General features: G+C 41.8%; 1 protein-coding gene across 2 annotated transcripts; it reads left to right on the top strand.

Annotated features, from left to right (window-relative positions):
- Positions 1-93,348: 93,348 nt before the first annotated feature.
- TRABD2B (TraB domain containing 2B) lies at positions 93,349-537,617 on the top strand. 2 transcript variants are annotated; one of them, XM_061630445.1, is made up of 8 exons: positions 93,349-93,405; positions 111,500-111,724; positions 113,912-114,472; positions 370,547-370,693; positions 411,475-411,649; positions 496,162-496,252; positions 512,244-512,507; positions 537,232-537,617. In XM_061630445.1, the coding sequence occupies exons 2-8, from the start codon at positions 111,602-111,604 to the stop codon at positions 537,452-537,454; spliced, it is 1,584 nt and encodes a 527-aa protein (XP_061486429.1). In that variant the 5' UTR covers positions 93,349-93,405; positions 111,500-111,601; the 3' UTR covers positions 537,455-537,617. The 2 variants fall into 2 exon arrangements, with proteins under 2 accessions (XP_061486429.1, XP_061486427.1); XM_061630443.1 differs by lacking the exon at positions 93,349-93,405 and having other exon boundaries at positions 111,195-111,724.
- The last annotated feature ends 39,099 nt before the right edge of the window (positions 537,618-576,716 follow it).

The following is a 576,716-nucleotide window of genomic DNA, read 5'->3' as shown; positions in this document are numbered from 1 at the left end:
CACAAAGCTTGCATGGAGGCTATATGATGTCCGGGTTTCACTGAACAGTTGTTCTGATTTGTTTGCAAGGAGGTGATATGACAAGGAGCATCTATCTTGATTTCATCCTGATTTGTTCGCAGTGGATATACATCTTAATCGATCATTTGTCCTGCACGTTTTAGTTCATTTCCCCATCATTTTCCTAGTTGCAAACATTGCTTTTTAAAAGTTGATTTGTTGTGTCAGAGTGGTTTGATTCACTTTAATTGTGCAAACCTAAATTTCTGGTAAGCAATTGAATCCCTCCAACAAAATACTGACAATCTAGAGGAGACCTAAGTGTTTTCTGCCACCTATGGTTGGCTTGTCCCCAAGTAGAAACTTAGCCACAAAGTATGCAAGTAGTTTAAAGGGAAGGTTATTCATTTCTGATACCAGATGCCAGAAAATCATAACTGATTTGTTCTTACACAAATATTTTCATGTGATGTCTTATATGGTTCATCTGTGCAAGCCTAAGTGAACAGCATGCATAGTTCAAACGAGCCTGCACTTGGACTCAGGATGGGTGACATTTGTTATTATTAGTTCAGACACTGGCCTGTTTTATGAATATTTTTTTTCTCCTTGTGATGTGTGCACATATTATTTTGCTGTATACGCTATACATATTTGTGAGTATGTGCAAGATCTGATCAGTTTCACCTTTTGCATTTAATCTTGAATTGCTTTTGTAGCAAGAACTGGCCAGTACTGACTTTGTTGCTTTGTTACTCAACATGTATATTCTGTGCCAATTATGACATAATAGCGAAAGTTATCCTGTTTATAAACAACAGCGTGCTTGCTTTTAGGGGGGAAACATTTCATTCTTGGTTACTTTGCTTTGGCTATTTTCCCTTTAGGTTTTTACTTTCACTAAAAGGAGGCCCCAATGATGTGAGGGACATGGAGAATTGTACCCTTTGTCCCTAGTCCAAGGTGCTCAGCTTTAGGTCTCCTTCACAAAAGTTGATTGAACTGATGTTTTCCTTTCAATTTTTTCATGTTTGCACAATAATATCATACAATGTGCATAAAGCTTGCTCAAACATTCTGTTACTTGGTTCAAAATAAAGCCCCACTTATTTGTATTGTGCAAGAAGCCACACTTTTAAAGACTTGTGTGGATAGAGATGTCAGTTGGTACAGCTAATCCAGACATTATTCTGTAGTACGACAGCACAGTCCATAAATTCCCTTGAATTAACTGCTCACACTTCTGGGGACTGTCTTTCAAACTAAAAGAAGGAGTTTTCTTCTCATGTTCCATGCCGCTGCCTCTATTTTCACAACTTCAAAAATGTTTCTGTATCAAAAGAATAGAAAGCTACCACATGGAGATGGCTCATCAGGTACCTTTTCCTTGTTTCCACACTGGAAAACCACATACCCTTGGCTGATCTCCCTTGAAAGGAATGATCGCATTATCAGCAACTCCACAGTCCCCACAGTATATAGACAGAGGGAATCTGTGGCCCTCCAGATGTTGTTGAACTCTTAACTTGCACTACCCCCTGACTGTTGGCCATGCAGTCTTCAAGGAGCTGGAGTACAACAATGCTTGGATGACCTTTAGTTTCAGAACTCTGCTGCTAAAGTCTCAACAATTGTCTGCTAAAGTCTCAACAATTTTGGTTCAAGAAGGAGTTTGAAAATTACTGTGACAGAGATAATCACATGGATATAGAATAAGGGTTGCAACTGTGTGAACAACACACTGAAATATCCAGGACTTTGTTCAACAGTAAATAATGCAGATTTTATTCAGTCTGGTGCTATCTGTGTTCAGATGTGTTATGGTCTCTATACTCAAGCTGAATACTGCTATTTGCAAATACTGGCAGATGTTATCTGTGCAATATGAAGGTTTTGCTTTCCTTGTCTAATAGGAGTCTCAACTCCTATTTCCTTTCCTTGGCAAAAAGGAGTGCCACAGTGGTCTATGGGTTCTCAGCAGATTACAAATATTTATTGTCTAGTATTGGAAAAATAATAAAGTGGAAACAAAATCCAAATTCATCTAAAAATCTAGGCTACTGTTCACGGGGAAGACCTCCAACACAGGGACCTTTCAAATGAAAGGGAAACTAGTATTTCTGTGCATCTCCCACTCATTTGGGGCTCACACAGGAGAACCTCGTGGATGTTATACTGCATAGTTAAAACATATTTTTAACCATGAGTATCATTATCATAAAAAGATGAGGTATAAAAGATGAAATAAATAACAAATAAAATGAAATGGGCTCTTTCTGATCTGCTGTGCCAGACTTTCTGAGTCAGCCTTTGGTTCCCTTGATTGACAGGATGTGCTGCTTCCGCAAGGCTGATTCAGTGATCCAGTGGGAAAGGCAGCAAGAAGAAGGGAAAGTCAAAATAAAGTTATGGCACCAGATTTCCAGCTGAGAAAACAGGTCGGCCAATACTGCCACAGAGATTATTGTGCTATGCTTGCTATTCTTAGATAGCTCTGGAGAAGGCATTGCAGGAGTCACAATAAATTTCATATCCATTGGAACTGAGTGGCAAAGCAACTGGATTTCAAGGACTCATGAAGCACAATAAACCCACTTAACAATGGAGAGGAAAATACCATTTTAAAAAATAGTCAGGGTGGGTTTCCCCCCCCCCTTGAACAATTGTTCTTGATACAGTGAAGGCTCATTCTAAAGCAAATCCATGTAGGAGAGTTTCATTACTTTGAAGACACAGATAATGAAAATTCAATTAAATGATTTAATATAAGTAAAGTACTGGAGCTGCATATGAAGCTCTGGGATCTGGCCTGTGCTAAGATTACCTTGTGGATCTAATACTTCCATCATTTAGGTACTTTTGATTTTGATACTAGAATGCTGATATATATATCTTTCTAGCCCCAGGGTCTCCAACCTTTCCAGGTCTAGTCCAGGGACACATTTGGAAATCTAAAACACCACAAAATACCCAATGGGAGTTAGTGCTGTGAAATGAAACAGCCCCCTGATTTCACATTCCTGTTTGTGGGCTGCTAAAAGGGGTTTCCTTTTGGTGACTATTCAGGGAGGGCTTAAATGGGGCAAAAGTGTTTGTATTCATCCTATTACTAAGACTACCCTCTCTGGACCTCACATTCAAGTGGTGTAGCAGCACAGAAAGGGTGGTGACAGTGGAATGCCCAAATGGCCATCTTCACAGCCCTGATGCTACACATCTTCTTTTTTTTAAAAAAAGGTCTTTTGTCCTTACAAGCGAGTTATGTAGACTATCAGATTTGCTCTATTATAATATCACTGAGACCAAATAAAGCTAAACATGTGAAGTTAATACTTCGTACATAGGAAGTGCCTTCACTCTGAATTAGCTATGTTGCCCTCAGTGATGTCATCACATAGCCAATTGTTATTGCCTACATGGCAACTAAGTTATTTCTATAGGAACCATTTTAAAAACAAATGGTCCTGGAAACCAGCAGCCTGTCACAGATCCAAAGACGCTGCAAACTGGGATGAAAGTATTATTTTGGGGAAACATTTGGGCTCCGCAAAAGTTTTGTGCTTCAAAAATTTGGTTCAGCAACCGACTTAAGTTAGCAATAATTAACTGGCTTGTTGATATTAAAGTGATATAATCCCAGCTACATCCTTCTGGGTACAAGCAAGCAGCATTATAATCTTGTGGACACCAGTGTTCCAATACTAGTTTTGGGGAAAACATGGCACAAAGACAATTTAAACCAATCCTCTAGGTGCAAATGAACCCACCCATCATGTGTTCACCATCTTCTTGTATGTGTATTATGTATGCACAAAATACATAACTCTCAAGTACTCTTCTGTTAGGCTGATCTATGCCTTGTCTCTGATTGTGTAAATTTTCAAAATACAGCTGTGATTGCAAGTGACTGATATGCAAAAAGATGTCCAAGAGTTAAGTGGAGAGTGAGGATGAACTATTGCTGCATTTGCTAAAACTGACAATATAATGTACGCCACATAATTCATAACTAGTATCGTTTCCTTACTAATCCAGAACCAGTACATGCGCAGTACAAAAGTAGACATTTGCCCTGCCTTGGAAAAAAAAACATACTGTGATTTATTGCAGAAAAGTTTTTACTTTTATTTTGCACAGGGACTGTAATATGACTATGTTTTAATGATGTATATTTCAATGTCTTGCTAACCTGTATCTGTTATTCCTTTGTAGGAAAAGCTGTTATTCTGTAGTTTGTTTGCAGGTCTGGAACAGACCTTTTCAGGGAAGGGGGTAGTGTTATGAGCATGGGGGTTGGACTGGATGATTCCTGTGGGTCCTCTTTCCAGCTTCTGATTTGGAATTCTGTGCCTTGGAATGAGGAACTCTCTGCTGGTCATATGAGTCTTTTGTGAACTAAATAGATTGGCCAGGTAAGATAATGGGCAGATCAGTTGCCCAGCAATGGTGAATGGGCCAGGAAGACCCCTTTTGTCATTGAAAACTCTTCTGGAGGCCCCTTCCAACCCTACTGTTCTATGATTCTATGTATAACGTTTCACCTGGAGGAATATACTGTACATCAAATGTGTCTGGACAGTTAGTGATGAATGGCTGATACTTCTTACTTCAAATTAGACACCCCCCTTTTTGCTTAGTTGGTCTTGTTTTATTTTTGTAAATTGCTCAATGGACCTTAAAGCAGTCTGTAGTGGTACTAACTTACAGTTTGAGTCACAACTCAGTTAAGTAAAAGTAGCAGTGTTCAAACAAATTTATTCTGATTTAAGTCAGCAAGGCAAGGGGAGCAGTCCAATAGTTGCACTACACTGGCAGCCTATTAATATCAATGCAACATTGGCATAGTTTAGTCATAATCCTATGCACTGCAAAGAAGAGATGACACAGCACTCTACCTGTATCCATGGCTACACTGCCAAGACACACCTATCATGGAGCTGCATACTGCTGATACCCTTCCAGTCAGGGCCAGCGCCAAAGGGCGGCAAGGTTGGGCCCTCGCCAAGGGCACTGCAGCTCACAGGGTCCCCTGAAGGGCCCCTCATTAGGGTGGGAGAGTAGTGCTTCCACAATCTGCAGCAGGCTCCCTGCCATGGATCGCAGGGAGGGAGCTTCCAGGTCACCCGCCTGTTTGCTCGCTCCATCTACCTATCCTGTCACCTGCTGCTGCGTGCACTGTACGCACAGGGCTACCATCCACCAAGATGGCGGTGGAAACTTCTTTAAGGGGCTGATGCCCCTACTGCCATCTTGGTTGATGGCAGGCATGGGTGTGTATGCGCATAGCACGCATGCGTGCCATCAGCCAAGATGGCGGCAGAGACATCAGGCCCTTAGGGAAACCTCGGCAGGCATCTTGGTTGATGGAGGCTTGCACCATGGATCATGGAAGGGAGCACTACCTACCCACCCTAAGGAGGGTCCTTCAGGGAGAAGTAGGTGGTGCATGCATGCATGCGTGTGCCAGGACCTGGGACAGACTGGTGCCTAGCATTGCTCTGGGGCATTGTGGGGAACTTCAAGGTACCTCACTGCTGCTTGGAGTGCATCTCCTGCAGCCAAGAGAGCCTGCCAAGCTCACCTGACAAAGAAGAGCGCCCACCAGAGGACTTTTGTCCAGGGCCTCCTGAAATTTGGAGCCAGCACTGGGTATCACATGGAGCATTTGGCATACCTCTATCTACCCAACCCACTGACTAATTGTATAGACTAGGACTGTGGTGGCTGCCTAAGGAGGCACAGCTGGGCAGAGGAACACAGGTGTATTCTGAGGTTAAGTTCTGGATGCAGTCAACTAGCTGCAAGGTCTGGGAACCTCCCCTCACATACCTGAAATTGCAGTGACAAATCCAATCAGAGGGCCACAGTCCAATGTATAGTAAATGGACAGTCCCTTTTGGTATCATCCTTTTGGTGGCTGTGGCAGCCTGCCTATAGGCAGAGACCAAGGTCTGATGGAGCTGCCTCAGGCTGCTCACAGTTGTGTCCCATAAAGCAATCAATCAGCTGCACTTCATACACCCAGCTCTCGGCTATAGTGTGCTTACTGTGTTTCTGGGAAGGGGATGGCAAGTGACGGCAAATAAGAGTCCCTCCACTCATGGTTCTTTCTCTGGCCTCTGTACTCCTCACCTCTTCCAGCAGTTTTATGTTAGTGTAGTCTTGGTGATATCTGCTGGCATCAGAGACTTAGGCTTCAATCCTAACCCCCATTTACCTGGGAGTAGGCCCCATTGAAATCATTAGAACTTACTTCCAACTTGACATTGTTGGGATTGTGCTGCTTCCTTCCCAAACCAGTGTGCTTTTGAGATGTTGTTATTGTTTTGTCACTTGTTCTCTGCTGCCCTGGGCTCCTTTGGGATATTAATTAATTAATTAATTAATTAAATACTTGACTGAAACATGGGATCACACTGTAAATCAAGGGCACCTGCATTAGAGACTGAGCTACTGAAACTGATTGTTTTAACAACTACAGAGACGAGAGTACCAATGCTTTCACAGTAGTAAATTTTATTTATGAAACTAGAAACTTTGAAAACTAGAAAATGTTGCTAGCTTGGCTTGCCTGGGAAAACTTCATTCTTCTGTGTTGTCCTCAGTGAACCTGGCACCAAACAAGAAAATAGGGACCAATGGGAAATGAAACAGGAAGCAATCAAGTAACTGAATCTAGAGTATAGCATTTTTGCTGGGGTGCACTAGGAGAACAGAATGGAACACACATTTTGAAGTCCTTATATATGCAGAGGTGGTGGGAGAATGAATCTGGCATAACTTTGTGAATGAGGTTGCTCCATTTTTGATGGCCATGTGAGAGACCAACCAATATTACAGGTTTACTGCAAGGATAAAAAATCATCACCACATTTTATTTATTTATTTATTTATTACATTTATATACCGCCCCATAACCGAAGCTCTCTGGGTGGTTTACAGCCATTAAAAACAATAAAAACAAATATACAAATTTTAAAACACAAAAAACAATTTAAAAACACAATTTTTAAAAAAAATTAAAAACAATTTAAAAACACATAACATAATATCCATAAAATACAAAAAATTAAAATAGTTACATAAATAGAATTCATAATTAGCCACTCATAATAAGAAACAGTGTCAGATTATTCATGAATTATTTCAGTCACTGATACCCTCATCCAAATATCTGCTGGAAGAGGTTCTTCTTCACCTGTTTCCTGAAAGAAAACAATGATGTAACTAGATGCACCTGAGTGGGGAGAGCATTCCAAAGATGTGAAGCCACCACTGAAAAGGCCCTTCCACAGATCATGACACTATGTACTTCATCCTGCACAGGGACCGGCTGCTGGGCTTCATCCAGAATTTCTTGGGATGGTCCAGTCAAAATTAGAAAAAAATATCCCTAGGATGTGGCTTCACACATTATAAGGAAGCACTTAGAAGAAGCATGGTTGAAATACTGCACATCCTCTTCTATTAATACTCAAAGCAGATATACTTGTGTATCTTCCTCAGGACAGATGTGTCAACTGCATAGATCAGGAGAACTCAAATCTCACTGCAAAGATGGACAATTCTCTTCCCCCACCCTGCCAAAGAAGAGCATATGCTTCACCTTCCAGGTGTGAGTTCCTTCTAATGTATGAAGATGTTCCTCCAAGAAACATTCAACTTTATAAAAAAAAATAACAAGGGGTGTCCGCATGTTACATTCAACAAGTGTACACATATGTGCGGTGATGAGCTGCTTGGAGAAGGGGTGGGATTTTGCAAACATTCACACTCAGTACTGAGACTTTGGTTTGGCAAAGCTCTCAAAAGCATGTTACAAAGACATTTGTGTACCTTTCATTCATGGCCTTTGCAAAGCCAGTCAGGAACCCATTTATAGATATACGCATATGAAAAACAATTGATTTAGTTTCTTTTTCTTTCTTTCTGGCAGCCAAATATATTTTGTTTTCCACTCATTATTGTCTCATGTGTTTCATTTCTTTTGTTACTGTTTCATTCATTTTTTGTTTCTCATTCATTTTGTTCCTGCATTGATTACAATGGAGATTCAGCCTGTCTTCTGATGCCTCTGCCAGATACTCTTTATCCAAATGGCATGTGATTTTTAGATCTTGTACTACTCTCCTAAGACCGCAACCTGCAAAATTTTAGATAGTTTAGTCAAAGGGTCAGAATTTATATAAGGAATTAAAAAGGGGTGATATCCTCTAAGGTTCCCTTTACTTTCAATAGAGACCCTGTCTGTATTCTCCCACTTGTAACTTTAACAGTTACTATTCAAACGGCATGAAATTTGTAAGCATTTTACTACGCTCATCACATCAGACTTATCAAGTTCCATGGAGATTAGTCAATGGGTTTTATACATATTTTATATGCAATTAGAAAGGGATAACAGCTTAACATTGCTTTAAGTTTCAGATTGGATAGTTTTCACATCTTGTCGCTTTCAGAGCCCTCCAATATTTCCTCTCTGTAGAGAATTTTTTCTGGATGTATCAATTTGCAATGTCTCCAAGTCTTTTTGCAGACATTGAGCAAATTTCTGGGTTTCAGAGTGGACCATTTTCAAGTTGTCACTTTTTGAGTAGTCCAAGATCATCTTTTCCCTGCAAAACATTCCCAAAATGTACGATTTGTGCCGATTTGCTAAGCAATGTAATGCAATTCTCTTGTCAATTTCAGGAATCCCTTTTATGAGAAAATAATGGCAAAAGGAAAAGAATTCTCATTCATTTCCCTACTCATGGCTATATTTTCATTTACTTCTTATAAAAACAAACAGGGATGCATTCATTCAATTTTTAAAATTCTTTTTAGAAATGAATGCACAGCCCTACCCATGACTGTCATTGATCCAGTAGCACAATGACCTTGCTTTTCATGTTTGGCTCCTATCTGAGAGATAGCGTGGCAGGTAAATCAAGGTGGATTTATAAGTGGATAGGTGAGGACCCAAATACACACAAGACAGGAAACACAAGACAGGAAACCCAATCAGTTACTCCCAGCAGTGTGTTGGTTTGAAGCCTGCAAATCCATGGGAAGGGATGTAGGATTTTTTTCCTCCATTACATATTCATACATTAATCATGAGCCTCTTTGGAATCTTGCCACAAGCCACTGGACCCTGCTGGGAAAATACGGGAAAAGGAAGAGAAGGGGCCATTATATTTTTCATGCCAGCTCTTGGTGAGAAGTTAACAGAAAAACTACAAGCTTAACAACCTAGATCTCTTAGGGTGAAATCCATGACATGAGACGTTGTGAAATTTCCCAGCTGAGTCCTGGCACCTAGTTATACCTTATTTGAAAGAGTTTTGCTTTTCCATCTTGTATGAAAAAGTTATATATCTACATATGGTTTAATTAGGACTCTGTGTCTTCAGTGTAATAAAAGATCTATAGAATGGAAAGCCAAGGGAGGCACCATCCATACTGACACAGTACATGAAATTAAATGAGATGTACAGAGAATGACTGGTTGAGCCAAATTCCTTTTTATTTTTTTGGACCAACTCATTAAGTTTCCATGAATGAAGGTGCCAATAGGTGGTTTGGATGGCAATCTTATGCTGGAATGGTCAGTCTCTGCAGCAACAAGGAGACAGGCAAAAGCAGAAATGCTTAAGAAGTAACTAACTGCAGAGTGACTTAAAGGGGAGGGAAAGGGATGTTCCTGCTGTTTGATTTATTCATCGCATTCTAGAAACAATAAATGAGAGACATTGAATGGGACGGGAAAATGAGACTGCAGGAAAGAAGTAAAGGATTTGCTTGTTGAGAGATAGATGGTGAAAACTCTGTATCTCTGCTATTTTCTCTTAACAGAAATAACAAGGACCAAACTACAAGTTAATTTATTAAATTTCATTTGGCTGTTTTAAAAAGAAACATAGGAGATATGGGGTAGAGGACAAGATCAGGATGACTGCAGTTAGAGAGGAGTAGTTTAATCTTTTCCCACATGCTGTGGATCCCCCCCCCCGCCCCAGCTTCTATTTGTACTGGGAAGAAAGTTCCCATTGATGCCAGTGAGAGCTTTCCTTCTAATATAAAAAACAGCTTCAGAGAGGTGGGTTTAATTGTGACTGTGGCATGAGAGGAAAAGGTTAAACTCTCCTGCCATGGGCACCATGGACCTAATCCTCATCAAAGGGCAACATATCTTTTATTTTTGTTTTTTAAAACAGTTGCATGAAATGGAGTGATGTGTTTAATGTAAGGTGCAGTTTGGCCGTGAGGACTAAGCTTTGCTCTAGTAGTCCCAAGCATAGCAATATTCAGATCACTTAGTGTTATCTGGTATGAATAGGTGTGGCTATATTGTTATTGTTGTTGTTGTCGTCGTCGTTTGCAACAATAATGATTGAGATGGGCTGAATTTCTTTCTCCAAGTTATGAGTACCTGCTTTTTCCATCATCACCATTTGGTGACTATGTTCATTTGATAAAAAATCCTAAGGGAGCTTCAGCAAACCTTGATTGACAGTGAACCATTCACTTAAGTGGTAAATCTTTCATTTGTAATTTGCATTGGTATTTGATGTATTCATCTCTTCCTCATGTATAGTGCAGGACCTTGCAAATTATTTTGAATGTTAAGTAATTTAGTGATGACAATTGACAAATATAAACATCATCACATCCAAGCAGTCAAGCAGTCAAACAATTTTAGTAGACTGCTCATCTAAATTGTAGCATGACCTCCTTTGACATATATGATGTAAATTTTATCTCCAATTTCCCATGGCAATTAACAACTATGTCTGTATAGCAAGTGGGTTGAATGCCATATACTGCAGACACTCAGTCTAGATTTCTAAATTAAAAAACATCCAATGCTGGCAGCCCTTAGAAAAAGCCCAGATTCTCCAAACAGAATTAATTATGCAGATTGAATACATGGGTATATTAGGCATTATCCCAAGATTCAGTTTTTATGTTTTCAGAACTCAATCCACACAGCAAGCAAAGGTGTGAGTTTCTGAGTTAGATAGACAGCAGTGTTAGCACTCCAACTGGTACAAAAAGCAAGCTCAGGAATCCATTATAAATAAAATAACCAGCAAACAATAGAAAGAGAGGAAAGTCACAATACTTGGCCAGCTGATGCAGCTGAAGAGTGAGCAGGCTAAATCAAACCAGTATTTCTTGCACTTATTTTACAATCTACTTCTTGTGGATCTTCAAACTGAGAAGGAAATACATGCAAGGAGAGTTTTAAGTTTCTCTCGCCGACAAATATTTAGAAAAAAGAAACCGTTACTTGCTTGGATTCAGAGTTCCTGTGAGCACAACTCCACACATAGGATACTCTCTCTGGAGGAAGGGGAAAGTGATTTTTGTTCATACTTCCTGTAACCCCTCCACCCCCAGCCTCCTGAGAAGCTGCTCCAAAGGGTTGGGGGACCATCCAGAACGATGTGGGAGGTGGCACCAGGTGCTGCAGGAGGAAGGAGGAAATTGCCCCCTCCCTCCGGTGGGAACACTCACCAGATCTCAGTCCCTTCTGCAAATGGAAGGGCCACTGTGGATCCAACCCCTTCTCTGTAAGCAATATTCAAGATAAGATGCATGGCAAATTATTCATTCTTTAAAGGGACAGTGTGTGGGGTTAGCCTAGAAGGAGACGGAAGCAGCCATTTTTCCCATTCAAGAATACAGGCTTGAAAAGAAGGTTGCTGCTCACTGTGGTTTTGTTTTCTGTCAGAAATGCAGCCCAATATTTCCGTTGCTGAATTCTTCTTTCCAGGATGGAATTGACCAATCTACATTGGTTGCCCTGGCACCTGTTTCTTCCCAGTAGTTGTAAATCTCACACGACTCTCCAGGAGAAGGAAAAGGAGTGGGCTGAAGGAGAAGGGGGGGGGGGAAATTTTTTTTTATTGGCCTGGACTTACAGGTTTGGATGGGTCAGAAAGATGTGCTCCATCCAAAGAAAACTCAGCCTAGCTCTGCATTCCTAATAACTCCTGCTGGAAGGGCTCTTTCACAGCGAACACCCTGCTGAGGTCTCTGAGATTTAACCTATAGAAATCCTCCCAAGATCTCTTTCTCTTTTTATTTTTTATATGTTTTTACCTCACTTGCCTGGTCAGCACTTGCCAAGCATAAGAAATGAAGATGGATGGGAGAAGAAAGCCGATGGCAGTTTTGGACCAGGGCCCAATGAAGACATTAATACTAAAGACTTTGGTCTTGGTTCTCAAGCATCCCTTTATATAATACTTCCCAAGGGATGAGTGTTCCTCCCAAATCACTGAGTTGGTTTTAATATAAAGAATGAGAACTTGCGTAGGTTAGCAGTTTCTGCATTTCTAAGCTGAGTGTCTTTAGAATCCTGGGAATTGGTTTTGGTAACAGTGCTGGGAAATGTAGCTTTGTGGGGGGTAAACTACAGTTCCCAAGATTCTTTGGGGGAAGCCATGACTATTAAAGTGGTAAAAATGTGCTTTAAATCTTTGGTGTAGGATCTTTGGTTGACTGGATGGATTATTATCTCTTTACATTGCATGGAGCTAAGGTGAAACCTTGTAGACTTTGTGCTTCTGCTTCCAAACCACCATGTAGAGCAAGTGTGGGGAACCTTTAGCCCTCCAGATGTTGCTGAGCTACAATTCCCATCATGTCCCTGGACACTGACCACACTTGCTGAGGCTGATGAGAGTTGCAGTTCAGCATTCCTGATCTACAGTTTCGCACAGATTTTGGCTTCTTGATAATCTTCACTTTCATATTTATTTGAAGAAAGCAAGTTTCTGGTTCTTACAGCTGAGAATAATTGTTTGGAATATGCAGGAAATGTCTGGTGAAAGGGCATAAACCAAACTGGGTCTTAAAACTGGATTTCCAGAAATCAAAAAGCAAAATGTCTATGCCTTCAGTATCTATCTATCGATTGATCGATCAACCGACCGACCGACCGACCGACCAACCAACCTGTTTATTATCCTGCGCTATAGTCCAGAAGTCAGGATGGCTCCCATACTGGCTTCCATAAAGATATGACAAATTCATAATTACATAATCACATCTGTAATATAAAAGATCTTTTCTTGGCACCAAAGGAGGAAAAAACTTGTGGCATGTTTAACTCCTTGTGATGGGAGTTCCAAAGATGGGGTGTGACAACTCAGAAGTTCCTGTTTCTGGTCACCATCCACCTTACTTAATTTTAGGACATGCTCATGCAGGAGAAGTCAGTCCTTTCAGTGTCTGAATACCAAGCTGTTTAGAGCTTTCAAGATGAAACCAGAGCCAATGTAGCTGTTACCTATCCCTTCATATAGCTACCATGTCATGTATTGTTATTTTATGCTTGTGAGAATTGCTACCAAGACTGAGGGGAGATATGATAGCACTCTTCAAGTAAATGAAAGGTTATCACCCACAGGAGGGCCGGGATCTCATCTCGATCATCCCAGAGTGCAGAACACAGAATAATGGGCTCAAGTTGCAGGAAGCCAGATTTCAACTGGACATCAGGAAAAAGTCCTAACTGTTTGAGCCATACGACAATGAAACCAATTACCGAAGAGGTAGTGGGCTCTCTGACGCTGGAGGCATTCAAGAGGCAGCTGGACAGCCATCTGTTGGGAATGCTTTGATTTGGATTCCTGCATTGAGCAGGGGGTTGCACTTGATGGCCTTATAGGCCCCTTCCAACTCTACTATTCTATGATTCTATGATCTCCAGAAACTCATCCTGCAAATTTAATATTTTTGAATGAAAAATCTGGTTACAATGCACTAGAATGCAAGGCCTAGTAACTGGAGTCATGTCAATCACTGCAGAATATGCTTCACTCAGGCACACAAAGAGGGCCAAGCTGGTGTAGCAAGAATGCTTTTTGAGCAGATCCAGCCTGACTGTCCTGTTCAGAGTGGGTCCAATGAGACTGAGACGCTGGTGCAATTAAATCTTATTTTATTAAAGTAATGGATACATCAAAAGCAGTGAGCTTCATAGAAGCCCCTAGCTATCTCACTAGAATTCCCTAACTGCACTCTAGACATGCTCTGCAACATATGAAGACAGTTGACTCAGCAGCTCGAACCTGAGGGCTGAAGTCTTAAGTAGGGAACGTTTTGGATTGTAATCTCTGACTCCTTCGTAAGTCCAGCCTCTGTCCTGTCCGTTTCTCACAGCGTCGAGAGCGAGGTGAAGGGGGGCATGCTTCCCCCACCTCATCAAACAGAACCGGCTCCATAGCAACGGGCTCAAGGTCAGGGGGCACGGAAGCGTTTGAAGTATCCCAAGAGCTGCTTGGTAGAGGGGGAGTCAAAGCGCGCTCCGACACATCGTCCAACTGCCCTTCTGGCATGTCTGGGGGCGGCACGCTCTCCCCTGCAGAGACAGCACTGTCCATGGGAATTGGCCCGAGCTCAACCTTGCTCCCCCTCCCAAGGTCTTGCGGAGACTCAACAACTCCTGGATCCTCCACGTCTTCTGACAGCTGAGAAACCTGAAACTCATGTCTTCCCCCTCCCTGGCCCCCTTGAGGCTCAACACTGACTTATGCTAATGGAGCATTAGTTGTGTGATTGTGATTACCCCACTGTAATGAGAACTTACACCTCAAGTCACATTTCCAGACCTGTCATGTAACCTACTTAAAAGTGTGGTATTGTGGTTAGAGCTCTCCAGTCAACCATGATGCGTACCAGACGACCTTTGGACAAAAATTATATCTCAGTCTAACCTACCCCACAAGGTTGTTGTGGAGACAACAATTTTCTTATTGAATTGTCTGATAGCACCTTGAAGGCTAATGATTGTTTTTTTCAGGACCTTCACATAACAAATGAGAGTTGAAAGTCATGTTGTACTATATTCATTATGACCACATGTAAAACTTTACCTATCCATCCACTCAAGCCATATTCGTACCATGCCACTTTGCTTGAAGCAGAGTGAAGACTCAAATAACTGAGTCAAAGGATGGAATTCAACAGCCAAACTGGACCTATGCAACAGGGAGTGAGACCAGCTAACACAGCCAGAAAGCACATTTCAATTTTGATTACTAGTTGTGATTGCCTAGTGTGTAGCCCATAGCTTCATGATGTGCATACTAACTTGGGCTTAGAGAGCTCTAGGGTGAACAATGTTCTTTGGATGGTAAACCAAAACCATACAGCAGGGGTGGGGAAACTTTTTCAGACCAGGGGCTGCATTCCTTTCTGGGCAACCTTCCATGGGCCACATGTCAGTGGTGGGTAGAGCCAGAGGCAAAAGCAAGCAGAACACTAAATATAAATGCCATTCTTGTACAGTAGGCCAGTTTCTATACACACTCACACACTCCTCAGAATCCAGGCAAGCCAGAGGCATTATCAGAGTCTAGGGATACATTCCAGCCAGGCAAACAAATTCAGGGATAATGCGAAGCAGGACCAGACAGCGGTGTGGCCTGAGGAAAAGAGGGGGTGTGGCAACACAGCCCCAAGAGCCAGAAAATAAGGCCAGAGGGGATAGCAAATGACAGGGCAAATAGGTAGCAGCTCTCAGGACCATGTAGGTAGCAGGTCAGAGGAGTGGTCAGACATCATTTGCAGGACCTCAAACAACTCTTGAGGATGATTACTTGCTCCAGTAACAAGTGGACTCAAACTGAAAGCCAATATGCTGGCATAAGCCTAGATTAGACCCAGATCCTGCCTTTCCTTGGTGAGGAGTGACTCTGTAAAGGGTACGTGCTCTCCTTTGGCCTTTTTCACTCAACTATTTGGTGTCTTGTTGGCATGCCCTTTGGCATCTCAAGTAAGGGGAGCGGGGAGAACATGTTGCTGGAGCAGGAGTGTTTCTTTAGAGGAAAGCCCAGCTGTGGACTGGAATGCTGACTGTCATTTTAGTATTTACCATAAAGCTGCCAGCAAACCCTAGAAAGGAAAATTTATCAGTGAATAAATAACAACATTGAAACCAGTCGGAAACTGTAGAATATGAATTAACAAACAATGCTTTGATATTGCCTTATGAGATTAGGAAGGCCCCAGTTGTTAAACCATGCACATTTCTTTCCGCAAAAAGGAAGTCTGCATATCTACTTCTATCAAAGGCGGTGGGAGAGAACTATAAAGATCCTTGTTTTATAATTGTGCAAGACAGTGCCAAGAGCTGGTTCTAGAGTCTTTGGATTAAATGTATTTTAGCTGGGAAATCAAGACCACCCAAACTTTACACATTTTGACTAAGGATACTGAAAAGATTCACTCACTTCCAATGTGCCACTTTAGAACTAAGCTGGACATTTAGAATAGGCCTTCTGCTGGGCACAATGCGGTACAGAACAAACCCATGTTTATGAATTGAGCAGAGAGTGTGATCTATGCTAATCTTGCTGCTGCTTCTCAGTGAGAAACCCTGAGGTATGTCTGAACCCTGGAGAAAGCCTTACGAGGGGTTCAAATGCTTTGGACTTGAAAATAAATTTTCAGTTTAGTCAGCAAAGGAGACCATTAGACAAGTGTGTTTAATGAAACAATAAAGATTTTCATAAAAGTTGCAGAGTCCAGCCAGTGCCCCCCCCCCATGATTGAAAGTCAGGTGTTTAAAAGAATTCTCACTTTGGGGGGGGATATAGGAAGGGAGCTCATTTCCCTTTTATGAGTCAACTTCTCCTGCAAGTCTAAAAGACTAAACACTTTCTTTGTTGGAGGTATAGCAAACAACAAAAAGAGAGAGCGCCACATCTTTTAAAAAGCAAGATGTCTCATAGGATAAAGTCTTTTTGAATGGATAATTCCTCTTTTCATCACCAGATTCCAGAAAGAGAAGTGGTTTAGAATTTGATCTGAAGTTTACCCATCAAGATACTTCCTGGAGTTAAATGTATTAGTGAATCAGGGCTATTAATGATAGGCTTGTACTTTGCTCAACTGTTTTTGTATTTTTTCTTTCATCAGACCACCACTTATTACTGGGCAACTAAAACCACATGTATCAAGAGCATAGCTGAAAAAGTTCTGAATTGTCATCTTTTGATGCATGCTTTGCTTAACCATCTTCTATTCTTCTTCTCAAGGAAGCAGTTTAAATTTTGACAAATCTGAATATTTCACTTTAAATCTTTCAAAAAGTTTTTCCATGAAAACATATAGGAGAAAATGGTGGCTGTTATTAAAAAATGGGTTGTAATAAGAGTTGTTATTAGCCTGAAGTAAAGGGGAAGATGTCTCAGTATTTTAGATAGATGGATGTTAAACTGAGCAGTTGCAAACAGCAAAAGAGTCTTTGATTCAGGGCTTGAATGTAGAGGGAAGGTTTCAAAAGCAGATCTAGCTTCATCCCCATTGCCATTAACATCACCCTCAAAGCTTTTTACATATTTGAAATATTCTGCTAGAGAATTAAGAGTTACTGAATATATATTTAAAGGTTTGGGGTTAATCATATTTACAATGTACTGTATGTCAATAATGATTTCAAAGTTTGCCATTTTCAAATGAAATACCAAAACGTCAGAATTACAACTCAAGGCATTAAAATTATCACTATTTTAAAAGTGTTTTCAGGATCATCAACAGCTTTCCTATGAACAGAGATGTCAACACAGATGCATGAAAATGGAAATGGACTGCCTTCAAGTCGATCCAGACTCATGGCTACCCTATGAATAGGGTTTTCATGGTAAGCGGTATTCAGAGGGGGTTTACCATTGCCTCCCTCTGAGGCTAGTCCTGCCCAGCTGGCTAGGGCCTGCTCAACTTGCCACAGCTGCACAAGCCAGCCCCTTCCTTGTTCGCAACTGCCAGCTGGGGGACAACTGGGCTCCTTGGGACTATGCAGCTTGCCCACGGCTGCACAGGTGGCAAGGCACATAACCCCTGAGCCACTCACTGTGGGGGTGATATTTAGCTGGCCCTTGACACCCAGGAGACACGAGTGGGGATTTGAACTCACAGACTCTGGACTCCCAGTCAGGCTCTCTTCCCCACTGTGCTATGTGTGAGATGTCAACACAGATGCATAGTTTTACCATATTGGCCTGCACTCTCTTGCCATTCCTGGAACCCCTTTCATAGATATCTTTTCCAGCTTGATTAAATCCCACAAAGCTGATGGCTTTGATATCAGGATGGTCACAAATAAAATTCACAGCTGCATGTTGTCCATGGATGATGTTGTTGTTCAGCAACGTATACAAGGCACCCTTTTGGCTGCTGTGATATGAAAACCAGTTTTAATGAAAGCAAGGGCTGACTTAATGGTTTGGTTATATTCTGTTTTGAGAAAGAAAGAAAAACCCACTTGTCAATATCCAATGTTAGTAATATTCAGAGCAGACCCATTAAGTCCATCTATTTCAATGACCTGAATATGTGACTCTGTCACTATGTAACCCATGGCTACAGATGATTACCTCTTACAAGGATAAGCAACTGCAAAAATCATGTGAACCCAGCAGAGTGGGTTCTATAAGTCTATTGAGAATTGATTATTATTTTCTTGTATAAACTGTAGCTCAACTCAGTATTTCTGGAGAATAGCACTAATTCTTTTGGCCTGAATTTGAATTCAACGTATTTTTTTCGTTCTACAACATTTGAATTTTTTTATTAGAACTTTCTAAGTTTCCTTAAGAAGACCTCCTTGAATCCAGAAGTCTTAATTGCCCAGTGGAAAATATTCCCTTTTTGGGCAAAGTGCTCCAGATGGTGATGGTGGTCCAGCTTGAGGCATACTTGAAGGAGACTGAACAGCTGGATCCATTTCAGTCTGGTTTTAGGCCCAGTCATGGCACTGAAACTGCCTTGGTCACCCTGGTTGATAACATTTGTATGGAGAGAGATGGGGGAATATAACCCTGCTCATTTTTCTGGATCTCTCAAAGGTTTTTGATACCATTGAACATGGTATCCTTCTGGAGTGGCTTAGGGAGGTAGGGGTAGGGGCACTGTACTTCAGTGGTTCTGCTCCTACCTCCACAGATATTTCCAGAACGTTATGGGAGGCTACTGTTCAATACCATGGGACTTTCTTTGTGATGTTCCCACAAGAAGAATTCTATCCCCCATGCTATTTAAAACCTATATGAAGCCACTGAGAACTGTCATCAGGAATTTTGGAGTGAAGTGTCATCAATAGGCAGATGATACCCAGCTCTGTCTCTCTGTTCCATCTGAATTGGGAGAGGCAGTTGAGGTGCTAGATAGGTGTTTGGAGGCAGCGATGAGCAGGATGCGGGCTAATACACTGAACCTGAATCCTGAAAAGATAGAGGTGTTATGTGTTCCAGGTTCTCAAGTCCTGGGAGGGAAATATGGCCTGTTCTGGATGGGGTTGCACTCCCCTGGAAGCAGCAGATTCGTAGGTTGGGGGTTACTCCAGGATCCAACAAGGTCACTTGATGCCCAGGTGGCCTCAGTGGCTAGGAGTGCCTATTTCTAACTCTGGCTGTTTTGCCAGCTACAGCCCCTTTTGAAAAGAGACAACTTGGCCACAATACTCTATGCTCTGGTAACCTCCATATTAGATTGTTGCAATGAGCTCTACATGGGGCTGCCCTAGAAGATGACTCAGAAACTTCAACTGGTCCAAAATGTAGCAGCCAGATTACTGGCTGGGGGTGTTTTTAGAACTCATATAACCCCTGTTCTAAAACAGTTGCACTGGTTGCCAGTTTATTTCCAGGCCCAATTTTAGATAGTTACACTTGTGTATAAAGCCCTAAATAACTCAGGCCCTGAATATCTGAGAGATCGCCTTCTTCCCTACAGACCTTATTGGGTATAAAGATCAGCAGAGAGGCCCTCTTGGTTGTTCCACCACCCTCAGATGTTCAAGCAGGGGGTGGCCTGGTAAAGAGCATTCTCTGTGCCAGCCCCTAAGTTGTGGAATTCCCTCCCCACAGAGGTACACCTAGCATTACAGTCTTTGGTGAATGCTAAAGACGTAGTTCTTTACCCTGGCCTTTGGCACTTGAAATGTATGTTTTCAGGACCCACCCTATTCTTGTGAATGTAATTTGTCTTAATTGCTTTTAATACTGAATTTAGACTGCTGTTACCCATCCCGCCGGGACCTGCTGGTGAAGAGCGGGCAATCATAATCATAATATGCTGTAGTTAACCAAACAGACTAATCCAAATGAATGAATGAATGAATGAAAATACTAGTATGTTTCTGATTGGCTGACACTATCACATGTGCAAGATAAAGGAAATGAGTATATATGTAACAATGGCACAATAAGGCCTCTGTTATGAAACCTTCAATGCTGCTAAAAACAATTGTCTGTTTTCAACTTTGGACAAACTGCATACCTGATCTCTGAGGCTGAATAAATATCCATCTCCAAATAAACCTTGCAACCTTCTATTCAATTGTTTTAGATGTTTCTTCATCCATGAAACTCATATGAATTTTTTAAAAGATCTATCATTATAACTCTCTTCCGCTATACTAGAAGAATCAACAACCCACCCGCCTCTATCTGATTAGGTGAGATAGTCTCCATTCCAAAGAGATTTCAACAATATTCCACAGCTGTGCTTGACATCTACAAAGCCAGGGCTGAAGTATTCTTCATCAAATTCTAACAGGTCTTTTGGCTGAGCCTGCCTTTGTTGAGCCGACTGTGCATGTGCTTGATTGGACTCTAAGGCTTAGCTCATCCGGTTACTTAAACGTATATTTATATGGTGTTCACAAATCTGGTTTTTCTGAGAAGTTCTAGGCTATAATTACACGACACAATCAACCACATTCCTTTGGGATTCATCCCAAGTTTATTTAAGAAAAAGAAAAAGTTATTATGGAAATTACAACCCGCTTTCCTTCTTTCATTTTTTTCTTTTAAAAAAATTGGGCATTTTTGCATTGGTTCATAAAACCACAAGAATGTATGTCAGTTTAATAGTTTCCTGTAAAGAAACTCTTTTCAAGTTGAGCTGTCAGTTAGCAAGATGGGTGTAGCAGCTGAGGTTAAAAAGCTATCCAACCAATGACCCTTTGGAGTGAATGAATGGATGACTGGTTGTGGGATGTCTCATTTTCCCCTGACCCAAACAACTTTTGCTTTCCCCCCTTCCAACAGATGCAGACAAGAGTTCACTGTGTTCTCTGGTCTTCATCATTTAGAGATGTGTGAGCAGCGAGTGTGCAGAGATGAAAATACCTCTTGGGACTCTTCGTTCTGTCTGAAAACAATGCTGGCAACCTCTTATCTGCAGGTGGATGGACTGACAGCTCAACACCTCAGAATTTCCCCAGCTTTTCATTTATATGTTGGCCTTTGGGTGGGGTTGTGTGGGTGGCGAGTGTACAAAAAAAGAATTGTTGTTGCATTTTGTATGTGGATTCCAGTCTCTGAGCTGTGCAAAGTTGCTTTATATTTATATAGCAGGCACACACAACACATTCAAAAATCAAATCCTTGGATTTTTAAGGCAAATGTTATGTGGAACCACACCAATAATTAACTTCTTCATTTAAGACTTTGGATTCTGTCACATATAATTAGCACAGCAATTAACACATCGGTGTCAAGAGGGAGTAGGATCACAACAAACAGAGGAGGGTGGCTTCTTTTGATTGGGGCTCCAGAGATATGTGTTCTGTCTGCAACTTGAGGACAATTGCTCAGGCTTTTAATTATATGAGATGGTCTTCTAGCTATGTATTGTTTCATTGTATGCTTAGATTTTCAAAAAAGCAAAGTCCTTCACCAAAGCTTTCTAAGACAACTTAGAAGGATTGGCCCTTTTATGGATTGGTAACTGGTTAAAAGACAGGAAGTAGAGGCTCTGAACAGTGGAGGGAAGCTAGTAATGGAATTCCCCAAGGATTTACATTTGAACCATTGCTATTTAACATATATAAATTTGCTGATGATACTGTTATTCAGGATAGTAAAATCATAAGCAGACCATCAATAGCTCCAGACGGATCTGGTCCAAGTGGGTAAATGAATAACAGATGGCAGAAAAGATTCAACACGAACTCAAAATGATGCAGAACATAAGCAATTATTAACATTCTTATTGAGACAAAACTCCCTAACTTTACTCATACATTACTGGGGTAAAAACTATAATAATCATTACTAGGAGATGAATGATGGTAAAAACCAAAAGTTCAGTGTTAAGATTTAATAGGAAAAAGCTTGGAGGACTTGTTGGTTTAGGGACATCCACATTTAGACTGATTTGTGTAGAACTGGATATTGTTGATAGTGTACAATTGGAAAAGATGCTGAAAAGAATTAGAATGTTCAAGTGAAAGGACAGAACATTTTCATTAGAAGGGAAGGCCTGAGAAGCTGACTTGTTTAGGTTTATTTTAATAAATCCATATTCTAATATCAAGAAGAGGCACAGTAGCAGCTTACAAAATGATTAATGTTATGAAAAGTGTGAAAAAGAAGTGATTCACTGCTTCCCTTCATCAAAACACTTCAATATGGATTCAGCCAATTAGCTTCAGGACTTTCAAAAGGAAGCATTTCATTACCATACATTGTGGTGATGAGCAATCACTTGGGTGGCTTTAAAACGAATTAGGGAAATTCATGGAGGACAGGTCAAACAATGACTGTTGTACATAATAACTAAGAATGGGAACCCCATGTTGAAAGACACCATTCCTCTGAAAATCACATGTGGTGGATAAACAAGGGACAATCACTGATGTAGTTATCACAATCTTGCCCTTGTGAGAACCTGCTACCATATATAAAACTTGAGCTCTTCAGCATCTATCTCCTCAGCAGCAACAGACTACTACTGAAGTCCTCCCCAGCCTCAGCCTCTTCCCTCTGCTAGGTCCCTCCCCAGAATACCAGCCCTCCTCCTCCTCTTCCTGCTTGCTTTGCCATGAGTTCTCCATGGGGCCCATGACAGGCGGTATATATATACTTTTATAAATAAATAATCTTCTGAGGGCATCTAACTGATCACCAACAAAAAAACCCCAAACTGCTTCACAAAACAAAAACTTTGGCCACTTTAAACAATCATGGCCTCCCTCAATGAAAGCCAGGAGCTGTAGTTTGTTAAGGATACTAAAAGCTGTCAGGAGACCCCTATTGTCTCCTCATGGAGCTATTGTTCCCAGAGTTCTCTGGGAAGAGGGACTGATTGTTAAACCACTCTGAAAATTATAGCTCTGTGAGAGGAATAGAGGTCTCCTAACAACTCTCAGCACTCTTAACAAACTACAACTCCCAGGGTTCTTTGGGAGAAAGCCATGACTGTTAAAAGTAGTTTAGTACTGCTTTAAATGTATAGTGCAGATGGGACCTAAGGCTGCAATCCTTTACATAGTTATCTGGGAGTAAGTCTCACTGGACTTAGTGAGATTTGCATCTGAATAGATAAGTATAAGATTCTACTTTAAGTGTTCCAGATCTATCCTTAACTTCAGTGAAGCTGCCATCTTGATTTATCCCAATCATGGCTGTCACATTGTTCTTCTGGAGTACATGGGTAATTATTTTATTAGCGATATTTGATGCTTGTCACATTTGAGCAACACAAATTGCTCCATTATAAGCAGCTTTTACATTATAGTTCCTTCAGTCTTCACTAAGAAGATATTTATCATGATAATATTACCTCCTAAGACCTCTAAATAAACTACTAAACCAAAAGCTTTATAAAGTCGTTTGAATATGCATTTAATCAATCATACTACATCATACTTTGTAGCACCAGGAAGTAACAAATGTGCTTTAAAACTACACTACTGGTGTGGCTGAAAAATGAATATTGAAACAACCTTTCATCTTTTCCCAGAGAGCAGTCCCAAGATCTTTCTCCTGCTTTCTTACTTAATATTTCTTTTGGACAAAAAAAAATACTTTAACTTTACTTTTTCATGATAAAAAATGTTTTTTCAAAGTCACTATTCTTTTTAACTGCTGATGGCTATTGTGACTTTATTCTTACAAGAAAGAAAACTATACAAAAACTGGATTTTATGGTTTGATTAATTTTCTTCCGAGTATGTCTAAGTAAGGCCAAAGAAGTCTAAAACTTTAATATGCACTCATATAGGATTAAAGATATGTGTACCTTTTTTTAAAAAAGATTTCGAACAAGAGTCTTAGAGAGTGTTGCCTTGTCTTTGAATTTGTTTCTCTTTCTGATCTGCGTGATATTAGTGGTCCATCATATTCCAAAACTGAAACGTCCCATATCACTATTGTCATCCAGAGTAGAATTGAATTAAGAGAAACTAGAGAGTGGAGTAGAGTTGAAAGGACAGGAGATGTTTGAGGAATGAGACATTTGCTGTATATGAGGAAATATAGGTCAATTTTTGAACAGGAAAAACAGAGAGGAAAAATACTAAGGACATATGAAACCAAAATTCTCAGGAAGATTGTTAGTTCCATCAATAAAACTGATTCTGGAAAAACAGGAAAATGAAGACATCTTAAGCCTTTAGTGCTAGTAAGGAAGAGGAGCATGACATGATTACAGTAGTTTAAACACATTTTATGTATGTTCAGGCACAGAGCAGTGGGAGAAGTTTTTAAAGAGCACTACATACTGAATGGCCCTGACAAAAAAAAATCACATCCTTCTGGCTTGCCTGTTTGAATGCTCTAGATCATCTTTCATCAACCTGGTACCCCCCCCCCGATGCAGGAGAAATAGGATAGGATAGGATAGGATAGTAATCTAGTAATGTATAGTATAGTAATCTAGTAATGTAGTAATCTAGTAATGTAGGAGAAATAGCACAAGGCAGAAAACTGCAAAGGCAGCTCAAACCTGGTCTTTTGTTGTTAACAGCATCACATGATGCTGATGAGAACAAGGCTGCTGGTGGTGGTGAAGAATATTCTCATTCCTCATCTGCTAATAAATAATTTACCATCTCCTGCGATACTTTGAAATGTTTTTGTTTCTTTGTTTCTATTTCAGTTGTGCCTATATTTTGGTTCTTTAGGAACATGAGAAGTAGCCTCATTTCCATGCTGTATTTCTGAACAGATATGACTGCTGCTGTACAATCTGACTGAACCACCTTGAGTCCCACCCAGTCTTACAGAACATTAGTTCGTGAAGCTATCTAGCTCCACTCGGATGTGGCAAAATTCCCCAGCATCTTACTACATGGCTGCAGACATGTGCTGGAGAATGTTGCATATGTGTCACACACACACACAAAAGTGATTGCAAAAGACAATGCCTTACAGAAACATCTCCAGCCATATCAGATTCCAGCAAATTCCACTGGCTGACTGCAGTCTAAAGACACCTTAGCTTCCACTATCTATTGGCTTGCTCATTCATAAAGCATCCACTCTGGCAGCAGAGATCTTAGGAGATGAACAGAGCATGCTTTGGATGGAGAGTAAATGCATATCCATTCCTCATCTGTAAGGAAATATATATACTTTACAAGAGAAATCACATAGGTATTTTCATTTCCCTTCTCAAATCAATGAGAAGCTTTAAGATAGGTTTTATGAGCATCATTTATTTATTTATTTATTTATTGCATTTATATACCACCCCATAGCCAAAGCTCTCTGGGCAGTTTACAACAATTAAAAACATTAAAAAGAAATATACAATTTTTTTAAAAAAACATTTTTAAAAAGCAATTTAAAAACACATGCTAAAATGCCTGGGAGAAGAGGAAAGTCTTGACCTGGCGCCAAAAATATAACAGTGTTGGCGCCAGGCGCACCTCATCAACAAGATCATTCCATAATTTGGGGGCCACCACTGAGAAGGCCCTCTCCCTTGTTGCCACCCTCCGAGTTTCCCTCGGAGTAGGCACCCAGAGGAGGGACTTTGATGTTGAGCGTAGTGTATGGGTGGGCTCGTGTTGGGAGAGGCGTTCCACCAGGTATTGTGGCCCCGAGCTGTGTAAGGCTTTATAGGCTAAAACCAGCACCTTGAATCGAGATTGGAAACACATCCACTGTCAAAATTCTTTGCATTTCTTCCTCCCAGTGCTGCTCTTTGAAGCCATCCCATACGCCTCCTTTCCACCTCTTATGTCGGATAGTATGGAATTGAATGGAAACTGCTTCCCGCTTTTTGAGCAAGATGTGCTCTTACCGCCCATCAGCTCATTTAATCATCACAACTCCTCTGTGAGTTAGGTTAGGCTGAGAGGCAATGACTGGTGCAAGATCACCCAGTGAGCTTTTTGTGTGAGTGGGGATGTGAACCCTGGTATCCCAGGTCCTAATCCAACACTGTAGCACACTCATCATAGATGGTCCTACTGACTTATTTAATGATAAATCTTTCTTGCCCTAAAGCAAATAAAAACCATAACACTTCATGGAAGAGATAAGGTATAAATACTCTCTCCTCTGCTCTATGTTGTAATGGTTTCCTCTCTGGATGAATCCTGCAAAATGAACGATGTCAGCAGCATAGAACTCTGGGTAGCCACCATTCTTCTTCTTGATGTTAGTAACCATAGGTTATCATGAGCAAAACACAGTCGAGTGTGCAACATTTGATGTAAACAAGCCACAGGATTACATTGCATGATCACAGGACTCACAGTACAGCATCTGTCTGGACAATGTAAGAAGCCCCCTTCACACACATATCCAGTGAAGAGGGTGTCACAAGTTCATCAGAAGTGAGGCCTTGTTACTTGCTCTGCCCCCAGACACCTACACATTGGAATAGACTGCCTGCATAGGGAAAGACATGTGGGATGGTGCCAGTGCCAGGATGGTGGCCAGAAGCATATCCCTGCTCTTTGTAATCATGTGATCCACCTGTCTTGCAATTCACATGTGAAAGGGCCTAGTACAAGAACTAGAATCAAATATTCCTTTCCCTTCAGGAGCTGAGGTTCTAGCACAAGATTAGGCATAAGTTACAGTTATAGCTGTGTCCCACTCCAACGATGATAGCTCTCCTGCTATCATGGACAATGATGGTCTCGGGGAAGGACAGCATCCAGCTGAGGAAGAGGGAAACGATCCCTTAGAAGGGACCCATTCCTTGGGGGATGAGCAGCTATCCTCTTGTGCCGAGGATATATCTCCAGGGGGTGGAGGGATCCTTGTAGTGGGTGATTCGATCATTAGGAACATAGACAGTGGGGTGTGTGATGGGCGTGTAGACCGCAAGGTGTTTTGCCTGCCTGGTGCGAAGGTTGCGGATATCGCCCGTCGTTTAGATAGTTTGGTAGACAGTGCTGGGAAGGAGTCAGTGGTCGTGGTGCACGTTGGCACCAACGACATGGGGAAATGCAGCCGTGAGGTCCTGGAAGCAAAATTTAGGTTGCTAGGTAGGATGCTGAAAGCCAGGACCTCCAAGGTGGCTTTCTCTGAAATGCTACCGGTTCCACGCGCAGGACCAGCCAGACAGGCCCAGCTTCGCAGTCTCAATGCGTGGATGAGACGATGGTGTCGGGTTGAAGGGTTTGGATTTGTTAGGCACTGGGGAACATTTTGGGACAAGCCGGGCCTGTACAAAAGGGACGGGCTCCACTTGAACCAGAATGGAACCAGACTGCTGGCACTTAAAATTAAAAAGGTGGCAGAGCAGCTTTTAAACTGACTGAGGGGGGAAACCCGACAGGAGCTGAGAAAGGTCCGGTTCAGAATAAACCTCCCCCCTGGGATAAAAACCAAAGAAATGATGAAATTTTAAAAGGGGTAGGCCTAGAAGTAGGCATTGTGAGAGCAGGGGCACAGGATATAAATTCAGAAGAGCAAAATTACCACAGGCCTAACCACAAGTGCCAAAGACACTTGAAGAGAGACACTGCTTACAAGTGCCTGTACGCTAATGCTAGGAGCCTGCGAACCAAGATGGGAGAACTGGAGTGCTTGGTCTTAGAGGAGAGCATTGATATAGTGAGCATAATGGAGACCTGGTGGAATGGAGAAACCAGTGGGATACGGTTATCCCTGGATATAAACTATATCGGAAGGACAGGGAAGGACGTATTGGTGGCGGAGTCGCTCTATACGTGAAAGAAGGCATTGAATCCAGCAAGCTCGAAACCCCAAAAGAGGCAGACTCCTCCACAGAATCATTGTGGGTGGTGATATCATGCCCCAGGAGGGACTTAATACTGGGAACGATCTATCGTCCCCCTGATCAAAATGCTCAGGGAGACCTTGAGATGAGATATGAAATTGAGGAAGCATCCAAACTAGGAAATGTGGTAGTAATGGGTGACTTCAACTACCCGGACATAGACTGGCCGCATATGTGTTCCAGTCATGACAAAGAAGCAAAGTTTCTAGATATTCTAAATGACTATTCCCTAGACCAGTGGTCATGGAACTGACCAGAGGGACGGCAACCCTGGACTTAATCCTCAGTGGGGACCGGGACCTGGTGCGAGATGTAAGTGTTGTTGAACCGATTGGGAGCAGTGACCACAGTGCTATTAAATTAAACAGACATGTAACTGGCCAATTGCCAAGAAAATCCAACACGGTCACATTTGACTTCAAAAGAGGAAACTTCACAAAAATGAGGGGATTGATAAAAAGAAAGCTGAAAAACAAAGTCCAGAGGGTCACATCACTCGAAAATGCTTGGAAGTTGTTTAAAAACACTATATTAGAAGTTCAACTGGAGTGCATACCGCAGATCAGAAAAGGTACCGCCAGGGCCAAGAAGATGCCAGCATGGTTAGCGAGCAAAGTCAAGGAAGCTCTTAGAGGCAAAAAGTCTTCCTTCAAAAAATGGAAGTCTTGTCTGAATGAAGAAAATAAAAAAGAACACAAACTCTGGCAAAAGAAATGCAAGAAGACAATAAGGGATGCTAAAAAAGAATTTGAGGAGCACATTGCTAAGAACATAAAAACCAACAACAAAAAATTCTATAAATACATTCAAAGCAGGAGAGCATCTAGGGAGACGATTGGACCCTTGGATGATAAGGGAGTCAAAGGTGTACTAAAGAATGATAAGCAGATTGCAGAGAAGCTAAATGAATTCTTTGCATCTGTCTTCACAGTGGAAGATATAGGGCAGATCCCTGAACCTGAACTAACATTTGCAGGAAGGGATTCTGAGGAACTGAGACAAATAGTGGTAATGAGAGAGGAAGTTCTAAGCTTAATGGACAATATAAAAACTGACAAATCACCGGGCCCGGATGGCATCCACCCGAGAGTTCTCAAAGAACTCAAATGTGAAATTGCTGATCTGCTAACTAAAATATGTAACTTGTCCCTCGGGTCCTCCTCCGTGCCTGAGGACTGGAAAGTGGCAAATGTAACGCCAATCTTCAAAAAGGGATCCAGAGGGGATCCTGGAAATTACAGGCCAGGTAGCTTAACTTCTGTCCCTGCAAAACTGGTAGAAAGTATTATTAAAGCTAGATTAACTAAGCACATAGAAGAACAAGCCTTGCTGAAGCAGAGCCAGCATGGCTTCTGCAAGGGAAAGTCCTGTCTCAGTAACCTATTAGAATTCTTTGAGAGTGTCAACAAGCATATAGATAGTGATCCAGTGGACATAGTGTACTTAGACTTTCAAAAAGCGTTTGACAAGGTACCTCACCAAAGGCTTCTGAGGAAGCTTAGCAGTCATGGAATAAGAGGAGAGGTCCTCTTGTGGATAAGGAATTGGTTAAGAAGCAGAAAGCAGAGAGTAGGAATAAACGGACAGTTCTCCCAATGGAGGGCTGTAGAAAGTGGAGTCCCTCAAGGATCGGTATTGGGACCTGTACTTTTCAACTTGTTCATTAATGACCTAGAATTAGGAGTGAGCAGTGAAGTGGCCAAGTTTGCTGATGACACTAAATTGTTCAGGGTTGTTAAAACAAAAAGGGATTGTGAAGAGCTCCAAAAAGACCTCTCCAAACTGAGTGAACGGGCGGAAAAATGGCAAATGTAATTCAATATAAACAAGTGTAAAATTATGCATATTGGAGCAAAAAATCTTAATTTCACATATACGCTCATGGGGTCTGAACTGGCGGTGACCGACCAGGAGAGAGACCTCGGGGTTGTAGTGGACAGCACGACGAAAATATCGACCCAGTGTGCGGCAGCTGTGAAAAAGGCAAATTCCATGCTAGCGATAATTAGGAAAGGTATTGAAAATAAAACAGCCGATATCATAATGCCGTTGTATAAATCTATGGTGCGGCCGCATTTGGAATACTGTGTACAGTTCTGGTCGCCTCATCTCAAAAAGGATATTATAGAGTTGGAAAAGGTTCAGAAGAGGGCAACCAGAATGATCAAGGGGATGGAGCGACTCCCTTACGAGGAAAGGTTGCAGCATTTGGGGCTTTTTAGTTTAGAGAAAAGGCGGGTCAGAGGAGACATGATAGAAGTGTATAAAATTATGCATGGCATTGAGAAAGTGGATAGAGAAAAGTTCTTCTCCCTCTCTCATAATACTAGAACTCGTGGACATTCAAAGAAGCTGAATGTTGGAAGATTCAGGACAGACAAAAGGAAGTACTTCTTTACTCAACGCATAGTTAAACTATGGAATTTGCTCCCACAAGATGCAGTAATGGCCACCAGCTGGGATGGCTTTAAAAGAAGATTAGACAAATTCATGGAGGACAGGGCTATCAATGGCTACTAGCTGTGATGGCTGTGCTCTGCCACCCTAGTCAGAGGCAGCATGCTTCTGAAAACTAGTTGCTGGAAGCCTCAGGAGGGGAGAGTGTTCTTGCACTCGGGTCCTGCTTGCGGGCTTCCCCCAGGCACCTGGTTGGCCACTGTGAGAACAGGATGCTGGACTAGATGGGCCACTGGCCTGATCCAGCAGGCTCTTCTTATGTTCTTATGTTCTTATGTACAGTCACCAATATTGCTTTTGGATTCAGCCTTGTTTAAGAAAAATATAGAGGGTTTCAAAGGGTTTTTTTTGGCACTCCCTAATGCATTAACATTTGATAAAGAAAAAATAAACAGAAAAGGTGCGGATGGTTCTAGAGTTGTTTCAGGCCAAAAAGATGAGGGTGAAATTGTTCCTCAAACCACCTCAGTGATGTTCAACTTTTTCATTCATGTTCACTGCCATGATTTTCCTTTTCTCTGCTGCTTCAGAATCCTTTTTTCTGGGTCTTCTCCCTAGGAATAGCCACATGAAATCAACATAAATCAGAATTAGCTATATTACAATGTCTCTGTGACAAACAGAGTGAGGGTGTGGTGCACATTGGATCAGGGGACAATCACCCTTTTCAGAACAATTCTTACTAAAATGATCAAAATGGATGTACTTTTTGTTGCTGTTGGAATTTTTCACAAAAAGTCCCCCAAATTAAAGTTCATTCCTAGATAGGCTACATGACAGCTGCTTCAATATGACCAACTAATGACAATTATATAAAATTTATTTTATCAGAGCTGCTCAGGATTTCTATTCATCTAAAACCATGTTTTAGATAGATAGATAGATAGATAGATAAATCTAGACCTCAATTTTCACCTATGCAATTCAATAAAGGTTCCTTTTCCTACTCTCTTAGGAGTTCCCCTAACCTCTTTTGAAAATGAGTCTCATTACTGTAGAGGACTGCCAATTAAACAGTATAGAATAACTGTTAGGAACTAGCCTGAAATATATGCTGCAGGTACACTTAGTTGATACCAGACTGTTAGGATCTGGACTGTTTGCAAAACAAAGATTTCAAGATTTGCATAGAGTCTCAGAACACCCTGAAAGGATGCTAAAGTCCTCTTAATCCCTCTCTATATATACACACACCTTATCTCCCACTATGCATCTCATTGGCACCAGCAGTCTAGACTAGTGTTGTGTTGAAAATATTTCTTTTTTTTAATCATTCTCAGTTAATGACAAAAAAAATGCATTCAAAAATTATCGAGGAAGATATTTTTGGTGAAATTCTCATGAGTGGGGTGCAGGCTTTTGTTGCATTTGCCTTACTTTTGGGGTGCCAAGAGATATTTGTGAGAGTCCTTTCATTCAACAAATCATTTATCCAGTAGTCTGCATTCTGCAGCCTTCCTAGGTGCCTCTGTTTCCTAACAACCCCATGACATTTTCAGCTGGGGCTTCCTGTAAGAATGGGAAGGAGAGAGGCTGCCTGTCATGTGCCTGACCACTTTTTTAAAAAAGTGACTTTTTTCACTTTAAGGAAATCAGTGAGGAAGTATTTTTAAGGGAAATAACTTCCCTTAAAAACGAAATCAGCAACCATAACAATTGGACAAACTCAGTAGCCAGCCTCTCTGACTTCCCATAATTCAGTTAAAGCATAGGGGAAGACACTCTGAAGTAACTTCTCCCATGGAGCTTTTTAAAATCAGGCAACTGGGGAGGCTGCAGAATTCTGGAGAAATGTTTAATGGAAAGAAAAATAGACCCACCACTCATGGCCTTCTCGCAATTATAAGGTAAGCTCAAACACACATGCACCAAAATTCTCAAGGAATTTTAAACTGCCCTGAAAATGAGGAAAAATGGAACTCTCTTCCACAGAGAAGTGTTGCCCTGAGCTCCTACTGAGAGGAAGGGTGGGATATAAATCTAATAAATAAATCAATACAATAAGAAAAGTTTGAGAAATTGGAGGACAGGTTTCAGCACATCATTAGTCGAGACACTTCAGCTACATTACACATGGAATGCAGATCTTCCATAGAAGAAAAGCATTTCCCTGCCCTATCCAATACTCTGTTCCATTCATCCCCAAAGATCCCTGGGCAATAACTCCCAAATTAACTTACAGTTTAGCAAATGAACCCAGGCAGAGAACAGAGGCTCAGATGGCTGTTGAGGCCTTGACACTTAAATGTTTGACAGTAGGCCAGAGAGAAGGTCCATCCAAGGATGCTGGTGCAACCATCCTATTGCTGGACCTTTGCTCTCATTTCTTAGCATCTGCCTGTCTGAAACCAGCAGGATTGCTTTGGTTCTCAGTCACTATAGAGTTAACTACTTCTTACCTTTTGTTGCCTTGGCTTTTAGCCAACACAACTTTAACTACGGCCTATAACCAATACCAGCATTGACCTTTAGCTGGCTCAGCTGCACATCCAACAGATTCCCCTTGGCTTTAGCTCATGATTAAGTCATTGCTAACTTCTGTGGCCTTGCTGACCTTCATAATAAATGGAGCGATTGCACCAAAGCTATTGGGTAAAAAGCCACTGTGTCTACAGAATTTAGCTATCTTTTAAATCTTTGCAGTCTTCAATTAATTTCCATGGTGCTGGCTTTTTTCTCTTTCTCCCTCTCTTTTTTATCTCTTTTAAAATGGTTTTCATTTTCTCTTTTCTCTGGAACATTTAAGCTTAGATTTTAGTGAAACAGGAACAAATAGATCATATGTTGAAGCATGGAAAGTTTCAAAATTGTTAAAATCAAATGTTCCTTTTGAACACCAAGAATCATAACTGTTTTCTGGCATTTTACATCTTTCCATGTCATCAGGACTGGGGGTGGCAAGAGATTCAGCCAACTCTTTTTGTAAGAAATTCCTAAATACTAACCTCTTGTGGAAAATACCAAACCTCTTTCCTTCTGTTTTCCCTTGTTTTCTCCCGAAGATCTATTTTCTTTTTGGCTCCCCACCCCCTTCATATACCTGCAGCATTACCAAGAGGACTCCAGCTCTTTTGCCTATATCCTTTCTTTGACTAACTTCACCTTAGACCTATTGGATATGCCCATAGAGCCTGCAGGTGTGGATCCCATTCATTGTAGGAATGTAAGATTATCCAGTCTCTGGCACGCATCAAAGGGCTTGAATAAAGGGATATATTCAGGGATATGTTTTCAGACTCTTGAGATCGACAGGAAAAAATGGAATTAGGCAGATACAACTTTTGTGCAAACATCTCCCTGGTAGCCTGCAGACTTTTTCTGCTATAAATGAAGCTCCCATTCTAGGGCGCAAGTGCCTGTGAAGCAAACCGTGCACTAATGTGTTCAGGATAGCATGTCTCTAAATCAACAGCCAATGCTGCACAACCTCAGTATGGGGTTAACTCGGGGGAAAGAATCAATTCCATTGAAAGGAACTGAGGGAGGGGGCAGTCGAAACGACATTTCACTTAGAAGAAATCTGGATTCATTATGAAATGCTAAAGAAAGTACCTTAATTATCCTCTGTATGACGACAAATCAGATCCTCCTACCTAGGGTCCACTGGTTGAAATGAAGGGTATGTCATCTGAATTAGTTACATGAACAATAGTCTCAAGAAAGCCGGTGTGGTGTAGTGGTTAAGGTGTTGGACTACAACCTGGGAGACCAGAGTTCGAATCCCCACACAGCCATGAAGCTCCCTGGGTGACCTTGGGCCAGTCACTGCCTCTCAGCCTCAGAGGGAGGCAATGGTAAACCCCCTCTGAATACCACTTACCATGAAACAGGACTAGATGGGCCACTGGCCTGATCCAGCAGGCTCTTCTTATGTTCTTATGTTCTTATAGGGTTGCCATAAGTCGGAATTGACTTGAAGGCAGTACATTTACATTTTACTGTAATCTCAAACATGAAAATCTCAGGTAAGTTTCACGTCTGGATGATATGTTAAGAATGTATCTCAATAAGAAACATATAGACCATGGTCCTGTCACCCCATGGTGATCTGCATGCATCAGGGCCTTGTTCAACGATGTTTCCTAGAAGCAACTCTTAAGTTGCAAGCACAACCTGTATGTGTGTAAGTGTGTGCGCACATACATGCACATGTAAAACGTTTTTGGAAAATCCCATATTTCTATTCCATGATTCCTGGAGCCATGTCTTTATAGGATTCAGCTTTTAAAAGCACTGGCTAGCACCCTCTAAACTTCATTCTGCAGATGGCTGTGCAATGTACAAGGCTTTGAGAAGCACACAGAGGAAGCAAACCTTGGTGTGCACTAGCTATCATCATTAATAGGAGACATACTAATCCTCAGTGTCTTGGAGAAGAAGAACTCTGGATGTACACTAATACCTAACTCTGTACCAGATCTATTTTCCAACTGCCAGCATGCACATATGCCTTAGCTTGACTATCAGTTAGCCTGGCAAGAACAAAGTGACCTCCCCAATGAGCACAGACCAAGCAATAGTAATTTGCTTAGGTGTCAGGATTCTTCATCTTCATTTGCACACAGAGCCCCATTGGCATCCTGCTAGTTTGCTCTCTAAGACTGTCCTCATTACCCTGGGGTGGAAAATTGTATCATCATATTTCTGGCTATGTAGCATATCCACCTTGGTGTGGAAATCCCTCCCTTTGGTAGCATCAGTCTCTTTTTATTCTCAGTTAATCCCTCCCTTAGGAACCATTTTGTTTAAGCTCATGGCCAGATTTCCATGGGACACTCCAGGATAGTTAGTGCCAACTCATGATAATGCCCATCCTTGCCTCTTCTGCCCCTCTCCTTGCCTCCTCTCCATGTTTGTTGTTTGCTTCAGGTTAATCAGGAATCTTAAGAAGTCATAAGGAAACTTGCCTGTTTTGGGAATCATATTGGAAGGGTTCTAGAATCTCCAGGCAGTTCTTTGGGTAATGCACTATCCAGGACTTAAGGGCTTATGAAATTTTATGAAACTTATGAAGTTTTGCTTGTTCCATCATCGCCATTAAACTGGATGAGCCATAGTACCTTTCAATATCTGTAGAGTGTAGCTTGCATCTGAAGGGCTCATACCAAATCACTGTAGGAGCCTTGGTATCCAGTCCAAGCCCTCTACCTGGATCATTGTGAAACCCAGGCAATCTGCTCCTTCTTCTCCTCTCCTTGGAATAGAGAGCACTTCAGCTTCTTCATTTCTTCCCCCCCCCTCCATTTCCTAAATCTTGTTATTCTTTTCTGCCCTTCATGGCCCAAATGGCTATGTCATTTGCACCCAAGCTTCCCATGGTGTTTCTAGGCCTCCATGACAGGCTGGCAGTTCCCAGATATCACTCCCTGCTCTGAATACAGCAACAATAACATTATTTGCCTCCATCTATCAGTATATCTATCACTGAAACTAGTTCAGTTTAAGGTGTTGGTCCAGTCAAGGTGGGTTTGTATTACATGAACTTGTTACACCAAAAAGGCTCTTTACATCTGGGGGAAACTCCAAAAATACACACCAGATGGGAAACCAAGATATAAGACAACACCTTTATTGATTACCAATATCTTTTGCAAAAGAGAGATCAGGTATTCGGCTCCTGCCTGAAAACCAGTCTAAAGCGTAGTTACAAAGGTACGAGTGATATATGCTCTCAAGCCCTCCTAAAACAGCCCCTCCCTCTTGTTAGTAACTTTCCCAAGTCTCTCCATTGTCTTTGCATTAAGCTAACGTCCTGGCCTTGAGCGCTTCATTCGTGCTGTTCCTACCTCCCCCTCCTCCTCTCTAACAAGACACATTCCAGTGAGCCATTATCTACTTGCATTGTATCTTGTTACATGTGATGAACAAGCTTAGCAGAACATTCGGCCTTCACAGGCACCTTAAGAATTGTGTTTTTCTCTCTAGGTCTATGTTAGATCAGGTTAACACATTCTATGCTGTGTCAAATTAACACCACATGTACTATAGTTCCCAAACTATGTCTCTATTTCATTACAATCTGAATCTGAATCTACTCTTCAGTGCCATCTGGCACTTTGTAAGAACATAAGAAAAGTCCTGGTGGATCAGGCCAAGATCTATCTAGTCCAGCACTCTGTTTTCACAGTGGCCAACCAGAAAACAATAAACAAAGTTATTTTGAACCCAAATAGGAACCCAGTAGTCCCTGCTAATTCCCTCAAGTAATCAAGAGTATGGTGCAACTTCTCCATGGTGTGCCATGACACTGAGTCCAAGGTCTCAAAATGTCATGCCTCTGTGACTACATGACTGGTAAGTGTTGCACATGAACAGGCTTGCTAACACAGAGCATTACAGAAACATAGATTTTAAGGCATTCTTTCCAGAGCTTGGAAAATTCATTTTTAAAAGGAATGAGTTCTAGCTCAAGTTCAACACCAAAAAGGAACTAATTCACATTTGTCCCTTTACAAAACAAACTACAGTAATACTTCACTTAATTAAGTAGATGCATTCCTGGACATTACTTCTTTAACATAAACTTTTGTACCAGAGGTAGGAATAACATGGAAATAACAGGGATAGGTTCCTTCACCACAAAAAAGAAAGCAGTTCATTATATTTTAGCAAACTTTGTATTCAAAACTAATAATACACATGTCTGAAATGAAACAACCAGGTGAGGTAAGCCTTACACACAGACCACTTGAAGGCTCTGTACACTCAAGCAAGCAGTCAAGGGGCAGCTGCCATCAGCACCCTGTGATTGTTCGTTCTCTCTCTCTCTCTCTCTCTCTCTCTCTCTCTCTCTCTCTGTTTGTGTGTGTGTGTGTGTGTGTGATCCTTCTCTATACTCAAGCAGGCACGTCTGCAGTAAACAAAGCTTCCATGGCACTCAAAGTACTGTTTACTGCTGAAGCAGTAGTGTAGTGGCAAGTTCAGAAGTGCATGGTCTCTTCGTGTTAGTCACAGCCACCCTCCCTCTTTTTTGCTGCTGAGTTGAGAATAAGATCCTTGTTAATGCCTTCTCCCACAACAACAGATATCCCTAGGAGTCAATAAGCATGAAAGGGTAGAATGTTAGCTACTGAGAAGAGTCTTCTCAGTGGCTGACTCACCTCCTTTCACTCTGATTGGCTACAATCCACAGGAAATGACATGGAATCATGTTATAAGCCTCTTCTCAGTGGCTAACACACTCCCCTTTCATGCTGATTGGTTTGTAGGATGCTGGAGATATAGGGACCCTGCTGAGCCCTGCCCCCAAAAAAGTAAAGGATCTAAGACCCCCCGTGACTACACCCCTGTGTGGAAGTTTCTGTGCCACCTGGCAAGGAGCGCCATTCCAGCCATGTGTGAGAGAGTTGCCTGTAGCAGCCATGATCCAGTAGGCAAGGAATCACATTCTGACTGTGGCAGAGTGTGTACACCTCATGCCCCCCACACCCAAAAAAGATTTTGTTAAAAGAAGCTTCTTTCCCAGAGGATTTGTAAACTGAAGTATTACTGTAGTCAGTTCACGTTCAGCTCATGTTTGGTTCACAGTTCAGTTCAAGTCCATGCAAATGATCAGCAGCAAAAAAAGTTCAGCATGCAGTATGTTACAGGTCATCCTGTGCTGAAGTATAAATATACTTAAGAAGACTAAGAAACACCTAACACACACAGAGTAGTAAGTGAATTGTTTGATTTATTTCCCCCAATAATTATGATCTTTAAAGGTCCAACGAGTCTAAACACTAAAAAAAATCATGTAAAAGAATGAACTTGAATATGAACTTAGAAGTTCCATCTCAAAATGAACTTAATTCATGCTCAGTTCACTCAGCAATTGTGGGAACTACTTTCGGGTGTAGTTCAGAGAGTTTTGAATGAATTCAATGAACTTTGTTAAACTGAACTAGCTAATTCCAAACACTTATCCTTTCATGGCATCCTTGTCATGAGCAGTGGTTTCTACTAATGGCAAATATGGAACCAGGGGATAGTAGCTAGGTAAATCAGAATGAAGTACCAGGATGTAATATGTATTTATGATCCTGATATTTAGCAAGAGATATAGCTAGTTATAGAAACTCTACCTCTTTGGGTGATAGGCTATCACTGTAAAGGCTAATATACCTCTTTATCACTTCTGGATACCATTATCTGCTGTGCTAGTTTAGTTCAGAGTTCCTTCATATAACTGCTTTTCTTCAAGTTAATGAGCATCAGCAAGATACCTCTAAAACACACAGCAGATTGGAACCAGATTAAACTGTTGCAGTTAGATTCTACTGAAATCAAGGTGAAAAGTTAGTAATGACCTAAGGTAAACCCCACTGATTTCCATGGGAACTAAGTGAAACTAACTAAAGCAGAATACTACTCAACTGGATCTAGTTAGATGCTCAGAAAGAGGTTTGATTTTTTCCACTTGTATTAAATCATTTTGTAGATGTTCAAAGTTCAAAAGTCTTAAAAGTGTTATAATCAAGGCTATTTCAAAATCCCAGTGGAAAAGCAATTAGGACCTGTTCTCTGATATTTTGCCATGTTTTATGCAATCATAGCAACAGATAAATTTGTCACAGTGAGCAACAATGAATAATATACAACTGATGTTCGGATCTAGCCACAGAATGAATCAATTTCATAAAAAATCTGTAAGAAACCTATTTACAATCCACTGTATAATTGGCTGATTGGTCAGAGAGGAGTCAGGTTCTGGGAAAAGGGTTGTGTAGGGAACAAATGAAACAGGCAGGAAAATAAGGGAAACCTTCAGGGAGAACTAACCAGAGACCTTAACCTAAACTCCAAGATGCTTCTCTTTGGTATTTTGAAAGCGTTTGAAATGAGATCAGGAGGTTAGCAAGTTGTGGAGGGAAATTCCTGTGAAAATTACAGAAACCATGAAATAAGTTACTTCCACTGTGAACTGGTCAGAGAGGACAATGCAATGCAAGGCTCTTTTGTGAAGACAGCATCTTTCATGCAAACCGTCTGGAAAGTTGCACAATAAATAGAAGCAAAGGAAGGAAGGCAATTAAGAAGCAAACAAGATGAAGTCTGAAAGGGATGAAGCCAGCAAGGTGCAGAACTACTCCAGATGGCAGAAGCTGCAGACAGAATTAATCATTCTTGGGTCTTGGACCTAGGTTAGGTACATTATAAATCCATATACACATGCCAGTCAAAAATATTGCACCAGTTTAAATACTGTAACATTAACAATGTAATTATGAATGGAAAAACCATAAATATAATATTAATTATTTATATGGTCAAAGGCACTCTCCAGGAGAAAATGTTTAAACAACCATGAGAGCAGCTTAGTCTTTGGTGGTGTTTCTCCAGTGGCTATGAAACTATTGATATTACCACCTGACAGCAGCAGCAGTACATGTCTGTTCATCTATGCAACATCTACGCAACCTCCACCAAGAGAAATCACCACCAGTGCTATTCTGTCATCACCAGTGGTACTAGCAAACCTACTTGCATGCATCCCAAGATAATAAATTGTGAGAAATATTTTTTCTTTCCTTTCAAACTTATAGATTGGTGATAGTTTGTCTCTAAAGGTTCCTCTATCAGCGCTAGCTCACAAAAAAACTTTTTTTTGACTGCAAGGGAACCATGTTGGGATTGAATATTATCCTTTTAATGTCAAGAAGGCACGAGTGCACTTGGAAGGAAACCTATTTCTACTTCTCAAGGTCCCTATCCTAGAACTTCATACCAACACACAGATAACAGATCTTGATTTTTAAAATAATAATAATAATCAGAGCTCTGCCTGCTCCTCTCAAATGAGAGGAAAACCCTTCTCCATGAGAAATATATCTGGAATGAAAGTTTCTCCTAAAAATGATGAAGTGCTGGCTGATTTCGATGCCAGGTGACTGCCCCCATCAGTGGGCCTTTCCTGTAGGGCTTTGTGTTGGATTCCTTGGTTCACATGAACAAGGTGGAGCCTTCCAAACCACATTTGGATTCTCCGTATGTAACAATGCACATTTTGATGATAAGAAACAGATTTTTGAAAGATGTGGCTAGTATACCTTAGACGTTTTGCTTGGCAGCTAGTTAATGCTTTGGCAGCGATACATCAACCTGCCCTTGCTACTTTTTCTCCATCCCATTACTATGAATTTATTATGCAACAAATAGTGACTAATGTATAAGACATGATGATCCAGAGATCTGGCATTCAAAGCAGTGAGAAAACTTTTCTTTGCCTCAGGACAGCTGCACCTTATTGGAACATGAATTCAGTACAAGTGGAAGCAACTAACTAAAGCTTATTCTTGCATTAACATTTTCTCCCTGGAATTCTTCCATCTGAGTAATGAGATTGACTGTTAATAGACATTTATATTGTGTTATGTCCATCAAGCACACCCTAATCCTAAGCACAATGAGTTTGAAGGAACTTAGAGCAGAGTACATAGGGTTCTTCCTGTGCAGTCTTCCATCCAGAATCTAACACTTGCTTAACTTCAGAGGCAGAACTCACTTTCAGAGATAGTGCTTATTCACCTGCTTAGTTTCAAGCGTATTTAAGTCATATTTTATGTGCATTTATATGAGTACATACTTGAGGTTGAATACTCAGGATTAAAATACTTGAAAATGGTAATGAAATGTTATCTGTTGCACCAGGTTCTGCTTGTAGGCTTCCCGTGGGCACTTGGTTGGCCACTGTGAGAACAAGGGCTGTGCAATGGATTTGGCTGAGGCCCAAGGCCAAGCCCAATTGGGCCCATTTGGACATTTTGGGGTCCCAGTTGAGTCAGGTTCTAACAGTCACAGATCGTTATGGGTCAGATTCGATCCAAGAGTGACCCAGGGGACATCAGGCAGGAAGAAGAGGCAGCTGCATCTCTCATTCCTGCCTGATAAGCAAAGGCAGCAATCCTCCAGTGGTAAAGGTGCTGTTTTCCTTCAGGAAAGCCCTTTGCACAACAGCATCACTCAGGATTGCTCTCTCCACTCATGAGCCAAGGGAGAGGTCCTGGGGGATGCTGTTTTGCAAAACAGCATCATGCAGGATAAATTGACCCTGCTGTTGGCTGGCAGGGGGGAAGGAAACACAACATCTCCTTCTTCATCCCTTCCCCACCATATGTTTAATTGGTTTTTTAAAACTGTAATTATACATGAGCGTCACCCCCAAAAAACTTATTTGAGAGTAGCTCTGAACCAGGATGGATAATCTCCAGGTCAACCCAGGGTGAGTTGGCCTGATGTCCCCTCTTTGGTTTGGAGTCATGAGGAGGATATTGGGGTTGGTGCACAGCCCTAGTGAAAACAGAGTGCTAGACTAGATGAGCCCTTGGCTTGATCCAGCAGGGTTCTAGTAGCCCTTGGAAAAACTACTTTTCCTAGGGACTATTTTAGCCTGTCCTGACACCCTGCTACTTAGCATTCCAGGCAACAGAAAATGGAAGGAGTGGGAAGGAGCCCTTTATTTCTCTCTGTGGCTGTGATTGCCACCACCACCACCTTCTAAGTGGAGTGAAAGGGTAAGGCATAGGGGATGAGAACTAGGTGGGTAGAGTTGTGTCATGCTAACTAAGCGCGGATAGCAAAAATTCGTCTTGGGCTCAGATTAAAACCCAAACTGGAGACGAATGACTGAAGCTTGCCTCTTATTTGAGGTGAGGATTATGAGTCCCTGGGATTCATACTTTGGAGCCTAGAAGTATGAGTCTTGGTGACATCAATCTGAAACATCTGCTATTGAATGCCATTTTGGGCAGCTCATGCCTCACACTGTCTCAGGGTGGTAGCGATGGGTGCTACTCTACTCCTCACCAAAGTTTTGAGGACCTTGCTACAAATGAGCCGGTGAGCAGCAAGGATTTTTGAAATCTCTACATACACACATATAGAGAAAAATAATCCATAGTTTATACCTTACTATTGGAAACAAGCCTCCTGTTTGTTAAAGAATAAGGTCTTCTCCTCACTCCAAGCTGAAAACTGTCGGTAGAGACACACTTGCAGTTGTGCTGGCTTCAGCGCATCTCCACCTCCATTTTCTGAATGAGGGGACACATGACACTAGTTAAACTCTGCCCCTTTTACTCTAAAACCTCAGAGATTGTATCTCCAGCACATTTTACGTTGAAGTCATCGTCACGCATACTTCAAAACTGATTGGCCATCAACCCCGTTTCCACTTCCAGTGCATCCAATGAAAATGCTTTGCTGTAGGCTTGGGGTGTGCTAGAATTCCACCCAGATCTGGTACCAAAATTCCCATTAATTCACTCATTCGCTATAATTGTGGATCAGATTATTATTGCAGATCAGATTTTCCATGGCTATTTTCAGAAACAGATTTTTAAAAAGTCTAAAATATTGATATTATTATCTATAATTTTATCAATATTTCCTTTAATTTATCGATATTTCCTTTAAAATATTGATATTAATATCACTATTTTTCCCCGAGGGCGGTAAAACAGATTGGTAAAAGCAGTGGCTTGTGGACAAAGAACAAATTCAAATTGATACCAGCCTGCTAGGTTGATGGAATGTTTGCAAACTGGCACTGGCCAACACATTCCATTCCTACTATAGGTTCAGGCAGACACAGTGATTGGCCCTACAGGTTATTGTGGGGGTCCTAATCAGCAGTGGGGAAACAGCTCTATGTCTAGCTGTGAGCAGAGTCATTTCAAAATGCAGCCTGAGAAAGCAACTAGTGTGTCTGCAGCTTGTGTTTGGGATATGGGGAGGTGATGCTCATCTACATACACACCCTTCATCCTTCTCCTTGTGAACAATTTTCACTGGGCTCCTGCCAGGAGGGTGGGCGGGATAGAAATCAAATATAAATAAATAAATAAATAAAATTTGGGGGGAGACTTTTTGTGCTGGGAGCCTTCAGAAACATATTGCCCCCTTCCCCACAACCCTGGAGCTGCTTATAGAATGGAAAGGTCTTCTGAATTTCAAAATCAAACACTGCCTGTGACAAGTTAAGTCTATTTCTTTTCCTGTTCTATTTTCAACCGGCAGTTTTAAGGGCATCCAGCGCTGTGCTTAGAAGAAGGAGAACTGGGGAGGGGAGAGAAAAGAGTTAATTGTGTAGGCAGACAAGAAGCGAACGAAAGAAAAAGAAAACTGCAGGCAACAAGCAAGGTCAAGCTGTGTGGGCAAAAAGGAAGCCAGTGGTATGTTCAGAATTCCTGCTTGTACAATGGGGGGGGGAATGTGAATAAAATGCTCCTAGTAGTAGATCTGCATTATTTTATTCTTGATTCTCATTCCTGAGACTTTGACTAGCTCCGCATTACTGCCAGTGAGGTGGGAGCGCCATTTGGTGTGCGTAGCCAGCACTGGCCTTAATGCTCAGTGGTTGCCTGTCCACAGAAACCTGGCTCTTAGTCATTCACAGAGGAACAGGATTTAAGGGGATAGTCTGCACTATGAAATCCTCTTAGCGAGGACCTCAGGGCTCTTTGACTTGCAGCTTTTGGAATCAAACTACTCCAGCTGATGTTTGCTTTGACAGCTGTTTGTGGCAGTAGTACATGTGTTAGCCATGTGAAGCAAGCGACCCGTCAACAGATGAAAGGAAAATGTCTGCTATTTCTAGCTGTGCATGTCTCAAATTCCACTCCAACCAACTGGATGGAGTGACAAAAGGCAAAGGACTCCCTTCTTGGAAGTGATTTAGACAAGGAAATCTGCCCCCTTTCATCTTTGGAGGGATGTTGCTAAATCTTTTATGAGACATCAGGTTTTTAAATAATTGCTTTTCCCTCCTGACTGTGAGGAGAAAGAATACATTTGGTTTAGGCTACTTGCACACTAATTGTTCCAAAAGCAGCAAGACCATTTTGTCTGGCTGTGGTTTGAAACGTATTTGCCCACGGCTGGACATATCTCCTTTCCCCACTACTGATGTCAGGCCTTTTAGGACTGCCCACAGCAACGTATTGGGCCAATCACTGTCTATGCCTGAGCCTACAGCAAAGCGTTTCCACTGGACACACTTGGAGTGGCAACGGGGTTGATGGCCAATCAGTTCGAAAGTCTGTTTGAAAACAACATCAAGGTAAAATGCACTCCATTTCCAATTTCCCAGGTTTTAGAGTAAAAAGGAATGGAGTTTGACTAACTTTGTGTGCCCCTGCTTTCAGAAAACAGAGGTGGAGACACACTGAAACCAGTACATGGGGTATAGTTATCCAGGGTCTCAGGGGTCTTAGACCCTTTACCTTTTTGGAATCAAGGTCCCAGCGGGGCCCCTGTGTGTCCTGTATCCTGCAAGCCAATCAGCATGAAAGGGGAATGTGTTAGCCACTGAGAAGAGTCTTATAACATGCTTCCTTGTCCTTTTCTGTGGATTGTAGTCAATCAGAGTGAAAGGAGGTGAGTCAGCCACTGAGAAGACTCTTCTCAGTAGCTAACACTCTACCCTTTCATGTTTATTGGCTCCTAGGGATATTTGTTGTTGTGGGAGAAGGCATTAACAAGGATCTTATTCTCAACTCAGCAGCAAAAATGGGGGAGGGGTGGCTGTCACTAACACAAAGATACCCTGCACTTCTGAACTTGTCACAACACTACTGCCAGTAAAACTACAAATGTGTCTCCAGCCTTAATCTCAGCACTGTAGCAAATATTGAGGGTGGTGGTTGTGGTGGTGGTTGTGTTGTTGTTATGTGCCTTCAAGTCGATTATGACTTATTGCGACCCTACGAATCAGTGACCTCCAAGAGCATCTGTCATGAAAAACACTGCTCAGATCTTGTAAATTCAGGTCTGTGGCTTCCTTTATGGAATCAATCCATCTCTTGTTTGGCCTTCCTCTTTTTCTACTCCGTTCTGTTTTTCCCAGCATTATGGTATTTTCTAGTGAATCAGGTCTTCTCATTATGTGTCCAAAGTATAATAATCTCAGTTTCATCATTTTAGCTTCTAGTGACAGTTCTGGTTTAATTTGTTCTAACACCCAATTATTTGTCTTTTCCATGGTATGCGGAAAGCTCTCCTCCAACACCACATTTCAAATGAGCTGATTTTCCTCTTATCCGCTTTTTTCACTGTCCAACTTTCACATCCATACATAGAAATCGGGAATACCATGGTATGAATGATCCTAACTTTAGTGTTCAGTGATACATCTTTGCATTTGAGGACCTTTTCTAGTTCTCTCATAGCTGCCCTCCCCAGTCCTAGCCTTCTACTGATTTCTTGACTATGGTTTCCCTTTTGGTTAATGACTGTGCCAAGGTATTGATAATCCTTGACAAGTTCAGTGTCCTCATTGTCGACTTTAAAGTTACATTAATCTTCTGTTGTCATTACTTTAGTCTTTTTGACGTTCAGCTGTAGTCCTGCTTTTGTGCTTTCCTCTTTAACTTTCATCAGCATTCTTTTCAAATCATTACTGGTTTCTGCTAATAGTATGGCATCATCTGCGTATTTTAAATTATTGATATTTCTTCCTCCAATATTCACACCTCCTTCATTTTGGTCCAATCCTGCTTTCCGTATGATATATTCTGTATACAGATTAAACAAATAGGGTGATAAAATACATCCCTGTCTCACACCATTTCCAATTGGGAACCAATCGGTTTCTCCATATTCTGTCCTTACAGTAGCCTCTTGTCCAGAGTATAGGTTGCGCATCAGGACAATCAGATGCTGTGGCACCCCCATTTCTTTTAAAGCATTCCATAGTTTTTCATGATCTACACAGTCAAAGGCTTTGCTGTAATCTATAAAGCACAGGGTGATTTTCTTCTGAAATTCCTTGGTCCGTTCCATTATCCAACATATGTTTGCGATATGATCTCTGGTATCTCTTCCCTTTCTAAATCCAGCTTGGACGTCTGGCATTTCTTGCTCCATATATGGTAAGAGCCTTTGTTGTAGAATCTTGAACATTACTTTACTTGCATGGGATATTAAGGTGATAGTTCGATGATTACTGCATTCCCTGGGATCCCCTTTTTTTGGAATTGGGATATATATTGAACACTTCCAGTCTCTGGGCCATTGTTTAGTTTTCCATATTTCTTGACCATTTTTTGTCAAAATCTGGGCAGATTCAGTCTCAGTAGCTTGTAGCAACTCTATTGGTATGGCATCTGTTCCTGGTGATTTGTTTCTTCCAAGTATTTTAAGAGCAGCTTTGACCTCACATTCTAAAATTTCTGGTTCTTCAGCATATGGTTCCTCCATGAATTAATCTGTCATCCTAGCATCTCTTTTATAGAGTTCTTCAGTGTATTGCTTCCATCTTCCTTTTATTTCATCTCGGTCATTCAGTGTGTTCCCCTGTTCATTATTCAACATCTCTACTCTTGGTTTAAATGTCCCTTTCATTTCTCTAATCTTTTGGAATAGGGCTCTTGTTCTTCCCTTTTTGTTGTACTCTTCTATTTCTATACAATAACTATTGTAATAGTTTTCTTTGTCTTTATGTACTCGTCGCTGTATTGTTGCATTTAGGGTTCTGACCGTGTTTCTATCTCCTTTTGCTTTTGCTTTCCTTCTCTCTTTAACCATTTTAAGAGTTTCTTCAGTCATCCATTGAGGTCTTTCTCTCTTTTTAACTAGAGGTATTGTCTTTTTGCATTCTTCCCTGATCATGTCTCTGACTTCAGTCCATAGTTCCTCTGGTTCTCTGTCAACTGAATTTAAAGCCTTGAATCTGTTCCTTATTTGATCTTTATATTCTTCTGGGATGTTATTTAAATTGTATTTTGGCATTATAATTGTTTTTTTGTTCTTCTTTAGCTTTACTCTGATTTTCGATACAACCAGTTCATGATCTGTACCACTGTCTGCTCCTGGTCTTGTTTTTGCAGAAAGTATGTAACTTCTCCATCTTCTGTTGCCAATTATATAATCAATTTGATTCCTATATTGACCATCTGGTGATGTCCATGTGTACAGTCGTCTTTTTGGTTGCTCAAAAAATGTGTTGGCAAGAAGCAAATTACTGGCTTCACAGAATTCAATAAGTTTTTCTCCTGCTTCATTTCTGTCTCCTAGGCCCCATTTCCCCACAATTCCTAGCTTTTCTCTGTTCCCTGCTTTTGCATTCCAGTCCCCCATGATTATCAGAGCATCCTGTTTTGGTGTGTGATCAATTTCCTCCTGTACTTCTGCGTAAAATCTCTCCAATTCTTCTTCTTCTGCGTTTGTCATTGGAGCGTAGACTTGGATAGGTTTCCTGTTTAATCTCATTGATATCACTCGCTCAGACCTTGTGTTGTAGCTCCTAATTGCTTTAGCTACATCACTTCTCACTATTAAAGCAACCCCATTTCTTCTTAATTTCTCATTTCCTGCATAAAATACTTTGTAGTTGCCTGATTGAAAATGTCCCATTCCCGTCCATTTTAATTCACTTTAATTCAATCGTGGATGAAAATCATGCGCCTCAACCTGGGCTTCTGTGCAGCATCACTCTCATATTTTTGTAAACAAAATGTCTGGAATGTGGCCTGATTATCATTCCATATGACTAACTAAGTATAAGTGCAAGGCAAATGTGCCAGTGGTGCCTGCTGAGAAGTTCCTTAGATGAAAAGGTATACCTCTCCTTCAGCCTGCATCCTCTGTATTCAGGAAAACTGGAATGACACCCTTACCAAATGAAATATGGTGTTAATCCTGGAGCTGGAAAGAGACCAGGTTCTCTTGGTTTCTGCTCTGATTCAATGACACTTCACCAAGCGGAAATTAACAATAAACTTATAGAACTTAGGTACTCTTAATTAGTCCAAAGGGACTCAGATGAAGGGTACACACACATTTACAGTTTTGCTGGCTTCCATTCATCTTCATTTCCATTTTCTGAACACAAGGACACACAACACTCCACCCCCTTTTACTCAAAAACCTCGCAAGTTACAGCTCTAGCACATTTTATCTTGAAGTCAGCTTCACACAGACTTCAAAAGTGATTGGCATCAACCCCATTTTCACTCCAGATGTGTCCAATGAAAATGCTTTTCTGTAGACTCAGGCAGACACAATAATTGGCCCAACACTTTGTTATGGGTGGTCCTAATCAGTTGTGGGGAAGGGAGATGTGTCCAGCCATGGGCAACCATGTTTTAAATGAGTTTTAATCTGAGACCAGAGAAAACCTTCTGGTTGCTTTAGAAGCAGCCGGTGTGTTTGCAGCCTAAATGTCTCAGCATACATGGCATGAAAATCACACAACAGATGTCAATTTCCAAAGGGGTCTCTGCTACATCTTCCTCCCCTTCTCCTGGCCTGGTAAGGTTTCATGGGTCCTGGAGTGGGCAGGAAAAGGGAGCAGTGGAAGCAGAAGACACCTTGCACAGTCCCAGCATCTCCAGGTAGGGCTGGATGACACCTCTGGTTGAAATCCTAGAATGCTGCTGCCCATCAATGCACTGAGCTAGACAGGCCAATGGTCTAGCTCAGAATAAGGCAGTTTCCTCTATTTAAGGAAAGGGCTGTAGCTCAGTGGCAAAGCATATGCTTTGCATGAAGATTCAGTCCCAGATTCAATCCCTGCCATTTCCAGATAGGGCTAAGAAAGACCCCAGTCTAACATCCTGCCAGAATGTAGACAACACTAATATGGGTGGATCAACCGTCTGACTCAGTAAAAGGCAGCATTATTTGTCTCCATGTTCCTATGTCCCACCTACCTGCGAGGAGTTGAATGTTGCCATTTGCTTTGGCAGAGTCCCTGTTCGATTCCTCGTGACATCGCTTAATGGAACAGGATTCTACCAGGAGCTCTGATAGGACAGAAACATTGGAGGTTGAGGAGGAAGAACCAAAAATGCAGCTTTCCAGCTTACACTGCAGTTCGTGTGTCCAAACACAAGATGGATAGCGTGCCTACAAAATACCAAAGTGTTTTAACTGTAGTAAAAATTGCAGTCGATACAGAGAGGGAAAATAACCAAAGTGAAGGCCAAACAAAATGTCAAGTGAAAGATCTGTGAAGAGGCTTTCTTGTCATTTTAAAACACATTAATATCAGCTCATGGAGGACTGATGGGGGGGGGATACAATGAATTCTTGTTCCAGCCACCACCAAACTCTCCCTCTCCCTAGCACAGCTTGTACTTTCCTTCTGACAAGATGGGATTAGGCCTCCATGGAAGGATTGGGTCCCACCCAGGCCTTCTCCTTCTTCTGTGTTGCACTACTAGAATAGTTGGCAGTGGCTACCCCTTTTCCTGCTTCTCTTCATCTTTCAGATGGAGGCATAGGGCAGATGGTGGCTGCTGCTGTTTGCTGGCACTGTTTGCTTGCCCAAGCAGAGAAGAGGTCTAGTAGAGATGGTTTCTAGGAGTAACAACTGCTGTAACCAAGAAGGACAAGGCACGACAACAGACAATGGCTGGGTTTTCTAGCTGGTACTGGCTCACTTGCCCAGGTGGGCAGGTGGACAATCTCTGGTGACAAGGAGGATCAGCAGTTGCTAGTTGCCTGATGGTCCTCTCACTCTTGGTGAGTTTCAGGCAACCATCACCTCTCATAGAAGCTAAGCAGATGATCCTCTTCCTATTGCTGTTTGTAAAATGAATATGCATCCCAGAGTTCACTCTGCACATTGTAGAGCAGCTTAGACTAAACTGGTCCTCTCCAGATGTTTTGGACTACAACTCCCATGCCAAGTGCTCAGGGATGATGGAAGTTGTAGTCCAAACATCTGGAGAGCATCAGGTTGGGGACAGCTCTTGTATATGACCAGTGATGGTAAGTTGTCATTCAGAGACGCTTGTCTGCCATTACTGATCTTGTCAACCAGAGTTAGTCCCAACAAGTTTGAAAACCAGAGTCACAGGGAAACAAAATTGAATGAAAGCAAGTTATCATTATCCTTGTAGTAGCTGGGAAATATGTCAAGCTCTTTCTCAACTGGAACAGTTTAGTTTGAGACCATCTTGTAGACAGCTTGAGAAAATCAGTTCCAGGAAGGTAGGAACAAGACACGAAGTTGCTAACTTGATGCTCAAAGATTCTCCACAGTGACTCTGCTGCCATAGAATAAGTGCTTTCCACTTTCCTTAAATATAACCCAGATGCACTGTTTCATGAGTACCCTGCCTTTTAATCACATTGTTCTTAAGGTACAATATTTTTCAATCTTGTGCAAAATACAAAAAAAATCAGGAAGGGGACTGGGAAACAATGAAACATCGACTGTGATAGCAGCTGGTAAAAGTAGGTCCTGCATAATTTTGCTCGAAGGATTGCAGAACCACAACATAGTGTATATTATCCATATTATTGGCCTAATATTTCAAGCTGATTTTCTGCTTACAGTTCATGTCAGCACCTAAACTGTTATATTCAACCTCTTGAAAATGTCTCCTAGAGATAAAACACTCGCACACATGCACATGTGTGTGTGCATATTATAATCCCTCTAAAGTCAACTCTTGTTCTGTAATGTGGTGATATTTACTGGGCACTGATCATTTTCAGCTGTTTTGTTTAATTCAACTGGGTCGTTAGCAAGACATTAACACAGAACATGGGCTGGATTCTTCTTAATAGGAATTTGTATATCTTTGGAGAATTCATTCACCAACTCATCAGGCTATTGGCCATTTTGATCCTTGAGACTGTTTATTTCTGATGTACATTAAGGAGAGGAATGGCTACCCATCTCTGCATTGTTTGGCAATTGTCCAAAGAGAGGCAGATGTTATCCTATCCCATTGTATTCACTATCTTTTCTTTGCCCAAGAAGGGATATTTTCCCAATAATCTCCAGTCTGCCAACATTTGCATTTTCTTACTGGCAAAACCTGTCAATTTTCACCTCAGATACAGATCTTGTTTCTCAAGTTCTGGGAAGCCTGTAACATAAGACCCATCATATTCACAGTAACTATTGCTATTTTGTTGCATATGACATGTCAGTCTAAGGGCTAGATTTAAATCTAAATGAGCTGGATTCAAATCTCTGCTACGCAATGGAATCAATGAGTTATCCTAGATTATCCAGGCTTTCTCTGGCTTGATTTACCATTTGTAAAATGTGATTAAGAGTATCCTACCTCACAGGGTTTTGAGAACAAATACAACATGCTTTTACTCACCAGATGCAAAAAAACCAAAAACCCTTCATAGAGAAGTAAATATTTATTAGGAACAACCAATGTCCAAAATGCAGCATGCAAGGTTTGGAGGGTATTTTCTTTTTCTTTTTTTAGTTATACAGAACATTTCCTCAGGGTGGATATTAAAACATTAAAGCAAAAAAATGTTTCTGGGAGGAAAAAAAGGATATATTCTTTAAACTTTTTGGGAGGTATTCCAATCGCCCCATTCCAATCCCCCCTCCAATGGACCCACATGGCTGCTTAGTTTTCATCAGGTATAAATAAGTTCTTTACACACTGGGCAAGTCGGGAGGGAGGGGGTACTTTCTTGCTAAACATGATGCCCTTGCCAACAGAATGATGCCCAGAGCTACCTGCCTGTCTAAAGTCTTTAAACTCTGGCATTTGCAATTTATTTCTGTTTATTTTAATTATTTTAAACTATTTCTATATCACTCTTCATCTGAATAATACCAGAGCAGTTCATAAAATACAGAGAAGATACAATAAGATAAAACACATATAAAATACGTATTGAAGCATTAAAACCATTATAAAATTCCACCCACTTTAAGCCAGCAATAGGTAAGCCTTGGTAAACACGTAGATCTTCAGCAGGTGTCCAAAGCTCATCACAGTTGGCAGCTGCCTTATTCCAGAGGGAAGGGAGTTCCATAAGGAAGGTGCCATAAAAAAGCCCTTCCTCAGGTTGCTACATACCATGCCTCAGCTAATAGAAGTACAACCACAAAAGCCTTCTCCAAGGATTTTAACAAATGGGCAGGTCTGTATGTGTGCAGCCTTTCCTTCACATATCCAGGCTCTGAATTGTGCTTTATATGTCAGCAAGAGCACCTTAATTTCACTCTGTAGCAAACTGACAGCCAGGACAGCTCCATCAAAGTTGGTGCAATATGGTCGGGATAGTTTGCCCTGCTCAGCAATCTAGCCATCACATTCTGCACCAGGAGCAGCTTCTGAACCAGCTTTAAAAGCAGTCCCATACAGATCCCATTATGTTGACAATGCTTAGCCATTATACAAATGTGTTGTCATGTACGTATTTGGTGTGGCACTTGTAACTCAAAGGAATCCAGTTTGCAATTAATGGATCAGTCAGACAGCAGCCATATATCTTACAGGATAATCTTATACATACTTAGAAGCAAGAGCTGTTTAGTTTAATGGAGGTTGCTCTCAGGAATAGGATTGCATGCTTTCCTACTCAGGATGGTTGTGAATATATGCTGGAACATGGGTGATTAATGGCAGCCAGCCTACATATCAAAAAGCAGTGCAAGAACCAACCTTTCTACCATTTTTTACACCTAAGTTTATTTTTTATAACTATCTAAAGCTTTCCTCAGAAAGTTCACATTTGCTTTGAGTTCTTTTGGAACTAGGGAAAGGAAAGGCAGATGGTGCACTGAAAGGAGAAAAGGGGAAATCTCTAAGCTGATGTGTTATGTCAGCATTGCTGTATTTTCTCCTGCTGTTTATGTGACTTCAAAATATTTGCTGGTGTTTTTGAACAGTTTTCCATGAACTTCACTTCATGAAGCAACTGAGATCCCATCAGCTCGAAAATTTCTCAGCTCTCTTTCCCTCTGGAGAGAACTCATGTAATGATAAGACATTGCATTAACACACAAGAATACACACATACACAGAAACTCTCTGAGCTACATGGTGATGTAAACCATAGTAAAAACCATGCATTAGTATACAGAGCATTCCCTGGAGACTTGTGAGAAATTTCCCTTTCATTATTTTTAATCAAAAATTCTACATTGGCAACTTAAGGACACATCAGAAAAAGGCATCAGGAACAATTTCCACACATTTGTCGGCTAACTGGACTAAAGGAATCAATACAGCTCAGTGTAGCTATGAAATGTTAACTTTTTGATGTGTCAAAAGTCTTCATATGGGAAAGGATTAGGGGCTCCAAAGGGGAAAAAAATTGCTGGCTGGAGAATTTTAGGATTTAGAATGATGAGTTATTTATCTTTGTGTTCCCTTAATTCCTCTCCAGGACTGATGACAGAAGGTGTCAGTGACCCACACATGCATTCTAAATTTTGTTTTAAAAGTAAAATTCCATGGGGAGTATAATAGGAAAGACTTAATGGTTGGAGTTTTACTGTTAAGTGCAAATGTAATTTGGCAGCATAATGGATGAAAGTGCCAAGTTTAAAGGTCCATTTACTTTAGAACCTCTTGCCTTCCTTGCGAAGCAGACTTTCCTGCAGTTAGTACCTTTAAAGGGATAATGTCAAAATAATTATTATGGCTTGCATTTTCAAAGGGTCCCAAAGTACCTAAGAATCTAGTTCCCACTGAAAGTCAATGGAATGCATTAACTAACCAACTAACTAACTAATAGCAAGGCCAGAAGAAAGAATGATGCTGCCATTCCATTTCTCAACATGGGTGCATTTACTGCTTTAAAGCCTTCTGAATACTTCAGAGGTAAATAGTAGGGCTCATCCAGACGACTGTATAATGTGTGACATGATTGCTTTGTGTATTCATTATTTTTTGGTCGTCCGGGCCTGGCAACCAAAAAGTTTTCTGTATCTTTAAAAGTTGTGCAGGGGGGAGGGTGAATTCTACCTTGTGGTTTTTCCCATTACAGGGTTGCAAGAACACCTGCACTTGGCCGATTTTCTCTTTTCCTAAAGATACAGAATCAGTCTCAGGCCCTGAACCTGGTAACCCTAGCTCTAAACCTGATTTTGTCAAACTGTTAGAGTGATGGTAGAGAGCAAAGCAAGAAATCTCCTCCTGTACAGTGTGATCTTGAAAATGTACTAGTGAGAAATCCCTCTTGGCTGTACAGTCCTTATGCTTGGTTCAGGCAGGGAGGGTAAGAGAGAGGCTAATATTCATCAAATATGTGGTATCTTTAAGAAGTGTTTTAAGATCTTTTAATGGCTGTCTCTTGATGGTCTGGGATATACTGTAGGTATAATATGTACATGTTTGGAACAATCATTATGCATGTTAGATTCTTAGTAACTAAGGAGCTGCAAGCCTAACTACCTACAAGTAAGTCCCTTAAACACAGTGTGACTTACTTCTGAGCGTGCTTGCATAGGATTGTGCTGTAACTATCCATCATCTGTGACAGAGCTGCTACTAGGGGAGGTGACTCTTAAGAATGTAATAAGGCATTGATTTCTGTTCTGACCTATGTTTGTTGCATGCAGCACTGTTTCTTTTTCTCTACAGTTTGACTTCCAACAAAAACTATGTTAATTGACTCACTAACTGCTGTGGCAGAAATTTACATAATAAATTATGTTACTGTATTATTCCAAACTATTCATTTCAATGCAAAGGAAACACAATGCGAATTATTGGAGTTGGGGGAATCATCAATTATGCATCACTTGCTGGACCAGTTATTTGCTAGATTGATTTCTGTTCTGGAAAGGGAATGAATAAGCAAACATTGACCATTTCTGCTTCTGTTAAGTGTTGAAATTCTGTAGCATTCCTAGTGACTCTATATACAATCAACATAATATTGAATGTATCTTTGAATGCTATGTTTGGGGTCACCCTCTTAAAGAAAAAACTAACAGCAGCCACACCAGGGGAAGGGGACAGCCGATCTGGATTGTGACTATGTACCTTCCCCATTTCCTCACTGAAAATAATCCTCCACAGTTACTGTAAACAGCAGTTTCTTTGGGAAATTGCCACTTTAAGAGATGATTTTCAGTTAGAAAATGGCATGGAAGAACAGCTAAATCCCCCTACCCCCATCTGTTGCTGTTAGGTTTTTAAAGAGAGAGAGAGGAGGATGGTCACAAACAAAGGGATTCAAAGATGTGTTTAGTGTTGCATGTAGTTTGGTCTAAGAACTTTATTGTACTTCTCAGACAGAAATGGAACAGCCACATGGCATTCAAATATCTCAACATCTGTCACATATGTCCTGACAACATAAGTCTAGCTAAGGCCATCTAGTGACTGAATTATATAATGACATTATCCACACAGATTGTATAAGGGAGACACAGCACTTGACACATAGTAATAAAACCATCTCTTACAGACTAATCTCTGAGGATTTGATTAAGCAACCTCAGTTCTAGGCTGCTTTACCGCTGCAATCCAAAAATATCAATAACAGTTACACTGTTCTAAATTAATAGTGAACTTCATTCTGCAGTGCCTCCCTCTCTGAAAAGCTAACAACCCTTCTGCTGTGGTGGGGGTTGCCAATCCAGCACCTTTGGGCACAATGGCACCTGCAAAAGCATACATTGGTGTCCCCAGGCAGGGCTCCTAAAACTGAGCAGCGAAATGTGTAGGTATCTTCTAAGCAATTTCTGTGAGATGAGCTAGCCTGGCTGCTCCCGCTGTCCATGGTCTTAGCCAGTGAGTGAAGTCAGAGCTGTGATTGATAAGTGAGTTGTTTGGACACTGGGCGAAAGGAACCCCTGAGATCCTAAAGAGCTTCTGTTTTGCCCTTCACGTTGGTGCACTTTTCCTGCTTCTGTCTTGTTTTCTAGTAGTCATTGGAATCTCTTTAGTGTGCCCTTTTTTCTAGCAACCAGGATGCATCATTCCTGTGGTGAGTCCATCTGAGATCAGATACTACCTAGAAGTTATTTTCTGAAAATACTGCTACACAGTAAGTGTGGGTGGATGTTAAAGAATCTCTTCTCCAAATGCCAAATGCAAAATATGAAAAAATGGCAAAGGGGCTTAGGCATGTCTCCTGCTGTGAGGAAGCTGGTGTGCAGTCAATTGTTAATGAGTACCTGGAAAACTAACGCACAGTACCAGAATATACTAACTGCTTCAGAAGTAACTTTCTTTGTTTTTAGTGGGGCTTACCCCAGGCAAGTGGGATGGCAGCCTAGGCTTTGTTTGAGGATTGGTATTGGGGAAAATGGCTGTCTTGTGTTTTTAACAGCTGTATCTCCACAATCAGGACCAGCAAAACAGGGCTGACTTCTCATGTTAAACATGAGGTTGTTGTGGCAGGGGACAGAGAAGTAGCAATGACTGTACACCCTCTAATTTTGTGTTATGCCATGCCCCCATGGCAGCCATTTTGTGACTGGTGCCCATAGCACTTTCTCAAAATTTGGCTGAAAAAGGTTGGTGATCCCTCCGCTATGGTAATGTATACATTCAACAAAAGTTGGGAACAAATTAGTTGTAGTGTGTATTGAGCTGACAGGCTCCCAATTTGAAACACATGTCTTCATGTGTACAACCCATGTGTATTTACCATCACATGTATTAAACATGTACATGTGGAAGGGAACTGAGGCTGGCTGTGGTTCCAACCACATATTTATGTGGTGTCAAACTGTACAGCTTGCTAGCTACTGTGTAATATTAAACATGTGTTTTGGTTAATTCCTGTCATCTTCATTCTTTCCACAGCCAGGGGTAGGTCAGGATACATTACATCTCCTTAGAGAAGCCCTCTGAAATATGTAAAACTCCTACGCAATCTTAAATGCATGTATTACTAAAACTAGCAAAACTTCTACAATTTTAAACGAGGCCTTCATTTTTCCATTCTTTAACGTTTGTTCATGTGACAGTACAACCTCCTTTCAACTTTGCTTTTGGGGTATTCAGTCTTTGTATTAACCACCTAAAGACACCTGGAAACATTTCAGAAAGCTTCCACAGCACCCCGTTATTACATCTAGGAGTAGGAGGTAGGAGAGACGATCGACTTCCTTTGCCACACTAATAATTTTGCATTAGCTTGGAGAAAATAAAAGAACAAAAAAGAGTTAATTCTCTCTTCTTACTTTATTCTCTTCCCGTTATTGCAGCATTTCCCCCTTCTCCTTCAACTCCCTTTTTCTTTTGTCTGTTTTCTAGAGTGTGAGCCAACTGCTTCCTCCCCCCATTTTTGTCTTGTCTAGTGCATATTGGGGCTGGATCCAATATTCTTTGTTTGCTAGAAGCTGCCTTATACCTGGTCAGATTATTTGTCCATCTAGAGCAGAGGTTGCAAACCTGATCTAGAATAAACCAAAATGGAGAGAAAATGTCCCTGATTATTTAAACAACAATGAAAAATACAAAGGTCAAGGTAATCAGACTATAAACTATCTACAGTTTGTTTACTTTGACTGTTGTATTTTACGTACTTGTCCATCTAGCCTAGTATTGGCCTTTAACTGGAGACTGAAACATGCAGAAGCTGTGTATGGGCTTCCCATAGGCATCTGGTGGGCCTCTGTGAGAACAGGATGCTGGACTAAACAGGCCATTGGCCTAATCCAATAGGGCTGTTCTTATGAGCTTTGCACTGGGGTATGCCCCCCCCCGACAGCACCGAATTATCATAGTTGGTTTACCATATCCAGAGATAGGGAACCTGTGGCTCTCTAGATGCTGTTGGACTCCAGTTCTCATCATCCCTTTCTGTCTATTGGCCATGCTGGCTGGGCTGGAGTCCAACAACATCTGGAGGGCCTTAGGTTTCCCATCCGTAACATCAGTTCAAAACCTGCTTCCACTGTTCTCAGCTTCATCGTCTTCTCAAGATATCATCACTGGCAGGTCTCCGAAGGTCATGTAGTATAGTCTCCAGAACGATTAACAAATATATCCTTAAATGCCTGATAATTAATAACATGAATGTCTTGGACTGTAATGTGCCAAGAACGTGTAGGGAAAAGTACAAAGCAATAAACTAAAAGGCTAATGAAACCAGTGATTCTGATCCATCCATCTAGTGTGGTCTCTAGAGCACAGGAATCTTTGAATTTTATCAAAGGATTACACTGAAGCTGAGTAGATGAATGCACATGCCCTAGTGCATTACAGAGAGACATAAGATTTTTCTCACCAAGTTTCCTTTTTGGTCCCGTTTTGATAACATGTATCTCTGGAGAGTCTCAGTTGTCAATGTTAATGGTTTAATCGGCATTGATAGATTCTATTTATGTTGGGAGAGGACTCAGGTGGCTCGGTGTAATGTAAACTTTTCTGGATAGTAAATAGTCAAAGATGGGTGTTTTTTTTAATGACTGTACTGAATTTCAGTCCTGGTTCAAAAAGCACCAGATGTTCATTAGTTAAGATGGCTATCTCAAATTGCTCTTGTGATCTGTATGACCTATGTATGTACTGCCATGTTTGTACCAAAATTATTCTGTGCCTAAACTACAGAATAATTTTGAGTATGTGGCATCCTATAAAGCTTTGTGCTCCAACTGTAGTATATTCTAAGCAGAACAAAAAAGAATGTGTGAGAGTTACACATATAGCTCTTTTGTGCTAAAACTCATAGACCCCAACACTGCTGGGGTGCCTACATGTGATGAATTATCTATTTTTCTAAATCATACACTTCAAGAACGTCCAGAGTTGTCACTAGACAACTGGAATGCCTGGGAAGATGTTAAAAGCATGCCACCCCAGGTTGCTTAGCTTATAAGGAAGAAGAACTTTAAAAGCAGAGTATGGATTAGGGGTGCTTAAGGAATTCAACCAGATCTACACCTCCTAGACTAATGTGCCATTGGAATTTTGTTATCACTTTCACACTTCCTGAATGTTCTGATGCAGCTCAAAAAAGTAACAAAATCTGTATTTAAAACTGTATTTTGAGAGAAAGGGCATATTAAAAATGCATGTTTAAATACAAATGCATATAAACACAATTTTAAAAAAATTGCAGTTGAATGTGGACATGAGAAACAGTGGACTTATTAATGAACGTATGCAAAAGTGACACAGACTGCAAATACTCTGTTCCTATTCCTAGTGTGGATGTCAGCTGAAAGGGAGAAACTAAACTGTGGCCATGCCTGTACAGCCTGTTCTTGCTTATGAAGTGCTAAGGGCCCTTCAACAAAATGTTGAAAAGTTTTCTCTAAACTTTTTTAAATATTGGAACTGATGGGTGGTGATGCTTTAGTAAGGAAATCTGAACTCAGCTGAGAGATCGGTTGTCAGTTTTGTTACAAGCTGAATTCTGAGCAAAGTGTGCTTTGTGCATAACTTGGAAGTGCAGTACGTATACATATGGAAAAGTCACTCAATCCTTCACAAGTAATCCGGTTCGTTTGTATTTGTATATACTCACATAGTCTCAGTGGATTTAAAGGCTTTCCGCATGTCACTGCAAGAGAAACTTCTCAAGTCCTCACAGTAGCATCCAAACAATACACCTATGAGGTATTCTATAGATGTGAAGATGGGGCATGTGTGTGTCAGCATCCACCTGGCAGTCATGATTACAAATCAGCACAAGCCCCATTCAGGCATTTCATCTACTTGTATGAGCATCACCCACCCCACGAGCTCCACTTCTGGCCTTTATACATTCGGCGCAAAGGTCTGGAGGAAGATTGTGCTTAGAATGATCAGAAACGTGGGGCAAGCAGGATTCGAAACTTCAGGAGGGATTCCAACTGGGTTCAGCTAAATGAGTAGAGGTCAGATGTGGAGATGTCAGGGCTGGTGGCCCCACTACCCTTCATGTATTCTTTGAAGGAAGGTAGACCTAGTGCCTGAACAGGGATACGCATTGGCTCACAATTGGCTCTGATGCACACTGAGATAGCTGTGGCTTATATCTCTCCTCAAACAAGGAAAATAGAATGATTTCCACCCGCACTCCTTCCAGAGTGTAAGCATTGTTTTAGACATGGGGTGGGGAAGTTGTGACCTTCTAAATCAGCCTTTCCCAACCAGTGTGCCTCCAGATGTTGTTGGACCACAACTCCCATCAGCCTCAGCCAGCATTGCCAATGGTCAGGAAAGATGGGAGCTGTGGTCTAACATCTGGAGGCACACTGGTTGGGAAAGGCTGCTCTAGATGCTGTTGGACTCCAACTCTCATTAGCCCTGGCCAGCACGGCTACTGGTCAGGGATGATGGGAGTTGTAGTCCAGCAACATTTGGAGGGCCAAAGTTCCCACCCTGTTGTAGAGTGTGGTGCTGCTCAGAAAAAAACCTTAGGTCTGAGACAGATGTACTCAGGACAAACGTACCACCTTCAGATGCAGGTTCATGGTGTGTGAGTAAGAGAGGTTCTATTACCTCTTTCCCCTGTCTTTGCTCCTTTATTGACACATGCACTAGCTTTGAATGCAGCATGAATTTTTACCCCCATCTCCACACTTCAGTCAGGCTTTGTGACTGTTGTTGTTTTCAGCTTCCCCCCCCCCCCCGCAAAGCATGTTCAGCAATAACATAAACTGGCACTTTTTTAAAAAGGAAGCAAAATAAGAGGTGAGGTCTCAAAATGGTTCTGAGTGAGGTTCTCCTGTCAAGGCAACATCTCTCTCAAGGAACATAGGAAGCTGCCTCCTGCTGGGAGGAAGGGTGGAATATAAATCAAATAATAAATAAATAAATATTGAATCAGACCATTGGTCCATCTAGCTCAGTATTGTCTACATTGATTGGTGGTGGCTTTCCAGGGTTTCAGGCAGCATTGTTTCTTAGCTCTGCCTGGTGATTCTGGGGACTGAACCGGGGACCTTCTGCAGACGCCCTACCACAGAGCTACCTTAGGCCCGTCTTTTGCTTCCTTTGCATTACAGTACTATTCCTTTTTTTTTGTCAACTTGAAAAAAATAGCAAATCCCCGCCTTCAGTAAATGACGCCTTTAGGGTGGGGAGAGTGGCTTCATTATTGTCATAATGACCAGCACCAAAACTGGATTCTTCCCAGGGCTGATTCATTCCCCCCCCCAAAAAAATTACATCTGTCCTAAAAGATGTCAATGGATCCACAGCACTTGTCCTTTAAGATAGGGGGCTTAATTGCTCAGATGAGAACTGTTTGCCTTACTCTACTATTTCTGTTTTCTTATCCCAGTATAATTTGGTTTTGCTCCTGTGGTATCTGTTTAACAGACCCAGTGAAACATTTAGCTGCTATCTTTGAAGAAAAAAAATAACTTAGTTTGCTGAAGGTGTTCAGAGAACTTTATCTGACAAGTGGTGACATATTCCCCATATTTCAGGAGTCCGATGCTGATATTGTCCCACTTCATAAATAGTACATTATTCTTTTCATATGCCTGCTGAAACTAAAGAGGCTTCTTCTAGGGTAGGATGCTTGCTACTGTAATTGCTGCAAATGGTCACCCACAAAAAATTATTAAATGCAAGAAGTGTCTGGACATTTAAGATGGTATTAGAAAAGAAAAATGTAAATACAATATGTCCCAAACTGCCTACTTACACTGCCTCAAAATGTAAATGTAGTGCCTTCAAGTCGATTCCGACTTATGGTGACTCTATGAATACGGTTTTCATGGTAAGCGGTATTCAGAGGTGGTTTACCCTTCCCTTCCTTTGAGGCTGAGAGGCAGTGACTGGCCCAAGGTCACCCAGTCAGCTTCATGGCTGTGTGGGGATTCGAACCCTGGTAGTCCAACACCTTAACCCAGCCTTTCCCAACCGGTGTGCCTCCAGATGTTGTTGGACCACAACTCCCATCAGCCTCAGCCATTGGCTGAGGCTGATGGGAGTTGTGGTCCAACAACATCTGGAGGCACACCGGTTGGGAAAGGTGGCCTTAACCACTACACCGTACTGGCTCTCACATTGCCTCAAGTAGTATCCTTTTCAAAGTGGCTTTGGTTTAGGCGCTCTTTTCTCCCCCAGGCGTCCTGAGTCTCAAATCTGGGTCCGTTGCTGTAGTTCAACTCATGAATTTTTTGCAGTATTCCAGCTACCTCAAGTTTTTTGGGGGGGTCATTCCCCAGGAAGTCCATGCCTGGATTGATCAGCAACAAATATCAGCACCCATGGTCAACTCATCTCTAGGGATAAACAAATCTGTCAATTTATGTTATCTCAGTGTCTCATTTTCTAGAATCTTAATTTCAGTTCTCCATGTTTCCATAGCAATTTGCCATTTTTTTGAAAAAAAAATCTTCATGAAAATTTGACAGCATTTTATTGTGAATTTCTCCTGACTTTCCCCCCTTTTATGCAGTTTTGAATAATGTACATGTTTTTGCAAGCAATTTTCCCTAATATAAAAAAATTGTATGTTATTTTCATGTATTTCATATATTTTTATACATACTTTCCCTTAATATATGCATTTTTCTATACAGTGTTTGGAGAACTACATTGCAAACTTCAGAAAACTGCAGATTTTGAAGGATAATTGTGTTTTGTTCTGCATATTGGTTCAAGAAGTGTGGGTTAGGTACTTCCTCATTAAAACACAAACAGAACAACATTTCTCCCCTATCCCTACTCATCTACCATGGCTGGCATATTTGGCAACAAGTACTCTGCTGCACTGGCATGATCTCCTTTGCCCTTTTGTGCACCAGTAACCCCCAGACTTACTTAGTGGAAGCCATAACCTACAAGGGCAAACAGTTACTTTTGGCAATGCCCATTGTTAGATACAGTAGAAGGGTTCCAACTTACTTGTACCTTTCATCTACAAAACAGGCAAAATTTGAGTCTGAGTTGCTTTTTGTGTCTCCTGTGCAGTGTTTGATGTATTTAGCAAGATTAATATACTTAATAGTAATAACAGTGAATAAAGTCTCTAAGCAGTTAATGTAAAATAGTATAAATATTTGTATTGTAGAACATGAATTTTGCCCAGGACAGAATCTGGTTTGCCATTCTTTCTCACTATTTTCAGACAGCTATTTGCCCAATTAGGGAAAACATGTCAGTGCATGTTTGTTTTCCCTCAGGAGGAAATTGAAGAATTTGAACCAGGAAAATCAGCCAATGGCTCTCTTTAAATGAAATTAAGAGAGACAAGAGATCCAATAACGGATCTTGAATACCTCATATAAATTCAGACCTTAGTAAAAATGCACAGAGGAGGAGAAGGAAAGGATTATTAGCTTAACTAAGGTATTTATTGTGTTCTATTATTAGCAATATTGTTGGCTATATTTCTGTATTCTGTAATTATATGAGATATGTGATATTCCTGCTCTGTTCATTTTTATGTGCTCTGCGGCATTTTATGTATAGTGTTTTTGCTGTTCTGCTCTGGTATTTCTTTAAGTATTTAATGTATTGTTGTAATTGCAGTGAACAATGGTTTAGTATTTATTTGCTGATATTGTGTTTGGTTGATATCTTATAATAAGATACAAAATAGATTATTGCATTTGTTAATGGCTTTAAATGGTATTTTAGTTGTTATGAGCATGGGGGTTGGAGTGGATGATCCCTGTGTCCGCTTTCCAGCCTCTGATTTGGAATCCTGTGCCTTGGAATGAGGAACTCACTCTGCTGGTCAGATGAGTCTCTCCTTTGTTAAACAAATAGAGTGGCCAGGTAAGATAATGGGCCTATCAGTTGCCCAGCAATGGTGACTGGGCCAGGAAGACCCTTTTGTCATTGAAACTCGTCAGGAGAGCATCCCCGCCCCTTCCTGTAGCCCAGCAGAGGCTTGTAGTTTGAGCTGGTCTGAATAATTGCTGGGGACTGGAGGCAGGCAGACAGGCTGGCTCTCTGCATCATAGCTATAGGATGCCTCCTGTAACACTGATGGAAAAGCTGGATATTGGACTGCTGATGCCTTGAACCCCCTCCATCTTAAACTCAGGTTGGAATGTGTGTAAATAAATAAACCATATTTCATAAAGACACTGCAGTCTCCACTGAACTTCTTCTCAAAGGAAACCAAACCCTGGATGAGCGCAGGGACCCTTGAAATCTCACCGCTCGGAAATTGGGAAGGTGCGCAACATGGTGATACTTTTTATGATGACTTATTTTCATGCAATTGAATTGTTATAGGAGATGAACTTCATTTCACCTTTTTGACATTTCCTCCTTTACACAATGCAGAAAGAAAAATAGGGTGGGGGATGGATATGTGTCTGCAATCAAGCTATTCCCTTGCCTTGGTTAGAATGACCAACATTTTTTTAAAAAAAATTCTGGTATCTGGAAAGAGTCAAAAGTAGAGCTAGTAGTCAAGAGCAGCTGGTGCGGTACAATGGTGCTGTGCCGCCATCCTCCCAAAGCAGTATTACTGCCACATACCGAGATGGTGCAGGGACAGTGCAGACCAGTGGTGAATTTGCAGCTGCATAGGTGCATCAGCAGATACAACCCGGCACTCCTGCCAGTGTGCCTGCACAGCCTCGACTTCATGCCTGCACAGCCTCAATCTCATGCCTGCACAGCCTCAATCTCATCCCAGCCCAACCTCTCCCCCACTCCGGTAACCAGGAGTCCTGTAGTGCCTCACCATGCCAGTTGCTCATGGCAAAGTTCCAAGACAGCATGGTAGACTTCAATAGGAAAGTGTTTTGTTTGCTCCTGTCAGGGATGGGCTGTGGGCAGTAGTCTGGGGTAAGCCAAGAACCAGGAACCAAGAGCTATGGGATGAAAGAGTAAGGGCTCATCTACATGGGAGCATTTCTTCATAGGAAATACTTCTTTTACCTTTGCATTTCATTTGCATTGTCTGCAGTTCCTACTAAATGTTAGTTAACAATCACTTTTTCCCATTCACACAAGCAGGCATTCCTCTGAGGAAGATTAGTCTTGCTTTTCCCTTGTGGCCCCACCCTCTAACTATACATTTCCACTCCCTCTGGTAGCTAAGGTGACCAAGCATGCTCAGTCTGTTCTACCAGCTGTTCTACCAGGTTCCTTTAAAAAAAACACCTGGAAGTGTGAATATCTCTGTTTTCCCTGGTAGGATATAGCCAAAATACAAATCTTTGTTTGAGCAGTGTTATGTTTTTGCACACAAGTTATAGGAAAAAGAAAATAAAGGCACCATTTGCAGCAACATAAAAAAGGCCAGCAGAATGGAGGAGAGCAACTGGAAGTTGCCTTGTCAGCCTACAGGAAATAAAATGAAGGAAGGGAGGAGGAGGAGGGAATGGGCATGGAGAGGGAACAATTGACACTCCCACCTAAAAACATCAGAGCAAAGTGTCTGCAAGCACTAGAAAAAGGGAGTGAAAACTCCCCCCCCCCTTTCATATTATCGGTGAATTGGTTTGGTATGGATTTATAGGGGGAAAACTGTATGATAGCTTCTGTTTGCTGGTAACGTCATGTTAACCATGCAGATTTAAAGGCAATGTGAGTAGCACCAAACACACAGTAACCATTGTGTAGATGAGCCCTAAATCAGGACTGAAGGACAAAGTGGAAGGCAGGATGGAGGAACAAGCCAAAAGTCAAAACCAAAAATACCAAGGATGCAGGAACAGAGTTCAGGAACTCTGTTGCTCAGCAAAGCTTAAATTGCAGCAGGAACCTCTGTCAAAGACTTCCATTGGCCAGCATGGGTGAATAGAATCAGCCCAGGGTCTGAACCTGCTTCATTGAGAAGCTTCTACTTGAGGTTCAATAGTTCACCCCATGAGGTAACTACATACCGATCCAACCGTTTCTGACACTTTCTGTGGCTGGTGGTAGCATTTCTGATGATATGAATCTGTACTTACTAATCCTGCTGAAAATGTCTTCTGCATTTTTTCAGCTATCCATCAATTAACAGGAAATAAGTTCTTGGTGCATGGTTTTTGTTGCATTTAGCTTATTTTTTACATTGCCAAGTGGTATTTGAATGTCCTTTCATTCTACAAATCACCGTTCTGGTGGTCTGCCTTCTGCAGCCTTCCTGAGTTTCCTCACATCCTGAAAACCCCAATACATCCTTGGCTGGGCTTTCTTGTAAGTGCAGAATGCAGGGATGCTGTCTACTATGTGCCTGGCAGTGCCGGATTTAGACTTGGTGAGGCCCTAAGCTATATAAAGCTTGGAGGCCCTTTGTTAAAAAATTACACCAGATATATATATATATATATTCAGTACACATAACATTTTAAAAGCCCCCCCAAAAAATTCTGAAATTTTTTGAGGCCCCTGCGGATTGTGAGGTCCTAAGCTGTAGCTTGTTCAGCTTATGCCTAAATCTGGCACTGGTGCCTGGCCACTGTTTGTTTTTAAGTGAAGTTGTTTTACTTTTAAAGAAATTAGTGAAGGAAGTTATTTTTTAAAGGCAAAAGAAAATACTTCCTTTAAAAATAAAATCAGTGAGTAAACTGATCTCAGGAACTCGGTAGTCACAGAGGTTCTATGCTATCACGTGTGGATTAAATCAAATCAGTGGATTTTTAGCATACTATATCTATTAATTGGTTTACCAGCATGTATGTTATCAGTACCTGGTTTTCTCAAGAATGGGTACTGTTAATAATCCAGTGTGGTGTAATGGTTACAGTGTTGGACTATGACCTGGGAGACCAGGGTTTGAATCCCCACACAGCCATGAAGCTCACTGGGTGACCTTGGACCAGTCACTGCCTCTCAGCCTCAGAGGAAGGCAATGGTAAACCTCCTTTGAATACCACTTACCATGAAAACCCTATTCATAGGGTTGCCATAAGTCGGAATTGACTTGAAGGTAATCCATTTCCATTTCAAAAATGCAGTTATCACCATCTATCCTTTTCTGAACTTCACTGTTTACAATTCCCCACCAAAAACAATTATGTCTATTTGTTAGGGGTATGTCCAAAGATTCATCTTGTATCTGTGCTTTAAAAAAAATCTGATCTGTTTCTGACTCACTCTATCTTCTCTCCACTTTGATCTGTAATTCTGGTTCCAACCCATTCTGTATAAAACAAAGCTCTGTGGCTCCCTACTCACTTTAATGGGAAATCTAAAAACAGCTATAATTATTCCTCTTTTGACCAAAATGGATGAATTTTGCAGGCATGGCAGCCGCCCCAGAGTGGGGAAGCCCCACCAGAGCCTATCAAAATGCAAACAAATAGGTCCAGGGCCTTTTACAGGGGAAGTAAAAGGGATACACTTTCCTCCATAATCTCTTATAGGGAGGTTGTTTTTCTTTTTAACCTTAAAATAAGTAAAAAGTGATGGAGTGGTGTGTATTCTTGCTTTTACATTTTTGAAAAACATTGCAGCTTCATACCTGCCTAAGGCTGTGTACACACTATACCTTTAAAGAACAGTTGAAGCTCATGTTTCCCTTCGAAGAATTCTGGACACTGTAGTTTAGCCTCACAAAGTTACAATTCCCAGCAGTTCTTAACATACTACAGTGCCTAGAATGTGCTTCAAAGGTATAGTATGTATACAGCCTCAGTTTCTGGTAATTGTTTGTATTCTCCAGTAGGCTTTACAGGCTTGCAATAGGCCTTCCAATATGTGGTTGTCTACACTGCCTGGGTTTGTTTGCTTTTATTAAAGCAGAGCAACACAGAATTTAAAAAAAACCTAAGTAATGCTTTTAACATTTAAAAAAATCCTCCACTGCTGTGCTTTAACAAAAAGAATCCTGGGCTCTTCGGGGCTCCACATGCAACATTGTGGACGACTTTAGTACTTGCAAAGTGTGTGGACCTAAACAAAATAGAGATAAAACAGCTATATGGTACAGAAATGACAGTGGCAGACCAACCCAAGGCTTTGTGGGGACCCTAATTTGACTTGGGGTGGGTGGGTATTGGCATCCTGCTTTGATTCAAGAGGGGGAAGAGCCCTGCATCTCCCCAATGTGCCTCATTATTTGGCTCCCGCAGAGCCAATGCACCCCCACAGTAGGTATATATGTCTGTCACTCAGGATAATATTTTACGGACTACAGTCCCCGAAAGCTTATGCCATAATAAATCTGTAAGTATTTAAGGTGCCACAAGATTGATTTTTCAATCTGTTATGTAGTAGCATGTAAAATGGTGAGCAGGCTCCACAACTTGCTTCCTTAACCCATGTATGGGTTAAACATTTAATGATGTTCAAGAGCTTACACAACCTAAGCAAATTTACTAGTAACGTCCACTAGACTCAGCTGGATTTACTTTGCTTAGGATCATGTTGCATGCACAAATGTTGTTGGTGATTTTCACTCAAAGTGTTGGCATTCACATATACAAAATAAATGCTGACAACCCAGAGGTGAAAATACACAATTCTAAATTTTTGGCCATTTGGCAACCCTAGCCTGAGATGAGGGCTCCAATCAGAAGGGCCATAGCTCAGTTGCAGAACGCATGCTTTGCATGCAAAAAGTTCGAGGTTCAATGCCTGGCATCTCCAGGTAGAACTGAGAAGGGCTCCTACCTGAAACCCTAGAGAGCTGCTGCTGATCAGTGTCGATCTCACTTGGTGTAAGGCAACTGCCTATGTTCAGATTACACTGTTTGCTGATTGCTGGTCACTGATTTCTATGGATGTGCAGTGCAGAGGCAAATCCTCAGATGGTGTAATGCATTGTGGTTAGCCCCTTACAGCAATGTCTCATTCTTGCCTTGGAGCACACAGTCCACAGGCCCAAGATGGGAAATGGTTCCCCAGTACACACACACTTACTCTGAGGCCTCTGTGAGGCCAAAACAAGACCACAAAGTAAGAAACTGGTTGCAGCCAGTTGATCACCCTGTAGGTTTGTGTAGTATTAACAAAGACAGAGAGAGCAGCAGCATCTTTTCATGTTTTTTAAATGCCGGGGACCAGAGGATCTCTTTTAACCTTAGATTCTCCTGTTTATTAATGCAGATAGAGCAATATGTCAGCAATGTTTATTTTAAACTGGTAAATAAATCAGATTGCTAATTTTTTTTAAAGCATCTCAGAAATAAAGTAATCTTTGTGCTATGGCTCTGAATACTTTTTTCAGTGCTAGAGCTTGCTGAAACTGTTCTCGGGAGTCAAGAAGAGGCATGTTGTGCGCTCAAGTCCAGCTTGTGGGCTTCCCATAGGCATCTTGTTGGCCACTGTGAGAACAAGATGCTGGACTAGATGAGTCATTGACCTTTTCTTATGTTATGTTAAGCATTTTAACAAATCTTAGCAAAGTCATCTTCTGAGTGACAATCTTTAAGTATCCAAACCAACGCCATCATTCTACAAGACTAAGGTATTCTCAGGCTTGGGAGAACCTCAAGGTTTGCGGATGTAACAAAAAGGCCTAAGGAAAAAAAAGCCCAAGGGAGAGGAACCCATAAAAAATTGCCCAATGAGGACTAAGCATATTCAGTAGTGACAGTGTGCTGAATGTCTGTGGTTAGGGAAAAGAAAACTGGCAGAAGGGAATGGAGTCATCTGGAAAAGGGCATGGCTGACTGGCAGAAACCATGAACAGAAGCACTCGACACTGCAACATTTTAGCCAGCGACGACAGCCACCCTTTTCTCCCTCCAGTGTTCTTAGCAATTATGCTAGGTCATGGTTTAGTGTCGTTCCTACTGCGGCATTTTATAAGTCTGAAGAATGGAACAGGCTGCTTATTGCAAAAAGAAAAAGTTCCCCTTCTCACCATCTTGCTTTAATCGTAAGCCCTTTCCACACCAAAAATTACCAAGCGTTTGCTCTTACCCTGTAAGTGAAGCAAACCTTTGCCTGCCCTTTTCTCCTCCCCGGACCCCTGAAAGTGCTGAAAAAGAGCAAATAATTCAGTCCAGCTCTAACTGAAGCTGAATCCAGACTGCACTGAAATAATGATAGCAAGACTTGTGATGGCAGAAGGGTAATAGTGGGCACAGGTCTGGGCTCCCATAACTGATACAGTGCAGTCTCCCCCTACTCACTTGGCCACTCCAAGTCTGTTCCTGATCTCACTCCTAAATCACTGCAGAAATATCATGCTCTGTGTTCATAAAACTAAGGCTGCAGTCCTATGGGCCATTAATTTGGACTAGGTTACACTGAAATAAGTGGGATCATGGAAATAAGGATGGGTCACAGTGCTGGAGTTGGCTTGTGTTCATGAACAACCTTTGCTTTATCATCAGTGGTTAAAAATCAGTTCTGAAATACAACTGTGCTATTTCCAACAGAAACATTTATATATCCTGTTATTGAGGGAGGTGAATAAACCCTACTGCTAGTAGCAGTAGATCAGCCTTTCCAACCTGTTGCCCTCCAGATGTTGTCCCACGAGGGGGGCTGATGGGAGTTGACATCCAACAACATCTGGAGGGCCACAGGTTTGAGAAGTCTGCCCTAGACCATCTCTCTTCTGTTTGTTGGCTCAGCAAAGCTGATAGTCCAGTACTCCTGTGTTGTTGTACGTAAGGACAGGAGGCTGAGAAAAGTAGCAGGAGTTCCCATCCTCCATATTTTTTTAAAGAACACAGTGAGAGAAAAAATGTTCCCTTGGCTACCAAACTGAACAATTTTCTGTCTTAAAAATGTGGATATATTTCCACTACACTTGGGGATGTTATTCAAAATTATTCATAGATGTATTTTTATTATATAGAACATTCTCTCTAGGTCTTTTTAGTGCCTAGTCAAGGCCAAGGAGAGAAAGGAAAACTTGGGATTTGTTGGTAGGGTTGACACCAGCCTGCCCACTTTCCCCTTGGCCTTGTTCCTGTGCACCTTCAGTACCAGCCTGGCCCACAGAAATACTGTCACTGAAGCTTTTTCCTGGCATGGAAGTGTGCAGTGGGGAAGACTGCTGCCCTGGGCTCCTGCTGGGAGGAAGCACGGGATATTAATCAAATAATAAATAAATAAATAAAAACCTGCCAACTTTCAGTGTATTGAGGCTGTAAGTCTAGTGGTGAGAGAACTGCCTGTCAGTTTAGAGATCTTGTGGATGAGCAATCAACTATGATGAGGGTTACAGATAAAGGCACATTTTCTTGGTTGGGAATTGATTTAGATGAAATTAAACACGCATGGAAGAGAGGAATTATCTGAATTTACAGAAATGTTGCACGTGGATACTCCCCCCTCACCTCAGACCATCTCAGAAGCAGTCCCAAACATTTTTATTATTATTATTACTGGTCTTGTGGAAATTGGGGTGTAGCAACAGAGGCCACACATTGAAACATCACCACACATCCAAAATAATGTGCTAAGGAGCTTCCCCCCAGCAGTGATGGAGATGTATAATAGGTTATTTTTACTAATTGGATTTTCCCTGGTAAGGGGAAATCCGTCCTGGACAGAGGAAAAATTAAGGGCTAGCATTTTGATGACAAAATCATTGTGTGGATGCTGTGAAAAATGTCCAAGCAGGAGCAGCACCAAGCCCACAATAAACTGCTGTGTGGAAATGCTTTCTCTCCCTCTCCTTGAAACAGTACCACCACTATAGCAAAAAGACACGTGTCTCCAGCAGCACATTAATCATTTCCTATCTTGTTATTTCATTTAGGTCACACACAGTATGACAGAAAACAAAACAGAACACGACAATCACTCTGTGCACTTTGGAAGCATTATAGAAGGTGTTAAGGTATTATTTGATTATTATATTTCCACCTTGCCTTTCACAAGCCCTCACAAGGCAGCTGACAATAAAAATGTCAAAAACTGAACAATAAAATAATAAAAACAGCATCAAAGAAAAACATACAGTCAGTAAAAAAATTGAAAAAACTTGTCAGAATAAAAAAAGACATTTAGGGTCTGCTTAAGAGCTGCAAAAGAGGGGGGCAGGTGAGGTTCTTAAAGGAGGGGATGCTGCAGGTGGGGAGCCACCACTGAAAACGCCCTATCCCTGGTGTCCATCAACCATCCCTGCAGCTTACCTAACAATGGCAAGTCGGGGCTGGATAGTTATCCCAGTAAAGCCAATCCAGCATTCCCATCAGGGCATCTGTGCAGCCGCACCTCCACCAACACTTTGTCCTGCCTCCACCTCAGTGTCGAGGTAAGCTGCAACACCGGAGACAGGACGGTGGCCCCACAGCTCTGCTCCACCACATGGGACATTACTGCTGTTGTCAACCATTTCAACCTTAGTTGTTGCCTCAAGAGTAGGACCTCTGATGCCAAGCTTAGGGCACAGGCAGTTTCAGAGGGTATAGGCGGTCCTCTTTCTTTTTATTTCCTGACAAGGCTCCTGTACAATTCACAGCTGCCTAAGAGGCATAAGTGCAGTAGGTGAAAGCTCTTTCCATTGTTTCCATTTCTGAATGTTAGGAAACAGTTAAGAGGACATGAGTCTTGCCAGAAAAAAGTTGGCAACCATCCCCTTCAATCAGTCACCCATGTAGATGAAGACATTGCCAGGCCCAATCCATCAGACTGTGTATCAAATGTTGCATCTTCTCTTCCCTGTGCTACAAAAGGAAACATCTGTCAGCTGACTCAAGTGACCTATCCAGGGAGAAAGGAAGGGTGCTTTTGCATGCCAGAGGTGGGCGGAATTCTTGCATCACAATATTTGAGTCAGGCAGTCCATGGCAGACCTCTTTAGATGGGTGAGAGATGGAGTGTTGTTGTGAGTCAACTAAAGACTTGCTTTGTAAACAAAACAAACTCTGTAAAAATTAATTTACAAAAATGAGAAGAAAAAGAAGACAGTTGGTAAACCCAGCAGTGGTTAAGGGGGAAGGGGAGGCTTTCCTAGCTGAAAGATAAAGTGGTAGGAGAGAACAAGAATTTTCTTTCATATTTCCACATAGGCAGAAAAGGCCAGTCCTACACTGCGTTCTGTGAATGCAGGGCACAAAGTGAGGTCTACACACATTGGCACTGTGAAGAAAACTAAATCAATGTGTAGAGGTCAGAAGTGGGACCAGTAGCCCAGTCCCAGCCAACCCCAAACCCCTTTATGCATGGATTTGTCTCCACATTAATTTTGGTCACCTGCACAACAGGACTGAAATTGCTGACAATTTGGTGTCTCTAAATAAGCAGCCTGATACTGCAAATCTTTTAAAATGTTATTTCTTTCTGTGCAAGTTTGCAAAAATAAACCAGTAACCAGAGCTGATAGGCCTAAAGCTAGGCCTCATCTGCACAATGCATTTAAAGTAGGGTTGCCAGGTCAGAAGCTTCCCAAAGCCTGAGATTTCAGGAGCGGGCCCTAGTGATGTCACAGGGGCAGGCACCATTTATTTATTTATTTATTTATTATTTGATTTATATCCCGCCCTTCCTCCCAGCAGGAGCCCAGGGCGAAAACAGAAGTGCTAAAAACACATCAGAACATCATAAAAACAGACCCTAAAATACACCAAAACAAAACAACTTTAAAAACATTTTTTTAAAAAAAGCTTTTAAAACATCTTTTTAAAAGGGTTAAAAAAACATATTGTTTTACAAAGACATATTAAAAAACAATTCCAATACAGACGCAGACTGGGATAGGTCTCAACTTAAAAGGCTTGTTGAAAGAGGAAAGTCTTCAAAAGGCGCCAAAAAGATAGCAGAGATGCCTGTCTAATATTTAAGGGTAGGGAGTTCCACAGGGTAGGTGCCGCCACACTAAAGGTCAGTTTCCTATGCTGTGCAGAACGGACCTCCTGAGAAGATGGTATCTGCAGGAGCCCCTCACCTGCAGAGCTCAGTGATTGACTGGGTATATAAGGGGTAAGACGGTCTTTCAGGTATCCTGGTCCCAAGCTGTATAGGGCTTTGTTCAGTAGGGCCCCGTTTTACGGTGCTTCGCATTACGGCGATTTGCTAATGCAGCTGTCTCAATTAGACGCAATTAGACTAAAGCCCCACTCATACGGCGCTTGTTCCGCTTTTATGGCAGTTTTCACTTTTTGGCGGGGTTCTGGAAAGTAACCCGCCGTATGAGTGGGGCCCTACTGTACACCAAAACTAGAACCCTGAACTTGGCCCGGTAGCAAATGGGCAGCCAGTGCAATTCTTTCAGTAGCGGGATGACATGTTGGTAGTACCCTGCCCCAGTAAGCAGTCTCACCACCGCATTTTGCACCAGCTGCAGCTTCAGGACCAACCTCAAGGGCAGCCCCACATAGAGTGCATTACAGTAACTCAACCTGGAGGTTACCAGTGCGTGGACAACGGTGTTCAGGCTATCCCAGTCCAGAAACGGCTACAGCTGTCTTACATGCTGAAGCTGATAAAAGGCACTCCTAGCCACGAAGGTCACCTGGGCCTCTAGTGACAAAGATGGATCCAGGAGCACACCCAGACTATGGACCTGGTCCTTCAGAGGGAGTACAACCCCATCCAAAGCAGACAACTGACCAATTATTCAAACTCGGGAACCACCAACCCACAGTGCCTCTGTCTTACTAGGATTCAGACTCCGTTTATTGGCCCTCATCCAGCCCACCACCAAGTCCAGGCAGCAGTCAAGGGCTTGCACGGCCTCTTCCGATTCAGATGTCACAGAGAAATAGAGGTGGGTATCATCAGCATACTACTGACACCTCACCCCAAATCTCCTGATGTCCCCTCCGAAGGGCTTCATATAGATGTTAACAGCATGGGGGACAAGATGATACCCTGCGGCACCCCACAGCACAACTACCAGGGGGCCAAAAGACAGTCACCCAATGCTATTCTCTGAGAGCGACCCTGGAGATAGGGTTGGAACCACTGTAAAACAGTTCCTCCAATACCCATCTCACCAAGTCAGCACTAGTGATTAGGGTTACCATATCTCTGTTTTTCAGCCAGAGACTCCAGTATTTGGGGGTCCCCTTTGGCTCTCCAGGTGACTCACCTTAATCTCCGGACTTGCAGCTTTCATTTTAAAAAAAATTAAGTTTCTAGGCAATCTGGTTCCCAAGATATACATCAAAACATCAGCCGCCCCCCCCCCCACAACTTCTTAGTTGCTCTAAGTTCTGCTCTAATCCCTGCCCTTTCAGGTTTTTAGCCAATAAGGAGTCAGGGATGTGATTGACAAGGAATTATAGAGCCAAAAAATGATAGAGTCAAATTGAATTGTCTGCTTTCAAGTCGATTTCGACTTATGGCAACCCTATGAACTGGGTTTTCATGGTAAGAGGTATTCAGAGGGGGTTTACCATTGCCTTCCTCTGAGGCTGAGAGGCAGTGACTGGCCAAAGGCTCAGAAAACATGCTTTTTCCTGCTTTTCTGAACATCTCACAGATTGAATAAATAAGCTTTCAGTCTTTTTCTCTCTTGTGTGTAGGAGTCAGACAGGTTTAAATTTTGAGGAGGGCAGTGTTTTGCAAACTTCCCAATATGAAGCTTTAATCCAATACTTGCTTTTCCAGAGTAAACATACCCAGAGTAAACCCCATTGAATTCAATAGGACTTCCTTTTGAGTAGACATGGTTAGGATTGTGCTGTAAATTGATGGGACTTTTGAGTAAACATAGCAAAGAATTGTGTTTGTGTTGTACATCTTTCTCTCCCTCTCCAATCCTATTTTTAAAGCAATTAGGCAGGGCTTACTTGGGTATCACTGTTTTTTATTATGTAGGAAACTAATACTGATTTTATTTTTTTAATGTTCTGCAATGATCAACTGGTTTTGACACTAAACTATTATATGGGGTGTATGTATTTTTACATCTCCAGTGTGTGTGTGTATGTGGAGTCTTTCCAACAACCCTGTGAGGTAGAGTTGCAGACTGGAAACCAGTCTATGTCCTTGGCTGGCTGACTGGCTATCAGGATTTTTTTAGTTTGGGTTTTTGGTTAGGAATCCTGACTGGTTGTGGGATACTTAGTTTTCTGCCTTACTCGAAGGAATCTTGTTGTGGTTGATATGGTATTGCATTTAAGAAATCATCAATGTCTTTTGTTTTTGTTTTTCTGTTTCCATTTTATTTACCTTTATCCTCACTCCCTTTCATTCATAGAAGCAACAACAACGGTTCCATGTGCTCTGCTCAACCTTTTAAAACCCACTGATGATGCACCTTGTTTGTTTCTTGTCCAATAATGGTTAAAGAGAATTCACATGCTGGGAAGTGTGGCTGCAATTGTTCCCAAGCTGCTGCCTGTGAAGGTAGACCAAATCATGTGTGCTTTCTTTGGCTGATCATGTGGTTGGCTGATGAAGTGAGTTTATAGCAGCCCACAGGGGAGACAGAAAAGGGTAGAGAATCTTCTTACTCATTACTCAGACCCCTTTTTGAAGTGAAGGGTCAAATCTGTAAAGAAATTTGAATGTTAAATGTAGGGACAGGGCATTCCAGACAGGGGGTTGCCAACCCTACTTGAATATGGATATCTTTGCAGAGGATCCCTAGTCATGCTTTACCAACAACACAATCCAAACCATATCTACTTAGAAGTAAGTCCTACTGAGCCCTATAGGGCTCAGTCCCTTAGTAAATGTGTTTAGAATTGCAGCTCTTCGGGGGCATCCATTTTTACTCCTGAGTGCTCCCATCTAACATCTCCACAACACTAGGTTCCTTTCTTCCTACAATGGCCTTCTGATAACTGGCCTGGCCTGAGGGCACTTGAACCCTTTTTGCCAGAAGTGAATTGGCTCGATTAAATGTTCCCTACACAGGCTCCAACTTTTAGCTAAGATTTCTATCTTAATTTCTAAACAGAGAAATGTTTTTGTATGAATTGTATGTGCCAAACAACTGTGGTTGATGCTTAATGTATCATGCTTAATGACATCACCTGGACCCACCCCATTATGTCACTTAGACCTGACCCTTGAGTCATTTGGACCTGCCCCATGACATCACTTGGACCTGCCCATGACATCACTCGGGCCCGCCCACAAAATCTCAGTGTTTGGGATGCTTCTGAACTGGCAACCCTACTAGTGATGCCATTAAGCATGATACATTAAGCATCAACCACAGTTGCTTGGAGCATGCAATTCAAACAGAAACATTTATCTGACTGGAAATTAAGAAATCTTAGCTAAAAAATGGAGCCTGGGTAGGGAACATTTAATGTAGCCCATTTGTTCTGGCAAGAAGGGTTTAAGTGCCCTCAGGCCAGGCCAGTCACCAGAAGGCCTTTGTAGGAAGAAAGAAGCCTTGTGTTGTGGAGGTGTTAGATGGGAGTGTGACGCCCTTCCCTGGCTCTCCCTGTCAGGTTCTTACCTGCTCGTGGCTACTGCCTTTCACTAGGCACCACCAGGGACTCCACCAGTCCGGACTGTCCTTTTTTATGGTTTCTCTCTCCGCTCTAGCACAGATCTCAATAGATCCCCCTGCTAGGCAGCACCACCAGTCACGTTCTACAACCAATGTTCCCAGAAACCTTGCCTGAGTCTCTCTATCCGGTTACATTCGTGACTGCGTGCCTATGCTGTTCCCAACCCCCTTGTATCAATGCAGATAACTCATAACTCGGGGTTGCTCTGGATACTTATGTTATCTTCTCCTCTTCACCGCTGCCACCATTTGTTACTGTTTCCCTTCAGCCTTGGTTATTACCTTACCCTCCCTTCTGGTCTGTGAAACCCCAGCCAAGGATCAGGCCTTCGGTAAACCAAAATAGTATTTATTAAATAACATTAATAACAAGATAACTTTGATAATGATCTACAAGCTTATGGTTTCATCTATTACTGTGATATTTGACTTATTACTAATCCGAACTCCACCTCCCTCTTTCTCCACACTCTCCTGACATACACCAACTCACACCCACCTCCAAACTCCACCAAAACAACCCACTCACGTCCACCCAGATTCAACTGTCATCCTTCCATTTATACTCTCAGCCATCCAAACACTCAGCCAATCATCCAGCATTCTACTGCTCATTTACTCTCCCCTCCTCTTTCATTCCACTTACCATGTATCTTCTATACAAACAGCACTTACCATATATACATTAATACAGGAACATCACAGGGAGCACTCAAGAGGAAAGCGGATGCCCTTGAAGACTGCAATTCTAAATACACTTACTAAGTTCAATATAACTCAATAGGACTTACTTCTGAGTAGATACGGTTTGGATTGTGCTGTTAGTAAAGTTCTGGGATCCTCTGCAAAGATATCCATATCCAAGTAGAGTTGGCAACCCCCTGCCTGCAATGCCCTGCCCCTACCTTTTAACATGGCTGCTCCAACCGTCTTTACAGATTTGGCCCTTCACTACAGAAAGAGGTTTGAGAAATGAGTAAGAACAAGAAGATTCTCTACCCTTTTCTGTCTAACTGTGGGCTGCTATAAACTCACTTTGACAGCCAACCCAATTCCAATGAGTAATAATTGACAGAGAAACACACATGGTTTGGTCTATCTTCACAGGCAGCAGCTTGGGAACAACAACAATTGCAGCCACACTTCCCAGCATGTGAATTCTCTTTTACCACAATTGGGCAAGAAACAAACTGCCATGCAACCAACAAGGTGCATCATCAGTGGGTTTAAGAGGGTTGAGCTGAGCACATGGAACCTCTGTTGTTGCTTCTATGGATGTAAGGTAGTGAGGTTAAAGGTAAATAAAATGCAAATAGAAAAAACAAACAAAAGACAGTGATGATTTCCTAAATGCAATACCATACCAACCACAACAAAATTCCTGTGAGTAAGGCAGAACACTCAGCATCCCACAACATCAGGATTCCTAACCAAAAACCAAAACTAAAAAAATCCTGGCACCCAGTCAGCCAAGGTCACAGAAATCCCCATGCAGTGCAACCTGTCTTGGGGGCTGCAGTTAGTGCAGAATGCTGTGGCACAATTGCTGACATGAGTGAGATCCTATCAGCACATAATACCTCTGCTCTGAAATCAGTATGGTTGCCAATTTGCTACCAGGCCAAGTTCAAGGTGTGCTTTCTATGTTACAGGTGCCACACAGTACTTGTTCTGCTCTTGTAAGAAATCAGTCCTTTAGTGTAGAAGCACCTACGCTTTGGAACTCCCTGCCTATTGACATTAGGCAGACACCTTTATTGTACTCTTTTCAGCACCTGCTAAAAACATTTTTGTTTAGGCAAGCCTACCCAGGCATGTAGAAGTTATTCTGTTTTTTATCTGTTTTTAACTCATTGTTGGTTTTATTATTTCGAACATTTTTAAATACCTGTCTTTAACTGTTTTTCCCAATAATTGTATTGTTTTAATTCCTTCTGTAAACCGCTTTGAGATTTTTTACAATAAAGCGGTATACAGTAGGGCCCCGCTTATACGGTGGGTTAGGGACCAGGCCCCCGCCATAAAGCGGAAATCGCCGTAAAGCAGAACCCACTGACTATAATGGGTCACGTCGCGCAAAAATGCCGCAAAATGCCGCAAAAGCGCAAAATCGAATTTAAAACGGGGAATTTCCTCTAATTGAAAGCTGCCGCATCAGCGGAACGCGGGAAAACAGAACGCCATAAACTGGGGCCCTACTGTATAAATGTTTTGAATGTTTTTAACGTTGTTTTGTTTTAATGTATTTTAAGGTCTTTTTATGATGTTTTAAAGTGTTTTTAGTGTTTCTGTTTGCCGCCCTGGGCTCCTGCTGGAAGGAAGGACAGGGTATAAATAAAATAATAAATAAATAAATAAATGTTGTAAATAAAATACATAAATCAATTCTGGAGTCATTGTGGCCCTTGCATCTCTTTCCACTTTTAGGAACAAAGGAATCTGCCTTATACCGACTCACGCCATTTGGTACCATGTAATTCAGTACTGATGACATGAACTAACATTGGCTCCCCTGGATTCCAGGCAACAGACTTTTGAAGAAATTGAATTTTGAACCTTTGCATGCAAAGCATATGCCCTACCACTGAGCTACAGCCCTTCCTCTGTTTTAAAAAAGTATTTTTTAAAATAATTCTTTTCAATTCACTAATGAATGCACATCATACCTAGGGCAGATACACACCATTCATTCAAAGCACATTCAACATACATTTGAAGCACATGAATCACACCACAGAATCATGGGAACTGTAGTTTGCTAAGGGTGATGGGAACTATAACTGTGAGAGGGAAACTACCCTTCACAGGATTCTTTAGGAGAAGTCATGTGCTTTAAATGAAGAAATATTTATATAAGCATGATTATCAAAGATGTCTATTATTTACACAACCGATAAAGATATTTGTAATCCTATGGTTGTTTGACCTGGCAACCAAGAGGTCTTCTTTATCTTTTTTTTTTTTTCAATAATTTTTATTCAGATTTTCATAAAACATACAAGACAAAATCATAAAACATTCAAAGACAAAAAACAAAATCAAAAGTAGCTAAACAAAAAAAAAAAAAAAAAAAGAAAAAAAAAAATAAAAAATAAAGAATAAAATATTGACTTCCCATTTGTCAAAGATCAAATCAGTTATAAGTCTATAATATATAACAATCCTGTCTCTTAAGTCATATTATAAAATCACTTTCCTCCAGTAGTTATCTTACTTAATCATCAAATCTCATAAACATTACTTTATTCTTTCCACAAAAAGTCAAAGAGAGGTTTCAATTCTTTAAGAAATATATCTATCAATTTTTTTTTTCCAGATAAGCATATCGATTAATCCATCTCATTACTAATTATGATAATCTTATTGTCATAACCATAGTCAAAATAAACATTTCAATTAATCCATCACATCAGAATCTGTTAGGTTCAGTAATTCCAGTAGCCATTGTTCTATTATCCCTATTAGTTCCATTTTCCATCTTCCATCTTCAGTAGTCTTGTTAAGTCCAGTAATTTCAGTATCCAATCTTCCATTATCAGTATTCCATAATAATCTTGCTGTCAAAGCCATAGTCATATAGTAAGAGTCTGATGGGAATTACCTCTATCCCAAATATTTTCTTGCCATCCATTCTGAATAGGTTGCTGAAATACTGCTGTAAAATCATATCTCTGTTCTTTTTTTCAAAATACACTGGGTCATCTCTTGAAAGTTTTTCCATTGTCACATGGCTGCAGTTAATTCCATAGATTTTCTCTATATTGGGCTCCATCACATCATTCCAGTCCAGAAGATTATCCATGCCATTGATAACTTTATCTCTAGAATCTTCATTAATTTCTTCAGAGATAACATTGAGTTCCAAACAATAGATTTTATTTCTAAAGTCCATAGACTCCAAATCTTGTTCCTGTTCCACGTTTGTTCCAATCTCCGGGATCTCCTCTCTCACAGGGACCCCTGTTCCAGTCTCCAGGGTCTCCTCTCTCACAGGGACCCCTGTTCCAGTCTCCAGGGTCTCCTCTCTCACAAGGACCCCTATGTCTTTAATCTCCTGTGTCTCCAAACAATAGATTTTGTTTCTAAAGTCCATAGACTCCAAATCTTTTTCCTGTTCCACGTTTGTTCCAATCTCCGGGGTCTCCTCTCTCACAGGGACCCCTTCCAGGGTCACCTCTCTCACAGGGACCCCAATATCTTTAATCTCCTGCTTCATTTTACTCAATTCAATTTTCAGCTCCTTACAACCCTGTCGCAGGTTTTGTTTCGTTATCTCAATCTCATCCATTATTTTCTGAAACATAGTTATTTCCAGATTCTCAGCCACTTTCTTAATTGCCATTTTAAAAGAAAAATATAGGAAAACCACTTCTTATTTCAGCAACAATTGGGTTAATACTCCAAACTTGGTGACATCACAGTATAAACAGAGCAGACAGCCTTATCTCTCCATGCTTAAGTAAACAAAATGCAGTTCCCAGGATCGAAACAATTAATGGCGGTCGTCAGGAAACAGATTCGTCAAAATAAAATAGACCAAAAAGAGAGTAGTCTCAGACAATATAATATTCTTCAAAATAAAAATCTGGAATAGAAATCCCTCTTCTGTGTATATCTTTAGAATGCAAATCCAGGACAGCTTTTTGCAACAAAAACAGAGATAAGCTATTAATTAGTGAGTAGCAGAGAGAAGTTATGGCTCCCCAGTGAGATGTCAAAAACCGATCAATCTGGCAAATCTCTTTTAAACAGCAACAATTTAAGTCAAGTAAAAGAAAAATATAGAAAGAAGGGTGCTTGCCTGTTAGTGCGTTCTCTCTTAGAAGATAAGATGAACGTTCGCTTTATCAGATAGAGCTTGTTGTTGAAAATCCGTCCCACCTTCGTCGGCTGGACCTCGTCCCATAAATTAATGAGATCTGGTCGTCCCAACAAAAATAGGCTTTGAGGTTAATCTCTTCGTTTCTCCCTACCCGGGAGAAGTTTAATCAGTCAAAAAAAAAAAAATCTGACTGATATATCTGAATAAGCTTCTTTTGAGGCAGGAGCCCGTCTCAAAAGCAGGCACAGGCTAAGTCACCCTTCCCGCGAGGTCTTCTTTATCTTTAAAAGTTGTGTAGGGGGAAGGGAGAATTCCATCTTGTGGTTTTTCCCATTACAGTGTTGCAAGAACACCTGCACTTGGCTGACTTTCTCTTCTCCTAAAGATATAGGATCAGTCTCAGACCCTGAACCTGGCAACCCTAGTGAAGATAGAAAATGATTGTGTTGTAAATCTTTCTCTCCCCGTCCAATCCTTTTTTTACTTAGGTGTCACTGCTTTTATTTGGCAGGAAACTAGTACTTATTTTTTTTAAAAAAAATGTTCTGTAATGGCCAACTAGTTTTGACAATAAACTATTATATGGGGTTCATGTATTTTTACATCTCCAGTGTGTGTGCATATGGAATCTTTCCAACAACCCTGTGAGGTATGGTTGGAAACCAAGGCAGCTCACAAGAAGAAATAAAGCCATTTAAAATCCAGTAGCCATAATACAAGCATAAAACAATTGCACAACAGCTTAAAGTGGCATGATTCTGAATTTTTGATTGGGTGAGTGAAGTTCCTTATCAACGAATTGCATTCCTGTACATGCTTACCTGTCTGAGTAAGCCCCATTGAATACATTGGGACTTATTTCTGAGTAAAATGCATAGTATTGCACTATTAATATTTATTTATTTATTATTTAATTTATATCCCGCCCTTCCTCCCAGCAGGAGCTCAGGGCAGCAAACAGAAATGCTAAAAACACTTTAAAACATCATAAAAACAGACCTTAAAATACATTAAAACAAAACAACATTTAAAACATTTTTTAAAAAAGCTTTAAAAACATTTTTTTCAAAAGGGTTAAAAACATATTATTAAAATAAACATATATTAACAAGCAATTCTAACATATATAGGTCTCAACTTAAACGGCTTGTTGAAAAAGGAAACTCTTCAAAAGGCACCGAAAAGATAGCAGAGATGGTGCCTGCCTAATATTTAAGGGGAGGGAATTCCACAGCGTAGGTGCCGCCACACTAAAGGTCCGTTTCCTATAACTTTACAGGTTGTGTAAATAATACACATCTTTGACATTTATGCTTATATAAATATTTCTTCACACTATGTCTTGATATGTATCTGATTTCACACTATGGTTGTAAAATATTATTTACAATTGATTATTTCCTCTACATTTTAAGTGTGCCCTTCTTCTTGGAGTGATCATGGTCCCCCTGTTGTTTTCACCATGAGGAGCAGATTAGTCTGAGACACGGTGCGTAGCCCATGGTCACCCTGTAAACTTTGTAGCTTATTTCCATTTTCAAATGGAAGGCAGGGGGTTGCCAACCCTGTTTTGATATGGATATCATTGCAGGGGATCCCTAATCAAGCCTTACCAACAGCACAATCCTAACAATATCTACTCAGAAGTACGTCCTGTTGGGTTCTATGGGGCTTAGTCCCTTAGTAAGTGTGTTTAGAATTGCAGCTCTTCAGGGGAATCCATCTTTACTCCTGAGTGCTCCCATCTAACATCTCCACAACGTTAGGCTCCCTTCTTCTTACAATGGCCTTCTGGTGACTGGCCTGGCCTGAAGACACTTAAACCCTTCTTGCCAGAAGCAAGTACGCTAGATTAAATGTTCCCTGCCCAAGATCGCTAAGCAAGTGAGAAGAAATGATCCTGTTGCTTCAGGTGGACTTGGGAACACCATATTTTAGCTAAGATTTCTATCTTAATTTCCAGTCAGAGAAACGTTTTTGTTTGAGTTGTATGTTCCAAGCAACTGTGGTTGATGCTTAATGTATCATGTTTAATGACATCACTAGGGCCTACCCCTGAAATCTCAGGGTTTGGGATGTTTCTGACCTGGCAACCCTAGTGCAGGGAGACTCATGAAGGACACCCAGCAGTGTTAGCCATGTGGAGTAACTGGTAAATTGAATTACCTTGGTCAAAGGCCTTGTCAGTATTTCCCCTTTCCAGAGTCCAGGCAGGCAGACTTCTGTCCTCAAGACAGGCATTCAGGCCTGCTTAGATGATGAGCCAGTTTCTTGAGTTTGCTTCCATTCCACTCCATAAAAGGGCTGTGCACACTCCCCCCTATCCACGCAGTGGCTCAAATCCAGAGCAGAGGCATCAGGCTGACCTGAACTGTGTTGACCTGGGAACCACCCACCCAGGACTGGAGCTGCTCCCAGATAAGTTTGTGGGCCAGCACTCACGTTTAAATGGGGGGGGGACCCTAACAAAACATATGGAGGAGAGAGTAGCATGGGAAGGAGATGCTGAGTCTCCTCCCCCTGCCCCAACAGAGAGCGGGGTCAAGTTATCCTTTGCAATGCTGTTCTGCAAAATAGCATCAGGCAGGAGGGAGTGATCCTGTGAGATGCTGTTTTGCAAAGGGCTTGTCCAGGATCACTCTCTCAGCTCGTGAGTGGAGGGAACAATCCTGTGCACCCCTGGAGAATAGCTGCCTCTGCTCATCAGGCAGGAAGGAGAGCTGTGGCTGCCTCTTGTTCCTGTCTGATGTCGTGTCCCTGACAGCCCCAAGTCACTCTGGGTGATGGAATCCAACCCACAGAGATCTGTGGCTGTCAGAACCCAATTTAACCGAGGTCCAAAAACATCTGAATGGGCCTGATTTGGTTCGGTCCTTGGCCAAATACGGTGCACAGCCCTACTCCATCGCACCTTGATAGCAGATTGAGCAGGCCCACAAGTCACCTAAACACAGTCTTCCCCCACTTAGGTGAAATGCATTGCATATCTATTGAAATTATAGCAAACTTGAATCAATACATATATATTAGCAGTGCATATGCAAATGTTATGCAAACCTGTTCCCTCTTTTGCCCTTTTTTTTGTAGATGTATTTCCCTTTTTTGGTGATGCATATGTGGTCACCCTAGTTATGTGTGATATATAATATAAATTGTTAATTTAGGCATAACATCCCACAATATCCCCAATTTAAAAAATAACTTTCCTAAGTTATGTATTTTGCTTTTTTTCCCAGTAGCAGCATACATCATTGTGGCTGCTCCTGCCATTTTAAATAACACCCCATTCTTTTCTCTAGGAGCGGCATCTTTTAACGAAGATTATGTTTAGCTTGACAATGCCCCTTTAAATATAAAATGTAAATATTAATACTTATAGCAGAATAAATTTACCTCTGATCTGGTCAAAGATCCTGTTTACTAGAGGCTGGTGATGGAAAATGTGAGGCATTTATTTACGTTATGTCTGATTTATATCAGTGTGAAAAAATTGCATATTAGAGGAAAACCCATTAAAGGAAGCCAAAAAACCAGCTCTTGTCAGCATCTGATGTTTGTCCGACTGAACATATTTAGCACATCAATCCAGATTGTTGTTTTTATAAAGTCTGAGCTGCAATGGTTTGGAATGGATCAAGCAAAAACAAGCCACAAGGCAGATGCTTTGTATGTCTGGCACAAACAAAGCTGCTGGATTAAAAAGAGGCTGTCTGGGATGAAACTTGCACAACTTGGGCCCTCCAGAAAGTAAAAACCATGTCACCCTGAAAGATTCAGCTTTACAGTTTTTGGAAAATAGGACCAAACCTCTACCCAATATTTCTAATTTCTTTAAAATAAAACCAGCTTTGCTAGGTCTGAGCAATGTGCCACTAGCATGACTATTGTATGAGTTAAGAAACAATATATATGTGAAAGTTTTCTTCACACACACATACACACACACACACATACTTTATATGTATAGTGACTTGGCAACCTTAATATAGGTGCAAAGATATCCATGTCAGCTGCCTGGAATGCCCTGCCCCTGCCTTTTAATATGGCTGCTCCAAACTTTACAGTTTTGGCCCTTCACTACAGAAAGAGGTTTGAGAAATGTGTAAGAATAAGAAGATTCTCTACCCTTTTCTGTCTACCCTGTGGGCTGCTCTAAACTCACTTTGACAGCCAACCCAATTCCAATGAGTAATAATTGACAGAGAGAAAACACACATGGTTTGGTCTCCCTTCACAGGCAGTAGCTTGGGAACAACAGCAATTGTAGCCACACTTCCTAGTACGTGAATTCTCTTTTACGACTATTGGGCAGGAAGCAAACTGTCATGCAAACAACAAGGTGCATCATTTTTGTTTAGGCAAGCCTACCCTGGCATGTAGAAGCTATTATATTTTTAATCTGTTTTTAATTCATTGTTGGTTTTATTATTTTAAATGTTTTTAAATACCTGTCTGTTTTTGCCAATAATTTTATTGTTTTAATTTCTTCTGTAAACCGTGTTGAGTTTTTTTACAATAAAATGGTATATAGATATTGTAAATAAAATACATAAATACATTTTGGAGTTACTGTGGCCCTTGGGTCCCTTTCCACCTTTAGGAACAAAGAAATCTGCTTTATAGCGACTCATGCCAGTTAGTACCATCTAGCTCAGTATGATGACATGGACTAGCATTGGCACTCCAGGATTCCAGGCGATAATCTTTTCCAGAGATTGAATTTTGGACCTTTGCTTGCAGTGTACCACTGAGCTACAGCCCTTCCTGTTTAAAAAAGTATCTTTTAATATTGTTACTTTCAATTCACTAATGAATGCACAGCATACCTAGGGCAGATCTACGCCATTCATTTAAAGCACTTTCAGTGCACATTTGAAGCACATGAATCCCACTGCAGAATCATGGGAACTGGGCTCCTGCTGGGAGGAAGGGTGGGATATAAATCAAATAATAATAATAATAATAATAATAATAATAATAATAATAATAATAATAATAATAATAATAATAAAGTTCATTAAGAGTAGTGGGAACTATAACTGTGAGGGGTAAACTACACTTCCCAGGATTCTTTGGAGGAAGTCATGTGATTTAAATGCAAGTTGGATGTGCTTTAAATGTATTTGTGTGGATCTACTTCATAAACTTTGCCTGCATGTAAATTGTTTTAATTAATTTTTTAAAATGGAAATAGCTACAAAATTTACTGGGTGACCATGGGCTACTCACTATCTCTCAACCTAATCTGCCCCTCAGGATGAAAACAATAGAGGGGAACCATGACCCACCCCAAGAAAGAACACACTTAAAATATAGAGAAAATAATAATTTGCAACAATAATGTGAAAACAGATACTTATTGAGACATAGTATGAAGAAATATTTATATAAGCATGAATGTCAAAAAGATTTATTATTTATACAACCTGTGAAGATATTTATACTGTAATCTTATGCATGTTTACTCAAAAGCAAGTCCTAATGTATTCAATGGGGCTTACTCAAAAAGGGAAGCGTGCACAGAACTGCAACCTCAGGTGGTAAGGAACTTCACTCATCCAACCCAAAATTCAGGATCATGCCACTATAAGCTGTTTTGCAACTTTTATACTTGTTGTTATGGTTATTGAATTTTAAAGGGATTTATTTCTTGTTGTGAGCTGCCTTGGTTTCCAATTAGCAACCCTACCTCACAGGGATGTTGGAAAGACTCCATACACACACACACACGAGATGTAAAATACATATACCCCATATAATAGTTCATTGTCAAAACCAGTTGGTCATTGTAGACCTTTTAAAAAAAAATCAGTATTAGTTTGCTGCATAGTAAAAACAACACCTAAATAAGCCCTGCCTAATTGCTTTACAAATAGGATCGGAGAGGTGAGAAAGATTTACAAGACAATCCTTTTCTATGTTCACTCAAAAGTTCCATTAATTTACAGCAGAATCTACTCAAAAGTAAGGCTAATTGAATTCAATGGGGTTTATTCCCAGTATATGGGATTAGCATTGTAGCTTTACTCCCAGAAAAGTGAGGTTTTCAACTGCCCTCTTCAACAACCCAGGAAAATCTAAACTTGTTTGACTCCTCATAATTAGAAAAGCATAATACATTGCAATGTCATTTAGTTCTCCTACACAAAAGAGAGAAAGAGACTTTTCATATTGCTGAAAGCTATACACTTAGTTTATGAGATTTTCAGACAAGCAGGAAAAAACAACAGTTTTCTGGCCTTACAATGGGTTCTAGCTATTGCTTGGAGGTCAACAAATCACTTGTCAATCACAACCCTGACTTCACTTATTGGCTACAAACCTGACAGTGTGGGGTTAGATCAGCCAGCTATGAGCTCCTTTAACAGAAGTTGCAAGGGGGAGTGACATTTTGGTGCATATCTCTTGAGCCAGACCACCTAGGAACTTTTTTTAAGTGAAAGCTAAGAGTCTGGAGATTGAGGTGACACACCCAGACACCCCGAGGGGACTCCCAAAATCCAGTCTCTGGGTGAAAACTGGAGACCTGATAATCCTAATATACTGTGTGTGTGTGTGTGTGTGTGTGTGTGTAGAAAGTTTTGAAAGCAACAAACAGAACTTCACTCGAGCTTGCTCTGGATCCCTATAAGGATTCCGTTAATCACCTAAAAATATATGAACATAATTGTGATTAACAAAAGAGTTTTTATTGTATTAACAAAACGTTTCAGCTTCTGCCTTCATTGGCTGCTAACATACAAATGTTGTTACCAGGGTGGCAGTTATAGAGCTTTGAGGATGGAATGCTCAGAGGGGCTTCACTTGCAGAAGCTAAGTAGTGGTGGTAATGTCCTCCAGGTTCAGGCCATGTGGTGCCAATGTGTCCAGAGAGTATATTCAAAAGTTCTCCCTTTTAGTCAATGCTGCTGGATCTGTTGGCATCTCTATCGCTGTAATAGAAAAGTCCAACAGGCTGTGTTCCTCAATGTTGAAATGCTTTGCAACTGGTTGCTCCACTTTTTTTGTTAAGATTGCCGATTTGTGGTTTCTGAAGCGTGTGCGTAGGTCAGTTGTGGTTTTTCCTACGTATTGTATATGACATCCTGGTCTTTTGCATTGGATGACATAAATTAGATTGCAGGACCTGCAGGTGATGTTCTGTTTGATGTAATATGTCCTGTCTGTCCTAGTGCTTGTAAAAGTAGCTGTCTCCCTGTGATACACATAGATTGGAGTGACAAGGATGAGACCCTGGATTGGTGATAGGTGGCTTAAGCACAGCTCTCACCAACAGGCTGCACAAATTAGGAGGTTGGCAAAATGCTATAACAGGAGGCCTGCTGATGGCTCTAGTAAGATGTTAAGAGTTTGGCAGCAATGGGTAGCTCTCACTGATTGCTCGGTGATAGGAGATGCTGGATGGAAATCTACCACAAATGGAATCCGTTGTTCTCTGCTCTTTGACACGTCATTATTATGGAGGAGGTTTTCTCTGGACATAATGGAGGCATGGTGGATGTGGAGGTTATCCTCTTAGAAGGTGTTCTTTAAGTTCACTGATCTTTCTCTGGTATTTATCTTCAGTGTTGCAAATAAGTTTGATTCTCAGAGCTAAGCTATACACGTTTTTCTTTATATGCTTAGGATGGCAGGATTTCCAGTTTAAATAGGTGTGGACATCAGTGGGTTTGCTGTAGAGATCAGTGGCTATTTTGTTTTTTTCAATGGTGAGAAGGACATCCAGAAAAGGGATGTGCAGATTGTCATTTGTACTATTAAATGTAAACTTAATAGATGGATGGATAGAGTTGATGTAATTTTTAAATTGTTCTAAACTCTCTTTACCATTTGTCCAGACCATAAAGATGTTATCAATGTATCGCCACCACATGTGTACACACACAAACACACACACGCACGCACGCACACAGAGAATATATATAGATACACAAAGAGAGGGAGAGAGCTAATGCTAAAATGTGATCTACTCCCATGCCCTAATCACCTTTGTTAATTCCCATTGCTATTATATAGCCATGAGAGTGGCTGTATACTATAGCCAGCATGGATTTTTCACATTTCACAATGTTAAATTGAAAATACCCCCGCATGCCATTCTGATGCTTCCCATAAGCTCATTTCAAAACAAAACCTTACCAAACTTGTAGTCCTGAACTCAGAAATGCTTGCTTAACAACCCTGTCAATTTTCATGGCGATACACAAAACAGTCAGAGAGAATCGAGAATTCAAAGTCTAAAAAGAGAGCAAAACACCCAAGAGCCCTTTTGGACTTTTTTCTGCCAGAGTTCTCATAATCTGCTGAAATTCATTAAAAATCAGCCAGTACCTGTAATCCTAATACTGACCTTGCCCCATACTCTGACCTTCATCTTCTGCAGTTTAAAAGTTAAAAAAAATGCCTGGCTGATTTTTAATTAATTTAATAAATTTTGGCTGACAACCTATGATAAGCTTGGGCATGCTCAGTAAGAACCAACTGTCAGCGTTCTAAAAGCCAGACTCACAGTTGCTTGGCTTGGCTAATCAGGGGGGCACACACACACACACGAGACTTTGATTTCACCTGAGACAGTTATGGCTTCCCTCAGAGAATCCTGGGAAGTGTAGTTTGTGAAGGGTGCTGAGAGGAGACTCCTATTCCACTGATAGAGCTTCAGTGGCCAGACTGGTTTAACAGTCAGCCACTCAGATTGAAGGTCTGTGAGGGGAACAAGGCATCTCCTAGCAACTCTCAGCACCCTTCAGTAACTACACTTCCCAGGATTCTTTGAGAGAAGCCATGACTGTCCAAAGTGAAATAAAGACCTGGTGTGGATGTGGCCAGGGACAGCTTTGGTTTAAATTTGGGTGGGAGGCTACATGTGCCTGCTGTAGAATAAAAAGGTGGGAGAAAGGCTGAAAAGCAATGATACTATTCACAATGTTTTCCTTTTGCTATCTCTGCTATCTTTTTGGCGTCTTTTGAAGACTTTCCTCTTTCAACAAGCCTTTTAAGTTGAGACCTATCCCAGTCTGCGTCTGTGTTAGAATCGCATTTAATATGTTTTCTTTAATAATATATTTTTAACCCTCTTTTTTTTAAAATGTTTTTAAAGCTTCTTAAAAATGTTCTTAACGTTGTTTTAATGTATTTTAAGGTCTTTTTATGATGTTTTAAATTGTTTTTATCATTTATGTTTGCCGCCCTGGGCTACTGCGGGGAGGAAGGGCGGGATACTAGATAAATAAATAAAGGAAAGGGGCTTCCCTTCTGCCCAGTACCCACCCACCCAATCTCCTCCCCCTCCCCTCCCTCCCCCACCCCCAGGTCAGTGTTGGACTACGACCTGGGAGACCAGGGTTTGAATCCCCACACAGCCATGAAGCTCACTGGAAGACCTTGGGCCAGTCACTGCCTCTCAGCCTCAGAGGAAGGCAATGGTAAAACCACCTCTGAATACCATTAACCATGAAAACCCTATTCATAGGGTCAACATAAGGCAGGATTGACTTGAAGGCAGTCCATTTTCAAACATGATTGCACAGAAATAAATCCCATTGAACTCAAAAAGTATGCAAATGATGAAACCCACCCTCCCTTCTCCTCCTTCCTATCCCCTCCCTCTTCCCTCTTCCCTCCCTATCCCCTTCCAATCCCCTCCTTCCCCTTCAAGCTACACAGCAAGTGAATTGGACTGTGAAAGACCAACCCAAATGGTGTTTGCATTCTGACAAATCTATAGGGCAGTCCAATATCTCAGAGAGGAGTTCAGGTCTCCTGCTCCCCTGGTGCATTCACTATAGCTTCCCAATCTCCCTGCTTTTTAAAGTTTGATAGAAATAGCTGTGGGCTATAGCTACGTTCTTAAATGCAAGGTTTTTTGCCTATTAGTGAATTCTCCTTTTGGTTTCTATTTATGTATCAAATGATAATCCTTCCTTCAGCCCAGTATGTTCTTAGGCGTTAGCACAATCACATCCCATAGCTACATGGATTCCAAAAACCAATGACATGCTTCATGAAAATGTATTTTCTTTTGTTTATTTGGTGGTCTGTTTCTCATTGGGTGTCCTCTTCTATAAATGTACACAATAATAAACAAAGTTTCTGTACTTGCTATTCACAAACAATTCACAATTTTCTGTCATCTCTCCACACACACCCCAACTATATCTTGCTGATTTCAAATAAGGCAGAAGGGTTTACAGAATAAAATAAATTTAAAAAATAGTAATTTTTCTACTTTTGATTTCATGACAAAAACAAGCCCACTGATGAGATTTTGCAAGACAAATGTGGTGAAGCTTAGTAGTGGACTGTATGAAGAGTTAACATTTTGATTCTCAAAATCTGGAGATTTCCCTCTGCAGAGACGTTTTTGGACACAAACGCAGCAAACACATTTATTTATTTAGCAAAATATACCGCTTAATTTTTAATAGTCTGTATAAGTAGTTTATATAAAATAGTGTCAACTATTTATTACAAATAGCAATAAAACAAACATTAAGAACAGTAAAACATACCCAAAATATCAAAATATAGATTAAAATCAACAAATTTAAAACCTAATCTACATAATAGATTATGTGTTAGAATTGAATATGTTCTTAAACTTTCTTTTTTAAAATGTTTTTAATCTTAGAAGACGTTTTGACAGCTTTTTTTAAGAAAAAATTTTGTAGATGTTTTGTTTTAATGTGTTTTAAAGTCTGTTTTTATGATGTTTTAATGTTTTTAGTGCTTTTGCTTGCTGCCCTGGGCTCCTGCTGGGAACAAGGGTGGGATGATATAATAATAATAATAATAATAATAATAATAATAATAATAATAATAATAATAATAATAATAATAATAATACATCTCTGAGTAGGCTTGTCTAAACAAAAAGGTTTTTAGCAGGCACCAAAAACAATACAGCACCAGACTGGGCTTTAGAATTTGATTTTGGGAGAAATATTTTTTACTAATATCAACGGGCAGGGAGTTCCAGAGAATAGGTGCTGCCACACTAAAAGATCCATTTCTCACAGGTATGGAACAGACAACATGTGACATTTGCAAAAGTACCAGCTCCGTAGATCAAAGCAGTCAAGTGGGAACATAAGGGATCAGGCATTAATTGTGTGCCCTACTTTCCACAGATTATTGACCAGCTTTATCACCTGGCAACATCCTTGTACAGCACGTTAAGGCAGATGTGGAAAACCTGTGGCCCTGCAGATGCTGTTGGACTATAACTACCATCGTCCCTGGTCATTGGTGATGCTGGCTGGAGCTGATGGGTGTTGAAGTCCAACAACAACTGCAGAGCCACAGGTTCCCCATTTCTGGTGAGAGACAGTGACTTATCCAAATGCATCCATTTTCTATCCACTGAAACCAACTAATATTAATGTTTTGTGGCTTTCTCCATTTATTTTGTATCAAAATATTTCTCCTGAAATCAAATTCTAAAGCCCAGCTTGGTGCAGAATTTCTGTTGCTGAAGTCAGCTAGCCATTTTTAAAACCCACTCCAGAAAATACTGGATATTTGCTGGATTTGTATATTTCCTTGGAGATTTGGTTATGCCTTGTAGGAAGAGCTTGATTTCTGGGGATGATAGATTAAGGCTGCAATCCTATGTACACACACCTACCTGGGAGTAATCAGCATTGATCACAGTGGGTCTTACTGCTGTGTAAACATGCACAGGATTGTGCTCCATGGCTGTAATTCTGTGTACACTTTCCTGAGACTAACCACATAACCACAGAATTAAGTCCCAAAGAGTGCAGTGTGGCTTATGCTTATGCTCAGGTAAGTGGGTATAGGACTGTAGCCTAAGCCCCACTGAAAGCAGGTTAAAGCCCCAATCCAGCAATCTTACATGTAGTGCTATTGTATGTGAGAGTCCTCAATAAATGAATTAGTTGTGGTATCAATTACTATTGAGAGGCAGAAGATGTCTGGAATTATATTATCGTAAACATCTTTCAGGATGTTTTATGGAAAGGCAACAGATTTCATAAATAATAATGACCATCTGCTCCCATCAAATAGGAGGAATGACACTGTAACAAACAAACAAAACTGTTTAGTACTGCATGTGGATTTTAGATACCAGAGTTTGTTCCCATGCCCACTCACAATGTATCAGCCTTTTGTGAGCATGGAACTAATCCAGAAGGAAAATTCATGCACAACATATTGTTTCATTTTGTGGAGCACCCTAGCAGAATTGAGGCATAGATCAAGACTCACCTGGAATTATTTTTCAGCTGTAGCTTAGGTAAATGGAAGAATCTATTATGAGCTAGCAAGACATCCATAAAGTTGGGAGATACGGACAATGGTTTCTAACTGGTAAAGCAGTAATTTATCTATATATGGGAATCTTCCTTTTAATTGGAAAAGAATAAAGTAAATTCCAAACTTTATTAATGTTGGAAGAGAAAGAGAAAACATATATATATATATTCAATTTCTTGATTTGTATTGGCAAAATGCTCTTTTTACATTCTCAAAGGTTTGTTATTGTTCCTTATGGATTGAATACTTGATGTAAGTCGGAAAATGTTTTATTTTATTTTTGGTTCCTTTGCTAGATTATGGAAATGTATTTAAAACCATGCAAAAGGAATCTGGGGAGAACAGGAATCGTAATAAATACAAATGCTCAAGGTAGATTTTTAAGCTCATATCTACATTATATATAAATACATGCATACTTCAATTTATCAAAGCACAATGATTACACAGTGAGAAGAATTAAACACCAACAGATTTGTTCTGTGAAACAGTTTAGGAATTTGGTGGAACTGTTTTTGAAGAAGAAAATAAACTCTAGTTTAATTTTGTTGTAATTCTGGGGTACTTGCATGGTGCTTTTCCCTCTGAGATGCTCACATTGCTCTTGTGAAGAGTCTGTGTCAGGGGGTAGCCAATGTAGTGCCCTCCAGATGTTATGGACTATAGTTCCCATCATCCCTGACCATTGGCCATGCTGCCTGAGGCTGATGGCAGTTGGAGTCCAACAATATCTAGAGGGCACCACGTTGGCTACAGTTGGTCTATGCAATAGGCACCATTATTTCTATCGTAAAAAGTGGAAAAAGAAACAGATGTACATAGTATTTGATTTATATGTGAACACAGAAAAATCTTGATCATAAGAACATTTTTGTATCCCATTTTTACACATTGTGTTGCTTTTAACACTTTTATTATACGCTGCCTTGACAGGGCTTGTCCTGAAAATAAAGAAATAAAATCCTACACAAATCACTTTGTACACATGGAATGGACCATTCTGGTCACTAACATGTTCATTCTGAAACTCATCCAAATTGTGAGGTTTATTCTCCATATACACTATTTTTCCTGGGCTGACTAGCAAACTCAAAATTTCAGTAACAGAAGTAATATTTTCCCCATGGTTCTTGTGTCATATGTTTAGTGTTCCTCAGGGACATCTTTGGACACGAATTCTCAGAGTTTTGTATACGTATGCTGCTCCGAAGGAGAGGTTTTATTACTTTACAAGAACATGTAAGAAGCAATTAAACAGGAGCTGCTTCTTGGTGGTGTGATAAGTTTAAGCATGTTTCTATAAATGTACATTTGCATATGTGGTGCCAAGACTATTCACGTGCAAAAAAATAAAATAAAAGCAGCTTCTGACGTGGCAAATGCATGTACGAAGTTGCCCTAAGTTCTTGGGGGTGAATAATCTGGTGCTATTTGCCTGCTGATACAGAACAGGAACTATCTCAGCCACACCCCTTGCATGCTATACTGCTAGGAAGGCTTGTTGTCACAAGCCTCCATTCTGTGATTATAGAAGATAAATCTGATTATTTCACTTGACATTTCTTCTTGCATCTTTTCCCAAGGTTCATTGTGACCACCTCACTCAATATAATATCTCTGCTCATGCCAGCTGCAGTACTCCATCATCCCATTATGGAAAAGCATGCTGTCTTTTCTTTTTGTCACATGGGAGGATTGGTTCAGTAGACACACTCATCAAGAAAAAGGATTACTGGAAAGAAAAAAAGGAAAACTTTCTTTTCTGAGAGACTTAAACAACACTGTTGGTTAGCAAAATGGATTACACACTCAAGTGTAATCAACGCTGCCGGATCTATGTGCAGCTTGAACTGCATGTGGCGGCTTCTTGGTAAAGAATGTTCAGGCCCTGGACTGACTCTGCCCATCATTTTCTGCTGGACAGGAGGGGGTATAACAGACCTTCCTGTTCCAGCTGAGCCTTGCTTGAGCAACAAGGTCTTCCTGAGCTTTGGTATGGTTCTGTGTCCTTGGTTGTTCCTTGGTCCTGACTTCTGACTTGCTCCTCGCTTACTCTTCAGTCCTGACTTCTGTCTCATCCATGGCTCCTGGCTCACCCCTGACTGCTGCCCATAGCCTAGCCCGCCAGTATATAAGATATGGTAAAAATGTTATTCTGTTAGGCCCAGATGATTGACCAATCAATGAAATCAAGATAAATTTAACAACCACCCATCCAACATTTATTTAGAACAAGGGTGGCTAAAGATGTTGCTGAACTACAACTCCAATCAGCCCCAGCTATCATGACCAATGGTCAGGGATGATGGGAATGGTAGTTCAACAACATCTGGAGGGCTGCAGGGCTGCCACCCCTGATTTAGAAGGACAAATATTTGCTGCATCACACTAAAAAAATAATAATCTCAGAATGAACAAAAAAGATGTGCAGAGCCAGTAATGCAACACATTATCTTTTCAAGACTTTTGCTTATTTGATCAACAGATGGAAGACTTATGATTTCACAGTTGTTCTTAGCTCCCCTGCTCTTTAATTTGTTTCTAAATGATATCATTCCTTTTGTATCCGGACCTCAATTTTTCTCCCCCTCTATCGGCCAAAGGAAAATACCGACACTTCTCTATGCCGACGATATGGTCCTTCTTTCCCTAGTTCCAATCGGACTTAGAAAGATGTTGAGATCCCTACAGTCCTATTGTTATAAGGAAAAACTCAACATTAATTATGATAAAACCAAAGTTTTAGTTTTTGGGAAAAGATTCAAAGGACATCGCTGGCATATAGCTGATCATCAGTTAGAACAACCTTGAGAATTTAAGTACCTGGGTATTTATTTTTCAGATACCCTTTTCTGGCGATATCACCGACAATATATTAAATCGCACGCGGTTAAGACAATAGGGACAATTTTAAAATTTTCTCGTTCTGTCGGGGGCGGTCAGATTCACCCTACTTTAAAGATCTTTAAAGCAAAGGTGATCCCACAAATCCTATATGGAGTAGCCGTATGGGGCTGGGATTATAATATCGTAACAGCCCTGGAAACTATACAAAATAGTTTTCTCAGGCGCTTGTTATCTCTCTCTGTGGGAACCTCTGCAGCGATGACTCGAATTGAGACGGGCTCCCCCCCACTGATGGATCTCATACATTTTACCCTTCTGAAATTTTTGAGAACACTCAATGGGCCCCAGCCCGGGACATTATTACAATTATGTTTTGACTACCCATTCGCTTCTATCTTATGGCGCTCTAAATTAACTAAACTGCTATCAACTTACCACCTTTTAGAGCAGGATTTCAATGCAATGCCAAATAATAAATCTCTACGTGAATACATATTCCTCCACTCTATGAACCAGGATAGGCTATCCTCCATCAACTCAAAGGTATCTCCTTGGTACTGGAGATTTAAGCTTGACCCCCACTGCTCTACTTATCTCCTTCAACCAATACCCCTTGTCCTTAGACGGGCGTTTACAGCCCTACGTTTTTTCTCCTTACCAAATGCGGACAGGGAAGGTCGACTAGCCGGTGTCCCTAAGGACCAAAGGAATTGTGTCTGTGGCTCACCCTCGGCGGAAGACCTTCCCCACGTTTTGCTCTACTGCCCAATTTATACTCAGCCCAGAAATAGATTTCTTAGTAAATGGTTAGAAATCCCTCAGCTTGATTCACTTGATGAAAAAATCACTTTTTTAATGTCAGATCATAACTTGGAAGTAACCCACAAAGTAGCTCTTTTTGTAATAGCAGCAAGAAAACTTAGGGTCAATTACATTGCCCTTCGAGATATTACATAGGCAAGTTCTCTTACATGAGATCCCCGCTTAAATGCTTCCCTTTTAAATGTCTCCATTTGATTTTAAAGTATTGTATATGTATTGTTTTAATTTGCATTGGCCTTTGGTCCTGCAAACAAATCAATAAAAGTAAAAAGTAAAAGTTGTTCTGGGATGAAATGGTGCTGGCAATACAGATGATCTCAGTCCAAAAGAGAACTGTGGTCCATGCTTCCAAAATCCTGAATCCTGACAGCTGGTGAAAGGGATTTGTCAAAACATGTTAATTGTGATGCTTCCCACTAGTGTGTCAATTAACTGTAGCCCTGCCATATTTGCCCAGTTTTGATGATTGTCTGCAGTCCTGTGTGCCATCTTTTGGATTTAACAATATTATGAAATGTTTATTTTTAAAAAAGAAATATAGATATCAGTTTTGTTCATTACCAATCCCCCAGTTAAGGGTAATAAGCAACTGGTTTCATGGATTACAGAGGCTGAAAATAACTCTTAGCTAAAACCCTGCAGTAGCAGGTAGATAGTTACACATTTCCGAATACCAGAACAATGTAGTTTGGGTTTTTTTTTGTAAATATTAACATTAGAAGCTGGTTATAACATTACCAAGGCTTGCTTGGAACTGCTGCACAAAGTGTAGTGACATATGGAACTGATCTGGAGGGAGAAAGGAAGGAAAAAAAGACAGAATTAAAATTACAGCAAAATAATTAATTTCCTTGTGTTGCAACAGAGATGCCCTTGTAAAAGTCATCCATCTGAGGGTAGGGCTTAAGTCCTAGGTGACATGTCATCAGGGATAACAAACAAATTGGGATCTCCAATTTCCACTTTTTGGAATTTACTTGAAATTTCTATGAGACCAGGAAAACCAACCATTCAATTGTAATAGGAAAGTTAATGTTCTGTCTCACTTTTATGTTTGTGTACAACCCAGAAAAAGCAAATTTTGCAATATTTTCAGTGCCGTAAAATCCTGTGCATTGCTCCCATGGATCAATTTGGGATGTAAACTGTATGAATAAAACTATTGTCTATCGTTGGGTATGGTGTGGATGGGTTGCTGATATTGCTTCTATTTTTTTCCTCTTCAAATCATTTCCTGCAACTCCATGATCACTGGGAAAGCTAAATCTAAAAATCTAGACATGTAGTGTTGGATTAATGCTGGATAGGAAACAATAAAAAAATCCCCAACTGAGGAAGGGCAGAATCTGGACCAGTTCTCTTTGTGGGGCTTAGCTCTGGAACTGACTTTTAATTTCAGAGTTAAGCTAGATTGATTTGAAGAACAGTCTGACCACAGACAGAATATCTTTTAACTCACAGATAACGATGCACATAGAACTTCCAAAGGGATAGGTTTGATAGTTCTTTGTGGGAAATGCTAGGTTCATATATGGAGCAAACAAAACTTATCTGGCCAGTTTCTTGGCAGTTGAAGTCCTTTTCAAGACGTGGATAACTGTCACTTGTTGAACTGCAGAGAAATGCTCCACGTTTTTTTCATTGTTACTGCCAAAGACCAGTTGAACAGCAGCTATTTGTTTTGTAAATAGTGCAGATATTTGACACTTCAGAATCACCAGTGATAGCCTCCTTTATTTATTTAATGTTTTGCTGGAGGGCTTGTTAGCATTGGCAGACTTCCTTACCATCTGAAGGAAGACAAAGCTCTTACGCACTGCCTGCAAAACAGGGGCTTGTTGGTACCAGAGGCATGCTCAGATGCACAGCTGCTGGCAGCCAAACTATCTGCCTCAAGGAGCACATATTCTGGCTCAACTACAGATGATCAGAGTATCTTGCATTTATACAGGCATTCTGGAGTCCCTGGCAGGCAGGAAGGGCTTGGCAAGAATTTGTAAGTGATGATCAATATACTGAGTTATCACTTTCATTCTAACTGGTCCCCCAAAAAGGCCACAAAAAAGAAGCAGTTTGGACATTTTTTCCAAAAAAATATCCAAATGGCAACTCTCTCAATATGAGCAATGTAGAGGAGATGGAATTTCTTCAGGTTTAGCAATTCTGTAACACAATTTATATATTAATTGGTTTATCTGAAATATGTGGACTCTGCCCACTAGCAGAAATAGAGCCTTAAAACAAAAAGAATCATTGTCTTTCATTTTAGACAACAAGAAATCCATAGATCATGAAAATTTTCATTATAACAAAGATTGTTGCTATCACTTGCAGAAGAGGGGTTTGTTTTTTGTTTTGGAGGGGGAAATATGGGGTTGGTGAATGTTCTTAGAGCAACTCTGAAACCAACATCCAGCCTCTCATCCTGTTGTTGCTGCTGCTATGTGTCTTCAAGTCTATTATGACTTATGGCGACCCTATGAATCAGCGACCTCCAAGAGCATCTGTCATGAACCACCCTGTTCAGATCTTGTAAGTTTAGGTCTGTGGCTTCCTTTATGGAATCAATCCATCTCTTGTTTGGCCTTCCTCTTTTTCTACTCCGTTCTGTTTTCCCCAGCATTATTGTCTTTTCTAGTGAATCATGTCTTCTCATTATGTGTCCAAAGTAGGATAACCTCAGTTTCATCATTTTAGCTTCTAGTGACAATTCTGGTTTAATTTGTTCTAACACCCAGTTATTTGTCTTTTTTGCAGTCCATGGTATGCACAAAGCTCTCCTCCAACACCACATTTCAAATGAGTTGATTTTTCTCTTATCCCCTTTTTTCACTGTCCAGCTTTCACATCCATACACAGAGATCAGGAATACCATGGTCTGAATGATCCCGACTTTAGTGTTCAGTGATACATATTTGCATGTGAGGACCTTTTCTAGTTCTCTCGTAGCTGCCCTCTCCAGTCCTAGCCTTCTTCTGATTTCTTGACTATTGTCTCCATTTTGGTTAATGACTGTGCCAAGGTATTGATAATCCTTGACAAGTTCAATGTCTTCATTGTCAACTTTAAAGTTACATAAATCTTCTGTTGTCATTACTTTAGTCTTTTTGACGTTCAGCTGTAGTCCTGCTTTTGCGCTTTCTTCCTTAACTTTCATCAGCATTCGTTTCAAATCATTACTGGTTTCTGCTAGTAGTATGGTATCGTCTGCATATCTTAAATTATTGATTTCTCCCTCCAGTTTTCACACCTCCTTCATCTTGGTCCAATCATGCTTTCCGTATGACATGTTCTGCATACAGATTAAACAAAAGGGTGATAAAATACACCCCTGCCTCACACCCTTTCCTATTGGGAACCAATCGGTTTCTCCATATTCTGTCCTTACAGTAGCCTCTTGTCCAGAGTATAGGTTGCGCATCAGGACAATCAGAAGCAGTGGCACCCCCATTTCTTTTAAAGCACTCCATAGTTTTTCATGATCTACACAGTCAAAGGCTTTGCTGTAATCTATAAAGCACAGAGTGATTTTCTTCTGAAATTCCTTAAATGTAAATGTAGTGCCTTCAAGTCAATTCAGACTTATGGTGACCCTATGAATAGGGTTTTCATGAGGCTGAGAGGCAGTGACTGGCCCAAGGTCACCCAGTGTGCTTCATGGCTATGTGGGGATTCGAACCTTGGTCTCCCAGGTCGTAGTCCAACACCTTAACCACTACACCACACTGGCTGTGTCTGAAATTCCTTGGTCCGTTCCACTATCGAACGTATGTTTGCAATATGATCTCTGGTGCCCCTTCCCTTTCTAAATCCAGCTTGTATCTCTGGCGTTTCTTGCTCCATATATGGTAAGATCCTTTGTTGTAGAATCTTGAGCATTACTTTACTTGCATGGGATATTAAGGCAATCCTCTCATCCTAGGCATCCGAATCTTCCTTTCATTTAATGCTTGAGTGTGAGAGAAAAGGAAAACCCGTGATAAGGGAAAATGTGTTTTAAGAAGCCAAGGAGAAATGTCTAAATAACAAGCCAGTTTCTATCGAGACAGCATGGCCTGCCAGCAGTATAACTGCTTGCCATGCTGGTGGAGTATTGGACTTTATGAAAGCTTCCAGGTGCAGAGATTCATACACCCCACTCTAAGCTCATATGCTTAGTGCACAACAAATCTGATGCTTGGGCCTTTAAGATTGCTAAATGCTTTTCCGTCTTTCTCTGTGTTTCACAAAGGGTTTGTGTGTGGAGCGGCTGAGAAAGTTTGGCATTACTAATGCACCACTGTATCTGAAAAGTAACCTGTGTGGATGTGTATATGTACCTCTGTGTCCTAGTTCACAAAGAAGTCCGAAATAGAGTTTCTACACCCTGAGGAGTCTTTTGCTGACTGTAGCGGGTATCTGTTCTGGCATTTGCTATTCCTGCACATAAATCATGCCCTTCTAGCCTACTCTGTGCCACTGCAGACTCTCACCTATTGGCATCCTGCTGACCCGGGGGCTTCTCACTACATGGGGATGTCTTTGAGAACTCCTGTGTGAATCAGGGCTGTGTCTGTGTGAATATACAACTTACACTGAAATCCTAACCCTGCTTACCTGGGAATAAGCCCCATGTAATTCAGTAGGACTTACTTCTAAGTAGACATGGTTAGTAATGTAACCTTAATTCTTGTTTTCTTAAGTATTGTTTCCACCATGGCATGAGTGGAATGCAAGCTCAAACAGTGGATCTTTCCCTTCCCTCTGACACCTCCCCCCAAGCCTCTCCAGAGGGTCTGTAGAACCTATTGTACATTATGGGCTTTGTCATATCAAACTGTAAGGGAAGAGGGAGCAAGATTCTTTTACCTGATTTGGGGGGACCTCCACACACACAGTCCAGCCTCATATGACACAGCCCACAATGTTTGGTAGGCCCCGTGATCTTCTAGAGCAGTAGCGTTCAATGTTTTCAGACCAGGAACCCAATTTTAACCCAAATGTGCATTTGGGAGACTTATTTCTTATGTTTTTACCATATATTTGTCTGGTGGTAGTACTGCTATTGTGACTAGGGTTGCCAGGTCTCCGGTTTTTGGGCGGAGTTTCAGGGAAAAAGGGGCCGTCTCTGGCCTCCGGCAATACTTTGCTTAAACTGGATGATCTCCGGCTTTTCATTGGCCGCCTTCCCACCCTTTGTCATTGAGGCAGGGAGAGCTGGTGCCGCTGGGGCCGGGCTCTGTTTTCCCAGGCAGCAGCCTGTCTTGGACAGGGGCGGGCGGGAGCGGCAACGAGGGGCTGGCCCTGGGCGCGTGAGGCAGGCGCTGCTTAAAAGGCCAGTCGGGCGAGCGTGGCGCTGTCATTCTCCCTCCTGCTGTGGGTGCCGCTGGGCGGGAGTGGCCGCGATGGAGCTTGGCAGTGGCGGCGGCAGCGGCCGCAGCGTCTCTGGCTGGGGAGCGCATCGCGGCCGCTGCTGCCCAGCGGCGCCCACAGCATGAGGGGTGAAGCGGCCAGGCGTCCTGGGGCTAAGAAGGAGCTGGCCCCGTCCGGCGTCCACTGCTGCTGTGGGTAGCAGGCTGGAGAGAGAGAGAGAAAGAGAGAGAGGCTGGAGAAAGAGAGAGATGCTGGAGAAAGAGAGATAAAGAGAGAGAGGCTGGAGAAAGAGAGAGAGGCTGGAGAGAAAGAGAGAGATGCTGGAGAAAGAGAGAGATGCTGGAGAGAGAGAAAGAGGAGAGGCTGGAGAAAGAGAGAGATGCTGGAGAGAGAGAAAGAGAGAGATGCTGGAGAAAGAGAGAGATGCTGGAGAAAGAGAGCGATGCTGGAGGGAGAGAGAGAGAGAAAGAGAGCGATGCTGGAGAAAGAGAGAGATGCTGAGAGAGAGAGAGAAAGAGAGAGATGCTGGAGAGAGAGAGAGAGAGAAAGAGAGCGATGCTGGAGAAAGAGAGAGAGAGAAAGAGAGAGAAAGAGAGAGATGCTGGAGAGAGAGAGAGAGAGAGAAAGAGATGCTGGAGAAAGAGAGAGATGCTGAGAGAGAGAGAGAGAGAAAGAGAGAGATGCTGGAGAGAGAGAGAGAGAGAGAGAAAGAGAGCGATGCTGGAGAAAGAGAGAGATGCTGGAGAGAGAGAAAGAGAGAGAGGCTGGAGAGAGAAAGAGAGAGTTTGGCCCTAATCCTCAGTTTCTTACTATTTCCTCTGGATAATTGCACTGTTGGAAACGGACAGAATCATCATGTAATTGTCTTTTCTTGACAGGATGTGGGAGTGAGATTGAAATGACAACAAATAGGAATGTGTGCCATTGTTCCATTTTTCTGCACATTTCCCATCTCCCCAAAGCAGCCTTCCCCAACCTGGTGCCTTCCAGATATCTTTGGGCATACAGCTGCCACCAGCTAACATCTGGAGGGCACCAAGCTGGGGAAGTCTGCCCTAAATTGTCAGCTGCTTCAGGTCTATCAGATCTAAGCATATGGTCACCCTGTTGTGGGAAAGTTCCCATGAAACTGACTCATGTTGTCTCATTAAGTCTCTAATGTGGCAATTTAAGCGAACAGACCTGATCTTGTTCTGGGTTTTGGACTTCCAGCAGGGGCTTAGACTAGAAGGACTAAAAGGCCCCTTCTAGCTCTGTGATTCTATGCTACATGTAAGTGTGTGTGTGTGTGTGTTACACACAAACGCACAGGCACACACACAAACATACTTTTTTTCTTTGATCAATTTTGCTTAGAAAAAAAGTGTCTTGTTCTTGTCAGTTGACTTCCTTTTTTATTCTTTTATGTACTTAAACAAGCTGGTCTGTTTTAAAAGAAAAGCTTGGTGGTGTTTGTGAGAGCCCACGAAAGAGCAATTTCAGGTAACTGCCACAGCCAAATGGTTAAGAATTGGCCTTATGACATAATGTGTACTGGCTGGTCTCTACAGAATTCCAAACACCATTTCAGACTTAAGGCTGCCATCTATTATCCCAAAGGCAGCCAAAGTAGCATCCTCCAGATATTGTACTAAAACTCCCATGAGCACTATCCTGCTTGGCCAGCAATCACAATAAAGTCCAAAAACTTGACTGCATCTGTTTAATTATATGCATGGAAATGGAAATGGACTGCCTTCAAGTCGATTCCGACTTATGGCTACCCTATGAATAGGGATTTCATGGTAAGCGGTATTCAGAGGCGGTTTACCATCTAAGGCTAGTACTCCCCACCTGGCTAGGGCCTGCTCAGCTTGCCACAGCTGCACAAGCCAGTCCCTTCCTTGTCCGCAACTGCCAGCTGGGGGAAACGGCTCCTTGCGACTATGCACCTTGCCCACAGGTGGCAGGCCCTTGACATCCAGGAGACACGAGTGGGGATTTGAACTCATAGACTCTGGACTCCCAGCCAGGCTCTCCTCCCCACTGTGCTATACCATCTGTTGCATGAGCATACAGTTAACATACAACTGACTTCATAGCACCATGCAGATAACAACTGGCTCACTCTGCATTAGCATAGCTGCTGCAAGCACTCTTAGTTCATTTTTACAAGATAGTTCAACATGCTATCTTGTTCATTAAAAAAATGCATTCATTCCTGACTTTACCTCTTACCACTTCTCCAGGCTGTAAAAAATAAAATAAAACACCTTCCACTTTCCTTTTTTGTATCTTTAATTCAGTTGTTGTTGTTAATGTGCCTTCAAGTCAATTTCAACTTATGGTGACCCTATGAATCAGCGACCCCAATAGCATCTGTCATAAACCACCCTGTTCAGATCTTGCAAGTTCAGGTCTGTGGCTTCCTTTATGGAATCAATCCATCTCTTGTTTGGTCTTCCTCTTTTTCTACTCCCTTCTGTTTTCCCCAGTATTATTGTCTTTTCTAATGAATCATGTCTTCTCATTATGTGTCCAAAGTATATGTGTCCAAAGTCAGAGGAAGGCAATGGTAAACCACCTCTGAATACCTCTTACCATGAAAACCCTATTCATAGGGTCACCAAAAGTTGGGATCGACTTGAAGGCATTCCATTTCCATTTTCCATCCATACTCCCTAAGATGGTGAGAAGGAATGACCTTGTCACTTCAGCTGGACCTCTTTTAGGTAAGATTTCTATTTTAATTTCCAATCAGAAATCTTTTTTTGAATGGTATGCTGCACGCAAGCGTGGTTGATACAATGTATCATGCTTCATGATGTCACTAGGGCCCGCCCCGTGACGTCACTAGGGCCCGCCCCATGACGTCACTAGGGCCCACCCCCTGACGTCACTAGGGCCTGCCCCGCGACGTCACTAGGGCCCGCCCCCATTTTCTCAGGTTTTTGGATGGTTCCGACCTGGCAACCCTAATTGTGACCCATCTTAGATCAGGCCACAACCCTATAGTGAGTCCTGACCCCACCAGGTGAAGACCCATGCTGTAGGGAGAGTTTTCAGGGATTCCAGGGGACTGCACGGGAAGGGGGAGGAGGGCAATGCAAAGATCTGTTGTGCCAGCTGCCTTCTACTTGCACAGTGTTGGATACAATCCTTAATCCTGCTAATATTACAGTTCTAAAACTTATTTCTTTTGAAATAAGTGCCACTCAGGTCAGTATAAGAACTCCATGTAAGTTAGGATCACAGCCATAGAGATGCAAGTTAAAAACACTCATACTCTACATCCATAAATATATAAACTAAATTGCTTTTTCTGACCAGCATGCTTCTGGTAGTCTATAATGATAATTTCCACTAAGGAATAATTTACTGAGACATTATTAATCTTGAGCACTTTATAACAACACTTATTAGTCATTAACTTTTAAAGAAACAATTTAAATATAGAACTGTGACCAAATCTTGTCTTCTTTGGTATATTTCCTGTCTATGCGTCTGTTCGATAAGTCAATGAGTTTACTTTTCTTTACATATTAGAGCTTTCAGATATGGCAGCAATTGTTTTCATGTCTAGAAGGCAGATATAGAATCCAAGCAAAACAGACTGGTTTTGTTTTTTAACGTCAAGCCTCCTTCATTAATTCTTTCTAGTAGTCACAGTTTAATACTGTAACCACAGAGACCAAATATCTATGATGTAGCTTTTATGATTGAAGCTGGTTTCAGGGAAATCCTGTATACAGTTAAGTCACGGTTTGCTCCATTTATTTTAATGGGTCTACTCAGTCCATAAACAACAGTTCACACTTCGCCCAGGAAAACCTCACAGCATGGACCCTATTTCAGCCCACGCAGGAAACATAGTATGGCTACAATCCTAATCACATCTTCCTTGGAGTAAGCCCCATTAAAAATGTGTGGGATTGCGCTGTACACAGTGAAATAAATTACAAAATATTTATGAAATAACACAGACACCATTTTGCAGATGCCATATTGCAAAGCAGTAGGTGATATCCAATGATAGTCCTAGAGTAGACCCTTTGAAAGCAAGTCCATTAGTTTTAGTAGGTCTACTCTGCATATGACTCAGTTGGATATTGCCCACTGTTTTGGAATATGGATTAACTCAAGTAACAGCACAATCCTTTATTTGTCAACTCACAAGTCATCCCACTGACTCCATTATGGCTTACAGAGGTATGTCTGGCATCTTTACTGTACAGCTTTTGCTGTAACTGAAAATGCATCTCTTCACCCTGGCTTTTGACACCTGAGATGTATATTTTTAGGACCCTCTCTTTCTTTTAAACTATTTTTAATAATGCATTTTATATTGTCGTGACCTGTGCCGGGACCTACTGATGAAGGATAGGTAACTTTAACAATAATAGTAAAGAGGTGAATATAGGATTGCAGTCTAAATTGCTTATAAGATCTGATAGCCACATCCCTCTCAACATCCAATATCAAGCCTGTTTTCAGCTCCAGACCATTACTGTGGCAAATTCCTTTCAAGACTGAGAAGCCACTGACCAAATGGAGTACAGAGAAGCAGACAATGTCAAACAATACCAGAGCAGTGCTACAATTTTCTGCGGTTGCTCTACCAGATGGAGGAAAGGCAAGCACATCCCAGGGAGTTTTGGGATTAAGTAGAATTAGTTGGGCTGGCTAGGTAATGTTTCCCAAACCAAGGTGGTGTGGCATCTGTCCCAATGTGCAGCTCCACCTTTATTTATTTATTATTTAATTTGTATCCCGCCCTTCCTCCCAGCAGGAGCCCAGGGCGGCAAACAAAGCGCTAAAAACACTTTAAAACATCATAAAAACAGATCTTAAAATACATTAAAACAAAACGGCGTTAAAACATTTTTTAAAAAAACAACTTTAAAAAAGGGTTAAAAACATTATTAAAAAACATATTAAGCAATTCTGACACAGACGCAGACTGGGATAGGTATCAACCTAAAAGCCTTGTTGAAAGAGGAAAGTCTTCAAAAGGCACCGAAAAGATGGCAGAGATGGTGCCTGCCTAATATTCAAAGGGAGGGAATTCCACAGGGTAGGTGCTGCCACACTAAAGGTCCATTTTCTATATTGTGCAGAATGAACCTCCTGATAAGATGGTATCTGCAGGAGGCCCTCACCTGCAGAGCGCAGTGATCGACTGGGTATATAAGGGATGACGGTCTTTCAGGTAACCTGGTCCTGAGCTGTATAGGGCTTTGTACACCAGAACTAGAACCTTGAACTTGGTCCAGTAGCAAATGGGCAATTCTTTCAGCAGCTGGGTGACATGCTGGCGATACCCTGCCCCAGTGAGCAGTCTCTCCACTGCATTTTGCACCAGCTGCAGCTTCCAGACCAACCTCAAGGGCAGCCCCACATAGAGAGCATTACAGTAATCCAGCCTGGATTTCTAATTGAATGGTACATATGAATATGTAGGCACAAATGTACCTACTTAGTTTATACAGTGATATGTAAGGGCTGTCGGCCAATATAGATATCAGGAGGCAAATCCAACATAGACACAAGGAGATATATTTGGGCTTCCTTCCAGTGAATGCAGTTTAGCCTGGGGGTGCATCTTCTTCATCAGCTTCTGTACCTCCAAGACTCCCTCTCCCCATATGAACCAGCGTGGACCCTGTGGTCCTCATCAGAGGCCCTTCTCTATGTGCCCTACCCCAAGAAGATGCAGAGGATAGTAACATGAGCACAGGCCTTTTGGGTGGTCTGTGCAATGCTTTTCCCAGGGAGACATATTTGACACCATCCTTGGCAGTCTTTAGGTGCCAGGCTAAGACCTTTCTGTTCCCCCAGGCCTTTGGTTAATGGTGCCTCCTACATTGGTGCTCACCTTTTAGTGGGGTGGGCGCTCTTATTAACATATTGCTGGATACAAATTGTATGGATTTCGTATTGTCATAATTTTAATTTTTTATGGCTTTATTTGTTTTTCTGTATTATATTTCATTTTGTTCAATTGTTCTGAGATTTTGTTATTGTTTAAAGTGACTGATAAATGCAATCAGCAGCCGCAGCACTCTTTTGCAAGGCTAAGTGGATTCATGTCTGCTTTCTCCTTTGAGATCTAAGGCAGTAGTTAACAAGGAGTACAAGAGTCAAAAGGTTCCTGCACGCAGATGGTCAGGACATCAGAATGAAGGGAGTCCAGCCTAGTCTCCTTACTCTGGAATGCGTCCGCACAGAGGTGACAATAGTACCATATTTTCAGCTCCAGCTGAAGCCCTTCCTCTTTGACTCACCGTTTTAGATAGCATTTCAGTTGGAATTTGGCCTCACTCTGCTCTTTTAGTTTCACGTTTTCCATTTGCCTGTATTTGTTTGCTCTATATTGTTAACTTTATTGCTTGGTTTTTAAAAAATATTGCACTTACACTTTGTGTGAATACTTATACTCACACCTTTGGACACCACCTTAGAACTCTCTCAATGAAAGGGAGCACCTAAGAAATATTTTATGGGTGCTTCCAGATGGTGTTCCTCCCGCACAAAAGCTTTGTTGGCACCAAAATGCCAACCCATTTTATTTATTTATTTAGCATTTAACCCAGATTTACCCTTTCTGAGAGAAATGAGAAGGATTTTTGTTGTTTTTTCCAATCTCTTCCATTGACCTGTTTGCAATATCTCAGCTGACCAGTTTGCAAATTAAGCAGCCGCCTGGTAACACCCTAAATAAATAGAACTGCCTAATCCCTGATGTGTCAGCTACCTCTTGCAGGAAGCTTTTGGCTTGACTAGAAGACAACATTCTGGAGTCTGAGGTGCTAGGAGATTCATACTTGTAGAGAGTTTCCTGAGCCACCCTTTGCAGAAGGGCGCAGCAGCACTAGACCCAGGAGGCATATTTATTATTATTTATTTATTAGATTTATATCCCACCCTTCCTCCCAGTAGGAGCCCAGGCCAGCAAACAAAAGCACCCAAAACACTCTAAGACATCATATGGCATGCCAACTCTATAAATAACATAGTAATGGCCACACCACTTTTAAGTTCTTGGGGTTTATTTATTTATTATTTATTTATTGAATTTTTATACCGCCCCACTAGCATAGCTCTCTGGGCGGTGTACAACCATTACAATAAATACAATAGAATCACACAGAACAATACAAAAAATATAAATGCAAATCCACAATCTAAAACCAATTAAAACATGTTTAAGAAAAGCTAAAATGCCTGATAAACTGATAAAACTGATAAAACGTGGTTCAGCCTCACTAGGGCATATCCCGGGAATCTAAAAGGCCAGCGTTTCAAAACATGTTAAGCAAGAGCAACAGAAAGCATGTGCAGAGTGTTTTTCCCCTCACCACAACACCCCTCCCTCTCCGAGCTTTCAGGGTAAAGAGTGTGGCTTTGGCACTGACACACCTTATTGCAGAACACCACTTTGCCCTATATATTCACTAAGAGATTAACTCGCCACAATCTTTTGTAGCATTCCTTTTGGCTGTTTGAATACTGCATATCTTTTCCCCTCCGGGAGCCCTGTCTGGCTTACCTTGAGCTCCGCAGAGCTTTGTTTGTGAATCAGGCGCCCTCTTGTGGTGGGAGCCGTCCCCTGCAGGCCTGGCCACCGCTGAAAAGTTGCAGGCAGGATGGGAAGGAAAGTTTGGGAAAGTTTGGTGGTTGTTGCTGCAAAGCTTTTGCCTCCTGGCTTTTTCTCGCTGTGTGTGCGTGTGTGAAAACTGACATGATGACATCCACAGCAGTGCCCGCCTTCCTGAGCCTGTTCAAATAGCATTCCCTAAATCTATCGCCATCTAAAACCCAGGATCCACACCATCTCCACCCCCCTTTCCCAGAAAAACCTTTACTCTCCCACCTCCTTCCTTCTAAACGCCGAAAGGCGGGGTGCGGGGGGGGACCCGACTAACTCACTCACTCACTCCCGGGCAGCGCAGCAAGTTCCTGCTTTGAAGGGTCCCATTTGCCACCACAACCCCAGCATGGCAGAGGCTCGGGATCGGCGCCGGGATCCCGAGGATCACCCTTGGGGGGCCGTCTGAGTCCCTCTTTTTACAGGCTAGGAAGGGCTACCGCTCCTCACCCTTCGCTTTCTTGTTTTGTTTCTGCACTTGTCAGATGCGGACGGGACCGTGGCCGGGCTCGAGACACCCAAAACAAGACCGGGCGGAGAGGTTCCTCTAAACCAGCCGGCAAGGCGGGTCCCCCGGGAGGAACAGGATGCAGCCCCACCTGGCGCTGATGTGCTTGGCTGTGTTCGGGTGGGTTCTGCCGGCGTCGGCTCGCCCCGAGCCCAGGAGGCGGCAGCAGATGGACCCAGGGCGCTGTGAGCTGCCCGGATCGGTGAGCTGGGCTAAGGGGGGAGGAGGAGGAGGCCGCGTTGGGAGGGGGTGCGCTGAGAAATCCCGAGTAGAGGCAGCGCCGCTTGCAAAATGGGGTGTGTGGACAGTCTCTTTGGGATTCTCCTACTTCTACTGGGATGATCCCCAATGACGATCCGTCGTTGGAGACCATTCTAGTGCCCCCTTCCTTTCCCAGGTTGCTAAAGATGCCATTGCTCCGGCACATCCTCCCTGCAGGAAAGGAACGGGTCAATTTCGTTCGTCAGCTACAGGCTGCTGCCCTTCCTTGCTGCTTACTTCTTCGCGCGAAACCTTCTCTCGGTTGATCTAGGGCTCCTACTAGGGAGCGCTCCACGCCCGCCAGGCAGGCAGCAATTGTGCTCCTCTGAAACCTGGGAGGACGAGAGAGGAACCCAGAGTACAGGTTTTAGTGATAGGAACCAACCATCTTCCTTACTTCTGCCCCTAGCATACTGTTTTGGGGGCTGATTAAATGCTAAACAGTAGTAGTCGTTGCACCAGTCAGAAGATCCCTGGGTACCACTTAGCAGGAAAGATCTCTTGTGCTTCTGTATAGAGGTGCCTTAAAACAAAACAAAACCCTAGACCTCACATAACTTACAAAACAGTTAATATGAAGACCAATCATCAGGTACATCACTGGAACTACACTGGAGCTCATATTCCAGCAGTTCAAAAACACTGACTACTTGGCTGACATTTGCCAAGTAACCCTTTATCTACTCCTACATGCATTTATTTGTCAGTTTTTCCGTGACCACAATTTCATATTTTGATCATCCTTTAAAATTCTTTAGATCTTTAAAGGAGGTATATTTATTTCCAGTCTAGTTATGTTGAAGTTTGCAATTCTGTGTACTCTTAGTTGGGAGTAAGATCCATAAAATAGACAGATTTGCTTCTGAGTAAGTAGTATAGGGTTAAATGTATTATGTTTGAGGTATTCAGCTTCAACAGATGATGCATGCAAGGAGTTATATGTGTTATTGATAAATTAAAGCTCATAAGGGGCAATCGGTGAGGGAGAATGTCCCTGCAAAGTGACCCATATGTGCCTACACACAAATGCAAATTACATATACCTAAGACATTTGCTCCAAACTGTAACTTTCCATTGTATATGTTATGTATGTTTCTGTGCATATCAAATGAAGGAATAAATGAACAGAAGCTCTGACACATCGTTGGATGTCTGCCCAGATGGCTAGATATGGGAAGCTACTTTGATCCACAGAGCAGTTTGAGGTGTGAGAGTGCACGTGTGTGCATGGGTATATGTCTATTGTATCCATCTCTATGAAATTCACACACACAAAAAATCTAATCCTCACATTCGTTATTACTCTAGAGTCTAGAAGACATGTCCATACCACAACCCCCACTTCATTCATAAATATAAATTATAATTGTTTAAATTATTATTATTATTATTTATTACATTTGTATACTGTCCCATAGCCAAAGCTCTGGGCGGTTTACAACAATTAAAAACAATAAAAATAAAAATATTTTTTATATTTATTTAACATAATTTGTATACTGTTTAAATGTAAATAAGACCTCTAAGCAGTTTTATTGGTTTAATGATGCACCCAGTTACACCATCTTTTTAACTACAAAGGACAGTTAAATGGATGATGAGGCATAATTAATCAGGTGACTTTGAGTGTTTGTCCCATATTTTGTTTCTTTCTAGAATGCATGGTCTATCACATGTTTAATCACAGATTATGTGAGATTATGGATGCAATCCAGGATCCATTTAACCCAGAGAAGGTCGTGCTGGAATAGTTTTACTCATTTCAGTAGAGTAACCGCAGCATAGGTGAACTCTGATGTGTAGGCTTGTGTGACTTTCCCTACATGTACAATGTCCACAGGCCTTGGCAATGCAATCTCAGTCCTAAACATGTTTATGCTGATTTCAGTAGAGAGCTGGTTTTCATGCCCTTGTGGTTAGAATTATGATACAGTGTAAAGTGGTGGTCCTTAAAACAGTTCACAAAGTCACAGCAAAGGAAGTGGTTTCAGAAGTGCAACCACAATGCACACAGACAGTTCCTATTTGCACTATTTCCTTCCCATCTTAGCTGGTCCTGAGTATACTTGTCTCAGCACTTCCTGCCAAACTGACTTTCATCCTTTTTTTAAAATCTCTTTTCCCTAGCAAAGAGACCTGAACTCTTTCCTCTGGACAATCCGGAGGGACCCTCCAGTCTATCTATTTGGAACCATTCATGTGCCTTACACACGCGTGTGGGACTTTGTCCCTGAGAACTCCAAGTCTGCTTTCCAAGCCAGTTCCAGTGTGTACTTTGAGCTGGACCTCACTGACCCTTACACCATCTCAGGCCTGGCCAGCTGTCAGCTGCTACCCCACGGGGAGAACTTGCAAGATGTACTTCCCCGGGATCTTTACCACCGCCTCAAGCGCCACCTTGAGTATGTCAAATTGATGCTCCCTCATTGGATGACTCCGGATCAACGGGGCAAAGGTCTCTATGCCGATTACCTCTTCAATGCTATTGCTGGAAACTGGGAGCGCAAAAGGCCTGTCTGGGTGATGCTGATGGTCAACTCACTCACCGAAACAGACATCCGTTCCCGGGGAGTGCCGGTATTGGACCTCTACCTGGCTCAGGAGGCTGAGAGGATGAAGAAAAGGACGGGAGCGGTAGAAAAGGTAGAAGAGCAATGCCATCCTTTGAATGGGCTGAACTTCTCCCAGGTAAGGAGATGCAGGCCACACATCCTTTCAAGCCATCAAGTTTCAGATACATTTCTTCCTTAGAAAATGACCTGGATGAGGTTGGGGCTAGGCAGAGTCTTGCAATCAATATGAAAAAGAGGCTAGTGTGTCTTGAGTTTCATTTCTGCTTGTTAACCAGTTTGTTCTATGAGAACAATGTTGATGGGATGTTCATTCTTTCCTTCTGATTGTGCCTTGTCCACAACTACACATTACACACAATCCTAGATGTTTATGGGCAAGAAAATAGGGTGTGTTAGGGTGGACTTGTAATCAAATGGCAACATTCATGAGGAAGCTGGTGCACTTTCTTCCAGTGGCATTTGAAAGGCATGACATTTCTTTCAGTGGACCCATAATGTACCTGTATACACATGCAAACCCTATTGCATATGTTCCTTGAGGAATGAAATGTAGAGCAAGTTATTGAGGAGACATTATTAATACAATGGTTCCTCGGTTTCTCTTCCACACACACAAAGCATTGAATGTGATATCAGGCTTGAAAAATATGATCATGTTGTGAAGGAGGTAGCAGATAAGCAGTTAAGTCTCCCTAGACTCTTTTAGCAAAAACAGATGTCTGATGTTAGACTTTTTGAAACAAGAATTGTCATGTCTAGTTTTTATAATTAATTGATACCCAAATGAAAAATAGATGAAATAGTGTATCTGCACATGGGAGTGTGTAATATGGATAATAGCCATGGTTTGCGCCGGGGAACATGATGCAGTCAGGTCTGGTCAGTACATGGATGGGAGACTGACTAAGGAAGGAATATATGTATACTGTCTTGAATTCCATCGTGGAAGAAAACTGGGATTAAAAAAATCCTAAAATGAAAACGAGACTTTCAAAAAAATGTGCACCCTTCTGTATTCTCTTTTTAATATTTTACCTGACTCGCTTAGATCAGGAAATGAGTCGCTTCCCAACCTGTTACATAGGCATAGCAATCTTTCTGTGCTGCAAGATCAACAATTTTCTAGGCATCTTTCACTGTCTGGTTTAAAGAGCTGAAAGAAAGGAAGTAAATTTTACACAGACTGGCTAAATATCTGTACTCTTTTGATAATGGTTTCAGTGTAAAAGAAGTGGGTTATGCTATGGTTATTATAAGGAGATTAAGCTTTTCATTTTGTTGTGAAAGTGAGGCATTTCTTTAAAAACCCTCTTCTGAAAATGTCTTTCCTTCCCATCCATTTCTGCATGTAGATCTTGTCTTTGTAGACAGATATTAATCTAGGTCTAGGCTATATATTGTTTAGGTTTGGGATTCCCCAGTATTGTGTTCACATCTATTCCAAACTTTGTGTGTATGTGTTTTGTAGAATTGTTTATGCTAAATACTTAGTCCAAAAGTCCTGGTGAACTGACTTGGGTGTGTTTTTCATCACATGAAAATGTGAATTTTAAAATCAGAGCTGTCCTTTGTTTACAGCAATACCCTTAGCACTGGACACTCCTTGCTTTCACAATCTATGTGTCTTTCTTGATTTAGATAATGGGCTTCAGATGCTTTTCTGAAGAATAAATTGTGTGCACTATTTTGGACAGTGTGACTGTTTTTCATTAACCATCTCTGAAATATCACCTGCGAAAATATATAATTAGTTGATAGGTGTACCAAAAATAGATGGCTGGATTGGAATAAAATCGGAAAAACATGCTAGCTGACACATGATTTACTAGTGTCGAATATCCTGTTTGTGGTTGTTGGGCTTGTTGTACAAATAACTTTAGCTCTTCCATGGTCCCAGCAAAAATACATACATCCTTGTGTGAGAAAAGGATCAGGGCTTCCTTCCTGGGATTTTTTTAATAATCATATGACACCCATTACGCAACTCTGTAGAAGTTCCTTTGCAAAGAAGATTTTTACTTCAAAGGCAGAACCTTATAACAATAGCAAAAGTGCTAATTCTCCTCCCTTTTGAGAATTACTTATATTTCATTGGCTGTCAACTAATTAAATACTATTGTTATCCAATCCCAAAACTTGCTCTGTTGGCAAGTACATTCTTAAAATTGGGTTAATGATAGAATGGACTAGTTCAGATCCATGAACTTATTCTGTTGCAGGCAGACAGGTTGATGCAGATCTTATAATGGGGTTGCAATTTAATTAACAATTTTTCCTTTTTTCTAATCAATTCTATTAATTAACAAACTAGTAATTATGATACAAATTATGTTTGGAGGATTTTAAACAATATTAATGGAGTTTCAAAAGTCTGTATAAGGTGAGCCCCTGTAAGCAAGACAGTTCCAATTAAAATCAAATTTAGAACCCATTTTAGAAATGGATAGAGAAACCCCAATGAATCAGTAGCACCCAATGAATCCATAAATATATTTCATTGTACTTATTTGTAAAGTGAATTAAAGGCAGATTTTCACATTTACCCATATATAAATTTAACAAGACATTTGTAACACAGTTTCCTCCAAAGAACTAGCTGTCAGTTTTCTACCTCAAGTACATCAGACTTGAAAAGTTCAAAATAATTAGTCAGAAAACATAATATGCCTCTGATGACACCAAGGCTCTATTAGGTCAAACTGTACTTAAAAACAAAGCTTACAAAAAGCCCTGAAAACTTTTCAAGTGTGATTTGTGTTACACATTTTTGTGGATGTGAAAAGAGAATTGTTATTTTAAAGAATCGCTTTGGAAGGGAACTAATAATACTGATTTGTTTATTTGTGTCTTTGATTTTAATTCCATCAGCAATCACCTTCCTAATATTTTTATCAACTTTTCTGCATAATAAAGAAGAATGGGGGGAGATCATTTCAAGGAGGGCTTTGGTTTTTATAAAAAGTTTATTCAGTAAATGTTATTAGTTAGGAAAGATGAATAATCTTTACCAATTCTCTTTCTCAAATTGTAAGCATTTGCTGGAGAAGTGTTACTTTAGACATCACTACATCCCACGGTCGGTTGCTGGCCTGAAGAAAATGCTTTCATTTTTGTACAGATCCTTGTGGGATAAGTGGAAGTGGTCAACAGAGTAGTATGACCTCAAATTTGAGAGGTCCCTTTTAAAATACTTCTTGATGGAGGAAGCAACTTATTCCACAGCAACATGGAAGGAAATAAAGCACAGCTAGGCTTGCTGATTCTTTTCTGGCCTTCTCTGTGCTGTCTAGGAACTGGCTGCCCTTGGGACCCGGCAAATTGTTCAAAGGGGGCAATTTGTTATGTTATCATTTTGTCTAGCAAGCCCACTGCTTGGTGCATTATAGCCTTAATTGAAAGGAGTGTGTTGTAAATATGAATCAATGAACCTCTGTAAGGTTTACAGCAAGTGGGTTACAGTGAACTTGATTTCATCTCTAAATTCAAAATCTTGGATCTTCTCCTAAGAAACATATAATGAGTGGTATTAATGATGGAAATTAGGAACTGACTGGAGTTTATATTCCAGTGGTATGTCTAGGCCGATGAGGACATCTGTAGTTGTTTATAGTCCTGGATCTGTTATGGGTATCAGTAGAGTTTGTTTTAACCTGCTTTCAGCATTACTTTAATTGTAATATATAATCTGAAAAAATTGCAAGTGGAGTCCTAGAAAGCATGCTGTACTGAAACATCCTTAAGCATTTGTTTTCAGTCTGTTCAATTTTCAAACACTTACTAAGGGAAAATAAATGGTTTGCTTTTCCTCCAGCCTGTCCCTTCCAGTGTCAAAGTGGCTCACTTTTTCTTTTCTTTTTTCACCCTTTTTCCAAGTTTCATGCTACTGGAAATTTACATAAGATGAATACATTGTATCCATTTGTCTAATATTGACTTCTGTTGGTTTCTGAAACAAAGCAGAAATGCTTGAAGGGCAGAAGAAGAGCAAATCCTGTCTTTTGGAGCATCAACCACTGGTTAAAATAATATGAAAAGTTTAGTGGCATTTGTATCCCTATATCGTATCATCTTTCAGCAATGCATGTTTGTGTATCCCAACCCAGTTTGCATATCTGTGCTCTAGCACAGCTTCCCATTCAACAGAACTTAAACAGGAATGGATCATTTCCCTAATGGTCTGGAAAATGCATCTTTGGGACTTTTCTCTAGAACAGATCTGTGCAATTTGGGACCCATCAAGTCAAAACTCAGTTCACCAGTCATGTACTAGAACTTGCTGGTTGCTTGAAGTGTATTTTTGCAATCCCAGGCAGGTGGCAAAACCAGGAGATTTACTGGGCCCCTGATATGCCTTAACACAGCTGGTGGCCTGCATTTTTCTTGATGGGTCACAAGTTGTGCATATGGCTTGGTGGCTTACCAGTTCTACATGAGGCAAGATAGAGAAGACAACGTTTTAAACAAATGCCTTTTGTACTGTGCCTCTTAGAGCTAATAAATAGCCCTACTCAAACCGCAGATATGCCCTTTTCCTGAACACCGCAACCCCATTGCAGGCTGCATCTGGGATAGGACAGCAATCTCACTCCACCCAGCCCAACACAGCTCCACTGGCCTCTCTCCACCAAAAGTGTGATAACTCCCTGTTCCACCTATGGAAAGTGCAGGTGAATAGGGATGGGCTGAGATTGATTTGAATAGTTTACTGGTTTTTTGGAGGAATATATTTTATAGGTATAATCTGCCTTTTGATCTTCAGACGTAGGGTGGCTTATGAGTTTTATAAATGAATGAATGAAAAACATGCAGAGAGCCTTCACCATTGAATAACCTCGGCCTGTCACTATGCAACCAGATCTAGTAGGCATCTTTGGTTTCAAGGCTGGCTAACCCTCTCTTCATATATTACTCCTATGAAGGGACACATCGCGTTGAAAAGGCTTCTGAACTGCTGCCTTTAGACAGCTCTGATGGGAAAGGTCTGAAGGGGGAAAGCCTGCTGAATGTACATAGACTGTGGGTTCCAGGTCACAGGGGCAGCTTATGTGCATCTCCCCCCCCCCACACACACACACCTTGTGGCCTTTTCCTTGTGCTTGGGCAAAATTGGGGTGGGACCAGGAGGGAAAGCAACAGTGGAAATAGGATAAGAGCATATTTTCCTCCTGCTCTTCATTCACATGATGTTACTCCCATGGAGATAAAAACACATGAATAAGGCTTTTAGTCCCTGCATTTCTCTCATTTATACATTCAACCCACAGGGCCAAAAGATAACAGAGTCATACACTGCCTATTTTAAAGCATCTCTGGCTGGTTCCAGTTTTGATCAGATTCAGAGCAGTGATGACCTGGCAGAGCAGCTTAACCTTTTACTCCTGCACTGGTTTTCTGGTTAAAAAATCCACTCCCACCCTCCACAAAAAAGTTGCCATTAGTCCTGCTAGGGATCTAATAACAGCTTCTTGGGGGAGCAGGGGCAGAGAAAACAGCACAGTATAAAATACTAATGCCTCTTTCCCCCACCAACACCACTGCTCTAGTTAAACCTGCAGTATCCAGTGGCTGCTTAAATGGGGGGGGGACCCTCTGGGGATATCTGAATGGATCTATGGGCTTATTCACATGGGAGCATTACTTTGTACTAAAGATGCTGTTTTTACCTCCATTTTCTATTTGCACTGTCCACAGTAAGAGCTCAATGCCAGCTGAAAACATGGCGTTTTCTATTCACATTGAGGGGAAGGATCAATCACACAGTTTCCTAATAACCATACCCTCTAATTTAACATTTCTACTCCCTCTGATTGTATGGCAACCAAGCATGCTCTGTTTGTTCTACCAGCTGCAGCAGGTTTCATTTAAAAAACAACAACCCAGAAGTATGATCATTTGTATTTTCACTGGTATGATACAGCTGAAATACAAATATTAGTTTGAGCAGTGTTACACTTTTGCACACAAGTTGGGGGGACAAGAAAAATAACAGCACTGTTTGCAGCAACATAAAGAAGGCCAGCAGAATGGAGGAGAGCAGCTGGAAGTTGCTTGTCAGCCCACAGTAAACGAAATGAAAGAAGGGAGGAAGAGATAGTGGGCGTGGAGAGGGGAATGATTGACACACCCACCTAAAAGCATCAGAGCAAAGCATCTGCAAGCACTAGAGATACGGACTGAATACTTTTTTTCTTCACTTTTCGTATTATCAGTGGATTGGGTTAATTTACAAGGGGGAAACGGTGATAGCTTCTGTTTGCCAGTAATGTCATGTGAACCATGTGAATTAAAAGGAGGTGTGAGTAGCACCGAACACACAGTAAACCACAGTGTGGGTGAGCCCTATCTCCTGCATCACCTCTGTTCCAGAGCAGAAAGGAAACCTCTTGGGGAACAAATGAGTCACCCATAGGTGCCATAGCACTTTTTGATCCTGTAGCCTAATAGGACTTTTGCAGAGTAATGGTGCTTCACTGTTTCTCTGTCTTTCTCTTTTTGTGACTTTAGATTGGGCAACTATGGAAAAACATAGATATTTCCACTACCTTCAAAACTTCAGGCCAATCACCAGACTGCAGAACCCAGCAACCTGGTATAAAAAAATGTAGTCTCTTCTCCGCCTTCACCTTCATTTCCTTCTTTCTGATTTTTCACTTTGCCTTTCTTTCACCTCCTATCACTGGTCCTTTGTATGCATCCTTAATCCGCCTGCAGTTGGAGGCTAAGCCTTTTAGCCTCTTGCTACATTTTTCAAAAAGTTGCCTTGTTGGGGACTTGACATTAGCATCTTGATTTTTAAATCTCTTCATTGAAATCTCTCTCTATAGGGAATTAGATTCTTTCCACTTCGATGGGAAATATCTGCCCTGCCTAGTTTCTTTCTCTCTCCCCCTTTTCTTTTTTTACTCATGAATTTGATTATCGAGATTGTATTATGTCAACCCATCGTGAAATAAATACAAAAAACAGACAAAATATCAAAGTGGAGTTGATTGGATCAAGGGCAACCCCAGAAGAATAAGAAAATTTCCAAGCCTTGTCACCCCAGACTTCACACTTAGATAATCTCCACTTCCCCCCTTCTTTTTGTGGATAGACAAATAAACTTTTTTTGGTGCTTGTTTCCCTCGGCATTAAGTGGCCGAAGTGGCTTTGTTAACAATGTCAGTCTTCATTTCCCAGCTCCTGCGGTTCTATCAAATCCTGAGACGTGGCAGCTCTGATTACTCTATTGATAGAATTACAGACTACAAGTGCTATTTAATGAAAGGCTGATGGGTGGCCCATCATATTTGGTCCCTGACAGATATCTGGACTCTCTAAGCTGGTCCCCGCATAGCAGAGCAGCAGGAAACATTAATATACACACAGGACCATATTTTGATGTGCCCTTTGGCTTCCTTTCCTTTTTCCCTTTGCAAAAGAGTTTAACAAGCAGAGAAAAGACAGCTAAATTCTTCGTCGGTAAAGTATCTGTTGAGTGAAACTAAGGCTAAGAATGCAAACCACTGATTTTGCTAGAACTTAGTAAGTGACTAAGCATGCACACTTGGAAATAAGTTCCAACATGAGACCTAAAACAAAATACTGGAGTGTATAATGCTGCTGTTCAGGATTCCAGCCAGACCTGCCCTTTTCCAGGATACTCCACTCCATTTACCTCCCCCTGTTTTCTTACCCCCCCCCCCAGTACTTAGTATTTCATGCCTGTTGAGTAGGCTCAGTCCTCATAGGGCTGTTTTGGATTTGAGTCCGCTATTTGTATATGGGATGAAATCAGTAGCTCAGCTGGGATCAATGTCCATTTCCAAGAATCAAACATCTGCAGTGCAATACACCTACCTTAATACTCCATTTATTTTCATGGGTCTTGCAGTTTAACCACATTTGGTGGATTTTTTAAAAAAATCTTTTTTATCCAGTATGCTAAAGGGTCATTTACTTGGCATCATTAAATAGACTGGACTACCTCAGAAAAGTGCTTTAGGAGGGTTTTTTAAAATGAGAAAAAATGTATACATTTAAAAGGCATGTTGAATAGCTACTAATACAAATATATCTTGTGCATGATCCAGTGAGATCATGCCTGGTTGTAAGTAGAGCTTATGTACATAGCATTGATAGGCTTTTGCATGAAGATGTGGAGGATGGAGTGTAGTGATCACCAGCCTGCACCAACCTAATGCCCCTAGGCCAATGGGAGTTGTAATCCAAAACATATGGAGGGCAGCAGATTGATGAAAGCTGCCCTATACCATCCATTCATGTTCACATAAATGTTGTGTGTGAGAGATAAACACATCTGTAAGGGTAGTGATCTTGAATTGTTGTTGTTGTTACGTGCCTTCAAGTCGATTACGACTTATGGCAACCCTATGAATCAGCGACCTCCAAGAGCATCTGTCATGAACCACCATGTTCAGATGTTGTAAGTTCAGGTCTATGGCTTCCTTTATGGAATTAATCCATCTCTTGTTTGGCCTTCCTCTTTTTCTACTCCGTTCTGTTTTTCCCAGCATTATGGTCTTTTCTAGTGAATCGTGTCTTCTCATTATGTGTCCAAAGTATGATAACCTCAGTTTCATCATTTTAGCTTCTAGTGACAGTTCTGGTTTGATTTGTTCTAACACCCAATTATTTGTCTTTTTCGCAGTCCATGGTATGCGCAAAGCTCTCCTCCAACACCACATTTCAAATGAGTTGATTTTTCTCTTATCCCCTTTTTTCACTGTCCAACTTTCACATCCATACATAGAGATTGGGAATACCATGGTCTGAATGATCCTGACTTTAGCGTTCAGTGATACATCTTTGCATTTGAGGACCTTTTCTAGTTCTCTCATAGCTGCCCTTCCCAATCCTAGCCTTCTTCTGATTTCTTGACTATTGTCTCCATTTTGGTTAATGACTGTGCCAAGGTATTGATAAACCTTGACAAGTTCAATGTCCTCATTGTTGACTTTAAAGTTACATAAATCTTCTGTTGTCATTACTTTAGACTTTTTAATGTTCAGCTGTAGTCCTGCTTTTGTGCTTTCCTCCTTAACTTTCATCAGCATTCGTTTCAAATCATTACTGGTTTCTGCTAATAGTATGGCATCATCTGCTTATCTTAAATTATTGATATTTCTTCCTCCAGTATTCACACCTCCTTCATCTTGGTCCAATCCTTCTTTCCGTATGATATATTCTGCATACAGATTAAACAAATAGGGTGATAAAATACATCCCTGTCTCACACCATTTCCAATTGGGAACCAATCGGTTTCTCCATATTCTGTCCTTACAGTAGCCTCTTGTCCAGAGTATAGGTTGCGCATCAGGACAATCAGATGCTGTGGCACCCCCATTTCTTTTAAAGCATTCCATAGTTTTTCATGATCTACACAGTCAAAGGCTTTGCTGTAATCTATAAAGCACAGGGTGATTTTCTTCTGAAATTCCTTGGTCCATTCCATTATCCAACGTATGTTTGCGATATGATCTCTGGTGCCTCTTCCCTTTCTAAATCCAGCTTGGACATCTGGCATTTCTTGCTCCATATATGGCAAGAGCCTTTGTTGTAGAATCTTGAACATTACTTTACTTGCATGGGATATTAAGGTGATAGTTCGATGATTACTGCATTTCCTGGGATCCCCTTTCTTTGGAATTGGGATATATATTGAACGCTTCCAGTGTCTGGGCTATTGTTTAGTTTTCCATATTTCTTGACAATTTTTTGTCAAAATCTGGACAGATTCATTCTCAGTAGCTTGTAGCAACTCTATTGGTATGCCATCTGTTCCTGGTGATTTGTTTCTTCCAAGTATTTTAAGAGCAGCTTTGACCTCACATTCTAAAATTTCTGGTTCTTCATCATATGGTTCCTCCATGAATGAATGTGTCATCCTTGCATCTCTTTTATAGAGTTTTTCAGTGTATTGCTTCCATCTTCCTTTTATTTCGTGTTGGTCAGTCAGTGGATCTTGAATTAGGAGAATTAAATGTGCTTGTACAACACCTCCAGTATTGGCGTGTCATGATGAATCTGCACCAAGCTCCCACTGTGTAAAGAAGGTTTCCTTACCTGGTGTCTGACAAAGTCTGATCCAGGAAGCACCGGTAGCATGCTTCACATTGGCAAAAGTGACAGGTTGGCAAAGGTTAGTTATTTGGAAATAACTAAACCATGTTAGACCATTTGGGAAGGCGTACCACATTTCCTGTGTTGTGCAAAAGTTCCATATCAAGTTATATGAGACATTCTCACTGCAGACGTGTCCAGGAGAACATTTCCTATCTCAGTTCACTTCTTATCATGTGATGGATTTATTGCATTGAAAATCTGATAAGGACTAAGTGTTTTGCAAATCCTTTCTTGCCTATGGAAAATCAAGACTGAAAATCATGGGGTTTTCCCAAGACATCAGAGATGCTTCCATATCTAGTTCTAACATTACATGTTGCATGGAATATTTGTTACATTTTAAAAGGGAAATGAATGCATAGATTTATAGAGCCTCTAGGTTGCTTGCCATTTCTTCTACACGGTAGCCCTGATTCTTTCTTTCTTTCTTTCTTTCTTTCTTTCTTTCTTTCTTTCTTTCTTTCTTTCTTTCTTTCTTTCTTTCTTTCTTTCTTTTTCTTTCTTTCTTTCTTTCTTTCTTTCTTTCTTTCTTTCTTTCATTTATATACTGCCTCATAGCTGAAGTTCTCTGGGCTGTTTACAACAATTAAAAACATTAAAAACAAGTATACAAATTTAAAACCATACCGAATTAAAACCCATAAAAACCGATAGGCAAGTTAAAAACGTGCTATTCAAATGCTGTTAAAAATGCCTGGGTGAAGAGGAAAGTCTTGACCTGGTGCTGAAAAGATAACAGTGTTGGTGCCAGGCACACCTTGTCAGGGAGATCATTCCATAATTTGGGGGCCACCACTGAGAAGGCCCTCTTTCTTGTTGTATTTAACATCCTCCTGGAAAGTAGAGGCTGAACAGGCCCCGTAATGAAGGGGTACTTCTGTCTCTGTGTTATGATCAGCATGGTGATAATGTTTACATGATGATACAGGAAAAAAGAAATACTCCTATAGGCAGAAATTGTAACTTGCTTAGTGTATGGACATGTTATAGGTCCTGTTCATAGCCATGATTCATTAATAGCCTACCATTTCCTGCAATCCTATGCAATATTTGGAAGCAAATCCCATTGAGTTCAGTGGGTCTTACTCCCATATAAGTATTTATAGGACAGCAGCCCAAGCCTTCATTCAGTAGGATGGTGACAGTAAGCTACCCTTTTTGGCCTCACAAGGATGTTGTGGCTATAAATGCATTACAGATTGTGAGGTTCTCAGATAACAAAGTAATGGAGTCTTTATAAGCCCCTAAGATAGAAAGGGTTTGATCCTTGAACAGGATGTTAGAGCTGTGAAGAAATCCTCTCCTTTTTTTGCCTTTTAAGGTCAACAAGAAAGGAGAACTAGAATAAATGTTACAATTGGAAAAGCTGCTTATCAGCCCTTGTTTACCTCTTTATATCCTTGTCTCTATATGTGGGAATTGCAAATTCTGTTCTAGATACTCTGGCATACTGTAGTTTTCCTTGTTCCCTAGACCATGATATTGCAAATATATAATATATACATTTCTGTAGGAGTGCAAATGGTAGCCTATTAGGTTAAAAATATTTAGAAAATTATGAGATAGTATGGGGAGGGCAGGGTCCAGAATCTGGCTGCCCTTGGGAGCTGCATTCTTGCAGTTCTCCATCACTGCCTTAAAAGGCCCAGGACCCAGAAAAGCAAAGACATTTAATTTCACACCGATGTTGAAGCCTTGTATTAACCTAATTGGTTAAATGATAAATCTTTGACTGATTTTCAAGATACACTTTTAAAATGTCATTATTTGGGGTGGGGATGGCTGGGCTAGTCATAAACATTTTGGATTGGTGCTCCTAGTTTACCAATATAATCCTAATGCATTGCATAAAAACAAATATGGCTCTGCTCTTGCATGCAAATTAAACACAAACACCTATCCTGTTAACCTCAATAGGAGTTTAAGATTAGGGAATATAGATCATACACAGAGTACACCAACTAAAGTCCATTGATTTCAAGGAGTCCAGTTGGATACCACTCTATCGGTATATAATCATACAGTTATTTAACCAGAATAGAAATATGTATGTTTTAAAAAAGCATCCCATTGGCATCTCATGTACTCATCTCATGTTTGTGCATATATGTGCTTTGTAAGAAGACACATGTGAGAAAGCAGCTCACCGGCCATTTCATCTTAGCAACAAATACAACCCAGGAACTATAGAAGTTTCCCACCCCTATTCTAATTCATAATCCAGGAAAAGAAAAAGCATCTGTTGTGCCATAATTTTTGTTGGCAAGTCCCAGTTCAGTATCCATATATAATAAAAATTAAAATAGATGGGGTTATATACTAACTTTCATGGTACATCATTTGTAGAATTCATAAGTTTCAATTTGCTTGTGGAAGAGCACTTTCAGTGATTTAGGTTTTTGAAGCCATCAGATAAACCAAATTCTTTTTACAGCCATGAAGTCTAAACATCATTTGGCAAAACGGCACTTAATTGCTGGGTGATGATTGTGGTACTTGCTAAATGTATGACTGCCAAAGCTTGTTTTCCCATTGTATGCGTATTCCAACATCCTAAATACAGCTTGAACAATGCTGAACACAAGGGAATTTTGCTACTTTTGTATGGCATAAGAATTTAGAATCTCACTCCTGAGTTTAGGATGGGGGATGCCATTATATTGGGCTAACGTAATGCCCACAAAACATGACATTAGGCAGGCTTTGCATATAGCTAGGGTTAGGAAGCCAGGATAGAAGAGAAAGGGGGGGAATAAATAGGAGGATATTATTTTTGAAGAAACCCAAGTATTCTGCATACTGTTGCTTGAGCAGCCCCAAAGGACACTGATAGTTCTTGGTTTGTTTTCTGCAACCAAGCACATTTTATTTGCCTTTGATTTTTTTCACAGACATTTGCCTTTATAGGTGGTAACATGAGAATAGCGACGGAATATTTATTTTACATTAGGCGCATATAATGGTCTCACTATGCAGAGGATGCAAAGTCAGCAAAGAGAACGAGGAAAGCAAGAATGGAGAAACTGCAAATTTGCAGTTACTGGAAGTCTTTGTAGGCCCGTTCTGCATCTAATCTAGAATTTTAAAAAGAAGCAAAATAGTGGATTTTATTCCACCTAAGTAAGCATCTATCGGACAGATCGGTAACATGAGGAAATCTATGTTAGTTTATAAAAGCTGAAGAATTCATTCCATGAATGTAGCGTTTAAAATGTAAATAGGAATAAAACCCAGAGCCACCACCTACAAATTTCAGAGCTGCCTATTGACCTGAGTGAGGCCTCCAGTTTGTTCTTTATCCTGAGAGTTATGTGTGCATCAAATAATAGCTTTGATCAAATAATTGAAACTAAATTCTTAGTCATAGCATGCTAATGACACTTCTGCATAGGCTAATTTAGTTATGAGGGATGGGCCCTCCTTGTCCACATCCTAATGTCACCCAGTTGAAATGCACCACACAAAACTGGACACTCCTCTTGATTGCCTGATTTTAAAAAGTACAATCTATATTGAGGCAAATACAAGCAATTTTGTCCTCAAAGTATTTAGCAAGCATGTCACATCAGACCTCCAACTATTCCTTTCTCTCTCCAGAAGAGTAAAACTGGAGTAGGCCCCAGATTAACTGAAAAAGCTGCTCAAGATGGCTTTCTGATGACACAGTGGGGGAGAGGGGTATTGCTCTCGCCATAAAATGGGGTTATGACAATTTGGGGACTCTAGAAAATTGTGTATGCACCAAGGGACATATATACAAACTGTCAATTGGCACATGTGGTGATCTTTGAAAAGTATCATGAAGGAAGAGGGCACACAGAGGATCTAAACAAGAATAACTTTACTATAACTAATCATATACAGAGAACAAGGCCCACACCATGGTGCTGCTTGTAAGGCAGGCCTGGAATTGAAACTGCCACAGCCTGGGCCTGACTCAGCAGTTCCTGGTATGGCAAGCCTGCAGGGCCAATATACTACACCCTTCCCCCCTAGAGCTGATAGTCCTGAAGATACTTGGGACAAGCCCTGGTGCAGGTCAAGTCAAGTCAGGATGCAACCAATCAAGCAGAGTCATTAGTCGTCTGTTCATTAATAGCTCATCCGGGCTCCTTCCAGTTGTGGCACAAGGTGTGATGTGTTGTGTCAGGAGAAAACATGCAAGGCATCAGTCACAGTCACCTTCTACAATCTGTTTCAATGCATCCTTTGTTGTCCTGACCATCCTCTCGGCCTGGCCATTGGTTGCTGATGAAAAGGGGCTGAAGCGACATGCCAAATCAGTCCATTATCCAGGAATGTGTGGAATTCCGCAGATGTGAACTGGGCCCCATTGTCTGAGACAATGGTGTTTGGCAACCTATGTGTTGTGAAAAGCCTGCGTAAAATCTTGATAATATGAGATGTTATTGACAGTACCGGAACCATTTGGAGTATGAATCAACAACAATCAAGAAAGTTTGTCCCTGGAAGGGGTCTGCAAAGTCAATATGAAGCCATGACCATGGCATTTTTGTCGATTCCCATGGGTGCACTGGGGCATGTGGTGGAGCTGGTCTTGAAACCTGACACTTCTCACATCTCTTGATGCATTCTTCAATCTCGCTGTCCATCTTGGGCCACTATACATAGCTGTGCCCCAGAGCCTTCATTCGCACTATACCAGGGTGTCTGACATTTAGGGCCTCCAACACCCGATGTCTCAACACAGTAGGAATGACAACTCTATTTCTCCACAGGAGGCATCCCTTGTGCACTGATAGTTCATGTTGTTTGGATACAAATGGTCTGAATTTCTCCTCAAGCTCCCCTAATAGCCATCCCCTCCACACCCAGTTGAGAACACGGGCAAGAACTGAGTCCTTGGACAACACAGTGGCAATGGAGGGGTGGATCCGGTAACAACTCTAACAACAGCACTTCCAGCGAAGGGGTTTCATCAACCCCAGCAGAAGGGAGAGGAAGGCAGCTCAAAGCATCAATATGGGCAGTGCTCCTGCCAGGTCTATGTTGCAATGTGTAATCGTACGTGTTCAGGAAAACCACCCACTGCCACATGCGTGGAGATAATATTTGTGGCGTCTGCTGGTTATGGGCAAACAATCCCAATAATGGCTTGTGGTCAGTCGCAATAGTGAATGGTCAACCACAGACATAGTCATGGAATTTTTTTACACTAGCCACAATAGCCAGGGCCTTCTTATCAATTTGGGCATAATTCTTCTGTTGAAGACATTGTTCTGGAGTAGAAAGCGATAGGCACCTCACGAGAGTCCTCAAGTTGGTGGCTCGTGACAGCTCCAATACCATATGGAGATGCATCACATGTGAGAATAAAGGGCTTCCATTCATCATAGTGTACCAAGACACTGTCAGACGATAACAGGTGTTTTACATCACGGAAAGCCTTATCATGCCGGGCTGTCCTCTGCCATGCAGCATGCTTGTCAAGAAGGCGATGCAATGGTTCTGCCACTGTAGCCTTATGTTTCAAGAAGGTGTGATAGAAATTCAAGAGTCCCAAGAAGGCTTGGAGTTCCTGTTTATTACTGGGCACTGGAGCTTCATGAATTGCTTTAAATTTTTCCGGGGTAGGCCGAATGCCAGTGGCATCGATACTGTAGCCAAGGAATTGCATTTGGGAAACACCAAATATACATTTCTCATGCTTGACCCGGAGAGTAGCAACAGCAAAACGGTGCAGTACATCCCGCACACATGAGGCAAGTTCAGCAATGGAGTTGCCAGCAACCAAGACATCATCAAAATCCAGTATGGCATCTGGTACTCCTTTGAGAATGTCCTTCATTAAGCTCTGAAAAATTCCAGGGGCCGCTGAAACACCAAACTGGAGGCATTTTACTCTGAATGCTCCACAATGAGTGGTGATAGTCTGAGCATCAGCAGTAGCATCATCATCCACAGATACTTGCTGATAGGCCTGAGCCAGGTCAAACTTTGCAAAAACGTTTCCTTATGAAAGTGATGCCAGAAGATGACTCACCACTGGGATTGGATATGGCTGCTGATGCAGGGCTTTATTGATAGTGCACTTGTAGGCATCACAAACGTGGATGTAGCCAATGGCCTTCAACAGAGTGACAATGGGTGTCTCCCATGTAGGGTGTGTCACTGGCTCCAAGATGCCTTGCTCTATGAGGTGATCAAGTTCAGCATCAATCTTTGCTCGCAGTGCAAACGGAACATGATGGGGTTTCATACGGATGGGGGCCACAGTAGGATCCAAGAACAACGAAATAGGAGGCCCCTTATATTTCCCAAGACCTTTATCAAAAACAGCTTTGAAATCATTTAGGATGCTATCCCATAATGATACACCAGTCTGGTGGACCCTCATGAGAGCAATGCCCAATGGCTCAAACCAGTCTAAGCCAAGGAGACTGGTGTGATGCCCTTGAGCAACCAATAGCTATAAAGTTCCATGGAAAGTTTGGTAATGTACCTCAACTTCACAGACACCCTTTATTGGAACCTGATTTTCCTGGTAATCGTAAGTTTGGAGTGGAAAGGGACAATTTGTGAGCCCCACAAGGAAATATTTGCTGGTAGGTTTCCGATGAGATGATAGTATAACTGAGCCTGAATCAACTTCCATGGTGCATGGAGTGCCCTGAATGGTGACTGTCACCTTTAGCTTCCTCACATTGGTGGAGTACTGCAACCCTGGCTTAATTAATCACCTCTTCTGCGTTGTCATATGTGGAAAACTTCTGTACAGTGTATGTGGTACTGCTTTGTGTCCTTGATGGTGTTTTCCTTTCCACTGCACTTCTGGGGTCAGCTGCTTCCACTTTGGCTTGGCATACTTGCCTAATATGCCGAACTTTTTGACAACACTGACACTGTGCACCTCTGAAATGGCAGGCACACTGTTCATAGGATCCGCCACAGCTCTTACATTTCACTGGAGAAACTTCTCTGGATTTCAGAGGCCCTGCAGCGCCTATTCTGGTTGATGAGCATTTGTACTGCAGCCTGTGGATCTCTAGAAGTTGTTGATTTGAATCTTTAGCCATCTGAGTTTCTGAACAGGGTGAGTTTCTTGCCAAGTGTACTTCTCGGGCGCTTGCTGCTGCTGCTTCTGTAGCCAGAGCTTCCTCTAATTCATTCTTGAACATGAGCTGTCCTTTTGCAAACAGATGCTTTTGCAGGCCCTCATCATGCAACCCACAGACCAGGCGATCACGCAGCATCTCCTCAAGGTTTGGGAAATTGCAGTGTTTCGCCATGCATCTAAGTTCAGCAACATACAGTGACACACTCTCTGTTGGGCCCTGATTTTGTTTGTAGAAAGAATGACGTTGTGCTATTTCAGACAGTTTTGGAGAGAAATGTCCTTGTAAAGCATTCAGGATATCCTCATAAGATGCATTAGCAAGTTTTGCTGGTGCTATGAGGGCCTGGGCTAGGTCAAAGGTGTCCAGCCCACAGACACTGAGTAACACAGCACACTTCTTCTCTGACTCTGTAATGTCATTTGCTGCCAAGTAAAACTCTAGCCTGGCTGCATAACTTTCCCACTTGCTGGGACATGCAGGGTTAAATTCTTCAAGATGCCCTTGGGTGGCCATATTCCACAAGATACACACTGACCTGGAGTGCTTTGCAGTGGTTTCCATATGGCCCAAGCTGATGTCCTAATCCAGTCTAAGGAGAAATGTTCTCTCCCTTTCAGCCTCTAGTGCATGAAGGAAACACACTGTGTTTCTCAGTAGATCCCATCCTTGTCACCAGTGAAAAGTACTGTATCATGAAGGAAGAGGCCACAGAGAGGATCTAAACAACTAGAACTTTACTATACCTAATCATATACAGAGAACAAGGCCCACAACATGGTACTGCTTGTAAGGCAAGCCTGGAACTGAAACTGCCACAGCCTGGGGCTGACTCAGCAGTTCCTGGTATGGCAAGCCTGCAGGGCCAATACACTACAATCTCCATGTGGGTTGCCTACAAGTTTTGTACATCAGGACTATGGAGTATATTTCAGTCTAAGGACTGTATTCCTTGCACCAAACCTGGTGCCAAACTTTCCACAGATCACACATTTGTAATGGGTGAGGCAAGGGTCAAAAGTGAGTGGAGCAATGGGTGCAACTTGTACCTTTGTACAGAACAGTAGGCTACATTCCAACCACACAAAAATCAGAGGTTTTCTACACACCCCTTTCCACTCTTCATGAAGGCAAGCAAGAGGCATTTTCACACTTCTTCCAGGACACATGCCAGCTGGGAAAAAAGCACTCCAGGAGAACACAGAGGAGCTGTAGCATCCGCCTTCTGGTGAGGAGTAGTAGCCTGGGAAGTGGGTGGTAGGCCTAGGAAGGCCATTGCCTAGGAAGAGTCCTGAGGACCAGATAGAGAGGCCTGGAGGGCCACATTTGGCCCCCAAGCTTGAGGTTTCACACCTAAGTGGAGAATCCTTGAGATGTAAAGCAGCCTTAGGATGGTTTATGACTCAAGCTGTTCGTATGACACTTGGATAGTAGGGATTGGTTGCTTATACTGGTGTGACTCCTTTGGCTTTAATGGCATTTACTAGTTCTAGGCATTACTGAGTAATGCTTTTAAGTCTCTGAGGAGGGAAGGGAGGCACAAAATGAGGTTAGTTTATGCTAAAATGATCCCCTACCTTGTCTTTCCTAAGTGACAGAACTACAAATGCAAGTTACAGAAAATGGAAAGAAAAGGTGGGAGAGCCTCTCGTCTAGAGAACATATTGGTGGAAAAATTGGCTTCCAGTGATGCGTCATGTGTCAGACTTTTTCCACAATACCGTCTGCTTCATACTGTGCTGTGCATTTAGAGTACTAACATTCTGCTGGCACAGAGAAATGTGAGTCCCAGTTATATTTTTCTTCCATAGCTAGCTTAAGTTCCTCAGCAATGAACCCCCCCTTGATTATTTCAATGCAGGTGCCAGTGCAGGGGGATTTGTTTGAAACTATTTCTGTATAATTGACATCCTCTGCTCAACAAGAGAGACATGTCGAAGCCATCTGGACTTGTAATAGAATCCACAAATATCATCATCATCATCAACAACAACAACAATAATAATTTTCTGCTCTATTCCCATTCAAACGAAACTGAGGTCCTGGACGAAGGATGTTGATTGGAATCTTTCTCCATTCAATTCTTGCTGTAGCAGAGTGCCCGCTGCAAAGTCTTGTCATTCATACAAATGCTTGCCCTGGGACAACAATCCCACTTCTACTACTTGTGATTTGTTTACTTGTTCCAGCCAAGTAGCTTGAAGTGACTTGAAAGAGAGTCAACAGCTCTTGGCATGAGCAAGAGTTCATGACGTCCACCAGTCTGTAAACAACAGCTGGATTGTTATTGTTGGTACACAGGAGCCTCTTCAGATGTTCTAGTGGTGCTCCCACAAGCTAAGTGGACATGCATAGATCAGGCAGATAGGACTGTGATGGCAATCTCTGCCACTGCCTTATCCAGTTCCTTGTTCTGGGGTCCCCAGTGTGGTGCTCACACACGTCCCCTTCAGACCATGTCCTTTGGCAACCACCAAAGGCCCATGCCCCTCCCAATTTTTAAAATTTAATTTAGGGCTTTCCTCCCCCCCCCCTTTGGGGGGTTGTTTGGTTGAGGGGTAGCCTGTTTTGCAAGGGATGTTACCTGCTTTTTCTGTATTTTATTTGTTTTGGATAAGCGTGTAGGTATTTTGCCTGTTGTTGCATTCTGAGCATTTTTTCTTCTGTAAAATTGGTAATTTGGGGTGCCCATGGCAGTTTCCTAGATTTCCATATGTGCTTTGGGCCACAAAAGATCTTTCTATAATGTTCCTACACATATACACACCTCTCTGTGTACTCAGAGGTGCTAGTGCACATATAAGTGATAGCTTGTATACATGTCAGCAGGGCCTTTTTTGTGACAGCACTCACTGGTATGGAGTACCGGCACCTCTTTTTTTCTTGCCCATGCCAGCCATTTTGTGCTGGCACTTATTGGCACCTATGGTACTTTTATCAAGGCACCAGCACCTCATTTTTTTTAACAAAAACGCACGGCATGTAAGTATATTGCAAAGAAGTGAAGGGACAGAACCTGCTGCCACAATGCTACCACCATCTTGTGCATATTCACTGGGTGTAGAGGACCTGAAAAGGGCTAAATGTGTGGCTCTCATACCTTGGATTTCCTCTGGTGTGCCAAATTTTGATTTTTAAAATGTTTAATAATACTAGCTTCATGAGTTAGGGTGGGTAGATTGAGATGGAAACTGGTATGTCAGAGATAAACCTGGAAAAATATGGTAGGTTATGCTGAAGCTGCATATGTGTGTAACCAGGAGTGCCTCGCCCAGAGGGACACAGCTATAACAATAACTTCATGGCAGCAGTGCGGCTGCCACTTACCAGGGGGAGGAAGGAGAGGGAGAAGCAAGGTGACGGGGAGTCAGAGCTGTGTGGATGCATTGGTGGAACCAATCCAGCACTTCCACCAGTGCATCCTTGCAGGCCTGCCTCTCCCCTGCCAGTAAGTGGCAGCAATGCTGCTGCCAGGAGGCTATGGCTACGGGCCAACTCTGTCCCACTTGGTGAGCTGCTCCTGTGTGTATCCCAGCAGTTCTAGGCCTGGTGTCAATAGCAAAACACACACAAATGACTATGCTGCCCAACCCGCTAGACTAGCTCTGAAGTTTCATGGCTTTTCTGAGCCCAGTACTGGTCACCTGCCAAAATGCAGTTCTGCGGGTTGGGCAACATAGTAAAGAAAGTTTGGCTCCCCTAGTCATAGATACAGGTCGGGGCTGGCACCAGAGGGTGGCTGAGGGCTCCTACGGTCCAAAGGAGCCCCTGACGGGTCCCTCCTTAGGATGGGAGGGTGGCACTCCTGTTTTATGATCTGCAGCAGCATCGGGCCCTGCAACCCAACTCTCCTGCAGATCACGGAGAGGAAGCTCCAAGCCTCCTCCCCCCAAATACAGACAACATGGGCTTCAGTAAGCCTAACTGCATGCCCCACCTACCTCTCCCATCAGTATGAATGTCTGTATGCTGTGTACGCATGCCTGCCATCATCCAAGATGGTGGTGGTGGGGCTTCTCTAAGGGGCTGATGCCTCTGACACCATCTTGGTTGATGGCAGGCATGCGAGCTACACATCATGAGAGGTAGGTGGGGCATGCAGGTGGGCTTATTAGCCCCACGCTGCCTGTATAGTGGGGTGTTGGGCTATGGTGCTGCAGGCCCAAGGCAGGCTGGTGCCCGAGGGCCCAGTCATGTCTTGTGCTGGCCCTGATACAGGTTGTTATTTCAGAATAGCGATATCTGAATCTAAACAAGACTGTAACTGAGTCTACAGAACTGTTTAAAAAGCAATATGCAATAGGGAAGCCTGTGTAGTTCTTACGTAGCAGGGGGATGTATAATTAATCAGGTCAGGGTAGGGTTGGGGAATAACCTCCAGCTACTCCTTGTCTGAGAAAAGGACTGAAAGGGTCCCACAGAAAGGAGCACACTTGGATTTGTGATGCTGTCTGGGGTTTGCATTTCAGGTTTGGTGGTGGTGGTGCTAACTGTTGACTTTTCCTCCTTTTTTTCCATCTCACAGTGTGAGTCCAAAATGAGGTTTTTCTTTATTAAATCAAGTGACTTGGCTGTGAAAAGGGACATATTGCAAGGGATATAACTCACTCTCAGTTTCAAAGGCATTCATTGCGTTCTTAGTGAAGCAGTTTAGCAGAGTGACCAGAGAGACTGAAGACTTATATGTGTGCAGCTGAAACTCTGCCTCGAGAAATTTAATAATTTTAACTGGCCTTCCTTCTAGTTTTCATCTTTGTAATGGAACATCACATGCTGCTTTTTCAAATGTCCTATTTTTATCATAACAAGCCCTTCTGAAAAATAAATGTACTACTTTGATTGCTTGGTTGTATCCTTTAATTTGATGGGCCAAGGTGGTGTTGAATGTTCAGGCTCTGGAGAGAGTTATGGCTCCTGAATCCATTAAAAAAAAGACTACTGGGAGATATAAACTGGAGATTCTGAAATTCACCTCCAGGAGTTTGGGGAATATTTTTATGTCCTCCTAACACTTCACCCAAGCTTTGCAAATATTTTGCACCTCTTGGACATTTTGAGGGTCTGTGGATGGAACTGTTTTGTGTCCTGTTACTGCCTAGGGCAGGCTGGGGAAGCCTGTGGCACTTCAGAAGTCACTGGACTACAACTTCCATCACCCCCTGACCATTGGCTGTGTTGGCTGGGAATGATGGGAGTTGTAGTTCAGTAAGAACTGGAGGACTAAATGTTCCCCATCCCTAGCCTTGAGTATTCCCTTAGCTCAGGGTCTATTGTCACTGTGCTGCTTGGTGGTTCCAGAAGTGACATGTTAGCACTGCTCATGCTATCAAAGCGGATCTGTTCAGTGTGTGATGTGGAAGGAGAGGGATCACAGCAGGAGGACCTGTCTATGTGGGTTGAGTAGATTGTTAGAACAGCCCCTGTGCATGTGCCAAATGTATGCATTGAGGTTCTGGATGTGATCAAATATGCTGCAAAACTCCTGGTCACATAGACAAGGCTGTGCGCATGCAGTTGGGCCTGCAGCCACAATCCCTCCTCCCCGTGACTGCTCAGTATACCACCAAGCATATGGTTGTGTGTGACCTTATAAATGAATATGGGATGATTAAGTGCATGTGATCCCACTACCACCCTCCACTCATTCATATAATATCTGGAAAAGGCTTGAGTGGATTCTTGCGGTGAGCTTCTGCCAGGCTCAGGGTTTGTGGGGCATTATTATTATCTGCATGAAGTGGGCTGATCCGTTAGTAGTAATTGAACATTTAATTCCATTTTGTAATTGAGTCAATTCAAGGCTGAGACTACATGCCTTTTTACATCCTGTCCAGCCCTATATCTTTAACATCCTATGAATTAGAGTAAAAAACTGCAAGCTTTTTCTATGATGCTTGTCCAGTTGTGTATAGCATGTGCTTGTGTAGCTGAAATTTCTGATCGAAATTAATTGCTGCAATCCAGTGGATGTTGGCTCTCGCTGCAGAATGTCAATTTGCATTTCTCACTGCTATGCAATGCTTTTTTCCTCTTGCTACATGCTGCTGTGTAGCATCTATTTGCAACTGCCGCCTCTCTAATGCCCTTGGCTTGGTAAATGTCAAAACAAGTGTGTGAGCTGTCTTTTTTTTGTTTATGAAGGCATTGCGTGGCAGGAACCAATGGCATAGCTGCTGCGTTAATTTTTGAAAGGACAATAGGGCACTTTTTAAACAGATTCAAATATTTGTGTTAGCAACATTTATTGCCTAGTCTTACTCTCGTTTTACATGTCTGTTTTTATTTCTTTTATAAATGCTCATGAAGTTTGTGAAGAGAAGTGAACTGTGTGTGTGTTATGTGCCTTCAAGGTTTACATTAGTTCTGTATCTGCCGTATCTAGATGATTATGCCACACCAGCTTCCTGGTCTGATTTGGGGCTCAATAGAAGGAAGGGAACAGGAAATTGCTGTGTGGAATTGACCATTTTCTGCATTGCCTCATTGACTAGTGCAACAGTACAGTTGCCTGAGCATAGACATGCCTACCTGTTCTATTTTAATGATGCTATCATCAAACCTCTGGACAGCCTCTGAGACTGAAATGTGTATGCCAAGGCACAAATAAATAATGGATCCATATCTTTGATATCAACAGCGTAACTCTGAGAACCATACAAAACTTTTTTTTTACAGATATAAGAGGGCAAGTAGCCCTTCCTACTCCATTCCAGTAGGAGCAACTCCTTTAAAATTTGGTGGGAACAACTTTGGGAGCAAAAGCAAGTCTACCACTTGCCCCACAGTAGTATCTTGCGATTTGTTGAAGCTTTTACCTTGTAAAAATCATTTGGTTCCAAATGTTTGTTGTGGACCACTACTGTTTTTGAGGTGACCAGACAATCCTCTGTTTCCTACACCCCTTCCTACTGCACCTACACTCACCATGGAGACATTCATTCATTCATTCATTTATATCCTGCCCTTCCTCCCAGTAGGAGCCCAGACATAAAACTGTATTGCTTGTCCACATCAGCTGTGTTGTTTTAGTGCCATCTTCAGTGCTAACAAGGCTGGAGGTGGGGGTTGCAAGTTTTTAATGTGATCTGGGAAGCCAGACAATTATTAATTATTTTCATACATTCTTCATGCTTACAATTAACACACATGAGGTGTGTGTGTACAGCAGGGCAGGCTCTGTCCCTGGTCTGTGTGAATGCATGGTAAGATCTGGGGAAAACAAAACAAAAGCCACATGTGGAATTGTACAACTCTGTTTCTCACTCTCTGTGCACGCAGGAACACTACTCGTCTAGGAATGCTGCACACATACACACACACCCCTATGTACATCCATTGGCCAATGGACCCGCAGAGAATGTCTGAAAAGGTTGATGAGCTTAGAAAGGAACTGAGAAATGTGGATTAGACTGCATGAAAATGCAAATAACTTCGAGAAATAGAACATTCATGTACTATTTTGCATAAAATTAGAACAGAAGATTTCAATATGCTTCAAGTGTTAAACATGATGTTTGGTTTGGCTGGGTGTTGTGTTATGGGTATAGTGGGTGGGAATGGTTCAGAGTGAGGTTTGTGTATGGAGGGTGGGTGCCCTCTACCACAGTGAATTTGTTTTGTTGTTAATGATGTTTTATATGTGGAATGTTTAGTGTATCTTGTATTTGATTTTTTTCCTTGTAATTTTTTTTTGTTATAAGACTGTTTTATTTTCCTATTAATTATGCTGCTTTAAACATTGGTCGTTATTGTATTTTTCCTCTTTGATTTTCATTTGCAATGTTTTATTTTGATATTTTGTAATGTTTTATTTGATGTTTTGAGATGGGGTATAAACTGCTTAGAGATTTGTTTATTTCTTTTGGAAATGTAAAGCAGGGTAGAAACATTTTTTTAAAATAAGAAATAAAAATGTTTTTCATATACTATTGACTTTAAGCATAGGCATGCCCTATGCCAAAGGATTGTTAGTTTAGTATAGAATAAATCTATTAAGGACTATTAACTGAAATCATCTTGATGAGAATATTGAGAAAAATTAAATCTTTGGTAATAATTGTCAAGAACTGGACTGTTCAGACTCATCTGCTGTGCATGGTTTCAAACTATATAAACTATACACACACTGTTGATAAAGTCTATAAATATGATTTAGTGATGGGGTAACCTGTGCTAGAACTCTTCATACTATTATGCCTTTATGTTAATTAAGAAGTGATGTGCATTCAAAAGCCATTTTAATACTACAGTAACCCTTAAGGCACAAGTTATTTCATATATTATGGCAACTCCTGCTAACACTTCTGGAGAAGACCAAAGGATTTTGTGACCTAGTACATGCAGTGCTTGCATTTAAGGCTAAGTAGTGTTTAAAACCAATTAGTAAATCAAATCAAAATATAATATGATGCTTGAGGATTACAGCCTAAAAACTGTTTTTGTAGACTGCATGCTCCTTTTTAGAATCTACAGGAGCAGCAGCCAAAATTGTAAAAAACAGTGGTTGAATTTAATTGTAAGAAGGAGAGAAAAGAGAGCCCATAGTGGCCAAGAGAGTCTCATCAGAAATTTCCCCAAATACAGTGCCTAATAGTGCTGTTCAGGATACAACCTTGGAAGGAAACCATTTGGGAAAGGATCTTGCATTAACAAAAACAGATTACAAAGCCACAGATTTCATAAGTGGCTTCTAGAAGCTGAGCTGACATCTTGTGACAGACAGCTGAGCTGTGTAGTGTACAGTGTTGTACTATATTGTTTCATTTAATATAAATAAATGTTGGTGTCTACAGACCTGGCCAGGCCAGATAACTTCAAAAGCCAGGACATTCATTTCCTGTGGCCAGCCACCCCTTCTCTAAAATAGCATCCTGGCCAACTGTGGAAGTGGAGCGAGTTCAGTGAAGGAGCGGTCAGTCACATGTGAATGGCAGGTTTGTAAGAAAATTGTCAGGTAACACTAAAATAGTTGCTTTCTGGACCTCTGACTTGCTTACCTCCAAACATGTTGATAGCGTGCGTTAGAATTTCAATAGTGAACTCATTCATCCAAATATCATGCTCACAAAGCCTGGAATGCTGACTGACTCTGCATGCGTACATAGAAAACCAGGTGGAGGGAGAATGGAATGGAATATTATGGAGGAGGGCATAGCTGGCTGGATGAAGCCTTGACCAGCAATACTCCATGTTGCAACATTTTGTTGCAGGATCCTCTTGTAGGAGTCTAAAGCATATCAGCTCTCTTTAAGTGGAGGATTGTGCTGTGTCTCCAGTGCACCTCATAACATGTGAAGATGCCATGATGCTAACTGTTTGATACATGTTCATGAGTGGAATTTTTGGATATGGTACTGTGTTCTGGTGTGAAAGGTCACCCTGCAGTGTATTGAAAGAAAGTTCTCCTCCTTATAAAGTGTTCATGTTAGAGCTGGACTAGAGAGATATACAGCTCTTTACAGTAGACAGATGAGTCTACAAGACTGAACATTTGCCTCTCGTTCCCAAAAGAATATAACGTACCAACGTTCAAAATACATGTTAAGAAATAGTTTAGTGGTTTGTAATTGAACCATGTGCCCTGAAATGGACTTCTTGAAGTGGTTATTAGACAACACATCACATGATTGACTGATAGTATACCATATGCTATGAGCACTTTGCTTCTTAGTCTAACATCACTTTATTATCACCTTACTTATTTTCCAGTGCTTTGTCTAGTACAGGTCTCTGTCATAAGGACTGGCTATTACTAAATGATACCGTAGAAACATACATGGACTTATAACAGCATTGTCTGTTTCTTTTCCCCTTAAATAAACTTAGATTAACAATTGGCAGGTTAATGGTTTTAAAAACGCAAGTACCCTTTGTTTTTATGTTTAACATCTGTTTTTGTAATAATAAAACTAAATACAATGTATCCATTTAAAACAAAATGTATTCCTCTATACTAAACAGAATGAAAACTAATGGCAAAGCAGTGTAAGATGACAAAAAAAGAATGCTGTAAACATTAGAACATTAAAAAATCCAAAAGGTGTGAATCTGAAATTAATGTTAGCTCTGGACTGAAATCTCTAGATGTATATACAAAATGTAAACATTTATATGTATCTTGGCTTGAAGCTGCTACCTGAAGGCTAATTCATAGATTACAAATTGCAACCTCTTACGACAGAAGGATATCAAACAGAAAACAACTTGAAAAGGGGCAAACAAAGAGGAGTATTAACCTTTCCATTTACCTGAAGTGATGCTTTATGGAAAACTTTGGGTCTTTTTTGGTATTTGAAAGAGCTGGGAGCTTGTAGGTGTTTTGGATATCTGTTTTCATAACTACTTTATCTAGTATTGCCTCAAGCATTCCACATGAACATTGATCTGGTGGTCAAAAAGCCTGCTGTTGTAAGATTATTTTCCCTGAAAATATCTGAGATTTTTGTCTTCTAGTTCCAGATGTTACTCATATTGTCTTGCCTTTGGCTAACTTTCATACTTTATCCACTCTTGTGTTAGGAGCAACCAGTTCAATTTAAAACTGGGGGTGGAAGGGGGGGGGAAGACAGTCTTTTCCAATCTATGAGCAAGATTTCAGAAAGAGGTTTTTAAAGAATTAGGCAGTGTAATATCAATAATTGATACTTGCAGTTTGAGATTGGCATACCTGCAGTGAAAATCTAAGAGATGGCCATGTGGATTTAATTCAGGGAGCCAGATGTGCGATTTCTGCATCTCTGATCCCCACAATACAAATGTGAAGAGTCCTTTATCCTATGGTATCTTTCCACGATAGGTGTGTATGGGGAAAGCACTATTGTACATTTTTCAGTAGGGCACTGTAAGATACTGTCTGGTGGTCTTGGTGAAATACATGTGGCTATGATGAACACAGTCTCTTGAACAGGATCTCTAACAGTGTACTGCTGAACAAGAATGCACTTGGAAAGTTGTGACATCATACTCTGCTCTCACTGCCAGTCTCCATAGAGGAGAAACCACAAAGGGTTTTGCCAGCTCAGAACTAACCTAGAATGAACTGTCTGTGCATGCAATTGACCTTTCCAGAAGTGACTATGTGCCAATTGCCCAGTTCCCATCAAGATTATAGAGTGAGGTAGTTTTTTAAAAACGTGTATCTTAAAATTCAGTATAACTGGGATATAACTGCCAGTATAACAGGCAGAGTTCTGTGTGAGCAAGAGTTTAGGGACCTTGCTTCTACATTCAGCAAAATCAAGTGATAACGCTTTTCTGGAGATTTGAACTTCTTTGCCATGGAGCAAAAAACCTCCTTGTATGTATGAAACTATGTTGAACTCCGCACTAGTTTCCTACATACAAGGAGGTTTTTTGCTCCATGGTGAACTCTGCACTAGTCTTCTCCACCTGACATGCTATTTTTTATGTGCACTGAGCTATTTTTATGAAGTTATGCAACCTCCCACCTGTTACCCAAGTGATGCAATTCCAGAAAAAGCTTCTCACACTCACTTGGTTCTGCTGAGTGAATAAACCAGGCCTTTATCCTTTAATTTTGAAGATGCTGTTCATAAAAATCATGGCTGTGATTTAGCTGCTTGAAAACAGCCAGCTAGCATGCAGTAGGTACCAGCAGGGGCCAAACTGCAACAAATATGATATTTATAGAGATCTCTGTGAGTGGCATTTGTCTTTTATTTATTTATTTATTTATTATTTCAATTTATATACCGCCCTTAGCGAAATAGCTCTCAGGGCGGTGAACAAACAAAATAAAATACAATATATCATAATAAAAATACAAAAACATATACAAACAACGAAAAGCACAACAAAAACAAAATAAATACTACAAAAATTAAAATACAGATTAAAAGATTAAAAAAGTTAAGAAGATTAAAATGCCTGGGAGCATAAAAAGGTCTTTACCTGGCGCCGAAAAGATGGAAGTGTAGGCGCCAGGCGTACCTCTTCGGGGAGGCTGTTCCACAACTCAGGGGCCACCACAGAAAAGGCCCTAGATCTCGTAACCACCCTCCGGGCTTGCCGATGGGTTGGTACCCGGAGGAGGGCCTTAGATTCTGAACGAAGTGAACGGGTAGGTTCATAGCGAGAGAGGCGTTCCACAAGGTATTGAGGTCCCACGCCGTGTAAGGCTTTATAGGTCAAAACCAGCACCTTGAATCTCGCCCGGAAGCAAATAGGAAGCCAGTGCAGACGCGCCAGGACAGGTGTTATATGCGAAGACCGACTGGTCCTCGTCAATAATCTGGCAGCTGCGTTCTGCACCAGCTGAAGCTTCTGAACTGTCTTCAAGGGCAGCCCTACGTAGAGCGCATTACAGTAATCCAATCTTGAAGTTACCAGAGCGTGGACAACGGAGGCGAGGTCGTCCCTGTCCAGATAGGGGCGTAGTTGGGCTACCAGACGAAGATGGTAAAACGCATTCCGTGCCACCGAGGCCACTTGGGCCTCGAGAGACAAGGAAGAGTTGAGAAGAACCCCCAAACTACGTACCTGTTCTTTCAGGGGGAGTGTAACCCCATCCAGAACAGGGTAAGCATCCACCATCTGAGCAGGGAAGGCGTTCACCAACAATGTCTCGGTCTTGTCTGGATTGAGTCTCAGTTTATTAGCTCTCATCCAGTCCATTATTGCGGTCAGGCAACGGTTCAGCACATCAACAGACTCACCTGAGGAAGATGAAAAGGAGAAATAGAGCTGCGTGTCATCAGCGTACTGATGGCAACGCACTCCAAAACTCCTGATGACCGCACCCAGCGGCTGCATGTAGATGTTGAAAAGCATGGGGGACAAGACCGATCCCTGGGGGACTCCACAATGGAGAGTCCATGGTGTCGAGTGATGTTCCCCAAGCACTACCTTCTGGTGACGATCTGTGAAGTAGGAGCGGAACCACTGCCAAGCAGTGCCCCCAACACCCAACTCCGCGAGTCTCCCCAGAAGGATACCATGGTCGATGGTATCAAACGCCGCTGAGAGATCAAGGAGAATCAACAGAGTCACACTCCCCCTGTCCCTCTCCCGACAAAGGTCATCATACAGGGCGACCAAGGCTGTTTCGGTGCCAAAACCGGGCCTGAAACCGGATTGAAACGGATCTAGATAATCGGTTTCATCCAAGAGCGCCTGGAGTTGGCTGGCAACCACCCGCTCCAAAACCTTGCCCAAAAAAGGGACATTCGCCACCGGTCTATAGTTATTCAGATTATCTGGGTCCAAGGAGGGTTTCTTTAAAAGAGGTCTCACTACTGCCTCCTTGACGCTACCAGGGACTACTCCCTCCCTCAAGGAGGCGTTAACCACTTCCTTGGCCCAACCGGTGGTCCCAGCCCTGCTAGCTTTCACTAGCCAAGATGGGCAAGGATCCAGAACAGACGTGGTTGCCCGAACCATTCCAAGCACCTTGTCCACTTCCTCGAGCTGCACCAACTGAAACTCATCCAATAAAGAAGGACAAGGCCATGCTCTGGACACTTCAATGGATTCATCTGTCACAACATCAGAGTCAAGGTCCCTGCGGATACATGCGATCTTATCTTGAAAGTGTCCAGCAATTTCATTGCAGCGGGTCTCAGATGTTTCCATAGTATCGTGGGGGCCAGAGTGTAAGAGCCCTCGCACGACTTTAAAAAGCTCCGCTGGGCGGCATAAAAATGATCTAATAGAGGCAGCAAAATAGAGCTTCTTTGCTGTCCTTACCGCTTTTGTATACAACTTATTGGTGGCACTTACCAAAGCATAGTTGTATCCACTGGGAGTTTTCCTCCATCTGCACTCCAGCCTCCTCCTCTCTTGTTTCATCGCTCTCAGCTCCGGAGTATACCACGGAGCGGTATGAGCTCTACACCGGAGGGGGCGCGCGGGAGCGATCATGTCAATAGCCCGGGTCATTTCCGTATTCCACAGTGCGACCAGGGCCTCGACAGGAGCACCGGTCCTATCAGCCGGAAAATCTCCCAGAGCCCTCTGAAAACCTACGGGATCCATCCAGCTCCGGGAGCGGATCAACTTAATAGATCCTCCACCTTTGCAGAGGGAAAGAGCCGCTGTGAGTCTAAATCTCAACAAGCGGTGATCTGTCCATGGCAATGGGGTAGATGAAAAACACCCCACCACCAGATCACCATCTCCATGTCCAGTGGCGAAGATCAGATCAAGAGTATGTCCCGACACATGCGTTGGGCCAGTAGAAAATTGAGACAGCCCCATTGTTGTCATGGAGGCAATGAAGTCCTGAGCTGCGCCAGATAAGACAGCCTCGGCATGGACGTTGAAATCCCCCAGTACCAAAAGTCTAGGGGATCTCAACAGCACCTCCGAGACTATCTCTGTCAGCTCAGCTAAGGAAGCTGTTGGGCAGCAAGGTGGACGGTACACCAACAGTATTCCTAGTCTGTCTCCCTGGCCCAATACAAGGTGGAGACATTCCAGACCAGTTGCCGTCTGGACAGAGTGCTTGGTGAGAGGAAAAGAACTCCTATAGACCACGGCGACCCCCCCTCCCCGGCCCTCAGATCTACCACAGTGCTGAACCAAATACCCGGGTGGACAAAGCTGGGAAAGAGCAACTCCTCCCTGATCAGCCACCCAGGTCTCGGTTATACATGCCAGGTCGGCACCCTCCTCCAGGATTAAATCATGGACAAGTGAGGATTTATTATGTACTGACCTGGCATTCAAAAGCAGCACTTGGAGATCTGAGAGCTGGCTGATAGGACAACCAGCAATCCTGTGGATATGAGGAGAACCGGAAAAAGGCACAGACACAATTTGTCTGGGACGAGTTCCCCTTACCTGGCCTGTTCTCCTCCTAACACCATACCTCCCATTACCCGTCACTAAGTTAATTGGGGCCCCCGAAAGCCCCCCCACGAAGGATGGAATCTTTTCTCCCAGGCACATGTTAAAAATACACAAATCCACACAGACAAGCAAACATACAAAACATTCACCCCACATTTAACCCACACACACACCCCAACAAACAACATTAAAAATTAGTTAATCCTCTTCAAGCAGCGATGGCAGTCTCGAGCCCCCCATCCAAAAGCAAACCGCAGCAACGGCACCAGGACAGCAGCACAGCACCAAGCAGTAACAGCAGCACCCACACGCGAACAAAAAGCGGTGAAGGTAGCAAAGATGTAAGCCGCAATAGTAGTGTCCTGGGCAGCGGCACGGCCGTCAGCGATAATAAAAACGTCTGCAACCCGCGGCGGCAATGGCGGCGACAACAGGCCGCAGCGACGAAGTCCACCGGCAGCAGCACGGCCCCCCCGGCGATGACAACGCCCCGCACGCAAGCGGGCAGCGGCAGCAATGGCAGCAGGACGGGTCACAGCGGAGTCCCCAGCAGCGACATGCCCCTCAGCAACAGCGACAACATCCGCATGCAAGCTGGCCGACAGCGGCGGCGCGGGCCGTGGCGACAGAGTCCCCAGCAGCGACACGCCCCCTAGCAGCAGCGACAGCGTACAAGCGGGCAGACGATGGCAATGACGGCGCGGGCCGCGGTAATGGAGTCCTCAGCGGTGGCACGCCCCCCGGCAACGACGACAACGCCCGCATGAAAGTGGGCCGGCGATGACAACGACGGTGGCACAACGATGGTGGGCGAACAGGCAGCAGCAACGGCGGCAACGCAACACCGCCGGCAGCAGGGCCCAAACAGGCCGCAACAATGCACACACACACACAACAGCAGTGGCGAAGGCCAAAACGACGTTGAATTGCTTTGGAATAATTACGGTTGCTGAGTGCCCAGCTGCCTGTAGCTTTCCCTCAGTGCTCACAGCAGCAATTGTTCTTTCAAACGGTGGCAGCTGCTGTTAATTCAAGTGAGGGGGAGATTCCCAGTCTGTTACATGCATTCCTGGTAAGCACCATTCTTATTTCTAATTATTTTGAAATTCTTCTGTAGGAGGCGTTTAGTTGTCTTAGTGTTCTTTTAGTCAGAGTGTAATAGGGTTTTGTGTAATAGGCTTGTAGGTCTTTTTTTTAGTAGGTTTTCCAACAACGTCACCAATGCTATCTTGTATGTCCTCTGTGTGGTGCTGAAACTTCAATTGCCCAAAGGCCTGCCTTCCACTGTGGAAAGGGCAAGTTATATCTCAAGGTTCTCCAAGCATTAGAGGTTTCAAAAAGCCACTGTGTTAATTTCACCATTCCCATTGAAATTGCTTTGACAGTCTAGTGCTTTTCTAGCAGGCTTTGTGAAATCTCAAGCCTACTGCAGGGCTTGTCGGGATTGTGCTGAAAGAATGAAAGGTCTGTTTTCCTTAAAAATCCATATATTGTATCACGTAGGCTTTTCATGTTTCTATAAACAATGCACTCTTTTTTTCTATGCAGCTTTGCTTTCTGTGATTTTCTCGATGCAGAGAGCTTAGTATTTATGCGGCCAAGTTAAGCATGATCTTCTGCAGGTTGCCGGTAGATCCATGCTTGCAGACATGCAAGTTCAGACCAAAAATAGGTTGCTGTAAATTTAAGAATGCTATATTTTGTCAGGCAAGCAGTTACTTAGAAGTAATCTGTGCACAAAGTTTTAACATTGTACAGTGCCCTGAGATTTTATGATATGGCAGTATGGAAATACTTAGATAAAGAATCAGACAGCACTGGGTTAACTTTGTGTCTGCAGGTATACCTTGTGTATCTGATACTTGCCTAGCTTATTCCTCCTTACCTCCCCCTGGGTTGTATTCAGTGAAGTCATTCCATTTGCACAAGGACTTCATTGGATACAACGACCCTCTGTGTTTTTGTTTTGTTTTGGACTGAAGGTAGAGCCTGACACTGATTTTATGCCTTCTACATTAAATTTTACCCTTGTAGTCCCTTTAGTACCAATCCCTATATGTGTGTGTGTGTGTTGTATTTTATGTATTTTAATTGTATGTTATGTATTTTAATTTATTTTAATGTTGTTGTGATTTTACTGCTTACAATTTTATTATGTACATGTTTGATTTTATTTTTGTAAGCCGCCCTGAGTGCCCTATTATAGGGTAGAAGGGTGGGATAGAAATATTTTAAACAAACAAATAAATAAGATAAATAAAAAAGCAGCATCCTACAAGCACATTTTGTAGTACAAGGATCAATAACTAATTAGGACCTGAACCATTTCACATTTTGGTGTTTTTTTTTAAATTATGTTCGTCTAGGCCCAAAGGTTTTTTTGATAACGGGGACCTAGAAAGTCCTTTCAAAATTTGATGCAGTCGGAGTCTTTAATATTATTGACATGTAAATGGATAAAAAAATCATACCAATTACGGAGCAGAAGCGCACCTAAAGGATGCTTATACAATCAAGTCACTGAAATTAATACTGTATAACCATGAGATGAAATTACATTATAATTCATAAAAGAATTCATACTAATTCATACTATTCTTCTATTATATTAATATACAATAATTATGATAGTAAATAAAACAGCACACGCAATAAATGTAAGCATGAGATTGCACCCCATAAAAGATATCTAAACTTTAATGTCGCCTTTTCCTTTGCTTTGCTTACAGTGAAATTCAGTGTCCAATTCCCTTTAACGTCATGATCCTTTTTGTTCTGATCTCCTGTGTTTAGTATCTTTAATGAGACTTGTTTTGACAAGATGCTTTAGACTTCTCATCTGTTCAAAAAACATAGCTAGCTAACATGTGGGTGGTTCTGGTTCATTATGAACCATCATTCAGTTTAATTCACAATCAGTAAAATCAGAATACTTATATTTAGATAAATGTACTCTGTTTGAATTCAATCAAATGTAACAAGATCAGAAATTACAGAGCAACCCTAACCTCCAGATTCACTGGATGGAGATGGTTAGAATGGGGCAGAGGTGTCTCTCTGCCAGTGGAGGGGAGCTTCACTGATGGTGGGCACATCCTCTGCAGAGGTCCCCAAAACCATGAGTGTAGATTTACTGCTGCCAGTGCTTTTGCCAGATGGAACCAGCTTTAGGCCCCAATACAGAGTGTTTCAGCCAGGCAGGGGAAAGGTGGTGCAAAGATGACCTTGGATCTGCTGAATCCAGTTCCAGGATCCTGCTCATCAAGCTGGCATAGGCTAATGTAGTCAATTCCCACCCCCTTAATTTCAGTGGGGGAATTTTACAAAATGGCAATCTGCCAAGGCAAAAAGAACAATGTTGCACCTATCTCCCACCCTAGTTGGTGTGAGCCAGCAGTGCTTTGTAAATGGCAGATGATCCATCACTTCACTGCCTCCCCACTCCACAATATTGCTCTGTTAGTCTTTAGTCTTGACAAGTAGTAAATTACAGCCGGAAATACCTGTCACCTGGATTCTAAATACATTGATAACTGACTAATGAGGCTAAATTTCACATGTTGACCCTCATCATGTATATAACTTAGACCCATTGTTAGCTGTGAACCGCACTCAACTGCTAACCTCCCCATAGTGAACAGTGGCAAAGATATGTCTTGACAGTCTCATACTTTGTGTAAAAGGAGCATTTATCATAACCTTGTTGCTAAAGGCTATGATAAATACTCCCCTTACATAACGGAGATTCCTGTATGTGGAATATTTTCCATCATAAAAGATAATGAAAGACTCCATGTGCAATGTGCTTAAGACTGAAGGTAAAAGCAAACAACAACAATCCTTTTTTAACAGTGTCCTATGTTAGTTCAAGGTTCTAGCCAAGTTTAAGGTTCTAGTCTTGGTATACAAAGCCTTATACAGCTTGGGACCAGGATACCTGAAAGACCGTCTTATCCCTTATATACCCAGTCGATCACTGCACTCTGCAGGTGAGGGCCTCCTGCAGATACCATCTTATCAGGAGGTCTGTTCTGCACAACATAGGAAATGGACCTTTAGTGTGATGGCACCTACCCTGTGGAATTCCCTCCCCTTAAATATTAGATGGGCGCCATCTCTGTTATTTTGTTGGCGCCTATTGAAGACCTTCCTCTTTCAACAAGCCTTTTAAGTTGAGACCTTATCCCTGTTGAAGTGTGTGCGTTGTTGCGTGAAACAGCATACATTACGTTGGAGTTAAGTTGAGCAAGAAACTTCTTCAGAGCATTAGATCATGTTAAGAGTCTTTATTAAGACATTACGGCCAAAGGCTTAAGAGTAAATACATGTAGAGTTTCTTCAGTCACCCCCCTTCTGGTACATCTCTCTCCAAAGGTAAACACAGAAGACAACCTCTCAGTTCAGAGGCAATACACAGAAGACTCAGCTTAACACAGATAGCTGCTAGAACTTTTCCCAGTCTATCGCGATGGTTACCATAGCAACGGCCTTGGCTGTCCGTTCCCAGACTGGGCAAAGACATAACTCCCCCTAGCTACAATTTTTCAGACTTGATGGAAAACAAACTCAGTGACAGTGCGGTTCAATGGTCAACAATCCCAATCTGTGTCTGTGTTGGAATTGCTTTTTAATATGTTTTTAAACCTTTTTTTAAAAAACAATATGTTTTTAACCTTTTTTTCTAAAGATGTCTTGGAAGCTTTTTTAAAAAAATGTTTTTAAAGATGTTTTGCTTTAATGTATTTTAAAGTCTGTTTTTATGATAAAAAATGTTTTTAGTGCTTTTGTTTTCCACCATGGGCTCCTGCTGGGAGGAAGGGTGGAATATAAATAAATAAATAAATAAATAAATAAATAAATAGTGAAGAGAGCTGAATGTTGATGATACTAGGCTTAGCAGATGTTCACCTTCCAGTGTACAAATCCGGGCTAAATCTGTTCCATTGGATCCTGTTTAAACTGTGAAGGGGAGATGCTTCTTTTGCAGATTATAGGAGCATAGTATTGGAGGGAAGGGGGGAAATAGGCCATAGAAGACACTTTCTCTGAGCCTACTTTTCCCTATCCCAATGGTCATTTTTATTATTTCTTTTTATTTATTTATTAGATTTATATCCCACCCTTTCTCCCAGTAGAAACCCAGGGTAGCTTTTTTCTTGAACAGTTCCCCTCCCCCCCTCTACTTTCTTTCAATGACTTAGGTTATCATCCTCAACTTGGGATAAACTTTTATTGAATCCAATATATAGGATTGGGTTGTGGAAAAGATGTGCACTTCTAAAACACTTTTGTCATGGGTATCTTTTTCATTTTGAGGAAAGTCTAACAAATAAATGAACTGATGAGATTCTGGGTTTTTTTCATATCATCAGGTCTGCAAACTTACTTATGCAGTTTCCCATATGAATACCATACTAGGATGACTGCCTTTAATTACATTTACCTTCATGGATATTATGATATTATAGGAAGCAATAAATCAATCTTAGGTAAGAACTCCTGGCTTCTTGTTCGACAGAAGCAAGGGAAAGGTTAACTGGGGTCTTCTACTACTCTTTGTTATGAAACATTTCTCTAAATTTCACTCTCCTGATTTGGCAACTGCAGTATGTATGGTCACCCAACCATAAACTAATAATAACAATAACAACAACAACAATAATAAATGTACCCTCCTAAACATTTATAAAAACATTATCAGCTGAATAATACTACTTACTTAATCTACACATTCCTGCTGTTAAACTGCTTTTCTGCCTGTGTACGTTTGTGGGGAACCTGAGAGGACGTGGGTTAATGTAATCTAATGCATCCTAATGGGAAGTGTAATTGTAATTGCCATTCCAGCTGTCTCCAGTGTATTTAACATATTTAAATGAAAAACACAGCACAGTAATTTACTGCGCAGTCTGAGGCTCTACCATCACCCTGTCTAATGCACTTGATTTACAGAAATAAGACACTGCCTGTGCAGCAATAATATGGTTATGTAGCTATTTGCTTATGGATCTCTTTGCAAGTGCAGGGTAACACATTTGAATTGCAGATCTGTTTGCAACTTACTTCTGTGGGGCCCTTTATATCAAAGAAAGGGGTTTCTATATTCATTGTTCCCCTTACCAGATCACCCTTTTTACTGAGATTATAGGCTACTACAGCAGACAGAAGAAGCAATCAGGTAAGAGAAATGGACCAAGGGTGGGAAGGAATGGGTAAGACCAGATGGGTGTTCACATGAGGCTCCACACATGTTAAAAGCACATCTGAGGGAATCACGCCAACCAGCCCCACCCATTTGCATTAACCATGACTCCGACATGTTTGCTGCCTGGGTGAAGTAGCTCTCCATGCACACCACTGTACATATGCAGGAATCTGTATCGATCCAGGATCCCCCTTTGTGTGAGGAATCTTGGCCCAATAAAGATTCCCATTAATTTGGGAGAGCCCTACACATGTACATATGTACACACGTAGGGGTGCTTCACAGGGCATGGCAAATGTGTGACGGGTAGGGTGTATGGCCAGCACCTGCATCATCTGGGGTGATGGTTAGCCAAAGTGACCCCATGACTCCCACTGAAAGATTTATGAAACAGATCATAGTGTGAACCAATCTGAGCCTCAGCCAACTGGAGGACAGCTTTGGACATTACAGGAAATGATAACCATCAAATGCATATAAATGCAACCACTTTTCATGCCCCATTCCAATAAGTACAAGAAGAATTTCTGCAACCTCTCCCTTTATGGAATAGATATAAGGAGGGATCTTGAAACTTCTGCCCTGATAGAAGAGATGAGATACCACTGCACCCAAAGCTTCCATCAGAGGGACATGCACTGTTCCCTCTGGGACATTAGCACAGAAACATTAAAAAGTGGAATAGCGTGTGCCTGAAACTTTTGCTGCTTCTGTCAGAATAGCTGACCACCAGATCTCTCAGGGTTAGCAAAGCGAACCCAAAGTCTTTGCCCAAAGAGTCTCAGAATGTGTATATTGCTCAGAAATTGGGCAAGAAATCCTCTGGTTTTAGCACAATAGGAGGTCTGGACCTTGACTGACATTGCTAGCATTTTAGATGGAAAATCAGCTGACCTTTGGGGTCTGGCACAGCTTGCCAAGAAAGCATTCCTGCCTTTGCTAGCCCTGCTGACTAACCTTACTTTTATATAGCTCTCTGTCTGTTTCTCAGACTGCTCAGCATAGGGATCTATTCATCGTGGGCCAAATCTCTGCTCTTACACAAGGCTTCTGTGCTTCACTGCGGGCAAGCAACTCTACACAGAAGTGTGTTTAGAAGTGGCTCTTTCCAGCCAAGCTGCAGAGCTGCAGTAATAGTCTGTCAACAACTGCACCAGCACAGCAGGGTGCTTAGTCAATAAATGAAATAGACTCAAGCCAGAGCTTGGAAGTAATTCGTTACAAGTAACAAATTATTTGTAATTTATTACTTTTTTGAGGAACGAGTGGGTAATTCCTTTACATTTTGATTGTAATAGAATGAGGAGTAATTTTATTACTTTTGAGGAGTAATTGTGATGTTTCCAGCATTACTTTGGGGCATTACTTGGGGGAGGGGGAAGCAGGGAAAGTCTTCTGCTCCTCTGATTTGTGGATGGAAATCATGTGCCTCAAACTGGGCTTCTGCACATTGCTCTCCCTCATGCTCTGTGGGTGGATAGGAGGCGATGAGGGAGGAGGTGGAGAGCAAGACAGGGTGGAGTGGAGAAAACAATTGTTTAAAAAATGGATGGTGGTGGTGAAGAATGGAGTGGAGGGGAAAAGGGGCCGGAGGCCAAGAACATGGATAAAGGAGGAGAAGGAGGCAGCAGCAGAATGGAGATAAAGAACTGTGGAAGTGAAAGAGGCACTTGGCCCACAAAGTGGCCTCCACCACCCTCTCTGGCTACTGTGCTGCATTTGCAGTATTTTAATTTTTTGCATCACAGGGGAAAATGCTTGCTTGGGTGAGTGTGCTTTCGTGGCAGGGCAGAGTCTGGGAGGTGGTTAAGTGAGAGAGATTATGCCTGCTGGCTGAGTGGGGGGGGGTTGCACTTGGTCTGACGTGCAAAGATCTGAGCCTCCCTCCCCACCTCCCTTACCAGCAGAGAGACCATTATTGCTATTTTACGGATTAAAAAAATTATTAATCATGCTCTGGTAACTTCTAGATTGGACTACTGCAATGCGCTCTACGTTGGGCTGCCCTTGAAGATAGTTCGGAAACTACAGTTAGTCCAGAATGCAGCGGCCAGATTGTTGATGCGGACCAGAAGGTCCGCTCATATAACATCTGTTTTGGCCCGTCTGCACTGGCTTCCTATTTGTTTCCGGGCTAAATTCAAAGTACTGGTTTTGACCTATAAAGCCTTACATGGCATGGGACCGCAATACCTGGTGGAGCGCCTCTCCCAATATGAAACTACCCGTACACTGCGCTCAACATCTAAGGCCCTCCTCCGAGTACCATCCCATCTAGAAGCTCGGAGGATGGTGACTAGAAATAGGGCCTTTTCGGTTGTGGCTCCCAAACTGTGGAATGGTGTCCTCGATGAGGTGCGCCTGGCGCCGACGCTGCTATCTTTTTGGCGCCAGGTGAAAACCTTTTTATACTCCCAGGCATTTTAAAGTGTATTTTTACAGTATTTTATTACTATGTTGTATTCTGGATGTTGTTTGGTTCTCGTATTGTTTGTGTGTTTTTGTTTTTTTGAGTTATTATATTTATTGTATTTATATATTGTGCCTGCTTTTACCTTTTATGTACACCGCCCAGAGAGCCTTCGGGCTTAGGGCGGTATATAAATAAAATAAATAAATAAATAAATAAATAAAATAAATTCTACTACCTCTGTATGTGTGTGTTTATTTTTAATGTTGTTTTAGGCTACTTGGATGTGCAGCAGCCAAGGCTAGCACCTTGTAGGTGTTTTTTTAAAAAAAGTAACAGACGTAATTGTAGTGAAATGAAATCGGTAGCCAATGAAGTTGGTAAAGAAGAGGTGTGGTGTGCATTTGTGGGCCAGCTCCAGTCAGCATTCTGGCTGCCGCTCTCTGTACCAGCTTAAGCGGACGGAGTGATTTTGCAGAAAGTCCAATATAAAGAGAGTTACAATAGTCCAATTTAGAGGTCACAAGGGCCTGTGTCACTTTCCTCAGGTCCAACGTTCCTAGAAACGGACGGAGTTGGCGGACTAGTTTTAGTTGAGTGAAAGCACTTCTAGATACAGTTGCAATATGGGGTTCAAGGGTCAGAGTAGAATCAAGAAGAATACCTACACTCTGAACTTGGGATTTTAGAGGGAGTGGGATCCGATCTAGGGTAAGTAGATTTTTAACTTCATAAGAGGGTTTCTGTCCAATTAATAGAACCTCCGTCTTTTCTGGGTTAAGTTTTAATTTGTTCTTATTAGTCCAGCTTTGAATAGCAACCAGGCATTGGTTTAAGGGCTGAATCGCCTCCAGGGCGTCAGGAGGAAAAGAATAGTAAAGTTGGGTGTCATCTGCATATTGATGGTAATGTATTCCGAAGTCACGGATGATCCTTCCCAAGGGCTCCATATAAATATTAAATAACATTGACGATAATACGGAGCCTTGGGGGACACCGTAGCGTAATGGCCAAACCTTAGATGAAGAGTTCTCAAGGACAACTCTTTGGAGTCTGCCCTCCAAAAAGGAGCGAAACCATTGTAATACCATGCCTCGGAATCCCATACTAGAAAGGCGGTCTAGGAGAATAGTATGATCGATGGTATCAAATGCGGCTGAAAGGTCTAACAGAACTAGATAAGTTAGATTTCCTCTGTCTAATTCAAGTCGCAGATCATCCACCAATGCTGTTAGCACTGTTTCAGTCCCATGTTTGGGCCTGAAACCTGATTGAAAGGAATCATAACAGTCATTAGAATCCATAAATGTTTCAAGTTGTGTGGCTACAGCACGTTCGATGACTTTACTGATAAAGGATAGATTAGATACTGGACGAAAATTACTAAGAAGTGCGGGGTCGAGGGAGGGTTTCTTTAATAGTGGGATTACTATTGCTTCTTTCAGAGTTTTGGGGACATGGCCTTGTTGGAGTGAGGCATTGATTATCACACTGAGCCAATTTGCAAGTTCGGCTTTCAAAGTTTTTATAAGCCATGAAGGGCATGGATCTAATGAGCAATTCGTCGGTCTCATACTAGTGAGAAGTTGAAGAACATCTGCTGGGTAAAAAGGTTGAAAGTTCGAAAGTAAAGGTGGGTGGGCAGCTTCTAATAGAGTGTCATTAAATTCTGACAATTTGCCTATATTTATATCTGATGGAGCATATTCTATCGTTGTGATAGAGTCCAAGGAGGCGCGAATCTGATCCACCTTACCTTCGAAGAATGTAGCAAACTCTTGGCAACGGGCTTGAGAATGGACAATATCGGAATCCGGTTGTTTAGGACGAAGTAGACTGTTAACTGTCTGAAAGAGTTGTTTTGATTGATTTCCGGCTGATGTAATTGCGGCAGAATAGTATGCTTTTTGGGCAGCAAATCTAGCCAAAGAGTAGGATTTCACAAATTCCTTAGTATGGGCTCGGTCGGATGGGCTCCTAGTTTTCTGCCAACGGCGTTCTAATTTTCGATAAGTACGCTTCATTTCTAACCATTCTTTAGAGAACCAGGGGACTGATTTAGATCTTGTAATCTTTAACGGGCGTAGTGGAGCCATTGAATCCATAATATCAACCATGGTGTTATTCCAAGAAGAGATCAGAGTGTCGATTGGAGCTCCAATAGGGGGGCATGGATATTCCTTAAGCTTTGTTAAAAATATGTTGGGATCTAATAGTCTCTTAGGGCGGTATAACTTCGTGGGGGATTTGATTTTAAGGGGTACAGGTGACATGAGAAGGTTACAACTAATTAGATGATGGTCCGACCATGAAAGTGGGGTAAGGATTAGATTCTCTATTCGAAGATCAGAAGTACCAGCTTCTGGTTGGAAAATAAGATCTAGGGTATTGTCAGCTCTACACTGCATCAGCAGTGTCAGGGGGGGCTGGAAATTCCTGGGTCTTTGGCAGGGAAGGAAAGTCCTTAGCCAGCAGTCGGGTTGTAAATCTGCCAGGCCTATCCGAAGCGTACTTGCCGAGTCAGAAGTCCAGAAGCGAGGTCAGTGGAGGTCCGGGATCAATTGCCAAGGAGGTCAGTCAAAGAGATGCTGCAGGGAAACTAGGTCTACACAAAGCCACGCCTGACGTTGCAGTCAGCAACAGGCTGCAGCCAAGGTGTGCCTTATAAAGAGCAGGATGGACAGCAGGTGTGAGCCCTCAGCGTTTGGGCCTTAAGGAGACAGGCCTGCCTCTCTTCTGCCTGACCTTCTGCTGTCTCCGTTCTGCAGGTGAGGGGGGAGTATCCTGTTCACTGTCTGTGTCTGGCTGCAGGGCCTCTGCTGTCCCTGGGGTGCTCTGCAGCTGAGGGGCAGAAGGAGCTGGATTCTCAGGAGGCTCCTCCGTGTCTCCTGCTGCTCCTGGGTCTGCTGCTGTTACTCCCGAGTCGTCCTCATCTGAGGAGTCCTCTGACGGGGCCATGACAGGTATGACCCGCAGTGTGCGTTGGGGCTGAGATTAACTGTTGCAGCCCCAAAGTGGACATCGAAGTTAGAAAATCAAGAGCATTGCCAGGGGCGGGGGATTCCATATGAATATTGAAGTCTCCCAAAATTAAAAGTCTAGGAGAGTCCAATAAAAGACCTGCAATTAGATTAGACAGGTCAAACAAGAAACGGCTTGGTGAGTTGGGGGGGGCGATAAATCACAAGAATCACAATGCAATTGTGATGGCCAAGCTTCAGACAAAGAGAATCAAAACCGGGGGAAGACTGAAGGAAAATTCTAGATGAGGGAATAGATTTCCGGAATACTAGAGCTACTCCACCACCACGATGATCTAATCTAGGTTGATGGTAAACAGCATAATTAGGGGGACAGATACCAGCTAAGTTAGCTCCACCTAAGTTGTCAAGCCAGGTTTCAGTAATGCAGACAATGTCAGCCTGTTCATCTAAGATAAGATCATATATTATTGTAGTCTTATTATTGACTGATCTGGCATTAAATAGTAAAATTAAATAGTCAGTACGTGTCTTTCCTCCAGGGATGGATTGGCCCTTTTGCTGATTAATTCTGGTGGGGGTTACTAAGCAACGAGAAAATACTCCCTCATTGCCTCTTCCTAGCCCAGGCAGCAGTGGCCCTCCCTCCTCCTCCCCTCCCCATCCCCCCATGGTCAGTTTCACCTATCCTAAGCATGACTGCAGGGGAGTAAATCCCACTGAACTCAATAAGATACCAATAATCAATCCATTCTTAGCAAACTTGTACAGGATCCCATGTCTTCCCATGCTCAGAGGCACATGTTACCAATTTTTTCCAAGCTACACAGGAAATGGATTGGACTGTGAAAGACCAACTGAAATTGTGTTTGCATTTTGACAAATTTGTAGGACAGTACTATATTTCAGAGGCGGTCAGGTCTCCTGCTCCCCTGGTGCATTCACTATATCTGCCCAATTTCCCTGCAGTTTAAAGTTTAAAGTTGGCTATAAGTACATTCTTAAACCACAAGGGATTTTTGCCTATTATTTATTTATTATTAAATGATAAATATATTAGTGAATATGAATCTATAGGTTTTATCCATGTGTTATATTTAAAGTGACAACAGGCTACAAAGTTCTAAGCTCCAGCGTCACCTGTCATACATACTGATAAATGAAGCAAACTACATGCTATGCAGGGAGGAGAAGTGAAATCAGAGTTAAACCCATAGATAGCATCCGCATGTGGACATTTATTTTATTTCCTTTTGCATGCAAGGGTGTGGTGGCAATCGCAAATAGCAATAGTGGGCCCCAGCACCTTTGGTTATCTGATGTCTGTGTTGGTGTGAAATATGCACCCTAGTCATACAATCCATAGACTGCAAGAAGTGTGTGTTTGGAACACACAGTCGACATGTATGACATAGGAGTTGATGCATGTAGGCTATCTTTGTGCACATGTCCTGATCCAAGTGTTGAGTCTGCAGAGTGGGCAGAGCTTAATGGACTTTTGCATAGGGCTAGTGAAAGTTTCTATATCCTTTTCCCTCCCTGTTTTCCACCATTATACAAGATCAGGTCCAAATGATTTGCAAAGCAGTGGTTCGTGACAGGCTGCCCAACTTCTCTTTCACAGCTAAGTACTATATGCTTAGAAACCAATGCTCTGTAATTAAGTGAAGTAAAATAAAGCAAGAGAAAGAAGCATATCAATAAATCTAAATTTATCTGAGCCTTGGGATCCTTTGTAAATTTGAACGAGTGTTTGTAGAAAGAGGAACCATTTCTCTTGTTTCTTTTCATTTCTGTTTCAGCTAAGGTCATCAGTCTGCCACTTCTGAAACTACAGAAACAATTCTGCCAATAAAAGATAATGCCAATGAAAACCCAGAAGGCAATTTCATCATGGTTGTGAGAAGGGTGATTGCAATATTCAAGGGAGCAGTCCATGTGTACCGAACAGATGTCAGAGTGACTGCTTATCAGAATGGAGAGGAAACAAGGCTGCTGATGAAACAGCAAGGTCAAGGCCCCTTTAAAAACCAACAGACATCTCAGTAGAACTAACAGTGTTCAGATACATGAATGCAATACTAAAAATTTGTTCACTTGGTTGCAGTACTGTAGTGGCAAATTCAGAAGTGCGGGGTCCCTTCATGATAGTCATAGCCATGCCCCTCCTTTTTTGCTGCTGGATTGAGAATGAAATCCTTGTTAATGTCTTCTCCCACAATGTCCCTATGAGCCCAATCAGCATGAGAGTGTTAGCTATTGAAAAGAGTCTCCTCAGTGGCTGACTCACCTTTCATTGTGATTAGCTCCAATTAGCAGGAAAGGACAAAGAAGCATGTTAGAAGACACTTCTCAGTGGCTAACACACTCCCCTTCCTTGCTGGTTGGCTGGTAGGATGCTGGAGACAGAGGGACCCTGCTGGGACCCTGCTCCCCAAAAAGTAAGGGGTCTAAGACCACCACCCCGAGACCCCGGATGACTACACCTCTACTTGGTTGGATGCTTGACTCCAAGACTTTTTGTTAAACGAAATGTATCAGATTCTGTATTATTTTAGGGTTGACCAGAAGAACATCACTACTTCTGGTTTCAAGTAATCCAAAGCTGTAATTAGTTCAATCTGGTGATTAAAGAGTTTCTGAACTAATTTTGATGCAGAGCTGGTACTCCATCTTTTTCAACAAAACAATGTTGAAACCAGTTGAATATTTAGTTTGTTTTTCTCTGGATGAATCAGCATACACTTTCCCCCTAATCATAGCTGGAGGAATGACAAATATATGTTGAAATTCCAACATTTGAGATTATTCTAAATATTGAGGAAATAGTCTGCTGTCACCACAAACATTTTTATAGCCCTGTGTGAGACAACAACTGAAAGAGTAATCAAGGCCGGCCTGAGACATTTTGCTGTCTGAAGCGGCAGGTAAGATCACACCCCCTAGATTGCATTTATAGAAGCTAACTGGACCAACAGTTGAATTTTACTTCAACAGCTGATAGAACAGCATCCTCAACTGCACCTAAGGCCAATGGACTAGTTTTTGGGGTACAGGGCAGATTACATGGCACACACATGTCTGTCCTTCAACAGAGGGGAACAGTTGGGTGTCTCAGGAAGATCAGATGGGATGCTGTCACCGGTGCCCCTGAGCATCTGCCACTTGCTCTACCTAATGGTAAGGCAGCCCTGGGAATAATAGGTTCCTGGGCTCCTACTGGGAGGGAGGATTATAAATCTAACAAACAAACAAATAAATAATAAGGATTTTTTCTGTGCAGTATAACGTTCAAAGTAATCAGTGCACAGTGGTGCATGCTTGAGGTCACAGTACAATGTGATGAAATGCAAGTTAGTGCCAAACAAAGTCTTCTCAGTGCTAGATCCATTCATATTCATCATAGTCTGGCCTACCTTGTCAAAATGCTATAATGTTTCACAGAGGCAATGACACCTTTTCCCTTTCAGTACAGAAATAACGGGAACACTTCTTTCTGCTTTACAGAGAAAGAGTGGATCATTCCTAATAAACATGTACAGTACATGGTGGTTGATTTATTATTGTTGTTGTTGTTGCGATGTAGATACTAGCCTAGGAGTAGCCAACTAGTGACACTTCCGATGGTGACAGATTCTAGTTCCCATCAGTCTCAGATGGCAACGTCAATGGTCAGGAATGCTGGGAGTTGTCGTCCCAACAACATCTAGATAGCACCACATTGGCTACCCTGTACTAGCACACATTACCTGCCTATATAGGCAGAGCTTGGAAAAGTTACTTTTTTGAACTACAACTCCCATCAGCCCCAGCCAGCATGGCCTCTGGATTGGGCTGATGGGAGTTGTAGTTCAAAAAAGTAACTTTTCCAAGCTCTGTATATAGGGTTGCCATATTGCCCAGTTAGCCAGGTTTTACCCAGATTCTTTGTATGCCACCCAGCGCCCGGTTAACCCCTTAGCTGGCAGGGTTGTGCTTCAGTTTGATTGACCTGAGGCAGCGTCTAGAAAACGTCATTGCAATGCCAGAAAATGGTGGTTTCCCCCCCGTTTATATGAAAAGCTCATAAATTGGGTAAGTATATACATTTCAGTTTTTTTTCCTCTTGTGTGCAGCAGTCAGATCCTGGGCAGTGTTTTGAAAACCTTCCCAATACTTGCTTTTGTAAAAGCAATGTTAATCCCATATGCCCAGAGTAAATCCCATTGAATTCAATAGGACTTACTTTTGAGTAGACATGGTTATGAATGTGCTGAAAATCAATGGGACTTTGGAGTGAATGTAAAAAAGAATTGTGTTTGTGTTCTAACTTTTTCTGTCCCCCACTCCAGTCCTATTTTAAAGCAAGTAGGCAGGGCTTACTTAGGTACTACAATTTTTATTCTGTAGGAAACTAATACTGATTTTTTAAAAACTAATACTGATTTTTCTGCAATGACCAACTGGTTTGACAATAAACTTTTATATGGGCTGTATGTATTTATACATCTGCAGTGTGTGCGCATGCGTGTATGGAGTGTTTCCAACAACCCTGTGAGGTAGGGTTGGAAACCAAAGCAGCTCACAACAAGAAATAAAGCCATTTAAAATCCAATAACCATAAAAACAAGTATAAACAGTTGGAAAACAGCGTAAAGTGGCATGATTCGGAATTTTGGGTTGTGTGAATGAAGTTGCTTATCACTTGAGGTTGCAGTTCTGTCCCTGTTTGAGTAAGCCCCAGTGAATACACTGGGACTTGCTTCTGAATAAATAAACGTAGGATTGCACTATAAATATCTTTACAGTTTGTGTAAATAATAAATATATTTGATAGTCATGCTTATATAAATATTTCTTCATTTATCATATTTTTGGTTTTTGGTTAGGAATCCTGACTGGTTGTGAGATGCTTAGTTTTCTGCCTTACTCATAGGAATCTTGTTGTGGTTGGTATGGTATTGCATTTAAGAAGTCATGGTACGAAATGGCCTGAATCAGTATAAGGCAGATTCCTTGGTTCCTAAAAGTGGGAAGAGACTCAAGGGCCATAGTGACTCCAACATTTATTTATTTATTTTTATTTACAACATTTATATACCGCTTTATTGTAAAAAATCTCAAAGCGGTTTACAGAAAGAATTAAAACAATAAAATTATTGGGAAAAGTGTTAAGGACAGATGCTTAAAAACATTCAAAGTAATAAAACCAACAATGAGTTAAAAACAGATTTAAAAACACAATAGCTTCCACATGCCTGGAGAAGCTTGCCTCAAGAAAACTGATTTTAGCAGGTGCTGAAAAGAGGCGTCTGCCTAACGTCAATAGGCAAGGAGTTCCAAAGCGTAGGCGTTGCCACTTTACAGGACTGATTTCTTACAAGAGCAGAACAAGCACTATGTGGCACCCATAACATGGAAAGCACAGCTTAAACTTGGTCTGGTAGCAAATCAGCAACCAATGCAGATTTCAGAGCAGAGGTATTATGTGCTGATAGGTTCTCCCTCATGTCAGCAATTGTGCTGCAGCATTCTCCATTAACTGCAGTCCCCAGGTCAGGTTGTGCTGCATGGGGATTTCTGTGACCTTGGCTGACTGGCTGCTAGGTTTTTTTTGTTTGGGTTTTTGGTTATGAATCCTGACTGGTTGTGGGATGCTGAGTTTTCTGCCTTACTCATAGGAATCTTGTTGTGGTTGGTATGGTATTACATTTAGGAAAGTGTTACTGCCTTTTGTGTTGTTTTTTTCCTGTTTGCATTTCACTTATCTTTAACCTCACTCCGTTATAGCCATAGAAGCAACAGCAGCATATGCAAGATAATTAACTCCCAGTGATAAGAGCAAGAATTTATAATTATTATTTTAATTAAAACAAGAGGCTTATCAGTACTTTGAAGAGGACCAGATATTTATTTTCTTTCTGAGCCCAGGACTGGGTCTTTCATGATGCCCGGTGGGGGGGGGGGAGCAGGAGAGTAGTCGATAAGACAGGCATCCTGGCATTGGTAATCTAATTAGCAAGGTATGTGTGGGGTTGTTGCACACTTCCAGGCCCAGTTTCATTTTGAGTATGGAGGTGGAACCTGTGTAGATGTGGTTGATCAAAGGGAGAAGAAATTTTGAGTTAAGCAAAGCTCTGCTTTTATAAAACCTAAGAAACATACAGATACTTTGAATGTCTGAGTGCCTGCACCAGTGGAATACTGGAGGAACTTGTAAAACTTGCTGCAACAGTATTTAGAACTGAGCATGTGGCGTGAAAGACTCCTTTTCCTAACATTTTGGCTTCTTGTTTTTCTCCACCCACCACATCTCTGAAATATATCGTATATGTAATGGTTAACCGTACCGCTGCCCTGACTTACTTTATGTTTGTTGCTATTTTGTGTTTTTATTATGTTTTTATATTGATTGTGTGTTTTTATTGTTTTTATTATATTTGTAAGCTGGCTGAGCTCTGTTTTTAACAGCAGAAGGGCAGGATATAAATCCTCTTAATCAATAAATAAATATTCCATAGTGTTGGAAACTAGTCTACGCATTTAAGGCTGAAAATGTTGCTTTTTAAAAAAAGATTTCTCACATCTTTGCCAAGTTTGTGGTGGTAATTCCTAGGCACAAAAAGAAAACAACTGGACAATCCAAATATTAATATGCAAATAATTTGCATAATATGTGAATAATATGCATAATATGCAAATTAGCCTGCCCAGATTTATGGAACTGGAATATGGCAACCCTATGCCTATAGGGCAATACCATGTTCACTGGGGAGTGGGACCACACTTTTAGTCCTGCTGTTGCATCAGCTTCCTTCAACAGCCATACAATGCACACAGTTGTCTATAAAGGAGTTCCAGTGCAAGAGCTCATGTGCAAAAGCTCTGTGGATGTCTTGATTGTGCTGATCCCTTACATGTGAGTAGGAATTCACACAGTAGTGTTCTTTTACATACAAATGTGATGTAGGGTTGGGCCTCAAAGCCCACTCCCACTCTCCAGTCTTCATGACATTGCCCTACAAGTGAGAAATGAGTGCAGAGAGTTACTGTCTATAGAAAGAACACAGTGTGAAACAGTGTGCAAACATGAAACATTATAGTCCTGTTCAACCATTCATACTCACATGTTCCCCATCACATTTCTTTATTGTTACAGTTATATCCTACATGGAGCTCAAGGCAGCACACATGCTCCCCCTCCCCATTTTATCCCCACAACAACCCTTTGAAGTAGATTAGACTAAGAGACAATTACTGGCCCAAGGTCACCCATTGAGTTTCATGGCTGAGTGAGGATTTGAATCCTGGTCTTCCGAGTCCTTGTTCAACACTCTAACCACAACACCACACTGGCTCCCTTTAAAAGTCTCTCTCTCTCTCTCTCTGCACCAGATGAAATTGTATTAGCAAGGCATGCAAGACTCCTTGTGTGATTTAGTACCCTGCCTCACTCATGAGCATGGACTTGAGTATAAATATCAAAACAGGGCTATGGATTCAGTGAAGGATCTCACAAGAAAGCAGCAAATAAGAGAGGAACTAAAACAGCTTAGAGCTTTGGGAGGAACCTGGATCATTCTCTGCTTCTATTTGTTGTCAGGATCTAACAGCCCTAACAAGATGCAAGTCTGAACATGAAAAATAAACTGAAATACAGTTAATTGGCACATTTCTTTTATTTATTTATTTTTATTTATTTATTTATTGTGCTTTTATACCGCCCTTTAGCAATAAGCTCTCAGGGCGGTGTACAATAATAAAAACAGGTTAAAATACAAGTGAGTATAAATAAAATGCACTATAAAACATATGTGAAAACAAGATTGCAACAAAAAAAAATAAAATTAACATTTGAAATTTAAAATTAAAATTTAAAAAGCCTGGGCAAAGAGGTAGGTCTTTACCTGGCGCCGAAAAGATAACAAAGAAGGCGCCAGGCGTATCTCGTCAGGGAGGTCGTTCCATAATTTGGGGGCCACTACTGAGAAGGCCCTAGTTCTAGTTATTGCTGTCCGGGCCTCGCTATGCGTTGGAACCCGGAGAAGGGCCTTCGACGTCAAGCGCAGCGAGCGGGTAGATACATAGTGGGAGAGGCGTTCCGCCAGGTATTGCGGTCCGATGCCATTAAGGGCTTTATAGGTAAGAACCAACACTTTGAATCTGGCCCGGAAACATATTGGTAGCCAGTGCAGTTGGGCCAGAATAGGTGTTATATGGTCAAATTTCTTTGTCCCAGTAAGAACTCTGGCCGCAGCATTCTGCACCAGCTGAAGTTTCCGAACCGTCTTCAAAGGTAGCCCTACGCAGAGTGCATTACAGTAATCCAATCTAGAGGTTACCAGAGCATGGATAACTGTGGCGAGGTTCTCCCTGTCCAGGTAGGATCGTAGTTGGGCCACCAGCCAAAGCTGGTAGAACGCATTCCGTGCCACCGAGGCTACCTGAGCCTCCAGTGACAGGAGCGGATCTAATAAGACCCCCAAACTACGGACCTGCTCCTTTAGGGGGAGTGTAACCCCGTCTAGGGCAGGTCGGACATCAACCATCTGGGCAGAGAGCCCCTCCACCAACAGCATCTCAGTCTTGTCAGGATTGAGTCTCAGTTTGTTAGCTCTCATCCAGTCCTTTATCGCGGCCAGGCAGCGGTTTAGTACATCAACAGCCTCACCTGAAGAAGATGAAAAGGAGAAGTAGAGTTGCGTATCATCAGCATATTGCTGGAAACGCACTCCAAATCTCCTTATGACCTCACTCAGCGGCTTCATATAGATATTAAAGAGCATGGGGGACAGAACTGAACCCTGCGGGACCCCATATTGGAGTACCCAGGGATTCGAGTAATGCTCCCCAAGCACCAACTTCTGGAGACGATTCTCGAGATAGGAGCGCAGACACTGCCAAGCAGTGCCTCCAACTCCCAAATCCGCAAGACGCCCCAGAAGGATACCATGGTCGATGGTATCAAAAGCCGCTGAGAGATCCAGGAGAACCAACAGAGTTACACTCCCTCTGTCTTTCTCCCGGCACAGGTCATCATACAGGGCGACCAAGGCTGTTTCTGTACCAAACCCCGGCCGAAAGCCCGATTGAAATGGATCTAGATAATCAGTTTCGTCCAAGAGAGCCTGGAGCTGGCGAGCGACCACACGCTCTAAAACCTTGCCCAGGAATGGAACATTTGCTACCGGTCTATAGTTGTCAAGGTTTTCAGGGTCCAAGGAGGATTTTTTTAGGAGTGGTCTCACCACCGCCTGTTTCAGGCAGGGTGGTACCACTCCCTCTCGTAAAGAGGCATTGATCACCTCCTTGGCCCATCCAGCTGTTCCATTCCTGCTAGCTTTTATTAGCCACGAGGGGCAAGGGTCCAGAGCAGAAGTGGTCGCCCGCACCTGTCCAAGCACCTTGTCCACATCCTCGAGCTGTACCAACTGAAATTCATCCAATAAAACAGGACAAGACTGTGCTCTGGACACCTCATTAGGTTCAACTGTTACAATATTGGAGTCAAGGTCCTGGCGGATGTTCATGATCTTGTCTTGGAAATGTCTCGCAAACTCATTACAGCGGGCTATTGATGGTTGTATTGCATCCGGAAGACCAGAGTGTAAAAGTCCCCAAACAACTTTATAAAGTTCCGCTGGGTGGTTAGAAGATGACTGAATGGAGGCAGCAAAGTACTGCTTCTTCGCTGCCCTCACCGCTTTCACATAGAGCTTGGTAGAGGCCCTCACAAGTGCAAGATTACATCCGTCGGGAGTTCGTCTCCATTTGCACTCAAGCCGTCTCCTTTCTTGCTTCATCACTCTTAGCTCCGGGGTAAACCACGGAGCCACTTGAGCTCTGCAAAGGAGAGGGCACACTGGGGCAATCGTGTCAGCTGCCCGGGTCATTTCTGTATTCCACAGATTGACCAGGGTTTCGACAGGAGCGTCAGTTTTATCAGCCGGAAAACTCCCCAGAGCCTTCTGAAAACCCTCAGGATTCATTAGTCTCTGGGGGCGGACCATCTTAATTGGTCCTCCACCCTTGCAGAGGGAAGAAAACATTGTGAGTCTAAACCTCAAGAGGCGGTGATCTGTCCATGACAAAGGAATAGATGTAAAATCCCTCACTCCCAGATCACCATCCCCCAATCCAGTGGCAAAAATCAAGTCTAGAGTGTGCCCCAAAATGTGCGTAGGGCCAGTAGCTAATTTACTTCCAGTGCTCTACACCCGCTTCCTAACTAAAGAGGTTCTTGCCACTTGAAAACAATGTGGGACAGTCTGATACAACAGCTGTAGTTTAAATATTGTATGGATCAGGATCCAAAATCCCACAAAATCCCATGTACCTAGTGATAATGACTGTTTCAGTGTTTAAAATCTCTCTGTAATCTAGAGGATATAGATAGCTACATAATTTGGATTCAGCCATAAATCAGATTTACTGCTATGCTTTTTTAAAATGGTACTTTAATGAAAAATATCCCTTGCGTACAAACTGCTAGAGCCTGTGTGCATTTGTCCTAAAGGATCAGAATATTGATCCATGTAAGTCCACTCTCCAGTGATGACAAACATAGCACATGATATACCAAAGTAAAAGGAACTGCAATCATCCTGGTCAGTTGAGCCATACCATGAGATAAAGAGAACTAGCTTGGAAATTCCTCCACAAAATAGCATCTCTGAGCCAAAACAGATGTGACACAGGACATACATGATTGGATCTCTAGGTGTTTTTTTTTTTTTTTACATTAAAGCAGCCATGTGGTGGGGGCTCAGATTTTCATTAGAGCAGAGGTGCTGCAGAAGGATACTCATTTAAGCTTCTCCACACTGTTTTCCAGATCTAGATTGCAACACAAAGATACTATAAGCCCCAATGGTGAAAAATACAAGTACCTGTAATATAACTGCATTTTGAAGAGAGAGGTTTTTATTTATTTTAATAAAAGTTTTTTATATACTACTTTTTGTTATAATGATTCCAAAGTGGTTTCAGTGTAATAAACACATAATATTCCAAAATACAGCTATAATGTTCATAGTCATTCAGTAACAATTCTATTCCACTGATCAACAGTACGAAAAGAGATTTGAATGGAAATAAATCCAATTCCATCTCCAAAGCCTTTGGAAACAAACAGATCTTCACCGTTCAGAGAATACCTGGTAGAGTTGTGATCATTCATGCTTTCAGCAGGAAGGAATTCCATAGCTGAGGAGCTACTACAGGGAAGGCTGTCTTCTGTGCCCTCAACAACCAGCAACATTTGTTGGTGGGACCACAAGCATTCTGCCCATCTCAGGGTTTTAGGAAAACATAGACACCCCAGTTGGATTATGATCTGAGGAGAGCAGGAGAATGCTGCGGAGTGAAAGGGTTAAGTACCTCCTCCTGCAGTACCACTGCTTTGATCAAGATTGAAGCTTCCCTCTCCGATGCTTCAAAGTAAAAAAAAAAAATGGGGGGAGTAAGGATCTTCCATAGGAGGTCCGTCTTGGTTCTTAGCGTGAGTATTATCAAGTGATATACATTTGTTAGTTGCTTTATACAAAAAAGAATGTCTCAACAACAAAATAGAATAAAATAGATAAAATCAATTAAAAGCCAAATTTAAAAATGATAAAAGTAAAACAGATAAAATCAATTAAATGCTAAATTTAAAATGATACCCAATACAAAATTCCTAAAATAATAAAAAAGGACAAGTCCTATCCCACACTACTATAAGATAAGCATCACAGTAGGGGCTAACTTAACCATCAAGAGCCTGGGTAAATAAAAATGTCTTTGCCTGGCACCTAAAAACTGATATTTGCTCCCCTAGGGAGCTCATTCCATAGATGAGGAGCCATTGACATGCACCATTTTGCCCAGTCTTTCCCTGACCCATAACACTGGACCCTGTTTTACACGTCTGAGTCCTCTGAATTTCTATTTTATTTGCTTTTATGTGTTTTTTCCGCTGTTCCAGATTTTCTGATCCCAGCTAGTAATCTGGCTGCTGAATTCTGCCCTGGCTGTAGTTTCCAAACTGTCTTCAAAGGCAGCCCCACATATAACACATTGCAGTAATCTAACCTAGAGGCTACCAGAGCACAGACAGCTGACACCAGGTTATACCTGTCCAGATAGAATCACACTTGGGCATAAATGTAGAAGTTCTTGCCCAACACTATAAAAACCAAAGCGCACTAACTTTAGTTTAGTACAGGTTTGTGGATGACAAGCAACAAGCTCTGCATTGTACAATGCATTTAAGAACGAAGGTGAATGCCATTATTGCCATTTAAGAGCCCAATTTAAAGATAAAACTGAATCTGATAGTAAGTACTCTCACAGCCTTTTAAGACTCAGAGTGGTGGCCCCATGGGTGAATGTTCATTTGTGCCCTGTCTCCTTTTTATCTCCATTAGAGTGTACTGTTTGTCACTGTTGATGTGCCTTTCTCCATGTGTGAATCTTGGGCAATTGCTCCCATTGCTTTCCCTTACGAGGAAAGGTTGCAGCATTTGGGGCTTTTTAGTTTAGAGAAAAGGCGGGTCAGAGGAGACATGATAGAAGTGTATAAAATTATGCATGGCATTGAGAAAGTGGATAGAGAAAAGTTCTTCTCCCTCTCTCATAATACTAGAACTCGTGGACGTTCAAAGAAGCTGAATGTTGGAAGATTCAGGATAGACAAAAGGAAGTACTTCTTTACTCAACGCATAGTTAAACTATGGAATTTGCTCCCACAAGATGCAGTAATGGCCACCAGCTGGGATGGCTTTAAAAGAAGATTAGACAAATTCATGGAGGACAGGGCTATCAATGGCTACTAGCCATGATGGCTGTGCTGTGCCACCCTAGTCAGAGGCAGCATGCTTCTGAAAACCAGTTGCCGGAAGCCTCAGGAGGGGAGAGTGTTCTTGCACTCGGGTCCTGCTTGCGGGCTTCCCACAGGCACCTGGTTGGCCACTGTGAGAACAGGATGCTGGACTAGATGGGCCACTGGCCTGATCCAGCAGGCTCTTCTTATGTTATTATGTTCCCCCCCAAAAGAACCTGGGTAGTCTTCTTTGTGGGAGCGTACATGTTTGATATCTAAGTGGTCCCAGGTTCACTTCTAGGCATCACCAGTTAAAAGGCCCTAAGGCAGGTCTGAGAGAGAGTTTGGATTGCTGCAGGGGTAGACAGTACTAGGCTAGGTGGACCAAAGGTCTGCCAATGCAGGCAGCTTGTTATCTTCTTATATTGAAACTGCTTCTTTCTTTTTCCCTCTGAAGCTTCAATGTCACTTTGCATAACCCAGATATTCACATTACAACAATGCTTCATCTTGTAGGCCTCATTGGTATGTAAGGAAATCAAGATTACTTTACAGTGTTTTTGGCTGACAAGAACTGAAGTATTTTTGTACTTATCACTTGATGGAAATCTGGAATGGATTTGCTGAAGACTGAGTAATCTCACTTTTTATTTTCATTCAAGGGCTGTTTCTGTTAAGAAAATAGCTGACTAGGTTAACATAAGCTTGCTTTTTTATGCTTGAGCTGAAAGTCGTCAAGAATATGAATTCTGTTACACCTGGCCTGCTCTTAATGGGGGCTTCAAAAATAGGCCATTTTTGGTTATGAAGATATGGCTGGCTGGTGGTTTATATCAGCTGACAATAACTTGGAGCAAATAAAAAGGGTATTAAAAGTCTAGTCACAGTAGATTTCTGTTCTGTTCTATCAGGGGAAGAATCTGATCGGGTCCTGGCTGAAACAGAGGTTAATAATGGCTACAATAATGTCATTACCATGGTTTAACAGAAAATTCCATATTGGGTGAATTATGGGGAAATGTCTAATGTTGTTGTTTTTGTTGTATTTTTACAAGTTTGTTCAGAACCTGGGAGAAAAATAAAATTCTCTGCTGGCCTCAGTTTAATGACACCCTCTGTCCCCCGGGCCCGGATAAGTCATTCGGGAAAGTTTATACATGGGAAACGTATCTGGTTTCAAGGTTTAAAAACTGGAGAGTGGAAGGAAAGTTAATTTCAGATGATGAAGTGGTAAACAAAATGGGCAAAGAAACACCATTACTTTATTAGCCTTTGCTGTGGCCTCTCAATGACAAATGTAATGCGTACTCCTGCCTTTGGTTTATTGTGGCGATAGGGCTGAGACATGTTTATGGCAAAGATGGAGAGAGCTGGTGTAGTGCAGCAAGAACAGTTCTCCTGGAACAGTGATGATTTGGTGGTGTCTTTTGAACGTGACCTGAAGTTTAGGGTACAGAGTGATAAGACAAAGTGAGACTTTGGACAATAATATCTTGGTTTAATAAGCCGGCATACGAACAAGGCATTGGGCAGCATGTGCAGCACCTTCACTCCTCCCTTCAGAGCATGAACAGACAAACCCAGAAGTCTTCAACTTTCGTTTTCCATTTTGTCCAAACCAGGAAAGTATGGTTCCCACATTTTGAAGTTTTTTTAATATCCTGGCTTGTTCTTAAGGTGGTAACCTTAGTTTCTGACTTTGAACAAAACAGGAAGCTAGAGTTAATTGATGACTTCTTGGTTTATTTGCTTTATTTTCAGAGGGTGTATGTAGTAGTGTAGTGATAAATTCAGAAGTGCAGGGTCCCTTCTTGATAGTCATGCCAGGTCCTCTCACAGCCATACTCCCTTGCTCACTCGCTTGCTCTCCGTTATCACCTCCACACTTCTCAGTTCTTCCCACGTGCAACATCTCCCACAACAAGAGATGTCCCTAGGGCCAATCAGCATGAAAGGGGTGCGTGTTAGCTGCTGCAAAGAGTGGCTGACTCACCTTCTTTCACTCTGATTGGCTCCAATCATCAGGAAAGAATAAGGAAGCATGTTAGAAGCAGAGCTTGGAAAAGTTACTTTTTTGAACTACAACTCCCATCAGCCCCAGCCAGCGTTATGCTGGCTGGGGCTGATGGGAGTTGTAGTTCAAAAAAGTAACTTTTCCAAGCTCTGGTTAGAAGACTCTTCTCAGTGGCCAACACACTCCCTTTTCATGCTGATTGGCTCATAGGATGCTGGAGACATAGGGACCCTGCTGAGACCCTGCTCCCAAAATAGTAAAAAGTCTAAGACCTCCTGAGACCCTGGACCACTACACCCCTGGGTGTGTGTGGTCAAAAGGCTTACTCACATCTTGGCTGCTTAAGCTAAGATATCTGGATGCAGTCATAGTGTCATGTCAGAACCTCACAAACATAGATGGCCTTCAGCCTTGGAAACCACTCTTCATGTGCTTTCTATAGCAGCAGTTTGGATTTGGGGAGTAACACTGTGTGATGGTGCCTAAAATCCTGTCAAATTGTATCAAGCAGGTCCAGTCCTTCCTTACAGCTTGATGCCATATAAACAAAATTCTCCCCTGAAGTCTTTCCCCCCCAAATGTCTAGGATTCATTCCTCTAGTATTCTGTGTGTGTGTGAGTTCATTATTTATTTATTAGATTTATATCCCACCCTTTCTCTCAGTAGAAGCCCAGGGACATTAAGTTTAGAAAAATCAATAGTATGTTTTGTTCTGCAGTAACTCTTAAAAATGAGTTTTTAGTATCTACAACACTGCATTCTGTTACTTTGGGATTAATAACTTCAGACTGATTAATTAATAAAGCCATTCTTAATTGTGAGACAATTTAATAGGTAGAATCCATCTGGAATCGTAGATTTTGGCACAGGAAAACATCAAGTGGTATTCTTTTATCAGGGGACCAATGTACCAAGAGCTTCTCATAAAGGTGCTGTAAAACCTACAGAAATGGCTGGTTTGAACATCCAGTCCTAAGAGCAATCACGTCAGATTTCTAGTGTGTGTTGTATATGGGAGGAGAGTAACTTGCTTGAAAGAATTTGCAGTTTTAAAAAAATGTGTTTACATCTGCTAGCATAGCCTTCTTTCTGATGTTCTTCCTTCCCATTGGGCTTAATGCTGTGTAGTGATGCTTCACGCGCATGAAATCTGAACAGTTATGGATAACATGCTCCAATGATAACCAAAGAGAATGCTCCCTGGTGCTTAAATGTTAGAGGTTGGCTCCTGACACAGAGCACGAGAATTTATAGGTATAAGGCTGTAAAAAACTAACTATCTTGGCCCATCAAAATGTCTCTGTGCAGCAAAGGGAAATGTTGCTCCTAGCCAGAGAAAGCTACAGGGTCTTTGGCAGTCCTGTCCCTCCTCCCAAAGTGAGTCTGATGCTCAGGTCAGCCAAAAGCATTGCCAGCCGTTCATACAACTTCCTACTGAATGTTCTGATAAAGTAATTCACTCCAGCTTAGCAGCTGGATTGCCAGGTAGCATCTATAGTGAGAGGAGACACCTGTATCATACACTGATGAGTTCAGGGACCGCATGGTTTTAGTCTTTTCTTTGCCAATAAATACTTAGCCAATTTATATACCCTAGTGTTACAGTGGAAATTCATTAGTGATCTTGGGGCTATAGCGTTCAGACCAATGTACACATTGCAGAGACGGTATGCTTCTGAATATTGGTTGCTGGAAACCGCAGGAGGGGAGAGTGCTCTTGCTCTCAGATCCTGCTTGCAGGGTTCCCTTTGAGGCATCTGGTTGGCTGCTGTGAGAAGAGGATGCTGATCTAGATGGGCCACTGGCATGATTCTTATGTCAACACCTTTGAAACACTCAGGTTTTCCTGCATTGCTCATTGTAAATATGCTGCCCAATCATAAACCTGAGGTCTTACTATGATTCATGCACAACTCTTGTTCTATTCAGGTGTTTGGTTCAAAATGTGTGGGCTAAAAGTGAGGAGGGGGTGGAGTGAGGTGCATGCCAGCCCCCCCCCCCAACAGCCCTATGTGTGCTGGCTCCACTTCAGTCAGACAATCCCACGTCATGAGGGAAGGTCTGAAGGGGCATTTGAAATGCATTTGGGTGAATGCTCTTAGAATTTGCCTCATAGTCCAGAACCCTGATAAGACCCTTTCTTCTTAGTATGCTAGATCCATCTTGCTCATGTGACACTTTTATACTCATAGCCACAGTATTTTGGGGTTATCTGGGTCTTTACACTCTTGCCTTCTTTCTTCTGGTCTCTTTAAGGTCAGATTAATGTAATAATGACAGCTCTATGCATTCAATTCCAGGTTTGGTCCAATGCCCAATTATGTAGAAAGTGAGGGAAGGAGGTCAACTTACCATCCATCCCTTTAGAATATGTCCTCAGTTGGGCTATTTTCTGCTTTTGGAGCCTGACTGGAGGGGGGTGGGGATGACCGTGGAGGACAAATTGAAGAGGCAAGTAACAAGCGAGGAAAACTGTGGCAACTCATGTCCTTGTGATCCTTTACTCTTTTAGACCCACCAACAGCTGTTTTCAATTTGAATGGGATAAATCTGGGTTTAAAAAACATGGACTTTGCCACCGACACATCTACTTTGGCCCTTAGTCTCATTACTTTTTGTGTAATCCGTCTGTGTGGAGCGCTGTTTGTGCTTGTCTTTTTGTTTGTAGAAGTATCTGGCAAAGTGGTGTGTATTGAAAGAGCAATGATTTACAGGAGCAGTCTGACAGTCTTTGCGTTTTAATGAAGGGAATGTCAGATTATTATCTCTAAAGTATATATAAAGTTTGCTGGTTCAAATGCTGCTTGGATCAGGAACAACTAAGGTTGTTTTCACACTTGTCAGGACAATGCAGGTCAAAATGACTTGCATTTCAGTCTGACATCAAAGTACCAGTGGAGCTGTTTATATCTTCTAGGACGGGTGCTTAACTTCATTTATTTTAATGGATGAAACAGCTCCAGGTCAGAAGAAAGCACAGCATTCTTAGTGAATCCATTAATGCTCTAGGAACCTGTGAAAGGCTCATCTGATTATATCATGTTAAATTGCACAATGGAACAAGCTGACCCAAATTGTTGTGGGGTGTGTTAAAACATTTTAACACCATTGTTGCTTCGCTCATCTGCACAAACCCAAGACAGAAGTGCACACATATCCCACTGAAAGCAATGAGGCTTCAGCACTTAAAGCACTTATCAAATTGATTCCTCTGGGATTTTTGTACATTTTGTTCTCAGGATCTAGAAGGGTTAACAGTCAGAAAGGGATATCGGAAGTGTTGGGACAGGAAGGGTAAGAGATGAGCCACTCACTTACTGAAGTTTGCTTGTGTGAGCATACCTAGAACTGGGGGGAAATTGCCTCTCTCTAAAGCCCACAAGCACTTTATGTTCATGAATCAACCCACATTTTTCTCCTGCAGTGTTTTCCCACCTCATTGTAAACTAATGGAGTTCATTCCATTACATGGGAACATCCTGTAGGGGAACATTTGGGGGGTGGGGTCTGTTCAGTCTGCTGCCTTCTGATTTTTATATACGCATTTTAAAGTAGATTGTATGTTTTCTTTTCTATTTGGCCTGCATTTGTAATTGTAGCAAGTGTAATGCACCATGCTAAATGCTGTATGAGTTTTACAGACATGCAGCAGACCACCTGAACAAAGCTCGTGGACCACTGGTGGTCTGTGGGCCACAGTTGGGAACCCCTGCTCTAGGATTTTTCAGAGTGGTTGTCAGTGATGGGTTACCATTTCTCCACATATGTGTCATGTGTTTAATTTAATATACGTGGCTGATGAATGCCCACATACTGTTTTTTTCCCAAGCTACATAAGTGGATAGCAAGCTCGCACAATGGATCTTTCCCTCCCCCTGCAGGAGCTTTTTTGGGGGGGGGTACTAGAGGCTGAAGGAGGGGGAGAGAGAAAGGGAAAGATCTATTGTGTGAGCGTGCCTTTTGCTTGTGCTAACATTACTTAGAATCTATTAGACCTAATTTGGGTGCAATGCTAAGCTTATATTTTGAACAGCCTGACAAGATTTGTCTCTTCTTGTAAGGAATTTTACATAGAGCATTCATCCACAATAATGAAGATATTTAAGTCATGGTGCTTTATTTTCCTCCTGCTGGAATATGCTGTTGGTGCTTTATGCTGCTGACATCTGGCAACAAGCAGCCCTGTTTACAGTAAACACAAGTCATCATAGCCCGCCATGTATTTTATTGCTTGTGGGTTTTGTTGCTTTGTCATATGCAGCAATTATGCACATGACATAGTGTTTCTATTTGGATAATAAATGCTTCCGTCTTTGAGAGTACTGTGAGAATAAACTCACCGTATATTAAATGCTACTGTACAAAGTCAAATGGGATAATGACAGCCTCAGCTAGAAGAAACATTAGTTCCACAAGTCCTGCAGACTTTTAGAGGTCCTGCTGGCTTTGTTGGTCCAAATGAAAAGACTGGATTACAGTTTACATCACTGGAAAAGAGAGATAAGAATGCAGTATATTTGTGGTTTGTTATTAGCTGGCCAGAGCAGAGGAGCAAACAGTATCTACTGGTCAACGCTAGAGGCAAAGTCTCTTGAGAACAGACAGAATCAGGGTGAGTAGGAACGTATATGAAGGAGACTTATACTGAGTTGGATCATTAGTCCATCTAGCTTAGTACAGTATTACCTATGCTAGACATGGACAAAAAGTAGATCAGGATTCTCTGGTAGGTCTCTGAGTGATTTGCAGTAGACTGGTAAAGGTTTCTGACTTCCAATTACAACAATAACAACTCTAGCAGCAACAGCAAAATGACTTGCCCTCCTAAATTAGGCTGCTGAAAGAAAGAAAACTCATTGGCAGTGGACTTTTTTGCAAAACGACAGTAAGCTCAGTGCAGTTCTAGTACTAGAAGCATATTCCTAGGCTCAGAATGTGGTTGGAGGCATCCTGTCATTCAGCTGTATGGTCTTCTGCACCTGGCTGTGGTTGGTAGATCTTGGGGTTCTAGTAAAAAATAAAAGTAGATCCAGTAAGCCTAAAACCTGGAGATGTTAAGGATTGAACCAGGGCCCTTCTGCACACAAAGCAGATGCACTCCTGCTGAGCCATGGCCCTTCCCTGTAATTAATTTCATAAATAAATTCTAAAAAGGAATTTAACCGTTCGGTTTTCTTTCTTTTTCAATTTAAGCAATCACCCCTCAAGTGATTATTTCATATTATTGACTAAAACTTGACTGCTGGTATAACTGTTCAGAACATTCTGAACATTCTGGAACATTCTCTTGCTCTTTCTGGATAATATTACACACACACACACCTTTTTGTGCATAGATATCCTCCCCCTCCCCCTTTATAAAAACATATTAGTGATGCCAACTGCAGTATTGTTCTGAGACTACAAAATAGTTAAAGATGAATGTATTGGACACTTAAAATAAGATGATTATTTTGAAATGAGGTAGCTGGAAGGACAAATTGTTATTAAAAAGGTATCGTTCTTGCTTAGTTGATATATTGTTGATGTTCTTTCTTTTCTATCAACATTAAATAAAAAATTACTGATGCAGCAGGCTTTATGGAAATGTTCTAGAGGCACTCTTGTATGTACATCATTACACAGCTGTACAATGATCACTATTAAGGACCTTATGTGGTATCTAGTCCAACCTCTTGCACAAAGGTAGGATTAACTAGACTGAAATCATATGCCAGATGCTTCTTAAAAATTGTCAAAGACTGTGATTTTACAACTCACATATTCCTTCTACCAATGTCTTATTATTTTTCCCTAAATCTTCTTACTCTTTTAAAACCCATCCTTATATATTAGTTTAGAGTATATAATACCAAATGCTTCTTATAACAGAATATTAATATACATTACATTAAGTACTTGAGGCTATGTAGTTTTAATTGCATTTAGACTATCAGCCTTCTACTTGGTGTTGCTTGGGAATTCTAAGAAAGCAAAACAGTGCAGTTTTGAAAGGAGTGGTTAAAATCGGTGCAGTTTTGAAAGGTTCAGTCTGCCATTTTGATTCAAAATGGCATCTAATTGTATCCAAACAGATATGAAAACTTGCTTCTTGATCTCAGGAACCATCATCCAAAGCTTGGTTATGATAATTTAAAAAGTGTCCAAATGCATAGCGAACAGACAAACAACTTTCCAAACTATATAGTAGATATGAATTGCCCCTTTAATCATTTTTAGATACAGCATGAATGATGTGAAAGCCTGAACTTTTACCTTAAAAGAATGAGAGCTGAATATTCCGAAGCATAGAGATAGAGAAAAAAATGTTGGGCTAGTTAGGAAGTAAATGGTACAGCTCCCAAAAGACGATGACGCCTGTGCGTGGATTTGTTTTATGTGGGGAGATCGGCGCATGATGATCAACACACAATCTTGACAGAAAAAGGCTTTGATCCAATGGCATGGGATACCACAACGATTGGAAGTCTTTTATCTGCTGCAGCCTTCACCGCCTTCACAGCCGTTGTAACGTACACATTGTTATCCTCCGCCTGTTCTGCCGTTGAGGACTTTCTTGGATCGTTCTTTGTCTGGTTCCTCTCCCTTGACCTTACTGCCATGGGTGACCCTGCTGGGAGTACATGACAGGGTTCATTGGATCATCAATGGTATGTAGATAATTCATAAATTAACAGGAGGCATGAATACTGGCTCTTATCAGAGTAACACAGGCAAAAAAGGATAGGTCCCAGTCTTCATTTTGCCAGAGTGGCTTGTCATCGATGAGATGGAAGCAAAGAGTCAAGGATATCATGAAGAATATGCATGGGGACCATTACTTGTACTTCAGCTTAATTTCAGTAAAATTAGCAGATGACACCAAATGTTCAGAATAGCAAAATCCGAAACAGACTGGAAAGATTACTGTTGATTGATCAACAGATAAGATTAAATACAATAAAGTAAAAATTGATGTATGAGGGGGTAAAAAATCAAATAAAATGCCAACTTTATATATGCAATAACAACATCTAACATATCTGTGAATAGATACCCAGAAAAGTGATAGTGGCATAGTGTAAAGGTCACTGAAAATAGCACGTGTGTGATGCAATAGACAAATTCCATGTTAGGAATTGTTAGGAAAGAGACTTTAGGATATATTATAGGTTGAAATCCCACATATTACCTACCTAGGAGTAAGTCCCATTCAGTATCTGCATAAATCAGTAAGTATTGCATTGCTATTGTATAAATTTTGCTTCAGCTAGCCACATAAGAATACTATATATACTTTGGATTTTAAAAGGAACATCTTTTAAAAGAAAGGGAGATACACAAAAAGAAGGGAAAACAAAACTATTAAGTGGTTGGGATTTGTTGCTGATGGAGCTTTAAGTTTAAAGTGACAAAATGACCATGGATTGGAAGGCCAATAGTTAGTGATAAGGGGCATGGTAGTGAATAGCATGTGAATAGGGTTCTATTTGGGTGAATAGAATTGTTGTTGTTGTTACAGAAAAATACCATCAGTAAGAATTGCCAAAAATGTGAGGTGCACAATATCAGCAGATGTTTCCTCTTCCTCCAATTTGATGTTTAAGGCTAGCTTTGCTGTTTCTTCTACTGATATTCTTTTCAAGGGCTGAAAAGCGAGATGATCGTATGAAGATGTGTATGTTATAATTTGCAATGCTGACTTCGATTTCATTCCTTTATATTCTTGCTCATCCGTTGAGAACGTTTGAAAGAAAATGTTTCTGCATTGAAGCGAATTCTTCGTTGCAAAGACAAATATTTCTGAATGTTCACTTATAGTAGGAGGGCCTGGGGGTGGAGCATGTTGAAAGGTTTTATTTTGATAGGCATGAAGAAGGCATGATGTCAACCTGTTTCTTATAAAGTTTATCTGGCCATCTTGGCTCCAGTGAACTAGGCAAGAAATCATGGCAAAAGAAACTTTCCTCATGAGACTTGCAGTTAGTTTACACAGCTGGTGTGATCCTTTCCCCATTTCTTGTCCATAATTGCAGGGATTTGTTTGGAGAAATGTATTGTATGAACCAAAAAAGTCCACTGCAGTCACAGATATGATAGTGGGAGTGAATCTGCAGAGTGTCATTTCACATGTAGAAGCATTTGTGATGTGTGTGGTGTGGATACAAGGCAGACTTCCCCAACATGGTGCCCTCCAGACATTGTTGGACTATAGCTCTGATCATTTATGGCCCTTGGCCATGCCAGTATGGGTTGATAAGTGTTGTAGTTCAAAACTTCTGGAGGGCACCACATTGTGGAAGGCTGATAAAAAGGAATTGCATGGAGGCCTTAGGTAGGGCTGCCAGCAGGATATACTGGGCCCTCCGCCCCACTAAAACAGGGGGCACAAATTTGCATAAACTTTGCTGACATTTTGTATCATATGCAAATATGTTAAGGTTTTTATGGGTGGGATGGAGTGCCTGAAAAATAAATCATGGACTACACGAAAATAATAAGAGAGAATGTTTGACAGACAGAATGTCAACAGGTGAAGCTTTGCCCAGAATTGGATTTCCAGATGCTAAAAACGGATTAACCTGTTGAATTTGTGCTTGTCGCACAGTTATTAAAAACACAAGAGCCCTGTTGTCCCCCAATACCAATCCTAAGCCATACATGGAACTCAAGTTTCATGAGATGTAAACTATTTATGTTACTGTAGGTCAGAGATGAGGAACCTTTTTGGCTCCGGAGGCCAGATCTTTATCTAGCCCAACTCTGCAGGCCAACATTGAGAGGTAGGCAGGGCAACCCACCTGTCAGTCACATGATATAATTATGACATCACATGATTGACAGGTGGGTTGCCCCACTCATCTATCAAAATCCCTTGTATTGGGTTCTCAAAGTTGGGAACCACAGCACAAGGGACATTGCCAGCCTTATACTTTGTGAGCCTCTCTGTGCATCTCCTTTCCACCCCTAATATTTGAGGTGCAAAGGACAAGTGGATAGAGGTTTGCAAAGCCCATTGCAATCCTCCCCCCGCTTTTCGTTTCCAAACTCCCCCCCCCATGCAAGGGACAGGCTGCTTCATCCCATTTTGTAACAGTGTCCTGGTTGAGCTGATGAAGTTCTTTTGAAAGTATGTTTAAATTGTAATAGTCCCTATGTCATTTTAAATGTTGCCAAATATTTAAGCATTGTTATTGACACTAGGGCTAAAATGCTTGCTGATTAGCACTTTATAGAGCAACTGGTTTTAATGTTTGTTCAACTGTTTGTAATGGTCGCTGGATCAATTAACATATTCGATTTGATGCTGATTATCATGGTGACATTGGTAGTGATTAGCAAAGTAGGCCTGGAAGAAAGGAGAAAGGAACATGGACAGAGGACTCTGCATCTCTCTCTCTCTCTAGTGATGAGCAAGCGAGCAAACAACGTAATTGCTTATGGAACAGCCTGAACCACTTCATGGTTCATAGGAGAAAAAAAAATTGATTTCATTCTAGACTGTGAGCACCTAACAAGAAGAATGGTTGTTTAAAGAGCAATGTTCAGGAGCAGCCACCATTGTTCTTCAAGATGACAGCAGTAAGGCTTCAATTGACTCCAACACAAGCAATGCCTGGCTAATCTTGAGTGCTTTGGAGACTCACACTATAATGTTTTTGGCCCACTTTCCAGAAAAAAAGAGGTTCTGATATATTTGGCAAGGCTTCAGAAATACTGGCTACTCACCGCAACGAAGTGTAACCTTCAAACTATTTCAGTTTTACCCGGCATCTTTTAGAAAAGTATTTGCCAAGCAAAACCATCTCACTGCAGATGTGAGATGTGTGATAAATTTTAGCGGTAAAGTGGTTGGCTGGATATTCTCCAGACTCCTTCTGATTTAAGGCCATTTGAAAATCGTGTGTACAAGCCCATACATATATATTTTCAGACCTTTTCTTCAGCTTAGTAACTCGGCTTCATGGGCGGGCTTATAAATGATAGGAAAACCAGACTGCAAAACCTTCTGGATTTCTTTACATGTACCCTGAGCTCTGGAGTGTAATCTCTCACATTTAAATTAATTAATTTATTTACTAAATGTATATCCTACCTTCTTCTAGGGAGCTCAGGGAAGTTCTCCATTATATTTTCACAATAACCTTGTGAGGCAAGTAAAGCTGAGATAGTGACTGGCCCAACGAGCTGCATGGCCGAGTGAGAATTTGAGCCTGGGTCTTCCTGGTCTTGGTTCTATATTCTATCACTCTGGACCATTATTTCTTGTCCTACGGGTTTAAAACATTTTTGACTGACAGGACAATCTTGATGGTGTTTTTTTCTCACTCTTTTAAATTCATGTTACATATCAAATATTGCATATTCATAGTGTGTCAGAAAATAACTTTTTAAACCTATTTAAATAAAAAGGATCTTGTTTTCAGTTCTCATCCATAGTTGGTGCAAGGTGTAATCCCAACCACCCGATGATTATTTTCAAAAGCTCCTTAGAAGGTCTTAGGCCAAGGAACAGCATGCTGAAGAAATGCAGTGTTCCCATGAGCCTAGGAGCTGCTCTGTGTATGCAGACTAGATGCAAAATAAGCATACAAAAACATATAGTGCATATTTCCAACTATGAACCAGAGTTTGCTTCACTGTTCATGCTAAGTGGCTCTGACTATTTCCCAGGTAGAGGTTAAGAAAAGGTGAGGCAGCCCTGCGCACGAGCCCTTTTCATTGTTATTCTCCACAGGTCCCCAAACTCTATTTCAACCTTGTGTTTGCACATAAGCATTCATGCATGGATTTCTGTTGTTCTTCGAGTATTTCAGTCATATGGCAAATGTACTTTCAATGAAGGGAAACCTATAGCTTCAGGAAATGTTGCTACTTTTTGTGTGTGCATTTCCCCCCATTCCAGCATATTTTTCATGCTGCCGCCAAGAATATTCTCTGAAAACCAAATGATCATAAGACAAAGGGGAATCTTAGAAGGCAACAAAATAAATATGAAACACATCATTCTTGTAGACAGAGTTGTAAAGATGACCTTGCATCATTTTCAAGGTCTGTTACTCAGAATTTAGTGCAACCATGTTTCTCTAGCTAACCAGATAAGCTTACATTTTGTGTTATAGAAAGAAATAGAAATCACTTTGCAATAAGCCATATTTTTCTAACTAAATAGAAACATTTATAACTTGCATCACTGGGGGAAAATACCCCAAACCTTAAACAAGACCATTTTCCCCATTCGCAGGCTGGATTTTTCTTCCCTACAGCCTTAGGCCATCTTTTCAAGAGTCACCATATGTAGGACTTTAGGCATACTGTAGAGAATCGGTCCCATGTGCAATAGCACTGCATATTTAAGGCCACAGGGGAGGGGATGAATGCTTCCTCATATAAAGCAAATCCTATAATTTATTTTCTTTATTTATTACATTTATAGCCTTTCCATTTATTTCTTCCAAGGCCTAAATGCAACATATATAGGTCCCCCTCCCTGCATTTTATTACCAGCAACAACCCTGTGAGGTAGGTTTGGCTGACAGATGGCTGACCCAAGGTTACTCCATGAAGCTCCATAACTGAGTGAGGATTTGAACTCTAAACCTAGTCCAGCATTCTGACAACTCCCCCCCTCTGGCTCTAGCCTAGCTGGAGCATTCCTACCATTTGATTCCCCAACTCCAGACTGAAGGAGTAAAGTCTAGCAACAGATTCATAAAAACCTAGGAAGAGCTTTGCTTATAGTCCCGCACTTTATTGCTCACAGTGGTCCAACTAGATGTGTTCAGGAAGCTCACAAGCAGAGGATGAAGCGAATAGCCCTTTCCTGCTCTTGTCCCTTACCACTGGCATACTTCTCTCTCAGCCTACAGCTTTCATTTAGTTATCATAGCTAACAGTTGTTGACAGACCCTAGTAGCTGCTGGGGGGGCAGTGCCAGTGGGGCTGCCTTGTCTTCCCAGCTTCCCAACACACATTGCTGCTTCCCGAAAAAGGGAGGGGTGGGGAGCTCAGCCCAGTGTGGTGCATGCTGGCAGGATTGTGTTCCCCTGCCCCTCTCCCTCTTGGTAAGCATCAGCAACACACAGTATTGGGAAGCCAGGAGAGCAACCCAGATCCACCTGTGCTGCCACGCCGGCTGCTACTGTGTCTCATTCTCTTTTAAAGCCATCTAAGCCATCACCACATCTTATGACACTGAATTTCATGAGCGTGGTGCAGCTATTATGAGATCCTGTGTTCTAGTATTATGGGAGGGGGTGATTTTTTCTATCCACTTTTTCCACCCCATGCATAATTTTATAAACTTTTATCATTTGCCCTATCATTTTTTCCACTAAACTTCAGTTGGTTCAATTAGTTTCTAAATTTCAACTGGCACAAAATGCATTCATTTGGCTACAGGTTGGGGCTGGGGCTATGGAGCATATTATACCCACTTGTATTATTATTATCTTTATCTTTATTTATACCCCGCCCTTTTTCCAAACTGGAACTCAAGGCGGCTTCCAGATAAAAATAAGTACATATCATTAAGAACCTATACAAATATAAAACATATAAACATATAAAATCAGCATTAAAACAAGATTAATCTATTAAGATGTTAAAACCAATTAAATATACTCTTAAAATACTGCAACCCAGTTTAGGAGCATACAAGTAAAACAATAACATACAGCATCCTCTTCAGTCACTACCCTTAAAACCTTCAGTTCCAAAGGCCTGCCGAAAGAAAAAAGTATTTAGCTGTCGGCGGAAAGACTGCACAGAGGAGGCCATTCTTGCCTCCCTAGGGAGGGAGTTCCAAAGCCTAGGGGCAGCCACCGAAAAGGCCCTATCTCGTGTCCCCACCAGTCGCACTTGTGAAGGTGTTGGGATCATGAGAAGGGTCTCTCCTGAAGATCTCAGGGCCCGGGCAGGTTCATATAGGGAGATACGGTCTGACAAATAGCCTGGACCTAAGCCGTATAGGGCTTTATAGGTCATAACCAGCACTTTGAATTGTGTCCGGTAACAGACTGGCAGCCAGTGGAGCTGTTGCAGCAGGGGAGTTGTATGGTCCCTGTAACCAGCCCCAGTTAACATTCTGGCTGCAGCTCGTTGCACCAACTGAAGTTTCTGAACAGTCTTCAAAGGCAGCCCCACATAGAGCGTGTTACAGTAGTCTAAGCAGGATGTAACTAAGGCATGTGTCACCATAGCCAGATCAGACGACTCCAGGAACGGGCGCAGTTGGCACACTAGTCTTAACTGTGCAAAAGCATTCCTGGCCACCGCAGAAACCTGGGCCTCCAGGTTTAAGGCTGAGTCCAGGAGCACACCCAAACTGCAAACCTGCGTCTTCAGGGGGAGTGTAACCCCATCCAGCACAGACTGAACCCCTATTCCCTGATCTGCCTTTCGACTGACTAGGAGCACCTCTGTCTTGTCTGGATTAAGCTTCAGTTTGTTCACCCTCATCCAGTCCACCATTGCTATCAGACACTGGTTTAGAACTGAGACAGTTTCCTTGGAATTAGGTGGAAAGGAGAAGTAGAGTTGGGTGTCATCTGCATACTGGTGGCACCGAACCCCAAACCTCCGGACAGCCTCTCCCAGCGGTTTCATGTAGATATTAAATAGCATGGGGGACAAAACTGAACCCTGAGGGACCCCACAGGCCAACGGCCAAGGGGTCGAACAGGAATCCCCCAGCACCACCTTCTGGGTTCGACCCTCCAGGAAGGAACGGAGCCATTGTAAAACGGTGCCCCCAAGTCCCATCCTGGTAAGGCGACCCAGAAGGATACCATGGTTGATAGTATCGAAACTCACTGAGAGGTCCAACAGAACCAACAGGGACACACTCCCCCTGTCCAGTTCTCTGCGTAGGTCATCTACCAAGGCGACCAAAGCCGTCTCTGATTACCAGTACATTGCACTGATTACCAGTACATTACCAGTACATTTCCAGACCCAATTTAAAGTACTGGTGATGACCATTAAATGCCTGAACTGTTTGGGTCCAAGTTGCTTAAATGACTGCCTGCACCCATATCAACTTGTCCATGCCTTAAGATGCACTTGCATCTTAAGAAGCCCTCCTTAGGTGCCTGCCTACAAACACAATTAGATTGGTCAGCACAGAGAACAGGGCCTTCTTGATGATGACCCAACAGTTATAGAACTCAATTCTACATGAAATTAGGCAGACTCCATCACTCAACACCTTTAAATGAGCCTTAAAGTCCTGTCTTTTTACTGCTACTTTTAATAGCTAGACTGTGTCTGTGCTTTTCAATATGGGCATAGGAATTCAGGCTGGTTTAAGTACAGTAAGTAGCAAAGTAGCATTCAAAAGTATAACTCTGTTTAGCAAGATTAAAAGCAGAAGTAATTAACATGATGGCTAATGAGCAGGTCAGTGATAGCAACTGGCAGGCATCTGCACCTGTGCAGATGACAGAAAGTTGAAAGAATATTGGGAATATTTGACCACAGGCGTCGCTTCTTTGAAGCTAGCTAGTTTATCCCCACCTCTCATTCCAGAAATAAACATCTACACGTGCACGCACATGCACAGCACACACACACAAAATTGTCAGTATTGGATCAAGCGCCTAATCTGTTAACAAACCGTTATTCATCTAAAATATCAAATCTCCATAGATCATGATGGATAAATCAAGCGTAGTTGAAGTCTTATAAAAAACAAACTCCTTGTGGTGTTTGTTATGGTTGGAATATTTATCTGTCAGGCTGTCAGCTGTAAGGTATGCACACAGCTTTATTACTATTTTTTAAGCAAAATTATCACTCGGTGTGTGAAGTGGTGGTAGGTGGAATAAAATGATACGAAGAGTTAGTTCTTTGATATCTGAGGAAAGACTGCTGTGTTGAAAACATTTAGGCTGTCAGTGAAAATGATCCATATTCATTACACACTTTCCCTTAAACCTTGAATCTTTGTTTATGAAAGCACATGGAAACAAATGTTTAATGATCCACAAGATTAGAAAGAGAAGTCTCACAAATGTAGGGGAAGGATTGTAGGAGTCTCAGTGATTAAATTTGGCTAGTGTCTCCCACTCCACTCTCCCCTGAATGTGCAATATTCAGTCATGTGAGCTTACATTTTAGATTAAGTCTACACAGAACAGACTCTAATGCAGTGACTAATATATAGGTGTGTACAGAGTATTATGATGAGGCTTCATCATTCTCTATAAACAAATGCAGTCATCTGCATGCACTGTGCACTGTGCATGCAGCAGACATCGAATTCCTCGCATGTGCATGGATTTTCTATTCATAGAAAAGAATGGGACACCTATGTATATGAGGGACTTTGCAAGGAAATCACATTTATTCATTTCAGGTGGGTTATATCCAATGATGCTGTTCTGCTCATACAGAAGACCTCTGCTTGTGCAACAGAACTTCCTCCTCCTCTCCTCTTCCCTGAAGTTGCCCATGCACCCTCAAAATCTGCTGCAGAGGGTTAGGGACTTTCCAGAAAAGATTGGGGTGGTGTGAGGAGAGGAAAGGGAGTTGTTGGGTTGGATATAACCAAGTATTTTTACCCCACTTTTTCTACCCCATTCATCCAACACGAGGGGGAAAAAGGCTCCTGCCCTCAGGTTTACACTCTAAAAAGACAGAACACAAAAGGAAAGGGGATTGGGAGGAAGAAGAGGGGGGAAAGCAAACTCAGGCACTAGTTCTTTAGTTACAGTTAATGAGTTCTTGTAGTGGTCACTAGAACAGAAAGAGTTCAAGGAGAGGAAGAGCCAAACATTGCTGATCTTTTAGCTGAGTCAATGAAGCCCAGTAGTCTCACCTCTTCCTTAGCTATATATAGCCTGATGCTTGGAGACAATTGAGAGAGGAGCCTGTTGAAGCTGGAATTTCAGTTGAACCAATGGAGAGTCCTGGGAATCCCATCTTTCCTTCTGCTGTAGCCTGATGGAATGGCACCTGCAATGATTTTACAGAAGATATTAATCAAATAATCTGAAATGATGAATTAAAGCAATAGAAGTTCAGTCTGGAGATAATTTAGATGAGGAAAAAGATCTGAAATACATTGATTAATTTGTGTGTTTATTCTGCACAATAAGAGTAACATCTAACTCCTCTTGTGTTTGTGAGGAATTTGGATCTTATTAAAAAAAGTTACTTCCATTGAGATACCCTCAGCAGATTGTTTATAAACTCATCAAGATTTTCAAACCTATAATTCAAATTCAGTTTTTAAAATTACCTTTGGTTGTTTAAGTGACTTATTCAGTGTTTATCCTAATCTGAATACAATGGGTTAAGAATAGTTGATGTTGAGTGATGTGTCATATAAAGGCAATTGAGCAACTGTGGCATTTTGGAATTTGGCCCTGGAGAATTGCAGTCAAATAACTGCAACCTCACTTAACTCTTGGAGATCAGGAGAATCCTCACATCAATTTGACCTTTGCTTTATAAAGGGGCTGCTCATTCTTGCTTTCCCAGGGGACCTGTCAGAAATGCTAATCTGTCTCTCTTGATTTCTAAATTGGAGTGGTTTTGGTAAATGCATTATGTTTTCCTGCTGCAAAAACTAAAACTAAAACAAGAAAACCTGATTAGTGTTGAAGCTTATTTTTCTACTAAATGTGTATGTGTGTGTTTGTGTGTGTGCGTGCGTGCGTGCGTGCGTGTGCTACACATGTGTTTAATTCACATACTTTCTTTGAGAGTGGATGTGAAAGTGTGAGGGTAGAATTTGAAACAGAACAGTTTCCGGTTATAAAAATTTAGTTTGGCTCAGAAAGGCCATGTGTAAGCAAAGGATTAATTGACTTCTGCTGGTCTTGGTACTCCTCTGCCAGTCACTCAGGCTGGATCGACAGGCTGTCACATAATCCAATCAGAATGGGGGGGGGCAAGGGGAGTTTGGAGACAGTCTAATACCTCAAAAAGTCTGGCTGTAAGAACTTCAAAGGGCATTATCTATCAGTGAAAGAGCCCCCCCTTGTGAATCCTTGTGAAAAAGACCATTTGACCTGTGCTGCCTTTATGCCACCATCAGTCCTGTTTAATTTGCAGCCAATGTCTACCAATATTAGACTGTAATTTTGTACACGTTTTGCAGTCCCTTTGATTTCTACCTTCCCCCTGATGAATAAAAAACTCCCCCACGCTTATTAGAACAGATCATTTGAAGACAATGAGAAAAGAGGTTTGAGCAGAACTTTATCTTACATGGAAACCTGTCTCTAAAATATTACCCCCAAAGAAATGTAACATAAAACCGTACAGGGAAATGGAGAATATATTAAAGGATTTTTCACAATAACTTATGTCAGAGGGATGCAAAGCATTCCCAGTTCCTTTGATGGGTATTTATTTATTTATTCATTTATTTCTTAAAATGTATAACTCTTCCTTCATCATAGAACAATTGCAGGGCAGGATTCAACATACAAAACACATCAATATAAAATATGACAGAAGCAAGCAATTCACATACATAAAATTCTGGGTACACCAACGTATACCTTCCAGCTATCACACCCTGGTACCTAGGCCAGTGCCATAGTAACATTGGAAGCTGACTTATACCGAATAAGACCAGTGGTCTGTCTGGCTTGGTATTGTCTACACTGACTGACTGACAGCAGTTATCCAGAGCTACAGACACTGGGCATACCCAGCCTGCCCCACCTGAAGGTGCCAAAGACAGAACCTTGGATCTTCTGTATGCAAAACAGATGCTTTACTGCTGAGCTACTGCGAAAGCTGTTTTCTTTTCCGGCCGGCCTTACGAGCAATGCTTTCACCTGAAGCCAAAAATTAACCATTGTCAGTACCAGTCTAATCTCAGAGGGACGGGTGTTTCACAACTGGGGTACCATCACTGAGAAGACCCTTGTATGACTTCTGGCAACCTCATAGATTTATTATTTGTTTTTAAAAGTATTTTTATATTGCTGCATCATCAGGACATAAAAGACCATTAAAAGTGTAACCACCAACAGGGCCTCCCAGGTGAAGCTCAAGTCACAGGCAGGACAATCAGGCCAGGTGCTCCTTTAATAGCCAGGTCATAAGCACGTTAGGGTTTTATACATCAGGACTGAGACCCTGAATTAGACTAAGTAACAACCAGCTCAGCAAGTATACTTCTGCCTTGCTGAACATTGGCTTTGCAAATTTAAGACATGAATGTACCAAATAACCATAAAGCAAAAGCCTGTAATTTTACATGGCACCATAGGAACAATTGTGCATCTTTAACCATCCTAATCAATACTTTGCGCAATAAGAATCCATTTAGTTGGGCATTTTTGGGTGGGGGGAAATATGTAATAATTGTATGGAAAATAATTGCTTTATTGGAGAACTTGTAATGCAGTCCTATACATGTCTACTCAGAAGCCCCACTGAGTTCAGTAGGACTTTGAGTGCAATCCTAACTCCCAATCTGTGTTGCTGAAGGAGGTTAGGAACAGGTGGAGGTAAATCTGTCAGGACCAGCATGGAGGGGTTTACAGCCATAGGGACTGTGCTGCCATGGAGGCTTCGTGGGTGATTGGGAAGCCACCTCTGGTGGTATTCCTGCTGGTAAATGGGGGCATTCTGGGGGCACAGCAGCACTGGTGATGAATGCACTGGATCCAAAGTTGGTCCATTTCCTAGAGAGGGGCCTGATGCAGGCACCTTTGCTGTGCCAGCCTGAACTGTCTATTTGCAGGGATTTATTTATTTATATTTATTATTACATTTATATCCCACTTTTCCTCCAAGGAGCTCAAGGTGGCATATAAACATGGTTCTCCCCTTCCCGATTTTATCCTCACAACAATCTTGTGAGGTAGGTTAGTCTGAGAGATAGCGACTAGCCCAAAGCTTCATGGCCGAGTGGAGATTTGAACCCTAGTCTCCCAGGTTCCAGTCTGACACTTTAACCGCTACACCACACTGGATTTGGATGCAATAGTAGGTCTGTCTACTTCAAGTCTGCTTCAAAGGTGAAGAACCAAAAGAAGAGAAAGCAGGAAGGGCCTTCAAGGTCCATCAGCCATCACCTGGACAGGAGACTTGAACAGGCACACAAGTCACCTGGTCTTGGTCTTTTTACAATTTGTATCCATACATAAAAATACATACATATACCTTAGCACATGCACATTTGATGGAAATTTGCATTTTCTTTTCTTTTCTGATTACTTTTTCTTTTGTCATCTTTTTTGGTGATGTATAAGTAGCCACCCTAGATGTATCTCTACCTTATTTCTGCTGACACATATTGCCTCCTGTTATGTAGGCCCCACCAACTACTTTGCATTAGATCTCTCTGTTTGGAGAATTTAAAGAACTCTAAGAGGCAGATAGCTGGTACAGCACAGTGGGGAGGAGAGCCTGGCTGGGAGTCCAGAGACTGTGAGTTCAAATCCCTGCTCATGTCTTCTGGATATCGCCAGCTAAAGATCACCCCCACAGTGAGTGGCTCAGGGGTTACGTGCCCTGCCACCTGTGCAGCCGTGGGCAAGCTGCATAGTCCCAAGGAGCCTAGCTGCCCCCCAGCTGGCAGTTGCGGACAAGGAAGGGGCTGGTTTGTGCAGATGTGGCAAGCTGAGCAGGCCCTAGCCAGCTGGGGAGGACTAGCCTCAGAGGGAGCCAATGGTAAACCCCCTCTGAATACTGCTTACCATGAAAACCCTATTCATAGGGTAGCCGTAAGTCGGGATCAACTTGAAGGCAGTCTATTTCCATTTTCAAGAGGCAGATGCTGATCATTACAGATACTGCTGCTAATATTACCTTTTTTTTTTTTTAAAGGCATATTAAAAAGTCAGGAGGATACAGAGTAAACTTATTCTATCCCATGAGACATCAGAACATATGGAATCTCTGAAGCTAATCCCTGAAAATGACCTTGATTGTTGTAGGAGATTCCCATAATCCACTGGAAGAGGAGATGTAATATCTACACTGTAGTGAAGCAGGATGATGAAAATTGTTCAGAAGTGGCAGGAGGATTGAGGTAGATGCCCTCTTTCTGCTCCAAAACATTTGAAATTCTCAAGAGAGGGGGAAAAAAACAGTGGATGGGAATGTATAGGGTTGCACAATCAATGTCAAAGTCTTCTGACCTCCCTGCTAATGTTTTATGGGCAGCTATGGATAGCAGATATTTTTTAATTGCAGGCTGGTATTTTTCAGAGACTTTAAGAGATGCTAAGTAACAAAGTATCAATATGATAGTAATAATTCAGCCTTCTTTCACATGCTGAAGGAGATATGGTATCTCGAGTTCCTGACTGTGGAGACTGGTAGACATCTTACTGGATTTATCTCTCTGTTACTAAGTTTCTGTGAATATTTTCATTTCATATACTGTGTGAAATTTCTACTAATTTTCATTGGGATGTTGATATTATGTACCTCTTCAGATTCTCTTTATGATTCCCGTCCCTGTTTTTTTGCTATGAGATACATAATATGTTTATAAGTGCAAATGAATTAATATATGGGATAAAAAGTATTCAGAAAAAATGCAGATGATTTCCCCCCTTTAGCACTCTATATGGAAATAGTTTTCATAGCAGTAGTCCTGTTGGTTTCTTGCAGCAAAAACAACAAGAGTCTAATGGCGCCTTAAAGACTGTGGGGTGGTATTCAGTGATAGTTCTACTCAGAGTAGACCCATTTAATTTAATAGGCAGGGCCGGCACCAGCCTGCCCCAGGCCCACAACACCATAGCCCAACACCCCCCTTACAGGCAGTGCAGGCCTAATAAGCCTACCCACGCACCCCACATACCTCTTGTGTCATGTGAATGACATGTATGCATAGTGCACATGCCTTCCATCAACCAAAATGGTGGCAAGGGTGTCAGCCCCTTAGGGAAGCCCCCACCGCCATCTTGGGTGATGACAGGCATGCGCACATAGCACACATATCATTTACAATGATGGGAGAGGTAGATGGAGCATGTGTGGGTGCTTATTGAAGCCTGTGCTGTCTGTATTGGGGGGTGCCTGCAGGACCTGACACTGCTACACATCATGGAATGGCAGCACCATCCTCCCAACCTAAGTAGGGGCCCTTCAGGGGCCCTCAGCCAGGGCCCAAGCTGGCCGCCCTCTGGCGCTGGCCCTGTTAAAAGACATGACTAACTAGAGGCCATTAATTTAAATGAGTCTATTCTGAGTAGAACTTAGTTTAATACAACCCTATCAAATTTATTATAGTATAAGTATTTATTATTTATTTTATTTATTATATTTATATCCCACCCTTCCTCCCAGTAGGAGCCCAGGGCGGCAAACAAAAGCACTACAGACACTCTAAAACGTGGGATTCCCTAAGCAGCTCCCCAAGGGATAACCCTGCCAGCAGCACACCTGCTGCCCAAGAGCAGCTGGGCTTTTATGCCTCCTGCCCCAGCCAGCAGCTGATGCAAGAGGCTGCAAGGTTAACAGCAGCCTCTCTCTGGAGCCAGGGTCAGGCAGGAGGTCCCAGTCTTTGCAGCACTTACAAAGAGACAGCAACCCAGAGGAGTGAGCAAGCAAGCACCCAAACATTCAGGTACTCACTCCCAGGGCAGGTCTTCTCCAGTTCCCCAGTGCTGCGGCTGTTGTGGACCACATCATGCATTTGATGAAGTGTACTGTTGTTCACAAAAGCTAATGCCATAATAAATTTCTTCAGTGTAGAAGGCACCACAAGACCCTTTGTTAGATTCAGATAATTGTCCCAATCCAGCAAGGGAAATCTGCACACAAAGAATGCTTCATATGTACAGCCAATATGGATATGTAATTTGAATGCACATCCAAATCATGGTGCTTATGCAGCCCCTACTGAACAATCTGGTGTATCCCCATTTGATACAAACATGTGTATCCCCATTTGAGGCCACTTGTTCATGATTGGATTCAGGCCAATGTCTGTTGGTCTTCTTTGGTTTCATGGCTTTTCCCCAGGAACGGCTAGCACAATGGGGTACTGTGCCTCCATCTTCCCAACAGCAGCATCACTGCTGCTTACTGGGATGGTACAGGGGCAAGGTCCAGGCTGTGCGGACCGCTCCTGCTTTCCCCCTGTTTTAATGTATTTGAAAAATGAATGGGGGGACTATGAGAGGGCAAACAGTTAACTGGAAAAAAAAATTGGCTTGGGGATGAGATCTGACCCTGTTGGAAGGAGTGCTGTTTTTCTCTCTTTTCCTTTCTTCCTCTCATATACCCATGGGACATCCTTGGCATAAAACTAGCCATACAGACTGAACAGCCCACCCACACCGATTTCCTTAAAGTCCCTGACATCCTGTAAAGATCAACTTCAGCTTCTTAACGTTTGGCCACTGGGACCGCATGCTCAAGCTTTTGTATCCTGATATTAGTAGATGCAGCTTTTCTTTCCCTGCTTGGCAAGTTGCGCCTGTTCTTTGAATTATTGAAGGTAAGGATAAGAACATAAGAAGACCCCTGTTGGGACAGACCAAAGGCCCATCTAGTTCTCACAGTAGCCAACCAGATGTCTTCCAGAAGCCTGCAAGCAGGTCTTGAGTACAACAGTGCTGCCCCGACCTGTGATTCTCAAGAACTTGTATTCAGAGACATATGGCCTCCTATACTGAAAATAATACACAACCACCATGACCTTTTCTTTCATGAATTTGTCTAAACCTCTTTTAAAGCCATCCAAATTGGTGGCCATCACTACATCTTGAGGGAACAAATTCCTCAGTTTAACTTTGCACTGTATGAAGAAGTATTTCCTTTTTTCAGTCCTGAATCTCCCAACATTCAGCTTCATTAGATGGCCATGGGTTCTAGTGTTATGACAGAGAGACAGAGAGCTCCCTAGCCACCTTCTCCACACCATTTATAATTTTATTTACCTCCATCATGTTCACCTGTCATACATCTTTTTCCTAAACTAAAAAGCCCCCAAAGGTGTAACTTTTACATATAGGGGACTTGCTCAAACCCCTTGGTCATTTTGGCTGCTTTTTTGGTGAAACATTTCCAGCTCTACAATATCCCTTTTGAGGAGTGGCAACCAGAACTGCACACAGCATTGGAAGTGCAGCCACACCACAGAATTGTATAATGGTATTATGATATTAACAGTGTTACTTTCAATCCCTCTCCTAATGATTCCTAACATGGAATTCACTTTTTCACAGCAGCTGCACTCTGAGTTGACATCTGAACCAAGCTATTCACTACAACTCTTTCCTGGTCAGTCACCAGCAGTTCAGACTCCTACTGGGAGGAAGAGCGGGATATTAACTAACTAACTAACTAATTAATATATGTGAAGTTAGGAATTTTTGCCCCAGTATGCACCACCTTATACTTGGTTACATTGAATTGCAGTTGCCGTTGTAATGCCCATTCTCCTAGTTTGGCGAGATGCTTTTGGAACTCCTTGCAATCCCTTTTTGTTTTTACTTGTTTTACCTTGAACAATTTGATGTTATCAGCAAACTTGGCCATCTCACTGCTCACTCCTAAGTCTAGGTCATTTATGAAGAATTTAAAATAAAAAAGGTCCCAATACTAATCCTTGGGAGATCCTAGTTATTGCATCCCTCCATTTCTTCCCACTCCCTGCTTCCTATTCTTTAACCAGTCGATGTTCCATAAGAGGACTTGTCCTCTTATCCCATGACCAGTGGCAGCTGGTATCCATTGGGATTGGTAGGGCAGAAGGCACGGAGCCGGAGCCAATGACAAGCCAACTAATTCTAGTTCTGCCCTCATCTTTATCCCTGCTGAGTTCTACAAAGGCAGCATTGAGACTAAGGAGGAGGAGGATGCTGACAGGCAGTGCCACCTTCTGGTCTGCTTGTAAGTAAGAAGGCAGGCAGGTGGGGGCTGGCTGAGGGCAGACTGAGGTTGGTGGGGCAGTGCCCCATTTGCCCTAGCAGGCCAGACTCCACTGCCCATGACTGCCTAGTTTACTCAGGAGTCCTTAGTAAGGGACTTTATCAAAAGCTTTTGAAAGCCTAAGCACACATAGTTTACCAGGTCACCTTTATCCATATGCTTGTTGATACCCTTGTTCATATCTTCATTGAATTCTAGGGGGTTAGTGATGCAGGACTTCCCCTTATGGAACCAGGCTGGTTTGCCTCTGATCATCTTACAGGATGAAAGGGTGTGTCTCATTTCCTTTCTGATGAGTATACTGGATGTGCACTTCTGAGAGAAAGGGAGAGAGAAAGAGAGATTACTATTACTTAGAATGGCATGCTTGTACAGGTCATTACATAATACTGTATGCAACATGACAAAACAAAAAAAATAAAAAGTCCTAAGATCTCCTTGGGGAAGGAGAAAGTAGTCATATTTAATCAGCAGCATGTTTCATTAGTAAATGTTTGCAGTGTGGCAAGTTTCAAGCATGATGTGCTGGACAGAGACCCTTGTGTGAGGCTCATCAGCTTGGATTTGGGGTGTACTATTAAGGCTTTGCTCACTGTTCTGCAAATAGATCTCTGTATTTCCAGTTTAGTTCATTATTTGGACTAATGAATCTCTGTATTTCCAGTTTAGTTCTTCCTCTTTCCTGCACAAAGACATAATGAAAAACACAGACAATAAGGAACAGCCATGAATAAAATACAATTCAAACTGGCCCTTGGGAAGTGCCCTTACCTGCAATCTGTGTCTTAAACAACCACTTGAAAGCCTCCCAGTGCAATTTCATTTGACCTTTTGTTAATGGCCATCTCTACTGGGCAATCAATTTGCTTGGCCCCTTGAGTGATCAGGAGCTATGCCGTTTTGTGAAATAGACCAGGCAACATGAAATAATGTTGGGTTGCCCTGGAGAACAGAAGTCACATTGCCCTGATTTGACAAATCAAGTCAGTGAAAGCTAACACTGCCTCTCTTTAGGAAAACCATTTTGCCTTAAATGACTTAGGACCCAGTTACCTTATCACACTAAAAACATCTTTAAAAACATCTTAAAAACAGAACATCTTTTAAAAAATCTTTAAAAACATTGTAAAAACAATTCTCATACAGATGCAGACTAAACTGAAAACACAGAGATCCATTTGCAGAGCAATGAGCAGAGCCTTAAAAGCACACCCTACATCCAATGAGACTGGGATAAGGTATCTACTTAAATGTTCTACTACATGTTTAAAAGATTAGTTAATGCCTGATTTATGGGCTGAATCAATTCCACAAATGCATTACTCTACTTGGGCCCTCCCATCACCTCTGACCATTGGCCATATTGGCTGGGGCTGATGAGTGTTAGAGCCCAACCACTTCTAGAAGGCACCACCCTGTCACAAAGGAACTTACAAAGGCTCTTAGAGCAGGTTACATACATTCAGTTAAAACTGACAAATATAAAAAGCCTGGGCAAATAAAAAGATGTTCACTTGGCACTGAGATCTGCATGCGTATTGAGTTTGCTTTTAAGATAGTTTTATTGTTTGTTGTTTGCTGGCCTGGGCTCCTTTGAGCAGAAGGATGGGATATAAATGTTAAAATAAAGAAACAAATAGAAAACAAAGAGTGTGCCAAGGGAGTCACCCTGGAGAAGAGTTGCTATGATTGCCGCCCTGGGCTCCTACTGGGAGGAAGGGTGGGTTATAAATTAAATGAATAAATAAATAAATGTAAAGGCCTTAATTTTTTCATTCCCGGGCAGATTTGTCAGGAAGAGGAGAACCTTCATTTATTTATTAATATTTATAAAAGTATTTATATACTGCCCTCTCATAAAACATCAGGATAGTATACAGCAATACTGAAATATTAAAAAGCCATTAAAAGCATTTCATAGCAATCATTAAAACAACTGGCTAGTTAAGAAAATTTAAATAACTGCATAGGCCTCTGGACATAAAAAAGTCTTTAAGAGATGCCTGAAAGTCAAAACTGAGGATGCCTGCTGAATCTCTGCTTGAAGAGTGTTCCGCAGCGTGGGACTGGTAATACTAAATGCCTAGCTTCTGGTTCAGGCCAATCAGGCCTCTGTTGCATGGGAAATAACTAACAGCACTTCTCCAGATGATCTCAGTGATGAGACGGGGATATATGGACTTAGGTGGTCCTTAAGTTATCCTGGACCCAAGTTGTTCAGGGCATTGTATATTTACACAACAGCCTTGAACCTGGTCTGGTAGATATGGGCAGTCAGTGTAGATGTTTTATCAGAGGTGTCACATGTTGTTGGCCATCTGCCCCCATCTGCAGTCTAGCCACTCTATTCTACACTAGCTAGAGCTTCCGGGCCAAGTCCAATGGCTCCCCACCACAGCATATTGCAGTAACCCAGTCTTGAAGTTACTGTTGCATGGTCTACAATGGCCAAGTTATTCCATTCCAGATATAGCTGTAGCTGGCATACTACACAAAGCTGGTAAAAGGTACTCTGAGCCACTGAGGTAACTCAGGAGACCTGTTTCATAAGCAGATATGCTTTAAATGTTCAGTCTCAGCTAGCCATTGTATTCTAAATTACCTAGTATTTCCAACAAGTCTTCAAAAGCATTGCATTGTAGGCCCAATCATTCAGGGGAATGAACTTGCATCTACAGGTACCAGAGCATTATCTTTCAGGACAGACAAACCAATTGCCAAGAGCACTTACATTTTGGCTGGATCACAAGCAATTTCCCCCCATATCTTTTCAAATAGTGTAAATTGGTACATGCCACTGATGTACAAATACAGCTACATTTGTTGACACTTTCACAATTGTCAAATATTTGGTTCAAAATCCTTTCTGCCCAGCTTGAACTGCAGCCCAGATCTAAGTTAAATCTGTGATCTTCGTTGTCAGATTAGCTCTTAATAAAAAGAAATTGTTGTCTTTCATTTACACACTACCTAATGTTTTCTGCTTTTGCATACAAGGTAAATCTTGGGGACTGCACATACCACCAGTAAATAGGCAACCAGTGCAGATCTTTGAGTACTGATGCAATATGGTCTCAAGCAGTCATCCCCATCAACACTCTGGTAGTTACATATTGCATTAGCTGCAATCTCCACACCATCATTAGAATAGTAAAGAATATGATTTACTTTGCCCAGGCTGTTCCTATTCAGGAAGAGCCAAGTTGGAAATTGGCATTCCATGCCACTGAGTCCATATGAGTGTCCAGTGACACTGTAGAATCAAGGAGTATCCCTAGAGTGCACACCTGATCCTTCATGGGAAGAGTATTCTCATCTACAATAGGCTGACTTTCTATTTCCTGGACATGGAAACCACCTCCACAGCACCTCTGTCTTTCCGGAATTGTCTTCAGTCTATTGGCCCACCTTCAACCCATTATTGCCTTCAGACAGTTGATAACAGAGGATTTGAATCCTGATTCAAAATAATGGGAGACAACCTAATTTGGAAAGAAAGAAAAACTGCAGCATGGCAAAAGGAAACTCTGGGGCATACTAGGAGAAGCATCCACACATCCATCATGTGCACCATTCATATTTCCTTATGGGGAGAGATGACTATGACCAGGAACACCTTTGTAAGAACTCTCGTTTCTCACCCCAGCAGTTACATATTCCATGGGTATTGAAAGAATGACAGTCCCCAGGTTTCCTGAAAAAGAGAGAGAATTGACTATTGAACTTATTTCAGTCTGTAATGTAGGTATGCCCTCAGTTTTTTATTCTGTCTGATAGTGTTTTAAACATGTTTACTTCTCACTTGGGGAGAACATTGCAGAGAGGCTTGCACAACCTGGAGGTCAGTGCCATTTACATGAATTTGGAAAAGAAGTGGTTAATTTCCTTATAAATAAGAACTCACAACTAGAGCATACAAGTACTTCACCAAAATGACACCTTACCCTACCTTGGAAGAGAGAGAGAGATAATAGAATTGTTCACAGTAATGGAGGCATTGGCAGAACATTTTAAAAGCATATAGCCAACCTTCTGAAATATAACTCATCACTACACTTTTCCTTTTGCTCTAACAGCAGTAGCAACAAGACCAATAATAATAATCCAGTTTTGTTGCTAAACTCTGAAACAATCAGTGGGCTGCCCATTTAATTTGTGTTTCAGATGTTCCCCTGGGTTTGAGAGGGTTAGTTTTCACCTTGTGAGGTTCTAAAGTGCACGCTCAAAGGCTCAAATAGAGGAAAATTGGCAGCCATGTCTGCCTCCTCTGGGTGGTCAGAAACCAGCCTTTTGAGAAACAGCTTTCAATTTTTTTCTCCATCTTTGTCCAAGAGCTGTTGTGAGAGTGATCTGGAAGGAAGCTTTGAATTGTATTATATCCTGCAATCGTAATTGTTCATCACACTTGGTTCTCTGCTCCAAGACCACCCTGATGAATGCAATACAGATTTTCACGTTTGCTAGGTGCAGTAGATATATGTGCATACATACATACATACATACATATAGCAGGTAATCTTTCAGCAATTGGTAAAATGATGTATTCAATTAAATGTATGAGGCTTGATCACAGACTCTGCATTTTTGTCAATTATGTATCCTAACCAAAATAGGGACTAATTTTTTTTTTAAAAAAATAGTGGAATGGGTAGCTGTATAAGGCTCTCCTGCTTACTTACTTGGGTATTGAAATCTTCCTTTAATGCCCCTTTCTAAGTCTCTCCATTATTAGAGATAAGACAACTAGTTACTAGAGATTGGGTCTTTTCAGTTGTGGCACCCTGTGACGCCCTTCCCTGGCTCTCCCTGTCAGGTTCCTACCTGCTCGTGGCTACTGCCTTTCACTAGGCACCACCAGGGACTCCACCAGTCCGGACTGTCCTTTTTTATGGTTTCTCTCTCCGCTCTAGCACAGATCTCAATAGATCCCCCTGCTAGGCAGCACCACCAGTCACGTTCATCAACCAATGTTCCCAGAGACCTTGCCTGAGTCTCTCTATCCGGTTACATTCGTGACTGCGTGCCTATGCTGTTCCCAACCCCCTTGTATCAATGCAGATAACTCATAACTCGGGGTTGCTCTGGATACTTATAATGTTATCTTCTCCTCTTCACCGCTGCCACCATTTGTTACTGTTTCCCTTCAGCCTTGGTTATTACCTTACCCTCCCTTCTGGTCTGTGAAACCCCAGCCAAGGATCAGGCCTTTGGTAAACCAAAATAGTATTTATTAAATAACATTAATAACAAGATAACTTTGATAATGATCTACAAGCTTATGGTTTCATCTATTACTGTGATATTTGACTTATTACTAATCCGAACTCCACCTCCCTCTTTCTCCACACTCTCCTGACATACACCAACTCACACCCACCTCCAAACTCCACCAAAACAACCCACTCACGTCCACCAAACACCTCTCAAACAACCCACTAACGTCCACCCAGATTCAACTGTCATCCTTCCATTTATACTCTCAGCCATTCAAACACTCAGCCAATCATCCAGCATTCTACTGCTCATTTACTCCCCCCTCCTCTTTCATTCCACTTACCATGTATCTTCTATACAAACAGCACTTACCATATATACATTAATACAGGAACATCACACACCCCACCTCCGGAACTCCATCTCCAGAGGGGCTCACCTGTGTTGTTGGACTACAGCTCCCATCATTCCTGACCATTGAACATGCTGACATTTATGAGATTGGAATCCAGTAACATTTGGAGAGCCACAGGTTCTCACTGCTGTCCTACAGACAAGATTACACATACTGGATGCTGTGTGGTTTCTTGGGTCTTCCTTTGAACTGTTCACACAACCAAGATTTCATAATTGATATACCAGTGCTGTTCTCCGTCCAGATCCTTTTATGTATACACTTTTGTTATTTATCACAGGACACTGTGTTGACCTATTGAACTTAAAAGTCCACTCACCAGAGGTAATCCCGCTATTGTTTACAGGAACATATATTCTGGAATGAAAGTGAGTTAAAATTCTGATTTTGCCAGGAGTTGTTGACAATTTTCAGTTCAATCCAGCATTTGATTTACCCCTTAACATTACAAACAAACCAGGTGAGCTGTTATTCCAGTTTAAATAATAATGTAAACACATCCTAAAAAGCCTGTCAAGCTTTTCTGAACAAGAGGTGGTAAACTGAAGTTAACAATTGGTGCATCCACATTTCAGAAGAAGCAGCTCTTTGCTTTTCAGTGTATGTAGTGACAGGTGCCAGAATTATACAGCCATGAGAGGGGCTGTATACTATAGTCAGCATGTTAAACTGAAAATACCTCCCATGCCATTCTGATGCTTCCCATAAGCTCATTTCAAAACAAAACCTTACAAAACTTATAGTTCTGAACTCAGAAACACTTGGTTAACAACCCTCTAAATTTTCATGGTGATACACAAAACAGTCAGAGAGAATTGAGCTACACAGGAAGTGGACTGGACTGTGAAAAACCAACCCAAATTGTGTTTGCATTTTTACAAATTTGTAGAGCAGTACAATATCTCAGAGAGGAGGTCAGGTCTCCTGCTCCCCTGGTGCATTCACTATAGCTGCCCAATTTCCCTGCTTTTTAAAGTTTGATAGAAATATCTGTTGGCTATTGGTACATTTTTAAACAGCAAGGTGTTTTGCCTATTAGTGAATCATCTCTCATTGTTATGACTACTGTGTTTTGTAACAGGTAAACCATATGCCTATTACAACTCTACAAACTTCTGAAAGAAAGGAAATTGTAATCCATTTTTGAGGCCTCTGAAATATCTCCCGGATAACTTTGTAATGTTTTGGAGTGAAAAATAGAACCACTCCTGGGAGTCTTACAAAGGATACTCCACTTTGGGTTTTTTTAAAAAATAAAATTAAGCTGCTGTTCATTGTGAAATAAGAGATTTTAAATTTTCCTCATTCAGACTGTTTCTGAAATATTTTGCACAAGATAACCTATAGATTGTGAGGCAGGTACAAGATGCTTCCCCTCATCAGCAAAATGAATAAAGGAGGCAACAGTGATTTATGGATGAGACCAGGCCACAACTTTATTGATTACAGCAAGTAAGTGGGGTTGGCATGGCAATATGGCAAAAATGTGCTTTCATTCCAGCAGCCCTTGCTGAAGGAATGTTTGTCTGCCCAACTAGCAGTTGGGGAATCATCCAAGCATGTTGGCCTGTGTTAGACCCAAGCATGGCACAAGCCAATGTACTTGTGATTCCCCTGGGGATGGGGGTGAGGCCTGGCTCATCCTGGGCTAGAGAAATGGCCTACACGTATCACACTAGACTCCATATGGGGTCGCCCTTATATTTGATCCTGCCTAGTGCCACTTCCAGTGACAGAAGCATATGAATGTCTAACAAATTGCACAGCAATCACTGAGGGACAGGCAAAAACTCCTACTCAACCAAGAACCAGTTTGATTGAGAGGAAAAAATCCCCATCAACCAGCAACCCTTTTTTTAAAAGCTCAGTGTTGCACTAAAACTGAGGGAGGACGGTTGGGGAAGCCAAAACATGAAGAAAGAAGCTGGTGGCAGAGTGCCCAAGGTCTCTTAAAGGTCTGGGCCTGGCCCCTCCCCAAGCTCTCATGGGATTGCCCAAGACTACAGACAGTCTTGCAAGAGCCAGAGCATGGGTGGGAGTTGAATCCCCACGCCCATTGCTGCCTAGAGCTGCATGCCACCCACCCCCCACTCCCCAACAGCACCCTGCACTTATAAGCACGGGGCTAGGATTTCTTGAATTAAACAAATCATTGCACAAATTAAATTTAGTCACTAGAAATAGGAGGAAGCAGTGACTATAAAACTATAGTAAAAATTAAAATTATGCATATTTGGCATCTGACTAGAAAGAAATGACAGATTCTCCTCTGGAAATGATAATATATGAATAAGCAATTAGGAGTTTTATGAGAAGTCTTCATACTCCTGTTCAATCCTAATTTTAACTCTTCTTTCAATGAGAAACATACAGAAGTTCAATAATGGTTGTATAGCTAATTTTTAGTTTCATAATTTCAGCTAAAAGTTTGGTGACAAAGCAGCAAAAGGATAGTTATCTAAATTTTGATCCCATTAAAATGTGTTGAAGTTAACTTACACTAGTTAAATAAGTTCTTCTGAAGAAATATTATGATGGATTTTGAAAACTCTCTTCACCACAGAAAGGATTAAGGAAATTTACCACCAATGGACAGTGTTTTCACCCAACAATCAAGGCTGCATGTCATACACCTCCATTATAACAGGTGGAATTCCATTCAGACCTGAGAAGGATAGGTGTTATGTGGAATTTCCAACACTGAATGAAGAATTTGTGTTCTTCAGAATTTCCACATCCAGATATTAAGTTTGTTCCTAATTCTGCTCTCTATACAATGTGAGGGAACCATTTTCCTACTAAGGTTACCTGTTCCCTATACTTCCAGATCAGATTACTGTTAACGTGCTCTGTGATACTTTGAAAAGTCTGAACATTTGAGCTGCTGCAAAACAGTGCAAAATGCAGCAGCTAGAATCCTCACTAAGCCTCATTTATTGGACCATGCAACACCTCTCTTGTAGCAACTTAACAGAGTCTTGGGTTTTTTCCCCATGTCCAACTGAAAGTGTTGGTTCAACTTTTAAATCTCTAATTGGGGCTGCCAATATGGTGCCATTCAGATGTTTTGACTATAGCTTGCATCATCCTCAGCCATTGGCCATGCTGGCTGGGGCTAATGAGAGTTGTTGTCCCAAACATCTGGAGGGCACCATGCTGGCAGCCCCTGCCCTAAATAGTATAGGGCCTAGATATCTAAACGACTCCCCACTACTATGTATATGCTTCAATTATCAATGGAGGCCTTGTTTCATGATCCTTCTGTATCTAAGGTGTGATAGGCTGGTATGCAAGGGATGGCCTTTGCAGTGATGGTGTCCACGTTTTGGAACTTCTGACCCCTAGAGGTTCAGTTAACATCTTCCCTTTTTTGTGACATGTTAAGTCAATGTTATGAAGGTCCATGAAGTAAGTTATTGAACTTGGCTTCCTCTGTGTGTCTCATTTATTTTTTGCAACTATTAGAGTAGTGTTAGCCAGTGGAGGCTGGTGACTCTGATGTCAATGAGGCAGTGAATCTGCTCTGGGTTTTAATCTGAACTTTCAAGGAGCTGTGCAAGGTTGGGTTTTTTTGTATACTGTATATGTTTTTATGATGATTGTTTGCTGCCTTGAAGGGTCTATTGGGCATAGGAAGAGGTATATAAATAGACAGTAGATAGGAATTTAGCTCACATTGTTTATCTGTTTATGGAATCAAAAGCAGACTTCAGTTCCACAAAGGCTGCGTGTAAATAGCACTTCTTAAAGTGGAAATGTTGGACAACAAAATGATCTAAAATGAAACTGTTGTCAATGGTTGCAGTTGCCAAAAGTTTTATTTGCCTCTGCCTTATCCTCAAGCCTGTACAGAAGGAACTTCACATATATTATAGTAATAATATCAATAGACTGCTGGTATAACTGCTGGTTTTCAGTGTCATTTTTATGGTTGGAAGCAAAGATGTTTATGTTCCAGTTATATATATTATATACATCACCATACTCATATAACATCAAATTGTTTGGCAATCACAAGGATCCACCAGTCTAGACTATCTTTTAATAATTCAGAAGGGATACCATCTTCCTCTAGGCCCTTAATGGTGGCTAAAGATTCTAGCAATTTACAGTCTCTTATTTTTAAATGAGCAAGTCCATATCCTCATTATAATCTTGGTTCTCAAAAAAGAAAGATGAAAACTCAGTAATAGGGTCTAAAGCCTTATAAAATACTATTTCTACAATTAAAATGCACAATTAAATGTATTCATTGTTAACCCATGTTTATGTTCCCCATATTTATGACTAACTCCACAGAGATTGTACATTCTCTTAGGACACAATCATAGGCTCCCTGAGATAACATCTGACCATAAATAAGCCATACAGTACAGCAGATATCCCTCTCCATGTCCAGAGAGGGACCTCCATGAATGAAATGAAGAAGGTTCATCCTTGTAAGCCTGCCCATTGCAGGTACAGAGACCTCTGAGGCTGTGATGGCAGTATGGAGTGGGGGGTGGGGGAGACTTCTGGGAGCATTCTGTGAATAGGTGAGGGGACACACCATTACACTGATACATCCCCAGAATGGGAGAGTAAGTACACAAGTCCTGGAGCTGGCATACAGTACTGACGTTTCCTCCCATTGGAACCAAGGAAACGGTGGGGTGGAGGAATCAGCTACACAAGAAGGGCTTGAGATTTGACAGTTTCTCTGCCATGAATTCCCTCACCGCCATAGGTTTGCTCTGTTCGATGGCATTTTCATTCCATATATGTATCTAAGAGAAATACTGTTTAATCTCCATGAGCTTTTAAAAATCTTTCTTCCAAGCTATGAAATCTTCAGTACAGGACTCAACAAATTTTACCTTCCTGCAGTTCTGTTTAACTGACAGCTCAACATCATTACACTCTTTATCAAGCCATTTTGCATCCTTTTCAATTAGGGTTGCCAGGCTCGGGGCCTGAGACTGATCCTGTATCTTTAGGAGAAGAGACAGTCAGCCAAGTGCAGGTGTTCTTGTCAGGCCCAGCCTCCAGGAGGTCTTCTGTATCTTTAAAAGTTGTGCAGGGGGAAGGGAGAATTCCACCTCATGGTTTTTCCCCTTACAGTGTTGCAAGAACACCTGCACTTGGCTGACTTTCTCTTCTCCTAAAGATACAGGATCAGTCTCAGGCCCTGAGCCTGGCAACCCTAGCGGATTTAGAAGAGTTATAAATGGTGGCCATCAGCAAGGGTTTCACTCTGGCACCAAGTGTTGTTGGAAGAACAGTAAAAATTACTGGGGCATTAGGTGCTAAAAACAAAGCTAGTAGCTAGGTTAATTCTGCTGCATGAAGTTTGGTCTGTACATCCGCAATAGGGTTGCCAGGTTCACAAGGTGGAATTCTCTCTTCCCTCTGCACAACTTTTAAAGATACAGAAGACCTCTTGGAGGCCGGGCCTGGCAACCAAGAGGTCTTCTGTATCTTTAAAAGTTGTGCAGGTGGAAGAGAGAATTGCACCTTGTGGTTTTTCCCATTACAGGGTTGCAAGAACACCTGCACTTGGCTGACTTTCTCTTCTCCTAAAGATACAGGATCATCCTCAGGCCAAGAACCTGGCAACCCTAATCTGCAACCAATTTGCCATTTCATCTTATCTTTTTCATATCTATTAATTCTGTTTCAACCTGAAAGGAAGCAGCAGGCAAAGAAATCAATCTAGTGCTTGATACTAATACAATAACATTAACTTATTACTATATGATGTTATTGCCTGGCTGTTAGAAAGTTGGAGAAAGTGGTTTATATACTTCCCAGGGGGCAGCCTGCTATTGATTTCCACTCTGAGTGAGAGGCAGAGGGGAGTATTTGGTGTGAATGCTTTATTTAGGGGAGAGTTTGTGTATTGTTGCTTGCCTGTATGTCAGTAGTTGTTCAGGTTGTCTGAGTCAGGTGGTATGCACTGCATGGTTGTTGATTGAGGGTATGAAATTGAATTATGGGAGTGGTTGCACTGTAGATGTCATCATAGGTGAGTATTCGACAAGAGTGAAGTTTGAAAAATACAGTAATACCTCAGTTCAGGAATCTTCCAGAAACCAAGCTCCTTTTAATAAAGGCTTTTTAAGGTGAAACTGACCAGTTTTCTAGCCTCTCTGCTTTTGCTTTAAGATGAAACTGACTAGCCCGTGTTTTTGTTTTGCTATTAATAAACTGACAAGCATCTGCCTTTGTTTTAAGGTGAAGGGAGGGGACGGGGAAGGGGGAAGGGGGAAGGGGGAAGGGGGAAGGGGGAAGGGGGAAGGGGGAAGGGGGAAGGGGAAGGGTAGGGGGAAGGGGAAGGGTAGGGGGAAGGGGGAAGGGGAAGGGTAGGGGGAAGGGGAAGGGTAGGGGGAAGGGGGAAGGGGAAGGGTAGGGGGAAGGGGAAGGGTAGGGGGAAGGGGAAGGGTAGGGGGAAGGGGGAAGGGGAAGGGTAGGGGGGAGGGAAGGAGAGGGGAGGGGGGGAGGGTAGGCATCTTTTAAAGCCCCTTTGGAATCTGCTCCCACCATCTATGAGTGGGTATAGGAACCTATCTCTCTTCTTTCCCTGTTATTTCTACCTCTGGTACCAAAGTTTCTGTTAAAGAAGTAGTGTCAGGAATGTATCTATTTTGTTAACTGAGGTATTACTGTACTGGTTTATAGTGTTTATGTGCTTGATTGTTGTTGAGTGTATCGGTTTTGTAAGGGCATGCTTGACTGGAGTAGAGTGGAATGCATTTTTACCTGTAATTGGATGAAGTTTTTGTTTATTGTTGAATAAGGGGCTAGGAATTTAATTGGAATGGCTTGTTTAATTGTATGATTGTTGGGGCACATGGTGGGTTGGAAAAAGTTTGTCTTCTGCTTTGTTGTCAATTATGCTATTTAAAACTTATTTTTGTAACTGATTTTCATTTGTAATGTTTCATTCTGATATTTTAGAGGATATTGTAGTATTTTATAGTGTATTTTTAATGTAATTTTTGGATTTGCTCTTTATTTATGATGTTTTAAGATATGTTATAAATGGCTTAGTGATTTCCCCCCCTAAAATATTACATATAAATTCTCATGACTGCCGCTGCTGCTGCCCACTTATACTTCAGGCTACAAAGGTCCACTACTAGCCAAAAGACCAGGCAATCTCAGCTAGATTTTGCTAGGCCCAATGCCTCTGCTCCTCACATGAGCACCTCTTATTGCCATGCAGAGAATAAAGGGGCCTTTAGATGAGTGAAATTATAAAGGTCCTCAAGCACTTCCTCCATGCACAGCTAGCATGAATCACAACTAGGGATGGAAAGATCTGTTAATTTCAGTTCTCTCCATTTCTTTTCTAATGCTAAATTCAGTCCTCTACACTTCTGCAGCAATCTGCATTTTTTTTAAAAAAAATCCTCATGAAAATTCTCCACCATTTTACTATGAATTTCTCCAAATAAACACATTTTTGTAGGAAGTTTTGCCAAAGGTACACATTTTTGCAAGCCATTTCTCATATATCATGCCTTTTTGCGTGTTATTTTCACTGATTTTTATGCCCACTTTCCCCTAATATATGCATTTTTGTAAATATTATTTAGTTGTCGAACTGCATCCCAAAATTCTAATAAATGCAACTTTTGAAGGATGGCTGTGTTTTGGTTCTCATATTGTTTCAGAAATTGCGAATTTGATAAATTCTGCTTGAAATGTGAACTGAATCGAAATTCTCACCCATCCCTAATCACAATGCAGTGAGAACATGTAACCCTCCTGTTTGGGGGTGGACTTAATGCCTTCCCCATCCCCATGCCTGTACCAAGCACAGGAATGGAAGGAGAACCATTATTATAAAAGAACTCTGCTGTTTGGATCTCTTGATAGCCTCAGATCTGCAAATCTAGCAAATTCACCAACTGATCTACCTTTGTACCATATTTTAACAGCTGGAATAAGCTCTGCTGTGTGTACCCAAAAAGAAAGATTTCTCCCCAGTTTCTGGATCCATGTTTCCTGGAGGCACGAAGTATCCACATTCTTTAATAAGACATAACAACAGCCACTTATGTTTTTGGGAAACCAGCCAGCGATATGCCATGATTTTACTCAAAGGATAACAATCCTTTCTGTAGAAATTATATTATTTATTTATTTATTTGGGTGATTTATAAACCATATTTCAAAGAAAATCTGTAAGGAGTTTGCAAAATTTTAGGATTTTGTAAACTGCTTACAGATTATCTTTGAAATATGGTTTATAAATTACTTAAATAGATAAATAAAAGTAATTTTTTAAAAAAACAAATAAAATCAAACACAAAGAATAGTAAAATGCTCCACATACTAATACACATAACAATGAGATAAGATATCCTCTTATACATCAATATAAAATGAAACAACTAACAGATGGGGGATGTCATAATAACTAGTAGCAGATCCAAAACATAGAAACCAGCAAAAGAAAATTTGAAAAGTAGGCATTGTTCCTATCATAATATCTGTTGGGAGCTTCATTGGAAAAGCACATTGGAGGAAGCATCTAACGTTCTTCCCCCAAAGAAAAGTAGGGAGAATGGGACACCACCAGAAGAAGCCCCAGACTGTGGGTCCCTGATTCTGACAGTAGGATGGAGGTAAAGAAGAGGGTGCCAAAGTATAACACCCCCTTTCTAAAATCATCCTGGTATAATTGGGTGCCCAAGGGCAGCCAATTAGGCTGATGCATCCCTGAGCACGAAGCAGCAATTAAGGCATCATCCATACCAGTCACTGCCACAGACAGGCAAGGACTAGCCAATAATGAGGTAAGCCTCCCCCAGGAAATAGCACTCCTACCCCTTTCTCACTTCATTCAGCCTGTTTAGAACAGGATGTAAAGAAATAATAATAAAAAATTGCACTCCTCCTTTCATTCATTTAGGCTATAAATGGAAATAAAGAATATTAAGAAACAGTTCTCATGAATATTTATTTATTTATTGCATTTGTATACCGCCCCATAGCCGAAGCTCTCTGGGCGGTTTACAACAATTAAAAACATTAAAAAACAAATATACAAATTTAAAAACACATTTTTAAAAAGCAATTTAAAAACACATTCTAAAATGCCTGGGAGAAGAGGAAAGTCTTGACCTGGCGCTGGAAAGATAACAGGGTTGGTGCCAGGCGCACCTCGTCAAAGAGATCATTCCATAATTTTGGGGCCACCACTGAGAAGGCCCTCTCCCTTGTTGCCAGACTCCCAGCTGCCCTCAGAGTATGCACCCATAGGAGAGCCTTTGATATTGAGCATAGTGTACAGGTGGGTTCATGTCAGGAGTGGCGTTCCATCAGGTATTGTGGTCCTAAGCCATGTAAGGCTTTATAGATTAAAACCAGCACCTTGAATTGAGCTCAGAAACATATAGGCAGCCAATGCAAGTGGGCCATAATCGATTTTATATCTTCAAACTGTCTGGTCCCTGTTACCAATCTGGCCACTGCATTTTGCACAAGCTGCAGTTTCCTGACTGTCTTCAAAGGCAGCCCCACGTAGAGTGCATTGCAGTAATCTAATTTAGAGGTTACCAGAGCATGGACAACTGAAGCCAGGTTATCCCTGTCCAGACAGGGGCGTAGCTGGGCCACCAACAGAACTTGGTAGAAGGCACTCTGTGCCACCGAGGCTACCTGAGCCTCAAGTGACAGAGATGGTTCTAGAAGAACCCCTAAGTTACGAACCTGCTCCTTCAGGGGGAGGGCAACCCCATTCAGGACAGGTTGGACATTCACCATCCGTTCAGAAGAACCACCCACTAGCAGCATCTCAGTCTTGTCTGGATTGAGCCTCAGTTTAATAGCCCTCATCCAGTCCATTGTTGCAGTTCAGCACATTGACAGCCTCACCTGAAGAAGATGAAAAGGAGAAATAGAGCTGCGTGTCATCAGCATACTGATGGCAACGCACTCCAAAGCTACGGATGACCGCACCCAACAGTTTCATGTAGATGTTGAACAGCATGGGGGAGAGAAGTGACCCCTGTGGAACCCCATACTGGAGAGTCCAGGGTGCCGAGCAATGTTCCCCAAGCACCACCTTCTGGAGCCAACCTGCCAAGTAGGAGCACAACCACCGCCATGCAGTCCCTCCCACTCCCAACTCAGCCAGTCTTCCTGGAAGGATACCATGGTCGATGGTATCGAAAGCCGCTGAGAGATCAAGGAGAATCAACAGTGTCACACTCCCCCTGTCTCTCTCCCGACAAAGGTCATCATACAGGGCGACCAAGGCTGTTTCCATGCCAAAACCAGGCCTGAAACCCGACTGAAATGGATCCAGATAATCGGTCTCATCCAAGAGTGTCTGGAGCTGGCCCGCAACCACTCGTTCAAGGACCTTGCCCTGGAATGGAACATTTCTTACCGGCCTATAGTTATTAGGATTTTCTGAACATGGCCTTTTTGATGGAGTTCTTTGGAAAGCAGCCGTCTCTCCTGCTTCCATCCCTTGGAAGGATATATGTGACCAATGAAGACAAGATAACAGCAAGATAGTATCAAATATCAAAATAATTTCTTACCACCAGTGAAATTTGGTTGTTGCATATGAATCCTCAAAAAATGTGTTCCAGCAGCTGAAGCATGAATATGCCAACAAATGAAGGAGGAGGTGAAGTCAAGTCAAGTCATTTTGAGCCTGACTGCTCCTGGGAAGTGCACCAAAAAGCATTTTATTTATTTGTTTATTTATTATTTGATTTATATCCTGCCCTTGCTCCCAGCAGGAGCATAAAGTTTTGTTTTTAATACACTGTCAAACCTTCCTGTGGCTGTGTGGGGGTGGTATTGTTATTGCTTTGTTGTTGTTTATTGTTATGTTTTTATAGTGTGTTTTATTTGTTTTGTTTTAACATTGTGTAAGTCACTTGGGGACCTTTAAGTATCAAGCAACTAATAAATCTAATACATAATAATAATAATTTATCAACGTATAATAAAAAGGTATGGAATTTCTGACAGATTCAAGTTTATATAAGGCTATGGGGTGTTAGGGCCATAGCAGCCTGGTTGTCATTGTACAAAGTACAAAGGATTAAAACTAAAGTAAATGGTCTGTGGATGGCAATGAAATGTGGATTGCCAGGCCATACATTTTAATTTTTTTAAAAAATAGCAGTATAATGTATTTCTAATCTAGCACCATTGACTGATAAAATAATAATACCTGGCCATTGGTTATGCTGGCTGAATGGGAGGTGTAGTTCAAAACATCTAGAGGGCATCCGTTTGGAGAAAACTGTCCTACATTATGACCATGGGAGATCTAAGCAGTTCTAATGTGGTTGACTGAAAGGATGAGCTAAGGCATGCAGCAACCATAACGATTTTTTGTTGAAAATGTATACATTTGCAGGACCTAACATTGTTTTACAGAAGCATAAGATCAAGTAGGATGAGCTAACAAGATGGTTATTTTCCATTCTCTTGTTACCTGGGATGGGGGGAACAGTGGCATCAGAAGTAATCATGTTATGTTCCTTTCCATGTTCTTTTATCATTACAGGATTGGCAGTTGTACTGCTCCTATAATACAAAGTCTGTCCCTTGGCTGAATTTGTAGTCAGCACTGTGAGAGTATTAGGAAGTGGTCAATGTTTGCACTATTTGTATTGGATACACAAGCATGTGACCAAGACATATAGGTGACCTTGATTTGTTACACAGATGCACAATATTTACTCTCAATGTGTGTCCCGTATGCCTTAAAGTGAGTGAGAAACTACAGTGCAGCCTTTTGTAAACTGATGGCCTCTAGTATAATCTTTTTCAGATGCTTCCTCATCTGTCTCGCCATCAAATATATTCTGGGACAGGATCATGATTGAGGAGGATCATTGCAACCAGAATAGAACAACACAGCAGTCATTTGGCATGAAGTGATGGAAATTCGTGGGTGAGAAAAGGGCCTTGGTTTTTAAATTGGAGAGAACGCTTTCCACTGTTTGGTTATCACTGATGAGGCTTTAAAATGTGACGAGGTTCCAATAAAGCATTACATAAATAAAATGAAAAGGGATATATTTTGTCAATTTTCAACTATGGCCATATGTTGTAATCAGACTTGCATGACTACAAAAGGAAAAGAAAGAAACCAAGCCACAAGAATATTGGAGATGACAGCAATGGCAGTGTTGGCTTATCGTCTGAGAAGGAGAATTAGAGAAGTATTTATTTAGGGACTGCCCCCCCCCCCGCCACCGCATTCATTGCCTCCAACACATAGCATTTAGGAACAATATCTTGAGCCCTCTCCATTTTGTAGCACTGTAGAGTCATGACAGGGATGGCGTGTAGGAACATTATGACTAGAATTGGGTTGTTGCATCTTGTTTCTAGCAGTGAGCATGGTAGGAGTCCTGTTCTGTTATTGGGTTGCTTAAAAAGTCAATAATGAGCCCAGTTTCCTCACTGAAAACTCTCAGATTATTATGCCACAGCAACGCTCTCCAATTTGGCATGGGAATCCCGCTCCATGGATTATTTAGTGCAAACATTTATCCAGCCCTTGTAGTTATTTGCAGAAATGTCTCACGACATCTTCTAGTAGCTCAGTCGAAAAGTGGGTAGCAAGTCCTATGTGGAAATATTTTTTTAAAAATACCAGTGTTACAGTAGATTTTTGAAGCCTAATTTTCACATATTAAAAACCCTGTTGGTATTTTACAGTCACTTCTGTGACTTAGAAACATAGGAAGTGGTCTTAGACTGAAAGCACTTGTCTATCTACTTCAGTATTGTCAGCACTGACTAGCAATGGCTGTTCCGGGTTTCAGACTGGGGCAGTGGCGTCACTAGGGTTGGTGTTACCCGGTGCGGTAACTCATGGTGTCACCCCCCCCATGGACCTCCTCCTGTACCAGACCTAGGGTGCCTAGGGGCGGGGCAGCTCTGGGTTAGGTTTGCCATATTCCAGTTCCACAAATCCGGGCAGGCTAATTTGCATATTATGCAAATTATTTGCATATTGTTTGCATATTATGCACATATTTGCGTATTAATATTTAGATTGTCCAGTTGTTTTGTTTTTGTGCCTAGGAATTACCACCAAAAACTGGGGAAAGATGTGAGAAATCATTTTTTTAAAAAAACAACATTTTCAGCCTTAAATGCCTAGACTCTAGTTTCCAACACTATGGAATGTTGATTGATTGATTAAGAGGATTTATATCCTGCCCTTCTGCTGTTAAAAACAAAGCTCAGCACAGCTTACAAATATAATAAAAACAATAAAAATGCACAATCAATATAAAAACATAATAAAAACACAAAATAGCAACAAACATAAAGTAAGTCAGGGCAGCAGTACGGTTAACCATTACATATACGATATATTTCAGAGATGTGGTGGGTGGAGAAAAACAAGCCAAAATGTTAGGAAAAGGAATCTTTCATGCCACATGCTCAGTTCTAAATACTGTTGCAGCAAGTTTTACAAGTTCCTCCAGTATTCCACTGGTGCAGGCACTCAGACATTCAAAGTATCTGTATGTTTCTTAGGTTTTATAAAAGCAGAGCTTTGCTTAACTCAAAATTTCTTCTCCCTTTGATCAACCACATCTACACAGGTTCCACCTCCATACTCAAAATGAAACTGGGCCTGGAAGTGTACAACAACCCCACATATACCTTGCTAATTAGATTACCAATGCCAGGATGTCTGTCTTATCGTCTACTCTCCTGTTCCCCACCCCACCCCCTGGGCATCATGAAAGACCCAGTCCTGGGCTCAGAAAGAAAATAAATATCTGGTCCTCTTCAAAGTACTGATAAGCCTCTTGTTTTAATTAAAAAAATAACTATAAGTTCTTGCTCTTATCACTAATGGGAGTTAATTATCTTGCATATGCTGCTGTTGCTTCTATGGCTGTAACGGAGTGAGGTTAAAGATAAGTGAAATGCAAATAGGAAAAAAACAACACAAAAGGCAGTAACACTTTCCTAAATGTAATACCATACCAACCACAACAAGAGTCCTATGAGTAAGGCAGAAAACTAAGCATCTCACAACCAGTCAGGATTCCTAACCAAAAATATGATAAATGAAGAAATATTTATATAAACATGACTATCAAATATATTTATTATTTACACAAACTGTAAAGATATTTATAGTGCAATCCTACGTTTATTTATTCAGAAGCAAGTCCCAGTGTATTCACTGGGGCTTACTCAAACAGGGACAGACATGCAACCTCAAGTGATAAGCAACTTCATTCACACAACCCAAAATTCTGAATCATGCCACTTTTGCAACTGTTTTTATGGTTATTGGATTTTAAATGGCTTTATTTCTTGTTGTGAGCTGCCTTGGTTTCCAACCCTACCTCACAGGGTTGTTGGAAAAACTACACACACACACACACACTGCAGATGTATAAATACATATAGCCCATATAATAGTTTATTGTCAAACCAGTTGGTCATTGCAGAAAAATCAGTATAGTTTTTAAAAAATCAGTATTACTTTCCTACAGTATAAAAATTGTAATACCTAAGTAAGCCCTGCCTACTTGCTTTAAAATAGGACTGGAGTGGGGGACAGAAAAAGTTAGAACACAAACACAATTCTTTTTTACATTCACTCCAAAGTCCCATTGATTTTCAGCACATTCATGACCATGTCTACTCAAAAGTAAGTCCTATTGAATTCAATGGGATTTACTCTGGGCATATGGGATTAACGTTGCTTTTACAAAAGCAAGTATTGGGAAGGTTTTCAAAACACTGCCCAGGATCTGACCGCTGCACACAAGAGGGAAAAAAACTGAAATGTATATACTTACCCAATTTATGAGCTTTTCAGATAAACGGGTGGAAAACCACCATTTTCTGGCATTGCAATGACGTTTTCTAGACGCTGCCTCAGGTCAATCAAACTGAAGCACAACCCTGGCTTCACTGATTGGCTGCAATCCTGAACGGGCGGGGTTAAAGCTACAAAGTGCTATACAGTACTGTTTAAAGAAAGATTTAATAGTCGGGGCGGCTGACATTATTACATATATCTCGAGAACCGGACCACCTAGAAACTTAATATTTTTTTTAAATGAAAGCTGAGAGGGCTAAATGGGTGCCGGGTGGCATGCAAAGAATCCGGATAAAGCCCGGCTAACTGGGCAATATGGCAAACCTACTCTGGGTGACACCCCCCTCTCATGGTGTCACCCTGGTGCGGTCCGCACTCCCCGCACCTGGCTAGTGATGCCACTGGACTGGGGTCTCTCCCAACTCTGCCTGGAGATGTTGGGACTTAAATCCAGGACCTTCTGCATGCAAAGCAGATGCTCTTCCACTGAGCTATGGTCCTTCGTCACACTTTTGCAGTGTGTTCATCCACTGGGGAACAGAGATGTCCCAGTATAACCCTGTGCTACTTTCTCACACTAAAGCACTAAGCAGAGTAGGTAAATCAAACGAAGGAAGGGGGAGGAAGAGATTCCTGGATCTCATAAAATTTAAAGAGGTTTGAATGCCAGATAGGAACTCTTGGGGCCCTAAAATCTGATTTTCAGGGCTTTCCTCCCTTCTGCTTCCTCACATCAACCTTTCAGTAACCATGAGCTGCAAAACCAATACAATTATGACTTCCATATCCCTGAAGTATATTTCATTTCCCTTTACTGTTGTCATCATGCCCAATCCTGAACCACCTTTCATCTGCCCCCACTACTCATCATCTTTTCAAGTGCAGTCTGTGATGCATTGCTTTCTTAAACATAATATTCCTTGTAGGCTCTTCTATCAAAATCTTCTTAACCTCTTGTGCCTTGAAACGTATGAAGAAACTGTTGTGCATTAGCAGCTTAAAAGTAACTTCATTTCAGTACTAAAATCTGCAGCAGTGAGCATGAATGAATTCTGCCAGGAGTTTTTGGGGTAGGGAGGAGGACTTGATTGCTCTTTTCATTTCAGTGGCTTTAGGGTTTGTGTTTGTGCAGTGCTAGTGTTCCAAAAGAAAGTGGACCTTCCTGCTAGGCTAGGTGCAGAAAATGTAATTTACTGAGCAGTCCTATACTCTATGTGTGCTGGCACTATGCCAGTGGAATAGCCACCATATCATATATGTGCTTATCCTGGGAGTGGAGAACAAAACACACAACAAGCAAATCCAAAAATGATGTAAATATAGCAGAGACATGGCCCAGCATGCCTGGAAACACTCCATTGCCCACAAATCAGAGGGTGTGCCAGTCATTATCTCCACATCGCACACACAGAGTTCACCACATTCATGACAATGTAGCTGTGCCCCCAGAACATATTCCTATATCGCAACACACAGAATGCAGCCAGAGCATCTCTAATCTATTTGCCCCAAAGGTTCAGACAACAATGACTCTGGTACTGCCTGTCTATAGATACCATTGCAACAAGGAAGGGATTCAAGCATAAGAACCGAAGAAGAGCCCTGCCGGATCAGACCAATGACCTATTTAGGCCAGCATTCTCTGCCCACAGTGACTGATCAGGTGACTATGGGGGACTCACAGTGCCCACATCATTTTATTTTATTTTTAAAATCATATGCCCCATCTACTTTCTGAGAACTAAAGGTGGCTAGCAAGCCAAAATACCAAAAGAATATTTCAAATGTAAAGCAAGCCCTAAGCTGCATAAAAACCAGACACCCCCCACAGTAATAATTTCAGCAGAACCAAGCACCAGACATAAAAATAATCACCTGAAAACCTGTTCCAACAGCCACATCTTTTCCAGATGCCTAAAACCATATAGCGCTGGGGTCTGACACCCCTTGCTTGATAAGGCATTCTATAAGGTTTATGCCAGGGTAGAAAATGCCCTAGCCCAGGCTCTCAGCAGCCATGCCTTGTGAGATCAAGGGATCTGGAACAAGGCCACACACAGCCCTTCCTGAGGCAAGGTCTCAAGACCCACCCAGGGAGGGGAAGACTCAGTTGGAGAGGCAGTCAAGGGGTGTGGCCAGAAGAGGCATCCAGGAGAGCCAGAAAAAAGACAATGACAGCAGCAACACCCATGGAATTGGGAAGCAGGAAACAGGCACTATTGTGAAGTCACCCTTCCAAAAGCCTAGGGAATGCTGCTTACCTGGACAGGACGGGCACTGTGGCAGTGAGACTGGGATAGTGCATAGTGGGACTTCGCTGTATCCTATAGTCGCCTTACCTGGTGATCTCAAGTATAGAACTTCTCTGTTATTTATGATATGCTTTTCTACATATGGTCTCAAAGTGAAACTACAAATCCTAAACAAGAAAACAGTGCACTCACATAATCACTGAAAGGTTTTATTGAAAGAACAGTTTTAACCTAATCAGTGAAAATGTCCCATAGATCCATTTGGAAAGACTGAAAAAGTGCCACCACTGAAAAAATCTTCTTCCCAGTAGCAACCCAGTAAATTGTTTTTTAAAAGATGTATTTTAAATTGTATTTGTTTTTAGTTACTGTAAACCGCCCAGAGAGCTTCAGCTATGGGGTGGTATACAAGTTTAATAAATAAATAAATAAACTCACCTAACTTCACCAGGTGCATCCAGACAATGGCCTTATAATGGGGGGGGGGGCTAACCTATGGCCCTACAATAATTATTTGAATATTAGGCAGGCACCATCTCTGCTATCTTTTCAGCGCCTTTTGAAGACTTCCCTCTTTCAACAAGCCTTTTAGGTTTTATTTTATTTTTATTTTATTATGAGATTTGTTAGTCGCCCATCTGGCTGGTTAGCCAGCCACTCTGGGTGACTTACACGATAAAACAGTATATAAAACAGTTAAAAATTTAAAACACAGTAAAACTAGCCCGTTCCAAAAGCCTGCCTAACAAACCAGGTCTTCAGGTTCCGGCAGAAGCTCATTATAGATGGGGCATGGCGTAGATCATTTGGGAGAGAATTCCATAGGGTGGGAGCCACAATTGAGAAGGCCCTCTCTCGAGTCCTCACCAGTCTAGCTGTTTTGACAGGTGGGATCCAGAGAAGGTCTTCTGAGGCTGATCTTGTTGAGCGGCATCCCTGTCAATGCTGGAGGCGCTCCTTCAGATAAGCTGGGCCACAACCGTATAGGGTTTTAAAGGTTAAGACCAACACCTTGAATTGGGCTCGGTACACAACCGGTAACCAATGCAACTCCTTCAACACAGGAGTGATGTGATCTCTACGGCGGCTGCCTGTAATCAGACGCACTGCTGCATTTTGTACCAGCTGTAACTTCCAAACCATTTTCAGTGGTAACCCCACGTAGAGCGCATTACAGTAGTCTAGGCGAGTGGTGATCAGGGCATGTACCACCGGTGGGAGCAGATGATTGGGAAGGTAGGGGTGTAGCCTCCATATCAGATGGAGTTGATACAGAGCTGCCCGGCTCACAGCCGAAACTTGAGCCTCCATGGACAGCTGGGAGTCAAGAATGACCCCCAGGCTACGGACCTGGTCTTTCAGGGGCAGTCGTACCCCATTAAGCACCTGGTCTATATCTCCCAACCTTGTCTCCCACAAACAGCACCTCAGTTTTGTCAGGATTCAGCTTCAGCTTATTCCTTCCCATCCAGCCACTCACCGACTCCAGACATTTGGACAGGGTTTCCACAGCCAACCTTGGTGAAGATTTAAATGAGAGATAGAGCTGTGTGTCATCCGCATACTGATGACACTGCAGCTCAAATCTCCTGATGATTGCTCCCAGCAGCTTTATATAGATGTTAAAAAGCATTGGAGAAAGGATAGACCCCTGTGGTACCCCACAAGTGAGGGGCCAGGGATCTGAAACCTCCTCCTCCAGTGCTACTCTTTGGTACCTCCCAGAGAGGAAGGAATGGAACCACTGCAATACAGTGCCCCCAATACCTAACCTCTGCAGGCGGTCCAAGAGGATACCGTGGTCAACGGTATCGAAAGCCGCTGAGAGATCGAGAAGGACAAGGAAGGTGCATTCGCCTCTATCCCACGCCCTTCTCATATCATCTACCAAGGCGACCAAGGCTGTTTCAGTCCCATGTCCTGGTCTGAAACCCGATTGAAATGGATCTAGATAATCCGTTTCTTCCAAGTGTGCTTGGTTGAGACCTATCCCAGTCTGTGTCTGTGTTAGAATTGCTTAATATGTTTTTTAAATAATGTTTGTAACCATTTTTAAAAGTTGTTTTTTAAAAAAATGTTTTTAACGTTTTGTTTTAATGTATTTTAAGATATGTTTTTATGATGTTTTAAAGTGTTTTTAGTGCTTTGTTTGCCACCCTGGGCTCCTGCTGGGAGGAAGGGCAGGATACAAATTAATTAAATAAATAAATAATAAATTACGGAACTCCAAGCCCCATCACCTTTGACCATTGACTATGCAGGATGGGTCTGATGGAAGTTAGAGTCCAGCAACATCTGGAGGGCCACAGGTTAGCTACCACTGCCTTATAGGAAGATAATAAAAGACCTATCTATCCTCTGTGATTTTGAGCTGCATTGGACTGCACAATCCAACAGGTAGAGTGTTTAAGAGAAGCAAAGTTTATCGGCTTCTGAAAATGAGCAAAGGTGTATTGTGAGGGACAGTAGCATAACTAGGCTTGTAAAGAGACTAAATGTAAGCATAATGCATTTTAATCCACTTTTTTAGGGCAGGGGTAGGGAACCTCTTTCAGTCCAAGGGCCACATTCCTTTATGGGTGAGCTTCCAGGGGCCACATGTCATTGGTGGGCAAAGCCAGAAGCAAAAGTGGGCAGATCAATGAATGTGATTTTTCCTTTTGCACAGTAGACTAGTTTCTATACACCCTTGCACCTACTCCATCCTGAGAAGCAAGTAGCATTGTCCTGGGTCTGTGGACCACCCATTCCTGTTTCAAAGAGACATCAAATTGATATTTAGTGTATGTGAGTCAGAGAGGGGATGGGGAGTCTAATACATCATGGTTCAATATAGGGGAACTGAATGGATTATTCATTAGATTTGTTCCAGCCCACTCATTCTATTATTTGATTTCTCCCAGGAATTTGAACCACCCAAAGACCATTGTAAAATAAGGTAGACTTGGAATTTAAGCACCCTACACTATCTAGGATATATTACAAAAAGTTCAGCTCAGCTCAGTTAAATTACAGATTAGCTAGTTCTGGTTTTGAGTTACCTAACCTGGACTTTTTGTTTGATCAAAGTTCCCCAGAGAACTGGAAAATAGTTTCTAAACTTGACTTCTCTACCTAAGTCACAAGCACTTCCTACAACAAATGAGGCTCATAGACAGAACGCCCTTAAAGATTTCCAGTCTAACCACTGTTTCATCCCACCAGTCAAGTTTTATAACATTGTAAAAGTATTTGGGCATTTGCTTAAGAGTTTTTCCAGTCAGTAAAATCATTGGTAATACATTTTGGCATTCAGTGTTTTGGAGCATTACATTAATGTAGGGTGGGCAAGGCAGATTTGAGAAAATCGTTCCATCTATAAAGATTTTGAACCACACACAAAAGTAGTCTGACCCTCTGATGCCTGTAAAATATTGGCAGATATTCCCTCCCCCTCCCACTACTTAGTTCTCTGAATAATGCAGTCTCATTAGCTACTTTTTCATTCAGTTTTTGACTGTATGTAGAAGAGGGTTAGAGAGCATCTGATTCTTGTGAACAGACCCATCCTACCAAGTCATATTGTCATGTCACATGCACCGTTGACATGAAGATGTTATGGCATCATAAGAGATGAACAGAGACTATTGCTAAACATGGTATTTGTTTTTTGCAGTAGGGGCTGATTTTAGCTTCACAGAACTCTCACCGTATTTTAGCTGTTTGATAGGGTTAGATGACGCATGTCATAGCCCTTTTCTTAGTGGGAGATTTTTCCCCATCCACCACCATTCTGTTCCCTATTCCAACTACAAACCACACAATTTGGAACATTTTCTCATCTATCTTTGGCATTAATGTGATCCAAAACTATAATCATAAAGCTTTTCATAATTACCCTTGCATGCCATGATTTCTCAGAGACCCTATAGTAGGATCCATGTGGAATTGGGTTGTATGAAGATGTTCTAAAACATGCTGCTCTCCTCCATGTTTAACAACCAGCAAAATTCTTGCCTGCTGAAAATGTGATGCCATCAGTCCATCTGCCTAGACCCCAGTGTGATATGACTACAAAAGGGTATCTGCCACTATTATTTGGATAGCAACAGTGAGTTCCAAATGAAGAGGTGTGGACTGGAGTCAGTTCATTCATCATATTTAGAGTCAAACTTTCAGAGAAGGAAGGAAGGAAGGAAGGAAGGAAGGAAGGAAGGAAGGAAGGAAGGAAGGAAGGAAGGAAGGAAGGAAGGAAGGAAGGAAGGAAAACCCACCTGGTCTGCTGAATGTGTACCTTTTTGATCCCCAGCAAGATGTGAAAACCTGGGAAATAAATCCAAAATGAACAGGATTTTTTTCTTACTTGAAAATAATGCCGATGTTTTTAAAGCATTTTGGTACTTCAAGCCCACATTTGCTGGCCCATCCAAAGACTTTGTGGTTTGTTTCATCTCACTTACTTTGATTATTTTTCCTGGCAAAATGGTTGCATAATATTATGTGATATTACCATATGAGAACATCAGCCAATTAGCATCTTTAGTTTTTTCTTCTTTTTCCGTTCCTTACCTTTTCATCACTTATTTCAATCTCATTGTTTTACTCAGTCCGAACATTTGTCTTGCTAAAAGACCAAGAGGAATCCACTTGCGACATTCATTCAGTCAGAGATGTCACTCCAGGATTATACATCATTTCAATATTGCAAAACCCAAAATGATACTGGTGCCAGTTCATATATTTTATTCTTGCCCTCTCCCCCTTTACTTGGCAAAACATACACTTTCATTTGCTTTCAGTTGTTGGTTGTGAATAGCATTGAACAGATAGAGTTCTTCAAAAACATGTACCATTAGTACCATTTCAGGTCTATAAACATGTTCACTTTAAACAGGATTTTGTACAGATGAAAAGCTTTAAATCTATCATTTAATTGGCGCAATGCTTTTCTAATTATCTGCATTATGCCATGAAGCATAAGGTAGTATGGTAAGCCCTAGAAGGGTTCAAATTCACATTGAAAAAATTGTTTGGCAACAATGACACATATAATATTGAAGTCACATAGGCAGACTCATTTGTTGCAAGAAACAATTACTTTTCTATTTATTTATCTCAATTCCATAAAAAAATCAAAGTGGTATACAACTACAGATATAAATGTACAATAAAAACAATCAGAATCACAAATCACCAGCTAACTTTAAAAGTTTTTTTCCTTTAATAGTCTGTGTAAGCTTGACAGCACATAAATGTTTTCAGCAAACATTTAAAAGTTGACAGTGAAGGTGCCTACTGAATCTCAATTGGAACAGAATTCTATAACACTTGGGATGATGCCACTCAAGGCTCTATTTCATGTTGACATTAAATGAGCCTCATCAACTTTGGGGAACAACCGTAGGTGCTCCTGTCCACTATCTCAGTGATCAAGCTGGGGTATAAAGGTTCAGGTGGTCCCTAAGGCATCCTGGACCCAAGTTGTAGAAAACATATAAGAACAAAACTGATCAGAGAGACTATTGAATATAAATTGCTAATAAGTAAGTAAATCTACTAAGTAAATTCAGATTCTCTCTGCTAAGGGCTTCTGCAATTTTCAGCACTCTGTTCTGTGGAAATCAGGCTGGAGATTAGATCCACATTTTTAAAAAAAAGAAAACTCTCATAGATCAAAAGCAGATGCTCTCCAAAGACATTTTGGCTGAGACAAGATGTCTGGGGACATTGTTACAGCAGGAGAAGACAATTTATCATTAAAACATGAAAGGTTCCATTCAATACTAACCAGATGTAAATGTAAAATGAAAAAGAATTAAGAGGGGTGTTGGTTGCTTGATTCGTTTTTCTCCCCTTTAAACCCACCTTAATTCCTACTTAGAGGTGAAGTGCAGATTCGTTTGATGCTGGGAGACAAGATCAAGAAAGTTGAAATTTTCACATTGTGAATCCTTGACAATTGTTGAAGAAATGTTCATTGTTTTAAAAGCTGAGCATCTCACAGTGAAGATAAATAGCTTGGCCCTGGTACATTTTGTAATTTGGGATGCTCCAAAATAAGTAAGAAAATTACAGATCACGTGGCTGTGATCTTTGAATGGATGTAGAATTTCCAATCCTCTCTTTCCCCCAGCAACCTCATGTGCTCCATCCCAAATTGTTCAGGAAAAGTCCTGACACATCAGAGAAGCTTTGTGTGGGTCACACCAGTGGCTGAAGGTGGGAGGAGGAGATGGGAATTTTTCCTTCTGTGAACTTCCTTATAATAGGATCCAAGCCAATATATAATATCCAGTCTCAGGGTCTATGTGTAATAATAGATAAAAGGTAGATAATAATCCATGATAGGGAGTCCTTGTCTGTTCAGAAAAATAACGGGTTCATTCCAATCCCTTCCTCTCCCAAATCTAGCCCCTAATGAGGATTAAGCATGTATACTAGTCCTGGACCTTCAGGAAGTAATTGTGTTGAATAAAGGGAACTAACACAAGGAACTGCTAGGCAAGATTACTTTAGGGCTGTCAAGGAACAGAACATCTTTTGGCAGAAAATTGGGGAAGGACAACCCCTTCACTGTCAAAAGGATGTGGAGGGAATTAATCTCAAAGGACACCCACCTTCTAGTGCACATTGTTCGAATTCTATTAATGGCTTAGTGAGTCCACCTTAACAGCATCCAAAGCCATCTTTGTAAGGAGTGGGAAAGAGTATCCTGTTACTGCTAACAGGATTGTTGTGGGTTTGGGAAATCAGTGGCTGAAGATGTGTGGCCACTTCTCTACCTCTCTCCCATAAGGTCTTTTTGGTGGTGAATGTGGACTAGAGAAAGGGAATTGGCCTTCAAATATGTGTTCCCATGGATCAAAGTACAATTCCTTCAAAACCAACATCCTTTCATACAGGAAGGGGCTACTCACCTTTGCCATCAAAGGGATCAGAAGGAAGGGTCTCTGTTGCTTTAATATACATAGCTTTTAATTTAATTTTTCCCCAGCTTCAGGTTTAGGGAAATTGACTGTGCTGATTATGTGTTGTGAAAGCCATTTAACCATATAATGACAGATTGTAACCAATTTATTTGTAGCTAGAGATGGAAGGATCTGCCAGTTTCGGTTCTTTCTGTTTCTTCTTTTTCCAAACTTAAATTCAGTTATCCACATTTCTGTAGAAAGTTGATTTTTAAAAAAAAAATCATGAAAATGCTTCAACACATTTTCCCCAATAAACACATCATTGTATGCAGTTTTGACAAATGTGCACACTTTTGCAAGCAATTTCTAATATAATGCATTTTTGCATGTTATTTTCGCTGGTATATCTAGTTTCACACACATTTTTCATTAATATATGCATTTTTGTAAATGTTATTTGGTTGCATCACAAAATTCAGATAAGTGCACATTTTAAAAGATAGCTGTATTTCAATTGTCATATTGTTTCAGAAAGTGCAAATCTGATAATTTGGTATTTTAAAAAAGTGAATTGAATCTCATTACCTTCCCTATTTGTAGCCATTGTGGGTATATGCTAGAGAAGCTTGGATTACATTTATTGTTGGTTTTATATCTTAGTCTTCCCCTTTAGAACCAGTTTTACAGTTTTTAAAAACTGTTGTAAGAGCTTCTTCCATTTCTGAATAATACTTCGATAAGAGCTTTAATAAAATAACTGGAATCTCTGTTTAATGAAAGCCATATTCCTTTTTACTCTAATGAACATGGGTCAGCTATTCCCCTGGTGTTGCTCAGTGGTAAGTCAGTGAGTTTTAACAACTGAGATTTCCTTCTCATTATTTCAAACTCTCCATTTCAAAACCAGAGTCAGAACTAGTTTCTTCTTTCTGCCTTCATCTCAAAACCTCAAAACCACCATGATTAAGTTCCTTCGCACCCACTTTGCACATCTAGCTGAATACCAACATGTAAACCTAAGGAATTTCCCGTCCTTCACATCACTTTATTTCTGTGTTCACAAACAAAGAAGAAAAGCAATAAAAATATTTAACACTCAAGCCCCCAACAACTGATTTAAAAATGACTTCAGAAGGAAGAAAATTTGCAATGCACCATCTTACCCAGGTATATGCATTTTTGTGGTATTTGGGATTACCTGCATAACTATAAATATAGACTTGTGGTGTTGATCATGTTTTAATTTGATAACCTGTATGTGTCTGCAGGGCTGGTTCTAAAGGGCGGCCAGGTGGGGCACTGGCCTGAGGGCCCCTGGAGCTACAGGGTAACAGGGGCCCCCTCAGCGGCCCCTCCACTCCCCTTCCATGATCCACAATGATGCGTGGGCCCCACCCACCCCTTACTTACCTGTCTCCTGCCTTTTAGTATTGCCTTTAATGAAGATGGCGGCCGCGGTTTCCCTAAAGTACTGAAGCCCCTGCCGCCATCTTAGTTGATGGCAGAGATGTCACGCATGCCATCAACAAAGATGGCGGAGGAGGCTTCATTCCCTTAGGGAAACCGTGGCTGCCATCTTGGTTAATGCCAATAGTAAAAGACAGGAGACAGGTAGGTGGAGGGGGGTGCCCGCACATGTGAATGCACACACACACTGGGGCCCAGGGCAAACTGATGCCCAAGGGCCCCGGCATGCCTGTAGCCAGCCCTGTGTGTCTGTCTTGGGCTATAGTTCTCTTATTGCAAATAGCAAACAATGGGTAGCCTGATTCTGATCAAGACTGCAGTGGGAGAAATGGTTAATGCCCTCCTTCTGGTCCTGACTTGATTTGTCCCCCTGCCCTCCTGTGTGCTCTATTATTATTTTTTAAAATCTTGCAGATCAGGGCTAAAGAAAAAACTTGTATGTCAAAACTGGTAGGAATAACATCATGTCTAGTTTATTTAGAAAGGATTTAGAAAGGGAAGAGACACCAGAGATCATATTGCAAACGTACGTTGGATAATGGAACGGAGCAAGGAATTTCAGAAGAAAATCACCCTGTGCTTCAGAGACTACAGCAAAGCCTTTGACTGTGTAGATCATGAAAAACTATGGAATGTTTGAAAAGAAATGGGGGTGCCACAGCATCTGATTGTCCTGATGCACAACCTATACTCTGGACAAGAGGCTACTGTAAGGACAGAATATGGGAAACCGACTGGTTCCCCATCGGAAAGGGTGTGAGACGGGGTGTATTTTATCACCCTATTTGTTTAATCTGTACACAGAACATATCATACGGAAAGTGGGATTGGACCAAGAAGAAGGAAGTGTGAAAATTGGAGGGAGAAACATCAATAATTTAAGATATGCAGACGATACCATACTCTTAGCAGAAACCAGTAATGATTTGAAACGAATGCTGATGAAAGTTAAAGAGGAAAGCACAAACGCAGGACTACAGCTGAACGTCAAAAAGACTAAAGTAATGACAACAGAAGATTTATGTAACTTTAAAGTTGACAATGAGGACATTGAATTTGTCAAGGATTATCAATACCTCGGGACAGTCATTAACCAAAATGGAGACAATAGTCAAGAAATCAGAAGAAGGCTAGGACTGGGGAGGGCAGCTGTGAGAGAACTAGAAAAGGTCCTCAAATGCAAAGATGTATCACTGAACACCAAAGTCAGGATCATTCCGACCATGGTATTCCCGATTTCAATGTGTGGATGTGAAAGTTGGACAGTGAAAAAGGCAGATAAGAGAAAAATCAACTCATTTCAAATGTGCTGTTGGAGGAGAGCTTTGTGCATACCATGGACTGCAAAAAAGACAAATAATTGGGTGTTAGAACAAATTAAACCAGAACTGTCACGAGAAGCTAAAATGATGAAACTGAGGTTATCATACTTTGGACACATAATGAGAAGACATGATTCACTAGAAAAGACAATAATGCTGGGGAAAACAGAAGGGAGTAGAAAAAGAGGAAGGCCAAACAAGAGATGGATTGATTCCATAAAGGAAGCCACAGACCTGAACTTACAAGATCTGAACAGGGTGGTTCATGACAGATGCTCTTGGAGGTCGCTGATTCATAGGGTCGCCATAAGTCGTAATCGACTTGAAGGCACATAACAACAACACCACCACTAGTTTATCCCTGAAACAGAGGGGTCAGAAATGAGAAATCCCCCCCCCCGGAATCTCTCTCACAGACAGTTGACAGTAGATGGCCCAGCTGGAACAGGCACTGAGGTATTCTCTGCCTGCCTCCCCTTCTCTTTCAGGATCCCATACCTGAATCATTATATTGTATATTTCCTCAATAATCACTACTGCCATCCTTTTCATCATGGTGCCACATCCAAGTAACAAGGTCAACTCAAAAATAAAACCCAGACACATCATCAGTTGCTGCTGTAGCCCCAAATTATTCCTTTTCCCTTCTCGATCCCACGCCCCAAACTGCTTTCTCATTCAGTTGCTTCCAAGAATAACACTTTAGAATTGAATAGGGATGTACAAGCTCTTTCTTTTCACATATATTTTCCCCTTCCTATAGGCTCAGATATCCAGGCAATGTTTGAACCTCTGCACAGAACTGAAATATCATTCTACATTCAGCCACATTGAAAAATAACTAAATGTGTCAGTTTAAAATTGTATTGTGTTTTCTATAAGGCAGAATATTTATAAGCTGCATGAATCTTACTGTGGGATATAGATTAGGGTTGCCATATTGCCCAGTGAGCTGGGTTTTATCTATATTCTAGCCATGCTGCCCAGTTCCCGTTTAGCTTATTAGGTGACCCAGATTCCCAGCTTTCATTTTTTTTAAAAAGCAAGTCTCTAGCCCTTGTGGATCCAGAGATACAAGGCAAAATGAGGAGGCAGTTTTCTACCTATTTTGTGAGAAATCAGCCTATTCCCACCTTCCATTGTTGTTAGCCAATGCGGGACACCACAACTGTCCTGGGAAAATCAAGAATTTTAGCCTGCCTGCCTGCTGTACATGCTCATTTGATCTGCACATGCTCACTTCATCAACACATACAGCTCCACCTCTTACCCACAGACTTTCTGGCTGAGTCAGCAAGGAGAAGCAGCTTTCATCTCAATTGCCTCTGTGTCTCAGGGTATTTTATTTATTTATTTATTATTTGATTTATATCCTGCCCTTCCTCCCAGCAGGAGCCCAGGGCGGCAAACAAAAGCACTTACAACACATCAAAACATCATAAAAACAGACCTTAAAACACATTAAAACAAAATAACTTTAAAAACATTTTTTTAAAAAACTTTAAAAACATATTTTAAAAAGGGTTGAAAAACACATTGGTGTTTGTTTTTTTTTAAAAAAAATATTAAAAGCAGTTGCAACACAGACACAGACTGGGAAAGGTCTCAACTTAAAAGGCTTGTTGAAAGAGGAAAGTCTTCAAAAGGAGCCGAAAAGATAACAGAGATGGTGCCTGCCTAATATTTCAGGGGAGGGAATTCCACAGGGTAGGTGCCACTACACTAAAGGTCCATTTTCTATGTTGTGCAAAACTGACCTCCTGATAAGATGGTATCTGCAGGAGGCCCTCACCTGCAGAGCGCAGTGATCAGCTGGGTATATAAGGGACAAGACAGTCTTTCAGGTATCCTGGTCCCAACTGTATAGGGCTCTGTACACCAAATCTAGAACCTTGAACTTGACCCATGTATGGTATGTGTCTTAAGTGGTGAATGCAGTGGGAGGGTCTGCCTGCTATCATGGAGGATGGAATAAAGAGGTTCGAATCTACCAAATGTTCCCTCCCCAAACAAATACAAATATAAAAGCAAGCTTCTCTGTAGAAAAAGCTGAGGTATTAGCATTTGCATGTTTTGGCCCTACCCCCAACCTGTTAATTGGTGCTTACTCCCAAGTAAAGTTACATTGGAATGCAGCCTCGTTCATCCTGTTGCCTGGCAGAGCCTCTCTTCAGCGATTCAGAAAAGGCTAAAAAGTAGTTTTTAATGTATTTTCTTCTTCAAAATGACTGGCAGGCATCTTCCCACCAAAGATCACCCTACTTCATTTCCTCCCCAGGGATGTGTGTGTGTGTATGTACACATACACACAGACTCTCTCTATATTCAGTGCAGTCGGGGATGCAACCTCCCCCTCCCTTAAGACCAATGGGAATGGCACAGTCCACCCCCACACTCACCAGCTTGGGAGAAATTATTTGCTTACTATGTAGTATATTTTGCTCCTGGTGCTACATGTCTGCCCCCTGGCAGTTGCTGCAATCCCTTACTCCCAATGCCAAATTAATAAAGGCAAGTTTAGAATTTAGTGCTGTAGAATGCATATTTGGAGGATCCATTTTGTTTATTACTATTTCACATATTCAAAGCCCAATTCTTGTTTTTGCGACTAGGGAGAATTTCCTTTATTTAAAATTTGAAATGAAAATGATTGGTTTGTAGCTAACTTCTTTTATACAGCCAAATTTCAAACATTATATATTTTGATATGTAAACCACTTTGGGAACTTTTCCTTGAAAAGTAGTATGTAAATATTTTTACTACTACTACTATTTTTGGCAGGACTCCATAAACAGCGTATACTCAAATACGCTAGAGTTCAGGTAAACCTTGCTGCACATCAAGGTTCTGTTCTTTCTAATGGCATATTAAATACTCTAAACTAAAGATAAAATACATCATTTCTATTTACTTGCTGATCTTCAATTTACTGTTCAACATAAGCATAAGCTTGGGTGTCCTCAGGTACTTCAAACTTATGCAGGTCTGGAGTTGGAAAGGATTCTGTGACAGCCTTGCTTGATCTGAAGCTAATTAGATAAGATTATTGACTGAACTGATAATATTGAAATCTTGATTTCTATCTGTGTTACAGGTTGTCAAGTTCATTTCACATTTCCTCTCAGTCACAATATTGCTCTTAATTGACTGATTGTTTATTTTTATTGATTTTGTAAGCTGTCCTGAGGACAGGATATAAATCCTCTACATAAATAAATATTCCAAAGTGTTGAAAACTAGTCTAGGCATTTAAGGTTGAAACTGTAAGTTTTTTTAAAAAAAGGATTCCTCACATCCTCCCCCAGTTTTTGGTGGTAATTACTAGTTACACACACACGCACACACACGCACGCACGCACGCACACACACACACACACACACACACACACACACTAATACAACCATTAATATGCTTAATTTGCACAATTAGCAAATTATTTGCATAATTGGCAAATTATTTGTGTAACATGCAAAATAGACTGCCCAGATTTGTAGAACAACTACAAATATGGCAACCCTAATATAGATGCATGCATGTTATAATATGAAATCATCATAAAGCTTAGTTATTAGCATACTAAGTTATTCGCATATCCTCAAGGTCTTTGAACTATGACATTTGGATGTGTTCTATAATGAGAAACTGGCTTAAAAATACATCATGATTCCCTTAAGACATCAAACTAGGTATGATATTAAATCTAGATTTAGGAAGACTTGGGAAAAGACTTGTTTTCTAAATTTCCACCTGAGATGTTTACCGCTGTGAGTTGCTTACTGCTCATAGCACTGATGACATTATCAAACCCACTACATACATGGGACACCTTTACACCAAAAAAAGGAATTTGATTTTTTTTTTCATTGTGATTTACATTTATTGTCATTTGCATATACAAAATAGTCATGTGCACCATACCTTAACCCTCCCTGCTTTCTAACTGAATCATTGTTGGGATGGACAGGAGACAGCTGTTATATTTTACATTACAAATGAGCTTTTTTGCCATAGCTTTGTCATCAGCATATCAGGCAAGAATTTAAATATGGTTTGCTCTTTCTGACTCTTGCCCCTGCCTGCATTTGACTTCATGGTTAAACAGCCTGATTCAGTGTCAGGGTACAATTAAGAAAACAGGACAGACCTTTTCCTCTGTTATATTTGTTCCATTATCAAACTACCAATGCTACAACAGACCTGAAACACTACTGCAATAGAAGTAGAAGTAAATCCTATTGCTCTGGAGAGCTATTAATCCATGTACAGTCTCTATGTGAGATAGTTTTTTCTTATATGCTGAGTCTATTCTTTTCCTCTGCCAATAATTTAACATTATCTGCTGAGATAACAACTACCTCTGTTCACTGTGCATTAATAGGTAATCAGCAAGAAAATTGTTTTCCCTTGTCAGATCTGGGTTGGATCATCACATTTGGGAATTCATATACTAAAAATGATATAAAAGCATTTTTTTGATGTAGAAAAGAATTGTGGGATGTTTACTTGCAGTAAAGTATGTCTTGTGAAGAATCGAGGATTAAACTTGACAGTTTAAGTTTAGCAAAATCCTCAAATATCCAACCAGGGATATGCCTTCAAAATGAATATTTTTTTCTTAAATTTACTGCACAGAATTCATGTGTTTGGAAAGTTTGATCATATTCTTCAGATTTATTTGCATGGGAAATATGCAACTAATCCAAATTATGCCTCTATTGTGCCGTCCAAGTTCTGACTTTTAATGAATGTTTTGTTTGGAAGAATCACCACCAATTCCTTTCTATACTCATTCGAGTTATGAAGTGGCTCTGACCTCTGCTTTTCAAATGTGTGCTGTAATTCCTAACCCTGACCCTTGCCACCTGGGCAGACATTTAGCTTTATTCCTTGAGCAAATAAAGCTGATCAGGTTATTTATATATGTATACTGTACCTACCTACCTACCTACACATATCACTTCAGTTCAATGTAGAAATGCAATTGCTGCAAACAGTTGATCCACTGACATTTCAAGTGTTCAGTGTCTTCTGAAAATGATGGGACACAAAATCCCTCCCTAGTTTTTCCGTTGTTTCTACTTCATAGATGCTAGAACTGAAACTACTTGCCAGAAAGAAAAAAGTTTTCTGGGGACTCATGATGAAATTCCGAGGAACTCATCCTCTCATTTTTTAACATAGGTTCTAAACTTCATGACTGGAGAAAATCATGAACTATCCTTGTGTTCACCAGCTCTCAGAGTTTTCAATTATATAATCTGTGCTTGTAATAGGTAGCCCACCCCCACCGCTAGCACCATGTGCCTGAGCTAACCCTACACTGAGCACAGACATCTGAAGAGCCACCATTGGAGGTAGGAGCTGCTCACATGCTGTTTGAATGCTGCTGACATGCTCTTCACATGTAGGGCATTCCCTATGATTAGGACAATTTCCTATGATCAGGACAATTGGGTGAGCCTGGGCATGAAACTAGGACTGGGATCACTTGTGTGCCTCTGCTCCCCATTCATTGTATGATACCCCTTCGTGCAAATAACATGTGAAGGGGGCTTTGCACTCTGTGCCATTAGAATGTAAAATGCTACTCTTGCCAGTTGTTCATATACCATTCCCCCATCCCTCCTCTCCCCTTTGCCCCTGCCCCCCTCATCCTCTTTGTGATGATCAGTACTATCTGTACTAATGGTGCATTAGGATGGATGTTCATCACAACACTTAACTGCATGACGGCTTTCTATAGTAAACAGTTTTTGAACCACCAGGGGAACTGGCCAGTTGTGGACAGGAACTGTGTACTACTCAGCCACATAGCCAAGTAAATGCTTGGAACCATTTAGAATTTTCTGATGTGGAATGCTGCTTAATTTATCCATCTTTAGTGTGTCAAAGTTACATGTGTTTTTCCTATTCAATGACGGTGCACTGCTGTCCCAACTGAGACTGTTACAAACTGTGAGGAACAATCAAGCTGTTTTTAAAGGGGGGAAACCTTCCTAAATAGCTAAAAAAGCAGTGGACCTCTTTACAAGTGGCAGATATAAGAGATATGGCATGTATAGAGAAACCTGCAGCTATATGTATGTGAAAGAGATCAAGAACAGAACAGTATCTCCTTTTTATTCTTTTTCTGAATATAAAGCAAAAGTTTATCAAAACAAGGTTTTTGAAAAATGGTATGCATCTTTTATGGCATGTTTACACTCTGCCTTCATTCTTTACATCCAATAAACAACAACTGAACAGCAGCTGTGTTTGTAGGCTCATCCTCTTTCCTTTACCAAGAATGTGATCTACACACTATCAAGAGAACAGTGCTGATATCTGTTTGAGGTAGGGGAAACGGGGCTGGTCTGAGGTGAATAGCATTTTTTAGAACAGCAGGGAGGCAAAGCCTCTGTTGCACTTATGGTTCTGTGAATGAGCAGCTCATGCCAATCCTCCATTGCTGAATGCTGGGGGGCTTGATTGTACCCCACATATGGAAAGGGCAGTAGCTCAGTAGCAGAGAGTCTGCTTTGCATGTCAATTCCTGGCATCTCCAAGTAGGGCTGGGAAAGACACACACACACACAGTGTCCAGTTTCAAATGCATCCATTGAACCAGAGACCAGGGTGGTGAGTTTGTCCATCTCTTCTCTTGAAAATACTTCACTTTGACTGAATTGTGCTCTGTTTCTAGCCCTGGTGACTACTCATTATGCCCAAATCTCAGAAACCAGAACAGCTGGATGACCAGTTCTTGCTTGTAAGTTTCACTGCATTCTCTTGTCCAGTCCTAGTATTCTTGTTTTTCTCTGTTGTCTCTTTTATCCACACTCCTGTTCTCTTTTTCTCCTGTCCTTCATCTCTGATTGAAAAATTTGATTTCCTAAAACTCTGTCATTTTAGTGCAGGTCTGCTAATTACCAAGGTTGGGGTGTAGGAGCTTCCATGACTCCTAGTCACATTGAATAGGTGACCCTGCCCTGGTTCCAAGCAGGTCAGTCTTGGCCTAACTGGGCCCAGTAAGCATTAGGCTCTGCAAGAGCCTCAGGTTAGCTCTCTTCCCCAGATCCCCTTAAGTGATCACTGAGGTAGTGAGCCCCTTCAGCCAGTGCCCCACTTCCCTCATAGTACTCATCACTGTTCCCTTCTGCCTTTTCTGTCCCTACTCACATCAAACTTGCTCATTGTTCTCCATTTAAATACAGTGCAAATCAAAGATCCAGCCAAATAGCTAGGAATGGATAGGTCAATCTACCTTCTGGTCTGTAATAACTTCACATGTGTTCATTTGTAAGTCTGTTCTGCTTATTTCCACATTTATCTGTGATTTTTTTAAAAAAATCTACATGAAAATTCATATTTAAAAATGTATTATCATACAACATTTTCTGTCAATGCACACATTTCTAAATATATTTTATCCTAAAACAGGGATGGGCAACCTCCATCCTGCAGACCTAATTAAACCTATGAAGCCTCTCCATTTGGCCCACAAGACTATTTTGGCCAAGCCACACCCACCTGCCATTCACCTGACATCATACATGCCCTCTACAAGGGCTCCACAATGGATTCTTGTGGAGCACTTTGTAATAGACTTTTGACAGGTCTTGCAGAATGCTGCATAATGGTCTTATGGAATGCGTTGTGAGCTGTGCATTTGCCCACATGGTTTGATGTCACACTGTGCAGTCAAAAAAGGGTCTCCTCGCATCATTGTGACATCGGGTGATTGACAAGGGAGAGTCCTGCCCACCTGTCAAATTTGGCATACAGGGGTGGGGGTGGGAGAGATAATAATCTGGCCCTACCCCATCCTAAATATGAATTCTAAATCATATTTTGGTAGTTTTAGAGCTGAAAACTCTATCACAAAACTCAAAGTAGTGCAAAACATGAAGGATAATTACTATTATAGGATTGGGGGGTTGGTATGGGGGAAGTCTTTGGGCTCCCTCCAAGCCTGTCATTTTGTATCTATAAGGATGGAATTTTCAGGAGAGGGTACTTGCTGAACTGGTCAATCCAGTTTCTTTGTTAAGCTAATGGGCCTGGCTGGACCGGTTAAGTACCCAATTTACATCTCTGAAGACTTGGTCAAGAGCAGATGCGTTGCCATAGAAACAGCTGGCTGGTGATGCTCTTTCAGGAAGGTAGCCCCACCACTCCCATCCTAAGGCCAGGAGATACCCTGTGTGTTTTTTTAGTCTGGTCTGGAGCTGGAGAACTGAAAAGAGACAGAGAAGCTGACTTGCTCTCTAGGATGAAACCAAAGCGAGGGCTTTGGGGAGCCTCCCTAGAAACCTAATTGGGAAGCAAGCTTTGTTGGACTGTTAATGCTGTGAGCCCTTCCATCTCATACTCAGGTTGCATATATGTATACATAAAACCATATATTTATTCTAAAGACACCACAGTCTCCACTGACCTTCATTCCAAGGAAACCAAACCCTGGGTAAGTGCTGGAGCCCCTGGAGTCTCACTGCTCAGAGACTGGGGTGTGTGCAACATTACTTTTTTATCTGCGCATTAATCTGGGAGGTGTGGAGTATGTGCATTTGTATTGTAGGAAAACAGCTAGGAGCTGCTGGAATCTGTATGTGGCTGTCCCGTGTGGTGAACTATTGAAGTGTATGTTGCAGCCTTCTTAGTGAAGAACTTTCCAGGCTGACTCTGCTCACCCAGGCTGACCATTGCATCTTGTGGGCAGGAAGCAGGGCTGGATCCAGGCATGCCGAGGCCCTTGGGCATCAGCTTGCTCTGGGCCCTGGCATGTGCGCACGCACTCATGCAGTCCCCCCACATCCCCCACCTACCTGTCTCCTACCATTGCCGTTAACAAAGATGGCGGCTGTGGTTTCCCTAAGGGGATGACGTCTCCACCACCATGTTTGTTGATGGCACACATGCGTGCTACGCGCATGCATCTCTGCCATCAACTAACATGGCGGCAGGGGCTTCAGTACCTTAGGGAAATTGTGGCCGCTATCTTCATTAAGGGCAATGGTAAAAGACAGGACAGGTAGGTGGGGGGTGAGGGGGGCGCGGATCGTGGAAGGGGAGTGGAGGGGCAGCTGAGGGGGCCCCCGTAGCTCCAGGGGCCCTCGGGCCAGTGCCCCACCTGGCCGCCCTGGCAGGAAGGAGTATAACGTGTTTCCTTTTCCAGCTGAGTCTTATTTGAACAGCAAGGTCTTCCTGAGCTCTTGCCTGTTCATGCATTCTGACTAGTTCTTCACTCCTGCTTCCTGTTTTGTCCCTAGTTCTGACTCCTGGTTTGTTTTTTGGCCCTGCCTTACACATTGGTCCTTCTGATTACTGGCCTGGCTCCTGACTCACCTCCAACTGCTGCCCATGGCCCAGCCCTGACCCTTACAATGAAATGTTTGACAGTGTAGAATAGCTGGAAAAGACCCTTTTCCACCAGCCCACTCTTTCTGAAAAGGAGCCAGAACAGTCCTACTCTGCTCCTCTAGACAACTGATGGCTAACCCTGCCTTGCTGCTGCTGTACTGAAAGGAGGTTTAAAATAATGTAACTACATCTACCCCCAGTGGCTCCACAGCATGAGGTAGTGTGGGCAGCATGTCTCCATGCATAGCATCTCTCTACAGAGTGGGAGCAAAGCTGCCCCCCAATACAAGGTGGGAACACAGTTCTTAGTTACAGAATTTGGTCATTTTTAATACAGAATTCTAACTCCTTCAGTATTCCCCCCCTTTTTTTTCTTTTGCAAGCAAAACATCTGGTTCTTCTGCTCCCATTATTCAATAACCTCAGAGATTATACACACACAAAAATAATGTGAAAAGGAGGAAATAGTTCCATTTGAAGAGATGGACAGTGAATAATTCATGAATCCCCATTCAAATTATGCCTTTAAAATAATCCTCTGTTATAGAGAGAACATATGGGCCAGCTGGTGAGCAGATGACCAGAGATTTGTGATACGCTACTTGGAAGAGATTTTAATTAAGATTTAATTTTTTAAATGTTCTCCTGGTTTTTAGTATCTAAACCACACATGGCATTGATCTAAATAAAATAAAATAATAATAAATAGCAATCATCATCATCATAGCATATGTATATAGGGCTTGATCAAAAGCCAACTGACATTAAGCAGGGGAAACCTTTGCTTTATTGAAATTAATGAATATTCCTCACAGTGGAACAGTATTGTCAACTAATGGGCATCCATCTCTTTGTATTGATAGAGCCTGATTTTTTTGAACCATAAAATTTAAGTTTTTAGTATAATGTTAGGGAATATTGTATAATTTGTTGCATGCACATATATTCATGCAAGAGACAAGAGAATGCCTAAGATACTTACTATTGCTGAGCTTGTTTTTACACAGAGATGTCAGATTGAGAAACAACAAAATGATTAAAGCTAGTATCCTTCCTGATATTCTCTCACAAGGCAAGAAGAGGCTTTTTCAGGGATGGCTCCTCATTTGTGGAATACTTTCTCAAGAGAAACACACCTGGTGCCTTCATCATCAGCTTTTCAGTGCCAGGCTAAGATATTCCTGTTTGTCCAGGCTTTGGTCTTTAACTTCAATCATACTGTGGTTACGAATCTGACCTGTTTTGTCATGCTCAACTTTTAGTGGAATGGGGTAGGATTTGTCCCATTCATAATATTGTTGTTTGAGCACTTTAGGAATTCTGTGTATTGTATGTTTTCCTCTTTTGTGTCTGGTTGTTAATTTATCGTTTAGCTGTTTTTGGATTTTACGGCGTAAATGTTTTTGAGATGCTTTTTGTAGAAGGTGATGAATAGATGCAAATACTACTACAACTAATAATAATAATGATAATAATGGGACATAAAAGTGGACTGTGGATCCCCTTACCTGCCACAAGTGGGTGTTCTATCTAGGCTGGCACTGCCATGAGGAAGACTTGTTTCCAGAGGTAAGTGGGGGGAGGAATGAGTGCTACCATGCTACCCAAGCCCTGGCTGCACAGCCAGGCCAACTGTGCCCACCCCTGTTGTGTTCTGTAGCCCCTCTTGCCAGCAGCCGTGCCAGACTAATGTTGCATGGCCAGGCCAGCATCCTGTCACACCCCGGACCATCATTGCCACAACACCTGAGTGCTCGCTCACCTTTAGCTGCACTTTGCCAGGCTCTGCAGAGCCAGACCTGCACTTGGCTAGGCCATCGGTCAGTACTTGTATGTTGATTGCCCTCTTCTTTGAAGGGGCAGCAACTTTGGTGAAGCCTCTCAAGACTTGGGGCAACTTCTCAGTAGTACCATAGTACCTGCAGTAAGTTGTGGCTGCTGGTGGTATGGCATGGGGTGTGGAGTTCTATTTCAGGGAGCAAAATCACTTAGTCCAGCCCTGGTCATGACATTTAGCACAATAAGGTAGGATTCTTGCATTTCAAAACCAGAGTTTTTGTACAAACGGGGTTTGTGGAAAGCAATACTGGAAAAGGTGTGGATTTTGGCAGTGCTTTCTGCATGCCTGGTATATATCCTCTGCCAGATGTGTTGATCCTACCAGTTTCTTGGGCTGCTTCCTGCACATGATTAGGTTATTTACATCCCACTGCAGCTTTAGTGGGATTTTTGCAGCCTAACTATTCAAAGTAGAGCGTCCATAGCTTGTGGTGCAGATTACCAAATGTTTAACCTCTTAATTAGAAAAGGGATAAAGCAATTGTAGTTTGAGGTCAACCCACCCTTTTTTCTGGTACTCTTATTATACGTTTATCATGAAAGATAAATTGACAATTACAAATCTGACACTATCCCCATGAAAATAATATATCGTGTGACTGGAATGCAAACAACTGCTTTAGTGATACCAAAAGCCTTACCCAATAAGATTTTTTTAAAAAGCCCTAAACATGAAACAAAACAGGACACCCTAATGCATTATCATTTTTAGTCTCCTCAGTTTCAGAAATGATCTGTCACATGACATAAGGGCCAGCGGTTCAAGAAATATGTGTCTCAAAGGCCCCTAAGGCATACAGGGTTAGATGCAATGTTCCATATTCCATATTTGGAATAACTATCACATGTTTGAAGCAAATATGTTTGTGGTTTTAAGCTCTCCTCCCATCATTATTGGAACTATTTTTTATTTTTTTTTGCAGAATCTATTCATGATTAAAGAAACTATACCAATAGTCTGTCACGCCAGCCAGCCAGTATCCAAAATGAATTCAGTTCCACAAAGATGGTTTCATTTCTTTTGGTAAAATGGTTGGTTTGGCCAGAATACAGTTTTCTAAAAGGCGAAAGGGTTTATGACATTCTTTGCTCTGTAATATATATTTTGAGCCTGGAACAAACAAGTCTAGACGTGTGCAGAACTCTTGTGCTAATAGATTCTTCATACCCTCAAAACAGGGCATCAATTTGAGAAATAAGCATTTTTCTGTTCCTTTCAGTGGGTTTTGGATGATTCCTCAAATCCATTTCCCAACTCTTCCCTGCTCCAACGCATGCTTTAATTCAGCTTTGGAAAATAAATAGGAATTTCTATATTACTTTACAGGATTTTGGACTATGGCAGCTTGGAGAAATTTGTAGGGCAGCAAAGCATAATGGGAATTTTGTGACTTTGCATATAAGGAAAATCAAGCTCTGAAGTCCCAGTATTTCTCTGCATGAAACAATAGGGCAAATTGTACTGAGGAGAATATGTTGCTACAGAAACTTAAAGTGTGTTGAGGGTCTCCACATTTTTGACAAACAAATTCCTAACCAATACTTTAGACTCTAGAGCAAGGATGATGAACCTGTGGCCCTCGCATATTATTAGATCCCAAATCCCATCAGCCCCAATCAGCATGGCCAATGGTTGGGGATGATGGAAGTTGTAGGCCAGTAACATCTGGAGGGCCAACCTTCCCATTCCTGAATCAGAATATATGCATATGCTATGCTCTTTTCAGTGTGCATTTCCCCCCAAAGTTTTTCTTCTCCCTGCTTTTGTGGGGAAGAACAACTACATCCACTCCATTAAAAAAAAAAAAACTCCATCTCAAAGATGTTATTTATTTGTTTGGCTCACTGAGCCATTTTATTTATGTGTTTGGCCCAGTTGTCACATAGCACTAAGTCAAACTATGGCTGGGTTTAAATGAGCAAACATGCTAGTGCAAACGAAAAAATGGTGGCCATTTTGCTCTTCCCCCACTCTTGCTGCTGCTGTGCTTCCTAGGGCTAAGCCACAATTTGGCTTAGTGTTATTTGTGAACCTGGGCTCACGTTTTGTATTCTTCAAACCAACAGTGAGCAGTAGGTCAAGAACTAATCTTGGTTTCAGCTCATGGTTTGTTTGGAATGAGACCAATCATGGGCCCAGGTTTGTACATAATGATAAGCCAAACTGTGGCTTAACTCTCTGTAGCATGGCAGCAACAGGAACAGGAGAGGAGTGAAATAGCCACAATTTTCTCAGTGTGCACCAGCATGCTTGCTTACGCTAAACCATAGTTTGCTTTCATGTTATACCAGAACTTTGTTTCTTGGTTGTTGTCTTTTTTTCTTCTTGGCTGCTTTGGTGCTTACATAGATCTGATGTCCTAAGCCACTTTCTATAAAGAGTGCCAAACAGTGTTTATGAATTTCCAGGTTGTGTTTTTTTAAGAAATGTATACCCCACCTTTCGAGAAAGCTTCTCCACAAAACAGCTTACTATCTTTGCTAAATCATGGCTGCCAGATTAAGTGCCTATAGTTAACTATAACTCTTCTTGCAATTACAAACAGTTATTTGAAGGACTAGCATAACCCTGGAATAGCATAGCATAGCATAGAGAGGATGAAACTACTCTAACAATTAGAAGATGCTGGACTTGAAAATGGGAAATGATGAGACAAAAATCTCTTCCCCTTTATCAGCCTTGTGTTGTGCCAGTGGCAATTTGCTCACTAGATCTGAATTATTTATGACTTAGAATCATAGAATCATAGAATTGTACTGTTGGAAGGGGCCTATAAGGCCATCAAGTCCAACCCCCTGCTCAATGCAGGAATCCATTATTTTTGTCCAGTATGGGAGATGGATGACAGTGTTGTTATTTAATTTCATGAATTAAGACATACATTTGGAAACATCATTGCAGTATGAAGATGAGATTTCCAGGAGATGTTTCTGAATGAAGTTGTAAATATGGTCTTTATCATTCTCTCAGCTACAAAAATATAGCCTGTATATGTCAGAGAAATCTCAGAAAAAGTTTTCTCTAAGGTCATCATGCTCTTTTTGTTCCCCTGGTATTGATTTTAGAAAGCAATTTACTATGAAAATTCTGAATTGACTACCATGGAAACTGAGCTCTTTTGTTCATCACTTGCGCTCACATGATACACTGAGAGACAGTAAACACTGAAACTTAGACCCACACATGAGTATAATGAGTGGTAACCTGAGTGTACATTTATTTAACTCTTCCCTTTCCTCCTAATGAATGTACTCCTGGTGTGCATCAGCTGTTACTTGCTGTGTTTGCTCCTTTACAACTGCAGGTGATGAGCACAGGGAGCCTTACTGCCTCCACCCAGTTACCATACCTGTTCTGCCTTCCCTGCCAGCCATGCGCAAGGGTCAGAATAGGCTTTGCTTCAGATGAGCCGTACTCAATTTACAGTATTTTGTCAAGAGTGAAAAACATTCAGATAATCTCTTCAGACTAACTTGAAATGAGGAGGATTCTGGAATCCCTTAAAGAACAAATGCCAAAGAAGTGCCAGAGAATACACATGCGCATGCACACCCACCCACACCATGTCCTCTTGTTTTACTCCCCAGTACCCACCCACCTTTGTTTTGATATCTCTGCTTATGTAGAGATTTCCAGATTGAGATCTATTTGAAATGGAGGTGGCAACAAAATTATCAATTTTCTGCATTTCTGCAATAAACACGTATTCTTTTTCCATCCAGGCAACTCTCCATTGGATAATGTTGTAGCATTACAACATGAAATGCTGTTGTGGGAAAAAAGAGGAATAAATAAAATGTCTGGATATCAGAAAACTAGAGCTATTTTTGTCTCTCTTATTACACCATAACAACAAACAACATGTTGTGTTAAGTGCAAGTAGATTTCCTGTTCAGGAAGTCAGTGCCAAAACTTTTCCAGCAAAAACAGATGCCAAGTGACTAAATTAATCTTAAAACATGTGAGTCATTACACATTCCAGTTTCTTCAAATATAATGGATAGGAGGAGGGATTGAAGTCTTGCTAAGTTTTATCAGGTTATCAGAGCATGGAAGTGTCGTTGAGATTTTAGATTGGGTGTGGGGAACCTTTGGCCCTCCAGATGTTGCTGAACTACAACTCCCATCTTCCCTAGCTATTAGCGATGCTTGCTGGAGCTGATGGGAACTGTAGTTCAGCAACACCTGGAAGGCCAACGGTTCCCAACACCTGTTTCAGATTATCGATATGTAAAACTGATTATGGAATGAACAGCACAGTGAGATCAATACCAACACAGTCACAATAGAAAAACAAAAACCTTTTATTCATTTTTTGTAAAGTTCAGTAAAATCTGTTTTTTTGACCTATACTCCCTCCCCGCTTTCTTCATGGGTGTATTAGTTTTTGTGGTTTTAATTTTGAAAAGACTGTACAATACAGTTGTGGTCCATTAATGTTATGAGTTGCTTTAGGGATCCTGGTCAAAAAGAGGGATACAAAACTAAAAGCTATTATAATGACTGGTATCCAGAGATGCATGTATTTTCTCTCTTTGAAGAAGCCCTTTGAGAGAGCCAGCCTTACTATTCAATAGAGTGAGGCAATCACCTTAGGAGGAAGATACTGGGGGGAGGAGGGCAGCAGCAGTCCTCCTTAGCCAGCTGTTTCTCCTAAGCCTTCTGCCCATTTCCTTTTGGAGATCAGAATTATGCTTACCACAGAGTTGCATCCCCTAAACAGTAGCGGTCAGTGGGGTGGCGCAGGCAGAGACGGAGAGGGGTGAAGTGCAGGGAGTTCAGTGCAATGTGGGCGCAGCGGCAGAGCCAATGCTATGCTCTTGCTGCTATACCCCATGCCTCTCCCTCCTTTGATCCTTTTCAGGACCTGGCAGTGATGCTCAGTGCCGGGAGGGCAGATGACCACTGCCCCTGCCTGTGCCACCCCATCTATGGCTACTGTCCAGAAATTAGCCTGTTGCCCTCAGGTAAGTGGAGGGTGCTACCCTTTTGAAATTCAGTGGCCAGCCCAGCCCACATCAGCACATGGAATGGGTGGCAGGAGAGCATCTTGACCTTTGCCTCAGGCAGCAAAATGTCTTGGGCTGCCCCTGCCCCTTGCCCCTTATTGGGCGCTGCTCTGGAGGTTCCTCTGATTTTTAAGGAGGTTTTTCAGAGGGATTCTGCCATTGGAAGTGGAAGCTGCTTCTATTCATGTAAAGAACACCACCCACACACTTGGGATCCCAGTCAATAAATTTGGTCTTCCACCACCCTGCAATAGCAGGAGGGGGAACATCTGTTGCTCAGTAGCAGAGCACCCACCTTTCATGCAGCAGGTCCCAGGTTAAATCCCCAGCATCTCCAGGTAGGGTTGGGAATGTTCCAGGCCTGAAACCCTAGTGAGCCACTACCAGTCGGGGTAGACAGTACTGACCTAAACAGACCAAAGGGCTGACTCAGTATAAGGCAGATTCCTGTGTTCTTAAACAACAGCTATCATGGAATTGTGAAATACCAACCAGGGTTTTAAATATCCTTAAAATAGGAGACAATATGGTTCAGAAGGATCCTCCACCAATATCCCTCCATACTGCACCAGCCATGGTAGTGACATTGATGATACTTCTGTGCCATCTGGCTATCCTGCCTTGGCTCCAAGGAGAAAACAACAACCTCACAACCCAGGCCGCAGATCTCCTGCGATGACTGCACAGTGACACAAAGCTGACACAAAAGAACCTGCAAAAAAAGAAAACAAAACCACTGCTCTGGCGGACATCCACAGAACCCCCTCTTAAAAACCTCTGTAGAAAAACATATATTCTACAACCTAACTAGGCAGCTTGTTCCAATTTCCAGCCATTTTGTGGTGTAACAATTTTAAACCATTGTTTCTTTGTTTCCCTTGGTGGCTCTAATACACATTGTTCTTTCCTCTGAGCAGCCTTGTAATTTTTGAAAACTGCTATCATGTCTTTTCTTTAGCCTCCCCGCCCCTTCCAGGGTGGATAAAGTTATGCTAGTATCTTTAAGGGTTGTTTTTTTCCTGTGGACTTGGCAGCTGTTGTGTGCAGGCCTCTTTGGTATGAAGCTGGAATGGATGCCTGCTCTGGTTTCCTTTAGAATTCAAGGTGCTGGCCACATTAAATTGGCTTGGGTCTGGTATCATTTAGAAGCTACCTTATTCTCAACAGTCCATGATCCTCAAGACGGAAGAGCCTTGCTGTCTTCAGTGCAATTCATGAAATAAACCCAAATATCAGGAGCATGTACAGAGGCTTTCAGGCTTCCCACAGGCATCCATAGGTTGGCCACTGTGAGAACAGGATGCTGGACTAGATAGGCCTGATCCAGCCGGTTCTTATTTTCTTAAGCATTCCTGATAATGGCTCCACATAGATCAGGGATGGGGAACCTCAGGCTAAAGTGCCAAATACAACACCCCCCCCCGGCGTCTCTGTCTGGCCCTTGGGACTGTCCTCAGTCACACCCCTTACCGGGCCTGCTTGAGTGTTCTAGCCTGGCTGGAATATGTCCTTGAACTCTTGTCATTCTTCATGATTGCACGAATGGAAGGTAGAGAGAGGGTCATGTAGAAACTAGGCTAGTGCAAAAAGTGAAAACTCACGTTTGGTGCTGCAACCACTTTTGCCACTTGCCCCTGCCCACTACTGTTATGTGGCCCCTGGGAAGTTGCCCAGAAGGGGATGACACTCCCCTTGGGATGAAAAAGGTTCCCCACCTCTCACACAGATAGAACTCTCTTCCCTTCAATATTTGCCAAAGCTCTAGAGCCTATTCAGCCTCCGATTTTTACCATATGATCATTCATTTCTACGGTACAAGCCTCTTTATTTTTTAAATGATCAGAGAGATATTCAGAGAGAATTGACAGTCATTTGGATGAACATGCCTACAATTTTTTGTAGCTAGTACAATTATATGAATCACTGGAGGGCTATTTAGGAAGAGATTTGATGACAGGATTACACAGGCAGGGATTTAAATTGACAGTAATCTCTTTATATCCTATCTTTGAGTGATACCCACCCAGATTTAGTGGGATATAACCCTGAATAACTATCAAACTTGATAATAAAATGGCATGGTATGCATTCTAAAGCCTTAATTATTTTCCTTGCCCTTTCCATTTGTAGTAGTTGTCTGCTGTCTCTCTTAAGAAGATTACAAATGTACAGTGCCTAGTTCATTTGTAACCCATATTTCTTCAATTATCTTTGTGTAGTTCCCCCCTCCCCAATTTCACCTTATACATGAACAGAAGAAAATGCCCCCTTAGGCACTGAACATATGGGAATTAATGCAAGTCCATTAAGCAGTCTTTCAGGTCATAATGCAGTAGCAGGCAAGTAAATGACTTCCATAGGATAGTAGCTTATTGCTACAATTTGAGAATATTTAAATGTTTACCTGAAAAAAATTAAGCTTTCTGTGGCACATTTATTATTATTATTATTATTAGTTTATTTATACCCCGCCTTTTGGGCAAAGGCCCTCAAGGTGGCTTACAAAAAACACAAATATAAAATACAATATAAAAATGCATCAATAAAACAATACAAAATACAATCTGCAAAAATGAAATAATACACATAATATCTCTTAATGGTGGCTTTATCCATGGTACAAGTAACTGCATGCAACCTGGTTACCTCCAAATGTTTTGGACTCCAGCTCCTATCAACAGCCAGCACAAAGGGCACCAGGTTGGCAAAAGCTCATTTACGGTTACCAGTTGTAATTTACTCAAGAAATGTGTTCACCTTTCCTGCATATAGAGATAATCTGGGATCTAATTTTTAATGGAATGCAAAATATTTGGCACTCTCTCCAGATGCTATTCTTCCTCTACCAAGTGATTAAAAATCAGCTTCCCTAACTCTCCCTTTTGTGTTGTAACAGTGTTGAAATCCTGTCTGGAGACTTAAAACTATTTTGTCACTGATGTTCCTATTTGGAAGTTTCTTCAGCAGAAGCTGTAGTGTATCTGAAGGGAGGCAATAACAGTTAAGAAATGTGGGTGTGGAGACAGAGCTGAATTTCATGTTAATCAGTCAATTATTTGGCTAGAGGCTAATAGCAAAGTGAAATGCATTGGAAATATTATCAGTAAAATAATTATGAATCACACTTTAGGCTCAACCTTAAAATACGGTATGATTATCAGACTGGAATATATATTCACCCAGCCAATAAGTTTTATTCCAAGTTTGCATTTTTTAAATTATAAACTACAACTTGTAAAAAAAAAAAAAGGTGAGGCACAATTAAATTACTAATACATTATAAAATTCTAAAATCACAAAATATAAAACAAATGCTCAACACTGAATCAAATATAATTGATTACATTTGCACATTTAGGAGCATACTTATAGCACAGATCATCCACTAGGTTATATTTGCTCCAATAGAAGTCTTATTAGAAATGGATAGTTCTTTAAAACCAGAGAGGAGAAACATCTGTGTAAGAGGTATGCCAAAAATGTTGACTTAGCAGAAAATAAGTGCATGGGCCATTGGGGACAGAGAATCAAAGAAAAGCAGATTACATGCTGACCACATTATTTGCTCATGTATCAGCGTATGTGCCTTAACCACACAGGACACCTGGAGATGTACGATGCTTATTAGCATTACTCATGTCAAAACATCTGTGAGGTTTCTCAGTGAGTAAAAAATGGTCTGTACTAGGGTTAGTAATATTTAACCTGACATTGAATTAGGGGTGGAGAGTCAGTCAAATTTGGGTATAACAACATTTAGGATAGTGAAAACCCAAGCAGACTGTGGACGAATTGTAAACTAACACCTCGCCAAACTGGGTAAATGGACAATATACAGTTGTGAATTATATGTAATGAATATGAGTAAACTGATGCACATTGAGGATAAGGATGGATGAGAATTCAGAAGTCCTCAAATTCTTGTGAGCAGAATCAAGATGGACACCATGTGCTGTGAATTATATCCCCTCATTTTGGCTTGCATCCCTGCGGAGTACACCACTACTTTCTCTTGCTCCTGCCCCATTCCCATAGATGTGTTGAACTGGGACTTGACTTTTGGGGAAAGGGGCTCTATGTGTCATTTCCTGCTGAAGAGGAGGCCCTTCAATCAAGTCTCAAGCCCACTGTGAAAAACTATGACAATCTGCAGGTCTTTGAGAGCAAACACTACCACTTCTCCCACGACCTCCCTCCTCCCCAGGCAAGCTTTTTTATTGCCTTGGGAGGGAGAAGGAAGGAACAATCAAAATGGAAATCCTCAGGGCTTTTTTGAGCATTCCAGTTGAACACCTGAAGTACACATCGAGTTCATCTTTGCATTTATAACTATTGAATAAGAGCAGGTTTAATGAACAAGAGCAGGTTTCTTACGGCATACTGATAGGAGCTTCCTGTTAGTACAAGACAAATTGGTTTGCATAGTCCTACAGCTTCTTACAAGCCTATTTTTGTGGCCGTCACCTTGCAGTGGCTAAAGCAACATTTAAAGATAAAAGATGCCTTGTCTCATATTGATCTATTTGTGTTATCAAAACAACCAAATCACCCTGTCCCCCATTATCATTTGATTAAATTTAATCATGATTATGAGAGGTAGCGTAAATGTTTTTGAGGTGGAAGGTACAAGGCTGCAATTCTTTGCTATTTACATGGCTTACTTCTGATTGGACTAACAGAATCACACTGTTATTGAATCGATTTCATGGTCAGTTATTGTATAGAATTTGATATCTTTGAATACTGGCTATTAGGGATTTTGTTATGACCTAGTTCCCAAACATATTTCCCTATGGACCACTTGCAAATTGCTGAGAGTCTGCTGAGGTTACTGTAATTCCATTGAATTCAAATTAGTATATAATAAAATATAATATAAGAAATAAAAGAAGCAGTAAAAATACAATGAAAATCAATATGAATATTCAATGGATGGATGTTCCATCTCTAGTCTTCAACCCACAAATCCATAGGCACACTATGGACCACCTGAATGAAGCTCACAGACCACTGATGGTCCACAGACCACAGTTTAAGAACTCCAGACCTAAATAAACAAAATTTGCCTGTCTTTCAAACTATCTATTGTATATCTACCCATCTGTCTAGCTATCTGTCAATCAATTAATCAATCAATCTGTCATAATATTAGAACTTAGGTGTCACCTAGTGATACAATGGCACATCACACAACACAAATATATAGAATCTACTATCATAAGATGTGGTGGTGACCATGGGCTCAGATGACTAAAGATATTCACTAATAGGCAAAAATCCTTGTGGTTTAAGAATGTACCTATAGCCAACAGATATTTCTATCAAACTTTAAAAAGCAGGGAAAATGGGCAGCTATAGTGAATGCACCAGGGGAACAGGAGACCTGACCTCCTTGGAAACATGTTGCTTGCATAAGTATTCAACCCCTGTGCTTTGGAAGTTCACAGTTTACACAGAAACATATTTAAAGAGACTATCTGAACTATACCAACTATCTTAATATTGTTGCTTCCTCCCTGTTAAAACAAGATCAGCATAGCACATATCTTGTTTCTGTTATGTGGACTGATTGCAAATATTGCCAGCACTTCCAATATGCTCAGAGGCACTTGTTACCAAATTCTTCCAATCTACACAGAAAGTGGATTGGATTGTGTTTGCATTTTTACAAATTTGTAAGGCAGTCCAATATCTCAGAGAGGAGGTTAATGGGATCCTGTGCAAGTTTGCTGAGAATGGATTGATCATTTGCATGCTTATTGAGCCAGTGGGATTTACTCCCCTGCAATCATGCTTAGGATAGGTGAAACTGACCACAGGGGATGGGGAGGGGAGGAGGGGGTGGGGGAGGAAGGGCAGAAGGAAGGAGGAGGATGGGAGCAGGCAGGAGGGGTAGGGAAAGAGGAGGGCAGGTTTGATCATTTGCATGTTTATTGAATTGAGTGGAATTTGACCCATGCAATCATGCTTAGGATAGGTAAAACTGACCATGGGGAGTGAGGAGGTGAATAGGGAGGGAGGCAGAGAGGGAGGGAGAGGAGAGGGGAAGAAGGAAAGGCAGGTCTGATCATTTGCATGCTTATTGAGTTAAATGGAATTTACTCCCATGCAATCATGGTTAGGATAGGTAAAACTGAGGGGAAGGGGAGAGGAGAGGAAAGGAGGAAGGGAGGGAAGAGGGGAGTGGAAGGAGGGGGAGGGGGAAGGAAGGGATTGGAAGGAGAGGGTGGAGTGAAGGAAGGGGAGGGAAGGGGCAAAAGGGAGGAGATGGAAGGCAGGAGGAGGGGAGGGCAAGTCCGATACTTTGCATGCTTATTGAATTCAATGGGATTTACTCCCATGCAGTCATGCTTAAGATAGGTAATACTGACCATGCGGAGGAGGGGGAGGGGAGAGGGAGGAGGAGGAGGGGGAAGGAGGGAATTGGAAGGGGATGGTGGAGAGGAGGGAAGAGCAAAGGAAGGGGGAGGGAAGAGGCAAGGGGGAGGAGGGAGGAGGAGGGGAGGGCAGGTTTGATCATTTGTGTTCTTTTTTGCATTCAATGAGATTTACTCCTGTGCAATTATGCTTAGGATAGGTAAAACTGACCTGGGGGAGAGGAGGAGGCAGGCAGGAAGGGAAAGGGGAAGGAGGGAGGAGATTGGGTGGGTAGGCACTGGGCAGAGAGGAAACCCCTTTCCTTTCCAAAAGGAAAACAGTGTGAACAGTATCATTCTTTTTCAGGGTTTTCCCCACATTTTTATTCTACAGCAGGCACATGTAGTCTCCCACCCAAATTTAAACCAAAGTTGTCCCTGGCCACATCTACACCAGACCCTTATTTCACTTTAGACAGTTATGGCTTCTCCCAAAGAATCCTGGGAAGTGCAGAGCTTGGAAAAGTTACTTTTTTGAACTACAACTCCCATCAGCCCCAGCCAGCATGGCCACTGGATTGGGCTGATGGGAGTTGTAGTTCAAAAAAGTAACTTTTCCAAGCACTTAGTGAATGGTGCTTTGGCCATTGGAGCTTTGTCAGGGGAATAGGATATTCCTCTCAGCACCCTTCACAAACTGTACTTCCCAGGATTCTTTGGGGGAAGCTGTAGCTATAGGTCTTTATCATTCTCTAGGCCCCCTGATTAGGCAAGCCTAGCAGCTGTGAGTCTGGCTTTTAGAACACTGACAGTTGGTTCTTACTGAGCATGCCTGAGCTCTTTGGAGAAAGGGCGGGGTATAAATATCTTAAATAATAATAAATTAAATAATAATAAATAATAATTATCATTGAGTTCAATGCTAAATTTCTTAAATTAATTAAAATCATCCAGGCATTTTTTAAACTTTTAAACTACAGAAGAAGAATGTCAAAGTATGGGGCAAGGTCAGTAATAGGATTACAGGTACTCTCTGAACATGGCTGATTTTAAATTAATTTCAACAAATTATAAGACCACTGACAGAAAAAAGTCCAACAGGGGTCTGGCTTTTCTCTCTCTCTTTTTAGACTTTGGACTCTATTTGCTCTGACTGTTTTGTGTATCACCATGAAAATTTAGAGGGTTGTTAAGTAAGAGTTTCTGAGTTCAGGATTATAAGTTTTGTAAGGTTTTGTTTTGAAATGAGCTTATGGGAAGCATCAGAATTGCATAGGAGGCATTTTCAATTTAACATTGCAGAATGTGAAAAATCCATGCTGGCTATAGTGTGCAGCCACTCTCATGTATAAAATTCATGAAGGATAGGCCTATCTACAGGTATTAGACATTATAGCTAAATGGAATGTCTATGTTCAGTACCTCTGTGACTGGGGTGCAAACAATGGAGCTGTACTATTGTCTCCATGTGCTGCTTGTGGGTTTCCAATAGGCATATCGTTGACCATTGTTAGGATACTGGACTAAATGGATCTTTGGTCTGATCCAGTAGGGTCTTCTCATGGTTTTATGGTCCCACTCATATATGTATAGTGTGAACTGTGTTATATTGTGTGGTGCCATCAGTTATTCAACCATTCAGTCTTCTTTCAATCATACTGCTTCTTCAAATCCATTGGTTAGAATTGTAAAAAAGGCCCTTGAGATACAGACAGACAAATGGTTCAGACTGTGCTATGGTTAGCATTAGTAGTTGGGCTAGAATGTGCTGCAGCATTTAGTAATTATGTCAAAAGTATTATTGCATTTGAATAGTAAAATCAATCACTCTGTTGGAAAATACACTTGTGTCCTCAAAAGGTTTTTTAAAAATTGTTTGTAATAACTGCTAAGAATTTTATTTCAGGCAATTCTAGGAAAACTGTCTGTGATATTTACCAGAGGGAAAAATTATTTTAAGAGTCTGAATATATTATAAACTTTCCTTTCTCCAGTTTCATTCTGGATAAATCTGGTTAGCTAACCACATATTAGAATACAGAACTGGTAGAAAGTATGGGCTTTCTGAAAGGAAAACTGTTGTATTTTAAGATGAAGAAATATAATTAATTTTTACTTGAAGGTTATGAGCTGGAACGTTTCAGTAGTAAAATTAGAAGTTATTAAATGATTGTATCTTGCTCTTGATGGTGAAGGCAGTGGTTTAGAATAAATATGCCAAGGTCTTGAAGGAAGTCATATCAGTTTTTAGCCAGTTTGGTGCCAAAACTATTGAAGTTGGGTTTGACATTTTAAAATAAAAACAAATTAGGCCCATTTACATCTCTCTGGCAACATCAGTGTCAAAAAGACCAAAGAAACAATACTGGAAATGACAGGTGTGCTGGCAGTATAAATATGGAATACTTTGAAACCTCATATAATTTGCAAGTAAATGACAGGTGAACTGAAATTAACAAAAAAGAAGATATGGAGAATCATTCATTAGATAACTGTAAAACTGGAAGGTGTGATAATCAAACCCACTTCATTGAGGTAAGTTTCACTATACATGAACTACATCTTGCAGATTTTTGCCAGTGCTTCAATAGAGAAGGTTCGATCCTTTTGCAGACCTTTAGATGACTAGGAGCCAGACTTCTAAGCATAGCTATGCAAATCCATTTTGCAGAGCAGGAAAAAAAGTCAAATAGATTTACAAGATTATAACTTGTTCTTGAGTCCAATCCAATCTGTGTTAAATTTAAGCCCATGATAACTACAGACAAATAAAATAACATTGTGGTAGTTAGAAAATGAGGGGTGTGGAGACCGCAGACATACCACATAGCAACAATTGCTGTAGCCTTCATGCTCCTTTGGCTGATCAAAGCATGTGGTGTTTAGGACACCTTCCATGTTGTCTAAAAACATTTGTCCAGTTTGTGCAAACTTGTTACCACACAAAATCTACTTTTATGAGATCTAATGCTGGGGACTAAATGAATTTAGTAGATTAAATAGCTGGGACTATACTTTACATTTCCAGCAATATTATGACCTAAACATTATATGGTGAGGTGGTCATCTGAAAGAATCATTTTGTTGTTTTTTGTAATTGGCCTTTAAAAACCACATGTCAGTCCGAGTCATGCTCATGGTCAGGAATATATCATAAATGTGTATTGACTTTTGAGAACTAGGCTTTTCTCACTATTAAGCAACTCCCTAAAATTTCCTTTTTGTACCTTGTACTTTATTATAGGTATCCTTATAAAGCTAGCTAATATTTGTGAATATAATGAAGTACAGTGGGTTGGCTATTCTAAATGACATCCTTTTGCTTTCCAAAACTGAATCTATCAACCCTGGTGTGTTTGCAGAATGTTCTTAATGGATTTAGACTATGTTCTTCCAGCACTTAAAAGTTTTGGAACGAAGAACAATAATATGTTACTGCTGCCTGCCCTATTCACAGTGTTATATTGCTTGTCCCTAACTATATCAATGTTCAGTAAAAGGAATCTAGTTACCCCACGCTGAAATACATAAACATGGAGAGGATGACTGTCATTGCACTGATCATCTCTGAAGAAGGTGTGTCCAGGAAACATAATGAAGGGAATAGTGTGCTAATAGCAGCATTAGGACAAAGTTTACAAAGGAAACTTGAAGACTGCTTCATAAAGTAAATATTACTTCAACTATTCACTTAAGAAGGGAAAGTTAATGCCTAGACATGGTGCCTGACTATAAGATTTATCCGTCTCTTAGTACTGAGCTACTTCAGGCCAGAAGTTCTGTATTATTGCATTACACTTCCCTTTGGGATTATACCACCATCTGGTTCAATCTATTGTTCTAAGTACTTTTAAGTATCAGGCTTACATTCCGTCTGCATAATACATAAACACAATTATATGTAAAATTATTTTTAATGTAACATTTGTATTATTTTCTGACAGGAGTGGGTGTTTGTGAAAAGCCCATTTTCTGCAGGTAGGGAAGAGTCACCATTGCAAGGTTTTCAACATGAGAGGAATTTCGGACAACGTTGTGCTTAGATTATTATGTGGGATTTGTTGTTTTTGTTTTAAAGTATTATTTCCTCTGCAACATGAGCTACTTGGATGGCATTCTTCCCTGAGCCTTCCCTGTTGTAAACTGATTCCCCGTCAACCCCTTGGTGCCTTTTCTGTAGCCCTTTTCTCACGTTCCAGCTGTACCTTCACAACACATTCCACAGCACCTATTTTCTGATTATGAGTACCAGCTGATGGTCTGAACTATACATTTACCTAATATTAGAATATCTGTGCCTGTTGTATCTGTTTGGCTGACAGAATACAAGTTTAATTCACTACCATGTTTAATAGCTTTGGTAGGATCAGCTGAGTTTTGAAATTGTGAAAGCAATAGCGAATGAGAACTGAGATATATGTGATGCTATAATACACACACACACAGTACAGGCATACCCCGCTTAAAGTAGCTTCACTTAAAGTAGCCTCGCTATAAAGTACATGCTCCATACTCCACCATATCCCACTTAAAGTATGCGCGCTTCGCAATAACGGACACTTTTTTGGCATGACGCCGCTGCCATCTAGTGGTGATTGCATGCAGTACAAGTTAAGATAATTGCTTCACTTTAAGTACATTTTCACTTAAAGTACACTCTCCGGTCCCATTGCGTACGTTAAAGCAGGGTATGCTTGTATAAAAATGTAAACCTTTTTTCTGGATGATATGGAAATTCACATTTGGAAGTTAAGCTTTCCAAACTTCCTTAGTGCCATTCAACATTCCTAGACCCCAAGGAAGAATTTTATTCACAAAACCTTTTTACTTCATTGTGATTTTAATGTGAAACACATGTACCTATTTTTATCTGACAAAGTGTATAGCTTTAGTGCAAAGTGCTATGTGCTGAGCGGCACATGCTAGGACCTTCTACTGCATCAGTCTCTTGCACTACAGGGCAAGCCATCCCTGAAATTTTGAAGAACTTGAGACCTGGCCTCTATCACAGTGCAAAAGCTGCTGTTTGTGGGGAGGTGGGAGGACAAAATCCTGAGAAAACCTCCTGTGTGAATAAAAGCCCAAACGTGTTCTTTGGATCATCATCTACATGTGTTGATTATTGTACTTCCTGTCTCAGAAACTTTAATGCACTTTGCCAAAACTGTGGTTTGTGGTATCTGTGCTCTCGAAAATCCATTGGGATTTTGAATTAGATCAAGGAGTTTTGAGTTCCTGCAGAAGATAACCGCCAGTCCTCCATCATCTGTAAAGTGTATTATGTATTTGTGTGGGTGTGCGAATTCATCAACTCCTCTGAGGAAAAGAAACACACCACTGAAAAGAATCTTTTTGCACTGTGGGTTCGAGTTATACAAGTACAAGAGAGGGGGGAAGGAAGAAACAGCTGCTGACCTACTAGCCTTCCATTCAGAAGTAACATGGTGGAGGTGTATACTTGTAGGGATGGGTGAACTTGAAAGTTATGGGGTTTATATAATCTTGCTTAGTAAGATTGTCTCTGAAGTTTTTCTTCTCCATGTTCAAACCCTGATTTCAGCAAATGGTTAACCATATCTATCCCAGAGATTTATATATATATATATATATATATATGATAAACCACAAGAGCCTCAACATTTTGCAGTACAATAAATCTCTGTCATAACAAAGGATTGTGATATACAGAGCAGAGTGGGTGGGAGACTGAAATGAATAAAATAAAGCAACCCATACAAAAATGCTGGTCAGTGCTGAGGAATTTTCACCACAATGCTAAAATAGCATGGAGTGTTGTCTTTGTTATAGCCCTCAGCTACTTTTGGGTTGAAACAAGGCCATCACGAACATGATATTTGACCAGGGATGAAATTTCCCTAATGAGCAAAGTGAATGTAGGGTTTTTAGATTTTGTCTTTCATTCAGGGGAATGGTTCATGTAACCAGAGAAACAGAAATACAATAATACAATTAGTATTATTTTGTTATTCATTGTATTTTTATGCTATTTTATGTTCACCGCCCAGAGAGCTATTGCTAGTCGGGCGGTATATAAATTTAATAAATAAATAAATAAATAAAATTCCCACACCACCACCAACGCACACAACATGCTATGGTACATGTCCCAATGCTGAAGTTTTAACCACATGTCTGATGGAGTTGATCAGAAAACATATTCTTCTGTGGGCGGAGGAAGTGATAAATTGACAGATAAGGGAACTCAAACTGAATGGCACAAGTTATTTTGCACCATTTATGATGACTTGTATGGCATTTTTATTTGCTGAGAGACAAATTGATTACAGGATCCCTCACTGGACGGCAGGAGGTTGTGCCAGCACCTGACTAGTTCAGATTGCAGTTGCTGTAAGCAAAGTATTATATAATTCTCAAGAGCTACCTTGTGTACTTGTGCAAGCGATATCCTCTTTTAAGTCATCTTTTTGCCCCACAGGAAGTTTTGACTTCTGTTCTTCCCTTACTTGATTTAATTACCTTCTGATGGAGATAAAGGTGTCACTCACAACTTGAGAAAAATGCAATTCCTCCTTGATCTTTGTAGTTTTCTATATAATACCCATCAGTATCATATAGGGTGAACTGACTGGACTTCCGGGAAGGGTGACTTAGCCTGTGCCTGCTTTTGAGACGGGCTCCTGCCTCAAAAGAAGCTTATTCAGATATATCAGTCAGATTTTTTTTTTTTTTGACTGATTAAACTTCTCCCGGGTAGGGAGAAACGAAGAGATTAACCTCAAAGCCTATTTTTGTTGGGACGACCAGATCTCATTAATTTATGGGACGAGGTCCAGCCGACGAAGGTGGGACGGATTTTCAACAACAAGCTCTATCTGATAAAGCGAACGTTCATCTTATCTTCTAAGAGAGAACGCACTAACAGGCAAGCACCCTTCTTTCTATATTTTTCTTTTACTTGACTTAAATTGTTGCTGTTTAAAAGAGATTTGCCAGATTGATCGGTTTTTGACATCTCACTGGGGAGCCATAACTTCTCTCTGCTACTCACTAATTAATAGCTTATCTCTGTTTTTGTTGCAAAAAGCTGTCCTGGATTTGCATTCTAAAGATATACACAGAAGAGGGATTTCTATTCCAGATTTTTATTTTGAAGAATATTATATTGTCTGAGACTACTCTCTTTTTGGTCTATTTTATTTTGACGAATCTGTTTCCTGACGACCGCCATTAATTGTTTCGATCCTGGGAACTGCATTTTGTTTACTTAAGCATGGAGAGATAAGGCTGTCTGCTCTGTTTATACTGTGATGTCACCAAGTTTGGAGTATTAACCCAATTGTTGCTGAAATAAGAAGTGGTTTTCCTATATTTTTCTTTTAAAATGGCAATTAAGAAAGTGGCTGAGAATCTGGAAATAACTATGTTTCAGAAAATAATGGATGAGATTGAGATAACGAAACAAAACCTGCGACAGGGTTGTAAGGAGCTGAAAATTGAATTGAGTAAAATGAAGCAGGAGATTAAAGATATTGGGGTCCCTGTGAGAGAGGTGACCCTGGAAGGGGTCCCTGTGAGAGAGGAGACCCCGGAGATTGGAACAAACGTGGAACAGGAAAAAGATTTGGAGTCTATGGACTTTAGAAACAAAATCTATTGTTTGGAGACACAGGAGATTAAAGACATAGGGGTCCTTGTGAGAGAGGAGACCCTGGAGACTGGAACAGGGGTCCCTGTGAGAGAGGAGACCCTGGAGACTGGAACAGGGGTCCCTGTGAGAGAGGAGATCCCGGAGATTGGAACAAACGTGGAACAGGAACAAGATTTGGAGTCTATGGACTTTAGAAATAAAATCTATTGTTTGGAACTCAATGTTATCTCTGAAGAAATTAATGAAGATTCTAGAGATAAAGTTATCAATGGCATGGATAATCTTCTGGACTGGAATGATGTGATGGAGCCCAATATAGAGAAAATCTATGGAATTAACTGCAGCCATGTGACAATGGAAAAACTTTCAAGAGATGACCCAGTGTATTTTGAAAAAAAGAACAGAGATATGATTTTACAGCAGTATTTCAGCAACCTATTCAGAATGGATGGCAAGAAAATATTTGGGATAGAGGTAATTCCCATCAGACTCTTACTATATGACTATGGCTTTGACAGCAAGATTATTATGGAATACTGATAATGGAAGATTGGATACTGAAATTACTGGACTTAACAAGACTACTGAAGATGGAAGATGGAAAATGGAACTAATAGGGATAATAGAACAATGGCTACTGGAATTACTGAACCTAACAGATTCTGATGTGATGGATTAATTGAAATGTTTATTTTGACTATGGTTATGACAATAAGATTATCATAATTAGTAATGAGATGGATTAATCGATATGCTTATCTGGAAAAAAAAATTGATAGATATATTTCTTAAAGAATTGAAACCTCTCTTTGACTTTTTGTGGAAAGAATAAAGTAATGTTTATGAGATTTGATGATTAAGTAAGATAACTACTGGAGGAAAGTGATTTTATAATATGACTTAAGAGACAGGATTGTTATATATTATAGACTTATAACTGATTTGATCTTTGACAAATGGGAAGTCAATATTTTACTCTTTATTTTTTATTTTTTTATTTTTTTTTTTTTTTTTTGTTTAGCTACTTTTGATTTTGTTTTTTGTCTTTGAATGTTTTATGATTTTGTCTTGTATGTTTTATGAAAATCTGAATAAAAATTATTGAAAAAAAAAAAAAAAAGAAAACATATTCTTCTGTGGGCGGAGGAAGTGATAAATTGACAGATAAGGGAACTCAAACTGAATGGCACAAGTTATTTTGCACCATTTATGATGACTTGTATGGCATTTTTATTTGCTGAGAGACAAATTGATTACAGGATCCCTCACTGGACGGCAGGAGGTTGTGCCAGCACCTGACTAGTTCAGATTGCAGTTGCTGTAAGCAAAGTATTATATAATTCTCAAGAGCTACCTTGTGTACTTGTGCAAGCGATATCCTCTTTTAAGTCATCTTTTTGCCCCACAGGAAGTTTTGACTTCTGTTCTTCCCTTACTTGATTTAATTACCTTCTGATGGAGATAAAGGTGTCACTCACAACTTGAGAAAAATGCAATTCCTCCTTGATCTTTGTAGTTTTCTATATAATACCCATCAGTATCATATAGGGTGAACTGACTGAACAGAAATTTGGACTGAGCTGGAAGACTTGTTGTTTAAAGACCAATTTGGGTATATAATGTACCCTGTGGGCACTCATGAATCTTACCTATAATTCCTCATGTTTTTTGCAAGCTACACTTCTGTTTTGTCCAAATAGGCTCTTATCCTAACTAAACTGAAGTCACAGTCACCTCACCTTAGGGCAGGGTGGGGAACCTCCAGCCTCCAGGCCAATCCTGCTCCCCCAGAAGGCCTGATGTGGCCTGTGAGACCATTTTCCCCAAACCATGGCCACTCAACCATCAGTTGACATCACTAGTGATGTTTGCTCATGGGCAGGGTTTAATTCTGCATTGGCTATGTGATGCTCTTCCCAGCAGGGAACAAGATGCTGCATGATTTAATCCCTGCTCATTAGCTGAGTGGGATTTAAAGCCCTGTGTAAAAGCACCCTTTGAAGCAACCCTTGCACATAAGCTACTTCAAAGAGGCTTTTGCAAAGGCTTTAAGACAGCTCCTGTGCTCCTGCTGGCTCCAATCGGAGCATGTGGGCTATCTTAAAGACTTTTTTAAGTCTTCCCACACTTCCCTTTTAATTGTCTGAGATGGGGAACTTAAAGGCAGCCAAGGGGAGACTTGGAAGAGTCTTTTGCAAGTCTCCCCTTCCTTCCCCTTTAAGTCTCCAATCTTGGAGACTTAATAGAAGCACAAGGGATTTTGACAGATGGATGGCCCTGCTACCTGTCAATCCTATGACATCATAATGACATCATGTGTTTGACAGATGGGCGGCCTGTGAGGCAGATACTGATAAGGGTCTGGCTGTGGAGCCAAAAAGATTCCACACCTCTGCCTTAGGTTGATGGGGTAATAATTAAAATTATGATAGTAATGATGTGTGGTGTTCTCACATGATGTCTTTGTTCATTTGCAACATGTATCACATGCAGATGGCAAATTGAGCCTCCTGCTTTCCACCTCAGGAATTCTGCAACAGTTTGGTGTGTGGTCTCGAAACTTATTTTAGTTTGAGGCCATCATCAGTAAGAATTGACTCTCACCCCAGCAGCTGTAATCAGCTTGTTTGCAATGATGACCTGAGAAACTAAATCGTGCTCTAGAAGAATTCCAACAAGTGCCTTTCCGGTTTTTACTTGAAAGTACCCCAAAAGAAGGATAATTCCCCCATCCCTGAAGCAATTCGTTCCAATTCCCTAGTATATTCAACCAGAATCTGTGTAGCTACTATAGCTCCTACCTCCTCTATTTGTTTTGGAGTAGGAAAGAACAATCAAACCATGTCTTCTTATAGCTGTATGTTAAGATACTTGAGACAATTTTTTATTTTATTTAAACGTATTCATAGCATAAATACAGACAAAAATTTGCTATCATATTCTGTTCTATATTTCCTCTACACAAGCCTTTCTAGACTTCCTTCTCTTGCCAGTCCTTTTTACTGTGTAACTTCTTAACTTCCATGTTGAACCAGAGCACACCTACTCCACATATTTTCAGTTTATTTCAAATCAAACAAGTGGGTTTGCATATCATATTCAAGTCTGGATTCTAGTCCTCTGCCCTCTTGTGCTAAACTCAAACAATAACTAAACAACAGAACCAGTTTTGTGTTTGGCATTGTTAATCCTGCAGCAACTGGTACACAATACTAACCTCCAGTAGAAGTGGAAATGTTGAACAACCAGTCATGTATTATGTTACAGATGCTTTCTAAATACCATTTTAAACTTGATTTGTTTTCCTGTATTCACCGTTGACTTTTAACCCTCCTTTCCCACTGCGTTGAGTATGGCTGTGAGCACAGTAGTCACCTACAGCAAAACATTGGCTACACCTGGAGGGGCAACAGGTTGATCTGCTGATCAGTTGTGAAATCTGAAGCTGATTTTAAAAAATGCGCTCAAGCTGATCCCACTGGGTTTTACAGTAAAAAGGGGCAGAGTTTGACTAGCATCATGTGCCCCTGTTTTCAGAAAGAGAGGTACAGATGCACAGGAACCAGCAGAACAGAACGTACCTCTAACCTTAGTGTGGCGTATGGCAACACAGACTACATCAACAGTTCCAATAGACAGGATAAAGCCACTGGTTATCAACACTTATGCTCAGGATATAAACTGATATTCATCTGGGTTCAGTAAAAAACAAAAAAACCCTCTCTGTATTATATAGGGATTTTATATGCTCATTTGAAGTCTCTGGGCTGCGGTCATGAGATTTAGCCATGTAGATATGCTGTGTTCTTGTACAAATGGGGCTATTGCAGAAAACAAAAATAGTTTTTGCTGACAAATTTATTCTGATGCTATGGTGGATTATTGGCAGCCATTTCCCACATTTTCATCCATTTCTTTTTATTTACATCTGTGCAATCCCAGAATAATTTTCTCAGCTAACTCAGAATTCAGGGCTGATCTAAGATATTTTAGAGCTTTAGATAGACAGTTAAGCAAATTGTACCACCACCACTCCTCACTAATTAAGGGACAGTGTTTATATGCACAAGTGCACTGTAGTAATGGAGGCAGGCAAGAGCATTGTTGTTGTTATGTGCCTTCAAGTCAATGTTGACTTAAGGCAGCCCTTTGAATCAGCAACCTCCAATAGCATCTGTTATAAACAACGGTGTTTAAATCTTGTAAATTTAGGTCTGTTGCTTCCTTTATGGAATCAAGCCATCTCTTGTTTGGCCTTCCTCTTTTTCTACTACCTTTTGTTTTTCCCAGCATTATTGTATTTTCTAGTGAATCATGTCTTCTCATGATGTGTCCAAAGTATGATAACAGAAGTTTCATCATTTTAGATTCTATTGATAGTTCTGGTTTAATTTGTTCTAACACCCAATCATGTGTCTTTTTCACGGTCCATGATGTCCACAAAGCACCACATTTCAAATGAGTTGATTTTTCTCTTACCCCCTTTTTTCACTGTCCAACTTTCACATCCATACATAGAGATCACGAATACCATGGTTGGAATGATCCTGACTTTCGTACGCAGTGATACATCTGAGGACCTTTTCTAGTTCTCTCATAGCTGCCCTCCCCAGTCCTAGCCTTGACTATTGTCTCCATTTTGGTTAATGACTGTGCCAAGGTATTGATAATTCTTGACAAGTTCAATGTCCTCATTGTCAACTTTAAAGTTACATAAATCTTCTGTTGTCATTACTTTAGTCTTCTTGACATTCAGCTGTAATCCTGCTTTTGTGCTTTCCTCTTTAACTTTCATCAGCATTCGTTTCAAATCATTACTGGTTTCTGCTAGTAGTATGGTATCGTCTGCATATCTTAAATTATTGATATTTCTCCCTCCAATTTTCACACCTCCTTCACTTTGGTCCTATCCCGCTTTCCGTATGATATGTTCTGCATATAAATTAAACAAATAGGGTGATAAAATACACCCATGTCTCACACCCTTTCCGATTGGGAACCCATCGGTTTCTCCATATTCTGTTCTTAAAGTAGCCTCTTGTCCAGAGTGTAGGTTGTGCATCAGGACAATCAGATGCTGTGGCACCCCCATTTCTTTTAAAGCATTTCATAGTTTTTCATGATCTACACAATCAAAGACTTTGCTGTAATCTATAAAGCACAGGGTAATTTTCTTCTGAAATTCTTTACTCCGTTCCATTATCCAACGTATGTTTGCGATATGGTCTCTGGTACCTCTTCCCTTTCTAAATCCAGCTTGGAAATCTGGCATTTCTTGTTCCATATATGGTAAGAGCCTTTGTTCATTCCATAGTTCTCTGTCAACTAAGTTGAAAGCCTCAAACCTGTTCCTTATTTGAGCTTTATATTCTTCCGAGATGTTATTTAAATTGTATTTTGGTATTATGACTTTTCTTTTTCAACAAGCCTTTTAAGTTGAGAGCTATCCCAGTCTGTGTCTGTGTCAGAATTGCTTAATATGTTTTTTAATAATGTTTTTAACCCTTTTTAAAATGTTTTTTAAATGTTCTTAACACTGTTTTGTCTTAATGTATTTTAAGATTTGTTTTTATGATGTTTTAAAGTGTTTTTAGTACCTAGTTTGCTGCCCTGGGCTCCTGCTGGGAGGAAGGGCGGGATACAAATAAGTAAATAAATAAATAAATAAATAAATAAATAAATAAATAAATAAATAAATAAATAAATGCTTTGTTCTTCTTCTTTAGCTTTACTCTGATTTTCGATATGACCAGTTCATGATCTTTAATGCAGTTTGCTCCTGGTCTTGTTTTCGCAGAAAGTATGGAACTTCTACATCTTCTGCTACCAATTATATAATCAATTTGATTCCTATATTGACCATTTAGTGATGTCCACATGTACAGTCATCTTTCTGGTTGCTCATAAAATGTGTTTGCAAGAAACAAATTATTGCGTTTGCAGAATGCAATAAGTCTTTCTCCTGCTTCATTTGTATCTCCTAAGCCCTTCTCTGTTCCCTACTTTTGCATTCCAGTCCCCCTGATTATCATGGGCATAGCAAGATTATCAAGAGCATTCAAGAGGAAATTTCCTGCTGGGTTGTGCCCCATGGATCAGATCTGTTTTCAAGTGTGCCACCCTGTCTCATGGTAAGGCTGCCTCTGGTTCAGGTTGAGAGATGCTGTGATGCAATACTCCCACTCAGTGCTACTTGAATATAGCCCCAATAAAAGTGTTAGAGGCAGGGCATCTTTAAAAACCTTACAGAAGGAGGACTCTTTCCTAGGACCATAGAGTTGGAAGGTTTCTTGAAGATCATCTAGTTCTGCCCCTCATTCTGTGCAGGATCATTGATCAAATTGCAGTGGTTGGCACTATTTTTCTCTACACACACATATAAAGGATGCATTCTTCAACCCTCTTACTTGGAACTAACATTATTTCTGAGAAAAAAATGTAAGGAAGCAGTTCAAGGAAAACTTACCCCTGTCTTATCCAATTAAGTTCAATGGCACCAGGTCAGCAAAACTGATATGTGAACCTTTCTTAATATGCATACTCAGTGAAAAAGGCAACACTTTCTTAGTGCAATTACTTAAGATGAATTTGCATTTGTGTTGCCTTTTCCCCTGGACACTGGGGTGAGAAATGATTAAACAGGAAAACAAGCAGATATATTCTCCAGCCTTTCTTTCCCGTCTGCATTAGGCATTTGGGGCCAAAAGAATTATCCCTGGCTAAAAAGGAAAGTTTTGTACAAGCCCCTTGTTAACAGTTTTGGCAGCTTATTTCAGATCCCTTGCAATGCTGCAGGCAACATCTAACTGTTCTAGGGTGTTGTGCCCAATGTGACAACAAAAAACTCAGTGAAACTTCTGAAATGTATTTAAAATTTGCATTCATCCCACTCTATCCAAAAAGCTCGTTAGGGGGAGTGAAGTAATGTAGAGAAAATAGATCAGCATGTTGAACACATTTAATTGCTTCAGTTTGGAAATGAGATGAAGAGTTGGGCTAACTGTGTAAGGAGATATGCTGAGAATGCACTCAGTTAAGCTCTTTCCAGTTGAACAACTGGAATGGGTGGAATGAATACAAGTATATGGAGGAATAACAGTGAAGCAGCAGGCTCTACCCTGACCTACAAACATCTCTTTCTATATCTGAAATAACACCCTATGCGTGTGCAAGTAAAACCAAGGCTTCACGTTACTCAGCCAGTAAAAGTACACATGTTTGGAAGCTGAATGAGCCAAAGATTTTTTCCCCACTCAGGTTGGAATTTTGTCCAAGCAACAGTAGCAATCCTTCACTATATCACTTCTACATATTAACATTCAGAATTTTCCCTCCAAATTTTATATTTAAAGCCTTGGCCAAGTATCAAGTCTTTATGTCCAGTTATAGTCTCTTTTAAAGACTGGCTCTCTAATGTTTTACACTGGCTATATTACAGTATATAATGTGCACTTTTGAATGTTCCCTCTGGCACTTTTCATTTTACACCAAATCATCAGTTGACATTAGCCAAAGTAAACTGATGGGATTAAATAAAGCAATTCAAATACTCCAATTTTATGTTGAGAACTGGAGTTTGTTTCCTTTCACACGAGTATGCACATTGCACATGCATCTATCTTTATGTACACATGTGCAATGCTTCTTACTCTGGATATTAACAAGAATAAAAATGGCCTTACTGTTTCTACCCAATACCATGCTAACCAACTGGGCATTAAAAGTACTGCCAGCAGAGGCAAGGAAACATCAATACTTGAACACTTGATCTTCTGTGCTACGTGGATCAGAAGGTCATCTGGATTTCCAAATGTCTGTTTTGTAAGGGATATTGGCTAAGGCTTGCTACTAAGTATGAGAACATGTGTGGCTTTCATGGCAATTCATTTTAATACAAGCATCTTTGTATATCTGAAAGGTGTAAAAAAAAAAAGGTATGAATTCCGCCCTCTGAAGTGTGTGTTTGCCAACACCCTCTGAAGTTAATACTTTATTTCTTAAAAGTTACATCCACTCAGACCAAATATTGGTGTAGCTTGACAGTCAGGATAAATATTCAGCAGCCAAGGAAGTCTTCTCTGCACTGAATTTTGTTTAAAACTGTTAACATTTTTGCTCATGTTACAAACAAAATAAAAATGGAAACCAGGAACCTGGCAGACTCTCAGTCAGCTCACTTCTCATTCCCAGGAACATTGAACTCATTGGCAGATATCTGCCAGGAGGACTGAAGTATTGCAAACGTGCCACAGCCTTCCTTAACCGGTTGCCCTCCAGATGTTTTGGACTGCAACACTCATCTGTAGTGCAATGACTCGTCAGCTGTAGCCCAGAACATCTTGTTAAGGAAGGCTGCTGTGATCTGTTGTAAAATAGAGAACCTTCAACAATGTCACTTGCTTCACCTCCACCCTGTCCTGGTAAGAGCAAATCACTATCAGCACATTTATTTATTTCATTTATTTATATGATTTGTATCCCGCCCTTCCTCCCAGCATAATCCTACTCAAAAGTAGGCTCCACTGAGTTCAGTAGGGCATTTTACGAGGTAAGTGTATATAGGATTGCAGCTTTAAATATTCCAAATTCATGCCCTCGAACCTATTTATGAGGTACAATGCCTGTTTCCTCATTAAAAATAACTTATACATACATACTGAATTTGTCTCCTGTACAGAGTTTACCTTCCAATTTTACCTGTTTGCCTGTCACAGTACCTTACATATTTCTTATGAACTGGAATTCATACTTTGGTAGCATGTGGTCAGTTTTAAAATTCTGCGAGTTTTTATTTTGAAAGTAGATGCTTTGTGACAAATGTGTGGAGGTATTATTTCCAGATTGTAAGGAAATATGTATTCTGGGCTTGACCCAGACATTGAGTAAACCCACTGACATAAATGGGCTCCTTTCAATGGGAGGACAGGGTATAAATTTAATAAATAAAGACATGGGACTTGTTAGTTATGAATAACTTATGTCCTTCAACAGATCTATTCTAAGCATTACAAATTGTGGATACTCTCGATCCAACCTTCTCAAAATCAATATTTATAATCAATATACCAGACATTGTGGAGGTGGTTTGTCACTCTTATGCCACTATGGACCTCTTGTTTACTTACTAAAGGTTCTCTTAATTTTTGTCAGCTTGTGGGAGGTGCATGATAATTCCCAGTTGACCTTTCTCTTTCACTCAGGTAAAATCCAATGTAGCTTTTTACTATACTGTACTATTATTATTATTATTTATTAGATTTATATACCGCCCGACTAGCAACAGCTCTCTGGGCGGTGAACAACAGAAATACAATAAAATCACACAGTATAGTACAAAAGATATAAAGATAAAACAGTCTAAAAACATTACAGCGAATTTAAAATTAAATAGACTTGAATTAAATGAAATTAAAATGCCTCAGAGAAGAGGAAGGTTTTAACTTGGCGCCGAAAGGATAACAATGTCGGCGCCAAGCGTACCTCCTCGGGGAGACTGTTCCACAATTCAGGGGCCACCACTGAGAAGGCCCTAGATCTTGTCACCACCCTCCGGGCCTCCCTATAAGTAGGAACCCGGAGGAGGGCCTTCGTAGTAGACCGTAGTGTACGGGCCGGTTCGTATCGGGAGAGGCGTTCCAACAGGTATCGTGGTCCCATGCCGTATAAGGCTTTATAGGTTAATACCAACACTTTGAATCTAGCCTGGAAGCATATTGGAAGCCAGTGCAGGCGGGCCAGAACAGGTGTTATGTGCTTGAACCGTTTGGTCCTTGTTTGCAATTTGGCTGCCGCATTTTGCACTAGCTGTACCTTCCGAACTGTCTTCAAAGGTAGCCCTACGTAGAGCGCATTGCAGTAGTCCAAACGCAAGGTTACCAGAGCATGTACCACTGATGTAAGGTCCTCCTTACTCAGATAGGGGCGTAGCTGGGCTACCAATCGAAGTTGATAGAACGCATTCCACGCCACCGAGGCTACTTGAGCCTCAAATGACAGGGAAGAGTCTAAGATGACTCCCAGACTACGAACCTGCTCCTTTAGGGGGAGTGTAACCCCATCCAGGACAGGGTATATATCCACCATCCGATCGGAGAAACCATCCACTAACAGCATCTCAGTCTTGTCAGGATTGAGTCTCAGTTTGCTAGCTCTCATCCAGTCCATTGTCGTGGCCAGGCAGCGGTTCAGCACATCGACAGCCTCACCTGAAGAGGATGAAAAGGAAAAGTAGAGCTGCGTGTCATCAGCATACTGATGACAACGCACTCCAAAACTCCTGATGACCGCACCTAACGGCTTCATGTAGATGTTAAAAAGCATGGGAGACAGAACCGACCCCTGCAGGACCCCACATTGGAGAGCCCACTGTGTCGAGCAATGTTCCCCCAGCACTACCCTCTGAAGACGACCCGCTAGATAGCGGAACCACTGCCAAGCAGTACCTCCAACTCCCAACTCCGCGAGCCTCTCCAGAAGGATACCATGGTCGATGGTATCAAAAGCCGCTGAGAGATCAAGGAGAATCAACAGAGTTACACTCCCTCTGTCTCTCTCCCGACATAGGTCATCGAACAGGGCAACCAAGGCCGTCTCAGTGCCAAAACCAGGCCTGAAACCCGACTGAAATGGATCTAGATAATCGGTTTCATCCAATAGCGCCTACTATATGGGATCTTCTCTGAAAATAGAACTTGGTGGCCTATATGACTGGGGATGGACAACTGCCCCATTAAGGACTCTTCAGCTCCCATGATAGTAGTGATTCCACAGCTTTTAAGAAAATTCACAAATCTCTAATATGCTTAAGTCCACAAGTCAGATGTGGCAGACCATTCCCAAAGTGATCTAGTCATCTCTTAATATTGCAGTAATTCCCCAAAAATGAAGTAGGATTATGTTTTTCGCTTGATGGGAAGGAGAAGAAAAGATTTTTTTTTTAAAAAAATGGTATCATGTGGGAGAAATTTCTGAGAATTTCAGGGTAGGAATTGGCTTAGCATATTTTCCCGATGAGGTGGCTCAGGGTAGCCTTCCACTTTCTACACCTAAAACCACCTTCCTTGGCTGCTATCCTTGCAGCCTTCTGATTTCCTTCCCCTCTTGTTTCACTTTTTGTGCCAGTCATAGTCCCCTGGAAATGATGGTACATAACACAATAATTAAGAAGCAAAAGAAAACTAAAAAAATAACCTAAAAGTATTGTGTCTTCCCATTCCTTATCCTTGGAATTTGGGGGGCTCAGAAAGGTTGGTAGAAATCAACAGCTTAACACAACAGACATCCAGTACTTTTACTGGCATTAGATGTAAAGTTATAAAGTTATTATACAGCCATGAGAGTGGCTGTATACTATAGCCAGCATGGGTTTTTCGCATTCTACAATGCTAAATAGAAAATACCCCCATGCCATTCTGATGCTTCCCATAAGCTCATTTCAAAACAAAACCTTACAAAACTTATAATTCTGAACTCAGAAACGCTTGCTTAACAACCCTCTAAGTTTTTATGGTTATTCACAAACCAATCAGAGAGAATCGAGAGTTCAAAGTGTAAAAAGAGAGAGAAACCAGACCTCTATTGGACCTTTTTCTGTCAGTGTTCTTATAATTTGCTGAAATTAATTAAAAATTGGCCATGTTCAGAGAGTGCCTCTAATCCTATTACTGACCTTGCCCCATACTCTGACCTTCATCTTCTGCAATTTAAAAGTTTAAAAAGTTCATGGCTGATTTTTAATTAACTTATGAAATTTAACATTGGACTCTATGATAGCCCAGGGCATGCTCAGTAAGAACCAACTGTCAGTGTTCTAAAAGCCAGACTCACAGATGTTTGGCTTGGCAAATCAGAGGGCCAACCCACGCCAGACCTTTATTTCACTTTAGAGAGTCATGACTTCCCCCAAACAATCCTGGGAAGTGTAGTTTGTGAAGGGTGCTGAGAGTTGTTAGGAGACTCCTATTCCCCTGACAGAGCTCCAGTGGCCAGAGTGGTTGAACAGTTAGCTCCTCTTCTGGAGATTGTAGCTCTGTGAGGGGAATAGGGCCTCTCCTAGCAACTCTCAGCACCCTTCACAAACTAGGATTCTTTGAGGGAAGTCAGGACTGTCTAAAGTGAAATAAAGGTCTGGTGTGGATGTGGCCAGGGACAGCTGTGGTTTAAATTTGGGTGGGAGACTACATGTGCCTGCTGTAGAATAAAAAGATGGGGGAAACCTGAAACACAATGATACTGTTCACAATGGTTCCTTTTTGGAAAGGAAAGGGGCTTCCCCTCTGCCCAATGCCCACCCATCCAAGTCCTCCCCTCCCCTTTCCCTTCTCTGCCCTCCTCTTCCCCTCCTTGCCCCTCTCCCAGGTCAGTTTCACCTATCCTAAGCAAGATTGCACAGGAGTAAATCCCACTGACCTCAATAAGTATGCAAATAATCAAACCATCAGGCACATGTTACCAAATTCTTTCGAACTACACAGGAAGTGGAATAGACTGTGAAAGACCAACCCAAATTGTGTTTGCATTTTTACAGATTTGTAGGGCAGTACAATATGTCAGAGAGGAGGTCAGGTGTTCTGCTCCCCTGGTGCATTCACTATAGCTGTCCAATTTCCCTGCTTTTTAAAGTTTGATAGAAACATCTGTTGGCTGATAGGTACGTTCTTAAACCGCAAGGGTTTTTTTTGCCTATTAGTGAATATTAATTATGTTACTGAAGCACATGCCATAAAATAACCACAAGGAGTTTATAGCAGCAGTGCTTCACGGTAATTTGAGCTGGAGTTTTACCAGTATGAAATGTTTCTGAAGCATTATCTCACTGGGAACAATAGTTTCAATTATTAATGTTACAAGAAAAAAAATTGTGTGAATCCACAAACTCCCCTTCTTAATGTGGGTAGCAAAATACACAAGACTTTCCAGCTTCCATAAGTTGGAAAAAAAAGTCCAGTATCTGAAAAAAGAACATCTTTATAATTCATTGAAGGGGTTGCCCAATAAACCTCTGGGCAAACTTATGCATGTCTACCTAGAAGTAGGCCTCACAGAATACAATGGACCTTACGCCCTGGTAGGGATGGAAGGATCTGTCAATGCGGTTCTCTCAGTTTTTCATTTTTCTAATCTTAAATTCAGTTCTCTAGATTTCTGCAGCAATTTGCAATTTTTTTAAATCTTCCTGAAAATTATTCAGCATTTTAGTGCGAATTTCTCCAAATAAATACATTTTATGCAGTTTTGACTAATGTACACATTTTTCAAGCAATATATCCTAATATAATGCATTTTGTATGTTATTTTCACCAATATATTTATTTTCTGCACATTTCCCCCAATAAATGCATTTTTGTAAAAGATCCTTGGCTGCAAGAACAGTATCATAAAATTCAGATAAGTGCAAACTTCAAAGGATGGCTGTGTTTCAGTTCTCGCATCATTTTGGAAAATGCAAATTTGATAAATTTGGCTTTAAATGCAAACTGAATCAAATTTCTTCCCCATCCCTATTCCCTGGTATGTGTGTGCAGGATTGCACCTAAGTACAATATTTCATAATAGTGACAGATGTGAATGGAGAGATATAGGACAAATGTGCCGTACCCTCACCTCATCTCAAAAAGGATATTATAGAGTTGGAAAAGGTTCAGAAGAGGGCAGCTAGAATGATCAAGGGGATGGAGCGACTCCTTACGAGGAAAGGTTCCAGCATTTGGGGCTTTTTAGTTTAGAGAAAAGGTGGGTCAGAGGAGACATGATAGAAGTGTAAAAAATTATGCATGGCATTATTTATTATTTATTTATTTTTAAAACTTATATACCACCCGACTAGCAATAGCTCTCTGGGCGGTGAACATAGATACAATAAAATACAATATAATACAAAAACATCAGTCTAAAATCAAATTTCACAATCTAAAAACAGCAAAGGCTAAAATCAAATTACAAACATTACAATCATTAACAAAAAATTAAAATGCCTCGGAGTAGAGAAAGGTTTTAACCTGGCGCCGAAAGGATGATAGTGTCGGCGCCAGGCGAACCTCCTCGGGGAGACTATTCCATAGTTCGGGGGCCACCACTGAGAAGGCCCTTGATCTTGTCACTGCCCTCCGGGCCTCCCTATGAGTCGGGACCCGGAGGAGGGCCTTCGTAGCAGACCGTAGTGTACGAGCCGGTTCATAGCGGGAGAGGCGTTCCGACAGATATTGAGGTCCCGCGCCGTATAAGGCTTTATAGGTTAATACCAACACTTTGAATTTGGCCCGGAAGTGTATTGGAAGCCAGTGCAAGCGGGCCAAAACAGGTGTTATATGGTCAGACCGCTTCGTTCTTGTTAGCAGTCTGGCCGCCGCATTTTGCACCAGCTCTAGCTTCCGAACCGTCTTCAGAGGTAGCCCTACGTAGAGCGCATTACAGTAATCCAAACGTGAGGTTACCAGAGCATGTACTACTGATGTAAGATCCTCCTTACTCAGGTAGGGACGTAGCTGGGCTACCAATCGAAGTTGGTAGAACGCATTCCGTGCCACCGAGGCTACATGAGCCTCAAGTGACAGGGAAGAGTCTAGAACGACTCCCAGACTACGAACCTGTTCCTTTAGGGGGAGTGTAACCCCATCCAGGACAGGATATGTATCCACCATCTGATTGGAAAAACCATCCACCAACAGCATCTCAGTCTTATCAGGATTGAGTCTCAGTTTGTTAGTTCTCATCCAGTCCATTGTCGCGTCCAGGCAACATTGACCGCCTCACCTGAGGAAGATGAAAAGGAGAAGTAGAGCTGCATGTCATCAGCGTACTGGTGACAACGCACTCCAAAACTCCTGATGACCGCACCCAACGGCTTCATATAGATGTTAAAAAGCATGGGAGACAAAACCGAACCCTGCGGGACCCCACATTGGAGTACCCACGGTGTCGAGCAATGTTTCCCAAGCACTATCTTCTGGAGACAGCCTGCCAAGTAGGAGCGGAACCACTGCCACGCAGTGCCTCCAACTCCCAACTCCGCAAGCCTCCCCAGAAGGATACCATGGTCGATGGTATCAAAAGCCGCTGAGAGATCAAGGAGAATCAACAGAGTTACACTCCCTCTGTCTCTCTCCCGACATAGATCATCAAACAGGGCGACCAAGGCCATCTCAGTGCCGAAACCGGGCCTGAAACCCGATTGAAATGGATCTAGATAATCGGTTTCATCCAATAGCGCCTGGAGCTGGTCAGCAACCACTCGTTCCAAGATCTTGCCGAGATATGGAACATTTGCCACTGGTCTGTAGCTGCTGAAATCCTCTGGGTCCAGGGAAGGCTTTTTCAGGAGTGGTCTCACTGCTGCCTCCTTCAGACAGCCAGGGACCACTCCCTCTCGCAAGGAGGCATTTATCACTTCCCTGGCCCAGCCAACTGTTCCCTCCTTGCCAGTTTTTATTAGCCAAGAGGGGCAAGGATCTAGTACCGAAGTGGTTGCACGTACCTGTCCAAGCAACTTGTCCACGTCCTCGAACTGAACCGACTGAAACTCATCCAACAAAACATGATAAGACTGTGCACCAGACACCTCTTTGAAGAAAAGATAAACGTGTCGCATTAATCAGATAGAGCTTGTTCGGAAGTCCGTCCAGCATTGCTGGCTGGACCTTTTCTCATAAATTAATGAAATCCAGTCCTCCCAACAAAAACAGGCTTTTGAGGTTGATCTCTACGTTTCTACCTGCCCGGGAGAAATTTCATCAGTCAAAAAAAAAAATGTTCTGACTGATTTATATCTGAATAAGCTTCTTCTGAGGCGGGAGCCCATCTCAAAAGCAGGCACAAGCGAAGTCACCCTTCCCATGCGACACGTTTATCTTTTCTTCAAAGAGAAAACGGACTAACAGGCAAGCACCCTTCTTTCTATTCTTTTTTTTACTTAGTTTAAATTGTTGCAGCAAAAAGAGATTTGTCAAATGAATCAGCTTTAAAGAACTTCTGGGTGAGCTATAACTCTTCTCTGTTATTCACGAAATTAACAGCTTATCTCTGTTTCTATTGCAAAAAGCTGTCCTGGAAGTGCATTCTAAAGATATAAACAGAAGAGGGATTTCTATTCCGAGGAGAAAAAAATAAAAAATATGAACTTTGGAACATTATACTGTCTGGGACTATTCTCTTTTTGGTCTATTTTATTTTGACGAATCTGCTTCTTCACGACGCCACTAACTGTTTTGATGCTGGGAACTAAATTTGTTTTGTATTCTTGAACATAGAGAGATAAGGCAGGCTGCTCTGTTTATACTGTGATGTCATCAAGCCTGGAATATTAACCCAATTGTTGCTGAAATAAGAAGTGGTTCTTCTTTATTTTTGTTTTGTTTTGTTTTCGTGGTTTTAAAAATGGCAATCAAGAAAGTGGCTGAGAATCTGGAAGTAATTATGTTTCAGAAAATAATGGATGAGATTGAGATAACGAAACAAACCCTGCGACAGGGCAGTAAGGAGCTGAAAATTGAACTGAGCAAAATGACGCAGGAGCTTAAAGAAATAGGGGATCCTGTGAGAGAGGAGAATGAGATCAGAGATGAGAAAAGAAAAAATAAAGGGAAGATACAAGCCCTGGAGATTGGAACAAATGTGGAATTGGAAAAAGATCTGGAGTTTATGGATATTAGAAATAAAATCTACTGTTTGGAATTTAACGTTATCTCTGAAGAAATTAATGAAGATATTAGAGATAAAGTTATCAATGGCTTGGATAATTTTCTGGACTGGAATGACGTGATGGAGCTTGATATAGAGAAAATCTATGGAATTAACTGCAGCCATGTGACAATGGAAAAACTCTCAAGAGATGAGCCAGTGCATTTTGTAAAAAAGAAGAACAGAGATATGACTTTACAACAATATTTCAGCAACTTATTCAGAATCGATGGCAAGAAAATATTTGGGATAGAGGAAATTCCCATCAGACTCTTATTATATGACTATGGCTATGACAGCAAGATTATTATGGAATACTGATAATGGAAGATTGGACACTGAAATTACTGGACTTAACAGGACTATTGAAGATGGAAGATGGAATTAATATGGATAATGGAATAATGGCTATTGAAATTATTGGACCTAACAGATTTTGATGAGATGGATTAATCGATATGTTTATTTGGACTATGGTTATGACAATAAGATTATTATTATTATTAACGAGATGGATTAATCAACATGTTTATTTGGAGAAAAATTGATAGATATATTTCTTAAAGAATTGAAACCTCTCTTTGACTTTTTGTGGAAAGAATAAAGTAATGTTTATGAGATTTGATGATTAATTAAGATAACTACTGGAGGAAAGTGATTTTATAATATAATTTAAGAGACAGGATTGTTATATATTGTAGACCTATAACTGATCTGCGACAAATGGGAAGTCAACATTTTATTTTTTTGTTTAATCATTTTTGTTTTGTTTTGTTTTTTGTCTTTGAATGTTTTATGATTTTGTTTTGTTTGTTTTATGAAAATTTGAATAAAAATTATTGTAAAAAAAAAAAGACTGTGCACCAGACACCTCACTAGGGTTAACTGCTATAAAATGAGAGTCTAGGTCCCGACGAATGCGTAAGATCTTATGCTGGAAGTGCTCAGCTAACTCATTGCAGCGGGCCACCGAAGTATCTACAGTGTCCTGAAGGCATTGAGAAAGTGGATAGAGAAAAGTTTTTCTCCCTCTCTCATAATACTAGAACTCGTGGACATTCAAAAAAGCTGAACGTTGGAAGATTCAGGACAGACAAAAGGAAGTACTTCTTTACTCAGCGCATAGTTAAACTATGGAATTTGCTCCCACAAGACGCAGTAATGGCCACCAGCTTGGACGGCTTTAAAAGAAGATTAGACAAATTCATGGAGGACAGGGCTATCAATGGCTACTAGCCGTGATGGCTGTGCTCTGCCACCCTAGTCAGAGGCAGCATGCATCTGAAAACCAGTTGCTGGAAGCCTCAGGAGGGGAGAGTGTTCTTGCACTCAGGTCCTGCTTGCGGGCTTCCCCCAGGCACCTGGTTGGCCACTGTGAGAACAGGATGCTGGACTAGATGGGCCACTGACCTGGTCCAGCAGGCTCTTCTTATGTTCTTATGTACCCCTTTTTTATCTTCTGTGTATCATTTCTACACTTAAGGACAAGAGGGTTTTTTTGGCAAGTAGGGCAGTGTAGATGGCCCCCACCCACCTGACATCCATAGTATGAAGACTTAGCTGTTATGGCAACAATCATTGTTTGCATTGTGGCAACCTATGTAAACACAGATTAGTTGCCCTTCGTGATACATTGTCTGTATGCTCCTCTGTGCTGGAAAAAGAATTGACTATCTCTGAAGAAACCTTGCAAATCACATAGCATGTTATGTCAATTTACAACAGCCCTGGCCTGTAGACAGAGTGCTATCCCATTATCTTCTTTATGAAACTGATGTATAATACTATGTGTCTGTTTTCCTTTTAGTAATGTCCATTTGGAAGAATCAATTAATATACATGTCTTTTTCTTAACTGCCTCTCCAATCTAGTAGCTGTGGTATGAACACTGCTAAACAAACACTGGAATAACTCTGGTGCTAGGTGACTTTGGTTCTGTTTTGACCTGTCAGCCTTGAGATTCTATTTGGTGAAAGTATGCTGTGTGTTAACAGGTAGCTGTTCAAACACAGATGCTGCCTGTGTCAAGGGGGCCCTTTCTCTCTTTCCACCCGTCTCCCGCTTTTCTGTCTGAGAGAGTACAGGCAAATATTGATTCCCTATTGAGTTCCGTGAGGAGGGTTTGACTTCCACAATGACTTGAGGTGGAGGCTGAAAAGGGTCCCAAAGCTGAGGAATTTAGGATACTAAAGACCTCTTATTTGCTGATCAGGCAATGGTTGAATTGACACTAATCCCTTTGGGTGAGGTGGCCACAGAGCTTTCATTTTAGCCGATTTCTAATTAAAAGTGTTTACAGATAAGGGCTTTTGTTTATCTGATATTAATGATAAAGGGCTTTCCTCTCATGAGGAGCAAGACATTTCTTGTCATTATTTTACAAGCCTTTGTCATCTTCTCCATGATCAACTATTATTGTATCTGTGACTGACAAATCAAAAGATCAAAAGTAAGAATCCGACAAGTGGAGATTCGGAGAAATTAATGTGAAGCTTTCCTACACACATACATCAAATCCGCATGCATGCTCACAAATATACTTGTAGGCACCCACAAATCTCACATAAGGAAGATGCTTGACAACATAATTGATTTGCAGTCTCAAGCAGGTCTTACTTACATACTTACTTACTTTAGATATTTGTAATCTGCTGTTCACCCAAAAGCTCCCAGGGCAGCACACAATAAACACTGAAACCATCATGAACAATAAAACTAAAACAAAACTAATTCCACATCATCAGCACCAAACTTTAATTGTGGAGAGTGTGTTGTTGTTTTGGAAAACTGTCTTTGTTCTGTCCAGTGCTACAAAATGACCAAACAGCAGCACGTATTTACAGTGACTCTGAGCAAAAGGAGTCAGGTGTAGATTAAAGTATTCACATATATCTTGGGTTCTTACACCTCACAACTTTAAAATGAAAGTCAAATGAGATATATTGAGATATCAAGATGGATTGTTAGGTATTTTACCTTGTTAACCTCAGCCTAGCTACAGAACAGTTCCAACCTTTAAAATCACCATGTGCTTCACATATGACATCAGAAGGGCACAGAAGAACCAGATACGAGTCAGCAAAGGGATATGGTTAGATGAAGACCTGAAGTCCATAAGCTAATATCAGGACTTCTAATCTTACAAGTTGCCTGCTGCCTTGATCTACAGAGATAGCTGTAATTCAGAAAACTGGGGGGAATTTTGGTTCAATTTTAGCAGTTAGTGGGGTTTAAGCATTTTTGTTTTCATCTTAATCTGTACAAGGTGCAACCAATAGTCCTTTACAGATGTTGCCATCCATGTGTAGACTTAAGCACATGGATGGAGAGCAGGATAGACCTCCTGGCCCTATTCAAAACATTACATGTCACCCAGGACTACCTCCTGAAACCTTTGCATCAAGCAAAACAGCTGCAAGGTGGAAACCTACTCTCATGCAGTTGGATATGTGTAGGGTTTCATGTGGTCAGAACCTGGCACAGTTAAGGTTCTCAACTGTGTGGAAGCCTAAACATATTCAGCTGTATGTGTGTAGCTGGAGAAATTGCATCCAATATATGGATGTCTAGATAAAATGGCACATGATGGCAGGAGTGGGACTAGGAACTGTGGTTCCTCTCCCCTTCAATATATTTTGTCCTGCAAGTGGATGACAACATCAGCAAAGGGCTTGTGACACACATAGACAATATGCTCTGGCATGGTTGTTCTTGTAGACAACTGTATTTCATTGTACTGAGTTGATAAGTGTAAGAACAAGAGTGAAGCACAGTTGTTTATGGGAATTGGTATGAGCTATATTAATTTTGGTCAAGGTAGACATAATCCTTCTTGCTCTATTAAGCAATTGGAAATCTCATTCCCACTGTTAATTCAAAGTTTTAATCACTAATTGCTAATATAGCCCCTGTAATTCTAGTTTAATTTTATGACTACTAATATAGGTTTTTATTATTAATCTGATCTTTTAGTTAATATTGTTTCTTCTAATCAGATATCTTTTCCTTGGTTTCATTTAAGCCTAAGTTTGTAACAGGGATCATAGTTCAGTGGAAGAACACATCTCATGTGAAATGTTCCAGGTTCAATCCCTGGCATTTTGGGGCAGCACTACTGGAAAATACAATGTATTCTAATTCAAGCTTTGAGTATTCAGTAAGCTTTATTGACCAGTTTAATAACTCAAAATACTCCAAGTTATTAAGGGGAAGTGTCATCACTCAGTGGCAAAGCATCTGGTCTGCATGCAGAAGGCCCCAGGTTCAATCCCCATCATCTCCAGGTAGGGCTGAGAGACACCCCGTCTGAAATCCAAAGTTTCGACTCCATATAAGGGAGCTTCATATGCTCCTAAGATGTACAAACCCTTGGAAATGGGGATACACTACAGCCAAGAAGGGAGACACTATTAGTGTTCCTCCAATATAGCAAAAACCCCAAGACATTTATCAACTTCTTGTTGAGCCGCCTACATGTCTGGTGGGCTATTTCTGGATTGCCAAGTCATATGTTGTACAGGATCAGGCTTGAACTAAGTGCAGCTGTGTCAATTAATGCACAGAGTGTAGCATGCTGTGCAGATTGATGCTGAATTCCTTTTAAAAACCCAGCCATAAATATGGTACTCTCTGTCTGTAGGTTTTATATATTTGACTCAGTTTACTAGACTTCGCAGTGTCTCAGATATAGTGGGTTTGTTCAGACGTTACCTTTGCTGTGAATTTGCATGGAGTTTTTATTATAGAGTTTTGCAACTCTCCCGTCCTCCCCAGGTAGTAACTGTGTTCTAGGCTGGTGTGCTATCAGCAATGAATATGCCTCTGAAAAGCAGTCTTATGCCAAATTATACAGAAGGGAAATCTTTTTTTGTTTAGTTTTTATATTAAAAATTATTTAATGCAATGCACAAATTAGCCGTGCAGTCCTGCTAACAATACTTACTTTTGTCATGCCTGTAGTAAGCTTCAAATGGTTTCTTTCAAGGGACCTGGGAGATTAATTTCCATTAAAGATGTAATTTCCCTTAAAAATAGTACTAATAATTTAAATCTTTCCTTAACTGAAAGATGTTAAAAAGGAGATCTGTGGGAACTAAAGAGCCATGTGATCCTGAGAAATATAAAATATTGTAAAAATAAAATATAAATGATAAATTGTATGAAAGGGTACTCTAGCATATTTGCTTCCAGAAAGTTTTTCACTTGAAATGTATCATATCTGTTGGTATATGACATCAAAGTAGTAGAACACAGAGTTGCTACTATCAGTCCTTTTGGCTTCTATGATATGCCAATATTACCATCTTGTCAGAATTTCTCCCAGCTATAACCTGGTGCCCCCTTTAGGATGCACACCTTAACGTGGTGAGGGGGTTTGAGAGTGTTGAAGAAGCTGAGAGCAATGCCATCAGGAGTCTAGACCAAGAGGCTAGGCTCCTAGCAGGGGCACCCATGGGGAATGCTCAAAGCTGAGACACCAGACTAAGATGCATCCAAACTCAGAGGAAGGCAATGGTACACCACCTCTGAATACCTCTTAGCATGAAAACCCTATGAACAGAGTATCCAAAATGCAACACGATATAGTGCTGGAAGATGAGACCCCCAGGTCAGAAGGCATTCACTGAGCTACTGGGGAAGAACAAAGGACAAGTATGAGTAGCGCTGTGACTAATGACGCAGCTGGGTCAAAGCTGAAAGGAAGCCCAGAGGCTGATGCGTACAGATGCGAAAGGAGAGTCCGGAGTTGTACGACGCACACAATAGGAACATGGAATGTGAGAAGCATGAACCAGGGAAAGTTAGAAATTGTCAAGCAAGAAATGGAGCATATCAACATTACAATACTTGGTGTGAGTGAATTAAAATGGACTGGAATGGGACATTTTCAATCAGGCAACTACAAAATATTTTATGCAGGAAATGAGAAATCAAGAATAAACGGGGTTGCTTTAATAGTGAGAAGTGATGTAGCAAAAGCAATTAGGAGCTACAACACAAGGTCTGAGCGAGTGATATCAATGAGATTAAATGGGAAACCTATTAACATAACCATCATCCAAGTCTATGCTCCAACATCAAACGCAGAAGAGAAGAATTGGAGAGATGTTACGCAGAAGTACAGGAGGAAATTGATCACACACCAAAACAAGATATGATGATAATCATGGGGGACTGGAATGCAAAAGCAGGGAACAGAGAAGAACTAGGAATTGCGGCCTATTGCCGAAATAAGACACAAACACCATTCATTGGGTTAAATCATGGGCCACTTTATTAAACGGAATCAATTAGAATAATGAACCTGCAGAGGGGAGATCAAGTGCGGGAGCATTCTGATGATCCAGGCAAAGCCTGCTTGCAGCCATAGGGCAACCAAACCCTTGCCTGAGCCCAGGGCTGCCCTGTGCCAGACCACAGCTTGGGCCACACCCTGAAGATGTGTAGGGGGTCCAACCCGCATCACTGCCCCCCAGAGCCCTGAAACTCCGAGCGGATGAGGTACGTTGGCCCCAAAGGCGGCCCGTGTTCTGTCCCCAGGCCGTATAGCCCTGAGCTGCAGGCCCCCGGACTGCCAATCACCCCCAAAGGTGCCTAAAGGTGTCACCTAGCTGCCCTTTCCCTTTTTACCTTTCCCCCACACTTCCTTGCCACAAAAGAGGGACAAGCCTCTGCTTAGTCTCCCTTTACCCCACACCCGATAAGAATCTTGTGCAGACCCCTCTGCAGGTCCATCAAGAAGATGCCATCGTTGCCTCACAAACTGCATGTCCTCACATGCCTGCCACTGAGGTCCTTGCCCTCCAGCAGATGACCAGAGGTTATTGTAGCCTCAACTGCATGTCCTCACATGCCTGCCACTGAGGGCCTTGCCCTCCATGTCTGACCACGCCAGACGACCAGAGGCTATCATGGCCTCAACCGCATGTCCTCACATGCCTGCCACTGAGGGCCTTGCCCTTGAGTAACCAAGGTCATTCCCACCCAGGGGAATGACCACCACCTGCAGGACCTTCCGCACTCAAACCTGCTGGAACAACATGGGTAGGAGACCATCCCAGCGCATACTCTGTCGACCCAGCCACCAAACTGTGGCCCACCATCAGAGGCCCAGCTGTGAACCAATGTGCGTTTGTGGCCCCACGGCCAGCCTAGCAGATCATGCCATGGCTGCAGAGTAGGCTGCGCATCTGCTCCATCCCCATCCAGCAACCTGCCAAAAACAGAAACAATCATGAACAGTTGGGTCCTGGACCTTCAGATTCGCCCCAGGGGTGAATGTACTCCAGGTAGGCAATTCCCCTGCCAGGTATGCAGCCCCAATTCCGTAGGATCATGTCCCCCAAAACCCCATGCGTCTGCTCCCAGCCTGTGCGACGCTAGACAGAAACTTTATGAGGGAAGATCCCTCCACCTGAATATCAGGCAATCGGGCCTGTAGCCACAGGCCAAAACACCATGACGCCCTCACGGGACAAGTGTCCAGTCCTGGGGCAGGATAAAATAATGGTGTGCCTCTTGCGCCCTTGGTCTGCCTGAAGTCTGACCTGGACCCAAAAACTCCCACCCCTCATCCGGAAGGCTCCAAAATTAAGTGTGAGGGCCGCTGCATGCAACTGCTGGTCCCAGGGCACCTCCCTGACCAACAATCCCTGGTGGGTCAGGTGAACACGGAGGATGAGGATAAGGGGTATGGTGGTGTGCATGGGCCGGCCAGTCCGCACATGACGTATCCCAAGCCGTCTGAATGGTCCCAAAGGCCCCCTGCCAGCAGGCCACACTTTGCATAGCCCCTGCCGGCCCATAACTCCCAGAAATCCCCTCTTCCCATCTGATAGCTGGTGAGCATGCTGGGGCAACAGATAGGCATATGGCCATCTCCAACTCCCCTCCCCCATCTCCCAGTGTGTGGTATGGGACTAGCAGTTCTCCCCCCCCCCCAGAGTCGGTCCCTCCTCTAACTGAAACACCATTGACACACTGCAGGAAAAAGGGGGGGCGCACACCACAGGTTGGCACATAAGGCAGCCAAAACAAAACAAAAACAAACCCTGAAGCTGTGGTAAGGCTGTGAAATCCCTGTTATGGCATCATAAACCCGGTGAACCCTGGGGAAGGATCCTCCATTTTTCCAGCTGCCAAAGGAACCCCCTAGCTCATAGCCACGCTATAAACGGTGCCGTCAGGTGCTAACATGCACCCAAAGTCTGCCCTACCCGTGAACCGTAAATCATGAAAATAGTGCCCCACTGCTTCTGAGCCCTCTCGTCTCCTGACTGTCCCTTCCAAGAAGGAGCTGAAGTGCTCCATACAAGAATACAGCAGCCCATAGGTAATGCTCTGCTGCATAGTCGACCTAAAAGGCAAAACTCAACAGCCAGCAATGCAGGCAGATTAGCTGACACACTTGCCCATAAGGCACCTCTGCCACAGGCGCGCACAATATTGAATGCAGTGTAGTGCACTGTGCATAGACTATCTGGTATGAAGCCATCACTGACTGACCCCACTTGTATGACAGATGGTGAATCAGGTAGACTTCGCCCTCTGCCACTTTGGGCACTATACGGGAGGGCATTGTGAAAGCAGAGGTAGGGGATGGTGGGAAGGGGCCAATAACCCTGCCCAACTGTATGTCTTTATCAATTGTCCTCTGGACCAGTGTGTCCATACCTAAGACTGATTTAAGATTGCTGGCCATAAAGGCAAGCCGGGGGCCACAGTATAGGATCCAGAAGAACCGCCTAATAAAGAAAAAACCGCATCATAAAATGAGTCTCCCCATAAACTGGGCAGTCTGCCAGCGAGGTCCATAGCACCTCGAGCTTAGCTGGGAAGGGACACTTTCCTTGAGCAGCCTCTGCTATCCTTCTGGCTTGTTTAATTGCAGGTTCGTATTCAGCAGTTATTAGATGGCATGGAGTTGAGCAATGTCATCTTCTAATGTCTGCAGATCAAATGACTCTTAAAAGCACAGGACTAGTGGCCTGTAAAAAAGGTGGCCACCTTATCTACAGTCAGTTTGCAAACTAGCTAAAGAGAAGATGCAAGCAAATGTGCAGCCTGCACATCATTACTAAAAGGAATTCCATTATGTTTAAATAATTTACTCAGAGAAATATGACTTGGACCAATTCTATGCATACTTACTTATAAGAAAATCCCCCTGAGTGTATTGTTACTTCTTCCCTCGGAAGGATGCCCGTGATTGCACCCATACAGCAGAATCCTAAGTACGTTTACTCAGAATATCACAGGTTAAATGGGTCTCCGGACTGAGGTTTATAGGACTTAACTAATGGAAAGGTTTATATATTCTTACCTGGGTTTTGAAGAACGTATTTGGGGAGGAGAAGCTTGACAGTAAAAAGAGGGGATGGGCTCCCTTTGCCTTTGCGGAGGTGAGGTAGTTTTAGAGGTGGGTTGCAGCACTAATTGGGATCCCTACTGGCTCCTGCAGCCTCCTTTCTGTCTCCAGCTGCCACCTGCCGTCCCCAAAAAGCCTCCACTCTTTGTAATTACATTGCATCGCTCCAATGCAAATGGCCTCCAATTGGTGGCCACATGTATCTCCCCAAATGCTCTGGGATGAAACATCACACACAGCGTTCGCTGCTTGCGGCTGCCATTTTAATGGTGCATGCCAAAGAGGCCACCATTATCTTTAGAATATATCTCAGAATATTGCTACGTTCTGACAGAGCATCTTTCTCGGGTATTCTGCAAAACAAGTGGCAGCCACGGGCAGCAGGAGGGTGTAGGAGTGCAGGCAAATTTTGCCCCCCTCATCCACAAGTTCTCCGTAATTGACTAACCCCCTCTCCAAACTTTCCTGGTTTGCAAAGACAGTGTGGAAGTGGAATGGCCTTTTCAGTACATCCCTTAATAAAAGCATCCCCACAGATTTATTTATTTATTTATTATTTATTTTTTAAAACTTATATACCACCCGACTAGCAATAGCTCTCTGGGCGGTGAACATAGATACAATAAAATACAATATAATACAAAAACATCAGTCTAAAATCAAATTTCACAATCTAAAAACAGCAAAGGCTAAAATCAAATTACAAACATTACAATCATTAACAAAAAATTAAAATGCCTCGGAGTAGAGAAAGGTTTTAACCTGGCGCCGAAAGGATGATAGTGTCGGCGCCAGTCGAACCTCCTCGGGGAGACTATTCCATAGTTCGGGGGCCACCACTGAGAAGGCCCTTGATCTTGTCACTGCCCTCCGGGCCTCCCTATGAGTCGGGACCCGGAGGAGGGCCTTCGTAGCAGACCGTAGTGTACGAGCCGGTTCATAGCGGGAGAGGCGTTCCGACAGATATTGAGGTCCCGCGCCGTATAAGGCTTTATAGGTTAATACCAACACTTTGAATTTGGCCCGGAAGTGTATTGGAAGCCAGTGCAAGCGGGCCAAAACAGGTGTTATATGGTCAGACCGCTTCGTTCTTGTTAGCAGTCTGGCCGCCGCATTTTGCACCAGCTCTAGCTTCCGAACCGTCTTCAGAGGTAGCCCTACGTAGAGCGCATTACAGTAATCCAAACGTGAGGTTACCAGAGCATGTACTACTGATGTAAGATCCTCCTTACTCAGGTAGGGACGTAGCTGGGCTACCAATCGAAGTTGGTAGAACGCATTCCGTGCCACCGAGGCTACATGAGCCTCAAGTGACAGGGAAGAGTCTAGAACGACTCCCAGACTACGAACCTGTTCCTTTAGGGGGAGTGTAACCCCATCCAGGACAGGATATGTATCCACCATCTGACTGGAAAAACCATCCACCAACAGCATCTCAGTCTTATCAGGATTGAGTCTCAGTTTGTTAGTTCTCATCCAGTCCATTGTCGCGTCCAGGCAACAGTTCAGATGGCTGTCCAGCTGCCCCTGGAATGTCCCCAGTGTCAGATAGCCCAGTACCTCTCTATGTAGTTGGTAAATGAAATGAAACAGTCAATTTAAACTAAAATACACTTCAGCATCAAGTAGAGGAGTCTATTCCTATTTCACTTTCTGTAGTGGGCGAGGGAGCCCCAATAGAAGTATCTCCTGGCCCCAACTGGAAGTGCTGAGGGCTGAACCTGAGGACCCTCTGCATGCAAAGCAAGTGATCTGTTACTGAGCTACAATCCTTCATCTCCAGGGTCCGAGATCCCTGTAAATGGTAAAATAGTCCTAGCCATAACAACACATGAAGTGCATTGGCTATGTTCCACTCCTCCACAGCTAGGGATGGGCGTCTACCCTCCGCCCTGGGGGCCCTGCCCTTCCCTTTCAGCCCACTTTGCCCTTTTGGGTGGCATCCTGAGATTGAGCATGTAGCCGGGTCTATTCCCTGCCGCTAAAGCCCCACCCCCAGCCTATGCCCTGTTGCAGAAGCAAGGGGAGGGCCTCCTCCAGAGGTAGTAAGCGTGAGGAAGCACTAAAGGGGGGGGCAGCACCTTCACAGCCTGGCCGGACTGTGCCCTCTTCTCACCCTGCACCCCCGAGCCACCAACCAATTGGCTCCCCTGTACAGCCCCAGACAATCCAGGCCTCCAGGGCCACCAAGTGACCTAATTGGGGGGGGTGATGGAACTTATCTGGGTGCAGGATAATAAAAGGTGGGAAATGCTTCTTCATTGACAACAATGTTTTAAACATAGAGGAGAGTGTCATATACAGCTGTGTTGCAATTGTGCTTTTACTCTTTTGTGGTCCAGCTCCTACTTTTAAAAAGCATATTTCAAAAATCTGTGCTCAGCCTCTGTTTCAGAGCAAAGGTTTAGACAGCCAGGAAAGATGTCTTGCACAGAGGAGGCAAATAGCATTACTATTCTCCTTTATCCTGAATCTCAGCTGAATATAATCCTTTGTGCTACTTTACTGCTGGAACCACTTGGCTAGCTTTTGTGATTTACCTGTAGGTGATTTTGTGATTTACCTGTAGCAACTAAGGGGTGTAAATTAATAGGAGTGGATGCTAAGGAGCGAAGTCTTTATTTTTCTTTCATATTTATGGTATTTGGTTTGTTAACATACACTGCTAAAGCAGATAAATGGAGCTATGCCATAAACCATACTGAAAGCTTGACTCCTATCAGGATCTCTGTGTTGATTTGGCACCCAATTCCCCTGTTATGTGGTGGGGTGAGGGGCTGATGGTCTTCCCACCCACCCCAACGGGGATCCCCTTGGAGAACCCTTGAGGAAAGAACTCAGCCGAAGGCCGCCTCGCCTGTGCTCTTGCGCCGCCCGTAAGGCCTTGCCGCCGCTCTTGTGCCGCCCATAAGGCCTTGGATCCGCCTCCTCCTCTAGGCCTCACCGCCGCCGTGGGAAGTTGCTGGTGCCGCCGCCATGCCCACGAGCCTTGATACCTACGGAAGGCCTCCCCGGCCAGGGGCCCCACTGCCGCTGCTGCTCCCACTATGGGAGGGCCGAGGCTGCCACTGCCGCCGCCGCCGCCGCTGTTGGGCCTCCTGCAGCCAAGAGCTCGCACCCTCAACCCTGCCGAACCAGGCACCTCGCTCCCGTTGCCACTCACAGCGCCAAGCCATGCCGCCAGATCCCTGCTGACGCTGAAGGGCCTCCAGCGGCCAAGGGCTCGCTGCCTCAACGCCACTGAGCCAGGTGCCTCACCTCCGCTCACAGCGCCAAGCCACGTGCACTGGAGAGCGAGCCGCGCTGCCGCTGCCGCCGCCGCCGCCAAAATTCAAAGGAGGGCGGGAGGCTGGTGGAGCGGCCTTAAATGGCCTTCCACCACCCTGCCTCCTTTCTGTGCATCACAACGGCACGACAGCACGCTGTGTGTGCACACACACCCCCATGATGGCGGCCTGGGCTTCGGCTGTGGCCGCAAACTCACCTCTGTGCCCGGCACGTACCGGGCACGGAACGGGATTGTGGGGAAATGGGGCTTAGGTGACAGAAATGAAGCAGGAGAAAGACTTATTGAATTCTGTGAAGCCAATGATTTGTTTCTTGCCAACACATTTTTTGAGCAACCAAAAAGACGACTGTACACTTGGACATCACTAGATGGTCAATATAGGAATCAAATTAATTATATAATTGGAAACAGAAGATGGAGGAGTTCCATACTTTCGGCAAAAACAAGACCAGGAGCAGACTGCGGTACATATCATGAACTGATAGTATCGAAAACCAGAGTAAAGCTAAAGAAGACCAACAAAGCACTCATAATGCCAAAATACAATTTAAATAACATCCCAGAAGAATATAAAGATCAGATAAGGAACAGGTTTGAAGCTTTAAACTTAGTTGACAGAGAACCAGAAGAACTATGGACTGAAGTCAGGGACATTATCAGGAAAGAATGCAAAAAGACAATACCTCTTGTTAAAAAGAAAGACCTCAATGGATGACTGAAGAAACTCTTAAAATGGTTAAAGAGAGAAGGAAAGCAAAAGCAAAAGGAGATAGAAACACAGTCAGAACCCTAAATGCAACTATACGACTAGTATGTAGGGACAAAGAAAACTATCACAATAGTTATTGTATAGAAATAGAAGACAACAACAAAAAGGGAAGAACAAGAGCCCTATTCCAAAAGATTAGAGAAATGAAAGGGAAATTTAAACCATGACTAGGGATGTTGAATAATCAACAGTGGAACACACTGACTGACCGAGATGAAATAAAAGGAAGATGGAAGCAATACACTGAAGAACTCTATAAAAGAGATGACAGGATGAGAGATTCACTCACGGAGGTACCATATGCTGAAGAACCAGAAATTTTAGAATGTGAGGTCAAAGCTGCTCTTAAAATTCTTGGAAGAAACAAATCACCAGGAATAGACAGCATACCAATGGAGTTGCTACAAGCTACTGAGACTGAATCTGTCCAAATTTTGATAAAAATTTGTCAAGAAATATGGAAAACTAAACAATGGCCCACAGACTGGAAGTGTTCAATATATATGCCACTTCCAAAGAAAGGGGATCCCAGAGAATGCAGTAATTATCGAACTATTGCCTTAATATCCCATGCAAGTAAAGTAATGCTCAGAATTCTACAACAAAGGCTCTTACCATATATGGAGCGAGAAATGCCAGACGTCCAAGCTAGATTTAGAAAGGGAAGAGGCACCAGAGATCATATCGCAAACATATGTTGGATAATGGAATGGAGCAAGGAATTTCAGAAGAAAATCACCCTGTGCTTTATAGACTACAACAAAGCCTTTGACTGTGTAGATCATGAAAAACTATGGAATGCTTTAAAAGAAATGGGGGTGCCACAGCATCTGATTGTCCTGATGCACAACCTACACTGTGGACAAGAGGTTACTGTAAGGACAGAATATGGAGACACCGATGGGTTCCCCATCGGAAAGGCTGTGAGACAGGGTTGTATTTTATCACCCTATTTGTTTAATCTGTACGCAGAACATATACGGAAAGCGGGATTAGACCAAGATGAAGGAGGTGTGAAAATTGGAGGGAGAAACATCAATAATTTAAGATAAGCAGATGATGCCATACTATTAGCAGAAACCAGTAATGATTTGAAACGAATGCTGATGAAAGTTAAAGAGGAAAGCACAAAAGCAGGACTACAGCTGAAAGTCAAGAAGACTAAAGTAATGACAACAGAAGATTTATGTAATTTTAAAGTTGACAATGAGGACATTGAACTTTTCAAGGATTATCAATACCTCAGCACAGTCATTAACCAAAATGGAGACAATAGTCAAGAAATCAGAAGAAGGCTAGGACTGGGGAGGGCAGCTGTGAGAGAACTAGAAAAGGTCCTCAAATGCAAAGATGTATCACTGAACACCAAAGTCAGGATCATTCAGAGCATGGTATTCCCAATCTCTATGTATGGATGTGAAAGTTGGACAGTGAAAAAGGCAAATAAGAGAAAAATCAACTCATCTGAAATGTGGTGCTGGAGGAGAGCTTTGCGCATACCATGGACTGCGAAAAAGACAAATAATTGGGTGTTGACCCTCCGTGGCGCAGAGTGGTAAGCGGCGGTAACGCAGCTGAAGCTCAGCTCACGGCCGGAGTTCGATTCCAACGGAAGGAGAAAGTCGAATCTCTGGTAAAAGGGGTCGAGGTCCACTCAGCCTTCCATCCATCCGTGGTCGGTAAAATGAGTACCCGGCATATGCTGGAGGGTAAAGAAAGGCCGGGGAAGGAACTGGCAATCCCACCCCATATAGTCTGCCTAGTAAACATCACAAGACGTCACCCTAAGAGTCGGAGACGACTTGCACTATAAGTGCGGGGACACCTTTACCTTTTGGAAAAAATTAAACCAGAACTGTCACTAGAAGCTAAAATGATGAAACTGAGGTTATCATACTTTGGACACATCATGAGAAGACCTGATTCACTAGAAAAGACAATAATGCTGGGAAAAACAGCAGGGAGTAGAAAAAGAGGAAGGCCAAACAAGAGATGGATTGATCCATAAAGGAAGCCACTGACCTGAACTTACAAGATCTGAGCAGGGTGGTTCATGACAGATGCTGTTGGAGGTCGCTGATTCATAGGGTTGCCATAAGTCGTAATCAGCTTGAAGGCACATAACAACAACATAACCTGGTGAACTTGGATCAGGAACAACTGAGGCTACTTTGGTTGCAACCAAAGTTCCCTGCAATCTCCACCAGGTAGTTGGCAGGTTGGTCAACAGTTCCTTTATAAAGTAACTTGGCTGCTAGTCATTGCCCTGGTGTTGCCGTACTATTAATATTTTCATGGACCATATTGCAGGACCTTTGTCCATTTTTTCCAAACTAAAAATCTTCAAATGTTGAAACTTTCCTTATATGGGAATGTTGATCTCCTTGTATCTTTTTCTATTGTGCATTATTTCTCATTGTAAAAGGTTTGTGTGGCACCTACATAAGAACGTAAGAAGAGCCCTGCTGGATCAGACGAATGGCCCATCTAGTCCAGCATCCCATTCTCATGGTGACCATCCAGATACTTATGGGAAGCCCACAAGCAGTAATAAAGTAATATTTAATTGGTTTATAACAAATTCCCACATTATGTTCTGAGGGACATGTAACTGGGACATTTGTCAAGATGGCAGCCAGGGGCACCCAGGAGAACATAGCACAAGTGCAATCCTCTGCATGCCTCTAAGAGGTAAGCCCAAGTGAATTAAATCAGTCTTACTCTCAGGGAAGTGTGCATAAAATTGCAGCCCAAGAGACTGCAGCTGATGCTGGGGAGAGACAACCGGTAGATTCTTACAAAGGCAATATCTTGTTAGAAAGTGACCATAGTGAAAGGTCTGAAAATGACTGCATTTAAAGTGCATAAGAACTGTCTTTGCAAAGTTTGCAAAATCAGAAAAGACTGTGTTATCTGGGTACAGAAATTTTAAATTGATTAAATTGAACAGATTGTCCAGTGGTTTTCACAAAGTACAATGATCAGCAGGGTAATGGTATCATCAGAGAAAAATATCTCTGGTGGGCCAAAATGAGTTTGGAGCAGGGAAAACCATATTCTGCATACTTATGCTGTTGAGATAAAAGTCTTAGAAAGCTCATTTGCCCATTTAGCAGTTGCCATTCCAGCCAGTCACCTGTTGGTGCCTTCACTTTAATGGACATATAGTCAACAGGCGTATCTTTCCCCTGGCATAGAAAAACACTTATGGAGAAAGATGCACCTACTAATTTTTAGCCTGGCATGCAGCCATTAAAGGAGCAAGTCTTTGTGTCAAGAAAAAAAAGAACTGCAACCCTGAGTGAAAGGTAAGGGAGGAGTGATTTTGCAGAGGTGTGTGGCACTTGCCGAAATTTGCCCCACCCCAGTAGCACTGACCTCAAAGAAAGTTTGCAATAGCAGTCAATCATTCCCTTGCAATGCGTATTCACTAGTCAACCTTGAATGACTGTGTAATTTGCCTTTAGGAGTTACTAAGTCATCCATGATAATTAGGAATATGTTCCATCTGCCAGCCAGCAGCAGACACTGCGGTAGACTTTACCAATGGGAAGGATTCCTTCTGCAGTTAGCCTTTGTTTTGTGCTAGTTCTTCACATTGTTGGCACAGTCAAGAACAGAGTGATATCACCTGAATGACAGCAGCAGATTCATATGCCAAAGATGGTTCCCTCCCCCAATGCAAACTTTTTAGAGCTATATTAAATGGCATTCATCAGTAAATACTATATGTTTGAAGTCATTTTTCTTTTCCTTTTTCTAAAGTGAAGTTGTTTTCTGCTTCCAGGGTCAACTTTTGCTGCCTGCTTAATGACATTTACTGGGTATGCCTCATGCTTGAGAAATACATTGGCATCTTATTTAATGAACATTACAGCCTCTTTGTCCCCATGGTTACTTAATATGCTGGGGAAACAGCCTAGCTGATGGAAGAAACTGTATTTTCTCAGCAATGAAATGCAGTGAATAGGAAGGTGATACATTATCTCTTAAGCTATATACGAGGACTCCAGCTCCCATCAGTCCCAGCCAGCACGGGCAATGGTGAAGGAGTATGGGTATTGGAGCTCAACAAAATCTGAAGGCCCACACATTCCCCATTTCTGTCTTAGGCAAAAATGTTAACTTGATAAAAGATTTTAACTGGGAAACTACTATATTGACAAAATTGTCTGGAAAGAAACTAAAAACTTTGACTTTTACTATATTCAGATATATCCTCCATCCCAGCCTGTCTGTTCTGCTTATTAGGATCCAATCCTACAGTCTTTGACACGTGTATAAATCTAATAGATTAAAAAAAAAAACTTTCTTCTGTGCCTCCAGTAATTTCAGCTCCACAAAATATTGTCCAAATATTCTGCTGTTCCAATCCCTTTCCCTTCATTATAACATGCATGCACTTTTAGCTGTTCACAGTGATTTATGCACAGGAAATGGAGAATATGATGTTGTTTGTTTGTTTATGTGTATGTAATATCTTTAATATGAAACTAGTTGCCACTTAATTCTAAAGGGCAAAGTCCTTTGTTCAGTGTGTGTTGTGTACAATTTATGAGTCTCCATTTCCCCAGAGGCATATCACAGCCCCAGTGCAACACCCGGGTGACTAGCATTCCTTTTTAATTTAATTTCCTTTCATAAATAGTTTCATTAAAGATCAGTTATTCAAGCTGAGAAAATATTATGTGAGTTTGGAACGTCTGAGGGCTCATTCACCGTTTGTGGCTTACCCCTGAGTAATGGGTTCTATCACTCAGTAGTAGCTGAAGTATTAGCACTGAGAGGCAACTGATGTGTTAATCCTTCACTATTAACACCTTAGAAATGTGATATGAAATAATCTTGGCTACCCACTTCATTTTACTGAGAATGAGATGTGAAAGCCTGTTCTCCTTGGCTACATTCAGACAGCACTTTATTCTCTCCCCCCCCCGATGTTTCCTTACCAGTTAATTTTTGCACGTTATGTGATCTTTCAGACAACGTAAAAGCCACTTCTGCAAATCTAGTGGAACCAAGTGGAAGTTTAGCGCTCACTTCTGTGTTAATTGCTTCCAGAAAAAATGTGTGGCAATCCAGTTAACCTGGAAAGTCACAGAGTTTGGCATTTTATTTTTCCTGAAGTTTTCTTCAGATCATGCTACCGCCACTCATGGAATGAAATTTGGGGTAGTATTCCGGCACACAGAAGCGCACATGCACATAAAAGGTGGAGGGACATGTCTGATGACATCCGCTGTTGTGTTACACCACACCCATTGGTGTAAAGAAAATTTAAATGGACATGGCAGTATACAGATCAAAAAACCACAGTTCCACAGATACTGCAGTGTAAAAGGAACATTAGCAATTGGGACAGAAGCACCACCAGACTTCTTTTTATTGAGCATTCTTGATCATTTGTGCTCATGACATCTTTCTTCTGTCCTTCTCCACATCTGTAACATTAAGCATGTCTGTAACTGTTACTTAAGGTGTATGATTGTGTTTCTACTACTATTCTTTGAAAATGTATGTCGATGTGCACAGTCTGTTGACAGCAGAGCCCTAACTGAATTGTTCTGAGGTCTTTATCACACTACCTTTTTTGTGAATAATTAATTGCAGGTCTCTCTTGGTGGTCTTTTTGTTACCCACATACCAAAGAACAAAATCAATATATGTCACTTTAAACCTGTTCTGGACCTCTTATTGATCTCACCTTAAACAGAGCTATTTCTCAAATGTCTTTAAGTTATTCCTTTCTTCTTCTTCTTAAGATAGCCCTTGCCAACCTGGTGCCTTCCAGATGCTTTGGACTACAACTCCAGTCAACCGCAACCAGCACAGCCATATGATGCTGGGGCTGATGGGAGTTATAGTCCAAAACATCTGGAGGGCACCGGGTTGGCAAAGCCTAGCTTACACAATCAGAAACATTGACAATGGAATATTGATATTTGCTGATAGTTTGATGTTTCTGTGAGCTCATTTCTGCCTCTGTTACAGGCACTTAATATTCAAGAAGGATTGGTTCTGTATACAGATGCCATAATTACAACAAGCAGGATAAAATGTATAAGAGAGATAAATTTTGATTTTTCTCTTGGGCTTAAACCAGTGTCTAAATGTCTGGGGTTAGAAGGAACTTCCCATCCTAGGGCATATTATGTATAATTCACTGTTAGGCTTTTATCACTGTGGCAAGAGTTCTGTGTAAAGACTTGCACACTGGAAAACATTTTAGACACAAGTTTGGTTTGCTACATAATTTTCAGTAGTGGGGGGGTGAGCTATAAGGAACTCTTCTATGTTATGTTGAACGTGTATGTGAGAGGAACATGCCCATTGACCCCATCCAGTACATGTGTTTGTCATAACCCAGCCTTCCTCCACCTCATGCCCTCCAGATGTTTGTACCACAACTCCCATCAGCACTAGCCAACCAGCATGGCCAATAGTCAAGGATGTCGAAACATCTGGAGGGCAGCAGGTGTTGGGGGAGGCTGTCATAACCTATGGAAGTGAACTGAGTAGTCAAGAACCCTGCATTAAATTATGCTGAAATGTTTTCACTTGTAATGCTGAATGCAGATAGGGGCAGGGATGTGGCTAATACGTATGAGCCTTTTCACACCTCTCTGTTCATTTGTTCAAGGAAACATGAAAAGAGTCCTAGAGAAGGGGGCCACCTCATTAATTTCTACATGAAAATCTCTAAATAAATGTTTTTTTATCTCAAAGTGCTTCCAAGCGGTTTTCACCCATCTCCTAACAAATGCTGTTCTCAGATAACAGAATTAATTCAAGTCTCAGCACCTCATATCCGGCTTTGACTGTAAACTTTCACTCTGATTTTTTTCATTTGAGAATGGAAGAGCAGAAGCCAACATTACAGATGTATAGAGCTAAAAATGGTGCAATAATAATACAAATAGCATTCTTACCTAAAAAGCACTGATGTTATTGGATGTATCTATTCATATCACACGAGCTAAATAGTGTCATTCCTTGTTAAAATAAATGCTCAGAAATAGCAGGGCCTTATGAAGGGCAATGGAAAAAGACACTAGAGCAGGGGTTTCCAAACTGGAGTCCATGGACCACCAGTGGTCCATAAGCTTCATTCAGGTAGTTCATGATGTGTCTGTGAAGACCACTTACAGAACCTCTTTATGCACCTCTTTACCCTGGCCTTTGCCACCTGAGATCAGAGCCAGTGCCAGAGGGCAGCCTAGTCAGGCCCTGGCCGAGGGATCCTGCAGCCTAGAGGGACCCTTGAAGGGCCCCTCCTTAGGTTGGGGGGGTAGCGCTCCTGTCCCTTGATCCATGGTAGCATCAGCTCTTGAACCTGCTATGAATCATGGAGAGGGAGCTCCCAGGCACCTCCTCCAAACAGTCAGAGTGGACTTCAATAAACCCCACACACACATGCCCCACCTACCTGTCCTGTCCCTGTGAATGATGTGCACGCTGTGCATGCATGCCTGCCATCGACCAAGATGGTGGTGGAGGCTTCCCTAAGGGGCTGACACCCCTGTCACCATCTTGGTTTATTGCAGGCATGCCCGGACAGCCAGGGCCGGTTCTAAAGGGCGGCCAGGTGGGGCACTGGCCCAACGGCCCCTGGAGCTACAGGAGGCCCCTCAACTGCCCTTCCGCTCCCCTTCTGTGATCCGCACCCCCATGCCCCCCACCTACCTGTCTGCTGTCTTTTGCCATTGCCCTTAACGAAGATGGTGGCTGCAGTTTCCCTAAGGTACTGAAGCCCCTGCCGCCATCTCAGTTGATGACAGAGATGCACGCGCGTAGCGCACACGCGTGCCATCAACAAAGACGGCCGCAGAGGCGTCATCCCCTTAGGGAAACCGCGGCCGCCATCTTCGTTAAGGGCAATGGTAAAAGACACCAGATAGGTAGGTGGGGGCGTGGGGGGCATGTGCATGCGTGTGTGTGTGCACATGCATGCACACACACACACACACCGGGGTCCAGGGCAATCTGATGCCCAAGGGCCCTGGTATTCCTGGAGCTGGTCCTGCAACAGTACACATGTCATTCATAGGGATGGGAGAGGTAAGTGAGACACATGGCATGGCTGGGCTTATTAGCCCTGCTCCACCTGTATGGGGGAGATTGGGCTCCAGTGCCATGGGCCCGGGGTAGGCTGATGCCCAAGGGCCCAGTCATGCCTGGTACCAGCCCTACCTGAGATGTATAAGTGCACCTTATTTTTTGTGATGTTGTGATTTGTTTGTTTTAAGCTTGTTTTAATTGTTTGTAATGGTGTATTTTAAGACTGTTGGGTGAAGAGCAGATAATATAAAAAACTGAATTCTGTATTATTCTATGGAAACCAAATCGTAACAGAATAAAATGCAATAGAAGAAATATAAGGAGCAATAAAAATACAATTAAACATGATACAGCATCTAGCACCTCTCATCACAATGGTTACAATGAACAGAATAAATATTAAGTGGTCCACCAAGACCTTCAGCAATTTTCAAGTGGTCCATAGGGGGGGGGAGTTTGGGAAGCCCTGCACTAGAGAGAGCAGAACTTGAAATGTCCTGTCTGTAGATGTCTCTGTGTTGTTATTGTTTTTTCTGGGTAGGCCAAGTTCAAATACCACAAAGGATGAAGTTGCTGCATATTTATCTGGAGGAGTGTTTACCATACCTTGCACTGCTGTCCATTGTCAGCTGACTGTCTTCCCCTGTTACTCCAGTTTTATATCCAGGGCAGTAATTCATCTACAAACAAATGTATTGTAGCCCTAGAGCAGCTCTTGGCAATCTGTGTTCTCTCTCTCTCTCTCTTGTTACACAATTCCTTCATGTGCATTCAATAACTCTTGAAGCACAGGGCTATTCTTCCCTCCAGGTTGTGGTTCAGAAGGAAATGAGTGATTGGCAGCCGGCATAAATGCTTATGGTGTTAAGTCTTTAATACGTCACCAGCTTTAATTTGTCCCATTCAGACCTTTGGGGGATATGCCAGCCACATGGACAGAATATTGCCCTACATTCTATGCTAATCAGAGCTAGTTTCATGCTTTCATTATGGCAGTTTACACAGCCTCGAGGCATGGAATAAAACTAAGGCTTTCCTATAAATAAACACAGAAAAATTAAAATTTCTCTGTAGAACTAAGATCATGCTTTTCTGATGGCCAAGATCAAGAAGGGGATCTATTTGTCAGATTTTGCTGTGTTAATTATATTATACTTTTCCCCATGCCCTTACAAGACATTCAAACCTCTCTCTCAGTCATTGCTCTATTTAATAACGTGCTGCAAAGCACTTCTAGTGGCTCAAAAACAAATGCAAACCTGGAAAGCAATTGAACTAGGATGCATGCCAGACCCACAGGAAGTTCTGGTTGTAGGGTTCCCCTCCCTCCAAAAAACCCTAGCAGATTTTTGTAGTTGCAGCTGGGTGAAGAAAAGGCATAAAAACATGAGGGCATAGTCCACAGCAATTTAGAGGTATTTCTTTGTGTTTTATTCATTGATGACAAAGTTTTCTATGTTCTGCCAGCAACAATTCAGCTTTCCACTCTGTATCCTCCCTTCATTAGCCTCCGCCCTTCTTTGTTTGTCAGTAGTTCATGTTAGGTTTCGATAAGATGGCCATACTACACCAGCAGGGCAGCCTTTCCTTTCCCTTTTTTTGGTTGCTTTGTTTCCTGGTGCAGAGAGATGCACATGCTTCACCTGTAAGCAGGGGTGTAGTCATCCAGGGTCTTGGGGGAGGGGTTAGACCCTTTACTTTTTAGGGGGCAGAGTACCAGTAGGGTCCCTGTGTCTCCAGCATCCTATGAGATAATCAGCATGAAGGGGGAGTGTGTTAGCCACTGAGAAGAGTCTTCTGACATGCTTCCTTGTCCTTTGCTGCTGATTGGAACCAATCAGAGTGAAAGCAGATGAGTCAGCCATTGAGAAGACCCTTCTCAGCAGCTAGCACTCTCCCCTTTCATGCTTATTGGCATCTAGGGATATCTGTGGTTGTGGGAGAAGGCATGAACAAGGATCTCATTCTCAACCCAGGAGCAAAATAGGGGGTGAAGGCATGGCTGTGACTAACATGAAAGGATCCTGCACTTCTGAATTTGCCACTATACTACTGCCTGTAAGAAAGGTGAGTTAAAGAGAAGGTGGAGGTCTGTTTCCTGGCTAAATTGGTAATTATGTAATGTAAACTCATACATCATTTAAGATCTCAAAAAGGGCTCTTGCACCATGACATCTGCCCTACAAGTGAACTTTTGGGAAAGGGTTGTAGCTCAGAGGTAAAGCATCTGCTTTGCATGCAGAACATTCTAGGTTAAATTTCTGGCATCCTCAGGTAAGGCTGGGAGTCACCTTCTGAAATCCTGGAGAGCTGCAGCCAGTCATTGTAGACCAAGGGTAGCTAACGTAGTACCTTCCAATGCTGCTGGACTACAGCCTCAGTGAGCATGACTAATGGTCAGGCATGGTGGGCATTGTAGTCCCAACAGCAGCTGAGTGCACCATAATGGCTACCCCTGCTGTAAACTGCACTGAGCTGGATGGACCAATGTTCTGACTCAGTATGAGGCATCTTTCAATGTCCCTAAGTCTGCTCAGTTATGGAATCCTTGTTCTTGGTACTGTGGAATGCCCTTCTTAATGAGGCCAACCAAAGTTCCTTTTTCATTTTTAATGGTTATTATTTTTTAGAAAATCATGTAAATTCTTCCTGTTTTGGTACTTTTTACTCTGGCTTGATTGATTCTTTTGTTAGTGCTGAATGTGTTTTTAATTTGTTAGAAAGCTGTTTTGATGCTGGGATAAAAGCTTGTGAAACAAAAATACCTTAATCCATAGGATCCAATCTCATACAAAGCATTTTCCTGTGAAATGAATACATTGGCTTGGATCCAAAACTTCATGCCTGTTGGTGGGAACATCCCGAGTGAAGTTTCACTATGCGGAAGATCCTACTGGTGGAAACGGGGGCACTTGTTGATTCCCCCTTCCCTCCACAGTCCCTTGTGCCCTCCAAAAATCTGGTCCATAGAATTGGGTGACCCTCCAGAATAGTGTTGGAAGTAGCACTGGGGTCTGCAAGGGAAAGGGGAGATCTGCAAAAAAAAACCCACCACCACTTACCCTCTGTCACCGGTGGGATCTTGATCCTGGACCAAAAACCTTCTGTGGATGGAAAGACCCCTTCTACTTGCAGAAGGTGAAGTCTCGATTCATCATTCAACCCATTATTTAAGTATGTATCAAAATCATTTCCATGTGAAGGAAGCCACTATGCTATTGTCCTAGATCACAGCTTTTGGGGATTCAGTGCACGTAGAGAGCTCTGTGGAAGCCATTATTCTTCTTTATTGAGGAACAGTAGCAACGTATGTGATGGGGCAGAGATGTTGAGCTGCTGCTGCTTACCTGAACTGGGCTGGTATGGGATGAGGTCCAGGCCACTCAGATGCACTGGCAGGACTGGCATCATCGATATGGCACTCCTATCAGTGCAGCCATATGATCCCGACCTAGCAGTTACCTGACCCATCCCACCCAGCCCCATTCAGATAGCAGCAGCAATGCTGGTGTCAGAAGGGCATCTCCACTGCACCACATGCATCACTGCTGTCATGGAATGCTTCATACATGTACCGAGGTGTTCTCACTTGCATGGAGCTTTCCCCAATTCAGACCTAGTAATACAGCCCCTAAACTTCAGAGCCGCTGAACTGGGACACTGTGCCCACTGGTGAACTATTGGCACTCCTTAGTTCACAACATTTTATTGGTCTACATCAGGTCTGTACAACATATGACCCACCCAACACAGGTTGTCAGACTTTCATGGCAGCTCATCAGGGGCTTGATGAACCTCCTGTCGTTGCAGCCTGACTCAAACTTCAAAAGCACTTGTGAGGACAATCTGCTGCTAAAACCTCTTCTCACTCTATTGTCTCTCCTAGGTCACATTTTGGGTTGTAAGCTCCTCAAGGCAAGGGACCTATTGCATACAGCATTGTGTACATTTCTATTATTCTGTCAAGTATCATGTGCATTAACTGCTAATAGTGTACACAATGGTCTGAAGGCACATGAAGCCAGAAGCCTGCTAAAGCTAAGCAGGGTCAGGTCTGGTCAGTGCCTGGATGGAAGACCGCCTAGGAACCATATGTAAGCTGCCTTGGGTTTGTATCATGAAAAGAAAGGCAGGGTATAAATGTAATTAATAATGTATACTGGTTAGATTTTTTTAAAATATTAAGCAGTTTATAAATGCTTTTAAATAAATAAAATAAAAATAAGGGTACAGCACAAACATCGCTGGTGTCTGACTTTCTGGTTCACAAGCTGTTAAGGCCTAATCTATGTGAGTTAATTTATATCTCCATAATGATTTCCTATGGCAATGGATGGTGGAAGATACTTGACAGACCATCCATAATAATTTATTTTTTTATTTTTTTATTTAATTCCATTTCTATACCGCCCATAGCAAGCTCTCTGGGCGGTGTACATCAAATAAAAACACAGCAAATACAATTTAAAATGATCTGGTCATCAAATTACAATATAACTGTCTGTTAGCACATTAAATACAAAATACAAAAATATTAAAAATGTTAAAAAATTAAAAAATTGTTAAAATGCCTGGGCAAAGAGGAAGGTTTTCACCTGGCGCTGAAAGGATAGTAGTGTAGGCGCCAGGCGAACCTCGTCAGGAAGGGTGTTCCAAAGTTCGGAGGCCACCACTGAGAAGGCCCTCTTTCTTGTAATCGCCTTCCAGGCATCTCTATGAGTAGGCACCCGGAGGAGGGCCTTCGCTGTTGAGCGCAGTGTACGGGTAGGTTCATATCGGGAGAGATGTTTCATCAGGTATTGCGGGCCCGTGCCGTGTAAGGCTTTATAGGTTAAAACCAGCACTTTGAATCAGGCCCGGAAACATATAGGCAGCCAGTGCAAGCGGGCCAGAATCGGTGTTGTGTGCTCCGACCGCTTGGTCCCAGCTATTAATCTGGCCGCTGCATTCTGCATGAGCTGCAGTTTCCGAACTGTCTTCAAGGGCAGCCCCACGTATAGTGCATTGCAATAGTCCAGTTTCGAGGTTACCAGAGCATGAACAACTGAAGTAAGATGTTCCCTGTCCAGATATGGGCGTAGCTGGGCCACCAGCCTAAGTTGGTAAAAAGCACTCCGTGCCACCGAGGCCACCTGCGCCTCAAGTGACAAGGACGGGTCCAAAAGGACTCCCAAGCTGCACACCTGCTCCTTCAGGGGGAGTGTAACCTCATCCAGAACAGGTCGAACATCCATCATCTGGTCAGGGGATCCATTCACTAACAGCATCTCAGTCTTGTCTGGATTGAGCTTCAATTTGCTCACTCTCATCCAGTCCATTATCGCGGCCAAGCATCGGTTTAGCACCTTGACGGCCTCACCTGAAGAAGATGAAAAGGAGAAGTAGAGCTGCGTATCATCAGCGTACTGATGCGAACGCACTCCAAAACTCCTGATGACAGCACCCAGCGGCTTCATATAGATGTTAAAGAGCATGGGGGACAGAACTGATCCCTGCGGAACTCCATATTGGAGCGCCCAGGGCGTCGAGTAGTGCTCCCCAAGCACTACTTTCTGGAGATGACCCGCTAGATAGGAGCGGAACCACTGCCAGGCAGTGCCTCCAACTCCCAAATCCGCAAGCCTCTCCAGAAGGATGCCATGGTCGATGGTATCAAAAGCCGCTGAGAGATCAAGGAGAATCAACAGGGTTATACTCCCTCTGTCTTTCTCCCGACAAAGGTAATCATACAGGGCGACCAAGGCCATCTCCGTGCCAAAACCGGGCCGGAAACCCGATTGAAATGGATCCAGATAATCGGTCTCATCCAATAACAAGGTCCCAAGTTTTTTTTAATTAAACCAATGACCATTTTTGTCACTATGATGTGAAAATGGTACCTTCTACTATCTAATATGGATGTGGACCACTCATTTACTACCACTGAATATTTATGTACTTAGGGGAAAATGCAGAAGAACAAGAAAAGTAAGAAAGCTTGGTTGGAGAGTCTGTGTGGTGTAGTGATTAAAGTGTTGGATGAGTACCTGGGAATCCAGGGTTCAAATCCCCAGTCAGCTATGATGTTCACTGGGTGACTTGAGCCAGCTACCAACTCTCAGCCTAACCTACGTTATAGGGTTGTTATGAGGATAAAATATGGCGGGGGAATCATGTATGCTATCTTCAGCTCCGTGGAGGAAAGGTGGGATATATTGTTGTTGTTATGTGCCTTCAAGTCGATTACGACTTATGGTGACCCTATGAATCAGCAATCTCCAATAACGTCTGTTGTAAACCACCCTGCCCAGATCTTGTAAGTTCAGGTCTGTGGCTCCCTTTATGGAATCAATCCATCTCTTGTTTGGTCTTCCTCTTTTTCTACTCCCTTCTGTTTTTCCCAACATTATTGTCTTTTCTAGTGAAAATAGTGTGATATATACATAAACGTAATAGTAATAATAATAGCTCAAACAAGGACAACAAAATGCTACTATTAGCATAATCCCTCTACGAGTCTTGTGACATTATCACTCATTATGATGTCACCACCATGACATGGTTCTCCTCAAGCTGCTGTCACTGACTGAAAATAAATAGGACACAGTTAAAATAAACCACCCATTTATTCCAACAAGAGCAAATTGTACCTAATTGATGTTATATAATCCAGATACTTTCAGTCCTGTATGGAAATTATGAAAAATTCATGAAGCTCTTTCTTATGAATGATACTCATTCATTTTTATTTATTTAAAAAAATGATTTCCAATGAAAAAGCCACTTAAAGTATGTTAGGACCGATGATTTATAATCCTCAAGATACGGACCCCTAGTTGTTATCATAGTGCCCTGACCCTCATTTGGCCACTGAATTAATCATGTCTCACCTTGTAGCGCAGGTCAGTGCTACTATGGAATAAACCACTGTGAGGAAGTTTGTTGTTAACAGAGCTAATATGTTTGAATGAAAATGTGCACGGTGTATAGGGTTGGCTTGGTAGGGCCAATATACATAACCGCAATCTGATGCACATTGAATACTTTTTCTAAAATAAAATCCTAATTTACGTATTTACTAATGGGATCTATATTGCAAATTACCAAGGAAGAAATATAAATGTGGTGTGTGTAAAGGTACACATGTGTACCTATGTGGACTCAATGCCAATCACCCATCCCTAAAAGAATATACAGACAAGGTCAACTAAGAATGATTGGTGGTTGAAATGTTTCCTTTGCAAAGACGCTGCAACTTTTGAGTTTAGAAAGAAAGACAGGTGACTAGGGGGACAAGTAACATTCAGCAATAGAGCATTGGGCTTGCATGCAGAAGGTTCCAGGTTCAATTCTCAGCATCTCCAAGTAGAGAATTGTCCCCATTTGAAACCCTGGGGAGATGCTGCCAGTCAGAGTAGGCAATACTGAGATAGATGGACTAGTACTGTAACACAGCTTTCCATGTTTCGGTGTTCCTATAAAATCATGAATCATGGTGTCATAGAACAGTAGAGTTGAAGGGGGCCTATAAGGCCATTGAGTCCAACCCCCTGCTTAATGCAGGAATACAACTTAAAACATCTGACAGGTGGCTGTCCAGCTGCCTCTTGAAGGGCTCCAGTGTTGGAGAGCCCACTAGCTCCCTAGGTCATTGGTTCCATTGTTGTGCCGCTCTAACAATTAGAAAGTTTTTCCTGAAGTTCAGCTGAAATCTGGCTTCCTGTACCTTGAGCCCATTATTCCGTGTCCTGCACTCTGGGATAATCAAGAAGTGATCCTGGCCTTCTTCTGTGTGACAACCTTTCAAGTACTTGAAGAGTGCTATCATATCTCCCCTCCACCTTCTCTTCTCAAGTCTAAACGTCCCCAGTTCTCTCCTCATAGAGCTCTGTTTCCAGTCCCTGATCATCTTTGCTGCCCTTCTCTGAACCTGTCCCAGTTTGTCTGCATCTTTCTTAAAGTGCGGTGGCCAGATCTGACTGCGGTACTCAAGATGAGGCCTCACCAGTGCCAAGTAGAGGGGAACTAGTACTTTACGCAATTTGGAAACTATACTTCTGTTAATGCAGCCTAAAATAACATTTGTCTATTTTTGCAACCACATTGCACTGTTAGCTCATATTCAGCTTGTGATCAACAACAAATCCAAGATCCTTCTCACATGTAGTATTGCCGAGCCAAGTATCCCCCATCTTGTAACTGTGGTATGCAGAATATGAAAAAACAAACTATTTTCTCCCATAGCACTACAAAAGTTATTAGCAGGACTGATTAACTGATGACTCAAAAGAAAAAGAAAAAAGTAGTTTAAACCTAACTCCAAAGTATTTAGTTATGGAATTCATTTCCACAAAATTGTCTCCCTCCTTATATACCCACTCGATCACTGTGCTCTGCAGTGAGGGCCTTAGGAGGTTTGTTTTGCACAAAATAGAATTGGGCCTTCCATATTGTGGCACCTACGCTTTGGAATTCCTTTCCCTTAAATATTAGACAGGCATTGTCTCTGTTGTCTTTTTGGCAACTATTCCAGCAAGCCTTTTAAGTAGAGACCTTTATCCCAGTTTGCATCTGTATTGGAATTGCTTTTAAGACCATTTATTTTTAAGATTTTTAAAGATGTCTTTATCACTTCATCATTTTATTACTTGTTGTTTGCTGCCCTGGGCTCCTTTTGGGATGAAGGGCAGGATATAAATTTAATAAATAAATAAATAAGCTGTTTGTCGTAGCCACTTGTTGAGCTGGCTTTCATAAGGATTTGATAGATTTGTTGATTCATAATGCTAGCTAACCATGATAGCTAAAAAGGAACCCCCTTCTTTAGAAATAATAGTCCGCTGATTATTAGAAGTCTAACATTGCAGCCCAACATCTCTCACCCCCGATTTTTTTTTGTGCTTGGCCCCTCTTCTAATGTTATGCTACTGCCTGAGGCCTTGAATTCTGCACCTGCAGTTTATAGCACACCCACATCAGTTATAAACCTACACAGTGGGTGCAGAGATGTCCTTGCACACAGTCATGTCCTTGGTTACAAAGACCTATGGGCTGAGGAACTCATCCAACACTAGCATTAGAAGAGGAATACAGCAGGACTATTCACTAAGCCAAATTTCGCAAACCTGGCACCCTCTAGATATTCTGGACTACAACTGTGCTTGCTGGGGCTGATGGGAGTTATAGTCCAGAACATATGGACAGCATCAGATTTAGTCCTTTTAAAAACAGGGAAATGTCATGAAAAAAGCAGTATTTCATCCTGAAATATGGTTATTATACCGCCACGAGAGTGGCTGTATACTATAGTCAGCATGGTCTTCTGTATCTTTAAAAGTTGTGCAGGGGGAAGGGAAAATTCCACCTTGTGGTTTTTCCCATTACAGTGTTGCAAGAACACCTGCACTTGGCTGACTTTCTCTTCTTCTAGATATACAGGATCAGTCTCAGGCCCTGAACCTGGCAACCCTATGTGCATATGCATGTATGTTGGACTTCTCATGTGATTTGGAGCAGGACCCACAGTGGTATGTACTAGAGGTGTGCACTGGCCACAAGATTCAACTTGTATTTGTAGCTTTGGGAAGCAGCCCAATCTGTTTTGTTCTGTATCTTTCCAGTGCAACTCATTATCCGAGACCAAATTAGATCTGTTAAAAATGAAGCTCAGTTTTCTTCCCATTCACTGTAATGGGGAAACCTTAAAAATGGCTATAACTTTTTCCCCTTTTTAAGAATCGGTTGCAATTTGTAGGCATGGCCACAGCTTCTAAGGAAAAGGCCTGCCAAATTTCAGGATGATAGCTACAGTGGTTCTCCCATGAAGGCAGACTTTACAATTTTGAGGTGGGTACAATAGGCACTATAGGGGGCAGGGTTATAGGTGGGGCAAAAGATCATGGATCCTCAGGGAAGGCTGGAGTAGTGGAAATGTCACACACACACATTCTCCAGCGTGGACCAGGTTGCCCAAAAGGTCACTAGTGGGGTTGGACTTCTGCCCTCTACCATGGATTTTTGGAGATGCAGCCTTTTTTTCCTGGGACAGAGAAATTTCCTCAATTTACTTGCATATACTGAGTCAAACAATTGGTTCAAGTAGCTTAGTATTGTTTACACTGACTGGTAGCAGTTCTACAAGGTCTTATAGAATCAAAGAGTTGGAAGGGATCTCAATGGTAATCTAGGCCAACTACCTGTCGATGCAGGAATCTACAGCATAGATCTTCCCCAGTCCTACATGGAGATGCTGGGATCTTCTGTGTACAAAACATGTGCTCTGCCATAGACCTACAGTCCTTCCTGTCATCTGGCTTCAGTGCCTGCTTTAGTGCTGGGAAATCTTTAGGGCCTCAGATTCTTTCCAGCCCTACATAATTCTGTAGTTTTAATCGTGACAGGTACAAACAGTTCTCTGTGCCTTTTACTCCTCACAATCGGAATTTGTTAGATTATCTACACCGATTTGTTTCTGCTACTTAATTGGATATGGTACATAGGCACTAATGCAAGTATTTAGGTGAGGAAATATTTGTTAAAAAATCTTTTCCGTGAGTGCTCCTGTGGGCAGTTTGCCATTCTTCTTAAACGATCTTGCCTGGACCTTAGTGGGTTCAGAGGAATGAGCCCCCATAGGATGCAGTCATTGCTAAATAGACAGTGAATTTTTCCCACTGTGCAGGGAGGCCAGCAGAGGGGTTTTGTGCCACGTAAGTAGAATGTATGCTGGCACTTTGTGCTTGAAATGAATTCTACCTGGAGGGACTTGGCATGGAAAATGTTTTGCAAACTCCATGAATATTCCAGACAGCTGTTATTTCTGCAGGTTTTTCATCACAGTTGCTACCTTGCTGTGTCTGTCTGACCACTCTCCATCCCACCCAATAAATAGAGCATCAGTGTTCTTAGTCCTGTATTCTCTTTCACAATACCATGCTCCAAGTTTCCATCCATTTAGCTCAGCCATTGAATTTCCCTATGGATTTTTGCCAGGCAGAGGCAAAACTTTAAAAACCATCTTTTGAACCACTCTGTGACTTCCTTTCCATGATACCTTCACTTCACTTTTGCTTTTTAGTTTTTCCTTGGCAAGCCTTGTTTTTTCCAGCATGGGGCTGTTCATTGGCTGGGACTGTGGAGTTCCATCAACAAACATGGACACACATGACACACAAACATACCATGGGTCTGCAGGAGACCAGCTCCATTTTGGGAAGATGAAGTGATGAAGCAAAATCTTGCCATTTTATTCTTCCTTATGTTGTTTTGAGTTTCTCATGTGAGTGACAGGAAGTTCTTCTGGGCAGTGTTATGGGATTGGTTTCCTTGTGAGGAGAGAACACTGGAGACTTGTGTTTTTGTGATAGCTGTTTGTTTACCAATATACATATGGAGTGGTAGAAATCACTGACACCTAGACAGACCATGCTTGTCCTAAACCCAAATTAGTTCCTGAGAGCAGCTAAGACTGCTCTGCTTCCTTCCAGCTAGTTAAAAAAAAACTTCAACAATCTCTTTCTCTGGACAAATTCAAATTTTGCCTTTTTCTGTCTCCCCTCAGCACCCACATCGCCACCCCACACCCGAATTAAGTTCAAATTTGGCTTCTCACCAGGAAGGTTGATAGCCTTTTTACACAAAGGGCAACCTGATACCTCATGACATACCAGACCAAGCTAAGGCATAGAGAGGGAACCATTTTGCACATTATATTATCTTGTTATCTCATTATGTTATCTCGTGGAATTGTGGATACTGTCTTTTCAGCCTTGAGAGCTCCTCAACAACTATGAAACCATGGATCATGGAGAAAGGTTACTAGGTGGCTTGTTATCCCATCTTGCTACTCTTTTCTTTTTCATTGTTGTTAACTTGTTTGTTGAGGGGTTAAAAATCTATTTTTAATATATATATAAAAGTATAGGATCAGCATACACATGTTCATTTCTCTATGACTGTCATACAAAATGATGACATGGGTTAAATAGCCATCACAGATTAAGCATTTCAAGCATATTGTTCATTTGTCCTCACATGTGGTGCTTTTTCAGTGGATAATTTTTTATTGTAAATCAAATTTTTATCAAAGGATGTAGATCAATTTATGAATCAGCATTATAATTTTTTTTAAAAAATGCTCCTCTTGCACACGCTCCATAAGAGATGCTCCTGATCTTGTGAAATTTATTTTCCACTGCCATATTGGAGAGTTGTGCATTAATGAGTTAAGCCACTAAACTTTCAGACCCATAGCTAAACCTATTTGTGTTTCACTTCAACATGTTTTTGAATAATATTCAGTTATGTTTCAAACCACATGTCTCTGTTTTGGGGTGGGGAATGTAGTAGTGCTGAAGAAATTAGATTTAGGTGAAATTCCCTTTTGCTGCGTTCCTTGCTTTATTCCCACCAGGTTTTCTGCTCACAGTTTAAATAATTTCAGTTTTAGACTGCATGTTTTTTATTACCAAGCTGAAATAATCACATTGTCAACAAAATACCCATACTAGTTTCTCACATCTTTCCCTTCCAGCATCCCCTCCCCTGAAAAAAACACAAAAAACTCTAGGCTATGCCATCAAGTCAGAAAACCAAAAACATTAGCTTGGTTTGCTTTAATTAAATTAAGAAATATGGGTTGTATCCATACTGTGCAAGTGGCTTTCTACTCACACAATGGGACTTCCTCTTCCTCTCCTCTCCCTGCACACCACCAAAATCTGCTCCAGAAAGATTATGAGGGTGCCCAAGGGGCTGAAGGGGATAAGAGGGGAGTTCCGTTGAATCTGTTGTGCGAGCAGAAAAGCAGTGTTGGATTTTATTTATTTATTTTATTTATTTAATTTAATTTCTATACCGCCCAAAGCCAAAAGGCTCTCTGGGCGGTGTTCATAAGAGTAAAATCCAATGTATGTATTTATTTATTATTGCATTTGTATCCCACTGTTTACTCCAAGGAGCTCAAGGTAGTGCACAAACATGGCTCTCACCTTCCTGATTTTATCCTCACAACAACCCTATGCGATAGGTTAGGCTGAGATTGGCCCAAGATTTCCCAATGGGCTTCAAGGCTGAATAGGAATTTGAAGCCTGGTCTCCCAGGTCCTAATCCAAACTCTAACCACTACACCACATTGACATCTACTAAATGACAGGAGTATTGTTATGAGCACCAAAATGAGCATGGGGCTCTACATAAATCTGGCAGGAAATAAAGTAATATGACATCAACCACTTGTTTAGAGTTCTTTTTTCTGGGATGGGTGGAGCAGACTTTTGTTTTGTTTTATCTCTTTCATTGTGGCACATTATAGAAGCGTATTTATTTATTCATTCATTTATGGGTTTTGTGATGCAAGTAGGAAGTTGCAGGGCAGAAATGATCCACTTACCTAATTTATTTATTTATTTATTTATTTATTTATTTAATTAATTAATTTGTATCCCGCCCTTCCTCCCAGCAGGAGCCCAGGGCAGCAAACAAAGCACTAAAACACTTTAAAACATCATAAAAACAGATCTTAAAATACATTAAAACAAAACAGCATTAAAAACATTTAAAAAAAACGTTAAAAAAGGGTTAAAAACATATTAAACAATTCTGACACAGATGCAGACTGGGATAGGTCTCAACTTAAAAGGCTTGTTGAAAGAGGAAAGTCTTCAAAAGGCACCGAAAAGATGGCAGAGATGGTGCCTGCCTAATATTCAAAGGGAGGGAATTCCACAGGGTAGGTGCTGCCACACCAAAGGTCTGTTTCCTATATTGTGCAGAACGAACCTCCTGATAAGATGGTATCTGCAGGAGGCCCTCACCTGCAGAGCGCAGTGATCACCTGGGTATATAAGGGATAAGATGGTCTTTCAGGTGTTCTGGTCCCGAGCTGTATAGGGCTTTGTACGCCAGAACTAGAACCTTGAACTTGGCCCGGTAGCAAATGGGCAGCCACTGCAATTCTTTCAGCAGTGGGGTGACATGTTGGCAATACCCTGCTCCAGTGAGCAGTCTCGCTACCACATTTTGCACCAGCTGCAGCTTCCAGACCAACCTCAAGGGCAGCCCCACATAGAGAGCATTACAGCAATCCAGCCTAGAGGTTACCAGTGCATGGACAACAGTGGTCAGGCTATCCCAGTCCAGAAACGACCACAGCTGTCTTACCAGCCGAAGCTGGTAAAAGGCACTCCTAGCCACTGAGGTCACCTGGGCCTCTAGCGACAAAGATGGATCCAGAAGCACCCCAGGCTACGGACCTGCTCTTTCAGAGGGAGTATGACCCCGTCCAAACAGGCAACTGACCAATTATCCAAAGTCAGGAACCACCAACCCACAGCACCTCTGTCTTGCTAGGATTCAGACTCAGTTTATTAGCCCTCATCCAGCCCACCACTGAGTCCAGGCAGCGGTCCAGGGCTTGCACGGCCTCTCCTGATTCAGATGTTATGGAGAAATAGAGCTGGGTATCATCAGCATACTGCTGACACCTCGCCCCAAAGCTCCTGATGACTGCTCCCAAGGGCTTCATATAGATGTTAAACAGCATGGGGGACAAGATGGTACCCTGCGGCACCCCACAGCACAGCTGCCAGGGGGTTGAAAGACAGTCACCCAATGCTATTCTCTGAGAACGACCCTGGAGATAGGATCGGAACCACTGTAAAACAATGATTCCAATACCCATCTTACCAAGTTGGCCCAGAAGGATACCATGGTCAATGGTATCAAAAGCCGCTGAGAGATCAAGCAAGAACAACAGGGTCGCACTCCCCCTGTCCTTCTCCCGATAAAGGTCATCCATCAGGGTGACCAAGGCTAATTCAGTCCCATAACCAGGTCTGAACCCAGACTGGGATGGGTCAAGACAATCTGTTTCATCCAAGAGTACTTGCAGTTGCTGCACCACAACCCTCTCAATCACCTTCCCTAAAAATGGGGTATTTGCAATCGGTCGGTAGTTGTCACAAACCAATGGGTCTAACAAACTAATGGAACTCATCTGCATGCGTTTTGTGCTCCATACACAAAAAAAGTAAGAGGAATTAGTCAAACACCTCAGTGATGTCATTCTAACTCAAGAAGAAGATGACATGAGCAGTGTATAAAATTGTGCCTCCTTACAGGCCATCATGGTACATTAAGTATCCAGGCCAAGAAGGGAGCCAAGCAAACATATGACCCCCCCCAAAAAAAATTAAGGTGCTTTCATAATGGACTTCTGCTTGCACAAACAGGACTTCTTATTCTCCTCTGACTCCAAAATCTGCTTTAGAAGATTGAGGTGTCCTCCAGCGTAGACAGAGGGCTGCAAGGAGGTGTAGTGAAGAGGAGAGAAATGGAAAGTTCTATCACATTCACTGGCATGACATTGGATCTCATTTATATTAATTCTGATTAATGTAAAATTAAAATGGACTGAAGATTAAGGGTCATATCCAATGCTGCTGTTCCGCCAGTGCAACTAACTTCCACTTGTGCAACGTAATGTTCCCATTCTCTCCTGTCCGCTGCAGACACACACACTCCGGTGCCTCTCAAAATATGCCCCAGAAGGTTGGAGGACTCTCTAGAGCAGATTTTGAGAGCACACGGGGAGAGGTGAGGAAGAGGGAGTCCCATAGCACAAATGGAACTCTGCCTACAGTGTTTAATACAACCGTAATTTTCTAGACATTTCTATAGTTTTCTGTTAGTCTAACCCAAATGAAAGATGAAATATTGAGACCCCAAAATAATAACAACTAACTAGGCTATAAAATAAGTTGGTAGAACAGAGCCCTCCAGATTCCCCTGATTTTCACCGCTGAAATGGCTGAGAATTCATACATGTCCTTCAAGAAAGAATCTAGAATAACGTTCCTAATGGTCAGTCAGAGCCTCTGCTCAGCCCCTAATTTTTGAAGTTTATTTCTTCAAGCAAAGGTTTCCCACCACTTCATAATATTTCATAAAATTGCCTGCAATTCTACTACAGGAAATTTTATAGTCCATAAGCAAAAAGAAAAGAAAAAGGAAAGAAGGATTTGATCGTTAGAGTAATGCAGGCTTGAAGGTTTGGGTTCCCCCTTCCTCATGGCTATGAAATACAAAGCATGTAAGACATTTTATGGCATTTTCTAAGCATTAATTCAAACCAGCAAACAGTAGGGCCTGGGGCAATAGACACTGCTGTTTTAATAAAATTATTGGAGAGTAGGTTGAAGGTGGGTTTTTAAATTTCATGTGCTCGTTTTTGAATCAATGTTGAATCCATTAAGTACAACTATTTTGAAACCAGAAGCTCAATATGTGTAATCCTGACACTTTCTGGATAAGAAGTGTTCTGCTTTAAGCAATGCAATGTAATTTTAAGCACATTTTATAGGGAGCGTGTCTCATTAAATTGTGTGTGCCTTACTCCTAGGTAAGCAAGATCATGTTGCATGAGCTGCTGTCAGTTTCCAAGCAGACAGAACCAATAAGCTTAATAAAACTGCATTACAGTTTCTCTGAAAGAAGCACCATATTCCAAATTATGCAAATTGTAATAATTTTTTTCCCAAAAATCTGTTACAAAGAAATGGAGTGTCTCTCCTCCACACACTTTTATATAATGTACCAATGTATGTGTGTTTATATTTTTTGATCAATTTAGTGATCTACATCTCCACAACGCTCTGATTTACACATGGAAAGTTCCCAAATGTTAACATAAATAAAGCAGCATCTGCTTACGCAGAGCTGCCATATCTATCCTGTTTATGCTGATTGATAAAATCTGGGTCAAGTCAAGAATGGTTGCATACCTTTAAGGGTAATACTGCCAAAATTCCAGATTCTCACTACTTGGCACCTCTAACTGCTACTCTGCACAGAAACCACATGATAAAATGGCAACTAGTTGGTAGACACAGAAAGACTTGTATAAAAATACAAATGTCTGTGAACTTTTTCTTCTCAGTTCTATCATCCAATTCGAATCTTATGATTTGAGTATGTTGGAATTGGCAAATAAAGTACGAAATGAGCTTCAAATAAGCCTGTGTTGGCCCGGTGTGAAAGTACCTTCTGTTTTCTAGAAGCACCTCATGAAAGGCAGATATAGAAAGCATGCTCACAAATATCACTCTTCCAGATCAAATTCAGATTTGGTCCAGTTAATTAAGAAAAGTTCTAAATATGTGTAATACTTTTTATTGCTAGTTAATGTACCAACAACACTATATTTGATGTAGACATTGTTTCCACATACAGGTTCTTACTGGGAGAAAGGGCAGGATATAAATCTAATAAATAAATAATAAATGATACAAGTGCTGTGATGGCCCACATGGAATTGGTGGCAAAATCTGCTAATCTGCCACGTTAGATTTAAGAGGTAAAAAAGTTAGTGACTGACTGATGTTTGTTGACTGGAAAAAAGAAAACAATATGCTTTGAACAAAGTGGGGGGGGGTTGGAGTGGGGTAGGATATTCTGGAAAAAAGAGCAAGTACCCACCTAGGGAGGGACAGTCACTAGTCTGTGTAAATTTAGCCTGTGTTCATTCATAAGTCTGTCCTGTCCTCCTTCCATATTAATCTGTAATTTTTAAAAAACAAACTATATTTGAGAATTTGTGTATGTGTATTTGTGTATATTACCTTAACCCACACATTTCCAAACATATTTCACCCTCACTACTTCTCCTTCTTCTCCTTCTCCTTCTTCTCCTTATTATTTCCTGCCTTTTCTTCCAAAGGAGCCCAACAAGCAATAAAACAGTAAAGACATCTTAAAACAGTTCCAATACCAATGCAGATTGCAATAAAGGTTTCTACTTAAAAGATTTGTTGAAACTTTTCTACACATTTTGGCACATTTTTTAAATCAAGAACTATATGGCAAAATTCAGAGAAGTGTAAAATCCAAACAATAATTATGTTCCAGTTCATGTATTACACTGAAAAGTGTGAACCACAACAGTTTGCTTAAAAATGGAGGCTCAAAATAAAATTCTCTTATATCCATATATCCACCTATTAACAAAAAAAGCGAAGTTTTGCTGCAGAAAAACAAACAAGACAGGACAAGTCAATAAAATAAAATGAAAGCCATCAAGTACAAAAACCTGCAGTCATTCCATTAGTTCCCATTTCTGCAACTCTGATTCGAAACAACACTAATTTAGTTGCAGTTTCATTTGGTTTCCTTACAGTGGGTGATATCCAATGTTAGTCATATTGAGAGCCAACCCACTAAAATCAATGAACTTAAGTCGATTGGTTTCACTGTGTCTACTCCAAACATGACTGATATATCATCCATTGCTTTTTACATATATGAATATATTAGTAATATATATTCCATTGCTCCTTTACATCAGGGCTCTCTACATTTTATTTGCTTGCTTGCTTGTTAGTTTATTATTACATTTATAGTCGACCTTTCCTCCACGGAGCTCAAGGTAGTACACATGCTTCTCTCTAGCTCCATTTTATGCTCACAACAACCCTGTGAGGTAGGTTAGGCTGTGAGTTGGTGACTGGCTTCTTGGCGATTTGAATCCTGGTCTCCCAGATCCTATCTGGCACTGTATAGCTACTACACTGCATTGTCTCATTCACTCCATCCAAGAAAATAATATGCTTTTAACAAAGGTAACCTTTACACAACATCTGTCATTCAGCTGGTATAGAAAGTGTTCTTCTTCCTGCTAGAGATCTACACCTTCATCTCTTCTTGCAAAAGAAAGGATGTCAGGCAATGTGCCACGTGCTGTGAGTTGAGACCCGTTTGGCTTTTATTGACTGTTTATAATGTGACATAATTATAACATTATACTATTAGCCACTCAAGTGGGCAGCTCCAGGGCATTGTCCACAATAAAAAATGAAACCATAGAGGAAACCTGTAAAATAGTCAAGGTCTTGCAAGTTGCCCTTCATAATTCATCTCTCCTCCTCCTATTCAGCCATTACCCACTCTTTTATTTCACTTTTACAGCTGTAAGCTGCCTTACAAACAACACCCCACTACAAGGTTGCAATCTGCTTATAGATATCCAAGAACTGAATTAGTGGAGTGCAATAAAAACTAAAAGAATCAGGGTGAGCATTGGTGGAAGGGGAGGGGGAAGATTTAAGCCCTGGGCCAATTCATACAAAGAATCATGGAAGTACCTTGAGAGCATCCGGAGACCAGACTGTCAGCTCAACAGTGTTCATGTGGCAGCACATCCTGAAACCAGATGCTTCTCCAGAGACTGTTGAAAGGGCGATCACAATTAGTATGATCATAATGGCTTTCCCAAAAGTCTGTCCTGCTTGTGCTAATCACACATGGCCAGTGGATTGTCACTTGGTGACAACACAGAAACAAGCCTTGTTGGTGATAGCACCCACTCTCTGGAATGCCTTCCCTGTGGGAATTCATGAGGCACAGACAGTGATGACATTTAAACTCCTCTTTAAAACGTTGATTCAAAATGTTAAAATGTTGATTCAAGCTTTACTGGACTCTGACTCTTACCTTTTTGTACACTACCCAGTTGTATCTGTGATACAGTATATAGTCTTATTCTGTTTTTTACTTAATTTTTAGGAATCTTATTGAAAGTCATTGTTTGCTCTTTTATTATGCTCATAAAGTGCTTAGATATTTTGTATTATATTAAGCAGTATAAGTAGTTTTATAAATAAATAATCATGGCAGCTTCCTGAAGAGCCTCTACAAGAAGGTGCTTGTTCTTGCAAAAAGCACCTGTGTGTGAGTGCAATGAAACTGTAAGCCTGTTGGTAGCCACCTCCCTGACCCCCTCCTTCCCAACACATCCATGCACATCCAGTGTGTGACCAGGGAACACTGAAGTCAATTCATTCTCTCCATTTTTAAAAAAACCAACTGCACTACCTAAGTCTGTCTCCAAATATATGAGTGAAATAATAGTAGCTTCTTTATTAGCTATATGTCAATGTATAAGAAAACCTACCCTGGGATCATGGAATTGATGAAAGGTAGGATATGAGTGCAACCAATATGAATGAATAAATGTTATAGCTTGTATGTATCCAAGGCTACACAAGCAGAGTTTTGCTCATACAACAGGATTTCACCTTCCTCTCCTCTCTCCACATGCCCCCAACCCTCTGGAGCAGGTTTTGAGGGTGCGTGCTTTGGGAAGATCTATGATCCTGAAAAGTGGCATAAAAATTGCTAACATAAAAATAAAGCTGGCTAGCAATCCTTGTGTGTTAGGGAGCAGCAAAACAGATGTAGATGTCATGGAAGCCAAGTTTAATCACAGCTTCCTTAATGGTGGCTTCACCAGGGAAGGAGTGAAGCAGGAATGATCAGGCATGCACTAACACACTGTTCATTCACAACAGGCGATGATAAGCACTCTTGGGTTATTGTGATATGCAAACATGACCTATGAGTCAGTCACATTTCAGAGCACAAAGGACAGAGAGCCACACATCCTATTTATTTATTATTTATTAAATTTATATCCCGCCTTTCCTCCCAAGTGGAGCCCAGGGCAGCAAACAAAAACACTCTAGAACATCTTCAAAACAGACTTTAAAATATATTAAAATGAAACATCTTTAGAAGCATATTAAAACAAAACAACTTTAAAAACATATTTTAAAAAAAGCTTTAAAAACATCTTAAAAAGCAATTCCACCACAGATGCAGATTGGGAAAAGGTAACTACTTAAAAGGCTTGTTGAAAGAGGAAGGTCTTCAGTTGGTGCTAAAAAGGTAACAGAGATGGTGCCTGTCTAATATTTAAAAGGAGGGAATGCCAAAGGATAGGTGCCACAACACTAAAGGTCCACTTCCTATGTTGTGTGGAACCAACCTCCTGATAAGATGGTATCTGCAGGAGGACCTCACCTGCAGAGTGCAATGATTGCAATGATAAGGGATAAGACAGTGTTTCAGGTATCCTGGTCCCAAGATGTAAAGGGCTCTGTACACCAAAACCAGAACCCTGAACTTGGCCAGTGCAATTCTTTCAGCAGCGGGTGACATGTTGGCAATACTCTGCCCCAGTGAGCCGTTGTGCTGCCGCATTTTGTACCAGATGCAGCTTCCGGTATCCTATGAAGAGAGACTAGCACTTGATTGTTGGAGACGTGGATACATAACTATTTGCTTATGGCATGGCTTTATTGACTACTTGATCCAGTATTACTAAGGCAAGAAGATGACACTATCTATTCGAAAGGACAGTAGGAGTAAGTATGCTATAACATATAAGCATTCTAATTCCAGCAACATCAGACTTTCAGCCTAGAGAAATATCTAGCAATGTTTGCAATGCCCTAAATAAATCTGTTTGGGACTAATAAACTAAACTGTTTCTACTGGCTAATGTGCCACTTTGCATTCAGATTCCAGAGCTGGAAAAAAAAGAGGTGACTTGTCCCACACTGCTGCTTAATTTCAAAGTTGCACTTGGCAAAGCAGGGGCAATTAGATTTTCAGTGAGCCCCATGGGGTAGCAGGCTGATGTAGGCTTTGACCTTTTAAAAACTATTAAAATAAAATAAATACAGTAAAACTCAGAGAACTGATGTCTTTGTGGCTAACATGATTAATTCCCATGACAGTTATCCAAACTCTTGCTCTTTTTTTTCATTTTTACAGAGAAGCTGTCATATGTATGCAGAATCAAATCACCTTGTAGCATTGATTTATTGGCACGTGTGGGAATCCCACCATGAATGCCTCCATTAATACTTCCACGAACTATCATATGCTGCATGGAGGAATTCTGCTCCTAAGGATACATTGTCAAGATACCTTAACATGGAATATTGTCTGTGTAACACACTTTGAACTCTCTTTTTAAATATGAGAACTAGCCAGTGTTCAAAATTAATACAAGGGTAATGCATTAGTAGCAGAATTCTGTTTGCATTCAGATTTAGGTTTCTGAGTATGTGTAGGATTTTCTCTGTTTTCTTATAGTGCCCACTTTCTTCCCAGGTTACTTCCTTTTAAAAAAGCATTGAATAGTCACCTTGATCTTCCAAGAATGTTCCTTAAACACACACAGACACAAACACACACGGAGTTGTACAAAGAAGAAAAGTTCCTTGACTCCCATAAAAGACAGTATGAAAAGTCAGGACATCTTCCCCCCCACACACACACACAAATTTTACTAAAAATAAATTTTCATTTATTTTAATTTTAATCTTTTGTCTTAATTTTGTTTTTAAAAATGTTTTCTATTGTATTGTACTCATACCCACATGTATTTTAATCTGTTTTTACCCTGTTGTACACCGCCCTGAGAGCTTGTTGCTATAGGGCGGTCTAAAAATGTAATAAAATAAATAAATAAATAAATAAATATATATATATATATAAAATTGCAGTGCAATAAAACAAATTCTGAACACAGTAATAAAGTAGATGTGAATGCAGATTAGAAGCCTAAAGCAACCAAACAGCGCTTTCAGTTGCCAGACATTGATAAACTGGCTTCTAAGCAGCATAACAACAATGTATATTGAAAGACAGAGAAACATAGCATAGAACCCTATTGCTGAATAAAGTAACCATACTTCGGGTTGCCATAAATGATTCATTGGATATTTTCTGTTTTCAAACGCATTGTGATCATTCGGTGTTCTTCAGTGGTAGAACCTGAAGTTTAAAATAACTGCTTCAGAGTGTATCCAGAATGCACCGTGTACCAGATTTGTTAATATCAGAACATGCACTCTTAAAAAATTAAGTTGTAAAGTAATTTTATATTTATAACTTACTTATTTTCCCCCTTTGAAAAAAAATTATCAAGTTAAACCAACCATGTAATTACTGTGAGAGACTCTACCAATCAGCAGGCTTGTGTGTACGTGTGTGTAAAAATTGCTATGATTAAGATGTCCAAGCAGTAGTTATACATTTATCTGAATACACATTAAAGTAATTTGATTACTGGATTTACCACATACAACTGTGTATCATATTTGAGTATCCACAGACTTCAATCTTAACACTAGACTATCCATCCACCTTCAAAGACAATGTATCCATGCACTATGCTATTGTCCTTCTCCGTGCATACTGGAGAAGCGCAAATATGTGCACACACGAATGTTTTGCCTGAAATACATTAATTTGAAATTGCTTAGTTGTTATCAGCACACTTGTTGTGACATTCTGTGGGATAGGACTCTTGGTGGACTGTAATTAAGATGCATGACCTTGGTATTACCACTCATCCATCCTAACTAGACATCCCGGCTAATACTTGGGATTATTTTGTACAAAGTTCCTGTCTTCTGGATAATCCTTATCAGTCTTTAAAACCCTTTGTAACTGGTGAAAGGCCAAGTGTGATTAGCTAATGTGATTTGCATTGCTCAGAGGACACTCTTTCCTCTCTACTGCTCTTTACATTGAGTGACAGAGGGTTCTCCTGCCATACCCCCAGAGCTGCAGTGAAAATGTCTGATCCTTGCTGGGCTACAAAATCCCAGAAGCTGCTTTCTGTCAATTTGTCGATGTCTTCTTCCTTTGCTCAGCGGCTGCAAAACCTGCTTTTGTTAGTTTTCCTTTCAGTAAAACATGTGCACTTCAGCATGAGGCCTGGCAACCTTTGCCCTTCAGGAACAACTCATTGCCATTTACGAGGCCACTATGAAATCCATCAGATCAAACCTGACAAACAGCCAGGAAGCCGCTGCCTGGAGAAGCCAGCTAGTACTGCTCTTAACTTGTACTGCATGAAAAAGAGTTCTCTGTTGGTCATAATTTGTTGAAGGAAAATGGCACTCAAAATGAAGGAAGAAGGATTTTTTTTTTCATCTGTCCAAGGATACAGGAGTAGAAGTAGCTGCTTCTACGGTTGAAATAACAGGGTGGTTCAATCATCAATGCCAAATGTAATGGGTGTGTTGAAATATATTTTCCTTTTACACAGAATTACAGCACAATCCTATACATGTCTACTCAGAACTAAGTCCCATTTGAGTTAATGAGACTTACTCTCAGGTATTATTGAATTGCAGCCTTCTATTTCTAGGATTTGGAATGAATTAAACTTAAGTCTGTTATTTATTTATGTAAGGAATTTATAAACTCCCCATCATTTGAAAATATGGTGGCAGTGTCCAAAAACGAAATAAAAAATACAAAGTTAAAAAACAGTAATAAATGCATTAAATCCATGTGTAAAGCCATCAGGAACAATATCTAACAATGCTATCAGGCCATAGATTTTTGGCCGACCTCATTTGGGACAAAACTGAACTCATCTGAAGCTTTTGATGAAACTGTTAATAGGGGAGCCACTAGATGATATGATTATATGCCAGTTAGGATCTAGTGTTTTTGGTTCTGTCTTTATCAGAGAAAGATCCCCCCCGTGTTATTCTTAATAACAGTTGTTTCCCTTTGGTGGTTATATTTTATGTAGCCATTTAGAAGCAATAAATATCTTGGAACAAAGTTTCTGGAATTAATTTAGGCCACAGACATGTGATTGATGGGCTTTGATTTAAATGCCAGTGGTCAGAGTAGTGGTGGATGGCTTCTGCTACTGCTTTATTTGAAGCCTTTATACAATCCAGCCATATCAAGTGGAATCTCATGAGACCAACAAACAGGAAACTTATGTAATATCATATATGAAGAGCTTTGAGAATGACAAATTGATTACTCTAGAAAAAAAGAATAGTCACTGAAAGTATTTTAAAACTACAGCTATGATGGATTCCCTACTGTGAATCTATAATTGGAAAAATCACCACTAGATCCCCAAATTTCTTGAAGCTCAGTGTGCTATTGGGCTGTGTGTGTGCGTGCATCCAATGGCCCATCTAGTCCAGCATCCTGTTTTTACCATGGCCAACCAGATGCTGATGGGAAGCCCACAAGAAGGACCCAAGCACAACAGCACTCTCCCGGCTTGTGATTCCAAGCAACTGGCATTCAGAGGCATATTGTCAAGTGGAGGTGGAATATAGCCATTGTGCCTCATAGCCACTGATAGCCTTCTACTCTGACTTTTACTCCCAAACACTGATGTATGAAGAGACATGCTGACATTTCACAATCATTTTAGCCTTTAGAACTTGTAAATATAGGGTGATATCCAACGTTAGTCATACTCACAATAGACTAGGGATGGGGTTTACTGTCTAGTTCCGATCTGCTTGTATTCTGATCCTGATTCGTTCTTTTTTCATCCCTGCTTGCTTTGGCACTTACTGATTCAATGCGCTGTGGATTTTTTTTGGGGGGGGGTAATTCGAGCTGCAGGTTGTGGTTTTTTTTGATGGTAAAAAAAATGGTGTAATTTTTAACATAAATACTCATGTAAATGATAATGGTGTTCCATGTGGTTCCCCCCCCCATTTACACATCAGTGAGGCAGATAATCGCCTTTGAGTGTGTCTCTTGCTTCAGGCTAACTGATGTGCTGCTTAATGATTCCCTTCCCTTTCACTATTTGCTATTCTTGTTTTGTTTGCAGTATTATTTTAACATCTTTTTTCCTGCTAAATTTTAAGCTTTCGTAATTAAAAAAACAGCAATGTTACGAATGCAGCAACTTAGAGGAAATTACGAAGATAATTATGCAAAATAGGAGAAAAAATCCAGGAAAAAAATCCATTCTGATTGCAGCTACTGCCTGCCGTAAGAAATCAGTGCTGGTCTGAAAAGATAGCAGACTGTCAAATTCGGGCAAAATCTGGCACTAAGTCCGATTTAGAGGATATCCTCCCCCATCCCTGCAATAAACCCATTGAAATCAATGGATAAGTAATTCATAATATCACTCATGGTAGAGCTGTGAGGAAATGGCCTCTAGAAATTATCCACCATATTAGTGGGCAGGGTAATTGGGGGATCCTTTCACTGAATTTCTCCAAGAGGAGGAAAAATTATCCAAGGCTTTCTTGGGGGTGGGACTCATCATTAGCAGTGGCAATAACACAGCCCATTTCTTTTTTCCTAAGTTTTTTTTTCTGCCAGGAACTCTGTTAGCAGCCTGGTCACCATTCTGTATCTTCCACAATGTCTGGACCTAACATACTTCCAGGCAGAGCTTGGAAAAGTTCCTTTTTTGAACTACAACTCCCATCAGCCCTAGCTAGCATGGCCACTGGATTGGGCTGATGGGAGTTGTAGTTCAAAAAAGTAACCTTTCCAAGCTCTGCTTCCAGGGCATTTTGGGGTGGAGATGCAGCCACAACAAAAAACGGTGGAAAATATCCAAAGAAAAATCTGCAAAGTGACCTGCAGGGATGGATGAGAAAAAGAAAAATATCAGTATGATATTCAGCATTAGTAACTTATGCTCTTACAGCCTAAAACTGATATAAATACATAATTACATGTGTACATAAATTTGGGAATCAGTGGTGGGCATCATTTTGATTGGTAGATGGTATTCTGTGTTCTCCATACCTTCCCGAGCAACAGGTTTGTAAGGCTTGAAAGCTTGAATTAGATTTTACTAAGAAATTGGTCCAAGGAAGTGTTAACATATTTTCTGCTCTAGAGTTCTAGACTGGTTCAGCAGGGAAGTCCTAATTCAGGGTTTGTAAAAAGAATAGTTTTTGTATATCCAGAGGATCAGTTATAATTGTTTCCGTATGCGCTTGTCATTAGACAGTGAACATGTGTCGCTAGAAATATATCATGCAGGAATTCATGAATATCTGTTCCTGCAACTGAGGTGCAGTTCCTTATCCAAATTCCTTCCTGGATGTTGAACTTCCAAATTACGTGGATGTTTCCAAAATGGAGTTCATGTACTGAGAATTCTGGTTGCTTTTTTTATTTCCAGATTTTGTAGAGTGCTATAGACCCAGTCTGAAATAACTTTTAGGCTCCTTCATGTTCTTCCCTTCTCCATAGCCACTGTGTACTACATGTACCCCAGTGTTTATGTCCACTTGTGTGCACTGATAAAAACACCGCAAACACAGTATGATTGTATGTGTGGCTCTTATCAATATTCTTTTTGTGCTGTGTTTTACCTAAAATGCAGAAGTGCATTTTATTATTTATTTATTTATAGATTGTTTTAGAAACTTTCACAAATGCTTTATACAGAAACACACACACAAACAAAATATGTGTGCATCAGTAAAACATTATGCAAAAGAAATCCTGATGCAGTCGTGTGTACAACCACATCAAGACTGCTTTTTTGCACATCTACACAGTGATACTGAGTGGGGGTATGAGTTGAAAGCTGCTGCAAGTTGCATATATTCCAGTTCCAGAATTCATTTTAGAAATTTTCCAGGTTAAACCCAAATTAAGCAGTTGCCATGTGGAGGGACCACTTAATAAAGTAAAGACAGCAAATTTGTTTATTCCTAAATTTCACGAAATTGAAGATTTCAGTTCATAGTGGGTGATATTAAAAGGGTTGGTTTGTTATTTGAAACACTGTCATCATTTTTCCTTCTTTCTATTGAACTTTTACATTTTTTTAATTAAGCCCAGGGGTTCAGAAGTTCAGGGCTATAAAAGAATAATTTGTCTATTTCACAGAGAGTTGATGCTGCCATGGGGAATTTGCAGTAGCTGCTTGTATATTTAGGGATCACATAGACTAATCATATCTTTTGCTCCCACTTAGGAAACCCCTAATTTTTTAAACTTTTTAACAGCCACAGGTTTCTAATTCTGGCAATAAAATGTGGGGGGCATATTTGAGGAGTTCTCATTAAAAAAGAAATCACAGTAACTTCAAATGACTATCGGCTCACTTTTATATTGCTGAAATGGAGCCCATAAATCTCCATGCTTTCTCCCATTGAATGGCTGCTTGTCTGTTGGCATTTAATTATTTATATAAATTTTTATACTGACAACTTTTATTTTAAGTGAGTGCAATTTTTCAATTAACTCCTTGGATTGACTGACTCCAGCCTCCTTGTTTACTTTCTCTTCACTTCCTGCTGTTCTGTTAAAAAGTGTAACATGAGAAATCCAGGGCTGTTTCATGGCTGTTGTCAGAGAGCACGCTTTCGAACCTGAAACTGGAAAGGCGGAAGAAAAACACATTACTTCACATCCTTCTTAAAATAATCATATTGAAAGAAAAAACCCTTAGAGGGTGTAGAGAATGGGCAATTACAAAATATTTCTTGATACATCATTCAAAACCAATCCACCCAAACACAGAGGTAGGACCCTAGATGTGGAAAAGGGCACACTGAGAGGGCAGAATGTCCAGCAAAAATATCAGAATGCCACAAATGCAAAAAGAAAGGTCATTTTGTAGGTTTGTGTCGCACTCAAGGAGTGAGAGAGGTCGAAAAACAAGATGCAGGTTTAATAGTGAATGACAGTAAATGCATGTACCACATATATGGCCATTGCATATGCAAACATAGTGTGAGCCTGATCCTAAGAAAGTGGAAGCTATTTCAGGAAGCAGCCCACCAAAATCCATTCTGAAGTTGAAAAGGTTCTCGGGCACAGTACTGTATTTGGGCAGATTTCTACCAAAATTGGCAGAGGTACTGGATCACTTAAATGAACTGTTGAAGGCAAACATACTGCTTGTTATTGGAGTCTAAAACAAGATGGAGTGTTCATAAGGATAAAACAGCTTTTAACAGAGGCACCAGTACTTGTATTCTTTTATACTAGTCATTATATTGTTACGTGCTGACACTAGCAGCTAAGGGTTTAGAGCAGGGTTGCTCCAGGAACCCGAAGGAGAGTTAAAACTAGTGACCTATTGCTGCTGTACATTAACAGACTCAGAGACCCATTATGCCCAGATTGTAAAGGAGTATGTGACAGCAATCTAGGCATGTGAGAGTTTCTCAGAGTACTTCTATGGGCCAGAATCCTTCACATGCTATACAGACCATAAATCTTTAGCATCCTGATCAACAGGTCGCTGCCCTGAGCTCCTTTGGGAGGAAGGACAGGACTGAAATTAAATACATAAATAAATAATCTTCAAGGATTTGAACTGGATACCAATAAGTATTCCTTGAGAAGTATACCCTGTGGTACAGTCCTCAAGCAGAATATAGCTAAGGCAAAGCACTTGCTAGTGGCAGTGTAGTGGCAGATACATTATCAAGACAGCCACTGAAAAGCTCAGATCCTGAGTCAGTCCACCTTGTTGAAGAAGTTCAGAATTCTGAAACAATGGTTTAAGCTTTAAAACCAATTCCATGCTCATCATTTCGAGGTTTACACTTCCTTACCAGCATTGCTGGAGTCCCTTGTATCTCTACCTGGGTACGGTGTAGGGAAAATTGGGAAACCAACCTATCCTATGCTTGACTGTGTGTGGTCACCAATATTTCAATTCTCTATCGTTTATGCTTCTGTCAATGACCTGTTATTCAGTCATAAGGCGTAATTCTTATGTCAACATCAGCTTATGTTTCATGGAATGCTGAATGAGGAAGGAATGCTCAGGTCTGCATTTGTATGTGGAGAGGGGAAAGGGAGGCAGGAGAGAGAACTGTTTGTATTTGTAATGCTACACAGACTTCACTAAGCCCTCTTCTGTCATCTCTCAGCAGGCAATGAATTAAATCAAGAGCTTGACTGGACCATTATGCACACAACACACACATACACACACCTTCCTCCCCCCCACCCCCAGACAGTTTCTTTTTAGTCTGCTATCAACTGGATGAATGCAGATTCTCACAAATCCCATTGCTTCTGAATGAATACAGAGTATAACAGTTTATTCCATGGGGTAAATTTAGTATTATTAATTATATCTTACTTATGACTTGCCTCTGTTACACAAGCATCCTGGACACTATTTACGTATAGGCTTAGCTGCATTAATCTACATGATTAATTAATTTGCCACAGTCTCAAATGTGGAAATAGAGTTAGGGCTGTCTATTGTGAAAGGGTGTTCATGGCTGATGACTCTGAAACAGTCAGTCTAGAATGATACATAATTACTCAACTACCATAGTTACTATTTTTCAACCAGAATAAGTCATTAGTTCCTATTTAGTCAAGAGAAGCTATTATCAATAAGTTTATCTTCAAACATCACCTGCTATGGCATGTTATTTGAATATGTTAATGAAATGGTAAAATTAAACCAGCTTAATAAAAATGAGTAAGTTAAAAAGAGACTGATTTGGGGGAGAGGGAATCAATTCTACAACATTGTTTTGAATGTGGGAAGTTTCAGTTGTTTTTAATTACCATATTTGAAGGCTTGGAATATGTTATATTCAAACCTTGTGGCAAATATTACTTTTATTGGTAGATGAAAATTCATTTGAAAGAAATATGTTTTGATGCCAGCCTTGCATCAAGAGTTTTCACATTTTCAGATTGCTGTTTTTGCCCAGTTCACATACTTCTGTTCCTTTAGGACAGCAGAAGTACTGGTAACTTGAGTTTCTACACACCAACTTATTTAACATTAAATCAAATTCAGCAACTATTTAAAGCGGAGAAGATCTGAAAGAAACTCCACGTATTTGGAGCAATATGTGGGGCAAGGTGGCAGTGCAGTTTGCACTGGTGGAGCAAATCCAGCACTCCTGCCAGTGTGTTTGCACTGTACCAACAATGCCCCTTCCTCTCCTTCTCACTAAGCAGCAGTGACCCAGCCAACTGCAGGTCAGTTGAATGGTGCCACTGCTGTAGGAAGATAGAAATGATTTGGTTGCACTTTCAGTTTGCACATATGCTAAAATTTGTTTATGCATTTTACAATTGCATGCATGCAATTTTCAGATTGCATTTTGAGGTTTGAGGCTCTGAATAGCCTTAAGGCAGGCTTTGCAATTCAGCTGTGAATTGGCATTTTTTGCAGTCTTCTGCATTCTTTGAAAAAATCCATTTATTTAATTTTACACATTTACAAAGTTTTGTTTAGAGGAATGGCTGGGTTTAAGAAGACCCATAGAATCATAGAATCATAGAGTTGGAAGGGGCCTTGTAGGCCATCGAGTCTAACCCCCTGCTCACAGCAGGAAATCCACAGCTAGAGCATCTCCCGCAGATAGCTGTCCAGCCTCTGCTTGAAGACATCCAGCGAAGGGGATCACACCACCTCCCTAGGCAGTCAGTTCCATTGCTGAACTGCCCTTACTGTCAAGAAGTTCCTTCTAATGTCCAATCTGAATCTACGCTCCTGCAACTTAAAACCATTAGACCTAGTCCTACCCTCTGGGGCAGCAGTGAACAAATCTGTACCCTCCTCTATGTGACAGCCCTTCAGGTACTTAAAGAGTGCAATCATGTCACCCCTCAGCCTTCTCTTCACCAGACTGAACATGCCAAGTTCCTTCAACCTTTCCTCATAAGACTTGTTCTCCATACCGGCTATCATCCTCGTAGCCCTCTTCTGAACCTGCTCTAACTTGTCTATATCTTTCTTAAAATGAGGCACCCAGAATTGAACGCAGTATTCCAGATGAGGCCTGACTAATGCAGAATATAGTGGGACTATTACTTCCCTCGACCTGGAAACTATAGCTCTGTTTATGCAGCCCAAAACCGCGTTTGCCTTTTTTGCCACAGCATCACACTGCTGGGTCATGTTCAACTTGCGATCCACTACAATTCCAAGGTCCTTCTCACACGCACTACTGCTAAGCTGGGTATTTCCCATCCTGTACCCGTGCATTTTGTTTTTGTGGCCTAAATGCAAAATCCTGCATTTGTCTTTATTGAATTTCATTTTATTAATTTCAGCCCAATTTTCTAGTCTATCCAGGTCCCTTTGGATTTTATTCCTGTCTTGCATTGTGTTAGCTATCCCTCCCAGTTTCGTATCATCCGCAAACTTCATAAGGCTTCCCTCCACTCCATCATCTAAGTCATTGATAAAAATGTTGAAGAGTATCGGCCCCAGGACAGAACCCTGTGGCACTCCACTCGAGACCTCCTTCCAGCCCAAAGCAGAGCCACTGACGACCACTCTTTGAGTACGGTTTTCCAACTAGTTGTGAATCCACCTGACAGTATTTCCATGTAGTCCGCATTTGACTAGTTTGCTAATCAAAAGGTCGTGGGGGACTTTGTCAAACGCCTTGCTGAAATCTAGATAGATGACATCTACAGTATTTCCACCATCTACTAAGCTAGTGACCCAATCAAAAAAAGAGATGAGATAAGTTTGACAGGATTTTTTCTTGACAAACCCATGCTGGCTCCTTCTAATCACAGCATTGTCATCTAGATAGTTGCCAATGGACTCTTTTATTATCCGTTCTAATATATTTCCCGGTATTGAAGTCAGACTGACCGGCCTGTAATTCCCCGGATCTTCTTTTTTACCCTTTTTAAAGAGCGGGATGACGTTTGCCCGTTCCAATCCTCCGGCACCTCTCCCGTTCTCCATGGTTTCTCAAAGATGATGGTAAGAGGTTCCGAGAGTACATCCGCAAGTTCCTTCAATACTCTGGGATGCAGTTCATCAGGCCCTGGAGATTTGAACTCATTTAGGTTAACTAGGTATTTCCTGACTATCTCCTTATCAATCTTGAACTGCAATCCCGACCCCTTACTGAGATTGCTACCGATGCAAGGTTGCACACTGTTCCCTTTTTGGGAGAAAACGGAGGCAAAATAGGCGTTGAGCAGTTCTGCTTTTTCCTCGTTATCTGTCAACATTTTGCCATCCTCATTGAGCAGCAGTCCCACCATTTCCTTGGTCTTTCTCTTGCTTTGAACATATCTGAAAAACCCCTTTTTGTTGTTCCTCGCTTCCCTCGCCAGCCTCAGCTCATTCTGGGTTTTAGCTTTCCTTACACTATTCCTGCAAGCCCGAGCCGCTCGTTGGTACTCTTCGTTGGTGATGCGTCCTTCCTTCCATTCTTTATACATGCTCTTTTTTACTTTTGCCTCCTCCACCAGTCTTCCGTGTAGCCACATTGGCTTTTTCCGATGTCTTCCATTTTTCTTCCTCTTTGGAATTGTTTGTGATTGCGCTTTTTGTAATACGTTCTTCATGAACTCCCATGCTTCTTGGGCTCCTTTTTTCTTTAGTCTATCTAGCCACAGGATCTTACCCATCATTTCCCTGTGCTTGCTAAAATCGGCTTTCCTGAAATCCAAGGTCCATGTTTGACTATATTCTTCTTTGGCTTTCCCCAGAATCCCGAATTCCAGCATTACGTGGTCACTTTCTCCCAAGGTACCGACCGCTTTAATTCCCGTGACCAATTTGTCCGTGTTAGTTAAGATCAGGTCCAGGATTGCCGATCCCCTTGTTCCTTCTTCTACTTTTTGAAAGAGGAAATTATCAGCAAGGCCCATCAGGAATTTGTTGGAGGCTTTGTGCTTCGCAGAGTTTGTCTCCCAGCAGATATCCGGGTAGTTGAAGTCCCCCATCACTACTACTTCTTGCCTCCTTGAGATTTCAGAGATTTGTTTGAGAAAGGCCTCATCTACCACCTCTTCTTGGCCAGGGGGTCTGTAGTAGACACCTACTACCATGTCGGTTTTATTTGTTTCTCCATTTATTTTTACCCAAATGGTCTCTACCGGACCCCTTTGTTCTCTCTCTTGGATTTCCATAGAGGTGTATTTGTCTTTGACGTATAATGCTACTCCCCCTCCTTTTCTGTTGCTTCTATTCTTTCTGTAGAGTTTATATCCTTGAATGGCCAGTTTTTCCAACTAGTTATTGATCTCTTTTTACCTTTTATCTGCTTACAAGGATAAGCACTCTAAATGCTCATAGATAAACATTCCAAGTGCTCAGAGCAAACTGGTGCAATTATAAGAAAAATGGCGGGACAGGAATTTAAATTAGCTCAGTGAAAGTGAACAAGGGGTCAAGAAAGATCACATAAACACAATACAGGAGTCAAAGATCTGAGTCCTCAGTCTCTTTTAACTATCAGCTTAAGCAGTGGTTGTGAACAGTTGCAGCCCAAGCAGTTTAAATGCTCACAAGAAAGGTGGGGGGAAGGGGACGAGAAAGAACAAAAGATGATTACTGATTCAAGAAAATAAATTTAATTTATTATTTGCTCATCTCAGTTTTTTCCGATTATTTATTCAGGATTTAAAATGGGTTAATTTTGCTACAATCCTATGTACACTTACCTGGGATTTCCATCATAGTGAATTCAGTGGGCCCTACTTCTGAGCAGGGGTGAGGAAATCTGCCAAACTCAGATTCCAAAGGAGACTCACCTGATTGTACCCAGATCAGATCATGGATCCTCTTCAGAATCTGTAGTCTGGTGCCAGCGGAATATTTTGCAAGGCAGTCCATAGGTTAAGACCTGCCTTCGTCCCTCTAAAACTATTTTCATTTAAACCAGCCTTTCCAAACCTTTGGGTCCTCAGATGTTGCAACATCTGTGGACCCAAAGGCTGGGAAAGGTTGAACTTTTCAAATAGAGAATCCAGCCGCCCATAGCCTGGAGGAGTGGTACATGCTTTGAGTGCAACTACAGCAAGTCTCCCTGGGAGTGATTGAAATGGATGATACTCTGTTGCTCTCAGGTGGAATTGTACAGACAAAAAACCATGACTGTCCCCATGGACTCACCACCATCAAAAAAGGTATACAAAATTTGAGATTATTAGGGGATAAAATATTAAAACAACGTAAAATTCTCCACAGCAGGAAATGGAGTATTGAAACTTGCAGACTTTGTTCAGTTCTTTTTATCCCATCTCAAAAAAAAGCTGCTGCAGATCTAAATAAATAAGCAAAGGCAAGAAGATACTGAAAAGGGTGTGGTATTTGTACAGAAGGAATGTACTGAGCAAGCTAATGACAGAGAATGTTCTGTTTCCTTGCATTGTTTTGTTTGGTGCCTCTGGGCATGGGTCACTGATGCTTGATACTATGACTGGTGAGTGGTGATAGAGTTTCCACAGGCACTGTAGGAGTGAGTCTTGACATTGCCATGCAGGCTCTTGCATCTATTGCTATTTTTGCATGTTTGACTTTGCTGTGGAGAGTGTACAGCAAGGGAGGGGAACCTGAGGCCCTCCAGATGTCATTGAACTCCAACTCTCATGACCAATGGTCCCATGGTCAGGGATGCTGGAAGTTGTAGTCTAGCAACATCTGGAGAGTCACAAGTCATCCATCCCCCGTGTACAGGAAAGCCAGTGTTGCAGAGCATATGATTGAGTTGGCCTGTCCAAATACTAGGGAATAGTTCTGTGAGAAGATTTTCATTTCTTGAAGAATAGCCTAGGTCAGGATAGCTAATGTGCTATTGTCCAGATGTTATAGGTCTATAATGCCAGTATCCCTGACCATTGGACATGTCGGCTGAGACTGATGGGAATTGTAATACAACAATATTTGAAAAGCACCACATCAGCTATCTCTGGCCTAGGTGTTTATTTTATAATGCAATTTATATTATGAAATAATAATTTTATAATGATAATACACAAAAATAGCCTAACAACGACAAATTTGCAAGCCAATTTCTGCTTATAAAATGAGGAATTCTCTTCGATGTCTGAAAAGATAAAGGCACATAACAACAATATCTTTGTAAAGTTGTTTGGAACTGTAATAGGACCTGCACCAAAATACTGAAGTGTGGAGTGACCCTATTCAGGGTTCTGGCAAGCCAACCAGCGATGCCTTTTTCATTTCCCCCTTCCTGTGGATTTGAATTTACCCACACCCAATGGTTAATCCAGTAGTTCTTAACCTTTTTGGGGTCATGGACCACTTTGAAAATCTGATGAAAGCCATGGACCCCCAATAAATATGTACAATTTATTTTATTGCATTGGAAATTGAATTTTTGTGACCAGTTCACAGAACCACTGAGGCCCATTTATGGGGCCCCTAGAGGCCCATGGACCACAGGTTAAGAACCCCTGAGTTCTGTGCCCACTGACGGTGCTCATTGAGCTGTTTTGGTCTATATATTGTAAATATATATACATGTGTGGTTCACACACACACACACACACACACAAGATTTTTTGTACTTCCACAAACCTGGGAGTTTCCATGAGCTTGCTAATACCTCTCTTTTGCAGGAGCGGCCACAGAGTGAGCCTCCCTACAGTGGTTTCACTGCCACTAAGTAGGAGTGGGGCAGGGTGGTAGTGAAGTCCAAGTGGTGTGGGCACACTGGGGGAAGCACTGGATGGCTCTGCTAGTGTGCCTGTGCCACACCAACCTCACCCCACCTCTTCCTGTCCCACTCTGCCACCACAAGTAGCAGCAGCACCACTTTTACGAGGCCAGCTCCAAACCCTGCCTCACCTCTTGCCTGTAAGAAGGCATCGTTTTCCATTTCATCCTGTATTTATCATATGAGGCACTTTCTTTTCCACTGGAGTCTGTCTCCTGCCCATAACTATGGTATTTCCATTCTGGACATGGGATGACTATGCAAAAATTGGCAATTTCCATTTCCATTTAGGTTTTTGTTGGAATTCACTAGCATCCCTACTATTGCCCTCTTATGTGTAGATGGAACCATTTTGGCAAAATAAGATTTCACATTCAGAAAATGAGTTTGTAGTAGTTACTTTTATGAGAGGCTGTTGAAAGAACAGGTGAAGAAAAAAATGGCTGTTTGGAATCCCAGAGATAAATTTCACTTCATAAAACTCTTAGAACCATTTTGTTCTGAAGCTCCTCCTAGATCTTTTCCAAACCCAAAGCAGCTTGCAGCTGGAAAGGTTTGCCAATTTCCTGCACAGCACAGCTTTAGAAGGAGCAGCCTGGTTAGAATTTATGAAGTGTTTCTGAGAATGGCAGTGTGTGCCAATTTGTTGTCACATGTGTACATATTTACAGAACATCAATAATAATCAGGCACAGAATCAGAGAGGACAGAGAATAGTTTTTTCAGCAGTAGACACCAACTAAGGATACATTTTACCTCAGAAACTAAGTGTGGTGGGAATGGAAGGAAAAAGAGATGGAAAAAAAGAATGGAAGGAAAAAGAGAAAGAAAGCTGGGAAACCACGAGTGACCAGGTTACTACTTTAAAAATTGTCCATTAGCTTGTATACCCTAATTATTCTCAGAGAGCCAGTGTGTTGTAGTGGTTAAGGCAGCCTTTCCCAACCAGTGTGCCTCCAGATGTTGTTGGACCACTACTCAGCCAGCATTGCCAGTGGTCAGGAAGATGGGAGTTGTGGAGGCACACTGGTTGGGAAAGGCTGGGTTAAGGTGTTGGACTATGACCTGGGAGACCAGAGTTCAAATCCCCACATAGCCATGAAGCTCACTGGGTGATCTTGGGCCAGTCACTGCCTCTCAGCCCCATGAAAACCCTAGTCAGAATCGACTTGAAGGCAGTACACATACAATTATTCTCACACATCTCAGAGTATGTTGAGCACAGAGGTCAATTTTATTACTTGTAAAACAAGCAATAAATTTATGGAAAGCAGGCAGTTCAACACACGGCAACATTTATGTTTGATTCTACCTGAACAACTGTTAACTGGATTGCCATTGTTCAGTAATAATTTTTAAGACATTTTCAACATTTAGAACAAATCAGTTGTAGGATTAGTTTTGATGAATGGCAGAGCACAGGATCATGAGACATGACAAAGGCATATGAGACAACTCAATAAGGGAGGTGGCAGAATATCTGGTCAGGCAATGGCTAGAGTCCTGGGCCAAGTCTGCCAAAAGTATAAAAAGATCAAAATTCACAGCAACAGTTTCAGAGAGTATCAGAAGCTCGGTGGTCAGAGATAAAAACAAAAAAATTAATGTGAATATCCAGATTGTACTACTGAAGGTGTCTTGAAGCAAGGAAGCAGGAGCTTCAAATAGTACAACACCAAAGGCTAGGACCTAGGCATTACCCCACCAAGCACAAGGCTAACTGGAAATGACTTCACTAATAGGCAAAAAACCTTGCGGTTTAAGGAAGTACCTATAGCCAAGAGATATTTCTATCAAACTTGAAAAACCAGGTAAATTTCTTAAATTAATTAAAAATCAGCCTGGTATTTTTTTAACTTTTAAACTGCAAAAGATGAAGGTCAGAGTATGGGGCAAGGTCAGTTAATAGGATTACAGGTACTCTGTGAACATGGCTGATTTTTAATGAATTTCAACAGATTATGAGAACTCTGACAGAAAAAAATCCAAAAGGGGTCTGGGTTTCCCCCCTCTCTTTTTACACTTTGAACTCTCAATTCTCTCTAACTGTTTTGTGTATCACCATGACAATTTAAAGGGTTGTTAAGCAAGCGTTTCTGAGTTCAGGACTATACGTTTTGTAAGGTTTTGTTGTGAAATGAGCTTATGGGAAGCATCAGAATGGCATGGGGGTATTTTCAATTTACCATTGCAGAATGCGAAAAATCCAGGCTGACTATAGTATACAGCCACTCTTGTGGCTGTATAACTAAACCATGGTCAGGTTTTGACCCATCTTCTGTTTTATGCCAGAGTTCAGCCTTGTGAGAAATGTACTGTTATTAAAGAAGAATATATGCACATATGGACTAAACCAATGAAAGGGAACCTTTTGACATCCAGATGTTGGGCTACAACTGCCATCAACGTCTGGAATGTTACATGGGGTGCAAGCCACTTTTAGCAGTGCACCTGTAAGTTCTGGCAGTATATTCCATGTGGATCAGGCTTTTATCTTTCCATGCCCAAGAAATGATACTACATCCTACTATTGCAGGGGTGGGGAACATGTGGCCCTCCAGATGTTGTTGGACTCCAACTCCTATCAGCCCCAGTCAGCGTGACGAATGGTGAAGGATGCTTGGAGTTGTAGTTGAACAGGTTCTCCACACTAATATTAATTTATGTCAAAAATACACAGTATGCTATAATTCATCACCATATTATTTCCTGCAGTGGAATGATAGATTTTCTGGTCAGGAAAGATCATGATTGTTTTTTAAACAAAATAAACACTTTCCACATTGTAACAAAAACTTTGTGCATACAACTTTTTCCATGATCTGCATCCAGGCTACGATGCAATCAAAAGAAATGGGAACCAGGAGCGTGCCCTGGTGCTAAAACAAGATGGCCATGGAAAGCCTCGACTCTGATCTAGGCCCTTTGAAAAACCCTCATTGAGGCACTTTAGACGAGCATAAATTTAAAATTCTGATACAGCTGAGAAAACAGGGTATGTCTGTGAGTCTACAGAAGTCAAAATCTGCAGATCTTACCACCTGTTTTAGACCCATAGATTGAAGAGAAAGCACAGCCCCCTCAGGAGGCAAAATGGCACCCTTTCCACCTGCAGCTTCAGAGACTTCAACAGGGACACTCACTGACCAAATGGGAGATCTAAAAGCTGAATTCGCAGCACAATCAGAAACACTAAAAGCTATGCTTACAAAGACATGGAAATAATCGATGGTACTGCTCGAGAATAAAGTTTCTGAAATAGGGCAGAAAACAGAGACGGTAGCAGACACGGCCTCCATGGTTCTGGACCTGGGAACAACAAACGCCAAAATAATAAAAAGGGTGTAAAAAGAATATACACTGATGAAAGATCACCTGGAACAAATGGAAAATAGACTGAGAATATCGAATCTTTGCCTGAGAGGATTTAGAGAAAGTGTAGAAGCATAAGACCTAGCGGGATTCATAATCACATGGCTACAATCTCTGCTTCCCAAGTTAGAGCTGGAAAGATCTGACTTTGAGTGCATCCACCATGCATTGGGAACCAGACCCCAAGATGGTGCACCACCCAGGGACATAATTATTAATTTTGCCCGCTTCATCAAAAAAGAAGAGATATGGAAGGGTTTACCTATGCTCCAAAATGTACAACAGGAAGGGAAACCGGTAATGGTTCTGCAAGATCTCTCAGCAGAAACCCTACATAAAAGAAAAGAATTCAGACCCTATACAAAATGCCTCCAGGATGCAGGAATCAGGTACAGATGGGGCTTACCATTCAAGCTCGTGGTAACACAGGGATTGACAACACTGATGGCAGCGACAGAAAATGAAGCTCTGGAGTGACTAGTTTAACTAAATCTAACTCCCCCACCGGCTGTATCATTTCTAGATAGATCTCAAGGGGAAGATGGAGAGGCTTCAGACGAAGGCTGGGAAACTGTGGGAAAGAACAAATGCGCTCCAAATAGGGCAAGAAAAGCAAGGAGAGATCCTGCTTCCATTACAAGCAAGGTCTTCACATTCTACAGCTGTTAAAAATAAGTGAAGCCGGAGATAAGATGAATTTCCACCCTACAGACAGAAAGCAAGGAAGATCAGAAAACTTTACCTTCATTAAGGGATTGACAAGTTAAGTTAAAATGTTTAATTGATTTTATATAAGTATGGTAATATAAGGGCTGACACAGCTTGGAGCAGACCTAAATGATAATATGCTGACTATGCACCCCAGTGCCAGCATTTTAATTTTGGTGCAATTATTGTTGAAATTATAAAATATTCAAGTTGCTGACAGCATGCTGAGTAATTCCCGGATGGATAGACCGGGAAGTACATGCATTATTTTGATGGATGCACTGATGCAGCCAAGGGAGGGGAAGGGGAGTGAAGAAGGGGAAAGGATTGACAAGGTTTATGCCCAGACAGAAGAGGTCTTAGCCAGGCTTAAAATATGTGGCAGAATCAAAGGTTTGCAAATAGGGAGCAGAAGGGTTCTGAACATCGAGAGCAGAATCTACCTGGGAAGGGTTAAGAAAGGCTTTATTCAATCCAGTGATGCACCAGTTTAAAACAGTTATGCTGAATGTTAGGGGGATGGGAGATGCAGTCAAACACACCTGAATCACTAATTATTTGAGAGATACGCATCCTATGGTCACTTCCTACAAGAAACCCATAAGGCACCACAAAATGTCCCCCTCTTGAAAGTGAAATGGTTCAGACACCAATATGTGGCACTGGGATCAGCAAAATCAAGAGTGGTGGCGATAGTGTTTGCCTCTCAGCTGAACAAATGGTCACTTGGGGGTCTCTGGGGGCAAAAGAATCCAGGAGACAAAGGTTTCACCTTCTCCTCACAGAGACATCTAACACAATCTCGGATAGATTTTTTGCTGGCCACATCAAACTTATTTAACCAAGTAATACAGACCAACATTGGACTCATTAAAATAATGGACCATGCCCCTGTAGAGGTGATCTTTAATCAAGTTAGAGGATCCTATCACATTTAGCTGGTCCTTCAGTCCTGTGATGATAACAGACAGGGTAATCAGAGACCATCTTCAAGATGCCCTTGTGCATTATTTTGAAGATAATAGAGATGAGAGTATATCACATAGCCTCTTATGGGAGGCTATGAAGGCCGTGATACAGGAACAGTATATAAAGGAAGGTTGTCTATGGAAAAAAAGGGCAAGAGAGGAATCCAAAAAAAAGTAAAGAGAGAAATTGAGGCTTTGATGTTGACCTGCAACCACACAGGCTCCAAAAGGATATATAAAGAATTAGAATCCAAAAGGCAAACATTGGAACTGCTTGAAATTAACAAAACCATGATTAGCCTCCTATATTTAAAACAGAAATGTTATGAATTTGGTGGGAAGAACTCCAGGGTTCTGGCAAACAAATGAGAAAGAAAAGAAACAAGGCCAGGGTGGCATGCTTGCAGAAAGGAGGAGAAAGAATATTTGGCACTTCCTCAAGATGTAAGCAATTTGCAGACTGTTATAGTCAACTACATCAAACCACTGGCCCTTCAGAAGATGACATACACCAGTATTTGAGTTCCTCTCTGACCCCCTCTTTGCAGAAAGAGGAAGCACAGTACCTTAGTATGCAAATAACAACAGAGGAGATGGAACAGGTAATAAAGAATCTTAAAGCCAATAAATCTCCAGGGCCAGATGGCTTGACAGCATGCTTTTATAAGCAATTTAAGGAAACTCTCATCCCAGTGCTATTTGACTTATATAATATGTCACGAATGGAGCACAACTACCAGAAACAAGGTGCCAATCATAGAATAGTGGTTTTGCCCAAACCATTTAAGGACCCTACCAAATTGGAATCATACAGACCTGTCTCCCTTCTCAATCTAGATTATAAAATCTTCACGGCTATCTTGGCTAACATACTCAAAATAATTGTTCATAAACTCATACATAAAGATCAAACTTGCTTTGCCCCATCACCAAATTTCAGATCCAATTCAGAAACTTATTAATATAGTCAACCACTCTAAAACAAAAAAGTCACCCCTGGCTGATCTATCTCTGGACATATTCAAAGCTTTTGATTGTTTGGAATGGTCTTATCATCTCCAAGTATTATGGAACATGAAATATGACCCTAAATTTATTGCAGTTTTAAGCCAAATATATAAAAAATCAGAAGCAATTATTAGAGTTAATAATATGGACTCAAAATTAACTGAGTTGTGACAGGGAACAAAGCAAGGTTGTCCCCTTTTCCCTTTGTTGTTCATAGTAGCAGTAGAACCTTTATCTTGCAGAATCAGGGAACATCCAGAGATTACAGGAGCAAAAATAAATGGGGCTGAATACTGAATATGACTATACATGGATGATATGGTCATAATGACATCAAAACCCATGGTATCCACAGCACATCTCCTTCAGGAACTGGTAGCTTTTGAAAAGGTGCCAGATCTCAAAGTTAATTTTAACAAATCAGAACTCATGTGCTTTAACATTCTGCCTCCCGTTCAGAAGCAGCTATATAAAGCATTGTCTGTCCCAATCAGTCATAATGGATTCCATTACCAGGGAGTACAAATTACCAAAAATCTTAATAAACTGTATAAAGTCAATTATGGGAGAATCTGGAGCATTATAAGCAGAGAGGCAGATAGATGGAAAAAACAAAATCTCAGTATAATGGATAGGTTGATTGCCATAAAGACAATGGTGGTGCCGAAGCTCTTATTTCTATTCCAAACCCTACTGGTGAGGATCTCGAAGCTGCAACTATCATGCTGGCAAAGACAATTAAATAGTTTTATTTTCAGAACTAAAGCTCCAAGGATCTGCCAACCCTTGTTATACGCTTCACAACAGCGGGGGATACCCAAGCTGGAATTTTATTATGCTGCCAATCAACTGGTTCATCTCATCCCTTTCATGGAAAGGGATCCCTCAAAAAGCTGGGTGTCCATAGAATCAGTAGAAGTGAAGGGAGTGCCTATCAATGTCTATCCTTTTTGGAAACATAAATTCCACTCCCTGGAGTAGATCAAAAATCCTTACACCGTAACCATGTTCAAGACCTGGAAAATATGGGCAGGCGCTCTAGCTCTGGCACTCTCACTAGCAATCCCCATTGCCTATCACCCCATCCTGCTGGGAAAGTTTACCGAGTAGGAGATGGAGATTTGGAAATCTAGAGGCTTATTCCGTCTGTATGATTTTTACAAGTCACACAGGCTGATAACACAAGAGGACATGAGGAGAAGATTGGACCTGCATCACCCAAAATGGATTCTCTGGTTGCAACTCCGCTAAGTCCTAACAAAGCAACAGACATAAGAGGCTGCCTCTAGACAGTTAACTGGGTTTGAAAGGGCACTGGGATAGTGTCTACAATATATGGTTGGCTATGAGACTCAGGAACTCACTCACTACTATTCTAAAAATACTATGGGGGAAAAAACACCTAGAAATAAAAACTGAACTGGGAGACTCAATGTGGTCAAAGTCGCCATATATATCTATCGCAGCAGGGATCTGGGAACAATCCCTAAAACTCCTACATAAATAGTACTTCACCCCAAGGAGACTTTCCCTCATAAATCTCCAGATTTCTCCACTTTGCTGTGGTCCTGCCCTCAAGTATGAAAGTTCTGGATGGAGGTCTTCCAAGAGGCCAGCACAATTATGAACCAGTGGATCCACCCATCAGCACAAATGGCCCTTTTGGGATTGTTCATAGGTCCAGACCTAAATTTGAACCATAAACAGCTTTTAAATCATTATTTTCTCTGCCGCTAGGTCAGTGATTGCCCGGGACTGGAAAGAAATTAAAACAGTCATCCTGGACTCTTGGTATCAGAGGATCTGGCTGGTGGCATTGTTCATTGTTCATGAGGATCCGTTGAGAATGCATGCCATTTTGCTAGTCAATGAACTTCAGCTCTATCTTGAACAGATATTCATCAGCTTTGTTGTAGGAAGCAGGCTTTTAGGGTGTGTGTGTGTGTGTGTTTTACAAGAAATATGAGCTCCAAGGGAAACATGCTTTCATCACAGCTTTACAGACTTAACAGATGCTCCACAGTGGATTCCCTAAAGGATTCTGTTAGAAAGTGCAATGGTGTAACTATATCTGTCAAGAAGACTAGACACCCCTGAGGAGGGGTGGATGCTTTGCATCTAGAAAATTTTTGTTTGAATTATGATTGCTCCTGTTAGCTGTCCTAGAGTTTTATAATAGAAATCTTGGAGCTGTTACACTCTGAATTTCAGTAGCTGGCTGCTGTTATAGAGGCCATGCAATATCTCTCTCATTAGTCCTTTGACAAGCTCTCTGCTCTATCATTCCAAATTAGGAAACCATAGAGTCCATCACATGACATAGTTTAGACAGGGGTAGCCCTGGAAGCTCTTTTCAGTGCTACACTTAGGGCTCATCCAGACGACTGCAAAATGTGTGACACGCCCGCTATGTGTGTTCATTATTTTTCAGTCGTCCAAATGACGTCTCGCGCTGTTACGCATTTTCGCAGGTTAAATCCGCTCCATGCAATACCGGCAAAAATGCGATTTGCTGTTTAAAATCGGGAATCATCCGCTGTGCCTTCAGGAGTTAGGATGCAATACCATGGACTTTACAGCTGATGGGTGGTTCTTGGGCGTTTCCCCTTGCCCCTTCTCCTCATTCCAGCCAATCACGTATCTGCACTTTTGCGCATGTGCGAGAATAAGCCCGGGAAAATTGAACCAATCATCGCAATAGTGGGGTGTTGGGGGGGGTCTGCAACTACTACGCAGATGCATTTTATTTTTTGCCAGCCTGCAAACTGGGCGGCCGCTCTGGGTGAGAACTGCAATGCACAGCAAGGGAGAAAGGGGTGGTGGTCAGTTTCAGCCTGCCTGGAAAGCCTTGTCAATTTCATTCTACTTGCTGGGGTTTTGCTTCAAATCAGAAAAGCATACATTCCTTTAAGTGTAATATCTCAAATGCAAACAGAAAAGGGCTTCTGGTCGGTTTCAAGCCCGCTGGGAAAGCTTTGTCAATTTCATTCTCTGTGGGAAGGAAAGGGAGAAGGGGGGGTAACATGTTTCTTGCTTTTTTGGAGAAATAAGTGCAATTGCCAGCGTGTGTATCTCCTTAAATATCAATAAAGGCAGAAAAGCATACATTCGTTTAAGTGTAATATCGCAAATGCAAACAAGGCAGGCATGAAACCGACCAGCAGCCTTTCCTTCCGAGGCGAGAACACCTTTACAGCCATATTGTGCTTCGTTGCAAAGGGGGAGAGGAGCATACGTAATTTTTTGGCTGACCAATTGGTTGATAGGGGGAGGTTTTAGAGGTGGAGCTTGGAAAAAGTGAAAAGAATGTAGGGGTCTTACCGCTGCGGGTGCGGGTGCAAAAAAGCATTTTTTTTAATTGGGAAAGAGTGAACTAAAAGGCAAAGTGAGGACTATCAGATGACAAACCGAATATGGAAACCGTGGATTATCCCGCTCCGTTTGGATAAGCCCTTAGTCTTGACTCAAGAAAAACAAGAGATTTCTTTTGAGCATGTGCAGAATGTATTTTCCTCCCCAGTGAGGGAGAATTTGAGAAAAGGTCTTCCAGGGCAGTGGGTATCACTTTTAGATGGGCTTGAGCTTCATCACTTCTTTTGTTAGAAGTGAAGCCCTGGAAGAATTAGACCTGATCCTGCACCACTGCTTTCATCCAATCTAAATTTAAGGTCTTTGTATTTGCATAAAAATGGCCTGTGTGTACACAATCACATCTGTACAGGCTCTAGGCTCTTGAACAGCTTTGTACTTTTGAAATGTTGGATCACGTTGGTTATTTTGAATTCTGTAGTTTGAAACAGCAGGCATTTTAATAGTCCTGCAAAGCCATATAGAATAGGGTCACCCTCTCTTGCTAGCTATAACATCTGCTTTGACTTTTTAGATGCAGTTAACATTGAACGAAGCCTGCACAATTTCTTTCTTTCTTTCTTCATTTATATTCCACTTTTTCTCCAAGGAGTTCAAGGTGGCATACATGGTTCTCTCCCCGCCCCATTGTACCCTCACATAGTTGCAGATGGCGTGATGTGGTACAACCATACACCTAACTTCCATTTGGTTGCATTGCTGCTCACCAGGAGGTAGAGGGGGAGGGTCGAGGTGGCAGTGAGGCTGATGTGGTGCAAACATACTGGGAGAGCATTGCATTGGCTCTGCCAGTGTGCCGATCTAACTTCTGCCTTGCCCCTTTCCCTCTGTCTCCTGGTAAGCAGCAGCAATGTGACTGGCTGGAGATCAGGTGAGAGTCTCCCCACTACCTCACTGTCCACTACTGCTGTCACAACAACCCTGTGAAGTAGGCTGAGAGACAGTGACTGGTCCAAGGATACCAGGTGAGCTTCATGGCTGAGTGGGATTTGAACCCTGGTCTCCCAGGTTCTAGTCCAGCACGCTAACCATACTGCCACACCCACTCTTCACAAAGAGCCATGAAGTGACCCATGAAGCCAAATATAGCTCACCACTAAGGAGCAGAGCATTCATTCTACAGCAGCTCCACAGCCAGAAAGTGACAGAGGCTGAGGCCTACAGTTGTCTTTGAACTGAATTTATTGGACTCCATCCCCTACTCTAACAACCAAGAATTACTGATGATAAATCAGATAAATGTTATTTCACACCTAATTCAGTCCCTTTTGTCTTCTGCTTCACTCCCATTAGGTTCCCTTCTCCTTGGCACTAAACCATTCTGGATTAACTAATCAAAGTCTCATATATTTGTGCTGTCAAAGCCATATGAAGAGACATTTACATAGGAAAATAAATCCTGTGCCATTTTGCATCTATAGTCTGCCCTGTTCCAGGAAGAATAACAGCATCAATTGGGTTTCCCTTCCTCCTCCTTCAGTTTTTCAGACCTTGTGCTTCCTTCCACAAGGAGATGGGTTTACTTTGTACTTCCCCCATAGGAAGCATCAAGAGAGATTCTAGCCTTGATCACTGCAGGTATGTAGGAAACCTTGTCTTATCTAACATGAGACTAAAAAAAACATGTGTGCCCTGTAGAATTTACCATATAGCTTGGATATGCAAAGGATTATAAAACTCCTTTGCTTTACCCAGTGGTTTGATCCCTTCATAATGCATTGCAATAAACTAGCATATATTTTCAAATCTTAGACAGTCTATAGTTTTTCATAAAGCCAAAAACCTGCAGTTCTCAAAACAAAACACCCAAGTAGTCTGAGAGGAACAGCTTCAGGGTAAAATGTGCTTGTGTGTGTGTGTTTCGTATGATATGTGATTACTCCTTCAAGATATAATAAAGTAACCGTAACAAATGCTTTTACAATGCACTGTCTTTTTGCAATCCAAAGTTGACACTGGCACCAGGACTTAGTGGAGCCATCTCCTCATCCACAGTGCTGCTGTTCTCGGTGGCCACAGTGGAAGGGGGGGGGTGTTGCAGGATTTGGTCCAGTCCCTGTGCCAAGTTACTCTAGGCTGACATGACTGAGTCCAGATCAGACCCAATGCTGGCCAGCGATGGCTGTGAGACTGGATTTGGGATCTAATGGATCCTGGGCTGCCTCAGCCCTGACCCCTCCCCCCTCTCAGAACATTCCATTTGGAGATTTCCACAGGCCTCTGCCAGCAGGTAAACTGCCAGCAGGCCTCTCACCTGCCCACACATTCGACGGGAGGCTGGTAAGGGGGGCTTGGATTGTTCTTCCCATCTTGAATACATATCCAAGAGCAGAACTTTAACCCTTGCAGTGAATATTTTTGCCATATTACTTAAATCTCTTTGCCCTCATGAATCTGTACTCCTCATAAATAGTTTGAGAGATTATTAGTTTTAATAGTGGAACCTGTGGTTTCAATCCACACTTACCATGGAATATTATCTCCCCTGGTATAGTTGATGTCTGAAGATATGTGCAGTAGATATATATTTGTTAGGAAGTGGCTAGAGAAATTAACAACAACTTAATGCTATGTATATGTTATGGTACTTTTACTATTTGCACAAAAACGTCATTGTGTTGCAAGTTACCAGGAATATTCCTTGGATCAGAGGGACAGAGCAATAACAGAAAAAAGGCACACTCCAGAAATGTAATATGTAGACCACCACAAGGCTATCGACTAACCTTTCACTGTAGGCCTGTTCACATAGACAGCAGGCCATAGCAGCCATGAGCACTGCACATTGATGCAAGTTCCTGCCAACCCTCCAGCAACTGTGCATCTGGTAAAGAGGTCTTAAGTGCATACAAAAGCACTCCTCTATGTGAGTGGAAACTCCAGCTAATCAGCATTCTTGCACTGCTAATATGTGGTTACCAGAGCTTGGAAGTAACTAGTTACAAGTAACGAATTATTTGTAATTCATTACTTTTTTGAGCAGCGAGTGGATAATTCCTTTACATTTTGATTGTAATAGAACTAGGGGTAATTACTACTTTTGTGGAGTAATTGTAACGTTTCCAGCATTACTTTTGGGCATTACCTTGAGGCATTACTTTGGGGAGGGATTTGTGGATGAGAATCATGTGCCTCAAACTGGGCTTCTGTGCAGCATCACTCTTCCCTCATGCTCTATGGATGGGTAGGAGGTGACGAGGGAGGAGGTGGAGAGTGAAATGGGGTGGAGTGGAGAAAACAATTGTTTAAAAAATGGATAGTGGTGGTGAAGAATGGAGTGGAGGGAAAAAGGAGCCGGAGGTCAAAAACATGGATAAAGGAGGAGGAGGCAGCAGCGCAATGGAGATAAAGAACTGTGGAGGTGAAAGATGACAAAGCTTGTGTGTGTGTGTGTGTGTGTACTGTGTTTGCACTTAGCACACAAAGTGGCCTCCACCACCCTCTCTGGCTACTATGCTGCATTTGAAGTATTTTTACTTTTTTGCATCTCAGGGGAAAAAGTTTGCTTGAGTGAGTGTCCCTTAGTTGGTGGCAGGGCAGGGTCTGGGAGGTGGTTAAGTGAGAGAGATTATGCTGGCTGGCTGAGTGGGGGGGGATTGCACTTGGTTTAATGTGCAAAGATCTGAGTAGTGGCCTCAGCCTCCCTCCCCACCATCCTTACCAGCGGAGAGACCACCATTGCTATCTTATGAATAAAAATAATTATTCTACTACCTCTGTATCTGTTTGTTTATTTTTAATGTTGTTTTAGGCTACTTAGATGTGCAGCAGCAAAGGCCAGCACCTTGTAGGTGTTTTTTTTAAGTAACTGAAATGTAATTGTAGTGATTACTTTGGAGGAAAAGTAAAGTAATCAGTTACTTTCAGAGCAATTGTAATTGTAACGGTAATTGCTACTTTTTTGTGCCATGTAACTGTAACTGTAATTTATTACTTTTTAAAAGTAATCTTCCAAGCTCTGGTGGTTACTGAGGGGAGGAGGTTCATGTGCAAGAGGGGATGGGCCTAGAGGGCTACTGCCATCTCCAGTGCAATATGAGGAGGCTGCCTGAGTGAAATTTCCTTTGTGTCTTCAGTGGTGGCTAGAGGTGTGTCCCCCCACTAACGATCACATCTATTGTGTGTTTGCAGTAGTATCAAAGTCTTTGGTGGTCACTTGCAACATTGTTTAGCCATTTTCAGTTAAGGATGTTTTCAGTGCAAATATTCTTGGAGAATATACTATCAAAATGCTTCAGTACTCACTGGTTCCAAGCAGGACTATATGGTTGACTGGGATCAGAGATTGGCTGTGAAATCTGCAAGGCTGACTTGCTGAAATGAATGCAACTCTGTCCAGGGGTAGGGTTCAGAAACCAGGGGCTTAAATTCATGCAATCCTTAGGTCTAATTTCATGGAGGTGGGAGGGGGAGTGGCAGAGAGAGAGAGAGAGTACTCTGTCCATTTTTGGCTCTGTCCCTGTTCACCACTTGCTTTGACCCACACCAATTATACAGCCACAAGAGTGGCTGTATACTGTAAGCATGGATTTTTCACATTCCACAATATTAAATTGAAAATACTCCCACCATTCTGATGCATCCCATAAGCTCATTTCAAACAAAACCTTACAAAACATATAGTCCTGCATTCAGAAACGCTTGCTTAACAACCCTGTAAATTTTTATAGCAATACACAAAACAGTCAGAGAGAATCAAGAGTTCGAAGTGTAAAATGAGGGGGGGGGAACACACCCTTTGGATTTGTTCTGTCAGAGTTCTCATAATTTGTTGAAATTCATTAAAAATCAGCCATGTTCACAGAGTACCTGTAATCCTATTAACTGACCTTGCCCCATACTCTGATCTTCATCTTCTGCAGTTTAAAAGTTAAAAAAAATGTCTGGCTGATTTTTAATTAGTTTAAGAAATTTAGCATTGAACTCAATGATAAGGCCGTGCATGCTCAGAAAGAACCAACTGTCACTGTTCTAAAAGCCAGACTCCTAGCTGCTGGGCTTGCCTAATCAGGGACACACACACACACCAGACTTTTATTTCACTTTAGACAGTCATGGCTTCCCCCAAAGAATCCTGGGAAGTGTAGTTTGTAAAGGGTGCTGAGAGGAGACTCCTATTCCCCTGACAGAGCTCCAGCGGCCAGAGTGGTTTAACAGTCAGCCGTTCTGATTGAAGCTCTGTGAGGGAAACAGGGTGTCTCCTAGCAACTCTCAGCACCTTCACTAACTACACTTCCCAGGATTCTTTGAGAGAAGCCATGACTGTCCAAAGTGAAATAAAGGTCTGGTGTGGATGTGGCCAGGGACAGCTTTGGTTTAAATTTGGGTGGGAGGCTACATGTGCCTGTTGCAGAATAAAAAAGGTGGGAGAAACCCTGAAAAAGAATGATACTGTTCACACTGTTTTCCTTTTGGAAAGGAAAGGGCCTTCCCCTCTGCCCAGTGCCCACCCATCCAATCTCCTCCTCTCCCCCTCCCCTTCCTCCCTTCCCCTCCCATTTCTGCCCTCCTCCTCTCCTCCCTGCCCCTCCCCATGGTCAGTTTCACCTATCCTAAGCATGATTGCACAGGACTAAATCCCACTGAACTCAAAAAGCATGCAAATGATCAAACCTGCCTTCCCCTGCTCCTCCCTCTTGCCCCTTCCCTCCATCTTCCTTCACTCCTCCCTTCCCCATCCCCTTCCAATCCCCCCTTACTGCACCTCTTCCTCCCTCTCCCTCATGGTCACTTTTACCTATCCTAATCATTAGTAAATCCCACTGAACTCAATAAGTATGCAAATGATCGAACCTGCCCTCCCCTCTGCCTGCTCTCATCCCCCTCCCCCCCCATCCCCTGCAGTCAATTTCACCTATCTTAAGCATGATTGCAGGGGAGTAAATCCCACTAAACTCAATAAGCATACAAATGTTCAATCCATTCTCAGCAAACTTGCACAGGACCCCATTTCATACCTCCCGGATTAAAAAGCAGAGAAATTCAGTAACAGGCAAAAACCCTGCGGTTTAAGAGCATACCTATAGCCAACAGATATTTCTATCAAACTTTTAAAAGCAGGGAAATTGGGCAGCTACAGTGAACACACTAGGGGAGCAGGAGACCTGACCTCCTTTCTGAGATATTGGACTACCCTACAAATTTGTCAAACTTCAAACACAATTTGAGTTGGTCATTCACAGTCCAATCCACTGCTTGGAAGAATTTGCTCATCCACAGTTATCACCTGGCAGGAGACAGAGCAGGAACACAGCTCAGATGGACACAGTCTTCCCTACAACAGTAAAATGTATTTCTGCCTAAATAATAGTAATTATTTCTAATTTTACAGTTTTACATCTAAATTAGCATATGCAAAGTTTATGTTAACTTCTTTCTTTCTTTCCTTTTAAGTGATACAGTTCCTCTAGTTTGGTAAGGCGTATGGCCACTCTTCTTATGCAGGAGAACTTCTCAGTGTGTTGCCTACATTCTCTTTTTCTTGACGTGGATGGACACTGTATGTTTCTGAATGCCAGTTGTTGGAAGCCACAGGAGGGGGGGTGCTCTTGCACTCATAACTTGCTTGTAGGCTTCCCAAAGGCATCCGGTTGGTCACTGTGAGAACAGGATACTGGACTAGGTGGGCATTTGGCCTGAACCAGTAGGCTCTTATGTTCTTATGACAGAGCCCCTTTTAATTTGCAACTTGATTGTTTCTGGATTTCAGCAGCTTTTGTTCACAGGGGATGATATTCCCATATTCCTCCTGTTACATTATCGACAAAGGATCTGAACAAAGCTGGGTAACAAGTTTTGCTTTAAGCTACACTCCTGCAAACAAGGTTTTGGAGTCTTGGGAAGCCATTTGTTCAACCTTCTTTGAAAACATCCTTCTACATTGTGACAATGTGCACGTTTAAGATGAAGGAGGAACCTGATCATTGGCATAGCTGTTCTTGCTCCTAGGCAGACTGCCAAAGATGGCTTCTTGGTGTCGGATGTTTCAACAACAGGCTTAACTGACTAATTGGTTTGTCTCATGGGGCTTTCAGATGAAATCTACTCTGCTTAGATGAGTCAACTGGGTATTGATAAAAGTGGATGATAGATCAAGTACTATATAAAGTTTAAAGGCAATGAAAGACTAGATCCACAGAAGGCTTCATATGGTAAGGTTCCATTATTCCTATTCATTTTAATTCTGGTTTGGATGCAAAAAATCCTTTTTATCACTTTTTTGTCCCAAAGAGTGTTTTGACAGATTGGAGGTGGTGATACTCTTTGGAATCCCAAGTGCCATTGTTAGTTTTGAAAAAAAGAGAGATGCCAAAACTCACAGCCACAACCTCTGACCTGAAAGGAAGGCTTAACCCCTCCCCTCCTAATCCAGTTGTGGATGATTAAGGAATGTTCAGAGGCACTCTTTATTACTATTTGTTTCATGAATTATAGGTCTGACTTTATTTATTTATTTATTTATTTATATACCACCCCATAGCCGAAGCTCCCTGGGCGGTTCACAACAGTCAATATCAAAATACAATAAAACACATATTTAAAACAATTCAAACAACATTAAAAATGGGCTTCCTAAAAATTTTTAAAGTTAAAACGTTTATAACACATATTAAAACACATATTAAAATGCCTGGGAGAAGAGGAAGGTTTTAACCTGGCGCCGAAAAGATAGTAATGTTGGCGGCAGGCGTACCTCATCAGGAAGGCTATTCCATAATTCGGGGGCCACCACTGAGATGGCCCTTTTTCTTGTTGCCACCCTCCGAGCTTCCCTTTGAGTAAACATTCTTAAACATTCCTGTTGCTTTAATGCCAGATGCTTTTTGAGAATTTAGAAGTATGTGAAGACTGCAGAAAACATTCGATTGTATCACAGAAATTGTATCTTGTTGCCATCCGTCACTCCAGTGACAACCCCTTAATATTGTAACATTGGTGAGCATATAAAACATAAAGAACACACATAGCCTTAATATGAAGCAAAAAGGATGTCTATACATAGCTTGAAAGTAATTCACGGGATCAGGCATGTAGTCATCTGGGGTTGCCGGGGGTCATAGACCCATTACGGTTTTGTGAGCAGGGTCCCAGCCAGGTCCCTATGTAAGAGCCAATCAGCATGAAAAAGGAGTGTATTGGCCACTGAGAAGAATCCTTGTTCTTTTGTGCTTATGGGAGCAAATCAGAGTGAAAGGAGGTTAGTCAGCCACTGAGAAGACTCTTCTCAGTAGCTAACACACAGCCTACCCTTTCATGCTGATTGGCTCCTAGGGACATCTGTTGTAGTGAAGTATGGACTTGAGAGATGACAGGGAGAGTAAGGGAGATGAGGAAAAGTGGAAAAGAAGGTGTGGCATGACTATAATGAAATGAACCTGCACTTCTGAACTTTCCACTACACTACTGCCACAGGATCTAAAATTTACAGGTCCAGTTTATGTTTGTAATCCCAGCGGAGGTCAGAGTTGTGTTTCTTGCAGTGTTCATCTTCCAAACTTGTAATTCCCATTAGTTTAGTGACATTATATTAAAATTAGTGCCGTGCAGCTTAATCATGTGTATATTTACTCAGAAAAAGTCCCACTGAAATAAATGTTCACAAGATTCTTAATGAACTCATCATTGCCTTCAAGACATGTGCTACTGAACCATACTGCAGAACCTCTCTTGTTTTAAAATTTCTAGTTATCAATTTCCCCTATAATGCCCCAAGCCAGAGTCTTCTTTATAAATAGCAGTTGTGTTTATCCAAGCATTTGATTGTCTAAATGGATGTTTCCACTGAGCCTCCTCCCCAGGCCACTTTGAAAAACTGCAGAAATATACCGTGGGTTGGCTAACAGGTAAAACCTTTTACTGTACTCCAGCAAAGAGCTAGAACAATGTATTTTCAGATTTGATGGCGATAGAGATTTAATATGCATGCACAGACAGAGTGATATACTTCTCTAGGCCGCTTCGCAAACTGATAAAATAGGTTGTTGCTTTATATCACACATTATTTTTCACTGTTATAACAGAAAATAAGCTATACAAATTAGGTGAAGAAATTAACTTTTGTTGGATCATTTTATCTTGGTGAAGGAGTGATGTGTATGTTTTTTTACTAACAGGGCAGTTTAGGGGGGCACTCTTCTACTAAACAAAAGTATAGGTTTTTAGCTTACTTAGCAATATCACTAGGTTGTAACCATCATTAAAATGAAAGACTCTCTCCACATAAACACCCCATATGATTGTTGGAGATCAACAAAAGGTTAGAAATCAGCTGAGAATAAAATTGAGACAGAAGAAAGTATACTTATAAAGTATTACATACTCCACATCCAATTTGTTCCAAAGAATATCATTTATGCACTTGAGGGATCAAGCTACTTAGAGGGTTTGATTAATAGTTTATTTTTAAATGATACAGGAAAATGTTGGGTGCGATCCACTGAACTCTTCAACTGGATAGTTATCAGTCTGTTCAGCTGTATTTATTTTTTCCCCATCATTTCAAGGAGATGATAGTAAAAGTTTTGTGAAGGGGTTTTGTGTGATAAAATATAAAATAGCATTACCGAAATATCTGTCCACCTGTATTGCAAGAGAGTTTTTAATCTGCTCTTATGAAGTTTATCCTGCCTTTCAAGGATGAAAGAGCAATTTATGGAATGGCTGGATCAACTAGAGGAAAGATTTATATATTTATCTGGAATACTTATAAGCCGTTAAACATTTCAAATTACCATAGCGGTGTACAAAAACACAACAGATCTGACACATAAAAACAAATAAAACAGTTCTCTAAAGAGAAATCCGATACCGTCCATGAGTCAACTCATCCTTCTGGGGAAGCCTATAGAAATAGGAGAGTTTTTAGCATCCCGTGAAATGTGTTCAGTGTCAGACCCTGTCTAACTTTAATATGCTGTGTGTTCAACAAGACAGGTGCTACTGCACTGAAGGACCTAGTCTGAGCTGCCGTGAAACAATCCTCCGGTTCATGAAGCACTGCAAGGAGGGCACCTGTAGATTACCTCAGTGACTGGGCAGGTATATAGGGGTAAGGAGCTCTCTCAAATATCCTGTCCCCAAGTTGTTTTGGACTTCATATACTAAGAGTAAAACCTTCAATTTTGCCCAGTTAGTATATATATTATAAATTGATGGAAATAGTATAATCATTCATATTCACAAATGCCTGTCTGCAACAAAAGCTTAGAATTATTGCTCTGTAACATTCAGACATTATTATATTCAAGTTCATACTTAAAACTCCAACAGCCTGGACAGTTTGTTCATTATAATTCTTAAGCAATATGTGAACGCTAAGGGTTAGCAGCTACAACATGTACATGAAATGCAGCGTCAGTGTTGTCAGAAGTAGATAAAAGCTCAGAAAAAGGATGGAGCTTTCTCCAACTGAACGTCCTTCATTAAAGGAAGGATGGAGCTTCCTCCAATGCAAGGAGTCTTCCACCAATGGAAAAACTCCTGCTGTTGGAAGATGCTTCCTATTGGAGAAAGGGAAAGTTTCCAACCCAAAGAGTCTAATTTGTAAACTATAGTTTGAATCTTACAACATAGAGTGACTAATCCTATGATCTGACATTCTGAAGCTGCACTCCATGTGAACTGACACGGGAGTCATAGACCTGCATGACAACTCTTCATGCTAACGTTCAAACATAGTGTACCATGTCCAGCCTGGTAGCCAGAGTTGGGCAAATGGGTGCATCGCACCAACTCCCACAGCTGTGCTTCACAGCCCCCAGGAAGTTGTTGTTGTTTATTGAAAATTGTCTTTTTAATTTGTGACATAACAGAAAATCACAGCCTCAATTAAAGAATTACAGTTTGTTTTAAGAACAGGAGCAATTTAACAATAGGACCCTCTGAAAAATTCAGAGAATAAGGCAGAGCGAGTGCACAACAAAAGCCTCATCTGGAAGAGCCTCCAAAACTCTGCTCAAGACTTTCCCTGACTGAGGGTGCATTTTCATGATCCCAGACAGCCTATAATTACTTACATGATTCTGAAAAAAACAGCCTGTACAGTAACATGACCCTTGAAGAGTTAAAAAATAGAACTTTGTATTATAGGCTAGAGTTAGATTCCACCCTTTGCTCTGCATTTCAGTTTCAGTTGTGTTCTCTACCCAGCCAGCAATAAAGAAGCTTGCTTGTTTTCCTGCACTAAGAAGGAATAGTTTGTTTATTCTGCAGTTACTATAATCAGTAGATCACAACTGGTGCTTATTGCTAAAGAGTGGAATAAAGAGATAACTTAAAGTGATCTGAAAGTATCTACCCTAAGTAGGGATGGGATCCATTGGCCAGTGCCACTCAAAAGCATTCAGTTGAGCTAATAGGCAGTATCAGCTCAAGTTCATTGTCTCTTATCCATTGCTTTTACAGGTCTGATTTTTTCCTCCTAAAATATCAATATTAATATTGATATTTTGAAATGAAAGCGGCTTTGTGTCCTCCTCCTTCTCTGCTATTATAGGCCTGGCTTACTTCCTCCCTGCTTGGAGCTTGGATTATTTGAGAGGTAGGGGGTGGCAGAGAGAAAGGAAGAGAGAGAGAGAGAGATCTGTGCTGTGAGTAAAATCGATAAAAGAACAATATATTTGAGGTAAAATTCAAGAGGAAAAATCCAGTGTTGGGAGAAAGCTGCTGAAATTCAGAGCAAACAGGATTGCTCTGCAAAGATGGAGAATATCTGGTGCTAAATCTGAATTCAGCAGAATTCTCATTTATCCTTAACCCTAAATTACCCTTTACTCTTTTAAAGTACTCACTATACTCACAATCATAGTGGCCATTTTCTCTTCTTTCTCTTCAGTACTTTATTGCAATTGCTATGCACACTACAGTTGGCTGGCTGGCTGGCCACCTAGGCTGTAACTCAGATCTATTTTTTAATTTTCCCAGCTCAGCATGAGGCCTTTTCAGAGTTTCTGGACAGGAAAATCAACCCAGAAACCAGTAAAAAAAAACCCAATGGCTTTCTACAGTTAGTTTCCAATCACTTAGTTAAATCTTTATCCAACAACTAGTTAAAAAGTTTTCCCTTAATGGATTGTACCTTGATGGATTGGACCCAACACGAAGGAAAATCTAAAGGTAGGGACAAGACTAGAAGGAGGGACCTTCAAGAGGAGTTAACACATTTTGGTATACCCTTGTTCACGGTATCCTTAACATCTTTTTTTCTTATGAAACAAAAAAAAATGCTACCAGTCATTTAATCCCTGCAGTTCATTCTAAATTTTCTGTTGACTTGACTTTTACATATCTTATTATGTAAATTAACATATTCTCTGCATGGAGGAGGAGTGAGGGGTAGGTCATTGCCTTTCCCTTCTCCTGGCCTGGCCTTCACATCATTTCCACCAGAAAGTAGGGGGGAGTATTTGCTGGCACTATGTGCCTCCCCTCCAAAAACTGCCCCACTTAGAAATGTGGCTGCCCTGCCTAACAAGGAAGGTTGGCTACAGGGTTAACAATGTTACTGCTGCAACTTCAGTCTGTCCATTAGATTGATTTTGCAGCCTGCAGTTCTGCTGTCACGCTCCTCAAATTCTTCTAGGGTTATTCTACTTGTTTCATTAGGGTTCCTTTGGGGTATTTGGCAATGAATCATTTTATTATAATACTTTAAGAAATTGTGATATATATCCAAGGATGCCTAAAACTGCATTCCTATCTATCTTTATTTGGGATGAACTCAGTGGAAATTATTTCTGACTAAACAAGCAAAGGATCAGGCTATAAGACATCATTGTTAGAACACTGAGCCCTGCTCCGTAACTACTACAGTCTCTATACTATCCTTTCCTCCTCTATGTTAACTGCAGCAGGAACTGGCTTGGACAAACACGGCCCTGAATAAATCAATGGGGAAAAAACATGTTTGTTATAAAGCTGTTTTTGTTGTTTCCTACAAATTAGTAATTGTTTTGTGGTCTGAGAACCTTGTTGTTTAACCTCAAAAATATTTTTTCAAGGCCTTGGAAATTTCATACCAATTTGACTAATAGAAACAAGAAACATTGAGCTTGGATTCATATTAGCAGGGTGGGTGGGTGTTGGGAGTCCCTTTTAGGGCTTCTCAAAAGACTTTCCCTGTCAAGACTGTGGAATGCTCAGAAATGAGGAACGTCTGTGCCTTTCTTCCCCTTCTCAAAAGAAGTTTCCTCACTGGTGGAAAGGTTGCTTAGCCGTTTTATGCCTTCATAAAATATATGTACACAGAACATCAGAAATAAGAGACCTGCGTTTACAAACCTAAACCCTTCTACACCAACTTATTGCCACTGCACATTTACTTGAAGGGGCCTTCAATTCCTTTGCACCACTGTACCAATTTATTGGTGTTTAGAAATTAGGGCCAGAAATTAAGTAAAATGTGGGAATGCATTTAATAGCTGTGGGAATGCATTTAATAACAGAGAGGGGTTTTTAAGTTCTTTCCCATTCTCCATAGTCCCAGCAAAAGGGATTTTCCAAAATTTGCTATTTTTCCTAGGAGGCAAGTTGCCTTTGACTTTTAAGGGAGGTATGTCAAGCATGCTTTTTACATGTCTAAAGAGTTGGTCAAGTACAGATATGTTGTCATAGAAACAACTATCTAGTGATCCCTCCAGAAGGAAGGGATAGACTTTCCCCCCTTTATCTGGCTGGATGCCAGGTCATCCCTAGGGCTAGTTTTTGTCTAGTCCATCTGGGGCAGTGAAGAGAGAGAGGCTTGACTTGCTCGATGGGCTGAATCCATAGCTATGGCTTTGGGGGCCACCACAGAAACCTAATGGGGGAGCAAGATTTGTTAGAATGTTAATGCTGTGAGTCCTTTCATCTGATGCTCAGCCTGTGTGTATGTGTAACTAAAAGACACCACAGTCTCCAGTGACTTTCATTGCAAGGAAACTGAACCTCAGTTCTGTATTGGGATCCCTGAAGTCTCTCACTGTTCCAGGATTGGCATGTGTGTAACACTGTTTTCCCCAGGAGGAAAGCTACCTTTGGCCTCTAAGAACGTTTAAGGCTGCAGTTCTAAACATTCTCATTAGGAAGTAAGTTAGCAATCTAACCCCCAACCTGTACTGCTAGTGAGGATTAGGATGGAGCGGTTTCTTCTGTCCAGCTCCGCTGGCAGTGGTGGAGTCCCCACCAACTAGAAATACATCTAATCTAGCTTTCCCTCCTGTGTCATCTTGGAACTGGTGCAGCATTTTTTAAAACAAACAAAACTGCCTCCTTCATGGTAGGCTGGTATGAGTGGCATGGCTTCAGATGCAGCAGTGGCGACTTTGCCATGCTATTCAGCTCTGCTGCTCCCCAGCCAGGAATTGGAATAGCTCCCTAGACCTCCTTAGACATGGTGTAACTTATTTCTGAATAAACAGACACAGCCTTGCATTTTTAAAGCCATTTAAAATACTTTCATGTAAGACTTGACTGTTCTAGAGTACATTGTAGAGCAAATCGCTTTATAGTAAATTGCCTTGAGAGAATGCTAAAGGATAGAGCCATGGAGGCTCTTCAAAGACAGATAAGGTGTCACACAGTCTATCATGCAAGATGGTTTTCCTTGCCTACAAAACCTTAGAGTGATGTGCTTTGATCTGATTTAATATAAGGTGCATTTAAAATCTAGTATGAATGTGCCGAATATCTTCAGAAGATGTGGCATCAGCACAAAATCAAACAGGAAGTGTACAGAGCTGGTACCTGGATAGAAAATGCACCCAATAGAAAAACTGAATTGTGCTGGTGGCAGGGCTCACTCTGATCCCACAAACGCCTCCTTCTGTGCATGGCCTGGCACAGACAAGGGATGGTATGAAGTTACCAGGTTGTGTGTGTGAATTGCTGGAGTCAGATGTGCCTGTGGCTGTACATCTAATTCTCACCCCTCCTTTCAAAATTGCAAGTATTTCCTGAGTAGTAGGAAATTCACCTTGTGTGGGAGGGAAAAAAACCTAGGTTCTCGTTAAGAACCCATTTTTGCATTCCTTGCACATGTTGAAGCCATATTCTTTATAAAACACACACCCAACCCAAAGCAGCTTGCTGGTATGGATAGGGGTATGCTGGCAAAAACATTTAATTCCAAGTTTTGTAACCAATAGCACTGTAGGATGCATTGTGGTTAAAGTGAGTTCTTTGGTCAGATTCAAACCATTTTATTAAACTGGTTAATTAGCAATTTGAAAGGGAAAAATCAAGGTCTTAAGGTCTCCTCGGGTCACTGCCAAACCACAGCCTATTAACTACTCCTGCCTTTCAGCAGCAATAATGATGAGGTTTTGAGAACATATGGAACCAACTAGGTGAAAGGCTTTTATGAGGAACTTTAACAGGGGGCATGATTTTGCAAACAGAAATGTTAGCAGACGATTTCATGGTTTTGCTTCCTTAAGTGTCCCTTTAAAGAAACCAAACTCCTCTTTGAGGGTTGTCAGATTCAGACAAGTCTCTCTCTCTCTCTCAGACACTGGGGGGGGGTCTTTTAACTGGCTCTTCCTGGGCCTGTTTATCTGAGTTTGTTTCCTTGACACTGACCTCACTGAGGTGGCTTTCACAGTTCGTCAACCCCCTGTCATAGCATACAGCGAGTTAAGGACAGTGAGAGAAAACTAACCTCCTTCAGGAAGCTAATGGCATTATTTGTTTTACACACACATAATTGCCTTGCCATTTTGTGAGGTTTTGTATTATGATTGACCCAGGCACAAATTTAGAATACTCTCTCTCTCTCTCTCTCTCTCTCTCACTCACTCACTCACTCACTCACTCACTCCCCCCTTGACTAAAATTGAAATGGACTGCCTTCAAGTCGATCCCGTCTTATGGCGACCTTATGAATAGGGTTTTCATGGTAAGCAGTATTCAGAGGGGGTTTACCATTGCCTTCCTCTGAGGCTGAGAGGCAGTGACTGGCCCAAGGTCACCCAGGGAGCTTCATGGCTGTGTGGAAATTCAAACTCTGGTCTCCCAGGTCGTAGTCCAGCACCTTAACCTCTACACCACACTGGCTCTCTCCATGACTAAAGGGAGCCTAAATCCCCCCTGTGGTATCCTGCCTCCTTATCCCATATGTTTAAGGACATGTGTCTGCTGCACACACACATTTTTACTCAGTGCTCCTTCTTAGCAGAACTATACTGATAGGGCAGGTTTCCCTTCTGGAGCCGCTGCTTATGAGATACCTTCCTTTGCCAATTAGTTGTCTTTTAACAACCCATTTTCAGCAGACCTCATTTTCCCTAAGATGCATCGACAGCACAGATATAAACTGGCTTGACTGTCACATTTTCTCTGTGAGGCTTGGAAACCTCTTGAATAAAAGGAGTAGTTTCCTGGGCTTTGGGTCAGGAATCTGGATGAGTTTAAAACTGGTTTAAAAACACATAGAAGTGTAGATTGAGTCCTTCCTACTGAAAAGTATAGACCAGGGCTTCTGAAAGTGTAGTCCATGGACTACAAAGTCTAAGAGCTTCATTCAGGTGGTCCACAGTGTATCTGTAAAAATACAGTTAAAAATCGTACAGCATCTAGCATCATGCATTACAATTGCTACAACAGACAGAAAAATCATTAAGTGGTCCGCCAAGATCCTCAGCAATTTTCCAGCGGTGCATGGGGAAAAAGTTTGGGAACCACTGGTATAGACTCATTGACAGTCTAGTCCTATGCTTATTTATTCAGAAGTAAGTTCCATAAATTCAGTAGGACTAACTCTCAGATAAGCATGTATATTATTGTGGATATAGGCCAGGATCCAAAAAGGCCATGAGTCTACATCTCTACATGCCATGGGCATAAGGTGCCCAATTTTGACTTCCAACAGCAACTCATCACACTTCAGGCATGGGGTGTGGTTCCAGATGCCAACCCCTGCCTGAGGTTTTAGGTAGGTTTTTAGAGGATAGGGAGGGGAGCTCCTGTTGAGAGGAAAAAGAGGACCTTGGATACAACAGTTTGGATCTTGCCACAGTTGCTTAGTTGTCTTTGTCAAGGAGAGAATGTTGTTTCCTTCCCATCCAGCATCAGAAAGCAGAACTATCTTTAATTCTCCTTCCTGACGCTGATGGGAAGATCACTTACCATTATCAGTGATGGAGTTTCAATATCACACATAGTGAATTAATGTTTAAACTATTATATGTATAAGGCACTAAGATATTGAGTGGATTATGGGTGGTTTACAACTTTAAATAAATAAAATAATAAATAGTGACAATGTTATAGATTTTGCAGAAGCTAATTATGTGTAAAGTGCTTACTGGTAATACATTTATGAACATACTATCTTTTCCATTCAAGACTTAAATGGAAAAATTTAGGGAGGGGCAAAATAAAAAAAACAAACTAGGCTACTTTGAATTTCTTAGTTACAGATGCAACACAGTAGCTAAAGAGAGATTTCTTTCATGGTAAAGACTGATAGTGATCTTGAAAAATTCACAAGCCAAAGGGAATCTTGAATGGACAACAAACACTATGTTAGAGAACAGAAACAGGTTACTTCGCCAATCTAGTTCAGTTGCTAGTCCTAACTACACTAAACCCACTGAAGCAGTGGGAACTTACATAGGTGTTATGTATGTATTTATTTCATTATTTTATTTATATCCCGCCCTTCCTCCCAGCAGAAGCCCAGGTGTTGACTTACCAAGTTTCCATTCATTCAATGGATCTACTCTAGCAGAGAGTGGCAATTGAATTTTGACCATTTGCTCCCTTACAAAACATACAGTACTATATATATTATTAATTCTTCTTGTACAGCACACCACATACCAGTGGGACTCTCAAGATTACCCTGACGCAGGACAGGACAAAGCACAGGCCACTCCAAAACAAGTAGTTAGAAAAAAACAAAAGGTAGAAGAGAGTATGAACGGGAAGGATACTCCAGTGGTTGTGACCTGCAAGGTGTGTGCCATGTTTGTTTTCTTGCCTGAGAACAACATGGCATACACCTGCAACAAGTGCAAGCTCATGGCACTGTTGGAAGAACAGGTGAGAAGTCTGGAACGGCAGGTGGCCACACTGAGGACTATAAGAGAAGATGAAGAGTTCTTAGACAGCAGCAAAGAGAAGTGGAGATGGAAGAACAACAGCATGTGGTAGCAGAAGAGGAGAGTGCTTTGGAGAGGAACAACGAAGTGGAGGAAACTCAGTAGGAAAGCGTGACAGTTAGGAGCAGAAGAGCTAGAAGACACCCTTCACCAGTGGAACTATGGAACTGCTTTCAACCACTCGAGGATGAGACTGGAGGACAGCCTGTGGTGGAAGAATTAGTTTCTAACGAGTTAATTCCAAGCTCTGGTCAGGAGTAATCCCACAACATCTGGAGGGTCACACATTCCCGGCTTTAACCAAATAGTTTTTCGTTCTGCTTTCAACCTTTTTATTTTTGTAACCATTTGCATCATAATCAGTTTTTGTCTTTTTGTAATAAATTGTAGTTTGATCCTAAACTTCATCCTGTTGATCATCCTCTTATATTAAAAAAGCCCCAGGTTGAAGAGTTAATGATTAAATTTCCTAGTTTCTCTGATATAGCCCAACAAGATATCATTGATGACCTACATAGTCTCCTTAGACTGCTGCAGAATCATAGGTTGCCACAGAATAAGGAAAGTTCTAACCATCATTTAGCAGCTAAAACTGCCTGCAGTTTCTCAGAACAAACTGCTGTGACGGATTCAGCACTCTCTGCCCCCTTTGGGAATCTATCTCAGACAGACTCCCCTAAATACAGACCCCCATTAGAATTTATTTATTTATTTATTTATTTAATTTAATTTCTATACCGCCCAAAGCCAAAAGGCTCTCTGGGCTGATGTTGCCACCTCTTTGAATTCTATCGCAATTGATATTGAAGAATCGAGGCGGGTACCTATCGAAGGTCTTTGATAGCAACCCTATTCCTATGATATTAGGTAGAAGGAAGTTCAACTAATTAACACCATATGTTCGTTCCAAAGAAGGCATAGTACATCGCCATCTACTTGCCCCTGTACAATTAACTCAAAAAGAGGGACAGACTTCTGCCTTAAACAACTTTTTCGGATCCCAAATCGCACTCCTTAATGCAAGATCTGTAAATAAGAAATCGGTGATTATCCAAGACCTCATTGTGGATGAACAAGTAGATGTACTATGTATTACTGAAACCTGGTTAGACGAAGCCGGTGGAGTTAATTTGACTAGTCTTTGCCCGCCTGGCTTCATGGTTATACATCAACCTAGACTTGGCGATCCTGGAGGCGGGGTGGCAATAGTATATAGAGAGACTATCTCCCTAACTAGGATCCCCCTTTCATCTCCTCCTGGATTCGAAGTCCTTAGTCTAAAATCTGGCAACCAGGATAATTTGGTAATTTTATTGATCTACCGTTCTCCATGCTGCCCCACGTCCACACTGCAGGATCTATCAAATTCGATCCTGGAATTAATGTTGATGTCCCCCAAACTGTTAGTATTGGGTGACTTCAACATTCATGCTAATTCTTCTTTATATGGTGCGGCTCGAGAGTTTATGACGACTATGTCGACCTTAGGACTTCTTCAACTAATTAAGGAACCTACACATAGAGCTGGAAACACTCTTGATCTTGTTTTTTACACAAGATCAGATGAAGAGATCTTAGCAGTCTCTGACTTACCTATTCGTCCATTACCATGGACGGATCATTATTTAATTAAATTTAAAATTCCACCACTATTTACCCCTTCTACAGGAAAGAATCCCATTAAAATGATTCATCCAAAAAGATTATTAAATCCAACAACTTTTTTATCTACTGCTGAAAAACTCCTAGTTCCTCGACCTAATGAGTCTATTGTTGACCTAGTAGATTTCTGGAACAATACAAAGTCCAGAACTATAGATATTATTGCTCCGTTACGCCCTCTCACATACTCTTGATCTAAAGTTGCCCCATGGTTCTCTAAGGAGTTGGCTGATATGAAACGGACCTATAGGGGCTTAGAACGCCGTTGGCTGAAGACACGGAGCCCCTGCGACCATCTTCAGGCAAAAAATTTTCTGAAACACTATATGTCATCTAGAATTACGGCTCAAAGAACCTTTTTCTTGGCCACCATTGCATCTGCTGATGGCCGACCAAAAGAACTCTTCCGGGTGGTTAACAATTTACTTAACCAAGACCAGCATAAGCCGAATCCTGATCATTCTGCTTCTCGTTGCCAAGAACTAGCCACGTACTTTAGTACTAAAATTGCTCAGATCCGTTTCGACCTTGACACTAAGAATATTATAATTTCCCCTCCCTGCCACTCATGTCTGCGTTGCCACCTTAGACTCTTTTCAGATCGTACATCCAGCAGATATAAATAACCTTTTGGAAGGGATGAGACCTACCACTTGTCTACTTGACCCTTGCCCTTCCTGGATTATAAAACAGTCCAGAAAGGGACTCGCAATTTGGATCAGTGAGTTGATTAATGCCTCCCTCCAGCAAGGTCACCTTCCAGGAAGCTTAAAGGAAGCAATTGTTATTCCATTATTAAAAAAGCCTTCCTTGAACCCTTCCTGTTTAGACAGTTTTCGTCCTGTTTCTAACTTACCTTTTTTAAGTAAAATCACTGAGAGTTGTAGCCGCGCAACTCCAGAGTTTTCTGGAGCTGACGGATTACTTTGACTCATCTCAATCCGGTTTTAGGCCAGGTCATGGAACTGAGACTGTATTGGTGGCCTTAGTAGACGATCTTCGGAGAGAGTTAGACAAGGGGAATGTGTCCTTACTAGTTCTCCTCGATCTTTCTGCAGCGTTCGACACGATCGACCATAACATCCTCCTAGACCGCCTCTTCGAGATGGGCTTGCGAGGCACTGTTCTTCAGTGGCTCCGCTCGTTCTTGGAGGGCAGATCACAGAGAGTATTGCTTGGGAATTTTAGTTCTGATCCCTGGCCGTTATCATGTGGAGTTCCACAAGGCTCGGTGCTTTCACCGATGCTATTCAACATTTACATGAAACCGCTAGGAGAGATCATCCGGAGGTTTGGAATTCGATTTCACCAATATGCTGATGATACCCAGCTTTATTTTTCCTTTCCTCCGGATACGAAAGATGCCATCCTCCCATTAAACAATTGTCTAACAGCAGTAAAGACCTGGATGACGCAGAATAAACTTAAACTAAACCCAGATAAAACAGAGGTGCTGGTGGTTGGACATCGAACTAAGTTGGAAACAGGGAATGTTCCGATATTAGACGGAGTTGTACTCCCTTTAAAGACTCAAGTCCGTAGTCTCGGTGTTCTCCTAGACTCGGCCTTGACTCTAGAGGCTCATGTTCTTGCAATCTCTAGAAGCGCTTTCACCCGCCTGAAGCTAGTTCGCCAATTGCGTTCTTTTTTGGAGCTTTCTGACTTGACCATGGTTACCCATGCCTTGGTCACGTCTAAACTAGATTATTGTAACTCACTTTATTTAGGTCTTCCCCTTAGAATACTCCGCCAATTGAAATTGGTTCAGAGAGCAGCTGTTAGAATGCTAACTGGGGCGGATGTCCGAGCTCACACTACTCCGCTTTTAAAACAATTACATTGGCTTCCAATCTCCTATCGAGTTCAGTTTAAAATCCTGGTTTTAACGTTTAAAGCTCTATCGGGCTCAGGTCCTAGTTATCTATCAAATCGTTTGTCATTTTATGAACCGGCCCGTCCTTTAAGATCTTCTTTAGACCCTGGTCTTAATATTCCCTCCTTTTCCCAAATTCACCAGACGGGCATTAGGAATAAATTGTTCTCAGTGGGGGCACCAACTCTTTGGAATGCTCTTCTGCAGGAAATTCGTTCTTCCCCTTCTCTGTTTAGCTTCCGTCGCCAAGTTAAGACCTTTTTATTTTGGTTAGCTTTTGAATTGTAATGTGTGATATACTGTATATTTCTTATAATGTTTTATAACTTGTTTGGTATGTTATACTGTACTATGTTGTTTTATTATGCTATTGTTTGCCGCTTAGAATTCCTTGGAACTGAAGCGGGATATAAACTTTTTAAATAAATAAATAAAATAAATAATTACAAATTCCTCCCAGCATATTTATTTATTTATTTATTTATTTAATTACATTTCTAGACCGCCCTATAGCAGAAAGCTCTCAGGGCGGTGTACAACAAATAAAATCACATACTGATATAAGTGTGCCCACCTCCTCGGTCTACGAGATGGGCAACTGCTCACAAGAGTCACATCCACACCATACATTTAAAGAACTCTTAGTCATGGTTTCCCCCCAAATAATCCTAAGAACCGTAGGTTGTTAAGGGTGCTGGGAATTTCCTGGCTAAAGTTCTCTTTATTCCTGGCTACTGTATTTATGATGTATTTGTGATTGTAATATATACTGCTTTGTAATTTTTTAAAAAAATCAAGTGGTTTATACATTTTACAAAAATAAATGTTTTATGCTTTTAATTGAATGATTTTTATTGTTACTGCAAACTGTCTTGGAGTTATTCATAATGAAAGGTGGTATAAAAAGGTGTTAAATAAAAATTGTCACTTTGTAATTTTTTAAAATGTTTTTTTCTAAAAGAAATAAATGCTTTATGGGGTTTTTTTATCCTCGTCAACACCTGCATGGTTGCGCCACCCCACCTGGTGAGCGTTGACACCGTGCAAGACACCTCCCAAGCCACAAACTGAGCACCAGGTGACAAGTCTGGAACCCCAGTCTCCTGCTCACTCACCTGCCCAAATATTCATCCCTTTGCCCAAGGCCTGGAGGTGAAGCCAAGCCCATGAAATCTGGGTGGGGCCCAGAGACCCAGAAACCCTAGTTATAGTGTTTATCTATAGGAATTAAATCCACAACTTTTTTATATGGAGTTGCAGATTTGATGGCACAATAAAACAGTGAATTATGGGCAGCCTCACATAATTCCTTGGAACAGGTGGAATTTTAAGTAGCTGTATATTTATTTCCTAGAGCTTAGCATGGTCAAAATCCACCAGAGAACTGACTTGTATTGAAAATGCTCAGAACAAATATATATGTATACATGTGTGCATGGCTTTCTACTTGCCCCTTATTGGAAAAGGCAGTCATTCTGTCTAAGATGCTATGGTTTTTGAATGCATTTGATCAAATTCAAATTCCAAATCACCTTATAATTTCAAGACCAAACAAGCAAAGGCTGCTGTTTGCAATCCATTTAACTATGAAGTAGTCCTGTTGGTTTTATTGGGAGTTTTCTAAAGTCAGTGGTTGCGGATTGTAGCCAAAAGCACTCACCTCCTAAGCAACTGATCTATTTGAAAAGAGCAGTACAATTAACAGTAGCACATGTTTTGCCAAGGTGCCTGAACTATGATTTCATACAAATTCCTTGACAATGCCATTTCCTTTGGTTGCCAAAATTGTTATCTCAGAAGTGTGGTGGAGTTTTTAAATAAAGGGCCAAGGAAATGTGTTTTTGCTGGTGAAAGAATAAAGTGATCAAAGATAAAAACTTTGTATCTTATTCTGAAATCCATGGTTCCTATTGAGGTAACTTGTCTTTCACTCCCAAGCTGTGGTGATTTTTCTTGAACCCCAGAGTCCACTTTTCCTAGACTTTCTCTTGTTTGAAATTTCTCATTTTCATGTATGTATGTACACAACAACTTTACTAACTGTTCTAGGATTCCAACAGCCTTTCTAAAACAAGGGATACATTAAAAATGAAGCATAAATATGGCTTCCTAGTAAAGGTGTAATGAATATTGGCTGTGCAGCAGACATTCTCCTAGGTATTTATTTATTTAGATTTATATCCCGTCCTTCCTCCCAGAAGGAGCCCAGGGCGGCAAGGTATGTTTAAGAGCAGATTGTGGAAGTACAATTTAAATTTGCCACTACTGGAAGTTCAGCACAAGAAAAGATACATGGATCAGTACAGTAGGGCCCTGCTTTCCGGCGTTCTGCTTTCCAGCGTTCTGCTGATGCGGCGGCTTTCAATCAGGGAAAATTCCCCGTTTTAAAGCCGATTTTGCTGTTTTGCGGCCTTTTGCGGCCTTTTCCCGTCATTTTCGCACGACTCGACCCATTAAAGTCAATGGGTTCCGCTTTGTGGCAATTTCCACTTTACAGCGAGGGCCTCTCCCTAACCCGCCGTATAAGCGGGGCCCTACTGTAGTCACATAAATCATTCCATCCTACCTTCTCTGCAAGTTGGCTTGCTCAAAAGTCCAAAACTTTCCTTACATGTCTAAGCCTAGGTTTCAGCATTTTCTGTGACCCATAAAATGTGAGATTAGCATCTCCCTAATTTAAACAGGCTGCAAAAAGCACAGGTTTAAAGGATTTCTTACCTTTTGAGGCTTATTGGCTAGGGAGGAAATAGCTCATCCAAGGATTTCCTGTGGATTCAGAATATTGGACTAATAAAAATAAAAGCTCAGAAAAAGATTGATTGGGAGAAGTGAGGTCTAAAATGCTTACATTTTAGTTATTTTGCCAACATTGTTAATCTACAATTTAAGAATACATACTTGAAGATGGTTTTATCCCTCTGGCTAACTTGCAACATATTCAAATAGCAATGGGTTCACAGTGGCTGCGGGACAAATGTGTGAAATGTCTGTGCATTATGCCCCCTAGGCTGTGGAGAGAGCCACTCATGTGCTCTCGTGTATTATGCACATGATAAGTTTTCAAAACCCTTAGGATTCAGGAAGCACCAGAAATTTCCACTTCCACATTTTTATTTTATACTGTTTGAAGGTAAGATTTTCTCAAGGGTGAGAAAATAAATTTGACAAGAATTTATTATTGTTATTGTAATGAATGGATGGATGAAATTTATGTTCCACCTAGGCCAGGGTGGCAAACAACAAGCAATAAAACAATAAAACATCTTAAAAACGATTCAAATACACAGACTGAGATAAATCTATGCGTAAGAGGCTTGTTGAAAGAAAATCATCAGTAGGCACCAAAAACTCAACGGAGACTGTGTCTGTCTAACATTTAAAGGGAGGGAATTCTGAAAGTTAGGTGCCACAACACTGAAGGCCCGGTTCCTATCCTGTATGGAATGGACCTCCTGAGAAGATGATATCTGCAAGAGGCCCTCACCTGCAGACAGCAGTGATTAACTCATTATATAAGGGATGAGGTGATCCAGTGGCATCACTAGGGTTGGTGTAACCCGGTGTGGCCCACACCTGCCGCACCGCCCTAGTGATGCCCCTGCGCCCCTGGTCTCCTGGGAATCTTCCCTTTCCTCAGAATTGCGGGAAGAGAATGGGCAGGGGAGAGAGATGGGAAAGCAACCCCCGCTGCAACCCTCTGTGGGTGGGAATTGATCCCCACAGAACTGAGCCAGAGGACTTCCTTAGGAGCAACTCTCCGGAGAGTTCGGGACCCCAGGCATTTTGTTTCCTCGCGTGAGCCCTTGGCCTGTGAGGTGACCAGCCGGGTGGCTTTTTGTGGGGCGCAAGCCCCCTTCTTCCCCTGTGAGTGAAGCACCAGCCTGCCTACCAGTATAGGGAGCCCTAGATCCGCGGGTGGGGCATTTCCACCTGACTGGCGCAGTCTGCCCTCTCCTCTAACTTGCCCCCTTCCGGGAGTTCTGCGGTTGGAAAAGGGGGGCACCTCCTCCAGCCCGGCAGCTGCTTGTCTCCACGTGTCCGCCGGCGGCTGCACAAGCTGGGTAAGCGAGCCTGGTTCCTGCGGTGGTGGCGGGATGGTGTGGAGATGCTGTGGTGGTGCGGTGGTGCCTCCCGGTGAGCTCTGCCTGGGCACAGAGCTCAGTGCCAACAGCAAGGTGAGTGAGCCGCCACGCCATGCCTTGCACATGTTAGCGCAGGGCGGGAGCAGGGCAGTTTTCCGCCTGTTAGCTTCCTGCTCTTCCCCCGTGCCTTCCACGGCTGCACAGGCTTCTTCTCTTGCCCTGCGCGTGCCGCGGCCACCGCTTTCCACATGTTAGCGTGGGCAGGGCAGCTCTCCGCCTGCCTGCCCTGCTTCCCAGCGGTGCCTGGGGGCTGTGGCTCTGGGTGTCACCCCATCTCGTGGTGTCACCCGGTGAGGCCCGCACCTGCCGCACCACCCTAGTGACGCCCCTGAAGTGATCTTTCCGGTATCCTGGTCCCAAGCTGCAGAGGGCTTTGTACACCAAAATAAGCACCTTAACCTAGCCTAGTGGCTAATTGGCCGCCAGATAAGCTAAAACTACTGCTAAAAAGACGATCACTGAAATTGCTGATCTGGTTTCCTAGAAATTCTCTTGAGTTTTGGTCAAAGATAGGAGATTTGGCTATAGGGAAGAGAGGACATTGTCCCTCGGTTTAGTTGGCAATGATTTTTTTTATAAAAATGGCATACGTTGTAGAGGTACGTATAGGTACGGATGTGATTCATGGTAGTATTTCGTGGTCTGTTGGTTTATTATTATTTCTCAGCATGTAGCTGTTTACATTTCATTAAATTAAGTTTCTTTTGTCCCAATCCACTATAGTTAAAAAAATTACGTAATTGATTTTGTCTCATGTAACAATGGTGCAATGGTCTTTTAGGTTTTTTGCAGTACAGTTAATGTTATATCTATATGTTTCCTGATTGTTTTTATTCTCAAGTTATTGAGCCAGGTAATTGCCCATCAAGTAGCCATTTGCTCTCAAAGTTATTGTCTGTCTCAGACATGAATGATGAAAGGACAGGGCAGGGGTTTTACTCTGCAAGTAAATGAGGCTTGAACAGAATTTTGTTTTAGTATTTTGCTAAGATATGATGCTGAAACTGAACACAATGATGCATGAGCATCATAGTTACATGCATATTTCTGCTAAGTATCAAGGGACTCATGTTCTTCACTAAACACTGCAGGTATTTCTTTTTTAAAAAAAGGAATGAACCAAAAAAATGATAATTCTGGATGCATTTCTTGTACTTTTTTGTTTCTAGTCCTCTACCTCTCCACACCTCACCTCAGTGTGCTCAGATTTTTGCTTAAGGCAAGAGACTTCTAATCAGCTTTGATTGTAAAGCAAATGGGCAAGCCCCTTCACTGCAAAACATAGAAATTAAAGTTAGTAGAATGCTATCATTATAAATGGCTTCAGTTGAGAATATCATAAAAGTTGCCAGATTTTGTAAAAGTATCAATGAAAGCAGCTAGCAACCACAATATTGACTCCGATCCTTCACCACCCCTTCTGCTAAATTTCAGAAGGATGGGAGTAGGGATTAGGAAATAATGATAAATGGGAAATGCCAACTTCAGGCTTGTGTTTTGCTCAATTGGCACCACAAGTCACAGAAACAGAAGTGGATGTGTGAACATATGGCACAGAAGAAGAAGAACTTGAATGTCCAGCACTTTCCAAGCAACCACCATTAGCAGAACTATCAAAGAGCTGTGAACAGACAAAACAAGATGATACATCAACAACCCTTCTCCAAAGCTCTGTGATTGGAGAGCCCTGGTAACAATCATTGCCTCAGATTAGAAACATGTCAATCACAAAACAGCTCTCCCAACCCTGGTATTTTCCTTATATGGCAAGGTTTGGTATAATTGTAGGCACACAGTCTGCAGTGTTTTTTAAACATCTGCATTTCTGAAGTGCCCCAAAGTGATTCAGAGGTCCCTTTTTTAGTTTGGGACATTTCAGAGGATACTCCTTTGGCTTAGACAAGCCCCATATATGTCCAAAGCAGGTCCATTTTGGTTCTTGATTTGGTATTTGTCCCAATCTTTTGCATGCGCCTAATATTTTACTCCTGATTTTACATACTGTCACCTAAATGACTACTACTCATTTTCAATGTGTGTACAGGTGCTGTTTGCTTTGAACCAAACGTTGCTACAACATGAAAGTCTTCGAGCTGGCAGCTTGCAGGCCCCTTACACCACTGAAGATCTTATCAAGCACTACAACTGTGGAGACCTCAATGCTGTCATATTCAATCATGATACTTCACAGGTATGTCATGTTCACAATTTCCCCACATATGAAGAAGGTGTAAATAGGTATAACAACAACATTTAGAAACATGGAGCCAAAGGCTTGGCTGGCTAGTTCTTGCTTCTCTGCCTTTTAGCCCCCACCACTACAGTAGGTAGGCTATGTGGGGAACTGAAAGCTTCTCGTTGATTATATGTATATAATGTATATTATATGCAGTCCCTCATGAAATTATGCATTCCCTAAGAAACCACCAAAGCCCCTACCAAGTGTACTCTGTCTTTCAATCCACCATATAAATTTCCTAGAACCAGTGTTAAAGTTATAGGGGGAAAGTGTGGGGATGGCTTTTATGAGGTCCACACATTTCAGCCCTTGACTCACCCCATTTTTTACCAATTGGCAATTGCTGTAAACAACTATTGGGAAGACTATACTTCAGAATGATATCATTGCATGTAAGAAAATTCCATAGGTGTTTTCAGCCAAAATATTTCCATGCTACTTTTTGTTGGGTTTAAGCAAGCTTGCGTTCCCTCTAACTAATATTTGGGGAATATCTCTATGTACCTGTTTACCATTAAGTAACTTCCTAGAGGGTGGGGTTACCTGGCTTCTCTTCCTCTTTCCTTTGTAAAAAGGGATTAGTAGATTCCTGCATATCCACCATTATTGAGCTTTAACCTCTAGCAGAGGCAGCATGGCAGATGCTCTTCCAGGAGCATCATCATCAAAGACTAAATGGACTAAGACTCCTACTTTTTCCATCTAAGCTAGAGCCTATGTTTCCTGAACATATGAAAGGTCATGAGTAAATACTCTTCATCTCTTTTTACCTAAGAAGACTGTGTCTGTTGTTATTTGTGTCTGAAGGAAAGGTGGGCTGGTTGATTCTCAAAATCCGCTGTTGTTGTTAAATAGTTCTGCTAAGAAATAGGACTATATAATGTTCCTATTTCATTTTTAAACCAAACACTTTTCTAGAAAACATAGCTAAAGCAGATATGCTACTCCTGCTGTTCAGGCTCCACTTGTCTCATTTTTTCTATAGCTGTGTTTTGAAAAGAGTTCAGTATGTTGGCTGTGTGAGTGATAGTGGCCTGGTTCACACAACACACTAAGCCAAACTTTGGCTTAGCAAGACTGCGCAGTGTGTAGGATCCCAGAGAGGCTTGGCTCCTCTGTGGTCCTTTTTGCTATGCCAAAGTATGGCTTAGTGTATCTTTACTGAACTGGGTTTCATGGTTAAGCTAACCACAAGCTGTAACCAAAAACAAATCTTCCTTGTTAGGAGCTAACAATGCTTTATGTTTATGATATTGTCATTTTATCATGCTGTTTATAGTATTATTTTATCATACCGTTTTACAATAGTATTTGATTATCTATCTATGTGAGATGCCAAGCGAACAGCATTATTGAACAGCCTTTTATAAATTATTGATAATATTAGGGGCTTTGCCCTTGCATGCTTTGTGTACCAACCCCTCCCCCGCACCCCAAAACACACACACAGAGGCACTTCCAAACACACACATACACAGACTCCCAAACACACACAGGAACCACCGAACACACACACACACACACACACACACACACACACAAACAGGGACTCCCAAACAAACACCACTACACCTACGGGCTCCCAAACACACACCACCACCCCCAGGGACTCCCAAATATACACTACCACCCCAGGGACTCCCAAACACACACACACACACACACACACACACGGGACTCCCAAACACTCCCAGGCACCTCACGCTCCTCATCAACCCTCCTTACCATATCCCCAGTGCCACCAGGTGTTAACAAAGACAAACACTTCTTCTGCTCCCCCTTATAGGAACATATGAACATAAGGATTAGGCCAGTGGCCCATCTAGTCCAGCATCATGTTCTCACAGTGGCAAACCAATGCCCATGGGAAGTCCACAAGCAGAACCTGAGTGCAAGAGCACTCCCTCCTCCTGCAGCTACCAGCAACTGGTTTTCAGAAGCATACTGCATCTGACTATGGTGGCAGAGCCCAGCCATTGGCAGAGCTAGTAGCCACTGATAGCCTTATCCTCCATAAATTTGTCTAATTTTCTTTTAAAGCCATCCAAGTCGGTGGCCATCACAGCCTCTTGGGGGACTGAATTCCATTGTCTAACTTGCCTTTTTTTCTAAACTAAAAAGCCCTAAATACTGCAAGCTATCCTCATAGGGCAGTCACTCCGTCCCCTTAATCATTCTGTTTGTCCTTTTCTGAATTTTTTCCAACTCTACAATATCCTTTTTGAGGTGAGTGACCAGAACTGTACACAGTATTCCAACTGTGGCCACACCATAGATTTCTACAATGGCATTATGATGTCAGCAATTTTATTTTCAATTCCTTTCTTTTTATATATATAGAAATCATATTCTTTTATTTCATTATTTTAACATTACAATTTGTAACAAATTAAATTAAAAATAGAAAATATTTTTTAAAAGAAAAGGAAAAAGAAAAGAACAAACAGAACTCAGCTAAATTAATTTGCAAACTCTAAATTACAATCAGGAGTGGGTAAAAACAATTCCATGTACATAATCAAAAGTTTTTTGTCTTACTCATTTAGAACATTACAGGTGTGCTACAAAACCTTATCAGTTTATTCTATGTAGTATGGGAATCAGACATTACAAATTGATTAGCTTACCTAATTTCTTTTTCCCTTTTCCCTTTACCTAGTTGCCACAAAGTTCTATTCATCTTCGCCATATTTCTACACAGAGCTAAGGTATAAGGTACCTGTGTATATCATCACTTGTATAAGAAATAAAGTCCTGCCATATTGCTAAAAATTGATTGTGTGTAGTTTGTCCTCTAGATGCCCTCAGCTTGTGTGATATTGTCTCCATCAGGGCAATTTGCCAGACCTTCTTATACCAGCATTTCTAATATCTTTCCTAATGATTCCTAGCATGGAATTTGCCTTTTTCCACAGCTGTAGCACATGGGGTCGACATCTTCATCGAGGTATCCACTATGACCCCAAGGTCTCATTCCTGGTCAGTCACGTTCAGATCCCATGAGTGTATATGTGACATTAAGATTTTTTGCTTCAGTATGCATACCTTTACACTTGTTTACACTGAATTGCGTTTGCCATTTTACTGCCCATTCACTTAGTTTGGAGAGCTCCTTTTGGAGCTCTTTGCAAGCCCTTTTTGTTTTAACAACTGTGAACAATCATTGGCAAATCTGACTACCTCACTGCTCACTCGTTTATGAACAAGTTAAAAAGCACAGGTCCCAATACTGATCCTTGGGCGACTTCACTTTCTACAGCCCTCCATTGGGAGAACTGTCCATTTATTCCTGCTCTCCACTTCCTGCTACCTAGCCAATTCCTGATCTACAAGAAGACCTCTCCTCTTATTCCATGACTGCTTAACTTACTCAGTAGTCTTCGGTGAAGTATCTCAAACAGGTCACAAAGCTTCCTTCTCTTCCCTCCCCCCATGACAGGTCACTAAGATGTCTTTTGTTCAGGCAGCACAGTAGCGATGCTGAGGCCTGGCAGAGGTGCCCCAACTTGATGTTCCATGACTCACTTATGCCACTGTCCACTCACTTTGCTGCTTGTTTTAGCACTCCTCCCCATGGGTCAGCAAACTTTCTGTACCCATACAGAGGGGTTGCCAAGTTTCCTGCCTCCCCGTGGGTAATGAAGCTTTCCCCAATGGGTCACAAAGCTTCCTCCCCAATGAGTTGCCAACCTTCCTGCTTTGGGTGACACCAAGGCCTCCTGGAACTGTCCTGTCCTGTCACTCTGCAGCTCTCCCAGGCCTCTGCCTGCAGCTGTCCTGCTCTCTGCAACCCAGGTCGTAATGGGTTTGCAGTGCTGCAGACCATAGTGCCACCTGTCTGTGGCACTGCAAACTGCAGCATGATGGATTCACTGCTTACAAGATAGATCAGCCTTTCCCAACCAGTGTGCCTCCAGATGTTGTTGGACCACAACTCCCATCTTTCCTGACCATTGGCAATGCTGGCTGAGGCTGATGGGAGTTGTGGTCCAACAACATCTGGAGGCACACTGGTTGGGAAAGGCTGAGATAGATGATAGATAGATCATAGATAGACAGATGATAGATGATGGATGACAGACAGACAGACAGACAGATAGATAGATACAAGCAGCTGAAGGAATGAAGTTGTTAGATGGCATGCTAAGAAGCTGGGGTCAGGATGCAAGAATCACGATCCAAAGACCATGCAGTCGCCTCGCACTCTGCAAGAGGTATAAGACACCATTGTGGGGTGGAATTGTTCATTATTAAAAGTTAGTGTCTTTCAAAAAGTGTGTCTGGTTTGTGATCTCCTTTGTAAGCCAGGGCAGGTTACAGTTGAGCAGAAATCTGTTCAGCAGTTAGCCTGGGAAATAGTTGTTTAGACTATGGAAGTATGACAGAAAACTGCAATTTTATAATAGGAACCAATGAATGTACAGCTAGTTTTTTATTACTCATTTCTTAAAATGCAATTTCATTAAGGAAAAATGAAAGAAAAAAGGGGGAATCTGTCAGCTCACATTAACAGAACATTTAAACAGCTATTCCTCAATTTTAGTTTACATATACAGAAGAATATATGCTGCCACAATATGTATTCAGACAGAGTTGGTGTTTATACAAATTATGCTCAAATGAAGCAAGGGTGTTTAGATCATCAAATCATTGCTTAATGACTGGATAGTTGACCATAGGCTGATTCAGGCATGACAGTGTTCAACCTGCTATTTGCATTGCCCCACCCCTAAAATCTGAGTCCACCTCTAAAGTTTAGAGGAGGTTTCTAAGTGCATTTGGTTGAACATGCTAAGAAGCTGGGAGCCCTGCATTATTATGTTTCTCAACTGCGAAGAGATTTAAGTTTGTGTTCACGTGAACCCATTTAGAAACCATCTTCATGTTGATGGTGGCGGTTCTTGCGTGACACAGCATACGTTACTTTGGAGTTAAGTTGAGCAAGAAACTTCTCAGATGCATTAGATCAGGTTAAGAGTCTTTATTAAGACATTAGGGCCAACAGACTTAAGAGTAAATACATGTAGAGTTTCTTCAGTCACCCCCCCTTCTGGCACATCTCTCTCCAAAGGTAAACACAGAAGACAACCTCTCAGTTCAGAGGCATGATACAGAAGAACATAACTTACAGACTCTGTTAGAACTTTCCCAGTTGCTATCTCACGTTACCATGACAACGGCTGGCCTTGGAGTGTCTGCTCTCAAGCCAGCAAAGACATAACAGTGTTACTTCTCCAAACTTGCAGGCTTTATGGAAAACTACTAGAGTCAACAATCCAACATATTCCCTTTTTTCCATTAAGACTGCATAATACACATAATGTTTAGCAATACATCTCCACAATACATTGGGATACAGTAATATTTTACATTGCATCATACATATCCAAATTACATCTCAATACATTGCAGTACATTTCAGAACATCTCTGTACATTTAGCTAGAACTTTATTCAATCAAATTTCGGCTGAACACAAGTCAAATACAGTGTATCAGGATCCATTTCAACTTGTTTATGCATACCTGGGCTGGTAATTACCCCCACAGTAAATCTTTCAGGCGGTTTCCCTATGTTTGATCTTGTAGAACGTCTTAAAGGCACTAGGGCTTCTGCTCTCTCTGCCCCTCATCTGTGCTTGTGCTTGGCACAGCGTGCCCAGGATCCTCCATTTCCTCAGCCTTACGTTTCTTCGATCTTCGTTTCCCACAAATGAGCTCATTTAAAGCATCCCTGAGAGGAATTTGTGTGCCTTCCACTTTTATGTCAAGATCTGGTTTAAATGTTTGCGCTTGTGTATCACTTGACCCTGTGAGAATGACTGTTTGCCTTTGATCCCAAGGCTTCTCTGCAACTTTAATGCTTCTGCTCAGGATTAATTGCTGTGTTTCTGGACACCAAACTCTGAAATATGCATTCTCTTGTGCTCTAGGTGCACGTTTGCCACGTCTCTTACCCTGTGGCTTGTAAACTCGGCTGCGATGCACTCTTTCAGGCATCAGCCTGACTGCATTACATGAATACTGTGGCTGTGAGCTTTTAACAGCTGTCTTCTTACAGCTCTGACCGTCATTCTCTTTCCGCCTCATTAAACTTAAGGCATCAGCACACTTCACACCCATGGACATTCTAAACTGCCCCTGTGTCATGAATCCCTGACAGGCAACTTTGCCTCTTCTTTGCACAAAACATTTCCCTCTGTCAAACAAGACTGAAAATTGACAACTCATCAGTTTTCTGACTGACAATACGTTATGAGCCAATTCTGGTACAAACCAACAATCTGACAGTATTCCAAGTTTATCAAATCTCACCAGTCCTCGGGCTTCCACATTCTTCTGCGATCCATCCGCAAGTAAAACAAAGTCCTGCACATCTTCTGAAGTGTAAAACAAACTCCTGTCTGTGATTAATATATGGCTCGCACCGCTGTCAAGAATCCAGTTAACAGGTCCTAAATCTTGAGACTTCTGTTTACAAACAAAGTTCACACTTCCCTGTTTCCAGCCTCCGTCCCTGGAGTTTCGCTTGACTGCACAGTCTCTCTGGAGATGCCCACGAGCTCCGCAACCATAACAAGCCTTCAGCTCCTGCTTGCTCCCGGCTGCCTCCTTCGGCATGACACTTTTCTTTGCCTCCTGCCTCCGCTGCCATTCCTGGGTCAGCTTTTCTTCAATAAATTCAACGTTCAGGCCTCCATCAGGCATGGCCTCGATTCCCATAACAAAATTATTCCAAGTCCCATCAAGTGAAGCCAGGATCAAATAGGTCTTCTGAAGGACAGAGTGTTCCATGTCTCGATCCTGCAACTCAGCAAATAGGCGCCTGAATTCCGTGAGATGCTCACTCATTTCGCACTCACCCGTGAAGCGCATCTGGTACAGCTTCCTTGCCAAACACAGCTTAGATCCCGCGGTCTGTTGCACATGAATGCCTTCCAACCGGTCCCACATCTGTTTGGTGTTTGTAACATCTCTCACGTGTAGAAGTTGAGAGTCTGATAGAGCCAGAATAATAAAAGCTTGAGCTCTCTCATCGTTCCTAGTCCAAGCCGCTGTAAGGGGTGCAGGGGGTGTTCCATCAATAGCTTCCCATAAATCCTCCTTTACTAGGAAAGCACGCATCCTTGGCCTCCAACTGCCATAATTCTTTTCATTAAGTCGTTCCATCGGCAAGCCTCCAGACATGTTTACAGCAGCCATCCTGCTCACCTCTGTCTGGCACAATCAATCAAGCTGCCCTCTCTGGAACTCCGTCTGCCATTCAGACCAGCAACTTACTCTTGTGTAACACGCTGTGGATCTGGGCCCATAACCCTGTTGATGGTGGCGGTTCTTGCGTGACACAGCATACGTTACTTTGGAGTTAAGTTGAGCAAGAAACTTCTCAGATGCATTAGATCAGGTTAAGAGTCTTTATTAAGACATTAGGGCCAACAGACTTAAGAGTAAATACATGTAGAGTTTCTTCAGTCACCTCCCCTTCTGGCACATCTCTCTCCAAAGGTAAACACAGAAGACAACCTCTCAGTTCAGAGGCATGATACAGAAGAACACAACTTACAGACTCTGTTAGAACTTTCCCAGTTGCTATCTCACGTTACCATGACAACGGCTGGCCTTGGAGTGTCTGCTCTCAAGCCAGCAAAGACATAACAGTGTTACTTCTCCAAACTTGCAGGCTTTATGGAAAACTACTAGAGACAGTAATGCCTATGAGTCAACAATCCAACACTTCAAACCATCCTACATAACGTGAGAAGGTTAGGACTGGAGCAGGCAGAGACAGTGCAGCCGAGGACATTGGATCAGGGCTGGCATACACAGCCCAGTGACCCCTACTTATCCAATTTATAATCCATAAGATTTTTATTTATTTATTTATTTATTTTGAATTCTCTGAATTCCTGTTTTATTAGTTTATATATGCTTTTGTACTATTGTTTTACTGGTTTTATGTTTTGTTTTTGTTTTAATAATATTGCATATTATTTTCATGTTGTACACCACGTAGAGACTTTTAAATATCAAGTGGCTTATAAATGCTGTTAAATAAACAAAGAAATAAAATTTCTAGTACAAGCATAACTCTGAACAGAGCCCATGACTCAGGATGCATCTTTGACCTGAATCACTGCTAGGGCTGCCAGGTCAGAAGCATCCCAAACCCTGAGATTTCAGGGATGGGCCCTAGTGATGTCACGGAAACTGGCCCAAGTGACATCATTAAGCACAGTTACTTGAAGCATACCATGCAAACAAAAACATTTATCTGATTGGAAATTAAGATAGAAATCTTAGCTAAAAGAAGGTGTTCCCAAGTCCAGCTGAAGTGACAGGATCATTCCTTCTCACCAGTTTAGGGAGCCTGGGTAGGGAACATTTAATCTAGCCTACTTGCTTCTGGGAAGAAGGGTTTAAATGCCCTCAGGCCAGGCCAGGCCAGTGACCAGAAGGCCATTGTAGGAAGAAAGGAGCCTAATGTCGTGGAGGTGTTAGATGGGAACACTCAGGAGTAAATATGAATGCCCCTGAAGGGTGCAATTCTAAACACACTTACTAAGGGACTAGGCCCTAGAGACTTATTTCTGAGTAGATATGGTTAGGATTGTGCGTTTGGTAAGGCTTGACTAGGGATCATCTGCAAAGATATCCATATCAAAGCAGGGTTGGCAAGCTGCTGCCTGGAATGCTCTGCCCCTGCCTTTTAAAGAGTTGCTTCAAACGTCTTTGCAGACTTGACCCTTCACTGCAGCGAGAGGTTTGAGAAATTGGTAAAAAGATTCTCTACCCTTTCCTGCCTACCCTGTGGGCTACTTTACACGCACTTTGACAGCCAACCCAATTCTAGTGAGTAATAATTGACAGAGAGAGAAAAAACATGATTTGGTCTACCTTCACAGGCAGTAGCTTGGGAACAAGAGCAATTGCAGCTACACTTCCTACTATTCGCCAAGAAACAAACTGTCATGCAATCAACAAAGTGCATCATCAGTGGGTTTAAGGGGGTTGAGCTGAGCACATGGAACCACTGTTGTTGTTTCTATGGATGTAAGAGAATGAGGTCAGGTAAATGAAATGCAAATAGAAAAAAACAAAAGACAGTGATGATTGCCTAAATGCAATATCATACCAACCACAACAAGATTCCTATAAATATGGCAGAAAACTCAGCATCCCATAATCAGTCAGGGTTCCTAACCAAAAACCAAAATTAAAAAAATCCCGGCAGCCAGTTAGCCAAGGTCACAGAAATCTCCATGCAGTACAACCTGACCCAGGGGCTAAAGTTAGCGCAGAATTCTGTGGCATGATTGCTGATATGAGCGAGGGCCTGTCAGCACATAATACCTCTGCTATGAAATCTGCAGTGGTTGCTGATTTGCTACCAGGCAAGGTGTGCTTTCCATGTTAGGGGTGTCACATAGTACTTGTTCTGCTCTTGTAAGAAATAAATCTTTTTAAGGAACTTCACTCGCCCAACTCAAAATTCAGAATCATGCCACTTTAAGCTGTTTTGCAACTATTTTAAACTTGTTTTTTATGGTTATTGGATTTTAAATTGATTTATTTCCTGTCAGCTGCCTTGCATTACAGTCGGCAACCCTACCTTACAGGGTTGTTGGAAAGACACCTTATATACTCATACACTGGAAATGTAAAAATACATATACCCCATAGAATAGTTTACTGTCAAAACCAGTTGATCATTGCAGAACATTTTCTTTTTTAAAAAAATCAGTATTAGTTTCCTACCAAATGAAAGCAGGGACACCTAAGTAAGCCCTGCCTAATTGCTAAAAAAAAAAAAGGATTGGAGGGGGAGAGAACGATTTACAACACAATCCTTTGCTATGTTCACTCAAAAGTTCCATTGATTTACTGCACAATCCTAACCATGTCTACTCAAAAGTAAGTCCTATTGAATTCAATGGGGTTTACTCCCAGGTATGTGGGTTTAGCATTGCGGTTTTACTCCCAGAAAAGTTATAGGATTAAAGCTTCATATTGGGAAGGTTTTCAAAACATGCTATGAATTAAACAAATAAACTGCCCTCTTCAACAGTCCAGGAAAAATTAACATGTTTTATTCCTTGTAATTAGAAAAGTATAACACATTGTAATGGCATCATAAGATGCATGTACACTTTTTAAAAATTTCTGTTCAAAAATTATTTGAAAGATAAAATGTATAATATGCTATTTTTACAATTTTTTTAAAAAAACGCATGTACACTTTTATTATAATCAGAACTGAAAATGTTTACTGTGTATGCCTACCTGCTGTGATCTTCAGTTCTAGACTTCCTGCTTGATTATTGTGCAATAGGCACACAGAGAAAAAAGCACTCTTGCTGCTGCTGAAAGATATAAACTTATTAAATTCTTGATGTGCAGATAAGCAGGAAAAGGAAGCTGTTTCCAGGACTTTCCGGTTCTCGCTATTGCCTGGAAATCAACAATTCCCTAGTAAACCACAGCCCTGACTTCACTTACTGGTTAAAAACCTGAAAGGGTGAAGATTTGAGCAGCCAGTTATTAGCTCATTTAACCAAAGTTGCAGGTGGGGGATGGCTGACATTTTGGTGTATATCTCTTGAACCAGACCACCTAGGAACTTAATTTTTTTTAAATGAAAGCTAAGAGCCTGGAGATTGGGGTGACTCACCCAGAGACCCAAAGAGTACCCCCCAAAACCAGAATCTCTGGGTGAAAACCAAAGACCTAGTTATCCTAGTCACTGCTGATACTGAATAAAGGGGAAGCAGAAAATGGGCTTCACTTTGTCTGGAGAAGTTAGTAATAACCAAGGCAAAGCTTGATTGTTTCAGAATGGCCCATCTTTAACTAATTTGTTTGGATCAAATTTAAACTTGGCCCAGATTAATTCTTTTTAAAAAAAATCTAGGCTGATTTCTCAATTAAAGCCCCATAACACTCATGATTGTGACATTAGGAACATGTCAGGGCCCAGAGGACTTCAGTCCCACAATCTTGCTATGAACCCTTCCCGCAGGCCCTTGTCTTCTTCATTTACCAAGCAACAACAGGGAAGGCACACATTAGATCCTCACTCTGTTAGGCCCTTGAAGCCCTCCAGGAACCATGCAAAATGTACAAAACAAATCAGGAATCGTGAAACAATATTCCTAATAGTCCTGAAGAACATATTGGTGGTCTAACAAAGGTCTTGTTTGTTTGTTTGTTTGTTTGTTTGTTTGTTTGTTTGTTTGTTTGTTTGTTTGTTTGTTTAGGAATCTATATCTGCCCTTCCATGATCACATCCAGGATAGTTCACAAATACTGACTGTAAAGCAATAAAAAATGATACCACCAATAAAAACACAGCCTTTCCTGCTGCATCCATCACTAGGGAAGGTAAAGGGGACAGTGGTGGTAGGTCCCTTGAAGGGGTCTAGCCCTGATTTCTAAGGGGTTCAGAGGGGGGGGGAACCTGCCATTTCTGATATTTGATGCCATCAATAGTAGAAGATTGCAGCATTTCCAAGTAAAAGAACCACAGGCAGAAGCTCTGAGAAGGAGGTTGCCAGAGATGTGGGAGTATGTCAGAATAAGTAATATTTGTCTACATAGTTCAGTTTGCTAATTGAATGCAAGGTAACTCTTACTTGTGGCACCGACACTTTAAAATTCCCTCCCCTTAAATATTAGACAGGCACCATCTCCAGGGCCAGTTCTAAAGGGCAGCCAGATGGGCCACTGGCCCGAGGGCCCCTGAGGGGCCCCTGTGCTCCCCTTCTGCGATTCACGGCAGGATTGTTGCCGCAGATCGCACAGCAAGAGCTTCGGGGCTCCGCCATTCCCTTGCTTAACCTACCTTGTTCTGCGGTTGCGTGTGCAGCGCTGCCCTTAATAAAGATGGCAGCTGATCTTTCCCAAAGGGGCTGAAGCCTCTGCCACCATCTTGGCTGATGGCACGCGTGCGTGCTGTGCACGCGCATCCTGCCATGAGCCAAGATGGTGGCAGAGGCTTCAGCCCCTTAGGGAAACCTCGGCCACCATCTTTGTTAAGGGCAGGGCTGTGTATGCAACCACAGAACAGCTGAGAAAGATAGGTTAAGCAAGGGAATGGCGGGGCGTGCGATCCACGGCAGCGATCCTGCCACGAATCACGGAAGGGGAGCGCCGGGGCCTGGGGCAGGCTTGTGCCCGAGGGCCCCGGCATGTCTGGAGCCAGCCCTGACCATCTCTGTAATATTTTTGGTGCCTACTGAAGTCCTTCCTCTTTCAACAAGCCTTTTAAGTAGAGACCTTACCCCAGTTTGCATCTGTGTTGGAATTGCAATTTTTAAAGCTTTTTAAAAAATGTTTTAAAGATGTTTTGTTTTAATATGTTTTAAAGTCTTGTTTTTAAGATGTCTTAGAGTGCTTTTAGTGTTTTTATTTGCTACCCTGGGCGCCTTCTGGAAGGAAGGATATAAATTTAATAATAAATAAATAAATACTGTTATAGTTGCAGTTCCTGCCTTTTTGTCCACAGAGGCTTGGTGTTTTCTTGTACAAAGTGTGAAATGAATTCCAGCACTTAAATGTGGCAAAAAGGTACCAGTATACATCCCAGCTGCAACAAGAATCAAACCTCTCCATCTTTCTCCAGCCTTATGCTCCCAAAACCTGTCCTTCTCCTTGCACCTTGGAAACCCATATGTTCTTCACATATCTCATTTCTTTGAGAGACAATGCAATATTACAACTGTTTTTCTAGAGTTGCTTTGTGTGTATTTTGGCTTGGTGAGTGACTGAACAGCTTTGAAAGGAATGTGTGCATAAATGAAAGTTAATTGTGAGTGCTTGGAAGGCCTTTGAACATAATTCCCTCTCATTAGAACAAAAGGCTTTGTAATAATTGACTTTGTGTTTGAAGAGGAAGTGTGCATTATGTAAATAGGCTATGAGGCCAAATAACTTCCCAAACATGCCATAATCCCATAATAATCTGTGTGTTGAAAGAGTTTGGGCAGAATCCTTTGCTTTCTCTTAGATCTTTCAATATCACAGAAAACTTTCAGAGACTTCTGAAGTTTTATAAGTTCTGCCCTACCCAAGTCACACACACACATGTACAGCTTGTACAAATATAAATTTTATGGAATATCTGGCAGAACCAGAAGGTAAAGTATCATGGAATGTAATCCATCCAAGTTAAACACTTAAGTGTAACTGCTTAAGAAACATCCATTTAAACCAATGTACTTGACTTTGGCAGGATCGTATCTACGATTTTAAACATTGCTCCTTTGTTCTACAGCCTACCGAAATCTATGGGCTCATGAAAATGAGTTTTTTTTTATTATTCATGCACTTAGGACATTTCTGTACTGTCCTTCAGTGGGCTCCGGTGGGAGGAAGGACAGGATATAGATGGAATAAATGAATACTGCAATGGTTGAATAAATACCTGGATGGTTTGCAAACAAAACATAAAGATAATACAATTAGGTCACATTCCTTACTCCCCCTCACCACCCTGCCAGCCAGGCTTTGTGGAATAGCAGGATGAGTGCTGCATCTGCAGTCTTGCTGCTCATAGTGACTGCAGCAGAAGATGTGGGTGGGTCAGAATGATCAAGCCTAGATTGGGCCTGATGCCATAGTGGAACATCTATGAGATTGGCTTGGGATCCAGTAGATCCTGGGCTGATTCAGGTCCACTCCCTTCTCACCCTCAGCACCCCCCATTCTGGAGCTTTCATGTGGCTCCCACCAGCAGGGAACCTGCCAGTCTGCCTCCAACCCACCAGTATGTTTGGTAGCTGATGGGAGGCTGGGCAGAGGGACACCTCTGGCTAATCACACACACCCAGACTGGCATAAGGGGGTTATGGATTATTACTTACTAAACAAACAAACTTATATCCCACCCTTCTTCCCAGAAGGAGCCCAGGGCAGCAAACAGGGTGGATTGCTCTGCCTGTCTACAAAACATTATCACATTAAAAAACAGCAATTAAAACACACTGTTAAAACTATTTGGTATATATTGCAATGAAGTGCAGAAATAAGTAGTCTGGTAAGACGGAGAGGTGAAAGAATAAAGAAACTTAAGGTTTATTACTCCTGGGAAATAAAGCCATTCTGAGTACAAGCATACATGTGGCCATTATAATGTCATTACTCACACATGCTAAAACTCACCAACTCTGAGGAGGAAAGGACGTGAAGCCTGAGAACAGCAAACAAGTTGTTACTAAAGAAGGAATCAGTGAGAGAAGAATAGGTTGGCTTTCTGTCTGCCCCCCCCCCCAGTGGTTCAGCTTTCTTGTTACAAGCGTTTGTGCTCTACTCCCAAGAAAAAAAAAGTTCAAACTCAGCACTTTAAACATTTAAAAGTGTGGGAGAATAAAAAGGTGTTTGCTTGTGACCGACAAGGTTACAAAGAAGGTGCCAGACAAGTCTTGCTGGGGAGGCAGTTCCAAAATGGGGCACCACCATGGAAAAGACCCTCTCTCTGGTTGCCACCAGCCTCACCTCTGATGGTGGCCGTACCTGGAGGAAAGCCTCTGCAGAAGATTTCCATATGTATATTTACCTCTAGAGTAAGTGGAAGGAGTAATGAGATACCTTAAAACATTGTGACTTCTTTCCTGCAGTGCCACAAAATACACTGTTAAAACTGATGACCACAATGTATAAAGGAAGGAAAAGAAAAGTAGTGCAGGTCAAAAGGAGTAAGAAGTCAGGTTAAAATACTTATAAGACATTGAAAATTAAACTATTTGAATGTTCATCCATCTCTGTGAGAGTCACAGTATAGTCTACAACAAAACTCTTTAGCAGCATGGGCGTAGTATTTTTTCTTTTTCTCTTCTTAAGTCACTATCATGTTTCATATGTCAAAATTCACCAGGTTATATAAAAGGTATTTTTTTCCTATTTAAAGTACCTTCAGAGCTTTCTGTATTTCTGAAGCTGAAAAATATGTTATCTGAGTACCCTCTCAGATTTAAATGGAAACAAATGAGTGTAAAATATATCCCATTGCTAGTGCCCACATGGCTTTTGGTTAGTGAACACCTTAACTCTAAGTATATACATTTATGATCACTTATGGCTCATTGCAAACCTTCAGACTACAAGTAAAAAAGTCTGCAAATAAGAACAAGCATCATCTCATGAATTCCAAGACAGATGCAATATTTGCTCAGGTGAGAACACTTTCAAAGTAATTGTACAAGGCAATATTACTTTCTTGTAATATTGGAAGCTGGTTTTGCACTGCAAGCACTAAGCCTGTCCAGGTACATGGTACAGGATGCATACTGCATCCTTATTCGTAAACACTGCTCCATTTACTTCAATGTAAGGAGCAAGAGAGAAGGAACTAGCTCTCAGATCATTATCATCACCATTATCATCATCATCAATTAAATTTATATCCCGTCCTTCCAGAAGGAGCCCAGGACAGCACATAGATGTCTATGAGGAGCCTGTCCCTTCAATAAAGTGAATGGAAACACTTGTTTCACTCACCACAATGCATCCCCGTCCCAGAACATATACTTGTATGGGATCTGCTTTCCAAGGTGCTCTATGAGTTATATGAGCATTATTTGTACAAAAACCATAGCAACATGTCTGGGGCCAATCTTATGGATGTTTTCCACATGATACTTGGTGCTTTCTTTCCTGGTAAAATGATGACTGGCTAAGAAAGGTGCACATGATTGTTTCTGATAAAGGAGTTGCAGTATTTCACATATAGCCACTTGGGATAACACTATATAGAAGTGGCTCTCATACAACTATGTGTGCATGAAAGGGGATTTAAATGGCATGTATAGTTGGGTGTTTGAACCTAGCACAGAAATAAATTTGGAGGGGAGAAGTTTACAAACAGATCCCCATAACGTGTATATACTTGGGCTTTTGTTCTTCTAATTGGACTCTTTTATAACAGGGATGGGGCACCTGTGACCTGTCAGATGTTGGCAGACTCCAGTTCCTGTCATGGTCAATGGCCAGGCATGGTAAGTTTTGGAGTCTAGCAACATTTAGAGGCCCAGAGGTTCCTCATCCCTGTTTTATAACCTACTGAATTATGATGGAGAGTAAGTTATTAAAATGAATAGAAAAGTCTTGTTCTGCCAATAAGAAGCATGTTATTAGGAAAGAAATCTAGCTGCCTCATTTCCCTGTTATAATAATAGCAATAAATATATAACAAAATTTACCTTTCTGTTTCAATAGGCAAGGGGAATGTAACATAGCCATTACAAGTGAAAGGGAGAGCATATGATTATTCCATTGTTGTTTGGAAAGAAATAGTTTAGAGATACTGTGCCAACCACCTTATTGTGGTATGGCTCTGTTGCATTCCTCTTTCCACAATTTTTGCAAGTCACTTAAGTCCTTATTTAAACTTAGCAAAACCTGAGCAGGGCAAATTTTATTCACTTGGATCATGACAGAGAAATACAACAGGAAACAGATCACTTTCTTATACACACTTCTGCAAATACTTGACTTTCCGATGACTGCTCTAGCAGACAGATTTACTGCGGACTTTCTGGGCAGGCAGTCAAAATGATACAGAACTGAACATTCTTTAAAATAAAGATAGGGAAAGAATGCTTTTCCCCCCTGGATTGTCCCCTAAGTGGAGATGTATATGCTCGGCTGCCAAGGAAGCTTTCTCTTTTCGGATCAAGTGAATGATCCATTTGGGTGTTCCTACTCTGTTATGATGACAGTGACCCAGGTGAGATGTTCTGATTCTCATGGCTGATATCCTTCAGTCCATACCAAGCTGATCACATGTGTGCACTGCCAGAGCTTTTTGCCTTTGGTGGCATGTCCAAAGCTGACCCCAGTGTCATAGATGGAAGTCTACACTCTGAAGTAACTGGAATGTAGTATTACACAAGCAGTTTTTCTCCCTTCTGTTTTCATCATGAGCTTTGGCTATTAAAGGAAGATGATGATGGCTTCTTATAATATTACTTCAGCATGCTTTTTTTTTTTTTGCTCCCAGTCTTATTCATGAACCATTCACATGATCAGGATAACACATACATTTGTGACCTTACTTAACTGGAAAAAGGGAAAGCCTGGTGAAAAGCTCTCTGCATGAACCCACTCTTTGGCCATTTTCAGAGAAACAGAAGATGAAAATAAATCAATTTCTTGTATGCTGTTCTGAAAATGCTTGAGTCATAAGAAGCACTGGATCCCCTACTGTAAGGACACAGAGAGAGCTCCAACCTGGAGAGAGAGTTCTGATGTTAAATTGTCCCTTCCAAGAGCTCCAATATCACTAGGACCGAAAAGGGGGCATAGAAAGCTGCTTTATACTGACTCAGACTGTTGTCCATCTAGCTCAGTATTTCCTACACTGACTGGCACTTTCAGGCAGGGGACATTCCCAGTCCTACCTGGAGATGCCATGGATTAGACCTTCTCCATCTGAAGCAAATGCTCTAGCACTGAACTAAGGCCTTTGCCCAAAGGGGAAGGATGGTATGCAGTAAATGAGGGGGTGGTGTGGTGAAAATGCTGAGAAGTATAGATCCTTTCTTATGTGAGTAGACATGCTGTTTGGATCCAAGCCTATACATTCTTCTTAGATTTACAACATGTATTAAGAAATACTGAGACTTACCTGTTTTCATGAAAAACATATTTTACTTCTGCCTGCTATATTCCCCTATGACAAAAGGTTACAACAGTTGGTTTTGTTTTTTTAAAAAAATAAAAGTTAAGAGGGGGCATGATAGAGGTATATAAAATTATGCATGGTGTGGAGAAAGTGGACATAGAAAAGTTTTTCTTCCTCTTTCATAATCCTAGAACCCAAAGCCATCCAATGAAGCTGGGTGTTGGAAAAGTAAGGACAGACAAAATAAAGTACTTCTCTTCACAGAACACGTGGAATTTGCTACCACAAGATGTAGTGATGGCCACCAGCTAGGATGGCTTTAAAAGATGATTAGACAAATTAATGGAGAATAAGGCTATCAGTGGCTATTAGTCATTATGGCTCTGTACTTCCTCCAGTATCAGAGGCAGGATGCCTTTGAATATCACTTGTTGGGGAAGATGAATGGGGAGAGTGCGCTTGTGCTAATGCCCTGCTTGTGAACTTCCCATGGGCATCTGCCTGGGGACTGTGAGAACAGGATGAGCCTTTGGTCTCATCCTGCAGGGCTCTTCTTATGTTCTTACCTAGCTTCCGCTACATACCTCCCAGTTCTGTTTTATTGCCTCTTTTACTTTACCTGACCATCTAGTTTGACATTTACTTTTTTAAAAAGTAAATACATGTTGCATCTGTTGGTATAGATGATGTTTTCAGAAAAGCATTATTATTATTATTATTATTATTATTATTATTATTATTACTATTAGTAGTAGTAGTAGTAGTAGTAGTAGTAGTAGTAGTAGTAGTAACAACAAACAAACAAACAACCACCACAAAAGAAATATGGAAGAATGGAACCATGTTGATTCCAGAATCTGTTTAGCAGTGTATTTGTAAGGATGGCTCCATCTTCTGTACATGTTCTTGTTTAAATAAAATCACCTTAAAAGCTTTGCATCAATGGCACTGAACAAGTCAGAAATTATACAATTATCATACATATTTAATTCACCCATGTGAAAATTAAAACTTCTTCATGTCAGTCCACAGAATGTCTGAGAAAGGCCCTCTTTCCCCTGCCAACCATATTACCAGCACTACCAGTTCTAGTACTTCTACTTATTTCTTGAGGCATGATGGAGAAAAGGGAAGCTAAATTGAAGATTGGAGGAAAAGGAACTCTGGGAGTGCCATAGCGTGTCTTCTGGTGCATATATGATTTTGTGACTTGGTTCCAGTACTGCCTCTGAGCTCTGACATCTAGGTGGCAGGGACCTTTAATATAATTAAGTGGTGATGGTTGAAAATTGGGTCTCATGGACATGGTCTTGTTTTGGCTGCTATATAAATGGCAAGAACAGTTTGGTCCTGTTGTGGCCTAAAACAATAGGGAAGGTAGGTGATGTGTCATTTTAAATTTTAGTAAGGTAGGTCAAAAGATTTTGGGGAGAGGGCAAGATTCTGCCAACCCTCAGCAGCAACTTTTCAGGAAGGATGTAATAAATACCAAGCTTCCCTTAAGAAACATGGCTGCTGCATTTTAAACAAGCTGAACTTTGCAGTGCTTTTGAAAGGTAGCAGGGCTAGCACCAGACATGCTGGGGCCCTTGGGCACCAGCTTGCCCCGGACCCCAGTGCACGTACATGCACGTGCACGCGCACACACACACATGCCTACCTGTCTCTCACAGAGAGGGAGCTTCTTCTGCTTGCCCATTCACTGGCTCCATCTCTCTTGTCTTTTGCAGTTGCGTGGGCTGCTATGCGCTAAGATGGCGGCAGATGCTTCAGCCCCTTAGGAAAATCTCAGCTGCCATCTTAGTTAATGGCAGTCCTGTGCATGCAGCTGCAAAAGACAGGAGAGACGGATAGGTGGAGCCAGCGAACGGGCGGTCGGAAGAAGTTCCCTCCCTGCAATCTGCAGCAGCTACTCTGCCACGGATCGCAGAAAAGGAGCACTACTCCTCCCCCACCCTATCAAGATGCTCCTCCTCTGTGGCTCCAGGGGCCCTCAGCCAGGGCCCACCCTGGCCGCCCTTTGGGACCAGCCCTGAAAGGCAGTCCCATGTAGAGTGCACTCCAGTACTTCAGTCATGATGGCAAAATCAGGGGTAGCTGGGTAACATAAGCTGGGCAAAGGCACATCTGCCCTTGGCTGTCACCTCTGCCTGTCATCTCTGGCATCCAGGGTCAAAACCATGTTGAGAAAAACATCCAAACTGCCACCTTTGTTTTTAGAGTGAGTTGTACCCTATCCAGCATAGGCAGAATACCTAATTCTGGACTGGCTGTTCTACTGACTAGGAGCACCTCTGTCTTTTTATCAATACAGGTCAGCCCTCTGCATGCATATCTATTAGGAGGACCTATTTAATTGTTTATAATAATGGTCACTCAGTGAGTTTGCCAGATATATAGGTGTTCCTGACAAATAAAATCAGAAGTGAGAGTGGGGCAGTTCCCCTTTGATGTCACTATGGCTTATCTGGATGATAAACTTAATTATTTGTTTGCTTATTTATTTATAACTCTTTATCATCGAAACCGATCTTTCCTTTTCTCTTTGTTTTCCCTTCAGTCCAAAAGATAAATCAATTACTTGATTTTCAGGGCTCACTCCTGGAAGCTGTGAACATAGGTTTTTCTGGCAGGCATTTTGAAATCATAATGATGTAAAGTTCCATTACAGAAAGAAAACAGCTCCTCTCTCTCTTCCTTCTTTAGAGGAGACCATGTGCGTGTCATTACATAGTAGGGTCATTGTCAATAAATTGCAAAGCTATTGTTACATAGCCATTTAAAATATGTTATCAGAGCATCCTGCTTTCAGATCTGTCCTTAAAGATTTAAAGCTTTTGATAAGCCTTAATTACACCATCAATTTGCTTCAATTCCAGCACTGGATAAAAAAAATGTAGCTAAATATCTGGATAACATCCAAAACCTGGCAATCACAACTATCTTTGGAATTCTCTAGCTACAATAAATATAAAATGTACAACCCAAGACAAGTAGGTAGTGCTGAGTCTCACTTGTTCTCACACAAGTCTCTCACTTGTTCCAGAAATGGCATAGTTGTTATCAAAGTTTTAAAAAGACCTATACTGTATGTGTAATCCATATTTAGTGCACTGGGGATATAGTACCTTATCACCTTTAAGTTCAGACATAACACAGTGCAATGTCATGGAAGTTTTTTCCCTACAGAGAAACAAAGCCATATTTCCAAAGAATGGTTAGCAAAGCAGCTGCAGCCAGAGAGAGACTTGTGGGGTTTGTTCAGCTACTGAAACAACTGGGTTACTGAACATCCAATTGGACGGGCTCTAGGTTTGCCATGCTTAGCCCACTGGCGTAGGTACTTTCACGTTTACTTTTTTAATTTAGATTGCAAGACGTCGTCAGACTTATGTTAATGACAGTTTGGAACAAGTAGTGCAGACAGCATCAGTACAAAACTATCTTCATGATGCATGTTATAGGACCAGTCATTCAAATGCCATAAAGAGTTGCTGTATACATCAATACAAATATGTAAAGTACAATACATTTCCTATAAAATCTCAGTATGAATTCAATAATATAGTACTGTATCTCCAAATTGTTAAAAGAGCAAACTGACAACAGAGTCCAACATATGTATATATATATAAAAAAGTGAACATGATACATGGAAAAATAACTTCCTGTTCCTTAGTGGACTCACTGTCTTCCACTGGATGAGTTCCAAGTTCTCCAGTATCACACATATAAATGTGTTATTCAATGCAATGACCTCAGGCTAGAGGTCTACATAATTCTAACCCATGGCTTGTCCTAACCATGGCTTGTTCAACAAACCACAAGTTAGCTCACAAATGAACAAATAAGCCATGACTTGTTTTTCCAAAGTTTGGTTTGTGTTCCAGCAAATCTTGCCTAGTGGTTTTGTAGGTTGGTGAGCATCAGGGATGAAGTCATCATACAAACCATGGCTAACATGTTAGATTTTGAGAATAATGTCAAACCATAGTTAAAACAAGCCATAGTTTGTAAGCCAACAACAAACTATGGCTTCACATTCTAGTTTGTTGCCAGAAAGCAAAGCATGGGTAGTCTGCTGGGCTGGATTTTGACATTCAAACAATCACACTTTGGCCAAACAAACCATGACTTAGCTTCAAGTGTGAATCAGGCCTTAGAATCTTCAAAAACAGTTCCAAAGGGACACATGATGCCAGTCCGTTGTCTTCTTTCATGAATTAAGAAATCAATACAATCAACACTTTCCTGAAATATGAGTAATCCAGCAATTGTTCATGAGAGGGAGAGAGAGAAATGTCACCCTTCTGGAGGCAAAGGCACAGCTCTTGTCGGGATGGGTAGTCGGTAGATTGGGGAAACTTTAGCCAGCACTGTCAACTGGGAACTCTCTGACCTCACCCCACCCCATCCCCATCCTGATTACTATAGCATCACCACCAGGAAGATGTCCCTGCCTTTGCCTTCCCACCGGCCCCCACCACAAGCCACCACTGGACTAAACATTACTGTAGGTGTCTACTACAGACCCCCTGGCCAAGAAGAGGTAGTAGACGAGGCCTTTCTCAAACAAATCTCTGAAATCTCAAGGAGGCAAGAAGTAGTAGAGATGGGGGACTTCAACTACTCGGATATCTGCTGGGAGACAAACTCTGCGAAGCACAAAGCCTCCAACAAATTCCTGATGGGCCTTGCTGATAATTTCCTCTTTCAAAAAGTAGAAGAAGGAACAAGGGGATCGGCAATCCTGGACCTGATCTTAACTAACATGGACGAATTGGTCACGGGAATTAAAGCGGTCGGTACCTTGGGGGAAAGTGACCACGTAATGCTGGAATTCGGGATTCTGGGGAAAGCCAAAGAAGAATATAGTCAAACATGGACCTTGGATTTCAGGAAAGCCGATTTTAGCAAGCTCAGGGAAATGATGGGTAAGATCCCGTGGCTAGATAGACTAAAGAAAAAAGGAGCCCAAGAAGCATGGGAGTTCATGAAGAACGTATTACAAAAAGCGCAATCACAAACAATTCCAAAGAGGAAGAAAAATGGAAGACATCGGTAAAAGCCAGTGTGGCTACACGGAAGACTGGTGGAGGAGGCAAAAGTAAAAAAGAGCATGTATAAAGAATGGAAGGAAGGACGCATCACCAAGGAAGAGTACCGACGAGCAGCTCGGGCTTGCAGGAATAGCGTAAGGAAAGCTAAAACCCAGAATGAGCTGAGGCTGGTGTGGGAAGCGAGGAACAACAAACAGGGGTTTTTCAGATATGTTTGAAGCAAGAGAAAGACCAAGAAAATGGTGGGACTGCTGCTCAATGAGGATGGCAAAATGTTGACAGATAACGAGGAAAAAGCAGAACTGCTCAACACCTATTTTGCCTCCGTTTTCTCCCAAAAAGGGAACAGTGTGCAACCTTGCATCAGTAGCAATCTCAGTAAGGGGTCGGGACTGCAGTTCGAGATTGATAAGGAGATAGTCAGGAAATACCTAGTTAACCTAAATGAGTTCAAATCTCCAGGGCCTGATGAACTGCATCCCAGAGTATTGAAGGAACTTGCGGATATACTCTCGGAACCTCTTGCCATCATCTTTGAGAAATCATGGAGAATGGGAGAGGTGCCGGAGGATTGGAACGGGCAAACATCGTCCCGCTCTTTAAAAGGGGTAAAAAAGAAGATCCGGGGAATTACAGGCCGGTCAGTCTGACTTCAATACCGGGAAAGATATTAGAACGGATAATAAAAGAGTCCATTTGCAACTATCTAGATGACAATGCTGTGATTAGAAGGAGCCAGCATGGGTTTGTCAAGAAAAAATCCTGTCAAACTAATCTCATCTCTTTTTTTGATTGGGTCACTAGCTTAGTAGATGGTGGAAATGCTGTAGATGTCATCTATCTAGATTTCAGCAAGGCGTTTGACAAAGTCCCCCACGACCTTTTGATTAGCAAACTAGTCAAATGCGGACTACATGGAAATACTGTCAGGTGGATTCACAACTGGTTGGAAAACCGTACTCAAAGAGTGGTCGTCGGTGGCTCTGCTTCGGACTGGAAGGAGGTCTCGAGTGGAGTGCCACAGGGTTCTGTCCTGGGGCCGATACTCTTCAACATTTTTATCAATGACTTAGATGATGGAGTGGAGGGAAGCCTTATGAAGTTTGAGGATGATTCGAAACTGGGAGGGATAGCTAACACAATGGAAGACAGGAATAAAATCCAAAGGGACCTGGATAGACTAGAAAATTGGGCTGAAATTAATAAAATGAAATTCAATAAAGACAAATGCAGGATTTTGCATTTAGGCCACAAAAACAAAATGCACGGGTACAGGATGGGAAATACCCAGCTTAGCAGTAGTGCGTGTGAGAAGGACCTTGGAATTGTAGTGGATCGCAAGTTGAACATGACCCAGCAGTGTGATGCTGTGGCAAAAAAGGCAAACGCGGTTTTGGGCTGCATAAACAGAGCTATAGTTTCCAGGTCGAGGGAAGTAATAGTCCCACTATATTCTGCATTGGTCAGACCTCATCTGGAATACTGCGTTCAGTTCTGGGCACCTCATTTTAAGAAAGATATAGACAAGTTAGAGCGGGTTCAGAAGAGGGCGACAAGGATGATAGCTGGTATGGAGAACAAGTCTTATGAGGAAAGGTTGAAGGAACTTGGCATGTTCAGTCTGGTGAAGAGAAGGCTGAGGGGTGACATGATTGCACTCTTTAAGTACCTGAAGGGCTGTCACATAGAGGAGGGTACAGATTTGTTCTCTGCTGCCCCAGAGGGTAGGACTAGGTCTAATGGTTTTAAGTTGCAGGAGCGTAGATTCAGATTGGACATTAGAAGGAACTTCTTGACAGTAAGGGCAGTTCGGCAATGGAACTGACTGCCTAAGGAGGTGGTGGGATCCCCTTCGCTGGACATCTTGAAGCAGAGGCTGGACAGCTATCTGCGGGAGACGCTCTAGCTGTGGATTTCCTGCTGTGAGCAGGGGGTTAGACTCGATGGCCTACAAAGCCCCTTCCAACTCTATGATTCTATGATTAATCATTCACTGCTGTTAATAAAAAAATGGATGGGTGAACTAAAATTAGAATGTAAATTCAAGGTCTTTTCTATGATAATCTGGCCTCTTCCTGAGGAATGTTGGTATATAAAGCTGATACATCCATTATAACTAAAACCATATTCTGATAAACTGGATGACCTTCTACTTTGTTAATGAAATATTTTGTGTCTATTATGCAAGAAATATGCTGTTGAACATAATGATGAAGAAAAGAATCTACATATTGTGATAATGGTTCTAATGCAGATCCTGACCCAGATAAAATAAGTCTCCCAGGTGGTGGTTTTCCTGGTTTATGGATCTTAGGTTGTATATATAGAACTTGTATTCAGCAGGGCTATGTTATCATTAATATGGCACAATATAAAGGGTTTTAGTGCTAGAATAAATCAAGCCTAAGTCCACAGCTGTGTAAAGGAACAGAAAAAAACCCACATGGCCACCAGATCCTGGCATTAAATAACCACCTTGTAGGGAACTGTTCAAATTAAATAAATAAATAACGTACCTCTTTTTCTTTAATATCTTTTTCAATTGGTGGAATTTTGCACTCTTCTGGTGATTATGACTCTCTCTCTCTCTCTCTGATCAAACTGTACTGAGATTTTTAAAAATCCATGTTGAAAACAGATGCAAGCATCCCTTCCAACCACAGGCATCAAGAGGGAAAAGAGAACATACCAATTTCCTGGCTAAATCAGACACTACTCCTAGCAAAGATACATCCCCTCTTTGGCTTACCTCATCTACTATCCTTCCAGTTTTAATGGGAATTGGAAGATGGTCCAATGAGAGAAATGTCTTTGGAAAAAGAATTACATTTTTCCTAGTTTATATAAAAATAACTTTCTGGCCACAAGGTCTCCCCTGTATTGCCATATTCCTTCTTTGATCAGCAGTCAATTTTTGAAGGCTTTAAATGCATTGGAGATGACAGAGGATTAAAAAATAAGAAAGGGTTTGGATTCAGGTGTGGAAATCTGAAGCGGGGACTGCCACTGATGTTTCTACATAACTCAAAAGTTGGTTCCATCACAGCATCATTTCCTACTGATTTCTAAAGCAAAGTGGTGCTGTTTTTTTTAAAATGCAGGACACCACATTGCTGAACTGATGTTATTCATTAATTATTTAAAAGATATATATCCCGCTCTTCATTAGTACTAATACCAGGGTGGGGTACAACACCACATGTTAAGCAACCCCCAATAAAATGGAGACCAATTAAAAAAAACCTCAGCAGACACAGGCAGCTCAAAACAAAGGAGAAGGCTAGAACAGTTGTTCCTTACATTGAACAGCTGGTTACTCTACCAATGTGCACATACACAGCCATTCTCCCCCTCCCTCCCTCCCTCACACACACACACACACACACACACACACACACACACACACACACACACACACACTCCTGGTTCATGCTTTCATGTATAAGTAGAACTATGTGAAACAATGCTGGGTGGGGGAAGTCATAGAAAAAGCCAGTTGCATATAACTCCTGAGCACACCACATTAATATTGTGAGTCTTATGTACATAATAGTATCCTTTATTAATTAGTGGTAGTGAAACAGTATCTATAGGTGGTATTTCTTCATGCTAATGATATTCAGAAAACAGAAGAAAGGACTGTGCTCCAGTGAACGCATCCTAAAATAATAATTAATTGCTTGCTTGCTTGCTTGCTTGCTTGCTTGCTTATTTATTTATTTATTTATATACCGCCCCATAACCGAAGCTCTCTGGGTTGTTTATAGCAATTAAAAACATTAAAAACAAACATACAAATTTTAAAACACACAAAAAAATTAAAAACACAATTTAAACTTTTTAAAAACAATTTAAAAACTTAAGCTTAATCTGCTACTGAATCAAAGGATGAAGCAATGGCTTATCTGGCCTATTTTACCACCCCTTATCCTCCCTTTTCACAACTGCAGTGGGAACACAGGTAGACTGGGGCTGAGATTATGCCTTTAGTTTTCTCCCTGCTCCAAAGAACTGTATGGCTCCTCTCTCTGGCTCTTCATGGCTCTTTACAGCAAATTTCTGGAGACGGGACTTTTATACAGGGCCGGCCCCAGGCATGCCGGGACCCTTGGGCATCAGCTTTCCCCGGCCCCTGGTGTGTGTGTGTGTGCGCGTGCACATACGTGCGCAGCCCCGCACGCCTCCCCACCTACCTGTCGTCTGTCTTTTAACATTGCCATTTACCAAGATGGCGGCCACAGTTTCCCTAAGGGGATGAACCTCCGCTGCCATCTTGGTTGATGGCACGCATGCGTGCTATGCATGCGCATCTCTGCCATCAACCAAGATGGTGGCAGGGGCTTCAGCACCTTAGGGAAACCTCGGCTGCTATCTTCATTAAGGGCAATGCTAAAATGCAGGAGACAGGTAGGTGGGGCAAGGGAATGGTGGGCAGGCAGAAGCTCCTGGCCTGCGATCCGCAGCTGCTGCCGCGGATTGCAGAAGGTGAGCAGAGGGACCCCTTAGTGGCCCCTGTAGCTCCAGGAACCCTCAGGCCAGTGCCCCACCTGGCCTGCACAAGAGCGTAGACTAGACATTGATCTTCAGTTGAGTCACACAGCTAAAGGCACATCCCCATAGCCCTGCTCTACCCATGTTCCATTTTCAGATCAGAGCTTGTAAAGGTTACTTTTTTGAACTACAACTCCCATCATCCCTAGCCAGCATAGCCACTGGATTGTGCTGACGGCAGTTATAGTTCAGAAAAGTAACTTTTCCAAGCTCTGTTTCAGATGGGTGTGCCACACAACCGATTTAAAAAAAGGTAGAGCAAAAGCGTTGGTAAACTCAGGTGTAAGAAGCCACAGCTGCCTCATCTTCCAATTCAGGTGCAGATTTATTTGAAGGGAATCTCTGGGTAGAAGTCTGGCAACCCTGACTTCTAATAATACTATATCTGTATTCGTGACCCTCACAAGCAAAAACTGAATTCACAGTGAATTCAGTTTTCTGTTGCGAAAATGCCAGGAGAAAGAATGGCCAGGTGTCTGGTATTTGCCTGGAGACTTTGGTTTTTGAGGGTCCTCTCTGGGTGAGTCACCTTAATCTCTGGGGTTTTAGCTTTCATTTTTTAAAAATTAATTTTCTAGGTGGTCTAGTTCAAAAGATATAAACCAAAATATCAGGCACCCACCCCCACAGCTTCTGTTTACTGGCTGCTCTGACCCTGCCCTTTCAGGTTTTTAGCCAATAAGTGAAGTCAGGGTTGTGGGTTGTGATTGACAATAGCAATAGCTAAACCCCATTTCAGGTACTGAGAACAGTTTCCTTTTCCTGCTTGTCTCACATCAGGAATTCAGTAAATTTATAGCTTTCAGCAGCATGAAGAGCACTTTCTCTGTACAGGATTGGGACTTGCGTCTGGATAAACATGTACAGGATTACACTACAACAGAAGAGCACAGCAGGTTCTTGGTGGGCATACACAGTAAACAATTTTAGTTATAATTATAATAAAAGTGTGCATACAGGTTTTTTAATTACTGGCAAAAATGGCATATTTTATCTTTCAAATAATTTCAAATAATTTTTGAACAGAAGTTTTAAAAAATGTACATGCTGCAGTGTTATACTTTTCTAATTAAGGAGTCAAACAAGTTTAACTTTTACTGGACTGTTGAAGAGGACAGTTTATTTGTCTTGTTCATAACCTGTTTTCAAAGCCACTGTAAAGCATTTCTGGGAGTAAAGCTGTAATGGGAGTTCCACATACTTGGGAGTTAACCCCACTGAATTCAGTAAGATGTACTTTTGAGTAGACATGGTTAGGATTGTGCTGTAAATCAATGGGACTTCTGAGTTAACATAGTAAATTATTGTGTTGTAAATCTTTCTCTCCCCCTCCAACCTCCCCCCCCTTTTTTTAAAAGCAGGCAGGCAGGGCTTACTTAGATGTCACTGCTTTTATTTGGCAGGAAACTAATTTTTTAAAAAAAAATGTTCTGCAATGACCAACTAGTTTTGACAATAAACTATTGTATGGGATGTATGTATTTTTACATCTCCAGTGTTTATATATATATATATATATATAAATGGAATCTTTCCAACAACCCTGTGAGGTTAGGTTGGAAACCAAGGCAGGATTGGGTGAGTGAAGTTCTTTATCACTGAACTGCAGTCCTGTGCGTCCTGCCTTGTTTTAGTAAGCCCCATTGAATACATTGGGATTTGTTGCTGAGTAAACATGCATAGGATTGCACTATTAATCTCTTTACAGGTTGTGTAAATGATAAACATCTTTGACATTCATGCTTATATAAATATTTCTTCATACTATGTCTTGATATATATCTGATTTCACACTTTGGCTGTAAATTATTAATTAATTAAATAAATAATTACAATAATAATTTTAATATTTTTTTCAAATATTAATAATAATTATTATTATTTCCTCTACATTTTAAACGTGCCCTTCTTCCTTAGGATGGTCATTGTCCCCCTCTCTTGTTTTCACCCTGAGGGGGACATTAGGCTGAGAAATGGTGCATAGCCCATGGTCACTCAGTAAACTTTGTAGTTAATTCCATTTTAAAATTTAATTAAAATGATGTATATGCAAGCAAAGTTTATGAAATAATGCAGATCCACATAATACATTTAAAGCACAGGACGTCTCCCAAAGAATCCTGGGAAGTGTAGTTTTCCTCTCACAGCTATTGTTCCCACCACCCTTAACAAACTACATTTCCCATGATTCTGTGGTGGGATTCATGTGCTTCAAATGTACACAAAATGTGCTCTACATGCATGGTGTGGATCTGCCCTAGTATGCTGTGCATTCATTAGTGAACTGAAAAGAACAATTTTAAAAGATACTTTTTAAACAGGGCTGTAGCTCAGTTGTAGGGCACATGCTTTGCATGCAAAGATCCATAATTCAATCTCTAGAAGAGACTATTGCCTGGAATCCTGGAGAGCCAATGCTAGTCCATATCATCAGTACTGAGCTAGATGGTATCAAATGCCCTGACTCAGTGTAAGGCAGATTCCTTTTTGCCTAAATGAGAAAAGGGCCACAGTGAATCAGAAATATATTTATATATTTTATTTACAACATTTATATACCACTTTATTGTTAAAAACCTCAAAGTGGTTTGTAGAAGGAAGTAAAACAATAAAGTTATTGGCAAAAACAGTTAAAGACAGGTATTTAAAAACATTCAAAATAATATAACCAACAATGAGTTAAAAACAGATAACATAATAGCTCTGACATTCCCAGGCTATGGTCTGAAGGCACATAAGGCCAGGAGGGTCAGGTCTGTTCAGTGCCTGGATGGGAGACCTCCTGGGAACCATATGTAAGCCACCTTTGGTTTCTATGTTGAAAACAAAGGTGGAGTATAAATGTAATAAATAAAAATACATGCCAGGGTAGGCTTGCCTAAACAAAAATATTTTTAACAGGTGCCAAAATGAGTACAATGAAAGTGCCTGCCTAATGTAAATAGGCAGGGAGTTCCAAAGTGTATGTACTGCCACACTAAAGGATGGTTTTCATACAAGAGCAGTAGTAAGTGGCACCCGTAACATGGAAAGCACACCTTGAACTTGGCCTGGTAACAAATTGGCAACCAGGGCAGATTTCAGAGCAGAGGTATTATGTGCTGATAATGTCATCAGTACTGAGCTCGATAGTACCAAATTGCCTGAGTTGGTATAAGGCAGATCCCTTTATTCCTAAAAGATGAAAGAGACCCAAGAGACACAGTGACTCAGAAATTTATTTAGGTATTTTATTTACAACATTTATGTACCACTTTATTGTAAAAAAACTCAAAGCAGTTTACAGAAGGAATTAAAACAATAAAATTATTGGCAAAAATAGTTAAAATTGGTATTAAAAACATTCAAAATAATAAAACCAACAAGGAGTTAAAAACAGATAAAAAGCATAATATCTACATACCTGGGTAGGCTCGTCTAACCAAAAATGTTTTTAGTAGGTGCTGAAAAGAGTACAATCAAGGTGCCTGCCTAATAGAAATAGGCAGGGAGTTCTGAAGTGTAGATGCTGTCACATTAACGGATCAATTTCTTATAAGAGCAGAACAAGTACTATGTGGCACCTGTAACATGGAAAGCACATCTTGAACTTGGCCTGGTAGCAAATTGGCAACAGTGCAGATTTAACAGCAGAGGTAGTATCTGCTGATAGGGTCTCACTCATGTCAGCAATTGTATTGCAACCCCCAGGTCAGGTTGTGCTGCATGGAGATTTTTGTGACCTTGACTGACTGGCTGCCAGGATTTTTTTAGTTTTGGTTAGGAACCCTGACTGGTTGTGGGACACTGAGTTTTCTGTCTTACTCATGTTGTGGTTGGTATGGTATTGCATTTAGGAAATCATCATTGTATTTTGTTTTTGTTTTTCTATTTGCATTTCATTTACCTCTGACCTCACTCCCTTACATCCATAGAAGCAACAACAGTGGTTCCATGTAGTCAGCTCAACCCTCTTAAGCCCACTGATGATGCATCTTGTTATTTGCATGATGGTTTGTTTCTTGCCCGATAGTGGTCAAAAAGAATTCATACACTGGGAACTGTGACTTCAACTGCTGTTATTCCCAGGCTATTTGATATGAAGGTAGACCAAATTATGTTTTTTCTCTCTGGCAATTAGTACTCACTGGAATTGGGTTGGCTGTCAGTGCGCTTATAACAGCCCACAGTGTAGGCAGGAAAGAGTAGAAAATCTTCTTAACTCTAACTCATTTCTCAAACCTCTCTGCAGTGAAGGGTCAGGTCTGTAAATAACCTTGGAGCAGCCATGTTAAAAGGTAAGTGCAGGGCATTCCAGGCTGTTTGCCACCTCTGCTTGATATGGATATATTTGCATAGGATCCCTAGTCAAGCCTTATCAACAGCACAATCCTAACCATGTCTATTCAGAAGAAAGTCCTGTTGAGTTCTATGGGGCTTAGTCCAAGGTGTGCTTTCCATGCTACGGGTGCCAAATAGTACTTGTTCTGCTCTTGTATGAAAACCATCCTTTAGTGTGGCAGTACATACACTTTGGAACTCCCTGCCTATTTACATTAGGCAGGCACCTTCATTGTACTCATTTTGGCACCTGCTAAAAATATTTTTGTATTTAAAATACAAAACCTGGAGAGTTAGTAACCCTATGGGTTAGGGATCTTCTGCCTCAACCTGACCTTGGCTACTCTGTACCTTGACTTGGGGATGGGGATTTCATTTGCTGCTGTGCGTCGGGCAGCAATATATTTGAGGCTGACTGTGGAGTTCTTTGCCGATAACCATCAGGTCAAAGCCTGGCCAGGTTAAAACTAAAATACCAAAAAATGTCTTCTGATGTGTGAATGGCTACCCTTGAAGAGAGAGTTGTCTTTGAGGGTGGGTGTGCTTTTCATGGGCCTAGATTCCTCAGAAACAAACATGGTACATTCACATGTTTCCTTCCAAGCCAAAAAGTATATATATTCTATCTCAATATTTAACCGAGGGAGTATCATTATCCTGTTCCTTGCTGTAATACAAAGCAAAGTTTTAGATCTAGTACCTTCAGAATGTAGGACATTTAGCTGTGCTAGCAGAAAACCATGATGGAAAAGCCATTGTAGTCATGGAAATGCTGACTCAGCTAAACCCCAAGCTCTATTTCTTGCTCTCTGCTGTTTGGTTTGGGAGTGGGTGTGTAGACTCTTGAGAAATTGCAGTACAAACTAGATTTGATTATTTATTTATTTATGCTTCCTTTATGTTGCAGAACTCTGCACTTCAGAGAGAAACAAAAGATAATCTTAGTTGAATCCTAAGCATGGCATATATTTTAACAAAATTATTTCCTGGAATTTCTGCAAATCCAAATGGCCAGTCCATTTGGAAATCCCTCACAAGCACAATGCAATACAATCTATATAGCTGTGGTAACCATGAATGCCCTCACTCTTTCCATGGCCCCACCACCTCTAAGATACAACATACTTCCCTTCCTTGTGATTTCTGCTTCTTGAAAATTTGAAAACCTTTGTCCCCTACTGCTACCTCGACAGCTTAGCACAATGTATTTGGATAGTTTTCACACCAACTCTGTGAGGCAGGACACTATTATTTGTGTTTTACAGATGGAGAAATTACACTTTCCCAAAGCTACCTGCACAGCAAGTCCACAGAAACAGTAGACCTTGAATCAAAATGCTCCAGATCCTGATAATGTTGCCCCCATTGTCATGTTAAACATAGTATATGAGTTTATTTTTCACAGCTTCCTGGACTCTTCTGTAGAGATAGCTGGGAGGTTGGAGGTCAGCCTGGAATTTCTGGGCCGCATGCACAATTAATTACCCACTTCTTATCTTATTTAATAAGGAGTACCTTTTTAGCTCAGGCTATGGTCTGAAGGCACATAAGGCCAGCTCCCTGCTGAAGCTAAGCAGGATTAGGTCTCATCAGTGCCTGGATGGGAGACTGCCTGGGAACCATATGTAAGTCACCTTGGGTTTCATGAAAAGAAATGTGGGGTATAAATGTAATAAATAAATAATAAATAAATAAATAACCTCACATCCTGAAACTGAAATAGAGGAGCCAATAGCAGCAGTTGTTGCTTTAGTGACTGCACAGTCCAGTTTCATTTTCCTTGTTGCAGCCTGAAATAACCATAAGTTGTTCTTCCAGATGTTACGAGCACCTATAAATCACATTAAGGCAATAGTTGGGTAATTACTGCATTCTCTGGGATCCCCTTTCTTAGGAATTGGGATATAGAATGCTTCCAGTCTATGGGCCATTGTTTAGTTTTCCATATTTCTTGACAATTTTTTGTCAAAATGTGAACAGATTCAGTCTCAGTAGCTTGTAGCAACTCTATTGGTATGCCATCTGTTCCTGGCGATTTCTTTCTTCCAAGTATTTTAAGAGCAGCTTTCACCTCACATTCTATAATTTCTGGTTCTTCATCTTACGGTTTCTCTGTGAATGAATCTGTCATCCTGTCATCTCTTTTATAGAGTTCTTCTGTGTATTGCTTCCATCTTCCTTTTAGTTCATCTCGGTCAGTCAGTGTGTTCCACTGTTGATTGTTCAACATCCCTAGTCATGGTTTAAATTTCCCTTTCATTTCTCTAATCTTTTGGAATAGGGCTCTTGTTCTTCCCTTTTTGTTGTTGTCTTCTATTTCTATACAATAACTATTGTAATAGTTCTCTTTGTCCCTATGTACTAGTTGCTGTATTGTTGCATTTAGGGTTCTGACCGTGTTTCTATCGCCCTTTGCTTTTGCTTTCCTTCTCTCTTTAACCATTTTAAGAGTTTCTTCAGACATCCATTGAGGTCTTTCTCTCTTTTTAACTAGAGGTATTGTCTTTTTGCATTCTTCCCTGATAATGTCTCTTGCTTCACTCTGTAGTTCTTCTGGTTCTCTGTCACCTAAGTTTAAAGCCTCAAATCTGTTCCTTATTTGATCTTAATATTATTCTGGGATGTTATTTAAATTGTATGTTGGCATTATGATTGCTTTGTTGTTGTTCTTCTTCAGCTTTACTCTGATTTTCAATATGACCAGTTCATGGTCTGTACCGCAGTCTGCTCCTGGTCTTGTTTTTGCTGAAAATATGAAACTTCTCCATCTTCTGTTAACAATTATATCAATTTGATTCCTATATTGACCATCTGGTGATGTCCAAGTGTACAGTCGTGTTTTCGGTTGCTCAAAAAAATATGTTCACAAGAAACAAATTATTGGCTTCACAGAATTCAATAAGTCTTTCTCCTGCTTCATTTCTGTCTCCTAAGCCCCATTTCCCCACAATTCCTAGTTCTTCTCTGTTCCCTACTTTTGCATTCCAGTACCTCATGATTATCAGCACATCTTGTTTTGGTGTGTGATCAATTTCCTCCTGTACTTCTGCATAAAATCTCTCCAATTCTTCTTCTTCTGTGTTTGCCATTGGAGCATAGACTTGGATGATGGTTATGTTAATAGGTTTCCCGTTTAATCTCATTGATATCACTTGCTCAGACCTTGCGTTGCAGCTCCTAATTGCTTTTGCTACATCACCTCTCACTATTAAATCAACCCCACTTCTTCTTGATTTCTCATTTCCTGCATAAAGTATTTTGTAGTTGCCTGATTGAAAATGTCCCATTCCCGTCCATTTTAATTCACTCACGCCAAGTATTGTAATGTTGATACGTTCCATTTCTTGCTTGACAATTTCTAATATTCCCTGGTTCGTGCTTCTCACATCCCATGTTCCTATTCTGTGTGTCGTACAACTCCGGACTCTCCTTTCTCATCTGTGCACATCAGCCTCTGGGCTTTCTTTCAGCTTTGAACCAGCTGCATCATTAGTCATAGAGCTACTTATACTTGTCCTTTGTTCTTCCCCAGTAGCTCGATGAGTGCTTTCTGACCTGGGGGTCTCATCTTCCAGCACTATCACTGTTGCATTTTGGATACTCTGTTCATAGGGTTTTTGTGGTAAGAGGTATTCAGAAGTGGTGTACCATTGCCTTCCTCTGAGTTTGGATGCATCTTAGTCTGGTGTCTCAGCTTTCGCCATTCCGCCTTGGGTGCCCCTGCTAGGAGTCTAGCCTCCTGATGGCTTTGCTCTCAGCTTCTTCAACACTCTCAAACCCCCTCACCAGGTTAAGGTGTGCATCCTAAAGGGGGAATGAACAATTAAATAGCTAAAAATGTGAAGTATTTAGAAATACAACGACACATCTAAAACCTAAGACTAACACAACCAACTTTCCCCCTCCCCCAAATTTCTGAAAAAGTTTATTAGTCTACTGTATCCCTTAAAGAAGCTTCTAGTTTTGATGCTCTCTAGTGGAAAATGAGTTTAGACACATGTATTTAGTATGGGCAGACTTTAATGTTTATGGTGAAGCAATTGTTCTAATTTAGAGGCACATCCTTCCAGGGAACACTGTTTGGTGCCTATATATGTTTGGCAATAAAACATTGTATTAACTTATTTGGTGTGAACTTCATGTGAATTAATCTCAACTTACAACAAATGGAACCCTCCTTTTCTTTCTTTGATCATAGCTTCACATATAAGCCCTTTTCAAACAATTCTAGGGAAACAGCAATAAGTTTGTATACTTAATAATGTATTGTCCAGAGTTCTCTATCGGAACTTCTTTTGTCTTTCTTTCTCCTGCATTAATCTGCACACAGGTATTTTCATGCAGCAACAGTGATTCATCTAGTGAATATCCTACAGCACATACAGTATACCTATTAGACAATACATCTAACAGTAAAGTTTACATTTCTGCACATTGGAGCTGAACTGAATCAGGCCAAACAGGAGCTTTTGTAATAGGTGCATGATCTCCCTTTTGCCCATTTGAAACACAATGCTTGTTTTAAACACTCACCATGTCTAGGATAAATTTGTGCACCAGCACTGCCTGTTCTGCCATTTTGTGCTCCCATAGCATCATCAGCTCTGACATAGCATGGTACTACAATATGCACTCTCAGATTTCTTTGAGGGTTGCTTTGAAGTTCTTGCACATTTGTAAGGAACTCATCCAATTGTGCCCTTGCTATGTCACTATCAGACTGTTCTCTTTGATTTTGACTGGTATTTATAGATACATTATTTACAGACTGTTCCTCAGAAATTGTTTCAAAATTATTGTGTCACTTGAGAATCAAGTACAATGTATTTTTCTTTGAAATAAGGAACATAAGCACATCTGAGGGATCATACAAAGGAATTGAACTAAAACTAGGAAAAGAAAATTACTTTAAAACAAGATAGGAAGGAATGTTGGGGTTTGAAATAACTAGTGACAGATGGGAATTGGTTTTTCAAAATGGTTTTGCTTCATCTCATACAATAATTTGAAATAAAATTATTAAATCATTTTATATTGCTGGTATATCTCCACACATACAAACACACAACCCCCCCCCCAAGAATATATCCTAATTGAAAATGTAGACTTCCTACATACATGGTGGGGCTGTGGGGGGGATGGGTGTGTTATCGCCAAATAAACATGATTGGATATTCTATAGCCTTAGAACCATTATATATTTTGCTCAGATTTTTTAAGAATGTGGCAAGGAGTAAACATTTAGAATTATTAGGATATTTCTTAGTAGGATATTTATTAACAACAACAAATGTTATGATTGAGACTAAATGGAATGTGCTAATATATCTACACAAAAAGATTGGTTTGATAAAATACAGCATTTAGCCTCAATGGTTAGGCTTAGTAAAATGATTTGATTGTGAGATGGGGTGCAAAAAGGAGAGAAATTTGCCCATCATTGAAACCCATTTATTAGTTACATGAAACTAATGGGAATTGATATGTATTGAGCATCGACCTTGTTGGTCTAACTAGGTATTGACTATTTTATGTAAGGGACTGGTAAAAGAACCATAGCAATAATCAGGAACTATGAGATGCTGTGCTATCTTACATGCTAAATGCTTTGAGAAGGAAGACGTTATGAGGTGAGAAATTAGTATGTAATACATCAAAATAGTTATTGCACAAAATAGCATCAATGCAATGTATATTGTAGCATAAATATTTGGTAAATGGTAAAGTCTTAATTATGGCAGTATGGCTTAAGATACTATTTATTTGTTTTTATTGTTTATGCATATTTTGTATATTTATAATTTGTAAAAGTCCCTCTGCCCCCCCAAAAAAATCAATGGTAGGGAAAGTTCAGCAGCTACCCATTATTTTGACTTCAACTGAAGAAGCAGACTTGGACCTTGATAATGACTAGATTCCTGTGCATACAGAGGAATTAATCGAGTAAATTAAGATATAACATAGTTATTCTTACAGTACCAGAAGTTTGATTTTATATATATACTTTTGTATCCCTTTAGCCCAATCTTCAGACTGTTACAAACCTCTTTTAAAACCCCACTCTTTAATACAGTCAGCAATCCATTTAAACATTGACTAATTTCTACAACCTTCCCCAAATGGTTTTTGTACTGCCATGGCTCCCACAACTTGTTGAAAGCTGCTTTGAGAATCATTTGATTGAAAGGTGGAGTATAAATCTTCAAAACAGATACATTCACAATTCCTTAATAATCTATATAAGAGCTAAATTGGGCATTGTTTTCATGTTGGCACCCTATGAATGGGACTCTTTTATACCCCGCTGATATCTGCCTTGTTGGAAGAGTACTTTCCAGGAGAATGTACCCTTCCCATTTTGATGTGATCAATATTTAGGAATGAGTTTTGTGTTTGTTTGTTCATAAATGTACTATTACTATTCTAGTTTATTCAGATATAAAATCCAGTGTGTTCAGTGGGCCTTGAAGAAAATTTAGCCTTCTGGAAATGTTACTACTTCGCCTTAGCATCAATCTAAGTGGTCCACATGTATAGTTCCAATTTTTTTTTCTTTGTTAAGCATTACTTTGAAAACTGAATTCTCCCTCCCCCCTGCACAACTTTTAAAGATACAGAAGACCTCTTCGAGGCTGGGCCTATCAACCAAGTTGTGCAGGGGGAAGGGATAATTCTACCTTGTGGTTTTTCTCATTATAGTGTAGCAAGAACACCTGCACTTGGCTGACTTTTTCTTCTCCTAAAGATACAGGATCATTCTCAGGCCATGAACCTGGCAACCCTATGTTTAATGTACTATGTGAACCAAGGGCATAATTGCCAGGGAAAGCCATGGGCCAGAGTGCCAGGTCTTTAAGCCAGAACCTGGGTCTTTTGGATTAGGGGACTGCAGTAGAAAAGAGATCAGGGATTCTGTGGAGAGGGCCACCTCACATTTTGATTTTTCCCCTCCTTAAACTCCAGTCTAACCCCTTTAATTTTTAAAAAACGGAAGAGTTTCATGTCTTGAGGGTTATGTCCAACTGGGACAAGGAAACACCAACCTGCACTAGCTTTTTACCAGTATTTGCAAATAAGGAACTATATAACAAGAAGAGTGGTATGGCAAGAGACCTAACAGCCTTTGAAAATATATTGTTAAGTAAATAACATAAATGTCTGTTATCCAAAGTTTATATAAGGTCTTAACCACACAGGAAAGTCTTATAAGTCCAGTTAAGCAGAACTGGACGAGAGAATTCAATATTGTCATAACAGATCAGCAGTGGTGATTTGTTTGTGATTAGATCATAAAAAATGTGAATAGTATACATTTAAGGGATTTTTTAAAATATATATATATATACATAGTTGGTATTATACTTCTGTTAAATTAGTGAAAATATTTTCATACATTTCTGATCTTTGTTGGAGATGTAGGAAGGCCAGAAGTACTTTTGTGTATATATGCTAAGATTGCCTTTTGTTCCGAGTTTTTTGGGGTGAAAATCCAACACGCTATCAGAGAGATAACAGGGGTTAATTTACATTTAGACCCAGTAACTATGTTTCTGGTTCACATAAAACATCTGTTTGGAAAAGATTCCTTTGTTCTGGTCATCCATAAGTTGATAACAGCTCCTGGGTTAATTGCAAGAATTTAGACAACAGATACTATACCAGCAATAGGCCTCTGGAAGAGGAAAATTTGGGATACAATAATAATGAACAAAATCACAAGATATGAACTGTTATGGAGGGAAAGGATACAATAAACAGAAATAAGGAGATTTTTTAGGAACAACTGAAAACCGTTATATTGCATTGGAACCAATGTAAAGCAAATGAAGGTATAACCATGGATGTATCAACTATGATATAACCAATATGCAGTTTTTATGTCTGTAATCATATATGTGAAATATATGAAATGTGAAAATTCAAAGAAACCAAGTCACAGCCATTGGGGCTTCATAGCTGTGCTCTGAATGTGGCCTTGCTGCCCATTTAGTGTGCTGTGAAAATGGTGCTTCCCAGGAACACTTGTGAGGAACGCCATTTTCAAAGTGTGCCATGCAGGCAGTCAAGCTACATCCTGAGCACAGTCATGGATCCCTTTGGCCAGAGCTCAGCGTTAAAAAGTTAAAAGGGGATCATTAAAAATATAAAAGTAAGTTGTCTCTCCCCCTACCATAGCAGCCACCAGCAGAATGAAGGTTCTATAATATTTAGAGAACAAAAACTCTGTGTGTGTATGAGAGAGAGAGAGAAAGACAGACAGACAGACAGAGACAGACAGACAATGGTGATGTGGGGAGAGAGGGATGATTGAGAGACTGCATGTGAGAGAGAAAAGAGAGAGAAGAAATAGGAAATTACAGCTATGGAACAATTTTCTAGCTTCAGCGTTGACTGAAAATGGACTGCCTTCAAGTCGATCCCGACTTATGGCAACCCTATGAATAGGGTTTTCATGGTAAGCGGTATTCAGAGGGGGTTTACCATTGCCTCCCTCTGAGGCTGAGAGGCAGTGACTGGCCCAGAGTCACCCAGTGAGCTTCATGGCTGTGTGGGGATTTGAACCCTGGTCTCCCAGGTCATAGTCCACTGCACTGACTGAGGAAGAAATTAATTTAGCATATAAATCTTTATGCACATTTGTGTTTATGGACCTGAAGCCCAAATCTTTTAAGTATCAAGCAATGCCCCTAGTACAAACAGTCTTTATATGTTACATGTTCCACCTGTTCATAGACCATGGTTGTATAGTATTATTTCCTGAGCTTATTTGAGGTAAATAGCCTTGTTTTATAACCTTTGTCTTTGTTTTCTTTGAATAAGTCAATGTGGTACCCATGGAGACCGGTACGTACAATCTTCTTGGTTGTGGTGGCTGCTGCCCATGATAGATCCTTGCAGTTGGACAATGGGCCATCAGATTTGTTTGCCTCAAGCAAAAACTGAAAATACATACAATATCACTCAGCTCTCATTTAAAGGGTATTGTGGTGGGAAGGAATGCTGCATATTCTGCTTGTGGTGAATTGCTTGAAAAAGCAGGAAGGTGCTCATGTAGTCAAAAAAGTGGCCAACTCTTCCTTTTCTCTCAGTGTTCCATCACACTGGAACATCACACTTTTTTTGACAAGTCACCATTTTTTCTCTAGCCTGACCTGTTCCTGACACCTATTCTTTCTTTCCATTTCAGCTCCCTAACTTCATCAACACAACACTTCCTCCACATGAGCAGGTTACAGCACAAGAAATTGACAGCTATTTCCGTCAGGAACTCATCTACAAGAGGAATGAGAGAATGGGGAAAAGAGTGATGGCCCTCTTAAGAGAGAACACTGACAAGAGTTTCTTCTTTGCCTTTGGAGCAGGTAGGGTCTGAATACATCATTTTACTGATTTCCACATACACTAGGTACACACACACAAACATACACACACACACAAGGAAATAGAATGACTTCTTTTCTGAACCAATCTGACATTGAAATTGCCTCCCACCTGTGCCCCATCATTTCCCTCATTTCCAAAACCTCTCCCAGCTAGCCATGTTGATCCCCAAACCCTCCTCCCCCTCCCCCTCTTAAGTTTATTTACTGGGCCAGCAGTGGGACCACTGGAATGTGGCAATGCACAGAGAAAGAAAAGTCAGGAGACTATTCCCTTCTTTCCATTTCCAGAGTTCTTGTCAACAAGAGCCTACTGGCTCTTTGCAGATGTATCTCTCCACTGCAAGGAGTAGGGGAAGAAAACCTGGTATTTCTTCTCCAGTTTCACTTTAAATCTGAGCTAGAGAAGAATTCAGAGTCTCATATCGCTCACCTCTTCTTTTGAGGTGAACATTATGAGCCCCTGAATCTTGTTTATGGGATAGAAACTAATGCAGTTCAGTGACATCTGTACAAGTCACACATAACTGAGTTTTAATTTGCACTGATCAGAGACCCTTAGTTTTAGTTAGTGAGGTCAAGCGGACAGAGGGCTAGACTTGAACCTTCGAGAGTAGAGCTCAATTGTCTGTGCAGTAGTTGTCTCACTGCTTCCATTCTTCATCTGTAAAATTAATTATTTATTGCATTTATTCATTGCTTTATACAAAAAGATGTCTCAAAGCAACTGAATAATTTCATAAAGTACAGAACTAAACATCAGTTAAAACCCATATAACAAAAACATATAAAAATAATGATCCAACAATGCTATGAAAAAGGACAAATCTTACCCAAACCCCACTAAAAGTTGAGAATGCTAGTGAGTCTGCTCTGTCTCATAGCCATTTTGAGAACTGTTAATGATTGCACTTTGTATCCCCAAAGCATTCAGAATTTATAAAGAATAAAAACAAGCCACACTCGAGACAACTCATGTCACTGTTTTAATAGTGCCACCATTACTGCAGTGTTATCCTCTAGAAGGCAAGTGGAAACAGGTCTGCCCTATCACCTTTCATGGGCTCCTAATGGGAGAAAGGGCAGGATATAAATCAAATAAATAAATAAACAAATGTGCAACAAAATGATATTGTGCGTGGTGGGACTTCCAATGTGGAATAATAATATGCCTTCAGAACAAGTCATTCCCAATTTTATCCTAACCTGTCCCCACCATTCTTCATCTCCACTAATTTCTGTGTCATGTAATAGATCTATGTAATAACTCTGAGGTGCATTGCGCAATGGCACTGTCACTAACAAAGCCTTTTATGCCAGTGCAACTTCTTAGCTTGATCTACAATGTTTGTGGAATGCCACAGGACACAATGTTGTGCTGGTGTAGCAGATATCATGTCCCATGGCTCCTTTGCTGGCACAATAAGCTGGGAAGCTGAGTCTTATAGGGCCTAAACTTGACTTCTGTAAAAATTAAGTGGTTGCCAATTGCTCTACCATCTGCAGCAATTGAGAAACTATTTGACAACTGTTATCTCACCTTTCTTATAGGCTGTATATACATGTTTTCAGCCTCTCCACCAAGTAAAGCATTAGCCACTATTTGCAACAGTGCTGCACAGCTGAAGGTTGTCTGCCTGCGCACTAATTTGCAGCAGACCTATGAAGCATAATCTCGTAAAAAACATCCCATTAGCTTAAAGTGGATTCAAGTTTAAGTCTAGAAACACGTCTTTTGCTAACTTTGTTGCCGGGGAGGGATTTGGAATGCCAAACCAGAACAGAATCCAGAATTTCACAGCTGGCAAATGTGTTTTTATTGAAGTGAAGCAAAACAAGCAATCACATGTTTAGAATATTGACATAAAATTGGATCCAAATCCAGCAGTTTAGACCTTTCATTTAAGGAGACCTTAAAATGAACTCCAACCATCATTCATATCTTGGAGGAGGGGGAGCAAGCAGGAAAAGTAGGAGGGGGGATATTTTGAAACAACATATGTATTGCATGTGGGAATACACACTAGTCCCCTGTATGTATTCTGGCTTCAATCCAGTATTGGAGATTCCAATTTATTATTTGCCTCCCATGGAGTCAGCATGTTTCTACAATAGGTACAAGCCTACTTCATGCATATCCACTTAGAGTGTCAGGTTTCTGCGATCTGCTGTACCCTGGGAGAATGAGATGATCGCAAACACTTGGAGTGATCCTTCCTCCTCCTTCTCAAACTGAAAACAGATGCTGTTTATTGAGCAGCATCATTTCAATAAAAGTGTGGAAAAGAAAGTTGTGCAAAAAGTTTGTTCTCCTTTGGTCACAGCTAATGTAAGCCATGCTGTGAAGAAAACAAATGGTAATTCTATAATCTCTTTATTGCCAGGATATAGCATGAAAGACAAAAGGGACTCAGTGGTATAGAATCATTAATTTATTGAATTAATGGACCATCTTATTCTCTACAATTGCTGGTATTTCATTCTTCAGCCAATGACACAGTGGGAATGTCACCATGTTAATAATGAAATTATTAAAATAGTTAATAGTTAGGAGCTGTGAAGATGGCAGGTCAGTGACTAGGACATAAACCTTGGTGTGGTTTTGTAACATATGAATTATTAGATTAGAACAATCTAATGTTTGTGACATGTTGGGTTGAAGTACTGGACTACTTTGAAGAAATGTAGTCCAGTTAAAGGTATGTATATGGACACTGGAGAGGAATAGAGCACAGTACACATATTTCTGACACATGTTCTTCAAACACAAATTGTGGAAATCCCATTTCTCATGAAATTTCCAAGTTATTTTTGTTTTAATTCTCTTGAAATTTCTTCCACAACCGTATCTTTTAAATATGATAGACAAAATATATTTTACATACAGTCTGAATTGAAGTATAAGAAAAAGTTTGGATTTATGCATCTTCACAGCTTTCCTTTGAAAATGTATGTATATATGTTTTGTGTGCATGCATGTATCTCACTCACACATGTATACATTAGATGGTAGAATACTACCATGGACCAACTTCTCATTTGAAGAAATAATCTTTTTGTGGGGTCATTTCCTATGGAAAGCATGGTGTGTCACCCAAGTCGTCTGTGGATATAGCTTAGGGTACCCAGAAGCACATCCCATAATTTTGCACCCAAAAAGTACTGCAGTCATTGACATTGTTGCTGGGATTCTGCAGTGGTATCTGTGCAGGTTCTCCATGTCATGGTATCTATATTTCTGCCCCTAGTCCCCAGTTGGCACCTCTTAATGCCATGGCCCAACCCCAGCCTGCTGCTGTTAACGTAAATGTCACTCCTTTCCTCCTTTGAGTTAGAAGCGCTCTCTCTCTGTCTCTCTCTCTGTCTCTCTCTCTCTCTCTGTCTCTCTCTCTGTCTCTCTCTCTGTCTCTCTCTCTGTTGTGTGTGTGTGTGTGTGTGTGTGTGTGTGTGTGTGTGTGTACGCACCAAGGGCCACCACTCAGGAGATAGGGGATGTTAATTGCTTCTCTCAGTTTAGAGTAGGCTTCGCAGCTTGATTGTTGTTATGTTCTGCGCCTTTAAGAAGTTGATGCTACAGAAGTCAAAGGACAGGGCAGAGCGATTTTTTGCAACAGAGATAAAAGAATATTCCATTATAATTAGTGTTTGCAATTATGACTGGAAGCTTGTTCAGAACTGTTTAAGGGATTCTTGATAAATACGTATTCTTTTTAATGAATAACCCTGATCTGAAGGAGGGTAAAAAATGCGTCCCTGGGGACGATCAGGAAACACTGGAAGGTCTGAACCGCCATTAGTTAACCCCTTTGACATAAACAGAGGCTTCTTTTTAAAAAGAGTTTTTCTTTCATTGTAGTCCAACTCTATAAGATGCTGTACTGGCGGTTGCAGCTTATCAAATCTGTAAGACTAGCAGTGCTGGCATCTTTACAACAGCAGCTATCTACTGAAGGGAGAATGGCTGGAGAATTGCTGGACATTGCCTTAAATTATACAGCCACAAGAGTGGCTGGATACTATAGCCGGTATGGATTTTTAGCATTCCACAATGTTAAATACCCCCATGCCATTCTGATGCTTCCCATAAGCTCATTTCAAAACAAACCCTTACAAAACTTATAGTCCTGAACTCAGAAATCTTGCTTAACAATCTTCTAAGTTTTCATGGTGATACACAAAACAGTCAGAGAGAATCAAGAGTTCAAAATGTAAACAGAGAGAGAGAAAAAGCCAGTCCCATTGGACTTTTTTCTGTCAGTGGTCTCATAATTTGTTCAAATTAATTAAAAATCAGCCATGTTCACAGAGTACCTGTAATCCTATTACTGACCTTGCCCCATACTCTGACCTTCATCTTCTGCAGTTTAAAATTTAAAAAAGTGCCTAGCTTGTTTTTAATTAATTTAAGAAATGTAGCATTGAACTCAATGATAAGCACGGGCTTGCTCAGTAAGAACCAACTGTCAATGTTCTAAAAGCCAGACTCACAGCTGCTTGACTTGGCTAATCAGGGGGCCACACCCATGCCAGATTTTGATTTCACTTTAGACAGTCATGGCTTCACCCAAAGAATTCAGGGCAGTGTAGTTTGTGAAGGGTGCTGAGAGGAGACTCCTATTCCCCTGACAGAGCTCCAGTGGCCAGAGTGGTCTAACAGTCAGCTGCTCTGATTGAAGCTGTGTGAGGAGAGCAGGGCATCTTCTGGTAACTCTCAAATTCTAGGTGTGCTCTATGTTTTTAATTGACCATGCCCACCTTTCCTTAAGTGGAGTGGTTTAAGCATAGCAGGCTGAAAACATTCATCTGGGCAGGCCAAGTTTGTTTTTTCCAACAGGTAGATGCATTGCTTAAGTAGCGACATATTGTAATCAGTCTGATTTTACATCAAACTGCAGTTTCAGATTCAACTGTTAATGCACCAAAAATAGAAATAGAATGTAACCTCCAGTTTGAAACATAATGCCATCGTATGACATTGACCAATAAAAAGGCTTTGAAATTAATAAAAATAAATTTGACACAGATTTCTAGGATGAATAATGAGAGAAATATAATTTTCTAGGTTAGATTCTCTGTAGAAACAGTAGTAACACAGGAAAGAAGCAAAGTAAGGAGGACACCAACAAACATACAAAAATGTAATTATCTTTGGAGATGGCAGATGTTGCCACTACTCACCATATGCTCAGGGGCACATGTTACCAAATTCTTCCAAGGAAGTAGATTGGACTATGAAAGACCCGCCCAAATTGAGTTTGCATTTTTAAAAATTTGTAGGGCAGTACAATATCTCAGAGAGGAGGTCAGGTCTCCTGCTCCTGATGCATTCACTATAGCTGCCCAATTTCCCTGTTTTTTAAAGTTTGATAGAAATATCCGTTGGTTATAGGTACATTCTTAAACCTCAAGGGGTTTTCGCCTATTAGTGAATTAATTAGAGTAGCCCAAGATGGGATGCAGTGATCTGTTGCTTTTTTTACTAATAAAAGGTTTGCTTGGTAAGCAGCATAAAATAGAATGCGTACTAGAAAACATTGTACTGAGCTTTAGTTGATGTGGATCATGTCACTGCCTCAGTTACAACTTCCTAGACTCAAGACTGAATAACTTTCAGCCACTTCAATAATTATAATGATTTCCAAGTCACTGCAAAAAAAAAATACCCATGGAGCCCCTGTGTCACATAATATGATCTCTATATGAATACATCATATATTGGGTTGCATCAGATGTTGGGATATACTGAGTGTATCAGCTGCCCTGATGAAATGCTACTAAAACTACTTTATCAATTCATAAGATTATCATTATCATCTTATTATGAGTATAGCCCTCTTCAGGAATTCCTTTCTCCACAAAATTAACAAGTGCACACTGCCTGCTCCCTCTATGGTGTCAATGAGTTGGAGGACAACTGTCTGCAGCGGGAAGCCTGCTCTACTTGTGTAGGCTTACCATTCTTTTTAAGAACCCCGATTACCCAGTAATCATGGATAGCGATGAGAACAGCAATAGAGGGAGTGGGATAAGCACACTCATCCCTGCTTCCTCTTCCATGTTATGTTAATTGTGTGGATAAAGCAACACCTGAAGAGGGTTTGAAAGTATGAAACATGATACAATGTATGATACCTAATCCTACACATAAAATTGCAGGGAAAAAAAATGGGCTATAAAAATCAGACAATGGCTTATACGTGTTTGTATGTTCTGTTAAGGAGCTATAATATTTAATAGTACCTATTATTAACATAACCAATTTCAAGTCTTCTAAGCATTTGTCATACATCATCAGCAATCCTTACATCAGCCATGTATAACTGGCATTATAACCCCATGACACATGTTGCATTATTACCTCCATGGAGGGCTGAGGCTGGAAGATACTGTTTTGTCATGAGTTTGTGGCAGTGGTGGGATTCAAAATCAGCTCACAATTTTAGCTTCTTTGCCACGATGGCAGATAATCCTACAGTGGATTCTTCCTATGTTACACCTTGAAGAATCTCATACATTAAACAACACATATTTTCCAATCATCTACAATGCTAGACATTATTGAACTACCATAGTCTGCTCTAAAATACCTCTGTTCCCCATAGCCATGTATTACATGATTGTGGTGCTAAACTGTAATTACAACTGAGCTCAAATTTCATTTATTGGAAACCCATAAGATTGCTTTCCAAAACTAAACTCAAAAATCTGCATTGAAATATACCACACTCACATGCTCACACAATTGGAAAGGTTCCAGAAATATCAACAAGAATGAGTCAGAGGCTGGAAGTCATCCAGTATGGCAGTGGACATAGAATTGGATTCCATGAGGGAGGCTAATCTGGGCTACATTACTAGTAATGGGGGCATATATGAATGTCTTGGATTGCTTAACCAGTTGGAAACTGCTCTGTAATATTCTTAAGAGGAAATATTTGAATTTAAGATTATTTAGTCCCATTTGTCCAATCAGATTGGACAGACTTACTTTATCTAAGGATGTGTTGAGATATTCTGTAGTGCTGTAGTGGTCAGGCAGTAGAACCTTTGCCATTTAGTATAGTCTGTAGCTCCATTCATCTCCTCCTTCCATATGTATAGCATATGGAACCTCCAGCGTTGCATGCCGATTAGTCCCACCCTTGGCAGACTACACATGCTCCTCTTTCAGATGTTATCATAAACAAATGGACATCCAGGGTAAGTTGAGCTGGCATGCTGATATCAGGATGGGATAGCAGGTGTGGTCCAAATTCACCATCCACATGTTTGCTGTATGTGTGGAGGGGGAATAAGTGAATAGGATTTCTCTCCCCCCACCCTTCTAGACCCATGCAAGTTCACCTGACACTTTCCCAGGAATCCTAATGATTTGTTCCCAAGTCATTCACCATTTTTTAAAAAGTAGAAAAGTATATATATTTGAGAAGTAGGGTTACCAGGTGTCTGGTTTTGGGGGGTCCCCTCTGGGTCTGCGGATAACTCACCTTAATCTCTGGACTCTCAGCTTCAATTTTTTTAAAAAATTAAGTGTCTAGGTGGTCAAGTTCCCGAGATATACACCAAAACATCAGCTGCCCCCGCAGCTGTTAAATCTGTTTAATGGATCTGTTATAGCAGCTCCTAGCTCCTGGGCTTAGAAAAGTTACTTTTTAAAACTACAGCTCCCATCAGCCCCAGCCAGCATGGCCACTGGATTAGACTGATGGGAATTGTAGTTCAAAATAATAACTTTTCCAAGCTCTGGCTCTAACCCTGCCCTTTCGGGATTGTAGCCAATAAGTGAAGCCAGGATTGTGATTTGTTGACCCAGGCAGGACCTAGACTTAATTGCAACATCAGGAAATGGTGGCGTTGAGATCTTCAGTTTGAGTAAGTAAGAATATGGCTTAAAGTTTGTTTTTTCTTGTGTGCAAGAGTCAGACCCTGGGCCGTTGGAGAGGGCAGTGCTTTGAAAACTGTGGCAATATGAAAGGATTTAATCCAATACAGGCATACCCCGCTTAACATTGCTTCACTTAACGTTGCCTCGCTATAACGTACATGCACCATACGTTCCCATACTCCGCTTAACGTTCGCACGCTTCGCAATAACGTACATTTTATTGGCATGACGCCGCTGCCATCTAGTGGTGATTGCATGCAGTACAAGTGAAGACAATTGCTTTACTTAAAGTAGATTTTCACTTAAAGTATACTCTCCAGTCCTATTGCGAACGTTAAAGCGGGGTATTCCTGTATTTGCTTTTCTGGGAGTAAAGCAATGCTAATCCCATGTACCTGGAGTAAACCCCATTGAATTCATTACGACTGACTTTTGAGTAGACATGGTTAGGATTGTGCTGTAAATTAATGGGGCTTTTGAATAAACATAGCAAAGAATTGTGTTTGTGTTGTAAATCTTTCCCTCCCGCTCCAATCCTATTTTTAAAGCAATTAGGCAGGGTTTACCTAGGTATCACATTTTTTATTACGTAGGAAACTAATACTGATTTTTAAAAAAATGTTCTGCAATGACCAACTGATTTGACAATAAACTATTATATGGGGTGTATTTTTACAAGTGTGTGTGTGTATGGAGTCTTTCCAACACCCCTGTGATGTAGGGTTGGTGACTGGAAACCAAGGCAGCTCACAATAAGAAATAAATCCCTTTAAAAACCAATAACCATAAAACAAGTATAAACAGTTGCAAAACAGCTTAAAGTGGCATGATTCTGAATTTTGGGTTGGGTGAATGAAGTTTATTTATTTATTATTTGATTTATATCCCACCCTTCCTCTCAGTAGGAGCCCAGGGCAGCAAACAAAAGCACTAAAAACACTTTAAAAATCATAAAACAGACTTTAAAATATATTAAAACAAAACATCTTTAAAAACTTTTTTTTAAAAGAAAGAAAAGGTTTAAAAACACATTAAAAAGCAATTCCAACCCAGACACAGACTGTTAAAAGAAAAAGTTCCTTATCACTTGAGCCTGCAGTTTTCCCTGGTTGAATAAGCCCCATTGAATACATTGGGACTTGCTTCTGAGTAAACGAACATAGGATTGCACTATACATATCTTTACAGGTTGTGTAAATAATAAACATATTTGATAGTCATGGTTATATAAATATTTATTCATACTGTGTCCCAATAAGTATCTGATTTCACACTATGGTTGTAAAATACTTCCTCTGCATTTTAAGTATGCCTTTCTTCCTTGAGGTTGTCATGGTTCTCTATTGTTTTCATCCTGAGGGGCAGATAGGCTGAAAGATGGTGAGTAGCCCATGGTCACCCACTACACTTTATAGCTCATTTGCATTTTGAAAAATTAATTAAAACAATTTACATGCAGGCAAAATTTATTAAGTGGATCCACACAATACATTTAAAGCACATCCAAGTCGCATTTAAAGCACATGACTTCCCCTAAAGAATCCTGGGAAGTGTCGTTTCTCCCTCACAGTTACAGTTCTGATTCTGTGGTGGGATTCATGTGCTTCAAATGGGTGTTGAATGTGCTTTAAATGAATGGTGTGGATCTGCCCTAGGTATGATGTGCATTCAAGAGTGAATTGAAAAGAATAATTTTAAAAGATACTTTTTTAAACAGGGGAAGGGTTGTAGCTAATTGGTAGGGCATATGCTTTTGCATGGAAAGGTCCAGAATTCAATTTCTGGAAAAGACTATTGCCTGGAATCCTGGAGAGCCAATGCTAGTCCATGTCATCAGTACTGAGCTATGCGGTACCAAATGGCCTGAGTCAGTATAAGGCAGATTCCTTTGTTCCTAAAAGTGAGAAGAGACTCAAGAGCCACAGTGACTCCAAAAGTTATTTATGTATTTTATTTACAACAGTTATATACTGCTTTATTGTAAAAAATCTCAAAGTGGTTTACAGAAAGAATTAAAACAATAAAATTATTGGCAAAAACAGTTAGACATGTATTTAAAAACATTCAAAATAATAAAACCAACAATGAGTTAAAAACAGATTTAAAAACACAATAGCTTCTACATGCGTGGATAGGCTTGCCTAAACAAAAATGATTTTAGCAGGTTCTGAAAAGAGGCGTCTGCCTAATGTCAATAGGCAAGGAGTTCCAAAGCGTAGGTGCTGCCACTTCGTTGTTGTTGCTGTTACGTACCTTCAAGTCGATTTCGACTTATGGCGACCCTATGAATCAGTGACCTCCAATAGCATCTGTCATGAACCACCCTGCTCAGATCTTGTAAGTTCAGGTCTGTGGCTTCCGTTATGGAATCAGTCCATCTCTTGTTTGGTGTTCCTCTTTTTCTACTCCCTTCTGTTTTTCTGTATTGTCTTTTCTAGTGAATCATGTCTTCTCATTATGTCTCAAGTATGATATGTGTCCAAAGTCAGAGGAAGGCAATAGTAAACCACCTCTGAATGCCTCTTACCATGAAAACCCTATGAACAGAGTATCCAAAATGCTGCCACTTTACAGGACTGATTTCTTACAAGAGCAGAACAAGTACTATGTGGCACCCATAACATAGAAAGCACAGCTTGAACTTGGCCTGGTAGCAAATCAGCAACCAATACAGATTTCAGAGCAGAGGTATTGTGTGCTGATAGGATCTCACTCATGTCAGCAATCATGCTGCAGCATTCTGCATTAACTGACTGGCTGCAAGGATTTTTTTAGTTTTGGTTTTCAGTTATGAATCCTGACTGGTTGTGGGATGTTAAGTTGTCTGCCTTATTCATAGGAATCTTGGTGTGTTTGGTATGGTAATGCATTTAGGAAATCATCACTGTCTTTTGTTTTTCTTTTTGCATTTCATTTACCTTTAACCTCACTCCCTTACATCCATAGAAGCAATAGCAGTGGTTGCATGTGCTCAGCTCAACCCCCTAAAACCCATTGATGAAGCACTTTGTAGGTTGCATGGCAGTTTGTTTCTTGCCCAATAGTGGTCAAAGAGAATTCACATATTTGAAAGTGTGGCTGCAGTTGTTGTTCCCAAGCTGCTGCCTGTGAAGGTAGACCAAACCATGTGTGTTTCCTCTCTCTCAATTATTACTCACTGGAATTGGGTTGGCTGTCAAAGTGAGTTTATAGCAGTCCACAGGGTAGACAGAAAGGGTAGAGAATCTTCTTACTCTTACTGATCTCTCAAACCTCCTTCTACAGTGAAGAGTCAAATCTGTAAAGAAGTTTGGAGCAGCCACATTAAAAGATAAGGGCAGGGCATTCCAGGCAGGGGGTTGCCAACCCTGCTTGGATATGGATGTCTTAGAAGAGGATCCCTAGTCAAGGTTTACCAATAGCACAATCCAAACTATATCTACTCAGAAGTAAGTCCTGTTGAGTTATATGGGGCTTAGTCCCTTAGTAAGTGTGTTTAGAATTGCAGCCTTCAGGGTCATCCATCTTTACTTCCGAATGCTCCCATCTAACATCTCCACAATACTAGGCTCCTTTCTTCCTACAGTGGCCTTCTGGTGACTGGCCTGGCCTGGCGGCACTTAAACCCTTCTTGCCGAAAGCAAGTAGGCTAGATTAAATGTTCCCTACCCAGGCTCCATCTTTTAGCTAAGATTTCTAGCTTAATTTCCGATCAGATATTTTTTTAATTGTATGCTCCAAGCAACTGTGATTGATGCTTAATGTATCATGCTTAATGATATCACTCGGGCCCAGCCCTATGACATCACTCAGGCCCACCTCTGTGACATCACTTGGACCCACCCCCATGACATCACTCGGGCCCACCCCTAAAATCTCAGGTTTTGGGATGATTCTGACCTGGCAACCCTATTAAGAAGTGTTGCAACTATGAAAATTGTGTAAAGCATTTTAATATATACATTGGACCAATACATATAAAATGGTGTAAATTATTTATATTGCATAGTTTTCCATTTATAGAAGCTAGATTTTATGCTGGCAGAATTTGGGACTTCTTAGAGCATAGTTCCTAGGCTCTTGTGTTCTCTGTTAAAACACAATTGTTTTTCCAGGACATTAGGCTTGATTATCACCCTTTGGGGATTAAATAAATGGGTTTGCCTGACACACTTTGGAGCAGAGTTGGTCTTTGTTGGAAAGCTTTACCCTTGTGAACCCAAGTGATTGATAGACAGTACATTGTACCAGGCAAACTTGTAAGAGACGAAATGAATAGGGAGTTTCCCAGCTGCCTTCTCCAGCTGAGAAATAGCCAAGCAGCCAGGATCGCATGTGCCATTAAAAAGAGTTAATATTTTGGCAACAAAGAATACACACATAAAATCATTGTTTAAGAGAAAAATGTCTTCTGGTTTATTTCATTTTTACAGGCAAATAATTTACAAGTAACCCGCATGATAACAAACAGAATTTATGCATGTTGTTAATTTGGACTTTATATTTCTTAAAATGTTTGGTTTTCTTATGTTCATATCTCCTTTGTCTTTTATTTTAAAATGATGTTTGCCACTTTTGAACTTGATGGTTGTGTATATGTCACCTCTGAAATTAAGATACAATTCCAGAACACAAAGTTTGCTAACTGTTTTGTCATGGGAGGAACTAATGTTTAGCTTAGCAACAGAAGGTTGTGCTCCCAAGGCCAGTGACTAAACGCTTATCACATAAATATGGTTCAGATTTAAGAGATGGCATGCTGGTTTCAGTGCCATACACCTCACAGTCAAAAGATGTAGCATACAATTCCTATATGTTTCTTTCTTATACTTGTTTAATTCATTGGATTGAAGAAAAGAGCCTTCCTATACCCACATTTCAGACATATGTCATATTTTTTCAGTCAACATTGATGACCACTGATCCACAAAGCAAGAAAGGATAAGCATGGGGAGTGTAAGTGTAGCCTATAGTGCTAGTCACTGGATGGTTTCAAGTTATGGAAATGTCATGCAGCCTTTTATCAGACAGAAATCACACAATACTATTTTCATGTGTTAGCTGTCGAGCTGGAGCGATGATAGAGAGATTCCTATAAATCAGTGGATGATTCTAACTGATTCACCATTTCCCCCTCTCTCTTTTCTTTCTGCACCAGAAGGTGATTATATTCTAACAACAGTAGTGAAAATAATGATGGTAGATGTAAGGAATAGATTAGAACCAGAGCTTGGAAGATTACTTTTAAAAAGTAATAAATTACAGTTACAATTACATGGCCCAAAAAGTAGTAATTACCGTTACAATTACAATTGCTCTGAAAGTAACTGATTACTTTTTCTCAAATTTCTACAATTACATTTCAGTTACTTTAAAAAAAAAGCCTACAAGGTGCTGGCCTTGGCTGCTGCACATCTAAGTAGCCTAAAACAACATTAAAAATAAGTGGAATTCTCCCTTCCCCCTGCACAACTTTTAAAGATACAGAAGACCTCTTGGTTGCCAGGCCCAGCCTCCAGGAGGTCTTCTGTATCTTTAAAAGTTATGCAGGGGGAAGGGAGAATTCCACCTTGTGGTTTTTCCCATTACAGGGTTGCAAGAACACCTGCACTTGGCTGACTTTCTCTTCTCCTAAAGATACAGGATCAGTCTCAGGCCATGAACCTGGCAACCCTACTGCATGGTGATAGAAAAGGGCACCAAATTCAAAAAGCACCAAATTTTGCCTGTAAAGGAAGAATCAGGAGTGCACTCAGAGTGTTCTCCTGATTCTTCCCTAGCAGCCTAAGCTTGAATTCAAGCTGGGGATGCAAAGGAATAATTCAAGCCAGGGCTGCAAAGGAAAAAAATTGAATTCAGTCTCATGCTGCAAAGGAAGAATCAGAAGCGCACTCCCAATTCTTAATTTGGAAGCACAGTTTATAGGTACGATGTCATACATGATGTGGATAACAGGTGGGCGACCCCAGGAGGGCTGGACACATCTCAACCAGCACACTGTCTGGATTCGGTTTTCCACCCCTGCTTTAGAGACATTGTTTCACTCATAGGTTGTTTCATATTTCTGTCTGGACAAAGAAAAATAATGAATGAGTACCAGTATGAAAATGTAATGGTTGTCCATCAGTATCATGTTTCAGAGCAGATTGACAGATGCTTATAGGAGTATCAAGTCTTTCCATCTTTCTTCACCTCTCATCAACAAGGAGCCAGAGCTGTCTCTTGTCTTCATAACAGCTAGTCATTGAGACCTCATCATTCAGAACCAAGTTAAATGAAATCACTCTTTTTCACTCTAAAATGGAATTGGTGGCTCATTTGTGGGGGTAGAGTGTGCCTGGGATCTCTCCAGCCACAAGAGGCAGCTCTTACTGGTCTTCACCATCATCCTCATCCTCATTTGTAAAGGAGCAGGGAAACTCCATACATATCACAAATAGTAAGAAAAGTCAAGTTGTGTTTTTAATCTGTGAATATAAATGCTATTCCCAGTGGAAAAAAACAGTATGAAACTTGAAAGTGTTGTTCTAACTGATGAGTTAACTCAGTTACTGTTCACTTAGCTGGGTAGGGCATATATTACCAAAGGCGTACCTAAAGATGCCGAGATTAATTGAGTTCTGTATGCCATTATGCATTCTCTTTATGACCTCAGGACTGGCAGCCGCCAAATGTAGGATACTTGATTAGATAGATCAATGGTCTGTTATTAGAGCCTGTTTAAGTGATGGACATTTTGGGCTCAGTTACCCCCCAAAAAAGGATTTTAAGAACTAATTAGTTTCTTTTTTTAAAAAAAGTTGAAATGGAGAATCATTGTGGACAAATATAAGGGGTAATACTGCCATCATCAGACTAAAATATGTGATTGCATATCTGAAGCTTCAGTCAAATACCCACTTACCTGGGAATAGTCCCAATGAGGTCTGTGGGATTTACTTCTGAGTAGACATATATAATTCAGTAAAGCTTACTCCCAGATAAGGAGGATTAGAATTTCGGGCAATAACTTTTACTCTGCATTGCAGGTAACATCCTAAGTCAGAAGACCTTCTCTCCTCCCCCACCTTCCAGTCTTTTTCCCAGCTCCTGTTGCTGCTTTGAAAACTTGTAAAGGTTAAGGACACCATAATGGTTATGGACGAAGCAGTAAAAGTAGTAGTAGGCCCTTGACAGCCTGGAATTGATCAAGTGTTTCAAGTTGTTAACAATATCCTTAGTACAATTGTACATACTTGTCTCTATATGGCTATGGGGTCAATATGGTAATAACAGTGATCTTGTGGTCAGGTATCCTGTAGTTTGTCAACTGAAGCACACTGTTCTTCCCTTTACCCAACTTATCTCTGTGGATCTGGATTGGTAAACCTATATTGGGAACTTTGGGTTGTGGAGAATCAGCAGAGTGCTTTATTATTTGCTTACATCAATGCTGTACCCAGAACAGTCATCATTCTACCATCAACCCACTTTTGGAGCTTTGCAATGATGTGATAAATATGATCTGACTTGTCAGTTCAGGGCAAACAGTATCGCCTAGCTTCAGTACAAAGCTCTGACACATTTCTACTCTTGACCTGATCCTGTTGCATAGTTACTTGGAAGCAAGCCGCACTGATTGCAATGGAGACTTCCTGTGGGGCAAGTCCGTTTAAGATTGCAACTTTAATTAGGAAGCAATCCAAAAGTAATCTTACAGATCACCTACTTTAATCCCAAGAAGTGTTGCTCCTTTGTAATGCTGTCTAGAACACTGGTCTTCAACTGATAGGTTGAGACACACTACTGGCTTGTGACCTGATCTAAGATGAGTTGCACATATATGGCAAAAAGAAAAAGAAAAAAAGAAATTGCTCCCTAAATGCATGTTTTGGTTAAACACAGGTCCTAGGTCTGAAAACATGGAATACTGCTTTTACCATTGGTATTGGTTATCTTAGACTGTATGACTAAAAAAATTAAAATCACACTGAAATTTCACCATGAGCACCGAAGCGTTTGGAGAAGTTCAGTCGACATCCTGGATGTGCCAGCTGTTCATGTGAATCAGCCTTCAGCATGTACATTGCAGAGCATCCTTACAAAGCACCTACTGAAGCAGTTGGCTTACAGTTTTGAAAAGGCACTCAGTTATGCAATAAAAACATCAGTGTTTTCCTCTCCTACCTTTTACCCCTATTCTACAGAGCTGACAACGTTGAGAAGGAAACCTTCCTCCAAGCATTTCTATTTTCCTTAAGACCTGCCAATCATGCCGGTTGCCTTTGCCCAAAGTTTGTTGTCTTTTCAGATGGTCACAGCATGAGCTACCAAAAGTTTCAGTGAGTCTGACAAGAGATTCTGTTAACCTAACTCAAGCGTACGACCTGGCATCAAACCAGAGCACAAAGGGGCTTTTCACGGACTTGCTGCTACCTCAAATATTTCATTTCATGGGTTTCAATTAATCTGTATTTATTGCCACTTATCTTAAATGGCTAACAATATCAAGAGTTTAGAGAGTGCTTTTAATGTCAAACTGGGTCAATTAAAAAGCTGCTTAAAATATTTGCAAAACTTTTCATCCAAAGGTTGGCCCCTTCGTCTGCCTCTAATATGGTTTAAACAAACACTCTGCTTATGGAGAATGACATCTAGTACATTTTCTCCTTAATATCTTTAGAGATCCCAGGATCAATTTCCTTTACTTTTGCACTTTTACACTTAGAGGAGTCAGATAAGGCAGTTAGAATATTTGAGTAACAAAATATGCTTTCAAGTCCGGCCAATCATGATTTAGATTCTAGGCAGAAGTGATGCAGTTCTACATATATAAAGACTGAGCTTATTCTCAAGCAGCCCTATTATCTTCTGTTCAAATGAAAGCATTGTACCAACATGGGTGCTGTTACCTCCAGCATTTGCTGAGGCAAAATGATATATCACAGCGACATTAGAACCATTATCAGACCATTGTCAGCATTTTACTTCCTTATTAAATGGCTTTACAACTAGTGGTGCAGAGAGCATTTTTAAACAAAGAAAATATATATTTACATTAACCAAGAATATTTTCATGTTTTGAAAAAAAAAAGATTTTTGCTGTTTTAAAAAAGCAAAACTTCAAAAAAACCCACCCACCTGGCATTTTTTACATTCCATTGAGTTTTGAACATTTGGCATATTTTTGATAGAATGCTGATTTTATAACAAAGTTTGTTACAAAACATTAAGTCCAATGAGGCTGTAATGCCATCCACACTTTTCATTGGCTGGTCTCAGTTTTAAGCTATTTCTTTCTACTCTTTTTTAATGGCCAGTTGCAACAGAAGGGGATGAGATTAGCAACAGTAACATCAGAATTAGTAGTCATCAGCATTACTAATAGGCCATTGTATGAAAGGTCGGCCATTGTACAAAACCTGACCCATTGATTCAGGGAGTATGTTCCATGCCGTAACAGTGCCTGGCAGCAATGTTCTCTCCAGTTAAGAACAAAAGAGGCATTCTGAATAAGACCAACAGCCCATCTAGTCCCAACATCTTGTTCACACAGTGGCCAGCCTGATGCCTGTGGAAAGCCTGCAAGCAGGACCTGAGTGCAACAGTATTGTCGAGACCCACTTGTGATTCCCAGCAACTGGAAATCAGAGGTATTCCACCTCTGATACTGGAGGTAGTACACAGCCATCATGACTAGTAGCCATAGTTAGCCGTAACCTGCATGAATTCATCTAAATCTCTTGTTAAACCATCCAAGTTGGCAGCCATTACTACATATTGTGGTAGCAAATTCCATAGTTCTATCACATACTGTGTGAAGAAATACTTCCTTTTGTCTCTCCTGTAAACTGCACCATTCAGCTTCATTGAATGATGCCAATGAATTTCCATTTGGTAGTTTTTAATATTTTTATAATGATTTGAGAAGTATCTGCAGCATAGTACAGTCGATGCACTTCACACATGGCCTGGGAATAACAATAGAGAAGATTCTCATTGCCTGTTTCCATACTTCTGAGAACTAGTGCTCAGGAAGAACTAGTGCTCATCTCTGACATTAGCATAGCTCACGTATCACCCTGGGGGAGGGCTGTGAGATCTGTATATTTATCCTTAGTGCAAAACCTCAAAAACATGGTAAGATATTTGTAGATCACCCACCTTCATTGTGTGTGTGTTTGTGTGCTTGCGTACTTGCGTGTGTGCACACATGTGCACAAAGGCAGCCACATTATCATAAAAAAATCAGTGCAATAAAGTATTTGGGTGGGTGGAAATGCTATTTAAATAAAGCTACATTAACTATTGGCCCTAGAACAATAAGGCACACTGGAATCTGATAGCTTGGGCACAAACATTGTGTGATGGGGTTTTATGTGTGGGGATGTACATGGTTATTTGTGGTTTAATATTTGCTAGCTATTTGTTAATTTTCTTCTTTAAAAATTATTTGTGTGATATAATTGTCATTACACTGCAACCCATATCAAGAATGACAAAGAGGACAAAGTGCTAAGAAATTCTCTTAAAGAAAACCCAGTGAAATAAATAAGATGAGCACATTTGTAGTATTGCCATTCATTTCCTGTGCTTACCGTAGTACTTAATTAAGGCAAACAATTTGCAAACCTCCCATAAAATGATTTTTTGTAGTGGTGTTGTGTGCGTGAAACTAGCCACTAAGAGCTTCAAAACAAAGAGCTTCCATTCCAAGGCTACTTCTACCTTATATATGTAATCTAAAAGGGCATATGATCCCTATCATGCCTGGTTTTCAAACCTGTGGGCCTAGAGATGTTATATAGGACTTGTTCACTAATAATCTCCTGCTGTGGATGGACAAAGATCAAGTGTCTGTCCGGATGCCTTTTAGACCTTTCAGCTACTTTTGATAATGTTGACAAGAGGTGCTGCTGATTTGGCTGCACCAATAGGCAGGAACACACATAGCTGCCAGGAATTTGCTTTTCTTGCAACATGAATCTCCAAGGATGAATTGGGATAAGGAACGTCTTCACTTTCCCTGCTCACCTCACTTGTTCTCCATAGGAGTATCTGAGATGGGGGGCCGTGAACCTGTAGCTCTTCTCTGTGTTGTGGTGGTGGTTGATGATGAAGATTAATGATGATGATGATTTATTTTGGTTTATTATCTACCCTTTACCCTAAAACCCGAGAGCAGGTCATTGCAATTTAAAATACACATTTAAACATAGTTTAAAACAAATTATAATCACAAGAATAGGATGGGTTCTAAAAATATACATCTCAAGTTTCAAAGGTCAGGGTAATATAGAATTTGTTTTGTGAGAATGGGCAGAGAGAGGATTCAGAATCTTGTATTATTCATTCATTCATTCATTCATTCATTCATTCATAATTGTTTTGTACCACCCTTTGTCATAAATAACCTAAGGGCAGTTTATGTATAGAACATTATTAAATCTATAAAAATGAATAGTGGAGACTGGTTGATTAGGGTGAATGAGACACTACCTCGCTCACCTCAGTCTGCCCTCTGTCAGCCCCCACCTGCCTGCCTTCTTACTTACAGCCATTAGTACTGCCTCTTCCTCAGTCTCAGTGTTGCCCTGATGCAGCAGGAAAGAGGATGGGGAACAAATTAGAATTAGTTGGCTCTGCCTGGCAGTGGTTCTGCCTCCATCCACTATCTGGGCTCCCTGCCTTTCATCCTTCCAGTCCCAATGTGCACTAGGAACCACTGAAAACTATATAACACAATAACACTTTAAAACCAGCAGCAAAACCCTTATTAACAGAGGAAAGCAGTCCCGTTACAAATGGGCAACAATGATCAACCACCCCAAATGCCAAACGTCACATATTCTTATACTCCAGATGTTGCAAATAAACCTGGACACTTCCAGAAGTAATTCCAAACTCTTATTCCCCTTGTTCTCATTCTCTGCCAGATTTTTAATTATTGCTAGTGCCTTTTCCTCCTTTCCCTCCCAGCCTAAGGCAGCATGATGATATCATCAGTCTTTCATCTGCTACTTGGTTAACCTCCTCCCCCTCAACAAGTGCTTTGGAAGCAGGCCATTGTGGCCGCTGTCTGGTTGTTCTCCAACCTCTTATGGTTGTCTTTTATGTCCTATGATCTTCATTTGGTCAATCTGCTTTTTCCACAATGAAGAAATGGGAAAAGTTGGAAAGCAAAGAGGATCCCAACAGCTTCAATAGAAGCTAAAGGAAAGGTTTGAAACTCTGATGAAAAGGAAAAGGGATTTGTCAAAACAGACCACAAATTCTCAGTCATCAGGATCTGGCATTCACCCTAAACAAAGCTTTCACATTGTGGCTTGCCCTGACCTTTGAGGAGTGGGATTAAGGACTGTGGAGAGAAATTGGCTGCCTAGTTCCCTCATGTCCCTGTGCCTTTTTGCAAGTGCATGGAGACGATAGGCACTGATAACAGTGATGGAATGTGGGATGATTTAAATAGGCAAGCAGAATAAGTAAACACTGCAGGCAGCATGTATGTTGTGTGGCATCAAGACAAAGGAAGCATATTCTTATTTCCCTATATGACCAAGTCTCACAAGAGGATGCGTTCATTTTGTGAGAGGTGGGAGACTTCAAAAACCCACGCACCTGATTTTTCAAACATACCTTTGCTTTTGTAAATTCTACAGCACATTTTGACGACAAAATTTGCTTCAGTAATAAACCTTACATAGATAGAATAAGCAGGCAGAGCCACCATCAAAAATGATAATGTAGTGGCAAATTCAGAAGTGCAGGGTTTCTTCAGGATAGTCACACCACACCCGTTCACAGCCATGCCCCCCTTTCTACTTTCCCTTATCTCCCTTGCTCTCCCTGTTGTCTTCGGAGCCCACACTCCACTACAACAGACGTCCCTAGGAGCTAAGCAGCATGAAAGGAGAGGCTGTGGGCTAGTACTAAGAAGAGTTCTCAGTGGCTGACTCACCTCCTTTCACTCTGATTGACTCCAATCAGCACGAAAAGACAAGGACTCTTCTTAGTGGCTAACACACTCCTTTTCTTTCTGATTGGCTCATACATAGTGACCTGGCTGGGACTCAGCCCCCCCCTCCCAAAGTGACAGGTCTACAACCCTCCATGAACCTGGACAACTACACCCCTGAGCATATCCAAATCTCAAGAAGTCTTTAATTGTAGCTGCTGCCACTCAGTGCAGGCCAGCTTTCCCCAACCTGGTGCTCTCCAGATTGCCCAGTCAGCATAGCAAATATAGTTATCAGGGACGATGGGAGTTGTAGTCTAAAGCATCTGGTGAGCACCAGATTGGGGAAGGATGGTTTAGCCAATACTAAGCTAGATGGACCAATGGACTGACTCAATATAAGGAAGCTTCCTAAGGTTAAATGCTCTTGATGGAAACATGCACAGCTAGAGCAAATGGCAGCTGCACCAATAGCCTTTTGATGGGGAAGAAAGAATATGTGCAGGCCCCCAAATCTTAACAGTTAAGCTATATTGATTATTTTTGGGGTGCAAAACATCTCATCGATTTAATCCATAAAAATAATTTTTAAAAAATTACAAAAAGGTGCCCTATTTAACTGGGCAATAGATTTTTTTTAAAAACAAAGTAATTATTAGCACATGTATTTGAGGAGTGGCCAGCATGCTGGAGCAGTACCCTGTCACTGTGCAGCCGTATTGTTCTAAACTTTTCGTATTATCAGTGGATTGGGTTAGTATGGATTTACAAGGGAAAACTGTGTGATAACTTCTGTGTTTGCCAGTAACATGTGAACCATGTGAATTAAAAGGGGGTGCAAATAGCACCAAACACACACTAAACCACTGTGTACATGAACCCTGAGAGATACCAACTTTGTACATGTTTAATTCTTATATGCCCCCTTTGAACATTATGTTAGCCCAGTGTGTGTGTGCAGGGACAGGGGGGTGGGGACAGAATATGCATCCTTATATCTTATTCTGTCAGAGCTAACAGCAGCTTGTGAAGAGACGTCAGTTAGGAAAATGGCACACTGAAAAAGGTATATTTACCTGCTCCAGGACTACTGTAACTAGTAGTCTGGCCCTAAATCTATCCATTGAGTTGTCGGCTGTTTAGGGATTTAAACCCACATCTTGCAGGTATAAACCCAGCCCTCCATGCACTAGGCCACATTGGTGTTTCAGTTAGCTGGTCTAATATAGCAACAGCTGTGGGAAAATACGATGAGATGAAATGACCAAGCACATCTGTTTTTTCTTTATTAATTCTCCTATGCTGTGCATAAACAAGCAATGATGGATGGTCCCTCAGTTTTTAACAGAAATATTGAAAAGACCTGGATTTAATTGTCCTGCATTTATTGCACAAAAGGAGTGAATTATGACCCACTTTACAGCATCTCCAGTGAAAGTGATTATTAACGTTGCAGAAAACTGTTCTTTGCCAGAGATATAACCCTGTCAAAACGGCCCCCTCCCTCTTGCTGGGCTCCACTGGAAAAAAGCTCATGAATTTGCTACCTCCTGCCAGTTAAAGCTCAGGGTGAAATGCAAAACCAAAAGCTGCCAATAGTTATATATTTGATTCAGATGTTGTGGGAATTGTTTGCTTTTTCTTTACTGAGGGTGGGATCGGTCAGGAAAAAGGAAAGAATGAACAACCCTAAATAGAATTAGCACTTGTGCTTCTTTTGCTATTGAAAGATTATAATTTTTGTCATGGCAATTTGTGAGAGTGAAGCTGGGGCACTGTAGATTTTGACTGTACACTCTGACCCTTGATAGCTTTTATATCAGAGTTATCATTCCAAAGAGATTGATTTCCCCTGGTCCCATTTACTCTGACAATTTACCCCATGCTATTTTAATTGTCTTGTACCACATAGAAGCTCATGAACACTTTACTTCAGGAGTAGGATCAGAACAATGAAAACAGCAATTCTGGTCCAGTGTCATTAAGAAAAAGATTTAGCATGTCTGCCTATGTAGCACATAACAGTATATGGTGCTCTGTCCCCCTCTTGTGGTCACCAAGCCATATAGATGTTGTGCAAGTATTTCTTCTGGCCTAGAAATAACAAGGCTGGGTATTTACAGACTCAAAATAGAGGGTGACCTATATGGACATCAAGGATTCCAGTTCAGTCCCCATGTTAAAGCTCACGAAGAGGGACTAAATACTACATCTTGCAGACACTTTCACATATCCTATGGGATTCCTTGCTGCCTGGTCCTGGATAGCTATATATCTAGAAAATATTTAAGTGATGTGCTGGGAGAGTTTTGAGTAAACACTTGCTTAGCATTCACCATATCAGACTATCAGCTTGGCTCTGCAGCTGCTTTGTAAAGTTTATATAACCAAACATAACTGAAACCACAGGAGAGCATTCATAGTGAGCAAATCATCTGGACACAGAGTGTAAAGTCAGGGAGGAAAATAATTGTGGGACTGTTGGAGGATACCTAGTTGCCCATTTTACTTGTACTGCTTCCTCCAAAAAAGGGGAAAGACAGCTTTGGCATGTGGACAGGGGAGGAACAATTACATTTTAGAAAAGGATAAGATCCTCTGGTAGGCAAAGTCTTCCTTCCACTACGATCATGCATGTGCATGCATGCGCACATACACTCCCCCTTCCTGAAGAATCTGTTGACAACAAACTTCTGGAATTCATTGAAAGACCTTCTTATTTATAGAACAGGGAGATTGATTTCCCTTGGCAGAGGACTTTCATTGATCTTTCACACTATATGTGTGTGTGGTGGCTTTATCCCACTATGTATATTCAATGCTGAACTGCAGGGAAATGATTCCAGGAGTAGTTGATGTGCTTTCCTTGCTGTGATTTTAGGGTCAAAGATGACCTATTCTATTCCTCTGCTTTATTCCAGTTCACAGAACCATGAAAGCTGCAGTGGGCTGTGTGTATATGTGCAATTGCTCAAAAGGATGTCTGCATTAGGGATTGATAGTTCTGTCAATTTCAATTCTCTCCATTTTTCATTTTTCCAATCTTAAATCCAGTTCTCCACATTTCTGCAGCAGTTTGCATTTTTTTTAAAAAAAAAAATCCTCATGAAAATTCTCCAGCATTTTAGCACAAATTTCTCCTGATAAACACATTTTTGTTGGCAGTTTTGACTAATTTTTGCATATATTTGCAAGCAATTTCTTATCATATAATGCATTTTTGTATGTTATTTTCTCTCACATATTATTTTTTATGTACATTTCCCCGTAATGTATGCATTTTTGTAAACATTGTTTGTGAAATGTGTGGCAAAAGTATGGGCAAATTTCAAAGGATGGCTTTGTTTTGGTTCTCACCTTGTTTCAGAAAGTGCAGATTTTATTGATTTGGCTTGAAATACAAACTGAATCTAATTTCTCGCCCATCCCTAGTCTGCATGTTCATTCAAGTAACAGAGAGTTAGAGACGCAAACATGAACACTTAAAAGCATTAATGCACAAATTTCTGACTAGATCTGTAGGGAGTGGGTTGACAACACTGATTTCAAATAAATGAAATTCAGATTTCAAAAGGATTCTGTGTGATGGCATGTGCAACTCACTTTGGCATGAGTCCATGAATGTGTTAGCACTTAGCTGTGGCAAATTATCCCTATTTTGAAAGCCATTCTGATAATTCACAACAGCTAACCATCAGTGTTATGTTGAGTGGCCTTATGACAAGCAAAATCTAAGAGCCAAGCTATATTCAGAAATGTCACATGGTACCACTTCAGATGGCAAATTGGGGAATTGCATATTTGAATGCTCTGTGACAGACGTTGCTGGATTACAAGTCCCATCAGCCCCAACCAGCATGGCCAATAATTGATGATGATGGGAATTGTGTTCCAACATCTGGAGGGGTGACAGGTTCCCCATTTCTGTTCTATATTGTGGAAACATTCTCTGCTCATACAAAAGTAGTAGATCAACAGCAATGCATTTTACATGTAGCAACAATTCAGTTCTCTAAACTTCACGCATCACTTTTGGGCTTACCAATTGGTCATTTAAATTAAAGCCCCTGAGTATTTTGTTCATGGATTTTCATTTTAGAGTGCAATGTATCATGGATTTTATCACCTTAAGTCTGCATCAAGGCATTGCTCACATGGAGAGGCAAAGTGTGTAGAAAGGAGCTACGGGTCACACTACTGGATGCCTGGACCAGGGAAGCCTCTGTGCATAGACCTGTATGTGCAACATGGCTGTGCAGGGCTCCAAGACATGAGACAGGTAGACTTCCATGACTGAGACATCCATGCTAATGCATAGATGATGGGATTAGGATGAGCTGCATGTCATCGAGGTAGGGCTTAAGGTAGCCCCTTTCTGCACACTTTGCCTTAGTCAAGCTTATCCATATGGCATTCCAGAGCATTCTATGAAGGGGTTTTGTAATCTTAACGTGTATAAAGTAAACACTACACTATTGTTGTTTGGATATTTTTTCAAATGTAACACCCAATAACATGTGATTTGGTGACAACAAAGGAGATTATTTTATGTGGACAGTTTAAAGTAGGATGAGAGTGCAGCTGAAAGTGTCATCACAAAAATCCAGGAATTGTGACATAACACAACACTCAGTAATGTAAGTTGGAGAATAACAAAAGCATCCAGGTCCAGATGCAGCAGATTCTTCAAAGATGAGGCAGATTTAGGTAGGTATGGCTGATGTGCGTAGCCCTATTAAGCTTCAGAAGTGCTGGAAACACAACTGTGAATCTGAATTTTTGAAAATTTTGATAGAAAGCTTAGAAGTCACCCACATGACATGGCCTTTCAGCTTGCTGTTTCTACCACAGAAGAAGTTCAAGTATATGTCAAGAGAACAAGGGACAAGCGATCATTGGGACTAGGAGTTAATTTCAGTTGCAGATCACTGAGGCTGTTTTCCATGTCAACGGCTTAGCCCTGAAGCAGATGATTTTTTTGACAAAAGTGTTTCCAAGCGTATGTTGAAAACCCTCCTTTCACCAGAATAGTCACAGCTATCCCCCACAGCTATAGGATTGCGGGCAAAGACGTTCTAGCTCAGAGAATGTGCCTTCCAGGCTGGTTTTAGTTAAGCAAGAATTCCAACACCCATATCCAATGAATTGTTTCTTCAGCACAGCATTACTGAAGCTTTCAGGTTTTGCTACTTTTCATGGGTATATTGTTGAGCTCCTAAAATTAACAACTGAAGCTATTTTTACATGTAAACAGCCAAAAGGGACTCACAAGTGATATTTTACTGTGCAGTTCTGACTAATGTATTTGTAACTGGTGATACAAAACAGGTATCTCCTCCAATTAACCCCCAATGTGGTTGTGTGCTTAGATAATGTGAACAATTCAGCATTCTCACCACCCCTCCACCTTTCCGATGAAGATTCAGTTCCAAATTGCTTGAGCAGACTTACTAGAACCCATATTCACGTTTGACTTTCAATGAAAGGACCAAAGGGAATGACATGGTGATTTGCTTTTCCCATTCATCCTGTGGTCTGGTATAGTGGCTGGTAACGTCAGACTGAGTCATGAACATACTAGGTAGCATTAAGCTGAAAAACCATTCATACTCAGATGTATCTCCACTATGGGAATAACAGCACATCTACAGTCGGTAGGAAAGGACGAACCTGCCAGTTTTGGTTTCTTCCAGTTTCTCGTTTTATCCAAACTTAAATTCAGTTCTCTACATTTCTGCAGCAATTTGTGATAACGGGGGGGGGGGGGGACTCATGAAAATTCATCAGCATTTTAGTGTGAATTTCTTCTTATAAATATATTTTGTATGCACTTTTGACTAATATATACATTTTTGCAAGCAATTTCCCCTAATATAATGCATGTTGGTATCTTGTTGTTATGAATATATGCCTTTTAATGAATATTAGCTCCCTAATATATGCATTTTTGTACATGTTGTTTCACTGAAGAACTGCATCACAAAATTTGGAGAAGTGTGAATTTCAAAGGATAGCTGTGTTTTAGTCTGCATATTGATTTGAGAAGTGTGAATTAGGTCGTTTCTCATTAAAAAGCAAACAAAATCTCATTTTTTCTCCATCCTTGTCAGCTGGGATCCTAATCTGGATCTCTAGGCTATGGCTCAATGAATAAGCAATGTACTCAGCACATGTAGGAGATCAGTAACATAAATGTATTAACTTACAAAGTCCACTTCATTACATAGCAGTGCCAACAGTGCATGCTGAGGTAGCGTGACAGGTAGAAGCTGGCTTCCACTTTGGATCAGTGACCTCAGAAGAAGGGCAAGCACGTGGCAGTGGCCTCAGAGGTAAGGAGTGTTATGTGCGTTGCTGCTAGTTGACCAACTGCTTCCCATTTGGGCATATAATGGCCACATTCACACCATACATATATTCCACTATTTGACTTTAAACACTCATGGCTTCCCCCAAAGAATCCTGGGAGAGGTAGTTTGTTTAGGGTGCTGAGAGTTGTTAGGAGACCCCTATTCCTCTCATAGAAGTTCAGTTCCCAGAATGGTTTAACAGTCAGTCCCTTATTCCAAAGAACTCTTAGAACTGTAGCTCTGTGAGGGGAATAGGTGTCTCCTAACAACCCTCAGAGTCCTGAACAAACTACACTTCCCAGGATTCTTGGGGGAAAGCCATGACTGTGGAATAATAGTGGAATAAATGTATGGTGTGAATGCAGTCAGTGTCACTGGCCATGGGGGTTGCTATTGGTCAGTCAGCATCTATTCATCTACACTGTGCTAACGTACCTGCCCCAAATGCCAATAAGAATATGAGCCCCCCCCCAACCTGCCATACCACCTACCTAGCTACTGATGAGCAGTGAAGTAACGGGTTATTTCCACTCCTCTTCCTTCTTCTGCTTTTTCCAATAGTTTCTTCTAGATCATCTTAACCAATCTGAAGAATCTGAAGGAGCAATCTTTTAAACTTCTGGTTTGTTCTCTTCACCTAGATTCCTCATAGGTCACGCTCATTATCTTTCCCTCTCCTTTACTTTCTCTGGTTTAATTGTGTTCTTTCATATTGTCGCATTCAAAAACACATTCATGCAATCACACACAATACTGCAACATAAGCATGGATTTCATTTACTCTGTCTCTAACAGCAAATACTCCACACACACTCCACTCATTTACTTAATGGGGATGATATAAGGTTTATGCGTTAATGGATATGAATCACATACCTGCACCCAGTCATAATTGTTGGTGTTCTTATCAGGAGTAGCTGGCTCTGTGTGCAACTCCCTTGTGTGGTGAACCACTTAACTGCAGGTGTCAGCTGCCTTAGTGAAGAACCTTCAGGTGCTGGACTGTCTCTAGCTGCCCAAGACTAGCAATTGGATGCTTTTGGGAAAGAAGGAGTATAAAGGACTAAGACCTAACCATTGCTCAAGCATCATGGCATTCCTGAACTCTGGGATATTTCTGTATCCCTTGTTATTCTTAGGTTCTGAATTCTGGCTTGCTCCTCAATCCTGCCTCTTGGTTTGTTTTCAGTCCTGACTTCTGACCTGACCCACACATTATGCTTCTGGCTCACCTTAGACTAGGGGTGGGGGGCCTGTGGCCCTCCAAATGTTGCTGGACCACATCTCCCATCATCCCTGACCACTAGCCATATTGGCTGGGGCTGATGGGAGCTGTGATCCAAAACATCTGAAGGGCCACAAGTTCCCCACCACAGCTGTGGTCCAGTTGTAACATTCGGGCAAGTCATTGTACCTCAACACAATCTACCTCTCAGGGTTTCTGTTCTGGATTAATAACCCCATTATGCTAGCCTCAGTGTTTTGGAAGAAGGGCAGGATGCAAAAGCTAAAAAAAAATAAAGCAGAAACTTTTTCACAGTATCTAAAAAAGATACGTTATGGCAGTTTTCTCCAGCCTCAAGATTTTTGTACTACAACTCCCATCATTCCTTATAATTGGCAATACTAACTTTGCAGCTGTAGTCCAAAACATCTATGATGGGGAAGGCTGCTTTGTGGGAAAAGAAATGAGAGGTCATTCATTTCATTTCATTGGCGATCACTCATGGCCGAGTAAGACTGTCTTCCAGGGTAAGGTCTTTAAAAAATGTGATACCTAGGAGAAATGAGAGAGTAGTACCTACACCAGACATGGAGAACATGTTGTCTCCAGGTGTTGCCGCAACTATAACTTCCATTATCCTTGACCACTAGCCATGCTGGACAGGGCTGATGACATTCGGAGTTCAACAACATCCACAAGGCCATAAACTCCCCACACAAAACCCAATGGATGCTGAGTGAATGCATTTCCTTCTTCACATAACAACAGTATGAAGTTTGTTGCCCACCGTTGTCATTGGAGCTTATGTTTCCTTGCTCAAAAAATAAGAAAGCTTATAAGGTAAGCTTGGCAACAAAATGTTCTGGTGACAACAAAAGAATATATGAAAGAATAACCATCAAGTTTTGTATGAGTATCCTATCCTCTAAACTAAGTTCTGCAGCCAAACACCCTGATCGTGGCATTTTGACTCTACCTCAGATAAGGAGGAGAGGCGATGGATTCCACACTGCTAATACTTCAGGTACTCCCAATTGGAAAAACAAATAATGAGACAATTAAAGTGACCCATATTAAACAAAACAAGATGGAAAATAACCTGTGACCTTTATAGAAGTGTGCCTTTCCAGCCTAGCAATAAAACCAGAGCTGGGGCACTATAATCATGTTAGATTATTTTTCTCTACACCTGCCTGAACTCTCCTGTGTCTGATTAGCATTTGATTAACCCACTCCTAAAATGCCATCAGAGATGCTGCATCAGCGGTGCTTTGCAAAAGTGTTTTCCTCTCCACATTGATTGCTTCTGAATTAATTAGGCTGAGTGCTGAGATAGGAACAATATTGATGTAACAGAAGTTTTTGAGGTTGATATGGCTATTCAGACAAGAGGGTTGTAGGGGCATCACATACTCTGGATTTGTCCCCCAATGAGTAGGAAATGTCACTCATATTAATATTCATTGACTTTATTTTGGTGATTTCTGTCTGCAAGAGAGGCAGTGATGGAAACTAATTATCTCTGCATTGTAAAGTGATTATTATTTCACAGAACAACTGAAAATCTAGTTGTTTGGTTGTTAGCTTTCACATTTCAGAATTCTTAAATGATTAATTTAATCCCCCACCCCCACACAAACGCTAAGAAGAGAAATTCGAGCTGGGCCATCTTGAGGCAGACCGAAGGAAGGGTGCTTTCCCCTGCCTTGAAACCACCCTGTGATGTTGACCTAAGGACTAGAGACTCAGCACCTCTGCCTAATAGGGCTGGCTGGGGGCAGATCACAGCACTACTAGCCTTATTCCACTTCTCCCCCATAACAAGTATCAGAAACAGGCTTGCAAACACCCCAGTCTCATGCTACAAAGAAAATTGTACAGTCCAGAAGACTCCTCTGAACTGTACTGTATGGCTGCCATTTGTTTGCAAGTGCACCAGTTGCAGGCTGTGAAGAAACCTGAGCAGCAAAAGAACGGACCGGGGGGGGGAGAGAGAGACTGTCCTAGATTGTGCAAGACTTGCTGCCTTTTGGTAGTGTCATGCAGTCAGAAGTCTAGGCTCCACAAAGCTATTGAATGGCAGCGAGCCCAGAATAACAGAGGGTAATCCAGTTAGGTGGTAGGTGGCTTCCTTTTGGAGCAAGTGCACCAATCTTGGGCTACAAAAGGCAACTAGCTCCCCACCGCTTATGGGAGTTCCAGTGGGGACTCCACTGTCTTGCACAGACTTCCTTGGCAACTTTCTGAGGCCAGAATTCTTTTGAGGCAAGGATTATAAGCCCTTAATGCTTGTGTCCAGGCCTGAACTTGGGGAGGTTCTCCAATGCAGAGCTTGGAAGTAATTAGTTACAAAAAACCAATTATTTGTAATTCATTACTTTTTTGAGGAACAAGTGGGTAATTCCTTTACATTTTACTGTAATAGAACTAGGAGTAATTTTATTACTTTTGTGGAGTAATTGTAATGTTTCCAGCATTACTTTTGGGCATTGCTGGGGGGGGGAAGCAGGGGAAGTCTTCTGCTCCTCTGATCTGTGGATGAAAATCAAGTGCCTCGAACTGGGTTTCTGTGCAGCATCGCTCTTCCCTTGCACTCTGTGGGTGGATAGGAGGCAATAAGGGAGGAGGTGGAGAGCGAGATGGGGGTGGAGTGGAGAAAACAATTGTTTAAAAAATGGATGGTGGTGGTGAAGAATGGGGTGGAGAGAGAAAGGAGCCAGAGGGCAAGAACATGGATAAAGGGGGAGAAGGAGGCAGCAGCAGAATGGAGATAAAGAACTGTGGGTGTAAAAGATGACAACCTGTGTGTCTGTGTGTGTGAATACTGTGTTTGTATTTGGCACACAAAGCAGCCTCCGACGCCTTCTCTGACTACTTTGCTGCATTTGCAGGGTTTTAACTTTTTTGCATCTCAGGGAAAATGTTTGCTTGGGTGGGTGTCCCTTAGTTCATGGCAGGGCAGGGTCTGGAGGTGGTTGAGTGAGAGAGATTATGCTTGCTGGCTGAGAGTGTCTGGGGGGGGGCTTGCACTTGTTTTGACATGCAAAGCTCTGAGTAGTGGCCTCTCCCTCCCTCCCTGTCTCCCTTACCAGCGAAGAGACCACCACTGTTATCTTATGGAGAAAAAGAATTATTCTACTACCTCTGTGTGTATGTTTACAGTAGGGCCCCATTCATACAGCGGGTTATGTTCTGGACCCCCGCTGTAAAGCTAAAACCACTGTAAAGTGGAACTCATTGAATAGAAAGGTGTGCAACGCCTGAAAACCGCCGTAAAAGCAGAACAAGTGCCGTATGAGTGGGGCTTTAGTCTAATTGCATCTTATTGAGACCTCTGCATTAGCGAAGCGCCATAAAGCGAAGCGCTGTAAAGCGGGGCCCTACTGTATTTTTAATGTTGTTTTAGCTACTTAGTGTGCAGCAGCCAAGGCCAGAACTTTGTAGTGCTGTAAACAAAACTCTAGTTTTTTAAAAGTAACTTAAGTGTAATTGTAGTGATTACTTTTGAGTAATGGTAAAGTAATCAGTTCCCTTCAGAACAACTGCAATTGTAATGATAATTTATTCCTTTTGGGGGCCATGTAACAGTAACTGTAGTTCATTCCTTTTTAAAAGTAATCTTCCAAGCTCTGCTCCAACATCTCTAATTTTAGATCTTCAGAGGCAATTGATTGTAGAACAATGTTAAGTGAAAGGGGTTAGACTCTGCCAAGAACGCTTCTGACTCTTGGGACTTTACTTTGTTTTTATCGTCATTGGGAAAATGGAATTAATTCTTTAGAAAAATATCGTTATGATGTTGTGCATAATTGCTCTTGCCTCATACTGTCCCCCTACATCAGAGATGGGAAACCTTATAATAATAATAATAAAATTTTATTTGTTAGTCGCCTATCTGTCCAACTTAATGGACACTCTAGGCGACTTACATAGAATAAAATATACAATATACAATCAACACATTCAGCAATTTAATCTAACACCAAAAACAATAATTAAAACATCAAGAAAAATGAATCCCCCCAACGTTCTTAAAGGCCTGCCTGAATAGCCAGGTCTTTAAAGCTCGACGGAAACTCATCAGGGAGGAGGCATGTCGGAGATCGTAAGGGAGGGAATTCCAGAGGGTGGGGGCCACAACCGAGAACGCTCTCTCTCTGGTCTGCACCAGCCTAGCTGTTTTGATTGGTGGGACCGAGAGGAGGTCCTGTGTGGCTGATCTTGTAAGGCAGCCTAATTGATGATACTGGAGGCGGTCCTTCAGATACACTGGGCCGAAACCATATCGGGTTTTAAAGGTCAACACCAACACCTTGAATTGGGCCCGGTAAACCACTGGTAGCCAGTGTAGATCTACCAACACCGGGGTGATGTGATCCCGGCGGCAGCTATGCTTAATCAAGCGTGCCGCCGCATTCTGTACCAGCTGCAGTTTCCGGACCGTTTTCAAGGGTAACCCCACATAGAGCGCATTACAATAGTCTAAGCGAGAGGAGACCAGGGCATGTATCACTCGTGGGAGCAGATGTACAGGAAGGTAGGGTCGCAGCCTTTGTATCAGATGTAATTGATACCAAGCTGCCCGGCTCACTGCCGAAACCTGAGCCTCCATGGACAGCTGGGAGTCAAGAATGACCCCTAGGCTACGGACCTGGTCCTTTAGGGGTAATCTTACCCCATTAAGTATCAAGTCGATGTCTCCCAACCTTCTCTTGTCACCCACGAGCAACACCTCGGTCTTGTCGGGATTCAGCTTCAGCCTATTTTCGCCCATCCATCCACTTACGGACTCCAGGCACTTGGACATGGTCTGCACAGCCAACTCTGGTGAAGATTTAAATGAGAGATAGAGCTGAGTGTCATCCGCATATTGGTGACACTGCAGCCCAAAACTCCTGATGATGGCTCCCAGCAGCTTCACATAGATGTTAAATAGCATGGGAGAGAGGATAGAACCCTGTGGAACTCCACAATTCAGAGGCCAAGGGTCTGAAACCTCATCCCCCAATGCCACCCGTTGGTACCTGCCTGAGAGATAGGAATGGAACCACTGTAAAACAGTGCCCCCCCATACCCAATCCCTCAAGGCGATTTAACAAGATACCGTGGTCAACGGTATCAAAAGCCGCTGAGAGATCCAGGAGGATGAGGAAGGTATATTCACCCCTATCCAACGCCCTCCTCATATCATCTACCAGAGCGACCAAGGCTGTTTCAGTTCCATGTCCAGTCCTGAAGCCTGATTGGAAAGGATCTAAATAATCTGCTTCATCCAAGTATGTCTGTAGTTGCTTGGCCACCACTCGCTCTATCACCTTGCCCAAGAATGGTAAGTTGGAGACTGGGCGAAAGTTATTCAGCTCTTGGGGATCCAAGGAGGACTTTTTCAAGATGGGCTTAATCACTGCCTCTTTCAAGGATGCATTTACCACTGCCTTGATCCCTTCGCCCAGTCTTTCTTTGCAGCTCATAATGAGCCACGAAGGGCAAGGATCCAGCAGACAGGTGGTTGGCTTCACAGTACAGAGCACCTTGTCCACTTCCTCAGCGAGGAGAGGCTGAAACCAATCCCAACAGACCGGAATGCAACTGGCCGACTCTGGCCCACCTTCTGTATCCACGGCGTGTGGAATCATGCTCTTCAGGCGCTCGATTTTATCAGCAAAGTGTTTAGCAAATGTGTCACAGGAGGCTTTGGAATGCTCCATGGGTTCCTGAGCAACTGGACCGACCAGGCTTTGGACCACTTGGAACAACCTCCTGGGACAACACTCTGCTGACGCAATAGAGGCAGCAAAGAATTGCCTCTTCGTTGCCTTTGTTGCCACCTGGTAGGCTGCTATTGCTGCTCTAACCAGTGTCCGATCGTCTTCGGTGCGAAATTTCCACCACCGGCGCTCTAGTCGTCTCACCTCCTGTCTCAGACCCCGCAACCATGGTGTGTACCAGGGTGCTGTCTGAGTTCTATTCAGGGGGAGAGGACGTTTCGGTGCCACCCGGTCTAACGCCCCAGCGATCTCCCTATTCCATTCCCCCACCAGGGTTTTGACCAGGTGACCTTCAGTCAGCTCCAAATCCCCCAGCGCATCCAGGAATCCTTTAGATTCCATTAGGCGTCTGGGGCAGACCATCTTAATGGGTCCTTGACCCCTGCGGAGGGTGTGCGGCATTGAGAGGTCTATATTTACCAGATAGTGATCTGACCATGACACGGGGTTAGAAGAAACAGCCCCCATTTTCAGAGCACTTCCCTCCCCAGCCGAGACAAACACAAGGTCAAGAGCATGACCGGCTACATGGGTGGGCCCTATATTACTAAGGTGCAGTTCCCAAGAAGTCATGGTTTCAAGGAAATCCCAAGGGGCTCCCGTGAGAACGGCCTCAGCATGCACGTTGAAGTCCCCCAAAACCAATAGGTTGGGGGAGAGCAATCATACAGCCAAGACCATCTCGAGCACCTCGGCCAGGGAGTCTGCTGTGCAGCGGGGTGGGCGGTACACAAGTAGAATCCCTAAACTGCCCTTTGGGCCCAACCTCCAGTACATGCCATCAATAAACTTTGTCTTGTGGAGGGGGGGCTCTGGTAAAAACCAAAGACCCTCAATATATAACTGCCACACCCCCTCCCCGCCTACCAGTTCTCGGCTGCTGTGCGTATCGGAAACCAGCTGGACACATGGCCTCAAGTATGGGAGCTGAGGCCTCGTCCAGCCAGGTCTCCGTAATACAAACCAGGTCCGCGTCCTCATCCAGGATCATATCGTGGATGAGAGAAGTCTTCTGTACCGCAGACCTGGCGTTACATAACAGCAGTCGAAGATTGGATGGAGTCCTGCATCCCTCAGTTATCTTCTGGTTGTGAACGGGCCCGGAACAAGGGATGGGTATAACGTATCTACCCCTTGTTCCCCTAAGTTGGCGTGGCCTGCCACCACCCCTCCAGGATCTGCCGACCAGCCGTTTAATGTAGTGGCTCCCCACCCCTCCCACAACCTCCCCCTCCAAACTGCACATGTCCTCCCCCCTGTCCTCCGGTCAGGCAGCCCCCCCCACCCCCAGTAAAATTATTAAAATTGTCTCTCCTGCTTCACAGTGTGAAGCTGGTTTGTCTCCAGCCTAAGAGGTCTCCAAAACCAACAAGTCTCTGCCCTCTTGCCTCTCGTCGCTTTCGGGTCTCCACAAGAGTTCTTCCCGTCTTGCAACTGTTATCTCCACTCCCTCGTTGCCTCCTCCACACGACCAACAGCTCCGTCTCCGCCTCCCGGATCATGGCTTGGCTCCCCCGCGCCACACCCGCCGCTGGCCGCTTCCGTGCCGAACAAAGGCGTCCCAATGTCAAGAGGGCACCGCCCCTCCCAAGCAGCAGCCAGGCAACGGCGGGAAGCCACAACACAAGCCGCAACGGGAGCACAAGCCACGGCGGCGACGACAGACGGAAGGCTACAGTGGCGGCGGCAGCAGAAAAAGCACGGCCGCGGCGGGGAACCACTTAGTCAGCCCAATGGCTGCATTCCCTTCTGGGTAACCTTCCAAGAGCCACGGGCCAGTGGTTGGCAAGGCAAAAGCAGGTGGAGAAAGAAACATAATGTTACCTTTGTGTAGTAGACTAGTTTCTACACACATCTCTCCCTAACTTCCCACTGGCGTGGAGATCACATATCGAACAGATGGAAAGCTTTTTAATCTCAGTAGGCTGAAAGCAAAAAGTAAGGTAATTACAACCTCTGTCATAGAACTTCAATATGCCGATGATAATGTAGTCTCCGCACATTCAGAGGAAGATCTTCAAACTATCCTAAATGTCTTTGCAGAAGCGTATGAAGAACTTGGCCTCTTGCTTAACATCAAAAAAACCAAAGTGCTTCATCAGCAAGTGCGAACCAATCCCTCTGTAGCACCATCAATCCAGCTTAATGGTGCGACACTCAGGAATGTCGATCACTTTTGCAGCCATCTCTCTGTAAAAGCTGACATCGACGCTGAAATTCAGCATCGTCTGAGCTCTGCGAGTGCCGCATTCTCCCGAATGAAGCGTAGAGTGTGGCCCTTCAAATGTTGCTGGACTCCAAATCGCATTGCCTTTGACCATTGTTCATGTTCTCTGGGGCTCAGGGGGGTAGGAGTTCAACACTGGGTGAGTCACAAGTTCCCCATTTGTTAGTCTTTAAGGTGCTAAAAGACCCATTTTGCTGCAATAGTGTAGCCCTGGCACTTCTCTTGAGATGGTGAACTTGGACAGTTTGGGTTACAGAGCAGTTTCATGGGTACATGTTCAAAATTATTGACTTGTATTGCCAATGAAAACATTCTGTACATTTGATAGATTACGAGGATTGTGATCCTGCCTCCCTTGCTTGTTTTCCCCTGCTTACTTCTCCATTTGTTGGTTTTGTATTGTTCTGTTTTAACTGCTTTTACAGTTGCTAGTAAATCAATGGTTATAGTGGGACTCTGTCAAAAATGCTCCCATTTTGATTTTTTAGGCTAAAATTGGTGTTTGGGGATAAGTGAGGAAACAGAGATGCTTTCTCAAAACATTGTGAGAATATTCATCTCTTTTTTGCCTGTTCGTTGACATTGTTTGTCCTGGGTCCTGATGCTTCTGCCTCCTCCTCCCCCCCCCCCGGTCTAGTTGCTGGCTTCTACTTGAAATAGAGACATAGAGATCCCCAGTCAATTGGGAAAATGAAGAACATGACAACGTTGTCAGATCAAGATTTGACTGCTCCAATAGACAAATCTTTTCTGATGGGTTAAACAAGGAGAGTCACAAATGTAAACTCTTCTCATTTTGACCAGCAGCCAATGGGAGTTTCCCTCCCAATTCAAATATGATTTATTTATTTTTTGCTGATATTATGGTGGAGAGGGACGGGTTCAGCTCCCTCACCCCACATCCTCATCTTGATTTGGCCCTCCATTGGCTGCAGTTTATACTTAAAGGGTCCCTCCAGACATGATTTTCATTGAACATTCATGATGATTTGTGCTCATGATGCTATCTATCGGCATAGTCAAACGTGATCCTGCTTTCAGTACTGTTTGCATCTGCAAACGTTCTGGGGTGGTCACATTGTTTCATTTCCAGTCAGTCCATATCCTATAACTTTCTGCTGAAATTCCTGACTTTTTATACCAGAAATGTTCTGGTTTATTTTTGCCCCGCTATTATTACATTATTGTCCCTCTGGACAATAATAATATGGTAGCATTGGAGAAGCATCGCAAAACAAGAATGCAATGTGCTATAAGAACATGTTGCAGAATAATCCCTCAATAAAATGCGAGTCTGAAGGGGCCCTAAAAAAACCCACATGTTTAACAACACATGTAGTTTGGCCCTTGGTGATCCTATTTTTGCTGGATAATTTCATACTTACTTTGTGTTTTTACAGAATTGACACAACCTGTCACTGGGCTGTTTTGTGACTAGTTTGGCAATACATTAAAACACAATAATTTCTGCAGAATACCTGTGAACAATTTGCACATATTGTGCAATATGCATATGTACATATTAACAGCATAATCCAATAACTCTGTTGCACAAATTTTCTAGGTGGCACAAAGGAGAGGTACGAATCTGCTAATACTTTATACATTCTTTTAACTCATAGGCCAGGATAATTTCAGTTAAGTGTCTATCATCTAGGGAGAAATTGCAAAATTTAGATTTAAATGAATCACATAAGTAACAGCACTCAAGCTATTCTCAAAGGAATAACTTCCTGAAGAACTGAACTGTATTGTCTTACCTTCCAGTTGACAATAAAAGAATTAGTACACACAGCTTCATGGAACTGGAACCCTCTGGGCAAGGAATTTATTTCTGTTAATCCTGCCGAGGGGTGGGGCAGAGAGAGTGCTAATTTCAACAAAAACAGTGGCCTGACACCATAAGCTAAATTATAGCTTACCAGGACCATAGAAATGTGCTGGTTGCCAGAGAGGAGCTCACACCTGCTTTGCTCTTCCTCAATATTGTTAACTCAGTGTGGTATGGTGTGGTAGCTAAACCAAGGTTTGGCTTAGCTTTTTGTCCAAACTCAGTATCTTGGTTAAGCTGTCTCCTCTTTAACCAGGAGCTGTTGCCAAGAACAAACCATGGCTAAGGAGGAGAGAGCTTAAGCAAAAGCTTGGGTTCAGACTACTTGCTGAGGCAAACCTTGGCTTAGCTGCCGCACGGTACTGAGCTAAAAGGAGTGCCACGCTGAGCAGAGGGGACAAAGGAGCAGCAAAGAGGAGAGTCCACATGTTCATATTTAGCCATGGTTTGGCTTAGCATTATGTGTGAACGCAGCCATTGAAATTCTCAAATATTCCAAGATGGAATATTTTCCATTCTCACATTGATAAGAATTGGTACTTAAGCTATCTCTATACTAAACTCTTAATTACTCTTTTGCTTTGCAGGTGTGAGATATGATAAAGCTTTGAAAACCTTAGCAATAAATAATGCCTTTGACTTTGTGGCCTAGGAAGTATTCCTTATCAACCCTGCGATTTAAACACTCTGCCGGAGGTTTGTTAGAGCCAACCAGAATGGCTTTGTTGCTACTAAACTCTTACATGTTCATCCTTTACAGTATTCCCTTGGTTCTAAATGTGAGGCTAATATTTAATAGGGGATTAGGGTTCAGCTCCACAGTCTTCATCAGTCATCATCAATTACCAAGCTCATTAATATAATTGTACTTTCTTAACTGTGGTTGTGGCTGAGACTCAAATGTACCAACAGCCATCAGGAACTGAAAAAGAGAATGTATAGCAACAGGACCTTCCTTTCCCCCATATAATAGCATGCAGGCTTTGACCTCAAGTGTAATTTTCTGCAACATTTAAATCAGATAAAGTATCTTTAGCAGCCATAGGAAAGCTCCAAGGTACCATTATCTAACTAGAAGAGAGATGGAGGATTTAACATTCTTGTTAGCTCCACTTTTTGGAACATAGCCAGAACATATTAATGGGTTTTTAAGCAGTCATATACAACAGTGCCAGAGGCAGGTGAAATAAATATATTGTGGAGGAAGCAACTAGTGATACAGAGAAGTGAAAGCAAGGAAGTGGAGCCACCAATATCAGGTGTGAAGGGAAAGGGTTTGCCAGTTGGAATACGAAAGTAGGAAAGTCAAATATAGAACAACAAAGATTCTGAAGCATGAGGACATGGATGGCCAAAGTCCTGCTGACAATGTTGCAGTCTTGCAGAGTCACAGAGAATTCTGGTGAAAGTGGAAATGGGAACAGAAATTGCGGATGTTCACTTATTCGGCCCATCTCCGGAATGGAAATCAATCCAGTAAATATGACCAATATTCTCTGTTGTTGCTTTCAGTCTGCAGACCATGCATAACTGATTACCTCCCCCCCCATGTGTGTAGTGTTTTCTTTGCACTGAAATGAATGGGGTGAAATAATGTAATGACAATGTAATTTATGTAATTTTGCCGCAATAGACAGCAAAAATGAATACCATAGTTTTGGCGAAAGATGACCTGGAGCAGAATGTAGACTGCATGTAAACAGAAGTGCTGCATGTAATGAATACAGGGCAGAATGGAAAAGGGTGACTTCTAACATCCTTAAGAGATGCCTGTGAACGATACCTTCAAATTGTGGGGGGGGGATATAGAGGAGCCACTGGAGGGTTGCTGTCTCCACAGCGGTCCCTACAATGAGTCAAGAGTTTAGCACTTCATCTAAGAGTCAGAAGCAGTCAATCGCGTTTGATTGATTGATTGATTGATTGTTTGTTTGTTTGTTTGTTTGTTTGTTTGTTTGTTCGTTCATTCGTTCGTTCGTTCGATCGATCGATCGATCGATTGATTGATTGATTAGATTAATATGCCACCTTTTCTCCTGGAAGACCACATTTAATTTTCTTGGATTATCCTAGGGCTGTAAAAAGGTTGCATGAGAATGCAGGTTTGTGCTTTGGACCCCACCATTGCATATAAAGGCTACCAACTTTGGTCTTCATTTTTGGATTCCTGTGCTGTTGAAGAGCAAGAATAAGTTTCATAGATTTTTTTCAGCCCTGAGATCTGAGTGGAAGAATGGGAATGTATTACTGAGTACACATTTCTGTGAAAATGTGCCAGCTTTTCTACATCTTCTCAATCTCCCAACTGTGTTGGACTTCAGCACAAAGCTTTTCTTAGAGAGGACCCAAGATGTCTTGCCAAGTTTCATGGTAAAGATATCACACCTCTCCCACTTTTAGATTTCATGCATTATTTGTCCCAAGGGAGGTTCAAACACAGGCCACTGGAACTGAATTGATCCCTTCAAGGATTTACACACAGTATGCTTTTGAAGTTTTTGCTTCCAAGGTTTTCAAACTACTTCACAAATTTTAGCACAGTGTGATTCTTGGTGATGCTGCAACTTAAACCTGTTATCTTAACTGCTCTTTGCTAAACAGCCAGATTAAAATTCTGCCACGAGGAAAGGAAATATTACAGTGCAACCCTCTGCATGATTAATCAGAAATAAGTCCCATTGTATTCAATAGTGCTTACTCCCAAGTAAGCGTGCAGAGGATTGCTGCCCTAAGCCCTAATTTAGGTCAATGAAACAGGGCAGGGGCTTAGGATGGGGGAATAGAGTTCTTCACAAAGAGAGACCTGCCTGTTCACTTTATTAGGCAACAACCCATGAGGTCCCTGTGATGTTCCTATATATTAGTGTATATATGGTAAGTGCTGGTTGTTTAGAGTATACATGGTAAGTAGTGAAAGAGGAGGGGGAGTGAATGGGCAATAGAATGCTTGATGATTGGCTGAATGTTTAAAATGGCTGACAGTATAAATGAAAGGATGACAGGTAAATCTGGGTGAATGTGAGGTGGTAAATTGTGGAATCTGGGGGGAGAAGAGAAAGAGTGGATTGCTTGGTGGGGTTTAGAGAGTTGTTTACCAGGAGGGAGGTGGAGTTCGGATTAGTATTGAGTAAAACCATATGCTTATGTGCCTTAAGAAGAAATCTTGTTAATCTTGTTAGCTTTGTTATCTTTAATAAATACTTAATTTAGTTTACCAAAGGCCTGATCCTTGGCTGGGGTTTCACAGACCGGAAGGGAGGGTAAGGTAATGACCAAGGCTGAAGGGGAACTGTAACAAATGGTGGCAGCGGTGAAGAGAATAACAATACCAGTATTCAGAGTCTCTGGGAATACTAGTATTGGGACGTTACTGGTGGTTGCCTAGCAGGGGGATCTGTTGAGATCTGTGCTAGAGCGGGGAGAGAAACCATAAGAGAGAGCGGTCCGGACTGGTGGAGTCCCTGGAGGTGCCTAGTGACAGGCAGTAGCCACGTGCAGGTAGGAACCTGACAGGGAGAGCCAGGGAAGGACGCATCACATGTGGTGGTAGCGGTGGGATACGAACAACAGAGAATCCAGATATGAACCAAAGAGAGTCCCAAAGACACGTGGTGACAAAGGAGACTACGTCACAGGTGTTGGCTGTAGCAGTGAGATACGAATACTAGACAATCCCTAATAGTTGTGTGGCAAACAGAAATAACAAAACAAGATTTCTTGTGAGAGTGACTGGCAAAGAGTGAGTGAACTCAAACACCATGGCTGAATACATAAAAATGAAAAGAGAGGAGCTGGTGGAGAAGTGCATAACATTCAATTTACCTCATGAGAGTAAAGGGGTAGATGAATTGAGGGTAGCACTTATAGGATTTGCAACTGCCCAGCAAAAACAACCTGTCAGAGAAGAGACCCCAGAAGGATATTTAAGCAATCCCGCTTATATAGAGTACTTGAGAGAGAAGTTGAGGATGGAAGGTGCAGAGAAGGAAAAACAGAGAGAGTTGGAAGCTGAGAGATTGAGGATGGAGGCTGAGGAAAAAGACAAGCAGAGAGAGTTGGAAGCTGAGAGATTGAGGATGGAGGCTGAGGAAAAAGATAAACAGCGGGAGTTGGAAGCTGAGAGATTGAGGATGGAAGGTGCAGAGAAGGAAAAACAGAGGGAGTTGGAAATTGAGAGAATGAGATTGGGGTTTGAGGAGAGGGAGAAGCAACGAGCATTGGATGCTGAATTACAAGTAGAAAAGTTAAAATTTGATAGAGAGAAATTTCACTCTGAGGAGACAAGGAAAGACAGAGATGGAGCAAAAATAAAAATTACTCCAAAGGACTTTGCTGTCTATGAGCCTGGTCAAGATCCTCAAATTTACCTCAGCACCTTTGAAAAAGCAGCTCAGTTGTGGGGGCTACCTGAAGATAAATACATGCAGTATTTATCAAACCTGATTAAAGGGGAATTGGCTGAGGTATACCAATATTTCCCCTCAGACAAGCCCGTCACCTATGCTGAATTCAAAGAAGCAGTGTTTAAAAGATTCAGACTGGGACCTGATTATTTTAGAAAGCTTTTCAGAAATTGCCAGATACAGACAGGGAGGTCGCTGTGCAGAAGGCTGCAGAGATGGCGGATCACTTCGCCTCCAATAGAACTGGCTGGGTGGGGAAAACATCAAGAGAGTTTAAACCCAGACCATATAGTGCTGGCAGAAGGGATGTGGTACCACAGCGAGTGAGTCCTCCATTAAAATCTGAAGGGCACAGGACACCCCAGAGTGGATCTGTGTACCCTAAAAGTGAGGAGAAATTATGCTACAAATGTGGTAGACCAGGGCACCTACGTTTTCAATGTGAGGTTGCCAACCCCAGTAGTAATCCTGCTCAGACAAGGGCAGTGAAAACAGAGCCCAAGGCTTTAGAAACAGCGAAAAAGGTTCAGTTTTGCCAGATAAACTGGACAGAAGTAACAGACCTTGATTCAAGTCTGAGAGAGGAAGTGAGAGTACAAGGAGCAAATTATTGGGCATTGCTTGATACTGGTGCCGCTCAGACATTACTGAGGCCGGATTTAATAAAATCTGAGGTAATATTACCTCAGGAAACTGTGAGTATCCAAGGAGTGAGGGGTCAACCAGAAAGTTTGCCTGTGGCCCTGGTGGATATGACTTGGAGAGGCCGAGAGGGCCGATATAAAGTAGGCATTAATGCCCAGCAACAAGAACCAGTAATACTGGGAAGGGATGTAATGGGCGCCCAAGGAAAGATGTATGTAGCGACCAGACAGCAAATTGGCAGAGAAAAAGAAGCCATATTAAGGGGGGCTGAAACAAACAGGGTGGAATCTGTTAACCAGCCTCAGGTCACCATAGCAACCACTAGCAGGCCTGCTGAAGGAGACAAATTGTATCACCTGGTCTCTGGAGAAGAGACAGAGCCCTTCAGAGAAGAACTGAATAAGGATACCAGTTTGGATCAAATAAAAGAGCAAGCTCTGGCCCAACAGATTCCTTTCACTGACAGAGGAATCAAGTTGTGTGTGAGAATGGGATTTTATATAGACTGTGGATGCCTGCTGAGAGAAAGGATGAATGTGAACCAGTGAAACAAATGATGGAGGTGGTGAAAAAGAATCTCAGTCTAGCACAGCAGAAGCAAAGTTACTGGTATGACAGAACAGCCAGGGAACGTGTGTATGATGTGGGAGATATGGTTATGGCGTTCATACCCAGGAAACATGACAAATTACAGGCTAACTGGGAAGGACCATATACCATCAGAGAAAGGCTTGACACAGTGACATATGTAATCACCACAGACCAATTAAACAAAAGCAAAGTGGTTCATGTAAATATGTTAAAGCCTTACCATACCAGGGATGCAAAGGTGTTGCAAGTTACCTTATTCCCTGAGGGAAGTGGGCCTGAACTTCCAGATTTGGTACAGGAAAGCAAAGACAAAGGAGGGGTAGATCAAGTGGAATGGTCAGAGGAGGTAGAGGAGGAAGTAAAAGAAGAGATTCTGAGAGTTTTGAAAACCTATAGGAATCTCTTTAGCAACAAACCTGGCCGAACCAGTATAGTTATACATTCCATTGATACTGGAGATCATGCCCCAATCAGATCTGTTCCGTACCGTGCGAATGGGAAAGTTTTGAATGAGATCAAAAAGGAGGTGGAAGATATGCTGGAATTAGGAGTGATCAGGGAATCCATCAGTCCCTGGGCCTCAAGTATTGTCCTGGTTCCGAAAAAAGATGGAACGACAAGGTTTTGCATTGATTATCGGCTAATCAATAAAATTACTGTCCCAGATGCGTATCCTATGCCTAGGGTAGACGCTATGTTAGAGTTATTGGGGACAGCAACCATTATCTCTACACTAGATCTCTGTAAAGGATTTTGGCAAATGGAACTAGACGAGCAATCCAGAGCCAAAACTGCCTTCAGTACACCAGATGGGTTATATGAGTTTGTGACCTTACCCATGGGACTAAGGAACTCACCAAGTTCATTTCAGAGGCTAATCAATACTGTGTTGCGAGGCATGTCAGATTTTGCAGTGGCCTATATCAATGACGTGGCCATTTTTAGCAAGTCGGTGCCTGAGCATGTCCAACACCTGACAACAGTATTGGAGGCCTTAAGAAAAGCAGGCCTCACAATAAAAGCTAAGACTAAAGGAAGTAATCTATTTAGGACATAAGGTGGGGAGTGGGAAAATCACCCCCTTATGGAGCAAGGTGGAGGCAATACAAGCGTGGCCGATCCCCTTAACCAAAAAACAAGTAAGGGCATTTCTGGGTGTGGCTGGATTTTATAGGAAGTTTGTGAGAAATTTTGTGGAAATAGCAACCCCCTTGCATGAATTAACAAAGAAGAAGTGTTCTGAGCGTGTGGTATGGACGGATGAATGTCAGAAGGCTTTTGATCTACTGAAGCAAGCCTTGTGCCAAGGACCCATATTAATAGCACCAGACTATGAGAAACCATTCATCGTGGCTACAGATGCGTCGGACCTCGCGCTGGGAGTTGTCTTGCTACAGGAGAGAGAAGGCACTAGACATCCAGTGGCGTACCTGAGTCACAAGCTGACGCCGAGGGAGAAAAACTATTCGTCGGTCCAGAAGGAGTGCCTAGCGGTCGTGTGGGGACTGAACAAGTTGCGCCCATACGTGTGGGGACGAAGATTCACAGTGACTACGGATCATCGGGCCTTGTTATGGTTGCAGACTATGAAAAACCATAACACTATGCTGCAGAGGTGGTCCTGGGCCCTACAGGACTATCAAGTGGACTTCCAGTTCATCAAAGGCAAGGACAATGTACTGGCCGATGGACTTTCCAGGCAAGTGGCTGGGACTGCAGTGACATGACCAGACAGAGGAACAAAGAAAGACATTTTCCCCATAGAGACTTTTATTTGTTAACGCGACGTATAAATCCTGGAACAGGAATAATACTCTGCCGTTGTTTAAGGGGGGGGAAATGTGATGTTCCTATATATTAGTGTATATATGGTAAGTGCTGGTTGTTTAGAGTATACATGGTAAGTAGTGAAAGAGGAGGGGGAGTGAATGGGCAATAGAATGCTTGATGGTTGGCTGAATGTTTAAAATGGCTGACAGTATAAATGAAAGGATGACAGGTAAATCTGGGTGAATGTGAGGTGGTGAATTGTGGAATCTGGGGGGAGAAGAGAAAGAGTGGATTGCTTGGTGGGGTTTAGAGAGTTGTTTACCAGGAGGGAGGTGGAGTTCGGATTAGTATTGAGTAAAACCATATGCTTATGTGCCTTAAGAAGAAATCTTGTTAATCTTGTTAGCTTTGTTATCTTTAATAAATACTTAATTTGGTTTACCAAAGGTCTGATCCTTGGCTGGGGTTTCACAGACCAGAAGGGAGGGTAAGGTAATGACCAAGGCTGAAGGGGACCGGTAACAAATGGTGGCAGCGGTGAAGAGAATAGCAATACCAGTATTCAGAGTCTCTGGGAATACTAGTATTGGGACGTTACTGGTGGTTGCCTAGCAGGGGGATCTGTTGAGATCTGTGCTAGAGCGGGGAGAGAAACCATAAGAGAGAGCGGTCCGGACTGGTGGAGTCCCTGGTGGTGCCTAGTGACAGGCAGTAGCCACGCGCAGGTAGGAACCTGACAGGGAGAGCCAGAGAAGGACGCCTCACAGTCCCCCACTTGCACAACATCCCATGAAGTCCACTAACTTGCACAAAAGGACATGCAATTTCTGTTCTTCCCCCTCCATGCACCAGGGAAGATTTGGGTGTATGTGGGGGGGGGGGTTCAGGGAAGACAAGAGAGAGAAGCCCCATTGCATGAGCGGACACCTGCTGGTACTGTGTTCGATATTACCCAGCTTTGGAGAATGGCAAGGGTGTCTAGAATTCTCTCCTATCTCCACCTTCTAATTCTCCAATCAAGCCTGCAATCCTAAACATGCTTACTATCCAGTAAGCCCCATTGAGCTCCATGATATCTATTTCTGAGTAAACATTTGAAAGATTGCACTGCACATGGCCCAGATCCTGTATTTAAAATAAATGCAATAAGGTTTCATAAATTATATTCCCTGTTTTTTCTGCATGAATAATTTGAACACGTGGGCAAAATATGGACTTAATGAGACTATGAATGAGGAGAATCAACTGGGGAGGAACATGGGATAGGAAGCTATGAAAAGGTATCAAGCCTTCCTTGCTAAACTTTCCTTCTGGTGTGGATAGTGATTTGTAGCTCAGAAGAACAGTCTCTCTTCCATTTTCCTCATTTTTTTATTAATTTCCTTTCCCTTTTAGTAATTATTAATTGTTTTTCCAAGGTGGCAGACTAGAAACATCAACAATTTATATATATATATGTATATACACACCCACCCACATACCCCTGCAACACCTTCAAAAGCCGCCCTGGGCTCCTGCTGGGAAGAAGGGTGGGATATAGATCAAATAATAATAAATAAATAAAAGACAAATAGAACAATTTACTAGAGCACCTTTTGTGTGCAAAATAAAATTGCACTAGTCTCTAACATACTTTGTTGTTGTTATGTGCCTTCGAGTGAATCATGACTTATGGCGACCCTATGAATCAGCAACCTCCAATAGTATCTATCATGAACCACCTTGTTCAGATCTTGTAAGTTCAGGTCTGTGTCTTCCTTTATGGAATCAATCCATCTCTTGTTTGGCCTTCCTCTTTTTCTACTCCCTTCTGTTTTTCCCAGCATTATTGTCTTTTCTAATGAATCATGTCTTCTCATGATGTGTCCGAAGTATAATAACCTCAGTTTATCATTTTAGTTTCTAGTGATAGTTCTGTTTAATTTGTTCTAACACCCAATTATTTGTCTTTTTTTGCAGTCCATGGTATGCACAAAGCTCTCCTCCAACACCACATTTCAAATGAGTTTATTTTTCTCCTATCCGCTTTTTTCACTGTCCAACTTTCACATCCATACTTAGAGATTGGGAATGCCATGGTCTGAATGATCCTGACTTTAGTGTTCTGTGACACATCTTTGCATTTGAGGACCTTTTCTAGTTCTTTTATAGCTGCCCTCCCCAGTCCTAGCCTTCTTCTGATTTCTTGACTATTGTCTCCATTTTGGTTAATGCCTGTGCCAAGGTATTGATAATCCTTGACAAGTTCAATGTCCTAATTGTCAACTTTCAAGTTACATAAATCTTATGTTGTCATTACTTTAGTCTTCTTGATGTTCAGCTGTAGTCCTGCTTTGTGCTTTCCTCTTTAACTTTCATCAGCGTTCGTTTCAAATCATTTATGATTTCTGCTAGTAGTATGGTATCACCTGCACATCTTAAATTATTGATATTTCTCCCTCCTTCATCTTGGTCTAATCCCGCTTTCCATATGATATGTTCTGTGTATAGATTAAACAAGTAGGGTGAAAAAACATACTCCTGTCTCATACCCTGTCCAATAGGGAACCAATCCGTTTCTCCATATTCTGTTCTTACAGTAGCCTCTTGTCTGGAGTATAGGTTGCGCATCAGGACAATCAGATGCTGTGGCACCCCCATTTCTTTTAAACATTCCATAGTTTCTCATGATCTACACAATCAAAGGCTTTGCTGTAATGTATAACGCACAGGGTGATTTCCTTCTGAAATTCCTTGGTCCATTCCATTATCCAGCATATGTTTGCAATATAATTACTGCATTCCCTGGGATCTCCTTTCTTTGGCATTCCTTCTCTCTAACCATTTTAAGAGCTTCACCAGTCATCCATTGAGGTCTTTCTCTCTTTTTAACTAGAGGTATTGTCTTTTTGCATTCTTCCCTGATAATGTCTCTGACTTCATTCCTTACTTCTTCTGGTTCTCTGTCAGCTAATTTAAAGCCTCAAATCTGTTCCTTATTTGATCTTTATATTCTTCTGGGATGTTATTTAAATTGTATTTTGGCATTATGATTGCTTTGTTGTTCTTCTTTAGCTTTACTCTGATTTTTGATATGACCAGTTCATGATCTGTTCCACAGTCTGCTCCTGGTCTTGTTTTAGCCGAAAGTATAGAACTTCTCCATCTTCTGCTACCAATTATATAATAAATTTGATTCCTCTATTGACCATTTGTAGTTCCCCCTTTTATTGAGATGCCTTCATGTCTTCGGATTATTATGGGATACATACAGCTTGAGATAAATTGCCCCAAATTGCTTTCGTCAGACAGATTTTCACAGATTTTCCGTAAGAACGAGAGGGGGGAATCGTGGAAGGGGGGAATAAAAAAAGCAAGCATATTTTTACTTTATATAGAAGATATTTGGGTTGGAATGCTATCAAGCCAGTATTTCACATCCTTCAGGAGCAGGTGTTATTAAAAGATATCTGAGCCCCTTAAGAAGCAGAAGGTGAAAGGAAAAGAACCAGTAAATGTACTCCTTGATTCCAAAGTAATTTGAAACAGATCCTAGAATTTTGGAGAAGCAAGCTGTGTAACTATGGATCAGCCCCATTTACAGACATTAAATCTATAGTTCCCCAGTTCGGGAAGGAGAAGTTTTTGATGGTGTGGGCCAGACCCGTCTCATCTATCCTAGTCTCCTGTGGAAAGATATCAGTCATAAACACTTTGGAAAACTTAGAGCCTTTTTTTTTAAGGACGGGGAAATTTTTTAAGTGGATGGCTGATTTCAGAGATGTATGGTTTGGTTGATGGCCCAGACTTCTTGGATTTCCATTTTCTTTGCTTTTTTTGTATTATTGCTGTTCACGTATGTGTGTGTGTGTGTTTTCTTAAAAGCTAGTGAATGGATGCTACAAAGGTGGCACACTATGAAACTCATTATCATATACTCATCAAATTATTGCGTAAAGTGAAAATGGAAATGGACTGCATTCAGGTTGATCCTGACTTATGGCTTCCCTATGAATAGGGATTTCAAGGTAAGCGGTATTCAGAGGGGGTTTACCATTGCCTCCCTCTGAGGCTAGTCCTCCCCAGCTGGCTAGGGCCTGCTCAGCTTGCCACAGCTGCACAAGCCTGCCCCTTCCTTGTCCACAACTGCCAGCTGGAGGACAACTGGGCTCCTTGGGACTATGCAGCTTGCCCACGGCTGCGCAGGTGGCCGGGCACATAACCTCTGAGCCACTCACTGTGGGGGTGATCTTTAGCTGGCCCTTGACACCTAGGAGACATGAGCGGGGATTTGAACTCGCAGACTCTGGACTCCCAGCCAGGCTTTCCTCCCCACTGTGCTAAGTAGAGAACCTTAATAATATTCAGAGTCCCTGAGTACCCCCCCAAAGTTTAGCAAAATTATGCCCCCATAGTTTTCAAAACATAGTTAAGAGGATGCAAGCCCCCTCTTGCCCCTCTTTGAGGACTACTGTAGGTGAAAAAATTGAGCTCTCCTGAAAGGAGCAGGTCTGTAGCTCAGGTGGCCTCAGTGGCCTCAGACAGCCTATTTCCAGCTCTTTCTGGTTCACCAACTACAACCCTTTCTGGATAGATATGGCCACTGTACTCCATACTCTGGTAACCTCCAGACTGGATTATTGCAATATACTCTATGTGGGCCTGCCCTTGAAGATGACTCAGAAACTTCAACTGGTCCAAAATGCAGCAGCCACATTACTGGTTGGGGTTCCATTTAGAACTCATATAGCTTCTGTTCTAAAGCAACTGCTCTGGCTGCCAGTTCATTTCTGGGCCCAGTTCAAGGTGCTCACATTCATGTTTAAAGGCCTAAATGAGTTTAGGCCGCAAATATCTGAAAGACCACCTCCTTCCCTACAGACCCGTGTAAAGATTGGAGGGGACCCACTTGGTAGTTATACCAGCCTCTGAAGTTTGGGAGATTGTACAGAGCTCATTCTCAGTGGTAGCCCCCAAACTGAATTTCCTCCTTACAAAAGTGTATATAGTGCCTTTGCTGTACTGCTTTCATCACATGCTGAAGATGCTCCTCTTTACCCTAGTCTTTGACAGCTGAGATAGATGTTTAGGTCCTGTCTTTGTTCTCTGTTTTAATTGATTTAATCTGATTTAAAATTATATGATTGCTTTGTTGTAACTCAGCCTGGAATCTTATGGTGAAGTTTGGGTAAGAAATCGAATGAATGAATGAATGAGGGAAACCTGTAAGCAGGACCTGAGTCAACAGCATTCTCCACACTTGTGATTGCTAGCAACTGGTATTGAACATAGCCATCATGACTAGTAGCCATTGAAAGCCTTATCTTTCATTAATTTGTCTGATCCTCTTTTTAAAGTGGTTAACTGGAAGCAGGCTTGTTCTTTTGCATTGGTAATGGATGATGTTTGGCACTCCAGCCAAGTACTTGTGTCACTTCATGGTAGAACTGGCTCTGGTTGTTTGTGGAGCTGCCACAGGCAGCCACCAGCCTTGCTTTTCCCCTTATGCTGACTCCTGGATACCTGCCTCTCAATCTGTTATACAACTGCCACTGCCTCCAGGTTACCCCAGACGGGGGAAACTGGGTGTGTGTGTGGAAGTGGGTGCTGGGAACGGCAGTAGTCAAAGTTTCCACCCCAGTGGATCTTGCCAGAGCACATGGACCCCAGCAAATGCCCCAGTATGCTGAGTGCTGAGACATGGTGTGCTGTGCACATGGAGGCTGAATCAGAGCAGTTGTTCCAAACTTTAATATTTAAGCCTGCAGTTCTAACTCTGCTTATCTGGGAGCTTTACTGAATTCAATCAGATTTCTTTCTGAGCAGACATGGTTAGGATTGCACTGTAATATATTTGGGGGACATAAGTAATTCTACCATATTTTATTTATTGTATTGCTTCATATCTCCACTCTCAAGAGTATTTGATATCTGAAAATTAATAGCATTTTATCTCCATTTATTTTCTATTTTGCCATAGAAATAAAATATTTTGATTGCACATAATGCAGAATAAGATTCAAAATAATGCTTCCTGTGCTTCTCATCCAAATAGTCTTTCCATTACTTGGATGGGAGTAAGACTGATTGACTGTAAGAAAAAGAGAAATTTATTTAATAAGCCATATGTTTACATCCTCTGGTCATTTCCTTTTTTCTCTCCTTCTTCTGTTTAAGCCATGGAATCAGCTCTGTCTTGAATAAATATTTTTGAGGGTGGGGGAGAAAACTTTATGTTTTTGTAGATTCTGTTGTTCTTTTATCATTTACCTAACAGCTTATGATTTTATTATTATCGTGTTCTGTTTTGTTTTATTTATTTTTTTACAAACTGGCCCCAGTGTAAAGTGGTTTGTTTCTTGAAAAAAACTTGACTACAGGAAAGAAGTGGAGAGGTTGGACGAAATGCACCAAGCAGATGCCAAAGCATTTATATAATGAAACAGAAAGGCATGGTTAGCCAAGCTGTAGCAAATGGTTTTCATGCAAAGAACTGAAAAACTGAATTCTCTTTATGAAATTGCCAAAAAAAATAATAATAATCCGTAAGGCAGGTGGTGAATATTTTTTCCATCAGATGATCTGAATCACATCCAAAGAAGGCAGCCAGATATTTTGGAAGGCTCAAGAAAAATCATTTTTCCACAGTGCAGTAGGGAAAAAAATGTGTCTCCTTTTATTATCTTTGGTTTCTTGTGATGTCATCTGGAGAATGTGTGTGACTAAGGGCATGGATGCACTAGAGCAATTTCACGTTATTTGCTGCTCTTGATAGCTTGATACAGTGCAGGTGTTCATACTGCATGCCATTACAAGTTCCTGCTCTGTCTTCCAGGATTGTCTCACAAGCTGCTCTTCCTGGTTGAATCAGGAATAACAGAGTACTTCACGCAATCACTTTTGGTGTGTACCCAATGCTATGAAAAATTACAGTTAAGTGATCAGGGTTCCCTAACTTTTGTTTTTCCTCTATTCCTCCCAACCTGTTTTTTTTTTATCCATCCACTTGTGTTTTCTGCAGCTGATGTTTACAAGCCCGTCTTGCTTTTCACCCCATCTGTTTTAGGCTCTCCAAACCTCCCCCCCCAGCTTCTTATATCTGCAAAATGTGGCAGTGCAACAGAGTTAGAATTCCTCTTGCCATTCAAAAATTTCCCTTCCATTTCTCATTACCCTAACAGAAGAGAATGAGTTCCCAGAAATCATTGCTGATGATGCTGAACTATTCACTTGGATAACTATTCCAAGCAACAGTTCCAACCAAGCAAAACAATCACAAGGCAGTGTCGAAGTGATCTTCTCAGCCCCAAAGCACAAACTGTTTAATGACGATGAAAATACCATCATTAGGAAACCATGGATAATGTCCATCATTTTAGGTTCCATCCTTGTGTTCTTTGGGCAAATAAAATGGCAATCAAAGGGAACTTTTGAACTCAGTCCTAGAGACTGAAAGAACTGGGCATGTTTAGCCTTGAGAAGAGAAGACTGAGGGGAGATATGATAGCACTCTTCAAGTACTTGAAAGGTTGCCACACAGAAAGATTGCCACATACACTCTCAATCATCCCAGAGTGCAGGACACGGAATAATAGGCTCAAATTACAGTAAAGTAGATTTCGACTGAACACCAGAAAAAAATCTTAACTGTAAGAGCAGTACAACAATGGAACCAATGTCCTAGGGAGGTGGTGGGCTCTACAACACTGGAGGCAGCTGGACAGCCACCTGTCGGGTATGCTTTAAGTGGGATTCCTGCATTGAGCAGGGGGTTGGACTCAATGACCTTATAGGCCCCTTCCAACTCTACTATTCTATGATTCTATGAATATCCATTGCTGGACATTCAATAATGGTTCTAGATAGCATGGACAAAACATGTTGAAATGAGGGGAAAGAGGGAACAGAGAAGACTAAAAATTTGTGCAATAATTCCCTCGTGCCATTCAATTAATGCCCATAGTTATTAAATGAATCTACTGAGGTGAAATGTTAAATCACATATTGAAGCCTAAAGACTTATGATCAAATTGCCCCATCAAATTATGAATACCAATTCTGGAATGGTTTTAGTAGTGATGTTAATGTGCTATAGATTTTCAGCTCAGTCAAAAACCATTGTAGTAGGCTACTCTTAAATGTTACAGAATTATTTATTCTTGTGGCTTTTGGCCCACTAAAATTACATGGTTTTTTTCATCCCCTTTCATCCCTCCCACTTATCATACCACTTAATACTATTATGAAGCTCATTTCTGACAATAGCGTCAGATATTTAGAAGCATTTATTTATCACATTCATATCCTTACTCTTCCTTCAAGTAGTTTAGCAAATAAGAATTGGTCATAAGTTCTTCTTCTTCTCCTTCTTCTTGCGATAACTGGGAGTCTAGAGTCTGTGAGTTCTAATCTCCACTCATGTCTCCTGGGTGTCAAGGGCCAGCTAAAGATCACCTCACAGGGAGTGGCTCAGGGGTTATGTGCTCTGCCACCTGTGCAGCCGTGGGCAAGCTGCATAGTCCCAAGGAGCCCAGTTGTCCCCCAGGTGACAGTTGTGGACAAAGAAGGGGCAGGCTTGTGCAGCTGTGGCAAGCTGAGCAGGCCCTAGCCAGCTGGGGAGGACTAGCCTCAGAGGGAGGCAATGGTAACCCCCCTCTGAATACCACTTACCATGAACACCCTATTCACAGGGTAGCCATAAGTTGGGATCGACTTGAAGGTAGTCCATTTCCAGAGGGGCATAATGTATCTATACAATACAGCATAGTGAGACATCCATCCTTTATAATATTACTTAGAAAGAAAATATTGCTTTGCCCACATCATTGAGAGAACAGAAAGAGGAACAAAGGAGATTGTCTGTCCCTTTACCTGTATGAAATTTATTGTGCAGAAATAAAATTGTTTTCCTTAGTGCTGAGTTCATTTTATTTACTAAGAAAACATCTAGTTTCTTTAGAAGATTTTTCTCCATCCACCTGATCTCAGTCCTTAGAATTCATGAACCAGAATCTTTAGTGGGGGCAGCTGGATTATGAATAAACAAATGATTTTGTCTTTTCCTTGACTTCAGTAATGGAATGTAGCATGTTTTGTATTTAATTCAATCCATAGTCTTCTATTGTAAGAGGTGCTGTGTTTCTCAAGATCTCATAGTTTTCTCGGGAGCTTTAGGGAGCTAATGACCATATCACATGGAGTGGGTTGTGTCTACAGAAAGCACAATAATTTGTGCACAATGCTGGGCACAGTGACCTATGCAGTTACAAAGTAGAAAGTGCTTTGTGAAGCTTGTATTCTTACTCTACTTGGGTGGAAATATAGCTAAAAACCGGATAAGCTGGTAACAACTTGTGATAGGTGGCAGTAGCTAACACATGGATCCTTAGTTTCACTGAAATAAATGTGATATGATTCCCAATGAATATGCTTAGTTATGGGTTGACAAGGTCTTGCTTGTGGTAGTTTGGGACTTATCAATGTATCCCACTGGGCCATTCACCAGTAGCAGATACTGAAAATAATTCAGCAAAATGGGTTATGACCTGGGGTTAAAAATGGCAAATGGTTAAGAAATAAAGGCACAAATGTAGTCAGACAGAAACAAGATTTATGAATCATGTATTCAATGACATTGTGATTGTACAGAAATGTTTGGCAAGGTAAGAGAGAAATAAGCAGGGACGCATGAGCATTCCACTCTTTGTTTCCAAAGGGGCAAGTTCCAATCGAACACGAGTTCCAGTATCCCAACTGAACATTGCCAAATAAAGAGAATAACCCAGCAGAATATAAATCAAATAATTAAATAAATAAATAAATAAATAAAAACTCTCTGGAAGGGGATAGGGAACTGACTGACTTGAGACGAATAGTTAACTGGTTAACAACAGCAAATATCTGCTGTGGCACCCAGGGAAACAATCTATAGCACCTCTAGTCCCAGACGGGTTCAGAAGAATGTGGAACATATGACTCATGATGAAGCTAATGTATTCCTTGAACTTATTTTAGAAAACAAAAAGTTTATTGAAAAATATACTGATTTTATTCTAGGTATTAGGAAAAGATCCAACCTTATGCATGTCAGTCTGAGAGCAATACTTTTGTGGTCTTCATTTAACTCACATGTTTGAACAGTTTTGTCTAAAGAATAGCCTTCCCCAACCTGATGCCCTCCAGATATGTTGGACCAGAGTAGTGGGGCTGCTCTAGAGATATTCAGACAAGATATCTTATTCCTTAACTTGCTGTATGAATAGCAGGACCTCAAATTACAATCCACACATGCAGAGCTAACTACAAAGTCAGCTAAACAGAAAGTTTGTGGATATTAATTTAAATGCTACTTTTCAGTGCTTGAGGCCACATAGCCACAAGATGTTTGGACATGTGTCGTGTTTGTCTTGATATGTGTCATGTTCCAGCCTCCCACAATAACTTGTCTTGCCTGCTAAACTGTTAAAATTGACCGAGTGTAAACAAAGGTACAAAACAAGGTTGCCCTCTTTCGCCTGTTTTTTGCCTTTGCACTTGAACCTCTTGCAAATGCAATAAGACACAATCCTCTAATAAAAGGGGTTACAGTAAATGGTCAGACCCATTTGCTCATTCTTTTTGCCGACAACATAGCTCTGATGTTGTCTAACCCAGTGAAAGCAATTCCAGCACTAATGAAAGAAATCCAGACCTACGGGAAAGTGGCAGGTCTTGAGATTAATTTTCAATAATCAGAACTCTTGTGCTTTAATATTCCTCCAGAATTGACCCAAAGATTACAAGTAATCTCCAAATTGAAGATATGCTCCAAGTCATTAAAATATCTTGGAGTGGTGATCCCGAAAAACTTATCCAAATTAATGCAATTAAATTTTACTCCCATAATTAAGGAAATAATATGATGCTAAAAGAATGGTCCCAATTCTCCTTATCGTGGCTGGGCCAGATTGCAGCAATAAAAATGTCTATTTTACCTAAATTAAACTTTTTATTTCAATCCATTCCGATACTGATTCCTAAAAACAAATTAACAATTTGGCAACGAATTATTAACAAATATATTCACCAAGGTAAAAAGCCCAGATTAATAAAAAATACTCTTTATAGGTCCCCCAAGAAAGGCCGTCTGGGCATACCCAACCTGCAACTTTATCATGATGCATCTCACCTGAAAAGCATAATACCTCTACTGCAGGAATCTACAAACAAATCTTGGACTGGCATGGAAAGAGTGGACACCTCTTTACAAGAATCCAGAGGTCTCCTATTTGTGATTCATATGAAGAAAAAATTAGATGATATAACTAACCCATTTTTGAAAAATAATTTAACAATTTGGAAAAATTGGCACTCAAAATTAACCCCCCCCAGATTTCGCCTTTGACCCCTATTCTCAATCATCCCATGTTTTATGAAAGGAATAAATTTCAGCAGTTCAAAGATTGGGAAAAGGTGGATCTTTACCGCATTAGAGACTTTTATATAGGTAGCCATCCCAAAACACCTGACCAACTAAAATCTCAGCTCAAGGAAATCAAAACATCCTGGTTTCAACTTCACCAAATTCACCATTTCATCACAATGCCAATTATCATCCAGTAAATGACAAGACCCCTAACCCTCTTTGAATCTTTCCTTGCTCAACCTTGGGGAAATGGCAAGGGGGCGTTATCAAAAATATATGGTATATTACTAGAGACAACAGTAGGTTCCTCTATAAACCATAAAGCCCCTTGGGACAAAGACCTTAGTCAAAACATCAGTGAATCTGACTGGAATGGTATTTGGACTAGAACCCCTTTCAAATCTGTTTCTTCTAGGATCCGTGAAAATGCACTGAAACTGATTTTCAGATGGTACCTCACTCCCCATGCCCTACATAGAATCAATAACAAGCTCTCCCCCTTGTGTGGGAGAGGGTGTGGGGAGCAAGGTACATTTTATCATATGTGGTGGTCTTGAGTGCTGATTGTTCCCTTTTGGGAGGAAGTATTTAATGAAATCAACAAGATGACCAATCAATCCCTTCATTTAGACCCATCTCTGGCTCTGCTACTAATAGCTGATGAAGCCAACAAAGAAATCATACACAAAACCTTGACAAACTTTCTTCTTATAGCAGCACAACTGGTGATAGCTGCTTCCTGGAAAACACTTGACCCACATATGATTCATAAATGGTATCAGGAAATATGGAAATTAGCACTTATGGAAAAACTAACACATAGTTCAAAAGCAATGAGACAAGGAACAGATGCAGACATGTTCTATGAACAATGGTATAGCTTTATTGTTTTTTTTAGTCAAAGTGATGGGGCATGCAAACCTCCAACCTCGCATGGTCAGATTTGGTGGTCCACATTGGGATAATTATCTGGAAAACAATTCAGGTCAATAACCTTTTTCAATTGTGGCCCCCACCCTGTGGAACTCCCTCTCAAATGATCTCCGCCATGCCCCTTCTATGATGAGTTTCCGCCGGGCCTTGAAGACCTGGCTCTTCAGGCAGGCTTTTGGGGTGGGCTAGATTTTATCTTCATTGTTTTTAGATTTTCAATGTCTAGGTATTATATGCCTACGTTGTACGTCGCCCAGAGTGGCTGGACAGCCAGCCAGATGGGCGACTAATAAATTCTATAAATAAATAAATAATATAAATAAATAAATAGTCTATGCTTATCTCCCTAGAGTATTATAGGTACCATAACTCCTATTGTCAACTGCACTATTGTCTCCCATTGTTGTATAAGATATTCTTGTTTTGTATTCTGTTCTACCCAAAACCAATTAAAACATTATTAAAAAAAAAATTGACCGAGTGTAGTTGAAGACAGATTGCTTCAAACTCACTGTAGTGTCTTCCTTTCTGTGATTAGCAATAGCTGAAGTGTCACATTTGTGGCTGCTTGAGAAATCAGAATAATTTTGACAGGGTAAATGAGATGGCAAGATTACAGGTATTCACCTTGTTCAAAACAAATGCCAATTACCAGACCTTGATATTTTCCTGAGAGCTATGCATTGAAACATGAGTCACAGGAAATGTGCTTGTTGATCAGTTTAAAAAAACAACAACAATTGAAACAAGTTGGTGTTGGGGAAATTCTTTATATACAAACGATAAGCAAAATATATTCTTTTATAAAGCTATAAAGGTTTATAATATTTTAATAGTTTAGTTTAACATTTAATAAGTTTAGTAGCCAGCCAGAACCCCTTTCTTGGAGCTGTCTTCCTTGACTGTGTTGGTTTGTATGGAACAGCTAGAACTCTAAACAATTATGATAACACTGAACAGACACTGAACATCTCTGAACATCCTTGTGCTCTCCAAGACGTAGGAAGGATTGCATTAGCTGGAATGCTTAGCTCATAGCGAAAATGTACTTTTATGTGAAGTACTGAACACTGCCAAATTCACCAGAACATGATGCAGAAAGTACTGTACCTATGCAATGCCTATGCAGTACCTGTGCAAACGCCTGTGTAATACTGATGCATAACCTCCTGATTGGTAGATGCTAAAGTCTTTGTCGTGAAATGGACAACTAGTGCCATGTGGCAGTTCTCCACTCATTCAGAGGGAGATTGATCAAGTGTATGCTTGTCATCCAATAAAGGCCTACCTTTTTGCTGCAAGCCTGTGTCTTCAATTCCCTCAAGGACCTCCAGTCCAATGAACTACAAAATATCCAGTCATTGGTGGAAAGCTAACACCCCTAAAAGCACTGACTTGTTTTAAATCAGGGGTCACCAACCTTTTTGTCATCCAAACCAGGACTAATCACTAATGATTATGCATGAACTAATTTTAGTAAACTCCTGATCTTATATTGGTCCATTCTAAACTAGTACAAGGTGGGACATCTTGCTCAGAAATTTATTAAATCTGTCTTCCCCAACGTAATGCCCTCCAGATGTCATAGTAGTGCCACTCCCATCATCTCAGGTCATTGGCCATGCTGAATGGGACGGATGGGAGTTGTAACCTGGGAGTTGTACCATTAAGGCTGGGGAAGGCCCCATTAAAGACTCAAAATTTATATGGAGCTTTTCAGTGATATGGTGCTTTCCTTAGCACTCTGTTATCATTGTAACCCATATTTAGTAACCCGATCAAATGATTTTGATTATTTGCTTCAGTAGAAATTAAGGCATTGCTGTGAGGTTTGGAAACCTTTCTCCCTTTCTCTCAGTTTTGGCAAGTAAAGCCTTTGGCCCTATCCAAAATAGCGTTGGAGTTCTTGGGGAATTTACAATGGGATATGAAACACTTTATTTCGAGATTACTTGCCTTAATCCAGCTGAGAGAACAAGGTGGTGATACATATGGAAAATGTGGTGACAGGTTTTCTCCCATATCACATCTTGCTATACAGCTTGCTCTAACAGCACCCCTTGGGAAGGTTCTGATTTTGTGCACCACAAAAGTCAATATGCACCCATGGTTACAACTTGCTGTCAAACACTTATCATCAAGGTTAGCAGAGTAATAAAGTGGGCTGTGTATCTGAGAAACAAAAGATGGGACTTCAGTTCTCTGTGCTGTTGAATATTTTGTTACTTATACAACTCTATAAACTGTTTCATTATTTCTAAATGTTAGATAAGCATCCAGTAGTAGCCTCCTGTGAGGTTTGTGAGTAGTAGTCTCAATTCAAAAATTACTCTTTGAGCTATCAGAATTGAAGATTACAACTACATAAGAAAATAGCTTGAGGGTACCATCCAGATCCTATTCATGGCTAAATGGTTCAGGAGTGAACCCAAATAACTTTTGGGGATCCTGAGTAATGATCAGCTCGATTCTTGATTTTGCTGAAAACCATCAAGTCTTTATGTATCTACATATGGTTATATCTTGCTTGCTTGCTTTCCTTACATTTTCCTATAAAGTCAAGCTTTATTACTATAACAATGAAATGAAACAGCTATGAAGTTCAACTGACAACTTCAAAGAGGAAAATATCTAGGATTTGCATTACATATTTTAATATCACATCCAATGATAGACCATGAAAAAGACTGACTTCATATCCCAGAGAAGGAAAACTAAATAATAATGTTGCTGTGTTATACTTGAATGAAAAGCAGAGATTTTCAGAATCTTTAGAATCTCTACCTTACCCCAGACAGTCACTCTACCTTACCCTGTTCACTGTTATTTCCTTTCTTGGCAGGGTAGCACCAATACATGGTAACAAGTGTAATTTTGTTTAGTTACTCTGCACTGTACTTATCCTGCCATAATAATTTTAAGGGGTAGAAGGTTTCAGCATATGGCTATGCATGTGCATATACCATCTTATTAAGAATTCAGTGTTACTCTTTCTTACAGGCTGGTTTTATGAAAAAACCCGCACCACGTAGTGATCTGCACAATGTTTTGTGCCCCCACCATTCTGTACAAGTGTGCATGCAAAATAATTATCAGGCTAGAGGTGGCTGTGGGACTCAGTCCTTATCCATAGAATTTTAACTCACTTCCCACAGTCTCTGTGTTTTATATCCCACATGCCCCACATACCTATTGTGACATAATTAAGAAGCTGCTTGAAAAGTACCAAATCAGGAGAAAGGGAAATCCCTCCTCAGCCCTGAAAGGAGACTAGCTAAACCTACACGTCTTGAAAGCTGCATAGGTGGCAGATGGAGAGGAATGAGCACTTTAAATGCTTGCTTTGACGATGTTCCCCCATTGCCAGGCTGGCATGCAGCACTCATCAGCCAGCCCCAACTCAGTTCTTCATATTCCATCCTGGCCAATGGGTGAAGGCAAAGAACACCCTCCTCACGGCAGGCAGGCAGCTGAAGAAGCATTGGTCTAAGTGAAGCAAGGAGAACCTATTGGGAAGAAAGTGCAAAGATGTGGGTCAAAAGGTGGTGCTGAGTAGGTCTTCTATACAACATAAGACAGCAAGAAATAATGTGTTGGAACAGTTCCCTGAGTGTCTGTCCAAATTTCAGGACTGTATCCGGTGAGTGCAGAAGTGCACTTTAGTTTGTAACGAGGCAACAGGGACCGCAGTTTGTTCTTAGAAATGCTAGCCTTGATAAGAAACCGTTGTTGCCTTTTTTGGCCTACGGTTTGTCTGCACCTATTTGTAATATGCCTCTACTCTAGAATGTATTTTGTAAGCGTCAAGCAGTTGTGGAGTGGGTGGATGGGTGGGGAGAGGCAATCAAATCTAGAGAAAGAACAGAGAATTAGTCTGCAGGGAGTTCAAGTTCAAAATCCTGCAATTTAGTTTTGGCCTTTTCCGTGCTTTGTGACTTTCCTTCCAATAACTTTGTTTTAAAGCAGCTATGAGTCAGTCAGAACCTCTATGTACTCTGGGGAATAAGATCAAGCAGGACAAGAAAATGACTTCACCATCTGTATGATCAGAACACCAACATATAGTTACATAGAGAAAAGTCTGGTTTGCAAACATGTTAGAGGCTCTTTTCACTGAAAAATGTTGAGCTACAGCAGCAGACTGATCCTATGGTTCCCCTAAGATGAATGCCACTTTTATCAGAGCCAGCTCTCCTGCATACTGTGCTCAGTCAGCAACAACTTGCCCACATAAAAACAAACAAACAAAAACACTCAGTGCAGGAAGTACAGCAACACCCATATGCTAATAGCAACTGTTCAGATGATTCACCAATTACAGCATTCACTAATTACAGCAGTTTCCCCAGACAGTATTCCCAAACACTGCACAAGAAAGTACGAATTAGGATCATACAACAGGGCTCACCAACTTTATTGGACCAGAGGGCAGATTTTTAATTTTGAGAAAGTGCTGGGAGCACCAGTCACAAAATGGCTGCCATGGTGGTGTGGCAAAACACAAAACAACTGCATTGGGGATGTGGCATACATAAAATTAGAGTGTAATCATAGTGAAGCTTTTCCCATAATGGTATTTCCATACTCAAAAAGGCTAATTTCTGCCTACCATACAATTATTAATGGCACAACAACCCTGTTTTTCCCCAGTGCCAATCTTAAACCAAAGCCTAGGCTACCATCCTATACCCATCCTGATTTGGCTCAGGACAGCCGAATACGGTGCACAGCCCTAACCCACCATATCTTTTAATGCAGATATAAATGGTTACTCGAATTAAAATGTTGCACATGGTACTGGTTATTTGCTGCTCACCTTTCCACAGAGGTATCTCTAGATTGTGTGATGCATCTAATCTCTTGCTGATGGCTATCCAGTGAGCCTCATAGCAGGGAAAGCTGAGAGCTTGGTCATTCAAAGTCTCAATCAGATTCAAAACTCAATTCACTCTACCACTCCATGCCTAAAAAACAATCTGACAAATCACATACCATATCTGTAAAAAAAGATCCTGTAGCAGTGTGCAAAAATTACATTGGGCTTGAGCCATTTGATTTCCTTGATGAAAGTTAATACAGAATAAAATGACTTAACAAAGGGGTTAGAAAAATATACATACTACTGTGGCGCCTCTTGGTCATGTGGATGCCTCAGCCACTGCCCATGTTACATTTGACCTGTCTCCAAAATATACAGTTTGAAGAAGGGAGCAAAGTAACCAGCAAATATTTTCTACAGCAGTGAACATACAGAATCTGTTTTTTGTACTTTATCCAATTGCTTAAGCCGAATGACAATAAACATGACAGTTGTGCCAAATGTACTGAAATGGGTGACTGAGGAAAAGAAAGAAAGAAGTTGCTGGCTGTCCAAAGCAAAGAGGCCAAAAGCAGCAAATGTCTGATTTGTTTTGTGGGGAATGTAAAGAATCGAGAACTCCTGACCCTGTTTACATTTGCCCTTTTAATGACTAATTGTGGAGAAAATAGCTCTGTTTGGAGTGTGCATGGAAATACTTTTGGTCTCTGCAGTGTGTCAGCTAATGGCCTAGTAAGGGTGAGAGTTCTCCCCCCTCCATTTTCTACGGCATCAAAGGGACTGTTGATGGAGGCCTTTTGTGAAGGAATTATCCATTTCTCTTTTGTTATCATTGTACCCCTGTAATTCCCCATTACTGTGAATACTGTGTAGCGAGCAGGCTAAGAAATGTGGAGAGCATCTCCAGAGCCAGATAATAGCACAAAACATTTCTTTAAAACATTCTTCTTTTCTTTGTCACACAGGCAAGATAATATTTGTGTGATCCATGAGAATAGAGAAGACCTGATTTATTGAATCAAGTTGTTAAAATCATTCTGTATTGTTAGCCGCAATACCTGTGCCCTTTCAGATAGTGTAAATTAGACCAAAGTTAACTTTCTTGCTTTTTTAAAAAAAATGAGATTTATCTCCATAAATGTGAGATAATGGTCCTGGTCCATTGTGGGTAGGGCTGATCACTTGACTCCTTTGTAATGATTGCTTTTCTAATGAATGCCCACCATGCCAATGTCCCACCTCTGGCAAAGGATATCTGATTCCAAATCATGAAATTGACCTCATAGAGGGTCCCAGATAGGGATGGGAGGATCTGTATATTTTGGTTCTCTCATTTTATCATTTTTCTTAAATTTAGTTCTCCATAGGTCTGCAACAATTTGCAAATTTTGTTTTTAAAAATCCTCATGAAAATTCCTCAGCATTTTAGTGCAAATTTATCCCAATAAACATATTTTGTATGCAGTTTTGACTGATGTACACCCTTTTGCATGCAATTTCTCCTAATATAGTGTATGTTTGTATGGTATTTTCACTAATACATAATTTTTGTTCACATTTGCACAAAATGTGCACATTTGCACGCATACCCTGGACTTCAGGAAAGCTGATTTTAATAAACTCACAACAATTGTAAGTGCAGTTCCATGGCAAGCGACCCTAATGAGAAAAGGAGTCCAAGATGGGTGGGAGTTTCTAAATAAGGAAATTCTAAAAGCGCCATGGCAAGCAATTGCAACAAGGAAAAAAGGGGAAAACAGCAGAAGAAACCAATGTGGCTTCACAAAATGCTTAGAGATGACCTGAAAACAAAAAAGGACACATACAGGAAATGGAAAGAAGGCCAGGCCACAGAGGAAGAGTACAGGCAGGTATCACAGAATTGCAGGGATGGTGTCAGGAAGGCTAAAGCTGAGAATGAGCTGAGGTTAGCGAGAGATGCTAAAAGCAACAAAAAAGCTTTCTTCAGGTACGTTCATCGTAAAAGACAAAGAAAAGAAATGGTGGCACAGCTACTCAATGAGGATGACAAAATGACAACATGTGACAAAGAAAAGGCAGAAGTGCTCAATTCCTACTTTGGCTCAGTCTTCTCCCAAAAAAGGGTCTATGACCTTCCCGGGAAACATGAAGACAAACGGTCAAGGAATACCTAATCACTTTGAATGAGTTAAAATCAGCAGGGCCCAATAAACTGCATCCTAGAGTATTGAAGGAACTGGCTGAAAAACTCTCAGAACTGCTGTCTATTGTCTTTGCAAAATCATGGAGGACTGGTGAAGTGCTGGATGACTGGAGGAGAGCCAATGTTGTCCCTATCTTCAAAAAGGCCAAAAAGGAAGAACCGGGGAACTACAGACCAGTCAGCCTAACATCAATCCCTGGAAAAACTCTGGAGCAGATTATAAAGCAGTCAGTCTGTAACCACCTTGAAAACAATGCAGTGATTACTAGGAGCCAACATGGATTTATGAAGAACAAATCCTGCTAAACTAATCTTATATCGTTGTTTGATCGGGTAACTTCCCTTGTAGACTGTGGGAATGCTGTGGACATAATATGTCTCAACTTCAGCAAAGCTTTTGACAAAGTTCCCCATGATATTCTGATTAGCAAGCTAGCTAAATGTGGGCTGGATGCAACAACTGTCAGGTGGATCCACAGTTGGCTCCAGAATCGTACTCAAAGAATGCTTATCAATGGTTCCTTCTCAAATTGGGCAGAAGTAACGAGTGGGGTACCACAGGGCTTGGTCCTGGGCCCAGTGCTCTTCAACATTTTTATTAACGACTTGGATGAGGAGGTACAGAGCATGCTTATCAAATTTGCAGATGATTAAAATTGGGGGGCACAGCTAATACTGTGGAAGACAGAAACAAAATTCAAAGGGACCTTGATAGGCTGGAGCATGGGGCTGAAAACAACAGAATGAAATTCAACAGGGACAAATGCAAAGTTCTACACTTAGGAAAAAGAAACCAAATGCACAGTTATAAGATGGGGGATACTTGGCTCAGCAATACAACATGTGAGAAGGATCTTGGAATTGTCGTTGATCACAAGATGAATATAAGCAAACAGTGTGATGTGGCTGCAAAAAAGGTAAATGCTATATTAGGCCGCATTAACAGAAATATAGTTTTCAAATCGTGTGAAGTATTAGTTCCCCTCTATTCAGCACTGGTTAGGTGTCATTTTGAGTACTGCATCCAGTTCTGGTCTCCGCAATTCAAGAAGGATGTAGACAAACTGGAACAGGTTCAGAGGAGGGCAGCAAGGATGGTCAGGGGACTGGTAACAAAGCCCTATGAGGAGAGACTAAAAGAACTGGGCATGTTTAGCCTGGAGAAGAGAAGACTGAGGGGAGATATGATAGCACACTCTTCAAATACATGAAAGGTTGTCACACAGAGGAGGGCCAGGATCTCTTCTCGTTCATCCCAGAGTGCAGGACACGGAATAATGAGCTCTGGTTGCAGGAAGCCAGATTTCGACGGAACATCAGGAAAAACCTCCTAACTGTTAGAGCCATATGACAATGGAACCAATTACCTAGAGAGGTAGTGGGCTCTCCGACACTGGAGGCATTCAAGAGGCAGCTGGACAGTATCTGTCCGGAATGCTTTGATTTGGATTCCTACATTGAGCAGGGGGTTGGACTTGATGGCTTTATAGGCCCCTTCCAAGTCTACTATTCTATGATTTTTATTACTCAAAATATGTATTTCTGTAAACATTATTTGGTTGGAGAACTGCTTTGTAAAATTCATATGTGTGAATTTTGAAGGATGGCTGTGTTTCAGATCTCATTTTGTTTCATAAAGTGCAAATTTGATAGATTTAAATGCAAATTGAATCAAATTTCTCCCCCATTCCTAGTCCCAGGCTGCGTCAGGATTTGACAGACTTTGTAGTGCTGCAAGACTATAGTCCCAATCATTAGACCATTAACTCTAAGAGTTAAAAGTTACCAAAATGCACCAGTAGGTGCATGAAACATGCCTATACAGGTGGAATAATAAGCTCTGATAAGTATATCAGAGGTCTAATTATCTGGTATTGTATATCAGTTGCTATGCTGCCAATTATGCCCTCTGAGAAATTCTCGTGAGAGACCCAAAGAGAGCCTTTTACCATTTCAGACAGATGAGAATCTCTCAGAGTGACTAGCCTCAAACCACTTCTGGCAATTGGGTTAAAGACTTTTAATTATTTCAGTTACAGAGCAGTTTGATTCTGTCCATTACAGAGCATCACATTTTCCAGCTTACGTCTAACATTTCACTCAACTACTGGGATCAGTTTTCAGTTCTTTTAATAAATACTATCAATACCAGTTTTCCTTTGCAGTTGCTGGGATCAACTTCATTTCTTGTTCTGCCAGCCTTCTGTTTCATTCTGATCTCCTAGCGAGGTTCTGGAACTGAAGCTATTGGACCCTCCCGTTCCGTGGCCTTTATCATGGATTATCAGTATCCATGATTTAGTTGCAGATCTTGTGATGCTATATTGCGTGTTGTTTTAAATGGTCAGCTTTTGAAATAAAGTTATATGTCAAAACATCCTTTTTTTTCCTTTGCCATGATTGCAAAATGAAGATACAAAATGGAAACAAGATTTGGTTCAGAAGATAAAAATGTAAAACAACTAGTAGCCTCAGCTTATTATTTTGGGGGAAAGTGATGTTGTTAAGCCAGTCATAATTTTTAGAAGTCAGATCATAATCTTCAGTTGGGGCTTGAAATGCAATTTAGAATTATATGTTGCTTAGATAAAATTGAAAAGTTTCGGAGTGTATTGTGAGGTAGTAAAAAAGAGGGGTTTTTTACAGAACTCAGGTGTTTTTTTTAACTATTAACTTTTTAACTTTTATTTTGAGTACATCTTTTTGTTTTTATGCCAGTAGATATTGAGCCCAACTTTGATACTGCAGCCTCCAGTGTAGTACTGGCTTGTGCAATGTCAGCAAGTGAGAAACAAACATGGCATGCTCATTGCCATTGTCAGGGCTGGTAGCTGAAAATTGGGAAGCAACTGAACTAGCAGATCAACCACCAGGCAGCACAGGACTCAGCAGAGCTTCAGGCAAGGCAAGGTTCCAGAAATCTATGGAGGTGCTCAGACTGGGGAGCCAAACCTATGTCAGGAGTTATATAAGGCCAGGAGGGCCCCTATTGGCTTCCCAGGTAGCCTGATCCATTATTAGGTTGTCAAGAAGCAGGCCAGGAGATCTGCCTTCACATGAACTGCTTTGGTGGCAGAGAGAGTGAGGTATCTGGACCTGCTGCCAGATTTTCCAGTTTAAGCACACTATCACTTTATAATCACAAATGTAGTCACCATCTTCCAATAGTGGAAAGGACCCAAATAGGGAATCCGGAAACCCTCTGTAAAGCCCTGTAGCAAAAAGTGGGCGTCTTGGACTCGGGGGTAACAGCAGAGCAAGCGCTGGAGTTTAACTGGACTGGGGCCCCTTTCCTTGAGCTGCACTAGCAGCTCCCGGTCTCCTTGCGCCAGGTGAGTCCCTGTTCCCACCTCTGAAGGGGCGGCCCCTGGGGCAGGCAGCGCAGGAATGCGGGCCCCCGCATATTGCGCACTCATGTCGGAACCTGCAGGGGTTACGACCACAGCGGCCTCGGGAGCTGAACTCCCAGCAGAGCAGGCGGGGTTGAACCCCCTGCCCCACAGGCCCGCGGGAAGGAGCTGCTGCTGCCTGGGAGGCCAGGAGGTGGCCGCTGTCCGTTCTATCCCCGGCTATGGGCTTGGAGTGTGACATAAACTGTAGCCACAGGTCCGCTTCCTTTTTGTCCCAGGGGAGGGAGGTATCAAAGGCCGCCCTCATACGAAACGATTCATCATAGGCGAGCCATGCTGCCCCCTGGGAGTAGCCCCGATATATAATATAGAGGTATTTAATCAGAATAGGGCACCTCTGTGGCTGTTTCTGCATCACCACCCCCATGTATGTCAGAAATGCAGGCAACCAATTAGCCCAAGTGCGTTCAATGCGCCGCCTCTTGGGCTTGTCAGGTTCTGCCTCTTCGCCCTTATCCTTCTCCCTCCTCACTGGTTCCCTGTACAGAAGTGAGAATAAGTCGACGTACTCCCCCTTCCAAATTTTTTCTTTTGTAGCGGGCAGCAGGTGAAAGCCCAGTGGGGCTGATGTCTCCCCGAAAGGTATAGCCCCTTCCCTCACTGAGCCCAGAGGGTCAGTGTCCTCTGCTGGGGGGGGTATCGACCAGGAGGGCTGAGCCCCCACTCCCATCCCTGTTCCGGCAGTGGCCTACCAGACCTGCTCACAGGCCACCCCTAGGGGAGGCAGCTGTTGTGGTGTGCCATGCCCCGCCCCCATGGTGATCCCCGCTTGCCCATACTGATCGGTTTCAGCTGGTGGGGAAAAGGGCCAGTATGGAAACCCCCACGGGGGCCAGTGTGATGCGTCCTTCCCTGTCTCTCCATGTCAGGTTCCTACCTGCTCGTGGTTACTGCCTGTCTCTAGGCACCACCAGGGACTCCACCAGTCCGGACCGCTCTCTCTTATGATTTCTCTCCCCGCTCTAGCACAGATCTCAACAGATCCCCCTGCTAGGCAACCACCAGTAACGTCCCAATACTAGTATTCCCAGAGACTCTGAATACTGGTATTGTTATTCTCTTCACCGCTGCCACCATTTGTTACAGTTCGCCTTCAGCCTTGGTCATTACCTTACCCTCCCTTCTGGTCTGTGAAACCCCAGCCAAGGATCAGGCCTTTGGTAAACCAAATTAAGTATTTATTACAGATAACAAAGCTAACAAGATTAACAAGATTTCTTCTTAAGGCACATAAGCATATGGTTTTACTCAATACTAATCCGAACTCCACCACCCTCCTGGTAAACAACTCTCTAAACCCCACCAAGCAATCCACTCTTTCTCTTCTCCCCCCCAGATTCCACAATTCACCACCTCACATTCACCCAGATTTACCTGTCATCCTTTCATTTATACTGTCAGCCATTTTAAACATTCAGCCAATCATCAAGCATTCTATTGCCCATTCACTCCCCCTCCTCTTTCACTACTTACCATGTATACTCTAAACAACCAGCACTTACCATATATACACTAATATATAGGAACATCACATTCCCCCCCCCTTAAACAACTGCAGAGTATTATTCCTGTTCCAGGATTTATACGTCGCGTTAACAAATAAAAGTCTCTATGGGGAAAATGTCTTTCTTTGTTCCTCTGTCTGGTCACGTCACTGCAGTCCCAGCCACTTGCCTGGAAAGTCCATCGGCCAGTACATTGTCCTTGCCTTTGATGAACTGGAAGTCCACTTGATAGTCCTGTAGGGCCCAGGACCACCTCTGCAGCATAGTGTTATGGTTTTTCATAGTCTGCAACCATAACAAGGCCCGATGATCCGTAGTCACTGTGAATCTTCGTCCCCACATGTATGGGCGCAACTTGTTCTGTCCCCACACGACCGCTAGACACTCCTTCTGGACCGACGAATAGTTTTTCTCCCTCGGCGTCAGCTTGCGACTCAGATACGCCACTGGATGTCTGGTGCCTTCTCTCTGCTGTAGCAAGACGACTCCCAGCGCCAGGTCCGACGCATCTGTAGCCACGATGAATGGTTTCTCATAGTCTGGTGCTATTAATATGGGTCCTTGGCACAAGGCTTGCTTCAGTAGATCAAAAGCCTTCTGACATTCATCCGTCCATACCACACGCTCAGAACACTTCTTCTTTGTTAATTCATACAAGGGGGTTGCTATTTCCCCAAAATTTCTCACAAACTTCCTATAAAATCCAGCCACACCCAGAAATGCCCTTACTTGTTTTTTGGTTAAGGGGATCGGCCACGCTTGTATTGCCTCCACCTTGCTCCATAAGGGGGTGATTTTCCCACTCCCCACCTTATGTCCTAAATAGATTACTTCCTTTAGTCTTAGCTTTTATTGTGAGGCCTGCTTTTCTTAAGGCCTCCAATACTGTTGTCAGGTGTTGGACCTGCTCAGGCACCGACTTGCTAAAAATGGCCACGTCATCGATATAGGCCACTGCAAAATCTGACATGCCTCGCAACACAGTATTGATTAGCCTCTGAAATGAACTTGGTGAGTTCCTTAGTCCCATGGGTAAGGTCACAAACTCATATAACCCATCTGGTGTACTGAAGGCAGTTTTGGCTCTGGATTGCTCGTCTAGTTCCATTTGCCAAAATCCTTTACAGAGATCTAGTGTAGAGATAATGGTTGCTGCCCCCAATAACTCTAACATAGTGTCTACCCTAGGCATAGGATACGCATCTGGGACAGTAATTTTATTGATTAGCCGATAATCAATGCAAAACCTTGTCGTTCCATCTTTTTTCGGAACCAGGACAATACTTGAGGCCCAGGGACTGATGGATTCCCTGATCACTCCTAATTCCAGCATATCTTCCACCTCCTTTTTGATCTCATTCAAAACTTTCCCATTCGCACGGTACGGAACAGATCTGATTGGGGCATGATCTCCAGTATCAATGGAATGTATAACTATACTGGTTCGGCCAGGTTTGTTGCTAAAGAGATTCCTATAGGTTTTCAAAACTCTCAGAATCTCCTCTTTTACTTCCTCCTTCACCTCCTCTGACCATTCCACTTGATCTACCCCTCCTTTGTCTTTGCTTTCCTGTACCAAATCTGGAAGTTCAGGCCCACTTCCCTCAGGGAATAAGGTAACTTGCAACACCTGTGCATCCCTGGTATGGTAAGGCTTTAACATATTTACATGAACCACTTTGCTTTTGTTTAATTGGTCTGTGGTGATTACATATGTCACTGTGTCAAGCCTTTCTCTGATGGTATATGGTCCTTCCCAGTTAGCCTGTAATTTGTCATGTTTCCTGGGTATGAACGCCATAACCATATCTCCCACATCATACACACGTTCCCTGGCTGTTCTGTCATACCAGTAACTTTGCTTCTCCTGTGCATGACTCAAATTCTCTTTCACTACTTCCATCACTGATGTTAATTTATTGCGGAATTCCAATACAAAATCTACTACAGAAGTTTTGTACTCTCCCAGAGTTCCTTCCCATGATTTTTTTAGCAGTTCCAAAGGTCCCCTCACTTTTCTAGTAAACATTAGTTCAAAGGGTGAGAAGCCTGTTGACTCCTGAGGGACTTCTCTGTATGCAAATAAGAAGCATCCCAAACGTTCATCCCAGTCTTGTGGGTGATCTTGAACATAGCTTCTTATCATGCCCTTCAAAACTCCATTGAATCTCTCAGTTAGCCCATTAGTGGCGGGATGGTAAGTAGTGGTCTTTAGATGTTTTAGACCACAACATTTCCACATACATTGCATCACTTCTCCCATGAATACACTGCCTTGATCTGTCAGCACTTCATGAGGGAAACCCAGCCTCATAAAGATTTTTAATAAAGCCTCTGCCACTACAGGGGCTTCTACAGATCTCAGTGCTTCTGCGTCTGGGTACCTCGTGGCAAAATCCACCACCACCACTAGATATTTCTTGCCATGCCTTGTGGGTTTGGAAAAAGGGCCCACCAAATCTACTCCCACTCTATAAAAGGGTTGTCCAATTATAGGAAGGGGCTTTAAGGGTGCCTTGGTCTTTACTCCACTCTTTCCCGCCTTTTGGCATATTCCACAAGATAGACAATGTTGTTTTACATCCTTGGAGATATTTGGCAATAATAATGTGCAGCCAATCTCCTCTTGGTCTTTTTTATTCCCAGATGTCCTGCACATGGGACATCGTGGGCTACCTCTAGCAATCTGGTTCTGTATTTGCTAGGTACTATCAATTGCTTCACTGGTTCACATTCATCCTTTCTTTCAGCAGGCATCCACAGTCTATATAAAATCCCATTCTCACACACAACTTGATTCCTCAGTTTGTCAGTGAAAGGAATCTGTTGGGTCAGGGCTTGTTCCTTTACCTGCTTCAAACTGATATCTTTATGCAGCTCTTCCCTGAATTGCTCTGCTTCTTCCCCAGAGACCACTTGATACAGTTTGTCTTCTTCAGCAGGCCTGCTAGTGGTTGCTATGGTGACCTGAGGCTGGTTAACAGATTCCACCCTGTTTGTTTCAGCCCCCCTTAATACGGCTTCTTTTTCTCTGCCAATTTGCTGTCTGGTCGCTACATAGATCTTTCCTTGGGCGCCCATTACATCCCTTCCCAGTATTACTGGTTCTTGTTGCTGGGCATTAATGCCTACTTTATATCAGCCCTCTCGGCCTCTCCAAGTCATATCCACCAGGGCCACAGGCAAACTTTCTGGTTGACCTCTCACTCCTTGGATAGTCACAGTTTCCTGAGGTAATATTACCTCAGATTTTATTAAATCTGGCCTCAGTAATGTCTGAGCGGCACCAGTGTCAAGCAATGCCCAATAATTTGCCCCTTGTACACTCACTTCCTCTCTCAGACTTGAATCAAGGTCTGTTACTTCTGTCCAGTTTATCTGGCAAAACTGAACCTTTTTCGCTGTTTCTAAAGCCTTGGGCTCTGTTTTCACTGCCCTTGTCTGAGCAGGATTACTACTGGGGTTGGCAACCTCACATTGAAAACGTAGGTGCCCTGGTCTACCACATTTGTAGCATAATTTCTCCTCACTTTTAGGGTACACAGATCCACTCTGGGGTGTCCTGTGCCCTTCAGATTTTAATGGAGGACTCACTCGCTGTGGTACCACATCCTTTCTGCCAGTACTATATGGTCTGGGTTTAAACTCTCTTGATGTTTTCCCCACCCAGCCAGTTCTATTGGAGGCGAAGTGATCCGCCATCTCTGCGGCCTCCTGCACAGATGTAGGGGAACGGTCTTTGACCAGGAGCCTTATTTCTGGTGGTAATTGATGGTATAATTGATCCAGTATCATGAGGCTTTTCACCTCTTCCACTGACTGAGCTTTGGCACTACTCATCCACTTTCCAAATATATCCATCAACTTTGCTCCCAGTTCCACAAAAGACCTCCCTTTCTGTATCTGGCAATTTCTGAAAAGCTTTCTAAAATAATCAGGCCCCAGTCTGAATCTTTTAAACACTGCTTCTTTGAATTCAGCATAGGTGACGGGCTTGTCTGAGGGGAAATATTGGTATACCTCAGCCAATTCCCCTTTAATCAGGTTTGATAAATACTGCATGTATTTATCTTCAGGTTACCCCCACAACTGAGCTGCTTTTTCAAAGGTGCTGAGGTAAATTTGAGGATCTTGACCAGGCTCATAGACAGCAAAGTCCTTTGGAGTAATTTTTATTTTTGCTCCGTCTCTCTCTTTCCTTGTCTCCTCAGAGTGAAATTTCTCTCTATCAAATTTTACTTTTCTACTCGTAATTCAGCATCCAATGCTCGTTGCTTCTCCCTCTCCTCAAACCCCAATCTCATTCTCTCAATTTCCAACTCCCTCTGTTTTTCCTTCTCTGCACCTTCCATCCTCAATCTCTCAGCTTCCAACTCCCGCTGTTTATCTTTTTCCTCAGCCTCCATCCTCAATCTCTCAGCTTCCAACTCTCTCTGCTTGTCTTTTTCCTCAGCCTCCATCCTCAATCTCTCAGCTTCCAACTCTCTCTGTTTTTCCTTCTCTGCACCTTCCATCCTAACCTTCTCTCTCAAGTACTCTATATAAGCGGGATTGCTTAAATATCCTTCTGGGGTCTCTTCTCTGACAGGTTGTTTTTGCTGGGCAGTTGCAAATCCTATAAGTGCTACCCTCAATTCATCTACCCCTTTACCCTCATGAGGTAAATTGAATGTTATGCACTTCTGCACCAGCTCCTCTCTTTTCATTTTTATGTATTCAGCCATGGTGTTTGAGTTCACTCACTCTTTGCCACACACTCTTTGCCAGTCACTCTCACAAGAAATCTTGTTTTGTTATTTCTGTTTGCCACACAACTATTAGGGATTGTCTAGTATTCGTATCTCACTGCTACAGCCAACACCTGTGACGTAGTCTCCTTTGTCACCACGTGTCTTTGGGACTCTCTTTGGTTCGTATCTGGATTCTCTGTTGTTCGTATCCCACCGCTACTGACACCACCTGTGATGCGTCCTTCCCTGGCTCTCCCTGTCAGGTTCCTACCTGCTCGTGGTTACTGCCTGTCACTAGGCACCACCAGGGACTCCACCAGTCCGGACCGCTCTCTCTTATGATTTCTCTCCCCGCTCTAGCACAGATCTCAACAGATCCCCCTGCTAGGCAACCACCAGTAGCGTCCCAATACTAGTATTCCCAGAGACTCTGAATACTGGTATTGTTATTCTCTTCACCGCTGCCATCATTTGTTACAGTTCCCCTTCAGCCTTGGTCATTACCTTACCCTCCCTTCTGGTCTGTGAAACCCCAGCCAAGGATCAGGCCTTTGGTAAACCAAATTAAGTATTTATTACAGATAACAAAGCTAACAAGATTAACAAGATTTCTTCTTAAGGCACATAAGCATATGGTTTTACTCAATACTAATCCGAACTCCACCTCCCTCCTGGTAAACAACTCTCTAAACCCCACCAAGCAATCCACTCTTTCTCTTCTCCCCCCCAGATTCCACAATTCACCACCTCACATTCACCCAGATTTACCTGTCATCCTTTCATTTATACTGTCAGCCATTTTAAACATTCAGCCAATCATCAAGCATTCTATTGCCCATTCACTCCCCCTCCTCATTCACTACTTACCATGTATACTCTAAACAACCAGCACTTACCATATATACACTAATGTATAGGAACATCACAGCCAGCCCCACTGGGGCTGCTCCTGTTGTTGTGCTGCCCAGGGAGACTCACCCCCTATGTTGTCCGCTGAAGGCCCATGCATGGGCTGTGGTCCTGGGGCTGCATGCGAAGACAACGCTGTTCCTGCTTCTGCTCCGGTTGGTCTTGCTGCGGCCCCACTAGACCCTGCCTCCAGCGCGTCCAGTCGCGCTAAGATAGAAGTAATAGCCGCAGCGTTAGCCCCGCCAACTAGACGCTGCACTTTCTCCCGGGGCCGCTTGGGGGGTGGTTCCCTTGTCCTCCCCGTTGCCGGCTGGGCAGGGCCCCTCTCCAGGGCTTCTAACCTAGCCAGTATAGTGGTCCATGGTATGCCTGCCCCCTGTCCCCCATCCTCCGCAGCAGGGGGTGGGCGTCTACCCTCTGCCCTGGGGGCCCTTCCCTTCCCTTTTGGCCCACCTTGACCTTTTTTGGGTGGCATCCTGAGCTAGAGTGTAGGGGGACGATGCCTTCTGCAATAATGAGAGGTGGTCAGCCTGGGGATACCTAAGGGGGGACCCCACACCCTCACTGTCCAGCTGGACCGTGTCCCCTACTCAAACCAGTCCCTTTATCTCACCCCCACAATCCTGGCCCCTGGGCTGCTAAGCGACCAATGGGATGGTGTGCAAGATGGGTCTGGGAACCACTCCCTTGCTATGGGCTGAGAACCTTCCCACAGGGGTCCCCTGGATAGTAATTTAAAGTAATTTAAAGATAGTAATTTAAAGATAGTAATTTAAAGATAGTAATTTAAAGAGTAATTTAAAGATAAAAGAACGCGGCCACAAGGCCGCCTCGCCTGAATTCCGCCGCTGCCACTAGGCCGTGCTGCCGTCGCCATCGCTGGAAGGCATCCCGGGGCCTAGGGCTCTCTCCGCCGCTGGATGGCCACTGCCACCACACCTCCGCCGCTGGATGGCCTAGGGCTCCCTCCGCTGTCCCACCGGGCCCGCCGATGCCTCCTGCAGGCTGCACCTCTGCAGCTGGATGGCTGCTGGATGGCCGCTGCCGCCACACCTCAGCCGCTGGGTGGCCTAGAGCTGTCCCCGCTGCCCCACCGGGTCTGCTCCTGCAGGCCGCTCCTCCATAGCTGGAAGGCCTCCCGAGGCCTAGGCTCACCACTGCCTCAGCCCGGAGTCCGGGGCTCTTCGCCACGCCGCAGCCGTGCCGCTCCCCGATTGAGCCGTGCTGACCGCTTCTCACCGCCGGCCCCGCACCAAGGCCTGGCCTGTAGGCCTGTAGAAGCCGCGTGTGTCGGCGGGCAATCTGAGCCACGTTGCGCTGCCGATGCAAGAGGGCCTCCCGGCCGTTTAAATTTGCCGCCAAAAATTTGCAGTGAGGGTGGGCGGCTGGCGGTACGGGCTTAAATGGCTGTCTGCCGCCCCGCCCCCTCGCTGCGTGCTACGTCAGCGCGCCAGCACACTGCGAGCACGCCTCCCTCACCAAGATGGCGGCTCGGCTGCGGCCACAAAACTCGTCCCTTCGCTGGTAAGTCCCGGCGCGGAACGGGGGTTATCAAGAGTATTATATTTACATCAAAATTATATTAGAACTGATCAAAACAACTTACATATTTTTAAACACGGTGGGAATTATTAATTAAGTAAATAGTGGTTGGAATCAAGGTGTAAATGTCAATAATTTTGCCAAAAATAAATGTTGTAAAGCTATTTTCACCCTTCTAATTCCACAGATCCACCTCCATTTTAAAAATCTGAAATGCCATTTATAGTGTGACATTTATTATGAGTCAGACATGGGGTGGGGGCATGTTTCAGGCCAGCTGTCATTTCTGCAGACCCTTTTCCCATTCACCACCTCAGCAACACCAACTTCCACATGAACATTTGGCAGAGCATTGTACTGATATAAAGCTGCCTTTAATCAGCCAGGAAACTCAAGACTTGATGCAACAAATTATCATAGCTCTCCTCATGAGGCTTCCTTGTGAATCACAAAACTTTATTTTATTGAACTGAAAAAAAATATTTCTTTTAGTTCATATGCACAGTATTTTATTTGATCCCTTTTGTTTCAGCAATGAAACTATTGAAGCTGATATTTTGAAAAGGGATTTGCACAGTATTCACTACATGCCTATGGATAGAATTAAATGCAATCCCATACGAGGTTTTCCTCCCCTCCCGCATGCATGCCAAGTATTCCCCAATCAAATAGATACCCTGCCCTCATCTGACCCAGCTTTCACCAGCCGTCACAACAAATTAGAAGAATGCTGTAAGGACATTGTCCAGGACAAACGTGGCAAAGCAACACAGAACCGAGACCACAAACGGATTGTCTGTCCACCTCAATACAAACATTTCAAGAATAAAACTTAAGACTTTCATTTTGGGGAGCAGAAGTTGTTATTTTTAAAGGGAACTTTTGGAAAAAACAATTGTCTATTTTTTAAAAAAACAAAAAAAACCCCCTGAAATTACCAGTGGTTTTTTTTACACCTGTAGCTGGAACCATCTGACTTGTTTGTTCGTGAAACTGGACCACCTTGGGTAGAACATTGGCACCCATTTCTCTAACATACAGTTGATTTTTTGATCATTTTTCATAATGTGGAAACCATTGCAGAGTAGGGCATGGACTTGAACTCAAGAAAAACGTAATCACCGGAGAAGAAATAAATTAAAAGTATCAGGGACGTTTCCGTATATGGATTCTTGTTTCTGTAAAGATTCATTTTTCATGGTGGATTTGAATGCAAAAAATGTTTTCCTGCATATTCTGAACACATCTTTAAAAAGGCAAACTGCATCTCAAAATGTGTGTGCAAACTGCCTACTAGAGATATGGGATGTTTGAAGCCTCACTGATGGAAAATCTGGGTTATATAGCTGGTAGCTGGAACCATCTGACTTGTTTGTTCGTGAAACTGGACCACCTTGGGTAGAACATTGGCACCCATTTCTCTAACATACAGTTGATTTTTTGATCATTTTTCATAATGTGGAAACCATTGCAGAGTAGGGCATGGACTTGAACTCAAGAAAAACGTAATCACCGGAGAAGAAATAAATTAAAAGTATCAGGGACGTTTCCGTATATGGATTCTTGTTTCTGTAAAGATTCATTTTTCATGGTGGATTTGAATGCAAAAAATGTTTTCCTGCATATTCTGAACACATCTTTAAAAAGGCAAACTGCATCTCAAAATGTGTGTGCAAACTGCCTACTAGAGATATGGGATGTTTGAAGCCTCACTGATGGAAAATCTGGGTTATATAGTTTCAGACTGCCAGAGTGGGGTTTAACACAGTTGAATCTCTTCTATACAAAATATTCTCTGCACATAGAAAACTATGGGTGGTGTTCAGTTAAATAATTGGGCCAGCTCAAGGATTACCACTAGTGCAATGTGACTTCTGCCCCTATTTTCACCTAGTGTGTGCCTTGTGCCATCCCCAAATCTCCTGCAGAGTTTGGGAAAGCCCCATAACAGTTGTAGGGAGTGTGCAGGGGGAGGGCAGTGGCATAACATGCTATTGCACAAGGGGAAATCCTTGTGCTGATGGAACCAGCAACTTACTTAGTACTACATTGAATACAACCATATATGTCAGTGATAGGGGTTCTAGTCTAGCTTTCTCCTTGACATGCTGGTTTTATATGTGCAGGCCACATTTTGCACAGAGAATTCCTTCATGTGAGTATCCATTTGCAGTCTGAAGTGGTATACAGCCTAGACCCAAGTTTGCCATCTCTGTAAAGAGAATGAGGCCAGTATCACTTCAGAGTTCAGTAAGGAAGCCCTTCTCCTTTTCAAGGTTTGCAAAGTTGCAACCCAAGACTTTTCTCTTTAAATCTGTTACAGACTTGGAAGACAAGGCAGCCATAGCTGTCCAGTCCTGTTTTTGCCACACAAACGCACACACACACACACACAGGACTAGGGATGGGATCTATTGGCTGGTGCCAGTTCAAAAACATTCTGTTGACCTAACAAGCCGGTATTGTTCGAGTATGTTCTTTGTCTGCTAGCTGCTGCTTTTACCAATCTGTTTGTTCCCCCTTGCCAAAAAAATTAATATTGATATTTTAAAAGAAAATATCAATATTTTAAAAGGAAATATAAATAAAAATATCTATAAAATTATTGTTCTTAATATGGATATTTTAGAAAGTAGCCATGTAAAATCGCTACATAAATACCTGGTCCATAGTGACAGAGAATAAGTTAATTAATGGAAAATTTGCCACTGAATCTGAACTGGGTGGAATTCTAGCACATCTCTACACAGGACACACACAACCTGCCATGTGGCACACATTGAGTCTTGCTTATCATAGCAGGTGAGGGAGGGGCAGATGGCAGGGGAAATGCTCCTGATTCAGCAGTAGATTTAAATGTAAAGGGGGGGACCTCGGGATTACAGTTTGGCCTACTTGGTCCTTATCGTAATGGTTTCCAAATGCAAGAAAAGGCAATATCTTATAATGTTTATGAAGCTGTGCTGCTATGTTTGTGGAAAGAGGGTGTTCTCTGCCATACTGGACCTTAAATAAAGGAATATGGATTAGCAAAAAGAACGTCTGTGGGGAAACTGAAAGTTTGCTGTATTGTAAGTTTATGTCATGGCTGTTTCAGTCTTTTACTGACAGCAGATGGAAAAGAGGTATCTGTGTTATGTCCAAATTGAGACCTATAGTGCCAAAATCCTCTTGAAATTGCTTAGCACTGGACCATGAGACAGAGATGGGAGAGAGCCCACAATCTTCAAACCAGTGGGGAAAACCATATCGGAACTGGTGCAGTGCGCTAAAAGTTTTCAAGATTGCTTTTTGCAATGCAATAGCATAGGATTTTTTTTTTCTCCCAAGGACTTGCATCAATTTTGGATATCTGTTTCTTAAATAATCTGTATAGGCAAGCAGTACTGGCAGTGTTGTCTTGGAGCTGACCACAACCTGGGCTAGTATTTATGGGAAATATCTGTAATGGTGAAGTTGCAGGATCCATGCCTATTGTTCCTTCATTTTGCATTTTAACCAAAATTCTTGAATACTTACAATGGAATCAAATCAATGACTCACCAGTGTACTAGCTCTCAAACTTCTGAGGTCATGTAACACATTTTTGGGATCCTTGTATTTGCTTTAGTTATAAGCCAGTTAGTAAACCAGAATCAAACAATTCTCTAAAGGAGTGAGTGGAATGCTGGATCAAGTTGGGACCTGAAAATGTAATTTTAATTGGGATTTATTGTCTGTTTTTGTTTTAAGTTTCATTTCATATGGTAAGTGTTCTTACAAGTGTCTTTTGGCTAGAAAATACTACTTTATGACTCTTGCAAATAGTACTAAAGTTTCTACATGCATATCACTCTTGCAATGGATACTGATTATCATGCTTTCTCTGTAGTATAAGCAGGAATAAACAGAGGAGAAATAATTTAAGAGCTTGTAATCTAAAATATTGTTGAATATTCAGCAGTGTTGAGTCTCACTCTGAGCCTGCAAAGAAGATCCTCATGCAAAAGCAGACTGGTGCACGCAAATCCCTGTATTGAGGGATGGGGAGCCTCAGGCCGGTGGGCCTAATCTGGCCTACTAGGCCTCTGAGCAGGCCTCTTCTCCTTCTCCCCCACTGCTGAGATGTATTCTTCAGTCAGCTGAGCTTGAAGCTTCCTTCCTTCCCAGGATCTTTTCCACACATACACTGCTCAGTTGATTGTAATTTACAGTTTTCCCACTCCTTAATGTTTTGGGAGCCACAAGCACAAAAATATACTGCCTGTGTGAAATATACCTGGCAGTCAGCTCTACATGTGCCATTCTCCAAGACTTTGCTCAGTGACATCACCAACCCACGGTGATCAGTCTCAAATCAGATGTGTGTTGCATCACAATGCACATCACAATGCACATCCAAGCACTTTCTACCCTATCTTTATATCTATCATGCTGGTCTGTTAGAAGCTGTATATAGCTTTCTAAAAAGTGGGGAAAAGTGCGATGATGCAGCCAGCAACGTGTCCTCTCGACCTTTGCCCTTCTTGGCTTATTAAAGCTTGCCGAGGGGGTCTGACCGGGTGATCCAGGGTGTGGTCAACGTATCATTGCAGGAGGGAGTAGTTCCAGCCGCCTTGAAAGAGATGGTGATCCAACCACTCCTGAAAAAGCCCACCCTGGACCCATTGGTTTGTGACAACCACCGACCGGTTGCAAATACCCTCTTTTTAGGGAAGGTGATTGAGAGGGTTGTGGCACAGCAATTGCAAGTACTCTTGGATGAAACAGATTATCTTGACCCATCCCAGTCTGGGTTCCGGTCTGGTTATGGGACTGAATCAGCCTTGGTTGCCCTGATGGATACCCTTTATCAGGAGAAGGACAGAGGGAGTGTGACCCTGTTATTCTAGCTTGATCTGTCAGCGGCTTTTGATACCATTGACCATGGTATCCTTCTGGGCTGACTTGGTGAGATGGGTATTGGAGGCACTGTTTTACAGCGGTTCCGATCCTATCTCCAGGGTCACTCTCAGAGAATAGCATTGGGTGACTGTCTTTCGGCCCCCTGGCAGTTGTGCTGTGGGGTGCCGCAGGGTACCATCTTGTTCCCCATGCTGTTTAACATCTATATGAAGCCCTTGGGAGCAGTCATCAGGAGATTTGGGGCGAGGTGTCAGCAGTATGCTGATGATACCCAGCTCTATTTCTCCATAACATCTGAATCAGGAGAGACTGTGCAAGCCCTGGACCGCTGCCTGGACTCGGTGGTGGACTGGATGAGGGCCAACAAACTGATTCTGAATCCTAGCAAGATGGAGGCACTGTGGGTTGGTGGTTCCCGAGTTCGGATAATTGGTCAGTTGCCTGCTTTGGATAGGGTCGTACTCCCTCTGAAAGAGCAGGTCTGTAGCCTGGGGGTGCTACTGGATCCATCTTTGTCGCTAGAGGCCCAGGTGACCTCCGTGGCTAGGAGTGCCTTTTACCAGGTTTGACTGGTAAGACAGCTGCTGCCATTTCTGGACCAGGATAGGCTGGCCACTGTTGTCCATGCACTGGTAACCTCCAGGCTGGATTACTGTAATGTGCTCTATGTGGGGCTGCCCTTGAGGTTTGTCCGGAAGCTGCAGCTGGTGCAAAATGTAGCGGCAAGACTGCTCACGGGAGCAGGGTATCACCAACATGTCACCCCGCTGCTGAAAGAATTGCACTAGTTTTGGTGTACAAAGCCCTATACAGCTCGAGACCACCTGAAAAAACGTCTTACCCCTTATATACCCAGTCGATCACTGCGCTCTGCAGGTGAGGGCCTCCTGCAGATACCATCTTATCAGGAGGTTCATTCTGCACAATATAGGAAACATACCTTTATTATTTTATTTTATTTTATTTTATTTTATTTTATTAAGCTTATATACCGCCCGACTAGCAAACAGCTCTCTGGGTGGTGAACATAAAAACATATACAATAATAAAATTACAGGATCTAATACAACAAGTGTATAAAAGTACACCATCTAAAATAAAATTACAACATTTACTCAAATTAACTTAGATTAAAATGCCTCAGAGAAGAGAAAGGTTTTAACCTGGCGCCGAAAGGATAATAGTGTCGGTGCCAGGCGTACCTCCTCGGGGAGACTATTCCACAATTCGGGGGCCACCACTGAGAAGGCCCTAGATCTTGTTACTACCCTCCGGGCCTCCCTATGGGTCGGGACCCGGAGGAGGGCCTTCGTAGTGGACCGTAGTGTATGAGCCAGTTCATATCGGGAGAGGCTTTCCAGCAGATATTGTGGTCCCGCGCCATATAAGGCTTTATAGGTTAGTACCAACACTTTGAATCTGGCCCAGAAGCATATTGGAAGCCAGTGCAGGCAAGCCAGAACAGGTGTTATATGCTCAAACCGCTTGGTTCTTGTTAGCAGTCTGGCCGCCGCATTTTGCACTAGCTGTAGCTTCCGAACCGTCTTCAGAGGTAGCCCTACGTAGAGCGCGTTGTGGTGGCACCTACCCTGTGGAATTCCCTCCCCTTGAATATTAGGCAGGCGCCATCTCTGCTATCTTTTCGGTGCCTTTTGAAGACTTTCCTCTTTCAACAAGCCTTTTAAGTTGAGACCTATCCCAGTCTGCGTCTGTGTTAGAATTGCTTGTTAATATGTTTTTTTAATAATGTTTTTAACCCTTTTTAAAAAGTTGTTTTAAAAGTTTTTTTAAAAAAACGTTTTTAACGTTTTGTTTTAATGTATCTTAAGGTCTGTTTTTATGATGTTTTAAAGTGTTTTTAGCGCTTCTGTTTGCTGCCCTGGGCTCTTGCTGGGAGGAAGGCCAGGATATAAATAAAATAATAAATAAAATAAATGCAGACAGAGAAGCAGGCATGAACTTGATGGTTGTTTTGTCACATATGATAGGGAAATTGTTGTCAATATGGATCTCTGGAACAGAGGAAGGCATCTGCTTTTGTGCCTGTATGATAATTTAGAAGTGTCTGTGCAACTGTGTTTTTGCTAGCTTATGAAAAACTATGATATGTTTTCAGAAGTTATGTTTTCCTTATTTGCATTCACCTACATTTCAGATAGTAATTGGAGATTCAATCCTAGTTTGTATGTTTCGCAATGCCCACGCATGAAGTTTCCCTGGATCCCTTCTGTATTTTGAGGGATAGAAGTTCTGTGTAAGCAGAGCTTCTGGAGGACTGGGTGTCAAGAGTGGGCCCGTACATTACTTCTTCCGCATGTCTGCATCAGTGGGAGTACTCCACCCTCAGGGACTTTGAACTACATGAGCTGGGTAACATTGGTTTGCAAAGCTTCATCGGTTTACACAACAATGAAGTTCTGTTGGGAAATCAAGATACTGGTTTGTTCTTCAGTTATAAGCTTCTTGGATGTATCGCAGAACAGGTCCAGTACTAAATAAAATAAAATGTTCAACATAGAGGTGGAGCTTTCAAAATATAATATTCCTGAGCTTTCTGAATGACTCTTCTATTTGTCCAACTTTTAGGTCACTTCCTGGGCAATAATACTGTTATTGATGTGCTGAGACAAGCTGGATTTGAAGTAGAACATATACCTGCAGGACAATCCATAGAAAAGTAAGCTTAATTTGTCTTTATTTCTCTTTTTTCTGTGAATAAGCAACTCTGTTTCACTTGCATGAGAAGGGCATTTGCAGATTTTTAAAAAATGCATTGTCCACAAAAGTATAGCCCATTGTACAAACATCAGGTTGTAGAATATTGATATGATAAAGTATTTCAGAATTTTTCAGAGCCAAAAAAAGGTTTTCTTCAACCTGCCAGTTTCAGTTTCTCATTTTTCCAGTCTTAAGTTCAGTACACCTCATTTCCACATCACCTTGTGATTTTTTTAAAAAGTCTGCATTAAAATTCATACACATTTCCACACATAATTCACACACTTTTTCATACACATTTCTTCTGATATACACATTTGTACACATTTTTGCATAATACATATATTTTTGCAAACAGTTTTGCCTAATATAATGCAATATGTTCTTTCACTAATATACTCATTTCTATATGCATTTTCTGGTTAGAGAACTGCATCACAAGATTTGGAGAGGTGTGAATTTGAAATGGTAGTTGTGGCTCAGCTTATGTATGTTCAGGAAGTGCAAATTAGGTAGGTTCACATTAAAATGTAAACCAAACTAATTTCTCCCACATCCCTGTGTGAAGGACTGTGTCTTACAGAATTCTACCAATTTTGAAATATATCTTCCATATCCGAAAGCAAGTCTAAGTGACTTCTTTCGAATTCACAATCCCACAGATACAACTTTCATCAAGGAAAAAAATCACTTTTCCCTAATATACTCATCTTTGTATGCATTTTCTGGTTAGAGAACTCCACTGTTATCTAACTGTACAGAAACTTTCTAGAAATATGACAGTTGACATGAGGAGTTGAACAAACTATAACAAAACAGGAGTCTACCAGTTCTATTTTCTCTTTTATCCATCCATCCATATCCTAGATGCCAATTGTGGCTTGCTTTTTTTTTTTTAATAATGGGCCCAAATAGTCAGCTTTTGCTGATAGTCCTATAGATTTCAAGGTCATGGATAAAGATATTGCCTCAATAGTTCCATTCGTGAAGTAAATATTAATTTTAGAATTCAACAGAGATGAAATACAACTTTGCCAGCATACCAAACCAAGTTGGGCACATAATATCAACGCACTTCTGAAGAACAGAGTAGATTCTGAGAATTCTGCAACAATAGAGAGTCATCACTGGTCACAGCTGCTTTTTGAATTGCTCTTTTTCATAGGCTCTTTCAAATTAAATGGGTAGCAGATGCTGTATTAGATCTGCTCAGTGGAATTGATACAGAGTAGAACGTCTTTACTCTTTCCCTGCTTTTTCTCCCTATAAAATAGGAGAAAAGTGATTAATATATTTGTTGCTGCATTGAATCAAAGCACTCAAGGATTTACATAATATTTGCCAGACTCATTCATAATTAGAAACCATGACCACAGACATAAGTGCTGTCCCTTCCCTTTTCTCTTCTTTTGTTCTTGCAAGGAGATTGAAAGCTTCCACTTTAGATTTTTAAAACTAACCATTGTTCCCTCTTAAGATCTGAACTTGAGGAACTGTGATTTATTTAAATTATTTTTAGTGAGAACAAGCCAAGATCAAACCATGATTTCATATTCTGGTTTCTTCTCATATTATAAACAGACCACTGTTTCTTGATTTCAGATGTCAAGGGGAACTGAGGTTAGTTTAAAATTGAAAGCAAAAGCTTTCAGGTATGAAAGAGTAAGAGAGCAAGGAGAATAAGGGAGCCTGAGGCTCACTCTGACCTATTTGGCAAATCACGTGTTTCTCTCTCATCTGAACCTGTACATTTTCCTAAGTCTCTATGAAGCAGGAATCAAACAGCCAGAGATTGTTTGAGCTCATAAACACACTGGTATTTCATCTTGGGGAAAACCAGCTACTCAGCATTTTTAATAAATAGTTCAAAAATATTTTTTTTATCAAACACGTGTTTGGTAAGGCAAAAAGGACAACAGACACCTACTTGCTCATGTATACCATGCTTTATGTAATCTTTTGTTGTGTGATTTAGATGTAGCTTAATTATCTCTCTATCCTTCTTGTTAAAAGACAATTTAGAGTGTATGTATTTATTGTTTATTACAAGCTAAATAAAAAAGCCAAATCCTGCATCCTTAACTATTCAGTTCATATCCTAATTAAATTTGAAAAATACGCCTTTTTTAGTCTGCTCATAATAAGTCCTTTGTTTAATTTTTGAATAACTTGGTCTATGAGAGCCTTTCTTGTGCAGCTTGTAAAACCACAACCCTTATCCAAATTTGCAGCCTTGTTAGCCTTCGTGCCCCAATTTGTTATTGCCATGGAGCTTTTTACTCCACCATCCCACTCTTCCACCTGTCTTTTATTTGACAATATGATTTGCAGTAGGCTGAAACTGGGATGGGTGAGAATTAATCAGAACATTTTAACATGCATGTGCACATATGAATTCTTAGTTCAATCTAAATTTGTGGGTATACAAAGACTGAATGCTTTGGAAATTGGTCACTGAAAATATGCACACCAGATTTGCAAGGAATTCCCATCTGCTCATAAAATAGTTTCCTTTGTGATTTTATTACATTTATATTTCCAATTATCTTTCAGTCATGAAAGTCAAGAAACTTGGCTGTTCTGGGTAAATTTTAGATAAAAGAATTAGAGAAATGCTTTAAAATAAGATAAAAATATATCTTAAAGTCTGGTTGCTGTAATAAATGTCCCATAGATTTCAGTTACAGAAGAAATGGCTTCCTTTTAATAATCACACATATCCATCAAGATATACCCAGAGCATCAAACTTTCTTTTTACTTGTTCTTAAGGAAGTTTGTTAATCTGGTAGCAATTTCTTGGTGATTTTAACCAACAAGTTTATACTCGCCCACAAAAGAATTCTTTGATGATAGCCTGCATTGCACTTTTGAGCCATCTAGGGATAATGAGAAAGATACAGAAAATCTTTTTAGCTTCTGTACTCAATTCTTCATAATTTCTTGCCCGATTTGTCTTTAGGACGGCACAAATATACAAGTGTACATGCTACCAGTATTCATTCAGAAAACAGTAGAAAGTCAAGTATGGGCCTTATTGAGATCCCTCTGATGGTTTATGGAACAGATAATAAATTCCTTCTTCATTTTGCTTAAAATGTTTAGTACACTTTCTTATGACACAGAAAGCTTTTTTTATCTTGGGCTCTGTGAAAAATGCAATAAAATGTTTGCTTCATCATCATTTGTTCTATATTTATTTGTTTATTTGCATTTATAGGCCATCCTGTAACATTAGGACTGTGGGCTAGGATGCTACAATTCACAAAGTGCCCTGTGAAGAGGGATTAATTGTTAAACCACTCTGGAAACTGTAGCTCTGTGAAGGAAATAAGGGTTTCTTAAAACTCTGAGCACCCTTAATAAACTACAATTCCCAGGATTCCTTGGGGGAAACCATGACTGTTTAAAATGGTATTTAATGGTATCATAATGATATAATACTGCTTTAAATGTTTAGTACAGATGGGGTCTGAGTAGGTAAAATTGGAGAAATGCAACCTTCAGGTACTCTGGTCTCAAACTGTGAAGGACCCTAAAAGTTCAAAACCTGCTCTTTGAGCGCTGGTGTTAATATTATATTGATCACTCAGTCCCAGTTAGCAATCTCACATCATACTGTAGTCTAACTGAAGCTTCCGGGGCCATTTTCAAATGCAGTCCTGTGTTGCAGTAATCCACTTTAAATAATTGGAGTGCCTCTAGTACAAATCATACCTCTTTACCACTCCAAATTACATTGTCAGGGAAAGTAAATCTCTCCAAGTGATTACGGCATGCAGATTGGAAAGTGCTTATCCTGCTTTCTTTCATACTGCACTTGTATCTTGTAGATGGAACTCTTCAGCTTGCAGTGATATTCCTCTGGAACAAAGTGCTGCTACACTTTGTACCATTCCAAGTGGTTACAGAAGTATCAAGTGGTATCATGTGCCTAGAGAGAATGCCTGTTTATCTGTTGAAGTCTGTGCTCTGTTTGCAGTCACTCAAGTGTGTCCAGCACTTATTTTCCCCACCTATTCAATCATGCCATCATGCTAAGAAGCCTCACACATTTGTCTGAATGGCTTGCAAAGTTAATATCTTTCAACTGAGCAGTGATAGTTTAGCATGTGTTGAAATCATTACGGCTATTCATGAAGGCTACTGCAACCCACCACCCACTTGCTCCAGTTTTTCTGACTTTAATGGGACAACTTCAGAGTCAATATGGGGCACTGTAATTGTAGGCCACAATCCTCAAAAGGTCTTCCGTATGCACAACAGCTGTTTGCCCAAGAGCTTGACATCAGGAACTTCAAATAACAACCCAAGAATTGCTTCCACATGTGGAAACGTGTTTCACATAACTAATTGTGCACATGGCTTATCCAAGAGCACTGTGTGGATAGTGGCATTATATAGTTTAGTCACTAGGTGGTACTGGACTTGCTTGCATCGGGGTGGACTTGCTTGCATCTGTTCTTCATGAAGAGAGGAAGTAAAGTTCTTGCCAAGCTCCCTGACTGGTGGGTCTTCTAAGCAAGCACAAATTAGCAGCTTCTGCTGCTCATAGCTGTCAGGATAAAGATCTCAGCTTTAGCTCACTGCCCACTTAGCCAGAATGCTATAAAAGTACTTGAGGGAGATTCAAAAGCAGTTTATAATAGTTCTTAAATAAGTGGTTTGTAGATCAAAACTTTAGCTTGTTATGTATTTATTCATCTTCAGAGGCCCTTCTCTGGGTGCCTCTGCCAAATGAGGTACAACAAGTGTCTACAGGAGACAGGGGCTTTTTTAATGGTAGCATCCAATGAAGCTCGCCTGATGCCTTCATTATGGTACTTTTGGTAGCAGATGGAGACTTTCGTTTTTGCCTAAGCCATTTTAAACTAACTGGTACTATTTTGCAAGTGGGATTCAATCATACACCAACAAATTCTGGTTGCCCAGTTAAAACTTGGCACTCTTGTGTAACATACCCACTTACACACACACACACACACACAAGTTGGTCTTTAGTGGTAAGAAAATGCACTGTGGATAACAATCACTTGGATAAATTGGATAAATGCGATGGATAACAATTACTTGATGCAACACTGTATAACCTCCTTGCAAAACAATTAGAATGAATGCTCAGTAAACACATTGTCTGGAAGCAATCTAAATGTATATTTTAGTGCTTTTTAATGCTGTTTACATGGTCTCTGCTGATAGATTTATCTTTTTTTAAAAAATCCTCCAAAATAAGGCCTCTTGCACAGGATAGTAAAGTAGCCAGATGCAAAAGAGGACAAGGCTCTTACATCTTTAATAAATATGAAAAAGATGGAATTTCAGCAGGTGTGGCTTGCCATCAAGCTACATCTGCTGAAATGCTTTCCATCACAAAACTATTAAAAGTTCAGGAGCCCCTAGAATGACCTTCCCTGACCTGGTACCCTCCAGGAAGTACAATTCCCATTATTCCTGACCATTGACTATGCTGGCTAAGAATGATGGGAGTTGTAATCCAAAACTTTATTTATTTATTTGTTTATTTATATCCCACCCTTCTTCCCAGAAGGAGCCCATGGTGGCACATCTAGAGGGCACCAAATTTGTGAAGGTCCTCTAAGCCGCCCTGGGCTCCTGCTGGGAGGAAGGGCAGGATATAAATCAAATAAGTAACAAATAAATAATTAAAAAGGTGTGTAGCCTCTGCTAGATATATTGGTGTATAAGGGAAAGATAGTAGCAGTTGCCATTCCTTACTGTCTGCCTGAAAGAGGCGGTAGTGAGACCACTCCTGAAGAGACCCTCCCTGGACCCAGAAAATCTTAAGAACTATAGGCTGGTAGCAAATGTTCCATTCCTGGGCAAGGTTCTTGAACGAGTGGTTGCAGGCCAGCTCCAGACACTCTTGGATGAGACCAATAATCTGGATCCATTTCAGTCGGGTTTCAGGCCTGGTTTTGGCATGGAAACAGCCTTGGTTGCCCTGTATGATGACCTTTGTCGGGAGAGAGACAGGGGAAGTGTAACTCTGTTGATTCTCCTTGATCTCTCAGCAGCTTTTGATACCTACGACCATTGTATCCTTCTGGAGAGACTGGCTGAGTTGGGAGTGGGAGGTACTGCATGGCGGTGGTTCCACTCCTACTTGACGGGTTGGCTCCAGAAGGTGGTGCTTGAGGAACATTGCACAGCACCCTAGACTCTCCAGTATGGGGTTCTGCAGGGGTCAGTTCTGTCCCCCATGCTGTTCAACATCTACATGAAACCGTTGGGAGCGGTCATCAAGAGCTTTGGAGTGCATTGCCATCAGTATGCTGATGACACGCAGCTCTATTTCTCCTTTTCATCTTTTTCAGTTAAGGCTGTCAATGTGCTGAACCGGTGCCTGGCTGCGACAATGGACTGGATGAGGGCTAATAAACTGAGGCTCAATCCAGACAAGACTGAGATGCTGCTAGTGAGTGGTTCTTCTGACCAGATAGTGGATGTCCAACCTGTCCTGGATGGGGTTGCACTCCCCCTGAAGGAGCAGGTTCGTAGCTTGGGGGTTCTCCTAGAACCATCTCTGTCACCTGAGGCTCAGGTAGCCTCAGTGGCACGGAGTGCCTTCTACCAACTTCGGTTGGTGGCCCAGCTATGCCCCTATCTGGACAGGGATAACCTGGCTTCAGTTGTCCATGCTCTGGTAACCTCCAAATTAGATTACTGCAATGCACTCTACGTGGGGCTGCCTTTGAAGACAGTTCGGAAACTGCAGCTTGTGCAAAATGCAGCGGCCAGATTGGTAACAGGGACCAGACGGTCCGAACATATAAAACCGATTCTGGCCTGCTTGCATTGGCTGCCTGTATGTTTCCGAGCTCGATTCAAGGTGCTGGTTTTATTTATTTATTTATTTATTTATTTTATTTCATTTTTAAACCGCCCATAGCGAATAGCTCTCTGGGCGGCGTACAAAAGATTAAAAGTACAGAAATACAAAATATCACAATAAATAAACTGAAACAAAGAGATTTAAAATTGTAACATTAAACACTTTAAAATGCCTGGGAGCATAGCCAGGTCTTAACCTGGCGCCAAAAAGATAGAAGCGTCGGCGCCAGGCGTATTTCTTCAGGGAGGCTATTCCACAATTCGGGGGCCACTACAGAAAAGGCCCTAGATTGAGTAACTGTCCTCCGGGCTTCCCGATGGGTTGGTACCCGGAGGAGGGCCTTAGACGCTGAGCGAAGTGACCGAGTCAGTTCATAGCGGGAGAGGCGTTCCACAAGATACTGCGGTCCCACGCCGTGTAAGGCTTTATAGGTCAAAACCAGCACCTTGAATCTGGCTCGGAAGCAAATAGGTAGCCAGTGCAAACGGGCCAGAACAGGTGTTATATGCGCTGACCGGCTGGTCCTCGTCAGCAGTCTGGCTGCTGCGTTTTGCACTAGCTGAAGCTTCCGAACTGTCTTCAAGGGCAGCCCTACGTAGAGCGCATTACAGTAATCCAACCTAGAAGTTACCAGAGCATGAACAACTGAGGCGAGGTCATCCCTGTCCAGATAGGGGCGTAGCTGGGCTACCAACCGAAGGTGGTAGAATGCATTCCTTGCCACCGTGGCCACTTGCGCCTCCAGAGACAAGGAAGGATCAAAAAGAACCCCAAGACTACGAACCTGTTCCTTCAAGGGGAGTGTAACCCCATCTAGAACAGGGTAAGCATCCACCATCTGGGCAGGGATTTTGACCTATAAAGCCTTACACGGCTTGGGATCACAATACCTAATGGAATGCCTCTCCCGATATGATCCCACCCGTACACTACGTTCAAGATCAAAGGCCCTCCTCCGGGTGCCTACTCCGAGGGAAGCTGGGAGTCTGGCAACAAGGGAGAGGGCCTTCTCAGTGGTGGCACCCCAATTATGGAATGATCTCCCTAACGAGGTGCTCCTGGCACCAACACTGTTATCTTTTTGGCATCAGGTCAAGACTTTCCTCTTCTCCCAGGCATTTTAGCATGTGTTTTAAATTGTTTTAAATTTTTAAATTGTGTTTTAAATTGTTTTTAAAAGATATGTTTTTAAATTTGTATATTTGTTTTGATGTTTTTAGTTACTGTAAACTGCCCAGAGAGCTTCAGCTATGGGGAGGTATATAAGTACAATAAATAAATAAATAAATAGAAGAAAACAGTTACTAGTTTTGACATGAAAACAGAATTATGCATTGTGAGTATAATGAGGCTTTTGCTGTGAGCAGCAGTACCATATTAATTTACTCCTTCCCCTCTGAAGTGTATATTTAACTTGAGTCATGGTGTGATGCCATTAGGCCATGTGCTTCTCTAACTCTGGCCAACATAAGTATCTGTCCCTTTTAGGAAAACACAATATGAATGGATTCCATGCTATGGGGGAGGAAGAGTGAACACAATCTAGGACTGCTATTTTTGGTAGGAGATTCATGTTTCTTTTAATATGAAAATCCACCCTGAAATTCCAGTTGACACCCAAAGTGAACTGTTTAGGCAAATATGGAAGTGTCTACTCAGCAGAAACAGCTGAGGAATTTCAAGGGAACTAAATGAGTTTTGGTTACAATCAGTGACATTTCTCAGAATACATCCGGAAGTGTGTTGCATGTAAAGTGTCATACACTAAAATTCAATGTAGCCGTTTAACTGGAAATGCAAGCTGAATTCAACACCAAAAAAACTTCTGGTCAGGTCACTAAATAAAAATGTTGCTGGACTATGCACAGAGCAGCAGAGGTAGGCAAACCCTGCAGGAAACATTTCCAAGATATCCTGGCATTGAACATTGCATTAAAATAAAATACAAGCCACATGATTGTTAGAATCATAGCTAAATGCCACCCATAGTTTCAGCAATAATCTGCCACAGTTGCCAGACCTAGTGGAAAGAGAGGGGAGAAGGGGGTGTTGCTACACAGCTTTTTAGCCATTAGGAAGTATGTAAATGAATGGCTGAGATACCATCTCAGGCAACTGGCACAGGGATAAAGCGCTTCCAGTCAAACAAGCAAACTCTTCGTGTAAAAACGTACACACCAAGGAGGATGTTTCCTGAGTGACATAATATGCTCTGGGGAAGGACACCGCAAGTGGTTTTCACTTTCATGGTATACTGCATAATGTGGTTTTCTTTATGGTAAGAAAACTGAAATTGTTTTATTTGATGAGTGGGGCAGAGATTATGAACGTTGTTCCCATTCAACACACAATGGCAACTATTTCCCATTTGCTCTTTTTTAAAAAAAGAGGGGGGCTTTCTGATTCTCAGATTATGACGTTTGCTCTCTTTATCCAGTTAAACTTTGTTCCTAGTGAGCATAGTCCTCAAATAGCACACAGTTTCTAGTTCTGAAGAAAATGCTAAGACAAATGTGGGATGATGGTTGTACACTAGTCAGTAGACTGTGCTATGAGCAGCGGTACAGTGCAGGCCAGGGGTACCTGGTGCCCACTAGACCTAGTAAGGCTGCTATGGGGGTGTGGCCAATGAAGTCATGGGGGAATGGTCAAGTTTTGGTTTTCTCCCCATCCTCCTCCTTGCAAACATATTGTGGCTACTTAAGTATTCTAGTTTTGCATATAGCACCTAACTAAACTGCAAATTGCCTTACTTTGGTTCAGAAGGGATTCTGGCTGCTGTCACAGTTGTTTCTGATGGGAGGAAAGTTGTGTGACCTCCACCTGTTCTGGATCTTTCCCTGTACTCCTCCTTTGGAAAGAATAATGGACACTTAAACATTGCAGCTGTAGTAATACTTAGCACCTAACAGAGTTGTAGTCCTATGCTTGCTCTCATGAATATACATACAGTTAAGTCATACCTCCTTAGCAGTGAACAGAAAACTAGATCTCTGCTCATTCAGTCATGCTCTCTCAATTCTGTTGGGGTTTTTTAACACACACAGTGAGTGAGTTGCTGGAAACTCACATTCAGTAGGCACTAGTTCCACAGAATACAATGGAATTTACTTACTTCTGACTAGGACCTGGGAGACCAGGGTTCAAATCCCCACTCTGCCATGAAATTTTCTGGTTGACCTTGAGCCAGTCCCAGCCTAGCTTACCTCACAGGGTTGTTGTGAGGATAAAATGGAGAGGGAGTAGAACCATATGTGCCATGATGAGCTCCTTGAAGGAAAGGTGGGGTATAAATATAATAAATAAATAGGTAATGAAGAGGATTATGTTAGTAACCAGCAGTGCTTGGAAAATCATTTTAGAAAGAAACAAAATAGTTCAAGTTTTTAAATAAAGTTTTAGTTCATAATAATTTCTGCATGCCACAGAGCTGTTCAAGGAACAAGAATGCTGCTCTCCCCCAATGCCAACCCTAAACCATACAAAAAACTCTAATGAAGAGTAAAAAGAAAAGAAAACTTGATAATATATTTTTAAATTAAAGCTTATTTAAAATGAGCATCTGTAATTGTATAAATGTAATGTTTAGGATTTGGACTAGGACTTGGAAGACCAGCAGTCAATTCTACACCCACTTAAATAAACACAGTGAGGCTTACTTCTAAGTAAAAATAATAGCATTATTTACTACAGCTAAATCATACCTCCTCCTTGGTGTAGTTAATCATTACATGTGGGAGACTATGTGTCACTTTTATGGAGAAAAACAGCAAATATGTTCAAGATTATGTTTTATTTAAGCTACACCTGGCTTATTCCCTGGTACACAGAAATAATCTCTCTGACATGGAGCAGTGTCTTTAAGTATAATGGCTAATATTTATTGTCTAAAGATCACCAGAGTTGTTTTTTTTAAATAAAACCAATCTTGTAAACTGTGAGTTCCTATCACTCAGAGAAAAAAGATATGGCAGGTGGGGAAAAACAAGAAGCCAAAATATTAGAAAAGCGGGGTCTTTCATACCATATGATCATTTCTGAATACTGTAGTAGGATGTTCCACAAGTTCCTCCAGTATTCCACTGGTGTGGGGACTCAAACATTCACAAAGTATATTTAAGTCTCTTGGTTTTTATAAAAGCAGGGATATGCTTAACTCAAAATTTCTTCTCCTTTTGATCAACCACATTTATACAGGTTCCACCTCTCCACTCAAGGTGAAATTAGGACTAGAAGTGTGCAACAACCCCACACATGCCCTACTAATTAGATTACCAATGCCAGGACATCTGTGTTATCAACTACTCTCCTGCTCTCCTCTCCCCAAGTCCCCATCATGAAAGACACAGTCCTGGGTTCAGAAAGAAAATAAACATCTGGTCTTCTTCAGAGTTTTAATTAAAATAATTATAATAAGTTATTGCTCTTATCTGTATGGAGGTTAATTTTCTTGCATAAGTCCATATCAAATTTTCAGATACTTTAAATAAATAGAAAAGGTCCAGTCCATTCTTGGGGGAGTTTGCCACCAAGAAGTTCCTCTCCTTCCCATTCTGACAATGAAAAAGGTCCAGTCCAGGCTGAGCCCATGAAGAAGCCAGATTACACACACACAATGCCAACCAAACATTGGGGGGGGCAGTTTGCCACCAAGAATCTTCTCTTCCTTCACCCTGATCATAAAAAGGCCCAGTCCAATCCATGAAGAAATCAGATTCTCCCCATCACCACCACTTTATGATGCCAGCCAAACATTTTTGGGCCAGTTTGTCACCAAGAATTGCCTCTTACCCCCACCCTGACAATAAAAAAGGCCTAGTTTAACCCATGAAAAAAACAGATTTCTCCCCACCCCCTTATGATGCCAGCCAAACATTTTTAGGGGCAGTTTGCCACCAAGAAGAACCTCCTCTCCCTTCCCAACCCACTACAATAAATAGGGCTTAGTCTGACCTATGAAGAAACGAAACCTGCTCTTAGAGTAGTTTATCACTACTCCTCTCACTGATACGTCTCTATATATCTACGCATGCTCAGAACCAATGTGTGATTCTGATATAGGCTCAGATTACCAAGTGGCTACTCTTGAAGCAGTCTAGACTCCTCCCTAGTTTGCTATAGTGCCTGTGTTAGATGAGACCTCTTCACAGCAGAAGCCTTCTAAGAGGGCTGACAAGCCAGCAGACCAAGAGGAGGGACCTCTTTACCATAGCTACACTAAGGATGAATGATAGATTTAATTCAGATTGCATACAAAGGTGAACCTAACTCATTTGTACTGTATGATATAATACATGAACTGAAACTCAGCCATAGTTCAGAATTCACACTTTTCTGAATTTTGCAGTGCAGTTCTTCAGCCAAGTAATGTGTACAAAAATGCATAACTAGGGTAAAGTATGAGCAAAAATGCATATATTCATGAAAATGACACACAAAATGCAGTATATTAGGGAAAATCACTTTGCAGGAATGTGGATAATGGGCAAAATTGCATATAAAATGTGTCTATTAGGATAAATTTGCACTAAAACGCTGATGAATTTTCAAGAGGACTTAAAAAATGCAAACTGATGTAGAAATGAGGAGAACTGAGCTACAGATTTTCCCATCCCTATGTCCACCCCATCGCTATTGCTGAATACTACATTTTGGGGAAAGGGAGGTGGTCCCAAGGAGGTTGGAAGGCCTCAAGGTCTTGTCATTCTCGCAGTGTTATTGGAAACACAATTTATGGAGCTCAGATTGGGGAAAATGTTCAAATTCATTAAGAACAGGAGAGCCCTGCAGGATTGACCTGCCTAGTCAATTTCGCTGTTTCACATCTAGTGAGCCAGATGGCTATGGGAAGCCCACAAACAAGACATAGCACAAAAGCCCACTTCTGTTGTTGTTCCCCAGCAACTGGTATTTAAAGGCATACCACCCCTGATCTTAAAGGTAGCATATAATCATTATGGGTTCTGTTCAACTAGATTCTACTCTGAGCCAGAGCTTGGAAAAGTTACTTTTTAAAACTACAACTCCCATCAGCCCCAGCCAGCATGGCCACTGGATTGGGCTGATGGGAGTTGTAGTTCAAAAAAGTAACTTTTCCAAGCTCTGCTCTGAGCAAACCCACTGAAATTAATGAACCTAAGTTCATATCTCTTAACTTCAATGGGTCTACTCTAAGTAGGAGCAGCATTGAATACCACCCTATGACTAGTAGTAACCATTGAAAACCTTAATTTAGATTTGATTGAATCAAGCCAAAAATAGCATGCTTTAAGGGAACTAATTTATCCTTACTGAGACCCACCTGAAGCCACCCACCTTGCTGAAGCTACGGAGGTCTGGGTCTGGGTAGTGCCTGGATGAGAGACTGCCTGGCAACCACATGTATGCCATCTTGGGCTCTATAATGAAAAAAAGGCAGGGTATAAATGTAATAGAATAAATCGGGAGAGAGGTCTACTTGCATGACATCACAGGCTGCAGCTCTGTTGATTTCAATGATCCTAAAGAAACAGAAATGGACCATGTATGGGGAATGGTGGCCAGTGGGAAGGGAAGCCAGGATAAAAAGACTATATAGAGATTGTGGTTTACTTAAGGATCAGAGACTGCTGAGACAAGCAGGGAGAGGGGGAAGATGGGTGTGTCAAGTTAGAGCTTGAGGGAAGGAGAGAGCAAGGCAGAGAGAGAGGCCTGAAGATGAAAACCCAAAGGGAAGAACTGAAATGATTCTGCCTGGAGAGAGAAAGAAAAGAAACTCCACTGGAAAGAAGTCTCAGTCTGTGGACCCTGAGGGACAGGGAGATAGAATAAAATGAAAATAAAACAAAATAGTACCATAGATTGCATAAAGCTGGCCTAGCCAAGAGCCATGATTCCCTTGCAATGGGTGGTAAGGTGCCTAGTCAGAGCTATAGAATAAACCTGAGTGTGAGCTGAGGCATCTTGGCCTTGTTTTATGAGAAATGGCTTTAATTCTCCTGCTGCCTGTGCCATTTTATAACCATTTTGAAAAACAAGGACATTAGATCAGACATTAACAGATTGCACTTCTGTCACATATTTCAAGCATAAGCTTACCCATATTAGTAAAGCAGGTCTGCCAGTGGACAGCTTGAAGCTTCTTTCACTTGACAATGGTTTGCAATCATTGTCTCCACCCTCTCTCTCTCTCTCTCTCTCTCTCTCTCTCTCTCTTTCATTGAGATATTTGAGTTCTGGGATAATATGAAAAAGATGAAGCATCTCACTATTTATGTGTTCGCCCTTCAGGATTGTCACCTCTCCGTTATTTTAGCTTAATTGTTGTTAGTAGGGTGACAGATCAGAGAGATCTTGCCGCTGAAGTTATTATTGAGGTAATAATAAAATCTTCATATATGTTAGTGTCTCCTAAAGGCAACCCAGAAGTCCCTAAGTATTTGATATATAAATTCCTTTTGACACTAGTGGAGTGTGGCTATTCCAGGAGCGGATAAGTGCAGGCATTTGCTAAGCTTATTTGTCACCAAAACCGTAACAATTGCAGCCAAATACTGGGGTGTGGGATGTAAAACGGCAAGCAATTATGTACGTAGCAAACTTTTTTGTATTTACATGGTTTGCATACAAGAAGACAGATGTCTCTGTAGTCTGTGGGCAGAGGGTGAAAGATATATGCAAAGGAGTAGAATTCTTGAACAGACAGATATTCCCATTGATATGACCATTGCTGGTCATTGACCGAAATAAAGTTATTTACATTTACATAAAGCAGTATTAGCTCATGTTTGGCTTTGCTTCAGGTGCAGTAGCAGAATGATGGCATGAGGCCCAAAGCTGCAATGTTACATGTTCCTTACTATTATCAAAAATGCAGTGAAGCTAAACTGTTCTTCTTCAAAGAGAAGAGCATCATAGAGTTGGAAGGAACTGTATAGTTAAGTTAATCTAAACTCCTTTTCCCAAACAGACACCTGAAGTACCTCTGCTGAGTGCCTTTGGAAACTTGGGGCTGAGAGATCCAACATCCTGAGAGCAAACACAATTAAATTCCCCTTTCTCCTATCCCCCCTGCAGCCTCTACACTCCTCCCTCTGCTCTGGAGGATCCCCCAACTCTGCAGAGCAGATTTTGGGAGCCTGCAGGGGGGAGGTAAGGAAGAGTAAGTGCAGAAACAAAAGTCATTGCACCAGCCAGAAGTCATAATTGAATATCACCCTTCATTTAAAAAAAAATCCAAAGAAGGATATTTCCTGGGCAGTTTATTCATTATACAACTGCAGTTAACAAAAACATTTCTCTGTTACGATTCTAACTGAGACCCTTGCCTATGTCATTGAGTAGCAGGCTCTTGTTCATTATCCCAGGGCAGGTTCATATGCCCAGGACAGGCTTGCTCAAGCCTGGCTTGTGTACAAGTTTGTGCATTCGAGACTGGAAAAGAAGAGATGGATCAACAACTTCTGGGTCTCTAAATCTTCCATCCCATGCTTAAGTAGCACTACATAGGACTTCACCCATTTTTGCATCACTGCATCAGAGAAAAAATGCATATTGTATACTAGGGATGAGCTAGAATTCCTCCCAATTCGGATTTGGTATTGAATTTTCCATTAATTTGATTATTCTCAATCGCTGAGGAGCAGATATTAACGTAGAGAATTTCCATGGCTATTTCTGAAAACAGACTTTTTTAAAAAAAAGCCTTTAAAACATTGATAGTAAGAATGTTAATTTATCGATATTTCCTTTTAAAATATTTCTTTTAAAACATATTTCTTCAAACTATCAATATTTTAAAGGAAATATTGATATTTCCTTCAAAATATCAACATTTCCTTAAAAAATATCAACATTTCCTTAAAAAATATCAATATTAATATGTATTTTTTCCAAGTGGAAAAAATGCACGGATCAGTAAAAGCAGTGGCTAATGGATACAGAATGAACTCAAATTGATGCCAGCCTGTTAGGTGGGCAGAATGCTTTCGAACTGGCACCAGCCAACAGATCCCATCCATATTGTATACCGTCTGTTGTACCTAATAACAACATTATGTGAATCAAGATTTTTCTAGCATGCCCATTCAGAAATCACTCCTTGATAAACTTGTTTTGCAGCTCCAGGGCAAACATCAGTCCACCCTCCAGAGGCTCCTCTGCAACAGCCACAACTGCTATCCAGTTTTTTGAATATGTGCCACCATCTTCTTCTTCAGTGCCTCCTCAGACCAGTGAAGAAGACAGCCTTCCTCCACACCTTCTACTGTCAGACAGCATCAGCCAGCTGGAAGAGTTTGGACGTCAGAAAAAGTGGCACAAGAAGCAGTATAAAAACCATCGCCAAAGACAGTTCAATGATCTCTGGGTCCGCATAGAAGATGGGTGAGTTTGCCCACCGATTTCCAGCATTTGAAGCACTTTTCTATCAGCATTCTATTATCTCATGCTCATAGCTGGGTGTTATAATGCACAACCAGGGATGTAAGTTGATCAGCTATTTTCAATGATTGTGTGTGTAATTAGGTTGCAGAGAGAACAGGTCTGCGGTCAGCACCCAATAAACTGGGACATGTGCCAGGGCCTACATGCCCTGGAAGGGGCCAGAAGTGCTGACACCTTGCCTTTCTCTCCCTTGGGGCCCCTGGTGTCATCACTGCTATAGCTGCCAGCCTCCCCAGTGCACTCATGCGCAAGCTTGCCCAGCACTAGCACTGCTGTAATGGCCCATGGCACAGATCCTTGAATTTCAGTTAGGATAAGAGACCATGTCTTCCAAGGACATTTCCAGTGCTGCAGCCACTGCTACACCACAGTGGTTCTCATGACAGGGACGTATATGCAGATGAAACCAAGAAATGTGTCTGTAAAGAAACTGTGTAGAAGGAATTTGCTGGTAGATAGGGATTCATCTCATCCACTACCTGAGAGTCTCACTGCTTTGCTGTTGTTAGTAGTAATGTGTAAAATCAGGAGAAAGATAAGATTATGGGCATTCAGCTAAAAAACAATAGTGAGGGAGAGCATTCATTATTCAGTTGCTTTGCAGAGTTAACTGGTTTTGTGGACATGTCCAATGTTATGAAAGATCTTTGACCTCCATTCCCAGTTACCAGTGAGGGAGTTTGGTACTCATGTTTCATAAGTTCCAGGAGAGAACTTCTTCCTCGGCATCACTTTGTCTCCTACAGTATGTGCTTTCTATATATGAGGAAAGTGATACACTTTGCACTTGAAAGGAAAATAATACCAAGAATGGCATTTATGTGGCCTGCCAAGAATGGATACTCATTCCCAAAGGACAACAAAACATTAGCAACTATCAGCTTTTTTAGATATGACAGCTCTTTCAGTCTAAAAATTGACAGACAGAGAATGAGCAAGAGAGAGAAGCAACCACTCCATTGATGAAGGCAGTCAAGTGCAATACAACACACTAATTATAGCCATTACTAGCAATCCTTATCAATTGCGCTGGAATTTCAGGCACTTGCCCTTTTCTTGCAGACAATGCAGTGATACAAAACAGAACACTGTCAGTCACAATGGGCTTTTAATTTCATTTAGCTGCTCCTGAAAGGTAAGTTTCACTGGATACATGCAAATTGTTTCCACTGTGTTTCCATGGTTCTTATCTTAATGAAATGAGAGGCTGCATTTCTTTGGAAGAGACCTAGGTGCTTTTATTAATTTATTTACAAAAATAAATTATGCTGCTTAAAATAATAAAGCATCTTTAAGCAGTATACATAAAAACCGTAAAATCAATAATAGCAATCAGTAATAAAAATTATTTATTTTGCCATCTAGCAGGTAACAGTTTGGTCAGAGGATATTTTTCCCCTCCCACACAGAGATCTTGAACTTGAATTACCCATTTTATTATTATTATTATTTAAAAAGCCTCTTCCACCCACCTGCTCCTTGTTTGGCAAACTAAGGTCTTATGAAAAACTCTGACAAGGGCATAAAAATGAAAAAGAAGGGACCCAATTAAAGAACTACCAATAAATATAAGACAGAGTGTGAGTGGTATAGGAGTTGGAACATACAAATTTTATGTCTTCTATCTTTGTATATAATTGCCTTCTGAATCACAGGGCAATCATATCCCAAGATGTTTGGAGGCCAACTTGAAATTTTGTTAACCTTGTGAATACTCAGCCGCAGTTCATATGCTACCTTAGCTTCAGAGGCTTTAGAAACATGCCCTTCCAACATGTAGATGATGTAACACAGCTTTCCCCAACCTGATACCCTCCAGCTGTTTGGGACTACAACTGCCATTAGCCCCAGAAGCATGGTTGTGCTGGCTGGGACTGATGGAAGTTTTAGTCCAAAGCATCTGGAGGGCATCAGGTTAGTTGATGCTTTATTTATTTATTTATTTATTTATTTATTTATTTGGCAGCATCAGATTCACATGGCGCTGTACATACAATAAATCCATTTTATTTTGTTTTATGTAGTATACGAGCCAAGATCATAAGGCGCTATTTGCATATACTTCCCTTTTTCCTTCCCTTCCCCTTCCTTTTCTTTTCTCTTTGCTTGCTTGCTTGCTTGCTTGCTTGCTTGTATTGTAGAAGAGAACTCATGAAAATGGGAGTTTCACGACTGCTCAAACAGGGTATCTGCATAGACAGGTATTTGTGAAGAAGACTGGCTCATATGTTATCTGCACGGCTGGATAGGAAGCTATAGCACTCTCCCTCTACACGATGGCCAGAGGTAACATGAAATGGAGTTCAGTCTCCAACATGAATACAGCACAAAAGTTGATATAAGCAGAGCCTGTGAAAGGCTGTATGCAGCTGCGCTAGGACAAACGTTCCCCTACCACTTCATCTGATTAAGTTCATGTAATGCAGACCTATTTCCATGACACTCTGACTAGGTTTCCTCTTCAGGAAAGATCAAAGCAAGCTGCTGCATGTCTTATATTTTCAAGCCCCTCTAGGCTTTTTCCACCTATAGAAGTCTGAAAGTAACATTGCTTATGCACACCTTCCAATTATGCTTCCCCTTAAATAGCATGAAAATACTGTACATGCTTGGAGCAGTATCCAGTACTGAGACTGAGTCTACAACAAAATTTGGCTGGGCTTCCCCAAGTATTAGCAACTATACTTTCTTGTAGTGCAGTTGAATATGGTGGGTTTTCAGGTTGCATTTTATCCCACTGAAAATATTAAAATAGCTGTCTCTCTACTATTATAGTGTAGTTTCTGCTCTCACCTAAAAGTTTATAACAGACTTCTGTTTGTCTGAATGGTTGAATGAAACATCCAGTTTGGGTGATGGCTGGTTTTATTCCAAATTAAATTGTCTGGAATAAACACCACAACAGGATTCTGTTCTCACAAGCATGAAGATGCCATTTGAAAGGGTGAAAAGCCTTAGCCTTCCATTACTCTTTAAGCAACCCAGTTGTGAGAATGAAAGGGGTGTTGCAAAGAACTCAAGGTAGCCAAGCTGCATTCTGTAATCTTGTGAGTAGTCTCTAAATTACGTTCACAAGTATTTCTTCTTCCGCATCTGGCAAGAAGCTCCAAACATAAATCAGCTAATAGAGGAGAATCATATCCACCTCTTAGCTATCTCAGCAGAGCCTTGCCCAAGCCCATGAGGCTGCACCTGTGCAACTGGTCCAACATCTGCTCTTGGCAGCCCTAGTTTCCTGATAAATATGATGAATGTAGACAAGGCATGCAAGTAAAATAATGGCACAGCATAACTCGACAGTGTCTGTGAGGAAGAAGTAAATCTCCCCAATCCTTGTCTCTGCCAACATACTCTCTTCCCCTAAATGGCTTTACTAAGGCTTTTTGGATTAGTTGTCTGGTTGGAGTGTGAAGGATATATTAATTAAACCCCTCTGAACATGTGTTCTTTATGCATTTTCGTATGATGAGCAGGCTAGGAGAGGAAGCCATTTTTTATCTCACAGGGTTTTGAGTTCCTGTTACTTAGGCTTTGCCATATGAAAATAGCTAGGCATTTTAGTGCTCACACACATAACATTATTTTTTAGCCTGTATAGTACATTGTCGGGTTAATTTAATATATCTCTTTTTACCATTGTTAAAGTATTTTACATCACATGGGATACCGTGGAATAAGTCGGATTACTTTTTTCCGTCTGTGTTTACAGTAGAATGTGAAAATAAAGTACATGTGAGCAAATCATGCGGCCCCCAGAGACCTTCAGTACAGCCCATGCAGGTGCCCAAGCTGCCCACGACCACCAGATTTTGCTGTTTCACTGCTAAGTTCGCACTCCCTCAAGCCCAAATGCTATTCTCCCCATGTAAATTGCACTTCTCACAGTCCATATGGCAGGGTGGGGATAGCATAATTGTAATGGGGAGGACAGTTTGCAGAGAGGGTCATCCCCATGCACAGTCCTCCCCATGTACAATAGTGCAAGTGCACCAAAAACAACCCAGTTATTCGGAAAAAAACCAGTTTTTACAAAAATGATGATGACAGATTTGATAGTGTGTTGCAGTGTCTGTGGAATAGATTTTCCAGTGGTGAAAGCCCATCAGCCTTCCCTGAGTGCCTGCTAAAGAGAAATATCAACTGGCAGAAGAATGAGGTTAAGGATGATGCCAAGCAGCCTTTCCTAAGAACGCAATTCCATAGTTTTGGCTCTGCTCTAGGTAGAACCTCAGGCTCTGCCCACCACACCTTGGTCTGGAGATTCCAGAGCAGAATCTCTGATGTTGATCAATGAGCAAAAATAGGATAACAGGGGGAAGTCATCTTTAAAATACCTAGGACCCAAACTGATTAGGACTTTAGAGAAAAGAAATGGATGTTGAATTAAGGGTGGGATAGATAACCCAAAATAAGTTCACATAACTCTGGAATTCCCTCCCCTTAAATATTAGGCAGGCACCATCTCTGCTATCTTTTCGGCACCTTTTGAAGACTTTCCTCTTTCAACAAGCCTTTTAAGTTGAGACCTATCCCAGTCTGCGTCTGTGTTAGAATTGTTTTTAATATGTTTTCTTTAATAATATGTTTTTAATATTTTTTTAAAAAAATATGTTTTTAAAGCTTTTTTAAAAATGTTTTTAACGTTGTTTTGTTTTAATGTATTTTAAGGTCTTTTTATGATGTTTTAAAGTGTTTTTAGCATTTCTGTTTGCTGCCCTGGGCTCCTGCTGGGAGGGAGGGTGGGATATAAATCAAATAATAAATAAATAACACTGGAGCATGTTGCTCCATCTGACCAATTCTAGATAACAATATACTGATGGCATTTTGGACCATTTGAACATCTGAGACAATTTTTAGGGCAGCCACACATATAGTGTGCTATAATAATCCAATCTGGACAAACAAATGTGCGTCTGTGACTAGGACCCCATCTGCACTGTACATTTTAAGGAGTATCGTGCCATTTTAAACAGGTGTAGCTTCCACCAAAGAATCATGGGGACTGTAGTTTGTTAAGGGTTCTAAGAGTTGTTCCTTCACAGAGCTACAATTCCCAGAGTTCTGTGAAAAGAGGGATTATTAAACCACTCTGAGAATCATAGCTCTGTGAAGGGAATAGGGATCTCCTAACTCTGAGCACCCTTTACAAACTACAGTTCCCAGAATTCTTTGGGGAAAGCCATTACTGTTTAAAGTGGTGTAATACTGCTTTATACATATAGTGCAGATGGGGCCATGGTCTATCTTCTCCAGAAAGGACACGACTGGTAGCCAGATGGTAAGAAGACTCTTAGACACCAGTACCACTCAGCATCCAACAGCAGACCCATGTTCAGAAGCATTCTGCAGCTGTGAACCTTCAGGGACATGCAACCTCAAATAGCACAGGTGGCATGCTTACCCATGGGTCAGCTGCTCCAATAGCCAATAGTATTTCCATCGTATCTGAATTAAGTTTCAACTTGTTCCTCTACCACATCCAATTCCTCACTGCCCAGTGCCCACAAACAGCAGTCCCATAGGATCTAATGAAAATGAGGACTGGAACCAAGAGTCATCATCATACTGATGACATCTCATCACAGCTCTGGATGACTTCACCCAGAGGATGCCAAGCCATATTGCCCTCCAGATGTTTTCGACTACAACCCCCATCAATTTCAGCCAAACTATCTAGAGGGCACCATGTTGGTGAAAACTAACCTAGCCCATAGGCCAAGTTAAAGCTCAGTTGTTCTGATTGCCCATTCTGCTGTCCCTAATCTTTTTTTACCATAGTATTTTTTAACTTAAATTTAACTTAAATCATTAGGCAGATATCATTGTTTAGTCTCAAAACATAAGTTGCTAGGCATGTGAAATAGTTAAAAATGAAGTGCAGATCTGCAAAGTTTTCTAGACACATAGATAGTTTATTCTTAGAGCAACCAAAAAGGCTCCTGTTTTTTCATTCTTAATTAACTACATAGAAGCAAACATAATATCTACATACAGTTCAAGGAATATGACTCCTAGATTGAGCATATAGTCCACAAAAAACAAGATGAGTTTGTTTCTTTCTTGATTTTTTGAGAGTCAGAGTAAGCTCTTTAACTGATAATGCATGTTAGTCACTCTGCATGTCAGCCCTAAATAAAACATTTGTGATGGGTTTTTATCAGACATGTATCAGGTTTTACTAAGCTTAAGTGATTCCATTGGTACCAATTTTAAGCAAGCATGGGAAAATCTGTAGATTTTTTTTTTAAAAAAAACCTCCTTTTTGTTTTGTTACAAAGACATCAAAAAGATTATTTTCCAGTCCTTTATTGCCAACACAAAAAACTGCAAATTATAATGCTGATCCTACAAGTACTGACCTATACGTTAAACCCTATCTTCATCATTTCTATTATTAATGGGGAAATTGTAGATATTTCCATGACAGAAGGTGTGGCGAAGGATATATATAAAGTACCCTGTAATGTCTATGCAGCCCTTGGGTCCCCATCACCTGCTACTGGCTCACCACATGTTTGTCTTGGGCTTTCCTTTTTAAAAAAAACAATCTGTTCTTCGATGCCTAGTGGCCAGGTTGTTGTTATGTGCCTTCAAGTCAATTTTGACTTATGGCGACCCTATGAATCAGTGACCTCCAATAGCATCTGTTATAAACCACCAGATCTTGTAAGTTCAGGTTTGTGGCTTCCTTTATGGAATCACCATAAATCACCATAGGTAACCATCATTTAAAAATCCCCACAGTGTCCCCAATGTTGTATTGCTGTTGGTCATTCTGGGAAAATTAAACTGGAGAAGTGCTGCCACCAATGAAGACAAAGTGAACAACATAGCTTGACGTTTACTTAGATATACATGCAGCAGATACATTTTTTAATATGTCATGGTGAGCCATGAGGAAAAGGAGTGAGGCATTCCACACTTCCTCCTGCAGGTTATCTTTGTATCTGTGGAATGTGCTCTGCATGTGTGAATGTATGTGGAGGGTGACAAAATGTCCAGACTTAGAAACATAGGAAGCTGCCTCATAACTGAGTCAGGTTGGTCCATCTAGCTTACTATTGTCTGTCTCTCTCCAGGGTTTCAGACAGGGGACATTCCCTGTCTTACCTGGAGAAGCTAGGGATTGAACTTGGAACCTTTTGCATGCTCTACCACTGAGCTACAGCCCTTCCATGGGTTTAGAGGCAGTTCATTTCTCTATGTATTCAATTTACAAAACCTTTGTCTTCTACATTATTAGTGTTTATTGCAAATTAAATAGACAAGGCAAGCAATGACTACACAAACACCATCTTTTCCTCTCTTCTGTGAGCTGATACGCTGCTAATTTTGTTGGCCCGTAAATGTGTCCTGAGAAGCATGAGCTTTGCATGCACTTGTAGTTTGCTGCAGTGAGAACAGCATGTTTGTGCAGTGTTTGATCACATGTTCACTGAGCACCACAAAGGAATGGTAGCCTTTGCATATGATCCATGGACATGTTTATCAGTGCTGATGAATAACCCTGGGTGGCAGATGAGCTACAGGAGACCACTTGTTAGGAGATGTTCTGATGGATCTTTTAATTTATAAATAGGAGCTACTCCATTTAATTTTCCATATCACAGCTTTCACTTGCAAGATGTTCCTTAATACTAGGTCTGAAGCCTCTTACTAGGATATAGCATCTAGTTTAAATGTGTAGGCAAAGGCCACAGGGTGGCTATCCTGCTTTCTATCAAATACAAGAGAAAAACATCCACTTCACAAAGGTTAATATGCATTAAAACAGGGGCAAGAAACCTGATTCAAGAGGATGTTTAATGTAAATCTATCTAGATGCTTTCCTGTTATCTATAATAGCTTTGCAGCAGGTTTTGTCCTGTCCTTGAACTCTCCACTGTGGCATTGTTCTTCACATCATTTTAAGTTTGTAGTCAATGTAGATAAATTGATTGATTGCTTCAGGATATTTATTCAGACCTCAAGGTAGACTCAGACAAGAAAAGTTACAGTGTTTAAGAAACACAGATCTGAAAGGTTTTCACCTACCTCAACTACTTGCAATGAATCCCATAGACAGAGAGCCATTCCCTACATTACTTCTTGAAAAGAAGGGCTTAGTGGTAGAGCATTTACTTTGCACACAGAAGGTGTCTGGGTGCATCCCCAGCCCCTTGCCTGAAACCCTGGAGAGCCGCTGCCAGCCATTGTAGACCAGGGGTTCTTAACCTGTGATCCATGGTCCATGGATGGGCTTCAGGAAGTCCATGAACCTGGCGCAAAATAAAAAAAAATCAAGTTCCAACGCAATAAAATTAATGGTATTTATTTATTTAATCATATTTATGGGATCCATTGCTTTCATCAGATTCTCAAAGGGTCCATGACCCATAAAATATTGAGGATCACTTGTGCAGACAATATTCAGCTTCATGGACTAAAGGCTGGATTCAGTATAAAGGAGCTTGCTATGTTCCTGTGAAACATATATTGCAAGGCGGCCTGAAGATGTGTGATTTAAAACTGGATTACCTGTCAGTTTAACTTGCTTTATGTGTGTTGAGCCAACTAGTTTCCATTCTTGTGCTACAAATGTATCAAGTGAGAAACTGTTTTGAGTAAACCCTGCAAGAAAAGAGGAGGCTAGGGTGAAGCTGGGATAAACAAGCCAGCCATCACACTGGAACACATCATTTCACCCTTCCTGTTCTACAATTGTTCACCTTCTTGGAGATGGCAAACAAACCCTGGTCGCTTGACAAGCCATCTGGGTTTTGTAAACGTTCCTTAAAATTTTGGAAAAACCCTCTGGTGTGTTTATGTGTGTGCATGAACATACATGTGTGTACACACAAGTACTCACAAGGAACAATTGCAAGATTGTTCTCCGATTCCTCCTCTGCTTTGCAAGCAACCCTCTCCTCTATGTGCACAGTATATAGTTTAGTCACTGAGTTTTATCTGGGTGGAGTTCCCTGGCTCTGTTAAGTTCTTCTTTAAGAGAGAAAATAAAGTTCTTCTCCAGCTTCCTGCCTGGTATGTCCTCTACGTCTTCCATGACACCCCATGTCTCTCGTAAGGGGCACCACCAGCAGCAGGAGACTCCAGTTCACTACCGCACAGGCAGGTAGTCAGTCTGGTTTGCCTGCCTCTCAACCAACTTCAGAATGCAAAATGTCATTTCCTGCCAGAATCAGTGGATTTTTAGCTTTCTCTGCCAGTCTGTCTGCCTGTGTGATTGTGGGCCAGGATCCTTCCGACTTACAGAAAGGTGGTTGCTTGTGAAGGTCAGAATTTTATTTATTTATTTTATTTATTTATTGCACTTTTAGACCGCCCTATAGCAACAGGCTCTCAGGGCGGTGTACAACAGGATAAAAACACATTTAAAACCAGCGAATGTGAATACAACATATAAGTATAAAACACATTAAAAACAGATTAAGACAGAATTAATAAAAATTACAATTAATTAACTATAACATTAAAATTAAAAACTAAGACTAAAATGCCTGGGCAAAGAGGTAGGTCTTTACCTGGCGCCGAAAAGATATCAAAGAAGGCGCCAGGCGTATCTCGTCAGGAAGGGCATTCCATAATTCGGGGGCCACCACCGAGAAGGCCCTAGATCTCGTTATTGCTCTCCAGGCCTCCTTGTGAGTTGGAACCCGGAGAAGGGCCTTCGACGTCGAGCGCAGCAAACGGGTAGGCTCATAGTGGGAGAGGCGTTCCATCAGATATTGCAGTCCGGTGCCATTAAGGGCTTTATAGGTAAGAACCAACACTTTGAATCTGGCCCGGAAACGTATTGGTAGCCAGTGCAGTTGGGCCAGGACAGGTGTTATATGATCAGATCTTTTAGTCCGAGTGAGAACTCTGGCCGCAGCATTCTGCACCAGCTGAAGTTTCCGAACCGTCTTCAGAGGTAACCCTATGTAGAGTGCATTACAGTAATCCAATCTAGAGGTTACCAGAGCATGGATAACTGAGGTAAGGTTCTCCCTGTCCAGATAGGGTCATAGTTGGGCTACCAGCCGAAGCTGGTAGAACGCATTCCGTGCCACCGAGGCTACCTGAGCCTCCAGAGACAGGAGCGGATCTAATAAGATCCCCAAACTACGGACCTGCCCCTTTAGGGGGAGTGTAACCCCATCTAGGGTAGGTCGGACATCAACCATCTGGGCAGAGGGCCCCCCCACCAACAGCATCTCAGTCTTGTCAGGATTGAGTCTCAGTTTATTAGCTCTCATCCAGACCATTATCGCGACCAGGCAGCGGTTTAGTACATTAACAGCCTCACCTGAAGAAGATGAAAAGGAGAAATAGAGCTGCGTATCATCAGCATATTGCTGAAAACACACTCCAAAACTCCTAATGACCTCGCCCAGCGGCTTCATATAGATATTAAAGAGCATGGGAGACAGAACTGAGCCCTGCGGGACCCCATATTGGAGTACCCAGGGCCTCGAGTAATGCTCCCCAAGCACCACCTTCTGGAGACGGTTCTTGAGGTAGGAGCACAGTCACTGCCAAGCAGTGCCTCCAACTCCTAAATCCGCAAGTCGCCCCAGAAGGATACCATGGTCGATGGTATCAAAAGCCTCTGAGAGATCAAGGAGAACCAACAGAGTTACACTCCTTCTGTCTTTCTCCCGACAGAGGTCATCATACAGGGCGACCAAGGCCGTTTCTGTACCAAACCCCGGCCGAAAGCCGGATTGAAATGGATCCAGATAATCAGTTTCATCCAAAAGAGCCTGGAGCTGGCGAGCGACCACACGCTCTAGGACCTTGCCCAGAAAAGGAACATTTGCTATAGTTGTCAAGATTGTCGGGGTCCAAGGAGGGTTTTTTTAGGAGCGGTCTCACCACCGCCTGCTTTAGGCAGAGTGGGACCACTCCCTCTCGTAAAGAGGCATTAATCACCTCCTTGGCCCAGCCGGCTGTTCCATTTCTGCTAGCTTTTATTAGCCACGAGGGGCAAGGATCCAGAGCAGAAGTGGTCGCCCGCACCTGTCCAAGCACTTTGTCCACATCCTCGAGCTGTACCAACTGAAACTCATCCAATAAAACAGGACAGGACTGTGCTCCGGACACCTCATTAGATTCAACTGCAACAATATTGGAGTCAAGGTCCCAGTGGATGTTCATGATCTTGTCTTGGAAGTGTCTCGCAAACTCGTTACAGCGGGCTATTGATGGTATCATTGCGTCCTGAGGACCAGAATGTAAACGTCCCCGGACAACTTTATAAAGTTCCGCTGGGCGGTTAGAAGATGACTGAATGGAGGCAGCAAAGTACTGCTTCTTTGCTGCTCTCACTGCCTTCACATAGAGTTTGGTAGAGGCCTTCACAAGTGCATGATTACAGGCGTCGGGAGTTCGTCTCCATTTGCACTCAAGCCGTCTCCTATCTTGCTTCATCACTCTTAACTCCGAGGTATACCAAGGAGCCAATTGAGCTCTGCAGCGGAGAGGGCGCACCGGGGCAATCGCGTCAGCTGCCCAGGTCATTTCCGTATTCCACAGAGTGACCAGGGTTTCGACAGGAGCATCAGTTTTATCAGCTGGAAAACTCCCTAGAGCCTTTTGAAAACCCTCAGGATCCATCAGTCTCCGGGGACGGACCATCTTAATTGGTCCTCCACCCTTGCAGAGGGGAGAACACATTGTGAGTCTAAACCTCAATAGGCGATGATCTGTCCGTGACAAAGGAATAGATGTAAAATTCCTTACTCCCAGATCACCATCCCCTAATCCAGTGGCAAAATTCAAGTCTAGAGTGTGCCCCGATATATGCGTAGGGCCAGTAACAAATTGAGACAGCCCCATGGCTGTCATGGCGGTCATGAAGTCCTGAGCCGCTCCAGACAAAGCGGTCTCGGCATGAATGTTGAGATCCCCCAATACCAAAAGTTTGGGGGATCGCAACAGTAAATCCGAGACCACCTCTGTCAGCTCAGTTAGGGAAGCTGTTGGGCAGCAGGGTGCTGCCAACAGTATTCCCAGTCTGTCTCGCTGACCCAACACAATATGAAGACACTCCAGACCATTAGCCATATGGATAGGGTGCCTAACAAGAGGGATGGAACTTCTATAGACCACAGCGATTCCCCCTCCCCGACCCTCGGATCTACCCAGATGCTGAACCGAGTACCCAGGTGGACACAACTGGGTAAGATTAATACCTCCCAGATCCCTCACCCAGGTCTCGGTAATAAATGCCAGATCGGCCACCTCATCCACAATCAAATCATGGATGAGGGAGGTTTTATTATTTACCGATCTGGCATTAAAAAGCAGCAACTGGAGATCCGAGAGTTGGCTGATAGAACTACCAGCAATCCTATGGGTGTGAGGAGGACCGGAACACGGCACAGCCACCAATTGTCTGGGTCGAGTTCCCCTAGGCTGGCATGTCCTCCTCACAGCGCCATACCTCCCATTACCCGTCACTACACTGAGTGGGGCCCCCACTGGTCCTCCCTCCAAATACACTATCCTCCCGCCCAGGCACATAATAAATAAAATAAATAACAAAACACAAAATCTATACACACTCACACACTCACTCACACAAGCACTCATGGATCCAACAGTGCTCTCGACTGTGAAGCCTACCACCTGTCTAACTGATCCTTGCCCATCGTGGCTCCTTGTGAGCTGCAAAGAGAAATTGGGCGAGGGGATTAAGGCGGTGGTCAATGCATCCTTGGAGGAGGGTGTAATGCCATTAGCACTCAAGGAGGCAATTGTAAAGCCCATCTTAAAGAAGTCCTCCTTGGATCCCCAAGTTTTGAATAACTTTCGCCCAATTTCGAACCTACCATTCCTGGGCAAGATCATTGAGCGAGTGGTGGCTAATCAGTTGTCGACACACTTGGATGAAACGGATTATTTGGATCCATACCAATCCGGTTTCAGGACTGGACATGGAACTGAAACAGCATTGGTCGCTCTAGTTGATGATATGAGGAGGGCATTAGATAGGGGAGAATTCACCTTTCTTGTCCTCCTCGATCTCTCAGCGGCTTTTGATACTGTCGACCACAGTATCCTTTTACATCGCCTGGAGGAATCGGGAATAGGAGGCACTGTACTACGGTGGTTCCATTCCTTTCTTTCCGACAGGCATCAACAGGTAGCATTGGGGGAGGAGGTTTCAGACCCTTGGCCTCTCAATTGTGGTGTGCCACAGGGCTCTATCCTCTCTCCCATGCTATTTAATATCTATATGAAGCCGCTGGGGACAATCATCAGGAGATTTGGGCTGCAGTGTCACCAATATGCGGATGACACTCAGCTCTATCTCTCGTTTAAATCTTCACCAGAGTCTGCTGTGGAGACCATGTCCAAGTGCCTGGAATCCGTGAGTGGATGGATGGGAAGGAACAGGCTGAAGTTGAATCCTGATAAGACTGAGGTGCTACTCGTGGGAGACAAGGGAAGGCTGGGAGATGTTGACCTGGTGTTCGACGGGGTGAAATTGCCCCTGAAGGACCAGGTCCGCAGCCTTGGGGTTGTTCTTGATTCCAAGCTGTCCATGGAGGCTCAGATTTCGGCAGTGAGCCGGGCAGCTTGGTATCAATTACACCTCATTCGTAGACTGCAGCCCTACCTTCCTGCTCATCAGCTCCCACTGGTGGTACATGCCCTGGTCACCTCTCGGTTGGATTACTGTAATGCGCTCTACGTGGGGTTACCCTTGAAAATGGTCCGGAAATTACAACTTATACAAAATGCTGCGGCTCGACTACTTACAAACTGTCGCCGCCGGGAACACATCACCCCAGTGTTGTTCGACCTACACTGGCTCCCAGTTATTTTCCGGGCCCAATTCAAGGTGTTGGTATTAACCTTTAAATCCCTATACGGTCTCGGCCCAGTTTATCTGATGGAGCGCCTCCAGCGCCACCAACCATGCCGCCCAACAAGATCAGCCACACAGGACCTTCTCTCAATCCCGCCAACTAAAACAGCTAGGTTGGCGGGGACAAGAGAGAGGGCATTTTCAGTGGCGGCCCCCACTCTCTGGAACTCCCTCCCGTATGACCTTCGACATGCCCCTTCCCTGAATGTATTCCGCCAAGCTTTGAAGACCTGGCTCTTCAGACAGGCCTTTGGGACTTACGGGGAGGGTTAAATTTTTACGACCAATAGCCTACTACTCTGTACTGGAACTGTTTTATTGTTTTATTGTTATATTGTATTTTATGATGTATTTTATTATGATGTAATGTATTGTTGTTAAATTGTACGTCGCCTAGAGTGGCCATTGGCCAGATAGGCGACCCACAAATTAAATTATTATTATTATTATTATTATAAGAGTAATAGCAGCACAGAAAATAGAAGCAACCAAAAGCCAATCCGCGATTAATAGAGTCCTTAGTAATAAAAAGCTGCCTCAAAAAAAACATCGTCCCAACCCTCCCTCACTCCATCAAGAAATAGCTCCAACCATAACAAGCATAGCAACAAGCAGCTCGCAAGTTCTCGCCAACCAACTTCCCCCGCAGCCACTGATCGGGTGCGCTCCAAGCCCGGTTCCAAGCCTGGCACCCCCACGATGTTCCACCACCGTCAGGCTAATGCTCCTCCCGACTCTCCGTGTCAGCAAGCCTCCACAGTGTTCCTTCACTCCCTCTCACAGGAGAGAGATTGTTACATGGCATGCCCAGGTCTAAACTATGTGTCCACCCCACAATTAGGCCTCCAACATACTATGTGAGTGGAATTAGATCTTGTGCTGAAATTTAATGTGAGCCAGCCTTAAATGAGTGTTTCCTTCCACCCTCGTACACCCCGATAAAGATTTCACACCAGAAGTTTCACCAGAAAAGATGATTTATTATGTGGAAAATAAAATAGAGACTATAGAATTATACCCTACAGAATCAAAACTGTGTGATATGCAGGCAGCAAATGGTACATCCACACACACTTGATCCTACAGAGAATAAAGAATCCCTATCTACCCAGATCATTGTCCGGTTCAGAGTGGGAAACACGAGTCGGAAATGAGGGTGCAAGGAACTCTTGCTTTATTAACGTAATGGATACATCAAAGGCTGAGCGCCTCATAGAAAAACCCTATGCTAACTCACTACAAGTCCCTAACTACCCCCTAGACATGCTCTGCAACGTATGATGAAAGTTGACTCAGCGCCCCATTCACAGTGCAGCAGTCTTAAATAGGAGAGATCTTGGAGCGTAACCTCTCACTCCTTTGCACACATGCCCTCTGCCCTGTCCGCTTCTCCCTACGTTGTGAGTGCAGTGAAGGGGGGCGAGCCTCCACGGGCTCATCTGACAGAACAGGGTCCTCATCTGCAGGTGGGGAAGCAGAGGGCTGGGAAGTGTCGGGCGTCTCTCGGATACTGCTTGGCACAGGAGGAGTTACTGCTCTTTCGGAATCCTCCCCTAACGGCTCCATGGGGGTGCTTGATGGCTGAGCGCTGTCCCATTGAGGGGCAGGGCCATCCGTGGGAACTGGCGGGGCAGCTAGCTCGCTCTCTTCCTCAAGGTCTGGTCTAGACTCAACAACAGCTGGATCGTCCATGCCTGTTGACGGCTGAGGCGCCTGCAACTCGTGCCTTCCCCCTCCTTGATCCTCAGGGGAGAGGCTGGGCTCAACACCCCTGGGCTCAACAATCACCTACACAGATTCATGCTACAGAATGGGGGGGAAAGAAAGAGATGAGAAAGGGGCTAGTACCTTTCTTGTCGCCAGGCAAAATCACCAAGTCAAGGCCAAGTGTTTTGCCTTGCAAGGTTTAAGCCCTCCCTTTGGGAATCAGGCAATAGGATTCACACCCATCCTTATGATCTTGGGTCCAGCGGTGCTTGAGAGTGAAGGCTGAAGAGGTTCAGTGAAGCAAAGCTTGCCACTGAACCTGTTCATAGCCTTGCCTTTAAATGTATTTGAGATCCTATTGAATCGACTGTGAACCAGGAAGGGGGGAGGGGAGGTATTGGGATTAGTTGAAAGGATCCCTTTCAAATGGGATTTTGGGGGGATCTGCTGCCTTTGATGGATGGATGGATGGATGGATTATCCTTTTTCATCTCCTTGTGAGATATGGAAATACCTTCCTCTGGAAAAACAGGCGATCTTTTACTATTTCAATGGATGTCACACATTTTAATTAAATTAACACCTGTTTGTTTGAAGAGGATACATTCTCAAAGGGGCAGATAACTTCTTACTTGTATGTCCCCTATCAGCCATTTGCCACTGCTGGAGCCAGGGAGTCTGGTTTGGGAGGATTCCCAAAGCGATGTGGATCAGAGGGTTTATTTCCCAGGATGCATCACGGCAAGCAAAACCAACTCTGCTCCACTAAGATGAACTAGAGAAAGGTCAAGCCAGGTGCATTATTGCAAGATAATGGTGGCTTGATCCAGACACTCATAATTTTGGACTGACTCAAGCTGACTTTTCAAGCTGGGGAGAGGAATTCTCTTCTCAAGCCCCCTCCTTTTGAATACTAACCGCATCTTTGATCCAAATGACTTCTGATTTTCATGAGAGAGGGGAACGTTTCAGAGTGTGCTGGGTACTGTTAAGGTGGTTGTCAAACTGGGCTTTAGCTGTCGGTACCATAGAAACCACAGAATATGCACAGTGGCCACAAGTGTGGCCACAGAATTCTGTGTTGTATGAAACTATACTCAGAACACTACAGGTGACAGGAAAGCTTAGATGGCTAGCTCTAATCAAGCAAAACTCATTTCATTTCTCTTTCCAACCATTCAGTTACTTGAATTTCTTTTTAGCTTTCATATTGATTGACCAGTGTTGAATAAATCCACAGTGTCCCATTTTAGAAGGAAGTTTTTGCATTTCTAAAAGGTCAAGATATGTCACTGCTTGTGTAAGCCCAGAAACAGCATGCAGACCTTTTTATGAGACAGCATTACCATCCAAGCTTTGTGTCTATTACTGAATTCATTCTTCCTCAGTTATCTGTGAAGAGCTGGCAAAATCAACGACACACACAGAAAGGTTTGTCTCAGTGCGGGGACTTGGATGAAAAATGGGGTGGATTCTTCAGGGGAGGCTATTTCCACTGCGGTGGTAAGTCATGGTATGGAATTATGAAGGGACGTTCCCAAAATATTACAAAAGCATCAAAGCATTTCTGAAGTAGTGGGAAGGAGGGCAAAAAGGAAGAGTTAATGCTGTAATCTCCTGCCCAAGGACCACACAGACGCTTCATGAGAATTCATGCCATTTTTCAGCTACATAAACTTGAACAGTTATAGCAATTTCAAAGATAGGGTAGTTGTTGTTTTTTCCTTCTTAAAGAATGATATATTGTTTCCTGACACACTGGTTTTAATAAGGATGAAATTCTTGTTGCCAAATCAGAAAGGACTCTCACATCTTTAAATCATTAGGTTGAGGATGGAGTAATCACTCCAAGAGCATACTTCAAAGGTTATTGGATTTTACAAGGCACTCACCCCTCTGCAGTTGTCTAAGGATTAACCTAAGCACCAACTCTGATTATTCTCGGTGGGAACAATCTTTCAGATACATGGTATTTTCCAGAGATGCTTCTGAAGCTTCACAATGTAACTGAAGGGGGAAAAGTTTCATCACATTGGAAAGGGGGAGTGTCAGTAAAAGTAAATCTTGGTCTGCTGCAATTAAGGATGGGCAAGAATTCCATTGAATTCAGATTTAGCACTGGATTTCTCAATAGTCCACATAGTCTCCATTTTTTGCAGAGTGTTCCTGTTTGGTCCAAACTTCAGTGGCTTTCCCCTACCACCGGATTTCCCCCCCCCCTTTGAATATATTGTTCTATTCTTGATTTTACTCACAGTACAGCTCTCTCTCTCTCTGCCACCCTCCTCCATTCAAATAAGCCAAGCAGAGAGGAAGCAAGCCAAGCCTATAATAGTCTGTAATAGTAGAGGACTCACAGACTGGAAGTGTTCAATATATACAGTAGGGCCCCGCTCATACGGCAGGTTCCGTTCCGGACCACCGCCGTAAAGCGAAATCCGCTGTAAAGTGGAACACATTGACTAACATTATCTAAAATGGCGCCCGATGCCCGAAAAATGCTGTAAAGGTGGAACAAGCGCCATAGGAGCGGGGCCTTCCTGCAATTGACAACCGCTGTATAGGTGGAACGCTGCAAAGTGGAGCGCTGCAAAGTGGGGCCCTACTGTATCCCAATTCCAAAGAAAGGGGATTCCAGGGAATGCAGTAATTATCCAACTATTGCCTTAATATCCCATGCAAGTAAGGTAATGCTCAAGATTCTACAACAACGGCTCTTATCATATATGGAGCGAGAAATGCCAGATGTCCAAGCTGGATTTAGAAAGGGAAGAGGCAGCAGAGATCATATCGCAAACATACGTTGGATAATGGAACGGACCAAGGAATTTCAGAAGAAAATCACCCTGTGCTTTATAGATTACAGCAAAGCCTTTGACTGTGTAGATCATGAAAAACTATGGAATGCTTTAAAAGAAATGGGGGTGCCATAGCATCTGATTGTCCTGATGCGCAACCTATACTCTGGACAAGAGGTTACTGTAAGGACAGAATATGGAGAAACCGATTGGTTCCCCATCGGAAAGGCTGTGAGTCAGGGTTGTATTTTATCACCCTATTTGTTTAATCTGTATGCAGAACATATACGGAAAGCGGGACTGGACCAAGATGAAGGAGGTGTGAAAATTGGAGGGAGAAATATCAATAATTTAAGATATGCAGACAATACCATATTACTAGCAGGACTACAGCTGAACGTCAAGAAGACTAAAGTAATGACAACAGAAGATTTCTGTAACTGTAAAGTTGTCTATTTATTCATTCATTCATTCATTCATTTATTATTTGATTTATATCCCGCCCTTCCTCCCAGCAGGAGCCTAGGGTGGCAAACAGAAATTCTAAAAACACTTTAAAATGTCATAAAAGCAGACCTTAAAATACATTAAAACAAAACAACGTTAAAAACATTTTTAAAAAAAGCTTTAAAAACATCTTTTAAGAAAGGGTTAAAGCATATTATTAAAAAATACACATATTAACAAGCAATTCTAGCACAGACGCAGACTGGGATAGGTCTCAACTTAAAAGGCTTGTTGGAAGAGGAAAGTCTTGAAAAGGCACCAAAAAGATAGCAGAGATAGAACCTGCCTAATATTCAAGGGGAGGGAATTCCACATGGTAGGTGCTGCCACACTAAAGGTCCATTTCCTATATCGTACAGAAGGAACCTCCTGATAAGATGGTATCTGCAGGAGGCCCTCACCTGCAGAGCACAGTGATTATAAGGGGTAAGACGATCTTTCAGGAATCCTGGTCCCAAGTTGTATAGATAGGGCTTTGTACACCAAAACTAGAACCTTGAACTTGGGCCGGTAGCAAATGGGCAGCCAGTGCAATTCTTTCAGCAGAGGGGTGACATGTTGGCGATACCCTGCCCCAGTGAGCAGTCTCACCGCTGCATTTTGCACCAGCTGCAGCTTCCGGACAAACCTCAAGGGCAGCCCCACATAGAGCGCATTACAGTAATCCAGCCTGGAGGTTACCAGGGTGTGGACAACAGTGTTCAAGCTATCCTGGTCCAGAAACGGCCGCAGCTGTCTTACCAGCCAAAGCTGGTAAAAGGCACTCCTAGCCACGGAGGTCACCTGGGCCTCTAGCGACAAAGATGGATCCAGGAGCACCCCCAGACTACGGACCTGCTCTTTCAGAGGGACCCCATCCAAAGCAGGCAACTGACCAATTATCCGAACTCGGGAACCACCAACCCACAGTGCCTCCATCTTGCTAGGATTCAGAATCAGTTTGTTGGCCCTCATCCAGCCCACCACCGAGTCCAGGCAGCGATCTAGGGCTTGCACAGCCTCTCCTGATTCAGATGTTACGAAGAAATAGAGCTGGCTATCATCAGCGTACTGCTGACACCTCACCCCAAATCTCCTGATGACTGCTCCCAAGGGCTTCATATAGATGTTAAACAGCATGGGGGACAAGATGGTACCCTGCAGCACCCCACAGCACAACTGCCAGGGAGCCGAAAGACAGTCACCCAATGCTATTCTCTGAGAGTGACCCTGGAGATAGGATCGGAACCGCTGTAGAACAGTGCCTCCAACACCCATCTCACCAAGTCAGCCCAGAAGGATACCATGGTCAATTGTATCAAAAGCTGCTGAGAGATCAAGTAAGAATAACAGGGTCACACTTCCTCTTGTCCTTCTCCCGATAAAGGGCATCCATCAGGGCAACCAAGGCCGATTCAGTCCCATAACCAGGCCTGAATCCAGACTGGGATGGGTCAAGATAATCTGTTTCATCCAAGAGTACTTGCAATTGCTGTGCCACAACCCTCTCAATCACCTTCCCTAAAAAATCACCTTCCCTAAAAAGGGGGTATTTGCAACCGGTCAGTAGTTGTCACAAACCAATGGGACCAGGGTGGGCTTTTTCAGGAGTTTTCGGATCACCATCTCTTTCAAGGCGGCTGGAACCACTCCCTCCCACAATGATGTGTTGACCACACTCTGGATCCACCCGGTCAGACCCCCTCGGCAAGCTTTAATAAGCCAGGAAGGGCAAAGGTTGAGAGTACATGTTGCAGGCTGCTTCATCGCAAGCACCTTGTCTACATTCAATGAGGACATTGAACTTGTCAAGGATTATCAATACCTCGGCTCAGTCATTAACCAAAATGGAGACAACTGTCACGAAATGAGAAGAAGGCTAGGACTGGGGAGGGCAGCTATGAGAGAACTAGAAAAGGTCGTCAAATGCAAAGATGTATCACCACCAAAGTCAGGATCATTCAGACCATGGTATTCCCAATCTCTGTGTATGGATGTGAAAGTTGGACAGTGAAAAAAGCAGATAAGAGAAAAATCAACTCATTTGAATGTGGTGTTGGAGGAGAGGTTATCATACTGTAGACACATAATGAGAAGACATGATTCACTAGAAAAGACAATAATGCTGGGAGAAACAGAAGGGAGTAGAAAAAGAGGAAGGCCAAACGAGATGGATTGATTCCATAAAGGAAGCCACAGACCTGAACTTACAAGATCTGAACAGGGTGGTTCACGACATATGCTGTTGGAGATTGCTGAGTCATAGGGTCGCCATAAGTCATCGTCAACTTGAAGGCACATAACAACAACAACAATAGTGGAGGAGGAAGACTCAAGCCACTTTTCTTTCAAAATATTGATAGTTTCTATCAAAGTGTTGATAATTCCATTCAAAATATTGATAGTTTCTTTTAAACCGTGGATAATTCCTTTCAAAATATTGTTATTTTCTTTAACCCATTTAGAGGCTGGGTTACAAGAGAACTCAGCTGTCTGCTTTTATAGCTGACAAAAAGAGTGATCAGAACAGAGAGAGACAACTCTGGGTGCACAGCTAGGAGGACTGGAAATCTGCAGAGCGAAAACACAGCACATTTGTGGGGGGGAGAATACCAGTGGAGGTATCGTGTATTTTCTTTAAATAATGTGTGTTTTGTTCAAAGCCTTGACTGTTGTAATTTTCATTTGTTCAGAGTTGGTTTCCACGTAGGACAGTTTCAGCCCAAGGGCCACCTTCCCTTCCGGATAAGCTTCAAGGAGCCACATGCCAGTGGTGAGCAGGGCCAGAGGCAAAAGTGGCTGGAGCCATGGATATAAATTTTACTTTTGTGCAGTTTGCTAGTTTTAACACACACTCACACACCCATCTCTTTCTCCGTCCAGTCAAGCAATAGTCATTATGAGAGTTTAAGGTCATTTTCCAGCCGGGCAAAACTACTCAAGTATGAAACAAGACCAGTGAGGGATGTGTCCTAGGAAGAGAGGGTGTGGCTGGGGAGAATCCTAAGAACCAGACAGATAAGCATGGAAGGATGCATGTGGCCCCCTGAGATTCCCGCACCTGGTGTAGGGTTAATGTGGAACTTCGAGAAAAGGGAATTCTATGTCCCACATGACTTCCTGTGTTTCCCTGTGGCCTTCAGTTTCTCAGCCTCTCTCATGGCTCTAAGGCAGTGGTTCTCAATCTTTTTTGCTTCATGGCGCACTGTAAAACATATAAAAATTTCTGGCACTGTGTTAAAAATTTAAAATATATTAATATATTTTAAACTGTGAATAAAAATATCTTAATAATAATATACTTTCATAATATTCGTGGCACACCTAGCCACCTCTTGCGGCGCACCAGTGTGCCCCGGCGCACCGTTTGAGAATCACTGCTCTAAGGTAACAATATCCCTCATGCCCAATTAGAGCTTCAAAATCCCTAGTGATTGTTTTTAAAAATGCTGGAAACAAAATTCAATAATTACAGTAACTATAATTAAAATTACAATAAAAATAGCTAATGCCAATTATGTTAATTTATGCACACTAACCTAATTTATTTTTTATTGTGGGGATAGGAAGAATTATACTACACAATTTAGATTGCTTCATACTTCCTTGCATGAAGGAAATATTTTAGTGGGCACTGGAAAGGAACAAATGAAGGGGAGAGTTATATGTGTTATTGGTCTCTCCCATAACAATAGAGCCAACAGCATCAGGAAGTCAACTTAAGACTTGCTGATCTTAAAAGCAAAATCTTTGCTTTGTGAGCTAACAGTACAAAGCAGCAGTGTTTTCATAACTATTTATGGGTCAACCAATCAAACAGACAGTAATACTGAAGGCAATAATTGATTCCATTACTGTTTCAGGTGCATTAGACACTAAGACTTCAAAGAGGCTGTATGGCAGAGGTAGGGAACCTTACTCCATTGGCCAAATTAGGCCCGCCAGGCCTTCCCATTTGGTCCATGAGGCCATTTTGGCCAAGGCGCGCCCACCTGCCCTACACTTGACATCATATATATGATGTCAAGTGTGGGTCAGGTAAGGGTGTGGCTTGGCTGAAAGAGGCTTTGCAGGCACTGCTGAATGACAGTGCCTCTAAGGCCCCTTGAATAGTGCTTCCCAAGCACCTGACAACCAGCTGATTGTTGGGCACTTTGGAACCACTGTGGAAAGTGCTTTGCAAGCCCCATGCTTGATGCTTGAGAAGCACTGAGCACAGAGATTGCAAAGTGCTTTGCACAGAGCTCCAATGTCCAACAATCACCTGATTTCTATTATTATTTTGGTTTGTTTTTGTAGGTAGATTCAAGATAAAGCTTTCCTTTATATGTATACTTTTATGTGGAGTTTATCTTGTTTATTTTGTTTTGATATAATCTACAAACTAATATAATAAATCCTTCTAACTGTAAAAATTATACTTTTGCAGTGACTAGCCCTTTCCCTGTAGTGATGGCACTATATTCACCAGGATGGGGCAGCACACTGGCAAAGTCTAGGGAGCTCTGGGTTAGCAGTGATGACAGCATCCTCCAAGTGCACACAAACCTGCAAGATCACCACCAAGCCAGAGGTCCCCTGGTCTCATCCCCAGGCCATCCCCATTCCAGTGAGCACAACACCACTGAGAAGGCATCATGACCGCTGTGCCTTCCTCCCAAGCCACTGCTGTGGTGGTCATATTTCCATTTTTGTGTGTGTGGATATTCTTGCAATGAGTATAACCAGCAACTCATTACCCCACAGGCAAAAAAAAATTGCCTGCCTGCCATGTTGTTCCCTAACTACTAAGTGGTATTAAATAGTTTATATGGAGCCTAGGCTAGGTTCTATTTCCAAATAACCATTGGGAGAATTTCTTTTAAGTCTGACTCATTTGTGAATTTGATTACTTTTGTAATTTGATTTATTTCATTTGATACAATACTTTTAAAGGCATCCATGATTATCTGATAACATCACAGTAACCTCTGAAGGAAGAATACAACAGCCATCCCAAAAACCACATGGAGAATATTCTGATAAAATTGACTCCACAACTTTTCAGGTCTTTTTTTAAAAAAATTTACTTTTAAAAAAATAAATAGGAAGTACATGCAGAAAATCATATGAACGAAACCCCAAATTCAAATCAGGCTCATTGTATGGAGCATTTGCACAGAACCATGAATCATTATTGCAATTTACCTGTCCCGTCTTCGTTCAATTTATTCCTCAAAGAAAACTTGTTATATGCTGACATGTAATTCCTGTTGAGCAGACTTCCGTCAGTTGTGTGAAGTAAGGACACTGGTTTCAATGTTTATCCAAGTATAGTTAAGTTTATTAATAATAATTTTTAATGTATTTGCAAGCATTTGTCTTCCAGAACACAAACATGTTCCCAAACTCTACATTCAATATAAAAAATGTTATTCTACACCAGGCATGCCAATAGGATTTTTGACCAGGTAGACTGTATATGGATTGGGTCCTCTGCCTACTTGCAAAAGAGGATCAAAATTGCATAACATTTGAATATGCTTAGTTCATATGCAAATTTGCTCTCTTTTGCAGGTGGAGTGGACGGCCCAAAAATATATCAGAGCTACATAATTTTAATTGTGGCATGCAGGATTCCTTTTTATTAAACCTGTTTATTAGCAACTGGGACCTGTAGTGACTTCAGCACAAAATGGTGGTCATACTCTGTCTTCTTAGACTTTGCTTGCTCCAGTTCATCAGCAAAGAATAATGAAAGCTATCTGACTACTGGCTGCTTTTCCTAACTCTGAAATGAAAGAGTCTTGTAATCTTGCCTTGTGTTTTCTTCTAGCACAACCACCATGCCTTCTCACATCAGGATAACAAACAGCTACATCTCTGTCAACCCTTCCATTTGGTTTTCAAAGCCTCTGGACCACCAGCCACAGCCAGACCTTGCATTCCGTCGTCATCTCAAAAGCTCAACCATAGGCAGCCCCATAACTTCACCTTTAACTGTTTCTGTCTGTGTAGCCATGGCTTCTATGCTGTTGGATCTACTGAATCCGTCCTGACAAAACAGGGATTCCTAAGTGCAATATCCAGAAAAAAGGAGAAGGAGAATGTATGCTCTCAATGAATTGTTTCACCTGGGCATTCTAAGCAAAAGAATGGAACACCTCTAACTGGTATACGTCTCTCTTGCCCAGATACGATTCTGAAACTCTAAAGCTTTATTTCGTACACTGATTTACATCTTCTTTTTGTAGAAGGATCATTGTTTCCCATGCTGCTATGGGGTTTTGTAAAATATATGTGTTCATATATATATATATATATATATATATATATATATATAAAGAAAAATAGTGTATTTATTCAACTGGTAAACTTATTTTTGTTGCTGCAAAAATGTTAACATCATTGTTAATGCAATAGTGACAAAAGATAAATTTAAAAAAATATTACTTTTCAGTCAACAATAATAATATCAATTCATAATCTAGAAAGATGGCACATTGTTGTGGACTTTCTAACTTGCTGAGTCACAAGGGCTTTTGAAATCGGCTTTCCATCCACGTTTCTAGTTCTCATGGTAATAGGCAGGGGGAGGGGGAACCTAACATGACCCTCACATGCCTTTACGGCAGGAATAGGAATTGTAGTTACAAACAGTGCCCACCCTATGCCTTGGCTCATTCCTCAGAGAAAAGCTGGTGACCCCAGAGCATGCTTGGGCTGCTGCCACTTCACTGGTATGGTGGCAAATACTGTTAAAGAGACTTTCAAATTACTTTAGAATGTGACAGTGTTATTATCAGAACTGTCACCGCTAACACAGTGGCAAAACAGTTTAAAAGAATAAGCCAAAGAGGAGGCGGTGTTCACCTGCTTACCGCATGGTGTGCATTGTCTTGTACCAATCCTGAACACTACCTGAATGTGCCTGGTGGCCAAATACAATTTGTTATTTCCTTGTGCAAGCCATATTTTTGCCATTACATCCAAACCAGCAATGGTTTCCTCTTGCCCTCCAGTCCAAGACAGTAAATCAGATTTTGACTATGGCTTGCAGTCCTGGTATGGAGGGCAAGCATAAATCAGACAGCACCTGAAAACAAAGTTTATTCGCGTAGCACCAAACCATGGTTTGATATTATCTCTGGACTGAGCTAATATAAAAAGATCATGCAAGACTTATGGTCCCTAATTGTGTCCTAGGAGACTCATCAAAACTTTTCGCATTTTTTTTAAAAAATCATTTGCCCTAATAAAACCAGGCTAGATTCACATGCGGAAGCAGAGTGTGCATCACTGGCTTGGATTCATACATGCAAAATGTGTTATGCAATAAAATATCGAGGACTTGACTTGGATAGTTTCGTTTTTGCATGCACATTCTCTGATGTATGGCGGAAATGGCTAGTTCATACAGTACTGTTGAGGGAGTCAAGTGAGAGCTGAATGCAAATTCCTTTCCTCTTCTCCTGCCCTGCCTGTATGGTAGCTGTCTTTGCCAGAGCTGGTGGTATTGACCATTTGTCCTCATCAGATGTACACAGACACTCTTCCTTTCTAATTATTCTTCTTTACTGTTTTGCTAGCTTTTCCTTACCATTCCCAGTAAACCTGTTGCTTAAAGGAAGAATGTACTATATCTCACCATATGCATTTTACTTGACCAAAAGTACAGTTATTTTCAAGGCTACCCCCCCCCAAACACCTCTGTCTAGTGGGCAAGAGCCTCTCTGCCCTTCTTTACAGACCAGGACCGCATGGTGGTAGCGAGCTAAACTCAGTTTGCATGGGAATTGCAAGGGAGTTGTGGTCCAAAACATCTGGAGGTCACTAGACTGGACTAAGGGGTTTCTATTCAGTATCAAGGCACTAGGAACTGGTGGATAAGCACTGAAATCTAAACCAGGATCCCTGCATTTCTAAGACTTATTTGTCATGCATGATTAATGCGCATTATCTGACTGGTTCACACACAGTCACTGTTGCTGCTGATTTGTCTTGATCGCAGTTGCAGTATGTGAGGTGGGTTCCCATTGTTGTGCCATCCTCCCCACTGCAGCAGCAGTGTTGCTGACTGGAACCAGGATGGAGTGTGGGCAGGGAGCCCTAGGTTGGTGGCAGCAAACACAAGTGCATCCACATTTGCACCTATCATCAAACCAATGCTCCCTCACTGCCCCTTGCCCCGCCCCATCCTGGTCCTGGCAAGCAGCGGTGCCAATGCACCTGGAAGGGCAGTATAACAGCCGCGCCACATCTCACATGCTGCAATTGCTTGAGGGGCACATACATGCCTTATTCTCATGTTAATGCACGTTATTGGACTGCTGCACACACAGTTACTATTGCTGCTGAATGGGCAAATACATGCCCACAGTCACATGAAGAACATATCTTAGAAACTGGCAGTACACTGCAGCAATTATTACAATTGCAGTGGTACTCTTGGGTGGTGTGACAGTTGTGGAAATGACAGCAACTGTTATTTGCACATTTTCTGACTCATAGAGTATTTTCTCCATGCCATCCTTTTACCAGGGCAAAATTCACATAGATAAAATGTAACTGAATATGATCATGTGACCCCAGTTGTAAGAGATACCTAATCTACCATCATGCTTAGATATATCAGTTTGTACCAGTACTTTGGAGAAAAGGGCTGTAAGGACTGTTAAACCATGGGTTTCAGCCCTATATTTCCATCCACAAATTAGTTTATACTATAGGGTTTAATGTTAATTCACTTCCACTTAAGATCATATTTACATCAGTTTTGCTCAACTGTAAATCCAGGACAAAGACTTATCATGGGCAGAATATAAAACAATGTACATTCTTTTGTGGTGCTGTAATAAAATCTTGGATTGGATTGCCAGATATTGGTTATTTTAAGGAATGTCCTTATCTTAAAGTAAGCCCTTCTTTCCAGAACATTACAGCTCTGTGGACTATGTGCCTTTATTCAGTCCCCCCCCCTCCCCCAATCCACTCTTTATATACATAACAAACCATATAACTGCAGAGTGTGCCATTTACTGTTTGCCTCTTTTCCTGCGTACTGAAGAGGTACAATCCAGAAAGATGGTACATTATTCTTCTGAATGTGTAGATAGGCCCTTAGTCTTCCATTCTGATCCAAGAAATTAAACAATTGATTTAGCAATCAACAGTACCTTTTACACACAACTTTACCTCTTTTCTAAAAAATCAGAAGCATGTTCCATTTATTATGGGTATTCAATCTTCACTCAAATGTGTTGGGTAAAAAGCTGTTTATTGTTGTTGTTTTTCTAGGCAAATTAAAAATAAACAAAGATCTGTACCCTAGAGAGAATTTCAAGCATAGGTTGGTGCATATTTCTACACTGTATTCTGAAAGATCTGAGATGCTCACATTAGCAAGGATTCATTCACCTGATATAATGTTGGTTGGTTGATTCACATACTGGGAAGATGCTTTGCAACCCTCATTCTTAGCTCTGAGCTGTCATATATATATATAATGGCTTTAGAATATAACAGCAAAGTATGTCCAACCAATGAAATCCAACCAATACCTAAGATTGCAGTGCCATCCTGAAGTATGTCACACTGAGTTCATTTATTCACAGGTAAGTCTGTTTAGGATTACACCCTAAATAGGATGGTAATCCTGTTCCATATGATGACCCAGGCAAAATTAGAGGACAGCTTTCAGCAACTTAGGGAAGAAACAGGCAGACCTCCAGACTGTATGATCTGCCTTTTTGCCTTTTTCTTTTCACTAATAACTTGACGTCCACCAACCAAGACCTGATGGGCAATAGTGGCTTGAAGGAGGGAGGGCACAGAGCCAGATACAAAATGGTGGCTCAGAAGGCAGAACCAATTACCTATTCCACCTCCTGAGCCATAAACTGGGATGAAGTTCATGGCTCTGTCTCTGAATTACTAAAGATCAGGGATTCTAACAACCTAATAGCTAAACTAGACATGACATTATTAAACATGCTGTCATTCCCCTTAATTTCTTTTATTTTTAAAATAATGACTGGAGGGGGGAATCTTGTTTGGAGTTATGGCGCAAAGGAAGTGGTTCTTTAACCATTGTCCCTGCTCCATTTCCCCACCAAATATCATCTCCAAGCCTGCTATTTCCCTCCAAAGTATTGGGAAAGAGTTAATGTTCCTTTCCTACACTACAGTCATACTCTGTATGGACCCCCCCCATACACCATGTTATTTAAAAAGAAAAAAGTCGGGATCATCAATTTTGTTGCATTTTAATGACAAACTACCTAATTTGTACTTCTTAGATCAAAATGCAAACAAACAGTTGAAATATGCACTTTTCCAAATTTTGTGATGCAGTTCTCCAACCATTATGCACAAAATGCATATATTAGAGGAAAGTGTGCATAAAATGCATATATTAGTGACAATGGCATTAAAATGCTATATATTAGGGAACAATTGCTTGCAAAAATATGCATATTAGTAAAAACCATACAAAAATGTGTTTAAGAGAAATTTCCACTAAAATGCTAACAAATTTTCATGAGGAAAAAAATCATAAATTGTTGCAGAAGTGTGAGATTGGAAAAATGAAAAACCAAAATAAACAGAGTTATCAATCCCTACCCATACATAATCTAAGAAAAAATATATATAACAGGCAGATCTAGTTTGACCCTTATTAGTTTTGTTGGTATTGTTTCTTGTTGGTATTGTTAGACAACTGAGGTGAAAAACCCTTACCAATCCACTGCAAATTATCCAATGATGTACCTGTTAGAGATTGATCCTAATCTAATTTCTGCACATCCCTGCTTTAAAGGTTATCTCACAAAGGCTTGGGATTAAAAAAAAAAGAAAAATATGAAATTGGAGGAAATGAGAGGGCAGATGACTTTTTAGTGAGGGATATAATGACAAAGCCTGCACTTGGGAACGAATTTCCTTAAAGTGTCAGTCATTTCCTGTCATAATACTATAGCTATCGCTGTATCTCAATTATTGACTGCTAGTGCTATTTCTCTGTACTTTGCTCCCCCTGTTGGAACTGTCTAGGGAAAACAGTTAACCAAAGAAATCTTCATTTAAAAAAAAAAGACTGGCAAACACTATTTATGAGAGAGATTGATAAACCCTCCATTTATAGAAAAGTCCCGGGCAGTATACATACTTAATGAAAATCCAATTAACTACAATAAAATATAAATACCACACAACAATCAGGAAAAAAATCCAGTACTGTATAAAATAATTAGCATCAAAACATAAGCAGGCATCAAAACAGTCTGGCAAGCTGCTGGCAAGAACCTCCCCTGGTTCCTGACATCCTCGGATGCTGTGTTCACGTTCACAAATTCTACATCCATCCATAGCTCAGCGGTAGAGGGAAGGGCCATCGCTCAGGAGCAGAGCATCTTCTTTGCATGCAGAAGGTCCCAGGTTCAGTTCCCAGCATCTCCAGGTAGGGTTGGAAAAGCCCCTTGTCTAAAGCCCTAAAGGGCCGCTGCCAGTCAGTGTAGACAATACGCAGCTTCCTATGTTTCTGCCCATCTTCAGAGGTTGTGCAGGATGCCCAAGTCACTTCCTTGCTTTGTATAAGCTGGGAAGCCTCACTCAGAAATCCATGTGTTGGATCCAGTCTAGTCCAAGTGAAAAACTAGTCAGCAGTCTTTGTGCAGACTACTTTCTGATGGCCTTCTGCTAATGTCAGTGGTTGAGAAACCCCAGCACAGACAGTGCCTCTTCCCCCCATCCGCCCTTCCCCAAATTCATAGTCCCATTGCACCTATGTAGCAGTAAGCTGCAATATCTGGAAACGTTTTAATTAAACATACAGACCAGGGTATACTACAATTTAAAAAAATTAAAAGAGCTGGCAGGAGCCAGCACCATGTGCTTAGCAACTGCTCAGAGTCCAGTTGGTGTGGAGCTCTCCACTGACAGCTTCTGTGCATTTCCTTTAGGAATATAACAATCACCTTGCAGTTTATAGATATTCTCCTTGCTCTTTTCAGCCAAATGTTTGATAATATGAACATAAACATCAAAATGATACCTCAGTGTTTAACGAGGCATAATTTGACAGCGGCAGGTTATGTGTATGTGGCTACTAGGACAGTGAATCTCAGAAAAGTTCTGTATTTAAAGTGCCATGCCATTTAATTGTGGAACAATAACTTCCAAAGGCAGCTTGGGAAGGAGGGGAAGGGAAGAAAGATGTGCCTGGTTTCAACAGGCACTCCTCCAAACATGTTCTGTCAGAGTTGACAGCACTGACCATTTTTTACTGGAAGGAGAGAAGAGTCTTGTGCAAAGAACTGGGCACACACCATTGCACTGCCTGTAGGGGTTTCTGGATCAAGGTCAAAAATGCCTGGCTATTGTGGATAGGGACTGATCCAGAAACGTGGCTTCTGCACAGAAACAGAAATGTCTATGATGAAAAAAGGGGATAATTTCAAGTGAGGGTGACTAAAACCCATTCACAATCCCCCCCCCATATTTCTTCTTTGGGTTCATCTCTCCTCTTTGCCACCCTACAAGGAAGACTCGTGACACAAGATTGGAATAATGTTATATTTATTAAATATAACATACTAAATCCAAAACCAGACAGCCAATCATTCAAATATAAGTACTTCGGGCAGGTGAGGCTAAACCTAACTACGTCGGACTACACGCCCACCTTCTTAAGGCATCAATTCACCTCATTGCATAACTCCACAGTCAAGGATGCGGGTGAAATCCCCCCTCCTTGCTTTTGGAGACAGGTGCGTGGTTCCAACCTCCACACCATGGCCCCGCCGTACAGGCGTTCACCATGATGCGCAAGCCAGTCCCACAAGGACACCATCCAGATCCCCACCAGGCATGAAGCCCTGATGGTTCCCTGGGGAGTGTCCCTTTTTCAGGATGCCTTAACCGCCTAGATATAATCCCCATATACCTCACCTGCCCGAATTCTATGCCCGCCAAAGCTGACGCAACCCAACCCATCCAAAGAGCCAATTGAATTAAACCCAAGCAGCATGGAGTAGGCAAAACCAAAGGGATTCTGAAATCAGGATCCCCCCCAAAAATTTCCTACTCGGCCCCATTCTGGCGACCAGCAAAAGCCCATACTGACAAGGGAGGGAGGGTGGGTGCCGCGAGGCAAAAAAGGCAAGCACGGGAAGGAAAGGAGCAGCCTTTTATAAGGTGCTCAAACGCCCTTCCCTATTGGGTAAACGATCTCACGTGGCTCCAAACTTACATAATGCAAACCTTCACGAGTCCTCCCTATAATAATGGCGGCGGCAAATACGTCCCCAATAGGAATGACATTGCCACCCCACAAGGAAGACTCGTGACACAAGATTGGAATAATGTTATATTTATTAAATATAACATACTAAATCCAAAACCAGACAGCCAATCATTCAAATATAAGTACTTCGGGCAGGTGAGGCTAAACCTAACTATGTGGGACTACACGCCCACCTTCTTAAGGCATCAATTCACCTCATTGCTTAACTCCACAGTCAAGGATGCGGGTGAAATCCCCCCTCCTTGCTTTTGGAGCCAGGTGCGTGGTTCCAACCTCCACACCATGGCCCCGCCGTACAGGCGTTCACCATGATGCGCAAGCCAGTCCCACAAGGACACCATCCAGATCCCCACCAGGCATGAAGCCCTGATGGTTCCCTGGGGAGTGCCCCTTTTTCAGGATGCCTTAACTGCCTAAATATAAACCCCATATACCTCACCTGCCCGAATTCTATGCCACAAGAGGGGATCAGCTTAAGCTTGTTCCCCTCAACCCAATGAAGATAACAAAGCCCGTAAACCCTTCATAAGATCCTCCAAAAACAAATCACACCCCTGCTCAGAAAGATGAACCCCATAACCCCGGAACAAATATGGGGCATGGAACTTAATCCCATTATGAGGAATGAATGCCCCACCAAGCGACAGGACCAATGCCCTGATCTTCCTATTAACCCATTTCCTAGATCTATCGATCCTATTGGGATGAACAGCACCCCTCCACACCCATCTGACTAACATGTCTGACCAAACAATTATAAGTTGGGGGTACGAACTAATAAGCCACTTGAGATCGCGCGTTAGCTTGAGCAGCAAGTCCAATCCTGGACGCTGCACCAAATCATTTCCCCCCAAATGAATCAACAAGATATGTGGCCGATCGGCCAAAGACATAATCTGACACACAGCAGGTAAAAACGCATCCCATAGCATGCCCCTACGGGCTACCCAATGAACTGTAGCAGTGGCAGAAAGCTGCAGTTGAGTTCCGGGAGCAGACGAAGATGCCCGCCGATGAGCCCAGAACAAAATTGAGTGGCCACACAAGACGATCCTCACAGGAATAGGGAGGCTTAGCAAACCTAAGGAAACAAAAACAAAATTCCTGTTATTAAAATCTGACATAGGATTTAAATGCATCGGAACGCCATTGTCCAATCGCCTGTATATCACTGACGCACATGCCCACGAGGGTTGCGGCCGTAGCCGCGCCAATCCAAAAGGAATGCAGCCCATAGACTCCAGCTTCGCGACCACTGGCCAACAAGGCCCGCCGAACAACAGCCCAAAATTGAAATTGAGTCAGTGCAGAACCATCAGCATGTATGAACAGATAACGCTGGCCCGCTGGCTGAAGAGACAGAAATTGACGTATTGCAGCCACAGGGCATAATTCTGAGACCTGGCAGCTGCGTAAAAACACAAGACAGCCACGGCCTCTTTGATCGGTCTTAGAGACACGCAGGGAAAACCTCACTATATCTGCACCTAATGTGCAATCGCCAAAGCATAACGCTCTATAGGTCACATCGCGCTTGGAGGGGGCCAATACTTCGCTAGGGTGAAAAGCACCGTAAAACATCATCAGAGTTACTGTGGCGAACAGGTGTGACTCATACACAGATGAGCATAATGAATGAAACAATGCCAGGATCTGGAGGAGTACATCGGGCGTGATTGGCCTCCTCCGGTCAGTGGGCCTGGGAGCGGAACACGACCAACCCTCAAGGACCTTTCTGACCCTAAAATCTACAGAATGATCCGGCAGCCCCCAAGCCTTAGATATAAAGGCAAGCGCCGAGAGGTGGCCAGCAATGGTGGAAACAGCATTATTTTGCCCTTTTAGAAATATCATAAACTGCAATAGATGATCCACAGGTATAGGCCACGCCAAAGGCAACTCCTTGCTGATGCAAAAAGTCTGGAACTTAGCGAATGAACGCTCATACGCATGTCGAGTACTGGGAGCAAGAGCGGCGGCAATTGCAACCCCAACTTCTAGTTGCCAAGGTTCCACAGGAAAGGTGGGATTGGTACAGGATCCAGTATCGCTCCAGGTGCAAGTTGCCGAAAACGCTCCATCTGAAAGCGGGAAAGGGCATCAGCAACGGAGTTAAGTAAACCTGGAACATGCTTGGCTAGAAATAAAATATTAAATCGCAAACATTGCAAGACAAAAGCCCGCACTAAGCGCATAACACGAGGAGACCTGGAAGTTTGGGCATTAATTACGCAAACTGTAGACCAATTATCACACCAGAAGCGCACTGTGCGATTCTGAAATGCCAATGGCCAGATATGCACCGCAACAACTATTGGAAAGAATTCCAAGAATGTCAAATTGGAAATAATTCCGTTAGCACGCCAACTGGAAGGCCATTTCTCAGCGCACCACTGAGATCTAAATATTACAACGAAACCAATGCTGCCGGAAGCATCAGAATGCACCTGCAATTCTGCTTCCAGCAATAATTCCTCCTGCCAGAAGGACAGGCCATTGAAATCCTGTAGGAATTCAAGCCACTTGTGCAAATCCGCTCTCATACCTGCTGTAATCCTAATGAAATGAAAACGAGAACGAACTCCCTTCATGGCGTCACATAAACGCCTAAGGAATGCCCGACCGGGGGAAATGACTTTAGAAGCAAAAACTAAATGACCCACGAGCTCCTGTAGCTGAGCCAGTGACAGTTTTTTAAATCCAATAATGTTGTTAAGCAGTTGGCGCAGTACAACCAACTTATCCAGTGGCAAACGTGAAGACTGAGCTACCGTATCCAACTGGATCCCTAAGAAAATTAGGGAAGTAGCAGGGCCCTCAGACTTTTCAGGAGCTAGCGGGACACCCAATTCATCAGTTAAAGCGGTAAAGGATTGCATCAGATGAAGGCAGTGAGAGGACTCAGCAGGCCCAACAAATAAAAAATCATCTAGATAATGAGCAGAGAAGGAGGAGGAGGCTCTCCTGCGCAGTGCCCATTCTAGAAACGTGCTGAATGCTTCAAAAGCAGCACAAGAAACAGATCAACCCATTGGCATGGCCCTATCTACGTAAAATTGACCCTGAAATTTAAAACCCAGTAAATCTACATCATCCGGATGCACAGGCAGGAGGCGAAAAGCGGATTTTATATCACACTTTGCCATTAAGGCACCCTTGCCAGCCCTCCTAACTACTCTCACTGCCTCATCAAAAGAAGTATACTTAACTGATGCATGTAAGGGTGAAATGCCATCATTAACAGAGGCACCTTTCGGGTATGATAAATTATGAATAAGTCGGTATTCACCAGCTTGTTTCTTAGGCACAATACCTAACGGAGAAATCCACAAATTGTCCACAGGAGGACGGGGAAAGGGACCTGATATACGGTCGGCAATTATCTCCTTATTAAGCTTAGCTAACACGACAGACGCCAAGTTACGAAGAGGGGGCTGATTAACTGATGTAGCGATCCTAGGACCATGAAAAGGAATACGAAAACCAAACATAAAACCCTGAAGTATGAAACTAGCAGCCTGCCTATTGGGGTAACATTCTAACAGCTTAGCCAAAGGAGCCAGCTTGATTGGGCTACTGGCCTTGCGACGTACTGCTGCTGTTGCCAGAACCCCGTTTATGCTGTTGGCACTCCCCTGTGCCCTGACGAGCCGTACGTGCCCGCTGGCATGAGGAACTGGGGTGGTTGCCACCACACAGTGCACAGGCGTGTCTAAACCTACAGGGGCGTCTAAGGCATCTGCCAGTACTATTGAATGTCCAGCAGACTTGCTGGGATTGAACCCAGTGCCCGCCTTGGCAAGAACCAAAGGCGGAAGTCTGCGCTCGTGCTAGCAAATGCCCGCTATCAGCCCTATCGCCCAGAGTGGGCCTGGCTGGGGTCATTGATCGCAGCCAAAGACCAGCATGCTCGATATCCCAATGAAGAGTGGGATCCAATGCCGCCCTCTGTCTGAAATTCTCGTCGTACTGGAGCCAAGCAGTACCTGAGAATTCGCAGAAGGCACGATGAACAATGTCCTGATATTTTATCATGGACAAAGCCCTAGACGGGTAATCCTGAGTCATAACGCCCATATAAATAGTATAGGCGTTCAACCAATTAGGCCACACCCAATCAACTTTCCGTTTAATAGCAGCCTCCCGCTCCTTGCCTTCATGTCCTTCCTTAGGTTTTGTTTCGTTTTCGTGAAAAAGGAGAGAAAACAGGTCTATGTACTCTCCTCGCCAAATTTTCTCTTTAGTTCCTAACAATAAATGGTCCCCAAGAGGAAGCAAGGTATCGCCCTGTGGGTAAATACCCTGAGGTAGGGGCAAATGAGCAGGCGCTAAAGAGGAATCAGAAGACGGCTCCCAAGGAGACACTGCAGCAGCAGGCCAAGGGAGCTGTGGGTGCTGAGGCACCAACACCCCCCCCCCATGAACACCACTGGGTGCCCAGGATTGCCCAACGCATGAGGACTCATCACTGAGGGTTCGCGATGCAAGGCACTAGAGGCAGGTCCTTGTATAGTATGAGGGTGTAATTGTTGCTCACCTGTATAAGCTGCAGGAGAAGCCACGACCTGCGGCATGGTGAACCCTGGAGCCCCAGGAGTGAACGTGGTTGACGCTGAATGAGGGAGCTGAACTTGCTGACGCTCAGCTGCAGGCGAATCAAGAGCCATGGGAGGCACTGCAGGCAGACCAACCTGAGGCATATGCCCTGCAGGCTCTTCAATGGGCATAACAGCTTCCAGCACACCAACCCTAGAAACTAAATCAGCAAGAATACGAGATTTAGTTATCTTGGAAGCCAACCTAGCAGATTTTTTTTACCTACAGGTCTGGAACTGGGACCCGCTTTGCCATCCATAAGCTTCCCGCGTTCTTTTTCCAGCGCCTCGATTCTAGCCACCAAGGCACGGATGGTCCCCAAATCCTCCTCATCATCAGAAGATTGAATCTGCAGTGGTGGAGGGCGTTTTTCAGCCTGCTTCACAACCTTAACCCCTTTCTTCTGTTGCACCTTCCTGGGTGGCATGGTGAAAACCAGAAAAAACAATTACACAATCAACAAAATTTAAAAACACCGCCAATATTCTAATACAATAAATTTGCAGTAACTGACACACCCAAAATGCCAGATAGAATTAAACCAAATCAGAAATATTCAATTTATTGTATTTTATTTATGTATTTATTTTTTTAAATTTATTAATTATTATGTTAAATTAATTATTAAATTAATACTATTAATTTATAAACTATTAGGGGGGGTAGGGAAAAGGTAAGGTGGGAGTGGATCAGAATCCAAACAATTTAATTAATTGCAACAAGCAGATAAATATATTCTAAACCAATCCAACACAGAACAATCAATTTAATAAGAAAAACTATTACTTATAAAAGTATAAACTGTTTAGGGGGGGGGTAATGCTTCAAATGAATCAAAGAGTAACCAACAAACAAACAACGAAACTGCCTTTACTCAGAGTAAAACGGAAGTAAAGAGAAGATTTTAGGAAAATTAGAAATAGGAGGGGGGAGGGGGATCAAACAAACGAACGCTGGGGCACGTGGAAAAAACAAATTCACAGTTAACACGGGAACATATAAGCCGCTAAATGAAAATCCTAACACAAAAACTCAACAGGCAAGTAAATAAAGCAAGGCTTATACCCAAGTAAAAAACAAACGGGGTAAAAAAAACAAACGGGAATAACGCGCCGGCTAAAAAGCCGCCCGGGGGCGGGGGCGAACGCCCGCCGCCCAGCTGATCAGCGGGGAACCCAACAACACAAACAAAAGGCTTAAACAATACAGGGAAGGTAAACCACTCTATAAAAATTAGAATAATTCAAACTGTAACAGCGATACGCCAACGGAGCCGCAGGAAGGGAGATCCAACCACATGTGCCTCGAGGCGAAAAAGGCAAGCGCGGGAAGGAAAGGAGCAGCCTTTTATAAGGTGCTCAAACGCCCTTCCCTATTGGGTAAACGATCTCACGTGGCTCCAAACTTACATAATGCAAACCTTCACGAGTCCTCCCTATAATAATGGCGGCGGCAAATACGTCCCCAATAGGAACGACATTGTGCTGAAGTAAAAATATAACACAACACAATCTAATGAATGTTTAGTCAATGAGTGATGATGTTACTGCTTCAACACTCAATTGAAAAAGGGTTTTTTTTTACTTTTTCTTGGAAAATACTAGGGAGGCATTGCATTAAGTTGCAAAGCCAGAAAGCTTTTATATAGATGTATTAGCAAACAGAAAATATTATCTTAATACCACTGAAACACATAGATTATTATTTATATGATTTTTCATATGTTATATAAACAATATCCTGATACATAAGAGCATAAGAAGAGCTCTGCTAGATCAGTCCAAACACCCTGCTAGTCCCACAATCCTGTTCTCACAGTGGCCAACCAGATGGGAAGCCTGAAAGCAGGCTCTAAGGAAAACCCCACTTGTGCTCCCCAGAAACTGGTATTCAGTTGCCTCTGATCCTGGAGATAATATATAGCCATCATGACTACTGGCCATTATCCCTGATACATATGCTTTTTAAAGTCATCTAAATTGGTGGCCATCACTACATCTAGTGGACTCCATAGTTTAACTATGTGCTTTAAAGTAATGCACACAATTTCTATTGATCAATGTGTGTTGTGGGAGTTTGCTTGACTTGACTGGAGCTTGACTTGAGGCCAGTTCCCAAGACTTGATCATCTGTCCTTGTTTCATAGCCTTGCTGAAATGATGCTCTCCTGCATAATCAGTGCTACATTTTTTAGCTCCCTAAAGTGATTTATGCAGGGTAGGAGACAGTAGTCAATCACGGATCTACTGCAACATGCAGACATGTTTTCAACTAAACCTACGACTAAAGTAGATTTAACCCATTCCACATTTTGGATAAAACCTTTATTGAATGTGAGACTACAAACACATCTCTCCAAACTGTTGAACTGTTCCTATTCAGAAATGAATCTATAGTGCCATTTTTGTTTTGTTTTTTAAAAAGAGGAATCTGTCTACCTCATTGAGCTCATCTTCTCAATATTTATCTAGATATGTTAACCTTAAGTAAATTGATAGTTGAAGAACCTCTTCAGAATAAGAAAGGTAAGTCATGTTTTGTAAATTGCACATTGATGTCTTTTTAAAAATGTTCTCTGCAAGAACTCACAATACTGTAACTATGTTTTGTATTGGTGTTTCCACGCTCTCTATTTTTTGACTTTCCAGCTGAGATGTAAGGCATTCTCAGAATATAATTATTTATCGTACATTTGTAGCAGTGGCTAGGCAACACTGTGAGGTATCATAAACTATCCTTAACGTGGAGAGCCATTTGTGAATAGAAGATGATAATTCTTGGTTGGGAAATGAGTGTGTGGGGTTCTTCACTTTTTCTATCAGAAAAGACCAAAGTAAGGTCAGATTTGTATTTAATAATAATAAAAAAAGAAATCATCAGTGGCCATTCTGTTGATAAGTTCTCTTTTCCTAACTTGCTTTGTGACCCAAGTTTTAACTCCACCTGCATTTCAGGTCTTCTTCATATATACTGTTTGACTTCTATCTTCCATTTTATCCAGTCTGACACCACATTAAGATTGCAGAACTCTGACTTGTATGAGTTCCCTTATACTCTTTTTTAACACCACTGTGATCATTTGTATGGTAGGTTAACTTCTAATATCATAAATGAGCATGTAAATTATTTTATAACATAAGGCTGTGATGTGTTGCCAGATAATCCCATTGAAATCCATTAGTGCATATTTTATCAGTTTCCCAACTAAAGTCTATCTGACTTTTTAAAAAATGGGATTTTCCTTTTCTTTTTCCATCCGGGTTTTGTCAACTCCATTATGGGATTAATGAGGGGAAAATGCTTTCTAGAATTATTTTGTCAAAATATTTTTGTAATATAATATATAAATAAACATTGTTATGAATTCGTAGCATAAAATTGTAGTTGATTGTGTTTCTCCCTCCATTTCCTTCCTTTTTAATTATTATTATTATTATTTATTGGATTTCTTAGTCACCCAACTGGCTGGATATCCAGCCACTCTGAGCGACGTACAAGAGCAAAACATACAAAAACATCAGTACATCAAGAAACAAACAGTAAACAAACAATATATATAATTCATACAACTTGTCTTTCTACCAACACCCACAGAGGATTTATACTGTGAATGATAAAAGTTGTGTGAAACAAATTACATTTCAGTCAAACTTCCAGTGGGCAATGTACAATGGGTTGCATGCAACCAAGTCATAGAGTAGACCCACTGAAATCAATGGACATAACTGACTTAAATTCATCGATTTCAACAGGTCTACTCTGAATGTGACTTAGCTGGATACAACCCAATGATTACAATATCCATTACAGCTGGTTGGGTTGTCCAAAGTATTCCTTGCTGATTGAACATCTGGATCCCTCTGGAAAGTATTGTTAAAACCAAACAGTTGAAGCACCATCTCACACGTAGCAACAGAGCTATATCCACATTGCTGTGGTAAAATCTATATATGCAAATTCCACATATGAGCAAGGATCACTAAAATGCCCTAGTTCTTTCTGCATCCTCAACCTGTCCTCTACTATGTGAGATTTACGTGCAGCATGTTTGTGTGATGTTGGGCTTGGGAAACGTACATAGCTGGATGAATTTGCATGAAAATGTTTCCTGGAATAAGGCTGCAGTATGCAAAACTCTTTATATAGCAAGAATAGATTAAACAACAGTGTTTGCAATCATATTTTTAATTTTTTTGTAGATTTATGAAGTAGCACAGGAACGTGAGAAAAATGCAAGAATGCCCTGTATTTAATAGTCCAAATAAACATACAGATACGACTGAAGACTACACGCACGCATTGCTGCCATCAACCAAGATGGCGGCAGAGGCTTCAGCCCCTTAGGGAAACCTTGGCTGCCATCTTGATTGATGGCAAACCTGCTCGTGCAGTGCGCGCAGCCACAAAAAACAGCAGAGAGAAAGGTAGGTGAAGCAGGGGGATGGTGGGCGGCTTGAAAGCTCCTTTCCTGCGATCCGCGGCTGCTTCCATGGATCACAGAAGGGGAGCAGAGGGGCCCAGGGCCGGCTGGTGCCCAAGGGCCCCAGCATGCCTGGGGCCGGCCCTGCACAGGACTGCAATTCAGTGATAAGGAACTACACATCCAATCCAAAATTCAGAATCATGCCACTTTAAGCTGTTTTGCAACTGTTTTATATTTTTTATTATGGTTATAGGATTTTAAGTGGCTTTATTTCTTGTTGTGAGCTGCCTTGGCTTCCAAACTTACCTCACAGGGTTGTTGGAAAGATTCCATACACACACACACTGGAGATGTAAAAATACATACACCCCATATAATAGTTTATTGTCAAAACTAGTTGGCCATTGCAGAACATTTTTAAAAAAATTTTTTTTTATTAGTTTCCTCTAAATAAAAGCAGTGACACCTAAATAATTACTGGCTAACTGCTTTTTAAAAAAGGATTGGAGGGGGAGAGAAAGATTTACAACACAATCCATTTCTATGTTCACTCAGAAGTACCACTGATTTTCAGCAGAATCCTAACCATGTCTACTCAAAAGTAAGTCCTACTGAATTCAGTGGGGTTAACTCCTAGGTATGTGGAATTAGCATCACAGCTTTTCTACCAGAAAAGCTTCATATTGGGAAGATTTTCAAAACTGGTTACGAATAAGACAAATAAACTGTCCTCTTCAACAATCCAGTAAAATTTAAACTTGTTTGACTCCTTAATTAGAAAAGTATAATATTGCAACATGTATACTTTTTAAAACTTCTGTTCAAAAATTATTTGAAAAATAAAATGTATAATATGTCGTTTTGCAAGTAATTAAAAAACCTTGCATGTACATTTCTATGCCTACCAAGATCCTGCTGTGATCTTTGGTTGTAGCGCAATCCTATGCATGTTTACTCAGAAGCAAGTCCCAATCCTGTACAGAGAAAGTACTCTTTATGCTGCTGAAAGTTATATATTTACTGAATTCCTGATGTGTTTCCAGGAAAAGAAAACTGTTCTCAAACTTGAAATGGAGTTTGGCTATTGCCTGAGGGTCAACAAATCTTGCCAATCACAACCCTGACTTCATTTATTAGCTAAAAAACTGAAAGGGCAGTGACTAGAGCAGCTGGTACTAACAGAAGTTGCAGGAGAGCGGTTGACATTTTGGGTTATATCTTTTGAACCAGACCACCTAGAAACTTTTTTTTTTAAATGAACACTAAGAGTCCAGAGATTAAGGTGAGTCACCCAGAGACCTGGAGCATTCCAAAAAACAGAGTCTCCAGGCGAAAACTGGACACCGGGTAACCCTACTTATTCCTGGGGAAAAACTAATTTCTAGTCCAAACTGAAATATCTATGGGTGCAAGATCAGGAGACTAGTAAAAAAAAGCCCTGCTTGGTCTTTATTTATTTATTTATTTATAAAGTATTTATACACCACACTTTTCATAAAAGTACATCAAGGTGGCTTACAACATACAAAAACATTAAATTAAAACCCAGCAACTGTAATCATTAAAAACAAACATGAAAACATCAACAAATACTGCATAGATTGGAAGAAAAAAGATCATGTTAAAAAGCCTGTTTAAATAGTTCGGTTTTCAAGAGACACCTGAAAGAAAGAAGTGATAGTTGCTGCCGGACCACTATTGGTAGGGAGTTCCACTGGGCAGGCCCTGACACATAAGGTTCAATCCCTGGTGGAGGCAAACTGAACCTCAGGACTATGGGGAACCACCAAAAGTGCCCCAATCAGAAGATCTCAGTGATTGAGATGGAATATAGGGAGTCAGGCGGTTGTTAAGGTATTTTTGGCCCAAGTTGTTTAGGGCTTTGTGAATTAACACAAGTACCTTGAACCTGGCCCGGTAGCAAACTGGCAAACAGTGCAGCTCTTTCAGCAGTGGAGTAATATGTTGCCAGTAATCTGCTGAATCTGTATAATTCAAACTTTCTGAAACAATATGAGAACCAAAACACAACCATACTTTGAAAATCGTACTTATTGGAATTTTGCAATGTAGTTTGCCAACCAACCAATGTTTACAAAAAATGCATATGTTAGGGGGAAATGTGCATAATATATATTCACTAATCGGCAAAAAAACCTTGCGGTTTAAGAACGTACCTACAGCCCACAGATATTTATATCAAACTTTAAAAAGCAGGGAAATTGGGCAGCTATAGTGAATGCACCAGGGGAGCAGGAGACCTGACCTCCTCTCTGAGATATTGTACTGCCCTACAAAGTTATCAAAATGCAAAGACAACTTGGGTTGGTCTTTCACAGTCCAATCCACTTCCTGTGTAGCTTGGAAGAATTTGGTAATATCTGCCTCTTATGGCTTATGGTGACCCTTTGAATAAAGTTTTCATGGTAAATGGTATTCAGAGGTGGTTTTACCATTGCCTTCCTCTGAGGCTGAGAGGCAATGACTGGCCCAAGGTCACCCAGTGAGCTTCATGGCTGTGTGGGGATTCAAACCCTGGTCTCCCAGGTCATAGTCCAACACTGACCTGGGGAAGGGGCAGGGAGGGTAGGAGAAGGGGGAGGATAGGAGATTGGGTGGGTTGGCACTGGGCAGAGGGGAAGCCCCTTTCCTTTCCAAAAGGAAAACATTGTGAACAGTATCGTTGCTTTTCAGTGTTTCCCTCACTTTTTTATTCTACAGCAGGCACATGTAACCTTCCACCCAAATTTAAACCAAAGCTGTCCCTGGCCACATCCACACCAGGCCTTTATTTCACTTTGGATAGTCATGGCTTCTCTCAAAGAATCATGGGAAGTGTAGTTAGTGAAGGGTGCTGAGAGTTGCTAGGAGATGCCTTGTTCCCCTCACAGACTTTCAATCAGAGTGGATGACTGTTAAACCAATCTGGCCACTGAAGCTCTCTCAGTGGAACAGGAGTTTCCTCTCAGCACTCTTCACAAACTACACTTCCTAGGATTCTCTGAGGGAAGCCATGACTGTCTCAAGTGAAATCAAAGTCTGGTGTGGGTGTGGCCCCCTGATTAGCCAAGGCAAGCAGCTGTGAATCTGGCTTTTAGAATGCTGACAGTTGATTCTTACTGAGCATGCCCAACATTATCATTCAGGTCAATGCAAAATTTATTAAATTAATTAAAGATCAGCCAGGCTTTTTTTTTTAACTTTTAAACTGCAGAAGATGAAGGCCAGAGTATGGGGCAAGGACAGTATTAAGATTGCAGGTACTCTGTGAACATGGCTGATTTTTAATGAATTTCAACAGATGATGAGAACTCTGGCAGAAAAAAGTCCAAAAGGGCTCTGGGAGTTTTTTCTTTCTTTTTAGACTTCGAACTCTCTGTTCTCTTTGACTGTTTTGTGTATCGCAATGAAAATTTACAGAGTTGTTAAGCAAGCATTTCTGAGTTCAGGACTACAGTATAAGTTTTGTAAGGTTTTGTTTTGAAATGAGCTTATGGGAAGCATCAGAATGGCATGGGGGTATTTTTAATTTAACATTGCGGAATGTGAAAAATCCACGCTGGCTATAGTATACAGCCACTCTCATGGCTATATAATATATGAAAATAATATACAAAAATGCATTATATGACAAGAAATTGTTTGCAAAAATGTATACATTAATCAAAACTGCCTACAAAAATGTGTTTATTAGGAGGCATTTGCACTAAAATACTGGAGAATGTTCATGAGGATTTTTTTATTGCAAATTGCTGCAGAAATGTGGAGAACTGAATTTAAGAATGAGCAACTGAGAGCATCAAAACCAACAGAACTTTCTATCTCTAACATGGGCTGGTTTGATTTATATGGGTCTGATTTGGAAACATGTGTAATGATGGGTTTTAGGTGATGAATATAGAAAACTCCCGCTCTGCAAGGTACTTACCGTCGCGGTGTGAGATTTGCGGCCCGGGAGTAAAGCCCTAGCCGCCATGGTAAGGAAGGGCAGGCGCGCCAGGGATGGCATGACGCCATCAAGGCTCGCCGTGGATGACGGGCGGCCGAGCATATTTAAGCCCGCGCCGGCCCCTCAGCCACCTCTTCTTTCTTTGGCAGCTTGAGTTTCGTCGGAGAACATCGGGCTGCGGATCCACGGGCACCATTTTAGGACAGCGCGATTGCGGTGTGGCGGGCGCCATTTTGTTTCCATTTTTGGGCCGTTAGACAGGCTGAGGCTGCTGCCTCGGGCATTCCTCTTACGAGCCCTCCTGCTCCTTGTTCATTCGGAGGCCCAGCTTTTGGGCCTTTCTGGTCCCCCCCTCCACTTCCCCCCCTCCACTAGGGAGCGTTTCCCCCCCCTGGTAACATTGCACGGCTGTTTCTGGCTTAAGTAGAATTTTTATAACAATGCCACCTAAAAAGGGGCAGGGGGGGCCGAAAGGAAAGGGCAGGGCCCCTAGAGGGGATGTTGGGGTCCTCCATCCCAGGGCTTCCAGTGCGGTGGATGAAGAGCCACCTTGGGCTGCCATCCTGGCACGACTGGAGGCATTGGAGGGGGATCCTCCACGGCGTTCTGCCACACACATCCCCCCTGCAAAGCAGCCTAGGGGGAGGGCTCCACAGAGGTCTGACGTGGTTTTTAATTCACATATAGCCACGGCCTCGTCCTCTCACCAAACCACTGCCAGCAACCCATATGCTAAGCAGTTTACGAACAGGCGGCAGCAGAATGCGACCCCCGCTGTTTCAATCCGGGTTAGGGGGAAGGGTCAACAACAGCCGAACTCAGGAGTCAGTGACCATTCGGTTGCTACGAAGGATAACACTAACCATGCTTTGAATTTGATTCTAGCTCGTTTGGATGCCCTTGAGGCCGGGCCCAGCAGGCTGGCTGGGGTGGCGAATACTTCTGATCAAGGAGGGGCTGCGACTCAACAGTCATCGCGGGAGGCGGGATCTGGGGACAGCTCAGGTGAGTGTGCCAAGACTAACCCACAAAGACCAGGTCCAGTGTGGGGTTGGCCTACATGGGGTTACCCATATTGGGGGCCAGGGCAGGCTTGGCCCTTCTCAGCACCGGTTGGGGATGTAGATGAGGGCCAACAACCCGCTTCTCTGCAGGCTTGTGACCAGGTGTGGGGAACATCACCGATTGAGACTGTGACAGGGGAATCAGTTTTCCCACGTCCCGCTCCTCCACCTGGTGTTAACCCAATGTCGACTTCAACCGACCCCCTGGGACATATTAGTGCAGGAGCCATTCCTTTTGGAGAGAATTCTGCCCCCTTAGGGTTTCACCTACTGGAAGCAACCAAGGAAAAGATATGGACAGGCGACTACATCGACCTGTTTTCACTGCTGTATAGGGAGCCTGTGAGGAAAGACAAGGAGAAAGGGGAGGATACGGAAGGAGACAAGACTAAAAGACGCAGGGTGGAACGTAATTGGTCCAACTGGCTTCCGGCCTTCTTAACTTATCTGGGGGTAATCTTACAAAAGCAGCCGCAGAAGTGCTCTGTCATGATTAAATATGTTGACATCATTTATAGAGCATGCACGGAGTTCCAGGGTACGGCTTGGCTTTCTTACGATGAAGCTTTTCGTATGAGGGCGGCATATGACACTTCCCTCCCCTGGGACAAGAAGGAGGCCAACCTGTGGCTTCAGTTCATGTCTCATTCAAGGCCATCACCCGGTGACAGAACAGATAGCGGCCACCTTCTGACCAGGCAATCATCATTCCCTCCTGCCCGCGGGACCGTGGGCCAAGGGGTTCAGTCCCGCCTACTCTGCTGGGAGTTCAGCTCCCGTGGTTCCTGCAGTCGCAGCTCATGCCAGTTCAGACACGAGTGCTCTATGTGTGGCGGACAGCATGCCTGCACTGCCTGCCCCAGGAGACGTTTCTTTAGGGGAGGGAATAGAGATCCCCCCGGCCCCAGGAGACAAGGACCTCAAGGGACGACTCACAGAAAAGGCCCCCAGCCCAGTTAAGTTAGCAGAGTTACGACACTTGTTGGAGTTTTACCCCTCAGTTAAAGATGCTCAGTTTCTCTTAGAGGGTTTTACTTTGGGGTTTCGGATCCCTTACACTGGACCTAGGCGCGCATTCCTGTCCAGGAACCTTAAGTCCGTATTGGGCATGGAACAGGTGGTCCAGGAAAAGATAGATAAGGAAAGGAAGGCGGGCAGGGTTTTAGGCCCCTTCCTTTTACCACCCACTGCCTCCCTACGTGTCTCTCCTCTGGGCATTGTTCCAAAGAAAACACCTGGTGAGTTCCGTCTAATTCATCATCTCTCATATGCCCACGGGCAGTCAGTAAATGATTTTATCCCACATCACCTCTGTTCGGTGCACTACACCCCATTTGACTGTGCAGTTACCATGGTCAGGGGCTGTGGCATCGGGGCCCTGATGGGAAAATGTGATATAAAATCGGCATTCCGACTCCTCCCTGTCCATCCTGAGGATTTCGAATTGTTAGGTTTTGCTTTTGCGAACAAATTTTATGTGGACCGAGCATTGCCCATGGGCTGTTCAATTTCTTGCTCAGTATTTGAACGTTTCAGTTCTTTCCTGGAGTGGGCTGTCAGGAGGCGGTCTGGTTCTAACTCAGTGATTCATTATCTGGATGACTTTCTTTTTGCTGCCAGTGCATACACTGGAAATTGTAAGGATCTTATGGATCACTTCGCAGGTTTATCTGAAGACCTAGGAGTCCCTTTGGCAGAGGAAAAGACTGAGGACAATATAAAAACTGACAAATCACCGGGCCCGGATGGCATCCACCCGAGAGTTCTCAAAGAACTCAAATGTGAAATTGCTGATCTGCTAACTAAAATATGTAACTTGTCCCTCGGGTCCTCCTCCGTGCCTGAGGACTGGAAAGTGGCAAATGTAACGCCGATATTCAAAAAGGGATCCAGAGGGGATCCCGGAAATTACAGGCCAGGTAGCTTAACTTCTGTCCCTGCAAAACTGGTAGAAAGTATTATTAAAGCTAGATTAACTAAGCACATAGAAGAACAAGCCTTGCTGAAGCAGAGCCAGCATGGCTTCTGCAAGGGAAAGTCCTGTCTCAGTAACCTATTAGAATTCTTTGAGAGTGTCAACAAGCATATAGATAGAGGTGATCCAGTGGACATAGTGTACTTAGACTTTCAAAAAGCGTTTGACAAGGTACCTCACCAAAGACTTCTGAGGAAGCTTAGCAGTCATGGAATAAGAGGAGAGGTCCTCTTGTGGATAAGGAATTGGTTAAGAAGCAGAAAGCAGAGAGTAGGAATAAACGGACAGTTCTCCCAATGGAGGGCTGTAGAAAGTGGAGTCCCTCAAGGATCGGTATTGGGACCTGTACTTTTCAACTTGTTCATTAATGATCTAGAATTAGGAGTGAGCAGTGAAGTGGCCAAGTTTGCTGACGACACTAAATTGTTCAGGGTTGTTAAAACAAAAAGGGATTGTGAAGAGCTCCAAAAAGATCTCTCCAAACTGAGTGAATGGGCGGAAAAATGGCAAATGCAATTCAATATAAACAAGTGTAAAATTATGCATATTGGAGCAAAAAATCTGAATTTCACATATACGCTCATGGGGTCTGAACTGGCGGTGACCGACCAGGAGAGAGACCTCGGGGTTGTAGTGGACAGCACGATGAAAATGTCGACCCAGTGTGCGGCAGCTGTGAAAAAGGCAAATTCCATGCTAGTGATAATTAGGAAAGGTATTGAAAATAAAACAGCCGATATCATAATGCCGTTGTATAAATCTATGGTGCGGCCGCATTTGGAATACTGTGTACAGTTCTGGTCGCCTCATCTCAAAAAGGATATTATAGAGTTGGAAAAGGTTCAGAAGAGGGCAACCAGAATGATCAAGGGGATGGAGCGACTCCCTTACGAGGAAAGGTTGCAGCATTTGGGGCTTTTTAGTTTAGAGAACAGGCGGGTCAGAGGAGATATGATAGAAGTGTATAAAATTATGCATGGCATTGAGAAAGTGGATAGAGAAAAGTTCTTCTCCCTCTCTCATAATACTAGAACTCGTGGACATTCAAAGAAGCTGAATGTTGGAAGATTCAGGACAGACAAAAGGAAGTACTTCTTTACTCAGCGCATAGTTAAACTATGGAATTTGCTCCCACAAGATGCAGTAGTGGCCGCCAGCTTGGACGGCTTTAAAAGAAGATTAGACAAATTCATGGAGGACAGGGCTATCAATGGCTACTAGCCGTGATGGCTGTGCTGTGCCACCCTAGTCAGAGGCAGCATGCTTCTGAAAACCAGTTGCCGGAAGCCTCAGGAGGGGAGAGAGTTCTTGCACTCGGGTCCTGCTTGCAGGCTTCCCCCAGGCACCTGGTTGGCCACTGTGAGAACAGGATGCTGGACTAGATGGGCCACTGGCCTGATCCAGCAGGCTCTTCTTATGTTCTTATGAGGGCCCATCCCCCATTATTACCTTTTTAGGCATTGAAATAGATACTTTGCCCCAATGCTGCAGGCTCCCACGAGAGAAGTTAGACTCGTTAAAAAGAAAGGTGGCACAAGTTCTGGCCTCCAAAAAGGCAACCCCGCTTTCCCTTCAGGAGCTGGCTGGCTCATTGAACTTTGCTTGCAGAGTAGTAGCACCTGGGCGCGCCTTCCTGCGACGGGTATATGAGGCTATGTCAGGACTTTCTCACCCCCGTCACCATGTTAGGGTTTCAGCAGCCCTCAAAGCAGACCTCAAAGCAGTCTGGGCTACGTTTTTGCAGGAGTTTAATGGGGTTTCTTTTTGGAGGCAAGACCGCCTCCTGGAGGCTGAATTACAGGTGCCCTCAGATGCCTCTGGGTCTTTTGGATTTGGGGTTATTTTCAATGAATTATGGTGCCATGGTAGCTGGCCACGGACCTGGGTACAAGAGGGTTTAGTTAGGGACTTGACCCTTCTGGAATTCTTTCCAATAGTGGAAATATCTTTGGCCGGATAGGTTTCAGGATACCACAATCCATTTTTGGTGCGATAACTTGGCCACGGTGCACGTTATCAATTCGCTGTCATCAAGGAATCCCAGGGTCATGCACCTAGTTCGCGACTTTGTTTTATACTGTCTCCGATTTAATATATTGTTCCTGGCACACCACGTCCCTGGTATTGATAATAGTATTGCTGATGCTCTGTCACGGAACCAGATGGAGAGATTTCGACAGCTGGCACCGTGGGCCAGGGTCAGCCAGACGTGGTGCCACCAGAACTATGGGAGATTGGCGTCTTGAATCTGCACAGGCAATAAGCCTATCCATTGTGCCCAGCACTATGGCCAGCTACCAAAGATCAGGTAGGGAGTTATTGGCTTTCCGGGCTGAAAGGGGATATGTACAGCAATGGCCTATCCCCGTGGAACACCTCATTGAGTTTTGTGTGGAAGGCAGGAGGAAGGGCCTTGCAGTCAAGACTATTAGAGGTAAGCTTTCCGGCCTTTCCTTTTTAGCCAAGTCCCGGGGATTTCAGGATTTCTCAAATGACTTCCGCATACGCAGGATGTTAGAAGGTTGGACCCGGGGGCATATAGTGGCTCCAGATGCCCGCTCCCCCATTCACCCGGAAGTTCTTCAAGGACTTCAGTTACAGTGGGAGGTTCTATACGCTTCCAATTTTGAAGCGCAGTTATTCCAAGCTACCACACTCACACTTTTCTTTGGTGCATTCCGGATCAGCAAGGTGGTGGCAGGGTCCAAGGCGGATTCTTCTTTTAGGGCTCTGCTGATATCTGGCCTCAGTTGGCGTAACGAGCAGGCCCTACTACGACTACGATGGTCAAAGACTGACCAGCGTAGAAAGGGATGGGTGGTTTTGCTTTCTCCAACACCAACTCGTGGCATTTGTCCAGTGGCTGCCTTACGGATTTTCGTGGCCATGAGGGGCCAACAGCCTGGATATCTTTTCATTCATCAGAATAACACACACCTCTCCAAATTCCAATTCTGGGCATTGACTAAGAGGGCCCTGGCTAATTTGGGGCTTGACCCTCGATTATTTGGGACTCACTCCTTCCGTATTGGTGCGGCTTCCACAGCCGCATGCCTGGGCTTTTCACAAGAGCAACTGCAGGCACTGGGGAGGTGGTGTTCTACTTCTTATAGGTCTTATGTTAGGCCATTCCAGGGGATTCGGAAAACCCAGCCTTGAAGTTTAGTTGTTTACAAGTTTTGCTGTTTGTTTTGGCAGGCCACTGGAGGGGAGACAGAAGAGCACGCATCCTTCTTTGTGGCCATAGTATGGTCTTTTGGGCAGGCCGCCGGGCGGCGAACTCACGTGTTGGCACACAGCTGGGGCTGAGCCAGTGGGCCACAGTGCAGTGGCTAGGCCGCCGAGGGATGCGATGGGACGGGCTCCTCCATACGCTTTTCCGTTCCGCAGTGGTTCGTGAGGTACCACAGTTTTTGGTCATTCACCTGGGCGGCAATGACCTGGGGATGCTGAGAGGTAGGGCTATTATTGAACGGGCATGCGCTGACTTCCGGGCCATCGAAGGACGCTGGCCGGGAGTGCGCTTGGTGTGGTCTGATATTATACCCCGTAGGCAATGAAATTGCATAGGTGACCCTAGGGGCATAAATAGGACCCGTAAGAAAGTCAATAGGCAGCTCAGGCTGGCTCTTTTGGGCTCTGGTGGGTCAGTCATACACCATCCAGAGATAAGACACAGTAGGTTAGAGCTATATAGGTCAGATGGAGTCCATATGACAGATATGGGTAATGACATCCTTTTGGGGGACCTGCAGGGGGGTTTACATGAGTTGCTCGGCTGTGGGTAAGTGGGGACTAAACTGAGGTTTGTCCCCTCTTTGGTGGCAGGGAAGTGCGGGAAAGGTTAAAGGTGAAGGGCAGCTAGGTGACACCTTTAGGCACCTTTGGAGGTGATTGGCGGTCCCGGAGGCCTGCAGCTCCAGGTTTCACGGCCTGAGGGCAGGATACGGGTCGCCTTTGGGGCCAACATGTCTCATCCACTCGGAGTTTCAGGGCACCGAGGGCAGGCGGTGACGCAGGTTGGCCTTCCTACACACCCTAGGGGTGTGGTCAGGGCAAGTGGTTGGCAGATTGGCAGCCCCTTGCCTGGCAGGGGTTGAATCGCCCCAATAGCTGCAAGCAGGCTTTGCCTGACTCACCAGAGAATCCCGTACTTGTGTTCCCCTCTGCAGGTTCATTATACAATGTGAAATTGGTTAATAAAGTGGCCCGTTATTTAACCCAAATATATATTGTGTCTGTGTCTTATTTCACCCTTGGGCCGCAAATAGTTTCTTTGCAAAATTACAGTATAAATCTCTACCCACATCCTAATCCCCAGTGGATTTGTTGCATTGGCAAACATACATGGCTCAGAACTGATTCAGGATTCAAGAACAACCCTACATTAGGCTGATTTTGACCATTTGAATTTTGCAAAATATTTTCATTCAGTTGTGATATGCAACACAATTATGACACTTTGGTGCAGCTTACTTTAAGATGATTAAAGGGATAGGGTGAAATAATGATTTTTTAGCTGATTCTATCCCCTCTGCTGTACTGAGACACTTTTATCTTATATACACTGTGGTTCTGAAGTGCTTCATGTTATATGCCCTGGGACCTTTGGGTGAAGAGTCGATAATAAATTCAACAAATAAATAATATTATTTGATCACTGCAAAACTGCCTTTTAAGCTACCTAAGACCCAGGATCTTAGCTTTCTTAAAATTTAGCAGGGGGTGGTGGGATAATCTGTCCAAAAGGAGATTTACACATTTGAACAAAACTTTGCATGAACTTTAAACTACTTGCAACCAACTGTGATCTGTGTGTGAAACAAAAACACCTCTCACAGCATGCAGTTGAGAGGTATAATAAAGCTCCACTCATTTTCTAGGGTGCTTGTAAATGGGCTGTTTTATGTTTGCACTGCATTCCCTTTCTCCCTAAGCACAGAAATGAGTTTTAAAATAATGGGTGAGTGGTGGTGGAGGGAGAGAGAGGGAAAAAGAAAATGGAGAGGAAAAAGTAGTAGTAAATTCTCTTGGAACTGGAACTCATTCACATGGTCCTTCAACTCTCCTTGATCTGCCATAGCTCAGCCACAATGAACAAGAAACAGCAAACTGTATGTTTCATATATAGCACTTAAGGCTGGGTGGGGGAACATATGTATCATAGACTTCTCAAAGCTTTTATGAAACCACAAGAGGCCTACGCTGTGGTTTCAGCAGTTCTTCTGGTCCCTGCTCCATTTCCTGCTCATTTCTTCTTGTTCCAGTTCCAATGGTCCTGCTCAATGGCAAATTAATGGCCCAGTGACAATCTGCTCATGTTTTCTTTCCTCCTGAATGTGTTATAGTTTCAACAACCACCAACCCTTTGTAGATCATATTCAAAACATTGATTTATAAGGCATTTGGGACCATTGGCTCCAAGTTACAGATGTGGAAATCAAACCAATTTTTTAAAATGCCATAAAAATTCAGTTAGATCTTCCAGTTTTGTGGGGAAAATTATTTATTAAATGTATGTCCCAGACTTCCTCCCAAAGGAGCCCATGAGACGGTTTGTAAACTCACCATACGATTGGATAGCAAGAACAGCAAGACACACACATTTAGGCAAGCATTCCCCTGAATATGAATTTGTGTTTTTATTAACTGGCTTTTTAAACTCTTTTAATTGTCGTGCCTTTAACTGGTTTGTTTTATTGCATATTTTAATTAAAGATGTTTTAATGTTCTCATTGAAATGTTATTGTGTATTTTAATTATGTATGTAATTTATAATTATGTATATAATTATGTATATAATTGATTTTACAGTTACTGCTAAGAAGCTATTTTGGCATATAAGTGGTATATAAATGAATAAATAATATGCTTTCAATGTTACCATTAGGACTGTGCACCAGATCCAACCAAAGCCCGGATCCCAAACCAAACTGGGTTGATTTGGAATTCAGCCAGATCTGGCTGAGACAGTCCCAGATCACTCCAGTTGTGCCGGCCCACCTGGAGTGATCTGGGGTTATGAAAATGCGAGGCAGTTGGGCAGCCAGAGTGAGGTGTCTTCATTTCAAGTAAGCATGTATAGGATGTGGCTGAATAACAGCATGTACAAACAGAACTCCTTCCCCAGAAACGAGTCCCATTAAGTCCAGTGGAGCTTACTCTCTAATACAGCGTTTCTCAAGTTGTAACAATAGACAAGTGCTCACAATGTGTGGTTTCTACTGAGCTGTAGCCACGGGCATTAAATGCACTACTCAAGCCTCTGTCCTGGGAATCCCTTCCCCATCCTTCCCTTGCTGCACTTTCCAAGGGTTAAATCAGTACCTGCTGATGGGATGGGGTGGTCAGGTGGCTTTCCAATGCCATATGTCGCTGCCGGTTCCTAGAGGAAGGGGCAGCAGGAAGGTTGGTGTGGGTACAGCACCGGAGCCAATTCTCTGCTCCTACCACTGCCCCACTACTCTCCCAGCAGTGTTGGGAAGTAATGCCGCCCCACCACACCACTCACTACTGCTCAGTCCTCTCCTGTATGTTTTATTAGGTTTTTATGCAGCTTTAAGTTGTATCTAAGATCACCATTATGGATGGAATTTCCCTAGAACATAAATTCATCTGAAAAACCTGCCCTTGAATTTAGATCCTGAACAACTGGTTCTCCCTTCCAAAATGTATGCCTATATGGAGGGTGAGCTTTTGTCTTTATGTGTGCTTGTGCTCGAATCCAAAACTCACACAAAACACCATTTTCATTTGTGTGATGCAATCCGTCTATTGCATGAAAAATGGAATGAGGCTTCTCTGGAAACTAATTCCATATGATTTAAATAGCAGTAGAGGGAACTGAATGACAGTGGCAGATTGGAAAGGGAGATAAAAAGGGCTGAATGCTCAGCTTCTGACTCATAGTAAATATGAGTGTTCCAGAGTGCCAAGACCACAAGAATGTGGTGATGGCTTCTAAATTAAGCATGATAGTTGCATAAGTGTTTTCAACAAAGGAACACACACATGCTGCAGCAGCATCATTGAGCACTGTCTCGTTAGGAAAAGACAGAAACAGCAATAAAGTGTGTGTGTGTGTGTGTGTGTGTGTGTGTGTGTGTGTGTGTGTGTGTGTGTGAGTTCTAAAGTTCTCTTACAAGATAGAACCAGCCAATGAGGTTTTGTCAAAGTACACATTCCAGGGCAGGTGAAGGACCTGCTTCAGGTAGCAGAATCAGTGGGATAGATGAAGGCAAGAAGTCATTTTTGAATGATGCCATGAGATTTATTTATTTTAATGTTGGCCCTTCCATTGTGGGGGGTGGGGATTTGGGCTCCTTTTCAGGCAGCAAAATGCCTTGCGCTGGCAGTGATACACCTGTGAAAATTCTAACACAAGAAGCAATTTTGCTGTGGCTTCTGGTGTGTATTAATTTGAGGATCCAATCTATTACTCAACCAATTTCTGGCCAGTGCAGCAATGCCAGTTGGGTGCTCTGATCAGGGTTTGAATTTGCTCATGAGCAACCTAGTAAGACAGGAAAGCAAAGCACAACCAGTGGTTAAAAACCATAGACTCAAAATTGTAAGTGAACTTAATCAATTGATTGATTGGTCTGTCATGCTTCATTTAAGGCATATTATTATCTTCATATAGAAAATTAGGAAATTTGAAGAAAATAAAACAACTTAAAGCAATGTAATGTAGCAATATAGTACCATGAGAAAATATAGCTTAAAATTGCATATGAATAGTATTATAATTGCATTGACAAAACACTAAATCATAATTTGTTATTTCCTATCCTATTTAAAGGTTTGGCCTCCTTTTAACTTTCTCTAATGGGCTCATCTAGTTGTGAATCAGGATTTCTAAGTTCCCTAGCATTTTAGAATATTGTTACCTATCCACCGTTGTGGGCCAGGATCCTGTGGCTTTCAGCTAGGAAAAGCCCATGAAACAGAGTTAGACAAGCAGCAATACTTAGGCTGCAATCTAATACACACTTACCTGGGAGCAAGTCCTACTGAATCCAATGGAGCTTACTTCTAAGTAGACATGTATTGGATTGCAGCCTTAGACATTTGCCTGCTAAGTCTCTGCCACCAATCTCAACATCATATTTAGCTACTTTACCTGGTTCTTCTAAAGATTACTGAGAAAATGTATGAGCAATACTTTGAACACACTAAATAAACTGTATACTTAACGTTATCATTAATGATGAGGAGAGCTCAAAGCCATGTGTTTTTACCTGCTATATATTTGGCAGGTTTTAAAGTAATCTTTTCCATCCTTGAAAATTGCTCAGCTGCTATGTGCCTTATAAACACATTTATTACTGTGAGTTATATTCAGCATAGCACTACGTAGTTCTGTCAGCAAAGGATTTCTGCTAATGCAAAGGAACTTCCTCCCCCCTGCGCACCCCCAATCTGTTCTAGGGGTTTCCCCGACCATCCAGAGCAGGGGGGGTTGGGGCATGCATAGGGAAAGAAAAGGGGAAAGTCCCATTGCACTAGCAGTAATCCTTGCACTGTAGGCACAGGCTAGCTGGATATCATCCTGTATTTATGTCACCTCTCTATCTGAAGGCACCCAAGGCAATATATAGCATTCACAAACAAGTTAATAATTAAATAATTAAAACTCTAGTAAAACACAATTCCTTCTCTGCATTATGAAAACAACAACACAGTGATACACCACTAACACAATAGCAATCTTAGTGCAAGCTAAGCATTAATATCTTGTCAAAACATTGGTTTGTTGATGAACAAGTTCATTGCTACTTTTATTTCCTTAAGTTATTTCCTTTTGCCCTGTCCGAACCCAGTGAAGTCAGATACAAACTCAGAGGTGTGCTTTTCTTTAGTAGATTTAATGGAAAGTTTCAGTTCAGAGCGCTTCATGAATCAGCTTACAGATTACACAGGATTCATCTTTATTACTAGGATGAACTAGGCATGACTACACTGCACTAAGATGCTGTCACAGCAAGTAGTCATGCCTCCTCACCGACCTTAAGGATGTGTGGGCACCTTACTTGCGTGGACTGAGTGTCACTGTGATGAGGGCACATGCAGATGAGTGCTCCTTCTCAGAGGGATAGTGAGAGCCTGTTGAGATTGCTGGCGCCACCTCCTATGAATCTGGGGAGAAGGCAGCTGGACCACCACATTGAGGTCCTCTCCAGCAAGAGGAGGGGGACTGTGTGGTGGCAACGGCAGAGCAGACAAAGAAAAGGGGCAAAAGGTAGGTGGAGAAACATCTTCCTGACTGGGACGGATGTCCTCACTGGTAACTGAATCTATAGGGGCAGATCTGTCACTAGCTAGAGCGCAGGAGTTTGCAGACTGCTGCAAACCTGAAGACGCATCACGGGCATTTCCTTCCCACTCAAAGTCTGATTCCTCCTCTTTGTTCTCGCCCCCCCCACGCCTTTTTTGCAGGGCTCATAAAACCTTTTAGCCTTCAGTTTTTAAAAAAGGTAGCAGAAACAACTGAAGCATGCTCAAGTTACAGAAGAATACAAGACAGCCCTGCTGCATCAGGCCAAAGGTCATCTAGTTCAGCACTCTGTTCTCACAGTAGCCAACTGAACCAAAAGTCTATTGGAAGCCCTCAAGCAAGCCCCGAGTGCAATAGCACTCTCTCCACTTGTGATGCCTAGCAACAAGTATACTTTCAAACTGGGGATAGAGGAAGGATGATTCTGGGACTGAGGGTTTGCTGCCAGGGGTTCAAGTGGGGGGGGAACTTGCTGCCTGTTGCCTCCACCCTCTAGCCCCTTCTGTACTTGTGTCACTCCTGCTGCTGCTGGTGATGGTGATAGTGTCTTCCCACACATAGCTAGAAAGATGTCAGTGGTGCCGTGGTAAGATGTTGCTGAACTCCATCTCCCTTGTCAGGGCTGATGGGAGTCATAGGAATATGTGGACGGCCACAGGTTAGCCACACCTGATGCAGGGGTTCAAGTTCAAGGCCCGAATTGGCCGATGTGGTCCTATCTGAGGCTGCATGCTTGATCTCAGTAGTTATTTCGATAAAGCTATGGGTAAATGGATAATTTCCTCCTCAATACAGTAGGCTGTATAGATTTATATAACAGTACAATTAATAAAGTGCAACATGCAGCAAAAGCAAATGCACTGCGTTTGGGAGCCTGTTTTCAAAACCTATTTCATGTCTTTCTATTAATTTCTGCTGACATTGGATTAGGTCCTTTGTTAGTATTATCCTTAATTCTAAGAGGTAGCATTATGCTTTGGAACAGTCTGTGCTGCTGTTGTAAAGGCCTTTGTATCATTACTGAAAAGAAGTGGAGGATTCAAAGCTAAAGCCTGTCATTTTGTATAAAACAAAGACATGATCCATCTGAGCATATTACAGAGAACACATTAAGGAGCTAAAGCTTACAGTACCACTGAATCATTGCAGAACTTCTAAAAGCTGTTAACACTTGAAGGACACTTGTTAATCTTCTATATATGCTTAACTCTGAAATGCATGATTCTATTCAAACATGACCCTATGGAGATATCATAAGGGCAAATTACACTTGGTACAAAAATGCATGGAGGATTGACTGAGGGCCCATTCACACCAAACACTTATTCCACTGTTATTCCATTTTAGACAGCAATGGCTTCCCCCAGAGAATCCTGGGAAGTGTAGTTTGTGAAGGGTGCTGCGAGTTATTAGGGGAGACCCCCTATTCCCCTCACAGAGCTCCAATTCCCAGAGTGGTTTAACAATCAGTCTTCTTTCTAGGGAACTCTGAAAATTTGTAGCTCTGTGAGGGGAATAGGGATCTCCTAACAACTCGCAGCACCCTTCACAAACTACACTTCCCAGGATTTTTTTTGGGGGGGGGAAGCCATTACTGTTTAAAGTGGAATAAATGTATGTGTGAATGTGTTCTTAGTCAAGGCACTGCCCTCTCAGCTTCAGCTCGGTAGGGATAACAGTCCTACCTTACTGGGTTCTTGTAAGGATTACTGAAATAATATATGTGACAGACTCTAAAAGTGCTAAATATAATTTCAGCATTGTGCTTTATTCTCCCATTAAATGGTTTGCAATGTTCCACTTTGACTAGTTAATGTCCATTATGATCTTGGCACTACTCTTTATATTAAAGAGATCGAGGTGAGCTTGTAGGGAAACACTGAATTTCTCCTCAGAGTATCATCCCTAGGGCTAACAGCCCAATTCTAAATTCTAGTGCTTTGCTGCCAGAGTACACAGGCTTGTGCTTGGGGGTTCTGGGTCTCAGGACAAAAATACAACTAGCCTCCATGCACCAAAATGAAGAGATTGTTAGCCACTGCAATATCTTTTGTTTGAAGGCAGGATGTAAATATTTTAAATAAAATAATAAAATCAGAACCTCTTCCCTGTCCCACTGTCAGCATAGTGTTACCCTAGTGTTTTCCTCTGGCTTTTCCCACTATTTAAGAAGTATCACCAAAGGCACTTGGCTAATATTTATTGGCTGGCACTAAGATGATTTGATACATTGGTTTGAACTAACTACCAACCAGTTGCAAATGCCACCTTCCTAGGGAAGTTTGCGGAGAGGGTTGTGGCAGTCCAGCTGCAGGTATTCTTGGATGACACAGATTATCTAGACGCATTCCAATCTGGGTTCAAGCCTGGCTATGTGACCAAGGTAGCCTTAGCCACCATGATGGATGACCTTCACCAGGAGCAGGACAAGGGGAATACAACCCTGCTCCTACTTCTTAATCTCTCTGTGGCTTTAGTACTATCAACCATTGTATCCTCCTGGATCACTCCGTGGGATGGGAATTGGGGGCACTGTGTTATGGTGCTTCTGGTCTTATCTACACAGCCAAGTTGAGAGAGTAGCATTGGGAGAGTGCTTTTCGGCCCCTTGCCAGTTTTAATGCTATGAGTTGTCTAGGTCCCTATTTTATCCCCAATCTATTTACATTAGGCCATTGGGAGCATTAATAATTAGTATACTGATGACATTCCGCTCTATTTCTCCATCACATCTGAATTGGAAGAGGCTGTGCCTGGATGCAGAGTATAGTTTACGCATCAGGACAATCAGATGCCATGGCACCCACATTTCTTTTAAAGCATTCCCTAGTTTCTCATGATCTACACAGTCAAAGGCTTTCCTGTAATCTATAAAGCATAGGGTGATTTTCTTCTGAAATTCATTTGTCCATTCCATTATCCAATGTATGTTTGCGATATGATCTCTGATGCCTCTTCGCTTTCTAAATCCAGCTTGGACGTTTGGCTTTTCTCGCTCCATGTATGGTAAGAGCCTTTGTTGTAGAATCTTGAGCATTACTTTACTTGCATGGGATATTAAGGCAATAGTTGGATAATTACTGCATTCTCTGGGATCCCCTTTCTTAGGAATTGGGATATATATTGAACACTTCCAGTATGTGGGCCATTGTTTAGTTTCCCATATTTCTTGACAAATTTTTGTCAGAATTTGGACAGATTCAGTCTCAGTAGCTTGTAGCAACTCTATTGGTATGCCATCTGTTCCTGGTGATTTGTTTCTTCCAAGTATTTTAAGAGCAGCTTTTACCTCACATTCTAAAATTTCTGGTTCTTCATCATATGGTTCCTCCTTGAATGAATCTGTCATCCTGTCATCTCTTTTATAGAGTTCTTCTGTGTATTGCTTCCATCTTCCTTTTATTTCATCTCAGTCAGTCAGTGTGTTCCACTGTTGATCAACATCCCTAGTCATGGTTTAAATTTCCCTTTCATTTCTCTAATCTTTTGGAACAGGGCTCTTGTTCTTCCCTTTTTTATTATCCTCTTCTATTTCTATACAAAACTATTGTAATAGTTCTCTTTGTACCTGCGTACTAGTCACTGTATTATGGCATTTAGGGTTCTGTGTTTCTGTCTCTTTTTGCTTTTGCTTTTCTTCTGTCTTTAATCATTTTAAGAGTTTCATCAGTCATCCATTGAGATCTTTCTCTCTTTTTAACTAGAGGTATTGTCTTTTTGCATTCTTCCCTGATAATGTCTTTGACTTCAATCCATAGTTCTTCTGGTTCTCTATCAACTCAGTTCAAAGCCTCAAATCTGTTCCTTATTTGATCTTTATATTCTTCTGGGATGTTATTTAAAATGTATTTTGGCATCATGATTGCTTTGTTCTTCTTCTTTAGCTTTACTCTGATTTTCTATATTACCAGTTCATGATCCGTACCACAGTCTGCTCCTGGTCTTGTTTTCACAGAAAGTATGGAACTTCTCCATCTTCTGCTACCAATTCAATTTGATTCTTATATTGACGATTTGGTGATGTCCACGTGTACATTCGTCTTTTCGGTTGCTGAAAAAATGTGTTTTCAAGAAACAAATGATTGGCTTCACATAATTCAATAAGTTTTTCTCCTGCTTCATTTCTATCTCCTAAACCCCATTTCCCCACAATTTCTAGTTCTTCTCTGCTCCCTGCTTTTGCATTCCAGTCCCCCATATCAGAGCATCCTGTTTTGGTGTGTGATCAACTTCCTCCTGTACTTCTGCGTAAAATCTCTCCAATTCCTTTTCTTATGTGTTTGCCATTGGAGCATAGGCTTGGATGATGGTTATGTTAATAGGTTTCCCATTAAATCTCATTGATATCACTCGCTCACACCTTGCATTATAGCTTCTAATTGCTTTTGCTACATCACTTCTCACTGTTAAAGAAACCCCATTTCTCCTTAATTTATCATTTCCTACATAAAATATTTTGTAGTTGCCTGACTGAAAACGTTCCATTCCCGTCCATTTTAATTCACTCACCCCAAGTATTGTAATATTGATACTTTCCATTTCTTGCTTGCCAATTTCCCTGGTTCGTGCTTCTCACATTCCATGTTCCTATTGTGTGTATGTCGTACAACTTGGGACTCTCCTTTTGCATCTGTGTGGTTCCATTCGACTTTGACCCAGTTGTGTCATTAGTCACAGCACTACTTGTACTTGTCCATTGTTCTTCCCCAGTAGTTCAGTGAGTGCCTTCTGACCTGGGGGTCTCATCTTCCAGCACTATCTCGTGTTGAATATGGGATAGTCTATTAATAGGGTGCCTTCTTGGTAAGAGGTATCCTTGGGTGCCTTCATGGTGAGAGGTATCCAGAGATAAACCATTGACTTCCTCTGAGAGTGGATGCATCTTAGTCTGGTGTCTCAGCTTTGACCATTGTGCTTTGGGCAACGCTGCTAGGAGTCTAGCCTCTTGGTTAATTCTGAGAAGCGTTCTAAGAGCAATGCAAAGGATGGTCCCTTGCCTGGGTCACTTGTCCAAAGGGGAAAAGGGAAAGAAAGTGATGGTGATTTTATGGACCTCTTTTCCTTTACTAAGGCCTCTAGTTCATGTAGACATGTGAAGGCCTGGGGGGGAGGGGGATGGAAACATTGAGTGGAAAAACCTATAATTTTTTTCTGTTCCCCCCCCCAAGTTTTTCCATTTTTTCAGGAGAAAAAAAGGAAAAAACAGGTTTTTTTTCTGTTCCCACCCCCCTCTAAGGTCATGCTTCTCAGTGGCCAAGTCCATGATGGCAAACTGTGCACAACAGGTGTTCCCAGACACCAGGGTCTTTTGGTGGGTGGACATGACTCCTCTCTGATGAGACTGCTTATTCCACCCATATAAGGGCCTAAGCATGCAAAGATGCCAGTTTGGGGCTCATCACCCCTAGGCAGCAAGTAAGAGGGCAGCTATTGCTTGCTACACACCTTGGCACCCTCTGCTGTCTTACCCTTACCCCTCTGCTCAGATGTTTCTTGGTTGTCCTTGACTCCTCTTCTGGTGTCTCCTCCTCCAGGCTAGCCATCTTGGTCTTATTCCATCTTGTTACTGCAACCCCACATGCCTTTTCCTATTTCAATCCACTTGCTTTCATCCTCTTTCTTAAAGTCTTCTTTCCTTCTCCACTCCATTCCTTCCCTTCTCATCTGTCTGTCCAGTCTCCATTCTCATTTTTGCCCCCTCAGCATTTCTTCTGCTTCCCATCTCTGCCCTCTTTGCCTCCCTTCTCATCTCCCCTGCTTGCCATCTCCTCCCAGCTGATCAACATTACTTTTAAGGAACCTGGTCTCCTCCCAGGTCCCTCACTGGCATTGGGGACAGCCTATGGAAGAAAATGGCTGGTTCGCCACAAGGCCCCAATGCCTTCTCACAGAGATATGGATATTTGTCAACAAAGTAAATGTTTTTACCTTATAAATTGAATTTTTGAGCCATAGTAATTATTTAGATGGTAGGTATTTTTTGTGCCAGAATTAAAAAAGATTATGACATTGAATTTCACGTGAATTATGTATTTATTCATTTGATTTATATCAAAACAAAGCACTAAAAACATCATAAAAACAGACTTTAAAATATATTAAAACTCAACAACCACTAAAAACATATTAAAACAAAACATCTTTAAAAACATTTTTTTAAAAAGCATTAAAGTCGTTTAAAAAAGATTAAAATATATTAAAAAGGAATTCCAACACAGATGCAGACTGAGATAAGGTCTCAACTTAAAAGGCTTGTTGAAAGAGGAAGGTCTTCAGTAGGTGCCAAAAAGATAACAGAGATGGTGCCTGTCTAATATTTAAGGAGAGGGAATTCCAAAGGGTTGGTGCCACTGCACTTAAGATCCGTTTCCTATGTTGTGTGGAACAGACCTCCTGATAAGGTGTGCCTGGTGCCAACACTGTTATCTTTTCAGCGTCAGGTCAAGACTTTCCTCTTCTCCAAGGCATTTTAGCATGAGTTTTTAAACTGCTTTTTAAAAAATGTGTTTTTAAATTTGTATATCCATTTTTAATGTTTTTAATAGTTGTAAACCGCCCAGAGAGCTTCGGCAATGGTGTGGTATACACATGCAATAAATAAATAAAATAAATAAATAAGATGGTATCTGCAGGAGGCCCTCACCTGCAGAGTGCAATGATCAACTGGGTATATAAGGGATAAGATGGTCTTTAAGGTATCCTGGTCCCAAACTGTATAGAGCTTTGTACACAAA

This window comes from Rhineura floridana, chromosome 6 (assembly GCF_030035675.1).
Source record: "Rhineura floridana isolate rRhiFlo1 chromosome 6, rRhiFlo1.hap2, whole genome shotgun sequence".
NCBI classification, from domain to species: domain Eukaryota; kingdom Metazoa; phylum Chordata; class Lepidosauria; order Squamata; family Rhineuridae; genus Rhineura; species Rhineura floridana.
The sequence above is the reverse complement of the archived record's forward strand: the minus strand, read 5'-3'. Positions and strand labels throughout refer to the sequence as shown.

Bases quoted from the DNA above. Each gene is read 5' to 3' on its own strand.
- TRABD2B (XM_061630445.1), top strand. From the start codon at position 111,602: ATGCAGCCCCACCTGGCGCTGATGTGCTTGGCTGTGTTCGGGTGGGTT. The intron at 114,473-370,546 runs GTAAGGAGATGC...ATGTGTGTACAG, and splicing joins ATGGGCTGAACTTCTCCCAG to GTGCTGTTTGCTTTGAACCA. The intron at 496,253-512,243 runs GTAAGCTTAATT...CTTGTTTTGCAG, and splicing joins GCAGGACAATCCATAGAAAA to CTCCAGGGCAAACATCAGTC.